Source organism: Ceratotherium simum, chromosome 39 (assembly GCF_057802395.1).
Source record: "Ceratotherium simum simum isolate JZ-2026a chromosome 39, ASM5780239v1, whole genome shotgun sequence".
Classification (NCBI taxonomy): domain Eukaryota; kingdom Metazoa; phylum Chordata; class Mammalia; order Perissodactyla; family Rhinocerotidae; genus Ceratotherium; species Ceratotherium simum.
The window spans coordinates 12031598-12593357 of record NC_141938.1 but is presented as its reverse complement, the minus strand read 5'-3'; the positions used below and the strand labels follow the sequence as shown (position 1 = coordinate 12593357).

The 561760-nt window shown below is 54.1% G+C and overlaps 17 protein-coding genes, 1 long non-coding RNA gene and 1 pseudogene across 48 annotated transcripts; 9 read left to right on the top strand and 10 right to left on the bottom strand.

Annotated features, from left to right (window-relative positions):
* Nucleotides 1–76609: 76609 nt before the first annotated feature.
* Nucleotides 76610–78014, bottom strand: ZNRF4 (zinc and ring finger 4). Its single transcript, XM_014795940.2, has one exon. The coding sequence runs from the start codon at nt 77672–77674 to the stop codon at nt 76610–76612; it is 1065 nt and encodes a 354-aa protein (XP_014651426.2). The 5' UTR covers nt 77675–78014.
* A 69559-nt stretch (nt 78015–147573) lies between these two features.
* Nucleotides 147574–190324, bottom strand: SAFB2 (scaffold attachment factor B2). Of its 6 annotated transcripts, XM_004441276.3 has the most exons (21): nt 190068–190324; nt 189037–189130; nt 185330–185394; nt 185041–185244; nt 183171–183233; nt 182230–182257; nt 180812–181322; nt 180343–180392; nt 179684–179784; nt 174774–174923; nt 174573–174685; nt 170229–170359; nt 168846–168937; nt 165701–165837; nt 164030–164323; nt 163028–163168; nt 161849–161891; nt 160728–160861; nt 158945–159057; nt 158751–158817; nt 158091–158466 (listed from the first exon to the last, which is right to left on the bottom strand). In XM_004441276.3, exons 1-21 carry the CDS (start codon nt 190251–190253, stop codon nt 158322–158324), a joined length of 2862 nt encoding a protein of 953 aa, XP_004441333.1. In that variant the 5' UTR covers nt 190254–190324; the 3' UTR covers nt 158091–158321. The 6 variants fall into 6 exon arrangements, 5 of the variants coding, with proteins under 5 accessions (XP_087281785.1, XP_087281786.1, XP_004441333.1 ...); XM_087425661.1 differs by lacking the exons at nt 189037–189130; nt 190068–190324 and adding an exon at nt 187674–187977; XM_087425659.1 differs by lacking the exons at nt 158091–158466; nt 158751–158817; nt 158945–159057 and adding an exon at nt 147574–147951 and having other exon boundaries at nt 190068–190317.
* Nucleotides 190325–190615: 291 nt separating this feature from the next.
* SAFB (scaffold attachment factor B) lies at nt 190616–230304 on the top strand. Of its 2 annotated transcripts, none has more exons than XM_087425664.1 (21): nt 190616–190924; nt 193881–193965; nt 203087–203151; nt 203233–203443; nt 206225–206283; nt 209316–209343; nt 210282–210792; nt 211214–211263; nt 212104–212198; nt 213996–214145; nt 214220–214302; nt 214644–214783; nt 214950–215038; nt 216745–216851; nt 224515–224805; nt 225942–226079; nt 226291–226333; nt 228869–228990; nt 229249–229349; nt 229671–229737; nt 230002–230304. In XM_087425664.1, exons 1-21 carry the CDS (start codon nt 190736–190738, stop codon nt 230129–230131), a joined length of 2754 nt encoding a protein of 917 aa, XP_087281790.1. In that variant the 5' UTR covers nt 190616–190735; the 3' UTR covers nt 230132–230304. The 2 variants fall into 2 exon arrangements, with proteins under 2 accessions (XP_087281790.1, XP_087281789.1); XM_087425663.1 differs by having other exon boundaries at nt 229243–229349.
* Nucleotides 230305–233753: 3449 nt separating this feature from the next.
* MICOS13 (mitochondrial contact site and cristae organizing system subunit 13) lies at nt 233754–235528 on the bottom strand. The gene is made up of 4 exons (XM_004441270.3): nt 235425–235528; nt 234582–234759; nt 234336–234387; nt 233754–233985 (listed from the first exon to the last, which is right to left on the bottom strand). Exons 1-4 carry the CDS (start codon nt 235451–235453, stop codon nt 233888–233890), a joined length of 357 nt encoding a protein of 118 aa, XP_004441327.1. The 5' UTR covers nt 235454–235528; the 3' UTR covers nt 233754–233887.
* A 96-nt stretch (nt 235529–235624) lies between these two features.
* HSD11B1L (hydroxysteroid 11-beta dehydrogenase 1 like) lies at nt 235625–241466 on the top strand. Of its 11 annotated transcripts, XM_087425666.1 has the most exons (9): nt 236195–236260; nt 237608–237738; nt 237848–237964; nt 238048–238178; nt 238827–238938; nt 239327–239418; nt 240063–240307; nt 240441–240606; nt 240690–241466. In XM_087425666.1, exons 3-9 carry the CDS (start codon nt 237892–237894, stop codon nt 241059–241061), a joined length of 1191 nt encoding a protein of 396 aa, XP_087281792.1. In that variant the 5' UTR covers nt 236195–236260; nt 237608–237738; nt 237848–237891; the 3' UTR covers nt 241062–241466. The 11 variants fall into 11 exon arrangements, with proteins under 11 accessions (XP_087281795.1, XP_087281799.1, XP_004441325.3 ...); XM_087425669.1 differs by lacking the exons at nt 236195–236260; nt 237608–237738 and adding an exon at nt 235625–235743 and having other exon boundaries at nt 237879–237964; XM_087425673.1 differs by lacking the exon at nt 237608–237738 and having other exon boundaries at nt 236055–236260; nt 240063–240213; nt 240690–241039.
* A 1082-nt stretch (nt 241467–242548) lies between these two features.
* Nucleotides 242549–243872, top strand: RPL36 (ribosomal protein L36). Of its 2 annotated transcripts, XM_087425676.1 has the most exons (4): nt 242549–242691; nt 242871–242965; nt 243451–243585; nt 243747–243872. In XM_087425676.1, the coding sequence occupies exons 2-4, from the start codon at nt 242873–242875 to the stop codon at nt 243834–243836; spliced, it is 318 nt and encodes a 105-aa protein (XP_087281802.1). In that variant the 5' UTR covers nt 242549–242691; nt 242871–242872; the 3' UTR covers nt 243837–243872. The 2 variants fall into 2 exon arrangements, with proteins under 2 accessions (XP_087281802.1, XP_014651525.1); XM_014796039.2 differs by lacking the exon at nt 242549–242691 and having other exon boundaries at nt 242783–242965.
* A 105-nt stretch (nt 243873–243977) lies between these two features.
* Nucleotides 243978–263340, bottom strand: LONP1 (lon peptidase 1, mitochondrial). Its single transcript, XM_004441264.3, has 18 exons — nt 262894–263340; nt 259409–259497; nt 258661–258780; nt 256706–256937; nt 254921–254982; nt 254360–254489; nt 253824–253907; nt 253123–253343; nt 251627–251765; nt 250610–250788; nt 249940–250027; nt 249521–249643; nt 249336–249452; nt 247046–247186; nt 246452–246617; nt 245567–245784; nt 245292–245456; nt 243978–244193 (listed from the first exon to the last, which is right to left on the bottom strand). Exons 1-18 carry the CDS (start codon nt 263323–263325, stop codon nt 244011–244013), a joined length of 2889 nt encoding a protein of 962 aa, XP_004441321.2. The 5' UTR covers nt 263326–263340; the 3' UTR covers nt 243978–244010.
* LOC147912190 (U4 spliceosomal RNA) lies at nt 262325–262444 on the top strand (annotated as a pseudogene).
* Nucleotides 263341–263977: 637 nt separating the features above from the next.
* Nucleotides 263978–311321, top strand: CATSPERD (catsper channel auxiliary subunit delta). The gene is made up of 22 exons (XM_014796067.2): nt 263978–264179; nt 266240–266294; nt 267345–267421; nt 273372–273444; nt 274406–274520; nt 278016–278083; nt 279510–279623; nt 285051–285134; nt 288639–288789; nt 289698–289793; nt 294445–294527; nt 295798–295974; nt 297118–297231; nt 298019–298108; nt 298878–298936; nt 301478–301556; nt 303738–303790; nt 305956–306030; nt 307159–307287; nt 308942–309125; nt 310388–310545; nt 311056–311321. The coding sequence occupies exons 1-22, from the start codon at nt 264031–264033 to the stop codon at nt 311291–311293; spliced, it is 2421 nt and encodes an 806-aa protein (XP_014651553.2). The 5' UTR covers nt 263978–264030; the 3' UTR covers nt 311294–311321.
* Nucleotides 311322–314136: 2815 nt separating this feature from the next.
* On the bottom strand, nt 314137–315944 carry PRR22 (proline rich 22). The gene is made up of 3 exons (XM_004441263.3): nt 315673–315944; nt 315515–315577; nt 314137–315227 (listed from the first exon to the last, which is right to left on the bottom strand). Exons 1-3 carry the CDS (start codon nt 315800–315802, stop codon nt 314194–314196), a joined length of 1227 nt encoding a protein of 408 aa, XP_004441320.2. The 5' UTR covers nt 315803–315944; the 3' UTR covers nt 314137–314193.
* A 364-nt stretch (nt 315945–316308) lies between these two features.
* DUS3L (dihydrouridine synthase 3 like) lies at nt 316309–320882 on the bottom strand. Its single transcript, XM_004441261.3, has 13 exons — nt 320696–320882; nt 319751–320054; nt 319066–319575; nt 318683–318724; nt 318389–318541; nt 318078–318194; nt 317894–317959; nt 317709–317819; nt 317418–317514; nt 317245–317320; nt 316764–316952; nt 316556–316684; nt 316309–316440 (listed from the first exon to the last, which is right to left on the bottom strand). The coding sequence occupies exons 1-13, from the start codon at nt 320806–320808 to the stop codon at nt 316368–316370; spliced, it is 1980 nt and encodes a 659-aa protein (XP_004441318.1). The 5' UTR covers nt 320809–320882; the 3' UTR covers nt 316309–316367.
* An 8422-nt stretch (nt 320883–329304) lies between these two features.
* NRTN (neurturin) lies at nt 329305–342139 on the top strand. Of its 2 annotated transcripts, none has more exons than XM_087425656.1 (3): nt 329305–329555; nt 338771–339063; nt 341559–342139. In XM_087425656.1, exons 2-3 carry the CDS (start codon nt 338895–338897, stop codon nt 341981–341983), a joined length of 594 nt encoding a protein of 197 aa, XP_087281782.1. In that variant the 5' UTR covers nt 329305–329555; nt 338771–338894; the 3' UTR covers nt 341984–342139. The 2 variants fall into 2 exon arrangements, with proteins under 2 accessions (XP_087281782.1, XP_087281781.1); XM_087425655.1 differs by having other exon boundaries at nt 338768–339063.
* A 2762-nt stretch (nt 342140–344901) lies between these two features.
* On the bottom strand, nt 344902–362061 carry LOC101396502 (3-galactosyl-N-acetylglucosaminide 4-alpha-L-fucosyltransferase FUT3). Its single transcript, XM_087425949.1, is given in 7 exon segments — nt 344902–346059; nt 346520–346581; nt 351466–351549; nt 353426–353862; nt 354504–354618; nt 355238–355300; nt 361893–362061. Coding segments are annotated over 7 exon segments (2079 nt in total). The 3' UTR covers nt 344902–344910.
* Nucleotides 362062–371760: 9699 nt separating this feature from the next.
* NDUFA11 (NADH:ubiquinone oxidoreductase subunit A11) lies at nt 371761–377595 on the bottom strand. The gene is made up of 4 exons (XM_004441260.3): nt 377434–377595; nt 373216–373308; nt 372991–373113; nt 371761–371937 (listed from the first exon to the last, which is right to left on the bottom strand). The coding sequence occupies exons 1-4, from the start codon at nt 377528–377530 to the stop codon at nt 371825–371827; spliced, it is 426 nt and encodes a 141-aa protein (XP_004441317.1). The 5' UTR covers nt 377531–377595; the 3' UTR covers nt 371761–371824.
* Nucleotides 377596–378555: 960 nt separating this feature from the next.
* VMAC (vimentin type intermediate filament associated coiled-coil protein) lies at nt 378556–380329 on the top strand. Its single transcript, XM_004441259.3, has 2 exons — nt 378556–378822; nt 379995–380329. Exons 1-2 carry the CDS (start codon nt 378632–378634, stop codon nt 380311–380313), a joined length of 510 nt encoding a protein of 169 aa, XP_004441316.1. The 5' UTR covers nt 378556–378631; the 3' UTR covers nt 380314–380329.
* A 2795-nt stretch (nt 380330–383124) lies between these two features.
* CAPS (calcyphosine) lies at nt 383125–384745 on the top strand. Its single transcript, XM_004441257.3, has 5 exons — nt 383125–383228; nt 383307–383410; nt 383524–383701; nt 383887–384093; nt 384168–384745. The coding sequence occupies exons 2-5, from the start codon at nt 383328–383330 to the stop codon at nt 384267–384269; spliced, it is 570 nt and encodes a 189-aa protein (XP_004441314.1). The 5' UTR covers nt 383125–383228; nt 383307–383327; the 3' UTR covers nt 384270–384745.
* An 844-nt stretch (nt 384746–385589) lies between these two features.
* Nucleotides 385590–437485, bottom strand: RANBP3 (RAN binding protein 3). 11 transcript variants are annotated; one of them, XM_087425647.1, is made up of 17 exons: nt 437366–437470; nt 419751–419806; nt 405898–405934; nt 405721–405807; nt 403685–403756; nt 398618–398683; nt 397551–397643; nt 396449–396567; nt 395082–395201; nt 392864–392967; nt 392373–392451; nt 391104–391206; nt 390423–390547; nt 388711–388831; nt 386892–387034; nt 386330–386513; nt 385590–386186 (listed from the first exon to the last, which is right to left on the bottom strand). In XM_087425647.1, exons 1-17 carry the CDS (start codon nt 437385–437387, stop codon nt 386143–386145), a joined length of 1575 nt encoding a protein of 524 aa, XP_087281773.1. In that variant the 5' UTR covers nt 437388–437470; the 3' UTR covers nt 385590–386142. The 11 variants fall into 11 exon arrangements, with proteins under 11 accessions (XP_087281773.1, XP_087281771.1, XP_087281772.1 ...); XM_087425645.1 differs by lacking the exon at nt 419751–419806 and having other exon boundaries at nt 437366–437485; XM_087425646.1 differs by lacking the exon at nt 419751–419806 and having other exon boundaries at nt 390423–390532; nt 437366–437485.
* A 141-nt stretch (nt 437486–437626) lies between these two features.
* On the top strand, nt 437627–454206 carry LOC147912189 (uncharacterized). The gene is made up of 3 exons (XR_015550235.1): nt 437627–437763; nt 451379–451466; nt 451986–454206. It is a non-coding gene; the product is annotated as an uncharacterized LOC147912189 (long non-coding RNA).
* On the bottom strand, nt 443996–544002 carry RFX2 (regulatory factor X2). 3 transcript variants are annotated; one of them, XM_087425639.1, is made up of 18 exons: nt 543862–544002; nt 490061–490173; nt 486813–486902; nt 484670–484749; nt 482878–483139; nt 469629–469703; nt 461872–462053; nt 460297–460416; nt 459706–459821; nt 458696–458814; nt 458251–458363; nt 457692–457846; nt 456433–456530; nt 454996–455145; nt 454086–454294; nt 449954–450107; nt 448806–448848; nt 443996–448234 (listed from the first exon to the last, which is right to left on the bottom strand). In XM_087425639.1, the coding sequence occupies exons 2-18, from the start codon at nt 490163–490165 to the stop codon at nt 448122–448124; spliced, it is 2184 nt and encodes a 727-aa protein (XP_087281765.1). In that variant the 5' UTR covers nt 490166–490173; nt 543862–544002; the 3' UTR covers nt 443996–448121. The 3 variants fall into 3 exon arrangements, with proteins under 3 accessions (XP_087281765.1, XP_087281767.1, XP_087281766.1); XM_087425641.1 differs by lacking the exon at nt 457692–457846; XM_087425640.1 differs by lacking the exon at nt 469629–469703.
* Nucleotides 544003–561760: the final 17758 nt, after the last annotated feature.

The window sequence follows — 561760 nt, the reverse complement described above, 5'->3', positions numbered from 1 at the left end:
CGTCCCTGATCTCCCCCCGGGCGCTCACTCGGACCCACCACAGATTTGGGGGCCGCCCCCCGGGGTCTTGGCAACGCCCAGTGCTGCCCGCGGAAGCCGCCTGCCCTCCCCACCCGGCCTCCCGCGGCTCAGATCCCACCGGGTGCCCGGCCCGGTCCTGCCACAGAAGGGCGGCCTTGATTAAGCAGCCAGCGACGGGGAACGCCCCAGTTTGCAGCGGCTGAGTCATCGTAACATCCCTTCCATGGGGACCCTATGGAGGGGGCCGGGGGCGGGGGCTGCTGGGGAGGCCCCGCTGGGCAGGTCCGGCTATGTATCAACACATCGCTTTACCCGCATTAACCCAATTCATCTTCCCAACAACCGTGAGCGGGGTGGGGGGGGTCCTATTCCTCTCCGTTCTGCAGATGAGAACATGGGCGCACAGAGAAGTTGAGGAACCTGTCCCAGGTCACACAGCCAGCGAGTGGCCGAGTTAGAATTTGAACCCGGGCAGCCTGGGTCCAGCGTCCTCTGAGGAAGGCAGTCTCCATAGTGACTGCAGGTGTCCTCAGCACCAGAATGACTTCTTTGACAACTGGGCAGCCCCCCCGCCTCCTCCCCAGGGGTTAAGACTTCAGGGTCTGGCATCCTCGGCCTTGGGTAAGATTTCCCGTTCTGTCACTTATAGGCTGTGTGACCCCAGGCCAGTGAAGACCCCTCTCTGTGCCTCCGTTTCCCTGTCTGCGAAATGCGACCCCAAGCACGGGAACGGCACCAACAGTGGGTGTGAACCTGAGGGGCGAGAAGATGCTCCTAATGTGCTTACTCAGCACAGGGCCTGGCGGGGGGGCGCCAGTTCCAAATAAGTCAGAGTAGCTATTCTTATCCCCCGACATCCCTTCATTTGCTGATCACGGGGTTAACTATGAGCGGCATTAAATTATACACACACAGGCGCCTCGACCTCGCCTCCCCAGAACCCCCGAATTTCCACCAGCGCTCAATTACCCACGAGACAGCGCCACAATAGAGCATCTTCCCGGCCCCTCTCCGCCCGGCCTGCCTCCAGCCGGGGGTCCCAGGCCTCCGGGGCTGTGGCTGCTCTGCCACACGGTGGTCCGGGCGCCATGGGACAGATGTAGCCAAGATGTGCGTGGAGACCACAACAGGCTGATTACCCGCAGCATCTCAGGTCCCGCTCGTCAGGACTCGGGCTACGAGCGCTCTGATCTTAGAGAGGAAGGGACACAAGAGCTTAGCCACGCAGCCCGACTTTGCACAACCCCAGCCGGGTGGGTGGTGGCCCCAGTCAGGGCTCTGACCCCAAAGCCAGAGGCGTAACCTCATTTTGCAGGCGACGAGGCTCCCGCGCAGAGGGGCAAAGGGACCGAGGCGAGGCCGCATAGACAAGGAGAGAATCAGGAGAAAAATTAGGATTTTCCGTTCTCCCAGTAGGAGGATGGGGGACCCCTGGATCTTCCTCCAAAGGGCAGACATCAAAGATTTCAAAAAACAAACAGACCACAAAACTCAACACCCGCAGGCACCACCCAGGGAGTTCTGGACAAAATCTGCCCCTTCGGAATATTCGCAATTCAGCCCCAGTGAGGGCATTTGCAGGGGCCCCTACCGCAAGCTCCAAGCCCCGCACCGGGGTGGAATCCACGAGAATCAAAAGAGAAGGGGATGCTGAACAAAAAGTCGGCTGGTGTGTTTCAGGTACGGGATCCGCGGGATTCTGAGGGCTCCTGGGTTCTGGAGGACAGAGGAGGGGATTCCGCGGCCGGCCCCGAATAGCGCCAGCCCCCAGGTCCAGCCCGGCCAAGCCCGGGGAGAGGGACGGGGGGCCGGAGTGCCACGGAGGAGGGGAAAAAAGAGAGAGAGACGAAAATAAAGCAGTGCGAAAGTCGAGGCCCTGTCCATGAGTCACTCCACCCGCTCCTTAATTTTCGCCTTTGCAGAAGTGTAAGCCAATTGATTTTTCATATTCCCCACGCACACCCCTCCCCCCCAACACTTCTGAAATATCAGCCAGAGACAAGACACAAATGGTACACTGGGGTTCTTTTTTTTTTTTTTTTTCCTTTTTTTTGAGTGTCTTTTCTTTCCTTAAAGAAAAAAGAGAGAAGGGAAAAAAATAAACCCCACATACTCCACTTGAAACCCTTGAGCTTCTAGAAGGCCGGAGGGGGTGACAGGTGGGACTGCAGGGGTGGGAGACCCAGGTGTCGCACTTGCTGTGCATCTCAGAGCTAAGATCTGCCCGTCTCTGGGCTCATGACACGGTAACGTGCACTGGAATCCCAACCCCCGTCCAGCACTCCATCTTCCCCGCTCTGCAAGCCAGTAGCTTTCTGATTCCAGACCAAGGTAAGGTGGGAATAAGACAAAATTTAAAAACCGTGTGAAAAGACCTCAAACTCGCATTCTCCCCAATCCTTAATCTCGTCCCCTCCTGTCCCCACCGGAGGCTGAGCCGCCCTGCCTGGCAGGCAGCTGAGGTCTCTACAGATACCCCACCCCGGGCATCTTTTGCTGCGGGGAAGGACAGAGTGAGGGCAACTTGCACCAGCTTCACCGGAGAGGGGCATCCTGCTTGCAAATTCTGGGAAATGAGACGCCCATCCACGGGCGGGTGTATGGGGATGCCGCCCTGGATGCAGAGGAAAGAGGGGGCTCTGGCGTCTCAGCACCCCTGCCCAGGCCCCCTGCCTCCCTCCAGAAGCACGAGCCCCCCCAGAAAGGGAGCCACAGCCCGCAATGCGCCCGCCAAGCCCACTGCACTTCCCCAGAACCTTCCGCTGGCTCCGAACTACTCCACAAATGGAGCCTAATGCAGCCGGGGTGGGGGGGGACCGCTCTCCGCCGAAAACATTAAGCTTTGTCAATTATCCCCCAAACCCGCTGGGTTTATATATATCCGCCTTTATTTTTAGGGTTTTCCTCCCCATCCCGAACTCTCTGGATGCGTCCCCCTTCCACTCCCCCCACGCACGGCGGCTGAACTAAAGTCACAGGAAGCAGGTGAACCAGGGGCCGCGGGGCGCCTGGGAGTCACATCGTCCCTGCCCGCTCTCCCTGGCCACCTCCGCTGACCACCACTCGGGCCACGCGGCCGCTGGAATAATCAGCAGAGCCACAGGTTTCCCAGCGCCGGCTCCTAGAAGCGGCAGGTGGAGGCGACAGCCGTGTTCCCACACCTGTGAAATACAGTTCAGTGCGAATCTGGAGGCGGGAGGGGAAACTGAGGCACCCCCTCAGAAAGCCACGGCCAGAGCGGAGGTGGATGTGTCTCTTGGACTGGCCCCAGGTCTGGGGAAGGCCGGGCAGAGCCCCATGCTCTGCGCCACCCGATGAAGAAGAAAATGGGTGGATGGTGATGGCTCCAGAATTGTCCACCCAGACGCCACCACCGAAGGACAGCCGGGAAGCTTCTCCCCCTCCACCCACTCCTGACACCTCGGCCCAGAGCCAGTGCTGGGAGAAAAACGCCTCGTGTCTCCGGGGGGGCCCACGGACACGAGAAGATGCTCGGAATCCCCGGGGAAGCGGGTAAAAAGGAAGATGCTCGAAGGGGATAGAAACACAAGTATGATCTCTGTGCGGGCAGCAGGCAGGGGCCAGCTCTCAGTGCCCCCCTCTCTCTGCACCCACCACACGCCCAGCTCAGGGGCTGCAGGGGACCCTGGGGGAGGAGGGATCCCCGAGAGCCCAGCCCGCCACCCTAGCAGTGCCCTCCAGTGCCACACCCCGCCACACCAGAATGACCCCTCCCCCACCTCCCGGAGGGGGTGGGGAGTGGACCAGGCCGTCGCCTCTCAGGAAGGCCACTCTGACATGCCAGCACCGCCCCTGTCACCCCCTGGGGGGGTCGATGTCATTGGCCGGGGGTGGCAGGAATAGAAAAGCACATGAGCTCACCAGGCAGGCCAGGTCTCCCGCGACGTTTTGTTTCCCTGAGCCCAATTATACCAACTCTCTGGGCGATCCACGACGGCGGGTGGCAGCCCCCAGGGGGCTGGGGGGGCCAGGGCCCCAGGCAGAAGTGCACCGTCATGGTGAAGGTGCCCCCCTGGGCCCCGGGGACAGGGCAGGAAGGAGCTGTCTGGAGAGGAAGATCGGAGACACGGGCAGACAGCAGGCGGCAAGAGATGCCCAGCGGAGGGCATGGTGCGGGGACACGGGGGTCCAGCTGGAGATACCCAGACCCAAGTTGGTGGGCTCTGGGATGTGGGGGCGGGAAGCAGCCACCCCCGGCCCCAGCTGCCTGCCTTCTGCAGCCAAAGTATCAGCTGGCAGAGGAAGAAAAGAGCTGAGGGACAGAAGGCGGGCGGGATTGGCAGGGGGAGGGGGCACAAAGGAAGGGGACCCTGGGAGGGGGAGGGGAGCTATGCAAATGGCAGAATCCACCGAGTCCCTCGGCCATTAATAAAAGCTCCCTCGGCAGCAGCTGGTATCAGGAGTAGAGACGCGGGCTGGCTGTCTCCTCGCAGGGAGAAGACAGCTCCGAGGGGAGGGCAGAGCGCCCCGAACAAAAGCGGTCCTCGCCCCCTGCACCCCAGAGACGGCAGCGATGGGTGACAACGAGAGAAGGCCAGAACCCCAGCAGCCAGAGTCCGGGTGGAGGCTGTTGGGGGCCCAGAGCGGGTGGGTCCCTATCCTGGAGACCCTCGGGGACCCTCCAGCTTTATCTCCGCTTCTCAGAGTCCCAATGCCCAGTCTGGACCTCAGACACCCCACTTCACCAGCTGGGTTGGCCAGGCTGGTTTTGCAGTGGTCTGTCCGGAGGCAGAAGGGCCCCGTGCTCAGAATGGGGACTCCCCCAGATTGAGATGGGGGGGACAGGGGAATCCCAGCTGAGCCCAAGAGGGGGACGAGAGTGCCCCCCACATGGAGGCGCTGGGAGGCTTGTTAATGGGGGGAGGAGATCTCTAGGGGGTGGCTAAATTTGAGGAAGGGTTGCAGGGGAAGGGACGTTCTCAAAATCTGCATATTTACGGGGCTCCTAGAGGAGAATCTGAAATGGGGGGGAAGGGTCACTACGGAGGAGGTTCCAGATTTGGGGGGGTGTGGCTGAACAAAAAGATTCCAGTTTGCAGGGGGTTCCCCGTATTGAGAATTTTGGAGAGAAAGCGGCTGAAGGGCAGCTCTCCGATTTAGGGGGTTTTCGTGGTGGGGAAGTGTCCAGATTTGCGGCGGGGGGCACCAAGGGGGTGATCCTAAATTTGGGCGAGATTTCCACAAGGAGCAGTGAACTTGGCCGCAGCCCGGCCGAAACCCTCGTGCCCCGGGCACGGGCACTCTAACTCGGGGGGCTCCCTTCAGGGCACGCCCCCCCCAGGCGCCCCCTTCAACCCGGTTCCGACGGCTCCGCCCCCGGGATGACGTCACCGACCCTCCCCCCTCCCCCAGCCCCCCGAGGGGGCTCCCGGGGCGCGCGGAACCCGCGGGGCTGGCGGCTCCGGGGGCGGCTTCCCCTCTGCCGGGATCCCCCCGGGGTCCCCAGCGCCGAGGGCAGGTCGGGTGCCCGACGCGCGCGCCCGGCCGCCGGAGTCCCAGGGGCTGGGGGCTGCGCCTCGCCCCGCCTGGGGGGCTAGGAGGGGGCGCCGGGGCCCCAGCAGGGTGGGGCAAGGCCAGGGCGCCGGAGGGGCGCTCCCCCGCCCCCAAAGGATGGATGAGATCGGGAGGGCGCTGGGGGGACACGGCGTCGCGTCGGGGGTCTCCAGGGGAGGGGGACCGGACAGCCGCCCTGGGCGCACCGGCCGATCCCCCTCGCTGCACCGAGCCGCCCGTCCCGGGCTGGTCTCCAGTCCGGGGCGCCCCCGGCACAGCGCCCCCTGGGTCTCGGAGGCAGAGGGGACCCCGGCCGGCACACGCGCCTGCGCCCCGCCCGCAGCCCGGGGTGGTGCAGCCGGCGGCGCTGGGCAGCTTCCAGCGCCGCGCTCCGGGCGCGTGCAGCCCCCCCGGCCGCTGCGGCCCCCCGCGCCGCCCGCCGAGCCCTCCCCGCGGCCCCGCGCGCCCGGGCGCAGCCCCGGGGGCACTGACGGGCGCCGGCCGGCTGCGGCGGAGCATCCTGGGCGCACAATGGCCGTGCAGCCTCCCCGCACAAAGCCGGCGCGCTGCCCACTCGGCCGCTCCGCGCCCCCCGCCCGCATCGCCTTTTCCTTCCCGCGAATCCGGGTGCTCGCTGCCCCGCGTACCTGCAGGCGGGCTGGGCTGGGCTCCCCGGCTCTGCCCCGCGTCACATCCCGGCTGTGGCATGGGATCCGCGCGGAGCCCGAGCGCCCGCGGCGTGCGCGCGCCGGCCGGGCTGCCGGGCGGGCGGCGGGGACACTCACTGCGGCTCGCGCGCCCCCCCAGCCGGTGACGTCACCCCTCCGCCAGCGCCGCCGGCCGGGGGCGGGGCCGGGGCGGGGCCGGCCGGCGCGCGTCACTGCGCAGCCGCGCCGCCGCCACGCCCCCCGGCCAATCGCGCGCCGCGCCGCGGTCACGTGGCCCGGGGGCGTTTAAAGGGCCGCGGGAGCACGTGGGGCGCGCGGCTTCGCGGGACACGTGGGCGGCGGGGGACCCTGGCGGCCGCGGTTGCGCGCGCAAGACCCGGGGCGCGTGGCACCAAGGCCGTGGTGCTTGCCATGCTCCGCTCCAAACTCGGCCGTGGCTCCCTGGTGCCCTTGGAATAAAATCCAGCCCCATCTGTCCGCGTTCGCACCCGTCACTGTGCCCCCGGGTCTCTATGCTCCAGCCTAGCCCGCCCCTTAGAGTTCCTCCAACCTGCTCACTCCCGACTCAGTGCTGTTCCATCGCCTGGAATCGTCTTCGCCCCAGATCTTTCCCTTATCTTTCCGGTTTCTGCTCAAACACAGCTCCTGGGAGAAGCCCTCCTTGATCACGGCCGCCTGAGCCACCCCACGCTCCATTCTCTATCCCATCAGCCTGTTTTTATTCTGGTCACACGAGGGTGTGACTCCATGGGGCCTGGGGATCCCGGTGTGTTGGTTGAACGATTGAAGGGATGGATGAGGGAGCCTTTCCTGCAGAGTAAGCACTTGATAAACACCCCACCTAATTACCATCCTCTACTGCCCTGGAGTCAGGACAAACCACGTGGGAATCCCAGATCAGACACTGACTTGCTGTGGGGGGGCCCTGAGCCTCGGTTTTCCCACCTGCCAAATGGGTTTGCTTATCTGGGTCTCAGTTTCACGTCTGTGAAATGGGGAGAGGTAGGCCCTGCTCACAAGGGGAGTGTAAGGATGAATTGTGATAATGCACCTGCCTGGCCTGTAGTTGGTGCTTGAAAATGGGATAATGAGAAAAAAAAGACAGAAAAATAAAAGGGGAAGATGACCATGAGAGGTGGGTGGGCTCAAAGACGCCAAACAAAAGTGCCCATCGGGTCGTCATGGTCTGAACCTGTTGAAAGCGTTTTATTTCTTCCAGGTACGCATTTGGAGAGGGCCTTGTGCCCCCAAGGGACTCAAGTTTAGAATTTGGGGGTTTTTCCTCCAAAATCGTGAGGAGGAATCGTTGATTCATTCATTCCAGGCCAAAGATGCAGATATAAACAAAAGGCATTAGCCGGGGAACGAAATGAGAAGGCGGAAGTCATAAATAGGAAAAGAGAGAGGAGAGGATGAATAATTAAACAAGGAGCCTAAATTAAGCTCGGAGTTTCCCAGCGGCCAGTGCAGCGGCCAGGTTTGCAGAGTCTATTTTGTCCTCCTTCCTGGCTGAGTGACCCCGGCCTAGCCGTTGACAATCTGGTCTTGGCTTTCTTATCCGAGCAATGAGGACACAACCCCTTCTTGAAAGGTCAGACGAGATGGTCTGTGCATAAATGCTCAGCCTGGTTTCTCGTTACACAGTAGGTGCTCAGGCCTTGCATCCTTGATGGAGGCAGAGTGAAATGAGCCTGCCGGCTCTGGAGGGGCCCCAGCCCTGCCACCTATTAGGGGGACCTGGAACAAGTAACTCTGATCCTCCCTGTTCCCTTCTGCAGAAAGGGGACAACCACATCTACCTCCGAGGGTTTTTGCGAGCTGCAAAGGAAAACACATATGAAACACAGTACAGCCGTGTGCCCGGGGACCCCATCCATTCAGGCCATCCATCTGTGTGCCAGGCTGTTTTAAGGGCTGGGACACGGAAGTAGACAAAATAGCCTAAAAAATTCCCGTCCTCCAGGAGTTACTAGTCCAACGGAGGACATAGACAGTCTCTCACTCTGGGTAAAAACCCAGCTCCTCCTTACTGCCCACAAGGTCCTGCACGACCAGCCTCCATCACCTCCCTGCCCTCACCTCTTCGAGCTGTCCCCCTTGCTCACTCCACTCCACTCACACCGGCCTCTTCTCTGTTCCTTGCAAACATCAGGCACAGTCTGCCTCAGGGCCTTTGCACTGGCTGTTCCTTCTGCCTAGGATGCTGTTCCTCCTACTCTTCCCAAGTCTGTATTCCCCTCATCCTTCAGATCTCTGAGAGATTCTCTCTGATCATCCTGCTGAAGTTCATCTTCATCTCAGTACAAGATTATTTATTACAAGTTGGAATGATTTTATATTTTGGCCAGTTCATTTTCTGTCTGTCTCCCCACTTTATCTGTGCTTCCATTTGCCCATCTGTAAATGGCGGATAGTAATGGTCTCTATCTCCTGAGGTCGTTGGAAGGGTAAAATGAGTTACGTCATGCCAAGCGCTTGGCACTGAGTATAGACTCAAGAAGGGATAGTTTGTGGCCACCGTAAATGGGAAAAGCAGGATGGCTAGCCGGGTGACCATAAAAATCAATACCATGAGGACAGAATATTCTGGTCTGATATTGTTGCAGCCTCTGGCCAGCACTGGAAGATTGGCAAGTGTCAGAAAGGTGTTAAGGATTCAGTAACACCAAACCGAGACTTCCAGCAAGCCAAAACTTGAAGAGAACCAAGGAGAGAATGTCCTCCCTGGGGGCATGGATTAAACGTCCAAGATCCACACTGTGGAAAACACTAGAAGCGGGAGGTGGGGCGTGGTGGGCTCTGTGGGTGTGACTCATTGTTTGTTGGGTGAAAAGTTCAGTCAAAGAACGTTTCCATCTTCTGCTGGGGGGTGGAGGGACTCCCTCACCCTCCCAACTTCCTCCTCCCTCCCTCCCAGCCCAGCCTCCGCCCCAGCGTCTCCCAGAACCTGGTAATTAGCTCCATTGTGTTTTCGTTGAGACAATTCCAGGGGAACCATCAGCTGCCCGTCACAATATATAAACAGGACTCCTCACGCCAAATGCAGGATTGTCTGCACAGAACCCAGCCTTGAATCCTTGGAAGACATCTCCCCTACGACTTTGCTCTGTGCAAGAGATTCCACCATCATTGCACATTCCTTCAAATTAAGCATTGCATGCTCTCTCTCTCTCTCTGTCTGCAAGTTTGCTTCGAATGCCCAAGAGAAAAGGGGCAGACGGGAACACCCATTTGCTGAACACCCGCTCTTTACTGGGTTCCACATGGGGCTCCTTTGGGGGTCCACTGATTTAGTGCATCAGGTAAGTACTGGGGCTCTGGAGTCGGAGAGACATGAGTTCAAACCCCAGCTGGGGCATTTGACAAGATTCAACGGCCCTTCGTGATAAAAACACTCAGCAAATAGGCATAAAAGGGCATATACTTGACCTGATAAAGAATATCTACAGGTAACATCATGTTTAATGGTGAAAGACTGGACTTTGTCCCCCTAAGATCAAGAAAGGGACTGTCATCGTTCCTATTTGACATTGTTTTGGAGGTGATCGCCAGGTAATCAGGCAAGAAAATGAAATAAAAGGCATGCAGATTGGAAAGGAAGAAGTAAAACTCTCTCTGTTTGCACGTGACATCATCTCGTAGATTGAAAATGCCAAGGAATCCTCTACAAAACTATTAAAATTAGTAAAGAAGTTCAGCAAGGCTGCAGCATACAAGATCAATACACAAGTGTATTGTGTTTCCAAAGCAGTGGCAATAAACAAACAAAATGGAATTCAGAAACCAATTCCATTTGCAATTGATCGAAAAGAATAAAATGCTTAGGAATACATTTACCGAAAGAAATGCAAGACTTATACCATAAAAACAACAAAACCTCATTGAGAGAAATTAAAAAAGACCTAAATAAATGGAAAGATATCCCATGTTCATGGATTGGAAGATTTAATATTGTTAAGATGGTAATCTTCTCCAAATTGATCTATGGATTCAACCCAATTCTTATCAAAATCCTAATTGTCTTTTTTGCAGAAATTGACAAGCTGATCCTAAAATCCAGATGGGAATTCAAGGGACCCAGAATAGCCAAAACAATCTTGAAAAAGAACAAAGTTTGGGGGCTCACACTCCTTGATTTCAAAACATATTACAAAGCTGCAGTCGTCAAGACAATGTGGTACTGGCATAAGAATAGACTTCGAGATCAATGGAATAGAAATGAGAGTCAGGAATAAATCCTCACATCTATGGTCAGTTGATTTTCAACAAGATTGTCAATTCAGTGGAGGAAAGAATGGTCTTTTCAATAAGTGGTGCTGGGAAAATTGCATATCCACATGCAAAAGAATGAAGTCGGACCCCTACCTCACACCCTATATAAAGATTAACTCAAAATGGATCATAGACCTAAATGTAAGAGCTAAAACTGTGAAACTCTTGGGCAAAAACATAGGCATAAATTTTCATGATCTTGGGTTAGACAATGGATTCTTTGGGGGTGATGAAAATGTTCTGAAATTAGATTGTGGATAGTTGGTGATGGTGATGGTTTGTGAATATACTAAAAATGATTGAATTTTACACTTCAAATGGGTGAATTGTATGCTGTGTGAATTGTGTCTCAATGAAGCTGTCATAAAAAAAAACCCTTGGCTGTGCCACCTGTGCATTGTATGACTCTAAGCAAACCATGTGTGTCTACTGTTTGTCTTAGTTTCTTTGCCTTGAAATCAGGTATAATAGGATCTACCTCAGTTGGGCTTTTTGCAAGGGTCAACAGAGCCATGTCACAGGGAATTATTTTGGGAAGTGTCAAGAAATAATTGAATCCAGATATCCAAGGGATGGGAATGAGGTTGAATGAACCAGGTGCAACCCCACTGGGGAATAATATACAGCTATGAAAAATGATTGGTAGCATGGACCCATGGGAAGGGATCTCCAGGATACTTTGTTAGTGACAAATGCAAGTGGAGAGCTTTGATTGTCATGTCCCATCTTTTATCTGTGTTCAGCTTATCCTTCCATTATTTTAATATGAGCAAATATTCAAGCATATATTTGCACATGTATAAACTCGGGTCACCACCACCATCCAAATTAAACAAGGGGTGGGATTGATGGGTCATTCAAATAATTCTCTTAAAGTGACAGCTTTGTCTCTTTGTGGGCATGGAACAGTTCGGCATCTCGACATTTTGACAATGATCTATGATTTTGGGAGATGTGACCGTTGGGGGAGGTTGGGGGAAGTGTCCACGGACCTCTCTGTGCATCTCTGCAACTCCCTGTGGATTTTAATCACTTCAAAATAAAACGTTTTTAAAGGAGCATATTGAGAGGCTGAGAAGCATAGCACAGCGTGTGCGTCCTGTCTGCCCAAGTCACACTAGTCCCCGTGAGCTGCTTTCCCTAACTCTCTGTCAAACCCCTCCATTCTCCATTTAAGTTCTTACAGACAGTTAGTGAGAGAAGAAACCGAGGCAGACCCAAATCTTTGGAGCAGGAAGAACAGAGGGTATATGTGGGGGGACCCCAGGGCTGTGTCTGGACCCCTCTGCTCCCCCAGCATCACAAAGCTGCATCCATTTCCCAGGGATGCTCTGACACAGCGCCACACACTGGGCGGCTTAAACAATGGAAATGTCGTCTCTCAGTTCTGGATGCTGGAAGTCCCAAATCCAGGTGTCGGCAGGGCTGGTTCCTTCCGAGGCCGTGAGAGAAGGATCTGTTCCAGGCCTCTCTCCTTGGCCCGTAGACGGCCTTCTCCCTGAGCCTCTTCACCTCGTCTTCCCTCTGTGCATGTCTGTCTCTGTGTCCAGATTTCCCCTTCTGATAAGGACACCAGTCCTATTGGATTAGGGCCCACGTTAATGACTGCATTTTAACTTGATTACTTCTGCAAAGACCCTACTTTGGGCACACAGAAAGATCAAGGGGCTTTATTGCGCCTCCTCCCTGGGGGCACAATGACAATCTTCAGAATTGGCCTCTCTTATCTCCTACCAGCTGCTGGGGCAGGTGGGGCCTCTCGTCTCCTGTTCTCAGAGACAGAGCCCGGATTTTCCACCAGGCTGGATGTTGGATCCAGAGTCTGAGGGACACACTGGCCTCATCATACAGACCCCTGCCACAAGCCTGTCCACAAGCATGACACCTGGACATCTGGGAGGCCACAGGGTGACTTTAAGTTCTACACACAGAATGTGAAACACGAAATCATGGACCACCCAAGCTATTCAGTTCTCGATTTCCTTTCCAGGAGAAAGTCTCAGGTGGGTGCTAGCTTGGTCCTGAACGCCTGCCCGCTAACATTCGCTCAACAATTTTTCCAAGAAGAAGAGAGCTGGCATGGCTGGGCATCAGCACCGGAGAACAGCGGCCACAGCTCGGATCGGATAATTTCCCTCGGATTTGTTAATTTCGTGGCTGGGTCTCCATTGCTTCTCTTTGTAAATTTTGGTCTTACTTATTCATTTCACCGGCTATTTCTACTTGCCTTTGTGTATCCATTCAATCTGGACTTGTATCCCGCACTAGAGAGGTTTCTTTTTTAAAAAGTTTACATAGTTACCTGAATGCAAATGAGTAGATACACAGAAACTATTAAGTAACTAAGGATCAGGCGCTCCCAGGACCCTGTGGTTGGAGGAGGACGGAAGTCGAGGACAGGTTGAGTTGTTTCGATGATGCCGGGGCAATATGGGCCTTTGTGAGACCCGTTTTACAGATGAGGAAACTGAGGCTTGGGGAGGTGAAGTCACTGCCCCAGGGACGAGTTTGGAACAAGGATCAGCCTGATAGCAGATGCTATGCTCTGTCCTTCCCCGGCGGTCCTGCCTCTGGACGTTTTCCCAGGCTGTGCCAACCGCCAGGCTGGCCCTCTCGGCCGCTTTCTACCACTTCTGCCCACCACCCACAGGAAGCCCTCCTGGCTCCCCCAGCCCAGAGCCCTTGGTCTTACTGAAGTCACTCTGAAAGGTGGGCTGGGGGCCTGGGTGGACAGGGGGCTCCTCAACCCATCCCCCAGAGCCAGGCACATGGCGGGGCTTGCTGCGTGTGGAAAGGATTAACCCACTTCATTTGCATACCATGCCCAGATGCATCTTGGGAACAGAGGGCAGCACAGCTGTGGTGGGCGGAGAGTTAGTCCCGGAGCACCCGGAGAGGCGGATGAAGGGGAAAGGGCTTCTTCTGGGCGGAGCTGGAAGATTCTGAGCTGGTGGCGTGGGCGGGAGTGAGGCAGAAATCACCCTAACTGTGTGGGGTCAGTCAGAGTGACATCCTTTCTCCCATGAGCTCAGAGGGGTGCTGGTAAATTTTCCCCCAGAGTATCAGGCTGTCCTCAGTTTACCTATCTGCAGCTTGGGCACCTGGCACATCCTTCCAAAAATTGCATGAGCAGCAGCCACTGGCAGGCAATTCAACCTAGCCTGTGTTAACCACTGTGTGTGTCACTAAGTCGGTCAACAGACATCCATGAGCAGCTTCTAGCAGTACCTGGCACATAGTAGGCACTTAAGAGATGTCACAGTGTTGTCATTTCACACCTCCGAAGGATACCAGGCCCCAGAGAGAGGACGCGGCTTGGCCAGGACACACAGTGGGCACGGATGTCCCAGCTCAGCCCTCCCCCTACCACCTTCCCTGGTTCCCACCCGACCACGTGGCTGTGAGTGGGATGGTCCTGGCAGCGGAGATGTAGCAGGATAAAATGGGAAGCGCTAAATAAGTCTGCTCGCCTCGTGTCCCAGTTCCACATGGGGCTCCTCCCCTGGCGCCTGACACCCTGGGGCCCTCGGGGGGGCGCTTTTCCTGTGCCCGAGAGTCCCCGGGGCAGCTGCAGGGTTTCGGATGCTGTGCGCGGGCCCCCCAGCCTCTGGTCACCATCCTCACCCCCCAGTATTGTCGTGACTTTTCCTGGAAATCTTCGGTTTCTGGGTTTGAAACCGAAATGTTGGGATGTTTGTGGGGTGTGAGCAGGAGGCCAAGGGAAGGGGGAAGGTCATCGACAGAGGACATGAAAAGTTCCATCTGATGAGCACCTGCTGTTTGCCGGGCTGTGGGCTTCCCATGCCGCCAAGCAGCAAGAATCATCCCCACGGAGTAAGACGGATGATTTCTGCCCATTTTGAGGCAGAGCAGACAGAGGTTCGGAGAGGGAAGGGATAGACTAGCGTTCGCACAGCTTAGGAGAGGCAGAGCAGGGCTTCGGGCTCCCGGTCTGACTCAGCTCTCTCCTTAATTCATCCACGCGTCCAACAGACACTTATTGGGCACCGACTGCATACCAGGCACTGGAGATACCACAGGGAACAAAATAGGCAACAATGTTGGGCTGACTTTTTAACAGGAGAGATGGACATGAAACCGGATAAATAAATTAATGTATGGTGGGAAGTGCTGGGGAGGAAAATGAAGCTGGGAAGGGGAAGGGTTGGAGGCGTGATTTTAAGTAAGGTGAACAGGGAAGGCCTTGCTGTGAGGTTTGAACAAAGGCCTAAAGGTGGTAGGTGAAGAACATTCCAGGCAGAGGGCACAGTCCGTGCAAAGGCCCTGGGGCAGGACCAGGCCTGGTGTGTTGGAGGAACAGCAAGGAGCCCATGTGGCTGCAGCAGAGGCAGCGAGGGGTAGAGAGGAAGGAGGGAGGGCAGGGAGGGGACGGGGCAGGTTGTGCGGGGCCTGGGGGGCTGCGCGGAGGACGTGGGCTTTTATCCCGAGAGAGGAGGGAGCCCTGGAGGGCTGTGGGCAGAGGAGGGGGAACCTGACTCAGGGGCTCACAGGCGCCCTCTGGTGGGGGCTGCGGGGAGGACAGACTGTGGGGGGCGGAGGTGGGAGCCAGGGACCAGGGCGGAGGGGACTACATGGTCCAGGGGGGCCCACTCCACCCTGAGCACCCAGAGGGCCGAGCTGGAGACACCAATGACATTGCTCCCAGAGGCCCGTCGGCTGCCGCCAGCCGCTCCTAGTGTGCGCCAGACCCCGCCGAAGCCCCAGTGACAACCACAGCCCCCCATAACTGGGTCTGGACGTCTCCCCAGAAATAGCATTTCCTGAGCGCACTTCTGTTCCAGACATTGTTTCTGGCGCTTTCTGGTGACCCCTCGCGGCCCCGGGAGGTCTGTGCTTTACAGCCCTGTTTTACAGGTGAGGCAGAGAGGCCGAGGCCCAGCCCAGGCCGGCAGAGCAGAGCCGGGATTGGAAATTGGGTCTCTGTGACATCGAGTCAGCCCTGGGGTCTCGGGTTGGGGTCCCCTCTGCCGTTGCATCGCAGGCTCTCACGGAGGTGAGGAACCCAGAGGGAAACCCCTCCCAGACACAGGCTGGCCTTGCACACTTCCGGCGATGGGAGCCTCACTCCCTGTCTGGGGGAGCTGTTCTCTGGAGGCTGCTCGGAAAGTCTCCCTCCTCTCTCCTCCTCCTCCTCCTCCAGGCAGCCCTTCAGCTTCACGCTGAGGACCAGGATTGGGGAACCTGGTTCACCCCCTCACGAGGACCCCCAAGGCCCAGCCAACCTCTCCTCGCTCTATCCTCTCTCCTCTCCACCATGCCGAGCTCCTTCCTGATGCCCGGCCTTTGCACAGGCTGTTCCTTCTGCTAGGAATGCCCTTCCCACATGCTTTGCTTTTCATCCTTTATGCAGCAGCTGAGCAGTCGAATGAGGTCCCCCCTCCCGGCTCCCTCCCTCATCAAGCAGTTTGCATTTAAATCATTAGCTGTGATAGTGAATTATTCACACTGGTAGCCCCGGCACCTCGGACCGCCCCTGACACGCATTAAGAGCTCAATAAAGGCTTGTGAATGAAAAAATGAGTGACACGTGTTATAGCTTCTTCCTTTCCCTTCCATTTTATCAGAGTTTTCTGAATGGAATGCACTCGTCTTTGTGAGGTTCCAAGCGGAGAAAGAAGCACAATCACCTCCCTTTTTCTGCACTCCATGCTCCTGTTAATACGATCAAAATGTTTTCACTTTTGTTTTTCCTTTTTTTGCTTTGCTCATTCAGGGGAGGAAAATGTTAAAACGTGTCGCTGTAGTCAGAAGTGTTTTAAGCCTTCAGACAATTCAGACTTGAGAATCAAGTGATGGCGGAAGAGCTAAAAAAAAAACAAAACATTCTTGTTTATTAGGAGGAGAAAGAAAACGCTGTTGCAATGAGACCGAGGCTCGTTAATGCCGGAATGTAAAGATAGACGCTTCCTGTCCTCGAGGTGCAAACTTCACCCACAGCTGCGGGTGCCGGGCCCTCCAGAGAGGCTGGGGCAAGGCCGCCACAAAGAGATCGTAATTGCTCCGGAGTTGAAGCCCTGCGTGTTCATGGAGCCATGCCAGGATTGAATGAAGGGCACGGAGGATGTGAGATGCTGGGGGACGGGACTGTCCTTGGAGCCCTCCCAGGAGAGAGGAAGGGCAGGCACTCAGCCCCCAGGAGACGACGAGATTCTTTGTATCCTGTTCCCCATCATGTGCGGGGGGGGGGGTCTTGTCAGATCTTGCACAGATGTTTATCCTCCTGGGGAGGGAGATGGCTAATGAGCCCCTGCGTACCCGCTGTGTGACCTTGGGCACATTGCACTACCTGTCTGTGCCTCCGTTTCCCCTTCTGCCAAACCTGGATAATATTTTAACATCCTGCCTAACAGATTGGACCTGGGGCGCAGGCTGAGCCAATCAGCTTCTTCCCTCTGGGATTTCGGAATGAGGACCCCAAAACTCCCATTCCAGGTCCCAGACACTGCAGACCACACCCCTGCCCTATGGGAGGGACAAGCAAACAGAGGAATAAATATGATCATTGCAGCTCGTGGCAATTACTACAAAGAAACAAAAACGTGGTGACGTGATGGAAGGGTAGGCTGTGGGGAGACTCCAGCCAGGATGGTTGGGGGTGGGAAAGCTCTCTGAAGAGCTGAGAGGTGGCACTGACGGCAGAGGGAACAGCAAGGGGAAAGGCGGGGCCAGGAATCTGGGTTTCCTCCTTGGGGCGATAAAAAGAAATGAAGGAGATCTTTAACAGAGAAGCGATTAAATTTGTGGCTTCAAAATGTCATTCTGGAAGATGAAGGAGCGACGTTTCCTGAAAAGAGAAAAGTCAGCCTATGTGTACCCCAAAGCTCCGACTGCACACCTGCTCATCGAGGACAAGTTGCTGCTTGGGGGCTGTGCTGAGAAGGATTCCGAGTCTGTGCCCCAGTTCTGCAGGGAAGGGGGTGCAGCAATCTATTAGTGATGCCTGGGTCCCGGCTCCCCAGGAACGAGATCTGTTATTGATTAGTGATGCCTGGCACAGGCAGGGGATCAGCCTACGATGGTTTGTGTGTTATATGTTTGGGGTCCCAGAGTTAAGGGGCTTCTCCTGCTCAGAAACAAAAATCCTCCACACCCTCCTGGAAAGAACAGTAGGATGGAGCCTGGACTCAGACAGGACTCAGCGTTCAAATTTTGGCCAGGCTGCTTCCTCCTTGTGTGACTTTGGGCAAGTTGCTACCCGTCGCCAAGCTTCATTCCCTCCTCTGCAAAGAAGGAACAGAAATCTCGCCCTTGTGGAGTGATTCTGAGGATTGTATGAGGCAGTATGTGTGACATGTCAGCGTGCAGTAGGGCTCTGCCACGGTCGCCGTCGGCCTCTCCAGGCCCCCCTCCCCGCTGCCCAGGTCCGAAGCTGAATTGGTTTTATCTCCAGCCCCAGCTCCAGGGTGGGTTCCAACTCTGCCCTCCAGACCTGGCGGATACCCTTGACTGCATCTCGCACCTGGGTTCTGTCCCCAGAGCTGCCGGAGCCTTGGCATCCCCCCCGCATCCGCAGCTGTGCCCCCACTTGGTGGCGGTGCACATGAAACAAAGCAGGCACAGGGACAGATGGCCTGGGACTCTCGTGGAGGGCAGGGGCTCCCACACCTGCCTCTACTCGCTTCCCCCACCTGGGCCTGCCAGGGAGGGTGCTCCCTGCCAACCGGAGGGGGGACTGTCCCTCTGCCTGGCTGCCTCCCAGCTCTCGGCCTGGTGTCCCCCATCAACGTTTATGTCTGCAGGTGGCTGGGACCACTTTGCCACCTCTGTTCCTTGGCACCAACTGGAGGGATCTTGGGGGATGGTGACCAGGAGGGGACACTTCAAAAGCATCCTGCTGGTGTCTGGCCCGGGGGCGACTTTGGAAAGAAATAAACATGCAGGATGAGGTGGTTTGAACCTGGGGAACAGGAGGCAGAGACAGCCTCCCCGGGGTAGCCGCGACCCCCACCCTGCCTCCCGCCCCCACACTCCGCAGCCAGAGGGGACATTTAAGACAAATCCTATCCTGTCCCTACTCCTTTTCAATTCTTCTGTGGTTTTCGTGTCCCCAGGCTAAGTCCCAGCCCCTTCCCACGGCCCCTGAGCCATCCTCTTCCTCTCCCTCCACCCCGTCCAGCCCTCTTTCCATGCTAAGCTCCAAGCCCCTTGAACTTGCTTCACATCCACACAGGCCATTGCTGATGTCACCTCTGGGCCTTTGCACGTGCTGTTAATTCTGCCCCAAATGCTCCTCCCTCCCCCCTCCCCCAGCGATGCCTCAATCTCCAGGTCCCACCTCTCATGTCACCTCTCCAAGGAAGCCCCCCCTGTGATGCCCCTCAGATGCCCCTGCCCTGGGCCTCCAGAGCTGCCCGCGTGTCCGCCATCCAAGCTCCAATGGCCTGTTGAGTTCTGTCTATGCAGCAGGCACTGAGCCATGGGCTAACACACGTCATCTCGCTGAAATTCTCACCACTCCAAGGAGTCGCTTCCATGAGGGTCCCCATTGCTCAGCTGTAGAAACTGGGGCTGAGGGAGCCCCAGGTTCTGCCTGCCAGGCCTGGGTTTGAATCCCAGCTGTGCCACCCCTCTGCTGTGTGACTTTGGATCTAGGATTCCAGCTCTTTCAGATTTTATTTCCTCATCTGTAGAAAGTTGTTGCAGGTAGGGCTTGATCAAGGAACGGCTGAAGAATGAATGAATGAATGAGTTGCACCTGTCAGCCTGTTTCGCACAGGGCAGCCAGAGGAGTCTCTTTAAAACTTGAATCAGATCAGGTTATTCATAAACCAAACCCCTCCATTGGTCTCCAGTGTTCTCTCAACAATGTCCACGTTTCTCCCCATGGCACCCCAGGCCCTGCATAACCTGCCCCGTCCCCTCCCTGCCCTCCTCCTCCCTCTCTCCCCCTCCTCCCTCTGCTCCAGCCACACGGGCTCCTCGCTGTTCCTCCAACACACCAGGTGCAATCCTGCCCCAGGGTCTTTGCACGAGCTATCTCAGCTGCCCGACACACTGTTTCCCAAACTCTTGGCCAAACCCCCAACTTCTCCTGGTCACTGAGCCCTTGGCCTAAATGTCACCTCCACTGAGAAGCCTTCCCAGATTGCCCCATTGAGCACACGCCTGTTTATTCTCTGCCCCTACTCATTTCCTTCTTAGCTCCCGTCCCCATTTGGTAAAAATCTCTGCATTTAGCACCTTGAGCCAGTGCCCGTCTTCCTCTGGGCCTCAGTTTGTTCATCTGCTAAATGGGGATATGAGCCCCCCATCAGTGAGCCCATAATTGGCCATCTTGTTCTTGCTGTGTCCCAGCATCTGGCATACAGTAGGCGCCCAATAAATGAATGGATGAGAGAAACAGAACAATGAGCAGGTTCGTTCGCTCTCACGGGCCCAGCTTCATCCTGCTGGCCCCTGTCTGTCCTCCCGGGGCTGCTGAGCTGGGTCCGAGTGAAGAGATGTGGAGCACACGTGTCACTGTGGTGTTCGTGTCCCTGTTCCCACCCGCAAGGGGAGCCAGATGGGCTCATTACGTCCAGTGACTCTCAGCCACTACATCCCCGCCTGGACACACGCCCGGCCAGCTCCTCTGAGGACACACGTGGGAGTGTGTGCGACTGTTCCCTCGTGAGTACCAGGCCCCACGTGGCTGCCCGTGCCGGCGTCACCCCCAAGAAATACCAGCCTGCCATGTTATCTCGGCCCTGTCACCCCACGTTCAACCAGCCGGCGCCTCCGGACTCGTGAGTTTCAAAAGCTGACACTCTGGAGACTGGAGGAAAGGCGAGGTGCTTCCGAACTTCCCAGGAGGACGAACATTAATTGAGCACTTACTGGGTACCGGGCCCCATGCTGAGCCCTTTCTTACAGTTTCCACGTTTAATTCTCCCACAATCTTATAAGATGGGAGGTGTTGTCAGCCCCACATGGGGAAAGTGATGCTCTGAGAGAAGAAGTGACTTGCCCAAGGCACGGAGCCCATGAGGGTGTTTATTGCCGTGTTGTCTGAAAATAGCAGCGGAAAGTGGGAACAACCTAAATGTCCACCCGCGGGGCCTGGTTACAATCGTCTGGTTACATACCCCAGAGGATTGCCCACAGATGATCCAACAACAACTTGTGCACCCGTGTTCAATGCAGTGTGATTCACAGTAACCAAAAGGAGGAAGCCACCCTGAGTGTCCATGGATGGATGAATAAACACAATGTTTCCATCCACACACTGGAATATTACGCAGCCATGAAAAGGAAGGAGATTCTGACACCTGCTCCAACGTGGATGGACCTTGAGGACATGATGCTCAGTGACGTGAACCAGACACAGAAGGACAGACACTGTGTGATCCCCTCACAGGAGGCCCCTAGAGGAGTCACATCCACAGAGACAGAAAGTAGATAGTGGGGCCAGGGGCTGGGGGAGGGGAGGGGTAGTCAGTGTCTCATGGGGACAGCGTCTCAGTTTGGGAAGATGAGAAAGTTCTGGAGATGGATGGTGGGGATGGTTGCACAACCATGTGAATGTGCTTCATGCCGCTGAGCTGTGCACTTAAAGTGGTTAAGATGGTACATTTTATGTTGTATATATTATATCACAATACATTTTTCAAAAAAAAGCACTTAAAAAGGAGTGAAGCCGTGACACAGCCACACCGTGGATGGACCCTGAACACACGACGCTCAGTGAGAGAACCAGACACAGAAGGACACACACTGTGTGATCCCATTGATGTGAAATGTCCAGAACAGGCACATCCACAGACAGGAAGTGGGTTCGTGGTTGTCAGGGGCTAGGGGAGGGGGTCGGAAGTATTGGCTAATGGGGATGGGGCTTCTTTTGGGGGGTGATGGAATGTTCTGGAACTAGATGGTGGTGATGGTTGCACAAAATTGTGAATGGACTTAATGCCCCTGAATTGTACATTTTGAAATGGTTAACATGGTAAATTTTATACTGTGTGTGTTTTACCACAATAAAAGAAAAACAGCCTGGCTTGTTCCCTCAGAGGAGTCGTAGGCAGGTGCAGAAAAAGTGAGAATCTGTGTACCGCGAAACAGTGATCTCAAAAGCCAGGGAACTGCAGGACAGCGTTTGAGAACACACGCACGTGTGTGAAAAAAGCAGGAAGGGAAGGGAAATGCACACGCAGGTTCTTCTGTGTGGACACACCGTCCCTGGAAGGAACACGGGCACTTATAATGGCGGCTGCCTCTGGGGATGGGCGCTGGGTGACCGCGGCCAGCGTGGGGAGGGGGATGTTTTTCTCCCTGTGAATCCTTTTGCACCTCGAAAGGCAGAAAAGCATGATGGTTAAAAGCCGAGCTCTGCCTTTGACCCACTGTGTGACATTGGGCAAGTCACTTAACCTCTCTGTGCTTCAGTGTCCTCATCTGCAAAACAGGAATGGTGATGCCCACCTCGGAGGACTGTGTGGATGAGGATACAATGAATTAACACCAATCAGGTGCTGGAAATAGGGCTTGGCATAAAGCACGTGCCATCTAAGTATTGCTCTTGGCTTGTATACCCTGTTCTGCCTTTACCTATCCAAACAAAGAAATATCTAAGACTAAATTTTGTGAAGGTTGAATGAATGTTGCATGGAGAGGGCTTAGCGCCTGGCTCCCAGCCCATGGTTGGCATCTGCAATCTCCGAGCTGGTGAGCTCACCTTTCTCCTCCCCCAGCCCCCAGCCCCCAGCCCCCAGCCCCCAGGGGCCCAGCATCAGCAAGTGACGCAATCTGGGGAAACCGAATCCCTCCGGCCACCAGGGCTCCCACAAAACCTCGCCTGCACACAGGGTGGGGGCAGGGAGGACCCTCCTGGCATTTCATCTCAGGGGAGGGTCGAGGGTGAGAATCGGCTCCTTTCCGCCTTAATTAGCATCTCGAAGGAGCCAGTTGCCATGACATCAGGAGGAAGTCGCTGGCTGGGATGGAGCCAGCCTGGGGTGCCCCAGGAGGGACCCCATTCTCCCTCCCCCAGGGGCTGTCCTGGTCGAGCCACTCCGCCTCTGGACTCGGGCTGATCTGGGTTCGAACCCAGACCTTCTTCTCAAGGCGTGACCCTTTTCCTCTTCTGTGAATGAGGACTAATATAAAGATCTGCTTCCTGGGCTGTTGGGAGAATTTAATGGGCTTGAAAATACCCAGCTCTGCTTTAGGAGACCCAGCTATTGTTGCTATTATTTCATTTGGAGAAAGTGGGTTTTAAATAGGATCCCACTGAAGGTCCCCAAACTGTCTCTATGCAGAGAAAAATGAAGAGCACACATCGCCACGTCAGTAGTGGTTGTGTCACAAGATAAATAATAATAATAGCTGGTACAGCGACTATGAGGTGGGGTGACTGTAACCCCATTGTACAGATAAGGAAACTGAGGGTCAGAGAGGGGACGTGTCTTGAGTCCGTGCAGCAAGGTGGGGCCGAGCTGCGACAAGACTCCTCTGGGGTGGTCTGCACATCCCCTTCTATCCTCTTCTATCCATTTTGTCCACTTCTCAGGGGATGGGAAGGGAAGCAGAAATAACACAAAGTGGTTTTAAAGAAGAAATGTTTGAGGCTGATGCTAAGAGGTCTTCTGATCAAGGAGGGCATCCGTGAGCAGAGTTTGGGGTGCAAGGGGAGATTGGCTCCTCCAACTTTGCTCCAAGGCCAGAAAAGCCCCCCAAAGGGATTTTTCAGCTGATATGAATGTTGTGAATCTTGAAACTTGAACCCCAGAACCGGTCCTTCAGAGGAGGGCTCTGCTGGAGGGAGCTCTGCCTGACGCTGAGAACTGCCCCAGCCAGGGAGTGGGGAGGAAACCCAGGAGGCAAACCTGGGTGCTATTGAAGGATCTCAGGAGAACGGCTGGGAGAGGGAGAGGGGAGGCAACAGGACAGACCTGGAGACTGAGCAGAGCATAGGGCCCGGCGTGTGTAGACTCTGAAGGGAGGGCTGGAAGAATGGATGGATGGATGGATGGATGGATGGTGGATGGGTGGAAGGATGGATGGTGGATGGGTGGATGGATGGATGATGGATGGATGGATGGATGGATGGATGGATGGATGGTGGATGGATTGATGGGTGATGGATGGATGGATGGATGGATGGGACGGGTGGGTGGATGGATGGACAGAGGGATGGATGGCTGGATGGTGGATGGATGGATAGATGGGTGGATGGATGGATGGATGGATGGGTGGGTGGATGGGTGGGTGGATGAATGGATAGATGGGTGGATGGATGAATGGATAGATGGATGGGTGGATGGATGGATGGATGGATGGGTGGGTGGATGGGTGGGTGGGTGGATGGATGGATATATGGGTGATGGATGGATGGATGGATGGACGGGGAGTGGATGGATGGACAGAGGGATGGATGGATGGATGGACGGTGAATGGATGGATAGATGGGTGGATGGATGGATGGATGGATGGGTGGATGGATGGATGGATGGATGGGTGGGTGGATGGATGAATGGATAGATGGATGGGTGGATGGATGGATGGATGGGTGGGTGGATGGATGGGTGGGTGGATGGATGGACAGATGGATGGATGGATGGATGGATGGATGGATGGATGGATGGATGGATGATGGATGATGGATGGATGGACGGGTGGGTGGATGGATGGGCAGATGGATGAATGGATGGATGGGTGGGTGGATTGACAGACTGCACTCCTAACTGTAATGACAATAGTCCAGTGATAGCGGCTGTACCTTACCAGGCAGAGTATGTGCTGAGTACACGACTTCAACAAATCCTCAGACTGACTTGGTGGGGGCATGGTCCCACCGATCCTTTCATCCAGAGTTGGGGTTTTTGAGGCTCAGAGAGTTAAAGTCCTTCCTAAAATCTCAGTGATGAGCCCTTCCCACCACCGTCCTGAGATTTCCCTTGTAGAGGTGACCTCCCAGTGTCCAAATCCAGTGCTCACTTCTCAGGCCCCATCCTCCTCTCACTCCCAGTAGCTTCTCACCCACCCAGTCCCTCCTCCTTCTGGGAACTCCATCCTCACTCGGCCCCCAGGAGTCTGCACTCCCCTGGCTTCCGCTGTCCTCTGTGTTGGGCCCTCTCAACACAGGATGGCAGCTCCAACCTTCCAGGTGCTCAGGTCATGCACATTGGTGTCATCCTTGGCTTTTCTCTTTTCCCCACATCCCACAGCCAGACCTTAAAAAAACTCCATCGGCTCTGGCTCCATAATCCATCCAGGAAGCGCCCACTTCTCCCCCATCTTCTACATCCTCTGGTCCAGCCCCATCACCACCTGCCTGGACCAGCACGGTCCCCTCGGCCGTGGTCCCCACCTCCCGTCCTGGCCGCCCACAGTCCATCCTCCCCAACAGCCCCCACCAGAGGGCACCTGTGAGCCCCTGAGTCAGGTCCCCCTCCTCTGCCCACAGCCCTCCACGGCTCCCACCTCCCTCAGGGGAGAAGCCCAGTCCTCACCGCGGCCCCCCAGGCCCTGCACGACCTGCCCCATCCCCTCCCTGCCCTCTCTCCTCCCTCTCTCCCCCTCCTCCCTCTGCTCCAGCCACACGGGCTCCTCGCTGTTCCTCCAACACACCAGGCCCAGTCCTGCCCCAGGACCTTTGCAAGGGCTGTTCCCTCTGCCTCTCCCCAACCTCCTTTGACCTACCTTTTAACATACAACACCAGCTTGAAAACGGAGATTTTCATTCTGTTCTGCTCACCATTTCTCCCAGCACCAAGGACAACATCTGACACACATTTAATATTTGTCGAATAATTTAATACTTACGGGAAGTCCGAAACCATTAGAAGAGCACCTACTATTGCCAGACCCTGTAAGATTGTCCAGGACAAGCGAAAATACAATTAGAGACAAGGGGTGACCCATGAGGAGACCCCAGTGCAGACTGGAATTTCCTGACCCTGGCTCCAGAACGTGGCAACAAAAAAGGGAATTCCTGCCCTGCGGGCTCTTCCTGGAACTGAGATGTGCCTCCCAGGCCGTGGACTCGGGCCTCCACCCCCAGCCTTCGCTCTCCTTCTTGCCCCTGGAGTTTCCGACTTTGAGGAAGTTTCTCCTCCCAGAACGTTCCCGGAAGCCGTTGGCGCCCTGGGCCGCAGCACGTGAGCCTGGGAAAAAAAGTAAAGGTCGGTGTCTATAATTGAATTTTCCCCGAGATAAAAATAGCATCTTTGTAATCGTTTAAACGGTTCTGAGGGAAGGAGGGAGGGCGAGAGAGAGCTGCCGGCAGTTGAAAAATTACAGGCTCTGGTTTAGAGCCGGCCTGAGCGCCAACTGCCCCTTGCTGAGTGACCTTGGGCTTGTCACCCTCCCGAGCTCCTCGGGCCACAGTGTCCTCCCATGTGAACAGGCGTGTGCGTGTGATCCTCATCTCAGGAGCTCCAGCTGAATGCCCACTGTGTGCTGAGCCGGAGAGGGGGCTTGGCCAGGCCGTGGTGGGGGCTTGATTGAATGAATGGACGCCACGTGGAGGACCTCAGTGGGCGACATAGGAGGGGTCTGCGCCCTCTCCTCTGAGCCTCAGTTTCCCTCCCTACACCAGGGTACAGGGCTCTATTCTCTCTCTGGCCTTCTGGTGAGAACCTCCCATACGTCATTGAATCTGGGCTCCCCGTTCTGTCCCCCGTTCTCAAGTCCCCCCACCGCCTCCTGCGTGTGGCCTGGAGGAGGGACAGAGGAGGGAGAGGTACGTCCACGTGCCGCTGAAATAAATTTCCTCCCTATTAATTTCTGACGCCGGGAGATTTATCACCATCTCCCCTCGCCTCTCTGCGGGGCTGACAATGAGTTGAAGATCCTCCCTCCAGCCAGGGTGGGTCACCGGCCCCCGTGTGGAGCCCCCCCCGCCCCCCTCTCCAGACCTCAGTTTCCTCGTCTGTCAAGGTTACTTCCTGGGCTGTTTGATGATCGTCAAGACTACGTCAGGAGCGTCTGGCCCTGGGCCTGGTGTGGGGTCCAGTCCTAGTGAATGGGGCTCTGATGGGGTCTGTGCCCCATCTTCTAGGCCCTCCTCTGAGCCGTTGCGTGAGCTGTGTCTCCCGCCTGGTTGCCACCTCCTTCTCCGCACCCTTTGGAGGAATCTCTTCCCCTCTCTGGGCCTCCGTTTTCCTGCTGTGTAAAACTGATGTGGGAATAACAGCGTCGACCTTCCCAGAATGCCGTGACAGTGAAAAGAGAGAACGTCTGTGGAGCACGGTCCCTGGCATACAGTAGGCGCTCCATAAATGCTCCGTAAACAATAAATATTATTATTCTCGATCCTGCGGGGCTGTGAGACCTGGGTTTCCAGCTGCAGAGTGGGCATGAGCTGGGGAGTGTAGTCATTTATCAGAAGGGTGAGTGATGAGCCGCTGAAACCACGTGACTGCAAATTGCAAAGTCCCAGTCAAAGGTCACCCATCCGGGTCACCATCCTTTAAAAACTAAAGGGACCCTCTTGTTATTATTTCGTTGTGTCTCTGCAGGCAAGACATCTCCCCTTTCCAGGTCTCAGTTTCCCCAACTGTAACGGAGAGGAGTACATTGGATGGTTCTAGTGGACTCTGGTGACACCCTGACTTTCTAGTAAGCTGGAATGTGACGGGAGACTATTTTTTTTTGCAGGGGGGAAGCCTTTATGTCTCCATTTGAACGGAGGGACTGCCGTTCTCGGGACCATACTGATCATTTCACGCCCATATTCGCATGCTCGCAAAGAAGGTCCTGTAATGTCAACACGCTCGGTTGAAAAATTAAATTAGCCTTGACATATTGCTCCTAAATTAACCCACCACGGACTTACTGAGGCCCTACTGTGTGCCAGGCTGTTCTAGGCACCAGGGACACCGCAGTGACCAAGACAGACAAAACCCACTGCCCTCACTGTGGCGATTAATTGAATTATTGAATTAAATTTCTAACGAGGGCAAAACTGAAGCAGAGGTAGAGAGAACATGTGCCACGTGCATGGAAAAAAGACTAACAGGAAACACACTGATATAATAACAGTGGTTATTTGGGGGGGCGGGGCCTGGATGCCTGAAAACTGGGCAATCTGCATCCAAAGGGTACATTCAAAACCTTGTGACCTTTATGTGAATTTCACCTCAATGAAAATCAACAGGAAAGAAGGAAGGAAGGTGGGAGGGAGGGAGGAGGGAAGGAAGAAAAAGAGAAAGAGGAAAGAAGATCTTATAATCACGCCTGCCCTCTGATTCACTCCAGGGCATTCTCCCCAGAAAATAATGGTAGATGTGAACATGTAGCTACAAGACTGTTATTTCCTGGTCTGTAACAGCAACACATGAGACACAATGTAAATGCTTCACAATAGAGGATCAATTAAAGAAACCAATATGTTGCGTTAAATAAATTACAATGTGTATCATTGCACAGAAAAAAAAAGACTAAAAGGAAACACGCCATGATGTCGGCCCATCTGGGGTGCGATGATCCCAAGTTTTGCATCTTCTGTTTAGTTTGTGGAGAGGCTCTCAATTTTCTGCGGCAAACCATTCCATTCTTGTTCGTAAAGAAAGGAGAAAGTGGGAAAAAGGAAACTCAGGGAAAGTTAGGGGTGAGGTGGGTGCACGATCCTGACTCGGTCATGAGTATGCGGCTTGAATAAGAAATGACCGTGGTGTTCTCGCCTGTGGGATGGAAATAATAAGATCTGCAAGACCACACGGGTTCGTGGTGAGGATGTGACACGCCCAGCTGTGTAGGGCATTTCAGACCCTCCCAAGAAGCTGTTACGTCTTGTCGAGAGACCACCGCAGCCTCCTCTGGCCTCCCAGCCTCCATCCCTGCCCCTGGCAGCCCAGGAGAGTTTTTGGAAAGATGTCACAGATTAAGTCTTTTCCCTCCCTGCTCACACCCTCTGTTCTCTGAAGCAGATACGGTACCACCAGCTCCGTCTGGAATCGGAGGCACGGGGATGCTGTGCCCCTGTCTGCACCTCTCTGGTCCCAAGGTCCCAGCTACAGAGGAGCAGATCCAGGATTTGAACCCTGGATGGTCCAGCTCCTGAGCCACATGCCTAACCATTGCCCCGAACATTGCGGAGAAGTTGAGTACCACTGAATGGCAACAGAGAATTGACCCGTCTGAGTGTAAGTCCCCCTCTGCCTGTTACTCGCTGGCTACCTTGCTGGCCCGGTGACTTTGCCTCTCTGAGCCTCGGTTTCCATCTCTGAAATGGAAACGAGAGTGGCTTTTCTCTCCCACTCATTTATTCACTCATTCACTCATTTGAATTCTCCCATAGCTCCCACGTCTTAGAGCATAAGCCCAAGTGCTCCCTGCGGCCCCCCAGGCCCCACATGACCTGCCCCGTCCCCTCCCTGCCCTCCCTCCTCCCTGTCTCCCCCTCGCTCCCTCTGCTCCAGCCACACAGGCCTCCTCGCTGTTCCTCCAACACACCAGGCCCCAGGGCCTTTGCACGGGCTGTTCCCTCCACTTATAGTAATTTTACCCCCAGAGACCCACTTGGGTCTTTCCTTCCCCTCTTCAAATCTTTGCTTAAATGTCACCTCCTCAGAGAAGCCCTCCCTGACCACTCCACCTAAAGGAGCCGTGTCCCCATCACTCCCCACTCTCTCACCCTGCTTTATTTTCCTTCATTGCCTTTTCAAACCCAATCATTCTTTCCTATGTTGATTATCGCCTGTGTCCCCATCAGATTATCACCAACTCGACGGTGATTTTATCTGCCTCACTGCTGTAAATTGCAAGACCTAGAACAGGACTTGACATACAGTGGGTGCTCAATAAATGCTTGTTGAATGAATGAATGAATGAATTCTGGGAGACAGAATCCCAGCGGAAAAATTGGGATTCGAGCCCGGCTGGCCAGTCTCTCCATTCGTCCCCCCTAACACTCCAGTCCGAGGGGGTCTGGCGAGGGGGCTGCTGAGACGCTGCTGGCAACCTGACTCCTACGATCGACCCAGCAGAGGCCGCTCCGTGGGGCGCGTCTCCTGATTTAGCGGGAACACGGTGTGATCGCTGCAGTGGGCGGATCAATGTCTCCCCCGGCAGCTCAGAGCCCCCAACACAGACACACACAAGCCCCAGGCCTCCCTCCCGCTGGCCTTGCTGGCGGGCAGAGAGCGGCGCACGGGTTGTGTGCCCGTGGTTGGCAATGGCCACATGTCTTGGGCACGTCTGCTCCACCAAGAGAAGGCGGGAAAATAGTCAGTCAAGGAACGGAAAATCTAACCAGAACCAGACCTCGCCTGCACTGATCAGATGGGGAAAAAAGGGGATGAAATCAAGTATTGATGAGGGCGAGGGGAGCAGGACGCCTGACAGCACTGAGTGAAAATGCAGTGCGGCATCGACACGTGTGTGCAGAGAGGTGCGTGCGAGGATGCGCCCCACGGAGTTGTCGGTGATATGTGTCCATCGGGTGGGGACGTGGTAGATAAACTGCGGAACATGCATCTGGGGGAAACTTATGCAGCCATTAAAAAAGAAAGAGGCAGGCCGGCCCCGTGGCTTAGCGGTTAAGTGTGTGCGCTCCGCTGCTGGTGGCCCGGGGTTCGGATCCCGGGCGCGCACTGACGCACCGCTTCTCCGGCCATGCTGAGGCCGTGACCCACATACAGCAACTAGAAGGAGGTGCAACTGTGACATACAACTATCTACTGGGGCTTTGGGGGAAAACATAAATAAATTTAAAAAAAAATTTAAAGAAAAAAGAAAGAGGCTAGTCCCTGTGTCCCGACCTGGCTCATTTAGTGAGGGCTAACTAGCTGTTGGGCACCATGCAAGTCATGTTATGTGAATTATTTCATTCGATTTTCCCATTTTACAAATGGGGAAGTGGAGGCACAGAGCCGTTAAGCCACTGGCCCAAGGTCACACAGTCAGCACATGGCAGAGCTGGGAATTGAACATGGGCTCAGTGATGTCCACGTCAGTGTTCTTACCATCTCTGCCCCTGTTTGTTTATTTATTCATTCAACAAACATCGATGGCCACTGTGCGCTCAGCCCTGTTGTAGACACTCGAGACGCAGCAGAGAAGGGAAGAGACAATATTTCACACCTCCCTGGAGCTGTTGGAAGCTGGAAAGGGAGAATGTGGAAGTCAACAAACAAACAAAATGATTGTTTCAAACAGTGGTGACTGACAGGCAGAATGGAAACAGGGTCGTGTGGAAAAAAGTGATGGGGTGGGGGTTGCAACTTTAGCTGGGATGGTCAGGGAGGGACTCTCTGAGGAGGTGACATTTGAGCTGAAATCCAAATGATGAGAAGGAGATGGGGACATGTGGAGGAAGGGTGTCCCAAGCGGAGGGAACAGCCCGTGCAAAGGCCCTGGGGCAGGACAGGGCCTGGCGTGTTGGAGGAACAGCAAGAAACCCATGTGGCTGGAGCAGAGGGAGGAGGGGGAGAGAGGGAGCAGCGAGGGAGGGAGGGGACGGCACAGATCATGCAGGGCCTGGGGGGCCGCGGGAAGGATGTGGGTTTCTCCCCCGAGGGAGGGGGAGACCTGGAGGGCTGTGGGCACAGGAGGGGAGGACCAGACTCAGGGGGTCACGGGCGCCCTCTGGTGGGGGCTGCAGGGTGGACAGACTGTGGGGGATGGGGACAGGGGCCGGGGGACCAGGAGGGAGGCGACAGCACTGGTCCAGGGAGGAGGTGATGGGGCTGGACCAGGCGGATGCAGAGGAGGGAAAATAAGTCATAAACCTTCCAGCCTCCCCTCCCGCCACCTCCAGTGGCTCCTCCTCCGGGCGGTGACACATCCTCTCTCCCCACTTCCACCCCCGTAACCAGCTGCTGCTGCCGGGCCCTCCCTGCCAGCAGTGCCCTTTGGGGCCCAGAAATGCCCAGCGCCCTTCCCGGGTCAAACAGCGAGCCGGCTGCAGAGCCCGACCTCAGCCCTCGCTGCCACCTCCCGGCTGGCTCAGCCGTGCGCTGCCTCCTCTTCCGGGGGCAAAGATGAGGAGTTTGTTTACTGATATTATCTTTATTGATTTTTTTTAACAAGCGCTCAGCAAAAACTACTTGGCCCAGCTGCTCCCACGATGTCTAAATGATTCCTCTGAGCGGTCCCTGGCGTGTGGGCCACCGGTGCGAAAAGCGTGCAGTTTGGTCTTTTCAGATTTTTTTTTTTTAAGCTGTCATATAGGGTGACCAACTCGTCCTGGTTTGCCCAGAACTTTCCTAGTTTTAACACTGAAAGCCCTGCATTGCAGGGAGCTCCTTGGCACCGGGCAAACCAGATGATGGATCTTCTTACTGTCACAGGAAAACCATACGAGATACACATACTCTGTGGGTAGGTGGGATGGGGGTCCTCACACGGGGTTGACAACAGTTCCTATCTCATCAGTTTATGTGAGGAGTAATCATGATAATAAGCGTCCTGGTATTGGTTGGGGCTCTGTAATAAGGTGTGGCACAGTACTTGTCATTGGACCTCACATTTGGGTCTGAGCTTCCTAGTGGCAAAAGGGAAAAGAGAAACACAACTTTTTTTTTACCTGGAAAAAAAAAGTCCTGGTATACAGTAAACACTCAATAAATGCTGGCTCTTACAGGGCAGGTGAGGGGCCAAGGGCTTCTCCTAAGGGCACCTATTTGGGGGAGAGGGTGCTTCAAGCTCCTTTTAAACTGTATTAAAGCAAAAGTGACCTCAGACATTCCTGCCCAGGAGGGAGGAAGGAAGCTCACAGCAAGCCCCAGTGGGTCTTCGGGATGTAATACGCAGCTCCTCTGTTGCTCTACAACTTTCTATGGCTCCCACTGCCCTCTGGAGTCAAGCCAACCCCCTCCCTTCCAGACCATGAGGCCCTGTGAGATTTAGTCCCACCACTCCTGAGTCACCCTCAGTATCCACGCATGTTCCCACTTCCAGAACTCTGAACACACGGTTTTCACTGCCTGGAACGCCCTTCTTTGCTCACTGGAGAACTCTCACTTAGGGCCAGGCAGCAGCCCCTTCCTTCTAGGAGTCCCTCCCGCCATTATACAACGATTGCTAGAGACCTATGGCAAGAGTCAGCCAACTACAGCCCGTGGGCCAAATCCGGCCCCCTGCTTGTTTTTGTAAATAAAGTTTTATTAGCACACAGCCATGTTCATTCATTTACATGTTGCTTATGGCTGCTTTCCTGCCACAATGGCAGAGGTGAGGAGTTGCAACAGAGATCTTATAGCACACAAAGGAAAAAATATTTACCATTTGGCCCCTTACAGAAAAAGTTTGCCAACTCCTCACCTGCTGGGCTGCTGGCCCTGTGCTGGATGTTCTGGACACAATAGTGAAGGAGACGGACACGACCCTGTCCTCACTGGGCTCTTGATTCAGTGAAGGAGACAAATAAAAAACACAGGTTATGAAGTTAGTCCACAACTCATGTGGTCACGAAGTATGGCTGCTTTGTTTTCTATCGTTCAACTTAATTTCTGCTTTGGAAACCCTTTTCCTTCTAGTAGAAGCTCCTCTTAGGGGTCCACGCACTGAAGGCACGCTCACTTCTGGGGTCTTCTCTAGGGCTAGGGAGGGGCATGCCTGATTAGATCCTTAGCCCTTCATCAGCCCACACCAGGGGCCTCGCCGCCCTTCCCAGCCTCCCTCAGCTCAGAGTGATAACTGCAAACTTCTATACACCAAAAGACACTGGAAAGCAAATTAAAAGCAATTGAAAAAACAGTGTGGTGGTCCCTCAAAAAATTAAACATAGAATTACCATTTGATTCAGCAATTCCAAGTTGTGGGTATATACACAAAAGATTTGAAAACAGGGACTCAAAAAGATATTTGCACACCCATATCCATAGCAGCATTATTCACAACAGCCAAAAGGTGGAAGCAACCCGAGTGTCCATCGACAGATGATGGGTAAACACAATGTGTCCATCCCGACGGGAGACTATTACTCAGCCATGAAAAGGAAGGAGATCCTGACACCTGCTCCAACGTGGATGGACCTTGAGGACATGACGCTCAGTGACGTGAGCCAGACACGGAAGGACAGACCCTCTGTGATCCCCTCACAGGAGGCCCCTAGAGGAGTCACATCCACAGAGACAGAAAGTGGATGGTGGGGCCAGGGGCTGGGGGAGGGGATGGGAGTCAGTGTTTCATGGGGACAGAGTCTCATTTTGGGAAGATGAGAAAGTTCTGGAGATGGATGGTGGGCATGGTTGCACAACAGTGTGAATGTGCTTACTGCCACTAAACTGTATTCTTTAAAATGGTTAGAATGGTAAATTTTACGTTATGTATATTTTGCCACAATAAAAAAGATCTAGGCCAAAAAAAGTGACAAATTAAGAGAAGATGGTTGCCGCAAACATAACAGACAAAGGATGTGATGCCAAAATATATAAAGAGCTCTTACAAATCAACAAGAAAAAAATAGAATATGGGAAAAGGATATGAACGGGTAGTTCTAAGAAGTGGAAATATAAATTCAAATGGCCAAACAACAGGTAAAAAGGTGCCCCAACTTATAATAAAATAAAAATATAAACAGCAAGACACTTTTTTAGTGCATCACATTGGGAAAAAATTTTGAGTTGGACAATAGGCAGTGTTGGTGAAGTTGTGGGACATCGATTCAATGCAGATGAGCATCCTACTTTTATTGGTTCCCATAGTGAACACCTCCTCAAGGATTCCCCATCTCAATAAGTGTCACCCATTGCCCAAGCCCAAAACCCAGGAGTTGCCTGCGAGTCCTTCCTTTATCTCTCCTGTCAAAATAGATCCCAGCGCAGCCCCTCTCTCCTTGCTGACTGCTACTGCATGGGTCCTAGCCTTCATCATCTCATGACACCGTCCTGTTCTTTCCTCGTCTGGGCTGGGTAATCAGCATCTTGCACCCTCCCACACTTAGCAACGAGCACCTCCTAGAGGGCCGCCCAGCTGCTGTTGTGATGACAATGCTCCTGTGTGCCAGGCAGTGTCCACGTGGCCTTGGTTAACCCGCTGAGGCTGGCACCACAGATATCCCCACTTTAGAGAAGAGAAGATTGAGGCTCAGCGAAGGGAAGTCTCTTGTTCAAGGTCCCGCAGGAAGATTCAGGTCCGGGTAGCCAGACTCCGGTGTCTGAGGCAGTGCCACCTGGCTCTGTGCCTGGCTGCACGGTGGCATTTTGCTTTATCATTTCCCGGGCGCCCCGTTAATCGTCCGAACCAAGCGATTAGCAAATCCTTTATATACGGTCCCGTGTCTAATTGTCCAGACTGCGGAACCAGTGACTCGAAACCTCCCTTTCTAATTGTCTTCTCTGCACAATTAGTACCCCGTTATACATGGCTCTGCGGTCGCCTGTGCTTCCATAGTCTGCCAGCCTCACTTCTAATCGTCCGGGCTCTGTAATTAATGCCTTGTACTAAGGCGTCCTGTGCACTCTGCATAGTTAGAGCCGCGCTCGTTCCTGGGGTGGGGGCTGGAAGAGCCCAGAGGAGAAAAATGCAGCCCTTGCCCACAGGGAGGTCATTGTCGAGTTGGGAAGACAACAAGCGAATGCAGGGTTCGCATTGCGTTGTGCTCGTGGGAGTCACAAATCCCGGTTGTAGTAGAGTGGGGCACAGAACAAGGGTGCCCTCTGCTGGAGGAGGGGCAGCGGAGGCTGGGTTGTGCAGGATGCATAGGAGTTTGTGAGGTGGAAGGGAATTCCAAGCAGAAGGAACAGTATGTGCAAAGATTTAGCAAGAGCTGGGCATTTGGGTGGGGAATTAAGAATTAGTGAGAGAGTCTGGCTGGAGTGTGGAATTATGGCAGGAGAAAATTTGCGGGGGAAGAGAAAGATTTAATGGGGGTTCCTACATAAAGACATTGAAGACCAGGTTGAGGGGCTTAGATTTTATCCTCTGTGGATCCAGAAGAGAGTCTGAGCAGGAGAGATTTTTTTAAAAAGAGTAGTTTAGGGCCGGCCCCGTGGCTTGGTGGTTAAGTGAGTGCGCTCCACTGCTGGCGACCCGAGTTCGGATCCCGGGCTCCCACCGGCGCACTGCTTCTCCGGCCATGCTGAGGCCGCGTCCCACATGCAGCAGCTAGAAGGATGTGCAGCCATGACACACAACTATCTACTGGGGCTTTGGGGGGAAAAAATAAATAAATAAAATCTTTAAAAAAAAAAAAAAAAAAGAGTAGTTTAAATTTTTTTTTAAAGAAACAATCACTCTAGTTGCTGTAGGGAGAGTAAACTGGAAGGGGGAGAGATGGAGGCCATGAGATGAAGAATGGGGTGATTTCTGTTGCAGAGATAAGATTAAGATGGATTGAATGGGTCAGAGGCCGGGGGGCTGGAAAGAGGGGATGGAAGAACAAGGTATTCAGGGGGTAGGATGGGCAGGACACAAAGACCGATTGATGAGTGATGGATAAGGATGCGAGAGGCAGGGTGGCAGATACCCAGGTCTTCAACCAATGAGGATGAGGTGGTCCAGGGGGCCATTCCCAAGCAGAGGACGTGAAGGTTTGTCACGAAGATTCTAAGCTCCATGTGAGTCCTGCCGGAGGGGGGAGATGCCGGCTCTCCTGCTCTGGAGCACAGAAATCAGTTCAGCGTTGGGATCAGATTTGGCAAAGCTGCAGGCGTGGATGAGTTCACCAAGAGGGAGACAGCAGAGACCCGCAAGCAAGAAACCAGTGCTTGTTGTTTCACGCCACTGAAATTCGGGGTCTTTTGTTATGCGGCATCATTGCGGCAATAGCTAACTGCTACACGTCTCCGTAAACAGACTCTGGTCTCTCCGGGGTCAGGCTCCTTTTGACGGACCTGGAAACGGAGGCCCGAGATTCACTGCTTTCCATCCCACCTGGAGCAGGTCTGTTCACACATCTCAGAAATCCCCATCTAGACAGGAATCCGGCCTCCCACAGCTGCTCCCTGAATTAAGCAGCTCAAGGGGTTCCAATAGGTTCTGTGGTAAATTACCCATGAAAATACCAGGGAAAACCTAGCTCGGGGGGGAGAGAAGATCCACGATGCTATATATCTACGGGGAAAAAAAAAAAAAGATTTGGGAGCTCAGCGGCAGAATGTTCTATAAGAACCTTTTAAAAGCAAACACGGAGACACGAGCAGTTTTTAAAATGACAGACAATACAATGGAAGATAATATATTTAAAACCCATATCAGTTGTTAACAGACCATAAAAATACAGCTACATTAATCTGAGCTGTCTGTCACGGGCCCTCAGAGCAGCTGTGCGATTTTATAGTTTCGCTCCTGGAGGTTTTCTTGACGCTTTCGCAAATACATCTCAATTTATTTGGATAAGGACAATAGAAATATTGCACTTTTTTTTTTCCCCTCTTTTTTCTTCTCTCTCTTCTCCCTCTGCCGCCTCCCCGAACAGCTGGGAGATCTTACGGGGCTGGCCGCATAGGTCTTTTTCTTTTTTTCTTTGCTTGGAGAAAAGTTTCTATCGGGTTCCAGGACCCCGAATCTCAGGGCTCTGGGGAAAAGCTATGTTGGTGATTATTGTTGCTGTGTGTCTGCAGGCAAATGCCTGACCCTCTCTGAGGTCGGCTGGAAAAGATCCAGCGCACACCTGCTGCTCTTCTCAGGCCCTGTCTGTGCAGAGAGCGCTCCCCACACGTGGCTAAATCCAGAATCTCTGTGGGATCCTCCGTGTCCCCCCACCAACAACATGGCAACCGCTCACTTCCTTCTCCCTCTCTTTTCCTCGCTCACCTAGTTCCACCCACGAGGACCTCCTTGCTGTTCTGCCAACACGCCAGGCACGGCCCTGCCTGCTCCGTCTAGAATGTCCTCCCCCCCATTCCTCCCATAGCTGGCTCTTCTGCCTCTTTGAGATCTCAGCTCAAACGCTGCCTCCTCCGAGAAGCCCTCCCAGATTACCCCCAGCTCAAGCAGCTTCCCCAGTCCTTCCTTCCGCATCACATCACATTCTGTATCCTTCCCAGCACTTACACTCTGCAAATATTTTATTGGTGAGTTGATCTCCTGTCTCACGCTAGACCCCACGAAGTCACAGAATTTTTTTTTTTTTTGTGGTGTGTTTTGGTCACTGCCATCATGCTGTCTTCCTTGGGACACAGTAGGCACTCAATACATGCTTGTTGAGAGATGGCATCAAAGGAAGAACGAGCACTCCTGGCTTGGGGCAGGACTGGGCGAAGGCTGGGAGGTGGGAATTGGCAATCGGAAACTGTGACCCCCGAGTGTCTGGTGTGGGACCCCCAGCTTCCCCCCACTTCCGGGGAGGGGTTCATATCGAATGATGGGCGCCGGACAGACCCCACCTCCAGCAGCACGCCAGCCACTCTGGTTCTGCCTTGCATGCGTCCCCTCCCCGTGAGAGCTGGTGACAGCCTCCCCCCGGCCCAGGATGAGGGTCCCCCTCGGAGTCCCAGCCGCACGCTCCCGCCTCCCCGTCCCAGACGTCACTGTTGCAGACGAAAGCTGCTCGATGCCGGGGAAGGCCTGGCACAGATGTCCCCAGGATGGAACATCTGGGCCGCATGCTGCCGGCAGCTGGTGGGAGCCGGGATGCTGCAGAGTGCGGTGACATCTCTGGGAGGCTGGGTGGCCCTGAGTCGCCTCCCGGTCCCACCATCTGTCTGCGGACAAAACTTGCCTGAGGATTTCTCTGGGCCCCAAACCTGTCATCCCTAATTCTTCCATCTCCCTCCCTCCCTACATCTTTCTGTCAGCGAGATCTGGGGCTTTAAGTCCAAATTATACCCTGAATCCAAGAAAATCTCCATCCCGCTGCCCCAGCCTGGGCCAGGCCACCATCACCGCTCGCTTGGACTAGTGCAGTAGTACCTCTCGGGTTCGGTCCTGGCTACCTCCCCGCCCTCGCCTCCTCTCGCTCTGTTCTAGCCTCCCTGGTGTTCTTTGAACACACCAGGCACAGAGCAGCCTCGGGGTCTTTGCACGGGCTGTTCCCTCTGCCCAGAACCCTCCTCTCTTCTGCCTGGCAACTTCCTGCTCATCCTCAGAGCCCCAGTTTCAGGGTCCCCTCTCCAATCTCCCAGCTCCCCAGGTCCCCTGTTCAGACCCCCCTGATCCCAAGGTCCTGGGTGTGTCTGTATCTGGCTCTGCCTTCCTGCCATCTGGGGTCCTGGATGCACGGGGGGCGGGGGGGGACCCTCAGCACAGGGCGGGACACACAGTGGCCATCATAAAACAGTCGCTGCCCTGAATTCACTTGTCCTTCTGGACCCCTCTCGACCTGTGTTTCCTTCCAGAATTTCTGCGGATCCGGGTGTCGGCTGCAGCGTCTGTCCGGAAGGGATGGGGTGGCTGGGGGTCTGGCGGACCACCGCTTCTTAAACTTGGGTTGCTGGTTTCTTTGGGGTGGCTCCCTGTCCTCGGTGGAGATTTTAGAAGGTGCCGTAGCCCCCCAAACCACCCCTTGGCGGTGCCCATCTCTCCCTCTGGCTCCCCAGGGTCCCAGCCCCCTGCTGGCATGTCCCTCTCAGGCCCAGAGCCCTGTCCCCATCTCCACAGGTAGGTGTCACCTTGGGACATTCGATCACGTTAGCAGAGGCACCCGAGAGCCTGGTGGTTAGAATTGACACTGAAGCCACATGGCCTGCCTTCAAATCCTACTTGCTGTTCATTCTGTGTGACCTTGGGCAAAGCATGTGCCCTCTCTGGGCCTCAGTTTCCCCCTCTCTAAGATGGGCACAATGGTACCTACCTTGTTATAAGGATTAACTGAGTTACTATGCCTTTACATGGAAAACAGGAGAATTGCCCTAATAAATGTGTTCGCTGCTATTTTATTTTTCAGCACCCCAGGGGCCGTGTCCCAGCTTTGCTCTCCCCTGCTCCTGCCTACAGGGTCCCGGCCCCCAGCCCCTGCTCTGTGGCAGCCAGCACTGCCGGGAGAAGGTTCTAGAAGAAGGGGGAGGGGCTGCCTGGCGATCCCTCTCCGTGCCACATTTGCAGAGCGAGCCCAGAGCGTCGACTTAGAGGATTTGGGGGGGGTCCTTTTGGGAGTTGGGGGTGTGGCTAAAGGTCACAGCTCCGCCCAGGTGACTTTGAGACCCTCAGCAGCCCCAGGAGCGAACGAGTCAAAAAAATGAAGATTCTACGTCGGACATCCCTTGCCACGGGCCGGGGGCTCTTGAAGAAGCCCGGCTTTAGCCCCTAGAAGTGACCCCGGGGGTGACCTTCGCCTGCCAGCCAATGAGCAAGCCCGCTGCGGGTGCCTGGCAACCGTTTCCATGACACCCAGGAGCCGCGGTCCCTGGAAGGCCGGTCCAGGGGTGAGGGGCTGGCGGGTAGTGGGGGGGGAAAACGCTTGCTCGGTAACCATGGCAACGCTGGCAGCTGCGGGAGGCAGGCCCAGCTGGCACCGAGGCGCCGGGCCCCCCATCCCAGCGCTGCCGCCGCCCCCGGGGCCCTCCTCCTGGCGCGGACAGGGACACTGAGGCCCGGAGACAGCTGTCCCCCGCTCCAGGTTGCCCTCCCGAGACAGCAAATGGCCCCCCGCGCGTGCCAACGTGGGGGGCACACGTGAGAAAAGGCACTGCCTTGAGGGGCAAAGCGGAGACCCTGCCGGCTTGCCCGGGGCAATCCCGGAGGGCTTCCTGCAAGAGGCAAGCATTTCCCACGTGTCATATATAATGGTTGTCGCCACGTGGGCACCCCAGCTGTTCCACGGTGTATTTAACATCTTCTCAAGGAAGTGTGTTTCAAAACAGACTCTGCTTCCCTCCTGGAGACGGAGAGCCCGGTTGCACCTGCCACAAATAGAAGGTGGGAGGCCAAAGTGGAAACAAAACGTGGTTATTCGCTGCCCGCCCGAGGCTGGGAGGCTGCAGCCTGTTCTCGCTGTGCCTGAAACAGGCTCAGAGAGAGCTCGAAAAGGGTTACATTACAAACCCGAGTCCCCAGCAGAGACGGTCTCCTTCACATCATCAGAGGGCACGAAGAGGGTTGAGGGAGGGATTCATTGCTCAGCGAGCGAACTCATGCTTTTTACTGAATAATCCAGAATCACGTTGGGCTGGGCCTTGAGGGGAATCCTGACCTGCAGAATGAGGGTTTGGTTAGGTGGGGAGGAAGGGTGTTCTAGGCAGGGGGCACAGCATAGGCAAAGGCTCAGAGGGAGGGCGGACGAGGAGTCGGGGCAGCTGTGAGAGATTTTCACCCCAGGCCGGAAGGAACGGGGTTTTCTGGTCTTTCTGATGTTTTCCAACAGGGGAGGGAAAAAAAGCAAATGAATGATGAGGTGCAAATGATAGTCCCAAGAGTCCTGTGTGGGGCATTCTGGGAGGAGGAAGTGTTACCTGGGAAATAATTCCAGGAAGCAGCAGGAAGGGAGGGGAGAGAGAGACTGGCAAGGGGAGGAGCCAAAATGGGGTGAGCAGTGGCTGTTGTGGGCTCAGGGGCCTCAGTCCTGCTGGGGACCTCTGGGAGATGGGCAGAGCCAGCCCCAGAGCTGTCCCATTCGTATATCAAAGGCTCTGACAAGTCCTGCAGAAGAGACACCTGTTGAACAGTTTCTCAGATGAGCTCAAACATCAATTTTTATTCTCCGCAGTTTCCTGGACACATTTTTGGAGGCATCTCATCACGCCACTGTCCTCTCTTGGTCTCTTCTTAAGTTTAGACTGTGACTTGAGAGAGACAGAGAAGGGTTAACAAAACTGACAGTGAAATAAAAATTAATAATAATATTATTCTTTTCCCAAAAGGACATTCCCTGGTTTGTGTAACTGAAAAGCCCAGAGGTCTCTGCATTCGGGTATGGCTGGATCCAGGAGCTGGAATGACGGCTATTGATGCCATTTTTAAAATATATGCCTTTTTGAGGCCTAATTGCATATATATGCAAAAGTGTGTTCTTGATAGATTTGGACATATGTATATTTCCATGAAACCATCACCCCGATCAAGATAATAAATATATCATCCCCAAAGTTTCCTTGTGCTCCTTTATAATGCTTGCCCAGCACGTGAAGAAAGACTGACACCATGACTAGGCAGACTTCGAGGGTAGGAAACCTGGCGACTCAGTCAGGGCTCTGTTGTGATTGTGAACAATGGAACTTAAACTTATTTGAGCAAAAAAAAAAAATCGCATATAAACAGGTTCTAGCAACTGCAAAGTTCAGGGGCCAGCTTCAGGTATAGCTGCATCCAGGAGTTGAGATGACGTTATTGGAAGTCTCTCTTTCTGTGTCTCAGCTTGGCTTTCCTCTGGGGGCTTCACTCACTGTCAGGGCCCCCATTCATGGAATGGAAAGAGACCCCAAGCTCCAGGTTTATTTTTCTCCTCCCAGTCAGCAACCCAAGCAGAAATGGAAACCCTTCTGCCTATTGGTTCCAGCAAAGTCCATGGCTGATTCTGATTGGCTTGGCTGAGGTCACATGGCCACTTCTGAACCAATCACTGTGGGTAAAGGATGTGACATTCCCACTAACCTGCTCAGGGTCACCCTAGAGCCAGAAGTATGCAGGATGGGGTCAGGCTGGGAGTGGGGAGCAGGGTTGCCCCAAAGGTAGAGCCAATATTTGTCACCCCACAGCATCTGAATCAGCCCAAACAGCTATGGTTTAAATCTGAAGCTCGCCATGACAGGCTGTGTGACATCAGGAAAATGGCTTGCCCTCTCTGGAAGTCTGTTTCCCCATCCACAAAAAGAGAGCTATGGGGATCCCATGACGGGGTCCTTGAGACACGGGGCTGCAACTTCTCTGGAACACCCAGGAGCCTGCCTCCCTCCCACCTCTGTCCCGTAACCCCATGAACCACGGGCCCTGATTACTGAGCGCTCACTATATGCCAGGCCTTGTCACACGGATCCACGCCTAGGGCCACCCCGGGGCTGCAAGTCTCAGCCCATCTGAGTAAAATTCATAGACAACCTAACTGACCTACACATGTAATTTCAAACAACATAACTTGCTACTCGTAATATAAGGGAGAAATAAAAAGAATATTCTTTACAATAAAATTCTGTGTATTTCAATATGTAAATGCTCCAGCACAGCCAGGATGGAAGACACCGCGAGGCCGGCCCCCATCACAGCCCCCCTGGACCAACGTGGTCCCCTCTGCCCTGGTCCCCGACTCCCACTCCCCCACAGTCTGTCCTCCCAGCAGCCCCCACCAGAGGGCGCCCGTGAGCCCCTGAGTCTGGTCGCCCCTCCTCTGCCCACAGCCCTGCAGGGCTCCCACCTCCCTCGGGGGAGAGGCCCACGTCCTCCACACAGCCCACCAGGCCTGGCACGACTTGCCCCATCCCCTTCCTGCCCTCCCTCCTCCCTCTCTCCCCCTCACTCCCTCTGCTCCAGCCACAAGGGCCTCCTCCCTGTTCCTCCAACATGCCAGGCCCATCCTACCCCAGGGCCTTTGCACAGGCTGTGCCCACTGCCTTAACTGCTCTTCTCTCAGACATCCACATGACTGGTCTCTCCTCACCCCTGAAGTCTCAGCTCAAATGTCACCTCCCTTCAGAGCTCCTCCTGAACTCCAGCTAAACGCTCCCCTCTGCTCCCTGTATCACATCCCCCCACTTTCTCATCTCCCCTGCACAACACATCCCGATTTTTGTCTAATTCACTCATTTCTTTGTCGTCTGCCTCTCCCCCACTGGTCTAGGAGACCCGAGGGAGCTAGATATGGCTCCCAGCACACGACAGGCATGCAAGAAGTGTTCATTCATTGAATGAATAAGTGAGGGCATCTTCTCGCGCCCACTTTCTGGATAAAGAAGCCGAGGCCCAGAGAGGTGAGTTCGCCTGGGGTGAGAGCTGGGCGTGAGACACTCCAGGACTCACACTCGTGACTCTGACGCTGAAACCCTGGTTCCTCGAGGACCCCCAAGCGTGGGTGGAGATGGGCGAGGAAGGAGTTAAGCCCCCCCCCACACACACACTGCCTGAGTCACCAGGCCTGGGTCACCGTGTGCGGCATTCACACGTCCACACACAGTTTCCAGTTCCCGAGGCTCCCTCCTCCCAGGGGGAAGCACGTTCGTTTCCGTGGCAACCGTGCTGTCTCCTCTCTGACTAGGGCTGAGTGACAACCATTGGGGCCAGAGGAAGCCGCTCGCCACCCACGCGGGAGAGATCGGAGCCTGCCGAGGAGCGCCAACAGCAGGGACAGACTCGAGTCCACTTTACCCACCAGCAGGCAGGAGCCGTGGCATCATTATAGCTCTGTGCCCGGGGGTCTTAGACACCTTGCTCCCTCTGGGGCTTCCAGGAGAGCTTTGATCTAGGATGGGTGGGACCGAACGCCCCAGAGGAGAGATTGTATCTGATCCATTTTTATAACTCCCACTCCCAGCACTGGGTCTGGCATACAGTAGGTGCTCAATAAATGCTTGAGAAGGAAAGGAGGGGGGCCGGGAGGAATTGTGGGCCAAATTCACAGAGTTCTTACCTAACACTCCAAGTTATCTTGCAGCGTTTTTTTTCTTATCAGCCAGCACTTCCCTTATCAGCTAACATTTTAGTTGTTATCAGCTCTCACCTTAGTTATCAGCTCACGCTTTGTAGTTATCAGCGAACACCTCAGCTATCATCTCTGTCAGAAGCGTTCAGGGAAGGCTGAAGAATAGGGGTCTGGACCTCAGAAAGCAGGATTCTGGGCCTCAAGTCCCTTCCTCCCCTGCCCCACTGGCTCCCAGGGGGCAGAGGGAGTCGACGCATTGGGCAGGGAGCAAGGGAGGGACGGTTCTGAGACCAAAGGGAATTGCAAGGTGGAAAACGTGGATTTTCACGCCCGTGGAACTGTCCAAAACCTGAATGAGCTGCCTTAGGAGGTAATGAGGTCCCCATCACAGGAGGTAATCAACCAAGGCAAGTTGAAGAACTGTGCCTAGGGGGCATGGAGGGAATTGGAGGGGGAGGATTCCAAGACCCCTTACTTTCTGATTCTAAGATTTGGTGACAATTCTAGGATTCTATGCCTGGGATTCAGCAGTGACCCCAAGCTTATAATCTCTCCAGTGGGGAGCTGTACAATGGGGAAAAAGAAAGCAGGGAGGAGGGGCTCTGGGAGTGACTGGGGAGGAAGACTCTTTAGGTAATACAATAACACATGAGCTGAAACCCAAAGAAGATGAAGAAAGGGAGCATGTGAGCGAAGGGCGTTCCAGGCAGAGAAACAGCCAGGGCAAAGGTCCTGAGGCAGGAACGGGCTTGGCACGTTTGAAGAACAGCCAGGAGATAATAGAGGAGGATTGGAGGTGATGTAGATTGGAGAGACTTCACTGAGGAGGCGCCATCTGGGCTGAGAAGGTGCTGGATCTACAAGAGCCAGCGGCTTCCCAGGCAAAGGGAACAGTACATGCAAGGGTCCTGGGGTGGGAATGAGCTTGGAGAGAGAGAGAGAAAGAGACACATACACACATAGAATCAGAGATAGAGAGACTATGAGACAAACACAGAAAGAGACACACAGAAATCAGAGAGAGAGACAATTGGTGGGTGCTCTGAGTTGGCCTGTGTCCCCCCAAATTCGTATGTTGAAATCCTAACCCCCAAGACCTCAGGATGTGACTTAATTTGAAAATGGGGTCTTTGCGGATGTAATTAGTTCGGTTAAGGTGAGGTCATACTGGAGGAGGATGGGTCCCTAATCTGATATGATTGGTGTCCTTATAAAAGGGGGAAATTTGGACAGACGAGGAAACTGAGGCTGAGAGAGGGCACTGTGGTATGCAGCTTACAAAGATGTCCCCATGGATCCCTGCCTCCTGGTCCTCCCAGCCTTGTGTAATCCCCTCCCTTTGCATCTAATGACTAGAACACAGCAAAAATGATGGATGTCAGTTCCACGGTTGGGTTATAAAAAGACTGCAACTTTGTCTTCCTGGAGTCTCTCTCCTGACTCTCTTTCTTGTTCTGATGGAGCAATGTGCCACGGTAGGGAAGCTCATGGGGCGAGGACCTGAGAGTGGCCCCCACACAATAGCCAGGGAGGAACCCTCTAGCTAACAACTTGTGAAGATTGAATACTGTGGACACCCCAGGAGCTTGGAAGCGGGTCCTGCCCCAGTCACACCTTCGGATGAGACTCCATCCCTGGCTCACTTCTTGTTACAACCCGAAGCACAGGACCCTATTCAGCCATGCCCTGATTCCTGATCCACAGAAATTGGGATAATAAGTCCTGTTTTAAGCCACTAAGTTTTGGGGTAATTTGTTACACAGCAATAACTAACCAATACAGAGGATCACTTACCTGGGTCAGACAGTAGAAAGTAGAAAGTAGTGGTCAGAATTTGAACCCAGGACTCCATAGAGACTTGTCCGATCCCTTGCTCTTGGTCAACTGATCCCTTGCCTGAACTTGCTGAGGGAGTATTGCTTTGGACTGCCCCGCCTCCCCAAAAAATACATGGTTGCAGGATCCACTTGTTTGAAAATAACCTTGAACTCATTTGCTTTCTTTCTGTTCCTGGAATTCACCAAGATTTCCCCGACCTCAGGGCCTTTGTACTTGCTGTGTTCTCTGCCTGGAGCACCGTCCCCCTGTCTTGCTCCTTCATTTGCTTCTGGTCCCAGCTCAAATGTCGCCTCCTCAGAAAGAGCCTCTCTCATCCCCCCACCCCAACTAAAGTCACTCTTCCTTCTCTCTCTAGCACAGTACCCCATTTTATTTTCTTTAGAATCTATCAGAGAGGATTGATTTCAGAAAATTTCTTAGTTATTGTTTTTGCTCTTTCGTCCGCTGTCTGCTTCTCAAGGGCAGGAATTTTTGTCTGTTTTAGTCACTGCTGCTCCCCAACACCCAGGCCAGGGTCAGGCACACAGTAAATGCTCAAGTAAGCCCACGTGGGGCTGGCTTGGGACCTCGTGTATGTGCCTTCAGAGCTCCAAGCCTGTTTACCCACCGATGAAAGAGGGCAACCATCCTCCCTTGCAGGGACGACTGCTGGCCCCTGCAAGGGGCGGGTGGGAACGCCCAGCGCTGGGGCCACAGACCCCCAGGGTGGCCTCTCCAGACCCCAGGGCGTGCCGCTCTCCATGGTGCTGAATGGCGCAGGTGTGGACATCTCCTTGGGAGACAGTCTACACTGCACACAGGCCAGGCTGTGGAATCTGGGGTTCAAGAACCCATATGGCTGTTCCACAGAGCCCCCACCCTGGCTCCTGTCTTGGTGGCCTCAGTTGGGTGGAGCCTCCCTCACTGGGGACCCTGGGGTCCCAAGCCCCACCTGACCCCACTCTCCGTGCCATCCACTCAAGAGAGAGATTGGGGCTCATGGGATGACGGTGGTAACAGATCCAATCTGGTCTCTTAGTCTCTCTGTCTCTATCTCTCTGTCTCTTTTTGTATGTCTCTGTGCATCTCTTTGTGTCTCTCTTGACTCTGTCTGTCTATGTCCCTCTCTGTCTCTATGTGTCTCTTTCTTTGTGCCTGTCTCTGTGTCTCTCTTTCTACATCTCTCTCTGTCTCTTTCTGATTTCTTTCTATATGTCTCTTTGTCTCTCTATCTCTGTCTCTGTCTGATAATGCCTGTCTGTCTCTCTGTCTCCATCTCTGTGTCTCTCCATGTCTCTTTTTGTATGTCATTGTGACTCTTTCTCTGTCTGTCTGTGTCTCTCTCCATCTCCGTCTGTCTCTCCATCTCTCTCTGTTTGCCTCTGTATATCTCTCTTTTTCTGTTTCTCTATGTCTCTGTATCTGTCTCTGTCTCTGTGTACCTCTGTGTCTCTGTCTCTGTGTATCTTTATGTCTCTTTTTGCATCTCTGTCTCTCTGTCTCTTTTTGTCTTTCTCTATGTGTCTCTGTCTCTGTCTCTGTGTGTCTCTGTCTGTCTCTGTCTCCACCTCTGTCTCTGTCTCTGTCTCTCCCCACAACCCATAAAGCTCCAAGCCCTTCCCACTGTCTGCGATGAACCCAGCTTTCTCCAGCCATCTGAGTGTTGGGGTGGGCAAAGTGAAGACCCTCGTCTCTCACCTGCCTGCACATCAGCCATTATACATGATCGTGTCCTTCCTCAGTTCTGCTTCCACCTCCCATACTCCCGTGCCTCAGTGTCCCCATCTATACAGTGACATGATGGATAGACCAACTTTCTGTGCCTCCCTGATTCCCAAGGGCCACTCTCTGCTCCCCGCCTTAAAAAAAAACTCATTAGTCCCCAAACATCTGGAAGCAGAACATGAGGTGTGTGAATAATTTATTTTGTGAGTCATTTTAATATTTTATAATAATTGTGATGAGCCGTTTGGTTTTGTGGAGCCGTTTGGGTGTCATTAAGATAGAGCCAGGGATGGGCCCTGCCACTGCAGCATCTCTGAAGCAGCAGAGAGAGGCAACCTGTCGCCATGCGGGCACGTAGCTGGGGGCCAGGCTGGGGGAAGGAGGCAGCCTCGAGGGTGACCAGGTGCCACTGGTGGTCAGTGGGCTCTGAGTGCACCAAGGCTGCAGCAGCTATGGATCACCATCATCTGCTTTTACTCATTCATTCACTCATTCATTCATTCATTCAAAGATGTGCTCACTTACTCATTCACACTCTCTGTTATGGACTAAATACTTATGTCCTCCCCCGCCCCCTAATTCATATGTTGAAGCCCTAACCCCCAATGCAACAGTATTTGGAGGTGGGGTTGGGAAGTAATTAGGGTTAGATGAGGTCCTGAGGGTGGGGCCCCCATGATGGGATTAGTGTCCTTATAAGGTGAGGGACGGACCAGAGCTCACACAGAGAAGAATCTGTGTGAGGACACAGTGAGAAGGCGGCCGTCTGCAAGCCAGGAAGAGGCTCTCATCAGGAACCGAATCTCCTGGCACCTTGATCTTGGGCTTCCCAGTCTCCAAAACTGCGAGAAATAAGTGTCCATTGTTTAAGTCACCCAGTCGATGGTAGTCGGCTATAGCAGCCCAAGCAGACTATGACGCTCTCCAAGCGTTCTTCACTGCACTTAAGTTAAGCTCAAACTTCCCACCATGGTCTGAAAGAGCCCCCCAAAATCCAGCCCCTCTGTGACCTTCCTGCCTTCATCTCCTCCCGTGCCCCCTAATCTGCTCCAGCCACACTGGAGCCATATTCCCACAAGCACATTCCCACCCCAGGGCCTTTGCACCTGCACTGCCCTCCTCCTGACATGATCCGCCCCAGGCTCTTCCTGGGGTGGGCTCCTTCTCGTCCTTCAAGCCTCCGTTCCCATGTTGCCTCCCGGATCTCACGGTGTTAGGATTTGGAGAGGGGGTGTGCCGTGGGCGGGTGCGCTTGGCAGGGAGCTCCTTGTAGGCAAAGACTTGGTGCCAAGTGTGTTGAGACTGAATCAGCGGAATGTAAGAATGTGCAGGTGGAAAGAGGTGGGTGGGGCTGGGATAACCAGATGCTGGAAAGAGAGGCTGGGAGCTGGACTGGAGATGGTCTCAAAGACCAGGATGAATAATTTGGGCTCCATCCCGAAAGAAAAAATCTCATCCCCATCCTAGCCAGAGTCACCTGGCCATTTCCTCCCACCAGAGGACCTCATTATGACCCACTCTGATTTGGCTCGTCCCACATCTCGGCATCACACACTGAGCCCCAGCCCACCCCAAAGCCAGAGATGCAGAAGCCCATGCTGGGCATCAGCAGTGAGCCGGACAGACTCTATGAGGAACTCAGATCACAGGCCCAGGAAGGCTGGAGCCCTGGGTTTGCCTTGGAAATTCTCCATTTGCCCATCCCCCTCCCCAGATCCCCTCTTAATCCTTTCCCATCTATCCCCGTGCCCCTGGAGAGGCTCATTTGCATGGACAGAATCCCTGGTCTCCCATTGGCCAAATTCTATTGGGTTCCACCAATGGGAGGCAGCGATGGGAGCTGGAGAGAGAGGTTGTGGTATCTCTCCTCCCAGCTCCTGTTCTCTGCGCTGCTGTTGACCAGATGGGACCCTTCCAAGTCTCAATTCCCACTGGATTCCAGCAACCACGTGCTCCCCTCTCCTACTCAGACTTAGATGTGACAACAGCTCCCCATGGTTGTCACCCTCAGGCGCCACACTAAGCCCTGAGGGTTTCCCATTACCCTGCCTACACCTCTGTAAATAATTCTTTTATTAAACATTCCTTCAAGACCCTGTTTGAGTGACTCTCCCTTTTCTCCAGGACCATGAATGATTCAGTTATGGAACCATCAGCGTCTGAGCCCTATTCTGTAGGGTTAGAGCCTGACATGACAAGCCACAGAGTTAGCAAACAATGACCCCCTAGTACAATTGGAATCTTGGGACAACAGCCCTACAAAGTCCCAGATAATGGAATTTCCAATGGGGTTAGAAGCCTGGACACTAAACGACAGAAATCCAAGACAATGAGCCCCCAAGAGGTAGGGATTTTGGAAGAATTTTAACCGTGACATTCTCAGGCAATGGGCAACGTGGCACAGAAGACTTGGCATCCACCAAAAATCCATGCCCCTCTTCCTGTAGTGTGGAGCGCCATCTGGGAAGTGGCTGCCCAGCCATGGACTACATTTCCCAGACACCTTTGCAGCGGGTGTGGTTTGTGATTATGTTGGACCCACCCAGACAATCCAGGATCATCTCTTCATCTCAAAATCCTTAATCACATCTGCAAAACCCCTTTGCCACGTAAGGTGACATATTCACATATCCATCCAAAGACATGGATATCCTTGAGGGGCCATTACTCAGCCTACAACAGTGTTTTTCAAGAAATGAGTATCTCTTTACTAAGCTCTCATTCCCATCTACCAGCCAGAAGAGATGTCCTCTGAAGCCCTGGGAGAGGGCAGAGTCACAAGATAGAAGGTCACATTCCCACCAGCAATGCATGAGGATTCGGATTTCTCCACACCCTCACTAACACTTGTTACTACCTGTCTTTTTGATTCCAGTCATGCTACTGGGTGTGGAGTGATTTTTCATCGTGGTTTTGATTTGCAACTCTCTGATGACTAGCGATGTTGAGCACCTTTCCATGTGCTTTTTGGCCATTTGTATGTCTTCTTTGGTGAAAGATCTATTCAGATCCCTTGCCCACTTTTAAATTGGGTTATCTGTCTTATTATTGAGTTCTAAGACTCTTTACGTATTCTAGATACAGGTCCCTTATCAGATATATGATTTGCAAATATTTTCTTCCAAACTGTAGGTTGTCTTTTGAGATTTTTGAGGGTGTCCTTTGAAGCACAAAAGTTTTAAATTTGATGAAGTCCTATTTATCTGATTTTTGTTTGAATGCTTGTGGTTTGGGTGTCATATCTAAGAAACCACTGCCTAATCCAAGATCATAAAGATTTACCCCTTTGCTTTTCTAGTTTTAGCTTTTACATTTAGGTCTATGATCTATTTAGAGTTACTTTTTGTTTATGGTGTGAGGTAGGGGTCCAACTTCATTCTTTGGCATGTGGATATCCAGTTGTCCCAACTCCATTTGCTGAAATGATTGTTTTTCCTCCAATGGATTGTTTTGGTCCTTGTTGAAAATCAATTCACCATAAATGTGAGGGTTTATTTCTAGACTCTCAATTTTCTACCACTGATCAATAGGTCTATTCTTATTCAAAACAGTACCACACTGTTTTGGTTACTCTAGCTTTGCTGTAAGTTTTATAATCTGAAAATGTGAGTTCTCCAACTTTACTCTTCTTTTCAAGATGGTTTTGGCTACTCTGAGTCCCTGGAACTTCCATATGAATTTTAGGATCAGCTTGTCAATTTCCAAAAAATGTCAGCTGAGGTTTTACAGTGATTGTGTTGAATTTATAGATAAATTTGGGAGTATTAACAGTAGCCCATCTTCCAGTCCATGAACATGCGGTGTCTTCATTCAGGTCTTTAATTTCTTTCAACAATAATTTTTAGTTCTCAGAGTATGAAGTTTGCCCTACTTTTGTTAAATTTACTCCTAAGTATTTTATTCTTTTTGAGGCTATTGTAAAGAGAATTGTTTTCTTAATTTCATTTTTGGATTGTTCATTCTTCATGTATATAAATGTAACTGATTTTTGTGTAGTGACCTTGTATCCTGGAACTTTGCTGAACTCATTTATTATCTCGGATATTGTGCGTGTTTGTGTGTGTGTGTATCCACTAGGATTTTCTCTATATAAGATCATGTCATCTGCAAATAGAGATAGTTTTACTTATTCCTTTCATTCTGGATAACTTTTATTTCTTTTTCTTGTCCAATTATGCTGGCTAGAACCTCCAGCCCAAGGTTGACTAGAGTAGTGGGAGTGGACATCTTGTCTTGTTCATGATCTCAATGGGAAAGCATTCACTAAATATGATGTTAGCTGTGGGTTTTTTATAGATACCCTTTATCAGGATTAGGAAGTTCCCTTCTATTCCAAGTTTATTGAGTGTTCACATCACAAAACGGTGTTGGGTTTTGTCAAATGCTTTTTCTGTATCTGTTGAGATGATCATGCGATTTTGTCCTTTATTCAGTTGATATGGTGTTGTAAGTTGCATAAAATTTAACACGTGTATATATTCAGGTAACCAATTAGGATACAGAGCAACCTCTTCTTCCCCAAAACTCCCTCACGCTGCCCCCCTTGTAGACACACCTTCCCTCCAACCCTGATTCTTGTTTTCCATCGCTATGGTTTTATGTTTTTGAAAATGTCATTGCATTAGTTTCCTGTGTCTGCTGTAAAAACTGGCCACAAACTTGGTGGATTAAAGCAACACAGATTTATTCTCTTACAGTTCTGGAAGTCAAAAGTCCAGAATCAGGTTTAACCAGGCCAACATCAAGGGGTTGGCAGGGTCATACTCCTTCCAGAGCATCTAGGGGACAAACTGTTCCGTGATGGGCTGAATTGTTTCCCCACCAAAATTCATATGTTGAAGTCCTAACCCCCAGGACTGCAGACTGTGACTGTATTTAGAGACTGGGACTTTAAAGAGGTAATTAAGGCAAAATGAGGTCCTATGGGTGGGCTCTAGTCCAATATGATTGGTGTCCTTATAAGAAGAGGAGAGTAGGACACAGACACACACAGAGGGACAACCACATGAGGACACAGGGAGAAGGTGCCCATCTACAAGCCAAGGAGAGAGGCCTCAGAAAGAACCAACCCTGATAACTCCTTGATCTCGGACTTCCAGCCTCCAGAACTGTGAGAGAATACATTTCTGTTAAGTCACCCAGTCTGTTGTATTTTGTTATAGCATCACTAGTGAACTAATACACGTTCCTTACCTCTTCCGGCTTCTGGCAGCTACCAGCATTCCTTGGCTTGTGGCCACATCACTCCAATCTCTGCCTCGGTGGTCTCATTGCCTTCTCTTCCGCGTCATCAAGTCTCCCTCTGCTTCTCCCTCATGAAGACATACGTGCTTGCATTTAGTACCCACCCAGATAATCCAGGATAATCCCCTCATCTCAAGATCCTTAATTTAATCACGCCTGCAAGGACCTCCATTTCTTCCCCCATAGGAGGCAACATTCACAAGTCCCAAGGATTAGGACCTGGATATCTTCTGGGACCGCTATTTATCCTACCACCATCATATAAATGGAATAAAACAGTAGGTAATCTTCTGTGTCTGGCTTCTTTCACTCAGCATAAGGGTGCAAGAATTGTTCTCAGCCCTCAAGAATCCTCCAGGTTATTGTATGTATCCGTAATTTGTTCCTTTTCATTGCTGAGTAGTATTCCACCGTATGAATGGACCACAGTTCATTTATCCATTCATCCTCTGAAGGACATTTTGGCTGTATCCAGTTTTTGGTGATTTTGAATAAAGCTGCTATAAACATCTATTTATGGGTCTTGTATGAATGTAAGTTTTCATTTCTCTCGGGTAATTCATTTCACGTTAGAATGCAATTTCTGGTCACGTAGTAAATGGATGTTCAACTTTATAAGAAACTCTCAAATGGTTTTCCAGAGTGGCTGAACGATTTTACCATTTTTTTCCCCAGTATTGCATGAGTGTTCCATTTGCTTCACATCCTTGTCAACACTTGGTATTGTCTGTGTTCTTTATTAGCCATTCTAATAGGTATGCAGTGGTATCTCATTATGGCTTTAATTTGAATTTCCCTAATGGCTAATGATGTCAGACGTCTTTTTCATGTTTTTATTTGCAATCCATGTATCCTCTTTGGTGAAGTTCTGTTCACCAGAACTTCTGTTCTTGAACAGAAGTTCAGTGATTTGCCATTTATTTTTATTTTTTATTTTGAGGAAATTGTACAACATGCAGTTTTAAAAAATACCGGAAAACATAGGAGTAAATATTCATGACTTTGGGTTAGGCAATGATATGATACCAAAAGCACAGTGATGAAAGAAGGAAAATGAATGACGTCAAAATTAAAAACTTTTGTGGGGCAAATGAGGCCATCAAGAAAAAAAGACAACCTATAGAGTGGGAGAAAATAAAATACAAATCCAGAATATATAAAGAACTCTCAAAATTCAAAAATAAAAAGATCAATAACCCAATGTTTTTAATGGGTAAATGATTGGAATAAACATTTCTTCAAAGAAAATATAAAAATGGCCAATGAGCACATGAAAATATGATCAACACCATTAGTCACCAGGGAAATGCAAATCAAAACTACAAAGAGATACCACTCCACACTCCCTAGGATTGCTAACATAAAATATACAGACAATAACAAGTGTTGACGAGGATATGGAGAAATTGGACCCCTCCTACGTTGCTGATGGGATTCTAAAATGCCACAGTCACTTTGGAAAACAGTCTGGCAGTTCCTCAAAAAGTTAAACATAGAGTTACCTTATGATCTGGCAATTCTACTCCTAAGACATATTCAAGAGAAATAAAAACATGTCCATGCAAATTCTTGTACAAAAATGCTCATAGTAGCATTATTCATAATAGCTAAAACGCGGAAACAACGCAAATGTCCATCAATGGATGAATGGATAAACACAATGCGGTCCATCCACACACTGGAGTATTACTCAGCCATGAAAAGGAAGGAAGCCCTGACACAGCCACACCGTGGACAATCTTGAAAACATGATGCCCAGTGAGAGAAGCCAGACACAAAATATCACAAAGTGTGTAATTCCATTGATGTCAAATGTCCAGAACAGGCACATCCACAGAGATAGAAAGTGGATTAGTGGTTGTCAGGGGCTGGGGGAGGGGGAGGGGGAGTGACTGCTCTGAGCTTCTTTTTGGGGTGATAAAAACGTTCTAAAATTATATTATGATGATGGTTGCACAACTTGGTGAATATACCAAAACCCACTGAATTTTACAGTTTAAATGGATGAATTGCATGGTACATGAATTATTTTGATAAAACTGTTTAACAAAAGAAAAAAATAATGCAGAGAGATCCCCTATACCTTTGACTCAGGGGCCCCCAACGGTCACATCTTACAATATTATAAACAGGAAACTAACATTAATACAATCCATCAGCCTTTTTCAGATTTCATTGGATTTATGTACACTCATTTGTGTGTATGTGTGTGTGTATTTGTGCGTGTGTGTATTTCTAGGCAATCTTTTCACACGTGTAGATTCATGTGGCTGCCACTATAGTCAAGACACAGAACGGATTCCATTACAAGGATCTTTCATGCCACACTTTCATAGCGACAGCCACCCCCCTCCCTGGAAACCACTTGTCTTTTCTCCGTCTTATAATTTTGTCATCTCAAGAATGCTTTATAAATGGAACCATATAGTATATAACCCTTTGACACTGGCTTCTTTCATGCACCACGGTTCCTTTAAGATCTGTCTGAATTGCTGCGTTGATCTCTAGTTCCCTCCTTTTCATTACCGAGTAGTATTCCACCATATGGATGGACCACAGTTGGTTTAACGATTTACCTATCGAAGGACATCTGGGTTGTTTCCAAGTTTTGATTATTTCGAATGAAGCTGCTCTGAACATTGACATACAGGTTTTTGCATGAAGACAAATTTTCATTACTCTGGGATAACGATGCCCAAGAGTGCAATCATTGGGTTGTATGGCAAACGCATGTTTAGTTTTATAAAACAAAACAAAACTTGGCCAGACTCTTTTCCAGAGTGGCTCTCCCACTTTACATTCCTACCAGCAACGATTCAGTTTCTCTGCGTCTTCGCCAGGATTTGGCATTATCGCTATTTTTTATTTTACCCATTTTGACACGTGAGTGGCGTTGTGCCAACTGTGGTTTTGGTTTGCATTTCCCTAAAGGCCAATGATGTTGAACATCTTTGCATGTGCTCATTTGCCATCTGCAAATCCTCTTCAGTGACGTGTCTGTCCCCGTCTCTGTCCCTTTTTTAACTGGGTTGTTTTTTTTCTTACTGTTGAGTTGGAGAGTCCTCTCATAGATTTTAGATCACATCCTGTGTCGGATACTTGCAAGTATTTTCTCCCAGTTGGTGGCTTGTCTTTTCAACAGTGTCTTTCCCAGAGCAAAAGGTATTAATTTTGATGGAGCCCAATTTCTCCAATTTTTCTTTTCTGGAGCATCCTTTGGTGTCATGGTTACAAACTCTTTCCTGAACTCCAGGTCTTGAAGATTTTCTCCTGTTTTCGTCGAAACATTTAATGGTTTTCCATTCTACATGTAGATCTACGAACCATTTTGAATTCTATTCTGAGTGTGATGTATAGTGTGAAAGGGCTTTATCCTGGGGGCCATAGGGAGCCAATGAGGGTTCTTGAGCGAGCAGAGGTATAGAAGGGAAGAGGACTTAGGCAAGTTGTCAAGTAGCTCATGACAGCCTCGCTCTGGGCCTCAGTTTCCCCCATCAGTAAACAAACAGACTAGACCAGAGGATCTATACGGTCAGTTGTAATTAAATGAGGCCACGTCCCTGGATTTTTGATTCCATGCTCCCCCCCACTTTGAGAGCAGACTTAGGTCAAACCCCAGGACCCCCAGGATATGTGCCGGGACCCGGGGGCTCAGATTTTAAGAGCAACCTGGAGGGACAGTGACGCAGTGGAACAGACCAGGACACAGAAATACCGCAGCTCCTCTCCCCCCGAATGGCAAAATCAGGTCATTTTTCAATTCCACTCATTCTCGTTCATACATAAAATGTGCCAAGAGCCACTTTCCTGAAAATCTAAATTGAAAGCAAATAGCACGGGGACAATTCTCGGTGATAAAACCACGGATTCCGGAGCTTCTTGGGATAATATTTATTCTCCCCTCTCGCTAATGGCACCAGCCGCCTCACCAGGTTATTAGAGAAATGCGTTTGCTTAACCTGACTGGGGTCGCATCCCACCCGGGGCTGATTGGACCCCGCGTGGAGCCCCCCGCCACCCCATCCGCTGGACAATGGTATTCACCGCTGCTGGTTTGCAATTACTGTAAATCAGAGAGCGCATCCTCCTGGGTTAGTTTTTTCTTTATTGAAAATGTTTAAACCTCACGCATTGCAAATGTCACCACCCCAGACTGAATTTAACTCCTTGGGACTCAAAGGGTTGACTCTCAAGGGATTTTTTCTGGGGATGATGCTAGAATCATCCACATTTTCTGGATGAGAAAATGGAGGATCAGAGAGGGATGCCACTTGCTCGGGGTCACACAGCTTGTGGGGCACTGCGTCAAAACTACACTCAGATTTTTTGTTTTAGTGCCCAGCGGAGTTACATTCTTTGTTGAAAATTAGAAAATAAATAAGTCTACAGAAAACAGTGAGCTGGCCTGTCATCTCAGCAATCACAGTTGCCAATATTGGGGGGCATGTCCTTCCAGGGTTTTTTTCTATGCATATATATTCACTCGAGCCCCGAATGTTTGTTGAACAGCTAGCTGTGTGCTGGGCACTGATTCGGGTGCTGGGAGCACAAGAAGAAATGAAACAGACTTACATGAAGATGGTTCCAGGCAGAGGGAACAGCACATGCAAAGGCCCTGAGGCTGGACTGTGCCTGGCATGTTGGAGGAACAGTGAGGCTGGAGTAGGAGTGAGTGCAGGGATGTGGGGGTGAGAGGTGAGGGTGAGGAGGCCAGCAGGGAGCATGCAGGGTGGAATCAGAGGAAGGAGAGAACTTAAAGTAATTCTTAAAGGTTGGAAGGCCAAGGTTTGCTGAGGATGCAGGATGAGAGGGTGCTCCAAGATCCTGGCTGAGCAGCTGCAAGGATGGGGCTGCCCTCAGCCAAGATGTGGGATGAGGGAGGAGCAGGTTAGAGTAGTCGAGTTGAGTGTGAGCCCCCCACATGGAGACGTTGAGGGGCAGCTGGACCCCAAGTCTGGAATTCAGAGGAAGCCCAGGCTGGAGACAGGACTGTGGACATCATCTGGGTGTAAATGGGATTCGAGCCCCAAGAGTGGACGAGGCCACCTGGGAGGGGGGCAAGGAAGACGCACTAGGACCCAGCCTTGGGCCCACGAGGGAGAGATGGGGAGACTGAGGCGGGTCAGGAGTGGTGGGAGGGAAGCTGGAGGAGTTCCAGGGTCCCTGAGGAGTCCCAGGAATGTCCACAAGGTCAGACTCTGCCCAGAGGGGTGAGGACGATGGAGCAGGCCATCAATGACCTTGATGAGAGAGATTTCAGTGGTGGAGGACCGGGAAGGTGTGAGAAGCTGACTGGAGAGGGTTCAGGAGAGAGAGGGAAGGTGGAGAGAGAGAGAGGTGGAGACAGCCAGTGTAGACAACTATCTCAAGGAGTTTTGCCATAAAAAGAGGCAAGGACACAGGTGGGAGCCGGAGGGGCATGTGGCGAGTTGAATTTTCTCTGTAAGATGAGAACGGCCCTGCGGAGCCAGAAGATGTAACAGAGGCAAGAGGGACCGTTTCCGAGCTGTGTCCTTGAGTGGGGATCCGGTCCCCCCACCCCCAACTCTGTGTTCATCCTGCCTCTGCTGTCTAGTCTGCAAAATGGGCACAAGAACCGAACCTACCTCTTGGGCTGCTGCTCCCAGCTCGGTCCAGGCACTCAGCAGAGCCTGGGGTGGTGACACGTCCCTGTCCTGGGGTGCATCAGTGAGGTGGTCGCCCCTGCCCCGGGTTGTGGCAGAATGCGGCCCCCCCACAGGAAGTAGACAGTCTCAAGGAAAAACTCCGGGTGAGAGCCCCGTGGAGAAAGGACCCCATAAGTCAAAGTGCTTTTGCAAAAATAAATAGCCTGATTAGCATAAGATATGCAAATATATGCTAATGTGACAACTATTAAAAGATTCCAAATGTCATCGAGGGAAAACACACCCGTCTGGGCTGGCAGGGTGGGGGATGGGAGGACGCAGCCCGGACTCTGGAGAAAGGTCGGGGTGCTCTGCCCCGGTGTCACCAGGCTCGACACACCACGGGTTCTTCCAGGGTGGACCCAAGTCCTGTCCTGGGCAGACCCCTGAGCTCTCCAGAAATCCTCTCAGAAGTCTCTCTGTTGATACACTCTGCCACGTGGTTGAAAACTCTGTCCACGGTGACAATGCCTCTCATTCCACGAGCAGTGCCCAGCCTCACTGGTCTCTGGGAAAAGAAAAACAGCATAGGTGACAGCCTCCGAATCTTTCCTGAGAATGGTCTAAAAAAGGAGTCTCCGCCATGACAGAAGACACGCCAGCATCTCCCAAAGACCTAGATAGGTAATGGATTTTTGCTATCCATAATAAACCCATACCTAACCTCCCTCACTTCAGGAGAAAATTACATCCTTATCTCGCCCGCTTGTTTTTTTGAGGCAGGTGACAAAATAAGACCCAGAGAGGGGAGGGACCTATTCCCCGGGTCACACAGCTGTGGTGGTTCACCTAACCACCGAAACTATTTCATGACGCGAGGATTATTGAAAGCGTTTGCAGATGAGAAAACAGAGCATCAGAGAGGGGAAGTGACTTTCTCCAGGTCACACAGCAACTGTGAGGCTGTCCCAGCCTCAGATTCCCAAAGTACAGTCCATTCTTACCCCACCTTCTTACCACCTCTACTATTATTTCCTGAATATTTTCCTTCAAATTGACCCAATTTTTAAAATCTTAGATCTATTTAAAAGGAAATCATTTATCATGACTGTAAATGAAAAGCCAGCATCACTGATCATAAGTAGAAACTAATTCAATGAAAACAAAATCATTTTATTAATTTCTAACTAGAGACGGTTGTCTCTGAGGCTCTGAGCTGTGGCCTTATCTCCCTCTTTGTCCAAAAGGGAGATTCCCAGGTGTCAGGGAGGTGTTCAAGAGTGGTTAGAACCCAATTAAGACTTTCTCCTTGAAAAAGAAGGGAAAGGAAGTGCTCTCTCACTAGGAGATTCAATGGTACTTAAAGTGGTTTTATGTGTCACCTAAAACCATCTCATGGCCACCAGGCCACTCTAAAATTCTAGAATTCTGGCCAGGGATCCATTTGGGGGTTCATACTATCAGCGTCCACAGCCGTATCTGTGTAGCCCAAAGATGGAGAAGGGATGGTTTCATTCATAAATAGACTCATCCATCCATTTTTCTAACCACCCACCCATCCATCCATCCATTCATTCTTCTCACCACCTACCCACCCATCCATCCACCCATCCATCCACCATCCACCCATCCATCCACCACCCACCCATCCATCCACCATCCACCCATCCATCCACCACCCACCCATCCACCCACCATCCACCCATCCACCCACCATCCACCCATCCATCCACCCATTCACCCATCCACCATCCACCCATCCATCCATTCACCCACCCATCCACCATCCACCCACCCATTCATCCATTGATCCATCCATCCATCCTGCCACCCAGCCATCCATTCACCCATTTAGTAAATATATATCCAGCACCTACTGTGTGCCAGGCACTGTTCTAGGGTATGGTGACATAGTCACGATCAAGACAAATCAGGTACCTACCCCACAGGAGCTTCTCAACCAGTGAGGACATTTTCCATCCCTTGAACAACACCATGAAGTGCATTAGAGAATTTCTCTCCATTTCTTTAGTGGTAAGGATCACCCTGGTGGACATGTGTGGCCTTTCCCAACCTGTATTCCTCTTCAGGAGGCAGCTGCACCCTGGTTTTGCTGCTGCCTGGGGCTCTCCCACATGTTAGAGGCTGTTAGAGCGTTTGACAAACCCACGTCCTCTTTCTTCGGGGCACACAGGAAGACTACATTTCCCAGCACCCCTTGCAGTCGGGGGTAGCCACGTGACTGAATTTAGCCAATGGAATGTGGGCGGAAGTGATGTGCGTCACTTCCTGTCCTGGCCATGCTCTTTCCACGTTGGAGATGGAGGAGCCACAAGACAGAAGGGGCTGCCCCCGGAGTCGTCGGATGGAGAAAAGCCACCTGCCAATCAGTAACACCTGTTTGCACTTTACCTGAGCAACAAATAAACTGTTGTGTCAAGTCACTGAGGTTTTCGGTTTGTCACAGCAGGGAGTGTTACCTTAGCCAATCCACATCTTTCCCCCTTTCCAACCCTGTGGTTTAATTGGCTCCTCCCCCAGCTGTGGGTGGGCCTTAAGTGACTTCAGCCAATCACCGAACCCTATTCCTACCGGCCTCCTGATTGGGCCAGTGTGGTCACCATGACCGAAGGTTGCAGATGCAGAGATTTGATGGGTTTCTGGGGACCACCACACTGGGGAGCCTTGAGGCTGGGGGGCCCAGTGCACAGAGCCAGAGAACTGCACTTCTAACATTTGCTCCTGGAAGAGAGAAAAGAACTTCATTTATTATTATTATTATTATTATTTTTTTAATGCTCTGGCCTTTTTCCTGGGTGGTCCAAATTCGGAAACTTGTGTCTCCTCTTCCTGTGCCCCCTCTCACCAGTGGCCTCAGTATTTTTCTGGAAAGCTGGAAACAAGACTCAATGTATCCTTCTCCCATCCCCACCCCCAATTCCACGTTCACCAAGTCTTATTGATTTCACTGTTATTGTCTCCAGCCCACCCTCTCTATCCCCACCTACCTTGTTCAGACAAACACCAGCTCCTACAACAGCCTCTTTGACAGCCTCTTGGCATCCACACAGCAGCCAGAAAGATCACTCATAAGTGTCAGTCTGACCCTTCCCCTCTCCTCCTCCATAGCTCTCCATGGCTCCCCAGTGCCCTCAAGAAAAAGTCTAAATTATTTTTCAAAATTCCTCCTAGTCTGCTACCCCATTCCTCTTTGCCCTACTCCTCCTCCTTATTCATCGTTAAATGTCAGCTCTCCAGAAAGCTTCCCCTGACCCCCTACCCAATGCTGAGACAGGAATCTTCTCTGAGCTACCATAGCCGCCTGAGCTTCCCCCATCACAGGTCTGACCACCTGATGCTGAACTGCCTGGATATGTGTCCTTGAGTTCCAGAAGGACAAGGGCTGGCTCTGTCCTGTCCACCACTGTCCCCAGGCCCCGACACAGCACCTGGCACCCAGGAGGGGCTTAACAAATCTTTTGCAATGAATGAATGGTGACTGGATATAGCGATGTTGTGAAGGCCACTGTGTGTAGCAGATGCTGTGGGTGCCCCACACGCCTACCCTCAGCACCCACGTTTAGGTACCCGCTGATAAGCATCCTTCTGTGGTCACCTGCCTGTCACTAGCTCAGGTTTTCTCAGCTGGGACGAGGGGCAGGGGGGAGCGCCAGGGCACTGATGCTTCAGGAAGCAGCCCTCAGCCAGTGATGGGCAGGGGCTGGTGCATAAATACCCCAGCTCCCCATCCCTCGGGACGGACAACTCAAGTGCATGCTCTACGCTGTCTCCCAAGGGTCCCCAATGGGACTGAGTCCCATTTCCCCTTGGAAGTCACCTGCTGGTGTGCGTTGGCTGGTTCCCATCCCTCTCTCACATCCCCACATCCTCCTGGAGTTTTCCAGGATCCCACATAAACTATTTGCCCCCAAATCCTCATTTTGGGGGCTGCTCCCAGAGAACCCAACCCAAGACACTGCAATGAAAATCAACTCTCTAACTCACTTGCCAACACTTCCAGGGAGAACTTTGGCACACTTGGGGGGCAGGGGGGATTGCCTCGTGCTCACTGTCGGCTGTAGACCTCCCTGTCTCTGCGCACAGACTGCGGCATATGCAGTTGTGTATTAATTGTGGCTTTTTTCAGGAACAAGATGCTCTCCTGCAATATGTGTGTGTGTGTGTGAGTGAGTGTGTGTGCTTAATGACTTTCTCATGTTGAGATCGGGCCAGATAGCTGTTTGAAGAAAGTCTGCCCAGAGCCTGGAACGTATAGAAAATTCTCTGGGCTTAATGGCACTCCCACCCCCCACCCCCCGCCCATCCATCACAGACGCACCGCAGAATGAAAAACAAGCACATTGATTGGACCTCTTTCTAATAGACAGCCTAAGATACCATTTGAAATCTGCCGTTAGATGAGAGAAGTTGGAAGTGGCTGTGTCTCATTCCTCAAGGGCGTGGGGTCTGCGGGAGAAGAGAAAGAATCATGGCAGAGTTCAGCAAGCATTTATTGAGTACCTAGTGTATGCTGCATCCTGGGCTGGGTGCTGGGGACACAGCGGTGATCAAGACAGACCCAGCTCTGCCCTCCTAATGGGGGAGACAGGCAGGCCACCCATGGGCCAGGATCAGGGCCAAGATGGGGGATGCTCAGACAGCTTTGGGGGCCCAGAGGGGGTGCCTGATCAGACTGAGAGATCAGAGAGGGCTTCCCAGAGTTAGAAAAAGCTGAAGGCTGAGAAGCAGTTAGATGTCAAACCAAAATACAAAATGGGGAAAAGCGCTCCATGGAGGGGGGACAGCATGTGCAAAGGCACAGGGGCAAATGAAGGTAATTTGGTGTGGCTGGAGGGTGGGAAAGCAGTGAGAGATGAGAGGCGAGCAGTTGGCAGTGACTTAAAGGCCGTGGGAAGGTGCTTCAACTTTCCTGTGGGCAATAGGGAGGCCATGGAAGAATTTAGAACAGGAGAGTGAGTGGCATTTGTTAAAAATCATTTTGGCATAGAATTATCACACGTCCAGCAATTCTGCTCTTAGATATATCCCCAAAAGAATTGAAATCAGGGACTCAGATATTTGTACACTCACGTTCACAGCAGCATTATTCACAGTAGCTAAAACATGGAAACAACGCGAGTGTCCATTGACGGATGAATGGATAAACACAATGTGGTCCATCATACAATGGACTATTATTCAGCCTTGAAAAAGGAAGGAAGTACTGATACACGCCACAACACGGAAGAACCTTGAAAATATTATGCTCAGTGAAATAAGCCTTTTTTCCACCAAAGGACAAATATTGTATGATTCCACTTGCATGATGTCTCCAGAATAGGCAAATTCATAGAGACAGAAAGAATAGTAGACTGAGAAAGGAGGAATGGAGAATTGTTGCTTGATGGGTACAGAGTTTCCGTTTGGTGTCATGAAATTTTTGGAAACAGATAGTGGTGATGGTTACACCACATTGTGAATGTACTTAATGCCATTGAATTGCACACTTAAAAATGGTGAAAATGGTAAGTTTTGTTATATATATTTTCCCAGTTTTTTTTCAAAAGGAGTTACAATTGAAAAAGAAACAGGAAAAAAAATCATTTTGGCTGCTGTGGGAGATCCAGGATGGAGCAATGAGTCAAGGTGGGTGATGATAGGGGTTCAGGTAGGGGAGAGGGTGAGAAGTGGGTGGTTGGGGGCGGGGCTAACAGGCAGTGGGAGGAGGTGAGACATCAGTTTCCGGTTGGCCCCACCTCCAAAGGTGGCCTTCGCAGGCAATGGGGTTCATTGCACCCGTTCTCCGGAGGCCCGGGCACCCCACCTCACCTGCAAGTCCCCGTGGCTTCTCCCCCTCCAAACCCCCACCCTTTATGCCCCAACCCAGGGAGGCCCCCAGCAAGGAACCCCTAATGGTGATTAACGCCATGCCTTCGGTGCAAAGATCAAGTTGACACCAGCTAAAAACACTCCATCTCGAAGCGATCCCTCCACCCACCTTCACTTACAAGGTGCAGATGTAATACCTGCTTTTAAATTCAATTAAGTCAGATTCAGTTCTGCTCCTGGAATACATTACCCAGTCGGAGACAGCGCGGGATGGGGGGGGAGATAGGAAAAAAAACACACACGCGCAAAACGCAACACAGACCTATTTAGAGATTTTCCTCTAAATGGATTTTAATTCTCTCAATTTATCAGAGGCCAGAGGAGCTGCTGACAGCTGGCGATGGGCATCTGCGAAGCCCGTTCCAGCCACAAGGAGGGAAGAGGAGAGGATGAGCTTATATTCTGACATTTGCTTCTGGCGGAGGGGCGTGTGGGTGACCCAGACCTGGGTTCGAATCCCAGCTTTGCCACTCGCTGGCTGCGTGACCTTGAGCCAAGGATTGCATCCTCTCTGTGCCTCGGTGTATTCATCCATGAAATGGGGACAACAGGTCTGCTCGTCTCGGAAGACTGGTGAACGGTGGATTATCCAAGAGGGTTCAGGTCGAGCCTTGAGCAGGATGCCTGGCACACATGAATGTTCAGTAAACACAGAGATGATGATGATGATAATGAAGATCGTCATTATCGATATTGCTTTCCAGCTAGAGGCACAGCCCGGTGCTAGGTCACCATAGAGGAGAGAAAAAAAAGAAGTGTCAGCCTTGAGCCCTGCTCTCAAAAGCTGGGGGGCTTTGGGTAGGGCAGTGAAGGAAGGGAAAGGATGGTCTGGGAGTGACCTGGCCAAAGCAAAGGGGTGGGGGTGGAATCCAACCTGGCATGCAGTGGGGACAGGCCACTGAGGGGTACTGAGGCCGGCAAATTAGGGAGAATCTTGGATAGAAGAGATCAGAGAGGATTAGATTCATTTTTTGGAAGCCCCGCCGTTTGCTCTATCAAAGCTTACCCATCCCGTGTTGCATTTTATCAAAAGTGCTGACAAATTCATGACACCAGGGCTCCAATGGGACATAGTGGTATAACCTGTCTCTCCTGGGAAGACCAAATCTGGCCTTGAGGTTCACAGGCAGGAAGAAAGCCCCGCCCCCTGTGGCTCCCCATAGTACCGCCCATCTGAGGGGAGCAGGGGCCAGGGCCTCAGGATTCACAGCACGAGACCAGCGCCTCCTAGCTCAACCCTCAGCCTCCCATTTCAGAGATGGGGAAACTGAGGCTCAGGAAAGACAACAGGTCACCTGGAGGCCACAGAACTGAGAGCTGTACCCTGGAGGCCTGGGTCCTAATCCATTGGGTCCAGGCTCACTCTATGAACTTGGGGAGACATCCATGCCCGGCCTCAGTTTTGCCATCTGTACAGGAGGAGGGAGAAGCGAAGACCCCTCTATGTCCTTCAAGGTGCTCTGTGCCAAAAAGGTCGTCTGTCGGTCAGTTAAAGGATGCTGGGACCCCCTGGAGGGCCTTTGCCTTCATCAGAGCCTGGTGAACAATAATGGGGGACTTTCAGACCAGAATCCAAAAGAGTTTTAGGGTGTCCTGGCCACTTAGGGACCTCCCTCACTTGGGGAGGCCTGTAATGTCCCTTGGGGGCCTCAACGGGCCATACTTGGCTTCTCAGAAGGGCCGATTCATCCAGAAGGCCTCCCCGGATCCCAGGTACACAGCGCCTTGCCTGGTCCTACCCTGGAATGGCAACTGAGAAGGGCAAGAGAGGCAGGGGGCTTCTGAGGGCTAGAATATTCTGTGTCTTGATCTGGTGGTGGCTACGTGGGTCTCTACCCGTGTAACGATGCTCAGCCTTCACATTTAAGACGTGCACTTTAGAATGTACGTGGGACATGGATAAAAGGAGGGAGACGGATTCTGAGAGACTGGCAAAGACAGAAAGAGTCAGAGAGAAAGAAAAGGGGAGACAGACACAGAGAGACAGGTGGAGACAGAAAGAGACGGAAACAGAAATGGAGACAGACATAGAAAGACTGAGGAAACTGAGATGTAGAAAGACAGAGAAGCAGACATGAAGAGAGAGAGAGAGAAGAAAGGGAGGAGGGAAACAAATGAGTTTCAGGGTAGAAAGGTGGGGAGGAGGAAGTTGGGAAGAAAACTCAGGGAGGGGAGGCCAAAGCAAAGGGGAGAGGAGGAGACAGGCAAATAGCCTGAGGGGTGGGGGGGAGAGCTGGTGGGGAGTCTGGGAAGCCAGGAGCCGTCAAAGGCAAACATGTCCTTAATTGTAATTACATGGGAACATTTAGTTTGTAGATGCAGCAGAAAGGAAAACGCTGGGCCTTGCCCATTAATCTAATGGCTGTTAGTCAATCACCCTTCAAAGGGGGCTCCACTGTGGCTGCGTGGGGGGTGCCCTGCGTGGAGCAGATGGGATGAGATGGTTTTAAAACTAATGATACCCTCAGGGAGAGCCTGAGGGCCAGTTCTGGAGAGAATGGAACATCCACAAAAATCTTGGCTAGTGAATTTCAGAGCCCTGCAGACAGCTACCAGCCCAGAGATCCTGAGCAGGCGAGTAGAAATTCTATACCCCAAGGCTGGGTTAGGAGAGATACAATGTATCCAAGAGGCACCCAGTAGGTCTTTAACTCACCCTAGGGGGTCAGGGGAAAGCTTCCTAGGAGAGCTGACATCTAAACTCCACTTCAACGTGTAAAATGAGGCAGGCAAGTGAAAAAGGAAGGGAGAGGGGACTTCCAAGTAGAGAGAACAGCTTGTGCAAAGGTTGAGAAGGAAAGACACAGACAATCGGGAGGGGTGAGCTGGACAAGTCGGCAGAGGCCAGACTTTTAAGGCATACTGAGGAGATTTTGTGGTTTTGAGGGCGATGGGGAGCCATCGAGGGTTTCCAGCAGACGCACGCAAGTTCAGATTTATATTTTTAAAAAATCTCTCTGCCAATGGAGGCAGATTTGGGGGTCTATCATAAGATCTTTGACTCACTCAAAAAGAGTGAGTTTCTGGGTCCTGGAGATATGCAAGATAAGGCTGAACTAACCAGCCAGGGGATGTGGAGGGGTTTCAGCATCAGACGGAGACTGGGATGGCAGAGTTGGGGATCTCAGCCAGGAGGGTGGGAGGACCCTGTAGAGAGGGGTGTGATGTGTTACTAATCTCACTTGGGGGGTACACTTGGACCCACAGTGAGGAGTGGGGTTGAATCAAAGATGCCTGGGTGGGAGGTTTGAGTCGGCGCCCAATGCATACCTCTCCCTGCCACTCCCTGCTAGAGGTGACTCACTCATTCATTTGGCCTGGAGTATGGAAGCCTGGGCGTAATGGGGGAGGAAAAGGCCACACAATTTTCCCCTCTAAGACTCACCTCCTGCTCATTGAGTACCTACTGTGGGCCAAGTTGTGCGCAGGAAGCAACACTCCACCTCCCCGCAACCCAATACCTCTGGAAGGAAATCTGTGGGCTCCAAAATATACCTCCATCTCATCCACTTCTCACTCCCTCCGGGACTGGACCAGCACAGCCCCCTCCGCCCTGGTCCCCACAGCCTGCCCTCCCCGCAGCAGCCAGAGGGCGCAACAGCCAGAGGGCGCCTGTGAGCACCTGAGTGAGTTTCCGCCCTCCTCTGCCCACAGCCCTCCAGGGCTCCCACCCTCTGGGTAAAAGCCCAAGTCCCCCCCAAGGCCCACCAGGCCCTGCACGACTTGCCCTGTCCCCTCCCTGCCCTTCCTTCCTCCTTCTCTCCCCCTCGCTCACTGTGCTGCAGCCACACGGGCTCCCTCACTGTTCCTCCAACACGCCAGGCCTGGTCCTGCCCCAGGACCTTTGCACAAACTGGTTCCCTCTGCCTGGAATCTTCTCACAGCTTCTTTTTATTCTGCCTAAACATCACCTCCTCAGGCGAGCCCTCCTTGACTGTTGGGCTAAAGCAGCACCCAACTTACTCTCCTCCACCTTCTCCCTTGCTTGTATTTTCCTCGTGGGTGCTCCAAGGCGGTCTACAGCTGGAGAGTGGGCCCTGGAACTCTGTGGGATGAATGGTGGTGTCTGAGGCACAGACCAGCAAACTGAGGTCCTGTTTGATGGGGAAAGGGGGGAGGGTCTCTAATCATGTTGCCTTGGGGACACTGTGTGTGACTATGGGGGAGGGGTTTCTTGATTTAGCGAGAGGGAGGGGACCCTCTCATTCTCCTTCTGCCTCCCCCCTAAAATCGGCCTTGGATTGACCAGGCGAGAGGACCCGCGTGGGGGGCGACACGCTTATTCTAAAGACCCACTCAGAGCCCCGCAGATACTGCAAATTCCCCATCCACGCGCTCCCTCCCTCTCCTCCCCTCCCCTCTCCTTCCTCGTCCTCCCAGACATCCCTGCATCCCTGTCCCGGGGAGCTGGAGCCCGGTTCCCGCCCACCGGGAGCCCGCAGCCAATGGCCGCCCTGCCTGATGAGGTAATGCGCCCGCTCTGCGCTCCCATTGGCCAGAGCGTAAGCCATTCTCTCCTGGCCCCCGGGAAGACAGAGAGCGTGTGAGGCACGGCTGGGGTCCTGGCAGCCTAGGGCACCGCCCGCGTGGCACGTGGGCACCGGCGCCACCTCCTGACTGTGGGACCCCCACCTGCCCGTGCCCCTCTCTGAGCTCAGGCCCTAGCCAGAAGGGGCGGGGCTGGACTTAGAGACCCTGCCCGCCTCCTCCTGGCCCTGGGGGCGCCCCAATCCTCCTGTAGGAGCAGGAAGGATGGAAGACCCCCCACCCCCCACCCCCAGCAATCAAAAGACCCCAGAGCTTTGATTGGTCTTTCAGGACAATTGCACATTAATTGGGCGCCCACTGTATACCAGCCGGGGGCCCAGGGGGGATACAGCGTTGGTGAAATTGCACCGAGGTCCCTTATCCTGGGGGCTCACAGAATAACGGGGAGGAGGGACGCACCACCAGACTGTCGCCTCTCCTTCCCCCTCCTAGCCAGCGCGGCTGCAGACTGATGGTGGAAAGGGGAGGCAGGGACCGGCGGTTTCCTGGCAGCCGGGCTGAGCTGTCAGCGGCTTGGCAGCCGGGCAGGGATAGCAGAGGTGGTGGAGGAGGAGGCAGAGGGGGGGCTCCCCTCTTAATTATCTTGTTCACTTGTTTATTTACTGGGAGCTCTGGGCGCGTTGGGGGCTGTGCCTTCTTGGTCGCTGCTGTATTCATTCAACAAACATTTATTTGATTTCCCGTCCCCCCCCACCATCACTGGTTTTTCTTCTGTATACTTATTTCTTCCTCCTGTATCTGCCTTCCCTCCCCAAACCATTCTAATGGGCTTTTTTTTTTTTTATTGTGGGTGTTTTTGAAACTAGATAAGGTGATTTTGAATCTGCCTGTGTCTCTTTATTCTTAACTTTCTCATTGAGGCGTAACTTTCATGCAACAAACGCACAAATCTTAAGTGTGCAGCTGGATGCATGCTTACTCAAGCCCAGAGCTTGCTGACCGGCGCCCAGAGGGAGAGATAGAACCAGGGTCGGGGGCTAGGGGGTGGGAAGTGGAGGTGAGTCTTCAAGTGCAAGGTCAAATTTTGTCTTTATTTGCAATTTTGATATTTGGTGCATCTTAGATTTTATTTGCATTAATTTTGGTTTTTCAAAATATTATTTAGCTGGATTGCTGAGTTTTTTGGTGTGCCCTTAAATTTCGTGGCTGAGGACAGTGTGTCCCCCACCCTACCCTAGTCTGGCCCTATATAGAACATTCCACCACCCAAGGCTTCCTGGGGGGACCCTCCCAGTGAATACCCCCTATCCCCCCAGGTAACTCTTTCTCCTCTCCATCATCACTGTGCAGTTTGCCAATTTTTAAAGTTGCTATAAATAGAATCATACAGGACATGGTATTTGGAATCTGGCTTCTTTCACTCGGAATAATGCTTTTGAGGTGCCTTCAAGTTGTTGCTCTTCTGAATATTTCGCTGTGTTTCTTCACTGTCTCATCCCGGTGTATGGATGGAGCACGGTTTGTTTATCTCATCCCCGGCTCCTGGCATTTGGGCTGCTGCTTCCTGTGTTCGGCTGTTCCGAATAAAGCTGCTACGATCGTTGTCACACACGTCTCCGTGGGGACATATGCTCTTGTGTCTCCCAGGCAAACACCCAGGAGGATGGCTGGTCCTATGGTAGGTGTGTATTTCACTTTTTAAGAAACTGCCCAACTGTTTTCCACAGCGGCTGCACCCTTTGGCGTCCCGACCAGCAGCGGAGCGGAGCGCCTGCGAATGCATGTTTGGGACATATTTTGGGGACTTTATTGAGGTGGAAATTAAGCATACAGTTGGGTGAATTTTGACAGATATATCCACCTGTGTAACCACCACACCTCAGTAGATAAACAGCCTTTCCATCGCCCCCGAAAGCTCTCTTGGGACGTGTGTTTTTAATTTACAAAAAGCCAGCGAGAAAAAAAAGAGAGGAAGAGATCTCACTTTTTTTCCTTGTTTTCTGCGCTTCGTGCTTTGTTTTGAAGTTCCACCCACGTGCCTGGAAACGAACATCTTTGCCCGTTCTGACTTTCTCGAAGATGAGAGTGCCCACAGTCTGCACTCTCTGGAGTTTTCTCCAGTCTATAGAGCGTGCACTGTGGCCGGGGACATGCCAAGCTCTTTACATAAATTAAATCTAAACTCAGTGATTTAATCCTCTTCCCCAACAGCACCATCAATGAGGTACTTTGTCGTCCCCATTTCACGGATGGAAAAACCGAGGTACAGAAAGGTGGCGTCTCCTGCCTCCGCCCCAGAGCCCCAAAGTGGGTGGCGCTGGGATGTGAACAAGGTCCTGGGGCACCCCGTGGTCTTGACCGTGGCACAGACTGCCTCTACGTTCCCAGGCAGGTGAAAGCAGTCAACAAACATTAGCCACAGGCCCCACGCACCCTCATGCACGATTCCAGCATCTCAAAAGCTCTAAAAATAGGATTTTTTTTTTCATCAGGATGACTCTAAAACTCATTGAGAACCAAGCCCCAGCTCCCTGGGGTCAGAGGAGTGTTCTGGGAGCCTCGCCATGCAGGCGGGAAGGCCACCATGGCCCTCTGTGTTCTCGTCCCCCCCAGGATACTGTGCATCCCCGCAGGACAGATTTCAGGCCCTCAAAGCACCACAGGACCTTTGCACAAGCTGTACTTTCTGCTGGAATGCCCTGTCCTCCTCCCTCGCTACCACTTTCTCATCTTTCAGGTCTTGGCTTGGGCATCACCTCCTCCAGGAAGCCTCCCTTGATGCTTCAGCCTGAGTCAAGGCTTCCTCTGGGCCCTTCGGCTCAGAAGATTCATAACCTTCTGCTACTAATAAGCTTTATTGATCCCATTTATTGTGAGTATCCCTATTATATGGCTACTGTGTTTGATTGGGAGGGGGGAACGGGCTGCCCCAAGCCCTGCTGGGGTGTTATATGATATACGCTGAGCGCATCTTATCAGCGTCCTAAAATCTAGAACATTCTGAATTCTGAAACACATCTGGTTCCAAGGGGTTCAGATAAGCACCGACCTGGGTGGGGGCCCAGAGGAAGCACCCCCTCACCCCATCCAACCTCACTCCCTGGACCTTGGCTATTGGCCTCTGTGAGGCTGAAGACTTCTTCTTGAAAAAGGCTTCACTCTGTGGCAATCTGGCGTCTTGGTGGATCCGCCGTCCATTTCTTCTGCTTCCCGGAGCCACAGAGCTGGGGGTCTGCAACTCTCTTCTCTCCCTTTCTCTTACCCTCCCCTCCCAATGATATATCAGCCAATCCTGTCACCTCTAAATCTACCCCGAATCTGCCCACTTCTCCCCGCTCCTCTGTCTCCACCTGGTCCAGCCTCATCAGACTGGTCCTGCCTCAGGACGTTTGCACGGGCTGTTCCCTCCCCCCTGAATGCTTCTTCCGCTAGCTCTAATACCTTCATTTGTTTCCTTTGCTTTTACAAATGTTTGTCAGGATGGGAGCTCTGAGAAGGCAGTGACTCTGTCTAAAGTGGTCACCGTTGGGTCCCCGGCTCCCAGCACAGCGCCTGGCACCCAGTAGGTGCTCAATAAAAATTCCTTCCGCCACGGAAGGCATCAATTCACGGAACCTCAGCAAACAGCCTTGTCGGATCCCCACGTCCTGGGTGGGAGCCTTTAGCCGTGGACCCCGATAGAGATATTAGGGGGAAAAAGACTCCCGATTTTGGTTGCCTCCCTCTGCCTTTAATTATTTTGTCGACAAGAATCACAAATCCGCGAGTGAAGGTGGCATTTGAGAGGGACGGTTCCCTTTAGCGTAGCTGACAGCTAATTTGTGGGAAGTTTAATTACAGGCGGCGTTAATTAACTGGCAGAGCGCTGGGCGAGGAAGGCAACCATCTGTTCCTGAAAACGTCCGTCCCTCCCGGCCCGGCTGGGAGGCTGGGAGGGTGGGCCAGGAAGAGGATAGGGCGTGGGGAGGAGGCGGGAACAGAGAAGGAAGGAGGAACCAGTGATGACTCACAGCCTTTGCACCCCGCTTCCAGATGCCATTGGGGCTGAGACCCTGGCAGCCGGCCTCCTTGCGACTTCCATCATTTTGCAGTTGCCTCCAGTGGTGGCTGGGAGTGGCGGCAACAGTTCCTTGGAATCTGCTTGTCACTGGTTGTATCACTAGGAGCAGAGGATGTGGAATAGAGGAGGTGAAGAGCACACTGTGCTCAGCCCACGTTGGTGTGGATGGGCTCCCACCAAAGGAGGTTGGGAGGAGGAGCTGGGGCAGAGCCAGGGTGAGGGATACCCTGGGCAACGAGCCTGGAAGGAATGGATCATTCTGCCACTCATTCCCCCAATCACTCCTTCATCCCAACCGTTCTCCATATAGAAGCGATGCAAACAGCCTCCGAAGTCAGGCTTCTTGGTTTCAAAACCCAGCTCTGTCCCTTCTGAGCTGTTTGCCCCGGGTCAAGTCACTTAACCTCTCTGGGCCTCAGTTTCCTCATCTGGAAAATGGGATTGATTCTCATAGGTCCTCCTTCCATGTGTCTTTCTGGAATAGTCGAACCCAAGCATTTTCAGGCTGCAGAAGACAGCTGTGTTATGAACTCGAAGTGTCGTTACTTGTTATAACTAAAAATGTGTATGTGTATTAAGGTGAGCAGTGGGGGGAGTGTCCAACAAGGTTGAGAATCCTTGTGCCTTCTAGGACTCTGGGCCTTTGCATATGCTGTTCCCTCTCCCGGAACACCCTTCCCACTCCTTCCCAGTTGCTTCTGTTCTATCGTTCAGGTCTTGAGGCAGAGGCCCCCTGCCTGGGAAGCCCTCCCTGACCCTCCAGGCTGGGCAAGTGCCCCTCTGGACCCTCACAGCACCTGTGTGTCCCCCATCGGAGCCCGAGTCACTCTGCCACTGCTCACCACAGTTCATCCGCCCGCTAGACGGGGAGCCCGCTGCGGGCAGGCACCGGGTCTGTCTCGGTCACTGCTGTGTCCGGGGCACTCAGCACAGGCTGGAACATGTAAGTGGTCAGCGCACAGTCAGAGCGGTGGCCCACCCTGCAGAACGCAGGGATGCGGGGGTGAGCGCCCCATCGCCACCGGCTCGGTCCGCTTCCAGGCGTGTGGCTCCAGCAAGCCACGTCCTCTGTCCCGGCCTCAGTTTCTTCCTCTGGAAAACAGGAGGATGCACAGGAACCTGGCTTAGGAGGCGAGAGTTGGTGCAGGGAAGAGCACGACCGGGACCTGACATGCTGCGTGTGCTCAGGGGTCATGCGGGGTCCACCCTATCACCGAGGCCGGGCGCCCCCACTCAGAGCCTCAGTTTCCCCATTTGGCCACACTCTGCCTTAGACAGCACAGAGGGGGCACTGCCCGGATGGATGGGCAGGAGGACGGGCTGGCGCCTACCTAGAGCAGAGCCAAGATCTGACCGATGGGGCTGGCACAGGCTGGCCTCGCCAGGCTGGCGGTCCTTGGCAGCCCACGGCTCCCCTGGAGGCAGCTGGAGAAGGGCCTGGGCCCAGCTAGGATGAAGCTGAGGCCCCTTCTCAGAGGCAGCAGGCTCTGATTGGGGGCACGGAGCTCCATGCATACTTATTAAGCACCTACTGGATGCCAGACCAGGCTGCATGGTGCCTTTGCACATGCTGATCCAGCTGCTGGCATCACTTTCCCTTTTCATGGTGCTGATCTCTGCTCTTTCTGCTGTCAATCTAGAAGACGCCACCTCCAGGAATCCCCCCAGATTCTCTGGGTTGGGTCGGGCCCCTCCACTTGGAAATGCCTGAGTTTCTCCCATCACAGTTCTGATCACCCAGTATCATAGCTGGGCTGTGAGCGGGTGACTTAGTCAATCAACAAACACTGATGAGTGCGGAGAAGGTGTCAGGCACTGTGCTAAGCACTGTCCATTCTTAGGGAACTCTGTTAGCTGGCCACCCCTAACATCTGTTCTCGCCTTTTCCATAATAATAGAGCCCCTGGTTTTCAGTGGAACCACTCGCCACTCAGAATAAAGACTACATTTCCCAGCATCCTTTCAGGCAGGTGTGGCCACATGACTAAGTTCTGGCCAGTAGGATGTGAGCAGAAGTGGTGTGTGGGAATTCTGAGAAGCATCCTTAAAGAGACAGGACAAGCCCTTTCTCACCCCATCCTCCTCACATGTGTAAAAAAGAAGACCTATGAAAAAACACAAATATTCGCTTGTGAAGCCACCAAGACCAGACTGCCAGGTCCACACCCACCCCATCGTTGCCCAGACACTGTGTGCTCCCAAGCAAGTGACTTGGCCTCTCTGGGCCTTAGTTGCCTCATTTGTAAAATAGAGATGTGCAAGTGCAGCTAAGTGGGATTTTTCTCTGAGCTACTTAAGAGTCTCCAATGGTTTTACTCAGCACCTCAGAATAAAACCCAAATTCCTTACTAAGCTTGACAAGGCCCTGCAGGACCTGCCCCATCCCCTCCCTGCCCTCCCTCCTCCCTCTCTCCCCCTCGCCCCCTCTGCTTTAGCCACACGGGCTCCTTGCTGTTGCTCCAACACGCCAGGCCCAGTCCTGCCCCAGGGCCTTTGCACAGGCTGTTCCCTCTGCCTGGAACGCTCTTCCTGCATGCCCACCTCCTTCTCACCATTCCAGTCTCAGATCCAATGTTCCCTCCCTGACCTCTCTGATCATGCGTGCCACACGGCCACGTGACCGCCCCTCACTCATGGCCCCAAAGACCCCTTAATGTGGCCCAACCCTTCTGAAGCCGGGGGCACGCTGGGAGCTGACGAAGCACCTTATCTGCTTGCTATAAAATGAAACCACATTTGGTGTCTGAATCCAGCGACACATTCGCAGGAGATACGGGGGACCGAGGAACGTGATAGATGATACCACGGGGACACGTTCTGCCAAGCCCAGACCAGGGAGATCGCAGGGTGAATGACCCAGTTGCTCCGGCAAATCAATCACAAGGAAAAATGAAGAGAGAGAGACGGCGGGCAGAGCTCTCGCTTACAAGAGAGAGTCTAGACTTCACAGACGATCCTCGACTTTCTGTAGATCCGAATTGGAACCACCTAGAGAAATGACACATGGGGACGGGACCACTGGGTGGTTATTTGATGCTGTGACGGGGTCATTGTTATTTTGAGTGTGATGCTGGAGTTTGTGGGGTTTTAAGAGGTCTTATCTTAGGGCACGGGGAAATTCTCTGTGGGGCCGTCCTGGGCGCTGTGGGGGGTGGAGCAGCACCCCTGGCCCCCACCCACTCGATGCCAGGAGCACCCCCGTGTGACAGCCACAGATGTCCCCAGACATGGCCCAGTGTCCCCTGGGGGCAGACCCACCCCAGTTGAGAACTACTGCTTTAGAGACACAACCACCTGGAATTTGCATCAAAATACCAAGGTGGGGGTAAGTGGGAGGGGGAAGATACAGAAGGGGCCACACATGGATAACTGTTGAATCTGAGTGATGGGGACATGAGGGTGGGTGTCACTAATCTATCCTCTCTGCTCGGGTGTGTTGGAGATTTTCCACCATAAAAAGCTGGAAGGAGGGGGAAATTCAAATAAATCCCGGAGTTTAGTTCGTCGTCACGTGCCCACGTTGCTTTGGGCGTTGTGACGCCCAGGCTGCGCTCACGTAAGGCGAGACTGTCAGGGGAAGCGGTGAGGGGCCCCCACGTGCCGTGGGGACTCTCTGCAGGACGTTTGCAACTTTTCTGTGAATCTAAAATTACGCCAAAGTAAAAAGTTTATTTCCAAAAAAAATGTTTAAATGAAGATGAATCAGCATATCAAGGATGAGCGGCCCATGCGCCCAGGGCTGGAAAATCACCCCCCGGCTCCCCATCTCCTCACTCACCCACAGACACTGGGAGCCAGGCTCGGGGTCAGCCGGGATTGGCCGCCCACGGTGGCGCCCGGGGCCGGAGGCTGGTGCCCCCACGGCAGCCAGGGCGCAAATCCACTTTCAAATGGGCTTTATTCTCTCCAGAGTAGAGACACTCCTCCCTCCACCCTCCCTGCCCCGAGCTTCGCCAGCCAGGGGCCGCTGGCCTCAGGAGGGTCCCGGGGACACCACGGCCTCAGCCGCCCCCACAGACGTGGCACTGCAGCGGCTGTGTGGGCCAGCCCGGGCCAGCAGCTCCAGCCTGCGGGCGCGCAGCTGGGCCTGGATGGCCCAGATGGGGGGCCGGTGGCCGGGCAGCGAGGGGTCCTCGTCCCCGAAGCTCTCGACCGTGGAGTCGGAGCCGTCCTCCGTGCCGGCCACTGACTGCTTGCACACGGGGCAGGAGCGCCAGGCGCCCTGGGAGAACCAGAGGTCGATGCACTTGCAGTGGTAGGTGTGGGCACACGGCAGGATCTTGAGTCGGTCGCCCTCCTCGTACTCGTCCAGGCAGATGGCACACAGGTCGCTGTGCCGCGTGAAGGTGCGCACCTGGGCCTTCTGGCACGCCTGCGTCTGCGCCGTCTTGACCCTGGTCCACCGGGCCCAGAGCCACCGCCACAGGCGCCGCAGGACGAAGACGGTGGACATGAGCAGGGCCAGGGCGCGGCCCAGGACCCAGGAGATGGCCAGCACGGGGTGGCAGTCCAGCTCGGGGCACGGCGGGTAGTCGGGCAGCAGGAGGACGTGGGCCAGCTTGTCGCAGCGCAGGATGACCCGCAGGTCCTGCGAGGCGGCCTCGCCCACGAACACGGAGGGGATGGTGATCTGGCGCCGCAGGTCCTCGTAGACGTGCGCCATGCGCACCAGCTCGTCCGAGCGCACGTTGTGCACGATGGCCGCCTCGAAGCCGGCCTGCTGGGCGTGCAGGACCTTGAGGTCAAAGGTGCAATCGTAGCGGCGGATCAGCACGATGGCGCCCAGGGAGCCGTTGCCCAGCCGCGGGCCCTCGATGGGATAGCACGCGTTGGCTGGCTTGGCCTCCATCAGGTAGCCCCGGACGCCCTGGGGGGCCAGGGGCACCCCGAACAGGGCCGGCAAACCCGGGAAGTCCACCGTGCTCGCGTTCCCGTCCAGCACAGCCCGCACCACCGCCTGCGAGGGCACCAGCAGGGCCCACAGGATCAGGGCGGCCGTGACCGTCCCCGGGGCCCGCGCCAGCCGCACCCACCCCATGGCCACCCCCTCCCCCTCTCCCTCCTCCAGCCACTGCGTGGAGCTAGGTCCCACTGGGGACCACCGATGGGAGGCCTTCGGGCATCTCCAGGGCCTCCCCGGGGTCCCGTGGCTGGGATGGGAAGGGAAGTGAGCTCGGATAGGGGCGCAGAGGCTGTTAGGCAGGGCGGCTGGGCCCCGGGCGGCCCTAGGCGGAGGCTGGTCCCGGGGGCAGCGCGGCACTCATTGTGTCCGTGAAGGCCGGTCCCAGGAGGAGCTGCCTGACCCGGCGGCCGTGCTGGCAGATGATGCTGAGGCCGGGACCCCACAGTGTTCTAGATGCCTCCAGCCTCTGTGACATCGTCCACTTGCATGCTGCCCCCAGGAGCCCCCAGCTGCCTGGGCCTGTGGCCGAGACAGAATTCCAGGGTCTCTGACCTGGGGGCCCGGGCGGGCTTTGAAAAAGCTTCTCGAATGCTCAGAGCATTGCCGGCTCCTGGACCTCGTGAGGCTCAGGGGTGCCACACAGTGGGCTGGTGGCCCCCGCTGACAAGGATCCAGCACATTCATACTCTAGGGGCATCATCTTCCCGTGCCTCCCAGCCACCAAGGAAGATGCCAGTGTTGCCCCCTTTTGAGATTCCCAGAAGGACCCAGGCTTTTTCAGGGTACCCACTCCCCATGAGGTTCATTCCTATTACCCAAATTCCTCCCCTCCTCCCTCTCTCCCCCTCACTCCCTCTGCTCCAGCCACACGGGCTCCTCGCTGTTCCTCCCACACGCCAGCCCCAGTCCTGCCCCAGGGCCTTTTCACGGGCTGTTCCCTCTGCCTGGATGCCCTTTCTCCCTGTGGCTCTTTCTCACGACTCAGGCCTGGGTTCATACATCCTCAGAGTCTAGCTGGACTCCATTTGGGGGGATGGAGAAGTGCCCAGGTCAGAGCCGGGCTGGCAGGGGCGGGGGGGCCCCAAGTCCTCATCGCCTGGTAGCCTCCAGACCCGCACCAGATTTATTCTCTCACCTCAGAGCTTCCTCTCCACCTGAGTCTCCGACTGTCCCCTATTCCCCAGCCAGAGCCCTGGGCACCAGCCTCACATCCTCCCCAGCCCCCACCCCCCAAAACCTCCCACCCTGAGTTTTAGTCACCCGGCGAAGCAGCCTGATCAAGTCTCGATTCCTGGCTCTGCCATTGACACGCAGTATGACGTCAGGTAAATCACCTAACCTCTCTGGGCCCCGGCTTCCAGATCTGTAAAATGGGCATAGTGATGAGGAACCCGTCTTACAGGACTGGCAGTGGGAGAATTAAGTGAGATGATGCAGGACGAGTGCTCAGCGGAGGGTCTGACATCATCGTTCTCTCAGACCAGACCGGCCTCCAGTTTGCGCCCTTCCCAGTTCATTGCCACGTGGTGGTCGGGGGTTTTTCTAAAATCTCAATCCTCTGGGCTCTCCCATGGTTCCCATTGCCCTCCAGATAAAGTCCACACTCCTCTATGGGGCCGGCGAGCCCCCCATAGTCGACCCCTGCCCATCTTTAAAGCCTGAATGCTTTTCAGTGCTCCGAAGGCGTTGTGATTTCTTGCCCTCCGGAACTTTGCAAATGCTGTTCCCTCTGCTGGGAACAGAATTCTCTCTCCTTAACCCCACTTTGCCAGGATGACTGCTTATTCTTTAGGATTTCTCGGTTGGTCTAATACCTCCTAGAGCAGCCCTCAGCCAATGGCAGAGACGAGACACAGAGACACACAGGGACACATGTGACAACAGAGGCAGAGATTGGAGTGACGCGTCTATAAGCCAAGGGACAGACACCAAGGGTTGAGGCAACCCCAAAATCTAGGAAAGGGGCACAGAACAGATTCTCTCTCTGAGACCCTAGAAGGAACCAACCCTGCTGACACCTTGAATTGTGAGAAAATAAATCTGCTGTTTTAAGCCCCCTGATTTGTAGTACTTTCTTACCATGACACAGGAAACAAATACGCACTGGAATCCTTGTCCTGGGGTCCTTCTGTGGATGAGGCCGGACAAAGGCAAGGTGTCACCACACTGAGACTGCAGGATGAGTAAGGATGAAGTTGGCATAAAAGGGCAGAGAACAGCATGCTGGGAGTGTGAATGGCATGTACAAAGGTCCTGAGGTGAGCGAGAGAGAGAGAGTGTGTGTGTTGAATGGTTGGAAAGAGCAGGCCATTCAGAGCGGCTGGAAAGAGGGTCTTACCAAGGACGGAATAGAGTTGGGGGAAGGACGGGCAGGGCCAGACCTGAATCTTGAACGTGGATGGCCTTGGGGTTTACAGAAAACGACAGGGAGCCACAGAAAAGTTTACAGTAGAGGCAGGACACAGTCGAATTGTCTCCTGTTTTGCTCTGTACGTTCTACATGGCTTGGATCTTTTAGAATGGGCATGAATTCACTTATTACCTCTGAAATTAAAAGAGATCTGTGTTGCCGAAGGATCCGCTGGTTGCTGAGTGGAGGGTGGGTTGGAGAGGAAGAAAGAGGCTGGAAAGCCAATGAGGCAGCTGGAGAATCAGGGAAGGGACTGGGGAAGGGGACAGAGAGGAGGGGACGATAGCCCTGAATGAGTGAGTGGGTGTGAAGAAGAAGAGAGAGGGTGACACGGATGGAGCCAGCCACAGGTGCACAGTGACGTCCCCCCTTGCCATTCTCTCCTCCCGGGGGTGACTCCAAGAAAGTCTCGCTTGGTGCTACCATCTTGAACGCCATTCAGGCAATTGCTAATTTCCCTAAGAGACGGGTCCTCGGCCCCTTTGGATTTTAAAACATCATTTTGTTCTCTGTGTCTTTGATTTTTGGGGGCACCCATATCTTTGTGGCGAGAGATACGGGTTTTTTTACTTAGGACTCTCGCCAAGTTTTTTAAAGAAAGACAACAGGTGGGTTGATCTTTGGGGAATGTTGGTAACGAAAAGAAAAGGTGGATGACGAGAGGGGAAAAGATCGAGAAGAGTTCTCCAAGGAGGGACTGTTGATAAATTGGGTGTGTTAGCATCCTAGGGTGGCTGTAACCAAGTCCCGCAAACTGGGTGGCGGCAAACAAGGCGTTTATCATCTCACAGTTCTGGAGCCCAGAAGTCCAAGATGAAGGTGTCGGCAGGGTGCGCTCCCTCCGAAGGCTCTAGGGAAGGATCCTTCCTGCCTTCTCCAGCTTCAGGTGGTGGCCACCAATCTCTGGCATTTCTGAGCTCACAGTTGCGTCTGTCGCACACGGCCACCCTCTCCTTGTGTGTTTCTCTGTCTTCTCCTCTTATAAGGACACCGGTCATTTTGGAGTAGAGCCCACCCTAACAACCTCATCTTAACTTGATTCCATCTGCAAAGACCCTATTTTCAAAGAAGGTCCCATTCCCAAATACGTCCCTTTCTTAAACCTGCAGAAAGAACCCCAAATACGAGAGTCAAGAGTCCGGGTTCGAATCCCAGCTCTGCTCCTTATTTGCTGTGCAACAGTTGAGTATGCCACTGCCTTCTCTGTGCCTTGATTTGCTCCTCTGTAAAATGGGTATAATAATACCAGGCAGCTAGGGTGGACATCTATTTGGGGCCAGTGGCAATGTGTACCCATGGGATGACGTGTCCCCAACTCTGGGTATATGTGTCTATAAAGGATGGATGGAGGGAGAGACCTTCTTCCTGGGTCCAGGGTAGGCACGTGACCCAGGTCTGGCCAATGAGAGCACTGCATCCTCCAGGCCACAGGAATTGGTTCAGAGTGGGACATGAGATCCAGGCCTGGCCAATGAGAGCACTGCACCCTCCAGGCCACAGTGATTGGTTCAGAGTGGGACATGTGGTCCAGGCTGGGCCAATGAGAGCCAGCCCTCGGACTTTTGCAGGAACCAGGGGGAAGAAGGATTTTCCCGGGATGCTGACTGGGCTGGAAGGGAGGGATGCAAGTCTTGGGCTCCTGAAGTTTCTTTGCTGCTGGGAGGGAAGATCCTTACTGGCATGAGATGCTATTGGAGCTCCCCCTTTATAGCCACTCAACACTCACCATTTCTGTACCTGTTCACCTGGTCTCCAACATCCAGTACCTATGACTCTACCTGGGGGCTTCTTCTGGCTGCAGGAACCTGTCTGCTCATGTGCAGGGGAGTCTGGGTGTGCCAGAGAATTAACACCCCCGGGGAGCAGCCCAGAACAATGATTTATAGGAGTGAGTGGGCAAATATCCCATCCACCTCGCCCCTCCAATGAGACAACTCTGGGGTGCATGTCCCACACCATCACCTAGAATCCCCAGCAGATTAAGCTCCAGTTGCCCCAGTGATAACTAGCTTGACAATGCTTCCTTCATCAGTTGCCTTCTCTTTCCTGTCTCCCTTCCCCCACTCCCTCCTCAGTGTTTTCCGAGATCACTTCCAAAATAAATAACTTACATTCAAATTCTTGTCTCAGGGTCTGCTTTGGGGGGAACCCAAACCCAGATGCTCTCTGGGAACCCGAACCCAGAGAGCATCCCAAGATGCTCTCTGAGAACAAAAGAGTGCATAGGAAAGCAGAACAAAGAGCCTGAGAGAGACCTGAGTCCTAAAAACATCATTTGAGCACCTCAATCCAGCTGAGCCTGAAGGCCACACAACGCCTGTACCCTTGTTATAGAACTGATATATTCTTTTTTTTTGCCTAAGAGAGGGTATCCATTCCCATACAACTAACCTCACAGGGGAGTGGTGAGGCTTCCAGAATCTCATAGGAGGAGAGAGACTGGGCATAATTATGAGTTTTTCTTTTTTTGCTTCACTCCTATCTCCCTCTGCAAATGTTTCTAGCAGAGACCTCCTTCAGTGATGCCCAGATGGGATATTCCAAAGATGTGTGACTCTGCTGACTATTAGACATAAAACTTGTATCAGATGGGGTGATGGGATGTGTCTTATATTCGCTCTAATTTCCCAAGAAGTCAAGTCACATCTCCTCCCCTCCTCAGGTGCATCTCCTGCTGAATCGGATGCTAAACTTGCCCATACATGGGCGGGTATGCAATACACATGCACAGCTGACAGGCTTGGGATTCAGGGACCAGTGTGGCCCTGTGGGGCTGGGCTGGGAGGGGGATTTAGAGGTTTTCAAGGGGTCTGTGATAAATTCCCAGTGGATCACCCGCCTGCAGGCTGACCTGGGCCTCTCCATCTCCCTGTCCCTCTTCTCTATGTATCTGTCTGCCTGATCATTTCTATCTATGAACCTCTGTCTGACTGTCTCTCTCTCCCTCCACCTCTAACTTTCTGTTTCTCCATCTGTGTCTCTCTCCCTCTTTTGTTTATGCCTCTGTCTCTGTTCCTCTCTCTCTCTCTCACTTTCTGTCTTAGTCTTTCTATGTCTCTGTCTCAATATCTCTGTTACTATCCGACTCTGTTATGTGTCTCTGTCTTGTTCTTTCTCTGTTGTCTCTGTCTGCCCCTGTCTCTCTACGTATGTCTTTCTCTGTCTCTGTCCCTTTGTCCCTGTCTCCTTTTTTCTTTCTCTTAACTTAATCCTTCATGTTTCTTTCTGTGTGTGTCTCTGTCTTTCTCCCCAGGGCTGTATTTATCTCTGTTGGTCTCTGTCTCTGTCTTTCTCTCTCTGTCTCTCTCTCTCTCCCCATTCCCCAGCCCTACGCCTGGTCCACAGTAGATGTGCAGTGGATTTTGTCAGCTCGAGGGCCAAAGATGCATGTTTGTGGACCCAGACAAGCCTAAGGTGGTGTGAGGGGAGAGCTGTGCTTAAGGCCCAGTATGGCCCTCACTTCTCATCCCAGCATCTCAGCTTCCGCATCAGTAAAACAATGGTGATCAGTGCAGTCAACAAACACTTTCTGAGCACAATTGCCCACGGACCTTCCCATCATCCTTTGAACTTGAGACTGCTTTTCCTCATTCCTCCCAGGAGGAAGCGGCATGCGGAGAGGGGACAATTCCCTGCCCAAGAGCCACAGCTAAGAAGAGTCTGGACCACCTTCTCCACTCCAGGCTCCCCAAGCCTCCTGCCCCTCTGGCTTTGTCCCAGCCTGGCCACCACCCCGGGCCAGGCAGCCAGCTGCAAATGAACAGGCTTGCTGTCCAAGGTCAGGCAGCTTCATTTGTCTTCCTGCCTTTCTTGCTCCAAAGTCCCGGGTTTTATGCTGGAATAATTAGACTTTTGGGGACAGAAAATATCGCTGGGGAGAGGGATCTGTCTGCACAAGACAATGTGCTAGGCACTGGGGATACAGTAGTGACCAGGACAAAACCCTGAACCCTTTAGAGATGATATTCTATCTGAGAGGAGGGGAGACAGCACATAAACTAATTAACTAAATGAAGAAACTAACCATCAAACAAAATAATTTCAGGACGCAAAGCGCTGTGAAGGAAATGAAGCAGGCATTGTGGTTAAGAGAGGGGCAACACTAGTTGGAGTGCTCGAGGAAAGTCTCCTCAAGGTGGGGACATTTGAATGGAAGCCTGAAGTAAGGGAAGACCTTTGCTTCTAGAACATTCTTGGGGTGCCACCAAATCATACTTCCTGAGCACCTGGGATTTGTTGATTGGTCTCATTTCCTTTGTTTATTTGCTCATCAAATACTTGCTAAGCACCTACTGTGTGCCAGGCCCTGGGCTGGGCACTGGGGACACAGACATGACCAGGACTGACCCAGTCCCCACCCTCCCGGGGCTCTGTCCAACGATGGAGGAAAACTTTCAAACAAATGAACAAGAATAGGGCCGGCCCTGTGGCTTAGCAGTTAAGGGCCCGCGCTCCGCTGCTGGCGGCCCGGGTTCGGATCCTGGGCGCGCACCGACGCACCGCTTCTCCCGCCATGCTGAGGCCGCGTCCCACATACAGCAACTAGAAGGATGTGCAGCTGTGACATACAACTATCTACTGGGGCTTTGGGGGAAAAATAAATAAATAAAATTAAAAAAACAAAACAAGGATGAATCTTTGTTATAAACCAATGTTACTGCAATAAACAAAAAATTAAAACAAACAAACAAAAAAAACAAATGAACAAGAATATTTCAAACAGCGACGAGCCCACGAGTGAAATGAGACAAGGAGGAGATAAAATCAAATGGCTGAGAAGATCAATCTAAGGATGCTAGAATTCGTGGGTGAACATTTAAGGAGAAACAAGATATTTGCATAGTGTCAAAGCAACTCTCCCAAGACACTTACTAATTTGAAAAGTAAAAAAGTAACTTTCCAGTGGGGAAAATCTGGCAGACACTGTGGTAACCACGGGATCAAGGTTAACATCACTGGTGATGAGACACACCCACCTTGTGTGCCTCCTGATACCCTGGGCTGGGGAGGATGCAACATCACCCCCGTGGAATTCTGGGCAGAGATGCACAGCCCCAGTCTAATCACAAGCCAACATCAAACAGATCCAAATTGAGGGACAGTCTACAAAATCCCTGGCCATAGTTCTTCTTAAGTGTCAAGGTCGTGGAAGACAAGGAAGGACTGAGGAACAACCCCAGGATGGAGGATGCTAGGGAGTGTGATGATGAAATGCAATGAGTGGTCCTGGATAGGATCCTGGAGCAGAAACAGGACCTTCATGGAAAAACTGGTGGATCTCAAACAAGATCTGTAGATTCATTGCTAATATTGTGTCCATATTATTTTCCCGGTTTTGATCATCATACCAGGTTATGTAAAATGTTACTATTAGGGAAAGCTGGGTGAAGGGTATAGGGAAGCTCTGTACTTTCTGCAACTTATGTTTCTGCCACTTTTCTGTAAGTCTAAAATTATTTCAAAACAAAATGTTTAAAAAAAAAACAATCAAACAGCCTTAAGGCACTAGAAGGAAGATGGAGGAGGAGGAACAGAAAGAGAACAGTATGGCTGGCATGGCTGGCAGGGAATGAAAAGGCAACCGGCTTGATTATGGACTGTCTTGTAGGTCAAATCAACCTAAAAAGCAAATTTGCCTGTTATTTTATCTCAAAATGAGTTTATTTGGGAATAGCCAAAATAATTGCAATGCAGCATGTGCAGGCTGTGGCAAACCATAGGCAAATCCAGCAAACAAAGGAGGGGAGCTGCTTTTATAGAGAAAAGGGGGAGTAGGGCGGGGTTGTTCTAAAGAAAGTTCATTGGGGGAAAGTAACAGTTCAGGGCAGCAATGCCTTCTCATTGGCTGAGCTGCAGTGTTTCTCATTGGCTGAGCAGCACTGTTTCTCATTGGCTGAGCTGCAGTGTTTCTCATTGGCTGAGCTGTGGCATTTCTCATTGGCTGAGCTGCAGCCTTTCTCATTGGTGGCTGAGCTGCAGCGTTTCTCACTGGTGGCTGAGCTGTGGCATTTCTCATTGGCTGAGCTGCAGTGTTTCTCACTGGTGGCTGAGCTGTGGCATTTCTCATTGGCTGAGCTGCAGTGTTTCTCATTGGCTGAGCTGCAGCATTTCTCATTGGTGGCTGAGCTGCAGTGTTTCTCACTGGTGGCTGAGCTGTGGCATTTTTCATTGGCTGAGCTGCAGCGTTTCTCACTGGTGGCTGAGCTGTGACATTTCTCATTGGCTGAGCTGCAGCATTTGTCATTGGCTGAGCTGCGGCATTTGTCATTGGCTGAGCTGCAGTGTTTCTCATTGGCTGAGCTGTGGCATTTCGCATTGGCTGAGCTGCAGTGTTTCTCATTGGCTGAGCTGCGGTGGTTCTCATTGGCTGAGCTGCAGCGTTTCTCATTGGCTGAGCTGAGGCATTTCTCATTGGCTGGGCTGTTGCCAGGTGGGGAAAGAAATCTTCATTCAGGAGTTAAGTCGTTTTACTTCCCGCCCAAAATGCAAGTGTCCGCATCGCCCTGTTTGGTGTAATTGATGATGATGTGATGGGGCTTGAGAGCTCCCCCCCCAGGCCTTCTCAACTCTAATTTAATTACTGCATCTTTTATTAATTTCTGCAGTGATGATGGACAGTTTGCATTTTATTGTAAGCACAATGCAGAGCCTGGCCAATCTGGGTTCCCTGCGAGCAGCCCTTGAGAAAAGGATTTGGGTACAAATTGTTTATGTGGGAGGTGATCCCAGGAAACCCCAGCAGAGCAGGGGAAGTGAGAGAGGGATGGGAAGGAGCTGATGCAATGCAGGGTGCATTCGTGAGCAGGTGACTGGTGGACGGGTGGGTCTCAGGCCCGCGGGGGACCTCTGGGAGACAGCGTACAGCATGCACGTCAGAGATGCCCCACTCGAGGGAGGAGGGAGCTGGGGTATTTACGTGCCAGCCATTGGTTGGGGGTCGCTGGTGGGGGGGTGGCGTGAATTCTGTGACACTTCTCACCTGCTGTGGGCGAGAACGTGCTTATTCAAATTCATTAAGATGAAATAAAATTCAAAATTCAGTTCCTCACTCACACTCACACGTTTTAAGTGCTCCATAGCCGCATGGGTGACCATGTTTGGCGGCACAGTCCTAGAACATTCCGTCATGACTGAACGTTCTATCGGACAGCCCTGCACCGGAGGATTTTAAGCAAGAGAGTGGCACCATCCGACTGAGACTCGAGGAAAATCCCTCCAGCTGCTGAGGAATCACAGCCTGTCAGGGGTGAGGGTGGAAGCTGGGAACCCGGGGAGGAGGCAGGGCGAGCATCCAGGCTGGAGGTGATGGAGGCTAGGACCAGTGCCATAGCAGTAGGGGTAGAGCAAAGCTGTTTGGAAGTGGCATTACCAGGGAAAGCTGGGCATTTGGATGTAAGAGGTGAGGGGAGAGGAGCAAGAGGAGGTAAGATCTGGGCTCTGCAGTGAGACGCAGGTGGAGGTGGGGTGGCTGTCCCCAAGATGGGGGCCCGAGAGGGGAAACTGATTCAGGGGTCAATGCAGAGCTTTGTCTGGGCCCCGCTGGGCCTGAGGGGTCAGGGAGAAGTTCAGGGGGACCCCACTCGGCAGTGGACTCCAACGGTGGAGGCCTGGGTAGACGTGGGAATCTGGGCCCACGGGGCATCCTGGCCACAGGCCCAGCTGGCAACCGCTGGGCCGTGATGTCACTTGTCAGGCGGAAGAGGGCCTCATCCGTCCCCAGGCTGGAAGACACAGCTTGCCTAAATGCTAACAAGTTTTGCCTCCAAATGGTGGCGGGCTGTACGCATGTATATGTGTGTGTTTAATTCTGGAATGAATTTAATTCTAATTCCGCCGACTTTGGGGATGGGAAACAGCTGTCTTAATGTGTTAAACAGTGGGTTTAAAATAGCGAGCATCTGTTCGCCGTCTGAGCCAGCTCCCGCCGAGGCCGCTCCCAGGCGCCGGGGCTCGCGGTTTGGGGGACCCTGGTCGTGGCCCTGGAGAGAGGACAGAAGGTGGGGCTGGCAGGTCCAAGATGCAGGTTCAAAGCTGACCCTGCCACCGGGCACGTGACCTGCCCCCTGGGGCCTCTGCTGCTTCGTCTGTTAAAATGGGGACTGTTGACCAACCACGCTGGGCCGTCCCCTGTGCTGGAACCACGAGCACAGCTGTGATGGATCAGACGGCTCCTGTCGGGGGACGGATCGTAAGCACATACCCCCCACCCCTCAGAGGCTTCCTGGCTGTGTGGCCTGAATCGCTCTGTGTCTCGGTTTCCCACAAATGGAGATAATGATAGTAGCTAACGCCGAAAGTTGTTAAAAAGTTTAGATGAGTTAACACACGGAAACTGTGTACTTACAGCGGCGCCGGGCAGACGGGGAGTGTAATGAATTTTTTTACAAGTTAATAAATACATAATAGAATCTCAAAGAGCGAAAAGGGATAGAGACAGGAAATAATAGGGTGATGGAGGCCACAGAGGGGGCTGGGGAAGTCAGGGAGGGCTTCCCTGAGGAGGTGACCTTTGAGCTGAGACATGAAGGAGGCAGAGGAGCCGCCCATGTCAGGAGGAGAGCCATCCAAGCAGAGGGAGCAGCAGGTGCAAAGGCCCTGGGGCAGGACCGTGTTTGGGAATTCCACAAATAGGAAGGAGGCCAGTGCGGCTGGAACAGGAGCAGGGCCAGAATGTGAACGAGCCCGCAGGTTGCGTTATGCAGTTTAAGCTTTACCCCTAAGTCAGCAGGGAGCCACTGCAGGTTTCAGTGGGGGAGGAGTGGGATCTGATTTGCAGCCAGACTGACGGCTCTTAGCTCGGCTTCTCTGTGCACTTATTGGGCACCTACTGGGTACCAGGCCTCCAGGGGACAGCAGGCAGAGTCAGAGTTGCTCACGGCCAAGCTAGGGAAGAGCGAGACGCTGAATGTGCCCACGGGCTTCCATTCCGGTTCTGGATAATGCAGCCCACAGGCAATGCTCCAGGCTCGGACGGCCCTGGGTTCGAGTCCCAGCTCTGCCACTTCCCAGCCACATGGCCTGTCCTCAGTTTCCCCTTCTCGTCACCGAGCTGTCTCACGGGTGGAACAAGATGGTCCACGCCCAGCGCTTTGCACGCGCTGTCGTCACATTTCACACGCTTAGCCCTCATTTCTTACACAGTGAAACCCACAGCCACCCTGTGACCCCGCAATTCCACCCCTAGGATTTACCCGAGAGAGCCGAGAACACACGTCCACACGAAGACCTGTACCCACGTGTTGGGAGCATCTTTATCCGGAAAAGCCCCAAATCGGAAACCACCCAGACGTCCGTCGGCAGGTGGGTGGACCGGCAGACCGTGGTCCACGCGAACCGTGGAACATTCCTCAGCCACAAAGAGGAAGGGAGCACGGAGACACGCAACCACACGCGTGAGCCCCAACATCGTCATGCCGAGCCACGGAAGCCAGGATGCACACTGTGAGATGCCTCGAACGTGCACACCAATTTCCAGTGACCGAGAGCAGACCGGGGGGCTCCGGAAGAGCTGGGTGTGTGGCTGGGAGGAACTACGGAGGGACCCAATGGGAGCTGGACGAGGTCAGGGTCCTGATGGTTTTACGGGTGTGCGTGCCTGGCTGTGAAAACGCATCCAACCGCACGCTTGAAATATTTGCAGTTCACCATATGACAATTTCACCTCAATTAAGCTGTGAAAACAAAATGAAATAACCAAAAGAAATCACTGAGCCCAGAGCCCAGGGTGCGGGGGGGACCAGCATGGCCGTGACGGGGTGGGGGACAGGCACGGGTGTGGGGGGGATTTAAGAGAAGCTTCCGGAGGCTTCCAGAGCCCAAGGCCACAAGCTGGCCCCCATCCTCTGCGTCCCGGGAAAGGAGCCCGCGCTTCACCCGGGCCACGGAGAGCAATTTCATAACGTTCTGCTCTCCGCCAACGAGACACAAGATTAATTACGGCCATAAACACGCTGGGCGCCGCCTAAATATTTCATAGATCTGTGCGTGCGCTCGCACACGCGCACACACCCGCGTGCGGCCGCGGGCTGGCTCTCGGGTTTTTTGTTTTTTGCTTTTCTGCAAAGGAGGCTGCAGGCGGGCGAATGGGGAGAGTCCTTGTCTCTTCTCTTCTGTCTCTTTTTCATGCCTTCCCCTGCCAGGCGGGTCTCGGGGAGACGGGGGAGCCTTCAGCCAGGGTTCAAGGAAGAACCGGTTTCCGCGGCCACCTCTTCGCAAGGCGGCGGCTGTGCTGGGACGATGGAGGGGGCGGCAGAGGGTCTGGGCCCTGGCCTTGCTCTTGGGGAAAACTGTGTCATTACAGAAAGTGACCAAGAGCCCCTTCTCCCTTCCCACAGGATCGATCAACACTCATTTATTCACTCGACAGACATTTCCCATGGTGGAGAGTTTGGCTGTTTAGAGCGCAGACTTGGGATCAGAGAGACTTGGGTCCCATACAGCTTCCCCAACTTCTTGGCTGTGTGACCTTGAGTGAGCACCTTTACTTCTCTGGGCCTCGGTTTCCTCATCTGCAAGGTGGGGATAATAATAGAATCCTGTATCGTAAGTTAGATCTAAAATTCTTATAAAGTTCTTAAGGTGGGGCCAGGTATACAGTAGGTGCTCAAACAGTTTGGCTATCATGAGGGGGGTACTATTACTGTTTGCTGAGCTCCAGGCCCTTTCCTGGAGCAGCGAAGGAGACGGTGCTTACCTGCCATCCATGCTCAGGTCTTATTTCTTATTTTTTCATCCTTGCACTTTACATATGGAGGCTCAAAGCCACGGAAGGGTTTGGTCAGGGACTCAGTGCAGGATACGGTTGAAGGAACTCAGAGACGCCTCGATGATCTCAAGGCCCCTTATTTTTGCTGATGGGGAAACTGAGGCCCGGAGAGGGGCAGGGAGGGCTTCCCGGCCTCCACTTCTGAGCCCAGCCTTGAGTCTCAAGAGGGACCCCAGAAATTCCCAGTCACGTCCCTGCCTGTCCTCAGTGCTGTGGCTGCGGGAGCCGCCTGCCTGTAATTTACCAAATGTGACAGCATCTTGGCCCCGATGGCACAGCCCCAGCCAGTGGCCTCTGCGGGGCTGTCACCTCCCCCGCCGGGTCTGAGTGATGGAACGAGGGAGCGAGAGTCAGGCTCTCACCATGTGCCAGCACCCGGCTGGCCCAGCGCTTCTGCAGACTTGGGGTGGACAGCTAAAGACTCTATCGCCCCCAAGGCTGGACGGATCACGACCCCATTGACGGATGTGGAAACTGAGGGTCCAGGATGGAAAGCAAGTCACCCACGTCACATGGGTACCCATCTGACTCCCTCATATTGCCGGGCCCCGGGCTGGGGGCTCTGACAAGCAGTAACCGAGACAGACCCAGGCCCTGCCCTCTCGGGGCTCACGTCCAGCGGGGAGGGCAGGTGATGAGCAACACACACGATAAATAATTGTGGGGTGTGTTGGGTAATAAACACTATGGGAAAAAAGAAAGCAGGGAGGGGGGTACAGGATCCAGAGATGGAGGAGGATGAAAGTGACAAACGCGGGGAGGCCTCACTGAGGAGGTGACATCTGAGCAGACACCTGAGGGAGGGGAGGGAGGGAGCCATGTGGGTTTCTGGGGGAAACAGCACGTACAAAGGCCCTGCGGCAGCAACAAGCTCGGCCTGTGTGAACAACAGCACAGAGATGGAGTGAGGGACACGATAGGGTGGACGGCGTGGTAGGCAGAATAATATCTCCCCAAAGATGTCCTCAGCCCAATCCTTGGAACCTGTGGATATGCTACCTTACACAGTGTAGTGGGATAAATAACGTCCCCCTGAAATTCATATCCACCCAGAACCCCCGAATGTGACCTTATTTGGAAATAGGGTCTTTGCTGGTGTCATTAGTTAAGGATCTTGAGATGAAATCGTCCTGCGTCTAGGGTGGGCCCTAAATCCAATGACTGGTGCCCTTATAAGAAGAGGACACAGAGACACAGGGAGAAGACCACCCTGTGAAGATAGAGGCAGAGGCTGCAGGGGTGCGGCCACCAGCCAGGGGACGCCTGGGGCCCCCAGAACCTGGAAGAGGCCGGAAGGACCCTCCCCTGGAGCCTCCGGAGGGAACGCAGCCCTGCGACCCCTTGATTTCAGCCCTCTGGCCTCCAGAATGTGAGAGAATAGATCTGTGCCACCTTAAGCCCCCCAGTTTGTGGCACTTTGTTACAGAAACCCTACGAAAAAAGGGAAATTAGCAAATGTGGTTAGATTAAGGACTTTGCGACAAGGAGATGGTTTTAGATTATTTAGTTGAGCCCAGTGCCATCCCCTGGGTCCTCGTCAGAGGGAGGAGGAGGGTGAGAGGCAGAGAGAGACGGGAGACGCTGCGCTGCGGGCTGTGCAGACGGAGGAAGGGGCCCCGAGCCCAGGACGCGGCCTCTAGAAGCCGGAAAAGGCAGGAGACGCTTCTCCCCGGAGCCTCCGGAGGACCAGCCCTGCCCGCACCTGGACTTGAGCCCGGGGAGGCCCATGTGGGACTCCCGGCCTCCAGAAGCGTCAGATAAGAAATGTGTGTTGTTTTCAACCACTAGATTTGTGGTGCTTTGTTATGGCAGCAGGAGGGGCTCATACAGATGGTTTAAGGGTTTCCATTTAAAAGGAGGCAGAACCCGTGCGACCTCTGGGCACAGAGCGGCTGCTCACAGCTGGGCCTCACCCAGCGCAGCCCCTGGTCTGCTGGTCCACCGATGGCCCCCCGGGCCCACTGCATTTCTACACCCTCGGCAGCCGGGGGTCGTCGGCAGCTGCAGGCAGGGCCTCCCCCAGCCCCTTTCATTTACTGCTTTTTTTCGAATTACAAACATCGAGAATGTTCTAGAATGCCTTCAAACTACACAGGCCAGTGGAAAGCGAGGGTTGCAAACTGCGGCCCCCGGGGGCCACACCCGGCCCCCAGATGTGCCTCCTCTGATCAAGGGATTTTGTTTGGGTTTTTAAATTAGTGACGATGTTTAAAGATCTGGAAGTTTCCTGTAGGTCTAGAATCGGCGCTTGCTCTGAAGCATCAGGGGATCTGGCCACGCTGGGCCCACGTTTTCTCACGGCTGATGCTGAGAGGTGCCACCCCCGTTAGTCGGGGCAGGGGCCTCAACTTACCAGGGACCCCACCCAGCCCACTGAGAGTCGTCACCATCACGCATCAACCCCAGGAGGCTTCCTCGGGTTTAAAAGTGATAATACTAGTTTGGCAGTTCCTCAGTTAGGTAAACAGAGAATTACCGTAGGACCCAGCAATTCCACTCCTGGGGCTCTACCCAAAGGATTTGAAGACAGGTGTTTACACAAAAACTTTTACGTGAATGTTCATAGCAGCATTATTTATAACGGCCAAAAGATGGAAACAACCCAAATGCCCAGCGATGGATGAATGAACACACACACAATGTGGTCCATCCATACGGTGGAATATTACGCAGCCATGAAGAAGAGTGAGGCCCTGACACAGCCACACCGTGGATGGACCTTGAACACACGATGCTCAGTGAGAGAACCAGACACAGAAGGACACACGGTGTGTGAGTCCATTGATGTAAAACGTCCAGAACAGGCACATCCACAGACAGGAAGTGGGTTCGTGTTTATCAGGGGCTGGGGAGGAAGGTGGGGAGCGAGTGCTCATGGGGATGGGGTTTCCTTTTGGGGGGATGGAATGTTCTGGAACTATAGTGTTGATGGTTGCACAACACTGAGAATGTACTAAATGCCACTGAATTGGTTGATTTTGTTATGTGAATTTCATCTCAATAAAAAAAGTAATAATAAAATAAAATAAAATAAATCCCCTTGCCTTGGGTGACCCCCATTGACATTCTGGTGCAAATGCTTCCAGAACTTTCTCCTCCCACATCATTGTCCTTGAGGCTTCCTCTTGCCCCTATCCACGTACCCCAGACATGGGTCCACATCCGCTCACACCGCTGACCTCACCCTTTATCATGGCTGCGTAGTCTTCCCTTACCCAGGTGGCGGGGTCGCCTGCCCCCTGGTGGTGGGCTGCTGGTAGTTTCCAATTATTTGTACTTGAACGCGGAAGTGAAGGTGATTGGACGTGTCTGTATGCTGCTCTAGAGGGCAGAGGGCCAGTTTGGTTCATTTTGAATTTCAGTGGGTGCCAACAGCTCCCACTGTCCCCACGTGTATGAGGGTGCTTGTTCCCGGTCCCCCTCCTCTGTCCACAGCCCTCCAGGGCTCCCCCTCCCTCGGGGGAGAAGCCCACGTCCTCCCCGCGGCTCCCCAGGCCCTGCATGACCTGCCCCATCCCCTCCCCGCCCTCCCTCCTCCCTCTCTCCCCCTCACTCCCTCTGCTCCAGCCACACGGGCTCCTCACTGTTCCTCCAACACGCCAGGCCTGTCCTGCCCCAGGGCCTTTGCACGGGTTGTGCCTTCTGCCTAGATTTCTCCTCCCGCTCACCCCCTTCTCCAGGCAAACTCCTCATTTTTCAGATCACAGCTCCTGTGTCGTTTCCTCATTCCAAACTTACCGAGGGGAGAGAGAGAGAGAGATTGGGTGTCTGAGAGAGAACATGAGAGATTATCCAAGGGGAGAAACCAGGCAGAGACTGGACAGGAGGTGGTGGGGAGCTGGGCTTGGGCAGGGCTGGGGAGAGGCAGTTGGAGGCCGAAAGGGCAGCTGGGACTGGCCCGGGGTGACCGGCCCCTGTCATGCGAAGCCCCCCCAGGCCCCCCCAGTGTGCTGGCTCTCGCGCATCAACACTCGCCAGAGATTCAGGAAATATTTTCTCACCAGCTGACACTTTTGGCAAAATACAATTCCTCCAGCTTTTTTCCGCGCAAAAAACATGTCCATCAAAACCGTCCCTACAGGGCCGGCGGGAGAGGGAGGCCGCGGGATTTGGTCCGGGGACTGTGGAAAGGCTCTGGGGAGAGGAAGACGCGGCGGCTTCGCATCTCTCTGCAGTTGGGGGGCGACGTAAAAACAGTAAGAGTAACAGTGAAATCGCAGCCACTCGCTGAGCACTCGGTGGGGCTGGACGCTCCGCTGTGTCCGTGTGCCTGCACAACTCCCCCGTTATTATTATCCCCATTTTTCAGATGAGGACACAGAGCCCAGAGAGGGGAAGACACTCCCCTAAGGTCACACAGCACAGCCAGGATTTTAACCCACACCCGCTCAACTTCCCCAGGGAGGCCTGGAAGACCCTCTCCCCAGACGGGAGAGGGGAGGAAAGGGAAGGGAGGCTGAGGGATCAGCATATGCAAAGGTTTCAAGCAGGTTCCATTCAATTCCAGCTATGGCCAGCAGCCCTCAGTTAAATGTGACTGTGCAAAGCCTAGAGGAGGTACAGAAACTGAGCAGGCCCACAGTGGTGATGGGGATGGGGCATCCCCTCGACTGCCTTCATCGTCCCTGTCACATCCCAGTCCCCACAAACCCCTAAGCCAGGAGCGAGCATGGCGTGCAACCTTAAGCAAGTGGCTTAACCTCTCTGTGCCACAGTTTCCCTGTTGGTTTCAATAGACATAAAAAATAATCTCTAACTCTCAATTAAAAGTGTTCCTGTTCCAGAAACACTTGGGACGGGCCTGGCACAGAGTAGGTGCTTATAAACGTGGAATATAATTAGGTAAGTGAGTCCTGAGCAAGGAGTGGGCAGGCGGGGGCTGGGGGGAAGGAAGGTGGCTCTGGTCTCAGAGCCTGAGCCCCCGCCGGCTCCCGTGGCCAGGGATGGAGTTTTCTAGAACACTGCCCCTCCTCCCAGTTTCCACCCAGAGCCGGCACCGCCGCATAAATCCCGCTTTACGACTGTTATTGACGGGCGGCGGGAAAAGCAGGCCTACCAAGGCCCAATTAATTTTCCCGTCTGGCATCTGTGCACAGAGCAAATGTCTGAGCTCCTGGAGGGAGGGGCAGAGCGGGCTGGGGACAGGCCAGGCTGAGGACAAGGTCGTGGGCGGGCTGGGGGCGTTCGAGACCCCATCCTAGGAGCACTGTTGGGGGAGTCCCAGATTCTGAGCCCCCGGCTCTTGTCTGAGGGCAGAATAGGTGTGGAGCGGGGTTTGCAATTTTTAATGAGGATGAAGATGAGGAGACGCTTGAGCAAATCCCCGAAGGAGGTGACAAGGAGCCATGTAGCTTTCTGGAGGAACAGTTTGCCAGCAGAAGGCACAGCCCATGCAAAGGCCCTGGGGCAGGACAGGCCTGGTGTGTGGGAGGAACCGTGAGGAGCCCGTGTGGCTGGAGCAGAGGGAGCGAGGGGGAGAGAGGGAGGAGGGTGGGCAGGGAGGGGACGGGGCAGGTTGTGCGGGGCCTGGGGGTCCTCGGGGAGGACGTGGGCTTCTCCCCCAAGGGATGTGGGAACCCTGGAGGGCTGTGGGCAGAGGAGGGGGGCCCTGACTCAGGGGCCCACAGGCGCCCTCTGGCAGCTGCAGAGAGAACAGTTGGAGGATCCATCTTGAAAACAAACCCAGTTATTAAATTCTCCCTTTCCAACCCCAACTGTGAACCCGAGGCCTCCTCGCTCTTGAAAGGGAAAATTCGTGCATGTGAAGAGGCCTTAAAGCATGCTCGAGGAACTTCCTGCAATGGTGGACATGTCTATACCTGCCCTGTCCAATACGGGGCCACCAGGGACATGTGGCTTCTGAGCAGTTAAAATGTGTCCACTGCAACTGTGGAATTGCATTTTAAATTTATTGAATTAATTTATTTTTTTAAATTGTGGTAAAATACGCAACATAAAGTTCACCATCTTAACCACTTTAAGTGCACAGCTCAGTGGCATGAAGCACATTCACATTGTTGTGCAACCATCCCCACCATCCGTCTCCAGAACTTTCTCATCTTCCCAAACTGAGACTCTGTCCCCATGAAACACTGGCCCCATCCCCTCCCCCGGCCCCTGGCCCCACCATCCACTTTCTGTCTCTGTGGATGTGACTCCTCTAGGGGCCTCCTGTCAGGGGATCACACAGTGTCTGTCCTTCTGTGTCTGGCTCATGTCACTGAGTGTCATGTCCTCAAGGTCCATCCACGTTGGAGCAGGTGTCAGAATCTCCTTCCTTTTCACGGCTGCGTAATATTCCAGTGTGTGGATGGATCACTTTGTGAGTATCCATTTATTCATCAACTTTTATCTATTGTAAATCATGCTGCTATGAACGTGGTGTACAGACATTTCTTTGAGACCCTGCTTTCAATCGAATTTTATTTAATTTTAATTAATTTAAATGTAAATAGCCATGTGTAGCTAGTAACTACTGTATTGGACAGTGTGGCTCTAGAAGAATTGGAAGAGAATTGAAGAGAATGAATTTTCCTTCTTCAGTGTAATTCAGTGCCCTATCGGGGACAACAAATGACATTTTATGAGCCACACACACTTATTAGTATCCCACACTGTAACCCACAGTCCAGTGTGAGACACAGCCCAGCAGAGCCATTCCCTGGATGAGGCCTCCTCGGCCTGCTGCTTCCTCCTCCCCAGGGGCAGGCAGCCTGGACCCCACAAGCCTGGGGATGACGGCCACCATCAGGGGCAGCTGCACCCCACCCCGTGGCCTGGGCCTCATTAGAGGGGTACCCGGGGAGGCTGAGTGGGGAACCTGGCACTCATTATTCTCAAGCTGTGGAGAAGCCTCGAAGGAAATGCTTAGATGGAGGTGTATCGGTCAGCTATTGCTGCGTAACAAAGAACCCTCAAACACATTTATCATCTCATAGTTTCTGTGGGTCGAGAATCCGTGCATGCCTTAGCTGGGTCCCCTGCTTCAGGGGCTCCTACAAGGGTACAATTTTGGTGTCATCTGGGACAGTGGTCTCATCAGAGGCTGGACTGGGGAAGGATCCACTTCTGAGCTCCCTCGGGTTGCTGTTGGTGGGATTCATTTCCTTGTGGCTCTAAGCCTGAGGTCCTCGGATCCTTGCTGACTGTCAGATGCACGTTGCTCTCCGCGTCCAGAGCTGCCCACAGTCCTTTGCCCCTTGGCCATCTCCACGGAACATTCTCAACATGACCACTGGCCAGTAAGAAAGAAAAAGAGTGGCAAGTCTGCTGGCAAGACGGAGTCTTATATGTGGTAACATAATCATGTTCTGCCGTATTCTGTTGGTTACAGCAGGTCACAGGTGCCACCCAGACCTAAGGGGAGGGGATCACACAAGATGTGGACACCAGGGGGCAGGAGTCATGAGAGCCACCTTAGGGTCTGTCTGCCAGAGGAAGCAAAGGGAGGGAGAGCTGGCTATGGCTCTGGGCCCTGAGGGGTGTCTGGGAGGGAAGGAAAGAAAAGAGGAGGGAAGAGCTGAAGGTAAGAGAGATTGGAAATTGGGAGAAAGACATGAAATTCCACACCTTTTTTTTTTTTTTTTTTTTTGCTGAGGTAGACTGGCCCTGGGCTAACGTCCATGCCCATCTTCCTCTACTTTATGTGGGACGCTGCCACAGCGTGGCTTGACAAGCGGTGCATAGGGCCACACCCAGGATCTGAACCTGCAAACCCCGGGCCACTGAAGTGGAGCACGCAAACTTAACCACTAAGCCACTGGGCCAGCCCCTCCACACCTATTTTTGGTGCCCCCTTTTTGCCCAGCCCCAAGTCCTCTTGGCCTCACATGGACACTCCCAGCCCAGTGTGACTTCTGCTTTCTTGGGGAGAGGGGTGCACAGGCTCCCCCAGTATCCCTGATCCACCCTGAGAGTTGGGAAAGCTTCCTGGAGGAGGCAGCCTCTGTGAGACCCCCGAGGATGAGACAGAGGCCATCGGTGAGATGGGGGCATGTGTTCTGGGTGGAGGGACCAGCAAGGGCAGAGGTTTGGAAGCGTGAAGGAGAGAGATGTGCACACCTGGCAGGGCAGTGAGGTCACACCAGGGGGTGATTGGATGAATCATCACTTTGCCTCCGAGGAGGTAATGCCATACCCATTGTACAGATGGGGAAACTGAGGCTCAGACAGGTGAAGCCACTTTCTCCAGGTCACGTGGCTCAGAAGAGCAGCCTCATTTGTGAATCGGATGTTTGAGGTCCTTCTTCATGCTCACACACAACTCTGAGATCCCCTTTATGACCTCAAGATTGAAAACAACAACGACAACAACAGTAATAATAATAGTGGTGTTTGTTGAGCGCTTTCTATGTGCTAAATACCATTGTAAATGCTATATATATGTATCAGAGGTCACTCCAGGGCCAAATACCACCCAACATTTGTTGTTTACATTTTTAAATGGTTGAAAAAAAGAATGAAAGAATAATTTTGGGACACATGAAAATGATGTGAAATTCAAATTTCAGTGTCTGTAAATAAAGTTGTCTTGGCACACTGCTGCACCTGTTCATTTATACATGGTGGCTGTCACACAACAATGGCAGAGTGGACCGTGTGGCCCCCAAAGCTGAAAATTTTGACTTTCTGGCCCTTGACAGAAAAAATTTGCCAGCCCAGCTGTCTGTGTATTAATTCCTTGCAAGCACTCTATGAGTTAGATGCTATTGCCTTATTCAGTTTATACAGATGGGGAAACTGAGGCACACAGGGTTAAGTGGCTTAGCTAAGGTCACAGTTGATAAGTGGCTGAGCTGGGATTTGAACCCAAGTCTGTCGGACTCCCCGTACAGTGCTCTCAGCTTGGCAACATACCTGGTCATGCCCTCTGGCCCTTGGCACTTGAGGTCTGGAGTGTCTGGGTCCAGCTCTTTCTCCCCCGAGCCTGGGGAGGGGGTGGGTGGTCTGCAGGTGCCCACGGCAAGCTCCCCATTCCAGCTGACCCCTCCCTTCAGGACCATCCAGGAAGGCAGCCAATTAAGAGCAAGTCAATTAAGCAAACTCCATGCTGGCTGCTGCCCTCTTTTTCTGACCTCAGCCACGAGGCTCACATTCCGGACCCGGCCGACCTGGGTTCGAGCAAATGCATTTGTGGGTAGATTTGAGAAGGGGCTGCAGGATCAGGAATCCGTACAAAGCACTCTGGCCCGGCCCCCCGGGAGCCTGCAATATTGGATTGTATAATCTGATCCCCCCCGGGGAAGGTGTGGTGGGGGGTATTGTGTGAGCAAGTGCTGGAGGAGGGGAACCCGTAGAAGGAGGGACTGTTCTGCAGACGAGGAGCTGCTCGGTGTGTCTGGGAGTGTGGAGGGAGCAGTGGGAAAACAAGGCTATAATTTGCTCATTTTACCTGTCATTCAAGTGATGAAGGTTGCTGTTTCTTTGTCACATGCTATTTGAGAGATGTGACACCTGAAAGGGGAGTGTCATAATGCAGGCTCTTCCTGCTGTGCTCTAACCTGGAATGATATGAGGTTTGAGCTGCCGCAGACATCTTGTAAGGGCCTCTATGTGGAGCTTGAAAGCAGAGCAGAGAGACTGAGAGAAACGAGCTCCTGGATCCAGCCACACCTGAAGCTCACACAGACCTGGACTTTCCACTTACAACCTGGGCATTCACGTATATGGCTTATGCGTGGTAACTAATAATGCTCCCACCAAATCTTTCCTGATCTTCACCTTCTAGGAGGTGGAAGACTAGATTATTATTCAGCAAATTTCCCTCTACCTCTCCCCAAACTCCACGGGAGGAATATACCTCCCTGCCCCAACGATGTAAGGCCCAGCCGTGTGACTTATTGGCCAAGACTATGAGCAAAAGAGACAGTGAATCAATTCAGAACTTGGGCCCTAAGAAGGACGGTATGTTTCTGCATGCCGTCTTCTGCTCCTGCCTTTAGCCACGAGACAGATATATCTTGAGAAGCCACCAATCCAAAGAAAATGAGAAACACATGGACCAGATCTGGACACAATTCACAGATTAGAACTGAGCCCAGCTGACCTGCAGATGTGAAAATGAGAAATAAAAGCCTGTTGCTCTTTGCCGATGAAATTTGGTGGATGTTTGTCACGCAGCACTAGCTGACTGTTACGTGAGCACACAATAAGACTGCCCTTCCCGGCTTCTGATTGGTTGGTTTGGGTGAAGCTGGATGACTAGCTCTGGCCAATGAAGAGTAACAGGAAATGCCCTGTGTCACTTCTGGCCAGAGCATCGATCACTGGTGAGAGACTACCCCAGAGTTCTCCTTCTCTGTGCCCCAAAGACCAACAATATTCCAGACAGTGGCTGCTCCATCAGCCAGGGTCCTGGAATGAGGGGACGTGGGGCAGAAACCACAGTGAATAAACCTGTGATGTTATTAGCCTCTGAGATGTGGGGGCTGTTTGTTACTGTAGCCAGATCAAGCCCGTCCTGTTACAGTAAGAAGGGAAGTGTTTGGGTTGGGCAGAAAGAAGTGGCCCAGATTTAGGGTGAAAGAGAAGACTCTCAACCCTAATAAGTAACATTTACCAAGCCTTTCCTACGTTCCACGTGCTTTTCCTGAGTGATTTCATTTAATCCACACACCCACGCTGAAACCGAGGACAAGGGAGTAAAAATTTCTCCGGATTAGGGTGAAACTTTGTACCCACGAGGTTGTCATGGGAAACAAAGTAACCAAAGTTTCTCAGCTTGGTTTGCAGGACAGCAGGAGGACCGCTGATAAGAGAGTAGCTTGCTGACAGCCCCCCGCCTGGCTAAGCATCACACAGGAGCACTGAGAAGCTAAAACGACCGATGGTAACCTTTAGACATCACACACTAAAAATCCACGGCATGCAACACACAGAAACCCCCCAAATTTGCATGTGTGATCCATGAAGAGACATGAAAGACAGTCATGCCTGCACAGAGGACTCTCAAAACTTCAGCCCTGGAGGCCAAATGCTCCCCCTCCCCAACCCCGTTTGCCTTCTATAAGTCGTTTCCAAATCAGTTCCCCTTTAAGGTGGTTTTTTTTTTTTAGGACAATGGTTTGCCATCTTCCAATCAGCTAGCTCATCACTTAATAAAGCTCTTTCTCTACCACTGCCGTGCCTCTAGACTGACTGGCTTTTGTCTTGCAGCGAGCAGATCGAGCCCTCACGCAGTAACAATGCTACGGGGTAAGAGTTAAGAGTTGATATCGTCTCCATTATACCAACTGGGACACTAGGCTCGGGAGGGGCTGTCACTTGCTCAAGGCCACCTAGCTGGGAAGTGGTGAAGCCAGAATGGCCCCCAGACCTGCCTGACTCAAGAGCCTGCCTCTTCCCTGAATCTGGCTGCCTCCAGGCCATGATGGACGCTCCGAGCGTCTGCAGCCAAGTGAGGGGACTTGAAACCACAATAGAAGCCACGTGTCCACCAGCCCTAAAGGTGTTCAAATCTACCTGTTGGAATGTAAGTCCACAAAACCCAGTATCTTCCCCAGGGCGTCCTCATGGACCCTCCCCCAGGGCGTCCTCGTGGGCCTCCCCCAGGGCGTCCTCGTGGACCCTCCCCCGGGGCGGCCTCGTGGCCCTTCCCTAGGGCAGCCTCATGGAGCCACCACTCAGTGCTCCCAGTTCCTTCCATGACTTCACCATGATCACATGTGGGGAGGCATCACACCCCAGATACCAGGAAGACTGGTTGATTTTCTTCTAAATATATTGTAACCATTGATATGTGATCAACTGTGGAAGACTCAGAGATCCCACTGCCCCTGGCCCTCAGATGTGGTGTGGGCTTCAGTCTCTCTCAGCTTGTGTCGAGGTCTTTTGAAAACACCGTCTTTTATTTCTTCTCGCCACAGCTTTTCTCCCCTTCAAACACACCCCGCCACAGTCCTACTCCTTTCTGTATCCCGTAGATGCTGAGCTGCCATCAAATCATTAAACCCACCTTTATTTTATATCCTGCTCAGGAAGAAAACAGCCCTGCCCATTAAGTCACGGCAAAGGCGAAGAAGACACATCCTGATTTCAGAGACGCTGAGACAAGAAAATTGCCCATCTTAGAATCGGCAAAAGGTGGTGAGTTCGTTGTTTCGTGACTGTCTCTTCTGCTGGTCCCAGCAGGCAGGATGCTGTTTGTCTCGGTTGATGCTGTGTTTCCAGGGCCTCAAACAGGGCCCGACACTTAGCAGATGCTCAACAAGTACTGGTTGAATGAAGGAAGGAAGGAAGCAAGGAATTGTCTGACCCAATGCTGCAAAGTTTTCAAACACTCTCTCGTTTGATCCTTGTCACGCAGCCATCATCAAACTCTGCATTTTACAGAAGGGAAATTGAGGCCCCAAAAGGGATGGTGACTTGCGCAAGGCCACACAGCCAAGCCTGACATCGACCTCCCTCCCCGAAGCTTGGCTCTGGCAGGCTGATTCCAAATCCATCCGGGGCAGCCCGGGTCCGACTTCGCCCCGACACCCTTCTCCACCGGCCACGCTCCCCCAGAACCTGTTTGGTAAAAACCTCATCACGCCCGCCCGAAAGTCGACATCGAAATTACTGCCGAGCCCTTGACTCGGGGTAATTAAGAGCATTTTAGGACGCCTCGCTTGATTAAAAGCAGATCAGCCGTTCAGAATGAAAATTCACAAGGCAAATTGCTTTTGTTGCCACCATGATGCTATTTTAAACCCACGCGGCTCTTGAGCTAATAAAGGCCCGTCACTCAGGCTGTCGGCCCACTCGGGACGCATTTGCATGACTTCCCGACCGCTGTTTACTGTCATCAACGCCCCGGCACCCTGGCCTGGAGGGACCTCTCTCAGGGCATCAGAGCCAGGGGGGCCCGGGCCAGCCTCAGTGTCACCCCCAAACCTGCTCCCATCTCAGGGACCACCCAAAGTTGGCCTGGTCCCCAGCTGTCCCCACTACCCTCTCCTGCCTGGTACCCCAGCCTCTGCCTCCTCCCTGGCCTCCCTGCCTCCAGTTTCAAGCCCTCCCATCCACCCTCCCCACAGGGCTCCTAAAATCTGATCAGGCTCCCCGTCCCCCATCTTCACCCAATGAACCCCCCCTTACTCATCACTTCCCCTGACCTCCAGGTGGCTCAGGGGCCTCCTCTGGGCCCTTTCGGCTGCCTGTGCGCCCCCCATTGCAGCTCTCATCCTCCACGTTGTAACTGCCCAGTCACGTGTCCATCTCCCCGCCTGGGCCGTGGGCTCTGGAAGGACAGGGCCGGGTCTGTCTTGGTCACTGCTGTGTCCCCAGTGCCCAGAGCAGGTCAGGGTGCTGAGGAGGGGAAGGTTGAATGAATGAATGAATGAATGAATGAATTAACGCAGTGGGGTGAGAGGTGCTGGGGACCCCGTGGATCTCAGACATCAGGCCCCCAAAATTCCCCTCTCTGCCCTGAAGCTCCCTGTTCTGCAGACCCAGAGCCCCCCCGCCTGCAGCTTCAGCCCCTCGCTTCCCCAGCCCAGTGACAGGAGCCCCCAGCAGAGCCAGTGGAGGGAGGTCCCACCCCTCGATCCGACCCCCTCCCCGATCCCCAGGGCGAGCGAGGGCTGTGGGCTCCCCCTCCACGGAGGCTGGTGGCTGGGGGTGCGGAGGAGGAAGGTCCGGTTCCAGCGGAGGAACGGCAGTGGGAAGTCCCTCCTGTAGTCTCACCTCGGGTCCGGAGATCACACAGTTTCTCGTCGGTCACAAATGTCCAGTTACGGGGAGGGTCATAGTTACAACTTGACGACATGCCACTCACGGTGTAAGACGCGGAGGACCAGGTGACAACACCTATCAATGTTTTAAAACCAGTAAAGTCTCTTCTAAGAATTAATCACAATGTAAAGCAACAGTTCTTCCCCGGGGGCAAGTCTGTCCCCAGGGGACACTGGGCCACGTCTGGGGACATCTGTGGCTGTCACACTGGGGGTGCTCCTGCACTGAGTGGGTGGGGCCAGGAATGCTGCTCAGCCCCCCACAGCGCCCGGGACGGCCCCCCACAGAGAACGACCTGGTCCCATGTCAGCAGTGCTGAGGCGGGTTTGGGGGGCACCCCGACGCCAGCTAACATCTAGGGGACACTGACTCTGCACCAGACATTTCTGGAGACTTCCGTTCTAACTTTCTTGGAGGCGGGCGTGAACACCATCCCATTTCCCAGATGCAGAAAACCGAGGCCCAGAGCCACAGAGCCGCGTCCCCGAGGTCACACAGTCTGCCAGAAGGTCAGCCAACAGGGGCCAGGACTGTGACCTCTGTCGCGTTCACTCCTGGGTCCCCGGGGCATGGCGCACAGCGGATGCTCGGGAAACAGAAGGTAGAGAAGAGGCGGGATTCAAACCCAAGCCGGGTGATTCTCTGGCCTTGGATCTGGGGCGTTTTGACTGCCAGGCCCCCCATCACAGCCCCGGGCCGGAGACCCCTCTGCCGTCCGGGGGCCCTTGGGATCCAGGAGGCGCGGCTGGAGCTCAATCTTATTGTGGCCGCTGAACAGGGAGCAGGTGCTGGCAGCCCGGCCGAGGGGCCCGCCGGCCGCCTTTGTGCCCGGAGCTGGTGGGACCCTCTGCTCGGAGCCGGGCCTCCACTCAGCCCGCTCCATTCCACACTCCACCTTCGCGGCCTGAAAAATCCCGGTTCTGCCCGGCCGGCCCGGAATGCGGGGCCTTTGTTCGTCTTTCTGGGCCTCCTCTGCCTTTCATCGCTTCCTCCCGGAGCCGGGGGATGGGGGGGTGAGGAGAGCGAGAATAAATAAATAAGGGAGGCCGAAGAAAAGGGCTCCTCGAGTGTCCGCAGAGCTTCCCATGGAAGGGGATTTTCGCCTGACACTCGGAGATATTGACAAAGGCGGGCGGGCGCACTTGGCCGTGGGCCGCATTGAGATATTCACAGAAACAAATTCATCGGGCTGTCTTGGTGCCGATCTGGCTGCCAGACGTTCGTCAGTGTTCCCCAGGCCCGGAGAAGAAAGGGAGGCTGAGCGGGTGGGTGGGAGCTGAGCGTCGGACAGGGGCCTGGGAAGCAGAGACCAGCTCTCTCCCCATGACTTGCTGTGTGACCTTGAGGAATCTGCTTGCTCTCTCTGTGCCTGGTGGATCATCGGCCCTTTATGTTTCTGCTTTGGAGGGATGTAGGGTCTGGGGGTGCTCGGAGGGTGGAAGATGCTAAGTCACCCAGCCGTGGGGAGGCAAGCTCCTAGCTCCTTACCAGCGCCTGGGGGGAGAGGAGGGGCCCCAGGGGCTGATCAGGGCGTCCACAAAAGCCACCATTCTGACACCATCTCGAGACTCATTCCCGGATGGCTTCGGGAGCCTTCTCTCCCCTCTCTGGGCCTTTTCTGTAATAATAATCCAGCCAGTGTATGTTGTTCCATTCAGTTATTCAGGCCAAACTATTGGCTGAGCTCTGCCGGGCTGTGTGTTGGGCTCTGGGAACAGGGCAGTGAGCGGGGCAGACGGGCCCAGCCTTCCCAGGTGGCACGGATGCTCACGTGACCAGCTGCAGGGCGACAAGGGATCCAATGGGGACACGGAGGCACCGTCAGACGCCCCCAGAGCCACCTGAGGAATCAGGAACCCTTTCCTGGAGCGGACGTGTCTCCTCTTCCCGGTCTTCTGTGGCTGAGCAAGAAAAAGCCAGGCTTTTCTGCGCCCAGGCGGAGGGCACAGCGGGGGCAAGGGCCTGGCGGGAGGAATGGGCGTCCGGGGCACAGAAAGGAGCCAGGGATGCAGGAGGTGAAGGCTGGAGGGGGACAGACACGAAGCCCACGTCAGCCACATCCTGGGACGCGTGGCAAGGCGTTGCCAGGGTTGTGTCCGTCTTTGGGGCTCTCCACCGCCTGGTGGGACGGATGATCACGTTGATTCCCATTTCTCAGATGGGAAAACTGAGGCCGCTCAGGGGCAAGCCCGGCCGGGCCAAGGTCACAGGGCAAGTAGGGCAAGGTAGGTGACAGATCAGGCCATCCCGAGGCTGGGGGCTTCCCGGGACCCTCCGTCCTTCCACGTAAACACCTTTTACCCTGAGACGTGTTGAAATAAACGAAGCTGCCTTCAGGGATATTTCGAGGAGAGAGGGTTTCTGTTCATGGGAAGGCAGCTCCAAGACGCCCCCTGTGTGAATTTCCTGCAGCTGCTGTGACAAAGGACCACAGACTTAGCGAAAACTCTGCAAATTGATTGTCTCACACTTCTGGGGTCACAGGTCCAAAATGCGCCTCATAAGGTGTGGGCAGGGCTGGTCCTCCGGAGGCTCCGGGGAGAACCGTCTCCCGCCTTTTCCAGCTTCTAGAGGCCGCGTCCTGGGCTCAGGGCCCCTTCCTCCGTCTACACAGCCCGCAGCGCAGCGTCTCCCGTCTCTCTCTGCCTCTCACCCTCCTCCTCCCTCTGATGAGGACCCTGTGGTGACACTGGGCCCCGGGGATCCAGGGTCGTCCCCCATCTCAGGGGCTTTAACATAGCCCCATCTGCAAAGTCCCCTCTTGCTACATAAAGGAGCATATTTGCAGGTTCTGGGGATTAGGACGTGAACGTGTTTGGGGGGCCATGATTCTGCCCACCACCCCCACCACTTGAGGGGTCAGGGCCCAGAGGGGGTCAGAACAGAGGATCCAGGCAAAGTCTTGGTGTTGCAGGATCCTCAGTTTCTCCATCTGTGAAATGGGTGTCAATCGCAGGCCTTGACCATTAGGATGGTTGGAAAGTTTTGCTCAACCACTTAACAGCGTAAAGGGGGGGGGAGTTGGGGGGGCCTCTCTGAGGAGCAAAGAGCCGTATAGAGGAGCGGGGGGAGGATGTTCCAGGAAGCGGGAACAGCAGTGCAAAGGCCCTGAGACAGGTCATGCCTGTGTCTCTGAGGACCAAAGAGGAGACAGGAGAGATCGCTCTGGGAAGGAATGGCTGAGGGGTTCCTGGAAGATGTGAGGCTGCGGCCTGGGCAAAGATCAGGGGTATGACCAGCCTAGAGCGAACGAGTGAAGCAGGCTAAGGGCACCGAGGCAGAGTGAGAAAGCTGCAGGATGGGAGCCTCGATTTCCCCGGGGCCCGAGGGAAGCCTCGGGGCGGGGTGTGAGTGGGAACAGCCCTGCCGGAAGCAGCCCCCCAGCCTGCCTGCTCTTCGAACCCCAGCTCTGCCCCTCTCACGCTGTGTGACCTTGGGCAAGTCGCCTCCCCTCTCTGGGCCTCATCTCCCCATCTGTCAAAATGGGGATAACGGTGGTACCAACACCACAGACCTGGGGGAGGAGGAAACGAATAACCCAGGACAGGCTCCGGGTTTGGCGCGCAAGGAGAGGGCAGAAGCCCATCTCATTCACTTCGAGGCAAAACTCGCCCCCAAGATTCTGCACCCCCTTCTCTCTTGGTCCAACTTTTTATTTTTTTCGATGACACATGTGTCCGTGTCCCCAGGCGGGGGATCTTGCTGTTGTCAGCGAATGAACCGCCACCGCCTGAGGTTGATTGCACCATCGCCCCCACCCCCAGGATCCGCTCACGATGGGGGCACAGAAGCCCCAACAAGGGGGGCGGAATTAACCCCGGCGCCATTCACAGGAGGCGCCTCGGTGGTTGCAAACTAAAAACGCACACAAAAACGACTGCTCCCTCAAGGAACTGGAGGCGGCTGTCTTGCGTTAGGATTTTGTTGCTTATTTTATTTACGAAAAAGCGCACGACGAGATCCTGCTGTTTCGGGGCCCCGCTTCTGGGTTCAAGCCAGAGAGAGGGGTTCCAAGGAGATGGTGTCTCCTTGGGCTGGGTCTTCATCCCCCGACGGTCTCAGAGGCTTTTTTCTTTGAGGCACCTCGCAGGTCTTCTGTTCTGCCATCACGCGTCGGCGTCCTTCTAAATCTCCCCTCTGGGTCTGCCCTGCACACAGTAGGGACACAGAAACCCTGGTTCAATGGAACCAAGATGCTGCCCCAGGGGCCGTGGAGAGGTGGGAGGCGGGGGTCTGGCTCCATGCTGGCATCGGGTGTTTCTTCCTCCGGTAAATATTTATTGAGCACCTACTGTGTGTCTGAGCCTGTGCTGGGCCCTGGGACACAGAGGAGACCAAACAGACAGGAAGAAAAAAAATCCTCTTCCTTGTGGAAGGAGATGGACAGGCTGGAAAAACAGGGTGACGAGAGATATGTGGGAAGTGCACAGGGCGAGGGGAGACATCACGGAGGGCTTCCTGGAGGAGGTGACTCTGAGCCAAGCTCTGACGGATGCATTGGAAGAAGCCGAGAGAGAGGATGTTGGGGGTGCAGCAAAGCCTGGAGGGGAGCCGGTGGCTCCTCGGGACAATTGCAAGGTGTACGAGGGCTGCTGGGGGACCAGGGAGGAGGCAGAGGTGGGGGCGACCATCGAGGCAGAGCCGCGGGGCAGAAAGGAGGGGCCAGAGGGGAGAGAGGGAAAGGAGGCAGGATCCAGGAACCGACAGGCCGTAGTGGGAGGGAACGTGAGGCAGGGCACGAGGCTGCCATCCGGGGCTCCAACTCGGGGATGGGGCCACCTCGGAGATGGGAACCCCAGAGGGGGAGCAGGTTTGTGGGGAGACGCTGAGGCCAGATTGGGCCCTGAGGACGGGGGCCCTGGGGGACGGCCAGGGAGAAGCCCAGGGTGGCGGCTGGACCTGCCCGGAGGAGACTGAACTCCTGGCACCACTGGAGCGCTGCTGTTCCCTCTGCCTAGAACACCCTTCCCTGCAGCCTCCACCCAGCTTACGTGCTCTGCTCCCTCCAGGTCTCAGCCTGGAAGACACCTCCACCGGGAAGCCCCTCTGGGTTCCCACAGCCCCTGTGCGTTCCCCATTCCAGCCGGGAGCATGCTTAGCCGTCAGTGTCCGAACGGGGCTGGTCCCTCTAAGTCCTCCCGTGTCCCCAGCACCCAGTTGGCACCCTCGACCTCTCTGTCACGGGAACAGGGTGACTCATTTTCGTGACGTGCCCGGCGCCCATCGGTGCCCCTGGCTCTCCAGCGCTAACTCCCGTCCATCAGCGGACCCCGCGAGGTCCCTCGAGGACACACAGCAGAGTGGCCGGAAGCGGGCACCTCAGAGGCCGGCAAGACCCCAGGCCATTTCCAGCGGCCAAGGCCCCAGACGAAAGCAAAAAACCGCAAAAACACCAAAAGCGCTGGTTTGTTTTAACAGAGACTGTGGCACAAACGGATGCTTCTGCTCCACGCTGCTCACAACCCAGTGCAAGTAAGTGTGTTCTGCAGGTCATGACACGATTATTCTGACGGATTAATTCGATTTACACAGAGGCGGGACTTGTCCATCCACTGACAGGTCTGAACTGAGCACTGACTGTGTACCGAGTTCTTTTCTAGGCACTGTGGATGTGGAGGTGACCAAGACAGTCCCCCTGCCAGACAGAAAACGCATTAGCAAATAAACGAACAAGAAAATTTCAGACATTGGTAAGTTCAGGCCAAAATAAATAGAATGATGGGATCGAGAAACCCAGGGGTGATATTTCAGCCAGGGGAATCAGGGAGGGCCTCCTGGAGGAGGTGATATTTGAGTAGAGAAAGTTGAAAGTTGAGATGGAGCCACACATATGGATAAGTGGGTGGAGGGAATGGCATGTGCAAAGGCCCTGCGGCAGGACCAGGCCTGGCAACTTGGAGGAACAGGGAGGAGGCCCGTGTGGCTGGAGGGAGGAGGGCGGGCAGGGAGGTGATGGGGCAGGTCGTGCAGGGCCTGGTGGGCTATGGGGGAGGACTTGGGCTTCTCCCCTGACAGACATGGGAGCCCTGGATGGTCCCTGTAAGCTTCTGTCCCTCCTGAGTCTTTGTGACTGTCACACCCACAGCCTCACCAGGAAAGAACCTCAGAGAAGACCTTCGAGGCTCTCTGAGAAGACGATCCTCACCTCCTGCATGGCCCTGCCAGACCCCAGCACCCCCTTCTCGACCGAGCCCCCGCACTGAACCCCAGGATGGCTGCCCGGCTGAGCCCCACACTCTCCCCCACCGTTGTGGCTCCTGCCTCCACATCCAGAGCCCCAGCCCGAGCTGCTCACATCTTCCCTCCCGCTCCCGCCATTCCCGCGTGTCAGGGCTGAGGTGGGGGCTCTGGAAGCAAACTGCACATCCTCGGAGCCCCCACCTAGTCCCTGGGCCCCGGGGAGGGGGAAGGTCATGACCCCATCCGCCCTTGAAGGGGTTGAATACAGAAGGAGCATGATGGGGACTGTCACAGCGTCTGAGGTCCACCCCTGTGGCCCTTGCAGAGGTCACTGGGGGATTCCTTTATTCATTCAACAAACAGCGGTCTGCTTCCCCCTTTGCCATTAGTCTGAACAAGGCTGAGCCCCAACTCCAGGCTGGGATGCTGGATCTTACCCCACTCTGACCCTCAGTCTCTACATCCATCCCCAGGGGAGACTGGACCCTCCCTGTCCCGTCACCTGAAATCCTACACCCAACCCGAACGTCCCACTGCAGGGCCGGGCTCCGCTGACCCTAAAGAGCAGGGTCCTCCCACCTTCGCCCCTCAGAGCCCCCGGGCCTGGAGGTTTCTGGGGCCCAGGCGGCAAGCAGGCGGGTTGGGGTTAAAGCCCCCCAGGGGACAGGCCTCGATGCTTGAGGCTCAGAGCCCCGCGGAGCGTTCCATCTCCAGCCCAGCAGGGGCTGCATTAGCCGCTCAAAACCCATTCGGGGAAATTAGAGCAGAGGCCTCTGCGACAATCACGGGTCATTCTCCTCCCTGTTCCCAGGGTCTCCCGCAGCGATGACAGCCCAGCTTCGGGTCTGGGGGGGACGCAGGAGGACTGGGGGGTCCCAGCCGGCCGGCTCTGGCCCCAGGCCTTCTCCAAGCCGGCCAGGGAAAGAAAAATGCAATCATCGCGGGGTTTAAGGCAGTCACTTCTCCGCTCCAGCACCTTCCATGGCTCCCAGCTGCCGAAGAGTTCGGTCTGAATGGTTCAACCTGACGAACAACAGCGAGTCTCAGCAGCACCAGGGGAGAAGCCTGCTCTGCCAGCTCTCTGTGTTTCTTCCCACAGAGGTCGTGGGCTTCCTGAATGTCCTCTAGCCTCAGCGGCTCACAAGGCAAAGTGAGGCCAGGTTTGCATTTAATTCAGAAGAAGGGTGGACCTCAGGAATGGTTTGATCCAGCATTTCAACTGGTCATCAAGATTCAAAATTCATTCTCTCTTCTGAGACCTAGAAGACCTGAGACCTTCTTCCCAGCATCTTCTCCAGACTCCCCAGGTTTCTCCACCTCCAGGTTTTGGCTCACACCTGGCTGGCCTGTCCCATTCCTCCTAACCCCCTCCCCCATTCCTTGGCCCAAATGTCATGCCCACAGGTAGCACAGGGAGCACAGCTCCCTGGAAAGAGAGATCAGGAAGTTGGCTGTTACCCAAGCCAAGACTTCTCTGCCCCTCTCCAGGCCTCAGTTTCCCCACCTGGAAAATGACAGGACTTGCATCCATTTTCCTTAGAATCTCTAAGGTTCAGTGAGCCTGGGGGCCCCACAGGGGATGCTCCTTGGGGATTAGTCCTCTCAGTGGCCATTTTAGTCATAATAATAACAGCCAACATTAGTGTATGTTTTCTACGAGCCAGGCCTGTACATAAGGGCCGTGCTAGGGCCTCTGGTCCACGATGAGGTGAGGTTTCAATTCTCACCTCCCATATGAACTAGGGACTAATGTTAGCTCCATTTTACAGATAAGAAAACTGAGGATCAGAGAGGTCCAGCCTCTTGCTGAAGGTCACACAACGGGTAGGTGGGAGAGCTGAGACTCGACCCCTGTGGATCTCATTCCAGACCTTAGCCCCCAGGCTACTGCACCTCTGGGTCTCCTGGCCAAGATTTCTGGGTTCTAATCTTCCATTCAGGCAACCAGCAGGGGGGTAGAAGGAAGACTTTTCTCCCATGAGTGCATCTCCAGGTTTGTAACGGAGATCAGCGGACTCAGTTTAGCTCCTGGGACTCAGTTTACCTCCTGGGAAGTCCCCCTTCCCCTGAAGGTTCTCTCACATTACTGACAAATGCTCCTCCCTCTCTGACAGATGTGGAAACTCAGGTTCAGAAAGGAGAGGTGATGCTCCTGAGGCCTCCCAGCCAGGCAGTGCCCCGGTGTCTGATATCAGTCAGGACAGGCTGGTTGTGCAACCCTAGGGAGCCAGCCTCCAAGGTGGCATCCATGAGCCTCGCCTCCTGGTATCCACGGCCTTGTGGGGTCTCTCTTGCACTGAATCAGGGCTGACCCATGTGATCAATGGAATACGATGGAAGTGACAGCAAGTGGCTTAAAGCCCAGGTCACAAAAGACACTCCAATTCCTCCTGGCTCTCCCTGGGGTCACTCACTATGGGAGAAGCCACCGCCCGCCATGTTGTGAGGAGGCTCAGGCCGTGCTGTGGAGAGGCCCACGTGGAGAGGAACTGAGGCCTCCCACCAACGGCCACTAGAGGGAGCCATCCTGGAAGCGGCTCCTCCAGCCCCGGTTGAGCCTTCAGATGATACAGCCCCAGCCGACAGCCTGACTGCAAACTTGTGAGAGATTCTGAGCCAGAATTGCCTGGCTGAGCTGCCCCCAAATTCTTGACCCCCAAAACCACGAGCGGTAATAAATTATTATTTGAAGCCACCAAATTTTCAGGTCATCTACACACCCATAGGAACTGGAGTAAACCCCCAAATCTTAGTGGCTTTAAAACGACTAAGGTTGATTTATTTACCACACACGCTATACGCCCAGCATAGGTGGTCAGGGAGCCTCTGCGTCTACTGTACACAGGCATTGGGGCAAAAAGATGGAACATCAGTGGTCTCCGGGCAGGGGAATGGATACGGAGAATTGCACGCTGGCTTTTAAAGGCTTCCACCTGGAAGTGATGCACTTCACTTCTGCTCACATTTTATTGGCCAAAGCAACTCATGAAACCACGCCTCACCTCAAAATTCAACCATATTAGTTTGCTAGGGTTGCTGTAACAAAATACCACCAACTGAGTGGCTCAGACAACAGAAATTTATTGTCTCACAGTTCCAGAGGCCAGAAGTCTGAGATCAAGGTGTTGGCAGAGCCAGCTGCCTCTGAAGGCATGAGAAAAGGATCTGTTCCAGATCTCTCTCCTAGCTTCTAGTGGTTTCCGGGCTTGTGGCAGCATAACTCCAATCTTTGCATGGCGTTTTCCCTCTGTGCATGTGTCTCTGTGTCCTCTTTTGATAAGGACATCAGTTGTAGTGGATTAGGGGCCCACCCTACTCCACTATGACCTCATCTTAATTAATTCCACCTGCAATGACCTTATTTCCAAATCAGGTCACCTTCTGTGGTACAGGGTGTTAGGACTTCAATGTATAAATTTGAAGGGACATGATCCAACATGTAACAGCAGGCGAGTAATCTTATCACTTCCCTAGCAGAAGAACTGGAATCCTGTAAGCAGCCCTAGTAACCACAACACATCCATTTATTGAGCACCTACTATATGCTAAATCCTTTACTAGGCACCCACAATGCTTCCTCGTCCATCTCTCAAGACAATCCTACCAAATAAATCTTCTCATCTGATTTTACGGTTGAGGAAACTGGGGTTCAGAGGTAGCAAGACACTTGCCTAATGTCACACAGCAAGTCAGAGGCAGTGCCAGAGAGAAGTCCGTTCCACCAGCTCGCCATCCTACTTCCCACAGAGTTTTTGGGTTTCCCGAATTTCCTCCAGCCTCAGTCGCCTACAAGGCAAAGTGGGGGCATGGCTGGATTTAATTCAGAAGTAGAGTGGACTTCGGGAAGGGTTTGATCCAGCATTTCAATGAGTCAGGATGAATCCAGGTTCGCTCTCTCTCTTCCCTCTGCCACAGTCATCCTAAATCTGGTTCCCTAGGGGTTAAAGGGAGGCTGCTAACAGTTGGGGGGGCAGTGAGGTAGATGCACAAACTGGGCTGCATTTGAATCTACCCTGAACTACTTATTTTCATCACACTCATCATCTATACACATTATGAATTCATCATGCTGATTGTTTTATGTCTATTTCTCTCCCCACTAGACGGTCAGCCCCTGAGGGCAGGGATATTTATTTGATTCCATATCGTATCCTAAGTGCCCAGAACAGTGTCTGTCACATACCAGACAAATATCCAGTGAATAAATAAAAAAGGCAGGATCGCCCTTAGACAAGTCACATTCTCTCCTGAGACTGAGGGTTGGTTCAGCACCCCCCCCCGAGGCACATGACCGAGCAAACTTGGGGGTCTGTTAAGTAGGATGCAGAGAGCTGGGGGTATATTCCCCCAGCTCTCCCCCTTTCCTAAAGACTCAGGTTTTATCAGGTGGTCCTCTCCATGTGGCTTTCTCCAGGCTCCAGTAACCATGTCCTCCTCTTGCTATCTCAGATCTAGGGGTGACAAGGGCCCCCCACTGTTGCTATTCTGCTTGCTGCACCATCCCTTAGGCATTTCTCTCAATCTCTCCCACACCACTGGAAATAGTACTCTTATTCAACTCTCCCCAAATTACCCCAATTACAGCGGTGCAGCTGTGTCCTGCTGGGACCCTCCATCTCCCCTCTTGCTGCCCCAATACCCTCGCCAAACTCCTCTCTCCCTCCTCAAGTCACAAAAGAGCCTAGCGAAGGCAAGCAGAAATGGAGGGGGGTGTCTACACCAGCAGAAGCTCCACTTACTCGGAATTCACTCTGCCAGGCTCCCTGCTATCTGCTTTTCCGGTGTGGTGTCATTTAAGCCTCACGTGTGTTCTTGTCAATCCCGTTTTCCAGATGTGGAGACCGAGGCTCAGAGAGGCCCAAGTACTTTGCCCATAGAGGTAGTAAGTCACAGAGCCAGGTGTTATGGGCAGATTTGTGTCCCTCCCAAAAGATACATTGAAGTCCTAACACGGGGACCCGTAAATGTGACCTTATTTGGAAATAAGGTCTTTGCAAATATAGTCGAGTTAAGATGAGGTCATTAGGGTGGTCAAGTACAATTTGACTGATGTCTTTATAAGAAGAGGGGGATTTGGACATAGATCCACTCAGAGAAGACAGTGCCACGTGCAGACACAGACCTGGGAGAAGATGCCACGTGGAGACGGAAGCAGAGACTGAAGGTCAGCCACTAGAAGCTGGAAGAGGCAGGAAGGATCTTCCTCTAGGGTCCTCTAGGAGGGAGCACGGCCCTGCCAACACCTTTGATGGACTTCCAGCTTCCAGAACAGTGAAAGAATAAATTGCTATTGTTTCAAGCCACCCCATGTGCGATACTTTGTTGCAACAGTCCCAGGAAACTAATGTACCAGGTTCCTGCCAGATTCGTTAAAAACTCCTCTTCTCTGCTGCCTGTTACATAGGATCCCCCAACTCTGCTCCTCCTCAAAGCCCAGAAAATCAAATTAGTTTATTCCTTGTCTAAGGAACCTCCAGACTTCACCTTTTCCCTCCTCTCACCTGTGTTATTTGCCGTGTCTAATAGAGCAAGGTTGCAATGTCACCTCTCGCCAGTAGAGGCCGCTCACACACACACCTTCTATCCTGCAATTAACATGCATCTCTGTCTCGGTGTGCAGCAGGGTGACCTTGAAACTGTGTAAGTGAGGCTCTAGGGGTCAGAGACACCTCAGCATAGAGATTCACAGGGTCCCGGGCTCCATGAAGCTGGCCCCATAACTGTTGTTTATTCTTAACTCGTGAGACAGGTGGTAACGGCCCCATTTTATAAACTGGGAGACTGAGGGCCCAAGATGGGCACTGCCATAAATCTCCTGGCTTCCATACGGGGCCCCGTCCCATATCCTTAAGCCCTCTCTTTTTCGCCCATCTGACATCCAGGTTCAGTCAATCCCATCCCTTCTGCTTTCAAAACCTATCCAGAGTCCGGCCACTCCTGTCTCCTGCTCTGCCTCCATCATGGTCTGAAACCCCATCATCGCCCCCCTGGACCAGCCCAGTCGCCTCCTCCCTGGTCCCCGGGTCCCGCCCTCACCCCCACGGTCTGTCCTCCTGGCAGCCGCCACCAGAGGGTTCTTGCTGCTATGTCACCTCCTTGGAGAAACCCCCTGCGGCTAATTTTACGTGTCGATTTGCCAGGGCTGTAGGGTGCACAGATATTTGGTTAAAGATTATTTCTGGGTGTGTCGGGGGGAGGTTCTGGAAAAGATCAGCATTTGGATCGGTGGACCCAGCAAAGCAGATGGCCCTCCCCAATGTGGGTGGACCTCATCCATCCACTGACAGCCCGAATGGAACAAAAAGGCGGAGGGAGAGAGAATTCGCTCTCTGCCTGACCCCGTGGGCTGGGACATCTTCTCCTGCCCGTGGGCCGGGCCGTTCGCCACCAGCTCTCCTGGGTCTCCAGCTTGTGGACGCAGATTGCAGGATTTCTCAGTGTCATAATCACGGGAGCCAGTTCCTTATAACAGATCCCTTTCTAGATAGACGTATACATCCTATTGGTTCCGCGTCTCTGGGGAACCCTAACAACCCCCTCCCAAGACTTCCCTGTCTTAATCCCCCATCCCCAGCCACTCCCCATTTATTTCCTCCACTGACCTCTGAAGCCCCCTTCTTCCTTTATTTATCCACTAGCCAACTTGGTATACAGTAAGTGCTCAATATAGACTGGCTGACTTGAATCCTCGACAGAGGCCATGTGATGGTGGAAGAAACTAAACAGTTGATCTTGCTCCGAATTATAACACCCTCGGCCGCAGACCCGAGTCTCTCGAACCCGGGTCTCTCTGCTGTCACAGCAGGCCTGGTCCCTCCAGGTGTTGGAATAACCAGGATGCAGGGCTCAGAAGCAAAGATGGGGAAGAGGGAGGGGTCCCCCAAATTGCCTTCCATGCATTGCCCTAAAGCCAGGCTTCTCCCCCCCCCACCCCAGGCACTGCCGACGTGGGGCCGGGTCACTCTCTGTGGGGGGCCGCCCTGGGCACTGTGGGGGGTTGAGCAGCATCCCTGGCCCCCACCCACACGATGCCAGGAGCTCCCCCAGTGTGACAGCCACAGATGTCCCCAGACATCGTCCGGTGTCCCCTGGGGAGGCAGAATCGTCCCCGGTTGGAACCACTGCCCTGCAGAACTGGCTCCTTCCCCCCTCCCTCCTTCTCTCACTGCGTCTACACCCGGGGACGGGAAGCCCCAGCCAGACCCAGGGAAATTGGATTAACTCGCAGAAGCTGGCCAAGACCATCCGTCACGCCATCTGAAGGACAGCGTATTGATCCCCACGTTGCGAAAAAATTAAATGATATCCCTTTTTGTTATTCAAAATGCTGCTTAAGCAATTCCGTAATGGAACTGCCCGGCCCGGGGCCAGGAGCTCCCCGGCCGGCCGGCGGCCTCCCCGCATTGGACGGAGGACGAGCGAATGTGGACGCGGCCCCGTCGTCCCCCCGGGTAATTGATGACCCCAAGAACAGCTCCATTTTGCCGGAGACACGAGCAGCTTTGATTTATTAAAGACATAACAATTATGAAAATAGCTGATTGATAATCAACTCGCCCGGGGCCCTAATTGATTTCTGGGGGGAAATTAAGCACGGGAGGTATTGACACCTTGAGGACAGGGCCACCGGCCTTGGGGATGGGCCGTGATGGGGTGGCTGGTGGGGGCAGAGGATGGGATGGGGGGATGGTGGCCTGGGTTTGGCTGTATCCTTTGTCACCTCGCGGGATGCTGGGCATCTGGCCAGCTCTGCTCAAGACGGTCCAGCCCCGATGGACTCTGCCATTTCCAGATGACCGAGGGGGACCGGACTCCAACAGAGGCACGTGTGCCGTATTGTCCACAAATCTCCCAGCATGCTCTGCGTCGGAGACCTCAGCGTAGCATCCACAGCGGCCGAGAGCCTGGCACCGTGCCTGTAAATGAGTCTGCCCCACCGGATCCAGAACCTTCTATGCCTCCAGACTCCCCTGCGAGGGATGCCACATTTGGCCAGAAAAACGCAGGAGGCTCAGTTACATCTGAGTTTCAGACCACAAACGAATTTTAGCAGAAGTCTGTCCCAGGCAATATTGGGACACGCTTTTAAAGAATTATTTGCGGTTTCTCTGAAATTCAAATTTAACTGGGTATTTTGGAACTTATCCGACGATCCTATCTGGACATTCAGGACCCCAGCTCCCAACAGCCCCACAAGGGCCTGTTGGAGGCAAGAGGATGTCCAGTTCTTGCCCCCGAGGTCACCGGTGGCTGATTTAAGATTCAAACCCAACCCTGAGGTCTGAGCCTTCCACAGCCTTCGAGATCCCCCGCTGCTTTGGGAGGGAAGGGACAGCAACTTTTCTTTCCATGCAGGGACAGAGCAGACGGGTGGCAGGGACCAGGTCTGGTGACAGACGGATGTGGGTTCCAATTGCCCTAGTTCAGCCTGCTGATTGCTGTGTGACCTTGAAAAAACAGCTTGGCCTCTCTGGGCCTCGGTCTCCAGCACCATAAAACCAGCATAATGGTGGGATCTCTATCACGGGGTGCTGGGGAGGGGGAAATGATTTGTGGGTGCCCACACTTGGGGGGGCATTCGATACATGGGAGGGGTCAGTTGGGGCTCCCCGAGAACTAGCAAAGACAGAGACAGACAGACAGCAATAGAGAGAGTCAAGGCAGAGAGATAGAGAGACAGCAACAGTGAGAGAGAGATGCGCCCCATTTGGAGATGGGGCGGCCCCCAGGATGGGAATTCAGCCTGCAAGTCGGAACGTTCCATTTTCTATAGAACGTTCTAGAACGTTCTAGAAACGTTGCCAGTTTCTATAAGGCAGGGAGAGAGCAAACGCGGAGATCTCACGATGCAGACCCAGAGCTGGCAGCCGCCTGCGCCCGGTCCCCGTGACAGCCCTGCTGAGCGGTTTTAAGTACCGGGAAAGATAAAATAATTTTTTCCCCCTCTGAGCTGGGTGATTGACGCGGTAATGAGCCCCGCCGACAGGGAGAAGGTCAGGCTGGAATGTAATCAGTTTTTTCCAGAGCGATGCATAAACATGACGGCGCGGCGGCGGGGAAGGGGGAGGGACCCCAGACTGTCCCCAAACCCTCTGAGCTCTCAGCTGCAGGGCATGCCGGGGCCAGTGGGGGCCGGGGGGGCTTCCCGGAGGAGGTGTGGCTGCCGCTGGGAGTGTAAAGAGCAGGCATCGCGGGCAGAGGAGCCTGGACATGTCTCTTCAGGCATCTTCCCGCCCGCACCTGATCCTCCTGCCAGAACACACATCTCCCTGCATTGCTCCCAGCCTCAAACCCTCCATGGCTACCCACTACCCACCCTGCCTAAGAGTTTGAATCCGGGTTCTCCCTGTTGCAGCTGTGTGATCTCGGGTGTGTCACCTCCCCCTCCCAGCCTCAGTCTCCTAAACTGTAGAACAGGATGGATACAGGGCAAGAACTGAAAGAAACACCAGTGGCAATGCTTTGGGCTGCAAGTAACAGGAAAATGCAGCCTAACTTGCTTCAACATTAAGAAACGTTTTTCATCTTGTACAACAAATCATTAAGGTCTTTACTCAAAAGGCGCTTCTTCCAAGAGCCTTCACTGACCAATCCCTCTGCTCCCTATCTTTACTATCCTTCATTTTTCTCCCTAGCAGTTATCATTTCCTGACGCTATGCATTTGTTCAATATCTGCTTCTTCCTCCTCCAAACTCCTGAAGGCAGGAATTTTTAGGTTTTGTTGACATGTTCCCAGGGGCACACAGAAGGTGCTCATTAAATGCTTGTTAAATAAATGGATGATTTCTTCATTCGGGATGATTGATTTGGCTATTTAAGAACGTGGTCCTGTGTCTTTGTCAGTATGTCTATCATGTTGTTCCTCATGGTCCAAAATGATTGCCAAAGCTCCAGCCATCACATCCTTATTCTAGCAGGAGGAAGGAAGAAAGGCAGAAGGACAAAGGAGGCTTCCTTTGTCTGTAGACTGTCTGCTTGATGGAGCCTTCCCAGAAGCCCCTCCCCAAATCTCATTGGCCAGAACTCAGTCACATGGCCAGACCTAGCTAGCTAGCTACAAGGGAGTCTGGGAAAGGTAGTTTTTATCAGAGTGCCCTCCCTGCTCTCCCTCGTCCAGCAGTGGTTCTGCAGGTGGAGACGGACAGGAGGATGAATGCTAAGAGGCAGCGAGTAACGGACTCCTCCTCACAGCCTCCACGAAGGGGAAAATACCACTGTGCCCATTGCCCGGCTCAGAACACTGAGGCCCCCAGAGATGGAACACCTTGCTTGTGGTCCCCTGAGTGTCATAAATTCCAAGAGCTGGAATTCGGACCCGGGCAGGGGTGGTTGCTGAGCCTGGGCCTCCTCCAGCCCCCGCATGGTCTGTAACCACGGCTGTGATTTGTGTCATTGTTATCATTGTGGCTGTCGCCCGGGGGGCGCCTGCAATGTCGGGGACTGGCCTCCAGGATGCACGCTCCAGCTGACTCTGGAGAAGGGCGGTGCAAAGGGCAGCACGGAGGCACAGGGAGGTTGAAGGGCATCCCAAGGTCACACAGAGGGAGGCAGAGCCGGGACTTGAACCCGAGTCCGCCTGGTACAGCCCACAGCCCTCCCTGCCTCCGGGGAGGCCGCAGAGGACCCTGCGTGGGTTACTCGGCCACACCAGGGGCTCCCGGGCCCTTTCTCTTCCTGGCGGAGGCTGGGGCAGCGGCGGGCGGGCGCGCGGGGGACGCCGGCCAAGTGCTGAGTCTGCACCACGACATCTCCGCAGAAGCCACCGGGCACGTGGCCACGGGGGCCCAGGGCTCTGCAGATCATCAATCTCGCCCCGTCCCTGTCGCTGGCTGCCACCCTCCCACCGCCGCCCGGCGCCCTCCATCCCTCCCTCTCCTGGGCCCTGCTGCAAAGGGCCCAGGCTACAGGGCAGAGCATCCTGGAGGAGGCATCGAGCCAGGACCGCCCAGGCGAGGAAGGCTGGCCTGTCCATCCTGGAAACACCCAGAGGCAGGACTCACCAGCCCAAGAGAGAGTGGAGGGTAGAGGCCCAAATCGTGGGGTCTGTGGGTGCCCATCTCAGAGCCTCCTTTAATGCTGGGCCAGCTGATTAGTCTTGCTGTGCCTCGGTTTCCCCATCTGCAAAATGGGTTTGAGAAAAAGGATTTGCGTCGTGGGGCTGATGTGAGGGTCATGCAAACTCTGACAAGCACTTTGGGTATTGACTGTAGATAAGTTCTGGGTTGGGCCATGGGAGACGTCGAGGTAATCTGGGAAGGTTTCCTGGAAGAGGCAACATTTGCTCTGGGCCTGAAAATACGGGAAGAATTTGGAGGGACTGACAGACGAGAGGGGGAAGTCCTGGTGGGTGGAATGGCTTGAGCAAAGGTGTGGAAGTTAGAGGAGGGTTTTACAGCATTGAGAGGAGAGGTGGGGCTGAACCATCAAAAGGCCTTAAATGTCAGGCGGAAAGAGATGGGACTTGGCTGCAGGTAATGGGAAGCCATGGAAAGTTCCTCAGCAGGAGGGTGAGAGCATCAAGGCAGCTACGATTTTAGGGAGATGAGCCACCTGCAGGTCAGGGTGGATCAAGGCAGACCCATGGGGCATCCACCATCCTGCCCCCCAGGGTGCCTGGGTCTGGGCAGTGACTCATGAGGCACCTGGGGTGGGGGAAGAAGATAAGCATATGGGTGCTCCTAAGGGGAAACTGAGGCACGGAGAAGTTCATTGACTTGCACCAGGACCCCCATCTTTAACCACTCTGGGCAGGGAGGGCCTCTATCTGCGGTACCAGGCTCCAGCCCCAAGGCTGCTTACCAAGCACTCTTGTCCCTAACACCTCCCGGGTGACAGAAGCTGATCCCGTCCCCTGTCACCCCGCAGCCCTTGGCCCTTCCAGCCTCCAGGACCAACCGAGACAGCTCTGCAGTTAGAGGATTCTGCCGACTCCACACACAGAGATCACATCCACCATCCTGCCCCCCAGGGTGCCTGTTATGGGCTAATTCCGTCCCCTGTGAATTTATAGATTGAAGCCCTAACCCCCAGGACCTCAAAATGTGACTGTATTTGGAGATAGAATCTTTAAAGAGGTAATTAAGTTAAAATGAGGTCGTTAGGGTGGGTCCTAATCCAATAGGACTGGTGTCTTTGTAAGAAGAAGAGATTAAGACACAGGCAAGCACATTGGGGAGAGCACGTGAGGACACAGGGAGAAGACAGCTGTCTACAAGCCAAGGAGAGAGGCCTCAGCAGGAACCAACCCTGCCAACACCTTGTCTCAGACTTCTAGCCTCCAGAATTCTGAGAAAATAAATGTCCGTTGTTTAAGCCACCCAGTCTGTGGTGTTATGGCTGCCCTAGCAAATTCATACAGTGCCCGTGAGACCAGTTGCACCAGCTCTGGATCTTCAATAGTCAGAACTCTGTGGTCTGCAAATCACCAAAAAAAAAAAAAAATAGACTCAGATCAGCTTAAGCAAAAAAGGAGCAATTGGAACAAAATCTAGGGCTTCAGGCATGGTTTGATCCAGGTGCTCAAATCACATCAAGATCATCTACTTTCCTCTCTATTAGCTCCATTCTCGGAGAGATGTTTCCCACAGGATGATCAGATAGCTCCTAGGAAGACCAGGTTTCTATCAGCTCAGCAGCCCCTGACAAAAACGGTGTGTCCTCCCCACCCTAGCAGAACTTCCCTGGTAAATCCAGCAAATGTCCAGGAGTTCGATCTGATTGAACCTACCTGGGTCATGGTGGGTGGCCCTGAGCCAATCACTGAAGCCAGAGGTTCAGCATCCTGCGATGGGCCAGCCCTCGGTGTCTTTGACGGGGCTCCCCCAAAAAGAGACCCTGAAGTAAGGATTTCGGGGGAGGTGGCAAGTAGTTTATCAGGAAGATGATCCCAAGAGGCATCAAGAGGGGGGAGAAAGTGAGCCGACACTGGGGCATTGATGAGCAGGTGACTGTCACCAACAGGGTCCCACGGGGGCTCTAGGGGACTGGGCGGAACGTGCCTTGGAGTTTTCCCAACAGAGGGACGAGGGGGCTGCGGTGTTTATCCCCCACCTGCAAAGGCCGAGGCTGCTTTATCCCTCCTCCTTCTGGCCTGGTCTGCCCGGGGCTGAGCGAGCTCCAGGAGCCAGGAAAATGCCTTCGGAGAGTGGACTGCAGGTGTGCTGGGGAAGCAGGCTATTCGAGAGAATACGGGTGGGGCTGCTCCATGGGTGGTCGCCTCCCTCCCTGGTGCCTGGGATGAAGCCTGCCCGACCCTCATGAACCAAAAACAGGACAGGGGAGGTCCCCCCAGGATGATCCCAGGCGCTGATCCAGAAGCAGGAAGGATGTAGGACAGACTAAGGCAATGACGGTCTAAATAGGGTCAGGTCTCCTGCATTCTTCCCGTAAATCTCATGTGTTCCCTCTGGCTGCCTGTTGACACTTCCCTCCAACAGTCCAAGCCCCTCGAGCCCCTTCTCAGTCCAAAGGGACAGTCACGCTTTCGGACATTAGGGTGGGACCACAGGGTGGGACAGATGGGGCCACCAATGCTGTTACTCCCGTGGCCGCCACCAGGTGTCGCTGTGGAATGAGGGTCCTGCACAGCCTTGCCTGCTTTTCCTCGCTTGTCTCCATTAACCCAGATCCTCACATGGACCCCAGTGGGTCCCCGAGATTAGAGCCCCGATCACCAAGCAGACACCATGACGGGGAAAGTGAGTGAGGTGGGACTTCCAGCTCCCACTATACCCTACCTTAGAACCAACCAGCTTCTTTCCCAGCCACCCTCCCTCTTCCCTTAGGACTAAATCCCCCTGGGACACCACAGGGTGTCCCTTCCTGCCTTTAGATCTCCCTCGGGGCTCAACCCATCAGAGAGAAACTCAGAAGGGGAGGAAATGGAATCCCTTTGCTCCAGTGAGTTCTGCCTCATCCCCATTGGCCGGCTCTGCACCCCAAGGATTTGGGGAGAAAGGTATTAGTCAGCTATTGCTGCATAACAAATCGCCATAAACTTGGCAGCTTAAAACAATGCTTATTTATTATCTCACAGTCTCTGTGGACCGAGAGTCCAGTCCAAGCTTAGCCGGTCCTCCGCTCCAGAGTTTCTCGCAAGGCTGCAATCAGGCTGTCAGCCGGGGCCACGTTCATCTCCAAGTTCAACGGGACTACGTTCTCCTTCCAAGTTCAAGAGGCCTGCACGCTTCTGCTCGCTCTCTCGGAGCCCGGCTGCCATGCGAATGACCCCAGGCTGGTCTGCCAGAGAGCACCCTGTTCTTCACGGGAGAAAGCCCTGTTGTCCCAGCCGACAGCCAAACCACACACCCCCAAACAAGAAAGCCCAGCTGAGATCTGAGAGCCACCACGCCCAACCCCGGGCGGAGGGCAGAGGCCGGAAGGGGCCCGGTCGAGACTCGAAGAATCACCCAGCTAATCTGTAGACTCGTGGGCAAAAATAAACGCTGAGTGTGTTCAGCGCTGGATGTGGGGCCGGTTTGACAGATCCGATCTGCGACAGCGTCGTCACCGCCATTCCCCCACGACGACGGGCACTCACTTAAATATGAATGAAAGTAGGAGGACTCGGTCGACCGACTCTCCTTAAATAAAGCAGTTCTGCTTCGCGGAGTTTAGCTGTCTCCGCTCTACAAAGGGAAGGCGGCTGGCAGCTTCTCCTGATTAAAAAACGTTCAGTTCCACCTCGCCAGGCATCTCAATGCCCTCCTTTCCCACCCACCTTCCCAGGAGCAAGGGGAGGCTCTTCTGGGCTTGCTGGAACTGGGACTGCTGAGGGGCTCTCAGGACCCTTCGGCTGCCACAAACAGGACCTCTCTCTGCCATCCCGGCCCCGGCTGCTGGCAGAGCAGCCGCGGAGGCTCCCTGAGGATCTGCTCGCCTTTTCTTTCCAACACTCAAGACCCTCTCAAGAAGAAGGAACAATCCCTGGTGGGCGGAGGATGACAGGATGGGCTTCAGGAAGCCTCAGTGCTGGCAGACAAAGCAAGACGACCTGTGTCCCGGACTTGGCTGTGACCTTGGGCTTGTCACCATCCGGGAATAATTGGCAGAGAGATAATGTCACCTGCCCACTTCCCTGGCCCATCCCCGAGCCCCCGGAACTCTCCAAGTTCTAGCCACTAAAACAGGACCTGCCCCAGAACATCCGTTCTCGCTGGCCGTACCCGCGGCTCAATCATTTCACATCACCCCCAGAAAGCAAGGCTTCTTAGCCGAACAGTTCAGCGATGAAGAGCGAAAAGTCTAGAGTCGGACCTGTGTAGAAAGCTTAGAAAAACCGGATGGGGCACTAAATGATGGAATGATTAGAAAAATTAGGAGGATGATGAGAAAACTTACAATGACGCTCAAGGAGTCCTATGCAACTGTGTAAAAGAATCAGGAATCTCGTGGAAGACGGCCAAGATACTCTGAGGAGATCAAAACACAAGAGTAATGGATACAGAGTTTCTGTCTGGGATGAAGAACAGGTCTGGGGTGGGTGGTGGGGACGGCCGCACAGCGCTGGGAATGTACGTAACGCCACTGAGCTGGGCACTGAAAATCGTTCTGATGGTAAATTTGATGTTCTGTATGTTTGATCACAATTTAAAAGCAGGGGTGGGGGTGGGGGGCAGAAGGAAAGATTCTGCCTCTCAGGGGGGGATCCCACCTCGTGCTGCCCACATCGAAGCCCCTCACAGTAAGAAGGCTTGGAAGCCACGTCAGGAGCCAGTTTGGAGAAACCGAGATCCAGAGAGAGCAAGGAGTTGGCCCAGAGTCACGCAGCAAGGAGGGTGCGGGGCCAGAACTTAAGACTCGGACCTCCGACGGGGACGGGGCCTGAATGAATACGACGGTCCCCCACCTTCCCTCTCCAGGGAGCGGCTGATTTTGCTTAAGCTCCTGGTGGGCGGAGGCTGAATGGGAAGGAAGCATCTTCTCTCCTTGTCGAAGCCTCGGGAATTCCTCCCCGGGGAGACGTGCCTGTTAAGTCTCCGATCACAGATTCGGTGATTTCATTATTGTCTGCAAAGCTCTTACAGATAATCACAGTGAAACAGGGCGCTGGAGTCATCAGGGATTCCTGACGATGCTCCGACGGTGGGGCCAGAGGGTGGGGCTGGGGGGGTGCGCAGAGATGGCCCTGCCCGTCCCCTTTGTGCGGAGAGAGGGGCTCAGGAGCCAGAGGACAGGGGAGCCTGCCCAAGGTCACACAGCCAAAGGGGGACAAGATACGCCCCCACAGCCACTCATGGTAAGCCTGAGTCAGGCCCCCTCCTCTGCCCACAGCCCTCCAGGGCTCCCCCTCCCTCGGGGGAGAAGCCCACGTCCTCCCCGCGGCCCCCCAGGCCCTGCCCGACCTGCCCCGTGCCCTCCCCGCCCTCCCTCCTCCCTCTCTCCCTCTGGCTCCCTCCATCCCTGCTTCTGGCTCTCACCAAGTTCTCAGAACACAGTAAAGGACCCAACGCAGAATAAATGGGCACCTTGAACACATCCGGGATCCGAAAGGAACTTCTAGTCCACAGCCTCTGCTTGGATTCCTCTCTGGATGGGGAGCTCACTACCTCCCAACCTCTCCCATCTCGTCTCTGAGCTATTCTGGTCATTGGCAAGGTCCTCAGAAAAATCTAGGCTGAGTTTTGTGCCCTGAACTCTGTGTGTGTGTGTGTGTCTGTGTGTGTCTGTGTGTGTGTGTGTGTCTGTGTGTGTGTGTCTGTGTGTTGAGGGATGGGGGACAAAATGAGGTCACGAGGGGAAATTATGGAATCTTTGCAGGGTGGTCACTGTTTTGAACACTTTGAAAGCCTCTCTAAGACTGTAGGGGTGAGGTTCACCCAGACTGACTCTCTCTCTGTCTCTCTCCCCTCTTCTCTTTTTGTCTCTGGGTCTCCGTGCTGTTCAAAGTCACACAGACCCGCAGCTTCTCAGCCCCCAAAGAAAATTGCCGGCCACGCTGGCAGCAGAATAATTGAATCGGCAGGCGGCCGGGATGGAATCAAGCGAGGGGGCGAAAGGGAGAGGGCTGGGGGGCGGGCGCTCAGCTAACAGCGGGGCCCTCGTCAGGGGGATGCGCTCAGCGACGGGCAGCGAGAGTGCGGGCAAGGGGGGCGCGGGGCCGTGAAGTCTCACCAGCGACCTGGAGCCCCCGGCTCTGCCTGAGACGATCTGAGCCCTACAGAAAGAGCTGGAAGCCTGCGTCTGTGCCTCCAGCACACAGAGTCTGCGGAATCCCCAGAGGCACTTGGCAGGGCCGGGGTGGGGGTCTTCTCTAGGGTCCACTGCCAAGGGGGGCCCAGCTCATTGAGGCGAGGGTCGTTACCTGTCATTCGTCCATCCACACAGTCCCTCACCCCCTACCCGTCCACCCACCTACCCATCTACCCATCCAACCCTCCAGCCACACCCACCCCACATCCCCACCCACCCATCCACCCATCTTCCCATCTTCCTACCCCACATTACTCACCCACCCATTCATCCATCCACCCATCCATCCATCCATCCATCCATCCATCTATCCACCCATCCACCCATCCATCCACCCATCATCCATCCACCCATCCATCCGTCCATCCATCCATCCATCCATCCACCCATTCATCCATCCATTCATCCATCCACCCATCCACCCCTCCACCCATCCATCCATCCATCATCCATCCACCCATCCATCCATCCATCCATCATCCATCCACCCATCCACCCATCCATCCATCCATTCACCCATCCATCCATCCATTCACCCATCTATCCGTCCATCCATCCATCCATCCATCCATCCATCCATCCATCCACCCATCCATCCACCCATCCATCCATCCATTCACCCATCCATCCGTCCGTCCGTCCATCCATCCATCCATCCACCCACCCACCCACTGGCCCATCACTCGATAAACACCTATTAAACTCCTGCTGAGCACCCATTTCTGTGCTGGGTGCTGGAGACACCGGGACAAAAATGACAGCCGAGGCCCCTGTTCATTTGGAGCTTAGTCTAGTTGGGAAGATCAATGCTAAACAACGGAACAAACTACTCTGTCACTGAAATTACGACAGCCCTTAAGACACACTCATTCTGCTCTGGGATGTATGATGGGGGGAGGGGGCTAATTTGGTTGGGAGACCATGGACAAGCTACAAGGGGAAATAGTGTGACAGGCAGAGGGAACAGCATATACAAAGGAGAGGCAGATGTCCGGCGTCTGGCTCAAGGGCAGGGCACACGAAGCTGACCCTGGATAGGAAGCGGGGGCCCCGGATGAGGAGTGGGTTAGAGGGGAAGTTACTGACCCCAGACTGGGTGCTGTTGGGGGGTGTCCAGGGGAGATGGGGAGGAATCAGCAACAGGGGGGCGAGAAGAAGGCAAAGGAGACGAGAAGTTGCGGCCAGAGAGGAGGAAGGGAGACCCGGGCATGGCCAACCATCACTTCCCTTGCCCGGATGGAGGTCTTAAGGTCCAGGGATCAGCGGGGCCCTGCCTCCCAGCCCAGGCCCTCTCTGTCCCTTCCACATGTCGGACAGCTGCAGAGGCCCTGAGGACCACCGAGGGAGACCCCTTCAGCAGCTCGCTTCTGAGCCCAGCCCTGCCAGCTCTCGCCGGCCAAGCCACATACCTAATCCAGCAGCCTCCGTGTTCCCAGCTGTGACATGGGGACATTTCAGCCACTCCATGAGGCCGTGGGGAAGCTCTGAGGCCAAGATGACCGCAGCAAGAAGTGATTGCATCCTCTACACCGTGACTAGCAGGGCCTGGCCCATGCATCATTCATTCATTCATTCATTCAACAAATATTTATCGGCTGCCCAGATGCTGTTCTGAATGCTTAGGATACAGCTGTGAACCAAACAGACACAGTTCCTCTGTCCTCAAGGAGCTGATACTACAGTGAGACAGAATAACACACAACCGCCTAATCTTATTTCAGGAAGCAGTAAGAATTATAAAGTAGGAGAAGGGGACAGAAAGTGTCTGGGGGAGATGCCTGTGAGCTGGGGTAATCAGGGAAGGCTTCCCTGAGGAGGTGACACATAGGAGGAAGCGTTAGTCCAGCCGAGAGTTTTGGGAAAAGCATTCCGGGCAGTGGGAACAGCAAGTGCAAAGGCCCTGAGGCAGGGCCACCTTGGGCATTTTAAGAATCAGCTCCTTTTTGGGGCCGGAGCAAACCGAGGGAGGGGGATACGGGCTCCTGGTACTCCCCATCCTCCTTCCCTGCTGGCTCCTCCTCTGCTGCAATGCACACACGTGACACGCTATGCATTGTCACATTTATCTTGCCGGTTTTCTCTCTCCGGCTGTCGGCTTCATAAAGAGCCTAGAACAGCGTCTATGTGTGATTTTGAACGAATGAACGAACGGACAAGAATCGGACATCCTTCCCATCAGAAGGGCCAGGTGGGAAGGCACAGAGCCTCCAGCCACTTCAAGAGGCCCCTTTAGGAGGTCAGCCCTGAGAGCTGTGGGGTCAGAGCCTCCCCTGATGACTGAAATTCTAATTAACTCCAGGGCCGCGAGGAGGAATTATAGATAACTTCGCCTCCGAGCGTTCGAGAAGCAGCTCCCCCTATCCCCCCACCAGCCAGCTGGCCGGGGAGGCGGGCGCCGGGAGAGGTCATTTGCATAGGCAGGTAATTGGTTTTGCAAATAAATCTGGTTCTTGAAATTTGTAGATTAGCAATAATACATCTCCAGATGAGAGAGAAAGGTCACGGATGAATACAACAACAATTAAACTTTCGGGAGATTAGGAAGCTCAACGGAAACCCAGGACGGGGCGGCCGGGGGAATGTGGAGGAGGCCGGAGAGGTGGAGGGGGCTGCGGGGGGGTGCTGTCTGCAGCTCCCGGGGAGCCAGCCAAGGTCCCCGCCTTCCCGCCTCGTGGGGACACCCTCTGGATGCCAGCCTCCGGGCACAGTGGGACATTCTGTGCAACACGCCCAGGACGGCTTTTAGGATCCCATTTCTCAGATGGGAAAATCGAGGTCCAAGGAGGGCGAGGAAGACGCTCGAGACCACACAAGGCAGGACTCGAACCCAAGACCCTCAGCTTTGCAGTGTCCTGGGGGACGGCGAGCCCCATCCGACAGCGGCGAGGAAGTTGGGAGGGTGGGAGGCCCCCTCTGTCGCCTCTTGCTGTGTGACCAGAACCGTTCCTGTGCCTCGATCCTTCCACGCCTCTGACATCCGAGCCCAGAGCGCTTTATGTGCGATTTTAAATTTGCAAACGGGTGGCGATTGAATGCGACACAGCGGCTCAGGGACCGGGCACCGTGCCCGGCGAGATGTAGGAGCCCCTGCGGCCATCCTGGGCTCTTGGCTGCAAGCAACAGAAATGCGTGCCAGGGAACGTAAGCGGAGCCGAAATGTATGTGCAACTCCCGGGGTGGAAGAGAAAGGCGGAGAGAGACGGTCAGCGGCAGGGAGGAACTGAAAAATCTCGACAGGTCACACAACCGTATTTTGCCACCCGCTGGCATGTGACCTTGGGGGAGTCACCTTTCCCCTGGGGACCTCAGTTTCAGTCCCTCTGAAAGGGGGCATCCTTGTGCCTGCTTCATTTATTCAATGTAGTCACGCTAAGTATTTCCTGAGCCCCTACGGAGTGCCAGGCGCTGTTCCAGGCCGTGGGGAGGCGGCTGTGAGCAAGACAGGCAGAAATGTCTGCCCTGGTCAAGCTTGCAGCCTAGTGGGGGACAGACGATGAGCAAATAAATCAGCAAAATCTGTAGGGTTTTAGAGAGGGCTAAGTGTTGGGAAAAATTGAGGGGGGGGCGCAAGAATTGGGGAAGAAGGGCAGGTTGCAATTTTAAACGGATGTTCAGGGAAGGCCTCACTGAGAAGGTGACATCTAAGCAGAGTAGAGGGAGGGAGCCATGGAGAGATCTGGGGAAAGAGCAGTTCAGGCAAAGAGAACAGCATGTGCAAAGGTCCTGGGGCAGCACCGTGCCTGGCATGTTGGAGGAACAGCGACGAGGCTGTGTGGCTGGAGCAGGGGGAGCGAGGGGGAGAGGGAGGAGGGGAGGGCAGCGAGGGGACAGGGCAGGTCGTGCAAATCTCCTCGTCCAGGGGGCAAGGAGAAGGGGCATTTTCCTGCTAGGGTCGCCGAAACAGTGACAAATGTCCACTCCTTCTCTGCCCACTGGGTGGCAGAGGCTGAGGGCTGGTCCTCAATATTCACTCTCCATCTTCTCCTTTAGAAATAGAACCTGCCCAGCTCAAGACTACCCTTCCCAGCCCCCCTTGCCCGTCAATATGACCATTTGCCTACCTGGTGGACAATAGGATGTGAGCATAAATGGCGCGCGTAACTTTCAGGTTGCGACCTCAGAAGATCAGCACGGGCCGTCCTCTACCCTTTCTCCCCTCCTCTCTCCACCCTCATCTGGAAGGTGGATGTGATGGCAGGGGCTGGAGCAGCCATTATGGGCAGAGCAGCAAGAGAAAAGGAGCCTGGGTTCCTGGTGCAGCCTGGGACAATGTCCAGACCGTGAGGACAGGGAACCATGAGCTTCTCCATATAAGCCAAGGTCTTATGGTTACACGGTCTTGGTTCCATGGCAACATGAATCTCAAATAATCAAGTTTCGAGCACTGTCGCAGCCCCGGGACTTCCTCTCCCCCCTGCTAACACCCCCTCTGCTGCAAACTGCCCGTCCTCCCCCTGCCCCTCCCAGTTTCCCTCTGACTCTGCTCCCGGCCACCCCGCCTCTTCCCACAACCAAGCTGTGCCGTGCCAAATGCGCCACCTTGTGGCGGGCCCAGAAAGTGTCCTTCTCGGCTCTGTGGGAAATCCCGCCCATCAGAGGCTGCCCACCGGCTCTCCAACGGACTTAACTTTATTCCAAGATATTTTCACGGACGTCCGTCCTCCTCACCTTTCTATCTCCCTCTCTCTCCCTTCTGAATTTTGGCAGCCCCACCACAGCCGAGCTGGGTCCTTTCAACCTCCGTGGCAATCCTGTAAGGGGAAAGGGGACCAGAGAGGGTGAGTGAGCTGGCTGGGTCACACAGCCAGGCCGTCCCCTCCAAAAACAGCAGGAGAGTGAAGCTGGCGGAGAGAGGATGGACCGCTGACCTTCTGGCCCGGAGACAACACAGTGGGAGCCTTAGTCTGAGTGCCCCCCACGAGTCCCCCGGAAAAACCTCCATGGGAGCTTTAATCTCATTCTTTCATTCTTCCCACATTTACTGAGCAACCGCTAGATGCCAGATCCCATCCCAGACGCCAGGACAAGAGCACACCCACCCTCTCCCTCTCAGAGATCACAGGCCAGTGTCAGAGCAGCGACCCACGAGGGGGGCCCAGAAGAGGCCCCTGAGCCCGGCTGGGCCTCAGGCTTCCCGGAGGAGGCGACGGGTCAGCCGAGACGTGAAAAGTGAGGAGAAGGCAGTGTCATCCGCACAGAGGGGACAGCAGGCGCACAGGGGTTAGGGTGAGTTTGAGCCCCGAGAATCGTCCAGAGCAGGGGGAGATGGACTCAGGGGGGAAATGGGGTGAAATGCAGAAGCTTGAGGCCAAGGGCACTGGGGAGCCAAGGACGGATTCAGAGCAGGGGAGGAGAGAGAGCAGACCGCCTTTGAGGAAGGTCCCGGGAGGAGGTCCAGGGCCCAGGACCGGGCTGCCCCCCAGGGCCACCTCCCCCTGCAGCCTGGCGGGAAGGAAGGAGAGCGGGGAGGGGGTACCTGGCGGCCAGAAGCCCGGCAGCTAATGAGCCCGGTGCAGCACGGCCTATTTTTAGCCGCCGCTCCTCGGGACGCCTAATCGCTCCGGCCGGCTCCTGCCAGGCTGCCATGGAAACGCACAGTGCCACCGGGGGAGCTCCGTCCCCAGTCCCCAGGCCCGGCCTGCGCCACCCGCCCCACAGCCTGGGGCCAGGATGCCACCACCACCGGGGAGGGGCCCTGCGTGTGGCTCCCGCCCCGCGCTGTGTGACACCGGGGCGCCTCTGCCCGTCTCTGGGCCTCAGAGGATGAGCGGGGTCGCACAGATGCTGGAGGCTGGGCCCCGGCTTCGAATCCCTGCTCTGCCAGCTGCGCAGGACGCGACCTCAGGCTTGTCCAGACTGTTTTTGGAGCCTGACTTTCCCATCTTTAAAATGGGCCCCAGAAGCCCAGCTCCTGGCCCCAGTGATTTCAGCGTCTCATCGAGCGCCTGCTGGATGCCAGGCATTGCTCGAAGCTTCTCACGCGTTAATTTTATTCATTGACTCCAGGGGGCACTTGGCACATTGCATTTTGCTCCTGGGGCCAGAGAGGGTGAGTGGGCTGCCTAAAGTCACACAGCATCCAAGGGGTCGAGCCAGAGCTTGAAGCCAGGCGGCCGGCTCTGGAATCTGAGCTCTGACCTGTGCAGACATGGAAACTGGAGCGTGGAGGGGGCCGCTGAGCCCCCAAGGAAGGCCTCGTGCATGGTGGCCTCTCCAGCAGGTGGGGCCTGGCTCCTGCCACCCCCCTTGCTGGACCGGAAGGCAGAGGGCGAGGGGCTTCGCTCCCCCAGGGTACAAATGGGGACATCGAGGCACGGACGGGAGCAAGTTGCCCAACGCTGAGCCCCGGAGCTCGGGTCTGCCCCTCCCACGGAGAGAGCCACTGATGCCCGAGGCTATTTCAAGCTCTGTCACTCTGGCAAGTTGACGGGGACAGACTAGGAGTCAAGGGTCCCAGCCGGGGAGGGGAGAACAAAACCCCGACGGCGGCCAGGACAGGGATTTGGAGGGGGACAGAGGGCAGAGAGGACAGAAGCGTGCCACCTCGAGCTCCGTGCCTCGGTGTCCCCATCCATCAAAGACGTGCCGATCGCCCCGGTCCCCACCTCCCGGGGGCTGTTGGGATGATCAGAACCTTCACCCACGTCCCACCGGCCCGCAGGGGGACCTGTCCGTCTGTATGTAACCGGATGTTGCCCAGGACGCAGAGTCGGGCGACTCCAAGGGCTGGTGATTGTCATTTATCGTTGTTGGGCATCGGCCGTCTCTGCCGGGCACCCAGGAGGATGGGGGCACAGCCTGCGCCACCCCGGGTGGTTTCGTCCATCCCGATCCGAGGAGGGGAGGGGGAGGGGAGGGGGAGGGGAGGGGAATCCTGGGCCGGAATCCCCGGCCTCTGGTCCGCCGCCTCGCCCAGCCTGTGTCTCTGCCATCCGTGCTGGCGCCCCTGGGGACACCCAGTCCCTGTCACCCTGGCGGGGGGGGAGGAGGGGAGGCCAAGGTCATGCGCCCCTCCCTGCCCGCTGTAATAGCCCCGAGATGAACTAAATGTGCGGCGACCCAGCTGCCCGCGGCTCTGACACAATTGTCCCCGGGAGCAGGGGGGCGACGCCCGCCACCCTCAGCGCGCCGGGGGACACGGGGCGTGATGGCAGGAGCCGGGGTGTCTGGGCAGGTGTGTGTGTGTGTGTTCATGTGTGTGTGCACGCACGCGTGTGTGCATGTGTATGCGTGTGTACATGTGTGTCTGTGTGTACGTGTGTGCATGTGCGTGCACATGTGTGTGTGTGCGCCAGGCGAGCCCTGGGTCACTAAAGTGCCCTCACATTGCACCCTCCCGGGGGACCCCCCTCCCATTTCCTGCCTGAGTTTCCACCGTCGCGACCGTCGCAGTCACTCCCGCCCCCCTGAGCCCCTGGACGGGGGCGGGCAGCGGCAGGGGTGGGAGGGTCAGGGGGCCGAAGGCCGGGGCGAGAGAGGCAGACCTCAGTTTCCCCGTCTGCCTGATGGACCTGCGGCGGCAGAGACAGCCCTGGGGTGCGGGAGGGTGGCCGGCTCTCCCTCTGGGGTCCCCTCTCCCAGGACCCAGGACCCCGACAGCCAGCCCACGAGCCACAGGCCCTTTAAGCCTCTGTGCAGCGGGGGAGGGAGGTGAGAGATGGGGAGGGGATGGGGGGGACACACGCCCTCCGGCTCCCTGACTTTGACCCATCTCTCCGCCCCCTCTCCCTCAATAATACAGCCTCTACTCATGCCGGCCTCCCCCCTTTGCCCGGCCCTGTCCCCTCCCCCTGTGGGACTCAGGCAGCTGGCTCTCTCCCAGCCTCAGTTTCCCCTCTTGTAAAACAGCAGTATGACGGTGCTCGGGGGGCAGGAGGGCGAGCAGGGGGCCCGTCTGCCCCACGGTGACCTTGTCTTCAGCCAGTGTGGGGGTGGGGACAACCTGACCGTCCCCGAGAAAAACCGCTACAGAATCACCCATCGATCTGCAAATATTTTAGGTTTAAGACTATTTTCTCCTCATTCACGGCCCCCAGCTCCCCGAGCCCCAGAGAACCCAGGAGTGTCCCCCCCATTATGAGATCCCCCCAAGCTGGCCCATGGGCAGTCCGGACCCCCAGCCCTGGAGGCCCCTGCTGACATGCACCCCGAGTTCTGAAGACTGAGGAGGATTCCCACATGGGAAGGAAAGGCATTCCTGGTGGAGGGAACAGCCAACACAAATGCTTGGAGGCCGCCAGCAAAAAAACCCCAAATTCAGGTCTCAGCTGGAACCCCAAGTGGCTCCCCTGCATACGGAACAGCAAGTGGGGGCTTTGCAGTCCGAGATCTCAAGTCGGAACCCACTCCAGCGTATACAGTGGGGCTCAAGAGCTCGGATCCTGGAGTCAGAGAAGCTCTTGCAAAACGGGGGCCATAACAGCTCTCACCCGCACCCCCCAAGCTCTTGTGAGAGAAGATGAGCTACGAAAAGCGTGTAAACCCTCAGCACATACTCAGCACTCACGGGGCGGCTGCTGTTACTGCGGTTCCCAACAGGCCCGCGTAGATCATTTTTAACAGTTATATATTCACTTCAATGTATATGCCCCAAATTTATATACACCATCTACGCTGCTCAGAAAAATATATTTCTGGGTTTTCAGGGTAGGCTATAAAGATGCATTTTTAAAATAAATATATTTTGGTGGAAAAGGATGGGGAGGCGGTTTAGAGAAAAATGACGGAGGGAAGGAGGGAGGCCTGGAGTTGGGTAATAGATTTCTCAGCCTGTTCCTGGGTGCGGTAATTAATCCTGAGGGGCTAATTAAGCTCCGGCTTCTGCTCCAGCCACTCAGCAGCCTCCCTCCCGGCCTCCCCTCTCCCCCCCGGGGAAGCCCAGCCTGGCCCGCCCCCTGCCGGGGCCTCCCTCCCGCGGTGCCTCCCGGGCCCCAGATCCCCGGGCTTAATCATCAGGAATTAAGGTTTAATCAGAGGCCTTTCCTACGGGAGGGGACGCCTCCCAGATGTGCAGCGGCGGCGCAGGGCAGAGTCTTTCAATATTTAACACTTTGATACTTTGTTCATTGGATATGTTTTTGCATTCATTGTGAGTTTTTAAAATGTTTCATTAAAATAGTATTTAGCAGTCACCTGGGCCTCTGTCATCTCCCTCCGCCCTGGTCCCGGGCTCCCATCCTCACCGCCCCCACAGTCTGTCCTCCCCGCAGCCCCCACCAGAGGGCGCCCATGAGCCCCTGAGTCAGGCACCCCTCCTCTGCCCACAGCCCTCCAGGCCTCCCACCTCCCTGGAGGAGAGCCCAAGTCCTCCCTGAAGCCCCCCAGGTCCTGCCCGACCTGCCCTGTCCCCTCCCTGCCCTCCCACCTCCCTCTCTCCCCCTCCTCCCTCTGCTCCAGCCACACGGGCTCCTCGCTGTTCCTCCAACACGCCAGGCCCAGTCCTGCCCCAGGGCCTTTGCACGGGCTGTGCCCTCTGCCTGGAACCCTCTTCCCCATCATCACTCACCCGGACCAGCGCAGTCGCCTCCACCCTGGTCCCCTGACTCCCAAACTCACTCCCCGTAGCAGCCATCAGAGGGCGCCTGTGAGCCCCGGAGTCAGGTCCTGCCCCCTACGGATTGCGTGTTAAAGGATATTTTGGAATTTTGAGTTAAAGAACATACATTTTTAAAATTAACCTCACCTGGTGCTTTTGGCTTTTTTCTTGCGTCTCTCAGAAAGTTTTAAATGACACGCGTGGCTGGCGTGATCTTTCTACCAGACCGCACCGGGCTGAACTGGGGACATTTGAGTTCTAAGATGCTGCCGCCTTTGCGCCACCCGCCAGAGGGCGCTGTGCCCTCCGGGTGGGGTCAGGCGTTCCGGAATCTAGAGGAAAAGGAAGCAGTTCAGACAAACAGTCGGTCCTTTGTGGTTGTCGTCTTAGCTCACTTCTTAGAACTCAGCCCCATATTTGCCATCCGTCGTCTTTCACCATCTACAGGAGATGGATCTGTCTCTGGGTTAGGATTTTGCCTCCAACCTTGACCCCAGTTTATTCTGCCGGGGGTGCAATTAGGCCTCCAGCATCAACGTACTGATTCTGCAGCATTAATTGGACACCTACTGTATGCCACACTCTATTAGCTCGAGGCGATTCCTCCAACAAATTCATCCCAACAGATGAGGGTGCTTTTTCTTCCCTTTTTCCAAATGAGAAAACCAAGGCCCAGAGAGGGAAAGTGAGCTGCCCAGAGCGGCCCAGCAGAGCCAGGCTTTGTCCCCAGCTCCTTCTGACGCCAGTACCCTCTGGGCCTCTCCCCTCAGCCAGCCACCTCCCAACCCCTAATCAACTCCCGAGAAACGTGGGCAGACGTGGCGGCGAGGACGCTCTTTATCTGTTCAGATCGGGCTGGCGCGGTAGAGCAGGCAGTAATTAAGTCTGAGTTTTCCCCATTTATCATTGAATTCCAAGACACTGTGGTGACATAAACCAGGGGGGGCCCTTGCGGAGAGCTGGCTTATTAAATGCTGTGGGACCCAGTGGTGACAGACGAGACCCCATCCCAGCCTTCCTGGTGCCCGAGAGCTGGTGGGGAAAACACACATTGACCGAATGATAATAGAAATAATCAATGCTACAGAGGAAAAGAACAGGATGATGGGAGAATGCAGAACTGGGGGGGGGGGGCGTGACTCGGTTGGGGCGTCCCCCAGGAAGTGACACCGAACTTGCAAATTGGAGGATGAAAGGCGAGGGGTGGGGACGGGGTATCCTATACGCAGAAACAGCACGTGCAAAGGCCCTGAGGCTGGAAAGAGTTTCTCCCATATGGGACCTGGCAAGGGTCTGGAGCTCAGATCACAAGTGCGAGGTCAGAGCCAAGTCAGGAGCCCTCGGGGTCAGGCCTGGAGCCCTCGTGGTAAGGCCAGCAGCCTTCAGTGGACGGCCAGCAGCCATCAGCAGAAGAGGCAGGCCGGTTTCTCCGATGATCTGGGGGGTGGCAATGAGGCTGCTTCTGCCTCCGGTGAATCAGGCCGGGCCGTCCACTCTGCTTTTTTTGTTTTGTTTTTTGTTACAACTGTTTCCCCCTCAGCGGATTCTTTCAAGCCCATTCGGGGACACGTTGGAGTCAGGATTTCTCTGCCGACACACAGCCTATGCCCCACCACCCAAGACACCGCCTCCCTTGGGCAGGTGGGGAAACTGAGGCCCAAAGAGGGATAAGGACACCCGAGATGATTCAGAGGAGGGCGGTGGGCCTAACCCAGAGGAGGGGTTTCTGGGAGGCCCAGGAGCAGCCCCCCGCCCTGCCGCTTCTGTCTCTTCCGTTGGACCTCGCCCTCGCTCAGCCGGGTGCTTCTGTGCAGTGAACAACCTGCCCCACTGTCCGTGGCAGACGGAGCAGGGTCCGTCTTGGCACCTCCAGCAGCCAGCGCAGGGCCGGGCATGCAGAGGGCGTTCAATAAGTGCCCGTTGAATGACTGTGCGGTTAGAAAATGCCAGAACCCAGCCTGGAGTCACGGGGAGAGAGACAGAGCGGGACCGAAGAGGGAAGTCGGGGTGCCTGCAGTTTCTGGCTGAGCCGCAGACGCCTCCTCGGGGAACCACCTGGATTGACTTGTCCCAGGAAAATTCCCCTCGACCTTCTGGGAGCACAAACCTGGGGGGTGCGGCCCGGGCGGTGGTGAGGTGGCCCCTCCCCGGGACGCCGCGGGCCCCGGAGAGGCTGCCAAGTCTCAGCCGAAACTCATCGTGGCCCAGACTTGCTCCTCGGGTGGAGCCCGGAGCCTGGCAGGCTGCCCCCCGCGTCTCAGCCCCGAGAGGGGAGGGCGCCGGCCCGGGGTCACCCAGGACAGGAGGCAGGGCCTTCCCGGCAGGGGGAACGGCCTGTGCAAAGGCCGGGCGGGGCGGGGGAAGATGGGCGAGGGCCACACTAAGACGTCTGAACTTGATTTTGTTTCAAACACTTAATCTTTTATTCAATTCACACTCACATTCGGCCCCTCTGGACCTAGTCCCAGCCAGGTGACCCTGGGGCCCCAGAGGCGACCCCTCAGACTCGGAGGACACAAAGACCTCCCAGTTCCGGGCGTCAGGGACGAGCCACGAGGGACGGAGGCTGCAGGACCCAGGGGCTAACTGTAGGGCCCACATGGGACCTTAAAAAATTAGGAGTGTGCCAGCTGGAAAAGACTGCAAAGGGCATTCTGGGTAAGGAATAGGCACATGCAAAGGTCTGGATGTGTGTGATAACCAGGAAAGTGCTGGAATCGAGCCAGAGTGGACGGTGACACTCCCAGCCCCAAGTGGTCAGGGCTGGACCAGAGAGAATCTGGGGCAACAGAAGCCCAGAGGGAAGTGGCGGCTCTTCTCGGAGGATCAGAAATGGCTGCATGATGAAGGGGGCATTGGGGCTGGGGTTTTGAAGGATGAATAGGAGCTTGCCAGACAGAAATGGTAGAGCAGACAAACTGAGCTGTGGCCAGAATTCAAGGAACAGTCTGATGGGGTAGCAGGAGAAAGAAGGTCTAGAGAGTAGGGCGAGTCGATGCGAGACTTCTCCAGATCCAAGCTCGCCACGCAAGGCCAGGAAACCCCACGACGGTTCTCCCCGCCAAGCCCTGTCGGGCCTGCTCCAGCCGCTGGCAACTCTCCTCCTTGGGTCACCGGCTGCGCCCACTTAGGTCCATGACAACACTCAGTGGACACTTTCCACAGTCTGGGACCTCAGGCCAGGCTTGTGCCCCTCTGTGCCTCAGTTTCCCCATCTAGAAAATGGGGATCTGGAAGCCACTTTTGCTATTTGTGTTTCTCCGAGGACTGGGAGGGCTTCAACAAAGGAGGCGAGGGAAGAAAATGGAAAAAAACGAAGAAGGGAGGGAGGGAGGGAAGGAGAGAGAAAGAAAACAGAAGGGAAGGGAAGGGAAGGAAGGGAGCAGGGAGGAAGGGACCGGCTGCCACCCCTCCTCTGGGCCACCACCTAGGTACAGAGGGGACAGGTCCAGCATGATCGCCTCCGGACACGCCAGACCTGTCGGGGCTTAAGAAACGGGTGCTGATTTGCATGCGATTTGCATGGGATTTGCATGCGATTTGCATACCGTCTTCTAAATGTCAAAACAGTCTGAAAATGCTTTCCCTCCCCCCAGATCCGTCAGGAAGCAGGCATCCTCCCCCCTCCTCCACCAGGGACCCCACACGGGCTGGGGACCCCTCGGTTCCAGGGCTGCTGGGGCAGCAGACCCGGATGGGGGTACCTTGGACGCCCCATCTGTGAAATGGGTCGTGGTCACGGCCGCCACCACCGCGCAGGACAATTGGGTGTCTAGGGTAAGTCGAGGCCAGGCCGGGACGTGGCATGGGGGGGCCGAGGAAGGGAGCAGGGGGGGGGGATTAAAAGCCCCACTTTCCCGCGGGGACACCCCAGGTGTGCACGGGGGTCTCTGGCACTAAGGGGGTTGGGGGACAGGAGAAATCTGGTCACCGGTGCCGGCCCTCCAGCCGCCTGTGGGAGTGAAGTGGGGACCCCTCGGATGCAGTGGGGGTCCCTCCCTCTGTCACCTCTCCCCTTCCCCGGTTCCTGCCTCCCCCTCCATCTCCCTCCCCCCTTGGCCCCAGGAGAGATGGCCCCAGAGTCCCTCAGCCCTGGCGCTGTTCCCGCTCTGGGCCCTGCGGCCACCACGACCCTCCGTTAAAACCTTCTTTCTCCCCCGGCTCCCAGCCACAGGTCAGGGGTCCAACGAGGCATGAGTCCCGCCATGGGGAGGTCTCTGAGGGCTGGGGTCCCCCACTCTGCACCTGGAGTCATTAGGGATCCTGTGAGTCCCGGCTGCACCCCCCAGCCAAGACCGTTCACAGTACAGGGAACTTGTGGTGACCCCAAAGGGGACAAGGAGCTCACTGGCTGGGGAGGAGGGAATCTGGGAAGACTTCCTGGAGGAGGCTGCAATCTCAGTGGGTTGGAGCGCAGAGAGGAGCACAAAAGGGGCCTCGGGGGTGCACGGCTTGAGCCAAGGTCCATGTGACATCCTCTGGCTGTCCTTGGGAGCCTCTGACGGTGGCACGGTGGTGCCCACAGCTGACTGGACACTTGAGGTCCCCAGAGGGGCGCTGTGGCTTCAGGGTGACACAGCACAGCTGGAAGGCCCCGGCTCCTCCCTGGCCGGCTGGGCTGGGGCAGCGACGTCCTAGGTCGGTGTCAGGGACGGGGCTCCGTCAGGAGTGTCCGAGCAGTGGGCGTCAGCCGGTCAGGCCAGTGTCCCCGCGTCTGCCCGGGGAAGCCCAGGACTGGAACAGCAGGAGGGAGGGGACAAAATTTCAGTCCAGGCCCGCAGGAGGGTGCAACACCAGCTCTCTTCCCCTCCCCCAGTGGCCACGACATGGGCAGCGACACCTGTGGCCATCTCCTCCTTCCAAGGGCCCTGGTGCCTTCCAGGAGGGACATGAGTGACCCTCAGCCGCTTGGCTCTTTGGAGCCACCTGGTGGCAGTCGTGGTAATTGCAGGCAAAGAGCTCCATTCAACAAATCTGCCAATCAAAGCCCATTCTTGCAATATAAGCATCGGGGAGACAGAGCCCAGAGAGGGGCAGCAATTTTCCCAAGGTCACACAGCAAGGCAGGCAACACCATTCTGGCCCACATGTTGGTCTAAAGGTAAGCGAGGAGGAGGTAAGGCTGGCCTCCTGGCCCCAGGGGCCAGAGCATAGAGCAGTGGAGGGCGGGGACAGTTAACAAACTGAGTCCTTTCTCCTCTCTGGGCCTCAGTTTCCCCATCTGTGGCCTCTACAATCTGTAAGGTCACTTCTGCGCCTGAAGCACCAGAGTGACTTACCCAGGTGGGTCGAGGCCCCCACCCCAGCCTGCTCCTTCAGCCGGCACCTCGGGTCCCCTGGGGCATGGCTCCAGCCCAGACTACCTGCAGGGGGGGACAGCAGGGCACAGGTTGGAGGCCGCACGCAGCCGTCGCCTCGGCACTCAAGGCCTCCCTGTCTGCTCAGCGCCCGGCGGTGCATCTTCCCGCACCTGCCAGGACCCGCCTCCAGCCTCGAGACCCTCTCCCGGCTTCCGGGAAATGCTCTGAGCAGCCCCTTCCTCACCTCCAGACACAAGACACTTATTGAGCACCTACTGTGTGCCTGGGGACATAGCAGTGACGATGATGGACAACAGCACCTTCCTACAGTGTACAGTCTGGAGGGGGGGTGGCATGGAAAAATGAGTAAAAGACAGAGAAATCAGCTGCCCATATGTGTGAGGAGAAGGATCAAGCGGGGTGGGGATGGGGAGGGTTGGTGACATGCATTTTAAACAGGGTGGTCCTGGAAGACTGCACGGAGGTGGTGTCTGAACAATGGCCCGAGGGAACTGGGGAGGGAGGTGGAAAGTGTTCCAGGCTGAGGGAACGGCCAGTGCAAAGGCCCTGAGGCAGGGCCGTACCTAGAGAGTTGGAGGATCAGCGAGTCGGCTCTGTCCTGGTTCAGCCCCCACTATGGCTCACCTGGACCTCCGCCCTGGTCCCCGGCTCCTGCCCTCACCCCCACAATCTGTCGTCCCTGCAGCCATCAGAGGGCGCCCGTGAGCCCCTGAGTCAGGTCCCCCCTCCTCTGCCCACAGCCCTCCAGGGCTCCCCCTCCCTCAGGAATAAAACCCCATGTCCTCCCCGCAGCCCCCCAGGCCCTGCATAACCTGCCCCGTCCCCTCCCTGCCCTCCTCCTCCCTCTCTCCCCCTCCTCCCTCTGCTCCAGCCACACGGGCTCCTCGCTGTTCCTCCAACATGCCAGGCCCGTCCTGCCCCAGGGCCTTTGCACGGGCTGTTTCCTCTGCCTAGAACACCCTTCCTCCCACTCTTGTTCTTTGTTTAACCAGCTCCTTCACATCGCAGCCTGAAATGTCACTGTCTCGGAGGCCGCCCCTGGCCCCTGTGGCTAGGGCGGCACCGTCTCCGTCACTCCCGACCTTCCAGAGTACTTATTACACCTGACATTCAATCATGTATTTATCTGGTTCCTCGTCTCTCCCCCACTGAACTCACTGGGGGTCCACGAGGGTGGGCCTGGTCTGCCTGGGTCACCATTGGGTTCTAGTGCCCAGCGCATCACCTGGTACACAGTGGGCACTCAATAAATGCTTATTGTATACTGAACACTGATTGTGTGGACGTGTACGGCTCGCTAGGGGCCTGGCGAGCTTGATCCCCCAACACCTCAAGGTTACACCTATGACTCCTGTCCCTCCAAGGTGGCATCGGGCCTCTGGGCCCAGCGTCACCATCTCCACCAGCTCGCTGTCCATCTCGCCAGGCACCAGCTCCTCGTGCCCCCGAGCCGCCCCAGGCCTCTGCGGGCGCTGTTCCCGCGGCCCGTGCCCTTCTCTGCAGGCCCCTCCTCGGGCCGAGACCCCCTCGTGGGTCACCTTGGTGGGGGGACCTCTTTGGAGACCCCAGATGGGCAGGTGAGAGTGCGGCATTGAGGGTCAGGATGGGAACATGGGGAGGGCAGAGGAGGTGGGGGAGACGGAGGGAGAGAACAGAGACTCAGAGAGACACAGAAGAAAATAGCAGAGACAGAATGGACAGAGACACAGAGAGACAGAGACAGAGAGAGAAAGAGAGAGACAGAGACACAGAGAGACAGAGACTCAAGAGGGAGAGACAGAGAGAGAAAACAGCAGAGACAGAAATGGACAGAGACACAGAGAGACAGAGACAGACAGAGAGAAAGAGAGACAAAGAGACAGAGGCATGAGAGAGAAAACAGCAGAGACAGAAATGGACAGAGACACAGAGACAGAGAGAGACAGAGAGACACAGAAAGAAAGAGAGACACAGAGCAAACAGCAGAGACAGAAATGGAAAGAGATACAGAGACAGAGAGAGACAGATGGAATGACAGGAAATGAAAGAAACAGGACAGCGCCACGGAGAGACGCAGGGACGGAGACAGAGAGAGATGAGCAGACGGGGAGGCCGGGGGGAGGACAGAGGAGAGAAGAGAAGGACGCAGGCGGGGGGCCTCCAGCCACCCCACGGCCTCTCTCGGGGCCTCCCTCCCTCCACCTTCTCTCCCAGCGGTTCCCAAAATAGCAGCGGCTTCAGGGAACCCCTGGTCCCCTCTCTGCCCCAGCCCACCCCGCCCCGGACCCCAGCCAGGCTCCTGCGCACCCGCCGGCCTCCATCCACTCCCATCCTCCACCCCCAGCCAGGCCCTCCTACGGCCCCCCAACTCACCCGCCGCCCCAGACCCCAGCCAGGCCTCCTGTGCCCCACCCTCTACTTTGACACTCAACCAGGCCTCCTGCGCCCTACCCTCCACCTCGACCCCCAGCCAGGTCTCCTGTGTGCCCCGCCCACCCTGATCCCCCATCCCCGACCCCAGCCAGGCCTCCTGTGCGCCCTGCCCCGATCCCCCATCCCTGACCCCAGCCAGGCCTCCTGTGCGCCCTACCCCGATCCCCATCCCTGACCCCCAGCCAGGCCTCCAGCACCCCCACCCACCCTGATCCCCCATCCCCGACCCCAGCCAGGCCTCCCGCGCCCCTGCCCACTGTGACCCCCATCCCCGACCCCAGCCAGGCCTCCTGTGCGCCCGCCCACTGTGACCCCCATCCCCGACCCCAGCCAGGCCTCCTGTGCGCCCTACCCCGATCCCCATCCCTGACCCCCAGCCAGGCCTCCAGCACCCCCCACCCACCCTGATCCCCCATCCCCGACCCCAGCCAGGCCTCCCGCGCCCCCTGCCCACTGTGACCCCCCATCCCCGACCCCAGCCAGGCCTCCTGTGCGCCCCGCCCACTGTGACCCCCCATCCCCGACCCCAGCCAGGCCTCCAGCACCTCCCACCCACCCTGACCCCATCCCCGACCCCAGCCAGGCCTCCTGTGCCCCACCCTCCACCTCGACCCCCAGCCAGGTCTCCTGTGTGCCCCGCCCACCCTGATCCCCATCCCCGACCCCAGCCAGGCCTCCTGTGCGCCCTGCCCACTGTGACCCCCCATCCCGACCCCAGCCAGGCCTCCTGTGCGCCCTGCCCCGATCCCCCACCCCTGACCCCCAGCCAGGTCTCCTGTGTGCCCCGCCCACCCTGATCCCCCATCCCCGACCCCAGCCAGGCCTCCAGCACCCCCCACCCACCCTGATCCCCCATCCCCGACCCCAGCCAGGCCTCCTGTGCGCCCTGCCCCGATCCCCATCCCCGACCCCAGCCAGGCCTCCTGTGCGCCCCGCCCACTGTGACCCCCATCTCCGACCCCAGCCAGGCCTCCAGCACCCCCACCCACCCTGATCCCCATCCCCGACCCCAGCCAGGCCTCCTGTGCGCCCTGCCCCGATCCCCATCCCCGACCCCAGCCAGGCCTCCCGCGCCCCCGCCCACTGTGACCCCCATCCCCGACCCCAGCCAGGCCTCCTGTGCGCCCTGCCCCGATCCCCCATCCCCGACCCCAGCCAGGCCTCCTGTGCGCCCGCCCACTGTGACCCCCCATCTCCGACCCCAGCCAGGCCTCCAGCACCCCCACCCACCCTGATCCCCCATCCCCGACCCCAGCCAGGCCTCCTGTGCGCCCTGCCCCGATCCCCCATCCCCCGCCCCCGCCAGGCCTCCCGCGCCCCCTGCCCACTGTGACCCCCCATCCCCGACCCCCGCCAGGCCTCGCGCCCCCCGCCCGCCCCGGGCCCCCGCCCCGCGCACCCGGGCTCGCGCACGAGCAGCAGCACGGCGCCGTCCTGCAGGCGCGCGCTCCGGTGGTCGTCCAGGCGCCGCGCGTCGTGGTAGAAGGCGCGCCGCCACGAGCTCTCGCCAGCTGGGCGCGCAGGTCGCGCAGCGCGTCGCGCGGCCGCACCGTGAGCGGCAGCAGCAGCGCCTCGTCCGCCAGGTGCACCTGGATGTGGTAGCGCCGCCAGCGCCGCAGCCCCCGCCGCAGCCCCTCCACGGCCGCCCGCCCGCGCGCGGCAGGCCCGGGGGCGCAGCGTGAAGCCGGATACGCGAAGACCCCGCGCATGCCAGCGCGGGGAAGGGAGCCAGAGAGGAGGCGGGCGGCTGCCCGAGACCCAGATCAGCCTCAGGGCGGGTCTGAATGGAGTTCTCGAGGAGGAGGACTGAGCCAGCCGCGCAAAGGATCAGGGGCGCTGCAGGCTGAGGCGGGAACAGCCGTGCAAAGGTCCTGGGGCAGGATTGCGCCTACAGTGTCCAAGGAAAGGCGACGAGGCCGTGTGGCCGGAGCAGAGGGAACCAGGAGGGGACAGGGCAGGTCGTGTGGGACCTGGGGGGCCGCGCGGAGGACTTGGGCTTTTACCCAGAGGGAGGTGGGAGCCCTGGAGGGCTGGGGGCAGAGGAAGGATGTGACTGAGGTTTATATTCATCACTCACTTTTTTTTTTTTCCCTTATTTCCTTCAAGACACATTCAGCGAGCACCTACTCTGTGTCTGGGCTGGGCATCAGAGAAATCTCACTAGGGCTCTGCCCTCGAGGGTCTGCCAGTTTGGGGTGGAGGACACAGAGCTGGTCACAGACATTCTCAGCCCTATGTGGTCAGGGCTTGAGTAGTGGGAGAGACCCCAGGCTGGGAAAGGCCAATAGGTGAGGATGGCTTCTCAGAGGGGTGGGCATTGCAGCTAGGGCTTTGGCAGGTGAGTAGGAGTTCAACATTCCCACCCAGGAGGCACCTGCCCATGGTCACCAACTATATAGTTCAGTGTGTGCCCAGTGGGGTTGTTATGAGGATTAAACTAAAGTGTGTAAAGCAATTAGAAATGTTCCTAGAGCATTGTCACTCACTAATTGGCTCGGCCGAGAGAATATTCACAAAGAAGTACAATTTGATTCCTCAAAGTAAAGCAAATAAAAGCAAAAAGAGCAGACAGAAAAAGCACCTGTAAGTGACCGATGGTCTTCTAGGTACTTGGTTTAAAAAACAGAAAGCTTCCCTGAATTCTCACAGGACACTCTGATCTCCCATTTTACAGATGAGTAAACTGAGGCATAGAGAGGGTAAGTGAGTTCCCCGAGGATACACAGTGAAAAATGGCAGAGCCGGGATTCAAACCAGCCACCGGGCGTCAGCAATCACACTATTGTCCACTTAAGGCACAGATTCATTTGCAATCATCAGATTTCAGACAGAGATTTTAAAGGTGGCTCAAAGCAAAATAAATTCCAGATGGATCTCCGCTGCCCCTGCAAAAAAAAAAAAAAAAGAAAGAGAGAGAAGCTATAAAATTACTAGAAGAAAACATAGAAATTAAAAATAATAATAATCCCAGTGTGTTGAAGCATGACATTAAACTCTGAAGCCTTTAATTAAAAGATTAATAACTGACTACATAGAAATATAAAATTCCTGCACGCACACACACACATATACACGCGCACACACACACAAATACTAGAAAGTCAATAGACAAAGTCAGGGAAACTCTTCCAAGACATGATAGACAAAAGGCTGATTTCCTGCATATGTAAAAAGCTTCCAGAAATCAATAAGAACCAACAGGAACAAAGGAGGAAAAGGCATGAACATTTTTGACAAGGAAGCACACACATCTTCTAAGCACATGAATGGGGATGCTCCTTCTCGCTCATGGTAAGCTAATTATACATAAAACTACCACAAAATAGCTTTTTTTCTGAAATCCATCAGATTGCTAAAGATAACAAAGTTTGATAATTCGCCATGTGGCTGGGGTTTGGGGAAAAGGGCAGTCTTCCGAATTGGAGTTCAGAGTGTGACATGGTGTCACCTCTCTGATAATAGCTACTGAAACCAGAAGCCAGCTGTGTCCCTTCGGGGACTCCATCCACGTGCCCAAGGATGGCTTAGAGTACCACACACATGCTGAGCAATTTACACGTAACTCCCAGCAAACGCTGAGACTGAGAGCTCGTGGAACAAAGCAGGGAAACTGAGGCCCAGAGAGGGGAGATGCAGGATGAGGCCCAGGCTCTCTCCAGGGAAGGTGGGAGGGCTGGCTCGGCCTGCAGAACTGGTCGCCACGGCCCCAGCCACCGTCCTTGTCGGGCTAAGTCCCAGGCGTCCCGTGTCACACCTGTTGGTGTGCAGAACAGGTCAGAGCGAAGCCAGGGGATGCTCGGCTGTGGCGTATGGAGGCGAGTTCCAGTTAATTCTGACGTTCTCATGAGGCCGTCAGGAAGAGGCAGGTGGCCGCGGGCGGCAGGCCCTCTGCCTGGGCCGCCGGATTAGAGGGATCAGGGCTTCTGCCTCGAGACACTGTCTTATCTGTCACAGGCAATTACGGAAGACCCGGGCGGACGGCGACAAGCTCGGAGAATCCCTGAGTCCTGGCCCCTGAGAGGCTCCGAATGGTGGGATCACGGAAATTGTGGACTCCCCCCCGTCTTGGAATGCCCGGCGTTCTAGACCCTAAGAATATTCACGCCTCTTCTAGAACATTCTAGAAGCAGAGAGCCAGGGTTCCGAGAGGCAGTCAACACGCATCACTTCTGGCTGTCCTAGGGGGCAAAGGAATCTTGGAGAAGGTTCCGAGGGAGGTCAGAGAAGCAGTGGGCAGCCACAAGAGCGGGTTTTAAAAATGGGCCAGGATGCACAAGGCGTGGTCGTCGGGGGCAGGAGGGACACGTGTGGGTGGGGCCGTGTCCCACCAACCCTGCAGGCAGATCAGAAGGGAGCCAACTTGCCCCTACCGGTGACATAGCCACTGAACTTGGCATCAAAATTCTAGAATCGCAGATGCTCAGCCTCCGGTGACACAGACAAGATTTCTTATCTAGACTTGTCCCCTTCGGACCAGAGGTGTCTCAGACTGGAACCCCGGGGCCGAATCTGCTTTGTTTGGCCCGCACAAGGTTTTTTAAAAAAGAATTGGTGAATGAGTGTTTCCGTATTAAGAAGCTGGGTCCTTCGTTAAGAAAGGCCTTGTCTCAGGTCAGAGTGCTCTCTTCATAGCTACTATTTCCTGAACCCATCTGTCCCCCTCCAGTGAAATTTCATAGGGAATTCAACGCTAGGATGCCTGGCACATGAGGGCTCACGGTGGTCCCTGTTGGTAACTTGTGTTATTCAAGTTTTGCTCTATTAGAAACACAGGCTATTTGCCACCAACAGGTTCAATAGTTGCATCCTTCATATGTAAAGAGTTGTTAGAAATAAATAAGAATAGACACATGCAAAGAACACAGATGCCACTCTGGACACACAAAAGACACTGGCGGGAAATTGTTAAAGAAAGACTCGCATGACTGGTGCCTGGAACAGCATCTTGCTCTGATTTATATACCCAGCCTGATCCAATCAATGCATTTTTCTGTACACTGAAGTTTGAGAACCACTGAGCTAGACCAAAAGGGAAGTTTTTGTGCAGACAGATATCTAAGCATCCACCTATTTGGGTCTTTAAGACAACCCTCAGCTCCCTAGTGGTGAGAGGGGAATTCTCAGGGGCTCCCGCTGACCCACGGGCTAATGGATGTGCTCGCAATTATAAGGATTAAATGAGATGATTTCTGACACTTACTGAGTCCTCAGGCTATGCCAGGCTGTGTTCGAAGAGCTTTACAAAACCTGGCTCACTTTATCACTTAACAGCATTGCTATGGGGTAGGTGCTAATATCAGGCCCATTTTACTGATGAGGAAAATGAGTCCACAGTGTGAAAGCAGCACCTCAGCTAGGGCCTGGCACACAGTAGGTGCTTGGGTTTAGAAGAACCTAAATCTTGTTCAGTCAGCAACATGAACACCCGTACCTGTCTCCCCAGGGAGTATTTCCTCTGGGGTCCCGTGAGAGACTCTGGGCACCTGTAAGTGCTCCATAAATGTTTCGGTTTTCACGTTCCGTGGGTGACTCAATGCAGAGCCGCCGGGGAAGGGGAGTGGAGATGGAAGTGGCAGGTTTCTGGGGGTGTGGAGACACGAGACGCACACAGGGACGCCCATGAACACACACCCTGAGACAAATGCAGACACGCCTGTTTCGAAACAGACACAGAAACACACACACACCCAGACCACACACAGGTATGCACACAGGCACACACAGGCACCCCAGGGTCTCGGGCTGGGGTGGGCGGATTGGGGAGGCCCTGGACGCGATCCCTCCTGGCCCCAGCCTCCACCTCCGTCTCTGCTCCCTGGGGCCCGGGGCCTCCCGCTCAGGCGGTGGCGGACCAAAGGGGGAACTGCAGGCCTAGAGACAGGGACTCGGGCAGCGGGAGGGGCCGGGCGGGCGGCTGCGGCACAGAGCGCAGCTCTCGGGCGCCACCCGGCGGGCACGGGGGGCAGGGGGCACGGCGGCCCCTGGGCTCGGCATCTCTGGGTCTCTGTGTCTGTCTGCGTCTCCATCTGTGTGTCTCTGCTTCTCTGTGTCTCGGTCTCTGTCTCTCCATCTTTGTCTCTTTCTCCCTCTCTCTCCCCTCCACGCCTCCCCCCAACCCAGAGCCCAGGCCCCTCCCATGACCCTCCCCTCTGTGTCCTGTCCCCTGATGGCATCTCGGCATTTCCTGCCACCCGTGGGCTGCCCGCTGTGACTCAGGCCGGGTGGGGCGTGGTGACCGGCCGCCCGCTCCTGCCTCCCATGTCCTGGGCTTTGGGGAGGGGACCCACGTCTGGAGGAGCACACGGTCCCCCACTGTGCCTCTGTCCACATAGAGCCTGGTCCATGGGGCCACCGGGGCCCGCCCCTTCCCCAGGCTGGCCGCTGCTGGCTCCCCGAAGGCGGGACGTGCACGGGGGAGGGGGCACAGGGACAGGGAGGATTCGGACCCCTAAGCAAGGAAGGGCCCAGAGAGACAGTGATGGTCACCCTGGAATCCTGGGAGGAGGGCAGGGCCCCCTCTTCTCATCTGCTGAAAACCCGCCACGTCCTCGCATCGCCTGCAGGCTGGCGGCCTGATCCCTGACCAGCCCGGGGTCTCAGAGGCCACTGACCCCAAGCCTCCCACACTCCCATTTGCTCTCGTTCTCCGGTTCCTCCGAGGTGCGGGGTTCCTCCGAGGTGTGGCACCCTTTCCTTCCCGGGGGCTTCTGTGCATTCTGTTCCCTCTCCCGGAATGCCCTTCCAGTCACCTCCTCCAGGAAGCCAGCCTCACTCCACCCCCTGCTGGAAACCATCCTCTGAGCTCCAGAGAGCAGGTCTGTCCTGGTCACGGTCATAGCCGTGCCCCTGGCACAGCGCCGGGCGCACAGGAAGTGCCCAAGAAGCATTTGCTAAACGAATATGCGAGCGAGAAAGGGCTCAGAGGGCGCTCTTGAGCCCCATTTCCCATCTTGCCTGGCTGGGGCGGGGGGCGGCCACGTGGACGTCTTCCTGCTCTGTGCCCTGTTTTCCCAGGCACGGGGGAGAGGGGACATTTTCTGGGCTGCCTGTGAAATCTACCCTGCTGAGGCTCATTCCAGGCGAGTCTGTCAATATTTGGTCCGCCGTGGCTGGCAGCGTCTACGCGGGGGAAGCTTCAGTGCCCTTTACGAGCCTCCCCCCCGGGGCCCGACGCGAGGTTTCTGTGGCTGGGTATGTGGGGCGCCCAGGCAGTTTCACGGCTGGCTGGCACGACGTGGGGACGACGGCGGGGCCGGGAGAAGCCGCAACACACCATCACGGCTTCTAGCACTTTCCCCCTCAGCGTGCGGCATTCGAGAGGCCGAGCCGGGGCCTCTTGTTGTAAAATTGTGCATGCGACATTACAGATTTCACAGCAGTGGACGTGGGGACCACGCGGACCCTTCCCCAAGTCCGAAGTCCACCCTTAATCCCTGGAGGGAGAGATTTCTGGCGAGGAGGCAGAAGGCCTGGCTTAGACCTTCTAGAAGGATTAACAGCAACCACAGGCATTTATTAAGCGCCAACTGTATGCTGCGTATTGTGCAAAGCATTTTAAATGCATCGGCTAGTTGCGTCCTCAGGAATCACCCTGCCCGTTTCATGATGAGAAAACTCAGCGGGGTTCGGGGTAACTGGCTCAATGTCATCCAGGAGGCAAAGGGCAGAGTCAGGATACAGACCCTCCCGCCTGGCTTGGTCTCAAGCAAGTCACCCAGCCCTCACTGTGAACACCCCCTGGAAACCATCCAGCCCTTCTCAACAGTCAGGATCCCGGGAGGGGCTGGAGGCAGGCCCTGAATCAGATCGGCAGGTCTGAGCGGGGGCCTGGGAGCCTGCGTTTAGGGAACTCTTGCTAGAGGTGTTCCTTGGCCCTTTCTCGGTAACGGCAGCCTTACTACTGCACGCGTCCAAACGTCGCCCTCAATCTCAGCCAGGATTGTCCGCCACCTGGTGTTTCCTGAAGACAACACGAGACGAAAGAGCTGGCGGCCCCATCAGACACTGTGAACTAGGGGAATTTTCTACCAGGCCTCGAAAGACCCCATAGGCCAAACAAGAGGTGAAGTCGTCTGAAAACCTGAAAAGACAGGATTATGATGTACTTGCTCTCTTTCTCCTCTCCCTAGATTCAGTGAGCGTTTACCGTGTGTCTGCTAAGTTCCAGTGTGTTAACTAGGTCTGTATTTTCTGGGGTTTTGATGCTTTGATGTCTGGGGCCTCGCCGACCAGGGAGGGACGGCCCTTCCCAGGACTAGCTAACTCCTAGAGACAGTGAACAACTCACCCTAGGGGGTCTTTCAAATGCAAACCAGCCAGTGCAGAGCCCACACCTCCATCCTCTCCTCTCTGGGGCTCGCCCACTCAGGGCCACTGTCCCCTGTTCCGATCACCCCAGGACCAGGTGGCAGACGACTGGGGCCGGCCCCTCTGCCCCAGAGCCCGCTGGAATTGCTGGGACTAGCCCATCTGGCTGCCCCTGGGTGCAGGCCTTTCGGCGAGGGATCTGGGGGCCTGGACACGGCTTTAAGCTTCACTGGGGCGGTTTCCAGCCCGGTCCATCCCTGAATCATCAGGGACATAGGAAGTTATCCTTGGGGTCAACGCTAAAGGTTAGACGCACACGCAAAACAACGTAGACAGTGTTCAAGTCCCGCCCACTCGTTGGCGCTCAAAGCAATCGTCACTTTACCACCACGCGACCTGGGTGTGTGGCCCCTGCGTCCTGGGTGGCTGAGCAGGGCCGTGTGGGTGCGTCTCAGCCTCTCGGGGGCTCTGGGCCTTCAGCTCTGCTTGACCTTCCCGGGAATGGACTCTGGCTCCCAGAGAAGCTGCGACCGCGCACGTCTGGGTGTCGGGACGCTGGGTGACATCTCTGTGTCCTGGTATCCATCGGTCACTGGCCGCAGGGACTGCGCACGTCTCTCTTGGCTGACCAGTGTTCACGTCTGCCACCCTCAATGCAGATTTTGTCATAACCTGGGGTGACGGGCAACGTAATGCCCCCTCCCTGCAAAGATCCTTAAAATCAGAGAAACTTCCCGACCGTGGTCAGAGGGAGACGGGACCATAGCAAAAGGATCAGAAAGATGCTACGCTACGGGCTCTGCAGACACAGGAAGGGGCCAGGAGACAAGGAAGGTGGGTGCCTCTAGAAGCTTCTAGAAGCTTCTAGAAGCACTGGAAAAGGCAGGGCATCAGATTCCTCCCCCAGAGCCTCCAGAAGGAGCCAGCCCCGCAGACACCTTGAATCTTAGGGCCTCTGGCCTCCGGAACTGGGAGATGGTAAGTGGTATTGTTTTAGGCCGCGGAGTTGGTGTAATTTGTTACGGCAGCCACAGGAGAAACACACGCGTTATCCTGCAGGCATCGTGTGACACACTCGGATCCTAAAACGCATGCAGCACTCCGGGGAGAGGAGGAGATCACAGTTCCTGAGAACCGGCATCCTGCTGAGCAAACGAGGCCTCAGGCACGCCAGGCTGGACCTGACGGGGTCAGCCGGGGTCAGCCGTCACATCCTCCCAGCGACCTGCGACCGAGGCCTCACGCCCATTTGAGAAGCCAGAAAGCTGAGGGCTCCAGAGAGGGCGAGTCACTTCCCCCAGGACACACAGCTGACAGGGGAGGTGACGCTGAGACGGGAACCCACCTGGCAGGTGGGAGCCCGTCCTGTGGCTGTTATTTTGAAAAAAACCTCAAAAGCCCTTTTTATGACGTTGGAAATTATTTGACGAGGAGTTAACGCGTGCCGTTTAAGACTGGCAATCGTGCAGGCTTGGGAATTCCTGCAGAGCGGGAACGTTTCACCTCGGAGCTGTTGTGAAATGGAATGAAATCCTGATGAATACAAAATTTAGCAATTGATGGAGCTGACACATTTTTGTAGATGTGGAGACGTTTGATAAGGTATTCATTCTGATTTTGCACGGTTCTTGTTGTATTTTTGGAGCCGCTAATTTCTTCTCTCCTCCTCTCCAGGTCTCGAAACATTTTGCAGGTCCCCTGTGAAGCGTGAGCACCCTAGGCCCTATTCCAGTAGGCCTCCTAGTACCTGTCAGCATTTATTAAGCACTTACTGTATGCCCAGAGCAAGTTTGAGCTCCTTCTGTATATAGCTAATTTAATCTCTGCAAAGACCCTCTACGGTAAATATGATTACTATCCCCCCCCTCCCAGTTAAGGAGGCCAAAGCAGAGAGGAACCATCAGCTAGCTCCTCAGGGGCAGACGGGTAGGCTGGGTCTCAGCGTCCGGCTCCAAGCCCGCCCGCCAGAGTATTCCCCAGCAGTTTCCAACCCAACTTGAACGTTTTTTTTTTAAATTGTGGTAAAATACACGTAACATAAAAGTTAGCATCTTAACCACTTTAAGTGCACAGCTCAGTGGCATGAAGCATATTCACATGGTTGTGAAACCGTCGCCACCATCCGTCTCCAGAACTTTCCATCTCCCCAGACTGAGACTCTGTCCCCATGACACACTGACTCCCCGTCCCCTCCCCCAGCCCCTGGCCCCACCATCTACTTTCTGTCTCTGTGGATGTGACTCCTCTAGGGGCCTCCTGTGAGGGGATCACACAGTGTCTGTCCTTCTGTGTCTGGCTCATGTCACTGAGCATCATGTCCGCAAGGTCCATCCACACTGGAGCAGTTGTCAGGATTTCCGTCCTTTTCAAGGCTGCGTAATATTCCAGTGTGTGGATGGCCCACCTTGTTAATCCGTACCACGACACACCCATTAGGATGGCTATTATTAATAAAAAACAAGTGTTGGTGAGGATGTGGACACTGGAACCCTCGTGCACGGCTGAAGGGAACGTAGAATGGTGCAGCCGCTGTGGACAACAGTCGGGCGGTTGCTCACAAGTTAAACCTAGAATTACCTTATGACCCAGGAATTCCACTCCTAGGTGTCTACCCGGGAGAATGGAAAACAGGTGTGCCAACAAACACACAGACACCTATCTTCACGGCAGCATTGTTCACACCAGCCAAAAGGTGGCAATGACCCATGTCCATCTACAGCCCCTTCTAGAACAAATATTGTGTTCTACCTCCCTTTGCTCTTCTGAAATAAAAATCAGAGTTGATGTAACTAACTACACACAATTTAAAAAAAAGAAAACCCAACCAATATGATGCCCTATCAGATACAAACGGCAGAAATGGAAAGCAAATGTCGATAAATATGTCTAATCCGGCCCGTAAATGCCCGGACACAGCACGCAGACACGGAGACCTGCTCAGCCGGCTCCAATCCCGGACAGACGCCGCCGTGGGGAGGCATTTAGACCCCGGCCCCCCAGCAGCTCTGTTCTCACAAACGGTGAACAACTCTCGGTAAGGTTCTGGATGAAACGATGAGCAATTTCCCCAGAAGGTGCGTTCCAGGAAAGATCTGCACGTGAGAAAACTGCAGAGCACTCCTGTGTCCCCCCCGACTCCTGGGTTGAAGTCCTGGCCCCGGGAGCTCAGAACGTGACAGACGTAATCACGCCGACATGAGGCCAGTAGGGCGAGCCCTGGGCCAACAGGACCAGAGAGGGGACAGCTGGGCGCAGACACACACGGGGAGAAGGCGGGTGAAGGAGGCAGAGATTGGGGTGACGTGTCTGCAAGCCACAGAATGTCCAAGCAGGCCGGCGACCCCAGGAGCTGGGGAGACGTGGAACACACTCTCCCTCACGGCCTCCGAAGGAACCAGCCCTGCGACACCTCGACTGGACTTCCGGCCTCCAGAGCCGAGAGTCAATGTCTGTGGTGTCAAGCCAGCAGTTTGCAGCGAGTCCTGGGTCACGGCAGCCCCCGCAGACTGGCGTATTGTGTGTGTGTGAAACAGGGCGGGTTTTGGGTCTGGCTGGTCACTAGGGGCTGTCCACGGGGCAGCCTGGCGGCGGGTCCCTTCAGGGTGCCCCCCACCCCCCGGGGCCTGGCTGCTCCGTGGCAGCCACGTGACGAGATCTGGAAGCAGGTCTCTCCACAAGCCCAGGCCGAGTCTGGCTTTTACTGCCCAACACGGAAGAGCCAGACCCAGTGTGGAGACTCGAGCTCGCAGAGGAGACGGGCCGCCGTGCAGGCGGCGACATGGCCCCACCGGCCGCCGTGTGCAACCTGGAGACGGCGTCCTGTCAACCTGTCACTGGAAGATGACTCGAAAGCCCCCTGGGCGGGGCGGCCTGAGCTCTCTCCCTGCGATTCCGAGCCGGCCGCCGAGGGCCGGGCTGCTCTGCCACACGCTGGGCGGGATTGTCAGGTGGCTCTTTTAAAACTCAACAGCCCAGTGGGAAGGCGGGGCACTGCGACACAATTGTTCACAATTGTGGTGGGGTGGCTGTCCTAGTTTCCCAGGGCAGGGAATCGGGTTCCCAGCAGGGTGGATTAACTCGCACCTCGCCGCAGCGGGGCCGGGAGTCGGGGAAGGCAGCCCTCCTCGCCCCGGCCCCCACACAGGCCCCTCGCTGGGCCTGCGGCCACCGGATGGGACAAGCCAGCCCACAGGCCTGCGGTGACGGTGCATCAGCACCCCGGGCCAGTCGGGGGCCTCGTCCCGCTGTCTTGAGTGAAGTAAACTGGGATCACTTACCATCACAGCTGAGACGATATCATGAGTTTGCATTCTGGAAGCGAGGGTGGATGGAGCGCCAGGTCGGGGCGCCCCATCCCCGCCCAGTGGCCCAGGGCCGTGACCGAGCCCCTCAGCCAGAGCCCCCAGCCGCACGCCATCGCCGGATGCTCCCCCGGGTGCCCCGGGCACCCCGAACAGGGGTGGAAGGACTGGTCCAAGGGCCCCCGGGGCACGACCCCCGCCCCCAGTGAAGAAGTCCTCATTCCCACCCGGCTCCGCCACGACGAGCTCCAGGACGCCGGGCGAACGACCTGCCGCCTGCACCCACCTCATCTGGGACGGGGACACGGATGCCCCACACCCTCGGGTGGCCGTGAGGATCCGGGAGACGAGCCCCCGCAGTAGGTGCCCCCGCAGGTCGGCACCCCTCTGCTCCGTAATCACCGGACACACGCGGATGCGAACCGTCAACTTTTATTAATGGAAAATGGAATGCCTCATTAACAGAAACCTTGTCTTAAAAACGGCAGAACAAGAACATTTATTTAAAAAAAAAAAGTGACTTCACATTGTACTGAGTTACAACACGGTGGCAGGACCTGCTTCTGTCTGTTAAAAGATTCCATGAGTTCCCGGGAGCTGGGGCCGGGCCGGCAGTGCGTCCGCCCACCGCACACGCGGCCGGCGGGTCAGTAGCGGCGGGTGAAGTGGGGGTATGGGTGGGGGTGCGGGACTCGGCTGCCCCGGTCCTGGCCGGCCAGTCCTCCACCGTCCAGTCCGCCGCTGGGCACCACGTGCCCCTGGGAATGCCCGCCTTGTGCAAAGCCGCCTCGCCTGGAACAAAGGCACACGTTTGTCCCCTGCAGCGCGCTACGCGTCGTCCTCTCGGGCGCGGCTCTGCGGCCCGGAGAGCAGAGGCGCTGTGTCCAGGCGAGCCACGTCAGGTTCCCGGACCGCCTTCCGGTAAGCGAGGACTGGTACTTGCATAAGCTGCCAAGAGCTGCTTTTGGGTTTGTTTGCAACACACTCAAGCCAGCAAGTTGATCAGACATGCAAAACAGGGAGAGGAAGGGAGGACCAGCAACAAATCAACGTCAGCCGCGGACGGAGCTTCTTACCCCGACATTCCGCCCCGAGCGGCCACGTGCCCCGGCCCCGAGGGCCCAGACAGGCCCCTCTCACCACCTGCAAGAGAAGACGAGTTTGCCAACACTCCCTTCTGGGAAGTGCCCGGAAGCCTCTGGAAATGCTGCGACTGCGGCCGCCCCTCCCCGGAAGGCGCCCCCACTCGGGGGCAGGAGGCAGCCCGTACCTTGCCACCGTGCGTGCTCCCGGCCCACCGTGCCCACGTCCACCGCGCCCGGCCAGGCGCGCTCCTGGCGCTCCTCCAGCCTCTCACTGTGCTCCGTCCACTCACGTCCGCCCCTTTACCAAAACACAAACCAGAGGCACGACTGTCCCCGTGACTGTCCCCGTGCGCCTCCACGGGGAGGCCGAGGCGTGGCTCATCACGCCCCGGGGCCAGGGCTTCCAGGCGAAGCCGGCTAAGGATGGCAACAGACACGTCCTCAGAGATGCACACGTGGCCAGTCAGCACAGCTAACGTCACAGCCACCAGCGCGAGACGTGAGACCCCACCTCATCGCCACCAGGATAGCCAGAATCAAAAAGACAGACGATAACAAGTGTGGACAAGGCTGTGGGGAAACAGGAACCCTCACGCACGGCTGCTGGGAACGGTAAAGGGCGTAGCCACTGTGGAAACAGTCTGGCGGTGCCTCAAAAGGTTAGACAGAATTACCCTATGATCCAGGAATTCCACCCCTAGGTGTCTACCCGAGAGAATGGAAACATATTCACACAGAGACCTGAACACCAATGTTCTCAGCAGCACGACTCTACACTAGCCCCAAAGTGCAAACAACCGAAGCGTGCATCAACTAATGAGTGGATAAAAACATGTCCGTCCACACAGTGGAGTACGACACAGCCATGAAGAGGAGTGCAGCCCTCACACAGCCACACTGTGGATGGACCTTGAACACACGATGCTCAGTCAGAGAACCAGACACAGAAGGACACACGGTGTGTGATTCCATTGATGTGAAATGTCCAGAACAGGCACATCCACAGACAGGAAGTAGGTTCGTGCTTGTCAGGGGCTGGGGGAGGGGATGGGAGTGAGTGCTAGTGGGGACTTCCTTTGGGGTGATGAGAATCTCTAAAATTGACTGTGGTGATGGATGCTCAATGCTATGAACACACTAAAAGCCGTTGAACTGTATACTTTAAATGGGTGAACTGTATAGCATATGAAACACATCTCAAAAAAGCTGTTTAAAACAAAAAGCTTCAGAGACAAACTCTGGGAGATTAAAGTCCAAACGTGGGTCCAACGTGCGGGCACCAGCCGTCCCCGTGGCTGTCCAGGATTGCTGTCTAGGCCCAGGCCGCGTCTGGAACGACGAGTGCGCTGGCCACTCGGCCGACCGGTGCTCAGAGGCCCAAGACTAGGAACCCACCAGAGCCCCACCACCCGTCTGCGAGGGCGAATGCAATACTGCCCCCAAAAGTGAAACCCCAGTGCACGTAACGCCACCATCGGGCGACAGCCGCCCAGGCACAGGGTGACACTGCTCAGTGGTCTTCTGTCTGAGAGCCAGTTCTCCCGTCCACACTCCCCACGGGTATTTAAGCCAATGGAGCAAACAATGTTAAAGAGGCGAGCGCTAAGGAGGCTGCTTGGGAAGGAACACTGCACCCTTGTCTATGAGACGGGCGCCCAGCCTCGCTCAACACCTGAGAACCCACCTAGAAATGCCGTAGACCCTGCTGCTGCCCGTGTCAGCTGCCTAAAGAGGGCCCACAGACAACCTGGGGGGAGAAGCCGCTCTACCGTGGAGGGGGCAGGGCCTCAGGGCTTCCTCCCTCAGCAAGCGGGGGCCCGTGACGGAGACGTCCACACGAGGGGTGACGCCTGCCGTGACCAGTGCGGAGGGGCCGCTCCATCGACTTGGCAGGGCGCCCGCCCGGGGCTGGCTCACTTCAGACGGCCGGCCCCTGACGGGCCAGGGCGGAGGGGCCCGCCTGCTCACCTGGGTGGCGGCGGCGGTGGCCCCCGGCCCTCGCTCATCCTCTTGTCGGAGCTGTAGCCCCCCCAGCCGTCGCGGGAGTCCCGGCCGTGGCGCTCTGGGGGTCCTCCATGGCCATGGCGGTCGTCAGAGTAGTGCTGGAAAGCACAGAAGGAAGGGTGACTCTAGCCGTGTCACCCCTGGACGGGCCTGTGAACCCGCAGCCCCAGCGCAGCGGGCCGGGGGCGACAACGCGGAGAGGACCTGCCAGGCCCCTCCGAACCCCACCTCCCCAGACACTCCACTTCCGACCCGACACCGCCACAGGGGCTCCCGGCTCCCCCACCTCCTCCTCGCTCAGGACGCCGAGTGCCCCTGGGGCTCCATCACTGGCCACACGACGCGCCAGCGAAGCCCTCCCAGCCCTGTGAGCGCGGAGAACCCTGTGCTGTATGACACTCAGTGACTCCTGCAGGGTCCGCTGAGAAGAGTCACTTATCGGCTTCCCCAAAGAACGGGGACACGGCCTCCGTGCTGATGACAGATGCCCCCCTGCCCCCCCCGGCTCGGCGCCTTCAGACCCCTCTGCGCGTCACTTATGGGGGCGGCCCAGGGCTCCTCACTCGGACGGCTGGAGGCCAAGTCCCGCAGGTGGAATGACCCAGTGCCCCCGGCCAACCAATTCCGCGCTCAGGAACCCAGCACGTCTGGGTGGCAGGAGAGAACGCTGCAATGTTCTCCCAGAAAACCCCCGTTTTAAAAAGCCACCACCCGGACGCTGCCCCCACCTTTCTCGTGGAGGCCTCCCCTTTTCCCTGACCTGACACCCTACGCACACCGCACGGGGCGCCTGCAGATCACCAGAGACGTGAGGTGCACCCCCCAACCATGGGCTAAAGGGCTCCCTAACCGGGTGCTAAGCCTCTGTTGGGGGTACTGGGGGGGCACCCCACAGCGCCGAGACTCAAAAGCACGTTAAGCAAGCAGACAACCAAGAGATGTGAGGTGAAGCAAGGACGAGCCCTACACAGCTGAAAATCACACTCACTAATCAGAAGACTGCGATTACGTGCACTCTCCTCACCGGCCAGACGGACGTTTCCACACCCGCCCACCCCGCACAGAAGCAGGCGGCTCTTACTCACCTGCCCGTCTCGCTCTCCCATCACCGACCGTGAAGCTTCCCTCCTGCAAAAGGGAGAGATCTCGTTCCCATGGCCGCTGGTGGCCCTGCATGGCATTTCTGCAGGCCACACAAGAGCCCCACGATCGGACACTCTCTCTCTCACCACGAGGGGCGGTAATTTACCGGCCTAAAAAAAGGCAGCTCGCGTCTAAAGGCTTCTCTCTGGGGGTGGGAGGGAAGTCGGATCCTAAGAAGGTGGGAATGAAGGTTTTACTGGACTAAAATCCCTCAGAGGAGCCTAGAAGTACAGACGGAAACCGTGAAGCCAATGCCTAATTTATCTGTGGCCTGGTGACAAAAGTCAGGGTAACAGGGAAGCTGCCAGGGTCCCTAACCTCTGGTCTGACCCAACACACGTGACTCACACGGACCCTCAAACCACCTCCAGCCACGATGAGGTCTGTGAGCAGCTTCCCAGCCGTCTTCCCCTTCTCCCCACCCTTCTGCAAGAGCCAACCAACGGTGAAATGACTGAAGGAGACGCAGCCCGGGGGAGCCCGAGGAGCAACCCAAAGAGAGGGCTCTCAGACCGGAAAATCGAGGGCTGCCTTTCTCAGAAACCACATCTATTCCTCATTAAAAAAGGCTCTGGTGAAAAAGAAAAAACAAGGCACTGGCGGAAGAAACCCACCAGACCTTGGAAACACGAAGCAGGCCCCATACTCGCTTTCCCGCATTCGCCGGGCAGCTCTCCCTGTGGTCTGGTCATGAAGCCCCGCCTGCAGAGGCTTGGGGGGCCACACCCCTTGTCTGAACTGCCTCCCCGCCTGAGCGTCGGTGAGCCCTGCGGCTTCAGAGGGGCCCATGCAGGGGGGACGCCAGGGGAGGACAGAGGTGGAGGGATCGGGGCTATGGAGCGACCCCAGGGAGCTGTGAAACCCAGAGCCTGGCCCCCTCAGAGCCGAGTGTGGGGGATGCCGAGGCTCGGGGCCCCTCTGTCCCATCTGTCACGACAACGGCAGGTGGAACGAGCTCGGAGGCGCCTCCCCACCAGACCAGTGGAGGATGCCCAAGTGTCCACTGAGTCCGCCATCTTGCTCAAGGCCTGTTCCCCACTCCCACGTACAGGGGGTTAGTCACCCACCAGGAACCTCACGAGCCACTGGGACGCCAAGGGAACAGCCGGTGGGGCGCTGACCTGTCGGCCACGTGGTCCTGGTACTGGCCGTGGTCGCGGTGGTCGAAGTCGTGGAAGTGGTGGTCGGGCCGGGGGAAGTCGGGGCGGTACCTGTCCTCCACGGCCATGCGCTTCCCCTCTGGCCAATAGGCGTCGTCTCGCCTGTTTTTCATGTTAAAAAGGATGCAAATTTCACTCACAAAAGGAAATGAGAGAAGCGATAGGGTGGAGGCGGGGCGCTCACTGCAGCCGGGGTATCACTGGAAATGCCGCAGGGCTCACCTGTAAACAGCCAATCACTACGGCTTTGATCTGACAAATTAAAATCCCCCACACTGCCAAGAGGCATCGCGGTCCCCTCATCTGCCCATCCTGAGGAGGGCCGCTGTGAGCTAAGCGCGTCACAAGGCTGTTAACATCTGGACCCCAGGTGAGCTCACGTGCAAGGGAAATGACACGTCTGAATTTCCGGAACAGCCTTCCAGCTCCACGTCTCCCCCTTCCCGCCTTCCACGGGAACCTGAACCTCCCTCGGGTCTCGTGTCAGAGCAAAAGGAATCAGATGGGGTGACAGCGCACGACCCCAGCTCAGGACGGCGCCCACTGATCTGATCTCCTTCCCGATTTTCACCAGAAAACCAGGCTCACGTCAACGGAGCGGCTCAGAGAGGCTGGAGGCCGATCGACCTCCTTTCTGAAGGGGAAGGCAACTTCCTCTTGCACCGCGCAGACGCGGCGCCCCTCCCTCTCCCAGGACGGCGGGGCCTAGCGCACCCTCGGGGCCTCCCACCGACGCTGGAGGGTGGGCCTGCTCCCCGGAAGCCACGGCGCCAGGAGCGCGCGCCCGAGGCAGGCACAGGCCCTCCAGCGCGCGGCCGTATCAGGCGGGGGAGGCAGCGCCGCGCAGCCGGACCGCGACACCGAACCCTCCGGACCCGAGCCGCCTCCCGCCCCTCCCGCCGGGCGGGCAGCGGCGGACGAGAGCCCAGCTCCCCCTGCCGGTGACCGGGCCGCGGCTCCTACCGGCCGTCCGCGTCGCAGGGCCGCCGCAGCGCCGGCCGCCGCTCCTGCTCGTAGCGCAGCTGCTCCTGCTGGCGCCGCAGCTCCTCGCGCTCGCGGTGGATGCGCTCCTGCTCCTTCCTGCGCTCGCGCTCCACGCGCATGCGCTCGCGCTCCAGCCGCTCCCGCTCCAGCCGCTCGCGCTCCAGCCGCTGCCGCTGGCACTCGAGCTGCAGGCGCTCGCGCTGCAGCCGCGCCTTCTCCTTGCGCTCCTGGAAGGCCTCCAGCCGCTGCTCCCGCTCGCGCTGCTCGCGCTCCCTGCGGGACACCAGGCCGCCCTGACTTCCCCGCCAGAAGCCGCCAGCCTCCGCGCCTCGCCTCTGCCCACCACGCGGCCGGCGCTGCCCCGACCCGCCGGGAACCCCAGCCTCCCCGCCTCCCGCCTCCCCCCCACGTCGCAGAGCCAGGGCTGACCCGGGAGCCGGAGCCCCAGGGCCAGGCCAGCACACTGGGCTCAACGGTGCCCAAATGCAGCGCCGCGGAACTGGGGAGAGAAACAAGACAAGTCAGGGTGGCTGCGCCTCTCAAGACAGGCTGCGGGGCACACAGGGAGACCCCGCAGAAAGGATTACAGCAGCCCTCCGAGGGCGAGGGTGCGGGCTTACAGGCTAATGCTGTACCAGGAGCAGTGTCTTTTCCCACATCTTCCCCCTAAAAAGGCTGATGTTTTTCATGACAGTGTCACTTTGAATGGAGCTGGGAGGGTTTGGGGACAGGAAACAGCTCGGCAGAAGAAAAGGGGCCTGCTCGTGCTGGCCTGGCACCGGCAGCTGGGGCCGAGGTGCCATGTCATCAGCCACCGCACACCAGGCGCTGCGCCAGGACCGGGACCCCTCTCTGCGCCTGAGGAGCCGCCATCACTCCTCGCAGCCTCCCTCGGGGCCTGGAAAGGCTCCAAACCAAGCGCGAGCCGGTGGGGAGCAAAAGGCCTCCGGATGGGATCAAAAAGCCACTCTAGGTGCCTTTATCGTCTAAAGCTCCCTCTACAGAGGCGGAGACCATGCACTGCTTCAGGAGAGCGGGTGGAGCGTAACCAGAGACGTTTCTCTGTGCTCCGCTTTAGCTCTAGAAAGTTTCCCCGACGCCATGACATAAAGCCACGGTTTCACTGGGCAGTATTTGAGGAGAGACGACAAGGGGGCTCTGGCCGTCCCGACGTGACATGGCAGACCAGGAAAGTGGAAGCGACGCGCCTACATCAGTACACGCTCTCCTCAGCAAAGGCGGGGGCACCAAGGACGTCGCCGAGGGCCAGCGCTGCCTGAGAAGGCCCCTACGCAGCCGTCTCAGGACTGCAGGTGCCACTCCCGGGAGCAACATCCCTGACAGAGCCGCCACAGGCCCGACCTCAGGAGTGACACTGGAGAAGGTCCAGGGTGGAAGCCGGAGGCCCCCACACTGGGGACCCTCCCATCAAAGCCACACGTGGTGGGCTCGCCACATGGAAGGTTCCACCTGCAGCCAGAGGAAGCGCTCTAGGCAGAAACCCTGGGCTTTGGTGACCATCCTGCCATCCATGGCGGGCCAGCTGTGACCCAGCCTCGGCCTGGGGGGAAACGCACGAGGAGCCCGCGGGCCCAGGCCCCGGGACACAGCTGGGGAGGGGGAGAGCCCGCCGCAGCTGGCTGCACTCACCGCCGCCGCTCCGTCTCCCGGATCTCGCGCTCCCGCTGCCGCTGGCGCTCCCGCTCCCGCTGCTCCTTGATCTTGTCAAATGACAGGATGTCCCTCTTCTCCTTGCTCTCCGACTTGCGATCCTGACTCTTGGAGCTCTGTTGACCAGAATCGGTTTATGGAGGTCAGAAAAGCGACTGGCGCAGATGCACGAGAAGGACGCACGTATCTGGGCTGGACCCAGAGCCTGCGGCCCCGGCCGCTCTGCCTCGCGTCTCGCTCAGACAGCGCAAACAGGGGGCACCGATGGGAAAGAAGGGGGTATGAAGCCGCAGAAAACGCACAGGCAGTCTCTAGCGTGGCAGAGCCGAGAACGCGACGGAAACTAAAGCAGGACGAGGCCTCACGACGCCACGGCGGCCCGTCCGTGCACTGGGGACAGCCGGCAAGCCAGCTGTGCAGACAGCTGGAGGACGGACTGCCTTCTCATCCTCAACTGCGGGCCCAGGCCTCAGGAGGTGGCCTTAAAACAGAACACGCCAAAGATGCCTCCCCGGAGAACAGCGCCCCTGCTGAGGCAGAGCATTCACGGGCAAGCGCCATGCTCCACTGTCTCGGGGGAGGCACGGGACGTCAACGGCTGGCCCCCATGTCCAGGCTCTCGGAGGCTAGGGCACCCCGACCGGCCACGAATCAGACTCACCCAGGAAGGTTCAGGGCCTCCTGCAGACCCACAGCCTCAGAATCTCTGGGGAAGGGGCCGCGATATACTTTTTAAAAGTTCCTCAGCTTATTTTCTTAATTATCTCATGCAACCGGGGGGCGGGGGGGCAGTTAGGAGGAGAGAGATCAACAAAAAGACAAAGCAACCCAACAGAAAGCCGGGCAAACGTTACCACCAGGTTTCTTACAAAAACAAACAAACAAAAACCGAGGGGGAGAAAGGGGGACACGCAGACAGAGAGGACAACCTCATTACAAGGACAGATCCACAGCCCAAAACACGGCGAGGACACTCCTCGCCTAGGAGATGGGCCAACAGTTCAAAGTCTGACCACAGCCACCGCAGCAGCAGGGAGGAGGGACAGACACCCTAGGTTCCAGGTGAGGGTGCGATCTAGCTCGGAGGCCAGCACAGCAGCAGAGTCCCCGATTCACACTCCTGGGTTCACAGCCCGGCCTCGCCACTCACTAGCGGCCTGGCACGCGCTACGCACCCAAGGAATGTGAGCATCCTCCGTACCCTTTCTGAAGGGCCCTCTGACACCACCAATCAGAGAGAGGGACACACACGCACTTCTGGACCCCCCGCCCCCGCCCCGATGGGCATTTACCACATAAACACAAGTCTGCCAAAGGCACCACACGAACGCTGCACCGCAGCAGTTTCAACAGGGGACGTGGAGACAACCAGGCGTCCAGCCACAGGACACCAGTTACAACGATCACAGAGCATCCCTAAACGGAGCCACACACAGCTTTACACGGACAAAGACCCGCACGACCCCCTGGATGGGGCTCAAGGGCATCGTGCCGCGTGCAAAGAGCCAACCTCGAGAGGTCACGTGCTGCAGGATCCTGTGTATAGTCGTCGTCACGACGACACCCTTTAGAGACAGATGGGGGGCGGGGTGACAGTGACAGGGGGAACATGAGGGAGATCTCTCCACCTTGACTACAGGGGTGGTCACACCCAGCCACACTGGTGAGGAAACGTCCCTGCACCACACACACTGTACACCAGTGTCACCCTCCTGGCTCTCCTAGTGTGCAACAGCCACAGATGATCCCCTGGGGGAAACTGGGTGCCGTGTGCACGGGACCTCCGTACTATCTTCTACAGCTTCCTGTCAATCTATAATTACTCCAAAATTTAAAAGATTTTTTAAAAAGTAAAATAGTAAGGGGCTGGCCCGGTAGTGTAGTGGTTAAGTTCGTGTACTCCGCTTTGGCGGCCTGGGGTTCATAGGTTCAGATCCCAGGCGCAGACCCATGCACCACTCATCAAGCCATGCTGTGGCAGGCGTCCCACATACAAAAGAGCGGAAGACAGGCACGGATGTTAACCCAGGGCCACTCTTCCTCAGCAAAGTAAAAAAGTAGACCCGTACGTCTCATCACATACATCTCACAGAGAGGTGTGCACGAGCAGGTCACAGGATGCTCCCTGAACCGTGGTGCTTTAAAGTGCACATGTTGTGTGTGTCGTGTGTCCTCACGCCCTCCGAGAGGAAGTGTGAGGAGCCCGTGCGGAAGCAGAGACTTCCGTTCTGCTTGTGTTGAATCTTCCTGAACTATCTGGATGTTCTATTCACGCGTGCATTACACTACTTATTTTTTTAACGTCAGAGTTACTTGGGTGGTAAGACTGTGCGTCTTTGTTTTCTTCTCTAGATGTCTCTGTATTATATGATTGTCACATAGCCCATAGAAAAACTGGCATTAGGAACTGCTGCTTTAGAGACTCCAAATGTTCATCTTGAAAGGAAGTCCCGACACCACCGAGCGCTCTCGGATGAAGACTGCTTGGATGAAGTGACTCTGCACGCACTGAGAGCAGTGCTGTCCTCATGAACCTTTTAGCCGGAACCTTCAGCTGGGAAGCAGAGGGTCTGTTTTCCCGAGTGGAAAAAGCAAAACGAGAAGCCACTAGCTTGTCCAGCAGTGTACACAGGTAAGCAGTGTGGCTCGATCGCTGACAACAGGGAGGACAGGCAGTTTCGGGGTGGACTCTACTTTCCTTTTGGTTAATTTAATAGAACATTAGAATATCAACTAAAAAAATAGTAACTGCTATGAGATTCCCCAAAGAGCAGACCCTGCCTTCCAACATGAAAAGCCTGGATCTCGCCCGTCCCATCCAATGGCGAGCTGTCATCTGTGAACTGGTTCTCCTTCTAGAAGATGGTTCACGCTGACAAAGGATCAGTGAAGGGTCAACACATTTACGGAAAGCAAACACGGGTGAGGACAGTTTTGAAATAAGTTCTAGAACCTAACTTCGTGTCTGTACGTATAATCTAAACAGTTAACGACATGCCTCCAGAGTACTTCAAAGAACTTTAAAAATTTTAAAGGTGAAACAATGCTGTTTTCATAACATAAATCAAAGTGGTTGTCAAATCCCCAGAAGCGGCTGGACGGAGGCGGCAGCACCAGTACTTACTCTCTCTTTGGACCTGCTTGTAGTTTTCACGCTAATGACGGGCTCTCCCTTCGATTTATCCATTACGACCGTCCGTTCCATCCCTCTGCTTCCTTCAGGAAGAAACAGCCATCTATGAAAACAACCTGCACCCCACTTCCCGACAGCAAGCAGCACACAGCCGGACGGGGGCTTTCAAGTGACTAATGCTACCCTCGGGGGCCTGTGCGCCCCGTCTCTCTCTCCATCAGGACACAGAGTTAAATGCCACCGAGACGGCCACGCTGGGTTGGCAGCGGCTGGCGGACCTCGGCCGGCCTGTGCTCACGTGGAATGCAGGGGCTGTGACCTGCTCATCTTACAACTGGGATCTGAGTGCGTTCCACGACGTGGGCACCAACGCACCTGACCCGCAGGCTCCCTCTACCCCCACACCAAACCCCCCTGGCTCCAGGAGAACCAATGTCGATTTTCCCTCCTCCCACACGTTCTACAGAGCTCTGCAGACTCTGGGCCCTTGTGCTCTGCATCAGACACTGCCAGCTCTGAGGGAGCCCCCAGCAGATGGGTGGGCTTCCCTCCATTATTCTACGGCAATAAAGCCTTCCAAACCCATTCTTCCCCTCGATGACACAGTGACCGGGCTCCAACCACTGGAACAATCACTGATTTAGGGAGATTGTTAAGGAATACTTAAGGAACATTCTAAAAACATGCTCCTCATGAGACCGCTGGCAAATTACCCCAAACGTTTAAGATCTAACTTGTAATTCGCTGTACCAAACTCCAATGCTCTAGATGGTTGGGCTGCATGTCTGTTTTTTGGTTTTTTGAGGGTTGGGACAGGAGAGGAAGAATTTTATTTTTTGCCACACAACATTCTGCGGCGCCCCACGCAATCTGAAGGTGCAGAGCACAATACATTTTTATAAAATGACAACAGAGGTCGTGTGCTCCAAGTGTAGCTACTTCAGAGGGTACAGACGTTCTGAGGTTTTCCCTTTCTCTATGTATTTTACTACATCCGGCTTTAACATAAACGCAGGAAAAACCTGACTGCACACCTGCAGAGCTGCATCCAATTAGTTACAAGGAACCAGGGCAGCTCCCTCTTGCAAATCCCACATCTGTTCTGCTGAAGACTCAGGAAAAGCCAGAACCCAGGTCCCTTGGCCACCAGTAAACACCAATCACGGACGAGAACCCCTCCAGATTTCTGCTGTCGGACAGAAACTGCAGCAAGCCGTTTCCTCACCTGAGGCTCTGCTGCTCTGACAGCTCCCTCTGAACAGCAAAAGTCAGCAAAGTCATCAGAAGCTGGCTGTGCTCACCTGCCCTCTGATACCCGCCCAGCCGTCGTCACCGCGTTCCGCCCTTTCCACGGACACGTAAAAGACTCATCACCTGATTTGGTGACTCTGGACCGATTCGTGGGTCCTGTTTTCAGCTCATCTTCGTCTTTTTCTTCCTTTTTAATGTCTTCAGGCCTTTTCTCCTCCTTCTTCTCCGTCTTCTCTTCCTTCTTGATTACGGTTCTATTTAAAGACATGGTTATCAAATTGGAGTTGCTGAGACTGTAACAGGAGCAGTGCACACTCACTTTCAGATTTGCACACAAAACCAAGCAGCCAGTGGCAATCGGTTGGGGTAATATCTGAAAACCGTGGTGATGAGCAGACCCTCTTCAGATCCAGCCCCCATTCCCACTTCGGTTATTAACGCCTCATCTGGAAACGTGCAGAAGGAGGCTGCAGGCTCCTGGGCTGTTTCTCTACAATGCCAGATGCAGTGGTACATGAGACGGGCAGGCAAACGTACATGAGAAACACTCCAACTACAGAAGAAAGCTTGTTAAAGGTCCATTTTAAATGTTTCGGTTTGTATGTGCGGAATATGATCTTTAAGTTTTGTAGGGAAAAACATTTTTTCCAAATAAGTCCACCAGTATCAAACAGAATGGAGGCACAGTACGAGGACAGGAAGTTCCTGCCGCAGGAAGCAGTGGGCCACCTCCCTGAACCCTAACACGCCACACCTGGTAATCTGCAGACTGTGGGGCGTTACAATGGCGTGCGATGTTAGTAACGTTTCAACCTTGGTAACATTCCACTCCAAGGCAGTTTTATGCTAAGCAGGGAAATAAATCATCACTGCCATTCAAACGTGTCTCCCATATTCCCTAATGCTGTTTGTCTCGGGCAATTAAATTCCACACTTACTAAACGCCCACAGTGTGCCAGGCCCAGGACGGGAAAGCCAGACGCCCTGGGGGCCTATAACCAGCGCTGCTTCCCCTCTCTTCCCTACGACCCGGGCACAGCTCAGGCCGTCGCAGGAAACCTCTCCCAGCTCACTCTTCCTCCCTCCTAAACTTCCACAGCACGGAGCAGTGGTCTTTAAAATGATATCTGTTTTGAGATCATTTTTCATTTTAAAACTTAAAAAAAAGTCAATACAATAATAATTGATGGTGTGCACCAGAATCATCAACTGTAACCGTTTTTAACATATTGGTTTCCTTTTTAAAAAAATAAAACGCTATGGATACAGCATATGTCACAGATACAGGAGGCCCCTCCTTATCCACGGTTTCAGTTATCCGAAGTCAACCACAGTCTGAAAACATTAAATGGAAAATTCCAGAAATAAACAATTTGTAAGTATTAAACTGTGTGCTGTTCTGGGTAGCACGATGAAATCTCGCTCCATCCGCTCTGTCCCACTCGGGATGTGAATCATCCCTTTCTCCAGAGCCTCTATGCTGTACACGCTCCCCGCCCGTTAGTCGCGTAGTAGCCGTCCCAGTCATCAGACCGACTGTGGCGGTATCGCAGTGCTCGTGTTCAAGTCACTCTTATCTTACTTAACAATGGCCCCAAAGCATAAGACTAGTGATGCTGGCAATTTGCATATGCCAAAGAGAAGCCGTGAAGTGCTTCCTGTCAGTGAAAAGGTGAAAGTTCTCAACTTAATAAGGAAAGAAAAAAAAATCACGTGCTGAGGTTGCTAAGATCTACGATAACTTTTATTACAGTACTTTGTTATAACTGTTCTATTTTATTATTGGCTATTGCTGTTAATCTCTTCTTGTGCCTTATTTTATAAATTAAACTTTATCATGGGTATGTATGTACAGGGAAAACCCGTGTGTGTGTCTACACTACACATACATAACTATATATATTCGGTCCTGTCTGAGCTCTCAGGCATCCACTGGGGGTCCTGGAACGCATCCCCCGAGGATAAAGGGGGACTACTAGACACTCCTCCCCTCCCCGTCACCATGACAACCACCGCCATGCCTTCACTGTCAGTCACCTGGCTCCACCTCCTGTGGGAGGATCCTGGGTGATGTTTGACATCATTTCCTAGGACTGAGCTACAGAGGGTACTCTGGTGGGCGCCCTACAGCGCTTCTCAGCTCACGTACCCAAGGCCAGCCTGTGTGGATCTTTCCACAGATCTGGTCCCTTCACCTGCTGCACAGTAGTCCACGGTTATTACTGTGCCCCTCCTGAGAGGCAGAGACTGTTCCAGTGACTGTGACTGCAAGTAAGGCCACAACGAATCCTCTCTGACGTGCCCCTTCCACTATTCTGGGGTGCCACCCTCACCCTCCCAGGAGACCTAACACCGTCGTGACAGGAGAGCCCTCCTACTGGCTCTGTACTCACAGGCACCTCCCAGACACAGAGGAACTTACTGATAACACTAATTAAGTTAAAAAGTAATATCTAAAAAATAAACATACTAGGGAAAAGGGCTGGAGGGCTGCACACTGGGTAGTGGGATCACGCGACACGTGTGTGCGCTCGCCAAAAGGTGATTACGGACCATCACCACTCATCCCAGACAGCGAGGACAGGCCACCTCTCTGGAAAAGCTTCTCTACACCACTTAGGCTGACTACCAAACCTGGAAACCCTTAAAATAAAAGAAAAGATTAACGGAGGTGTTTAAAGAAAAAAAATACAGTTCCAACACATCTGAAAACGCTTAACCTCCAGGGAAACCACGTGAAGGCAATCTGGTTTTACACATCTCGGGCCGGCCCCGTGGCTTAGCGGTTAAGTGAGCGCGCTCCGCTGCTGGCGGCCCGGGTTCGGATCCCGGGCGCGCACTGACGCACTGCTTCTCCGGCCATGCTGAGGCCGCGTCCCACATACAGCAACTAGAGGGATGTGCAACTATGACATACAACTGTCTACTCGGGCTTTGGGGGGAAAAAAGTAAATAAATAAAAAATTAAAAAAAAAAAATTTTAAATAAATAAACATTTCAAGCTCCTCAGCCAGTTACGTGCCCCAGCACCGGGACAGGGCAGCCAGCCCAGGACTGAATCCCGGCCCCGCCGCTCCCTAGCTGGACTGTGTGACCTTGGGCCGGGTGCATCCCCTTTCTGAGCCTGCTTCCTCTTCTCCCCAGAGCACAGACCCCCAGGACTATTCCAGGACTACGGGAACCACTGACACGTTAGCTTGTTCCTTTCTCCCACACACGGCTCACTTCTGTGATCCAAAAACAAAGGAAGGAAACGCATCCCCAAGACAGGATACCGAGGGCTCTCCACGGTTCCCCAGTTCCACCAATACAGACTGCTGAGTGCTGCTGAGAGGACGTGCCTCTCTGGGGAGGCTGCTGATAAAATGACCGGTCCTATACCTAGACACCCGAAAGCTAGTCTGACATCCATTATTCACGGGCCTGCAAATTCCAATTTAGCCATGATGAAGACCGGCAATCACACCTTTAAAAACCGGGTTCAACTCAAGAGTATTGATGTGCCCACAGCCACGTTTACTCGACTACAAATAGTCTCACAGAACAGCAAAAAGGAATTACCGTGAGCCAGACACAGGCTCAGCAAAGGGCTCAATTTTTAGAGTGCGAGTGGACCTCAACGTGGAAATAAACTGTGTTGACAATATGAACTGGACGCGGACGCTTGGCGTTCTGAGAACAGCCATATCAAGCACATCACCAAAGTCTAGCTTCTCAGAAAGATAAGCCTGCAATCCTGATAAAAGTGTAAGTGAGCAACGCCTGTTTTGAAAGATCTGTCCCTATGTCCATCTTGATTAAAGACATAAATCATCCCTTTTAGAAAAATTGTAGCCCAGACCCTGAATTCCAAAACTACCGTGCCAAGGCACCCTAGGGTACCGTAGTGAGCTCACAGGCACCCTGGGATGGTTTACATGTTTGATCTGACAATGGTCAGACACGGCACAAACTACTAGCTTGAGGCCATTCATCTCAGGATTAGATCAGGCTGTGCTCCTTCGGATGACACCGTATCTTTGCAAAGCTGGGTTTCTGCAGCTGCTGATAAAAAGCAACAACTGTGTGAAAACCAATCTGGATCAGGAGATGATTCCAAGATTTGAGAGGCCGTGCCAGGGCCCAGAATGTTAAGAATGAAATAAAAACGTTATTCTTTCATTTTGTGTGTGATGTTTTTCAACAGGCTACTAAGTTGTTTGAATGTAAATACTTATTAAGGATGCTCTGATCCATTTTTTGGAGTTACTGGTTATTTCACTACAGACTCTAGGTCTTGAGCGAAGGCTGAGTACTGAAGTGTCGGCACAATGCAAAAATCACCTGGGATCTAACTGAGAGGCTGGCGAGGCTGCTGATGGAAAGGACGCATGCTTGTTTCCTGAGTGACCCCACTGACCCCGGGGCTGCCCCCTGCCCTCCTCCCAGCCATCAGCTTGAGAGAAAGGTCTTCAAACATCACTTTACTTTTCAATTTTGATCTCCACAGGATGATGTCTGTCACCGCTCGATAACTTTTCCTTCTTCACTTCACACTCTTTTCTGTCTGACAGCTTTTTCCCGGCAGGTTCGTTTTTGGCCTAAAGTACAATACGACACAATTGGCTTGCGGTCCACGGCTCCTTGCCCGTGAACTTCGTGAGCTACCACAGGCAAGACCCGCCTCACCTTCTCTACGGAGATCATTCTCCCGTGGAGCTCAGTTCTGTGGAGATGGCTGATGCACTTGGTAGCCTCGTCCGAGGTCGACATGGTGACAAATCCGTAGCACCGAGCCCCAGGACTGCGGGCGTTGGTCACCACTTTGGCCCCGACAACCTTCCGAGAAAGGGCACCCTTATTTTCTCATACTAGTGAGAAACCACACAACTTGGCAAAAATGATTAGCAGTTAACTGATCATCAGAATCGTTTCCACTAGTTTTTACTTCTCCGGAAATAATTAGCTATTAAAGTGGTTCTAGGACCAACCCTAGTAACCTAGTGGTTAAGTTCAGCGCATTCCACGTCGGCGGCCTGGGTTCAGTTCCCGGGTGTGGACCTACACCGCTCTGTTAGCAGCCATGCTGTGCTGGCAGCACACATACTAAAAAACAGAGGAAAGGGCCAGCCCAGTGGTGTAGTGGTTAAGTTTGTGTGCTCTGCTTCGGTGGCCCAGGGTTCACAGGTTCGGATCCCGGGCATGGACCTACGCACCGTTTATCAAGCCATACTGTGGCAGCGTCCCACATACAAAAAAATAGAGGAAGATGGGCACAGATGTTAGTTCAGGGCTAATCTTTCTCAGCACACACACATACACACACATACAAAGTAGTTCTAATTATTAATCCTGACCTATCAAAATACAATTGCTTTTGATACCAGATCAGCCCCTGTAATGACAATAAACAAACAGAAAAAACTAAAGACAGTTAAAGGTCACTAACCACAACTTGTTAATTAACCAAAAGTCCTTTCTGCCTGGATCACTTTCTCCAGTCCCACTGTACGCATGAGTAGCTAAGGGGATATCTACCCAGAAACGCACCCCATCCATGCCAGCCACAGCTGAGAACAGCTCTGACACAGATGTAGAGAAGTACCAAGCATTCACCCTCTTGTTGCCTGAAAGATCTAAAAAACTGGAGGAAACACAGGCAACAAGGGTTTTCCGACACCAGACATCAGCCCACACAGGACGGTGACCCCTGCAAGAGGGCAACACACGAGTGAGCCGTGTGGCTGCCCTGGCTCACTGCCTAGACGTTCCAGGGAGGGGGAACTGAGGGGCAGTATCCCTGAGCTGAGCAGAGCACCGAGTCTGAGGAGATCAAGGCAGCGAGAGATCACAGTACGAGAGAGGAAAGTGTCGCACAGAGACGGCTCCAGAGAGCTGCAGAGGAACAATCCCTGGGTTCACTCAGGGCTGCAGATGGTTCCCTTTTCCCAGCGGGAACCCAAGCGCTGCAGTGCAAGAGCCTGTAGCTCATGGGCATCGGGCTGAGTACTCCGAAGGGTGTTGCCCCGGGAGTGGACAAAGCTGGCCCTGAACTAAGGCTGCTCTGGTCTCACAAAGCCTAATCAAGCCTCAGAAGGAGCAAGTGATGGACCATCCCAGCAAAAGCTCCAAGACACCCACAGGGACACGAGAACACCCTGCTCCCAAACAAGGTCAAGTCACAACGTCTGTCCTCCAGTCAGAGGCGACTAGGCTGGCCAGAGAGCAGGGACATCTGACACTAACCAAGAAAAGAAAACACAGTCAGTAGAAGCAGACCCAGACACGACACAACGACAGACTTAGTGGACAAGGATGTTCAAGTTATTTTAGCTATATCCCGAATGTTCCAGATGGTGGAGGAACGACTGAGCGTGTCAGCTAAATACATGGGAGATACGTAAAAATACCCAAACTGGACTTTTGGAGAAGGATACACTAGAAGACACAAAATGACAGGAGACACTGCAGAGGAAAGATTAGGGAACTTGAAGACATAGTAAGAGAAACAATTCAAAATGAAACCGAGAAAAAAAACTGAAAAAAGCAAAACAAACCAGAGCAACAGGGAGTTGTGGGGCAACTTGGGGAGTCCTCAAAGGCGAGGAGCGCAGGAAAAAAGCTAGCAAACGAAACCAGAGCACACCACCAGCAAAGTGCCCCGAAGCAGTGATACAGAGAAAATCTTCAAGGCAGCCGGAGGAAGACATGCCACCTGCGGGCTAAGGAACAAAGAGAGAACCACAGCCAACTAGCTGGAGACGAGGTGATCCGGACGGCAGCGGAGCAGAGCGCCGTCTGGAAGAAAATCAGCCAACCTGGAATTCTACACCCGGTGAAAACAGCTTTCAAAATGAAGGCAAAAGACGACTTTTTCAGACTTATGGAAGTGGCAGGAATTCACCATGGCAACCCTGTGCTACAAGGAAGGTTTAAGGAGGGAGGAGAACAACTCCCAGTGGGAACCAGGATATACAAAAAGCAGTAAAGAGCAGCCCCAGATGGCAAACACATGGGAAATTAAAAACCCAAGATTTTTCTTAGTTATAAATCTCTTTAAAAGATTGTTTCAAGCAAAAAACCAAAACAAAAAAGCCAATAATGCACTGCATGGCTTACTAAATGAAGTAAAATGTATGATCATAACACCTCAAAGGCTGGGAGGGGACACGGCAGAGCACTGTCATAGGGTTCTTATGCTATCCGGGAACTGGACAACATCACTGCAGGAAAGACTATAATAAGTTAAGATGCGGACCACAATTCCTAAAAGCAAACACTGAAAAAAAACTTACAGCTCATCCAATGGGTCAAAGAAGAAATCAAGAGAAAGCAAAAAAATACCACGAGACGGGTGAAAATGGAAATGCAACCTACCACAACTTCTGGGATGCAGCAAAAGCAGTTCTAAGAGGGAAGTTCCTAGCGATAAACGCCTACTGCAAGAAATGAGAAAAATCTCAGATAACCTAACTTTACACCTCAAGGAACCAGAACATAGTTATACGTTATATATACCAGTTACAGCTAATAAGCCACAAATCATAAAAAATACTTGACGCAAAAGCCAGCAGACAACCAGGAACAAGGGGTCCAAGAAGAAACGAGAGAGAGAAAACAGAGCAAGATCCGGGCCCAACGCCCCACGCCAGCGCTCACAGGCAGGACACTCGATAAGGGAGGGTGCAGCCAGCCACTCTGGACGTGCAAAGAGCCCGAGACAGGAGCCCAGGGTTCTGACTCCAACCACCTCCAAGGCAGTGGGTCAACAGGAACAAGCCATCTCCTCTCTCTGGACCTCAGTGTCCCCAGCTGTGAGATGACGAAGGGGTCCATGCTCTCTAGGTCCCCAGCAGACCCTGACGTTCGAGTGTCTGCCCGCAGTGATGGAGGAGCTCTGCTCTGCCTGCGGAGGAAAGCCTCCATCGGTCCAGGGCACCCCGCCCGTGGCCAACGGTGACAGAAAGTGAGAGGGACACGGATGTCAGTTCTCCCATCAGAGATGAAGCTTCCCATTCTTCCCTCTCCTCAAGGTTGGGGGCTGAGCCAATGATGGGTCACATGACCTTTCCATCATACTAAGTATCCTTGCACATGCATCACTTCCTACGACAGATAAACCCAAACGAGAGCAGACACCACGAGAAACTTGAGTGTCCCTGTCCCCCAGCCCGCCCTCTGCCCTCAGCCCCTCACAGCAGCCTTTGGTTAGTTCATCCAAATGACAGCCTTGCCCACCATGGGCCCTCCTAAGTCCTGCTGCTTTAGTCCGGAGCTGAGCTCGGTGGGCAAGGCCAACCCTAACCACTCAGGCCTCGCCCTAAACATGACTTCCTCAGCAAGATTTGCCAAACCCCCCTCCTCAGTCTAAGTCAAGTCTCTACCACACAGACAGCATGCTGTAATTTCCTTAATATACTTATCCTAAGGTGTTGTATGTGTTTATTTCTTTTTTATTTCTTTTTATTTTTTTGGTGAGCAAGACCGTCCCTGAGCTAACATCCATGCCCATCTTCCTCTATTTTATATGAGGGTCACTGCCACGGCATGGCTTGATGAGCGGTAGGTCCGCACCCAGGATCTGAACCCGCGAACCCTGGGCTGCCAAAGCGGAGTGCGTGAATCTGACCATTATGCCACCAGGCTGGCTCCCGTATGCGCTTATTTCTTAAGTGATTTTTCCACCACGCTGTAAGCCAGTGACAACAATGACCTTGCCTCCGTCTGCTCTGACTTTAGAATCAGCCCCTGAGTCGAGAAGGAAGTCAACAAAATAACCGGATGAATAGGATACGGCTTAATAGTTTTCTAAGCCCTTCTGAATGCTTCTTCTGGGTCCTGTCTGCTTAAGTCAATAAAGCATTCACCGACACCTAATCGGGTGACACAGACCCGAGCAAAGGGATGACCTGGGCAGCCAGGACGGGACAGCCACCAAACCTCTGCCCCAAGTCCCTGTGACGTCTTGACGCCGAGCGGTACACGCCTACCTCCCCCTTAGAGGGCCCCTCCCCACGGCACCCAGAGGACCAGGGCACAGCTTATGATAAGACTTTCGTTATTTAACTCCAAGACAGTGGAATCATCTTTAAATGTCCTCAGCTTGCTCAGAAGGCTTCTGAATTACATGACTTTCCCCCTGCCCCCATGAGCAGCCTATTAGTTGATTTTATTTTTAAATCACTATCACCCTCCAGTTCTCAAAATATACACTTAAGATACTAGAAGATATAAAAGTCAACTCTTCACTTACTGTTAAGGAAAAAACTCAGCGTGCCAGCTTTACGTTTTCTATAGGCCAAAAGACAGCAGTCTCTTTAAGTGAGCAAGAACCACAAAACTGCAGACTGTCGCTGTTTGCATACATTCTCTGAGCAGTGTTCTGCTCCCCGTTATCCACTCTCAACCAAGAAACGAGGCAGACCACCCAGAACTCGGTGGGTATTTTCCTTCTTGGGGTTTTTTGTTGTCCTTTTTTTTTAAAACCAGAACTGAGAACCAATAAAATTAAACAAAGCAAGGAATAAGGTCCTAACCTCCTGAGTTTGTTTTTTCATGCCACATCGAGGCTGGGTGGTCAGATGTAAGGGAGAGCCTACCTTTCCATACTTGCTGAAAAGGTTCTTCAGATCTGTCGCCCGAGTCGTGGAAGACAGTCCGCTGACCCACAGATTCTTACCAGAGCTGCTGCCCATCCGACCTGGAGCAGGAGGAGAGGGGTGCGCTTTGCCTCGAGGCGTAACAGGAAGCACGACCATCCCTAAGATTGGAGCCCTCTCTTCAACTCTAACTAGGTCCAGTTTCAAATCTTGTGATTCAAGAATTTAATTACTGCCAACACATAGCACAGGAGACAAAAAATTCTGAATCTTGGAAACCGAGTTTCCCTACTTGAGGAATAATCATGTCCCGAATAATCATGTCTGTGTCAGCCACGAACTGAAATGTCTCTCTAAGATCAGTTCTCATCCAAGACAGCAGTTTCTGTAATTCTTGTTCCATTATTATTCAATGGGCAGAAAGACTCCTGTCCGGTAATAGGATTTTCACTCTCTCATAAATGGTAACCACAATAAAGACACAGAAGACAGAAGCTCACCAACATTTAAAGCTAGTCTCTCAAGGCACCATTAGATGGTGAATTCCAGTAATCCACAATAAAACAAACACTGGATCCACTCTGTGGATACCTGCAGGCCCCTCCCTCCCCAAATAAGGGGTCCATAGGTGTGTCCCCGCCACATAAGTTAAATCATACCTTTTTCATCTTTAATGATTGGCTTTATATCTTTTTCTTCCTTAAAAGAGCTAGAGACAAAAGTTAGTGTTACTCATACAGGAAAAAAACGCCAGAGAACTAAATTAAAAGTATGATGTGCTAAAACTGAATACCTACCAGAAACTTAGTCTGAAATAAAACTTTAACAGACACCTTTGCAAGCTGATATTGGAAATCTGACCCCCAAATACAATGTCAGATTCTTAAAAGTCAATTCGATTTGGCTGAAGATAACACTTAATTTAAGAACACAACCATAGTAGGTTGAGAAAAAGAAAAGGAATCGAATCACCCATTAAAAATACACAAAGAGAAATAAAACATTCTTTAGAGATAAACTACAATTTCATCAGTCTGGCTGGCCAATTGCAGAAAAACAGCTTATGTGTGTCATTAAACGACCAATGAAAGGAGATAGCGTCTGGTCTAAAACTGAGAAAAAACAAACCTCATTTTCTGATCAGCGCCCTCACTGGCTGAGGACTCTTTAGGAGCCGGAGGGACTTCATTACAAGCTTCAAAAGCAAACTTCTTCACGTCTTCTTTGCTATCTCTGGGCTCTGGGCTCGAGGCTTCCGGGGGCGCCTCCGCGGCCTCCGCGCTACGGGCTTCCGTGGGCTCTGGGGCTTTACTACTCTGCTCAACTGGCTCCTCTAGCCCTACAGGCTCACAGTCCGTCCTCTCGCCAGCGCCTGTCTGCTCCACGGGCTCCCTTTTCACTACCGCTAACAGGGTGTCTGCCCTGCGCGCCTGAGCTTGTGCCGGTGCCTCGCTGGCCACATCTAAAGCACCCTCCTCCGGGTGGCCGCTGCCAAAAAGGTCCTCTTCCTCCGCAAGCTTTCTGTCTGGCCCCACGCTACTTGTTTCCTGTGCAAATGGCTGCTCCAGCTCGGAACCTTCTTCTTTTACTGGCTCAGATTTACAAGTTTCCCCCAAAATGTCGAGTATTTTCTCATTTTCTACGGATTTAACAGGAATAGAATGGCACAAGGTTTAATTACCAGGGAAATAAAGCAATCACAAATGCGGAACGGGCACGGCTGCCACACTAACACGCAGAGAACTGCTAGCTACACAGAGATTGGAAAACCCGCGGGTACACACACTCACACTGGTTACACTACCTGCGCTCCGACCGACTGCTAGAGTAAGCGCTACGCTACACGGAAGAGAAGAGAAAAGGCCCCCACAGATTTAAACACCCACAACCACGTGGCCACTTCTCGACGGTCTTCTTCGTGTTTTTGTTCAAGTCTGGGTCTTCCGACTAATTTTTCCAGTGTCCAAGGTGCTGAGTCGAATGCAGTGACAGCTCAATTTCCACATTTCTTTGCATTTCTTTTAACAGAATGGTCCAATCTGAAAACCGGAAACTCTTCCGACGGCGGGAGACACAGGCAGTCCAGAAGGGGGGTAACGTGTTGGAAATTTTCATGATGAAACTCTGTCTCCTCTTCTGGAGTCCAGTCACTTCCCAGGTTATAAGAGCCCTGACAACCACTTTCTCCTGCCTCAACTGCATTAGTTAGAATGACTGTAGCAAAATATCACAAGATCTGTTTCATGTGTGGAAACACATGGAAGCATCACGGGGGGATTACTTAACTACCACGCTATGTGGTTAGAGAGATGAAAATAAACACCACCATCTCACCAAATACACTTCACCTCCAGAACCACAACGGCACTTCCACAGATCTGGTGATACGAGTGGGTTTCCAATCTCTGATCCTTGTACGATCTGGATTGTCCACCATTAAAATAATTTACGAGACCGTAACACAGCTTAAAATATACAGACAGCTTGGAAAAAACAGTAGCAGGAAAACTTTCAAACCATAACTGGCGTGTTTCTCTTATCAGTACCTGGCTCCAAAAGAGGTTCTTCAATATCCTGTTTAGAAAAAGAAAAGAAAGAGAAAAGCCACAAGGCTTTAAAAACTGGGCAGACACACTTCCCTAGGAGAGTGAGCTTTCAATCAAGTATGAATAAATGCCTGTTGCAAACACCTTTCTCCACTCAAAACAATATATTGTTTTAATATAATTAAAATAATCCAACCAAGATAAGCTCATTTTGTCAGTTTCTCTCCGGCAAAAGGGGACAGGCAGTGGGAACACTGAGCCCGCCCAAGCGCCCCCCAAGTCCGGCCACCCCACAAGTCTGAGCTGACCTAACGGCCTCTGCAGCTGGCAGAGACTCCCACAGCCATGGCAGAGGCCACACCGATGGCCACTGCTTTATAAGTCCCGCCAGGTTTAAAAATATATTTCTTCCAACATAAACCGATATTTTGTCACTGGAACCTGTAACAAACTCATCCCTACCTTGTTTAACATCTTTCCGCCACTTACCGCTGTACTGAAGACAACAGGCCAAATCCCCTCCCCGGCCCCAGACTTCGGTAGTCAGGCCCACCTGCCTTTGCCTCTCCCCCACCCTGTGCCCTCCACCACTACAGCGAGCCACCCTCCCTTCTGCCCCTTCACGGACTAACTCCTGACCGACCTGTCAGATCTCAGTTCAGATAGGACTCCTCCAGGAAGCCTTCCAGAAGCTTCCGGGGCCCAACCTCCTGAACTTCTCCTCCCTCCAGTTACATTCTTGTGGTTATTAACCCCTCCCCCACTAGACTACAGATCCCGAGAGTGACCTGTTTAACTTACCCTCTTCCCCCAGCACCCAGCTCAGTATGAATGCTGAAAGAGTCACTTTTACACACACACACACACACATCCTTTTTCACTAGGGAAGAGTAACCACTGCCGTGAAGTTTCCAGCCGGGCAGAACCACACGGTAACTTACCGGAGGTACTTTGAAGTCCAATGATGGAGCATCCAGAGTGTTCTCGAAGCCGTCCCCATCCACCTGGAAGACGAAGTGGAAGATCACTGCGTGGAGACAGAGCCGGGAACGCCAAGGCCCGCACCTTACCACTGTCCAGGCAACCCGCGTGTGTACTTCCTTCCCGGCGCCCACCACCACCTCCGGGTCCGCGCCCAGAGTATCCGGTTCACCAGCCGCCTCCCTGCCCCAACGCCCAGTCCAGGACTCAGCGACACCAGCGTCTCTGACGGCACTGGCCACACGAACGAATGAATTCATTTCCCAGGTGGTTTCCATATACCGGTGGTCCGCAGACACCACCCTCCTCAGAATCCCCAAAGCAGACCTCGAGAGGAACACGATCAACTTCCCACTCCTCTGATCTCGCCTGACAGCAAGACTTTTAAGATAACAGTAACTGGGCACTTCTGGAGTGCTTTCTTTAGAACAAATCCTTGATTGTTCTCTCTTTTTGCTGTTTATTAAACAACTGTTCTCTTAAAGGTTACTAAACTTGACAGTCTTTTACCTCTTTAAATGAAATACATAAAGATCCCCTCCCAAATATTTTTCTCTTTTTTTTCCTTTTCTAGGCTTGAACCTTAGGAACTGGGTGCTTCCACTAATCAAGGAGTTAGAAAGGAAGTCCATGCTCTGGAAATAATTAACACCCGCACCACACTGAGATCAGGACAAACGAGCTGCTCAAGGCTGCCCCAGGCTGAAGTGCAATGACGTTTGGAGCGGGACTTTTGACCTCTGAGGTTTCAAGTTCAGTCCTACGAGGGCACTTCTTTCCAGTTTAAAGCTATGACGCCTTAAATAAATAAATAAAACCACCGAAATAAAACAGCTGGGCACACCAAGTCGGTAAGATGAAACGGCAGTCAGCCCTTGGATGGCTACCACGGAGAGCTCTACGTCACAGCATGAGAAGGGAACTGGGAAAGGGACGTTGGTAACAGAATTAAAGCCAGCACTCCAGGGGCCGGCCCCGTGGCTTAGTGGTTGGGTGCGCGCACTCTGCTACTGGCGGCCAGGGTTTGGATCCTGGGCGTGCACTGACGCACCGCTTCTCCGGCCATGCTGAGGCCGCGTCCCACATACAGCAACTGGAAGGATGTGCAACTGTGACATGCAGCTATCTACTGGGGCTTTGGGGAGGCGGGGGAAGGAGGAGGATTGGCGATGGATGTTAGCTCAGGGCCGGTCCTCCTCGGCAGAAAGGGGAGGATTGGCATGGATGTTGGCTCAGGGCTGATCTTCCTCACAAAAAAAAAAAAAAGAAAAAGAAAAAAGCCAGCACTCATACACGAGGACACTCACAGTGGATCCCTTTAACGGGAGGGGTTCTCCGGGGGTGGGGGGGACGACAAATGTTTCTCTTCGCTGTATTTCACACCTTTTAATATAACTGTCTAACCCTGTGCATAAAGCACATTTAAAAAATAACAGGGCTATCTGGAGGATGGAATTATGAACTTTTTTGTTTTCTTCTTCTCTTTCTATAGTTTTTTAACCTATATTTTAAAAGGAAAACGCTTTTAGCAACTGTCAGCCTTTTATTTTTTGACTTACGGTTAGAAAGCATCTCCCATCCAATTATAAAAACACTCTCCAGTACTGTAGAGAAGTTATCCACTCGTTAATATCTGCCCTGCATGGAATTTAACTGGACATAATTGACCACCGAGGTTTAGACACTGAATCCAGTGGTTATGGTGACTGGTGATTGAGCTGCACACTATTTAACCAGGCACCAGCGCGTCCTCACTCGTGTCAACAGCACGCGAGCACTGGGGAGCCTCTGAGCTGCTGGCACATTCCACCAGGTCTCCAAGTTACCTACAGCGTGCTCTGTGAGCTGAGCCGGGAGCTCCCTCAGCTGTGCAGCCACGTGTTCTCTGCTGTCACACAGGGAATCGAGAATGCTGTCGGCGCCCTCCTCCCCCAAGTCTGGAGCCCTGCTGTTCTCGACTTCGGCCTCTTCTAACACACTAACGTCCATCATGTCAACATGCTGCATGCTCTCCAAGCTGGCTTCCACGTCCTCCTGTGAAGAGGAACGAAAGGCGTTGATGACCAGGCGGGCCAGGATGCGGGGCTCCTGCCACCATCTCCGCTGTGACGCCACGTACCTGCTCGTCTCTGGAATCTTCTTCCAGGCCATTGTCTTCCGTGCCTTCTTCCTCCGTCTTCTGTCCTAATTAGAAAATAGTTGTTCAATCAGACAACACTCAGGTTCTGCCCTCGTAACTAGTTTATACAGGATGATAGATTTCAAACTTGGTGAGAACATGTTACAAGGAAACGAGAAGAAGTGCCCCTTCTTCTACCACGTCTAACTCTGTCTCAACAGGGACACAGAAATCTAGGATTTCTCTAACACTATCAAACTCTTTTGATTTTGCACAAAACATCTAAGAGCTTCAAAAGATTTCAAAACCACGCCAAACTAAGACATACATCCCAAAAGAAAAACGAGCAAAGGATAAACTCGGGCATTTTCCAAGAAACATAAATTTAAAAACGCAATGTTCTGGGGCCGGCCCCGTGGCGCAGCGGTTAAGTGTGTGCACTCCACTGCTGGCGGCCCGGGTTCGGATCCTGGGCCGACGCACCGCTTCTCCGGCCATGCTGAGGCCGCGTCCCACATACAGCAACTAGAAGGATGTGCAACTATGACATACCACTATCTACTGGGGCTTTGGGGAAAAAAAAGGAGGAGGATTGGCAATAGATGTTAGCTCAGAGCCGGTCTTCCTCAGCAAAAAGAGGAGGATTAGCATGGATGTTAGCTCAGGACTGATCCTCCTCACAAAAATAAATAAATAAAATAAACAGAAAGTGCATACAGCCTAACCATCCAGAGGGAAGCACACTCTGGCATATTTTGTTCCTATGTGGGACGCCAGTGGTTCTCGACGGGGGGACTGGGGTGGAATTTGGAAATGCTGGGAGACGTTTTTGGTGCCATAACCGGGGGAGTGCTACTGGCATCTGGTGGATAGTGACCAGGGGTGCTGCTCAACATACCATAACGCACCGGACAGCACCCTGCCACAAAGGATTATCCACTCCGAATTGCCGATGGCGCCAAGGCTATGAAACCCTGCGGTACACCATACAATGTCTTGTGACTTTACAAAAAAGTATGCTTTTAAAGAAGATTTAATGATACGGGAAAACGCCCCCAAAGTAAAAAAAAAAAAAAAAACAAAACCACATAATCTACTTTTATTAAAAAGCTCGTGTGTGTTTCTATACACACGAGTGTGAAGATGCATTTGTACAAACACAGAAGGACATGGCTAAGGCGATCACCAACAGTGTTAAAACACCGAGTGGTCAGATTAGAGAGAATTTCATTTTCGTACGCGTACTTTCCATGTTTTCCAAATTATCGAAAAGTATCATTCTCATGATTTTTAAAAAGGAGGAAATAAAGATGCAACCTGTGGTGTCAACACCTTGAGTATCTCATTCACCATGATGATCAATAATCACTCAAGAAATGCAGCCCTGTGCTCTTTACGTTCTGTGATTTAATTCTCCCCGGGAGGCTAGCAGCTCTGCTATCTGCGTTCGACACAGGAGAATTTGGTTCGGCTCCCAAGCTGGGACTCAAAAAATTCCGCTGTACCATTTCCCGTTCTATCTAAACCCAGCACGTCCTTCTGAAATACGCTGTCTAAAAATGTTTGGTAATTGCACCCAATTTCTAGGCCTCAAATAGCAGCCTGCAGGGCCCCACAGGATGTAAACAGGAGATGCAGACCAAAAGGCTGCACCAAGAGGCACCCTAACTGGGACGGGGGATGAGAGACAGGCTGCACCCCAATCCCAGGTCTCATCTGACTAAAAGCCGGGGAGGGGGGCGGGGGGGGCAGGGACACAGACACTAGAAGATGAAATTTGAATGTCACACAAACCTAATTCAAAATTTTAATCTTTCACAACAGACCCACGAGTTTTTGACAATTTGCCTGTTTAGATGAGTCAGGGCAGAGGTCTCTTGTCCTATTTATCACGAGGAAGCTTATTCTCAGAAAGTTGAGCTCCTTTTGACTTTTCAAAGGCAGTGGTCACTTGTGAATTTCCAGAATTAGTCCACCTTTGTGGCACAGACTCTGGAAAACAATTGGTTGAGTCCTCCTAGTCACTTTTCTGCATCCTCGAGGACCTCACGTCAACCCTGAGGGTCTAGCACGTCACATTGCTAAAGAGGAGCCCAGACACCCCCAAGACCACGGCCGCCCCACAGGGGAGACCTGCGGGGCCCTGGCCACCTCTCCTCCCCTGGGCTTTGGTGACTCCTCTGAAGGAGGCAGCGGAAGGACCAGCGCCCTCCTGATCCCAGCCAGAGCTGTGCTGGTACACACGCCCTTTACACCAGCGCAAGCGACTCGGATCAAGGCTCTCCGGACAAAACGCCAACTCCCAGCGGCTCTGACAGCCCTAAGCTTTAATGCAGACACTCACACAGGCATCTGAGGCGCTCAACTGAGGCTGAGTTTGTCTAACGACGCAAAGATCCCTGTGCGGAGCCAAGAACACTTGGATTAGCAAGGCTTGTATCCCAATTGTTTTCAACGAGCGTCTACGTTAAACGCGTTTAAACTTAAATGTCAATCCCTTATGGAACCTAACTAAAAAATTAACCTTTCAAAACCCATGTACAAGATTTAACCAGTTAGACGAGTTACGGAAAAGGTGTCCTTCTAGGAAAAGCCATCAAAAAAGTAAACTGAAATGACTGAAAACGCTGTAAATTACTTTCCTTTTACTTTCTAAGCAGCTGTCCTCCACGGTCTGAATTTAACCCTTCTTCAGATGAATTGGACACGCACAGCTCTGAGGATTTTCGTGTGGCACCTTTCAAGACAACAAGCCCGTCACACAGCAGTTTCTAATTACATTGTCTTTATCGCCGTAAGATCTAATAATGAGGACGACAGCCAGTGAGGGTAGCAAGGTTTCCAAGTTTTATGGAATCAAGTGCTTGCAAATATAACTGGTATCAGCCATGAAAAGGAGTGAAGCCCTGACACACGCTACAACGTGGACGGACCTTGAAAACACGACGCTCAGGGAGAGAACCAGACACAAAAAGCCACACGGTGTGTGATTCCATTTATAGGAAAGGTCAGGAACAGGCAAATCTAGAGAGACGGGAAGTCAATTAGATATTGCCAGGGTCTGGGACAGGGGGAAATGGGGAGCGACTGCTAATGGGCATCGGGGTTTCTTTTTGGGGTGATGAAAACATCCCAGAATTAGACAGTGGTGACAGTCACACAGCTCTCTGAATATACTAAAAAGCACCGTGTTATCCACTTTAAACAGGTGCATTTTGCAGTATGTGAATTGCACCTCCATTTTTTTTTAAAAATCACACTGGCAAAACACAGGCTGGGTGCAAATACTCCCACAGTCTATTTGGGACCCTAGACAAGGCAAGTTCTATTCGGTCTCGGGTTGGTGTCATTTTCATTGGTTTAAGATCTATTTCTTGAACCACGAAGGAAGCCAAGCAGGTGCATTTGGCTGCTAAGACCAGTGGGGGCAGCTTTCAGAGTGTGCCGTATGCTGGTTCTCTTTTAATCTCAATGACAAGGGCCGTTTTTAATATTTTCATTTCACTGGGCACCTGCACATCTCTCTCCTCCTCCCGTGCACACCCCCGACAGAGCTACTTGTTAAGTGGTGAGGAGCAAACCCAATTGTCAGATGGGGGACAATGCGTGCCCGAGGTTCTCCCCGCCTGCGGTGCAGGAAGAATGCTAAACACAGTCTCCTCCTCTCAACACCCAGATGCCAAGCAGCGAAGAGGACAAGTGGATACCTTTTATGCCTCTCTTGGCTGCCTTCTTGCTGGTGGCTTCCAACGCAACACCGATGTCGATGTCGTCGGGATCCTGCCCTTCTTCCTTAACCGCCTAGGAGGAAAAGGTGAACTTTACATTATTAAGAGCTGCAGGGCACACACTGTTCTTTGCAAGTAACAACTTTCCAGCAAACAAAGGCAAACCTGCCCTGCAAAGAGCCACCCTGCCTCTGCAGCCTGGGCTGCATGCTGGAAAGGCACAGGATGAACCCGGCGCAACTTGGGTCTTTCTGCGCCCCACCCCCAAAAGACAAAGGGGCATGGGAGTTCCAAAAGGACCCCGCAACCTGCAAACCGCCCAAGCGTCTACTTTAAGCTAACAATGTAACAGACAGACAGGCTGCACCTGATCGGGCGTGGGCAAAGGGCTGAGTGGTGGTCCACGGGTCGCCTTTGACCTCTGAGGGGACCTCAACAGAGAACTCACAAGGTCCCCACCCTTACGGAGCGTGTTCTCGGAAGACGACACCCCCATGCCCCCGATTTTGTATTCAAGAGCTGGGAGGTGGGACATGCCCCCAGGACGGTGGGACAGAGAGAGGCTGGGGGACGGAGCAGCACTTCAGGGAGGGCGATCGGTGAGGCCACATCTCAGACAGACCCCGAATGACAACCAGGCGCCAGCCCGGAGAACAGCAGGCGGGCGGCGGGCACGGTCAGTGCAAAGGTCCTGGGGCGGGTGAAGGCACAAGTCCTTTCCCGCAAGATCTCAAAGGTTCTGCAGGCGGGGAAACGGAGGTGCAGGGCGGGGAAGGCACTCGTCCAAGGTCACCGAGCCGAGCCCCCGACCCGAGCCCAGTGCTTTCAAGGCACCTGAAGCGCATGGATGGAAGCAGCGCGGAAGGCGAGATACAGAGAGGGGCGGAGACGGCCAAGGTCACGCAGCCGGGTCCCCCGGCCCCTGACAGCTCGGGCTGGGGTGGCCCTCGGGGGGCGGTGACAGGCCCGCGCGGGGGCGTGGCCGGCCCCGGGGCGCCGCGCCCCCTCACCTTCTTGAGCCGCTCCATCAGGGCGCTCTTGTTGCCGCCGGTGTCCAGGTTCCGCTTCTTCAGCTCCGCCCGCAGGTCGATCACCCGCAGCTCGCTCAGCCGCCGCGTCCCGGCCTCCGAGGCGCCCAGACCGACAGCCGCCGCGCCGGAACCCGAGTCGCCGGACCCGGCCAGAGGCTCCGCCATCCCTGGGCTCCCGTCGCCGCCACCTCCTCCCCAGCCCGCCGGCGGCTGCAGCGGCTCTGAGCACAAAATGGCGCCGCCTAAGAGGAAAACGCACTCGCTTCCTCCCGCCCCGCTTTCCGGCCGCGCATGCGCGCCGCCCCGACCGGCGTTCTGAGCAGCACGCGCGCTCGCGCGTCCACCAACCGCTCGTCCCCCGCCGCAACGCGCAGGCGCCGTCACTGCAGCACGCATGTGTCCCCGGCGTCGGAGGCGGGAGGCCGGCGGGACGCAACGCGCCTGCGCACATCCGCCCAGCGCTCTCAGCGCGCAGGTGCAGACGCGACCCAGAGCGTCGGCTCCGCGCCGGGTGCGCCTGCGCAGAAGCGAGGCGCGCCGGGGCGGCTGGAGCGGTTCCCTCGCAGGCGGCGCCATTTTGTGCTGGGAGCAGAGCGAAAACCGGCCCGGTTCTGTGTGAAGTGGGCAGCGGAGCCAGGGGCCCTGGAATGGCGGAGACTCTGTCAGGCCTAGGCGATTCGGGGGCGGCGGGCGCGGCGGCTCTGAGCTCCGCCTCGTCGGAGACCGGGACGCGGCGGCTCAGCGACCTGCGGGTGATCGATCTGCGGGCGGAGCTGAGGAAGCGGAACCTGGACTCGAGCGGCAACAAGAGCGTTTTGATGGAGCGGCTGAGAAAGGTGGCGCGGGGCCCCGCGGGCGGGCGGGGCGGGGCGGGGGGCCCGCGGCCGCCCCCGGGGTCCCGGGGCCTCGGGGACCGCCCCCGGCCGGGTTGCGGCCTGCGCCGGCCCGGCGCCGCGGCTCCTCCCAGGCGCCGGCGGGCTCCGCGCGGTCGGGCCCGGGTTCGAGTCCCCGCGCCGCGCTGGGGCGCGAACGGGGCCCCCGGGTCGCGGTGGCACCGGGCGGGGGCGCGGGGCGTCCGCTCCCGCCGCCGGCCCGGGGCCTGGCTCGCGCTGTCCCCGCCGGGCCCCCGAAAGCGGCCGGGGAGCCTGGAATCCTCGCTGCCCGGGGCGGGGAGGGGACTCGGCCAAGGTCACCTGGCCGGGGACGCGGGGCGGCGCGGTGGGAGCCCGGGCCGGCCGCGGGGGGCTTCAGTGGGGAGATAGGTGCTCCGCGATGTGTCGGGGCCGGCGAGCCTCGAGTCGGGGGGCTCGTTTGCAGAATAAATAGAGCGAGAAGGTAGCTAAAGGGGAAAATGACGGTTAAGGGGTCTGCCAGCGCTGGTTCGGGACATAACCTGGACCGGGAGGTGCTGTTTGCACCAGGACCGGAGATGCGGACACAGACTTGGGGGGACGGAGAAACACCTGCGGGGGCTCCCCCAAAAGGCGGGCGGAGTGTGGGCTCCCAGTGGCCTGGCCTTGGGCCGGGAGGACGTTTAACCCCCGCGAGCCTGTGTCTTCCTGTGTCACGAGGGGGAAGGGGTGGTGCTCTGGGGTTGGGATGGAGATGATGTTGGGCAGCGGGCCGGGCTCGGCGCCTGGTGAGTAGTGAGCACACGAGCGCTGTCCCAGCGGGTTCTCTGGGCCCCTGATTGTCGTGCGCGGAACAGAGTCGGAGCCCTGGCCCGAGGGGTCTGGGGGACGCCCCGCGAGAAGCGGAGTCGAGTCGGTGTTTGGCGTCCTCGCCCCCCCGGTGTCCTTAGTCCTGTTGGCCGCTCGCCCCCCGTCTCCCGCCTGGCTCAGCTGGTCGTGGACCCTCTGTCCGTCCCCCGTCCCCTGCAGGCGGGGAGGGCTCTGCCTCGCTCCGCCTTCCCTGCTCGCGACAGCTGGGAATCGGGGTCTCCTTGTCCGTTTTTGCTGTTGAGAGGAAGCAGGGTTTACTTCCCGTGTTCTGGGTCGGGACTCGCAGGCCGAGAGTGGGGTGACGTGGGCCTCCCCAGCTCCAGTTTGTGTGTCGTTCACCATGGACACCACCTTCCTTGGTGCAGGCTGGGCGGGAGTTCATTGACCAGACCGTCACCTGGAAGGATGCGGGGCCGGGGAGGGTGGCACCTGGGGAGACGTGGCCCGCGGTCTGTCAACAAAGCCACGTTGGGGGGCTTTGTCCTTGTTGCCCCAGACAGTCCGCAGAGCTGGTAGGATGGTGTGGAAACCTCCCGTCGGGCCGAGACTGGTGTGTGACTTGAGGAATCTTCCGTCACTGTCATCTCTGAGGGGACAAAGCTGTCCTTCCATTCTTCTCCCCCCGCTCAGTTTCTCAGGGAGGTGGTCACAATACGTCAGTGTCCTCAGCCTGCACGCCCGTCCGGTTCCTGGCCCAAGCGAGTCTAGAATCACCCATCTCTCTCCTCGTCCACTTGTGCCATGCAGTTAGCATCTCTCTCTGGGTTTGTTTTTCCAGGAAGGGCAAAAGGGGGAAAAGCGGAGGGAACACACAGTGTGATTTCTCGAGGTCTGTAAGGGTGACTCAGAGTCCACGGTCCCCGTGGGGTGAGCCTGCACCCCCCAGGGGACACTGCACCCAGAGGAGACACGCCGAGGAGTGAAATGGGACCCCTGCTGTCTGAGGGAGTTGTTCTCGTCTCCTGGTGGTGGTCCAGAATCTTCCATCCCCAGGGTGAGGGCTTTCCTGTTTGTACTTTCCTTGGTCTTAGGGCAGACCTCCAGTTCCTTCTCCTGGCTCTGGCTTCACAGAGAAGGGAGAGATTTTCTCTGTCTGGCACACACACAGATGGGGTGTGGAGCCCCCAACCCCCGTTCTAAATTTAGACTGCCAAGTTGGGAGACTCCTGAGAATGGGAGGCTTCTGAAACCGCCTACAAATAAAGCGCAGGATGTCAAGTGGCTTTAAATGGAACGTGCTCAGGGGTGGTGCGGTAAGGAGGGACAGGGTTGTCAGGAAGACCCGAGCACGCAGCCCAGCGTCCAGCATGTCGTTGGCACGGTCTGTCCTGATTGGCTGAGCGCCTCCTTGGTGCCAGGCACTGTGGCTGAGCGTGGGTGGGGGCTGTTCCAGTGAATGACAGGCTCCAGGGGTGGGAGGCGGGGCTGGCGAGAGATGCTTATAATTCCGTGTACTGTGACGGGGGTCCCCTAGTGGTTGAGAGCAGGACCTTTGCACTCAGTTGTTGATGCGTGTCATCAGATGAGGGAAGACGTGTCGCGTCCTGTCCCACGTCTGTCCCAGGCGGTAGGAATTCAGCCAGTGAGCGATAGCATCCTATCCCGACAGTGCCGAGTGTAGGCGGGCGTGGAGAGGGGGTCACGGGGTGGAGCGGCACGCTGCCGGCAGTCACAGGAAATGGGAGAGCGTGCCTTTCCTTTCTGAGGCCACTGAGCCCAGCAACGGGATAAACCAGATTGTGGTGATGATATTGAAAATCAGCCTAACGTGTTGAGGGCTTGCTTTCCGTGGGTGATGGAGTTCTCACAGCAGCCTTCCAGAGTGAGTACTTTCATTAGCCCCACGTTCCAGAGTGAAAACAGACTCGGTGGTTAAGTAAAGCTGCCCAAGAGCACGCAGCTAAGAGCTGGCAGCGTGAGTCTGATCCAGAGCCCTGGCTCCGGCGGGGAGGAGAGAAGGAACGGATGAACGAACAGTGGGGAGGGGCCTTTCCAGACCCGCATCTGAGGCTTCTGGGAAAGTCCAGTGTGTGTGCTGCCTTATTTGCTGAACTTGTGTTTTTTCTTTTAGGCAATTGAAGACGAAGGGGGTAATCCTGACGAGATTGAAATTACCTCCGAAGGAAACAAGAAGACATCGAAGAGGTCCAGCAAAGGTATGGAGGTTTTATAAGCCCCGATGTGAAGAGCTTTCTTCAGAACTGCTTCCTCTGCTAACATGCCTCGTTTACTTGCCTGTGTCTGGGGCCTGTGGACTGCCCCGTGGATCCACAGGGCCTCCGTTGAACCTGTGCATTTTCTTTCAAGCTCTCTCCACCGAATTTTGTTTCTCTGGTACTTGGGAATTCAAACGGGATGGAAAGAGTGTTTGTGCCTTCACTCATTTCCGTCTGTAGGTTTTTCCACAGCCCTTGCTTATCCAGACCCTATACCTTTAAGTAGAGTCTTTAGGACTGCTGGAGTCTCCTAGTGCTCTGACTTACAGAAAATAACTTCCCTTTTAAATACCACCTGTTCAAAACAGAGTTGTCACCTTTACAGGCATTGCTTTAAAAAATACAGCATTAGTGACTCTTACCATCTTACCCAACCTTCCCTTCCTGCTCCCCCCGCCCCGCCCCCTCCTGGGCCCTGACACCTGGGCCCCTCTCTTGGCTCTGTGACCTTAGCTTATGGGCTCCGCCCACTCCCCATCTGTCTGCACTCAAGGCCTCGTTCGTTCCTCAGGAGACAACTTCTGATCCTGCCAGTGGCGATCGTCTCTCCTTGGGTCCTCTGCTCTGCCGTGGCCTGGTTCCTTATATCTTGTTTTAATGCTTTGTCACTTTGCCTCGTGTCAGAACCAGATTGTTGAGGGCAGGGGTTGTGTCTCCCTCGTCTGTCTTCCCTCTCAGTATTACTCAGTAATTTAACTCAGAAACATTAGTTAACTATTGTTTTAAGAAAGGATTGACTACAGCTGGGCATTTGGACTGTTCTGGAAGTTTCTTTGGTAGGTGTAGGCTTTGTTGCTCAGGCCCCAGAACAGAGTGAAATATTCGTGTTACCGGGCCAGTGGTGAAGAGTTGGGATTGAAATGTCTAAGAGGCGGCCACCGGTGTCAGCCCCACCGTGTGGTGTCAGCTATGGGGGGGTGGCAGTCAATGACCTCACTTTGGGGTGAAGTCCTTTCTGTGGTCCGCGGTTCATGGCGCGTTTTTGGCTTTGCCCAGGTAAATATCTTTGCCAGGCTGAAGAATTCTGGAAAATGGACAGAAAGACAATCGTGGTGGGGAAAAGTAGAGCCTGTGGATCTCCTTCTTTGCTTTCTTTTTGCTTTTAATAAAAAAAGAAATGCATGTGCTAAGGTTTTTAAAAATACAAATATGCATTAAGTAAAACACTGAAGTTCGTTCCCAGTGAGGAGGCAACCCATCGTTAGAAGTTTCGGCATACTTGCCCAGAGTTCTCTGTGTGTGCGGTCATTTAAAAATACACACGTGAAGATGCACGCACACCTGTGTATGTAAGTTTCTCTTTCCTTTAAAAAAATTGGTCCTGCTATACAAAACGTTCCGTAATTTGATTTTTTCATTTAAGTTGTTGAGGACGTCTTTCCATAGTGCTGCAAATAAAAACACCTTTTTTTTTTAACAGCTTAGTAGTAATCCTTGTTATGAATATACTACAGTTTAGCTCAGCTGTGTCCTTGTTACCAGACTGTAATCTCTATGGGGAGAGCATATCTCCAGTAATCTCAGCACGATTTTGTATTCATGACAGTGCCATTTTTGAAGAATACAGACCACTTATTTTGAAGCCTGTTTTTCAATTTGGGTTTTTTTGTGGGGTTTTTTGTTTTTCTCATAATGTTGAGATTTTTTTCCAATTTTCGCCTGGCATTTCCATTTTCGGTGCTGCCATGAACCAGAAATGTCTCTGTGTAGTTAAAGGAATGTATTTTTTGATAACGTACTAGATGTAGAATTCTGGGGTTGAAGGATATGTGCGTTTTATTTTAAAAATCAGTCTGTACTGGTTACTGTCTCTATCAGCAATGGGGGGTGTCTATTTCTTTAGCTCTCACTTAACGTGGAATATTATCCTTTTAAATGTTGCCTCTTCTATGGAAGAAAAGTATCTCGTCGTATTTATCGCATTTCTCCACAGGTAAAGTTTTCACGTGTGTTTCTTCACAGATTAGACAGCTTCTGATAATTGGCCATCTCTGTTTTCTGAATTGGCTTTTCATGCCCTTTGCCCATTTTTCTGCTGGGTTGTTTGTCTTACTGACTTGAGGACTCTTACTATATAAAATGTCGCAATTGTTTTTCCCAGTCTGTCATTTGACTTACCTTGTTTGTGGTGATTTGGTCATTTACGTTTTAATTTTTAATACAGGCGGTGCTGTCAACCTAGTCTGTCTGGTTTCTAGATTTTATATTGTGTTTTAAAAGGCTCTGCTTTGCTTTAAGATTATCAAAAGTATTCTCTATTGTAGAGTAATATTTATGGTTTTATTTTTACATTTGGATATAGTTCATTAGGAATTTATTTTTGCGTATGGTAGGTAGGGATGGAAATAGGAAAGGTTTCTATCAGAAAGATTCCTTGTCCCTTTCCCAGTCACACTCCCCCTGCCCCTCGCCAAAAACACAAAACAAAATGTTGTGATTGTTTTTGCCACAGATTAGTTTTGCCTGTTCTAGAACTTCATGTAGAGTAGAACTGTTCAGTACTAACTCTTGTGTGTCCGGTTTCTTACGCTCGGCGTAATTAGTTCTATTCTGGAGGTTTATGGTACATTTGATAGTTGATAGGGCAAGTCTCTAAGTCCTCCTGAATTATTTTCAACCACCTTACTAGATTTTATCAAGATTTTACCTGAAAATAGAGATCTTTCTTCTGACCCATTGAACAAATTCAAAATGGTTTGAAGTCAGCATACTGATTATTTTAATCAGAATCCTGGAAAGCACATCTCCAGTAATCTCAGCGCTGTCTTGTATTTGTGACAGTGCCATTTTTGAAGAGTACAGACAGCTTAATTTGAAGCCTGTTTTTCAATTTGGGTGTTATTGTGGTGTTTTTTTGTTTTGTTTTTTTTTCTCATGATTAGGTTCAAATTATTAGACTTTTGTCAGAAATACCGCTGGAAGTGTTACCTTTCTTAGTGTATCCTCTCTAGAGACACATGTGGTCCGTTTGCGTGGCTGACTTGAAGCGGAGCTGGTCAGGTTTCTCCACTGGAACGCTCCTGTCTTACCATCTGTAATTGTATCTATGGGGAAGATGCTTTGAGATGAGGGTAGATATCTTGTTCATCCTCCACTAGTTACAGCATCCACTGGTTCTCGTCCAGGGGTGACTTTTTAAATGTGTTATTCCTTCTACATTTATTACTTGGTTTTCCACCAGAAGAGAGAGCTTGCCCTTCTCCCCTATCAGTGTGAGTTTAGATTATTTTATTCTGTAGGTTATAAGCCTTTATGATTATTACTTATTTTGATGTTCAGATTATCCCAATGAGAGCCCTTCACGCGGGCTCCCATGTCTTTTTGACATGTCCATATCATTCTGTGAGTACTCCCTTACTTTCTGGCACAAGAGGGTATTCAGTCTCTCATACTTTCCTTGCCCCACCCCAGTAATCAGCCTTTTCGTCTAGGCGCCCTTGTTCCTTTTTGTGGAGAGTGGTACTTAAGGATGTCATCTCCTTCTAGGTGAGTGCCAGGTTTGTAAGGTCTGGTGGGCTGAATGTGCCTCATGAAATTAAATACTGGTAAAGCAATCAGAAATAGGCCAGTGACAAGCTAAGCAATATGAAAAAGTAAAGCCTTGGGTAACGTGAACAGTGCCCCTGCCAAACTCACAGCTACAATTGTTTATCACTTGACGCTCTTGGTTCTTTGTTTGAGGTGGCAGTGATATCCTCTGCAAGTCAGAGACCTAAGCAAGGTATCACCAGGTAGACGTTACATATGTATGTATAGTATTGTTAAATAGTAGATAAAGCTAACAGGATGTACTCAAGACTGACTTGGAGAAAGTGTTCCTAGATGGGATGACTTCATATCAGAAAGTTGTCAGTTCCCCCCAAAGTAATCTAAAAAACTTTGGAATCTGTCTGTGCTAAAAGTAATCTAAAAAGAAAATGCACAAGAATAACTAAAATTTTGAAAAACCAGTGATGTAAACTTGCCCTGATTTTAATGGTAGGCTATTGGAAACAGTGGAAAGTGTGAGGATTTGTTCATTTTAAAGGTAGCGCTAAGGATTTTTCGGTAAACGATGTTGGAGCCGTTGGCTGTCTATCTGGTGTAGGAAAAAGCTCTGTTTTTACCTCCTTCTGTACAAAATAGAAATTCCAGCTGGAGAGTACTTTAATTTAGTGGTAAGGAAGACCTGAAATGAGACGAAAACTGAGAAACTATAAAAATGGAATTTAGATACATAGAAGGTGTAAGCTTCTCAATAAAAGACATTGTAAATAATTAACAGACATAGCAGACTGGGAGAAAATATTACAGCATATAAATATCCAGAAAGCATTAAATATTCGTATAAATCAATAAGGAAAATAGACAATCCAGTTGACAAAGAGCAGGGACTATGAACAGGCAGTTCAGAGATAAAAAACAAACATGGCCTATGTGCAAAAAAAGATTCCCTCGCTAATAATTGAAGGAAAGCAAATAAAACTGAGATACCATTTTTGCCTATCAGGCTGGTAAAAATTTCCGTAGTTCTTGATATCCCACATTGGCGAGAATGTGAGGAAATGGGCCCTTGCTGGAGACTGTAAAGTTATAAAGCCTGTTGGGGGTGAGGTAACTCAGCTGAGGTCCGTAGTGTGGAGTGAATGATGGAGGGGGAGCAGTAGACAGTCACGTCAGTCAACAGTGGGCCGTGTCCACAGCAGTGGTCCCATGAGATCGTAGAGCCTAGATGTGTAGTAGGCTGTGTTATCTAGGTTTATGTAAGCACACTCTGTGATTACACAACAAGGAAATTGCCTGACGACACGTTTCTCAGAACCTATCTCCATCGTTAAGCAACACACGACTGTGTAGTGTGAAAACGTATTCCAAGGCCTGTTATTGAGTAACAAAAGCAAGTTACACCGAGTCTAGATGATATGATCCCATTACATAACAAGTTTATTTCCGTTTGTATAATGTATGTATGTAAATGCCCAGGAAAATGTTTTGAAGGCCCCCCCAAGCCAAGAACAACGGTTACCTCTTACGAGTACAGTGAGAAGAAGGGAGACTGGGTTTTTTCATGATTTATGAGTGTGAAGCTATTAGTGGAATAAAATTTATAATGGGTATGAATCTTTTAACGAGTGTATTTGTATAATTGCATAAGTGCATTTGTGCATTAATCAAATTGAAAGAAGTACTGACCCGACCACGTGCAGGCCCCGGGGTGCTGTGGGACATCCCTGCAGAAGTTCGGGGAGGCAGTCTGGCAGGTGAGCATGGACGGGATCGCTGAAGCCGAGGCGGAACAGGGGAAAGATGGTCGCAGGTTGCAGAGGCGAGCAGAGCAGCGCCTGTTGTTGGGGGCTGCTGACAAGGATGAGGTTACTCCCCAGAGGAAGGGTGCAAGGGGCACCTTGGCCCTTGGTATAAAGACACAGCGCTTTCGTTTTTGCCAGAGAGTGATATTTTTCATTCACCTTAGTTTGGATTTGGCTTAATCACGTTGTTTTTCGTCTTTGGAAAGTACGGTGTCTTTCCCCAAATAGGGATTGTTTGTCAGTGTCGCACTGGGGGTGTGCTTTCTGTGTCGAAGGCCAAACGGTCTTAGGACCACGTGTTCTCTTGACTTTTCTCGTCGCTCCTTACCTGGAAAGCCCTCCCCGAAGGGACTTAGGCCACACAGTGCTCCTGTTTTGCTGCTCAGGAGAAATGCTGGTGCAAGAGTGGAAACCCTGATTCTGCTTGCTGAAGTCTGCTGCCTCTCGGGAAGGGGAGGAATTCCGTGTACAGGGTGGCAAGTTTGTGGTGGCCTGCTGAGATTTTTCCCAGTAACTAGAATAGGATTGGACAAAAACCACCCTACATGTTCTAGAATGATAGCAGCTTTATCAAGTATAATCAATCTGGGGAATGCTGCTGGGTCGAGTTCCAAACAGTTTTTCAAGCCCAAAGCATGTTTTGCTGTAGGAATGTTATCAAATGTAATGGGTTTCCCAGCCCGCCACCATGGCTGTCTGCATGTAATGTATTGAATTCTAGCGTTAGTATGACGATCCCCCGTGTTCCTAAATAAGATATTCCTGAAAACATGAATGAAATGAGAATATGGGAAAATCAGGTAACTCGAGTTATAAGGAAATTCTTACTTGCAGAGAGATTTTTAGCCTCAGTTGTGGTATAAGGTGTGGGATTTTTTTTTTTTTTTTTTTTTGATGAGGAAGATCAGCCCTGAGCTAACATCCGTGCCAGTCCTCCTCTTTTTGCTGAGGAAGACTGGCCCTGAGCTAACATCCGGGCCCATCTTCCTCCACTTTATATGGGACGCCGCCACAGCATGGCCTGACAAGCGGTGCGTCAGTGTGCGCCCGGGATCCGAACTCAGGCTGCCAGCTGTGGAGCGCAAGCACTTAACCGCTGCACCACGGGGCCGGCCCCAGGTGTAGGATTTTTGCCTTTTGCTTTTTTTGTTGTTTCAAATGTTACACATTTAATATACTTACAAGCTTAATCATTCAGTAGAGGGAATTAATGTCTGCTTCCCTTACGTTACTTGAAACAACACTTAGTAGGCCTAAGAAATTGACCTTCACATGGGAAAAAGGCCTTGTGGGAAGTGAGTTATCCTGAGGTGTGTAGCTGAGTACAGGTGGCTGATGAGCGGCCCTTTCTGTGTCCCCCGATTAGGAGCCGTAGGAACAGCTTTACTGCACCACGCTCTGCTTTTGAGACCTGGTCTCCACACCATACTGACATAGTCCATACACGGGATTGTAGTCTTCACACTGGAAGTAGGCAGTCACTGTGATCTTAGCAAGACTGCTCTTGAGACCTGAAATTTCATTTTTGCCATGCCTAATAATTTCCATTTTGGCTTCAGCTCTGTCGTTCTTATCATCATTGACATTTTTCTGTTTTCTACTCGTTTTATCATTAGTGTAAACAATAAGACAAATGACCACAGATAGACTGCTGCTGGGATGAAGGTGCCAACACGCATGCCCGCTGTGAACTGTTGGCCCCAGCACAGACTGTGACTGTTATAAAATAATCTAATAGTAAGGACGATTAAGAGATTGGGTGGGGCAAGTTAAGGGAAATGGTTTCCTCAGTTTTCAAAGCGCAGAGTTGTCTAAAAAGGTGAAATGCGAGCCTAAAGATGTGTCCAGGCTCTTGATGTTCGTTTTTGTCCTAGCCTTAAATTACTGACCTCTTGAAAAACCCCCTGAAGTTAAGCCATTCCTTCCAGTTCACTTTAGTTTCCTTTTCTTCCAGTTAATCTCAATACTTTATATTTTTAAAAATATTACAATGCCACATAATTAAAACTGGAACAAGAATAACAGGTCAGTGGAAGAGAATAGAAACATTAACTAGTCCCAGGCATACAAAAGAATCTAATGATGGGTAGGGCCAACATTTCACATCAGTGGGGGGAGAAAAGATTAGTAAATGGTGTTGGGAAATCAGTGTCCAAATGGGACAACCATTTGGAAAATAGTCTCAGCAGAAAACTGAAAAGAGTTAAATTTTAAAATGAAAACCGAACAAGAACTAAATATAGGAGAATATTTATATAGTTTTAGTGTGGAGAAGGGCTTTTAAGTGAACGTAAAAACCATTTACACCTAGGGGCCGGCCCGGTGGCACTGTTGTCAGGCCATGCTGTGGCAGCATCCCATATGAAGTAGAGGAAGATGGGCAGAGATGTTAGCCCAGGGCCAGTCTTCCTCGGCAAAAAAAGAGGAGGATTGGCATGAATGTTAGCTCAGGGCTGATCTTCCTCACACACACACACACAAAAAAACCATTTACACATAAAAACCCAATAATGGCCTTGGCTACTTGAAAGTGAAATTTACCCGAAACCCATAAATTAAGAGGTTGGTGAAGGACTGGGAGAAAATATGCATTGTATATATGACGTGCAAATATAAAATGAGAAATCAAACAGAAGTCGTTTTGTGTGTGCAAACTTAACTTTTTTGTGAACTTAACCAGTGTGCCACCAGGCTGACCCAGAACAGAAGTTTTTAAATGGAGAAAAGATATAAATGAGAAATTTTTATTACAAAACTACAAATGGTGAACAACAAAAAATTCAGCCTAAGCTGTAATCAGATAAATTTCAGTTAAAACAAGTATTCCTCTTTTGCCTAGCACATTGGCAAGGGTAAAGAAAAATAGCTGATTTTAACAAAGATTCAGAAAGATTGGCACTTCTGTTCACTGTTGATGGAACTGTATGAATTGGAACAACCTTTCTCTGGGGTATCGTGATCATATGTGGGGGCTTGTTTTCTTTTTAATAAAAGCCTTGAAAATATACATACTCTTTGTCTTGGGGATGCTATTTCTAGAAATTTGTCCTAAAACGATAATTGCCTGTGTGCAAAAAAAAAATTACCAAGATATTCATCTTTATGAGCATTTCCTTAAATTTCCAGCCATAATTAAATCAGTGATTTTTTTTTCCATATAATGCTATTAATGTGGAAAATTGTTAACTATAGTAAGTGAAAAGATTCTAGGATGATGGTACAGTGCCATTTTTATAAGCATAGCGTATGTGTATATATAGCAAAATAGGGGAGGATATCTAGATGTAAATAGATCATAACATGAGGCTGACTCTCGGTGGTAGTTACAAATGGCTTTTATTTTCTCTTTGCTCCTTTATGTTTTGCTTTATGTGATTGTTTCTGTGCGAGAACATGCTCCATGTTTGTTAACTAAAAAGCAGGACATTTGTATGAGATAGTCTTCTCCCCACAGCCAAAGCCACTTGACACAAAGGCCAGGCCTTAGAAAACAGGTCTGGTCTGCCTCAATCTTACTGAGAACTCATTTGCAGTTTCTCATGCTTCCACAGCCGCTTGATAAGAGCAGAGCCTCTTCTGCGTGGGCTTGGGGGGGTCGGGCTGCTTTGTCCAGGGGGGCCTCACCATTCCTGGATTAGTGTCCCTAGACTGGGAGGTACCTTGGGTGTTTTAGGTGTCCACTTCTGTAGTGCTGAGGGCCTATATAAGTAAAAGTTATTCCTTCTGGAAAATGCATATCATTGCTCTCATGCTGTAAACGATTCTCGCTTCAGGGCGTAAACCAGAGGAAGAGGGTGTGGAAGATAACGGGCTGGAGGAAAATTCTGGGGACGGACAGGTATGTGCAGCCTAGTCAGTGAGTCTACTTGGTGGATGGACCAGTGGCAGTACATGATGGTTGTCTCTTGTTTTGTCACAGGAGGATGTTGAAACCAGTCTGGAGAACTTGCAGGACATCGACATGATGGATATCAGTGTGTTGGATGAAGCCGAAATCGATAATGGAAGCGTCGCAGATTGTGTGGAAGACGACGATGCTGATAATCTCCCGGAGTCCCTGTCTGATAGCAGAGAGCTGGTCGAGGGAGAGATGAAAGAGCTTCCTGAGCAGCTTCAAGAACATGCTGTAGGTAACTCGGCAGTGTCTCGAGAAGATACCCTGAGTATATCAATTCCTCCAATGTAACAGATGCTGAGTTTGACATTTGGAATTAAGTTCTTCTTTTAAAGCCATTTCAGTAGCATAATGGCTATTCTGTTCACATGTAAAATTCAGACAGTTCTGAAAACACTTTGCTTTGTTGAAAAGTGGCGTCTCGTGAGGGACACGAGTGTATGCTGCCATTTGCATAATGCAGCATTAAACGTTTCCGGGACACTATTCAAGGCCTTCCTGTTACTGGAGGTTGGTCTGTGGGGTTAGGGCTGGAATGCCTTGAAAGTACCGAAATAGAAAGAGGTTGAAAGTTGGTCTTTCCCTGTTCAGAAGCGATTGGGACATTTCCAGTAGTCAGCCTTTAGTAATACTAAGCTTTGACATTGTTTCAGATATTAGAAACAAATCAATATAATACAATTGTAATGGGTGCTCCTCACTGAACTCTGTCTGCCGGGCATCAGGCATTATGTCTTTTAATCCTTTTAACAACGGTATGACATGTAGATGCTGTTATGCCCATTTTCCAGTTGAGGAAATTGGGGAGTAAAGAGGTAAAATATCTCCAGGCAACACACAGCTTGTAAGAGAATGAGTTAAGAGCAGGCTAATTGGGCCCAGCCCCATGGCGTAGCAGTTAAGTGGGCACACACCAACACACCGCTTGTGAAGCCATGCTGTGGCGGCGTCCCATATAAAGTGGAGGAAGATGGACACGGATGTTAGCCCAGGGCCAGTCTTCCTCACCAAAAAAAAAAAAAAAAAAAAAAACCAGGCTAATCCCGAGGCCTTGAACTTAACTGATACACCACACTGTCTCTGTGCCGTTAATTTACTAGATGATTTTATTTCTTCGAGAATGAATGTTTGTCGGGTAGACAGAAAAGGCAGTGAAGATGAGCAGTGTGGGGCGTCTCTATGGGGTCCCCGTGTGCTGGGCTGAGAGACGCCTGTGTTCATGGTGGTTCTCGGCGCTCTTGGAGTGAGCGTCTCGCGAGGAGTCTCCGGGGAGGAGGCCGTGTTCTCTCCCAGCCACCCTGCTTCTGCCGTGCCGCAGAGTGTTTTTGCATTTTCTCTGGGAGCTGACTGAGTATCCTTAGAGGTAGCAGAACGTCATCTTTGAATGGGAGGGTTGCTTTTGAGAAATAACTGAGAGTCATTTTGATACAAATAGGGTAGGTGATTATTTTAGTTTTTGATGAGTCTCATTCATTGGCATCTAAAAAGTTGTATGAAAAACACGGAGCCGTGACTGGAAGTACACACTTTGCTTATTGGCTGCTTTTTCTTAAGGGTTTTTTCCCCCTCTGATTAGAAAATAATAAATACCTAACAAAAACCTGGAAACATCCTAAATATTTATCAATAATGGTTAGATAACTATGGTTTAATAGAAACAGTGTTGTGTAAGAGTTAAGTGTACTGACTAGAGGTCTGCCAGTTAACTTGCTGTGTGACCTTGGGCAAGTTACTTAACCTCTCGGGGCCTCATTTGCAAAAATAGTGGATTTGGGGAGGATTAAATAGATGAATATTCATCACTAGTTTAGAGCAAAAGATGTATTGGAACACAGCCACACCATCTTGTGACAGTTGTCTGTGGCTGACCTCTCGCTACAACAGCAGAGTAGAGTGGTCGTGACAGAGACCATCTGGCCTGCGAGGCCTAAAAGAGTCCCTCTCTGGCCCCTGACTCTGGCTTAGAGCAGGGCCTAGCGTATCGCAGGCACCAGAGGCTTGCTGCTGCTGTTGCTGTGCAGTCTGTTATTCCTGCTGTATGACCGGCTCAGCGAACCGAGCAGATCCCTAGGAAGCACAGCCGTCTCCAGAGGGAGGGGAACACAGAGACTGTGCTACCACTGCTGTGGACGGAGAGGGAGGTGGGCTCTGACACGTGCATGTGCGCCTGCGCTTCCGTGAGCGTGCACGGACTATCTGGCACTGGTTGATCAGGGGAGGAAGGAGGGCTGGATTCCTATCAAGTAACAGTAATAATGCATGCTCAGCGTAACATAGTTGAAAAATGCTCCCCCCCCAATACACTGATATTCAGGGCTTTACAGCAAACAGTCAAAATTCTTTCAGGTCATACAACGATGTTCTGAATCCCTTTTCTGTTGGGCAGGGCCCAGCTCTTAGAATGGAAGCACAACACACCAGTAGTTGTTGCCCTGCAGAGGGACGTAGATGGCTCCCCTGAGCTTCCAGGCCTGTGCTCCTGTCCCCACACTCCCATCTGCAGGTCAGCAATGCTGGGAGCAGGCTTCTCAGAAATGCCCTTCCAGCCAGGGCGGCAGCGGGCAGGGGGCAGGGGTCCCCGCATCAGCAGCATCCAGGCTTTGGGCAGAGATTGTGGCCAAGACAGTGGAAGAATGCGCTCGGTAGCGTGTTCTAGACAGTGTTCTGAGAACAGTGGTCCCCACACCCGGTGCTGATCAGATAGGCTGCGTACTACCCACTTTTAGTCTCCTGACTGTTTAACGTAGACTTTTTTTCTTTGTTTTGACTTGCATTTTAAAACCCACAGTGACCATTTTAGTGGGTTTCCTAGTCTGTCTGCAAGTATACGTCTACGTACAACATTTCTTTCAGTCAAGATGGAATCACACTAGGATGCTGTTTTGATTCCTGTACTGTTTAGAATTTTCTCATAAATGATTTTTTCATGGCTGTTACTTTTCATTGTACAGAAGTACCATTATATTACCTTCTTGTTGGTGTAATAAACTGTGTTCTCCATTTATTTTATAGGTAGAGGACAAAGAAACTATAAACAATTTAGATACTTCATCGTCTGACTTCACTATATTGCAGGTAAATTGTTGTGTGTCTCAATATTTTAGTCAAAGGGTAGCCTGCAGTATCTGGACACCTCTTCAGACCTGTACAGCACTCCCCCGAGAGTCGGTGCAGGTTTGTTGACTTCAGCATCCTCTTCTGGAAGGATTTTTGCTGTCCATCTCTCGCCAGATGTGCCATGCCTGTTGGCTCACCTGCAGCTGAGAGGAGGGCAGATTTGGGGAAGTTCTTGCTAATTCAATTACTGTGGGGGAAGCATCCTGTCTGATCCATTCTGGATGGCATCCTCTGCAGAGAGACTATTAGATGAGACAGCAGGGGGAGGGGGCACCCACAAGAGAGCTTAATGGGGCACAGATGAGGGTGCAGGGAGGCGGGGCGGGCAGAGCACTGACAGCACAGCTGGGAGGGGGTTCTCGGGGGTTCTGGCCCTGCCTTTGGGAAGTTTTTCTCACAGAGAATGCACAGATTTATTTTGATGACGGTCTGATCTTGGCTGTTTCATTACCATCTGTGTGGATGTTAAATCTTAGATGAGAACAAATGAGATGTGGACTAACTTTCAGGTATGAGCTGCATAAATATGGTCTCGAGTTTCCTTTTAATTCTTCTGCCAGCCTACATAGATGTAAGCTGTTGGAATAGACTAACCTGGGTAGCTGTCTCCTTTTCAATGGAAAGTTTTGTGAGGAAATGAAAATACAGTCAGCTCATGCCAGCCCTTGTGTTTTAAGTAATGTCGCCTGTGCTGCTTAATTACAAATGACGTCTCAGAGGAGAGCTCCATTTGCTTCTGCCAGGCAGGGGCCAGGTTGATGATTGGCAAGCCAGAGCTGCAGCCCTGAGGAGCATGGAAACCTTAAGAAAACTCAGTGAAACTCAGCTCACCTTTAGGGCTGAGGTCTCTCTCCACCTGTGAAGAGACACAAACCATTCCTGAGTCAGAAAGAAAAGGAGGGGCCTGGCCCGGTGGCGCAGCGGTTAAGTGCACGTGCCTCGGCCTGGGCTTCGCAGGGTCAGATCGCGGGCACGCACGGACACACACCGCCCGTTAAGCCATGCTGTGGCGGCGTCCCATATAAAGTAGAGGACGATGGGCACGGATGTTAGCCCAGGGCCAGTCTTCCTCGAGGAAAAAGGGAGAATTGGCATCGGATGTTAGCTCAGGGCTAGTCCTCCTCACAAAAAAAAAGAAAGAAAGGAGGAGGCGAGTCTTGTCATTTTCTCTGGTGTCTTTCTAGGTCAAAGACTCAGATGTTAAAATGGAAAATACAGATCCCCTCCCAGAGACAAATAGGAATATATTTGTTTCTAGAGAAAGTTAAGGAGAGACTTGTTCTGCCTAGAATGATCCTTAGCTTCAGTGATAGAGTCTTAATTTCCAGCTTGGGGCACGTTACATGGAAATAAAAAGGTTACGAGCGAATGAAGCTGCGAGGAAAGTGAGTGATTTCCTGGGGTTTCCAGCAAGGCAGGTCAGTTCCCAGTGGAAGGTCACGTCATTCACATCCATTTAATGGGTGTAATTCAAGCACCCGTGGTGTGTCAGGCGTGGATGCAGAGATGTGTGAGAAGAAAGGACGGTCTCCGTCCTCGCACAGCTCATCCTCCCCACGTGAATTACACACGTAAAGACACTGCTGGGGGGGTGCCTGGGCTGGTGCACAGACTCCTTGTCGTACAGCCTTGGCTCAGATCTTGGCTCTGCTGTGTGTCCTTGAGCGAGTTAGTCAGCCACTCTGTGCCAGTCTCCTAATCTGCAAAGGATGATACTAATAGTACTAACCTGCTAGGGCTGTGTGATGATTAATTTATCTATGTAAGGTGCTTAAGTTTGTGCCTAGAACCTAGTCAGTGCTCATCCGTGTGGGCTAGAATTCCAGAATAATGTACCTCGTGCAGAGGTAATGTGGGGGCCAGGGACCACATATTGAGAAAGGCCCTTCCTTAGTGGGGTAGCCGCTGAGGCTTTAGGAGAAGCCTTTCTACAAGGAAATGGGCCGTGACCTAAGTACTGAGAGGTGTGTAGGACTTGGTCAGAGTGGGGGCAGGGTCCAGATGGGCCTGTCGGGGAGGGAGGGGGCATGGGGGCCATCGCTGAAGGCTTCAGGCCACAGAGGGACACGTGCTCGCCATGGTAGCAAAGTGCATCGTGGCGATGGCGGAGCACAGCCAGACGCTACGAGAGGCGAGCAGTAGCAGCGGTCTGAGCTGGCAGGACTTCCCGGGAAGGGTCTGAGGGACGTGTGGGAGTGAGAGCTGGCCCTGTGGGGACGTGGATGGGAAGAGGTCGAGGAGGAGGTGTGTGTAATCCAGGAGAGCACTCAGGTGGGCGAGGATGGGGCGACTGCAAAATAAGAACAGGGGTCAAACCGCCTGTGCCCGTGTCCCCTGGTCTTTTGAATTTTCAGAAACTAATGGCAGGGCCGGCCCCGTGGCTTGGTGGTTAAGTGAGCGCGCTCCACTGCTGGCGACCCGGGTTCGGATCCCGGGCTCACACCGACGCGCTGCTTCTCCGGCCATGCTGAGGCCGCGTCCCACATACAGCAACTAGAAGGATGTGCAGCTATGACACACAGCTATCTACTGGGGCTTTGGGGGGAAAAAGTAAATAAATAAAATCTTTAAAAAAAAAAAAAAAAAAAGAAACTAATGGTACATTAGTTAAGGGATGAAATGATGGTCTGATATGAGTATAAAAGTGAAAACACTGCTCTGCTTGCATGGAAGACTTCAATCTAGAGGGACAGGCAAGCATGTGATCAGTTCATCACCATGAAAAGTGATGGCATTGCTGGCCACTGGGAAACGCAGCGAAACAGGCACCCGAGGGGGCAGGCCCCTGGAGAGTAGCCTGGAGTGTGGGGCTGGGGGCCAGATGAATGGGGTGGGGTGCCAGCTGTGTGGGCTCCTTCTCCAAGCGGGCAGTTCCCCACCTGCTGCATTTGTGAGTTTCCTATTCTGTGTTTTAAAAATTCCCTCTTTAGTGTTAATAAACCGTAGGTTTGATCCATCTGGCACAGTCTTATTTATGCTTTTTGTTGCAGGAAATTGAAGCGCCATCCTTGGAGCCAGGTACTGTTAAATGAACAACTTACCAGCGGGGGTTTGGAACCATGCTAGTTTTCCACCTTTTCTAATTGGAATTCTTTAATTTTAAAAAGTTGCCTTACTGTAGCATACATTGTTCTAAAGGTTTACGATCCAGAACATACCAGGATCATAGAGATTGGAAACCCAGCCATATCACCAGATCTGTGAACGTGGCTAATTCTCATTTTGCAAAATGTATCGGTGAGATGAGACTATCTCATGCCTTTTTAGATGTGAACCGCACTTAAACGTACGTGGAACGAGTTTGCATGCCTCTCGAGAGCTAAGGCCTCGGCACCCCACACAACAGATCTTGTGATATTGGGCAGTACCTTAACTTGGTGGTTTTAATTCAGGCAGTGCAGGGAGTGCTAGGGAGATACGTTTAAAACATTGAGACATAACTGGATTCCAGAAGAGGAAAGAGTTTCTTCATGAGAATTCCAAACAAATCATATTCACTGTCTGGACTGCAAATATCTCAGAGCACCGAAGGAAGAGATTCTGGTTGTCATGTTGGACTGTTCTGTTAAAAGAAATGCAAAGAAATGTGGAAATTGAGCTGTTCAGTGAATGGTGATACGTTCAGTTAAGCAACTTGGACTTTGGAAGCTAAATTTGGAAGAGTCATTTATACACGGCAACAGAATGAAGACTGTCAAGAATCAGCCAGAAGGTTTTGGGGGTTAACTCTCTGGGATGCTTTTCTCTTCCGTGTAGCATAGCGCTTACTCTAGCAGTCGGTCGGAGCGCAGGTAGTGTAACCAGTGTGAGTGTGTGTACCCGCGGGTTTTCCAATCTCTGTGTAGCTAGCAGTTCTCTGCGTGTTAGTGTGGCAGCCGTGCCCGTTCCGCATTTGTGATTGCTTTATTTCCCTGGTAATTAAACCTTGTGCCATTCTATTCCTGTTAAATCCGTAGAAAATGAGAAAATACTCGACATTTTGGGGGAAACTTGTAAATCTGAGCCAGTAAAAGAAGAAGGTTCCGAGCTGGAGCAGCCATTTGCACAGGAAACAAGTAGCGTGGGGCCAGACAGAAAGCTTGCGGAGGAAGAGGACCTTTTTGGCAGCGGCCACCCGGAGGAGGGTGCTTTAGATGTGGCCAGCGAGGCACCGGCACAAGCTCAGGCGCGCAGGGCAGACACCCTGTTAGCGGTAGTGAAAAGGGAGCCCGTGGAGCAGACAGGCGCTGGCGAGAGGACGGACTGTGAGCCTGTAGGGCTAGAGGAGCCAGTTGAGCAGAGTAGTAAAGCCCCAGAGCCCACGGAAGCCCGTAGCGCGGAGGCCGCGGAGGCGCCCCCGGAAGCCTCGAGCCCAGAGCCCAGAGATAGCAAAGAAGACGTGAAGAAGTTTGCTTTTGAAGCTTGTAATGAAGTCCCTCCGGCTCCTAAAGAGTCCTCAGCCAGTGAGGGCGCTGATCAGAAAATGAGGTTTGTTTTTTCTCAGTTTTAGACCAGACGCTATCTCCTTTCATTGGTCGTTTAATGACACACATAAGCTGTTTTTCTGCAATTGGCCAGCCAGACTGATGAAATTGTAGTTTATCTCTAAAGAATGTTTTATTTCTCTTTGTTTATTTTAAGCTGATTACATAATCTTTTTTCTTTTCTCAACCTATCATGGTTGTTTTCTTTAATTCTTCCTAATTATCTTTAGCCCAGCAGAATTAATTAACTCCTGTGGGTCTGAAATCTTATGGTTAGGTCAGATTTCCAATACCAGTTTGTCGGGGTATCATTTTTTCAGAACTAAATTTCGGGTAGGTATGCAACCTCAGCACGTCTTTTATAATTTTGAGTTTGTTTCCTCTCTGCTGCTTCCTTCTGGAGTGACATTCTCTTTTGTCTCTAGTTCTGTTGAAGATGACTCGGATACGAAGAAGCTTTCCAAAGAGGAAAAGGGTAGGTCACTGCGGTGACACCAGTCCCTTGGGGCGTGTTTGGCTTTGGCAGCAGTGGGGTGTTAGATTCTAGTTCATCCCATACCACGTTTCTCACCCACATTTGCCCGTGAGCTTTGATCAACCTTTCTCCAGTCCTCTGCTAGTCACCGTGGGTCCTGGGGTGTAGGGAGCAAGCCAGTCCCTCAGAGTTCACGCCTTGGTATGATGCGGACACTGCTTTGGCTGGAGCCCGTGAGCCCAGCGACCCTGCCTGACCCTCTTATTGCAGATTCTTTAGCCTCAGTGACACTTGCAAATGGAAAAAAGGCTTCTGGCTTCGGATATTTTGGGCTTGGCGTTTCACGTTTATCAGTACCTTAACCCTTTATTCAGATCACTAACTGAGAAGAAATTATGCTGGTCCGGATTCCTTCCTAATCAGGAAGGAATATTCTTTCCTAATCAGGAAAGAATAAAGATCAAGGATTGGTACAAAAGTCTATGCTACAAAAGAAAGAGAAGCAGCCGAAATGGTTTTACAGCGACATCAGCCATTTGATGTTCAGAATCCTTTGTGCTGGCTGTGCAGCCATTTGGTGACCTTCTCAGGGAGCCTCCCGTGGTCCTGACAGCTGCTGCCTCACCATTGTAGTGGCATCGCAGGCGGTCCTGTGGGCCTCACGTCTAGCTCCTGCGGTCGTGTGGGGACAGTGGGCCAGGCCCCCATGCGCAGCTGGCTGTGGGTGCTGCTGACATCTGGGGAGAAGAGGGGAAGCGTCTGGTTTGGAATGGCTTTAATATATAAGACTAGGGATCTTCTGGGTGTCGTGTTTTTGATGAGAACTTTCTTTTGAAATAGGTCGTAGCAGTTGTGGTAGAAATTTCTGGGTGAGTGGACTTTCTTCTACCACCAGAGCTACAGATTTGAAGAATCTCTTCAGCAAATACGGGAAGGTAAGACAAGGGGTTTTCTGGAGAAGGAGACGTTTTTAAGCCAATGTGGTACAGCCTTTACATGCAGATTATTGCCCCCCCTCAGTGAGTACTTTGCCACCGCGCCGTTCTTTGAGCCCACATTTGCTCGTGGCCTGTGGAGTGTCTGCGCCTCCACAGGTGGAGGTGAGAGACCTGTGGAAGCTCCCAGAGCCCACGTCTGCTTTGTATTTCTCCCCCTTCTGCAGCCCCCAAGGCACCTCTTTGATTTTATAGGGTCTCCTGAATCCGTTTCTATGGGTTCAGGACGTAGAGCCAGGGAGGGCTTCGGGGCGTGTAGGAAAGGGCGGGGCCGGGAGGCGCCCTTGTGTGAGACAGTGGTGATTACGGAAGACCGCTGGTGAGGCTGTGCATAGGGGTTCCCAGCAGGCCTCTGGAGTCAGACCATGGGGCAGCTACGGGTCCAGGCTCCGCTGCTCACAATCCTGTGACCAAGGGCGTGTCACCTCCCCTGTCTGAACCTCGTCTCTCCACCTGGGGACCTCAGAGTTGCCGCCTCCTTAGGATGGCATGTGTGGCTCTGTCACTGTTGGCACCCCACCCCGGGGACCTCAGCTCGCCTGCCTTCACCCACAGCTGGGGCCGCTCTGGCCGCCTCTCCTCTGCAGCCCCTGCCTCCCCCCCGACTCCCTCCCTCCCAGTGCCCGCTGCAGTTCCGTTTGTTAGGGCACCTGTGTCGGCTTTCCTCCCTTTTCTGTCTCACTCCCCCTTCCTCCCTTTGCCTCCTGGACTCGCCTCCCAAGTAGATTCCTGCACCCCGGGCTCCTCGTCAGAGCCGGCTTTTGGGGCAAGCCAGAGTGAGACTCAGCACAGGCCCCTGTTCAGAGTGGGGGTTCAGTAAGTCACAGCACAGAAAACCAGCAGTGTTTACCTTGGTTATTGATGTCCAAGGACAAGCAAGAGGAAAACTAGATATGACACGGTTATAGACACAACGGATGACTCCCGGGTCCTCAGTTCAGTCATACAAGGCGGGCCCGTTTCCAGATTCTGCTGCGCCTCAGAGCGCGTGGCTGCTCTCAGCATGGAAATGTCACCCTGGAGCCTGCCGTGTGTTGGGTGCATTGCAGGCTTCCTGTGGGTTGAGGGGGGGACCCGACCACTCCGGAACCTTCCTTTGGGTCTCAGACCCTGTGTGGCACATTGAGGGTCACCACTGGCTCCTGTGGGACCCCTGAGCAGTGGTGCCTTCAGCTCACTTGAGTTGGGAGGATTAAGAAGCACATAAGGGCTGTGCCTGTAGCGCCTGAAACGTCTCGCTGGATGATGATGATGTTAGTAGGGGGAGGAGTTCTGCCTTCCAGAGCGCTCTTGACAGACCTGTTCTTAGGTTGAGCTTTGGCTGTAGACGTGTCTCCCTATTTTACCGGCCCTGCGGCGTGCCTGTGTATGCAGAACCATTTCTCCACAAATCTCATACTAAAGGAAAGCTGGCGGGACTCAGCTTCCCGTGTCACTCTCCTCTCTAGTCCACAGTGCCGTCCTGGGCCCCTAGGGAGAAAACCAGATGTGGAGGAGGGCCTGGGAGCGGAAGCCACAGACAATAGCCTTGTCCTCCACAGTCCTTGTCTCCCACTTGTCGGGCACCTGGTGATGGGGTTTCCCATGGGTCCTCGTCCCAGGGAGGAGGGCACCAGCACCAGGGGTGGGTCAGAGGCAAGCAGCGTGAGCTGTAATGCCCTGTGCATTTTGAGCAGCGGGCGTCAGGGTCCGCGTCGGGGCTTCGTGTCTGAGGCATACTGTGTGCTTTCCTTCGAGGTGGTGGGCGCCAAGGTTGTGACAAATGCCCGGAGTCCTGGAGCTCGCTGCTACGGCTTTGTCACCATGTCCACAGCAGAAGAGGCCACAAAATGCATTAACCACCTGCACAAGACAGAGCTCCATGGGAAGATGATCTCGGTGGAGAAGGTGAGGGCCGTCTTTTGCCCGGGGTGCACCCGGTGTAGGAAATGGGGTAATACTCCTCTCCATGTCTCCTTCAGGCGAAAAACGAGCCTGCTGGGAAGAAAACCTCCGAGAAGAGAGACGGCGAGGGGAAGAAGGAGAAGTCCAGCAACAGTGACAGGTACTGCTCTTCTCTGAGGGCACTGTGGCCCAGGTGACCCTTGGCTTTGTTTCCCATCCTGCAAGTTTTCCACACATCAGGAGGACTGCGAGGCCCTCAGCCCCTTTATGTTTTGACTTTTGTCAGAGGATTTCTCCAGCAGTAGTTCCTCACTCCAGGTCCTCTTCCCGGGGTGCTTGGGAAAAGCAGGGTGGGGCTCCTTGTTCTTGGTCGTCCTGTTGCTACCAGCCAGTGGCCAGCTGCCACCGCCACGTTGTGCTCAGGGCAAGGGTCCGGTCGTGGTGGTGTTTCCCTAAGTGTCTGATGTCACACACTCATGTGTCCTGGGGTGTTATTTGTAGATCTGCAAACTTGAAGAGGGAAGATAAAGCCGACAGAAAAGACGATGCTAAAAAGGGTGAAGATGGAAGCGGAGAAAAGAGTAAAGATCAAGAAGATCAGAAACCCGGCCCCTCGGAGCGTGCTCGGACCACAAAATCAGGTAGCCCCCCAGTGGGTCTGGGGGTGTCACCTTGTCTTCTCTTCCTGACTGCTGTGGGTAGTCGGCAACACAAACTAAAGATCTCTTTTCCATGGCGTTGAGTATTTCTTTCCCGTTGGGGTGTTTCATGTTTCTGACCGTATTACCCTCACTCCTCCTCCTGCAGGAAGTCGGGGAACCGAGCGGACAGTGGTGATGGATAAATCTAAGGGCGTGCCGGTCATCAGTGTCAAAACCTCGGGGTCCAAAGAGAGGGTGAGTGTGCCTTTTCTAGCAGGGTATTCAGTAGCTTTCTCATCTGACGTTTCTTTCATTTCTATTTCTGTGTGTTTTAGAGAATTCTTGGGCTTAATTTGAGAACAGTTGTGTGCCTTTTCAAAATGTAGACATCTTGGACTTTACACTATTGAGAGAATTTAGAAGCTTTCCTTGCTGCCCTGAAAGTGTCAGCAGCTCTCCACCGTGCATTCCTGGACCCCTGTGTGACCCACCAGCCTTTCCAGCCTTTCTAAGCCTGGTCTCCACCTCGGCTCCGTCCCGTACTCTGTCTCCGTGCAGACGCTCCCCAGAACACAGAATCATAAAGTACCTGTCTCAGTCTGCCTGCTGTTAGGGTTGTGCGCATCTGTCAGTGTTCATACATTCAACTTTTGACAGCCTTACGACTTTGATAGATGTGGGTCCAGGTCCCCAAGACCACCCACACTCAGCGATTCACTAGCAGGACCATGGACTCAGCCTGTAGTTGTAGTCACAGCTGAGCCTGGCACCAGTGATGCAGACACGGCCACCTCATGGGGGGAAGACGCAGGCGGGGTCTGGAGGGAACATGTGTGGGCTCCTTTGTGTTCTCTCCCTCCCACGAGGGCTCACACAGCGGTGAAAATGCACAGGCGATGCTTCTGCCCAGGGAAGCCCATGAGAGCCTCGGTGCCCAAGGTTTCTCCTGGGGGCTGGTCACGTTGGCACCCTCTGCCAGGCGAGGACCAAAATTCCCGACTCCCAGAAGGAAAGCAGGTGTTTAGCGTCAACTGTAGTTTGCATGGTCTGGGCACAGTGAACCATCCTTACTAGTTCACTGTCCACTGGGGACCCTGAGGTCCAGGTTCCAGGCACCAGCCTCAGGCCTGCCGTGTTAACCCTGCTGTGTGGATGACAAACCGCTGAAGCTATGGAATGCGGGGATCAGTTGGAAGCCAACATTTCAGTTATGGAAGCTTTCAGTCTGCTTGTGTTTGTGCAAGTATTTTAATATACTGTGACCTTTTACCCTTATTTTATAAAAGAAGATTGGAAAATCACAAAATGAAAGTGTGATTCCAAGGCTAAAACAGATAGATCTCATAAAAATAATAGTCACACAGAGGCCGGCCCGGTGGGGTAGCGGTTGAGCTCGCGTGCTCCACTTTGACCCCCAGGGGTCGCAGGTTTGGATCCCAGGCGCGGACCTGTGCCCCACTTATCAAGCCGTGCTGTGGTGGGCGTCCCACATATAAAGTGGAGGAGGATGGGCGCAGATGTTAGCTTCCTCACAAAAAAAACTAATAATAGTCACATAAATCAGGAATCCTCAGACATACCAGAGGTGGCCTTGGTTGGGCACTCACTGCATGTTTAATTATGAAGGAAAAGAACAAGATTTATTTTGGATGCAAAAGACAAAGTATAAAAATATTTTTTGATTCTATGAAAAGTTTTTGGGGGAAAGTACTTAGTTCTCTTGTGACCCTATGGAAGTACTCAGTAGACTGATCACGTTGTAGCATTAAATGGTGGTGAAGATCTGTGACTTTGCATTGTAAGTAGAACACAGAGTCTCTTAGGGGTCTGCATTACCTGACGGCTTCATTACACGTCACTCTGCGTTTCCAGTCTTCACCTTGGGTGCTGGGACCTGGGCACACATGCTTCTTCCTGTTGTCACTTCTCCCTTAACCTCTTAACGTTCCTTGGTGAACCAGGTGTCCAAGAGCCAGGATCGCAAGTCGGCCAGCAGAGAGAAGCGGTCCGTTGTGTCCTTCGATAAAGTGAAAGAGCCACGGAAGTCAAGAGACTCGGAGTCCCGCAGGTGAGTCGGGGTCCGGGGGTGTTCGCTGGTTTGCGTGCTGCCTGGGCGGGCTGTGACCGGTTCCTGGGAGGATGTTTCACCAGCCCCTGTCCAGGGAGTGTCGCTTTAACCCTATTGCCCTCTTGGCTCTCAGTTCACAGATTTGCTGTGCTCTGACTCGTATCCTGTGGTTTTTTCAAATGATTTTCTCATGCAAATAGGCCCCTCTCTTCCTGAAGATTCTGGAAGATAACAGCAGAGAGATGGCATGCCTTTCTGCTGCAGTAGTGCTAGTTAACAGACATACCAGATTTGCTCCGGAAGCTGTGGAAAGGGAAAAATAGTGGGACACACCCAGTGAGAGAGTGGAGAGAGGGCCTCTTCCTTAAGTCAGCCAAGAGAAATGTCTTTGTAAGTTCTAGAACGAAACACAGATGGAATTGGTCACCTTGAGTGACAGTTCATCTTTCCTATCAAGAAATAATTTTAAACTATAGTTTGAAAAATAAGAACCATTTGTAAAAGCCTGGCAGGGTAAGAGTGAGAAGGGGCAGAGCGCCATTTTTTGCAATGCCCCGTACAGAGCTTTCTGCCTACCAGGGAAGGCAGCAGGGAAAGGAGAGGGCAGTTTTGGTGAAGTAATTGGCAGATAGATCAGCGGAACTGACTCGTGCCTGTGGGAATTTAACGTGATAAAAACGACGTTTCTCACTAGTGACAAAAGGATGGACTCTCCCCAGAATGGCTTCAGGCCATTTGGCTGTTCCTTTGGACAGGCCTTTGGGTCTCCAGCTCACTCACATCACTGACCAAACAGTCAACACAAACTGATGAGGGAACAGGGACATAAAACTCAAATTGTCCACGTAATGTGAAAGTAAATATATTGGGCCGGCCCTGTGGCTTGGTGGTTAAGTGCGCGCGCTGCGATGCTGGCAGCCCGGGTTCGGATCCCGGGTGCGCATTGAGGCACCACTTCTCTGTCCATCCTGGGGCCGAGTCCCACATACAGCAACTAGAATGGTGTGCAGCTATGACATACAACTATCTACTGGGGCTTTGGGGGCAAAAAATAAAATAAATAAAATCTTTAAAAAAAAAAAAAAAAAAGAAAGTAAATATATTTATGAATATGAGCTTAGGAAGGCCTGAAAAGTCATGAAAGAGAATTAGGGGAAATCACAATTTAACTTCTGTACAACAGACGACGATAGAGAAGTCAAAACATGCAACAGATGAGAATAAAGGTGATTGAAATCAATGTAATAAGGAAAGAATAACCCAACAGGGAAACGGGCAGAAGACAGGTCACAGAAGGGGCAATACTCATGGCCGTGAAACGTATGGAAAGTCGTTGAGCCTCACCAGGGTTCAGGGAGATGCAGGTGGACACAGCAGTGAGAGCAGTGTTCCCTCCATCAATTAGTTTATTTGATTCACCGTCTGAACTACAGTGTAGGAGACGGTGTTTGGTGGTGAGCGTGCCCGTGGGCGCGGCAGCTACAGGGAGGTTCCACAGTAGAGGTGCCTGCAGCCTCGTGTCCCAGACCCAGAAATGCCACTTTTCCAGACCTGCCCTGGAGGAGCCTGTGCGCCAGGAAATGGAGGCATGGGGGTCTGTTTTGGGGGTTGGGAACAACCAAAAGGTCCCCTGTGGGTGCTGGTTGTATAAACCGCAGCCTCTCCACTCCATGGGCTCCTTCCTAAGAGTGTGCTGGAGAGCTGTAGACATAGGGATGGGGAGGGTATGGGACATGCTGCATGAACTGAGCAAGCTGCAGCCATTTTTGTCCAAAACACAGACAAAACAAGGCGAGGTTATACATTTCTGCTCGTACAAATGTGTGTCTATAAATGCATAGCGGGGGGTGGAAAGGAGATGACCTGGCAGCTGTCTCCTCTGTTAGGTCCACCAAGACTGGGAGGAGAGCGATCAGTGTCACTCTCAAAAGAAGAGCGGTCAGTGCCCTGAGTCGGGTGGCGGGGCCCTGTGTGGCGTGGCTGACACTGCACCCTCAGCTGCTGCAGGTCCTTGCTCGCTGTTACACTCAACTGAATTTATAAACGTCATCAAAAGGTTGCGATTCTAGTGGACTAGCCCCATTTCACGTGACTAATTGAAGCTCCTGGTTTAGGGAGCAAAGATTCTAATTCAGACTTATTCCCAATGAGAAATAGGTTGTTTCTTTCTTTCTTTCTTTCTTTTTTTTTTTTAATTTCTGGGCTTTCAGTTCTGTTCCGTTGGTCAGTGTGTCTGTTTTTGTGCCAGTACCATGTTGTTTTGATTACTAGAGCTTTGTAGTATATTTTGAAGTCAGGGATTGTGATGCCTCCAGCTTTGTTCTTTCTTCTCAGGATTGCTTTAGCTATTCGAGGTGCTTTGTTGCCCCATATGAATGTTAGTATTCTTTGTTCTATTTCCGTGAAGAATGTCCTTGGGCTTCTGATGGGGATTGCATTGAATCTGTAGATTGCTTTAGACAATATGGACATTTTAACTGTTTGTTCTTCTAATCCATGAGCATGGGATATCTTTCCATTTCTTTTATGTCATCATCGATTTCTTTCAATAATGTCTTACAGTTTTCATTGTATAGGTCTTTCACCTCCTTGGTTAAATTTATTCCTAGGTATTTTATTCCTTTTCTTACGATTGTAAATGGGAGTGTATTCTTGAGTTCTCTTACAGGTAGTTCGTTATTAGAGTATAGAAATGCAACTGAGCATAAGTTGGTTTTGTACCCTGCAACTTTGCTGTAGTTGTTGATTATTTTAATAGTTTTCCAATGGATTCTTTAGAGTTTTCTATATATAAAATCATGTCATCTGCAAACAGCAAGAGTTTCACTCCTTTGTTGCCTATTTTTATTCCTTTTATTCCTTTTTCTTGTCTAATTGCTCTGGCCAGAACCTCCAGTACCGTGTTGAATGAGAGTGGCGAGAGTGGGCACCCTTGTCTTGTTCCTGTTTCAGAGGAATGGCTTTCAGTTTTTCCCTGTAGAGTATGATGTTGGCTGTGGGTTTGTCATATAGGGCCTTTATTATGTTGAGGTACTTTCCTTCTATACCCATTTTATTCAGAGTTTTTATCATAAATGGATGTTGGATCTTATCAACTGCTTTCTCTGCATCTATTGTTTTTATTCCTCGTTTTGTTAATGTGGTGTATCACATTGATTTGTGGATGTTGAACCATCCTTGTGTCCCTGGTATAAATCCCACTTGATCATGGTGTATGGTCCTTTTAATGTATTGCTGTATTTGGTTTGCCAGTATTTTGTTGAGGATTTTTGCATCTGTGTTCATCAGCAATATTGGCCTGTAATTTTCCTTCTTTGTATTCTTGTTGTCTGGCTTTGGTATCAGGGTGATGTTGGCCTCATAGAATGTGTTAGGAAGTGTTCCATCTTCTTCAGTTTTTTTGGAATAGTTTGAGAAGGATAGGTATTAAGTCTTTGAATGTTTGGTAAAATTCTCCAGAGAAGGCTTCTGGTCCTGGACTCTTATTTTTTGGGAGGTTTTTGATTACTGTTTCAATTTCTCTACTTGTGATTGCTCTAGTCAGATTCTGTTTCTTCTTGATTCAGTTTTGAGAGGTTGTAGGAGTCTTAAGAATTTATCCATTTCTTCTAGATTGTCCAATTTGTTGGCATATAGTTTTCCATAGTATTCTCTTTTAAGATTTTATTTATTTTATTTTTTTTTTTCCCCCCAAAGCCCCAGTGGGTAGTTGTATGTCATAGCTGCACATCCTTCTAGTTGCTGTATGTGGGACTCGGCCTCAGGATGAACGGAGAAGTGGTGCCTCGATGCGCACCCGGGATCCGAACCCGGGCCACCAGCATCGCAGCGCGCGCACTTAACCACCAAGCCACAGGGCCGGCCCATAGTATTCTCTTTTAATCCTTTGTATTTCTGTGGTGTCCGTTGTAATTTCTCCTCTTTCATTTCTAATTTTGTTTATCTGAGCCCTCTCTTTTCTTCTTAGTGAGTCTGGCTAAGGGTTTGTCAATGTTGTTTATCTTCTCAAAGAATCAGCTCTTTGTCTCATTGCTCCTTTCTACTGTTTTTTTTTTTGGTTTCAATTTCATTTATTTCTGCTCTCATTTTTATTATTTCCTTCCTTCTGCTGACTTTGGGCTTTATTCTTTTTCTGATTCTGTTAGGTGTAGTTAAAGGTTGCTTATTGGAGATTTTTCTTGTTTGTTGAGGTGGGCCTGCATTGCTATGAGTTTCCCTCTCAGGACCGCTTTTGCTGCATCCCATATGAGTTGGTGTGGTGTATATTCATTTTAATTTGTCTCCAGGTATTTTTTGATTTCTCCTTTAATTTTATCAGTGACCCATTGGTTGTTCAGTAGCATGTTCTTTAGTCTCCACATATTTCTGACTTTCCCAGTTTTTTCTTGTAGTTGATTTCTAGTTTCATAGCATTATGGTCAGAAAAGATGCCTGCTATGATTTCAATCTTCTTCAATTTATTGAGATTTGCCTTGTTTCTCAACATATGGTCTATCCTTGAGAATGTTCCAGGCGTGCTTGAGAAGAATGTGTAATCTGCTGTGTTTGGATGGAGTGCTCTGTATATATCTGTTCAATCCATCTCATCAAGTTTTTTGTTTAAGACCATTATTTCCTTATTGACTTTCTGTCTGGATGATCTATGCATTGATGAGAGTGGGGTGTTAAGGTCCCCTACTATTATTGTGTTGTTGTGGAATCTCCTTTTAGGTTTGTTAATAGTTGCTTTATGTACCTTGGTGCTCCTCTGTTAGGTGCATATATATTTATAAGTGATATGTCTTCTTGGTGGAGTGTCCCTTTTATCATTATATATTGCCCCTGTTGTTCTCTCATTACCTGTTTTATCTTGAAGTCTACTTTGTCTGATATAAACGTGGCAACACCTGCTTTCTTTTGTTTGCCATTAGCTTGTAGTATCGTCTTCCATCCCTTCACTCTGAGCCTGTGTTTGTCTTTAGAGCTGAGATGTGTTTCTTGGAGACAGCGTATTGTTGGGTCTTGTTTTTTTAATCCATCCCTCCACTCTGTCCTTTGATTGGAGAATTCAGTCCATTTACATTTAGAGTGATTATTGATCCATGAGGGCTTGATGTTGCTCTTTTTTCACTCATTTTCTGGTTCTTTTGCACTTCCTTTGTTTCTTGTCCCGTGTGTCTCAGACTACCAGTTCAGTTCAGTAGTTCTGTATGGTGGTTTTCTTAGTTTTCTCTGTATTTATCATGTTTATCTGTTCTGATTATTTGTTTAGTGGTTACCATGAGGTTTGTATAAAAAATCTTGTAGATGAGATAGTCCATTTTTTGATGGCCTCTTATTTCCTTAGACTAAGTCGATTCCATCGCTTTCCTCTTCCCCTTCCAAGTTATTATTGTCACAACTTATTCCATCTTGTGTTGTGAGTTTGTGTTTAAAGTGATGAGGTTATATGTGTTTTTGGTGTTTTCTTTCCCTTAATCTTTGATGTTACAATTGTTTGCTAACCTATTCTGATAGAGAGCTGCAATTTTTCTGATTTTGTCTACCTGTTTTTCTTCTTGCTCAAAGCTTTGTATCCCCTTTTTCTTTTTTTTCAGGCGTGAGCGCCTTCTTGAGCATGTCTTGTAGTGGGATTCTTGTGTCAATGAACTCTTGTAGCTTTTGTTTATCTGGGATAGTTATTATTTCTCCATCACAACTGAAGGATATTTTCGCTGGATAGAGTATTCTTGGCTGTAAGTTTTTGTCTTGCAGAATTTTGAGTATATCGTTCCACTCTCTCCTAGCCTGTAAAGTTTCTGTCGAGAAATCAGCTGAGAGCCTGATGGGAATTCCTTCGTACGTTATTTTTTTTGTCTTGCCTTAAGATTTTTTCTTTATCTTTGATTTTTGCCAGCTTTACTACTGTATGCCTTGGAGAGGGTCTTCTCATGTTGGTATATTTAGGAGATCTATTGACTTCATTTACTGGTATTTCCAGCTCCTTCCCCAGGTTTGGGAAGTTCTTAGCTGTTATTTCTTTGAACAAGTTCTCTGCTCCTTTTTCCCTCCCTTCTTCCTCTGAAATACCTGTAATCCTTATGTTGCATTTCCTAGTTGAATCAGATATTTCAGAGAATTTCTTCATTTCTTTTTAGTCTTAGTTTTCTCTCCTCCTTCATCTGGGGTATTTCTGCATTCCTATCCTGAATATCGCTAATTCTTCTCTCCATATTGTCAGCTCTGTTCTTTAAAGAGTCCAGATTTTTCTTTATCCCTTCCATTGTGTTTTTCATCTCCAACATTTCTGATTGGTTTTTCTTTATAGTTTCAATCTCTTTTGTGAAGAAGCTCCTGATTTCATTGAGTTGTCTATCTGTATTTTCTTGTAATTTGTTGAGCTTTTTCATGATAGCTATTTTGAATTGTCTGTCATTTAGGTTATAAATTTCTGTGCCTTCAAGATTGGTTTCTGGGCGCTGGTCATTTCCTTCTGGTCTAGAGATTTAATATATTTTTGCACACTGCTTGAGGGCGTGGGCTTATTTTTCCTCATTCTGAAAATATCTGGGTGCAACTTGCACCTGCCGCCACTGGGTGGGGGTCAAGAGCTGTGTATTCTGAGCCCACTGTGATCCATGGGCACTCTGGCTGACCAGCTGTGCTGGTGCTCTGGGTGGGTGGGGGCGGTTTCTTTCACCTGCCCGATCCTGGGGTGCTAGCTTAATGAAGGCACCCCCACAACAGTTCAGTCCCCTCCGTGTGGGAATTTCCCACAGGCTGTGAGAGAACTTGGAGAGGGACAGTTTTCCCGCAGAGGGCTGCCCCTCCCCGCTCTCTCTCAGAGAGCCGCATGGTCCTGGCCCCAGAGTCGCTATCGTTGGGGAAGGAGAGAAGTTCTCCTTCCTCCATCCACTTCCTCCCGGGGTACCAGCACCTCCACCTTCAGATGTAGAGGCTGCATGGGTCTCTCAGATGTCTTTTGTGTTGTGTGAATGTCCTCTGTTTGTACATGAATGTCCTTTTTGTTGTATCTTAGGGGGGAGGGTCTAAGGGGAGAGTTCACTGTGCTGTGATGCCAGCGTCAACGACTGTGGCTTTTTCTTTGTTTTGTTTTCTGAGGAAGATTTGCCCTGAGCTAACATCCATGCCAGTCTTCCTTCATTTTTTAGTATGTGGGCCGCCAGCACTGCATGGCCACTACCAGGGCAGTGTAGGTCCATGCCCAGGAACCGAACACGGGCTGCTGAAGTGGAGCCACTGAATTCACCACTAGGCCACCAGGGCTGGCCCTGTTTCTTATTTTTAATGGACTGTTTCATGGAATCAGATGTTGAACTCGAAAGATCTCAGTTCACATCCTAGCTAACCAGACACACACACCCACACACACCCACCCACACACACCCACACACCCACCCTACGCCAGCCTTTGCACTTTGCTTCCTGGCTGGTCAAGGACTGAGCTGGGGGCAGAGCCCGTGCTGGCGTTTCTGGGCCCCTGCTGCAGTTCACACAGTCAGTGGGCTCTGCCCGTGTCGTCCTGCAGATCAAGGCACAGCCCTGGGTCCTGTGTTGCAGCCTGGCTCTGGGGGCTGGTCTGCTCTCCCAGGGTGGGAACCGTTGCTCTGGGTCCGTAAGCTGGGCGATGATGCCGCCAGCACCGCGGCCTGCGGGCCCTGCAGCTGCTGCTCTTGGCCCGCAGGGTGCGCGAGCGCAGTGAGCGGGAGCAGCGCTTGCAGGCGCAGTGGGAGCGGGAGGAGCGCGAGCGGCTGGAGATTGCCCGAGAGAGGCTGGCTTTCCACCGGCACCGCCTGGAGCGGGAGCGCATGGAGCGGGAGCGGCTGGAGCGCGAGCGCATGCACGTGGAGCAGGAGCGCCGGCGCGAGCAGGAGCGCATCCACCGCGAGCGCGAGGAGCTGCGGCGCCAGCAGGAGCTGCGCTACGAGCAGGAGCGGCGGCCGGCTGTGCGGAGGCCCTACGATGTGGACGGCCGGTAAGCTGAGCGGCTCCTAGCCGCTGCCCCTAGGTGGGCCGGGGCATTTAGAATGGTTCTGTGGTTCCCAAAATCATGTCATCCTGAGACTTTTATTGAAAAGGAAGCACAAGTACTTGCTACAGCCTGATTCAGTGTCCTGCACTACATCAGGGGTCCTGAGATGGGTTGAGGTGGGTGGAGAAGTGGTTCAATCAAGTGGTGCTTCTTAAATGATCACGTTCAAGTCCCAGCACACAGCCCTGAGGAGGGAGTTCAGACACCCAGAGCAGCATGTGACGCCTGAGTGACGGGTGGGCAGCCAGAGACCAAGAAGTGCCTCCTGCGGGGCCCCTTCCAGGCTTTGTAGTCATGGCAGTATTTGCTGTTGCTTATTCCGATAATAAGGTTAATTTTGATTCCCCGGACACGCCGACCTGACGTATGAACACTGCAGTGCTGACACCAGTGAAAACCAGGCCTGCACTGAGAGCTCGCTGTCCAGAGTCGGCTGGTAATCCCAGCCCTGATCCTGGCAGAGCCTTCCACATGCATTCCAACTTGAGGGCAAAGTGAGGTTTTTTTTTTTGTTTTTTTTTTTTTAGTGAGGAGATCAGCCCTGTGCTAACATCTGCCAATCCTCCTCTTTTTTTGCTGAGGAAGACTGGCCCTGGGTAACATCCATGCCTCATCTTCCTCCACTTTTTATATGGGGCTGCCACAGCATGGCTTGCCAAGCGGTCATCAGTGCGCGCCCGGGATCCAAACTGGCAAACCCCAGGCCGCCGCAGTGGAGTGCACACACTTAACTGCTTGCGCCACCAGGCCGGCCCCCGCGAGTTTTGTCTTTTATCTTCTCTCTACTGTGTGGGTTAAAGAGGACCCCGTGCATTATACATTGAGACTTCTGTAGAGGGCCTTGCGCTGTTTTAGGACTTTTCACACCTTTGTACAAAATAGCGAAACTACATTTCAGGTGCTTCTGCAAGTCCCCCCACTGGGCGCCTGCTGGGTCCAGTCACTGTCGGGGTGGAGGAGACGGAAGGGCACTGAACAGAGCTTGGGGGAGCAGGGGCAGTGTGAGGGCCCCATTCACCAGCCCCAACACAGGTGGTGCATCTGGGGGGACTCGCACTCAGCCCTTTCTCCCCTTCCAGGCGAGACGACGCCTATTGGCCGGAAGCCAAGCGGGCCGCCCTGGATGAGCGCTACCATTCTGACTTCAACCGCCAGGACCGCTTCCATGACTTTGACCACAGGGACCGGGGCCGCTACCCCGACCACTCAGTCGACAGGTCAGCCAGGCCCCACTTGGCCTGCCCACCTCGTGCGACTTTTCTTTGTCCTGGGTCACTCTTAATGACAAGGAACTAGGGTTGGCCTTCGAGGCTCTGCAAGCCCACCTGAACCATCAGAGTGTGTGGGCTCAGTGTGGGAAATGGTTTCATTTAGGGGTCTGACTGGCCTATCCTTCCTCTCATGGTTTCATTTCGATTGGTTTTTCAGGAGAGAAGGTTCGAGGTCCATGATGGGAGAAAGAGAAGGACAGGTAAGTCAGAAGCTATACATGTAGCCACGGTTTTTCCCGTAGAATCGATTCTCTTCCTTCTTCGTGCCCTCCTCCTGCTCCCGTCTGAGCTAGAGGCGGATGTGTCACAGGAGACGTGCAGCCCCTTCACTGTTGGTGGGATGACGCTTTGAATGGTTTGTCCTTCGTCTTGGCTGGAGACCCAAACAGGTGTCCAGAGCCTTCTTTGGATTTGGCCGTGAGGTCCCGTGTGCCTTAGTGACTAAATACACGGTACTAAAGGGCTAGAGAGCCTTGGGCAGTCTGGTGGCTCTGTTGGATAGGGCCTCGTGACCCACACGTGGACCCGAGGCTTCCGTGTTGGGGGTGCCAGTGCACCTGGAGTAGGCCGTGAGCTGCGGGCGCTGGGTCAGCCGCCCGCTGGGCCTTGGAGAGCAGTTCAGTCTCTGGTCCCCGCTCGTTGTCTATGCAGGACGGACGTGTTAGAAAATCTTCTCCCAAGAGCAGTGGGTTTCCTTGAAAGATGGGGGGATGAGGCAGGTTGCTGGCCAGTGAGTCGTTCCTGTCCCTAACTCCAGCATAGACTTCTCAGTCCCGTGTTCCGCCCTGAGTTCCTAAGAGCGTGGCTGGGGGTGGCAGAGCTCCTGGGCTGTCTCGAGGGGGTCCTTTGCCGCCCCAGGAGTGATTCCGTAATCCTCAAGTGATTCTGTGTCTCCACTCCTGGAGGTCAATCTTACACACACCTAGACCTAGTCTTGCGGGTTTTCTTTGGTGGAGAAGTTGAGCACAGTGCTTAAATGTGCAGGCTCCGGAATCGGCCGGGGTCACATCCTGCAGCCCCCATTGCTGCCCACAGAGCCTGTTTCTCCCGCTGTGCAATGAGGGTGATTATCCTAACTGCATAGGGCGCTTGAGGATTAAATGAGCCGATAGACGTGTCTACAGAAAGCATGGGCCCCGTTCCTCACACGCAGCCATTCCTCATTGCCAGCTGGTCTTCCTGTGACTTAGACAGTGCTCTCCTGAGACTGGGTGGGTGGGTTCTTTCTGACCTCCACAGTCACACAGACGACACCGGGGCTGCCCCGACTGGCAGATGCTGACATCTGAAATAAAGGGGAAACGTGACAGCGCTCGGGGGCCTTGTTGAACGTTATGTGGGGGGTGGGTTGGAGGGAAGAACATTGGTTAAATTTTAAAGTGCTGGGGAGAGATGGAAATGGGCTTTAATTTACTAGGGTTTGCTCAGTTGAACTTCCCTGCTTTGAATTAAATGCTCCTCGGCCGAGTTTTGTGTCCTCAGATAGAGGCTATTGGTAAAAGATCATTCTTCCTTAAATGTCTGTCTTTGTCCACAATCACATGAAGCTTTCTCAGTCGTGAGCTGTAATTGTTTAAGAGCCAGTGTGCCTGGAAGATCGTTTACAGAAACGTTCTTGCAGCAGTCTCTTTAAGCAGCTCTGTTACATCTGGCAGACCTGCCTGTCGTGGACGTGTTGGCTTGTGGTTTCGCCCCTCGCAGGAAGAATGCTCTGTGTTGTCCATCTTGTGACGTGGACCCCCTCTTCTGCTGCTGCTGAGGGGAGGGGCCCACATTTGGGGCCGAGAGGCGGGGAGGCAGACGGCGGGGCGTGTGTGTGGCTGGGGCTCCCCTGGCCGAGCCACGGTGGGAGAGCAGGCCTGCCTGGCCGGGGCAAGCTCGCGTTTCCTGGGCAGACAAGCGTGGACACGGACAGAGACAGGGCGGCTGGAGCAGTCGTCCAAGGGCCGTCACTTCCAGGACTCCCTTCTTGTGCCTTTTCACTGGGAATGGGTCCTGGGGCAGAAGCCCCCAAGGCCACAGGGTGGGTCTGTGGAACGGCGAGAGCAATAGAGCCATGGAGCCAGAGGTGCCTCCCCCGCTCCGGAAAAGCCAGCTGCGGGCGTCGTTCCAGCAAACAGGACAGGCTTGGGGCAGGGACGAGGAGTGGGCATTTCTTTAAAACAGCCTTTCCCACAGCGCGCCGTCCTCTTCATCTGTCCCTCAGATAGCGCGAGGAACAGCTTTCACACGAGGGATGCGCAGGGGAGCGGCGGGGGGCTGTGTGACCGGTGTGCTGCGTCCCGGACAAAGCGGGCTGGCTGCCGGGCCCAGGACTGAGTGCTGTCAGGACCCCTGGTGCCCGTGCTCCGCTGGTGCCGGGGGCTGTTGATGACATCGTGGGCACAGGGACCCACCACAGTGTCGTCCGTCCCTGCCGTGGAGCGGTCGCCATGCCCCAGCACCCCTCTGTCCTTCGGCGCCCGCATTCTCTGCCTCCTGTTAGGGTGGCTCTCAGCCCTGACGTTTCCCTCCGTTCCTCCACTCTGTTGAGCGCCTGTTCCTCACCAGGCTGTGAGTAGACTTCGGGGATGCAGCCGTCACGCAGGCTGACATAGCCTGTGTGGCACAGGACAGTGCGCAGAGTGCCTGCCGGCGCTTCTCAGTTACTGTCATTGTCGTCATTAGCTCGTTGCCCCAGAGCCTGGGGAGTTCAGTATCGACCCCGCCTTTCCTTCTGGCTCTTTATCCTCCAGCATTACCCCGAGCGCCACGGCGGACCCGAGCGCCACGGCCGGGACTCGCGCGACGGCTGGGGCGGATACGGCTCGGACAAGAGGATGAGCGAGGGCCGGGGGCTGCCGCCGCCGCCGCCCAGGTTTGTGTCCCCCACCCCCGTGCCCAAACGGCAGGATTGATGGGTCGAGCTGAGGACCCCGTGCCCTCTCCACAGCTCAGCCGCCTCGGAGCCGTCTGAGCGGCAGCGGGCCGAGAGCTGGTTCCCGCTCCCCACCGCCCCCGCTGCCCAGAGGGGTGGGGGCTGGGGACAGGAGTGCGCCCCGCCCCCGCGCTGTTGCTGTTCTGCAAGGCGGCGGCGGGGCAATCCAAATCAGAGATGCCTTTCTCCAAGGGGCAGACGGGACTGGGGGGACCACGGCCGGAGGATCGAGGACGACCGCGCGTGGCAGGGCGCTGCCGACGGAGGCGTGATGGACAGGGAGCACAAGAGGTGGCAAGGTGAGGCCTGGCTGTCGCCGGGGCGTCTGTGTGGGTGGAACAGCGTCCGGAGGCTCCCGCTGCCCCCGCTCTCGGCCTGCCACAGGCGTCCCCGGCTGCGTGCGGCAGGGGGCTCCTTGCTGCCCGGGTGCAGGGCGAGTGCGTGCGCGAGGTCTGGCCAGGCAGAGGGCCGGGGCTGCGCTGCTGCCCCCTCGGGGGCCTGCGAGTGCTGGGCTGACCGGCTGGCTCACCGGGGACTGGAGGTCCTGACCCTGTGTTGGTGTCCTCCCCACTCGGCGTCCTGAGCTCCAGGCGCTGTAAAGAAGGTCTCTTGTTTTCCAGGTGGCGAGAGAAGCATGTCTGGTCACTCGGGGCCGGGCCACATGATGAACCGGGGCGGGATGTCGGGGTAAGGCTGTCCCGTCTGTGCCCCCAGTCCATCCTCGAGTGTGGGCTCACCGTGGAGGGGGAGAGACGGCCGCCTGCCCACCTGACACAGCCCCCGCCCCGGGGTGCGGTGGGCTGGCTCGGGGCCCCGCCCTGAAAACCGCAGGCCCCTCTCCGGGTGTGGCTGCCCCAAGGAGCAGGTCCCCTGCATGGGGCAGGGGCCCGGGGGGGGGGCGGTGGAGGTGGGGTCGGGCTCCTGGGACACGAGGACCTGCCTCTGTTCCAGGCGCGGCAGCTTCGCCCCCGGCGGGGCCTCGCGGGGCCACGTGATCCCGCGCGGCGGGATGCAGGGCGGCTTCGGAGGACAGAACCGGGGCAGCCGGCCCAACGACGCCCGTTTCACCCGCCGCTACTGAGCGCCCGGAGCCCGCGCGACGCCGTGGCTGCAGGAGTATGTTGTTAGGAGTCCCTGAGCTGTGTACAATACATTTTTTTATCTGCTGCCATATTGTAGCTCAATACAATGTGAATTTGTTTTTGTTTTTTTTGGTTTTTTGTAATAAACGTGTTTCTGTTCACATACCCTTTACTTAAAGCGTCATCTCTTCATTTCCGCCTCTTTACAATGAAGTCACACTCGGCCTTGCTGAGCCCAGCTCTCCTCCAGGGGGGAGGACGGACAGACAGGGGCAGCGGTCAGGGAGTCGGGGTTCCCGAAGCCCTTTGCCGACAGCGCACCTCCCAGCCAGCAAGAGCCAGGCCCGGAGTTCCTAGGATCCTTGGGGTCCTGACTCTCGGCCATCCCGTCCCTCCTCCTCGTCCCCCACCCCGGGGCCCTCTGATGTCCCTCAGATGTTTCCGCCGCCCACACTCTGCCTCTGTGTCCGGGACTCACACTCGTGCAGCCCTTGCGGAAGGGGCCGTGTGTGTGTGTGTGTGTGTGTGTGTGTGTGGTGAAATCTACGTAACGTGAGATTTACCATTTTTAAGTGTACAATTCAGTGGTTATGTACATTCACAATGTCATACAACCATCCCCACCATCCGTCTCCAGAACCTTCTCATCTTCCCAAACTGAGACTCTGTCCCCATGAAACACTGACTCCCCCCGCCCCCCCAGCCCCTGGCCCCACCGTCTACGTCCTGTCTGTGGATGTGCCTCGTCCAGGGCCCTCCTAGGTGGAGCTGCATCCCAGTGGGTCAGACGGCAGTGTGGGGCCGAGTGGTGCCTCCCCAGGTCAGCCGCGCTCTGGCCCCAGGGGTCCCAGATCTACGTGGACGGGGGTCGGAAGAGTGGTCAGAGGGAGGCCAGCCTCGGGCCTGTGGACACTGGAGCTGGTCATCTCCCCCTCTGGGCTCCATCTCTTACACGCTGAAGTGGGGCCCGGCCCTGTCTGGGGGCTGGGGCTGTACCAACAACCGAGGCAGCCTGGGACCTGTCCCCCCAGGACCCGCGGCTCTGGGAACAGAAACGTGACCACCCCTTTAGACTCTGGGCGGCCAAATAAACACCCGCTCCAGAGGGGGCCAGAGATGTTCCTGGTACCTGTACATAGGGCACCTCACATGGTAAAAGGGACTCTGCCAGTGGGATTAAGTTAAGGCCCTCGAGATGGGTGATTATGTGGGGTTACCCAGTGGGCCCAGTGTCATCACAGGGTCCTTATAAAGGAAACAGAGGCAGGGGGGTCAAAGGAGACGGGAGAGAGGACGACCACACCGCTGGCTTGGAAGAGGAAGGGCCACGGGCCCAGGAAGGCAGCAGCTTCAAGAAGCTGGAAAAGGCAGGAAACCGATTCTCCCTAGAGCCTCGAGGACCAGCCCTGCCCACGCCTGACATCAGCCCACCTCTGACCTCCAGAACCGTGAGAGAGGAGGGGGCGTCTAAGCTGGGGACAGGGAGGCAGGAATCAGCTAGGAGGAGCGACGGCCTGGCGAGAGGGCACACGAGTCGCAGGCGCCTCTGGTGGTGAAAGCAGCTGTCCCGGGAACTGAGGGCCACCTGGCGTGACCGGGCGGGACGGAGCGGGGAGGAGGCCGGAGGGCCCGTCTCAGGAGTCTGGGCTGTTTCCTCATCTGTAAGACGGTCCACCGTTCCCCCTGTCCTCGCTGTGCGTGGCCCTGGGTGTGGCCAGGCCCTTCCCGCCCACACAGCTGCCCCTGGACCCGCGCCCACACCACCTCTGCCCTTCGGGAGCCCCCATTGCATGGCCCCTGCACCCCCCCCCAGGCACGTCCTGCAGTCCTCCTGAGGTCAGAGCCGGCTGACAGGTAAGCATGGACCCGAAGGCGGGGACGTCACCAAGTTCACGGAGCCGCAGGCCACGGCCGGCGGGATGGAGGTGAGGGCTGAGCACATCGCCAGGGGGCCCTCACCCGCCTACACAGGCCTCCTTTGCTCTGCGGGAGCTCACGGGGTACTGGGCCCTTAACTGTTGTTCAAGGGCGCGCAGGGTGGCCTCGGCACGCCTCCCCTCTGTAAGACGGTGATGATAACACAGGAAGGTCGTGAGGCCTCACGGAGCCTCGGGGAGCCCTGGCGCAGCCCCAGCTTCACGTGCCCCAAGTACCAACCCCTCCTGTATTTGAAGACTGGGTCCGTGAGGTGAGGCAATGGGAAATCTGCGCCCGGGATGGTTTAGGCTAACCTTCCTGGACTCCAGGCGCACAGAGCAGCCGTGAGCCTGGCCCTCCAAGTCTCCCCATCTGTAAAACGGGCCCCGATCTGCCTCCCTCCCGGGGCTGCTGCAAGGGCTGGGTGGATGGAGAGGCAGGCTGGACGGTCATGGGGCTCACCCCCGTACCCGGGCCGGCTTCCCCCGGGAGCCCCGAGGACCAGGGACACTCCCCGGCCCCCCCCATCCTGCCCTCACCCTAGACCTGCTCCCCCCACAGCAGAGGCCCAGCCCGGACAGGGGGCCACAGGGAGCCCGGCGGCCTCCTGGTGCCACAGTGGACACGAGAGACCCGCCCAGAGACCGTTCCTGGAGAGCAGAGTGGCACAGGTCACCAGGCCCTCCCTCCCAGAGCACCCCAGGCCAGCCCACCCAGCCTCAGCTACACCCCTCCCCACGCCAACCTCAGACCGGAGGGATGGATGGACGGACGGACGCACGCCAGCCTCTCCTCCCAGGAGAGCTGGGAAATGCCCCGGCCTCTGGTCGCTGCTTCCCTCATGTGTAACACCCACCGTCCCCTCCTGGCTCACAGGCCCGGGTGAGCTCTGTCCCCTAAGCAGAGCAACATAAACCTCAGAACTCTTAGGAACGGAGGATCGAGGGCCAGCTCAGGGCCCCGTGACCCGGGCCTGCTCCCTGCTCTGGGGGCAGCATCCCGGGCCAGCCTCTGGCGTCCCCCTCCTACCGCGTCTGTCTGGGGCACAGGTTCCACCGGGGGACGCCCTGTGGCTGGGTGCCCGGGGCCTCAGGGAGCATCTCGGGGGCCCGCCCTCCTGGAGCTCCAGCCCGGTGGGGGAGTCACATTCAGGTCCCCAGGCAGCGACCCAGTGTGGGGTAGGGGGCAGGGAAGGCTTCCCAGGAGAGCAGGGGACATCTCGTGGGCTGGGGAGATCCCCTGCACGGCCATGACCACCGGCCTGTGTTCCCCAGGAATCCCCAGGGGGTGGGGAGAGGGTGCAACAAATGTGGAGACCAGGCGAGGGGGGGCGAGACTAGAGTAGACACGGGCAGATCAGTGAGCTGAGCAGGATGGAGAATCACTGCCCGCAGGGGCTCCTCGCCGTGTAGACGGCGAAGGAACCATGAATCCCCCGCTCCCAGACTGCCCCACTCTGGGCTCAGCCCTCCACGAACCGAGACCCCCAACCCAGGCTGGGTTCCTCACCCCTCCCCAGGGTCCTGAGCACTGTCTACGGAGCACGGGGGCCAACTGTCTGCTCCCACTCCCCACATCAGGGGTGAACCACGCCTGCGGTCAATGTCAGGCCTGAGGAGCCCCCAGGAGCCAGAAGCCCAGCCCCTGTGCTCTGGGCGCCCGCCGGGCCACCCCCCGCCCCGGGGGCGAGCACACAGGTCGAGGAACACTTCCGAAGTCCTTTATTGGGCCGGCACGGCCGGGAGCTGCCCTCGGAGTGAGGTCCCAGTCTGGAGTCTCCAGGTCGGTGGCGCCCGTGACCCTGTGCCTGACAGGGGCGGGCGGCCCCCTCTGACAGGCTACTTGGCGCGCTCCTTCAGGTACTGCCAGCCCTCCTTGGAGTACTCGCAGGCCTTGGAGGGGGCCACCGACAGAGCCGACATCAGTGTCATGATGCCTGTGGGAGGGAAGGGAGCCCACGCCTTCAGTCAGGGGGGGTCAGTCCACTCCGCGAAGCTCTTAGAGGCGCCCCCTGCAGTTCCGTCCATTCCACACGGGGAAACTGAGGCAGAGGAGGGGCAGGGCCTCGCCTTGTCTGAGGTCACGCTGCGAGCTCCAGTCCCATGTGGCTCCATCTTGCTCCCACGGCCCTGAAACCTCCACCCCTTTCCCGCCTTCAGATCCGTGGGAGATGCGCGCAAAACAGGAAGGGGAGAATGGAGAGGCACGGCCAGGAAGCCGGGGTGGGGGTGCTAGACTGGGGTAGCCGGGGCCACCCCCCCAAGCAGAGAAGCTCCCCAGGCCTACCTGAATTCCAGGACTCGCGGAGGTGAAAGTTAAACTTTGGGGGGGCTGGGAGCTGGGAAGAGAGGGGAGAAGGGGCTGGTGACAGAGAACAGGAAACCCCGGCCCCCCCGCAGAGGCAGGCAGAGCAGCACAGGGCCCCATTCAGAAGACGCCAAGCAGGGCTGGAGGGACCAGGGACCGAAGGCCACCCCAGAGATGACAACCACCCCCCCGCCAAGCCTTAGCCTCACTCGGATCGCGGGCTACCTGGGGCATCTTCAGGCCCGTCTGCTCGCACACGTACTGGCTGAACTGGTACATGGCCGGGGGGACCACCTCCTCCGCCTTGTGCAGGGCCGCCTGTGTCTTGTCGCTGGGCCCCAGCAGGTCCTGGTCGTACACCAGGTAGACGGCAACCCCGGCCACGCTGCCCTTGATGAGGAACCTGCGGGCAGGGAGGGGACACTGCTGGCCACCGTCGGGGGTCTAGGGCCACGGGGGGAGGAGTCGGAGCCCCTGGGGGCCCAGAGTGACATACCTGAAGCCAGGCAGCTAAGAGGGGAAGCACAGGGCACCCTCGGGGCCCAGAGGCGAGCCTGATACGCACAGTACTCAACTTACAGTGTGCAAAACAGGGCTACTCACCCCATTTAACGGGTAAACTGAGGCCCGGAGAGGGCCAGGGGGTCACTCATGATCCCGCAGAGGACAGTGAAGACTTAAGACCCCTGACCTTCTGCCTTCCAGCCCCGGGAGGCACGGCCCCCGAGCAACCCGCGGGGGTGGTTTCTAAGCGTCCCTGGTCGCTTCCTATATGTCACAGGCGCTCTGGGCGCGCATGAACCTCCCAATAAATGCGTGCGCACCCCCATTTTGCAGAGCAGGCAACTGAGGCTCAGACGGGTCTGGATACAGAGAGTCGGGGGGCAAGGGCTCGCTGCGAAGCGACCTCGGGAAACCCCTCCCCGCCTGAACCTCAGTTTCCCCATCTGGGCCATGGAGACCTGACATTACGGAAATCGAAGAGCAGGTCGGGAGCAAACTGGAGGGGGGTGCCCGCGGGAGGGGACTTTCTCGGGGGCTCGGAGACCGCCCGGCGACCCCACGCACCTCATCAGCGACCACGCTCGGGACACCATGTTCGCTCCCCTCCGCGCGCAAGGACACCGGACTCGCCCGCCACTTCCGGTCGCGGCGCCGCAGAGGCCTCTGGGAGGCGTAGTCGCCCTTGTCAACCGCAAAGCCCTCTGGGAGTCGGAGTCTCGTCCCGGCTCCGAGACGCCAGAGAGGGTTGCGGCCCCACCGCGAAAGGACTCCGGGAAGCGTAATGTTCAGGGCCCGGCCGCCGCAAAGCTGTCTGGGAAATGTAGTCCGCACCGCCCCGTGAGGCACCCGACGTCTCGCCTAGCCGCCGACGCTCCTGGGAAAGGTAGTCCGGCGCGGCGCTGCCCTGGGGGTGTGAGGGGAAAGAGGAGTCGGATGTCTGAGTGGGGCCTGAGGGTGACCCAAGAAGATGTCGGAGCCGGGGAGGTCCACCCGCGCCCGCGCGGGGGACTGAAGAGCCCGGGCCCAGGAAAAGTGTGCCTCCAAGCCGGTTGTCACGGCAACGCGGGAGCGGAATTGTGCGAGAGGGGCGAGGCCTAAGTCACATGATCGCGGTCGGTGGGTGGGGCTTCCCTCCAGGGGGCGGGGCCAGAGCCGCTGCTTGGTAGGGGAGAGCCCGGCGGGAGGCTGTTGCCTGGCAACGCCCGAGCACTGAGTCCCCGCTGTCTGGTCCCTCCCACCCTCGGAGGTGGGCTGGGAATCACGTGATTCCGGCTCTATGGGAGGGGGCGCGGTCGGGGGCCAGGCCAGATGCCGCCGCGGAGGCCCGAGGGGCTCGCACTTGGCTGCCGCGCCGGGACCCCACCCCCGCTGGACCGCGGGAGAAACTGAGGCTGGAGTGGGTGAGTGCGCGGTTGGGGTTGCATACCCCGTTTGTCCAGAGGGGAAACTGAAGCCCGGCCAAGTTAGGGAGCCGGTGGGTTCTGCGAGGATCTGTTTCCCCCCATTCCTCCCCCATCGCAGCCTGGCTGCTCCGTCCGTCCGTCTGTCCGTCCACCCACCCACCCATCCATCCATCCACCCACCCATCCACCCATCCACCCATCCGACCCCTGCGAGCTGCTGTGTCAGGGCCGGGGGTGGGAGGAGGGTTGACCTGAGGGGCTTCACGGACTTCCCCTGGAAGTGGGAGAGATGGGAGCTCGTTCCCTGGTGAAGGGACGGCTGGCGTGACTGGGGAAGGGCGAGGAGTTCACTTTTCTGAGAGCTCATAGACAAGAGTGGGGGAAGATGAGGATGGACAGGTGGGCGGGGACCAGACCCCTGGGCCCGTGGGCTGGGGTGAAGCGCTTGGTCTCCATTGGAGGCAGTGGCGAGCCCTGGGAGGGTCTGGAGCAGGAAGGGACTTGCCGGATTTTTTTTTTGACAAAGATCCTCTGGCTGCCTGGAGAGGATCGGGTGGGAGGGACGGAGGAGGCAGGTGGAACTTTGCAGTGCCTCCTCTGTCCCACCTACTTCAGAGGATACAAACCTCAAGATGTGATCGGCTTGTGCCCTTTTCAGGGGAGTTCCATGACCCCCCGAACTTTCGGTACCTGGCCTATTTCTCTTTTGCCCTCTCCCTGAGCAAGTAAATCGGCCACCACAGCTGAAGTCTTGTCTTAACCCTGATGACATGGGCTCCTCTGTCCCTAACCTAGCCCCGAGTGTCCAATTCCTTCTGGGTGTCTCCAGTCTTCTTTCTGGGCCCCCCCAGCTGTCACCTCCCACATTCCTCATATCCCTCTGTGTCAATCTAGTATCTATTGAGCACCAACTGTGTGCCTAGCACAGTTTTGGGAGCTGAAGACCCAACAGTAAACAAAACAGGTTTCCATTTCCTTCCTGCCCTCGTGGGGCTGACACTCTGGGGGGAGAGAGAGACAGTGATCAGGTAACAATCATCAAGATGATTTTGTTGCTGAGAAGGAGATGAAAGTTCTAGAGGTCAGGGAGAGAGAGGAACCCAGAAGGGAGGTGCTTTAGAAAAGGAAGGCAAGGAAGCGCCCTCGGAGGAGGTAATTTTTGCTGCGAGACTTGAAAGAAGTGAGAGAGCAAGCCATTGGGTTATATTTGGGAAGAGCATTCCTGGCAGAGGGAACAGCCAGTGCAAAGGCCCTGAGGCAGATGGTGACTGGCTGGTTCCGAGGAACAGCTAAGAGGCTGGTGTGGCAGAAAGCAGAGTGAGCAAGAGGGGCTGGTCTCTGCAGGGCCTCTTTGGCCATCGAGGAGTGTGGCTTCTGTCGGAAGGATTTTCAGTGGAAGAAGGCAAGATGTGATTGGGTTGCTGCGTGGAGGGAGAAAGCCCTCAAGAGGGAAGGGGATTGGTACAGCGGTTCAGGTGAGCTCTATGGTGACTTGGACCAGGTGGTGGCAGTGGAGATGGAGAAGGGGGCAGGGCCAGGAGCATCTTCATCGAAATTGGGGAAACGGGTGTGCCTGTGGGCCAGACCTGTGCGGCCACCCTCTCTCCCGCTGCAGACCAGGCGGGGCCATGAAGGTACTGCTCCTCACCGGGCTGGGAGCCCTCTTCTTCGCCTATTATTGGGATGACAACTTCAACCCAGGTGAGCACCTGGGGTAGCGGACGGAGGACTTGGGCCGGCTGGCCTGTCCACCCTGTAGGCTGAGCACCTGTGCTCACTGCCAGCCAGCCTCCAGGGGGCCCGTGTGCTGCTGACTGGAGCCAGCGCAGGCGTCGGCGAGGAGCTGGCCTACCACTACGCACGCCTGGGCTCCCACCTCGTGCTCACTGCCCACACCGAGGCCCTCCTGCAGAAGGTGAGACTCCCCATTTCGAGTTTAATGGTGGGAGTGGGAGTGGGGTGGAAAACAAGGCCCGAGTTTGAATCCTGACAAGGATCCAGGCTTCCTGTGTGACCTGGGGCAAGTCGCTTAACCTCTCTGAGCCTTAGTTTCCTCGTTTACAAACAGAGACAATAAAAGTGCCTTTTCATGGGTTGCGGTGTTGGGTTGATGCAATAAGACAGTGAGTATGAAGGAGGGAATGTTCCTCAATAAATGGCAGTATTAATAGTGTCCAGGGCCTGTGCCAATAGCCAGGGTTCTCAGCCTCAAAAGAGGGATGGTGGACATTTCTTAGCAATAGCCCGTTGATGCCCCAAGGAAATGTACAGCTCTTGGGGACAAACCTTCCAAAATTTCAAGAGAGGCCAGAAATCTGAGATTTACTTGAAATCTTCTGAGTTTCAAATGTTGGTGATTAAGCAAGTAAAACACCCCCTATTCTGGCCCAGAGGCTGCCAGTTTGCGACCCCGACCCCAGTGGTAAAGCTTTCGGAATGATGGCGAATGAACCCCGAGGCCCAGAGTAGGGGAGGGGGCTTCAGGCTGGGGCCCCAATGGGCCCGGCAGGTGGAGGGGGGCCCGCTGGGGTGGAGGAGCCCACGGACAGCTCTGGCCCTCCAGGTGGTAGGGAACTGCCGGAAGCTGGGCGCTCCCAAGGTTTTCTACATCGCTGCGGACATGGCCTCCCCCGAGGTGCCCGGGCGCGTGGTGCAGTTTGCGCTGGATAAGCTGGGTGAGGGGCGGGGCCTGGAGTGTGGGACCTTGGCCTAGGCCTTAGGGGCAGGACCCGAATTGGGGTGGGGGTGTGGTAGTAACAGACTTCTGAGGGTGGAGATTTATGGGGCCCTGGGCGTGGCTAAGGGTGGAGCCTTATAGCATCCAGGGGTCGGAACTCTGGACCAGGCCTCATTGGATCAGGGACCAAAGTCTGGCAGGATGTGGGGAGTAGGGCGGGGTCTCTTTGATCTTAAGTGGGGCGCTACCTAGGGTGGAGCTCATTGGGTCAATGCTCTGGCCAGAGCTTTGCTAGTCCAAGGGGGCGGGGCTGGGACGGAGTCTCATGCGTCCCAGGGGCGGAGCCTCAAGGAGTAGCTCCGGGCTGACGGACCTCTCCCGGCCAGGCGGGCTGGACTACCTGGTGCTGAACCACCTCGGCTCCGCCCCGGCAGGCACGCGGGCCCGGAGCGCCCAAGCCACACGCTGGCTCTTGCAGGTGCTCCGCCCCTCCGCGGCCATGGCTCCGCCCCCTCTGGGCCTGGCTCCATCCCGCCTGTCCCCAGGCCCCGCCCCTCCGCGCCACGGCTCCGCCCCCTCTCTGCATGGCTCCACCCTTCCAGGCCAGGCTCCCTCTCCAGGCCCTGCCCCACTGCACCCATGGCTCCGCCCCCTCTGGGCCCTGGCCCCGCCCTCACGGGCCAGGCTCCACCCCACCTAGTCCCAGGCCCCGCCCCCTGGTTCTAGGCTCCCCTGCTCTGGGCCTGGGTTCTGCCCTCCTGAGCCTGCACTCCATCCCGTCTATCCCCAGGCCCCACCCCTAACCCGGCTCCGCCCCCTCTGGGCCCAGGCTCCGCCCTCACGAGCCTGCGCTCCATCCCCCATCCCAGGCCCCACCCCTCCGGGTTCTAGGCTCCGCCCCCTCTGGGCCCGGGCTCCGCCCTCACGAGCCTGCGCTCCATCCCCCCTACCCCAGGCTCCACCCCTCCGGGTTCTAGGCTCCGCCCCCTGGGCCGGCACTCCAGCCCTCCTGTCCCAGACTCCACCCTCTTGCCATCCCTACCTTGGGTCCTGCCCCTCCCAGGCCCAGGCCCTGCCCCTTCCGGTTCTAGGCCCCGCCTTCTTGGCCTTGTCTCCGCCCAGCGCCAGCGATCCAGCTCTTCCATCTGTGACTCCGCCCCAGTCCTCGGGACCCGCCCCCACCCAGGCTCCGCCCCCAGGCTCCAGGCCCCGCCCCCGCCCCTTTCCGGCTTGGGTTCCTCCTCCGCCGGTGACTCGCAGTCGCCACCTGCAGGTGAACTTCCTGAGCTACGTGCAGCTGACTTCGCTGGCGCTGCCCAGCCTGACCGACAGCAGGGGCTCCCTGGTGGTGGTGTCCTCGCTGCTCGGTGCGTGCACGCGGGGCGGGGAGTGGGGAGGCCACAGGGCTTGGCGCTGGTGAGCCAGGAGGGGGCAGGAAGGCTTCCTGGAGGAGGGGGAGCGGCGTGTGGCCGCTCAGCCACCGTCCTCCCGCGCCCCCAGGCCGCGTGCCCACGTCCTTCTCCAGCCCCTATTCGGCCGCCAAGTTCGCGCTGGACGGCTTCTTCGGCTCCCTGCGGCGGGAGCTGGACGTGCAGGACGTGAACGTGGCCATCACCATGTGCGTCCTGGGCCTCCGGGACCGCGCCGAGGCCGCGGAGGGAGTCAGGTGAGGCCTGGGGCGGGAGCCGGGGGGCTGTGGGGGGCCGGCCAGCCCCAGCCGCAGTCCCCACCGCGCCCTCCCGTCCCCAGGGGCGTCACGAGGGCCAGGGCGGCCCCGGGGCCCAAGGCGGCCCTGGCGGTGATCCGCGGCGGCGCCACGCGCGCCTCGGGCGTCTTCTACCCCTGGCGTTTCCGCCTGCTCTGCCTGCTCCGGGGGTGGCTGCCGCGCCCCAGGGCCTGGTTCATCCGCCAGGAGCTCAACGTCACCGCCGCCCCCGCTGCTGCCTGAGCTCCTGGGGGCTGCCCCTTCATCCTCCCGGAGAGAGACGCTCCATCCACCCAGCCCGGAGATCGAGACACCTCCGAGAGGGTGGCCACGGCCCAAGACAGTCCTCCAGACAGAGAAGGAAAACCGAGAGAAACTTCCAGCGCCTGGAAACAGTCACAACTCTGGGTGTGTGAGCGCCCACCGTGTGCCAGGCGCTTGTCAGGGCCTTGGAAGGCATTACCTCCATCTTCTCGGCTGTCGATGATCTGGTTGCTGCTTCCACTTTACAGATGAGGAAACTGAGGCTGGGGCGGGTGTGATGTGACTTGCCCCAGGGCCCTGGCCACATCAAACAGGTCACACCACTGCCGAGCCACCCTTGGAACCCTCTCCATCTCCCACCTGGAACCACGGCATCCCTGATTTGTTCGTTGCACTCCCTCAACCTCGGAGCATCCCTCAACCCTGCCCCCTAGAGAGGAAGGAAGGTGTCCACCTGCTGGTGGGGTCTGAGGAGGGGAAGGAGGGAAAGAACGCCTTCTGGGCTGGACCCAGCCTCCCGTGTCATAATAAAAACACTTCTTCCCTTGCGTATCCGCTGTTCAGATTGTGTGCTCCTTCCTTTTGCTGGTGGCAGGTGGGCGAAGAGGGCTGTGGGTACCGGGACCAGAACTCAACCCCATTTCACAGGTGGAGAAAGGGAGGCTGAGAGCGAGCTGGACCTCAGCCAGGAAGTCGGGGGCGGAAGGAAGGGGACTGATTGTGGGCCAAAGGCTTTATTTCCAGCACGAAGTCCATGCTTTGTGCACCAATAATGATAACGAGCAGCAGGCACTGTGCACTCGACATTCGCGATCTGTGGCATCGTCACGACTGGAAGTCGGCGCTCTCATTGTCCCCAGTTTACAGATGAGGGAACGACACTTAGAGAGAGGGGAAGTCAGTGGCAGAAGCCGGGATTCTGACACGGGCCTCTCGCTCTTTAAGGCCAACTGTGGGCTGTATCCGCCCATCACTGATATTTACATCAATGAATTGAAAATTGACACTTTCCCTGAAATGATAAGCCAGCGCTGCTTGCATAAAGAAAAAAATAACTGTAAAGATAAAATCTGTAGAATGAATACAATGTTAGAAAATGCTAGCAGCTCTTGGCTGTCCAAGGCTCTAAGATTAGCAGGTGTTTGAAGGGCTGACCCCAGACAGACCAGCCTCAAATTGAGACGTCTTTTGGAGATAAGTAGCATCGAAAGATAAAAATCAGAACTTTCTGTTGTTCCCACCAGCCTCCCATCCCTGCACCACCTAAATTTACATCAAATGATATCAACTGCCAGCAGGGGGCGCTACACCACATCGCCATCCTCAACTCTAGCCCAGAGCCTGGCCTCCCATAGAAGGGAACCAGTGCCTCCGTGTATGAAGTTTTCTTTTGTGCCAGGTACCGTTATATCTTGTTCAGACAGTTGGGAACAGGTAGTATGATTGCCCCTCATTCTATAAAGGGAGAGATTCAGGTCCTGGGAGGTGAAGTCCCGGGTGCAGGCTCAGCCACCAAGCGGCAGAGGGAGGATCCCAGCCCTCGACCCGCCGGCGGAGGGAGGGACCGCGGCCACAGCCACGCCCCCCAGGTCCGACTCCGGGTTCGGCCGGCTCAGTGCGGTAAGTGCGCATGCTCAGGGAGCCCGCAGGGCCGCCTCCGGCCGCCAGGGGGAGCGCGCGCCGTCCCGGCCTCTCTGGCCCGCGCCGCCCGCGGAGGGTAGATATCCCAGAGTCCCGCGCGGCGACGACCCTTCCGCCGCAGCAGCCATTGAAGAACAACAGGTTAGCGGGGCCCCGCGCGGGTGGGATCCGCCTCCATCTGAGCCCCCGCGGCCCCCGTGCGGCTCGGGGGGCTGGGTGCGTGCGGCGAGCGAGCCCGGGGGAGCCGGGGCGCGGGGTTCCGCGCGGCGGGGGCCGAGCCGGGCCTCACCCCCACCTCTTCTCCCCGCCGCCGTCGGCAGCCATGGCCCTGCGCTACCCCATGGCCGTGGGCCTCAACAAGGGCCACAAGGTGACCAAGAACGTGAGCAAGCCGAGACACAGCCGCCGCCGCGGGGTGAGTGCCGGGCGCGCGGCCGGGGCCTGGACGCAGGCGGCGGGGGGCGCGGTGGAGGTGTCGGGGCCCTGGGGGCAAGAAAGGGGGTGTCGGTCTTGCCGGAGCAGTGATGGAGACCCCGGTACTCCCCTGGACGGCTCGCGCCCACCCGGACCCTCCTCTCCGGCCGGTGGGACGGAAGCCGGGGCAGGGTATGGCAGCGGGTTTTGACGCATGAGTAGGAGTTCGCCCCGCAGCGCAGGAGCTGGGCCGAGGCCGGAACGCGGAGGGAGGGGAAAGCCGATGTCTTGAGTGGCAGGGGGAGGGCTCGCAGGCCCGTCGGGCTCGGGGGCTGCTGCCTTTAGCAGCCCCGACTCCGCGGTGCCCAGACTGCACGGCGGGCAACAGCCTGTGCAGAGGGCCGCGCGGGCCGCGCCGGGTGGACAAGGTGGGGGTGCGGGGCCCGGGGCGGACACCTGCGCCCCGCTGACGCCCGGCCCCCGCAGCGCCTCACCAAGCACAGCAAGTTCGTGCGGGACATGATCCGGGAGGTGTGCGGCTTCGCCCCGTACGAGCGGCGCGCCATGGAGCTGCTCAAGGTCTCCAAGGACAAGCGCGCCCTCAAGTTCATCAAGAAGAGGGTAGGGGCGGGGCGGGGCGGGGCGGGCCGGCGCGGGGCGGGGCGGGGCGGGGCGGGGCCGGCGCGGGGCGGGGCGGGGCCGGCCGGGGCGGGGCGGGGCCGGCCGGGGCGGGGCGGGGCGCCCGGCCTCACGCTCACGCTCACGGCGCCGCTCGCCCGCAGGTGGGCACGCACATCCGCGCCAAGAGAAAGCGCGAGGAGCTGAGCAACGTGCTGGCGGCCATGAGGAAGGCGGCGGCCAAGAAGGACTGAGCCCTGACCTGTGCGCGCAATAAAAGCTTTCCAGAACGTGCGGTGTCGTGCTGGCGGGGGGGACGGGCACGGAGAGACGGAGCCGCGCGTACTGCGAAGGGTTTAATCATGCTTAAACAGCGCGTGTCACCGACCCCCCGATTCCCCCGTCGTCGACGTCCTCGCCCCCGACCGTCACCGCCCCCCGGCCAGGGCCCGCGCCTCGGCCCGCGCCTCGGGGAAGGCGATGCGGAAGATGTCGCGGTAGTGCTCCACGAAGTGCACCTCCAGGCCCTCGGTGATGAAGGCCGCCAGGTCGTAGAAGTCCTTCTTGTTCTCGGCCGGCAGCACGATGCACGTCACCCCCGCGCGCTTGGCCTGGGGGGAGCACAGGTCAGCCCGGGACGGTCCGGGCGAGGGGCACGGGGCGCGCTGCGGCCCTGAGCCGCGCAGACGAGACCCTGGGGCCAGGGGGCCATCGCCGGCCTCTGCTGGGGGGCTGCTCCCCCACTGCGTCCTGGAACGCAGGGAAACCAGGGCCCTGGGTTTCTAGATTAATCCCAGCCCCACTGCTTTACGTTTAGATGTGTGGCGTCTGAACAGTACATGGAGCTGGAGAAACAATGTATCTGAGAACGTAGCTTTGACGTTTTCCCGATCGCCTGGTCATCCTGCCCCATGTGCAGCTCCCACCAGCGGGCGCGAGTCATGTTCCCCTGCCCACAGCCCTCTAGGGCTCCCCCTCCCCTGCGGTCCAGGCGACCTGTCCCTTTCTCAAGCCACACAGGCTCAGCCCCACCCCGGGCCTCTGCTGCCGCCCCTCAGCCCATCTCTGCCCCTGGGTGGACAGCAGCCCCCGCCTGTCACCAGGCCGGGGGTGTCCCCATCACAGGTCTCCCCTCACACTGCCTTGCATGCACTCAGGGTGTTGAGTCTGAGAGGGGCTGAGCAGGGTATAGGCGGGAGCACAGCCTGCTCCAGGGATGGGGGGTCAGACTCAGGGCTGCTGTGGGGAGGGTGGGCGATGCGGGCTCTGCTAGGAACTAGATGAAGGAGCAGGAACCCCAACACTGAGGGGAGGCACAGAAGAAGGCCGGCCCAGGGCAGCCGTGCCCCCCAGATCCACCCCGGTCTCCCGGCCTGCTCTGCACCCATGGTCCTCGGGGCTGGGCCAAGTGGGCAGCGAGCAAACAGGAGACCCCCCTCTTACCCTCAAGGAACCCAGAGTCTCACTGAGGAGCTGAGTGGAGAGACCCAGAACCTTCCCCAATGCTCTGAGAAGGCTGGGCGCCACTGTGCAGGGAGCGCCTGAGACAGAGCCCAGGCAGCCTGCTCCGGGCTCTGTCTCCCCAGCTGTAAACCAGGCCGCGACCCTCCCTCTTCCCAGCTGAGGCCCCAACACAGATGTGCACAGTGGCTGTGGGGCGCTGTGTCCTAAGCTGGGCAGGAAGCCCCTGGAGTGAGGGCCTCACTTACCGCGATGGTCTTCTCCTTGATGCCGCCCACTGGCAGGATCTTGCCCGTGAGGGAGACCTCACCCGTCATGGCCAGGTTCTGCCGGACCGGCTGGTCCATGGCCAGGGAGAGCAGGGCCGTGACAATGGTGCAGCCAGCGCTCGGGCCGTCCTTAGGGGTCGCGCCCTGCGGGAGAGGCGGAGGGTGGGGGGGGCGCCCCGGGGGAGAGGTGGAGGGGGGCAGTGGCCCCGGGGGGAGAGGCAGTGGGTTGGGCAGCCAGGTGGGCATGGGCTCACCTCGGGCACGTGCAGGTGGACGTGCGAGGTCACCAGGAACTCGTTGCTGGGGTCGTGCTGCATCAGGAAGGCCCTGGCGAAAGTGTAGGCAATGCGCGCACTCTCCTTCATCACGTCCCCCAGCTGGCCCGTCACCTCCAGGCTCCCATCCTTGTCCCCCTTGCCGTCCTTGTCCCGCGGCCGCCTCAGGGATGTCTCCACAAACAGCGTGGAGCCTCCTGGGAGAGACAGGAGCAAAGCCCGTGACACCTAGGTCCTCAGGTTCCTGGGACAGCCACCCCCACCCTCCTCACCACTGGGCCTCAGGGACGCCCCCTCACTGTTCCCGCTGCCCTCAACGCTGTTCCTTCCCTGCTCTCCCCGGCCTAGTGCCTCCTCTTCCTCCACGACTCTGCAGCACAGTGTCTCCACAGCACCCCCTTGGGGCACAGACCCCAGCTGCAGGGACAGGGTCACACGCAGGCCTACACTGCGCGCCTGACGCGCCACACCACTGTGAACACGGCCCAGCGAGCAGACTTCCCCCAGCCAGAGCCAGCGTCCCTGTGACCCCAAAAGCCCGCCCCCACCCCCCTGGCCCCGCACAAGACAGTCCATGGGCTGTAAGGAGCCCCTGCTGCCCTTTGGACTCTCTGCCCCGGACTGCCTGGCGGGCTCAGCGAAGTCGGCAGGCACGGAAGCCCCTCCAGCCCCAGCTCTCCGCTGCTGGGCTGTGAGGGCTCTCCGGCACGCGCACCTGTCAGTGCCGCCCAGATACAGCTCGTGCGCTGCTCGTGGCCCCATCTTCGTCCTCGAGCAGCCCCAATCCCTGGCTCCACTGTACCCAGCAGAGCTCGGAAGCGAGCGCAACACACCCCCCAGGGGGCCAGGGAAGGGACAGCTCACCCATGGCGGTCCAGGCCAGCCCCATGACCACGCCGGGCGGCGTCACGTCGTACATGCGCTCCACCGTGAACACGGGCTTGCCCACGAAGTCCTGCAGGTTCTCGGGCGTCACCTCCACGAACTTGGCCTCGCCGCTCACGATCTTGTAGGCCGACTTCCGCAGCACCTGTGGGGCAGCGCGGGCTGGGCTGGGCTGGGGGGCGGCCGTGCCACCACCCCCGCCCACCCCCACCAGCTCTTTCATTTCTACAGCTGTGGTACAGTACGTGTGACGCAGAACTCACCATCTGAGCCATTTTAAGTGCACAGCTCAGTGGCATGAAGCACATTCACGTGGTCATACAACCATCCCCACCATCCATCTCCAGAACTTTCCATCTCCCCAAAGTCAGACTGTCCCCATGAAACTGACTCCCCGTCCCCTCCCCCAGCCCCTGGCCCCACCATCCACTTTGTGTGTGTGTGGATGTGACCCCCCCAGGGCCCTCCCGTGAGTGGACCCCACAGTGTCTGCCCCTCCGTGTCCGGTCACTGCGGTCAGCACCGCGTCCTCGGGCATCGCCCCCCCCCCCACACAGTGTAGCCCCCGCTCACCTTCTCCACCTGCTTCTGCAGGTTGCGCACGCCGCTCTCGCGGCAGTACTGCTTGATGAGGAGGGTCAGCACGGCCGGCGACAGCTTGGCCTTGCTCTCATCCAGGCCGCACAGGGCGCGCGCCTGAGGCACCAGGTACCGCTGGTGGGGAGGAGAGCACCATCAGGACCCCCGGCCATCCACCACCCAGCCTCCCAGGGACCCCGGCGGGTAAACGAGATCCCCGAGGGGCCCAGGGCTGCCCGCACAGAGCTCTGGCCCCCGTGGGGGCGGGTGCTCATCTAACGGAGACAGGGTGTCAAGGCGGGCTGCCGCAAGGGGTGACACCTGAGCCGAGACCTGAATGGTGAGCAGCCTGCGCCCCCAGGAGAGAGAGCGGCAGATGGCCCGGCAGGCGCCCGGCCCCTTAATGGTGAGCCCGGGACCTGCAGACGCCCGGCCCTGCCGCCCACACATGCTGCATCCTCTGCCGGGAGCCCATTCCTGCCCTCCCTCCAGATGTCATCTGAGGTGCTGCTTCCTCCAGGAAGGCCTCCTGGGCTCACCCCACATATAGACTCAGGGCCCGTGCTGTAGCTGATTGTGTAGCCACCACGCTCAGCACACGGGAAGAGGGAGGTCAGAGGCCCCACAATCACCCACAGCCCAGCCCGACTCCTGCACGTGGCAGTACTGGACGGTGTCCTGAGCACCGACCGTGGGACAGCGCCCCAGGCGTCCCTGATCTGCCACCAGTGGGGCCAGCCTGGAGCAATCCCTGTGATCCTCCTCCTGTCCCTTCAGGGCTGAAGGAGGCCCCCGCCCAGACCCTCAAGTCCGCCCCTCCTTCGCCCAGTCAGCTCTCCACACTGGTGGAGGAGGGCGCACGCGGTGGGGGGTCCCAGCACCCCTGCAGCCGCCCCACCTCCCGGCCCCAGGGGGCGCAAGGGGACCAGCAACCAGCACAGGGCCGAGAAGGGCTTGGGGGGGAGAAACACACTCAACCCCTTCCCAGAAAGAAAACACATCATGGGAAATACAAGCCTCCCCTATAATGCCCTTCAAGGCCGAAACCAGGCCTGAATCGACTGTGAGCACCAGGAGAGGGAAGGGAGGGTTCCTCCCTGGCCTGGGGAGACGCCTGTCTAAGGAATGCAGACTGAGCCCGAGTCCTGGGGAGCCCCGGCCTTGACAAGCCCAGCTAGGTGGTCAGCCAACCCGAGGAACTGCGGCTGGCGGGCCAGGGACGGCAGCCTGAGCCAGCAGTACCACCGGCCCAGCAGCCAAGGGAGCCGGGCCATGTTGGGGACAGGCGTGGTGTGTGACCCCGACATAGGGGGCACTATGGGGGTGGACGTGCCGTCAGAGCTCAGCTCACGATCCCAGGACGGCGCGGGACCCTGAAGCCCCTGTGACCACAGGACGCCCCTGCCCGGTTCTCATCCTGCGATATCGGGAGGTGAGATTTACATGTCAGGTCTCCAGCCCCCATTCCTGGCACAAGCGCTTCTAAGACCCCTGGACTTTCCTGAGTGAGGGACAGGGTGACAGGGACGTCTTTTGTTCGTCAAAAGAAGCCCCTGAATTTCAGCCACACCTGAGTTCATGCTAATTTGGTGACGCCCGGAGGACAGGGCTGGTGGCCGGGGACCAACCCCCAGTTAGAGGCTGCGCTCTCAGCCCGCCCCGACCCCAGGGAGGGGAGAGGGGCTGGGGCTGAGCTGTCACCAATGGCCAGTGGTGCGCTCGATCGTGCCCATGGGACGGAGCCCCCACAGAGCCCCTCTAGGGCGGGGGGAGGGACATGGGGAGGGGCAGGGCGTGGAGGCTCCGCCCCTTCCCCCCACCTTGTTCTCTGCGACTCTTGTAACAAACAGTAAGTCAACCGTTCCCTGAGTTCTGTGGACTGGTCCAGCAGATTATCAAAGCCGAGGAGGGGGTGTGGGCGCCCCGATTCACAGCTGCAGGGTCAGAAGTCGGAGGCCCGGGGCTCGGCACGGGCGTCAAGTGGGGCGGTCCTGCAGGACCGAGCCCTGAGCCCGTGGGGCCTAGGGTGATTTCCGGGTAGTTAGGGTCAGGAGTGAACTGAACGGCAGACACTCGGCAGGAGAAATGGCTCGCGTGCGGACAGCCCCCACACATGGTGTCGCAGGTGTGACGCAGACACACTTTACAGCAGGCCTCGCCTGTTTCTGCGGGTAACGCCTCACGCCACCCCACCTGGCAGATCCCACAGCGTCCCGCCTGCCTCCCCTCCTGGACGGACACTCTGGAGCAGGGTCCCTGAGGCCTGGCACCCCTGCCTGCTCACCTCCGCGATAGCCAGCTTCTCCTGTGCCACGTAGCCCGACACGTTGATCATCTCCATGCGGTCCCGCAGGGGCTCGGGGATGGTCTCAGTCACGTTGGCCGTGCAGATGAACAGCACCTGGGAGGGGCAGGTGTGAGCACGGGCCGGCCGCCTCTCTGCAGGGCCCGCGCAGGCAGGACACGCACCTTGGACAGGTCCACGGGCACGTCCAGGTAGTGGTCCAGGAAGTTGGCATTCTGCTCAGGGTCGAGCAGCTCGAGCAGTGCTGACGAGGGGTCTCCCTGGTAACCCCGGCCGATCTTGTCCACCTGGGGGGCAACAGAGGGCAGGCATCGGCACCCTGTCCCACTCCCCAGACACTCGGGCGGGTCAGGGCTGGGGGAGCCGTGGGCACAAGCAGGAGGGCTGGCCTGCTGGTGTGGTGTGCGCAGGCACGGGGTCCTTCCGGGCGGGAGGGGCCCATGTCACAAGGCAGCCTGGCTGCAGCAAGGCCACCCAGATGACTCGGGGACCACTGAAACCATAGGGGCCACGGTTCCATGGCAGACACACCCCGTCAGGGCCGCCCCGTCCGTCAGCCATGGGCCCGGCGGCCCGCACGCACCTCGTCTATGAGGATCAGGGGATTCTCCGTCTTGGTTTTCTTGAGGCACTGGATGATCTTCCCCGGCATGGCGCCCACGTACGTCCGCCTGCGGGAGAGCGCACAGCTGGGTGGGCGGAACCCAGGACCTCAGCCTGCCACGCGCCCTCCAGGGCCGACGGGAGAGGCAACAGGGAGATGCACCCGACATGGCCGCGGTGGAGGTTAGATAAACACCTGGCCTGTCTGCACGGCCTTGCTCACCCGGACCGCCTCACGCTCACAGGTGCAGGGAACATAGACATCCTCCCCCAGCTCAGGGTCGCGGCCAAAGAGACAGACGCACTGGCAGGTCTCCCTCAGACCCCGCCCCTAGCAGGCACGGCCCATCCAACGCCAGCCCTGGAATCTGACCAGAGTGTCGGGCGGGATGAGCTGGTGGGACGTGAGCCAGATCTACCAGGAGCCGCCTGCTGACAGCCTGGCTGAGGGGCTCTCTCCAGGGTTGAGAGGCCAAGATTTTGATCCAATGTTTGAGCACCTGGATTCAGCCAGGCCTGAAGTCAGATCGGCGCCTGGACTTTTCAGCTACTTACTCCAGTGTGACTCTGACACACGTAGGAGCAGACCCAGGAGGAACGATACCCCAAAGGAGGCGGGGACGAGCCACGAGGGGAGAGGCCTGGCCTACCTGTGCCCCTTGATCTCCGCCACGTCGGTCATGCCCCCGACACTGAAGCGGAAGTACTCGCGGTTCAGGGCGCGGGCGATGGAGCGGGCGATGCTGGTCTTGCCCACGCCGGGGGGACCGTAGAAGCAGAGGATCTTGCCCTGGGTGGAGCCCCGGAGCTGGCTGACGGCGATGAACTCCTGCGGGCGGGGTGGGCTCCCGTGAGCACTCGCTGCCCTCTCTGCAGGGCCCGGGCTCCGCCTGGCAGGAGCCGGGCCACCTTCCCGCCGCCTTCAGGCATCTGGGGGCTGCGAGAAGGGACAAGGCCTGTCCCAGGGGGGCTGAGCTGACCACAACTGCCATTTGCCACGGGGAGGGATGGCCTGTGGCGCCAACAGGACGCACAGACACCAGAACACGGGCGGCTGACCATCGAGTGTGGGTGACCACGGCAGCTCTCCCACCAACAGGCTCACCGCTCCCACATCCTGGATCACCATGCCTCCTCCTCCTCTCCAGTCCAGCCCCCCGACTCGCAGCATGATTTTCACCCTCCTCATAAACTCACGAGCCCCCTGGAGCGGGGCAGGCCAGCCGGGCACACGGGCTGCCCCCGACACTTCTGAGCCGCTCCAACCAGTGCCTCTAGCCAGGGCCCCCCCGCCCCACCTTCCTTAGCCTGACCCCACCAGCTGCCTCGGCCAAACCCCTCCCGTACCCTCAGGCCTACAAATTCACCAGGGGCCTCTTCTAGGGCCCCCCACAACACAGGGGACTGCTGGGCCCCAGGCTCTGAGGTGCCCACCACCCACACACAGATCCAAACCACGACCCACTCTGCCTCCCAGCGCCCGCCCACCCAGGGGCGCGGAACACATGCCTGGGACATGGGACTGTGGTGCCCGGGGGGGGGAGAGTGAGGCCCGCCTGTAGGAGGGGGCTTAACTAAGTCTCACTTCACTGTGGGTGACGGCCCACGCCCAGGGGCCCAGGAGGGGTACGGGCCTCAGCGGGGTGGGAGAGGGGCGCGGGCCTCACCAGGATGCGCTTCTTGACGTCCTCCATCCCGTAGTGGTCCTCCTCCAGCACCGCCTGCGCCCGGGCCAGGTCCAGGTTCTCGTTGCTGTACTTGCCCCACGGGATGGACGTCAGCCAGTCCAGGTAGTTGCGGGTGACACTGCCAGAGGACAGGCCAAGGCCGGTGAGCGGACCCGGCGAGTCGCCCGACCCCCGCTGGGTACAGCGGCGAGGGGCCCGCAGGGCCACATCTGGTCCCTACTACACCTGCCGCAGGCACCCGGCCGGCGCGGCGTGTAACTGCTGTGGAAAACCGTCCCGGCCGGCCACGCGGCGGGACTGAGCCTGGTTCCTGGCACAAGCGCTAGGCCTGTTTCCCGGACCAGGGACGCAGCGAGCAGGGGATGCTCAGGGCCGACGCCACGGCGGGGAGAGGCCAGAAGAGGGGAGACTCCTCAGGAAACTGGGGCCTGGACGGCGGCAGGTCAGCACCGCCGGGGGAGTGACGCCCGGGTGGAGCTGTGCACCGGGCACGGCAGCCGCCCCGGGCCTCGAAGAGCCCCGCACGAGCCTCCTGATGACAGGGAGGCGGGAGGGCCAGCGTCAGAGAAGACGACGTGACGCCAGACGCAGAGGCTGCGGTGCGGCGCTCTGAAGGGGGAAAAGGGACGCCACCCCCACCTCCAGCAGGAACCAGCCCCACCCACCCGGATTTCAGGACTTCCTCCTCAGCCTGGAGGACAGTCTGCGCGGTTCTGAGACGCTACGTTCACGGTCATTCGTGACGGCAGCCTGGGAAGCTGGGTCGCTGCCCAGGGAAGAGAGGCCTGCAGTGTGTGGAGGGGCAGCGTCTCCCGGGGTCCCCGGGGAAAGAGACCAGCCCTCCCCAAACCTCTGAGTCAGCAGGAGCTCAGGGCCGCCCAGCTCCTCCCCTCTGCCGGGCTGTCCCAAGCCCTGGCCAGCCCACCAGCTGCCCAGGAGCAGTGCCCGGTCCCTGGGCCGCAGGCGGGGCCAGACAAGTCTCAGAGGATTCTCCCTGAGCCCCTCAGCCCAAACCCCGGGCAGCCATCCCGACTCAGGGCCTGGATGCGGGGGCAACAACCGCTGGGCAAGGCCGTGCCCCAGGAAAGCAAGCTCACCTCCTGGCTGCCTCTCAAAGCAGCAAGGGGGAGGCGAGGGGCGGGGGCTGGCCTTAGGTGATGGCTCAGGGACTCCTGGTCCTGGCTGGAAGCACTACCATACAGCCAGATGTGCCTGGGTTCAAATCCCTGTCCCCATCGACCACACCGCTCAGAGGCCCTGGTCACTGACAACTGCCCTGAGCCTCAATTTCCTCATCTGTGAAATGGGGCAACAAAGCCATGCTCCACACAGGAGCAACGTGAAGACTGACACGCGCCAGGGGCGTAACGCATCCAACACCCACTGTGACGAGAACGTGCCCAAGAGAGCCCCCTCGGGCTTCCAGGGTCAGCACATTTTCCGGGGCTGGGGAAGGAGGGGCCGGCCGCGCTCACTTGAACTCCGAGGAGTGGTTGTCCAGCAGGCCCAGCTTGCTCAGCTCCTCGTCCACCACGCCCATGACGTGCTCGGGCACCACGAGCCCCTTCAGCCGCTCGCGGAACTTCTCCTCGATGGCGTCCTTGTCCTCCTTCTCCAGGCCCAGCTCCTTCTTGATGATCTTCAGCTGCTCCTGCAGGAGGTACTTGCGGTGCGTCTGCTTGATCTTCTCCTCCACCTGCGGGCCGAGCCTGTCAGGCCAGAGGGCGCGGGGGGGCGAGCGCGGCGCCCACAGGCCCACGTGGGCCGCTGCTGCCTCGCGACACAGAACCCCGGGACACAGCCTCCGAGGCCTTCCGTCCTTCCCCGAGCGCGGGCCTCCCCGGGACCGCACGACTCTGGCGCGGGGAGGAAGCGGTGACCCAGCAGCCCACAGGCTGGCCCGCAGTCGGGACGGCGGGCTCAAGCGGCTGAGTCTTGGGGAGCAGCTTCTCAACCTCTCCCAGGCTGCCTCCCCATTTCCAGAATGTCCCCCCGGACCCTGAAGGCAGAGAAACTCTCCCCCTTGACAGAGGCCGCTCCTGAGACCTCTCTCGGGGCTCGGCCACGGGGACGAGTTTTAAGGTTCAGCACAACGCGTTTCCCAGCTGGAGAACAGAGCCCAACTGCACGCGGCCCTGCGCGCAGGGGCGGCGTCCCGGCCCCCCGCCCGGCTCACCTCCCGGCCCAGGCGCTGCTGCAGCTTGCTCAGCTCGAACTCCTTCTTCAGGAGGGAGAGGGCCTTATACAGCCGCCTGGGGATCTGCCAGGAAAGCGCGGACGTGAGAGCGCGGTCAGAGCTGGCGCCCCTCTGTGCGGGGGGACGGGGATCCCGAGAGCTGCTGCTGGAGGGCGTGCGACTGGGGCAGGCTGACCAGGCCAGGCCTGGTCAGAGGCACGGCACGCTCAGACCTGACGAGCCAAGTTCTGGAAACGCCCCTACAGATCAACAGGTCTACAGGCTGGGAGGATGAGGACGTTCGTACAGCCGTTGTTCGTTAACAGCAAGACTGGCCACCACCCAAATACGCCACCCACTAAATGCTGGGCACCCCCGGTGGAATAGCACGCAGCCACTGCAAAGAACGTGGGAGCCGGACGTGGACGGAAGGACACGTGCTGACGTGAAGTCATCTCCATGACGGAGCCCAGGACAAGCAGCCAGGCCGGGAGGCTGCCAGGCGCACGGTGCAGGCGGGGCCAGGCGGCACTCACGTTGGTCTCCTCCAGGACGTCCTGCAGCTCGTGGCTCTCGGCCCCGGTCAGCGCGGCGCCCATGTCGCTCAGGTAGATGGGGTTATCCACCACCCTCTGGCCGGCCTGCATCATCTGCAGCACCGACTCTCTGGAAGGGACAGAGGACGCTGCTTTGGGGCCGGGCTCTCAGGATCCCCGGCCTCAGGCCCCTTGTCCCTGCAGCGCGAGAGCCGGCTCTGCATCCGGGCCTCATGGGGTTCAGGCTGGCGGGGCCTCCGTCCTGGAGTCACGAGACGAACGCCCCGTGCCCAGATGCGAGCCCCCGCCAGCGGCCACAGTGACCCCTCGAGAATCACTCCTCCGCCCCAGCTGACACAACCAAGGCTCCAGCCAAACCCAGGCGCTGGTCAGCAGGAAGGAGGCCACGATCCTGGGCCGGGGAGCCGTCCCCTCCAACCTCCCGCCCCCGGCAAGGTTTTCTATCAGCACGACTCGCTGAGAAAGCGTCCCGCCAACCCAGCTGTGGAAAGAGCCGCACAGACCCCAGCGTGGCCTCGGGGCGGGGCGCGGGAGACCAACCTGTAGAGCGGGTTCAGGGCGATGATGTCCCGGATGGTCTTCACGATCTCAGCCGTCAGGGCCTGGAAGCAGGGAGGCCTCGCTGGGTCACTGGGGCCAGTGGGGTGGTGGCCCCGGGAAGCCCCTGCCATCCGCCCCTGGAGGCCCAAGAGCAGAGCCCGAATCCACCAGTCACGGGATCCCGGGACAAAACGAACACCAGCCCTGTCTCTCTACACCACTCTGACCTCAGACCAAGCCATCTTGGGGGAGCAAAGGCGGGGAGGAAAGGAGGCTTCCTTATTCCTTTCTTTTAGGCACTAATTGCACAACTGACAGGCCCCCTTCTCAACTTCTGCCGCAGGACATCCAGGCTGTGAACGCTCCTGTCTGGGGACGTGCCTGTGAGTCACCGGGGCTGGCAGCCTGGCCCCTCCCGGACTTCGCCCCCAACTCTGTAGAGACAGGGCCCCTCTGCTGCGTGCCACAGGCACGGTGTTCCTTCTTGCCTCTGCTCTCCGCCAGTGAGGCCAGTAATGCTCCTGAGGACCACTGGGCACAGCTCATGGCATAAAAACCCGCATCTCATTTGTTCCCCGAAGGCCACAGCTCCTGGCACATCGTACTCCAGGGAGGGCACTAGTGAGCACTGAGCAAGTGGGCACCACAGCTGGGTTCTTCCCGCGTAACCACTGGTCTCTGGTTATTAGGTTTGTCTCTGAATTGCCTGAGATGACCTTTGCAGAAGGAGCCAGAGCAGGCCAGCTGGAGGTCCACGGCATTCACGTGAACAAGGATGAGCACCCTATCTCCGAGGTCCCCAGTTCTTTTCATCGCAGCATCTGTGCGGTTCCCCGTTCACCTTTCCCCCACTGCACGGTTCTCCTGGAAACTAAAGCCGTGCTGCCCAGAACAGCAGCCACGAGCCGTCAGCAGCTATCCACGTTGAAACGAGTGCACATTAAATTAGACATTCTGCTCCTTGGTCGCACCAGCCACAGGTCACAGGGGGCTGATGGTGCAGAATCAGAACGCCTCTACCACCGCGGAAAGTTCTCCCAGACAGCGCTGCTCTCAGGGCCCCGTGAGGCCCTGTGGATGTGACTGCCGGCCCAGGCCAGCGGCAAACACAGCCGAGCCCCTTCCAGCGCCAGCACAGACATCGCCAGTGGAGTGTGGAACTCCTTCCCACCGAGCTCAGAAGCTGCCCCAGGATCCTCCTCAACACGGTGCCACAGGACCACACCAACGCTGTCAGCCACGCCTGGCTGTGCTCTCCTCGGGGAGGCCAGTGACACCGGGTGTGGGCACGTGAGGAGCCTTCCATTAGCTCTGCCTGCCTTCTGTCCCTACCCCACAGCCTGCGCCAGAAGAACGGGTGCAAGGAACGTCCCACGGCCACCTCGACAGCTGGCTCGCCAGGCCACAGAGAAGGCAAGCGACCCTAGGTTTGGGGGTGATGGTGGCCAGAAGGCTATTTCTTTCCTGACAACCACGGGTCACAGTGAACATACCCTGCGTCCCCTCCTGTACGGCCCGGGCTTGGGGCGCAGGCTGGAGGCCCCTGCCCAGCAGACGCAGCTGGACCTGGGTTCAAATCTGGCCTCCTTCGAGCACACCTAAGGGCCCCAGCATATTTTATTTACCTGTCTGATGGCAGCTTCTCCCAAGACTTTGGGAGGGACAGGACGCTCTGTGCTCCGCAAGAACTGGAGCGCTGGGCGAGGCCAGACCCCCACTGGGCGCGCGGCTTCCCAGGGGAGCCCCACAGGAGCGTAGACACAGGGGGTGGCCCCCTGGACTTACCTTCACTTCCTCCGTGACCTGGAAGTCTTCGTGGACCACGTTCTCGACCTCCACCATGAGCACCTCTCCGGGGGCGCCCGCGGCGGGCTCCATCACCACCTCCACCTGGCGTCTGATGCTCAGGTCCTCCTCCGCCTCCTTCTTGCCCCGCTTCGCCTTCCTACGGGCCTTCTGCTTGCCGTCGCCCTCGGCCTCCTCCGGCTCCACCTCCAGCTGTCTGCTGATGTGAATCCTGAGCGCAAGCAGCGAGGCGCAGGTCAAGCCACGGAGGCTGGGAGGGGCCCCGGGAGGTTCTCTGGGTCCCGCTGGGCCCAGGCCCCTGCGGCCACGGGGCCCTGGAGCTGGAGGCCCAGCCACCTTCTCAGAGCCCCAAGACCAGGGGCCCCCTCCGGCCTTGGACTCCAGCCGACCCACCCATTCTGCTTCCCACACCAATGCCCCGCTGTCCCCTACGAACACTAGAAGCCTAAGAGATAAACCAGCAGGAAGCAGCTCTGGGGCCGTCAGGGCTGTCAGCCCAGCCGAGCACAGCACATCTCCGAGACTCTCTACCTGCCCCTCCCTCGGCCTCGAACTCGCCACAGTGGCTCCTCTGCGTCACTCAGGTCTCGATCCAAGGGCACCTCCACTAAGAAGCCCTCCTGACCACGTCAGTGAGATCTAGCCCCACCTACGCACACACCCAGCACGCCGGCCATCTCCGCTTCCCCACAGAGCACCCACCACCCCCAGAATTCAGCTTGTGACCCGTTTCCATGCTCATCTCCTCCCCACTCAGGGCTGGGCTCCCAAAGCGGGCCCCTCGCCTGTTTCTCTGCTCATACCCGAGTCCCTGGCAGACACAGGCCCCGAGTGTTCAGTGGAAACAGGCCGTGTTTCACGTGTCGGCTCTCCCGTCACACGGTTAACTAACAACAGTGCCTCCCTCAGAGGTGGGCCTGACAGCTACCGGGGAGGCGAGATGCGCGGGGCAAAGGAAGTTACAACTCGGTGAGCCCCGGGAAGGGCGGCCACAGGAGTCAGCACGCCTCACTCTACACGGCACCTGAAGGCTGACAGAGCGGTTAGGAGCCGCCACTGGTTTTATTCATTTCAGTTGCATCTTATCCTGTTCCCTCTGGCCCACGAACCCTCCCAGGAGACACAAGAGCCACCTCTTCCCTAAAACAGACTCCGTCGTCGGCAGATGAAGGCGCGTGTGGGGGCCTAGCACAGTGGGGATGCCACCCAACTTCTCACAGTCGGGGCCCGGCTGACACAAGAAAAAGGCCCAGGAGGAAGAAGGACAGAAGACTCTAGAGCCAACAAGTGCCAACGAGCATCTCCGGTGACAGGCTTTTCAGAACATTTACTATGTTAATGGCTTGTGACTGACATGTTTGCACAAGTATCTGGAACACATTTGAAAAGCTGGCTCGTTTCTCCATCGAGAGCTTCAACTCTCAGCTGAGCTTATAGATTTTTCTTCATTAACTGTAATGGTACAACGGCTTAATGTGGGCTTACAAACGTCGTGTGCAGCCCTCCGGGAGACCGGAGGGAGAGACCACACAGACTGACAAGAACATGGGTCTGGCTGAGTGGAAAGCCGCAAAGTGCTCATAACGTGAACATATGGGCATGATCTACCTGTGGACGCGGACAGGGGCCTTGGGGAAGGCCCACCCGCCCGACTGTGCGCGGCTGACACCTGACACGGGACGTGAGGTAACCTGCTCCTTCATTTCTGGGATGCTTTTTTCATAATGTGCATACAAGAAATGCTTCTCGCTGACCACCCACACTGCCACTTTAACAGGGGACTCTGAGAAGGGAGGGGTCCAGGTAACACGTCTCCCCCCATCTCCAGCTCAGGCCTGGTCACTGTGGGGGCAGTGAAGGGCGGGTCAGTGCTAGGACCTGGGGGCACCGGGGGCCGCTCTTCCCGCCCGTCCCACCGGCTCGGGCCCTCGCACCTTCTGTGTCCCATGACGATCATGCGCAGTTTGTCCCCCAGGTCCTGCATCTCGTGGATCTGCACAAACGTCCCCGTGTGGTAGACCTCGTCCAGGCTCTCGACCACGTCAGACTCGTTGCTGGGGGAGAGGGACATACAGAACATCAGCACAGGCGCCCTGATTCTCAGTGGGGTGTCTCGCACTAAGAGGGAGAAAGGGAGAGGAGAAACACCCCTATGGCCTTGACGGAAAGCCGAGCGCCACTGCCTCGCTCTCTCCGGGGCTCTGGAGCCAAGGGCCGCTGCCAGGTGACTGCACACTGCTGAGCAGCTCCTGGCGAAGTCGGCCGGGAGGGCGGACCCAGATGGAATTCTGACTCCATTCCACACCTCCCGTTACGGAGCCTGATGAGAATGCACCTTGTAACTCATGGACAAATTCTCACTTGGAGTCGAGGTGGATGTACCCAGAGCCACCACATCTGCCCGCCTAGCTCTGCTCTGAAGTGGTCTCGAGGGTGTGTTTGTTTTAACATCACGGGTCCTCGAGATTAACATCCCCCCACATCTTGACAGTGCGTGAAGCCTAGCGCTCCGAGCCTTCAGCCCAGACTGAAAACGGATGGTCGGCTCTCAGCCTTGCCCCCTGTAGGTTTTGCTTGGTTTCTTTCAGGTCAAGGGTCAGAGGCTACTCCACGGGGCAGGGTTTGTGGTGAGCCATGCTCCAGGGCGACTCAACGCAGGCGTGAAGGAAAACTTCCACTTACCTGTCATCCTTCTTCAGAAACACACCGGCATACGGCTGGGCAAGACGAACTTTCCTTCGCAGCAGTTCAACCAACTTCTTATTTTTCACCTAGCGAGACAACGACCCCAAGGTGAAAAGCAGAGTAGGTTTTCTAGCCGAGATTTTGACAGCGGCTCTAGCATTTTCTGTCTTCTCTGGGGATATGCTAATTGGACTCAGGACACTAACCAACAGTCCAGGAACCCCTGAACCAAAAACAAACAGTGTGGAGAATGGAGTGAGTCAGAGTTGACCAGCTGCATTCCTGAGATTTCCCCCTTCCTAAAGAAAACACAAAGGAGACCAACAGCCAGAACCAAGAAATTAATTTCACATCCAATTTCGAGAGGTGTTTCAGTGGCGAAACGTCTTGGCTTGAAAACCTAGACCATTCTTATTTTATCAATGTCAGAAGGATGACACTAAATGTGTGTTAACTCAACTGTGGCCCACCCCACAGGCTGGTGCCTTCCTCTCATTTTCATTCAAAGTATTTCCCTATCCCATCTACACCCTATGCATCGATCATCAAAACCCCCAGGACGGGGCCAGCCCGGTGGCACAAGTGGTTGAGTGTGTGCGCTCCGCTGCAGTGGCCTGGGGTTCGCCGGTTCGGATCCCGGGCGCACACCGATGCACTGCTTCGCAAGCCATGCTGTGGCGGCATCCCATATAAAGTGGAGGAAGACGGGCACGGATGTTAGCCCAGGACCAGTCTTCCTTAGCAAAAAGAGGAGGACTGGCAGATGTTAGCACAGGGCTGATCTCCTCACAAAAAAAACAAGAAAAAAAACCCAGGATCACAGCACATTCTCTTGGTGTCATTTCAATGGCAGGTAGAAGGCTAATAATGTCTCCTAGGAAACATCTGATGGGGAGGAGCACAGATGTCCTTAGGTCTCAATTGATTTCTTTCAAGCCTGTGTTAATGCCCAGGTGAGACTTCCATTAAACTTCGTGGCCCTTAAACTTCAGCATGCATCAGAATTACCAGGAGGATCTGTAAAACAGATGGCCAGGCCCCACCTCTGCAGTTTCTTGATACAGGTCTAGAGAGGGCCTGAGAATCTGCATTTCAAACAAGCTCCCAGGTGATGCCGCTGGCCCAGGCACCACGCGTCCAGAACCTGTGTTTTAACTCACCCCTCGCAGGGGCTCTCGACTTATGGTCCAGGAATTCCTGCCGCTATAGATGCATTTTTCCCAGGAAAAGGTCCGTGACAGCTGTCAGGAGGGTACATCACCCACCCAAAATTAGAGCCACTGGTTTATACTGAGAGACCACTAATCAGGAGAGAAACCACAGGGCCAAGTTAGCCACACACAGTGTCAACTACAAAATTAAGAGTAGATGGAGGGGCCGGCCCAGTGGCACAAGCGGTTAAGTGTGCGCTCCGCTGCAGCGGCCCGGGGTTCGCAGGTTCGGATCCCGGGCGTGCACCGACGCACCACTTGTCAGGCCACGCTGTGGCGGTGTCCCATATAAAGTGGAGGAAGATGGGCACAGATGTTAGCTCAGGGCTGATCTTCCTCACACACACACACACACACACACACACACACACACAGAGTAAATGGAGCTGTGCAAACTGGTTCAGAACCATTTATGGGGTCTCAGAAGTTTTCCCCGTTTCTCCTCTGCTCACAGCTGACTGCTGCATCTCAGTGCCTGTCCCCTTCCTCTGGCAGGATTCCTTTTCGTTATTTACAAAGTAACGGCAGTAGAAATACAGTGAATACCACGTGCCAGTCTCATGCTATCCACGGCAATTCATTCAGCCCTCCTGGCTGGCTATCGGTGGGCAGACAGAATCTCTTGGAAGAACCATCTCTCTGCTTGGGCACTGGGACCAAGGAGCATCTGCCACTTTGCAGGGCTGAGGGGACCACACCTGATGAACAGTCCTGGCCCCAAGATCCTGGAAGGGTAGAGAAGACTGCTGGGGGTGGGTCAAGGATGGGAAAAATGTTTCCAGGGCAGGCTTCTGAAATGTCAGAAGCACACCACATAGGAAACAGCAGCTTAGCAGTGAGGTATTCTAAGGACCAGGCACACACTAAATCCCTTACACACGTGATGTCATTGACCACCCACCACAGCTCTGAGAAATGAGGTACTGTTACTACATCCATTGCACAGATGAGAAAATGAAGGCCCAGGGGAACAGCTTGCGCAAGGTTACAGAGCTAGGGGTGGAGCAGCCAGGAGATGAACTCACAGGAGCTGGCTCTGGGGCCTGCAAGTAACCACTACTCAACATCAGGAAAGGTATCTCAGCACAGTCAGCAGTGTGGGCGAGGAGGTGGAGGGGCCCCTCTGTCTCTTCCTACCCCTTTCCAAGGATCCTTGAGATTTATCTAGCAGACTGGAGTGCGAGGGGAGAGGCTGACTCATTGTGTGACCTTGCTTAGAGACTTAACAGATAACCTTTCTCCTCCATAAATTCCAGTTTCCACAGCATTTAAAAAAAGAAAGGGGGGTGGGGAAGAAGGGAGGCATTTGGGTCATTCCTACTCTTAAAAAAACTCAAGTTCCTTGCACTCAAGCTGTTTTCTCTCTATTACATCACCCTGGTATTACCCCCCCCTTTGTAGCTCTTGGCTAGTTTACTCTCTCTTCTACAAGAGCCTACGTTCCTTGGGCAGAGGGACTGCGTGTCACTTGCTGGCTGCTGTATCCTCAGTGCCTGCTTCGTGCTAAGTCAAGAACACTGCTGGATGAATCAACAATGTCTGCGCCCCTGAGACCATCCTTCTCCCAGTTTCCTCCTAAGCCTACCATTCCTTGCTCTATGACTCCCTGTAGTACTTAATGGCTTTGAACACATTATAATTCACCTACATTAGTAGATTACTTGTTTACTGCCTCTCACATACTGCTACAACGTAACCTCCAAGCTTTGTGCAGTGGCCAGATCGTAGCCAAGGTTTATCCCAGGCGCGATTATTCCTAACTGAAAACGTTTCTCAATAGAATGTAATCTCCAAAGGCAGGAATTTTTGTCAGTTTTGTTTACTGCTGTATCCCTAACTCCTAGAACCGTACCTGGCACATGCTAAGCGGCCAAGAAATATTTGTTTAAGGAAGAAATGAATCCTGATCCCAAAAGAACTGTAACCAGAAGGGAGATCGCCCCGGGGGAGAGTGTTACATTTCCCAAGACCCGCAGAAGATTAACTGGGCGGCAATACTGTTCTGGTCCTCCCCAGCACCGGATTTCTAAGACTAGGACTCTAAGTGGGCGAGCCTAAGCTCACTGGATTCAACTCCTCTTAAGGGATCCAAAAGGGGGAGAATTGGGCTCAAGTTCACCGAGCGAGTGATGAGCAAAGACTCGAACTCCGGCCCTGAAGAAGCTTCATGTCTGAAAACGTTTCGAGGAATGAGGGTGCTAAGCGATCCCTCAGTCCAACCCGCTGCTCGCACAGGTGGGGAAACCGCGGCCAAGGCAGGGCTCTCGTTACCTCGATAATCTTGATAAAGCGCGGGAACACCGGGTTGCGGCTGACAGCGATGAGCGGCAGGTGCGGGAACACGTCCGGGATCGTCATGGGCGTCAGCGCCGTTATCACGGGGCCTTCCCCGCCGCCCGCGCTGCCCCCCGCGCCCGCGGCCCCATCCTCCGCGCCGCCCTCGGAGGCATCCTCGCCGCCCGAGAATGCGCCGCCGCTGCTCCGGTTGTTCGCCTCCCAGAGCCCCCGCCACTGGCCCGCGGCCGCGGGGCATCGGCCCCCCAACGCCCAGGGAGGCGAGGCGTCGCAGGCCCGCCGGCCTCTGGGCAACCATGCTTCGGCCGCAGTCGGGACCCGTCCCCCGGCGGCGGCCAGCAGGGGCCGCCGAAGCGCCCAACACCGCGCAGTGCCCCACAGCCGCACGTAGCCTGTGCACGTCGCCATAGCCCGGCCATCCTGACGGCGCACAGGACTTGCGTCATTTCCGCTCGCCTCGCGGGGGCGCACGTGACGCCGAGCACGTGCCCCGGGGCGGGGGCGTGGCACGGAACGCAGAGCAGTGGGGGGCGGAGCTTGGAAGAACGTGGAGGCGGGGCCTACGCCGAGCCGTGGGGGCGGGGTTCGAGCTTCATCATCGCATCCACCTCTTCCTGCCTCTCAGCTAGCGCGCTCAAGACCCCTTCGGGTCCCGTGGAGGGCTGTGGACACGCGCCACGGCCCCTAAAAAGAGAGCAGCTGTTGCTGCAGGCGGAGCTTTGAAAACGAGTGGGCAGCCCCCGTCATACACTTGGGTAACATGCTCAGGCTCTAGGGCGCGTCCTGGTTGGCAGATTCGGGCTCCCTGGGAGACGCTGTGCGCATGCTCAAACTGTAGACGGCCCACTGGCGGCCTTGTGCGCATGCCCAAACTTTGGAGGCGGGTTCGGGAGACGACGAGCGCTTGCTCAGACTCCAGGAAGAGCGTGAGCGTGTGTGTGCGCATGCCCAGGCTCGGGGCGGGGTGGGGGGGGGCTTGTTGAGGTGGTGGATTCAGGGGACCCAGGAGACGAGGTGCGCATGCTCAGACCGGAGGCAGCTCGCGGGCGGCCGTGTACGCATGCCCAGGCTCCGCGGCAGCCGCCGTGCGCATGCTCAGGCTCTGATGTGCGCATGCCCAGACTGCGAAGCGACTGCCCGCGGCGGTTGAGGGCCAGTAGTAGCGGCGGAAGCTCGAGTGACATGTTGATGGTGTTGCTGATGGTGGAGGCGGCGGCTGCGTTGCGGCTCTACCCGCTGGCCAGAGCTAAGCCACTGTGCCGGTGGGGCTGCCATCCCCGGGCTGGGGCGCTCCCAGGGGTCGGGGAGGGGGCTGGCTCGTCTCAGCGGAAGCCAAGAAACCCTCGGCTCCCCAACCTCCTTGAGGCTTCCCCGTTCACTCTCTGGGAATCGAACTGGAGACCGCCCTCCACCCCCTGCAGCCCATCACAAGGTCCTCCCGTTGCCACCTCGAAAGTTCGGCCCGATTCCGACCCCTTGAAGCCACCTCCACCGCCACCACGCTGGCTGTGCCCTCCTGTCCTTCCTCCGCCCCGCAGCCGGAGGGGTTATTCATAAACGAATCCGAGCCCCTCACTCCCCTTCCCCTTCCCGGAATAAAACCCGAAACCCTTGCGCCGCCTGCGTTTCCTCGCATGATGTGGCCCAGGGCTTCTCAGCAGCGCTGCTGACATTTGGGGCCGGATCATTCTCGGGGGTGGAGCCGTCCTGTGCATTGTAGGAGGTTAGCAGCATCCCTGGCCTCCACCCACTAGATGCCGGTAATACCTCCTTCCCGGGCTTGACCGTCAATGAAAAATGTCTCTAGGCATTGCCGAGCGTCCCCTGGGGACTTGACAACCACTGATCTGCCCCCTGCCCACCCCTGAGTCACTGCTCCAGCCACGCCGTCCCTTGAACCCGCCAACCTCGGGTTTGGGGGAGCGGGGAGACTTGGCGCTGGCTGCTCCCTCTGCCTGGCACGCTTTGCTTCCAGGTTTCTCCGTGGCTGGTTCCTTATCATTCAGATCGCGACTTAAACAGCACATTTCCTTACGTAAAGCCCCCCTCCTCCCTGTAGCTGCTTTCTCCTGCCGATCAGTAACTTTTGTGATGCTTTTCTTTTGACAAATTTTTTTTTTCTATTGCTCCCTGCGGGTGTGGAGTGTTTATCTTATTCTCTCTTTACCCGGAATATTTTTAGTTTTCAGTAGATGTTAGATTAGTAAATACTGTATACAAGGTGCTGTGGGGAGTAGACAGACGCTGAGGCCCATGTCCTGCCCTCAGGGAAGTCCTGCCTGGAGTGGGCTGTCACATTCAGCAGGACCCTGTTGTGCACTTCCGGTGCATGGTCTCATTTCATCTTTACAAGGTTCATGAAGTAGCGATTCCTTAACCTTATTTTATAGATGTGAAAACAGACCCAGAGAAATTAAAAACACACTTGCCTAAAGGCACATAGCTAGTAAGCGGGGAGTAGAGTTTTCCAGTAAGATTTAGCAGTAGGGGGGCCGGTCCAGTGGCATAGTGGTTCAGTTTGCCCACTCCACTTTGGCAGCCCAGAGTTCGCAGGTTCGGATCCCAGGCACAGACCTACACCCTGCTTATCAAGCCATGCTGTGGCGGCGTCCCACGTATAAAGTAGAGGCAGATGGGCACAGATGATAGCCCAGGGGCAATCTTCCTCAGCAAAAAGAGGAGGCTTGGTAACAGATGTTAGCTCAGGACTAATCTTCCTCACAAAAAAAAAAAAAAAGATTTACCAGTAGGATTTATCTCAAAGTCTGAAAAGCTTGGTTATATCCAATTCTCCCACTTCCCCACGCTCGTTCTCCAAGTGTGGCCCTGGACCAGCTGCAGCAGCATCCCCCAGGGAATTTGTTAGAATTTCGATGCCCTGGATTATCAAGCCCTCAAGACGCTTCTGACGCACATCCAAAATTGAGAGCCTCTGCTGCGAACCATACCAACATTCTCCCAGCCACCAACACCCACCCCACACCACCCCCCAAAAAGAGAAAAAACCTTGGAGTAGGGATTCCTAATCTGGGGTGCAAATGAGCCTTTGTGAGCTCTCAGGAATCGCCTCTCCATTTTTGTGTACACAAATGTCTGTTTCTCCATTTTTGTGTACACAAATGTCTGTTTCTCCGTTTTTGTGTACACAAATGTCTGTTTCTGGGAGAGGGGGGCCCACAATTTCATCAGACTTTCCAGGGGCTCCCATAACCCTAAAAGATCAAGAGCTGGTACTTCAAAGTTAACCCAGAAGCAACCTGGTAGGGGTGATGCTGAATATTCAATAAACATTGACCGATGGTCTCTTGTTGCTTGCTTCTAGTATCCACACGGTGAGGACGGGAAAGGTGTTTCACACCAGGCAGCATATTCAAGGGGTACGTGGCTCCGTACTTAACATTCATTCTTCACTTTGTTCACTGGATCAGAACTAACACTTGCTAGTATTTCTTGGGTGCCAGTGTTGTGTCAGGCATAGAACATTAGTTTATCTCATCCTTACCACCGCCCTTTGAAGTAGGAGTTAATCTTTCCCATTTCACCAACTAGTTAAGAGAGATCGATTAACCTGAACAAAGCCAGGAGAGAGAACTGGGTTTATAATTTTATTTATTTATTTTCCCCAAAGCCCCAGTAGATAGTTGTATGTCATAGCTGCACGTCCTTCTAGTTGCTGTATGTGGGACGCGGCCTCAGCATGGCTGGAGAAGCGGTGCGTCGGTGGGCGCCCGGGATCCGAACCCGGGCCGCCAGCAGCGGAGTGCGCGCACTTAACCGCTAAGCCACAGGGCCGGCCCGAGAGCTGGGTTTAGAACTCAGTCCCCGAGTTTGTATCCAGTGTTCTGTTGGGTAGGAGAGTTTCAATGCAGAGGAACAGGAAGCAAACTCTTGTTACTTTCTTTACACGACATAGTGCAACGGGAAACTTCCTTCACAACACGTGTGCCTAAAATGCATGAAGGAAAAATATTTCATCAGTTCAAATGTGTTTCCCATTGACGTCGCATATTTCAGAAGTGGTGTCAGCATTTCTAAGTCATCTTCAAGTGACTGGTTTCTAACATGTTAGCTTTACGATTCTCTTCTGGCCTCTCTTTCAAATAACTAATGATCTGTAAATAAACAATAACGTACACAAAATAAGATGTGCTATGAATTATTATCATGTGAATCTTTTTAACTTTATTTTGAAGTAAGCATAGATTCACAGCAAGTTGCAAAAATCCAGAGATGTCCCAGGTACCCTTCCTTGCCAGGTATCTGGCATAACCAGAATAAAATATCAGAACAGGAAAATAACATTGATACAATCCACCTACCTAATTCAGGCTTCACTTTTACATTTTCAGTGTTGCACATTAGAAAATTATTTTTATCAAGTGTTTGTTGTTATTGATATTATTAAGATTTTGTGACTGTCTCTCTAGGACCATCTGTATTTTTCATCGATGACAACACACTTGATTAAACATCCTTGCAAGAAGAACATAGCCCTCTATCTGGGGTAAGTGACCATTTTATGTAATGTCTAAATAAATACTTAAAATGTGTTTTTATTTCTTAAAATGTTAGAGTTTTATTAAAAAATTAGACTTACCCTCACTCATTTATTCTTTTTTATTAAAAGGTTAGATTTACCCTCACTCATTCATTCAACAAACATTAAGGAAGATGGCTCTGTCCTGTGTTGCTAGTTGCTGGCCTGCAGGGAGTCCACAGTTGGGGTGGGGATCAGAGGAAGGGAGAAGAAGAGACCAGCAAGTAACTAAAATAATTATAGTGTGGTACCACCTGTCAGAATGCTTGATATAAGCACTCATGGGGGGGCCCAGAGAAGAAAATTGCCTAGGAAGTTTCCACTGGGCAATTGATGCCCAGACTGGGTTTTGAAGGATGAATAGGAGTTCGCTGTGGGTGGAGGGGGAACCAAATGTGAATGGGCTTGGAGCAGAGCATTCAAAGGAATGGAAGCACCATGCTCAGCATGCACTTGGGGTTGTCAGGGTGCAAGGTTAGAAAACCATATGTGGACACCACACCAAGATGTTTGGCCCACATCCTAAAGGCAGTGGAGGATCTGAGGCTACACGAGTTGTGTTTAGGAGGATTTCCGAAAGCCTGGGGAAAAAAACAAAACAACACAACACGATGAAGCCTAAATAGAAGGAAAGGCTACATAGAAGAGAAGGGGCCAACTCAGCAGGACTTGACGACTCACGGTGTGCACAGAACGGAGGTGAGCAAGGGGTTTAAGACGGCCCCCAAGTTTCTGGTGAAAAGAACCAGGGAGAGGGGTGGTGGCCCAGGACGGCTTGCTGCTTGCGGGACATGGAGGACACATAAGGCGGGAGATGGGAGCAGAAGGTCATCTACCTGTGAACGGTGGTGCAGCCGTGGGCATGGTTGCGGTCACCCAGGATCACGTGTTCAGCGGCCAGAGGCTCTGGGGAGAATTGGTTTTGCGGAGCAGGTGGGAGAAGAGAAAGGCGTTGGAAAGCAGGAGACCTAGGAGCCGAGGAGGAGGGCTGTCACCGAGAAGCCAGGCCCGTGGGCGGATAAGCAGGCCCTGGTGGCAGAGGGGCAGGCGAGAGAGAAGGCGAAGAAATGGAGGTCCAAAGTTTCTGTGACTCTCCAGAAGCAAGAGGGCAGAAGAGAGAAGAGAGATCACTACAGAGAGAGGCCCAGCAGCCAGGGAGGCGGAGTCTGGAGGAGGTTCCCGCTGAGAGGAAGGGCCTGGGGCATGGGATGACCGTGGAGACCAGCCGGCTCTCCCAGGGAGGAGCTGGGGAGCGGGGGCAGCTAGGCTGGCCCTGGGCAGGGTGAGGACTCAGCTGCTCCTTCTGTAGCAGGAGCATCTCAAAGGATAAGATGCAAATTCTGTGTCTTTCCCTTAGAACTCAGCTGCCCTGTGAAACACCACTAGCCACATGTAGCTATTTAAATTTAACTTTCCTATCAACCGATGGATGGATAAACACACGTGGTCCATCCACAGTGTGGAATATTATGCAGCCTTGAAAAGGAAGGACAGTCTGACACCTGCTCCAATGTGGATGGACCTTGAGGACATGACACTCAGTGACATGAGCCAGACACAGAAGGACAGACACTGTGTGGTCCCCTCACAGGAGGACCCTAGAGGAGTCACATCGACAGAGACAGAAAGTAGATGGTGGGGCCAGGGGCTGGGGCAGGAGACAGGGAGTCAGTGTTTCAGGGGGATAGAGTCTCAGTTTGGGAAGATGGAAAGTTCTGGAGATGGATGGTGGGAATGGTTGCACAACACTGTGAATGTGCTTAATGCCACTGAGCTGTGCACTTAAAATGGTTAAGATGGTGAATTTTATGTTATATATATTTTACCACAATTAAAATAAAATAAATTGTAACACATAAATTTTGTTGTGTGTATTTTACCACAATTTAAAAAAAATCAAACAAAAAATTTTTAATTAAAATTAAACAGGGAAAATCCATACAGTCTAACTAACCACACTTCAGCGCTCAGCGTGGCTAGTGGCTACCATGTTGGACAGCTCAGAAATAGAACATTTCCATCATTGCATCTGCTTTAGATCAGGGGGCTCAAACTGCAGCCCCCCAGGCCAGATCCCAGCCCACCATCTGATTTTGTACGGCCAGCGAGCTAAGAATAGACTGTACATTTTGATATGATTTAAAAACATCCAAAGAAGAATCATATTTTGTGATGTGTGAAAATGATGTGAAATTCAAATTTCAGTGTCCATAAATAAAGCTTTATTGGCACACAGCCGCGTCCATTCAATGACGTATTGTCCATGGCTGCTTTCGCGCTATGAACGGTCAAGACAGAGGCCATGTGGCCCCTAAAAGATTTCCTATATGACATTTACAGAAAAAAACTTGCCAGACCCCTGGCTTAGAGCATAACATGCTTAAGTGGTATCCTGATGCCCAGAATACATTGGAGTCAAAGAGGGTCTGATTCCAACAGCTTCCAGAAATGAGAAACTCTAATGCTTAATAAAATTGTTATATCAGTTTTTGCCTGTTGTGTTAGTAAGGATAAGGCTAAGTGGGTCCCCGTTCTGTGGAGGACAATTTGGCAGAATGTGTCAAAATGTTCAACACGTGTTCTCAGACACAATGATGTCGTTTCGAGGAAGTTAACCTACAATTATAACTTATGTTCCTAGTGCATATCCTTCCTGAGGTCTTTGTCCCAGCTGGTCCCTCTGCCTGGGGTGTCCTTTCCCCTTGCAGGCAAGAGGAAGAACATTATACGCAGCAGGGCAGCATGTGCAAAGGCCCTGAGGCAGGACCTTGCTTGACTGTTGGAGGAACAGCTAAGGTGCATTGATCCAGGGGGGAGAGTGAAGGGAGATATCAACAGTGTCAGATCCCATGGAGCTTTGTAAGCCGTGGTGACAAATTTGGATTCCAGTTTAACTCTAGTGGGAAGCCATCAGCCATGAAGCAGGGGTGTGACAGGATCAGATTTCACAGGATGCAGACTAGGAAGCAGAGAGATGGGACAGCAGACGGACACAAGTGAGGGGCTGAGGCTGTGGTCCAGCGAGAGCCCAGGGAGGCGGCGTTGGAGGGAGATAGGGTTCTGAGAGTGGTACACGGCACTCTGGCAGCCCAGAGGAGGAGGGATTGTGGAGAAATCAAGGAAGGCTGCATGGAGGAAAGAGCATCTGGGACTAATGGAAACCCAGGTAAGATTTCAGCCCATCAGGATGACTGGGGAAGGTCAGAGAGGCAACAAATTGAGTCGAGGGGCCTCGACTGGGGAGCAACAGTGGGGTATCAGCCTGGAGAAGGACACAGAGCTCTACTTGGCTAAGAGTTGGACTTCCTGTCTTCCAGCGTAAGGACTGAGTGCCTCCAAGGCTGAATGGGAGTTGGCCTCAGAGGGAATAGACAGTATCAGGTGGCATGAAGGAAAGACACAATATGGAGTGTGAAATGCAAGTCCAAGATGGTGATAGGGGTGACCAGGGCAGTGATTCTCAACTGGGGATGATTCTGCCCCCCAGGGGAGGTTGGGGAAAAGTGGGAGACATTTGTGGTTGTCACGGCTGGGGCGTGCTACTGGCATCTAGTGAGTGGAGGCTAGGGATGCTAGTCAGCATCCTGCAGTGCACAGGACAGCCCCCCACAAGAGAGAAGTAGCTGACCCCAATGTCAATAGTGCTGAGCGTAAGAAGTCCTGGGTAGAGAGATGGGTGGACTTCAGACTGTGGACCACCCTGTAGATGGTTAAGAATCTTCGCCCTTGATCCTTGAGGATGTAGACGGCCATTCGAGTTTTCTGAGTAGGCAAGTGGCCTGGTGGATGCCGGCAGCAGCCGTCGCATTTTGGATTGGCCGTTATCTTTTGCTATAACATTATGACCTTTTTTTTTTTTTTTTTTTTTTTTTACTGAGGAAGATTGGCCATCAGCTAACCTCCGTGCCAGTCTTCCTTCATTTTGTATGTGGGTCGCCACCATAGCATGGCTACCAACAAGTGGTGTAGGTCTGTGCCTGGGAACCGAACCTGGGCCACCAAAGCGGAGCATGCTGAACTTAACGACTAGGCTACGGGGCTGGCCCCATGACATATCTTTTTGTGTGTGTGTGTGAGGAAGACTAGCCCTGAGCTAACATCCATTGCCAGTCCTCCTCTTCTTGCTGAGGAAGATTGGCCCTGGGCTAACATTTGTGCCCATCTTCCTCTACTTTATATGGGACACTGCCATGGCATGGCTTGACAAGCAGTGCATGGGTGGGCGCCCGGGATCCGAACCTGCGAACCCCGGGCCAACACAGCGGAGCATGCGAACCTAACCACTGTGCCACCGGGCCAGCCTCGACATATCTAACTTTAATTTTTTTCCTCTTTTCTCCCGGTTGCTGCCAGCCATCACCTTTTGTTGTTGTCAGCATGCCAGTCTTTTGCAAGACTGTCATGAGGGTCCCCCACTCTCTATATTACCGGTTTTGCACGTTCTGAAGCTTCTTGTTACTTACTTCTGGATTCTTAGCTCGGTTTCTGGAAAAAGTGAGCCACTATATATTTATTTCAATCCCAAACTCCTTTCTTCATATTTTTTTCTAGTGAATTAAAGAAAGTCTTGTGGGCAGAGACTATGTTTGGTCGTCTTTGTGTCCCCAAAGCATGGTATTCAATAAATGTGTGCTAAATGAGTGAATAAAATAGAGTTTGTTTAAAAAAAAAACCGTCAAATTAGGTAGGAACCTTATTGTGGTTCAGGAAACTTTTGTTTAAGAAACTCACCTCAATGACAGGTTCTTTTTTTTTTTTTTTTTTTTTTTTTTTTAAAGATTTTATTTATTTATTTTTCCCCCAAAGCCCCAGTACATAGTTGTCTGTCATAACTGCACATCCTTCTAGTTGCTGTATGTGGGACGCGGCCTCAGCATGGCTGGAGGAGTGGTGCCTCGGTGCTCACCCGGGATCCGAACCCGGGCCGCCGGCAGCGGAGCGCATGCACTTAACCGCTAAGCCACGGGGCCGGCCCTCAATGACAGGTTCTAAAGTAGAAACAAACAAACAAATAAATAAGAATAATAATATTCCACAATTCATGCTTCAGAGTTCCTCCCTCCCCCAATGTTTTATTGGTTTGGAGGTCAACGGGATATGTGCTGAAAGTATTTAACCCTGTAAAAGAGACACTATGAAGTTAAAAATAACCAGGAGAATTGTAACCACTCCCATTCAACTTTGTATCGGAGGTCCCAGCCATTGCAATATGACAAAGAAGATATGAAACACAAAACACAGTTGGAAAGAAAGAAACATTTGCCAAATCCAAGAGTATCAATTGCCAGGAGTAATAACTAAATGCAGCAAGTTGGCCAAATACGAGACAGATGTTAAACCCATCAATAGCTCTCTTGTAAACCAGCCATGACTGATTCAAAAAGGCAATTATGAAAAATATTATTCACAATGGCAACAAAACTTTAATATAAGTAGGCATTAACTCAGCAACTCCTCTCTGTCTAAAACCATAAAACTCTTCTGGAAGGGGCGACAGGAGACCTGGATATACCATATTCATGGATGGCCTTTCACATCATAAAAGTTTCCTGCATGAAGGAATAAATTGTTTCTTTCTTATATACGCATTCCTGATCTGCAACCGTTTACTTTAGTGGGATTAGAGCCATATAAATGACAAAACTGAAGTTCATCCTGAGGAAGAGAAGCTGTCACTTAATGTACGCTTTGTGCAATTTTATATTTGACGTGGTCACGCTTTTAAAATAATGTTATTTCAAGAAGTCAAATACCCGGACTACAGAGGTTGACTCATGCAGAAATAAATAGAGAAAACCTAAATGGTGCCTTGTTTAAAAAGGAATTTTGTTTGAATGGGACATTTTTAGAGAGCCCGCCATTGTCTTTTTTCTTGTGTAAAATTGTCCTAATTCACCACTTTTGTCATTTATTCCAGAAGGCAAGTTTTTTTCACGAGAGATAACTTTGGCAGTAGTCTCCCTCCATTTTCCATCCCTACGTCACTGCAGGTAATTATTTTGCCAAAGAATCTGAAGGATGCTTGAAATAAGTAATGCTCAGAGGGAAATTTTGCACTAGTTTGTTTTTGTTCGTTTGGGGGTGTATTTTACAGTGTTCCTCTTAAAGATATTGAGAGCAATTTCTTTTTTTTTTTTTTTAAAGATTTTATTTATTTATTTTTTCACCCCCAAAGCCCCAGGAGATAGTTGCATGTCATAGCTGCACATCCTTCTAGTTGCTGTATGTGGGACGCGGCCTCAGCATGGCCGGAGAAGCGGTGCGTGGGTGCGCGCCCAGGATCCGAACCCGGGCTGCCAGCAGCGGAGTGCGCGCACTTAACCGCTAAGCCACGGGGCCGGCCCTGAGAGCAATTTCTAAGCAAAAGAAGGGCTGATTCTATCCTGCCCTTCCTACCATAAGAGCCTCTTTTTTTTTCTTCTGAAAAAGGAGGCAGAATTGTTGCAAATGCTCCTTACAATTGGTTGTGTGTTGTGAATAGATAGATTACACGCACTAATTTCAGGGCCTCCCTAAATCATCCTAAAGCAAAACAGAAAAACCTTCACCCCCTCAGTAACTATCCTGAGAAATTCTACTGTTGTCAGAATTTCTAGAAATTCAAGAAATTCTACTGCTGGTAAAGAAGGCTTTGCCATCTATTAAAACACCAGCATTTCTCTTATAAGCGACACATTTATCAGTTATGCTCATCATTCATCATTTACACGTTAGGCTTTATCCTCAGAGGGTTTGATAGAAGAAGATGAAGTGGGTTTAGTTATCTGAAGTTAGAAAACCTATTTCAACCTCCCCATTTGGGTTCCAGCCGACCCCAGGACACATAGTTCCCAATATCTAGGAACCAAACTCTTGCTGGCGCAGACTTCTTTTAGTTGCGTGTCTAGAAGTATTGCTTTCTGAATCCGTGTCCAAAAAGATGTACTTACTGATACATATCGTTATTTTTAGGTTGGCACACCAGAAGTAACTTCAGCCCATTTTGCCGGTTCAGTATTGCTCTTAGTAGTGAACCAAAAAGTCTATATTTATGATTATGAAGCCAATTCCTGGAATGCCTCTGTAGGTACATGTGTTTTGTGTTTTGTATTTTGTTTGAGTTCAGCCAACATCGGAGAAGAGGTTATTAATTTCAGAAGCACAAACAATACTGCTTCCTGGATGTCAACCCTTGGACATTACCTTCTCCTTTAAAATTCAAATGCCCCCCATCCTGGAGGGTGGGAACGGAGTGTTTCCGGTGGGGGTTGTAGTTACAAGCACAAAAACCTGCTCTGATTGGTTGAGGCCAGAGAGAGAGCTCAACGGGAGCTGCGATGAGGTGGATGTGGGGGCGGGGGGGGGGGGGACGGGGAGGCCGAGAGTGACTCCTAGATGCTTGGTGACAAGGCTGGGGGATGGGCATATTCAATCCCACCTACTTCACATTAGGGACAGGGGAGAGTAGAGAAGGGAAGCTTTATGAAGAGAGAGAAAGAGACCCCTGATGGAGGAGGCAAGGAGATGAGGTCAAGAATGGAGACAGGGAGATGGCATTCTTCAGAAAAGCAGAGGGATGGCCTTCTCTTTGCCAGGAAAAGGGAAGAAGGGCGAGAGAGCGCTTGGGTACTCATTCTCGTGAGAAAGAGATCAGGACAAGTTTTCTCAACGCTGGCAGTGCTGAGATTCAGGGCCAGATCTTTCTCCGTGATGGGGGTCCGTCCTGGGCACGGTGGGGGGTTGAGCAGCGTCCCTGGCCCCCACCCACTCGATGCCAGGAGCAGCCCCAAGTTCTGACAACAAAAACGTCCCTGGACATCGCCCAGTGTTCCCTGAGGGTCAAAATCCCTTCCATCAAGAACCCCTGGGTTGGTAGATCGCCATCTGGCAATTCATTCTTCATTTGCTACACTTGTATCAGTTTGGGCGGAAGATTGTGGGCGCCACAAGATGGGCCCTTCCCCAGTCAATGCGGCGTCCGTGAGGTGCCTGCTGAGCCCGGGCTGGGGAATTGATCACAGCCCCCTGAGGGGACAGAGAAGCAGGACAGAGGGTCACACCTTAGTTCAGCCTCGGTCTTACTTTTCATGACAGCGTTCCAGGGAGACTCAACAAGGTGGTCGGTCTTACTTTTCATGACAGCGTTCCAGGGAGACTCAACAAGGTGGTCGGGTGATCTTCAGCAAATTGATACTCGGAATGTTTCAAGCCCTCGGCGTGGATACTGTATATAAATGCAGTGTCCGATGGGCCCGTAGAGAATGTCTATAACCCAAGTAAAGCTGGGCTGCCCCGGGGGCCAGTCTTGGTCTGGTCTCACAAATTTGTTGCATCCAAACCAAAGAGGAATCTGCCCCCAAAACATCAATCAACCCACTCTTGACAGAACTTGCCTAAAACTCTTCCTTACTCTCTCTGCCTCCCCCTGGCTCCCTCCAAAATGTGCCCATGCTGCCGGCTCTTATTTCACTCCCCCATCCTCTCCAGCTCCCCCTCGACCTTCCAGTTCAGTTCTTTTCTCTCCCACAGCTCATGGCTCTTTTTCCTTTTTGGGAGAAGAGGGCGTAAAATTCACATAAAACTCACCGTTTTAATTAATTAATTAATTTATTTATTTTTTGTGAGGAAGATCAGCCCTGAGCTAACATCCATGCCAATCCTCCTCTTTTTGCTGAGGAAGACCGGCCCTGAACTAACATCTATTGCCAATCCTCCTCTTTTTTTTTTTTTTCTCCTTTTTCTCCCCAAGGCCCCAGTAGTTAGTTGTATGTCATAGTTGCACATCCTTCTAGTTGCTGTATGTGGGACGCGGCCTCAGCATGGCCGGAGAAGCGGTGCATCGGTGCGCGCCCAGGATCCAAACCCGGGCCACCAGTAGTGGAGTGCGCGCACTCAACCGCTAAGCCACGGGGCCGGCCCCAAAACTCACCATTTTAAAGTGTACAATTCAGGGGCATTTAGAACATTCACAATGTGGTGCAACCATCACCACTATCAAGATCCAGAACGTTTTCATCACCCCAAAAGAAACCCCATCCTCATTAAGCAGTCATTCCCCACTCCCCACCCCCAGCCCCTGACAACCGCTAATACGCTTTCTGTCTCTATGGCTTTGCCTAGTCTGGATATTTCATATGAATGGGATCGTACAATATGTGGCCTTCTGCGTCTGGCTTCTTTCACTTAGCATATTGTTTTCGAGGTCCATCACATTGTAGCTGTGTCAGGGCTTTACTCCTTTTCATGGCTGAGTAATATTCCATTGTATGGATGGACCACTTTTGTTTACCCACTCATCAGCTGGTGGATGTTGGGTTGTTTCCTCCTTTTGGACATTGTGAATCGTGCTGCTGTGAACATTCATGTACGAGGTTTTGTGTGGACATATGTTTCAATTCTCTTGGGTAGACACCTAGGGGCGGAATTGCTGAGTCAGATGGCAACTCCATATGCGACTTATTGAGGAACCATCAGGGTTCCTTGTAATGTAAGTCAATCTAGTCTCTGTCCTTTCTCTTTTCTCCATCAGTTTCTTTAACAGCATCCAATGAGCTATCTCCCCATCCCCCTTCCCCCAGCCCCTGGCACCCATCATCCTACTTTCTGTCTCTGTGGATGTGACTCCTCTAGGGACCTCCTATGAGTGGATCACACAGTATTTGTCCTTCTTTGTCTGGCTTATTTCACTGAGCATCATATTCTCTAGATTCATCCATGTTGTAGCAGGTGCCAGAATGTCCTTTCTTTTCAAGGCTGCATAATATTCCATTGTATGGATGGGCCACATCTTGTTTATCCATTCATGCATTGATGGACACTTGGGTTGCTTCTTTATTTTAGCAATTGTGAATAATACTGCTTTGGACATGCGTGTACAGATATTTCCTTGAGTCTCTGCTTTTAATTCTTTGGGGTACATACCAAGAAGTGGAATTACTGGATCTCTATTTTGAATTTTTTGAGGAACCGCCATCCCGCTTTCCACAGCAGCGGCGCCATTTTACATTCCTACCAACAGTGCACGAGGGTCCCGATTTCTCCACATCCTCCAACACCTGTTGTTTTCTGTTTCTTTGACAATAGCCGTCCTAATGGACGTGAGGTCGTGTCTCCCTGTGGTTTTGCTTTGCATTTCCCTAATGATTAGTGATGTCGAGCATCTTCTCATGGGCTTTTTGGCCATGTTGATGTTTTCTTTGGAGCCAAAGCTTCTGCTTTTAAAACGGAATCAAAGACTGCCTCACCAAGAGAAGGGAGCCCTTCCTGCAATTTTGGTGGCGTCCTAAAAGAGTTTCTGCAAAACCAGTGTTTCTCAACCCGGGCCAGTGCTGCCCCCCAGATGACACTGGGCAAGGTCTGGAGATATTTGGGGTTGTCAAGACTGGAGGAGGGTGCTAATGGCATCTAGTCAGTAGAAGCAGAGATGCTGCAAAACATCCTACAGTGCGCCCAGGACGGTCCCCACAATCTGGAACAATCTGGCCCCAAATCTCAGTAGTGTCAAGACTGAGAAACTCTGCTCTAACCTTCCCTCTGAACTTCAAGGAACTCACACAGTTTTTAAATGGCCTTTTTCTTTCAGGCATAGAGCACCCCGTCTCTCATATTTCTGGTGACAATTGTTGTTACAGTGGACATCCCTCTTGTGTGGTAAGTACTGGGTGTGGTCCGTCATTTTTCACTCTGCCCCGAGCACAGATAATTGTGATTGGAAATTAGGGCACTGTAAGCCTTGAGGGCTGGGACCATGATGGCCCTGGGCAGTGTTATTTCCCCAGGGGTCAGAAGAGGACCTCAGATATGGGAGGGGCTCTGAAGCCACTTTCAGATCAACTGGCTGACACACCATGAAGATATCCGTCTGTCTTCTTTTCTCTAACTTGTTATTTTGAACCCAAGAACTTTTTTTTTTTTTTTTGCTGAGGAAGATTTGCCCTGAGCTAACATCTATGCCATTCTTCCTCCACTTTTTATATATGGATCGCTGCCACAGCATGGCTGACGAGTGGTGTAGGTCTGTGCTCTAGATCCGAACCTGCAAACCTGGGCTGCCGAAGCAGAGCGTGCCAAACCTAACCACTATGCCACAGGGCAGGCCCCTAGGTTGTTATTTTGAAATAATTATAGACTCCTCAGGAAGTTAAAAAAAATAGCAGAGAATCCCATGTACCCTTTCCCCAGCTTCCCCCAATGGTTACATCTTACATAACTATGGTATGTTACAAAAACCAGGAAACTGACATGGATACAATGTGTGTGTCTAGTCTGCGCCATTCTATCACATGTGTAAGGTCACGGAACCACTGCTGCCATCAAAACACTAGACTGTCCCATCGCCCCAAAGCTCTCTGTACCTCCTTGCTTCCACCCCATCCCTAACCCATGACAACCACTAATCGGTTCTTCATCTCTATAATTTTATCACTTCAAGAATGTTATATACATGGGATCGTTCAATATGTAACCTTTTGGGATTGGCTTTTCTCAGCAAAATTCTCTGGAGACTCATCCAATTTGTTGAGTATCTCTCTAGTCCATTCCTTTTCATTGCCGAGTAATATTCCACAGTGTGGATGTAACAGAATTTTGGTTTCCACTTTTTGGCTATCACAAATAAAGCTGCTGTGAACATTTGTGTACACGTTTTTGTGTGGACATAAGTTTTCATTTTTCTGGGATAAATGCCCAGGAGTCTGATCAATGGCATCTATCTCACCCCCCTTTGTAATTGAGATATGATTGACATGCAACATTGTGTAAGTTTAAGGTATACAACGTGTTGATTTGATACATTTATATATTGCAACATGATTACCACTGTCGCATTAGCTAACACCTCCATCATGTCACATAATTACCACTTCTTTTTTGTGGTGAGAACAATTAGGATCTAGTCTCTTAGCAACTTTGAAGTTTATACTACAGTATTGTTGTCTATAATCACTATGCTGCGTGTTGGATTTCCAGAACTTAATTTAGGCACTAGTTGCAAGTTTGCACCCTAAACCACATCTCCCCAATCCCACCAGCCTCTATCTCCTTTTAAAGAGACTATTTTATGTGTGTGTTCTTCCAGGACATAAGTGATTCAGTTTTCGCTTATTTGCGTGGAGACCAGATACCTCAGACCAACATCTATTTCTCAAATACCTGGGGATACAGATTTCAGAAGTTTGCCCTTGAAAGACAGGTACATCGAATTTGCTAAGAAAGTGAACATAAAAATATCTCTGTGGCTGGAGGAATTCGCTGGCAGTGGGTGAACAGGGGCTTTTTTCTCTTGAAGACATCAGCTGGCCGGGAGGGCAGGGAAACTTCCAGATCAAAGGAGCTGGCAAGGGAGATTACGAAGTTAGGAGAGGAGACTGTTTATGGAGTGCTGACAAAAAGCTGGGGTCACAGAAAAGGCTGCATTTTAATTGTGACACTTAACCGCAGGCCCTCCGAAAGATCGAACCATCATGTGCCGTCATCACCCCATTTCGCAGATGAGAGAGCTTTACTGGGTTGAATAAGAATCCCCCCCCCAATTGTTGTCCACCCAGAACCTCAGAATGTGACCTGACTTGGAAATAGGGTCTTTGCAGATGTAATTAGTTAAGATAAGATGAGGTCATACTGGATTAGGGTGGGTCCTGAATCCAATGACTGGGGTCCTTCTACAAAGAGGAGAGGACAGGGAGAGATGCACACAGAGAAGACGGCCTTGTGAAGATGGAGGCAGGATTCGACTGATGAAGCTGCAAGCCAAGGACTGTTGGCAAACCAGAAGCTAGCAGAGAAGTATGGCGTGCTTTCTTCCTCCGAGCCTCCAGAAGGAACCAGCCCTGCCCACATCTTGATTTCAGACTTCTGGCTTCCATGACATTACATTTCTGTTGTTTTAAGCCCCCCCCCCCAGTATGTGGCATTTTATTATGGCAGCCCGAGGAAAGTAATACAGGGACAAAGGCTCAGAGAGGTGCAGGGCCTTTGCCAAGGCCACACAGCTTGGCAGAGCTGGGATTGGAACAGCTGAAGTGGACAGGATCCATGGGTAGCTAAGGGGGTAAGCGCGTTTTATTCCGACGCAGAGAACGGCTTCACCCCTAGACACTTGGGCAGTACATCCAAAGGAATGCAGACAGAGTCTACTCCGCTCTCCAGTTCCGATCACATCCCAAATCTGGTTTCTCGGCCCTGCCCAGGAGGCCCAATGAAGCCTAAAACCTAACTGGCCACATACTTTCGTTCAAAACTAGAAGGACCCAGAGTTAACGTTTGTGCTCAGTTGAAAACTCTCTTCATTAAAATCCCCAATTGTATTAGGGTTCTCCAGGGAAACAAAACCAATAAGAAATGTATATAAATCTATAAAAGAGGAGATTTATTATGGGAACTGGCTCACGTGGTTATGGAGCCTGAGAAGCCCCACAATCTGCCATCTGCAAGCTGGAGACCCAGGAAGCCTGGCTGTGTAATTCCTTCTGAGTCCGAAGGCCCGAGAACCAGGAGCTCTCGTGTCCAGGGGCAGCAAAAGATGGACATCCCAGCTCAAGAAGAGAGAGCAAATTCACCCTTCCTCCACCTTTCTGTTCTATTCGGGCCCCCGATGGATTAGATGACATCCACCCACACTGGGGAAAGCAGATCTTCTGTACTCAGTCTACTGAATAAATGCTAATCTCTTCCAGAAACTCCCTCACGGACACCCCAAAATAATGTTCTACCAGCTCTCTGGGCCTCCCTTAGCCCAGTCAAGTTGGCACACAGAATTCACCGTCACAAATCCACCCCGCATCAACTGGATGCCCATATGCATCTCCTTCAACCACAATCTCCAGATAAAGACGCTAGATCTTTATTACAAGGTCATAATTCCACCCAACACAATACCACCAACCTGTGCACAACCAAAAACATACTAACCCCTCCCCAGGAGAGGCAGTAAAGTCCCAGAGTGGGGTTCAGTCTTCTCCTTGATGTCTTTTAAATACCAATTGTTAATACCATAGTCTTTTTGCTCTGTGTGTGTGTGTGGTGGTGGTGGTGGTTCTTACAGTCATTTTGAGAGCAAAGGGAAGGTCCGTTTCTTTTTTATTTATTTTTTAAACTTTTATTTATTTATTTTTTCCCCCAAAGCCCCAGTAGATAGTTGGATGTCATAGCTGCACATCCTTCTAGTTGCTGTATGTGGGACGCGGCCTCAGCATGGCCGGAGAAGCGGTGCGTCGGTGCGCGCCCAGGATCCGAACCCGGGCCGCCAGCAGCGGAGCGCGCACTTAACCGCTAAGCCACGGGGCCGGCCCGAAGGTCCATTTCTGAGTGTGGACTCCGGGAATGGCTGGGCTCAGGACGGCTGAGGCCAGGACCGCAGCCAGCTCCACTTATCCTCCTGGACTCCTGTGTCCTGCTCAGATGTCCCGTTGTCCTCTAGTCTCTGGAAGTCATCGCGGTGCCTCTTCTGCCTCCACACCTGCACGTTGGCCTCGGCAGTTGGAGGGGGAAATCGCCAAGCTGATAAGAAATGTCTGGAATTTTTTTTATTGATGTCATAATAGTTTATAACATTGTGAAATTTTAGTTGTACGTTATGGTTTGTCAGTCACCATATAAATGCCTCCCTTTACCCCTTGTGCCCACTTCCCAACCCTCTTGCCCCTGGTAACCACCAAACTGTTCTCTCTGTCTGTGTGTTACTTTATCTTCCACATATGAGTGAAATCATGCCGTGTTTGTCTTTCTCTGTCTGGCTTATTTCGCTTAACATAATACCTTCCAGGTCCATCCATGTTGTTGCAAATGGGATGATTTTGTCTTTGTTTATGGCTGAGTAGTATTCCATTGTGTATATATACCACATCTTCTTTATCCAGTCATCAGTCGAGGGACACTTGGGTTGCTTCCACTTCTCGGCTATAGTGAATAATGCTGCAGTGAACATAGGGGTGCATAAGCCTCTTTGGATTGTTGATTTCGGGTTCATTGGGTAGATACCCAGTAGCGGGATAGCTGGATCATAAGGCATCTCTATCTTTAATTTTTTGAGGAATCTCCATACTGTTTTCCATAGAGTCTGCACCAGTTTGCATTCCCACCAGCTGTGGATTAGGGTTCCCGTTTCTCCACATCCTCTCCAGCATTTGTTATTGTTTATCTTGGTGATTATAGCCATTCTAATGGGTGTAAGGTGATATCTTAGTGTAGTTTTGCTTTGCAAGAAATGTATGGAATTTTGACTCTCATGGAGGCAAGTTTTCACCTCCTTTCTCGTCCAAGATGTAGGCAGCCCCATTCAGCAGTGCTCCCAGGGGTCCAGAATCGCCATGTGTTTCTGCTCCAGCATCCTTAGCGTCAGGATCCATGACATTCTAAACCCTAATCATGGGGACTGTGTGGCATGGGTACTGTCCAGTCAGAATGGACGCTGGCCCCCGTGATGAAGGAATGCCTGGTGTCCCCTCCTGTGCCAGCCGTTAATCCCGTAGTTGCCTGATTATGGGAAGGTCGAGGGAGGGGTCTCTGTGCTCAGCAGAATAATGGGCCCCCTAAAGATGTCTACCCCTGAGTCCCCAGAACCAGGGGGGATTAAGTTAAGAATCTTGAGATGAGGGATTATCCAAGTGGGCCCAACATAATCACAAGGATCCTTATAAGAGGGAGGTAGGAGGGTCAGAGTCAGAGAGGGAGATGGATGATAGAAGCAGAGTCAGAGAGAGAGAGAGAGATTGGAAGACTCTATGCTCCTGGATTTGAAGATGGAGGAAGGGACCACGAGCCAAGGAGCATAGACGCCTCTAGAAGCTGGAAAAGGTGAGGAACAGATTCTCCTCTAGAGCCTCCAGAAGGAACCAGCCCTGCCAACACCTGGATTTTGGCCCCATGAAACCCATCATGGACTTCTGACCTCCAGAAGTGTAAGAGAATAAGTCTGTGCTGATTTAAGCCACTAAGCTTGTGGTCATTTGTTACAGCAGCCACAGGGAACAGCCTCCTGTGTGTGTCTCCCAGGCGTGCTTTGGAGACGGGTGCTTACAGCCACTCCAGAGCTATTTCAGTGTTTCCACAGCTGGAACAGACCAGCTGAAGATCCGCCCCGCTCAGCCTGTAGGCCATCATCACCACACCGCAAGCTGAGTGCTCATCTCCAGCCATCACATCTCCCTTGTCGGCAGGAAGACGGCCGAGGGGCTTTGTCTTTTCATTCCAGAAGACTCGCCCTCCCCTCCCACCAGCCAGAGCTGAATCACGCACCATCCCATCTCAGTCCACGGCCAAGGGGCTGAGACTGCTGAGTGTGGTCCAGAGCAATCATGCTTCATCCCCTGAGATCAAGGCCCCCTTGGGGTTCTGCCTGCAGGGAAGAAGGAGTCGGGGTGGCTGATCGGGAGGTGACAGATGGGCCACCAGGAAATCTTGCCACCTGTGCTGGTTGAACTGGGATAGACTGACTGTATGTCTTGTCGGCTCAGGCTGCCGTAACAGATCCCAAACTGGGTGACTTAAGCAACAGACATTTATTTCTCGCAGTTCTGGAGGCTAGAAAGTCCAAGATCAAGGTGCTGGCTGACTCGGTTCCTGGTGAGGGCTCTCTGCCTGGCTTACAGACGGCAGCCTTCTTACTGTGTCCTCACGTGGTGGGGGGAGAGAGAGCGCGCACACTCTGGTGTCTCTCCTTATAAGGACACTGGTCCCATCATGAGGGTCCCACCCTCATGACCTCATCTAAACCTCATTACCTCCTGAAGGCCCCACCTCCAAATGCCATCACTTTGGGGGTGCTATGGTTTGAATGCTTGTGTCACCCCCAAAATTCATGTGTTGCAATCCTAATGCCTGATGTGATGGTGTTAGGAGGTGGGGCCTTTGGGAGGTACTTAGATCGTGAAGGGGGAGCCCTCATGCATGGGATCAGAGCCTTTGTAACAGAGTCCAGGGAGCTTGCTCATGCCCTTCCACCACGTGAGGACACAGCAAGAAGTCTGTGACCCGCAAGAGGGCCCTCACCTGACCACGCTGGCACCTTGATCTCGGACTTCCAGCCTCCAGAACTGGGAGCAATAAGTTCCTATTATTTATAAGCCGCCCTGTGTGTGGCATTTTGTTGCAGTGGCCCAAACGGACTAAGACGGGGGTTAGGGCTTCAACATACGAATTTGGGGGTACACAATTCAATCCACAGCACTGCGTGTAATAAAAAACTCCCCCAAATAACAGAGGCTTAGATAAGATAGTGGTCTTCTCTCTTCCCTGAAGGAAGTCTGGAGGTAGCCAGTGGGGCTGCTGTGGCAAGCTGTGCCACTGTCCCTAGGTTAGGGCTCTTGGTCGCATGCTCCAAGTTGGCTGCTAGGCGCTTTGCTGACGAGTCAAAAATCAGGAATGAGGGATGTAGGCAGGAGGGAAGGAGTTAGACAGGCACCTAGCAGTCTGGGCCAGGCCACTTCCTCCAACACCCCGACACAAAGCTGTCTCCGTTCAAGGTTCTCCCCTACAAGCCACATTGCCACGGAGGGGAAATGGATCATAATAAGAAAGGCTTTCCTTCCGTTTAGCTTATTAGATAACGTGGAGTTAAATTGAGACTCCAACACATGTTTGTACTTTATGCACATGCGATATTTTTTTGTTTATTTCACAGGCAGAACTAGTTGGATCCCTGGGTGGGACCTTCTACTTTCACTCCTTGTCACAGGTCGGGCTGCTTCTCATTGATCAAGGGAAGGTGAGTAACCTTGGACCGGGAAGGACTACTTAAGTGACCTTTGCCCCAAGCCAGGTTTTTGTTAAAACTCATGCTTTGATCTTCATATCTGAAATCCATCTAGCTTTTCATTCACCTGTCCATCCATGTACCCATCCATCCATTCATCTATCCATTTACCTACTTATCCATCCATCCATCCATCCACCCACCCATCTTCACATCCAACCATTCACCCCTCCACTCTTCCATTCATCCATCTACTCATCCATCTGTCCATCCACCTGCTGTACCATCCATTCATTCATTTAGCTACTTATCCATCATCCATCCATGCATCCATCCACCTACTTATCCATCCATCCATCCCTCTACCTATTTATCCATACATCCATCTGTCCATCCGTTCATCCATCCACACATCCATCCATTCACTCATCCACTCATCCATTCATCCCCCCATCCACCCACCTACCTATTCATCCATCCATTTCCCTACTTATCCATCCATACATCCATCCATCCACCCACCCACTCATCTACACATCCATCCATTCAGTCATCCACTCCTCCATTCATCCATCTACTCATCCATCCGTGCATCCATCCATCCACCAACCCACCCACCTATCCATCCATCCATCCATCCAGCCACTCATCCACCTACCTATTCATCCATCCATCTATCCATTTACCTATTTATCCATCCATCCATCCACCCACTCATCTTCACATGCATTCATTCACCCATCCACTCTTCCATTCATCCGTCTACTCATCCATCCATCCATCCATCCATCCATCCATCCATCCATCCATCCATCTACCTGTTTATCCATACATCCATTTGTCCATCCATCCATCCATCCACACATCCATCCATTCACTCATCCGCTCATCCATTCCTCCATATACTCAACCATCCATCCATCCATCCATCCATCCATCCACCAACCCACTCACCTAGCCATCCATCCATCAACCCACTTACTTATCCATCCATCCATCCATCCATCCATCCATCCATCCATCCATCCACCCACCCACCCAACCACCCACCCACACATCCATCCATTCACTCATCCACTCATCCACTCATCTACCCATCCACTCATCCACTCATCTACCCATCCACTCATCCACCCACCTACTTATCCATCCATTTACCTACTTATCCATCCATCCACCAACCCACCCACCTATCCATCCATCCATCCATCCATCCATCCATCCATCCATCCATCCATCCATCCATTTACCCATCTGATCATCCATTCGTCCATCCATCCCTCCATCCACCAACCCATCTGTCTGTCTGTCCATCCATCCATTTACCAACTTATCCATCCATCCACCTAGCTATTCATCCATATACCCATCCACCCACCCACACACCCACCACCCCTCCCTCCCCGCATTCCCTTGGTCATTAAGTCACGCACTCAGCAATATTTGGGTAGTGCCCAGGAGGTACTAAGCACCATGATGAGCACTGGGGATGAAACACAGGGTGTGGTGCGTGTATCACTGATGGCGCACCAGATCATTTAAATGCCTCATGTCAAACTCTTTTTAACGATTATTTTCACGTGTATTCAGAAAATCAGTCCATGAAACCTGTGGCCTCCCAGATCTCAGTTAGGATAAGGCTAAGTTAAGAAGAGGAGCAGTCCATGTCAACTGCACTTGACCAAAAAATATTAAATTAGAAAAACACTGAGTACAGTCAGTACCCTGGTATTGCAAAACTTGTGAGTGGGGGTGTGTGCAGCTCTGAAGTTCAGGGGAGACTCACCCTCAGGAAGCTTCCAGAATTTGGGCTGATACCCGTGGCTGAAAGGCCCCACCTTCTAATCAAGTGGCTGGTCCAGCCCCCATCTGGGGTCCCCCACATTTAACCTGCCAGGGCCTGCCTTGAATAACAGAGACACTCCCACCACTCTGGAACTCCCGAGAATTCAGTCCAGCTCCTGGGTACAACCCATGCACGATTTCTAGGCCCGACCACAGAGAATCACAAAGGCTTCACCCAGCAGGCGTCCCCGGGGAAAGCTGCCCTCCCCAGTCCAAATGTGTGGGGCACCCAGGCTCTGAAGGGGTCGCCTTCAAGGACTCGGGCTCTGGCCAGGCATGCTCCCTGCCTGTCTGCGTTCCGAGCCCAGCGCCTTCACTCCTGGCTCTGTTATCTGTGGTCTTCTGCTCAAGTCCTTCAGGCGCCTCTGCCGATCTGGAGACACTTTCCTCCTCTCCGATTCAGTATTTTTCCGCTCCTAGCCCTCTCCCCATCCCCGGCCCGGGGGTGCATAAACCTGCAGGCGCCTTTTGTCCAGGCACCCTCCAGAGCAAGATGAACCCCACACCTGCACTGGTCCAGCGGACCCTCCACTGGTGCGCCCCTCCCGTGGTGGGGAGGAACGGAATGGGGGCACTCGAGGTTTCTCTGGCCCGTCTCTTGCCTGCCCCACCGCAGTCAGCAATTAAAGGCTGCGTTCCTTCATGTTTGGCTTGCTGCCTCAGTCGGCTGCTCTGACACCTGGCGGCTCAGCTGAGCTCCCGGCAGAGGCTGCTCTCAGCATCTGGCCCAAGACCAGCCCATTCACGACACAGTGGGGATGCGCCAGGGGCCGCCAACTCACAGACTCTTAGCACGTTGTCGTCCTCGTCGTCGTGCAGATGGGGCCCGGCCCCTGTGTGCACAGCAGGGCGGGACGAGTCAAGTTCAGCAGCCTGTGCACGATCCATCCTCCTCGTGAGCCCTCAGTTCCCTCTGGGCCCCGGGAGGTGCTTAGAAAGCAAGCCAGTAGGTCTGCAAATACAGAGACGCTGGCCAAGGATGCCACCGGGATCTCTCCCTCGTCTCCCTGGGACGTCTTCTGGGAAAGGGACGCAGGTGTCTTGATGGGACTCACTTATGAACCAGTGATTGTTTTTTTTTTAAATTCCATCCTTGCGTAGTGCTGTCAGGTCTTCCACACAGACCAGATAAGAGAGAGCTCTGACAGCCACACAGAGGAGTTTAGACTTGACTCAAGAGCCAGCCCTTACAGGGTCTCAAGGTGTGAGTGGCTTGATGCTGAAGGTTGTTAGGAAAAGAATCCAGCGTGTGGGCGCAGGCGGGTTAGAGGGAGAGAGAGACCAGCCGGGGGATCCAGGTGCAGGAAGCCACCACGGGTCTGGCAGAGCAGAAGGAGAGAGGGCAGGGCCCCTCAGCCTGCACTGTGGACATTTTGGGTGAATAGTTCTCTGTCGTGGGGGCCGTCCTGGGCGCTGTGGGGGGTTGAGCAGCATCCCTGGCCCCCACCCACTCGACGCCAGGAGCTCCCCGAGTCGTGACAACCACAGACGTCCCAGACATGGCCCAGTGTCCCCTGGGGGCAGAGTCACCCCAAGCTGAGAACCACCGGGCCAGACAATAAGGTTTGAAGAAGGATCGAATAACAGAACACGTGGACCCACGCTGTTCTATCACCACACGATTAGGCAATTTCTTTTATCGCCGAAGATTCCTTAGTCTTTTTCTCTCAGGCCATGTTCGCCTACTCAGACCACCCCCTGAACCGCAGTTTTGGGCTTCCCTTTGACTACAACGGGACCCTCGACATCCTCATCACCCCGGGCCAGAAAGGCATTCTGATCTTCTGGTTCGAGAAGAGCCTGTTGGTTTCCCGAAACGCAGGTGAGCGAGGCCCCGGCTTGGGGCTGCCACTCGGTGTCCCCTCTGGGCAGGGAAAGCACAAGCCGTTGTTTTTTCCTCTTCCCTGACTTAGCGGATGGTGATGAGCCCATTCTCGCTTCGCCATCCTCACTGCGCACCCCCCCCCGCCCCATTCCCCGCCTCGTGGGACCTTCAGGGCCACATAGGCAGGTTCTGAAAGTCACCAGATGCCTAGGGCAGAGGGTCCAAGTCTTCAGTCTAGGAACCGCAGATCTTGCTTTGGGGTAGAGATTAGTGACTGAGAGATGCGTCAGGGCCACCCACTCGAACGGCCCCCGGCCAGAGAAAAATCAGTAAATGGCATAGCCCCTCTAGCTGGCCTTGCTGGGGAATCCTGGCAGTTCCAGGGCTACGTGACCCCCAGCCTGCCAGCCGGCATAAGGAGCAAAAGGCAGCCCTCCCAGGAGGAGGTGCTGTCAGGGACCTCTGGGCACAGATGTGGCTGCAAGAGCACCTGCAATTGCAGCCAGCTACCCAGCATCGGTCCGGCCGCCTGAACATGGCTGTTTCCTCCCAAGGCAAGGAAAGGGCTCAGGGCTGGACCACCCATTTGGGGAACCCATTCCAGAAAGAAAGCTCTGTCTTACTCCTTATACATGTACCCATCTAGTAAAAGGCATTCCATCGTATTCATGCATCCAGACGGCAAAATAACGTTTCCCTTATAAACTCAACAGCCTCGAACCCAGGAGCTGTACGGGGGTTGCATTTTCTTAAACTAAGCGTCTTCTGTACCATGTTTCACAACATTTCATCCCAGTGCTGTATTTTCCTCAAATCTTTATCATTTGAGTCAAGAACCAAGGGGTGGGGTGGGCCCCTTCCCAGCACTTGCAGAGATCTCACGATTCTGCCCTGTTGTCTCCCAGGTCAGCTTGTCGACCCCGTCCAGGTACAAGAAGGACGGCACATCTTGCATTCTTCCATTTCCGAAGCCAACATCAGCATCCACACTGTGGCTGCAAGTGCGTGGGCCACCTGCGGGTAGCTTTCTAGAAGCGCTTTACACCTGGCTTATTAACCACTGACCCGCTGGATCCAGCCCGGCCAAAACAAAACCCAAACGTGGTTGTCACCATTCTAGAATGACTCAGGCATAAAATTTTATGCCCTTTCCCGATGAAATGGGATGTCACTTGGGTGTGAGTTTGCTCGGGCTACGGTAACAAAGTACCCCAAACTGGATGGCTTAGAACAACAGACATTTATCGTCTCACGGTTCTGGAGGCTGAAGTCCAAGATCAGGGTGTCGGCAGGGCCGATTCCTTCTGAGGCCTCTCTCCTCGGCTTGCAGACGGCCGTCTTCCCCCTCTGTCTTCACGTCATCTTCCCTCTGTGCGTGTCTGTGTCCAGATTTCCCATTTTTATAAGGACACCAGTCCTATTGGATTAGGGCCCACCCTAATGACCTCCTTTTAACCCAATCACCTCAGTAAAGACCCAACTTCCAATTAAGGTCGCATTCTGAGGTCCTGGGGGTTGGGACTCCAACACATCTTTTTTGGAGGGGACATAATTCAGCCCATAACAGATGGCACCCTCAGGATTTCTTTGCCAGTAAATTGCCATCCTGTGACTGTCCTGACCAGTTCAGTCAGGAAAGATGAAATACGCCGGTGTAATTTTCCTCCTAACACAGTTCCTGGCTTGACAACTTTAAGGTAACAAACTGTGGGGCCGCTTGACTTTTAAATTATTTCCCTCTTTGCTGATCATTGCATTACACCCTGCCATCTGTGTCCATGCACCTGTTTAAAATTCATTTATAATTACAGAAATGAATGATATAAAAATTAGTTTACAATGATATCAGTGGTGCATGGCCCTTTAAAGATTTTTTTTTTTTTGAACTAACATCTGTTGCCAATCTTCCTCTTTTTTGCTTGAGGAAGATTGGCCCTGAGCTAACATCTGTGCCCATCTTCCTCTAGCTTATATGTGGGTCACTGCCACAGCATGGCTGATGAGTGGTGTAGGTCCGCGCCCGGGATCTGAACCCGCGAAGCCAGGCCACTGAAGCGGAGCACATGAACTTAACCACTATGCCACCGGGCCAACCCCTAAAGACTTTTTTTTTAACATTACAAGTATAAAGTCCCTTTGACCAGCTCCCCAAATCCAAGCCCCTCTGCAACTTCCTAGAGGTACATTGTTAGGAATTTGGGCTGTATCTTTCCAGCCAGTTGAAAGACTCACAACATATATCAAGTATAGAGCTGCTTAAAATATGTAGCATCATCTGTGTAGGTTGGGTTTTTTTCCCCCACATAAATGGTATCATATTATTGTGTGAGTCAATCTAAAGTTTATCTTTTCCATTGCATATCAATTTTTATTTTATTGCGATAAGAACATTTACCACGAGATCTACCCTCCAAACAAATTTTTAAGTGCACAGTACAGTATCAGCTATAGGCACCACATGGTACCCCTGGGTTCTAGAATGTGTTCATCTTGCACAATTGAAACTATATTCGTGATGGGCCGGCCCCATGGCTTAGCGGTTAAGTGCGCGCGCTCCGCTGCTGGTGGCCCGGGTTCGGATCCTGGGCGCACACGGACGCACCATTTCTCCAGCCATGCTGAGGCCACGTCCCACATACAGCAACTAGAAGGATGTGCAACTATGACATACAACTATCTACTGGGGCTTTGGGGGAAAAAATAAATAAATAAACAAATATTAAAAAAAAAAAGAAACTATATTCGTGTTGAAGACCATCTCCCCATTTCCCCCTCCCCCCACCCCTGGAAACCACCGCTCAACTCTCTGCTTCTGTGAGTTTGGCTGTTTTAGCTTCCTCCTGTGAGGGGATCACACAGTATTTGTCCTTCTGTGTCTGGCTCATGTCACTGAGCATCATGTCCTCCAGGTTCATCCACGTTGTTACATATGGCAGGATTTCCTCCTTTTTTGAGGCTGAATAATATTCCACTGTATGGATGGACCACATTTTCCTTATCCATTCATCCATCAGTGGACATGTAGGTTGTTTCCAGATCTTGGCTTTTGTGAATAATGCTGCAATGAACATGGGAGTGGAGAAATGCAAATCCAAAGCCCATTTTGAATTCCCATCAGCAGCGTGGGAGAGCACCCGTTTCTCCTTGGCCAGGCCTGCAGGCCACGAAGCCATCATCCTGTTCCCTCTGGAGCTTCTGTGGGTTCTCACCAGACACGGAATCTTCAACGTTTTGGTCTTGGACTTCCAGCCTCCAGAACCGTGAGAAACAAATGTCTGTTGTTTATAAGCCCCCCAGTCTATGATATTCTGTTATAGCAGCCTGAATGAACTAAGACACAAGTTGAGCAAATTCATCATTTTCTTCCCCTTTTTTTTTTGTTACAACTTTATTGAGATATAATTCACGTACCATACGAGTCACCCGTGTAAAGTGTATGATTCAGTGGTTTTTATTGTATTCACAGAGTTGTGCAACCATGACCACAGTCGATTTTAGAACATTTTTATCACCCCCAAAAGAAGCCTGTATCCTTTAGCCATCATTCTGCGATCTCCCATCCTCCCCCAGCCCCTGCCCACCACTAATCTACTTTCTGTCTCTATAGATTCACCTATTCTGGACATTTCATATAAAAGGAAGCACACTCTGTGTGGCCTTTTGTGTCTGGCTTCTCTCACTGAGCATCTTGTATTCAAGGTCCCTCCACGTTGTAGCATGTGTCAGGGCTTCACTCCTTTTCATGGCTGAATAATATTCCAGTGTGTGGATGGACCACACTGTTTATCCATTCATCCATTGATGGACATTTGGGTTGTGTCTACTTTGGGGCTATTACGAATCATGCTGCTATGAACATCTGTGTACAAGTTTTTGTACGGACATGTTTTCATTTCTCTTGGGTGGACACCTAGAAATCTGTACGGTCATATGGTCCCTATGTTTAACCTTTTGAGGAACTGCCTATTTTCCACAGAACATGCCCCATTTTCCATTCCCACCAGCAGTGTGTGAGGGTTCCTATTTCTCCACATCCTCGCCCACACTTGTTATTGTCTTTTTTTTTTTAATAATTTTATTTATTTATTTATTTTTCCCCCAAAGCCCCAGTAGACAGTTGCATGTCATAGCTGCACATCCCTGTAGTTGCTGTATGTGGGACGCAGCCTCAGCATGGCCGGAGAAGCAGTGCGTCGGTGCGTGCCTGGGATCCGAACCCGGGCCGCCAGCAGCGGAGCGCGCGCACTTAACCGCTAAGCCACGGGGCCGGCCCTGTTATTGTCTTTTTGACGGTGGCCATCCTAGTGGGTACACAGTGGTATCTCACTGTGGTTTTGATGTGTATTTCCCTAATGACTAATGCTGTTGAGCATCTCTTCACGTACATATCAGCCATTTGTCTCTCTTCTTTGGAAAAATGCCTATTCAGATCCCTTGCCCATGTTTTAATTGGGCTGTTTGTCTTTTTATTATTGAGTTGGAAGTGTTCTTTATATATTCTGGATACAAGTCCCTTCTTAGAGATGGGATTTGCAAATATTTTCTCCCATGCTATGCGTTGTCTTCCCTCTCCCTTCTTTTTTTTTTTTTTTTTAATTAAACCATTGAGTACACATCGCTTCCCATGTCTAGAATCTTTAATAGTTCCTTATTTTGTAAAGGATAAAGTCCTAACTCACAAGGATGACATTCAGGTCTGTGTATCTTGTGTCTTATTCAACTGCCCACCACTGCCCTGAGGGCCCCATGGTTCTCAACTTGGGGACGCTTGGCAGTGTCTGGAGACATTTGTGGTTGTCACGATTGTGGGGATAGTAGATACCTACTGGTATCTACTGGGTGAGCCCAGAGATGCTGCTCAACACCCTATAATGCACAGGACCAGTTCCCACTACAGAGAACCATCTGACCCCAAATGTGAGCTGAGTTTGAGAAACCCTCAGCTACGTTAATTCGGTCCTTGCTCTGCAAACACACCTCCACTTTTCTACATCAGAGGCTTTTTTCAAGCCTCACTTTTTCTCAAAACGTCCTTGATTGTCTTTTTTAAAAGAATAAAAATATGCATTGGATCTCGTCGCCCCCTTTCATAAAACCTTTTAATGGTGTCCTGCGTGCCTTGGAACTCTGTATCTGCAAAAGACCGGAAGCAACCTCGGTGTCCATCAGTGGGGGACTGGTTAAATAAGTCATGGTTCATCTGGGTACATTCATGCACACGGCAGGAAAGAAAAAATGGTTGTAAAGTAGCTTAAAGGGTTCCAGAATATGATCCCACGTACATAAAACTATCGGAAAGGATGTTTACTAAAATGTCAACAGTGGTTACCTATGTCAGGGGTCAGCAAACCATGACCTGAGGGCCAAATCCGGCCCACCACTTGTTTTTGTCAATAAAGTTTTATTGGAACACAGTCACGCCCATTCATTCACGACGTGTCCATAGCTGCGTTCACAGTGTTGAGTACTTGAAACAGACATCACATGACCAGCAAGGCAGAAAGTACTTACCATCTGGTCCTTTAGAGAATAAGTTTGCTGACCCCAGGTCTACATGATGGAATTTAGGGTCATTTTTTTTTAACTTTTTATATTTTTGTGCATTGAAACAACTCTCATTTCCATTTTTGTTCTGTCTTGTCTTTTTCCTAGATGAAAATGAACTGGCAGTTTTAACTCGGGAGAATAATTTATACTATGGCAACCTGGGAATCTTGTCAAGTTCTCTAATCAAAGTAGGGTTCTTACCCGGTCGGTAAGGAATAACGGTCTTGTTTTCAAATGTCTGATCCTTTTCCTGAAAGCTAGATATCGCTCTAGTTATCAAAGTAGTAATAGTATTTTAATATAATAGTAACAATATAACACTAATTCTAATTAATATTAAATTATTAACATTAATATTCAGTCATTTTAATGGTAATAGTAATTTTAATAATTATTAAAATACAAAACTGAGCACTTAGAATATGGCCGGTCTGATCTGAGCGCCTTCCCGTCTGTTACCTGACTGTCGTCCTAAGATGTGTATCCGTATATTGTCCCCATTGGACAGAGGGAAAAACCGAGGCTCAGAGAGGTGACCTCATTCGTCCGAGGTCGCAGAGGGAGGACGTGGTCGCGCGGGGATGGTCTCACACTATCTTGTACATTTCGCTTATCTGTTTCATTTCGTCCTCACGACAACCTCGTGAAGGAGAAAATAGCATCCAGTTTTACAAGGGAGAACACTGAAGTTCAAGTTTCTCTCTTTCCTGAGGCCCCTAACTCGTCAGCCACGAGCCAGAAAAGTCCTCCAGATGTGCTGACTGCTACCTCAGCAGCCACCATAGTTCCCGAAAGTTGCCTGACCATGGAATTAGGATGAGAGTATTGGGTGTGGGGCACCAACACGGGAACCATCACTTTGAGGCCTTAACCCTGACATTCTGATGACCAATGTGTTTTCTGGGGAGAGGTTCCATAGCTTTCAGCCAACTCTCCAAAGAGGTCCATGACCTGTGAGCAAGTAAAAAATTATTTCCTTGGGGCCGGGCTGGTGGCGTAGTGGTTAAGTCCGCATGCTCCGCTTCGGCAGCCTGGGGTTCACAGGTTCGGATCCTGGGCACAGACCTATGTGCTGCTAGTCAAGCCATGCTGTGGCAGCGTCTCACATACAAAATAGAGGAAGATGGGCACGGATGTTGGCCCATGGCTAATCTTCCTCAAGCAAAAAGAGGAGGATTGGTGACAGATGTTAGCTCAGGGCCAATCTTCCTCAACAAAAAAGAAAAAAAAAAGAATTATTTCCTGGGTATCCTCTCTGATGAGGAAACCCAGAGTTTCCATTATTAATTTAACCACCAAGGGATGAATGAAGCTAAAGAGAAGGCATCTCAGCAAAGTGTACTTACGGCTGTGCTCCCTTCTTGGTTTGGTCTGCCTTCTTTAAACCCAAATATAAGCTAAAATTTAAATCCTCAGAGACCCAGAATGGCCTGATCTCAGAAACCATTTTTCTCTTAGTTTGCAGACCAAAACATCTGGTCCCAGGAGGCAGCCCTGATGTTCACGAACGTGGGGATGCTGGAAATTCTGACCCCGCTTCCTGATTCGGTTTTTCTAGCGTTCGATTTCCAGAAGTGCCCCGTGAATACCCAGGCGATTCTCATGGATCCCCAGCTCCAAGTGGACGTTTGCAAAGTATGTGATCTTCACTGTTCAGATCAATGTTTCAAGGCACTCTTTTCAAAAAAGACAAATCCCAAAGACCCAGGGTTGGGCATTTGTAGCCAGCAACCACACATTAAATTTGAATTTCACATAAACCACTAAATCTGGCAACCAGAGCCCCAAAGGCTGGCACCCTCATCTTGTACAATTTCATGTCCCTTATTTCAAGTAGAAACATATTTCACTTTTATTAGATGTTCTTTGTGACAAGGAAGTCAACCAACCCTCAAAATTGTTCAGAATAAAATAAACGGTGTGGTTATCAGGATTACTCCCCTTTTAAAGTAGTCAAATGAACCATTATGGTCCCACAGTAACTTACCTGGAGAGTCTCGGAGAGGGAAATTCGATGGGGTTCAAGGTATACACCAAGCCATGGGCCTCAGATTTGACCCTGGCCAAGCGGACTGATTAAAGAGGGAAAAAATTATAGAAATATGGAAATATGTATGTATCGATTTGGATTCATTGTTCTGCAAGTGACGGAAAATCCACATCAAATGGGCTTAAACCAGAAAGGCAACTGTTGACTCATGTAGCCAGAAGGTCTGAAGGGGGAAGACTTCAGGTAAGGCTTGATCTAGTAACTCAAATCAAGCCACCAGGGAGCCAGCTTCTCTCCATCTCTCCACTCTGCCTACTGGGGTGCTCCGTGCTTCCTCCTGATGCCCCTGGGAAGCCCCAGGCTCTCACATCACGGCAGCAAGCCGGCCACCGACACTGCAGACCTGACACCCTGACACATTATCCTGGGCAAGAGACAGGGTCTCTCATCATAGCCCTGCAGAAGCCAAGAGAAATCCCAGTGTGTCTCCCACATCTCATTGGCTCAGAGAGGATGCCACACCCATTCCTGGACCAATCACATGGCTAGGGGGCAGCCAATCAGAACCCACTCCTTGAGACAGCGGTGGGGTCAGCGGGCCAGGCCACATGCCCAAGGACACGTGGAGGGGTGATTTCCCACAGGACATACTCTGCAGCTGCTGCAGTAGCAACTAGAAGCTTCCATCCCTACCGGGGACCACTGACTACTTCCCGCCCAGCTGCCCTTTCTTTTTGGGGACAGAGGCGCTATTTATTTTTATTTTATTTTTTTGCGTTTCTAACTAGGTAGAACTTCTGCAAGGAGAATTTGAAAACAAAATGTATACCATTGACATGAACAGCCAGTTGGAGTTGAGCGCTCTGATGATACCCCGGCCCGGCACGTCGCCGGTCCCACTCGTAAGGACATCTTCTCTGTTCGACAAGCGTTTCTGATATGTGGGTCTCCCAGCATCCTTGGCTTCACGCCCCTGTGCCCATTAGTCCCAGACTCTGGAAATTCTCTGGCATCACCCCGTGGAGAGACACTCATGATGCTCCGTAGAAACTCTGTCTGTCTGTCTCTTCCACTGGCCTCTACGTGTCTGGACGTGATGGGGGCTGTGGCTGCCCGTCTGCCTCCCCGGCCTCCTTTCTCTCTTTCTCTGTGCCTCATTCTCCACCCTTCGTCTGAGCTGCCCCATATCTGTTCCACAAATTCCTTTTCCTCTTAGTTCGGCCAGAGCCGGCTTCTGTTGCTTCCAGCCAGGAGCCGCGATTCATGCGTCCTTCCCTTGTGCACTGGGAGGAGCCTGAGAAACAGGGGGTGTCCCAGCCTGGACTCCTGGGCACAGGAAATCCAGCTGGAAGCAGGCAGATTGGTGTAAGGACGTGGGGTGACGTGCTGGGGGCCGCAGGCTGGCTCTGGCTCTCACCCAGCAGTCTCCCATCTCGCCCTCCCTCTGCAGGGTGGGCCTCGGGGCCCCTCCACGCACCAGGGTCGGGCCTGGGTCTTTCAGCTGCAGGCTGTCTGCAGAACGGGGCTCAGAGACCACACTGGGGGCGTAGCTGAGGTGGGGGGTGCACTGGGGGACTGCATGGGCAGCTGTGTTGGCAGAGCAAGCTCGGTTTCTGGTCTGAAGATGCACTGGGGTGTGAGTTGCGTGCCTGCGCGCTGCACCTCGGATGCCCCTCCTGCTGCCCCCAGGTGATGGTGAGCAACCCCCACTCTCTGGGGCTACAGGCCGTCATTTACGAGGACGGCTACACCTACGACGGGAACACCAAGCACAGACTGGTGAGCCCACTGATCCGCCCCAAACCGCTTGGTGAGATGCAGGGCCCGGCCCCTCGGCCTGACCCTCCCTCCTCCTGCCCTTCCTGCACACACCTGGGGAGGGCGCTGCAGATTTGGAGGGGACATGGCCCTGCCCCTCCCCACTCCGAGTAGGCAGCAATCACCCAGATGAGTGACATCATCAAGGTGTCACACAGGAGAGGCGCGGAGGATAACAGGGAACCTAACCCTGCCCCGAGGAGGGCGTGAGATCCATGTTAGCTGGGTAAACCGAGGCATCGGGACGGGGGCGAGCCAGGGGGGACTAGGAGGGGCTTGGCCAAATATGGGTCTCGGGGAGCCGTAGGTCCGAGCCAGCCTCACGGTCACACCACGAAGTTTGGACTTGACCCCTGAAGCCTGGGATGGGGTCAGGCGGTTTCCACAGGACAGGGGCCTGACAAGGCATGAGTCAGCCACAGCAAACATTTTGGACCAGTCTTTGTCACATCCCAGCTAAATACGAGGGGAAACAAAGTCATATCTCACTATGGGTCCCCAGGACAAAGGCAGCGAGGGAATGAAGGAGTGTGGGGCGATCATTTCCATGAGCTTCCGGAAGCCTTTCACGGGCTTCCCGTGAAATTAGAACCAGGGGAGGGCTGAGTGGTTTCCGGGGCCCTCCTCCCAACGCCCCCGCCCCAGCCTCCATCTCTCCCTGAACCCTGGTTTGGGGACCGCCCCGGCTGTTCCACGGTTGCAATCAGTGTTGTCTCTCTCGGTTCTGCAGAACGTTTCCCTGAGGCAGCAGCACCACTGGGGCAGGGCCGACCCCAACTTCACCTCCAGGTAGGTTGTCACCCAGACGGTGGCGGGTGGGCCTGGGCTGTCTGTGGGCTCCCTTAGCGGGAGCCGGGAAAGCAGGGCCGAGATCCAGACTCCGCCATTCCCGGGACAGTAAGGCAAGAACTACTAAAAACACTTTGCAAATGGCGGTTTCTCAAAAATTAAACACAGAATTACCATATGATCCAGAAATTCCACTTCTGGGTGTATACTATGGAAATTAATAAAAGAAACTGTAACTATATTGGAGTCAGGAAGGCCTGTATGGGGAGCTCTCATGCCCTATCATACGTGGTCAATTACACCAAACAGGAAGAGACTTAACCTTGCATGTTGGACAGGAAGTAGATGACTTTATTACAGAAGGAAGATTTCTCTCCACACCCGGCAACAGTCCAGCCAATGAGAAACGCTGCAGCTCAGCCAATGAGAAACTCTGCAGCTCAGCCAGTGAGAAGCCGCTGCTGCCCTGAATTGTTACTTTCCCCCAATGGACTTTCTTTAGAACAGCCCCGCCCTACTCCCCCTTTTCTCTATAAAAGCAGCTCCCCTCCTTTGTTTGCTGGAGTTGTCTATGGTTTGCCATAGCCTGCACATCCTGAATTGCAATTCTTTTGGCTATTCCAAAATAAACTCATTCTGAGGTAAAATAACAGCAAATTTACTTTTTGTGTGTGTGTTGTTTTTTTGCTGAGGAGGATTGGCCCTGGGCTAACATCCATGCCCATCTTCCTCTACTTTATATGGGACGCTGCCACAGCATGGCTTGACAAGTGGTGCGTCGGTCCACTCCCAGGATCCGAACCCGCGAACCCCAGGCCGCTGAAACAGAGCATGCAAACTTAACTGCTGTGCCACCGGGCTCGCCCCCACAAATTTACTTTTTAAGTTGACAATATTCAAAAGAATTGAAAGCATGGTCTCAAAGAGATATCTGCACCCCCATGTTCACTGCAGCATTATTCACAATAACCAAAACATGAAAGCAATCCTAGTGTTTATCAGCGGATGGATGGTCCATCCACACACTGGAATATTAATCAGCCTTGAAAATGAAGGAAATTCTGACACCTGCTACAACATGGATGGACCTTGAGGACATGATGCTCAGTGACATGAGCCAGACACAGAAGGACAAATACTATATGATTCCTCTTGTATGAGGTCCCTAGAGTATATATTTCAACAAGAAGTATGTTTTAATTCTATATATAGAACTTTGTAACACTGTATTGTGTACTGTAATCGAAATTTGCTAAGAGAATAGAACTCAAATGTTCTCACCAAAAGAAAAATAAATAAATAAAGGTAAATATGTGAGGTGATGGATGTGTTAATTAGGTCAATGGGGGCAATCCTTTCACACTGCAAACATATATCAAACCATCACATTGTACACTTTAAATATCTTATGATTTTATTTGTCAATTATACCTCAATAAAGCTGAAAAATGTCAATGAAAAGTAAAAAAAAGAACTTTGTATGTTATTAATATAGAATATATGTTCCTCTCTCATGCTAATGGTGAGTCTATTTTAAAAATCTCTCCATTAATCATGTTCTCAGCTATAAAAACAAATCAGTTCTCCCAGTAGAGACTTTCAGACCTCGTTCTCAGACCTTAACCCAACAGAACCAGAACACAGCGACCAAAAAACAAAAAGCAACACCAATACCAAAAATCCCCTTTCCTTGGAAATTAAGAAACACCCTTATAAATAACCCCTGAATCAAAGAATTCATGGAATACACCTAAAGTATACTCAGAGGAAAATTTATATCCCAAGCACTTTCATTATTAGAGGAGAAAATGGACTAAAGATAAATGAACTAAATATTTAACTTAAAGAACTAGAGGAAGAATAAAAAGAAATTGTGAGAAGGGAATTAACAATGATACAAACTGAAATTTATTAACTAGAGGGCAAAAAGACAGTCAAAATGAAACATAAAGCTGGTTCTTCAGAAGACCAGTATAATAGGAAAAACCCTACAATCCTGATGAAGGAGAAAAGAGAGAATTAAAAAATGAACAATAGGAAGGGACAATGAAGATAAAACTATGGATACAGAAGCTATTAAAAGGGTAATAAGGAAACATTATATGCAGCTAGATGATAATAAAGTTGGGGGTCAGATGTTCTTTTCAATAAGTTATTATGTATAAATTAACAAAACTGACTCAAGAAGAGGCAGAAACTCGAGGGAGGGTGAAGCCACCATGAGTGAGCAGAGGTTCTTGGTCAATATTCTGGAAGGAATGGATGAATGAATAAATAAATGGATGGATGAATGAATGGATAGATGGATGGATGACTGGATGGTGAATGAGTGGATGGATGGATGGATGAATGGATGGATAGATGCATGGATGAGTGCATAGATGGATGGACAGATGGATGAATAAATGGATGAATGGATAGATGGATGGATGAGTTGATGGCGAATGGACAGATGGATGACGGATGGATGAATGTATGGGTCAACAATGCTTTTTACTGCAACACTGGTGTGCAATAACACACACTCCCATTGCCTTGCAGCATAAAGAGACCCACAATGTCTACCATCACTCTGGATATAGCCAACAAGGAAATTTCATGTGTGGACCTCAAGCCACTGGTATGTCCCAACCTTTTGCTGTCCCATATTCTTTGTCATTAGTGTTAAGAATAATGGCAGCAGGGCCGGCCCCGTGGCTTAGTGGTTAAGTGCGTGCGCTCTGCTGCTGGCGGCCCAGGTTCGATCCCGGGCGTGCACCGACGCACCGCTTCTCCAGCCATGCTGAGGCCGCGTCCCATATGCAGCGACTAGAAGGATGTGCAGCTATGACATACAACTATCTACTGGGGCTTTGGCTGGAAAAAAAATGAATTAAAAAAAAAAAAAGAAGAAGAATGGCAGCGGGCCTTGGCTGGCTTTTCCCTGAGGGGCTGGCTGAACCCACATTCAAGACCTGGAAATGGAAGTGATTCTGTCCCTCCCTCTTCTCCGTCCCCCAGGGCTGCCCCTCATGACTCACCATCCTCAGCGCAGGTGTATCAGTCCTGGTCCTTGTTGGTCATCCACAGACCAGCCTCTGGCCGACTCGGGGAACAGCCCTCCTCGGTGCTCCCGAGAGAAAGCGTGGGCTCTGGACTGGTTGGTTTGCATTTGAGGATTATGCTCTTGGGCGAATATTCTCGATCTCTATGAATTAGCTAACCCCGGAGGGGCAGTCCCAGTCAGCGAGGCCTCAGATGCCAGAGCCAAGAATACAGACAATAAGAAACTATAGTTACTTCAGGGGGCAATATAGGATGGTGGGCCCCGGGGAAGAACACGCCCTCGTTGGGTTGGGTTGTCTCTAAGGTTTCTTCCCCCCAGTCTCGGGGTAGGTTGGGTGCTGGGTGCTGTCCCTGGGATGGCCATCTGGGCTGCAAGGCACAGCCACCTCCGAACCTCCTTAAACCAGAGAGGGCAGTTTTTATGAGGGCACAGCAGCACCCTGCCACAGAGGCCACCAGCATGGCAGACAATGGCCACCCATCGGTCAGATGGCCAAGCATCGCTGATGGGTCTGGCATCCACCCCGTGTGCTGGGCTGACACCCGAGGGCCCATGGGAGCAGGCGAAGCTATCCACGCGCCTTGTGGCAGCATGTCAGTGCCAATGGGCGTCCTGGATCCCACACGCGATGTCATCCCTCCCTTCTCTGGGCGTAGAGGGAAGATGCGTCCTTGGCTTTCCCTCTGAATCCTCTAAGTCAGCAATTCCCAGATGCTCCAGCAAAGCGTCCCCAAGGGCAGAGGAAGTGAGAGGCCATCCCAGAGAGGGCTTGGAGGGCGGAGGGCGGGAGAGGTCGGCAAGAGGACTTTTCTTCAAAGATTCACGGTGGCTGTGAAAAATTGATATGGACACGCACTACAACATGGATGGACCTTGAGGACATGACTCTCAGTGACATGAGCCAGACACAGAAGGACAGATACTGTGTGATCTACTCCCAGGAGGCCCCTAGAGGAGTCACATCCACAGAGACAGAAAGTAGACGGTGGGGCCAGGGGCTGGGGGAGGGGATGGGTGTCAGTGTTTCCTGGGGACAGAGTCTCAGTTTGGGAAGATGAGAAAGTTCTGGAGACGGATGGTGGGGGTGGTTGCATGACAAAGTGAATGTGCTTCATGCCGCTGAGCTGTGCACTTAAAACTGATTAAAATGGTAAATCATATGTTATGTATATTTACCACAATTTAAAAAAAATTGATGCGAATCTTGCATTCTGTTCCATGGTAAATCCACGTTTGTCTTGATATAAAGGGACTTTTTCAAACACCAAAAGCCTCTCTGTTCTGTGGTTTTCAGACTCCCTTGTATATTTCCAAGGGTGCCACCACACCCCAGTTTGAGAAGCATGTCCCTAAGGCCATCACACTAACCCCAAATCGCTGTTTCTCTCTTTCCTCCTTGCTGTTTATTCATCGCAGCCCATTCTTTCTTTCCCTTCCTCCCTGCCTTCCTCTCTCTTGCCCTCTGTGTGCCAAGCATTGTCCTGGGCTGTATAAATTGGGTTCAGGTCTCTTCAAAGCCACTAAGAGGCAAGTGGGCGATGGGGGGACCTTAGCTGCGCCGCAGCCTCTTACAACTTGAGCTGCAGTCGCAGTGACAGCGGCTCCCAGGCGCCCGGGTCACTGTGTCAAGATCTAGGCTCACCATTTCCGTCCCTCCTGGGTGCGAGTGTGTCCCTGTGTAGGTTTTCACGGTGGCCGGGCTGTCTGCGGCCCTCGCGGACCCCCATCAGCATCCCCGTCTCTCTCTCTCTGCAGACGGCGCTCATTTCGGTTGGTTGCGACCTGGAGAAAAAGATCGTCATTCAGAAGTAAGTGTGTTGTTGATATCAGGTGGGGATGGGGTGAGACTGGTCACCATGGCAGAAGCTGGGTGACCTTATTCTGTCTGCTTTTGTAGATGTTTAACATTCCCATGATAAACAGTTCAGGAATTAACACCAGTGGATTCCGTTCCAGTCTCTGACATGTGGCCTCCCCTCCTTCACGGATTTGGTGATATATGCACATCTTTTCCCTCCTCCCTAATCATTTGCTCGTTCTAGTTCTTCCTTTTCGTCTCCTAATTCCTCATTTTGATTAAAATCGCGCAGGGCTTTTGGTTTTAATCTCTCGCTGAAATATTTGCGAACTTTGCCTCCAGTATCCATAGTTAGCCTAGAGAATGCAGCCATGAGCATCTAAGGCAAAAAAAAAACAACTGAAGATTGGCCAAATCGCCATCCTTTTCCCCTCCAGGCAGTGGTGTGCTGGTAAATATGTAACAGCCGGCTCTGGGTGCGGGATGGGAGCCCTGATTCATAGCATGTGCTGATTCCCGGGGTGTAGATGTTCCCATTGTGGCCGATTTAATGCTACCAATGTGAGACGTCTGCTGGCTCACAAAATTCCTGAAGATTTAACAGTCAGCTCTCAGGAGCTGGTGGGAGCCAGCTGTACCATCTAGGTTTGTGTAAGCACACTCTGTGATGTTCACATGACGACGAAATCGCCTAATGCCCCCTTTCTCAGAATGTGTCCCCGTCGTTAAGCGACACACGACTGTAGTAAACTCCGATGGCAATTTTACCAGATTTATTCCCCCCAAAATGGAAATGCTTTCTTGAGTATATATTACATTATATTGTATATATAGATACAGTAAATTATATATTTAGAACAGATATTCAGGAAAGGCTTTTAAAACAACATACAAAAAGCTTTTGCCATAGAGAGCGGGGAAGATATTTGCCACATGTGTAACCAACAAAGGAATTTATAAAGAATTTCTACAAATCAATAAAAAAAGATGGAGGAATAGGGAAAAAAATGGGCAAAAGGCTTGAGCAGGGACTTCCAAAAAAAAAAAAAAGAAAAGAAACCCAAATGGCTGATAAACATGAAGATGTACAAAGACTTTTATTAGAGACCATCACCCACCCACCAGGATGGCAAAATTCACAGTGCCTGGCCAGCCACGAGGACCAGTAAGGATGGGGACCCCCTGGCCGCCTCCGGAACCCACAGACACTGCTGCTGGGTGTGTCCATTTTCCAGCTGCTGTGCAAAGCACACCTTTCCACCCACAATTCCACTCGCCCACATTTGCACTGGTACACGTTCCAGAATGTTCTCAACAGCATGATTCTTTTTATTTTTTATTTTTTTGTGTGAGGAAGATCAGCCCTGAGCTAACATCCGTGCTAATCCTCCTCTTTTTGCCGAGGAAGACCGGCCCTGATCTAACATCTATTGCCAATCCTCCTCCTTTTTTTTCCCCAAAGCCCCAGTAGATAGTTGTATGTCATAGCTGCACATCCTTCTAGTTGCTGTATGTGGGACGCGGCCTCAGCAAGGCTGGAGAAGCGGTGCGTCAGTGCGCGCCCAGGATCCGAACCCGGGCCGCCAGCAGCGGAGCGCACACACTTAACCACTAAGCCACAGGGCCGGCCCCCAGCAGCATGATTCTTAATAGCCTCCAGCTGGAAGCAAGCCAACTCAAACATCCATTGACAAGAAGATGCATCAACCAGATCTGGTTTTCTGATACCACGGGATATCAGCGATGAAAAGGAGCCACACAGAATCCCCCGGATGGATCGTGCAAACGTGGGATGAAAGACACGAAAGAACACAGATAGAGGGATTCAAGTCTTAAAAATCCCAAATTGGGCAAAAATGAACTACCTTGCTTAAGATGCATGCACTGATGATAACCGTAAAAGGAAATGATTTTCTCAAAACCAGGACGCCCAGCCCAGATCTCGGTCTCGATTATCATTCTCCAGTACAAGGAATTAGGGTTCCCTGGAGCAGCGGCTGATTCTGGGCCAGGCAGGGAAGATGCAGGATGAGCCTGGAGCATCTTGCACAACCAGAAAGTAAGAAGGGCTCAAAAATCAAACCAATGGGGATGTATACGTCAAAGGGAAGAATTCCCGATTCTTCGGTGCCGTGTGGGGTCAGGCGGCTTCTCACCATCTTCTGTTGCTCACAGCGAAATCTCAGCCTGTTACAATGGCGTCCTCGACCCGGTGGCCCTGCAGGACAATTACAGCTATGTGATCGAGAGGTGAGCCCGAGATGTCCCTCCGCCCCCTCCCTCCCTTGACCTCCCCGATGACCATTTGGGGGCTCATGCTAAAGAGGAATCAAGAATCCTTTGTAAATTGATATCTGGCCAGTAGGGAATCCGAGGGGGTAGAGGTCAGGTGGGGGAGGTGGCCAGGCCCTCGCAGCCAGTGTGGTGTGGCAGAGTCCCCATCCCCGGTCTTCCCACCCCTCGCCAGCCTGCCACCAGCTCGTGGAGCCCGGCCACCTGCTCATCTGAGCAGCGGGGTTGGCCAGACGCTGTCAGCCAGGGCAGGAGGGGGTGGCAGGCCAAGGTGACCCTCCACGCAGGGTGGCTGGTCCCGAGTGCCACTGAGCGGGCATGGGGTGTGGCTGGCCCTTGGCACGGAGAGGCCCTCTCACATTCACACACCCCCCTGGCGTGGGAAGACTCACGGTGTTTTATACGACACGGCCCCTCGGAGACGGGCCAAGAGCCAGTCACCCGGCCAGACCCACAGGCGAGGCCGAAATGGGGGCTGTTGGGCTTGCTAACAGGGAGGCTCGGTCAGGCCTCGTGGGGGCACGGAGGAGGGTGTGTTCGGGGCCTCCAGGGAAAAAGAAGCAACAGGATGTGTGTGAGAGAGACAGAGACAGACAGAGGGACAGAGAGGAACAGAAACGGAGAGAGAGACAGAGAGTTAGAGAGAGACAGAGTCAGGGAGAGACAGAGAGAGAGACAGAGACACAGAGAGAAACAGAGACGGAGGGACAGAGACAGAGAGAGGTCGGTGAGTCTTGGTTCTGTTCAGGCCTTCAGGAGCTCCCACATTAGGGAAGGCTCTCTGCTTTACTCCAAGTCCATGGATTTAAATGTTAATCGCATCCCCCAAGAACACCCTCACAGAAACATCTAGAATAACGTCTGACCACACATCTGGGCACCGTGGCCCAGGCAAGTGGGCCCATAACACTAACCATCACGGGGGGTCCCAGCTCTTGACCGTCGCTCTGGATCCCCCACCTCAGATGCCCCCACTGTCTGACCCACCCCCTCCGCAGAGGAGCAGCCGAGGCTGCAGACGGGTGGCCGGGTGGCCGTCTGGGCCCCCAGGCGGGCCTCACCTCTCTGCCTCCTGCTCTCGCACAGGGACGCCTACGACCCCAGCTTCCGGGGGCAGCGGGCGGCCGTGGACCTGGTGGTGCCCTACCCGTATGAGAAGCTGGGCTGCCCCCACCTCGTCTACTACGACACCCCGTGGAAGCCCGTGGTGGAGCTGTAAGCCCCCAGCCCGCCGGCATGTCCCCATCACCCTCAGAGGACGCTCGCTCTTCCCCAGCCCGGTCCACACCCCAGACCCCCGAGAACTCACTTCTTGCCTCCTCCTCCTCACCTCTCCACTCAGACAGGCCTTCCCTTCCCCACCGGCCTGGTCAGCTGGGGTGGCCAGAGAATGGACCAGGGACTGGGGACTTAAACAACAGACATTGACTGTCTCACGGTCCTGGAGGCCGGAGGCCCGAGATGGAGGTGTCGCAGGGCTGGGTCCCCTGGGGCTCCCTCCTGGGCCTGCCGTCGGCCGCCTTCTCGCCGTGGCCTCCCCTGGCAGAGAGAGACCCTGGCGTCTGTCTCCTCCTCTTCCTGTGGGACCAGGGCGCCCTCAGGACCTCCTCCAACCTTAATTACGGCTTCAATGCCCCACCTCCAAATACAGTCGCCTTGGGGGTCAGGGCTGCAACACAGGAATTTGGGGGACACAATTCAGTCCACGGCGCTCACTCCACCCCCTTCTGTGGACTCTGCTGGCTCCCTTCATCCGATCCCCTCACCGCCCGCCGTATGTAATTTCCAGATTTTCGTGGGTGGTTGATGGTCCAGTGGGGCCACTTAAGCCAGGGCCCGAGGGGGCCGGAATCATGACACCTTGGGGTGAGGACCCCCGTTGTAGCCCCAGACCGGCACTGCCCAGTAGAACTTTCTGCAATAGTGGAAATGTTGCGTAATTCTTCGCCACCCGATCGGCAGCCATGAGCTTCGTGTAGCCACTGAGCACTCAAAATGTGGCCAGTGCGCCTGAGGAACTGGCTTTTCCATTTTATTTAATGGGAATGAATTTAAATACGCACATGTAGGCTGGTGGCTCAGCTCAGTGCCCCACAGATCATCGGACTAAATAGTTGTTGATTGACTAAACGATGGCAGGAACCAGCTTACATGTGTAAACATTTAGGTTCATTAGACCATCACGCCTTAATCCCACACCCAGGCGGAACTGTGAGCTGCGGACACAGGACTGAGCCCGTGGTCTGACGGCCACCCCCTAACTCAGAGCTGCCATGGGGTGGGGGATGTATGCCAACCAGGGGTGAGGAACGAGGGCAGGGTCCACTCAGAGCAGAGGCATAAGCTCCAGCCTGGCAGGAGACAACGGAATTGTGCATGAAAAAAAGAATGATTTAGAACAACCCTCATTCACAGCCCCAAATGTTCACAGATGTGTGAACATGTGAATCTCAATGTTCACAGATGTCGGAAAAATATCAGAGGACAGAGGTGAAGCGTTATTTGTTTATGGGTTTCCTTGCTTATTCATTAATGAATCTACTTCTTTACAAGCGAGATTATTCGGTTATAGAATATCACATCAGTTTCTTCTTGTCTCTGCTCATTGGCCCCTTCCCGGAGAGGCCTTTCGTGGCCACGGTGTAGAAAATACTGGATGCCCGCTCCCCCACCCTACCTGTTTACCCCGCTCTGACCCACCAGCCGCTGCGTGTCCACATGTTGACCATCTGAGATGTGTCTGCCTGGTGTGGCCAGAGGGGCTCCACCCTGCTCTGCCACCACCCCCAGAACGGCCTCATGACACATCAGGGCTGCTGTGCCTCCGTGGGTCAGCCTCCCCCAGCCTCACCCAGTGCATGTGTCCTAGGTGGCGGGAAGGAAAGTTCCAGGAGGTGGTGGAGGCCGAGTACGTCTTGCTGGAGGTGAACGGGCTCTTCACGTACACGTACTTGCTGACGGCCGGCACCGCGCTCTGCAGCTCCCAGCCTCAGAACTGGAGCACCATCTTGGAGCAGGCTGGCGACAAGGGGCCCTTCGCCTGGGACCGAGAGGTACGGTTACTCTTTGATGACTTCCAAAACGGGTCCGAACGACGCCTCGTCGGTCACCAGTCAGATGGTGACGACTGATCACAGCCAGTGTGTGTGTTTGGGGGGTCCATTCGGACCCACTGTCTCAGTCCTCGTGGGCTGCTGTAACAGAATGCCACAGACTGGGTGGCCTATAAACAACAGACATTTGTTTTCACGGTTTTGGAGGCTGGAACTCCAAAATCAAGGTGCTGGAAGATTCCGTGTCTGGTGGGAACCGGCTCCTTTGTTCATAGGCACCATCTTCTTGCTGTGTCCTCATATAATGGGGGGGCAGGCAGGGAGCTCTCTGGGGTCTCTGTTATAAGGGCACTAATCCCATTCACAGGGGCCCCACCCTCATGACCTAATCACCCCTGAAGGCCCCACCTCCTGACACCATCCCCTTAGGGGTTGGGTTTCAACATCTGGATTTGGGGGGGGCACCAACATTCGATCTAGAACACGGGGGTCAGGGCACGGAGGCCGTGGGGCCGAGTTGAAAGTCCTTTGGGAACCTCTCCCAAGGGAATCGTCCAAATGTCCGGAGATGCAGGCCCCAAGGCGCTCATGGGGCATAGCTGATAACGTGCAAAATTCTGGAACCATCCCAAAGCCCGTCCTTAAGGGGTTGATGAAATTCAGGCCCCTTCTGCTCGGCGAGCGTCTCCATCCCGCGCACGGGTTGGTCCACGATTGCCAAATAAGGGTGTGACGTCCGTAAGAGCAATCGCGCTGGTCCTCTTGGGAACCTTCTGGAACACATTAATAGCTTCCGTGCACTCAGAGCATCCCAAGGCCGCGGGCGCGGACGCGGCGCAAGGCGGCGGCGCCACCAGCAGGGGGCGCGCGCTCCCCGCACCTGAAGCCCATGCCCGCGCGCGCTCCCGGCTCCTTTTTTTTCGCCTTTTCTGTCTTAACCCCGGGCAGCCTCACCCCGTCCTCACAGCCCCTTCGCTGGAGTGAGTTCGCTCATTTGTTTTGTGGGTGACGTCGGTGTGGCTATTTTTCTTTAAACCGAGGTGCAATTCACATCACCCGTAATGAACCGTTTCAAAGCGTGCAACTCACGGTGCATCTCGTGCATGCACGCTGTTGCACGATCGCCCGGAGGGCGGGGGCGGGCTGGAGGCCCAGCGGCCCCGGGCTGGACCCCATGGGGTTTGGGGAGCGGTGGGCGTCTGTGGGCGCGGGCACGGCCCCGCCCAGCGCCAGGGCCAGTGGGCACGCCTCTGTCCCCCCAGAACTACGTGAGCTGCCACGACCCGGACAACCACGCCCCCCTGAGGTGGCCAGACGTCCCCTATCAGATCTTGGGTGGCCCGACACAAAACAAGGTCGTTTTCGACCAAAGGAACGGAATCTACATTTTCTTCCTTTCCATCGTGGACCCCTACTACAGGTGAGCGGCCGGATTGCCCCGACCCCGGGGGGCTCTGCGGGGCCGGCTGGCTCTCCTGGGGCACCGCGCACACCCGTGGGGGACCCACTGTTCTCCCTGCCCTGGCAGGTCCTGGGTAAACCTGAGCTCCCCGACAGCCCAGACCGCCCTGGGCAGAGATCTGTGTGAGGTTCTGGAGGACATTTGCTCACTCAGTCAATTAACAAGCATTCCGAGCCCACGCTGGGCTCCAGGGTGGAGCGGGTGGTTTGTGTCTCTGCCCTCTCTAGACGGAGCCTGGGCATGGAGGGGGGACCCTGTCCCTGGAGGAGGGGACCACGGGGTCCTGGGGAGAAAGGCGACCGCTGCCAAAATACCCGAAGAGGACGGCTGGCCCAGGATGGGTAACAGCTGACGTGGACGTAGATGGAACTTGGGTACCGTGTCCCCGCCGGGCCCGGCTCTCCTCTCCCAGGTGGAGGCGGCCCCCCGAGGTGATGCCCCTCGGCCTCTCCCGCCCGCCCCTCGCAGCTACTGCCACCTGGAGACCACCTTCAGCGTGTACGTCCATGGGGCCTTCCCACAGTCCGTCATCCCGCAGGAGGTCACCGTCGCCCTGGTCACGGCGGCCACCCTGCTATCCGTGTGGCTGGCCTACGCGGTCCCCAAACAGCTGGGCACCGAGAAGGGCCTCAGGTTCAAGGGCTTCTGGGTGGGCCTGTGCAGGCGATGCAGGCAGTCGTGTGCGTGTCTGCGGGGCAGGCGCTGAGCGCCCGCGGAGGGCCAGGGGCCCTGGGAGGCCGCTTCGTTGCCACCAGTGGGGCCAGGTGTCTTAAAATAAAGCGTTACGTGAAAACAAGCAGGTGGCTGCATGCATCGCTCGTGGTTTGTGTCTTCCTGACACCCACCTTCGCTCCTCTGCCTCCCCCACGTCCCGAGTCAGTGGTCCCTTGAAGGGCAGCCCCCCGTCGGTGGGGACGGTGGGCAGGTGGGGGCAGTGGGGGAGACTGGTGCACTAGGCCGGCCCTGGCGCACGGTGGGATGACGGGCGGTGCTTGGGAGAGGTGAGGCCCAGCCGCCTGTTCTGTTGGGGAAGACGACCTGGGGAAAGGGGGCACTGCAGGGGACGGTGACCGGGGGATTCTCTTCTGGGCTTAAAACCCTGATACAGATACGAGTGAACATATGCATGCGTGTTTGGGCGTGTGCATAAGTAAAGTTTAGAAGCATATATTTTATTTTTTTTAATTTTATTTATTTTTTTTCCCCAAAGCCCCAGTAGATAGTTGTATGTCATAGCTGCACATCCTTTTAGTTGCTGTATGTGGGACATGGCCTCAGCATGGCCAGAGAATCGGTGCGTCGGTGCGCGCCCAGGATCCGAACCCGGGCCGCCAGCAGCAGAGCGCGCGCACTTAACCACTAAGCCACGGGGCCGGCCCCAGAAGCATATATTTTATATGTATACATGATATACAAATGTATGTAGACAATATGTATACACGTGCATATACACATGCAGAGATGTGTACACTTATCACGTGTGTATGGATAATACACGTATATGTGTGTAATGTGTACACACATATACACGTGTATATAATATGCACACATGTATACGGGTGCACACATACATATGTGTAGATAATATGGGTGCACATACACGTGCACAGCTGTATATACGTACACACATGTATATGATGTGCATATATATGTGTGCATACATACATACATGTGTGTAGATGTGTGCATATATACATGTGTATAGATAATATGGGTGCATATACACACGTGTACAGCTGTATATATGTACACATGTATATAATATGCACATGTATATATAATACACGTGCATGTATACTTGTGCATATATGTACATGTGTATAGGTGTGTGTGCATATGTATGTGTCTGCATCTGTATATATGTATAGATAATACGTGTGCGTATACACACATATATGGAGGTGTGTGTACGTATGTACATACGATGTGCATACACGTGTATATTCTATCAACCTCTCCCTCGATGCAATCAGCAGGGTTCCCTGTCCCCCCCTTCAGGTGGCACGGGACGGCCATCTCGTCTGGGTGAACACTTGGGTGGTCCCACGACTCTCCTGACTACTCGCAGGTTAAAAAGAAAGACTCCACGGTCATTTCAGAGCCCCCTGTGCGTCTCGGTTCAGTCGCTGAAACCTCCACTCCGCACGCAGCGCGGTGGCAGGTGACCTGCCCTCCAGGCTGAGCTGGCTCGGCCCGGTGACCCCCCAGGCCTCCCAGGAGGGGCCGTGTTAGGTTGTCGCGTAACATTTGCTCCGGGCCCCTGGTCCGGGTTAATCTTAAAGAGAAACGAGTCCATCCTCTTGCATCTGCCCCGTTTGCCAGGCCCTTCATCAGGGGCACTTGATTTCAGTCTCAGAAAGACCCAAAACGCGGCTGCGGGGAGGGGGCTCAGGGGTAAGCCAGGGAAGTGGGCTTCTCCGGGCGGTGTCCGGGTGAGAACAGACACGGGATACAGACGGGCGGGGAGAAGTGTAGACGAAGCCACTGTAGCCCATACAGCCCAGGGCCCGGTCCAGGGATGGAGGGACCAGTGCCAAACAGTGGGGCAGCCGCCTCCACTTCCCTCAGCTTGGGAACAAGGGACGTGTCACCTGGGAAAGCCAGTCGGCCCCTGGGGGTCACCTGGAGCACTTCAGGGGAGCAGGGTGTGGCCGGCAGCTGGCCCAGGCCCTCTGAGAGGCGGAGGGGAGCCTGGACACGGGATTTGGGGAGGAGAGCGCTCGCGGGCCGAGGGGGAGGGGCCGGGGCAGGAGGGAGCGGGTGTGAGTGGTGATGCACACCCAAACTCGGGGTCCCTTGTGGCTGCCAGCTGGGATACAGGACCCAGCTCACAGCCGGACAAGTGGGGGACCCAGCGCTCGGGGCCTGGCTGGACGCCCGTCCTGGGACAGACGTGCCCTCCCTGGGCCCTGGCCCTCACCTGGGCCTCAGGTGCACCCTGCAGGCCCCGTCACTGTGTGCCCCTCTCCCGTGTCCCTGCCCAGCCCCCACCCTCAGCCCATACCCACCCCCTGCCCCCTGCACCCCCACCTGTCTGCCTGAACACAAGCAGGGACCTTCCATTCACCATCACCGCCGCCGCCACCCTGGCAGCTGGGCCGGGGCCCACTGAGCCCGGCCCGCAGGTCCCTCAAAGGCCTCCCCCTCCCTCCACTGGTTGTGGCTTCATGGGGACAGAAGACAGGGAGTTGGGGGCCACTCCCTAGGGCTCCCCTTGCTTGCTGTGCATCTTCAGACAAGTTCCTGCCCCTCTCTGAGCAACCTTGACTTTCTCCACCAAACACAGGAGTGATAAACCCTTACAGTGCAGGAGTCTGGGGGGGCATCTCCCCACCTCCCACAAGCCCCCCATCCCCGCTGGCTGACTCCGATTTCCTGGGGCTGGGAGACGACAGACTGAGGATCCCCCGGGAGTCTGGGGCTCCCCCTGCTCTGCTCTGGAAGCCTGGCACCCGGGAGGCGCTGGGGTCCTGTGGACCTCACCACGTGGCCGGGGCCCAGTGGACATCAGGGTGGGCGAAGGGACCACCCTCCACGTCCAGCCCCCCACCCACCACCCCGGGGCCCGATGCCACTGGCGGATGCTGAGCTGAGCTCAAATCGGCTTTAATGGGGGGCGGCTCCCAGGTCCGGCCTGGGCCCCGGGGTGACAGTGGTGGCCTGCCTGCTCTTGCCTCCCTGCCTGCCCTTCTTGGCGGCCGAGGCGCCCGCCTTCCTCCGGCCGGGGGGCGCGGGGGCAGCGGGGGGCGCCGGCGGGGGCGGCGGCTCGTCCTCTAGGGCCCGGAAATTGAAGAAACAGTCCACGTGGGACACGGCGTCCAGGATCTCGGGCACGCTGTAGTCGAAAGAGAGCAGCTCCTCGGGCAGGCGCAGCGAGCGGATGTCGCCCGAGGAGTCGCCCCCGCCGCCCGCCCCGTCGGGCAGGGGCAGCCCGGGGACCTTGCTCGGGGTGCCCTCGGGCCCGGGGACGCCCGGCAGGCAGTCGAAGAGCTTCATGGCGTCCTCGAGCATCACCTTGTCGGGCAGCGCCGCGGCCCTGGCCGCCTGGGGTGTCCCCGCCTCGCCCGCCCCCAGCGGGGTGCCCTCGGCCGCCTTGGGCTCCCCGGGGGGCATCAGCGGGCCCGGCCCGGGCTCCCTGGGGGCCAAGGCCAGGGGCTCCCCAGGCCCGTGCAGCTGGCTCTGGCGGCCCTTGAAGTGGCCGTAGGTGGCGGGGGACAGTGTGGCCTCGTTGGGGGGCGTGACGAGCAGTGGGGGCGGCTTGTTCTCTTTGGGGGGCGGAGGGGGGGCCGGGCTGCCCTTGAGCAGGGGCGGGGGCGTGGGCAGCTCCACGAAGGCGGGGGGCACCCCGTCCCCCACGAAGCCCAGGGCCTCGGGCCCGTCGGGCGGGAAGCAGGACACGAGATAGGGGGGGCCCCCGGGCACCGGCTGGTAGGGGGGGTACGGCGGGGGCGGCCCCGCGGCCTTGGGGTAGCGCTGGGGCTCCAGCGGGTAGGTGCCCGGCGAGGCGGGGCCCCCGGCCGGCCCCCCGCCGCCCACCACCACCAGCTTGTACAGCAGTGACTGGCCGAAGTCTGCGGAGGCCCACTCAATGCGGTAGATGCGGGGGTCGAAGAAACAGCCGCAGGGCGCCATCTGGAAACCTGCGGGCGGAGGGGCGCCCCAGGGGCGGCTTGGACCACGGAGGGGGCACGTCTGGGGGACAGGGCACCACCCGGCGGTGGGGTCCATCCAGGGGACAGCGACACAGGCCTCGGCCTTGGGGGCCCATCTAAAGGATGGGGGACACAGGCCTTGGTCTGGGGGACCCTCTGGGAGACAGGGAGACGGGCCTTCTTTTTGGGGGCCTTCTAGGGGCAAGGCCCATCTTGCCGCTGCCCCCTCCAGCCCACCCCCGGGGGCCCCATCGAGGGCTGGGGGAGGCCGGTACCTGCCGGGGGCACTGGAAACACCTCTTTTTCTGGGTTTGGGGGGTGATACAGGTTGGAGGAACCTGTGGACGAGAGCCGGCGGGTGGGTGGGGTCCCGAGGCTGGGGGGCAGAGCCCTGGTTCCCCACCCCATCAGGCGCCCCCCGACTCGCTCATACCCATGGTAGGAAGGGGCTCCGTGCAGGCGGGAGCAGGCTGGCCACCCGGCCCCTCAGTGCCGTCCAGGCCCCGGGGGCTGAAGCCTTCCTGGGTTGCTGTGGGTGCGTACAAGGGTTTGGGGTGCTGCATCGAGAGGCGGGGGGCTGGCCCAGGCGGGTCAGGGGGGTGGCAGGTGGGAGCAGAGGCGGCCACCCGGACAACGGGCTCAGGGTCCCGCCGAGTTCTGTTTGCCCAGTTGCTCCTGGCGGCGGGTTCCAGGATGCGGCCCGCCCACCGGTCAGGGTTCCGGGTCTGGGGGGTGGGCGGGGGCAGACGAGGAAAGCAAGGCAGCCAGAGGCAGACCCCACAAAGAGCAGAGCAGACCCCAGGCCCGGTCTGCTGCCTTCCATTTGACAGCCCCAAGACCGCTTCCTCCAGGCAGCACGCCCTGATCCACACCTTCGCAGGCCGAGGCCCCCATCAGAGCCCCGGTGGCTTCCTTGTTATCAAGACCTTACTGGGCCCTGGGGGGTGGCCAGGAGATGCGATCAATGAGTGAGGACGGAGAAAGGGGGCTGCCGGGAACAGGGACGCCTGGGTGAAGGGGAAGCTCCTGGGAGCAGAATGGGCAGCCTCAGGGTCACAGAAAAACCCGATTTTAAAAGAATAAAATTTATTGTCTCCGCGTGCGTGGGGGTCTTCTCCCGCCCCTCGGCTACTTGTACGCGTTCGCCTTGTGCTTCGGCAGGAAGACGAAGTTGCCCGGCACGGGTCCCAGCAGCATCTCGCTGTGAAGAGGGTGGGCGGGCGGGCGGGGGCAGAGTCAGCGGGGACCCCGCCCGGCAGGCCCAGACTGTCCGTCCTCTGCGCGCCCCCCCCCCGCCGCACGTCTGTTCCCCGCACCTGATGCGGATCCAGTCGGCCGCGCTCTGGCTGGCCATGAGCGTCTCCAGGTAGTCGCGGCCCAGGTAGTAGGGCGGCCGCTCGTTGATCCTCTGCGGGAGCCGCTCCAGCAGGCCCACGGGCACATACCTGCGGCGGCGGCAGCGGGGACAGTGTGGGCGGGGCGGCCCCGCGACAGCGCGACCCCCGCGGCCGGCCGGGCGCCCACCTGCACAGGAAGGAGAGCCACTCCAGGAGGAAGCGGCGGGTGCGCTCCACGCCCTGCGTGTCCGAGCCCCAGTGCTCCAGGCCGTAGCGCGTGAAGTCCCGCAGGATGTCCAGGCGCTCGGACGCCGAGATGTCCCAGTGGCGCTGTTCCTTGATCTCCGTGAACAGCCACGGCTTCAGCAGGGCGCCGCTGCGGGGCGGGCGCGGGCTCGATGGCCGGAGTCTCGGTCTCCAGACCCACGGGCCACCCCCAGCGGGGCCACGGCCCGCAGACCCCAAGCCTAAGGCCACAGCTGCAGAAACTTCCAGACCCCCCTTCCCGCCAGTGCAACCGCCAGACAGCTCTCTGTCCCCACCGTGGGCACAGAGCAGGGGCAAGGCAGCCCGTGGTTGTGACAAGGCTCAGATGCGTCCCCACTTTCCGCGCTCGTGGGGGGCTCCAGAGGGTTCTCTGCAGCCCCCCGGGCGCCAGGCACACTCACCGGGCGATCATGACCCCCGCGACCCCCGTCTGCATGGCGCGGTTGGCATCCTCGTAGGACAAGATGTCCCCGTTCCCTGCGGGACACAAGCCGGGGCTCAGGGGGCCGCGTCCATCGGGGCAGGAGGCGGTCCTGGTGGGGCGCGGGGCTGGTGCGGAGTGGCGGGGACCCACCGAACAGAGGCATGGGGCTGGCCGCCGCGACACACTGCTCGATGTAGCGCCAGTCGGCCAGCTTCGTGTAGCGCTGCTCCCGGGAGCGGCCGTGGAGCTGGGGGCGGGAGGGGCCGGGAGCGCAGGGTCAGAGACAGAGACAGGGAGACGGGCTGAGACAGACAGACAGACAGACAGAAAGACGGAGAGACGGAGGGGGAGCCGGGGACCAGGAGGAGGGGCGGGGGGGGAGACCGTGAGGAAGGATGCTGGCGCGCCCCGAGCCCCGCCACCTGCTGCGCCGAGACCCACCGTGACCAGGGCGGCCCCCCAGTCCCGCAGCTCCGGCAGCAGCCGGTGGGCCAGGTTCACGCGCTCCTGGACGCCCGTGCGGATCTTCACGGTCAGCGGGACGTCCAGAACCTGCGGGGACGGAGCGGTCAGCGGGCCCCCAGGGGGACCAGGTGGGGGGACCGGGGGGGTGTGGCAGGGCGTACCTGGCTCATGCCGCGGACGATCTGCTGGAACTTGCCGGAACGGTTCATGAGGGCGCAGCCCCCGCCCTGGAGAGAAGAGGGGACGCTGGAGCGAGCGAGGCCGCAACCTGGCTGGGCCCGACACCCGTGCCGCCCTCGCGGGGCAGATGGGGAAACTGAGGCTCGGGGGCTGCAGGGCCGCAACCTTCTTGTACACGAGGTCGATGGGGCAGCCGACGTTGATGTCCACGAAGTCCACGTCGAGCGTGCGGTTCAGGAGCTCGGCGCACTTGGTCATGGTGTCGGGGAAGGCGCCCTCCAGCTGTGACAGGTGGCAGGGCATGAGGAGCCGGTCTGGACTGTCGCCCCCGGGCCAAGGCCATCAGACCTGGAGGAGCGTCAGGCCGGCCCTCCGGCTGGTGGCTGCCCCGAGAAGGCTCTGGAAGGTGCTGGGCCAGGGTGGGAGCCGGGAGCCCCTCCTCTCCCCTGCTGTCCCTCCCTCGGGGCAGCACCGACCTGGACGCCGAAGATGTCCTCGCACTGGTGGCGCCTGAGCAGCGCCCACTCGGACGTCTGGCCCTGCAGCAGGTTGGTGCACACGGCCATCTCGCCGCACGTCACGTCCGCCCCGAAGCGCTTGCAGATCCGCCGGAAGGGCAGGTTCCCGCACTGCGGGCAGTGGGGACGCACGTGCACGTGAGGGCGCAGCAGGTGGGGACCCCGGACGCCCGCCCGAGCCCCGGGGGCGGACACTGGGTGCTGCTGGGGGACCAGGCTGCCACCACCCGGCCCACCCCGTGTGGGTCCTACCGTGGTGAGGGGGGCCAGGTACAGTTTGCCACGGATGTCCAGCTAGAGGGAAAGAAAACCCACATTAAAGCTGTACTCTGGCTTTTATGGCCTCTTGGGACTCCCTTTTCCCTACAGTCTAGAACGTTCTTTGCTCTGCCTCAATTGGTCTGGCTCTCTTTCATGTCTGGGCCTCTACACGAATCAACCAATCCTTCTATGAGGCATGTTCTTTTTTACACATTCTCCTTCACTGCAGAGCTTCTATTCAACCGTCAAAACCCCAAGTGCAATGCCCTCTCTTCCAGAAAGCCTTTCCCACTGCTCCTGTCTGACCCTCCAGGGCTGGGTGTGCGTGTCCATCTCTTTCTGACCCCACATTGCTACAAGCCCAAGATACATACCCGTTTCTTCTCACAGGGTCGCAGCCTGACTACATCCTCATCCGTCAGGGGCCCACAGGTCCGCACAGGGCCGCCGGGAGGAGCAACAGTGCTCGGCTCCTGGGGGCCCTGCTGGGCATCACAGCTGTCCCGCCCCGGGGCACCCTCGGCCTCGGTGACCTCAGGGGTGGCGGGGGTGGGGCCCGGGGGCCGGCCCTGGCTCAGCTGGCGCAGGGCCTGCTCGGCACGCTCGAAGCGGATCCGGCGCTTGCGCAGCTGCTGCTGCAGGGCCTTGTCCAGGCCGTTGCGGACGGGCGGGGCCTGGACCAGCTTCTCCGGCTGCACCAGATTCTGGGCCCCCGGCCCCAGGTGGGCCCCGGCGAAGCGGCAGGTCACGCCGTAGGGGCACCTGCCGAAGGTCTCGAAGAGCACGCAGTGCGGGCCCAGGTCGGCCGGCTTGCTCGCCAGGTAGCGGCCCACATCATGCAGGAAGCGGCAGCCGTCCCCGAAGAAACACTTCGCGGCCGACTCCTGCGGGGAAACGGAGGCAGCGCGGGAGGACGAGGGAGGCTGGGACGGCCTCAGTTTCTCCATCGGGAAGATGGGACAATAGTGACACTGGTGTCATCGCATCACGAGGATCGGATCCGGGTGGGGGGGCTCAGACTGAAGGCCTCTGGGAGTTTCTGGGGAGGGTCACACTCACCTGGACCAGCGAGGGGCAGAGCCTGTCCTTGTCATAGTGGGTGGGCTTCACGTGGGGCCGGCCCTTGTTCTGGCCCCGGGCCCTCTTCTGAGCCTGCGGCTGCTCCCCAGGCTCGGCCGCCTCCTCCGTCCGCCTGTCCCCTGTCTGCTGGTCCTCCGTCCGCCCGTCCTCCAGTCGGATCCGCTTGGCCTCAGGCTCAGCCAGGTCATCGCCACCAGGGTCTCCTGCCTTGGTTTCCCGGCTGGGCTTCTCCTGCCCTTTGGCTTCCAGGAATTGGTGGAACTGCTCCTTGGTGGTGAGGTATCTGCCCGCGGAGAGGCGGGGAAAAGGAGGGCTTGTGGAGGGAGTCCCTCCTCTGGGCTCAGATTCAATGAACGCTGGGGAAGAGGACTTAGAACACTTGTCCTTGCTTACATGCTTCAGCTGATGGGGAGCTCACTACTTAGAACCGGCCAGCTGCCAGCCTGGGATCATCTCAAGGCCCCTGGGTCCCCACGGCGCAGAGTGTTGAGCCAAACAATAGGTACCAAGCATGACCACCCCTGGCCACGTTAAGATAAAGGAAACTACACGTCCCAGCATGCCTTGCAATGGGGTCCACAGCTACCACTTCTCCCAGCATGCCACGTGGTACTCGCATAGAGGTGCACATGCGCTAGTCGCGCCACACGCCAGGACTACAGTCCCCAACATGCACTGCGGCAATCGCCTCAAACCCCGCCCACCCCAGCATGCACCGTGGCGTGCTGGGCGCATGTGACAGCTCCCAACGTGCGCGATCTCGGGCACTGCCGCTGACCCTACGGGCGGAGGAACAGCCCGGACCGAAGAGCCTGCGCGCTTCCCGCCCTACGCCGCTGCCCCACCTCCCGGCATGCACCGCTCGGGCCGCGCTACGGGTGCTGCGAAGGCCCGTGAGGGTCTTTCGCTGCCCCGGCGACTCACTGCGCTTTAATGGGCGCCACTCCCCGTTCCACCGCGCCGGCTCCTGAGTCGTCGCCGCCGCCGCCGCCGCCGCCACCACTCTCTGCTGGGGCCTCCGCCGCTCCCTCCGCCATCGGCCCCCCCTTAAGCCCGCTTTGGAGTGTGGCGGGAAGGCCTTCCGGGTCGCGCGCGTGTCTTCCCCGGTCGTGCTGGGGAAGTGCGCATGCCCGGGTCGCTTCAAATGACGCCATTGTACGCGCGTCGACGTAGCGGGGGCGGAGCCTGCGTGGGGGCGGGGCCTCGGGTCCCGTACACTTGTGAACCCTTTGGAAGAACCGGAAATGTTCAATGATGGGGGGGGGGGGGGGCGGCAGGTTCGCAACCTGGCCTCCCGCGGGCTGCAATCGGGCCGCAGAAGTGTCTCGTTTTCCTGCTGGGTTTTTTTAAATTTTTAATTCTACTAGTTTTATGCAGGGCATTCATTTAACAAATAATTTGTTGAGCCCCTGTGTGCTAGAGGCTGTCTTACGTGCAAGGATACAGCAATGCACAAAACAGACCAAAAACCCCTGCCCTTAAGCGCTCCCCCAGGAGGGGGGAAGACAGACAATCACGTTAGACGGTACTGAGGCGGGAAGGGAAGGGGGAATGCCACTTTGGTGGCTGCCATTTTTAATAGAATGGGCAGGGAAAGCTTCACTGAGAAGGTGACACTGGATATTTTGAAAGGAGAGAGAGAGAAACAGGGCTATTAGAGGGAAAAGTGTTCCAGGTGGAGGGAACAGCCAGTGCAAAGGCCCTGGGGCAGGACCAGGCCTGGCGTGTTGGAGGAACAGGGAGGAGGATCAAGTGGCTGGAGCAGAGGGAGCGAGGGGGCGAGAGGGAGGACAGAGGGTAGGGAGGAGACTGATAAAAATCCCTTAGCTGCCCTTGCGTTTCACCGCTAGCCTTGGCAACGCTTGCCCTGGGGAGGGACGCGAGGCAGGGACAGATGGGGAAACTGAGGTCCAAGGAGGGAAGGGATTAGCCTGAGGCCACCACAGGCTGGGAACCAGCTTTTGCAAGACCTGGGAGCAAATGGAAGCGGGGAGGTGGAGCGGCTTGTCCTCCATCCCTGGCCTCGGCTACCCCCTGGAGGACCGTCTGGGAATAAACGGTGGCATCGGGACATCTGAAAGAAACCCCATAATCCTTTGGGGCTTCCTACGCAGCCACCTTACCCAATTCCAGGGCGGGGAGCTCGCTCCTCCTTCCCCGACGTGCGCGTCCCGTTGCCCTCTGAGGTTCTACCAGGAGTCTCCCCCTGTCGTCCGCCAGCCTGGACAGGTGGAGAAACTGAGGCACACAGAGGGCGACCTCAGAAATATGGCCTCCCCTCTCTGGGCCTCAGCCTCCAAGGAGAGCTCTCCTGGGCTCCCGGGCTGTGCCCTGCCTTCTCTGTGTAAGGCAATCCAGGAGGGCTTCCTGTAGGAGGGAGGCTGTGGACTGGCCATTGATAACCCTGGTATTAATATTAATGACATAGGATTAATCGCTGCTTCTTCTTTTTTGTTATATAATTATAACGGTATAATATTAATCGTTTAGCAGTAGCTAAACAATGATTGAGCGCTTACTGTATACCAGGCCCCGTTTTTGAAGCCCTGTGCGTGTATTAACTCATTTCTTCCTCTCTCTGAGGAGAGAGGGAACAGGCGTTCGTCCCAATCCACCTGAACCCACGGGCTGCAGAGGTCCCTGGCCCCGGGGCTGCCCCACCGTCCTGAGCCAGAGAGCAGGGCATCAGTGTCCCCTCCCGCTTCTCCCCGCACAGCCTGGCGGTCTCCATGTCCTGTCTACCTTCCCTCCGGAGTCTCTCTCCAGTCCATCCCCTGTCTCCCCTCTCCCATCACCTTGCCCTCCAGGCCTCAGTCTCCCCTCCTGCCCCCACCAGCCCAGCCTCCCACAGCTCTGTCTAAAACAGCCGTCTGACCATGGCCCTCCCCTGCACCCAGTCCTTCCATGGCTCCCTACTGCCCCAGCCCTGTACCATGGCCCCCAAGTTCCCGCATGTCCCAGCCGCTGCTGCCTCCCCCAGCTTTGTCCTTCATCCCCCTCTCACTCCCTGAGGCCACCACCACGTTTACTCCAGAATTCCTGTGAGCCAGCCTTACCTCCCAGCCTTTGCCTATGCTGTTCCCTCTTCCAGGAAGCCTGTTCCCTGCTCCCAGCCACCTTAGTTCTCAGCTTCTCTTCTGGAAGCCTCTCTGACTGCCCCCCTACAGGGTCCCCCATCACGGCCCTGATCATCCTGGAGCTACTGGCCACACGCCCCTCTCCCCACTGGACGGTGAGCCCAGAGAGGCTGGAAGTGGGGTCTGCCTCGGTCACTCTGTGTCCCCAGTGCCCAGCACACAGCCTGGCACACAGTAGGTGCTCAACGGACACTGGCTGAGTGAATGCATCTTATCACGGCTGGGGAAACTGAGGCACGGAGGGGGCAGGACCTGCTCTAGGGGGTCCCACCTTCGCCGAGGCTGTGGCAGGGGGCTGAGAACTTCCAGGTATCGCCCTAGAGAGTGTGGGGACACTGAGGAAGATGTCCCCCCACCCCAAATCCAGCCTGAGTCGTCCTCCCAATGCCCGACCCCGACTGATCTCAGGATGCAGGTGGCTGGGCCCGGGGCCCCTGAGCAGGCGGGGAGACTGAGGCACCGGGTGGGGTGGGCGGGGCCTGGGGGAGAGCTGCTGGTGCCCTGCCCACTGCGGGCTCTCTCTGTGTCTGTCTCTCGCCTTTCTTCTTCCTGTTTCTGCCTCAATTGTTTTCTGTTCTCTGTCTGTATTTCCTCCTCTCTGTCCCTCTGTCTCTCTCATGTCTTCCTCTGCATTTCTCTCTCCCTCCGTGTCTCGTCTGCCTCCATATTTCTCTAGCTCTCTCTGCATTGCTCTCTCTGCATCCGTCTCTGCGTCTCTGTCTCTCTCTGCATCTCTGTCTCTCTCTGCATCTCTGTCTGTCTCTGCATCTCTGTCTCTCTCTGCATCTCTGTTTCTCTGCATCTCCATCTCTCTCTTGCATCTCTGTCTCTGCATCTCTCTGTCTCTGCATCTCTGTCTCTCTGCATCTGTCTCTCTCTCTGTCTCTCTGCATCTCTGTCTCTCTCTGTATCTGTCTCTGCATCTCTGTCTCTCTGCATCTGTCTCTCTCTCCGTGTCTCTCTCTGTATCTGTCTCTGCCTCTGTCTCTCTCTGCATCTCTGTCTGTCTCTGCATCTCTGTCTCTCTCTGCATCTGTTTCTCTGCATCTCCATCTCTCTCTTGCATCTCTGTCTCTGCATCTCTCTGTCTCTGCATCTCTGTCTCTCTGCATCTGTCTCTCTCTCTGTCTCTCTGCATCTCTGTCTCTCTCTGTATCTGTCTCTGCATCTCTGTCTCTCTGCATCTGTCTCTCTCTCCGTGTCTCTCTCTGTATCTGTCTCTGCGTCTCTGTCTCTCTCTGCATCTCTGTCTGTCTCTGCATCTCTGTCTCTCTCTGCATCTCTGTTTCTCTGCATCTCCATCTCTCTCTTGCATCTCTGTCTCTGCATCTCTGTCTCTCTGCATCTGTCTCTCTCTCTGTCTCTCTGCATCTCTGTCTCTCTCTGTATCTGTCTCTGCATCTCTGTCTCTCTGCATCTGTCTCTCTCTCCGTGTCTCTCTCTGTATCTGTCTCTGCGTCTCTGTCTCTCTCTGCATCTCTGTCTCTCTCTGCATCTCTGTCTCTGCATCTCTGTCTCTGCATCTGTCTCTCCCTCCGTCTCTCTCTGCCGCCCCACCCCACTCCCCTGTCTTCCCGCTCCCCTCTCCGTCTCCCTCTCCCCGCGTCTCTGGCCCCCCTCGCCCTGTCTCCATCCCTCTGTCCTCTCCGCCAGGCCGGATGGGGTGGTGGCAGGGCAGGTGCGGCTGGGCTCGGTGCCCGCGGCGCCGGGGCCGCCCCGGATTTGCGGCTGCGCCTCCTTTATCTGGGGCTGCAGCTGCCCCTTATCTCCCACCTTCAGGACGCGAGCCCGGGATTAGGGCAGCCGGGCCAAGGACGCGAGACGGGGCGGCGGGCGGGCGGCCAGGTCGGGTGCCCGGTGTGTGCGCGGGGGCTGCTGTGTGTGCGTGTGCGTGTGTGTGCGTGGTGTACACACATTTGCGGCTGTGACTGCTGAGTGTGTGTGACTTTGGGGGGTGTCTGTGTGAGTGAGTGTCTTTCTGTTGTGTGTCTGTGTGTGACAGTGTGTCCACTTGTGGTTTTTGTGTGCGTGTGTGTCTGTGCCTCTGCGAGCCCCGTGACCCCTCAGCCCCTGCACACACCCCGGCCCAGCCCCCCGGGCCCCCCTCTCACTGCCCTGCCTCCCTCGGACCGGCCTAATGGCTTTCCCACCTTGCCGACCTGGGGCCTCCGGGGACAGGGCCCTCGACCTGTGACCTGCGGCTGCAAATGGCCCCGTGGGGACGGCCACCGGCCCTGCTTTTCCCATCCTCGCCTGGAACCCGCCAGCTCCTTCCTGCCGCCCACAGGCTTCGGGGGCCTCATCCTGGCCGGGTGGGCTGGCTCCTCCTCTGTGGCCCCCAGGGCCCTTGCTGGGACCCCGGCTGGGAGTGCGTGTCCAGCCGCGTCCCCCGTCGGGGCTGAGGCCCCTGTCCGCTCTCAGCATCACCCATCGAATCAGGAGCCCCAAAGCCTAGTTTTGGGGAGCCTCGTGGCTGGTCATCACAGCCCTGACCTGTCCCCATCACCTCGGGGGTCCCCCTCACTTCTCCGTGGGAGAGCGACACCACCCACCGCCGGGGACCTGCGCTCGGCACAGAGCAAATGTGAGAGCCATTTCGCCGATGGGGAAACTGAGGCCCAGCGAGCTCGGTCACCGGCCCGTTGAGGGATAGGACGATGCTCAGTGCGTAGAGATGGCCGATGCTCTGGCCCGGGTGGCTGGGGGGACAGAGGACACACAGGGCCCCAGGACACCCCCACCCCCACCCCCACAGGGCTGGTCCCTGGGGGTCCCGAAGTGCAGCCCTGGGCCCACAGGGCCTGGACCAGCTCCTGGTGCTAAGATGGAAACTTCTCCAGCAGCCAAGTCTGCATCTTGGCCAGCGGCCGCCACCCACGAACAGAACACCCCCCTTGGGAGCAGCAACTGCCCAGGGAGGGCAGGGGGCCAGCCCGGGGGGACAGGGGCGGAGGAGGGGCTGGGACAGTGGCTGAGCCTTCTGGAATCCTCCAGCCCAGGTTTGAGCCTCTTTCTTCCTGTGTGACCTTGGAGCAGCGTCTTGACCTCTCTGATCCCCAGGTTTCACAAATGCCAAGTGGGCACAGAGCAGGCTGGGGTGGGGGAGGCGTTGCCCGGGGCCACCTGGGGGAGACATCCGAGGAGGCAGGAACGAGCGGAACGAATTCCCAGGCAAACACCACGGAGGGCAGGCAGGTGGCCGGGCCTGGATTCTGGCCGCTCCTGCACTGTCACACTCCTGCCTTGGCTGTGACCCTGGAGCCAGCAGGCTGGAACCAGCCACCGGGGTCCCCTGCTCCTTGCCAAGCCTCAGTTTCCCCACATCCATGCCCTGGGGAGACCTCAGTCCCTACTTTTAGCGTGGGAGGTTCGAGGCTCTGTTCCACCCACCCCCGCCCCCAGACAGCCCCAGTCTGGGACCAGGAAGGTTTAAAAATAAAGCATTGTAAATACCCGTGTTTCCTGCAAATAGAACCAGCCCCTGGGTCCCTTCGGCCTCCCAGGCAGCCAGGCCCAGACAGGGGGGTGGGGGCCCGAGGGTGGGCGTGCCCACGTGTGCCCCAGTTCCCAGCTGCTGTGTGAGTCAGCCAGTGTGACCGGGTGTCTGTCTGTCACCGCCTGTCCAGGGGGTGACAAAGCATGTGGGTTGGTGCTGGAGGGTGGCCAGGGGTGCTGGGTTGTGTGAGGTGACACACGGATGGTTCACACTTGCGTCTGGTGTGATCACGTGGGGCTGGCCCTGAGTGTGACGGGGTCTCCTCCGTGTGTGTCTGTGTCAGTGTGTGTGTGTCCCTGAGTGTGACGGGGTCTCCTCCGTGTGTGTCTGTGTCAGTGTGTGTGGGTCCCTGAGTGTGACGGGGTCTCCTCCCAGGTGGGAGTGTGTGTGTGTGTGCTCTGGGTGTGACAAGGTCTCGGCCTGTGGGGGGAGGTGGGCGTGGGTCCTGGCGTCCCCACCTCCTGCCTCTCGCCCCGCCCCCCCGGGGCCCCACCCCCGGGGCCCCGCCCCCATCCCGGAGGAAGAACGGAGTCTTTCAAGTCTCTGTTTCCAGGGCAACTGTTTTACGAGGGTCCACATGGTGGGCACATGTGTGTCCTGTGCCCCATGTGTGTGCGCGCCCCGCCCCCACGGCCCCCACAGGCTGTGCGGGGTGAGCGGCAGGAGGCCGAGGGGCAGCTGGTGACAGCTTAACGGGGGCTGGCTGGGGTGGGGGTGGCCTCTGGCTGGGCTGCGTGTGTGCAGGACCGGGGGCTGTGCCTCCCAGAACGGTCCAGCGTGTGTGTGCACATAGAGGCACGCGCGACCATGTCTCCGCAATTCCTGTGCGTGTGTGGCCGTGGGCTGGGCCCGCTGTGCTCCGGCTGGCATGGGAGTGTCAGGGGTTTTGTGTGAAAAGCGTGCGTGAACGCCGCGTGTGTGTTAACATTTGCACCAGCGCCAGGCAGCGTGGGAGTGTGTCAGGATCCACCGAGTGTGCATGCATGTGCACCCTGGACTTCCTAATGGGTGTCTCTGTCCCTCTGGGGAACTGTGTGCGCGCGTGTGCGTGTGTCAGGGGCAGTGTGAGCTTCGTGTCTGTGAGCATGAGCGTGTCCGAACGGGAGCAAAGTAAAGACACCTGTGTGAGTGTCTGCGCGTGTCCCCAGGGGAGGACGTGGGTGGTTGTGACCCGCTGTGTGTGTGTAGGGATGGCGCTGTTCTCATAAGGGTGTCTGGGCACGGCGGTGCGTGTGACCCCGCCTGGAACAAAGCTTTGGGGGTCTGCGTGTGAATGGCCAACGGTGCCACGCTCTTCCCTCCTCGCCAGGGTGTACGTGTCACTAGGACTGAGCACTCGGCGACACCAATAATGACGGACGCTCGGACATTGCTCACCACGCGCCCGGCACAATTACTCATTCAATCCTTACCGCAACCCTGAGGATCTATCTACTAATAATGCTCTGTGGTACACACGGGGAAACTGAGGCACGGAGAGGCGAAGTATGGGCCCCAGGCCACACAGAGCACATCCTGGACGGGGACCGGGCAGCCGCGGCGCCGCCACTTGCCTGACACCTGCTCACTCTCGTGCGCCCCCTCTCCGCCCCCAAACTCACAATCCGGCGCACACGCCGGCCTCATGCCCGTGCCAAACCCCGGGCTGCTGGGATCAGAGGAACGCAGGCGGCTGGGCCAGAGCGAGGAGGCCCCCAGAAATCAGGCGGCGGGAGTGAAGAGCCAGAGCACCGGGCCCCAGAACGCAGCCGGCGGCAGGGACGCGCGGGGAGGAGCCTGAGCGCGGGGGCCGAGGGCGGGGCTGCAGGGCGGGGGTTTCTCGGGAACTAGGCCGGGTGGGGCGGGCCCGCGACGGTCCCAGCCCCGCCCCCACACCCCTCCACCCCCCCACCCCTCCACCCCCTCCACCCCTCCATCCCCGCGAGTCAGCCGGCGGCCGCCAGGGGGCGCTTTGCGAACGCGCAGCCGTCGGGGAGGGGGTGGGTGGCGGGCAGCGCGGGGTCTCGGTGCCCGGGAGAGCGCCGTGGGGAGCCGGGGCTGGGAGAGGGACCCCCGCAGGGCCCCGAGGTCAGCCTGGGGGGAACCGCCACTTGATGGGGGCGCTGTGGACAGCGGGTCTCGTCGTCAGTCTTAGGGCACCACTTGCTGTCTTGGGGAAAAACTTTGGGTCTCAGCTCTCTGGAACGTCTTTCTTGGGGGGGAGGCTTCTTTAGCTTTCTGGAATGAGGATCTGGGGCGGGCTTGGGGGGCCTCCCAATCCTCAGTGGGGTGGGGAGGGATGGTGGGCCGTCGGGGACAGTGTTGGCTCTTAATTCCTAGAAGGGGAATCTTAGGGGGGCGTGCTGGGGGCTCGGATTTATGGAAGAGGCGCCGTCGGGGTTCCTGGAGTGGGGGTGGGAAACGGCTAGTGGGGGGACGCTGCTCTGGGGGTTCCCTTGAGGGCTTCCTTGGTGAGGGGACTTCTAGGGGCCTTGCGTAAGGGGCCCGGGCAGTAAGGTCAAATCCTCAGGGGAGTGGGGGGCGCTGAAGGCCGCGGGCACTGGCTTCGGGGGCGCTGCGGCGGTTATCCCAGGAGGGGGCCCTCGGGAAGGGGGCGTCTTAGGGGAAGGGGCTCCGAGGCCCGCGGCGATGGCCGTCTAGGGGGGCGCTGCGGCCCCGGCCCCGCCGCCACCTGCGCTCCTGCGGCCCCCCTCGGCGGGGGCAGGGCGCTGCGGGGGCGGCTCCCGTCCCGGGAAACCCGAGCCCCCGCCCCGGCCCCGCCCCGGCCCCGCCCCCGGCCCGCGCCGGCCGAGCCGTCCGCGGCGGGAGAGCGCGCCGTGGAGCCGCTCCGAGCGCCCGGGCCCCTCGCGCCGCCGCCCCGGAGCCGCGCGCCGTCCGTGCGCCCGCGCCCCGCGCCCCCGCGCCGCCGCCGTCCAGGGCACCCCGGAGCCCCACCGGGCCGGGATGGCCGCAGCCCGCGGCTGAGCGAGCCCGGGGCCCCATGGGCCGGCCCGCGCCGCGCCCCCCGCGGCCGCCCCCTCCGGCCCGGGCCCGCCCGGGCGCCGCGGGCCCAGGCGGCCCGGATGGCGGTGGCGGCCGCAGGGGCAGGGGCTGGGGCCGGCGCGGGCGGCAGGCGCGGCCGCCACTGACGGGGAGTCGGGCGCCCCAGCAGGTAAGCAAGGGCAGGCGGGGGCAGGACCGGCCCGGTGGACGGGGGTCGGGGGGCTCCCGGGGACTCGGGGTGGGCCGGCAGCTCCCCTCTTGGAGCCGAGAATGGGCTTGTGCACCATGGTGAGGTCAAGGGGGCGACAGGTCCGCGCGGGGCGGAGGGCGGGGGTGGGGAGGGCGACCCGAAGCGCCTCTCAGAGCCAGGGTCCGGCCGGGGGTCCCTGTTGGACGGGGCGGGCGCGCCTCTGCCTGCTTGGCCCCCCATGTGTGCGTCCGAAGAGGGTTGGAAGCGGAGGGCAGCCGGAATCCCCTCCCCAGCCCCCAGGAGGGCGAGACCCAGACACCCCTTCTGTTTTGTGGTCTCCAAGGGGCCGCGGGGGGCATCCGGACCCCGCAGCCCCCGGGCGGGGGGCTGCCGTCGCGGCCCAGCTGCGCGCAGAAGTAAACATCTGTCAGGGGCGCGTTCCAGCCGCGTTCCCTGCGCGCCGCCGCCGCCGGGGACACGGTGTCCTCCGGTGAGGGCCCGGCTCTCTCGGCGCCCGGAGCCGCCTGTTCAGCCACAAGAGGGCGCGAAACCCTTTTTTGGGGCGGGGGGGGGGGGGGGGGAGGTGTCCCTTAAGGGCAAAGACCCGATTTGAAGGATTCTGTGCCTTCCTTCTTCGCTTCTTAAAAAAAGCATCTCTCCATGAGGATAGTCTCAGAATTCCCCCAGGAGGTGCGGTTTGTGGGTTAGGGGCCATTAGGCCCTGGGGGCTACAGACAGAGGGCAGATTGGGGGTGGAACTGGAGAGACAAACGGCCTGTCCCCAGGGCTGCTGTCACCGCTGCCCCCTGCCCGGAGCACCAGCATATGGTGGGGCCACCAGCCCAGCGCAGCCGGCCTGTGGTTACCTGCAAGGCTGGGCCCCAGCCCAGATCTGGGGAGCAAGGCCAGGGCCTGGGAGGGGGTGCAGGAGGCCGGACCCTGACTTTCCTCCCCCCTGCCTGCCCTGCCCCTGCCCCACGTCCTTCTTTCTGTGCCCCATGACACTCTTTGTCTGCCTTCAAGCGCCCCGGGCTGAGCAAGCCCCAGTGGGGTGTGACCGGTCTAGGCGGATGTCAGCAGAGAGAAGCCTCCCTCCCAGGTTTGCCAGCTTCTCCCCACCCCAGCCCCTCGCCTGGGGGCCCTTGGGACACCCTCCCCAGGACCCCCGAGATTCGGGGTTCCGAAGCCACTCCTGGGCCTTACAGCCCACTCCCAGCGAGCCAAAAAGAGCTGGTTCTGCGTGTGCAGGGAAAAAGTCAACATCCCCCCTGCAGCGGGGCACAGTGTCTGAAATTCCACCATCGGCACTTGTCTCTCAGGCCCCAGGCCTCAGTTTTCAGGCAGCGAGCAGAGGTCATAGCTTTCAAGAGGCTGGGGCTCGAGAAGGAACCGAACAGTTTGCAGCCGGGCACAAGGACACAATCGAGAGATTGTTTCCACAAATGTTTGTGGGACCGCGATGGTTGTGGCTGACTCTGGTGTCGGGGCTCTTAGGTCTTGTCCTTCAAGGAAGACAGATTTAGATCCAGAGTGGAAACCAGAGTGGGGAGCAGAGGCTGTACCGCAGGGTAGGAGGGTCAGGGGAGGCTTTCTGGAGGAGGGGCATTGGAGCTGGGGCTGTGAAGGATGAGTAGGAGTTTTCTAAGTGGGAAAAGAAAAGGCATTCCAGGTGGTGGGAACTGCAAATGCAAAGATTTGGAGGCTGGAAATAGCATGGATGGTTTTGGAAAATCCAGGGTTCCTGGGTGAGTGTGGGAGGGAGAGACTGTTCTGAAAGGTTGGCAGAGGGCATTCAAGGTCGGATTCCTGGAGGTGGCGGCTGGAAAGACAGAGGAGAGAGGAACGGGTCTTTATCACCGCTGGCATCCCTGGGCCCGGCCGTCTTTGCCGACAGGCTGTGGGGTTCCTCTGCAGACGCATCTTCGGCAGAGATTGTCCCCCCAGGTGAGGCAGAGGGGTCTGGGCCTCAAGGCCCCCGATGGGAGATGGAGGGGCAGAGGGAAGACGCAGCCAAGCATCGGGAGGGCCCGGCAGGAGGCTGGTTCTTCCCATTGTGCAGCTGGGGAAACTGAGGCCAGGTGAGCTGGAGGAGTCTCCCTTCTTTACTTTCAGGGCAGGTGAGGGCCACAGAGGGAGCCAGGGGGTGTTCTGGAACAGAAAGACCTTTCCTGTAAATCCGAGTGACATCAGGCTTCGGGCTGGAGAAATAAGACGAGGGGCCTCAGCTCACAGCTGGGTGCGGCTCACTTCCCAGTGGGGAAACTGAGGCCCGGAGAGAGGGCACCATGGGTGCCTAAACAGCTCAGTGTGTCGGGGACCTGAGGCAGAGTTTGAACTTGGGGAGATGGGAGAGGTGAATCAGGCGCCCCGGTTCCCGGTGAGAGGGGTCTGTGCCTCGGTTTCCCTCTCTGGCAGATGGCCGGCTTTGTGTGGTGTCCCCCTGGCCGCTCCCGGGGGACCCACGTGCCATGCGCCACACGCCGGGCCCTGAGCCAGCTGCTCAGCCGTGCCAGGCCTCATTAGGCTGATCCTGTCATCAGGGCCCAGGGAGCCCCTCCTGCCCCTCCTGCCTGCGGGGCGGCCCGGGGCCGGCCTGGGGTGGTCAGGGGGGCAGTTTTATGGACCAGCTGCAGACGGCAGATCTGAAAGCTGGCGGCCCAGACACACACACACACACACACACACACACACACACACACACACCCCTCCACCTAGAACACTCTCCCCAGACCTTCATTTGGTCCAGCTCCCATGCTGCCTCCTCCGAGAAGCCCTCCTTGACCACTCCCCTAAAAGCAGCCCCCAGTCACTACGGCTTCACCTTGTTTAATTTCGTTGTTACTGTCAACAACGAAATCGCCTTATTTCGTTCCTATTTCTCATCCATTCCCCTGATTGGACGGTGAGCGAGGCAAGGGCGGGGCCCGGGTTGGCCTCGGGCATCCTGAGTTCGCTGCCTGGCCCAGCACATAGTAGGCGCTCAATAACTGTTGAGTTAATGTGTTGCGGCTTTCTGCCATGCGGGCCCTTTATTATTTTTTACTATTTTTTTTTGCTGAGGAAGACTGGCCCTGAGCTAACATCTATTGCCAATCCTCCTCCTTTTTTTCCCTTTTTTCCCCCAAAGCCCCAGTAGATAGTTGTATGTCATAGCTGCACGTCCTTCTAGTTGCTGTATGTGGGACGCGGCCTCAGCATGGCCGGACAAGTGGTGCGTTGGTGCGCGCCCGGGATCCGAACCCCGGGCAGCCAGTAGCGGAGCGTGCGCGATTAACCGCTAAGCCACTGGCCGGCCCAATGGGCCCTTTATTTAGCCCTGCTCTGCCGCGTGGCTTTGAGAAAACCTTTTGAGGTCGGTGCTTCCTCCGTATCCGCGGAGGACTGTTTCCAGGCCCCCCGCGGATACCAGACTCGCGGATGCTGAGTCCCTGATAGAAAAGGGCGTGGTGTTTGCGGATAACCGGCGCACGTCCTCCCGTGTGCTTTACATCGTCTCCAGGTGACTTCTGATACCTAATAGAATGGAAATGCTATGTAAACAGTTGTTCTCCCGCCTTGTTTGGGGAATAATGACGGAACCATCACAGGCCTGTCGATCCGCGATTGGTTGACTCCGCGGATGCGGAATCCGCGAATACGGAGCCCGCTGTACTTGTCTGGATCTCAGCCCCGCTTTTCTCCCACAGCGCAGCCAATTACGCCCTCCCTGCGTCTTCCCTCCCCCTCAGCACTACCCTTGTTACCCAGGTCCCCGGGTAGTGGAGGCATTGAGAGGACAAATTTGGAGTCAGACCCAGGTTCAAACCCCAGCTACGCCACATATTTTCTGTGTCACCTTGAGGAAGTCACTTTACCTCTCCAAGCCTCAGTTTCCCCACGTCGAAAACGGGGCTAGTAATACTAATAACATCTTTTCCAGGGATTTCAGAGAGAATCAAACTTGTGGAAAACACTTGGCACTAAATAAATGGAATAGCCAACATTGCCAGGTGTTAATGTTATTGTTGTTGTTAGACAGGCTCTATGGTACAGTGGTTAAGAATGTGGAGGAGAGGGCATTGGGGCTGGGGCATTGAGGGATGAGTAGGAGTTTGCCCAGACACCTGCATTCAAATCCCAGCTTGGCCACTTAGGTTCTGTGTGGCCTTGAGCAAATCACTTCACTTCTTTGGACCTCAGTTTTCTCATCTACAAAATGGGGATAAAATAGCCCATACCTTGCTATGAGTTACTATGTGTAAAGTGCTTCAGACGGCACCAATAGCATTGTTCACTACTGTTAGTATTCTCCGAGTAGCGGGGAGCCAGTGATGGTTCTAGCAGTTGGGCAGCAGCAGCCTCTGGGTTGGAGGACAAAGAGGAGAGGCTGGGCCCCCACGTCTGGCCAGGCCTGGAAGGGTCCGCTGGGGGTGTCTGTGACTGCCCCCCCACATGAGGCCGCCCCATGGGCTGGCCCCAGCCCCTGCAGATGTGGCATCGGAACCAGCTGTGCTAGCCAGCTGTTCCTCGTTTACCCCCAGATGTGCGTCACCGGCTTCGGCTGCCCTGGCCTCCCCGTCCCCACCGTGGGGTGGGGCTGGGCCCTGGGGCCCTCTGAGGGGGGGACACATATTTGTGGGCTGTGGAATTTGGTTCTTGTTTTGCAGAACCACTGAGTCTGGCCTGGAGAGAGGCCCAGGGTCTGGTCCTCCTGGTGCCTCAGTTTCCCCACCTGTGGGACCCCAGGGGACCCCCAGGGGCCACCTGGGGGGGGACGAGGATGAGCAGGGCTGCCCCAGGAACAGGCCCACTGCCAGCCCAGAGTTGTCAGCACCAATGGGGGAAACGGAGGCACAGGTGTGCAGGACTGCGGTGAATTAAATGGCCTTCCAAAGAGGGAGGGTGCCCAGATGGGGAAACTGAGACTCAGAGAGGCTCAGAGAGGCTCAGAGAGGGGGAGGAGGTGCCCCAGGTCGCCCAGCCAGGCAGAGGCAGAGCAGGGACCTGAAGTGAGTGGCCTGGAACCCACATGCTGTGCATTCACAGATACACGCCCTTTCTCACACGCTCGCCCACACGTGCCGGCCGCCCGCACGTCTGCCCACGTGGCTCTGCCCCTGGCTCGCCCGCAGCCCAAAAGCCGCCCAGTCAAGTTCCTCTGGGTCCTCCCTGGCGTTCCCACAGTGCCGGGCGGCCTCCTTCAGGCGCTTTCTGAAGATGGGGAAACCGAGGCAGAGGAGGACCAGCGCCGTGTCCAGGAGTGAGGTGGAGAGGAAGGAGAAGGGTGTGGGTGGAGGGAGGCACCACCCGGGCAGAAGCGTGGAGACGGGAGATGCGGTCAGCTCATGCCTCTGAGAACAGAATTCTGGAATTCCCTTCAGAAACCGCCAGTCCAGCAAAGACAGATGTGGACACAGACACCACGCCGGCAGGGCTGGGCAAGAGAGTGGGACGCACAGCTGGGGGCCCAAGATGGGGAGCAGGAAGGCTTCCCGGAGGAGGGGCTGTAGGAGCTGGGGCTTTGAAGGGTGAATAGGAGTTTGCCTAGTGGGGAAAGGCCCTGATTGCAGGCCTCCCCCAGACTAGAGAGATGAGTGGATGGAGGGAGGGGTCCCCTCTCGTCCTCCTTTTCCTTGGGAACGAGCATGAAGGAGGTGCCTCCCTGAGGCAGGGATCTCAGCAGGTTCCCCTGGGAATAGGGGCCTGGTGGGTGTCCCCTGAGCAGCTTGGTGGAAAGGTGGAGCCCCAGGGTGTTGCCTGGGCACCAGGATAATAAGCATGGTTTCCCGGCAGCACCAAAGAAGCTGCCAGAAATGCCCGCACACCTTCGCCCTGGCTGTCTGTTCCTTGGGTGATTGGGGGGCGGTCCCCCTGGGTCATTCTGCCGCCTCCACTTCCACACGCCTCCCTCACAGCCACCACCGTGTCTGTGCTGCTCGCTCTTCCCCGGAATCTCGCAGCCGAGGGCCCAGCAGCACTGGTGTCGTGTTCCCGTGTGCCCGCGTGTGTGCGCGTGTGGTGGGGTCACGGGGACAGGCCTGCAGCAGGCACAGCTCGGCCCTGGCCGGACGCTAACGATGCTGGACGCCTCTGTGCACACAGGTCCACCCGCTCACAGGAGGGCTCAGAGGCTGCGTGTGTGTGTGTGTGCGTGTGTGTGTCTGTGCCCATCCACTGTCGGTGTGAGAGACAGTGTGTCTGTGAGAGTGTGAAAATGCTGGAGTGTGCGAGTGTGGGGGTATCGAGGGCGTGTGGGAGCTCCCGAGTGTGTGAGAGACCTGAGTGGGTGTGAGTGTGCAAGCACGGAAGTGTGCACATGAGAGGGAGCCCGGCCTATCACGTGTGAGTGGGGAGACATGCCGTGTGAGCGTGTGCAAGGGTGAAAACACACTCGTGTGTGGTCGTGGTAGCATCCAAGTGTGCAAGTGTTGAGTGTAAAAATGCCCTAGTGTGATAGTGTGAAAACACACCAGCGTGTGAATGCTGGACTGAGTGTGCAAGTGTGATAATGCACGAATGTTTACATGCCCTAGTGCGAGAGTGTGCAAGTGTGTGAGTGTGATAGCCTTTGAGTGTGCAAGTGTGAGTGCAATAGTGTTTGAGGATGTGAGTGTGAAACATTTGAGTGTGATGTTTGCGTGTGAAAACACCCTCATGCGTGAGTGTGATAGTGTTAAAATGTCCTAGTGCATGATTGTGTGCGTGAAAACACGAGTGTGCATGTGCAGTCATGTCTGTGTGTGAAAGCAGAGTGTGTAAATGGGTAGTGTTTGAGTGTGCGAATGTGTGAGTGGGTTAGTCTCCGAGTGTGTGCGTGCGAGTGGGCGTGCATGAGAGAGAGCACACGAGCGTGTGTGCGAGAACACAAGAAGCTGGGTGTGGGTGAGTGTGAGCCCCGAGCGTGCCGAGTGAGGGAGCCCACTCCCCAGGTCTAGGGGCCTCCATGACACAAGCGTGTCCCTCGTGCACACCTGGCCCCCTCCCTCATGCCCCCCTGCACACCCTCGTCCCCCTCCCGCTCTGCGCAGGGCCGGGGACAAACCAGTCGGGTGACCCCCGCACAGAAAGGCCCTTTGTTAGCGGCCGCTTATCAGCCGGCCGGGCCCCTCCACCCCTGTCCCCATCAGAGCCCCGGGGGGTCTGCGGCTCCAAGGCCACCGGGGGCCCCCGTGGCCAGCCCATCCCAGGACGGTGTCCCATCCCCCTTCCCAGCCCGTTAAGCCCGTAGCAGAGACAGAGGACCAGAGCCTGGCACCCTGCAGGGGTTTTGTGCCGGCCTGCCAGGGAAACTGAGGCACTCTGCTCCAAGACGGGTGTGAGGGCAGGCAGGGTGCTGGGGGTCCAGAGAGGGCCTTGCCCACCCGAGGTCTTGGGCCCGGCTGGGTTTCCCTGCCCGTCTCCCTCTCCCAGGGGTGTGAGGCCACTGGAGTTCCAATCTCAGCTCTGTGACCTCGGGCAAGTCACTTCGCCCCTCTGGATCTCAGTTTCCCCATCTGTCAAATGGGGGTAAGGACTCTCGTGAAGCTGAAATGACCTACTACACGTTACATTTGTGGAACGGGATCCGGCATAAACTTGTTAACAATAAAGGTGGTGGGTTTTGGCACCTGACAAAATGAAATATTGTCCCTGTGGGCAGAGGCCCCTCCCTGCCCTCCCTCTTCCCTCTCTCCCCCTCACTCCCTCTGCTCCAGCCACACGGTCTCTTCGCTGTTCCTCCAACACGCCAGGCCTGGTCCTGCCCCAGGGCCTTTGCACCTGCTGTGCCCTTAGTTTGCACGCCTGCATGTGGGGAAGCACATTCTCTACCAACACCACCCACAGTAATAAAAATGGTGGCATCAGATACCACCAGCAGTGGCAAGTCCTCGGGGTGACGCCCCAGCATTTGCTCCCAGGCACAGCCCAGCCCTTGGAGTGCCAGTCGTGTCAGAGAAGCCAAGTTCTAACCCCAGGTCCTTTTCTAGCTGAGCGCCCTTGGACACGTCCCTCCCTGGCTGTTTTGTGCCTCAGTTTCCCCAGCTGTAAAATGGACATGACAGCGCCTCTCTCGTGGGCTCGGCACTGGGCGCAGTACACAGCAGGCGCCTAATAACTGTCCGCTGTCACTTGCTGCCCGGCGGCTGTAGGTCCTGTGCGCGCGCATCCACCCGGCAGGAGACAGGCGGGTCCACCCGCGGCTCGGCCCATGCAAACTACATGCAAATGAATGTAAATCGCATGCAAATGACCGCGCGGCCCGGGACGCGCGCGTGGGGGCGCCCGGCACCCCGGCAGTGCCCGCGTGCAGCCGCCCGGGTCCCGTGTCAATGTTTACACCGGGCCCGCCGCCAGGCCCCGCGCCGGCCGACACCAGGCGGCCGGGCGGGGGAATGTAAACGCGGGCTGGGGGCCACTCAGCGGCGGGGAGCTGCTCGGAGCAGATCGAGGGGCGCAGGTGTTCCGGGGGTTTGCGGGGGTTATTGCACACCTACTGTGTGCACGGAGCACGGCGCTCCCAGGCAGGCACAGCTCTGAGTCATCAGTATCCCAGTGGGGGACGCTCAGGGCATTGTGCTGGCCTGGCGAGGGGTGGGGGAGGAGGGCAGTCAGGGAAGGCTTCCCGGTGGAGGCGCCGTCCAAGCTGAGACTGAAAGGGAGTGGGAAGGGAGAGGAGGAGAGAGCCTTCTGGGTTGGAGGTGGGTCGAGCGCGGCTTTGATCTCTGGCTCCCCACTTCTGGGAATCGGTTTATCTGTCTGGAGGGCAAACCCCTCCAGAAAGCAGCAGGAAGTCACTCCCAAGGAGTCACTCCCATCCATATGTAGGGAACAAAGTCTCAACTCCGGGGGTTCCTGCGTCTCCAGCCACCCTTGTCCCACAGTGCCCCCTGCTGGGGATGCCCTCACCTCCTTCCACTGTTCCCCCAAGCTCGCTGGGCTCCAGCCACCCCAGCCTCTTGGCTGCATCAGCCAAGCGTGGTCTGGCCTCAGGACCTTTGCACTGCCTGTTCCCCCTGCCTGAGATGCCCTTCTCTCCTACCTGGCCAACTCCCACCTTTGTTCGGGTCTTGGCTTTCCTCCATCCTCAGGAAAGCACTCTGAGACCCCCAGATGGGGGTGGGGTCTCCCAGCTCCCCCTGGCACAGTCTCCACCCCTTCCTTGGCAGCGTTTTTAACACCCTTGTTCAGTGGTTCCTTGATGGATCATTTCTGTGTTATTATTGACCCTTAAGCAGGAGCGGTTCAAAATCAGGGGCCCCGCAGCGCCCCCCGTGCCGGGCCCGGCGCCCCATGCCCGTTGCTTGCCTGACGCCCAGACGGAGGCCGTGTGGCTGACCATCCGGCGCGCGCAGGCCGAGGATGCAGCGCTGGAAGGCGGCGGCCCTGGCCTCGGTGCTCTGCAGCTCGGTGCTCTCCATCTGGCTGTGTCGGGACGGCCTGCTCCTCAGCCACCGCCTGGGACCCGCGCTGGCCCCGCTGCGCCGGCCGCCTCGCACCCTGGACGCCCGCATCGCCCGCCTGGCCCAGTGTAAGCCCTTCCGTTTGTCTTGGGTCTGATCCCCGCGACTTCGGGGCGACCGTAATGGTGGAATTTCACTCACTAGATCGGGGCGCAGAGACTTATTTTAGATAGGGTAGGGGGAGGGTGCAAATCCCCCACGGCCTCCAGGGGTGGCTGGGGGGGCCGCTGGGAACTGGGGTCTCTCGGCTCAGCTGTCACAAAGAATTAGGCTCTGGCCCTGAGGGGCCAGGGGGCCAGATGGAGATTAGACCTGGGCATCCGGCCCGGGAGGCCCCGCAGCGCAGCGGGGGGTGGGGAGAGAGGGAGGCTGGAGTCGGCCCCAGTGACCTGCTGGGTGGATGGGAACCAAGAGGAAAGGGAGACAGAGAGCCCTAGAAACCTAGGTCCTCGAAATGGAGAAAGAAACAGATAGAGAGGCCCAGAGACACGTGGGAAAAGGCGGGGAGGTGGAGAAGTGGAAACGCCCACCCAGGGGGCGTGGCCGCCTTAGCCCAACTCCCCACTCGCCCCTGGCGCCTGCCCTCTGCTGGTTCCATGGGGCGAGGGCAGTGCGTGGCCCCCGATCTCGTGCGCGCGCACGTCTCCATGGCTGGCGTCGTGGCGCCCGCGGGTGGGGGCTGCGTGCACGCTGGTGTGCACGTCCGCACACGCCCCGTCGACCCACACAATCCTCCTTTCTTGTCTCCACAATGGACAAGGGTGGGCTCCACTTCCGTCGCCGCTGCTTCCCCCCTGCAGGCGGCAAAGCCCTTCCCAGGACACTGGGTCCCGGAGACGGGGTGGAGCCCCCAAAAGCTAGCGCTACAGGACCTGGGGGCAGGCAAAGCCCCAGGGCTGGAATTTCAAACACCCGGGAGGGGCTCGGCCCCTGGGCGGGTGCCTGCCTGCCTCGCATCCTGTCTTCGGGGCCCAGCCCTACTGGGGAAGGGAGTGGCTGCTGATCCCCAAAAGCCCCAATGTTCTAGGCCCTGGGACTACGGCGCCGATGGTGGAATTTCAGGCTGGGGGGCGGGGTGCGGATCCCATCTTTGTGTTCCAGACCCTGTGCACGTGGCCAGGCCTGCTGGAGGAAGGCAGAGACAGACTAAAGGATTACTCCTTGTTTATCTGAAATGCAAATTTAACCAGGCATCTGTATTTTATCTGGCAACCCCTCCGAATGACTGTAGAAACACACCTTTGGGGCGGGCATGCTAAATCGCGGAATTTTGGACACCAGAGGTGAGCCGGGCTCGAACCTAGCCCCAGAGCAGCCCGCGCTGGCGACCCTAGTCCCGCCCCTGAGCGTCTAGGACTCGGAACATGCTGTTCCGTCGCCCCCCACTTTCCACCCTCGCAGCCCGAGCCAAAGCGGAGGGCTCTGCAAGCCTCATTGAGCAAACGGGGAAACTGAGGCACAGGGCAGGACCATCGCTTGCCTGAAGATGTACAGGCAAGAGCAAGGCTCAGACCTGGGTTTGTCTGCTTTCTGAGACCCACCCCCCTCCCCTTGACAGCCAGGTGCGCCAGCCTTGGGGGCAGGCGGGGGCTCAACTCAGGATTTCCTCTCAGCCACAAGGGTGACCAGCTCAGGGGCTGGCAGCCCCCTGCCTGGGCTTCCACTCTCAGCGCTGCCCGCCATGCCAGCCTCTGTCTGCACTTTTCTCCTGGGGCTGCGGGGTCCTGGGGCAGGGCCAGCCGCTTGGGAAATAAATTTAGGCTGCGGGGCCTGGGAACCTGTGACTCGGGCATCTCCCGGCAACAGTGGGAGAAGAGGGCTGGACGCGGGCCAGACTTGACCTTCTGGATCAAGCCCTCTTTCCTCACCTGTAACACAGAGGTGGCCCTGACAGAGCTGCTGCCACCCCCTGTTGGGGGCGGGGGTCCCCACACAGGCCTCAGTGCCCGCTGTTCCTCTGTGCGTTCTCAGAAGCCCAAACACTCCCGTTGGTTTTGTGGCTGGGGAAACTGAGTCCCGCTGTCCGGTGGAGCAGCAGGGACAGGGTGGGGGGTTGTGAACAGCCCAGCGGCTCAGAGAAGATGTGGGGGCTATGGGTGGGGACCCCAGAGAGTGAGCTAGAGACCCATGACAGGTTGGGCTGTGGGAAGCAGCTCCCCAACACTGCTCAGAGAGGGTGTGCCAGTGCCCTGGGGCAGCCCAGCCTAGGGAGGGGGGCCACAGAGTGTTGGGGGGAGCGCCCAGAGGGAGGGTGCTCAGATCAAGGTGGAAAGACCAAGGCTGGAAAGGGGTCCAGGGCACCCAGAAAGGGTGAGCAGGTTCTGAGCAGCCCAACATAGCAGCAGGGTCCAGAGAGGGGTGTTGGTAGCCCTGGGGGGCCCAGCGGGGGCTTCTGGATATGCACCCCCCATTCCGCCCAGAGAGGGTGGTGCATGGGCGGAAATCGGGGAGTGAGATGAGCAGCGGGAGGAGAGGGTGGCGTCTGCTTTTTGCAAGGGGACAGCGAGGGTAGGGGCTCCCCCCCACCCGCTGACCCCACCCCCTTCTCTCCCTCCCCTCGCAGACCGTGCACTGCTGCAGGGCGCCCCGGACGCGGTGGAGCTGCGCGAGCTGACGCCCTGGGCCGGCCGACCCCCGGGTCCGCGCCGTCGGGCGGGGCCCCGGCGGCGGCGCGCGCGTGCGCGGTCGGGGATGCGGCCGTGCGGGCTGCGCGAGCTCGAGGTGCGCGTGAGCGAGCTGGGCCTGGGCTACGCGTCGGACGAGACGGTGCTGTTCCGCTACTGCGCAGGCGCGTGCGAGGCGGCCGCGCGCGTCTACGACCTGGGGCTCCGGCGCCTGCGCCAGCGGCGGCGCGTGCGGCGGGAGCGGGTGCGCGCGCAGCCCTGCTGCCGCCCGACGGCCTACGAGGACGAGGTGTCCTTCCTAGACGTGCACAGCCGCTACCACACGGTGCGCGAGCTGTCGGCGCGCGAGTGCGCCTGCGTGTGACTCTACCTCACCGGGCCCGGCCCCACGGCGGCCACGCCCCCCCGCCCCGACGGCGCGCCCGGCCGACCCCGCGACAGACTGCCCATGCGCAGGAGAGGCCGGCGAGGCCTCGGGACTCTCGCGATAACTGTACCGAGATAAAGTGTGGAAAACCGAGCCCGCGTCGTCATTCCGAGCTCCGGGGGCGCCCGCCTCTTGGAGGTGGGGTGGGCGCCACCTCCAGCGGAAAAAGGGGGACGGGCGCGGGGACCACGTGCAGGATGGTGGGAAGATCCCGTTTGCTTTAGGGGCAAAGGAAAGTAGATGCAGAGGGTCCTGTTTCCGGGGCACGAAAAAAAGTGGGGTGAATGTCGTCAGGGACTGCCCTTCCTACCTGCCTGGAGGTCCCTGTGCCCCTCCCCGGCGTGCCCCATCCCCACCTTCCCTCAAGGTGTGCTGTGCAGGGGGGGGGGGGGGAAGGTGGAGCCATAATGCAGAGGAGGAGACTGCGGTCCAGGTGGACCCAGTCTCCCCAGCGTGTCCCCATCCCCACCTCCCCCAGGTGTGCTTCTGGGGAGGAAGGAAGAATTGAGGTTAGTAAAGGGAGGTGGAGTCGCTCTGCAGATGAGGAGACTGCGGTCCAGGTGGACCCAGGCCTCCCTCACCCAGGCCCCCTCCGGCCCCGTCAGCGAACTCAGAGCCACTGTCTCCCTTCACGAGCTGAAAATATACGCGAGCAGCCCATCTCCCTGTGGGGATGGCTCTGGGGCGGGCGCCAGCCCCGTCCAGCTCGAACCCAGTGCCTGCAGGGGCACAGCCGGGTCCCCCAGGGACCTGGGTCCCGGGCGCATAAAAACCCCGGCCAAGGCTCGAGGGGGGATTTACGACGAGCCCCTGCGGAGGATGGAAAAAGCCCGGCGCGCTGTTTAGATTTGCCGCGGTGTCACCCTGATGCTTGGCAGGCCCGGGACGGCGCCTGGTGTGGGGTTCCCAGAGCGCGGGGAAGGGGGCGGCGCTGCCGGCCCCTGGGAGACCGGAGGGCGTGGACCCCTCCCCTCCTGCCACTCAGACTGGGGCGCCGTCTCTCCTTTGCTGTCCCCTAGCCTGGCCCCCTCCCCTTTCCCACGCGCCCTTCCCAGACCCAGTCCCTGTCCCGAAGCTGGAGAGCTCCCATCAGAAGCTGTCGCCGGGGAGGATCACCCAGCCCGCCAGGAACAGCCCCAGCTCCCTGCTCCCTGAGGCCCTGGTTGCAGCTGGAGACAGTCGAGATAGCTAACAGGCAGGACTTCCAGGGCGCCCTGGGAGCGGGGCTTGGTGGCCAGGCCCCGGCCGTGGGTGGTCTGCTTGGAAGGCAGTTTTAGAGCAGAGGCTGGCCGGAGTCCCCGCCCGCCCCTGGAGTCTTCTGACTCTGAGGTTTGGGGTGGCGGATTCCTCCACCGTTTGGGCTGACTCAGCCTGGCATGGCAGAGGGGTGGGAGTCCCCTGATGCTGCGGAAGCCAGGCCTCAGTTTCCCCATCCTGCCTGGCCCTGAGCCTCAAAGACGGAGGTTGCTCAGCACGGGACACACAGTGGAAACACTGGCCTGGGAGCCCGGGGCTGTGGCCCCTGAAGCTTGGCTGCCTCGGTGTGTGTGTGTGTGTGCGTGCACGCGCGTGCACCCTCTCCGGGCCTCCCAGGACCTCAGCCTCCCCATCTCCCCCCCAGATCCAGAATCCCAACCACAAGGCGCGGGCCCAGCCCTGGGAGAATTGGAACGTAAACAGAGCTGCCCCCGCAGACCCCCGGGGCTGGGATTCCCAGCAGAGCCCGCCACACACATGCACACACGCACACATACTCACACTCACAGGGTGCAGAGACTGCCACCCGCACGGGGCTTTGCAGACAGGATCACCCACAGACCCCCGGCCCACGTTCTCACAGGCTCAGTCTCGTGCACACTCGGAATTGCACACTCAGAGCAGGGCACCCTCCAAGTCACCGCTCATGGCAGAAGCACACTCTCGCCCCTCGCCCTCCTTCGAGGGGCGGTCCCTGCCCTTCCTCCATCCTTGCGTCCCCTCTGCTAGCCCTCCCCCGCGTGGACCCCCAGACAGCCTGGCCCCAGCTCCTCGCTCCCTCTGAGCCGTGGTCTCCCGGCACTGCCTGAGGGGCTTCACGTCGAGGGTTTCCTAGCTCCTGCCATCGGGGCTGGAACATTCTCGGTGGTGGGGGCCCATCCTGGGCACTGCGGGCTGTTGAGCAGCATCCCTGGCCCCCACCCACTCGATGCCATCAGCGCATCCCAGTCGCGACAACCGTAGAGGTCCCCAGACATCCCCGAGTGTCCCCTGGGGGCAGAGTTGCCCTGGGGTGAGAACCATGGTTCTAGAATAAGGAAAGACACATCAGTTTTTCTCGGAGCATTTTCATCTGGAAAATGGAGCCAATATTGTCTACCCACATCCCCACAGGCTGTGATCACCAGCACATCCCCCAAAACCGTCACCAGTGGGCGGGACCCCAAGGCCGCTTCCCCAGGGGCCGAGGGCCTTGGTGGGTGTGGTCCCCAGCAGGTGGGAGCCCTCGCAGGTAAGGAAGGTCCCCTGAGCCGAGATTCCTGGCAACACAGATGTCCGGTAAGTCAGGTCCCAGGTAAGTGACATCTCCAGCAACCAAGGTCCCCAGCAGGTGAGATTCCCAGCAGGTGAGCCCTCAAACCCCCAGCAGGCGAGGTCCCCAGCAGGCGCGCTCCCCAGCAGGCGAGGTCCCCGCAGGCGCGCTCCCCGGCAGGTGCGCTCTCCGGCAGGTAGGCAGGCTCGCTCCCCGGCAGGTGAGGTCCCCGCGCTCCCCGGCAGGCGCGGTCCCCGGCAGGCGCGGTCCCCGGCAGGCGCGCTCCCCGGCAGGCGCGCTCCCCGGCAGGTGGGCAGGCGCGCTCCCCGGCAGGCGAGGTCCCCGTCCCGCCGGCTCAGGTGAACCAAGAGGCTATGCTGGGCACCGTCCGGTAGCCGGCCTCCTGCTGCAGCCGCCAGCAGGCCCTGCAGAACATGAGGGCCCAGCTGAAGGACCTGGGCCGCAGCGTCTCCCTCCAGCGGAAGTAACTCAGGTAGCGCGCGGGGTCCCTGTCCAGCGCCAGCAGGTACTGGGCCAGCTCCCTGGGGCTCTGGAAGTCGTCGACGTGGATGAAGGCGTCGGCGGGCAGGAACTGCTCGTAGTTGCTTCTGCTGGGGCCCAGCACCACGGGCACGGCCCGGGCCAGCAGCGCGTTTTTCCAGAGTTTCTCCGTGATGTAGTCGGGGTGCAGGGAGTTCTCGAACGCCAGGTAGAACTTGTAGCGGGCCAGCCGCTCCATCATTTGCCCCTTGGGCAGCGGCGTGTGGGAGCGCCCAAACACGTCCACCTTGAGATGTTCTCGCAGCATCTCATAGTATCGCACCCTGGCTGATTCCGTCCTCCAGTTGGACACCACCCAGGCCACCAGCTCGGTCTTGGCCGAGAGGTTGACGGGGGGGTCTTCAGGCTGGCCGGGCCACGGCTCGAGCCAGCCGTAGGGCACGAAGATGTCCGAGTCCCTGCGGTAGGAGATGGTGAGATTGAAGTAGCCGTCCAGGGCCTTCAGATTGAGGCAGTGGTCAGGTGGTTCCATGTTGAACCAGACCCAGCGCTGGCCCGGGGGCCGTGGGGAAGGAGGGAGCCGCGCCCGGGGCCTGGAGCTGATCTCTCGGTGATGCACGAGGACCGCGTCTGCCCGAGGGTACGCGCTGCGGTTCACGGTCAGCTGGCAGTCAGGGGTCCCCGGCCAGAGCTCTGAGCAGCGGGACAGAGCCACTGGGATGTTGAACGGCCACGTCCACAGCAGAAGGAGCAGGGGCGGGCGGGCGGGGGGCTCCGGGGTGGCCTGGCAGGGGTTCCCCTGGGAGGACTCACTGGGAGCTGCGCTGAGAGACTCCGCTGCGGTGGCCCTGGACTTCGGGGGCCATATGGGCTTGTCTTAGGACACATGCAGGTAAGAGAAGAAGCACAGAGCCAAAAGGATCTGCACCAACAGCCCAAGGAGGTGGTGGCGCCAGGAACACTGCATCTTGGCCCGGCCGAGTGCATCCAGGGGTGAGAGCAGCTGGGAGGCAGGGAGAGTGGAGACAGCATCATTGATAAGAGAAATAATAACCCACGCATGGGGGGCAAACATGGGTGACCCCGGTTAATATTCACGAGTCCTGAGGTGGGCGCCTGTTTTACAGATGAGAAAACTGAGGCCAAGTGACTCAGAGAAAGAAAACAGCACAGCTAGAAGTCCAACGTAGAGAGTTTGGCCCCAGAGTCCATGTTGTCCTAACCACTAGGCAACACGACCTCTCTACCTGGGGAGGGGTCCCCAGGGAAGGTGGGATAGGTCCCAGTGGCTCTCACGTCCCATCTTGGCCCTGCCCTTTCCCAGCTTGCCCGGACTCTGTCCCAGAAGACAGAGCTGGTTACAAGATGCTCCCAGTGCCCTGGAGCTGAGGCTTGAATCCAGGGCTTCATCTGCGAGGAGGGGTACAGTGGGGTGGGGTTTTGAAGGTTGTATAAGAGCTCACCAGGTAGAGGAGGAGTCGGGGGAAAGGGTGTTCCTGGCGGAGGGAACAGCCACTGCAAAGACCTGGAGGTGAAAGAGAGCCTGGCCGGTGTGTGGGAGAGCGAAGGAAGTGTTTAGGGATGCTGGTGTGAACTTGACTTTATATTTACTCAATTTCATGCAATAAGGGCTCAAAGACAGCCCCCAGGTCCCTCATGGTCTGACCGATTTCCCTCCATTTCCGGGTCCTTCCTGTCCCCGCAGGTCACCAAGTCCTCCCCGACCTCAACCACTGGGGCGGAAATCTAGGACCTCAGCTCTGCCCCCCTCCATGTTCTGCAGCCCTGAGGCTGCCCATTTTACAGATGGGTAAACTGAGGCTCAGAGAGACACATGTCTCTTGCCCAAGTGCACACAGCTGGAGCTATTATGATCCAAAGCCCAAACTCTCCCCTGTTGATGTAACCCCAAATTTCTCTCCCACTTTGCAGGTGGAACTCAGATCTCCAGCCTGGCACTGTCCAATAGAACTTTCCACAATCATGGAAATGTTCTCTGTCTGCACCATTTGATTCAGTCACCACTATGAAAGAGAATGTAAAATAGCACAATAATGTTTCTATTGATTACACACTGAAATAATACGAATTTGGATCTATTGGGTTAAAGAAGGTATATTATTAAAATTAGCTTCACCTGTGTCTTTGACATCTTTAAAAATATGGCTACTAGAAAAATATTAAGTACACACCATAGTGCATTATATTTCTGTTGGACAGCCTGTGCCTCTCTAGAATTTCTAAGAAAGAGAACTAGTGATGGGGCCAGCCCCATGGCATAGTGGTTAAGTTCACACGCTTTGCTTCGGCAGCCCGGGTTCGTGGGTACTGATCCCGGGTGAGGACCTACACCACTTGGCGGCCACACTGTGGCAGTGACCCACATATAAAATAGAGGAAGAATGGCACAGATGTCAGCTCAGGGCGAATCTTCCTCAGCACACACACACACAAAAAAAAAAAAACAAAAAAAAACCTTACCAAAAAAAAAAAAAAAAAAAAGAACTAGTGATAATGAATCATAATTAAAATGCACCGACCCTCTGGCCAGACAGATTGGCCCGAATGCCCACAGAGAGGCCTGCAAGGGCGTTTTGGACAAGCTAAATGTCTATCAATGTGTGACTGGTCAGATTAAGGTCCCTCCCTACAACAGAATACTACGCAACTGTGAAAAATGAATATAGCCACTGTGTTGGCACAGATCCACGGATCCAGGTTTTCTGGAAGCTGACACTTCCATATTTGGGAGCCTCTCCAAGTCCTGACTTAGATGCGGAAGCAAATCTTTTTTTCCTGTTTTTTTAAATTGTTTTATTGAGGTTGTATTGGTTTATAACATTGTGTAATTTCAGGTGTACGTTATTATATATCAGTTTATGTATAGACTGCATTGTGCTCACCAGCAATAGTCTAGTTTTTATTCGTCACCATACACATGTGCTCCTTTACTCCTTTTGCCCTCCCCCGACCCCCTTTCTCTCTGATAACCACCAGTCTGTTCTCTTTATCCACGTGTTTGTTTATAGATATGGAAGCAAATCTTTTCTGAGGGGGCCCTGAAGTTTAGGCTTCATCCCCTTCATGGTAAATTCACCTCTGCCTGAAATAACACAGTTTCTGGAATTAAGTAGTTTGGTCTAAACCTGGGCTGTCTGATATGGGAGCCGTTAGCCCCACGTAACTACTGATACTTGTCGTGTGGCTAATGGGACTGAAGTTGTAAATGTTATTAAATTTCAAATGTAAATGCAAAAACTGAACAGCGTAAAATTTTTTAAAAATGAAATATAACTTTACTGTTTGGGTAGGAACCTTTTTCACTCTAGCCATTGAAAATTTAGTGTCCAAATAGAGATGTGCTTACAGTATAAAATACACCACAGAATTCCAAGAATTCATATTAAAGAAAGAATGTAAAATATCTCATTAATAATTGTCTATATTGATTACATATTGAGATAATATTTTGGATGTATTGGGTGAGATAAACTGTATCGTTAAAATTAATTTTACTGGTATCTTTCTATTCTTTTTAATGTGGCAGCTAGAAAATTAGAAATGTGGCAGAAAACAGGTTGGCGGTTCCTCAAAAGGCTAAACCTAGAATTACCATCGGATCCAGCAATTCTGCTCCCCGGTGTCTACCCAGAGGGACTGAAAACAGGGACTTGAAAAGATACTTGTACATCCATGCTCCTAGCAGCATTATTCACAAAGCCAAAAATTGGAAACAACCCAAATGTCCATCGACAGAAGAATGGATAAACACAATGTGTCCATCCACACACTGGAATATTACTCAGCCATGAAAAGGAAGGAGATTCTGACACTTGCTCCAACGTGGATGGACCTTGAGGACATGACGTTCAGTGACATAAGCCAGACACAGAAGGACAGATACTGTGTGATCCCCTCACAGGAGGCCCCTAGAGGAGTCACATCCACAGAGACAGAAAGTGGACGGTGGGGCCAGGGGCTGGGGGAGGGGATGGGAGTCAGTGTTTCATGGGGACAGAATTTCAGTTTGGGAAGATGGAAAGTTCAGGAGATGGATGGTGGGGATGGTTGCACGACAATGTGAATGTGCTTCATGCCGCTGAGCTGTGCACTTAAAATGGTTAAGATGGTAAATTTTATGTCATATATATTTTGCCACAATTAAAAAAATAATGTGATAGAGAAAAAGCCAGTGAATTGTACACTTTAAGTGGGTGAATTGCACGGGATGTAAATTCTATCTCAAGGAAGCTGTTTATAAAAATGACCTTGGTGGCTGGCAGGCTCCTTCTATGGTGCAGAGCTGGCATGAGCCGCCGAGTGCAGAGTGGAGGACCTGGCAGGTGGCCTCGTGTGATGCACAGGGAGTGGGATGTGGAATTAGGTGTTCACACCAACGTTTCTGGAAAGAGACTCAAAAGACAGGCCTTCGGGACAGCCACATGCAAAAGAATGAGAATAGACCATTATCTTGCACCGTACACCAAAATTAACTCAAAATGGATTCAAGACTTGAATGTAAGGCCTGAAACCATAAATCTCTTAGAAGAAAACACAGGCAGTACACTCTTTGACATGGGTCTTAGCAGCATCTTTTTGAATACCAAGTCTACTCAGGCAAGGGAAACAAAAGAATAAAATAAACAAATGGGACTACATCAGACTAACGAGCTTCTGCATGGCAAAGGAAACCGGGAACAAAACGAAAAGACAACCCACCAACTGGGAGAAAAGATTTGCAAATCATATATCTGACAAGGGGTTAATTTCCAAAATATATAAAGAACTCACACAACTGACCAACAAAAGAATGAACAATCTGATCAAAAAATGGGCAGAGGCTATGAACAGACATTTTTCCAAAGAAGATATACAGACGGCCAACAGGCACATGAAAAGATGCTCGACATCACTAGTTATTAGGGAAATGCAAATCAAAGCTACAATGAGATATCACCTCACGCCCACCAGAATGGCTATAATTAAGCAGACAAGAAATAACGAGTGTTGGAGAGGATGTGGAGAGAAGGGAACTCTCATACACTGCTGGTGGGAGTGCAAACTGGTGCAGCCACTATGGAAAACAGTATGGAGATTCCCCCAAAAATTAAAAATAGAAATACCATGCGATCCAGCTAGTCCACTGCTGGACTTATCCAAAGAACGTGAAAACACTAATTCAAAAAGATATATGCACCCGTATGTTCACTGCAGCATTATTCACGAGAGCCAAGGTGTGGGAGCAACTCAAGTGCCCATCAAGGGACGAACGGATAGAGAAGATGTGGTACATATCCACAATGGAGTACTACTCAGCCAGAAAAAAAAAAGATGAAATTGTGCCATTTGTGACAACATGGATGGACCTTGAGAGTATTATGCTAAGTGAAATAAGCCAGATGCAGAAAGACAAACGGTATGATTTCACTCATATGTGGAAGATAAACAAACACATAGATACAGAGAACAGACTGGTGGTTACTAGAGGGGAAGGGGGTGGGGGGAGGACGAAAGGGGGAGAGGGGCACATGTGTATGGTGACGGATGGAAACTAGACTTTTGGTGGTGAACAGGATGCAATATACACAGAAACTGAAACATCATAACGTATGCTGGAAATTTACACAGTGTTACAAATCAGTGTGACCTCAATAAAATAATTAAAAAAAGAAACAAAAGACAGGCTTTCATGGAGGCAGCCCGAGGCACGAGCGGGAAAGAGACTGAACTTCGACCCCAAGCCACCTCGTGCCTTTGGGCTTCGGGTTCCTGCACAAAAGGTTAATAAATTAGTAGACGTAATTAAAATGAATATACTTTGTCTTGTTCCATACGGGCCCTGGCTTTATGGCAGCCTCTCCTAGGAGACATGAGCCCCTCGGCAGTGATGTTGAGGAGCACAGATTGGGGGGATGGGGAATGGGAGGCCAGGCCTGAGATCCCACCCAAGTTGAACCCAAGATCTTTTTTCCTAGAAAAGGATTGGAAAAACGTCACCGTGCTGGGGCACCACACAGATCAGAAAAATAAAAAACAAAAAAAGCCCCTTGTGCATCTCAGGTCTTTTCCCACCAGACGGGGTGGGGAGAGAAGCCAAAGTTGGGAGAATGAGGGACGGTAGGGTGGGTTTCTAACTCAGGCAGGGAGAGAGACAAACGCTCGGTTCCCCCTGGTTTGGCAAATTAGAATTTCCTGACCCCACTCCTCCTCTGGTCCGCCTGGTACCCAGAAAGACCCCTGCCTGTGACTGGGGGCTGCTGGCAGACTTCTAGTCTGTCCCACAAGCTGGTGGAGCCTCGGCTGTGTGTCCTGCGCCAGCCCCAGGTGCCACGATTCACGCAAACAGGATGGGGCAGGGGGAGAGGGAGGTGCAGCCCGGAGGGCGAACATTTGCCCCAAGAGGCCTTACCTGGGGACAGGGGCAGCGCGAAGCTGCCCGGAAGGTGGAGGACCGAGGCCCAGCTGGACTCCCAAGATGTGCACAAGGCCAGATCTGGGAGGAGAAGGAAGCGAGCCTAGAGGTGGAAACGGCTGGGACCAGTCCCCACCCCTGCCATCAGGTGACTGAGGGTGTCCTGTCCCAGGATCCCGGGCACTATCCCAAAGCAAACTCTGGGGCTCCCTTAATCTCTGCTGTAAGACCAGAGGGGGCGATGTAGGAAGTTGGGGACTGGAGGCACTGTCCTGGCCTCATCTTCAGCCCCGAGGCTGGCTTGGCCCTGGGCATACACTTGCCCATCCATAAAGCGAACAGGCTGACTGAAGTCGCTGTTTCTCAAATTGGGTTCCATGGGGCGGCAAGGGGCCCCAGGGGTTCCTTGGGGGGGTGGGGAGGGGCAGGTGGGCAGAATTTCAAGCTTCCCTCCTTTGCTTCCACCAGATCCCACCCCCATTTCTTGAGTACCTGCTACGTGCCAGGCCCCAGGGATAGTACAGGAAGCAAGTGAGATGGGCAACACATAAGGAAACTCATAAATGATCATAAGAGCATTATTTGCACAAAACTGAGGAAGGTGTGACCTGGTCTGGACTTCCTGGATGTGTGAGCTGTGAGCTAAGGCCCCAGAGGCGTTCTCCAAGGAAAAAGGACGAGGGGAGAGCTTTCCAGGCAGAGGGAACCATCTGTGCAAAGGCCCTGAGGCAGCGAGGAATGGAGGAATTGGAGGAAATGCAGTAAGGCTGGGTGTCCACGAGCAGGAGATAGGTCAGGACTGGTGCTGAGGCCAGGCCACATTGAGCCGCGTCTGGCGTGGTTAGTGATGGAGTCTTGAACACAAGGGCGATAGGGAGCCATGCGAGGCTTGCAGCAAAGCAGATGCCACGTCAACTCCTGTTTTGAGATGCTCTCTCAGGCCGCCACGTGGGGGACAGGCTACCGGGGGGCAGAAGAGGCAGGGAGACGGAGGAGAAGGAGGCTGCTGCAGGCAACCCAGAGCCCGAGGTGCAGACCTCAGCTATCACCGCTGCCCTCTTCCCAGACCAGAAATCATTTCCCCGAGGCCGCTTCCCACAGCCCGGAGTCCCACCATCTGGGCGTCCAGCTAGTTCCAGGCCGGCGAAGGTTCCAGGAGGCTGGGGGTCTCCCAGGGCAGGGCCTTTACAGAGGAGGCCGCCCCGAATCTCCTCATGGCTCACTCCCTGGCAGGTGGAACGATCTGGTGACTTGTTAAAATATAACTCGTGGAGCTGTCAATCTCAGTGTCACTGTGTCCAGGGCCCACGGCCAAGCCCTGATGGTCAAGCCTTCAGCCTTCCCACAGCCGCCCTGCTGACATGGAAATCAAGGTCCAGGGATGGGAAGTTCCTTGTCACACGTCACTTGGAATCTCAAGGTCACTGAGGAGTCTCCAGGCACACAAGCTGCTCTGCCAGGAACACCCTTTGCCTCCTGCCACCTTGTTAATCCCTAGTCATCCTTTAGGGCTCAATGTAGACACCTCCTCCAGGGAGCCTCCCCAGATGCCTCCCCTGCCCTCCCAGCTGGATCAGATCTCTTGTTTGGTTCCCACAGCTGCCTGTGTGTCCCCCATCAGAGCTCTGGTCACACTGTGTCGCTTCCCCCACTGGGCTGATGGCCCCATGAGCACAGAAAAGCTGGGAGAGCAAGAGAGTGGGGAAGAGAGAGTAAGAACTTGGGTTGTATTTCAAGGATTTAAAAACCCCAAAGCAGGTCTCTAGTGGAGGGCCACAGGGCTCTGCCTGTTCTACATTTGTGATCAAAGTTTGGCTGGCTGTGTCTGCAAGCGTGTTGGGCTGGGACCCTGGTCCTGCCTTTTACCCACTGAGGACCTGAGGCTAGTGGCTGCCCCTCTCGGAGCCTCAGTTTCCCCCCTCTATGACATTGGGCTTTATCTGCCCTGCGGCCGGACCAGGAAGGTTCCAGGAGGCCTCCGCCTGACAGCTCCTAAGGGGCAGGGACTGCAGCAAGAGGGCGGCCTCCGGGGCTGCCCCCTCCCCCTGCGTCTGGGCCCTCTGGTTCAGATCCACTCGTCCCCGTGTAGCCAGCTGGGCGCTGTCCACGGGGGATCCCCCCACACAACTGCGCCGCAGGACCCCCAGATGCCTGTGGTCCCCGGGGGCTCGAGCCACCCGTCCCCAGGTCATGGGCGTGGTGCGGGCTGGGGCAGGAGCAGCCGAGCCCCAGAGGGTTTCCATACCTCGGCCCCCCAGGGCAGCGGGAGGCTGGATGACCGGGCTGGCCTCAGGGATGGTGGCCCTGCGGTCAGTAACTGAGCCCTGACCCCGAGTGACCCCCGGCCCTGGCTGAGCCCCAGCCGCAGAGAAGGAGAAGTTGGCTATCGGGGTCCTGGGGGGCATTAGGGGCACAGTAACTCTGCCCCCCACCACATCTCTCCCTCCGAGTCCTGTCACCGCACAGGGACTGGCGATGAAGCTTGAGTGTTTAACAGGGCAAGGAACAGGGATTAAGGGGTCAGGTCACCTGCTCCCCACCCAGACCGCCCCACCTGGCACTGCGGTCAAGCCGGCTCCCATCCTGGCCCCGATGCCACTCCTGGCAGCCGCTGCGCTCCTGACCCCACCTGCACCCTGACCCCCCACGCCCTGTGCACTGGTTCCCTCCGCCCAGAACAGCCTCCCCCGCCCGTGACCTCTTGCTGCTCAGAGTGCCATCTCCCCCGGGAGGCCACCTGCCACACCGTCTCTCCCATCGTTTAGTTTTATGGCCTCAAACCACCTAGTCTGTCTACAATTTTATTTCAGAGCCTATTGACTCTGTCTGCGTCACACGGCTGGGAAGTGGGGATGGGGGTGTGGGTGGGGGTTTGGGATCTGACCCCAGGCTTCCTGGTCTTGGGATGTGCAGCTGGACCAACCGCCAGCCCCTGGGGTCCAGGCTTTGCGGGTCAGAAGACCACCCCCTGCCCAAAGCCAGAGGGAGCTGGTGGTCATCCTGAGTTTGCTGTGTGACCCGAGGGATTTCCTCACCCTCTCTGGGCGAGGCTTGCCCGGTGGATGCCAGGCAGGGCCTCCCTGGAAGGGAGCTGGGCCCAGAGCCCAGAGTGGGGGATCTGGGGGCCCCCTCCCTCAGGCTCAGGACGAGCTGGGACCAGCGTGCAGGGTGAGGGGGGCCACCTGCGCCCCCCAGCTAGAGTGTCTGCCTGCATTGGACCCCCCAGCGCCTCGCTCAGCCTGGGCTGGGTGGGTGATGGAGCTGCCAGCCTGCTGGAAATTTTATTCCTCCTGGGGCCTCAGGGTTGTGAGCCAAGGGACAGCTGGCGGCTCAGGAGGTGGGCAGGGGGCCGCTGGCCTTCAATGGGTGAGAAGGGAGCCACAGGTGCGATTTGGGGCACACGGCGAGGCAATGGGGGTGTGGGGATGGTGCTTGGGTACCGGGGGGGCAACCCAGCATCTCCCAATGTTGGCCCAGGAGGGTTCCCGTTCCCCTCTGAGCCTCAGAGAAACTTCCAGAAAGAGGGAGAAAAAGCGAGCTGTTCAGTTGTCAGGCGTCAGATCATTGGAGGCGGTGACCGCAGGGATGAGGGGTTCCGGCCCCACCCTACGAGATGGCATCGGCCTCCCAAGTCCCCTGGCCTAGAGCCAGCGGTGGGGAGAGGGGCCCCAGGTGTGTGGTGTGGGTGGCAGGTGAGCGATGGGCCTGGTGAGGCTGGCTCAGGCCCAGGGTCACTGGCGGGCCTTGCACAGGCCTCCCACACCCTCACCTGCTGGCGCCTCCTCCGTTCTTGGGCCCCAGTCAAAGGCATCACGGGATCCCCGAGCGTCCACTGTGCAGACAGGGAAACTGAGGCTCAGAGAGTGCCTGGAATTCATCCCCACCCCCAACTCAGTCTCCCTTGGCATTCTCCAGAGAGCAGCAATTTCCTCCACCCCCAGAATGTTCCGGAATGTTCCAGAAGTCCTCATTTAACATCAGAATCCACCTGCAGCCCCTGAGTGCTGGAGCTGGACTGGAACCTGGGGTCGTGTGTCTGACCTCAGAGCTCTTGACCATAAGAGCTTCGGGGAACTGACTCTGATCTCCGGCAGCTGTGTGACCATAAGTGAGTTACATGACTTCTCTGGGCCTTAGTCACCTTGTCTGCGAAACGGAGCCAACGCGGGCACCGAGGTGACCCAGGATGTCACGATCATCCTCTCACAACCCTGCAGGGTCTCTGCAGGACAGAATTGTGGGCAGGGGCTGGAAACACACAGGCCTGGGTCCCTGGGCCTCAGTTTCCCCCCCCCCCATGCTATTTTTAAGAACGCAGCCTCTCCCTGCCCTTCGTTGGGGGCTGCCTCATAGAGAGGGAGTCAAGGAAGCTCAAAGTGACAGAAACCTGGCATCCTCGCCCTGGCCGCCCCCAGGCTTCCTCCACCCCGGCCCCCTGGCACGTTGGGGTCTGCCCGGCCCTAGCACCTCGGGGTTATGTGGCTTAAATTTCAGCCGGTGGTGGGCGAGGAGGCGGGGGTCTGGACACGCTTCATCTTCCAATTTCTGGAAATAAAAGCTGTGGGGCCATCTATTGCCGAGTGGAAAAAAGCCCGTTGCAAAACCGTGTGCAAACATGACAATCGCGCCTACAGGTGCGTCCCGCGGCATTGCAGGGACTCGCGACCCGGGAACAAAAGGCCCTTTTTCTCCCCTGGAAAGGTTTTGTGGAGCCTGTACGTGGTGGTTTCCGCATCAGAAAAGCCAGGGGAGGTGTTTTGCAAGATTCGGAGAAGATGTGTTGGGACAGGGAAATAGAAGAGCGTGGATTTTTCGGGTTTGTTTTCAGAGGATGCTTTTCAGTTTTCTGAGACACCTGTCCCTCCGCTGGCCAAAAACAGAGCCAGGCATGCTGGCGCCCTGGGCCCTGGGCCCTGGGCCCGCGGGGAGCATATGGAGATGCCACGTGCGTGCGGAAGATGCGCCCGGAATTTGCATCCCCCATCCTCCGTTCCCATTGGCATTCTCCAGAGCGCAGCAATTTCCCCCTATCCAGGCTCTCAGAATGTTCCGGAAGTCCTCGTTTACAGTTGGAATCCACCTGCAGCCACTTGGGTCCTCGACCCAGCTGCAGCCTCTGGCCTCTCCCTCAGCCTGAAGGGTATCAGTGCTGGGGACTGACCTCGGAGCAAGGGTAGAGCTGGATGGGAGGATTTCAGGCCGCATCTCACATCTGCTCCAGACCCTGCTATGATCCCGTCCATCTCAGAGGCAAAGCCCAGGGGTCCTGCTGCATTGCCCCATGTGCCTCCTCCCTGTTCATACCCCAGGGCCTTTGCACATGCTCTTTCCTCTGCCTGGGACTCTCTCCCCTGATACCCACACGGCTCCTTCAACTCTCTTTCCCTCTCGAATCACTTTATATCAAGTTGCCCCCCACCCCGGCACTCTCCCTCCCTCTCCGGCGTTCTTTTCCTCCAGAGAGAACACTGCTGATTAACCAGATCACGCATTTGACTTATTTGCATCATTTCTTGCCTCTTGCTGTCCCCCCACCAGAATGTCAGCTCCTCGGGACAGCTTGGTCTGCTCCATTCCCCGCTGAGCCCCTAGCACCTTGAACACGGCCTGACCCGCTGAGGGGCTCAATAAACACACTTCGAACAAATGAATGAATGAACCAAGGAATGAATGAACAGCACTGAGCACGCTCAACAATTCTGTCTGTTTCTGGCTTGTCACTGCCTTCCCCCGAGACTGGGATCCCCGTGGGGACCCCAGTAGGACCTGTCAGGAAACAGACACTGAATAAATTACGGCATCGGCGCGTCCACTCAGACAGAGTCTGGAATCTGACTCAGAATTATCCACAGACTTTGGGGCAGGAGCGGCTCTCGTCCGTGCTCTTCCGGGCCCCCCACCCTGACCGCTCCTGCCCGTGGGCTGTCTCTGAGGGGCCCCAGGTGAGGTGGTCCCCACTCTGGGCGACGCGGGGTGGGGAGTGGGCCGGGTGGCGGGCGCAGGCAGGCGAGGAATGCTCGGCCGCCAGGAATGAATAAACAGGCTCTTGGATGTCAGAGGTTGGGGGGTGGGGGACGCTTTGAACCTCCTGCTTGGCTCAGGATGTCTGCACAAGGCAGGCGGCCAGGGGGTGTCATCAGGGCTAAAATTAGCCTCCGATTCCCGCTCAGCCCCTCCCTCTGGGGCCGGGAGGGAGCCCGGGGCCCCCGGCCATCACTTAAGTGAGTGCTACCTATGTGCCAGGCCAAACTTCTCGCATATGTGAATGCATTTAATCCTCTCAACAACCCCGACGGTCGGGTACTATTATTGTTAGTAGCATTAGCCCATTTTACAGGTGAGGAAACCGAGGCACAGAGACAACTGGCTCACAATCCCACACTCACCAGCTGCAGAGCCGGGATTCGAACCCAGATTCAAGGGCTATGCCCTCACCATCGGGGCCTTGCTGAGGGCCAGGGGAGATGAGAGACTCCACGCGGCGGGTACTTGCGGGAGGCAGGCACGGGCCCCTCCTTTCCTCTCCCCCAGGCCCTCTTGAGTCACAATTTCAGCATCCAAATGAAAACGTGTCCATTGCTTTTGGCAGAGAGATGCAACCTCAACCTCCCCATCAGACCTGGGCCCCCATCCTGGGCCCTCTGGGAGCCCCAAGGTCCAGCACCTAAGGGGGGGCCGCACCTGACAGAGGCCCCCCACATCCATGCAGCCAGGGTCCCTCTGATTGGTCAATACGGATCGGCATCCGGAATCCACCCACTACGCAGGCAGGACCACTGAGGCCGCCGTCCGTCCAGGCGGGCTTGGCTGATAAAATGCAGCTGAACGTGAACTTCAGCTCCACAATGAACCCTGTTTTACTAACACTCACTGGCTCCGATGGCCTTCCAGCAAGGTGGTTCCTGATGAGCTTCCCAGGGGCCGAGAGGAGGGCGGCGGGGCGCGACGGGGAGGGGGACCCCCTCTGTCCCCGCCCCCGCCCTCCGGGTCCTGCCTGCTGTGGCTCATTATTCATTTTTAATGGGGGTCATGGGGTGAAGTGTGGGCAGCGAACACCTGGGCCTGAGGTTCGCGCCACAGGCGGCCTCACTGACGGGGTCAGAGAGCGGGTGGGGGCGGGGAGGGGGTCCCGGTGCCCCAGGGGCTGGCCTGGGGCAGGAAGTGTCCAATTTGGGGCAGGGGCGGGAAGCAGACCCCCACTGCACCCCGCCATTTCCTTTCACATCGAGACAGGAGACCAGGACTGTATCTCTACGCCTGGACCCGTCCCCGCCTCCTCCTGGGCCCGGGACCCCAGCCGCAGGGGCTCTCTGCACGCCCAGCTTCCTCCTGCCCCAGGCTGCCCACATGCCAGGAGTTCACTGAATCCTCACAGCCACCCCAAGGAGGGGAAACTGAGGCCCAGACAAGGGGCTGACTGGCCACCAGTGGCAAGCTGGGGCCGGAACCCAGGACTCTGCCAGCCAGAGCAGTGCTCTCGGCCACGCCCCTTTCTTTCTGACCTCTGAGCCATCGTCTATGCTGTTCCTCTTGATGGGTGACTCTCTTTCCCTGCTATACACCCTCCGGCACCCCCTTCTCCAGGAAGCCTTCCTGGACACCCAGGCCGGGTCAGGTGCCTCCTCTGGGTCCCCCTCTGCCTGTGTAACCCCATTGTAACTGCCTGGTCACATGTCCATCTCCCCCACTGGACTTTGAGCCTTGGGGAGGAGAGTGGGTCTGTCTTGGTCACCACTGTGTCCCCAGCGGCCAGCACAGGGCCTGCGACACAGAAGGCGGAAGTGCTCCGGAGCCAGTCACAGGGCCCTGGCTCTACCCTCATTTGCTGTGTGACCCTGGGCAAGTAGCTATCCCTCTCTGAGCCTTGGTTTCCCCATCTGTAAAAACGGGGAATTCCTCACCTGAATTGCTCGGTGCGGTGGGGTCCCAGGTCCTCGGTCCACAGACACAGAAGGATTTGAGAGTGGACACACAGCAGAAGTTTTAACAGAGGAAGATTATGAGCAAAGCGAAAGGACACCCCCAAGGGGACGGGCGGGCAGGTGTGAGGGAGCTACTGCACCAAAGTTGCGGTGGTCGGTGGTTTTGGAAGGTCAGGTCCGGGGGTGGGTGAGGGGCTCAGAATGTGTGCCAATCGGGGCGTTGTCTCCCCCTCACATCGGGAGGGGGAGATCTTTTCCTTACATAGGCATCTGCGGAACTGTCATGGGGGTGATCCCCCACAGCGGGGTCAAAACCACAATACAAATGAGGATAGAATGAGGCGGGGGGCTGCCCTCCGTCAGGGTCGAGGGGAGCGCTGTACGTCTGAGGAGCTGCTGCCCGGATATTAGGATGCTGCCCCTGGTGGAGTGACCTTGCTCCCAGCTCATATCTAGCCTCCTGCCCATCTCATCCTCCCCTCAAGAGGTCTCAATGCCCTGAAACCCTTCAGCCGAATGGGACACGGAGCCTCTCTTTTAGCTACTTCCTGCTGAAAGGGGGCGACGTGCCAGGGTCTCGAGTATCCTCTTGGTCTGTCTGGGAGCAGGGCGGACCTAGAATTGGGTCTCCACCATAGATGGGGCTCTGTCCCGGGTCTCCCGGCAAAATCTTTGAGCAGCTGCATGCAGGGGTCTCCTGGAGAGGCACGCTATTGGAGAGAGGCGTATTTCACCATAGGGAGAGCAGCTGGCTGGACCAGCATTTGGAACTTCATGGCCTCTATGCGGGAAGAAATACACTTAGGACATTTAAAAGATCGGGTCCAAAGATAAGCAGTAGAATGCAAACTAATGGTCCTATGAGAGGGAGAAACCAGGCGAGGGGTGGAAGGACACCCCAGATCGCTGACCGTATCTGATTGGGGGCTGGTCCCTGATTATGCTATGGAGCCAGGATGCCTCTTCATAGATTGCTCGGATGTTGGTTTCAACCTGTCCTGAGTTATTGACGTCAGTGCAGCAGGTTTTGTTAATTACTGCGTAGCTGCCTCCCTGCTCAGCGAGGAGGTAACCTAACGCCCGTCTACTATCCATGACAACATGTGCTAAGGAGTCTAGGGACGCCTCGATGTTTTGCAGGGTTTGTCCTGTCTTTATAACCAGGTTTTCAAAGGCCCGGGTGAGGTTTCTTATAGTTGATTCTTGGTATATAAATCCGCCCCACGGAGCTGCCATACCCAGGGCAGCTCAGCTCTGGCCAGAAGTAGTCCAATTGCTGGTCCAGGTCTGGGTTTGGTATTGTCGGGGATAGTTATCCCCAGTCCCTGAGGACTCAGCCGGCCCACGGTGCACGGTCCCCTGAATTGGGTGTTATTCTCATCACATAGTAGACTCGCCACCGATCTGGAAGCTGCCCTGCCAGATGGTACATCTGTTCTGGGGCGGCTTATGTTGGTTTCCATCGTTCTATAGACGGGAGGCAGGACATCACTGGGTGGTATTTGGTCCGCAGGGCTTAGAGTTGTCAAAGGTTATCGGGAAGATAGTGGGCGGGGCCCGGAAACCATAGAGATTGAAGGTGAGATTGTAGCAACAGCTTGACCCCTGGCAGGTGCAGGAGATGAGGTGTTTCAGCAGACGAGCTGAAGGACTGCGCTTTGGGATGAGTAATTGTATGGGGGTCAAGTCAGTGCATGGGAAGTTCTGGGATGTTTCCTGGGACCATACCGCTAGCAGGGGTAGAACTTTCTGGGGATTCGACCCAGCAAGGTGTACGGGTTTGGGACAGTTGGGTGGAGAGGGACCACTGCCTCATTACTGCTCTAAGATCCTGTACCATCCGCCACCTTCCATCGGGTTTGGGGACTCCCATGATCGGGGTGTTATAGGGGGAGTGGCATGGGATTAGAATTTTTGCTTTTAGGAACTGGTCTGTGATTGATTGGAGTCCTTCCCGGGCTCTGGCCGTTTCAGGATAAGGCCGCCTATGGGGAAACTGGTAGGGTCTTTGAGGGAGATTTAGACTGGGGCGGCCTTGATGGCCAACCCTGGGGTCCCAGTCTCCCAAACGTCTGGATGTACCCTTTGGTAGATGGGGGAGGGCACATCACCCAGAGAGACTCCCCTCTCGGGCACAAACTAGCCAAAAAGATCCCTGGGGTCCCCGACAGGCGCACAGCTGCTCCGAGGCTCCTCAGGAAGTCCCGGCCCAATAAGGGGCTCGGTGACTCAGGGATAGGTAGGAAGCTGTGGCTAAGAAGTAGGTCACCCCAGGCACACAGCAGGGGCTCAGTAAAGAACCAAGATGTTGGGACACCATCTATCCCGATGATGGCAGAGGTTTTTTTAGTCAGGGAGTCCGGTGAATGTTGCAACACCGAGTATGAGGCTCCCACGTGTAACAGAAAGTCAACCACCCTGTTGGCCGCTCTCGTCTTGACCCGTGGCTCCGCTGTGGTGACAGGAAATGTGGCCGCAGGAGCCTGATGAAGCCCCGGGCACCCTCATTGGCGTGGCGCCACCATGGAGGGTCCATGTCCCCTCCTCCTCCGAGAACGGGGACAGTCCCTTCTCCGGTGGCCCATTTCTCCACAGCTGGGGCATGGGTTCCGCGGGGGTTGATCCCCTCGACGGCCCCGTCGCTCGGGGCACCTGCAGGCCCAAGGGCCATGCTCGCTGCACGGAAAGCAGGGGCCTCTCTGCGGGTGGGCTGGCCCACCAGGGGTTGTGACCGTGGAGCCTGGAGTCTATACTGCAGCGGCTGAAGGTTTGGCCTGTTGGGTTTTTGCCTCTTCCGCCAGGTCCCCCGAGTTAAAAACCTGGAATGCTGCATCCCGTCACTGGTTGACGGGAGTCTGAGGCCCCAACCCCAGCTTTAGGAGTTTCCTCCGTGCGTCTGGGGAGGCCTGGTTGAGGAAATGAGTGGCCGGGACAATGGCGCCTGCCCGGGAGCCGGGTCTACGTTGGTATATTTGCGGAGCATTTCTGAGAGCCACTCCGGGTATAAGGCCGGGTTTTCCTCGGGGCCCTGAGTGACTGTCCCCAGCTTATTGAAATTGGCTGGCCGTTGGATGGCGCGGCCCAGGCCCTCTAGGAGGGAGGCTATCATGAGTCTCATGTGGTTTGGCCCTAGCTGGCCTGCTTGGTAGGTCCAGCCGGGGTCGGTTAGGGGGCATGCGGCTGCTCCGAGTGGCAGAGCAGGACGTAGGGCATTTTGTTGGTCCCCGTAGGTCTGCACTGCCCTGAAAATGATGTTTTTTTCCCTCTGGGGTGGCAAGGTGGACGAAAAGAATTGTGACGTCCCTCCAAGTCAAACCCACTGAGAGGGCTAGGTCCTGGAACCCTTCCCTAAACCGTTCGGGGTCCTCCGAGTAGTTGCCCAACTTTTCTTGCCAGGCACTCAGCTCCGACAGGGAGAAGGACGAATATACCCGTGTGATGTCCCCCTGCGATTGGGGACGTCCTGCAGGGGGCATATGGCACTTGGCACATCAGGGGCTGTAGGAGGGGCAGAGGCAGGCTGGGATGGTTTGTACTCCAGAGGGCCTGTCGGTGGCCGGGGTGGTGTCTCAGTGGTTTGAGCCGGGATGATTTTGATGGGTTTAGGGGTGGGGTCCTCCCTCAAGCCATAAAGGCCTGTATATAAGCGACCTCGGACCACTTACCCTCGTGTCTACAGAACAAGTCTAGCTGCACTCTAGTTGAGGCTGCCATTGAGGGGCCAGAATTCCCCATGTCCCAGCGAGCACTGCGGCCAAGCCGTGTTCCATCCAGAAGAAAATGCACTTTTTTTTCCTAAGGCTGTCCGTGGGGAGAGACTTCCACGTTGTCAGGAGACAACCTAGGGGTGACCCGGCTGGGATAGAGGGTTGGTTCCCCATCGAGTCGTGAGTCTTTACCTGTGGGAGAAGGAGGGGAGTGGTCTGCTCGAGCCTCTCTGGACTGGGGCGTCTGAGTTTCCTGGGCTGCCAGGACTCTAGCATCCTAGTCTCCTTGCCCAAACTTTTGCTCTGCCAGAGCATCCCCCGGTGCCCGCGCAGTAACCCTAGGACTCGAACCCAGGGCACCTTGGTCCGACCAAGGTGTGGCAGTGCGTGCCCATTAAAAATAGCCTCCCTGGGATGCCTGCTATCTGGGGATCCCCCTCATCCGACCCTCCGCTGGGCCCCGGGAGGGTGTGGAGCGCTGTCCCACAGCCCAGAGCGTGTGGCCCCTGATGAGTCCCCTCGTCCCCAGGAGGATCCCTTGGGACGTCATTTCCTCGTGGTTTAAGGCCCGGCCCGTGTGCCAGTCAGCCTCCTCTGTCGCCCTTGTGAGGATCTGGTGGACGCAAAGGGCAGCTCGACGTGGGATCCCTGGTCCTCCTCGTTCAGGACGGATCTACGTGTCCATCAATATCATTTGACAAGCAGAGTTTTGGTAGACAGCCAACTCGGGGAAGTTACAAACGACGGGCCTCTGGTGGTGTATTCAACGTAACACGGGGAAAGATGTCCGACTGGAATCGTCAAGAGGGTGAATTCCCCAACTGTGGGGTCTTTGACCTGCTGGAGCCAGGGGCATCCTCTGGGCCCCGTCAGACACCCTCAACACACAACGCAACCCTTGTCCCCGTCAGGCAGACAGGCTCTGCGACACAGGGCAGGGAGTAGATCAGGGCCCAAGAACCCCCAGAAAGAGACATCCAAGAAAGTATGATTCCAGCCGTAGAGCATGGGATCAGGGGGCTGGTGATGAGACATGGTTTCTAGCAGACAGAGGCAGACAGAGGCCTGAGGACGGGCGATCTGGGATGCAGCACTGCCCTTGTCTCAGGTATAAGACGACCAACAGAGAAAGACAATATGAGTATGTGGACCAAAAGGACATTAGGCTCAGACAAAGGACCTCAGACTGTAGATGAGGCACAATTTCTCTCAAGGCTGAGAGGGCCGAGGGAGGACACTTGATGGATGTGGCAAAGGTCGCCTGTCAATGTCCCAGGCGTCCTGGTGTTTGTCAAGTCCTCTGTCTTCCACAAGCCTCCTGGCTGGCTCGCCAAGAAAGTATGTCACTGGCACCGCCCAGCTCGGTGCGGTGGGGTCCCAGGTCCTCGGTCCACAGACACAGAAGGATTTGAGAGTGGACACACAGCAGTTTTAACAGAGGAAGATTTATGAGCAAAGCGAAAGGACACCCCCAAGGGGAGGGGCGGGCAGGCGTGAGGGAGCTACTGCACCAAAGTTGCGGTGGTCGGTGGTTTTGGAAGGTCGGGTCCGGGGGTGGGTGAGGGTCTCGGAAAAAATGTGTGCCAATCGGGGCGTTGTCTCCCCCCTCACATCGGGAGGGGGAGATCTTTTCCTTACGTAAGCATCTCCGGAACTGTCATGGGGGTGATCCGCCACAGGGGGGTCAAAATCACAATACAAATGAGGGTAGAATGAGGCTGGGGGCTGCCCTCCGTCAGGGTCGAGGGGAGCGCTGTACGTCTGAGGAGATGATGCCCGGTTATTAGGATGCTGCCCCTGGTGGAGTGACCTTGCTCCCAGCTCATATCTAGCCTCCTGCCCATCTCCAAACTAAATACACTCTTACTGCATGATCGAGCAGTTACAATCCTTGGTCCGTACCCAAAGGAGCTGAAAACTTAGGTCCACACAAAAACCCGCACGGGAATGTTTCTAGCAGCTTTATTCATAATTGCCAAAATTTGGAAGCCACCAAGATGTCCCGCGGGAGGAAATAAACTATGGGGCATCCAGACAACGGAATATTATTCAATGCAGAAAAGCAATGAGCTATCAAGCCATAAAAAGACACGGAGGAACCTTCAATGCACATTAATAAGTGAAATAAGCCCATCTGAAAAGGCCACATACGGTGTGATTCCAACTATAGGACATTCTGGAAAAGGAAAGCTCTGCAGACAGTACAAAGATCAGAGGTTGGCAGGGGTGGAGGGGGGAGGGATGAGCAGGCAGAGCACAGAGGACTTTTAGGGCAATGAAACTGCTCTGGCTGATATTGTAACAGTGGATACCGACACGATACATTTGTATAAACCCACAGAATGCACAACACCCAGGGCAACCGCTAATGTCAACCGTGAACTTGAGTCTATAACAAAGTATCAATCTGGGTCCATCAATTGTAACCAAAGTAACACACTAACGCCCGATGTTAATAGCAGGGGAAACTGTCTGTGCGCCTTGGGGGGGGGGGCGGTGAGCTGGTCTATGGAGCTCTGCACTGGCTGCTCAAATTTTCTGTAAACCAAAAACTGCTCTAAAAAAAGTTTATTTATTTTTTTTTTGTTTTTTATTTTTTGTGAGGAAGATCAGCCCTGAGCTAACATCCGTGCTAATCCTCCTCTTTTTGCTGAGGAAGATCAGCTCTGAGCTAACATCTATTGCCAACCCTCCTCCTTTTTTTCCCCAAAGCCTCAGTAGATGGTTGTATGTCATAGCTGCACATCCTTCTAGTTGCTGTATGTGGGACTCGGCCTCAGCATGGCCGGAGAAGCAGTGCGTCGGGGTGTGCCCGGGATCTGAACCTAGGCCGCCAGCAGCGGAGCGTGCACACTTAACCGCTAAGCCACGCGGCCCCCAAAAATAGTTTATTAATTAAAAAATTTTTCAGGAAGGGTGTGAGTATATTCATCCGCATGCAAAATGACATTTGTAACAGGTTCTTCATGGCTGCACTATTTACAGGAGAAAAAAAGCTGGGATGGGGAAACGTACTTTTGTGGGGAAGACAATCCAGCTGCAGGGTGGAATATTATGCAGCCGTTAAAAAGCAAGAGAAAGTTCTTGACTGTACAGGAAGAAATCCAGGATGTATTGTTACGAGGGAACCAGACTAAGGTCTTCGAAACAGCAGGGACATTAGGAGATCGTTTCTGTAGGGAAAAAGAAAATATACAGACATGTTTGTTTTGGCATAGAACATTGCTGGAAAGAGAAACAACCTGCCTGGCGGCCTCTAGAGAGTGTGGGGGAGTTGGGGTGCTGTTTTTATTTTCTGAACACCCTTTGGTATATTTTCAAATCTGTGGCCCGAGTCTGTTTTACCTATTGAAAAAAATAAACTGTAAAATGTATTTTAGAAAGACTACTGTGAAAAAAAAATTGGGCAAATTAAAAGCATTTGGATCGGTTTTAAAAACAGGAGGGGGGACTTTTAGGGCAGGCTGTGGGTCTGCCTGGAGCCCCTCCGTTTGGGCTGAGAGCCCCCCTCCACGCCCCCGGAGCCCGGCCCTCACCCTGGCTCACACCTTTCTCGCTCTGGTTCAGAGAATGTTCGGAGCCCAGCGGGGCCCTGGGAGGTGAGACGTGGGCTGGGCTGGGGCCAGGCCTGACTTGCCCCTCATGGCTGTGCCGACCACCCAGCCTTCAGGAAGCCCTGGGAGGCCTGACTGGCTCTGATGAGGGACCCGTGAGTGCCAATGTGGGGCCAGGGGCTGAGCCAAGCCTTTCTTGGCGCCCAAACCAAGGAGGACCAGAGTCAAGGGAGGAAGGGCAGCTGGAGAAGAGCTACCAGAGGCCGCGGGGCTGCTCTGTGCCTCAGTTTCCTCATGGGCAAAGTGACTCTCTGGCTGGGGATGCCCCAGATGACCTGTGTCCAGGGAACCAGGGGCTCTGCTGGTTCTGAGCCCTGGATGTCGAGCCAGACAGGGTGAGGGGGGGCAAAGCTCTGCCCCGACTTCCAGACCCTGAAGTGATGACTAACCTGGCTTTGGGCTTTGAGGCTGGGGTAGCGACAGTGGGCCGAGGCCCCGCACCAGAATCCAGCCAGGAGACCCGCTGGTCGTCCTTTCCTAAGACCCACTCCCACTCCAGTCTCCTTCCCGCTCTGTCCACCCTCCCTCCATGATGAGGATCCTGTTGTCACAGTGACACAGGAACCCCGAGGCCTTCATGGCCCAGGCCCCCTTCTGGAGCAGCCCTTTAGGGGGTGCCCAGGAGGGCCGGCGCTGCTCTTGGGGGTCTTCCCCAGGACAAGGGAAATGGTTTCCCCCAGAAGCGCCCGCTACAGTGGAAGTAGGATGGGTTTCCTGATACGGTAGCCAATTCTGCCCTGACTTGCCAGGTCCACCGGGGGAACATGCCCGACTCGGCCCCTCCTCACACCCCAGTCACCCTATGGGCCGCCCCACCCCGCCGCATGGCTTCTTACGGGGGGCACCCCCAGCTCAGTCCAGCCTCCGGGCCTTCGCCCTCTCTGTTCCCTCTGCCTGGAACACCCTTCCCCCACAGTGCCCTGAGGCTGGCCTCTTCAGGCCCCCAGCTAAGGAGAACCCACCGCCCCGTCCCTGTCTTTCATGTCACCGCGGTTTTATCTCGAGCACAGTTCCGAGTACAACACTCTTGTCCTGTTACATGGCTGTTCATTTTTGTCTCTGTGCTTTTACTATTTCTCCCTTCAGACCAGACTTTGAGCTCCAGGAAGGCGGGACCTCGCGGGTCTTGCTGGCTTTGTGACCCCAGGCTCGAGACCACGCTGGACCACCCGGATGCTCAGCACGTACTTAGGTATGGGGGGTGGGCGATGAACCAGGCGAATGGGACTACGAGGGACAAATTTCCAGTTACAAGATAAGTGAGTCACGAGATGTAATCTACAGAACACGGGCGATAACACTGCAACAACTCTGCCTGGTGACGTGGTAACTAGATCTACCGCGATCGCCTGTAATGTATATAAATATCCGCTTGCTATGATATACACCTGAGACTAACAGGACATTGAGCGTCAATTCTACTTCAATAAATACAAAAATGCTTAAGTGAATTCTGAGTCTTGACGTGGAGACTTGGGTACCGAGGGTTCCTCTCCCCCTGGACACCCCCTGACTGCAGCCATCATCTCACGGGGGTGGGGTGAGCCGTGCCCCCGGGAAGCAGGGCTGGGCCGCATATTTCCGGGTCCCGGCTGTGCTCCCAGGCTGGGTGCTGACTTGAGGGTGTAACAGCCAGGCTGTGTCCCCGCCTTCAGGGAGATGCACGATCTGCTAAACAATATACGCCACGGTGACATGGGATTTAAGAGGGTAAAGGGCATGTGGGGCACTGCTGGCCAGGTGGGAGGCTGTGTCAATGGGGTGTTGTGGTGGAGGTGACACTGAGCTGAGAACTGAAGGAGGTGAGGGGGGAGCTGTGGAGACAGCTGGACGAAGAGAGTTCCAGGCAGAGGGCACAGCATGTGCAAAGGCCCTGAGGCAGGACTGGGCCTGGCAGTGTTGGAGGAACAGGAAAGAGGCCCTTGTGGCTGCAGCATAAGGAGCGAGCGGGAGAGAGGGAGGAGGGCAGGGAGGGGACGGGTCAGGTTGTGCAGGGCCTGGTGGGCCGTCAGGAGGACGTGGGCTTCTCCCCACAGGGAGGTGGGAGCCCTGCAGGGCTGTGGGCAGAGGAGGGGGGACCTGACTCAGGGGCTCACAGGCGCCCTCTGGTGGGGGCTGCGGGGAGGACAGACCATGGGGGGCGAGGGCAGGAGCCAGGGACCAGGGTCGAGGTGAGTGTGCGGGCCCAGGTGGGCGATCGACACCCAACACAACCGTTAAATGCCTCTGTGGGGTAGAATTTCGCTCTTGAGATCCCCTGGCCGGGGAGCATCCCCTTGTCCCGTTGGTGGCTTCTGTTCCAACCACGTGACCGCCGGGAAGTCTTCCAGAGACAATTACATGTTATTCCCCGATGACAGCTGATGACAAGAGACGACCTGGCGCTGAGGGCCCGCCGTGAGCCAGGGCTGGGAAGTGCCCTCCCGGGCCTGTTTCCCCGTCTGTGAGTAGGACTAAGGTGAACAGCTCGCTCAGAGCCGACACAAGAAGAAACGAGCCACCACCACCTACGCCCGGGCCCTCCTGGCAGGCGGACGAGGCTCGACGGCTCTTCTCTCCTGGGGCTCGCCCACACCTCCTGGGCTCACAAAGAGCTCAGGGACCCCGGCCGAGCCTGGAGGCTGCGGCAGCCCTGCAGCCTGGTCCCCGCTGGGCCGTGTGTCTGCAGGGCTGGTCCCTGGGGAGCGTGCGCCCGCTGCCCCCGGGATGTGAGGCTCTTCATCACGCGCCTGCTGAGCCCTCTCCCACCCCAGGCCCTTGATCTGCTGTGGCCTCTGCCCGGGACGCCCTTCCCCTGGTGCACATCTGAAAGACCTCTTCCTCCTCAGGGTGCCCTTCTCCACCTCGCCTCCTCCAGGAAGCCCTCCCGCCGCCCAGGGAGGCCCCTGCTCCCTCTCTGAGTTCCTCCCTCTGTTCCAGTCCAGACTGCGTGGGGCTGGGAATGGCTTCGTCAAGTTCAGGGAAAGGTCCTTCACTGCCCCATGCGGGGGCTGCTGGGGCAGGAGGTGGGGCGGGTGGGGGTACTGAACGCTCTGGACAGGGGCTGCCCCCAGGGTGCCTGCGTGTGGGGCGGGGATGACGTCAGCCCCTCACAGCCTGGTAAATGTTTATGGGCAAGGGGGCCTGGGTTTTGGAGCTCCCTGGAGCCCAGCGGGGAGCTGCTCCCCCCTCCCCTCATCCTGTTCTGGCGGGCCTGGGCCGCCAGCGGGGGGCCTGGCAGGCCCACTCCAACACTGGCGGCCGGCCGGGAGAGGGCTGGGTGGGCGTTGAGCACAGCCCTGGTCTGAGCCAGCTAGAGGGGAAACCGAGGCTGGGAGGTAGGAAGGGGCTGGCTGGCTGTGAATTTCCCTTCGTCTCTCCCGTGGGCTGGGTGATCTGGCACAGGGCTTGGGCTTCACAGAGAGCCAGGGGGCTGAGGAAGGTGTGCAGGAGGGGCCGGCCTGGGTAGATCGGGGTCTGGGGGCAGCCGCAGTGCGGGGGCTAAGTCACAGCTGTGGGGTCTTGAACAGGCCCAGTGGCCCCGATGATGACCACAGGCCCCACTCACAGCAACAGGTCTGTGTTATCTTCTAGATTTTGTCGCCCCTGCTCCCCGGGCTGCCGCGGGCAGGATGGACGGGAAGGAAGGGAGCGGAGAGAGGACCGTGGTCTGGAGAGGGAGGCAGGGACGGACCTAGGCTCCTCTGGCCGGGGACCTGGGGGCGGGCGGCCGTCGGGCTGAGTGTGGTGGGCTCTGCCCCCTGCCGGCCGCCGCAGGGACGGACAGACCAGGCTGGGGCAGGACTAGAGGGACCCAGGTCCCGGAGAGGACGTGGGAGGGGCGCTTCTCCTGGCAGAGTCATTTTCCCTCTTCCCAGGGCATCTCTGAGGAGGCGCCCTGCTACCCCCACTCGCCAGGCGGGAAAAGTGAGGATGAGGCCAGGAAAAACCAAGTGCTGGGGCTCGAACGCAGGGCTGGGCCGGGCCCCACGGGCGGGGGCCTCTCTGGCCTCCCCCATGACCCCCAGACCCAGACGTGATACCGAGCTGCGCCCACTCTGGGGAGACCAGGGGGCAGGGGCCGGAAGAGACCTGAATGGCTGTGCAGGGGCAGTGAAACCCCAGCGGGGGCCTGGCCGCCCCAACCGACGTTTAATTTTAGCCGCTCAACGCCCAGCTGAGTTATTACCTGGGTGGACGGAGGGGGAAGGCAAGGCTCCAAGTCTGGCTTCCAACCGTGTCCCGGCCCCAGGGGCGGCTTGAAGGGAGACAGGGGAAGGGTTGGACATGGCCGAGGAGGGGGCATGAGGGTCGCGACCTGCTTGGCCCACTCGGGCCACCCCCAGTGCCCATCCCCGCCGGGCATGACCCTGCTCCCCAGGGCGGGGGCGGCAGAGCCCTAATTTATGGCCCATGGCGGCGTGTCGGAGCAGGCCGGGCCTTCCTCTCCGGCTGCCAGGAAGCACCGAGCCAGCCCTGCGGAGCCCCGGGGTCCGCCGTGCCAGCATTCCAGGGCCACCTAAATCACCGGGCCTGACAGGTGGCGGAAGCCAGGATGCGGACAGCCCTCCTCTCCTCTTGTCACCGCCAGGGCCCTGGCCTGGCCGGGCCTCTGAATGCAGGCTCCCGGTGGCCCGTCACCCACCTGTCAGATGGGGACGAGGCTCCGGGGCCAGGCCATCTGGGGCTCTCCGCTCCAACGCCCAGGAATTTGGAGCCGGGCCGTGTGTGGGCCTGAGCGTGTTTTCCATATGCTGGCGGCTTTGGGGGGAGGCCTGGGGAGGGGCCGGGGGCTGCAGGAAGGGCCGTGGGCGGCGGGGCCCGGCTCCCACCCGCAGGCCGGCCACTGTGAGCTCCCGTCCCCAGCACCTCTCCCTCATTCAGGCCCAGCTGGCGCCACTGGCCCGTCGGGAACAAACCCGGACGTCTCATGCCCTGCTCCCTTCCTCGGTCCCTCCCTGGACGCACCCTGAGCCTCCCTCCCTGGCGCGCTGTGTCCCCGTCACCCAGCCCTCGGGACGGGACCTCACCCTGGAGCGCAGGGCAGGAGGGGAGGGAGACACACACATGTGAATGTATGCGGCGTTTATTTTTAGATGCGGTTCGGTCTGCCCGAGGCCCGGGGCGGCGGGGCTCACACCTTGGGCTCCGCGTACAGCTTCCAGCCCTCCAGCTGGCCCATCTTGACCAGGGCGGCTGTCAGGCCCATGTAGGCGCAGGCGGCGACTCCGATCCCGTAGCTGTGAGCTGCGACAGTGGGGGGCAATGTCAGGCACACGGGGGACTCGCCCCGGCCCACCCTGGGAGCCGGGGCTCTGAGCGAAGGCTAGGATGGCCGGGCCTCCCTCCACAGCGCCCTCCTTCTCCGCCCTGCTGGAACCTTCCGCCAGGCACTCCCAGCCCACTGGGCCGGGGCGCTTTATCTGCGGGTGGCCTCCTTCCCTCCTCCCGCCGGCCCTGAGGCTGTGGGAGGCGGGAGGAGCAGCGTCTGCTGCCGGTTCCAGGCGGCTCCCCTGTGCCAGGCTGGCCCGGGGCCCGGCCCCGCCTCCCACCAGGGAGGCATCCTCTGCCGGCTCCCGGGCGACCTCAGGCCACCTCAGCGCTCTCTGCGCCCCAGTCCCTGCATCTGTAAGGCGGGGACAGTCAGAGGAGCTCCCCTGCAGGGCGGGGTGCGTGGACAACCAGGGCTCTGGGCGCGGGGAGAGGGACAGCAATGCGAGGACCAGCGCCGGCTTCTCCCTGCCCACGGGCCAGGGGCGAGCACGGGCAGTGACCCGGGTTCTCTGACCAGCGCAGCAGACAGAGGAGAGGGGGACAGAGTGAGGGCGGCAGGGGTCCTAGATTATACATGATGGAGTCCAGCAGTGAGAGGGAAAGCTGAGCTGACATCTGGGAGAAGGGTGTTCAGGCAGAGAGAACAGCATGTGCTAAGGCCCTGCGGCAGGACCACACCTTGCATGTTGGAGGAACAGCCAGGAGACCCGTATGGATGGAGCAGAGGGAGAGAGGGAGGAGGGGAGGGCAGGGACGGGACAGGGCAGGTCATGCAGGGCCGAGTGGGCCGTGCTGAGTGCCATGGAGAGCCACGGGAGGGCATGCGGGCTTGGCGAGGTGGGCGCGCAGTAGGTGCTCAAGCAGCAGCAGCCATTACTATTATTGAACTGGCTGGCAGCTGAGGTTCAGAAGCGCTGGGAGCGTTCACGGCGACCGCCCCCTCCTCTGCTGGGGTGGGCGTCCGCACACCCGGCCCTGCCTGGCCCTGGTCCCGGGTGGAACAGAGAGCGAGGAGGGCTCACTCACTGCGTGCTCCGAGGGTCAGGCCTCCGGCGCAGCCTCCGATGAAGTAGTTCAGGGGGTCGTCCGGCTTCTGACGGACCTGGGCACTGACGCAGGAGGTGAGGCCAAATATGGCGCCGATGGCGGCTGTGGGGGCAGACGGGAGGGGCGGGCGCTGAGTCAGGGGCCCGGAGGGCAGGACGGCAGGGCCCCCGAAGGAGAAGCCAAGATGCCCCCAGGCTCGCCCACCTGCGGTAAATGTGTACCGGCCTGTCCTTGCCACTCCCTCCAGGAAGGAGGCTGGGGGCTTGAGCACGACGCTGTAGGCGGAGATGATCAGGCCTGCGGGATGGAGGGGACGGGTCAGGCTCGGGCCCCACCCTGTCCGAGAAGCCCTCTCTCCCTTCATCCCCACGGTGTCCCCCAACGTGGCTGCCAGCACCACCCCTGTGCCCAGGAAGGGGGCACACGCCACAGCTGGCCCCCCAGGCCCCGGCACCCGGGCCCCACTCCTGTGTTCATCAAAGGCTCCATTCTCCCGTGGGCCCGGGGGTCCGTGGCCTAGTCTTCCTTGGCAGAGGCTCTGCTCCCGGGGCTGCCAACGCCTCCTACTCGCCACCCTGGGCCCCCCGCCTGTCCCACCCCCCGCTTGGGCCCAGGCCCGTCCAGCACACCTGGCTGGCTTAGTGGCTGCCCGCGCCCACTCGGCCTTGTCTCTCTGGCCAGCCTTTGCATCTCTGCCATCACCCCGGCTGCCCTGCCCCCCCGACATTGGCTTTCACGCACGAGGGGCCCCAGTGGGGGCCAGGCCAGGAGCTGAGTGCAGGTGGGCAGCGAGGCCCGAGCTTCTATTCTGGGGCAGCCTCGCCTACCAGACCCTCTGCAGTGGATGGGCAGACCAAGACACACCTGCCTGCTCCTTGTCACCAGAACAGCCCAAGACGGGGCTCCCCATCCCCCAGCTGACTGCTCAGGACAGACAACACGCTCTTCCTCACCTACAGACCCGCGCGTGGCCCAGTTGCTGGTGGGACGTCCTGGGGCCAGCCCAATCCAGACAAAACAGAAATGCCATCTGCCAAGTGACAGGGGCCGCCACCGCCTCTCTCACCCTCCCCAGCGCCCAGTGGACTTGGTCTTCTTATATCTGTCACTTCACGGGAGAGAGAGGGCCTCAGACAGGCAGGGTGACTTGCCTGATGTCACCCGGCAGAGCAGCCTGGAAGCCAGGTGGGTCGGGCCCAAGGCCACGTGTCACCCCTCTCTGTGGGCGCCACCCCGACCCCAGGCCTCCAGCTTCTGCAGACCCACCCAGCTGGCTGTGGAGGCCCCCATGCGACCTTCCAGGCTGAGCAGTGTCCCCTCAGCCTGGCCTCGGATTCATCTCACGCGAGCCACCATGGGGGACTTTTCATACCGTTCAGTGGGGTTAATCTTCAGAGCAACTCCGAGGAGGGCCAAGATTGCTACCCCACTGCACAGACGGGGAGACTGAGGCCCAGGGATGAGGGGGAAAGAGTCACATATAAAGAAGGCTCCTATGTGTAAGGCTCGATCTGCGGACTCTCCAGATCTTTCTCCCAATCCCAGGACGAATCCTGCGGTGCCCGCTCGACCTCAGGGAGACTGGAGGCTGGGAAGTGGGGAGAGGGGCCGGAGTCTGTTCCGGGGCTCCCCCAACAAGCCCGCGCTGCCTGCCCCGGCCCAGCAAGCCCCCATCCTCAGTCACTCTCTCTCACACGCCCCCCTGCCCTGCCTGGGACCTGGTGAGTCATGACCTCTGGGGCTGGATCAGGAATGAGGGTCTTATGACCCCCTAGAGAGGAGCCACTGATAAGCTTCAGTGACGGTCCCCAAACCCGATCACAGAATGAGCCCTGGGGGTAACGTTATGGACCCCATCTCCATATGCCAGCGGTCCCAGCCGAGGGAGCCCCAGCTCACGGACCACCCTGGACACAGCGAGAGTCCCCACCATCCTACGTCCCCTCAGAAGTCCTTGAACTGACAGTGGGTGACCCGGGGGCCCCCTGATTAACCCAGGGTCAAGGACTGCCCCGTCCCCAAGTCTCCCCCAGCCACCATCCCCTACGGTGAGCCGTCACAGCCCACCCCTCAGGAGCCGCCCGACTCGGAGGCTGAGACCCCCCAGCACACGAGGATCTCTACTGACTCGGACCTGCCCACGGCCCATCGCCCCCTCAAATGGCCCCCTCCCCACCCCCTCTCTTGCTGTGGCTCCCTCAGCCTCCCGGCACTGACCTCCAGACACAGTGCCATGCCTTTATTCATTCATTCATTCATTTACAAACGGCAGTTACTTGGTGCCCTCATTCATTCATTCCGTTACTGCATACCTTAGTTCACTCATTCATTCACAAAGTTACTTTGCCCTTATTCATCAGTTACACGTAGCTTCATTCAGTCATTCATTCGCCGAGTTACTGTGGGACCTGATTCATTCATTCATTCATCACAGTTACATGTGCTTGCCTCCATTCATTCATTCAGCCACTCATTCACTCAAAACCAGTTAGTGTGCACTTTCCTTCCTTCACTCACTCATTCATTCCCTCACAAACAGTTACTGTGTGCCCACAAAGTGCCGGATCTTCTGGGAGAACAGCTGCCTGCCCTCTGGGGGCTCACCATCTCAGGGAAGGCACATGTGAATCAAGTTCTCCCGGGTGGGGGCTGAGGGGACAGGGCATGGAGGAGGGGGAGGGAAGGGAGGCTCCAGGAGCACGTTTCAGCCGAGTCCCGTACGTTGAGTGGAGCTGGCCGGTGAGAAAGGCGGGCAGTCACAGTGAGCGACACACAGTGACACCTTCAAAGACCCTCCAGCAAGCGCCCCCCAGAGGGTCCTCACTCGCTCGGCGGCACCCCACCCCGGGACATGCTCGGTCTCCCCACAGCCTCCCGAGACTTCAGTCCACCCGTCCGATGTGCGCAGTTGTGAGCACACACGCACACACACACTCTCGCTCACAAACACCAACGTTCCTTAGTGTCATTCTCAGTTTCAAAATCTAAACCATCCACCGAATCCTGAAGGCCCCACACACCCCCTCCTACTTTAATTTCCCGAGACACAACCATGACCCTCCACAATGTTCTGTCCGGCATTCCCAATGTCAGCATCTCCCCAGGGCAATCTGCCAGAATCACGCCCCACAACAGAGACCCAACCCCACAGTGCGCAGGCCTCCTGGGCTCTCAGGGGCCTCCATAGAGACCCCACCACACTCATGGACTGTCCCAACAACTCGACATTCAAGCAGACTCCACGTAACCCATCCCCCGGGGCACCCTCTCCAGCCCTTTCTCCTGAAGACCCTCCATAAGGCCCCATGGGCACAGGCCTTGCCCCAGCCACCCCCACGCGCAGATCAGCAGATCCGGATTTGCAGCCCGGCTCCGGAAGACCCCGGGGCAGTTAATACTCCTCTCCCACCTTCAGTTTCCACTTCTGAGAAACAGAAACGATAACGATCAATCTTACTAAATAAATACTCTGCAGAAAATGAGCGATTATTAAGTCTACACTGATGCAAATACCTCCCACTGGAGACTCAGCTTCTGCCAGGCCCTGTTTCAGAAGCTGCAGCCAGAGACGTGGCCAAAACCGTCATGTCTACTTCTCAGGGAGGCTGAGAATGAAAGGAGATCGGAAGGGGCGAGACTCTGGGGTCCCCCCTGCCGGGGAATGCCAGGGCTGTGGATCCCCTCATAAGCTCCTCTCTCACTTCACCCGTGATCTCCTCAGCACCCCAACCCGGCTCTGGTGGCTCCAATAAAAGCTTCAGACGTCCCCGAACACCCAGCTCTCTTGCACCCTATAAAGACCTGATCTCACTCCAGAACTTTCTCGAACTTCGGTACCCCCCCCAGACACCCCAATAATAACCCATGATGCCCCCCAAATAATCTCAAAGTTACCCAGCTGGAAAGTCTCATGACTCCCCAGCACCTTTGACCCCGATAAAGGCTCTGTACCACTCCACGACCTCCCAAGAGCCTGGAGATGGCTTCAGCAATAACCCCCAAATTCCAGCACCCCGCAGCCGCTTCTGATGACCCCAGAGACCAGCCTGTCACGTGTACCATGACCTCAGAGCCCTCCCACCCTGTCAGACCCCCCACAGTGGCTACCTCACACAAGAGTTCCCCATGGCCGCCCTAGACCCCCCGACGGCGACCACGTACCAGCCCGCGAGATCCCCAGCCCCCATGGGACCCCCTGGGACAGCCCGCAGTGACCCTATGACCTCTCTGAATTAGTCCCACACCCCCACAAAGCCTATCTGGTACAAGAGCTCCCCAGCGTCCCCTGGCCGCCCCAGGCACCCCGACGACAGCCATGTGCCACCCCGCGAGACTCCCAGCCCCCCCAGGACCCGGCGGACAGCCCCCCGTGACCCCATGACCTCCTGCGCCCTCAGCCCTCGGGGCCCGGCAGGCGCTCACCAGCGGCACCACCGATACTGGTGCTGGCGTAGGCCTTGTGGTGGCACTCGGTGCCGTCGGGGATGTCCCAGTACCGGTGAAGGAGCGTCCGCGCCATGGTCGCCCACCCACCGCTCCCACACTGCACACCCGGCAGGCTCCCCGCGCCCAAGGGCAGCCGCCGCTCGCTCTCGCGAGACTTCCTGGGCGGCGCGCGCAGCCTGCCTTGCAGATGGGCCGGCAACAAGCGCGCAACTTTATTGAGCGCCGCGGGCATAGACACAGGTCGCGCGCAGGCGCTGAGGTCCGGACAGAAGTAAAGGAAGAGAGCGTGCACCCCGGGCCGGTTTCTGGAAGGGGAAACTGAGGTCGACCGAGATCAGTGAAGCCAGATCTCGCTAGTTCCTGCTCAGGAGGACCTAGGTTAGGAAGGATTTGACTCCTGGAGGTGGGGCCTAATCTAGGGGCGGGACTATAACAGGTACTAGGCCTATCCCCATGCGCAGACGAGGGCGCAGGGCGGGACTCCACTTGATAGGAGAAAGACGGAATTGTGGGGCGGGACATGGCGGGGATGTGGCCATTCCCAGGGCCAGGATCTGTATGGGGGCGTTGTCACGCCCTGTGGCCCCTCCCCAAGACGGAGCCTGAACCGCGTGCGACTATTTGGGGGTGTGGCCAGGATCGGGGGCGGGGCTTAACGAGAAAGTGACCAATCCTAGTGCTAGGATCTTCACGGGACTTGGCCTGTGCCCAACTTGCTGCTTGTCTAAGACTTGCGCCGGAGGAAGTAAGCGCTAGGCTTGGGGGCGAGGCCAGAACCGGAGGCGTAACCTGAAAGGGAGTTGACCAATCGGAGCCCTAAGGGGCAGGGACGTGGCCAATCATGTGGATCTGAGAGAAGCGCAGCCGGTTTCTAGGGGCGTGGTCAGGCTTGTTGAGCCGCGGGATCCGGACCAATCCTGGTGTTGGCTTCTGGGTAGGGCGGGGCCTATCTCGAAGGAGTGGCCAATCCCGTGGCCAGAGCGTGAACGGGGCTCGCCGCGGGAGGGCACGGCCAACATGGGGGCGTGACCTGTCGAGACCTTGGCCAATCTTGGAGTTCGGCCGGGTTCAGGGGCGGAGTTTCGAGGCGCCGGAACCAGTGAGGGTGTTTGGGCTTGAGGAGGGCGTGGCCTAGCCCTGGGGGCGTGGCCGGGCCTGAACCGGGGCCGGGGCCATGTCGGCGCCGCCGCCCCTGCAGATCCGCGAGGCGAACGCACACCTGGCGGCCGTGCACCGGCGCGCGGCCGAGCTGGAGGCGCGGCTGGACGTGGCGGAGCGCACGGTGCGCGCCCAGGCCGAGCGCCTGGCTCGCCACGACCAGCAGCTGCGCGCCGCCCTGGACGAGCTGGGCCGCGCCAAGGACCGGTGAGGCCCGGGGCGGGCCAGGTGGACTTTCTGGAGGAGGTGGGAGGAGGCGGAGTGGACACTGGAAAGGGAGGACCGGCAAGGGGAACGGTGTGCATTCACGTGGAGTCTGGACTACTGGTGGGATTGAAAAATAACCACCAAAACACTTAACTAGTCATCAGTATGTAAAGTTGAGAGAAGTCACACAAGTATGGATTTCTAACTTAAAACCGGGCCCGTTTTCCCACAAGGCAAAATTGGCTGGTACTGAGTGGTGCAGGGACCACCGGTCGCCTGGTGTAGGTATTGGGAGCCATGGCACGTTCTTGAGGAGCAGAGAATGGTGCCCTATCAGCGGTCCGTCTAGCAGCTGAGGATTGCAAGGGATGAGACGAGCGCCCAGGGAGGAGGGAGGTGCTGGGGCCCAGGTGGGGAACAATTGGATCTGGTCGGATTCATTCATTCATCTTTACTGAACACCTACCGTGCCAGGCACCGTGCTGGGTACCAGAGCACATGGTAAGACCTCGCAGCCCTGCCCTTAAGCAGACATCACTGGGCAGTTACAACATGGGGTGATGGGGTTGTGGTGGAGGGGGAACACAGGCTCTGAGGGGGCCAGGGGGAAGGCTTCCTGGAGGAGGAGCCATCTAAGCTGAACAAGAAGTAGGAAAAGATGTGGGGGCAAAGGGAACTGCGGGGAGAGCGAGGGGGAACAGTGAGGGGTGTGTTCGTCTGCTCAGGCTGCCGGTACAGATACTGCAGACTGGGGGCTCAACCCACAGACACTAATTTCTCCCTTCTGGAGGCTGGAAGTCCGAGATCAAGGTGCCCACGGATTCAGTCCCTGGTGAGGGCCCTCTTCCTGGCTGCCTTCCTGCTGTGTCCTTACATGGCAGGGAGAGCGAGCGAGCTCTCTGGTGCCTCTTCTTACGAGGGCACTAATTCCACGAGGGCCCACCCTCACGACCTCATCTAACTTTACTCACCTCCAAAACCATCACACTGGGGGGTAGGGATTTAACATATGAATCTTGGGGACACACGAATATTCAGCCCATAACAAGGGGGCCTGGAGGCAGTGGTGAGGAGCGTGGCCTTTGTCCTGATGGCGATGGGGAGCCTCGGGAGGGGGGAGCAGCGAGGGGAACCCCTGGTTCCCATAACCCACCGTCTTGCCTTCCCGCCAGCGAGATTGCCGCTCTCCAGGAGCAGCTGCTCACCTCCGAGGCCGCCATCCACAGCCTGCAGGCTGCCGTGCGCCAGAGGGATGAGCTCATCGGGCAGCTGCGACCCCGGGCCAAGCTGCTGCAGGACATCTGTCGCCAGCGGCCACCCCTGGCCGGGCTGCTGGCCGCCCTGGCTGAGGCCGAGCGGCTGGGGCCCCTGCCAGCCAGCGACCCCGGCCACCTACCCCCTGGCGGGCCTAGTCCACCCCTTGCCAACAGCACTGGGGAGGAAGGGGACGGGGACCCCCTGCAGCCTGCAGTGTTTGGGACAACAGTGTGAGCCCTGGGGCAGGGATTCCAGGATGGAGACAGAGGGCCCCCCATGGAGACTTTTCCCACTGCTGTGGGTGTCCTCGGGGGTCACCAATATCCTAGAGGGGACCCCGTGGCAGAGCCAGGATCCAAGCATCAAAACCTGCCAAGAAGTCATAGGTTTCAAACGGGTGGCCTGCAAGCCACATGCAGATGTTAGCCCAGATTTTTTTTTTTTTTTTAAACCCTAAGCTTTGAGTCAATCACCCTTGTTGAAAAACTGGCAGCGCTTACACCAAAATCTGGATTTCTGGCTTCAGACTTGGCCATGCCAGCCTGGATCTGAGCCCAGGGTAGCCACTTTAGCCAGAGTGTGCGTTTCAATTGGCCCCCTCATCTCTCTCAGGGCCAGATGTCTGGCCCCCGAAGCATCTGAGTTTGAGATCTCTTTCTCTAGTGGAGGCAGATGGTATCAAGTTCCATGTCATTTGAATTTTTCTCTGTGTTTCCCCCCTGCCCTGATTCTTGTTCCTCCAGGAGCATCCCCCATCCTGGGGCAAAAGCTTTTCTTACTCTTCATCCCACACCAGAATTGGGAGCCTCAAGCTTCGTGCCGTTTTGCACTAGTTATATGAAGACAAATTTTTAATCCTAGATATTTTTTTCCTAACTCTGTCCTTCCCTCAACCTTTAACGCAGAAGGAAGAGTGCATGAGTCAGACATGCTGAGATGCTGGCAGCCAGGCTGTGCTGCCCAGGAAAACGCAGGCATCCCTTAATCTTTTCTGATAGCATCCTGCCTCAGGGCCTTTGCACTGGCTCTTCCCGCTGCCTCGAATGGTCTTTCCCCACACGTCACACGACTGGTTCTTGTCACTCAGGTCTTTGCTCAAATGTCACCTCCTCAGAGAGGCCTTCCCTGACCACCTTATCTGAAGTAATTCCTCTCCCTGCCCTCTCGCCATTATCCCATTTAATTTTCTTGACGGAACGTCTTACCATCAGGCTCTGAGCTCCATGAGGGCATGTATTTGTTCTGTCTGTCACCAGTGCCTGGCACACCCTGGGACCCCAGTAGGAAGAGGATGGGTCTGTGGGCCCTGAAGGGGGCCGGGGGTCCCCAGCGCGACTGATGAGGCCCCCGCACCCCCGACTGGTCCAGCTTTTGTAGCTGGCTCCTTTTGATACGCCCTAGAGAATCTATTTTTTCACTCTTATTTCTACGCTGCCCTTCTTGGCCCGAGACACTCAGGGTGCCTGCTTTTTATCCAACCAGGGGACCCCGTGCCCTTCTCCGCCCAGCCCAAGTGCCCAGCCTGGTACCGTGGCAGCCGTGTCCGGGCCTCCTCACTCAGGGAATTGTCATGCCAGGAACCGCCGAGGGGCAGGGCCCGTCGGCCCGGAAAGGTCGGGGTCCACCCCAGCCCTCAGGATGGCGCCGCCTGCCCGCCTGGTGTCTGACAGTCACCCCTCAGTGTGGTAACAATGGCCCCGTTTTCTCCTCTGGATGAATAAGGGGGGCTGTTTGGACAAGGGGAAGGCAGGCTGCGGCCTGTCTGAGCTCAAGAATAAACCGGATGATTTCTCGGCCTTGGTCCTCCCTCCTTTCTTCCTGGGGTGGGGGCTGGAGAGGCGGCCCCTGCGCTCTTCCTGGTCCCAGGGGTGGGGGTCCTGCCGGGCGAGGAGACACGAGGAGGTCAGGAAGCCCTGGCTGCGACCAATTTTTGGAGGCGTTATTGTTGAAATTCTCATTCTCTTAAAGGCAAGGAGATGCCAACACAGAGCCACAACAATCGTGCTGTATTTTACATTTTTCTATACAAAAAAACTTTGACGCTTGTAACACTCATAAAAAAACACAATGGGGTATTTCTCTGCCTACGCGGAGAATTTTGGACTGCAGCAAGCTGTCAGAAATTTTTGCAGCAGAATAATGTCACTGCGGTTTCTCACAAAACTGTCACGTCAGCTGTGGCTTGAATCACGGCGCCGGGTCGCCTGTAATCCATGGATCGGTTTTCTGGCTGCAGCAGCAGCTCGGGCAACACCATCGTGCTGTGTGTGAATCCAAGGTGGGAAGAGCCTCTGATGGTCTCCGGGCCTGTGCACGTGTGGGTCCCCAAGCGTCCTGGGAGATCCGAGGTTATTTTCCATCCCGCCTGGGGATGGAGTGCTCTTGTTGGCAGAGCCGTCCAAAGTCTCAATCGAAGGCCTTCTGTGACGGTGGCCTGGTTCCTCTCGGATGATGTCAGGGGTCAGGGCCGCTTCTATGGTGGGTCTCGCAGCCCCCTGGCTCACCAGCTTGTCATGAGCGAGCCCCTCAACTGATGTTTGAGAACCGAAAACTAGCCACCAAAGGAGCCGTATCGACAAAAGACTGCGACTGGCCCCTAAGGAACTACCAGGAACCGTTTTGTCCAACTGAACGTGGGAATGTCTGTAGGACTCGGCTGTCTTGGCTCAGCCAGGACTGGTCTGAGGACCTCCTGCAGCTCTGGCTGCTGCCCTGTGGAAAGCCCAGAGAGGGGAGGGGACCTGCCCCAGGTCACACAGGAACTGGGCCTTGAGCCTCCCCGGCCACGGCCTTGCCTCCCTCCACCCGGGACACTGCGGTCCCTGGAGGGCAGTGGCCCGCCCTTCCTCCTTGCGCTCAGGAAGGGACCTCCTCGCCCTCCCCCCACCCCTGGGCTGGGCCTGGGCGACAGTGAGCAGGACAGCAGGTGGGCGGCGGTGCCAGTGACGGATCTGTCCTGTCCCTCTGCCCTGCCGCTGGCCCCACAGGGCTGTGCCTAGGGGCGCAAGGCCCCGGCACGGTGAGGGTTACAGCCGGGGCCCCTCCCAGTCTCCAGAGCCACTGTCCCCTAGCAACAGTGCTGCCAGGCAGGACGCGCCAACGCTGGGCACAGCGGCCGTGTGAAGGGCTCCAGGACTGACGAAGGCCAGGTGAGTGAGCGGAGGGCACGCGGCCTGTACCCTGGCCGGCTGAGCGGAAGCCCCCTTGACCTCTGTCCCATCCTGCAGCCCCGAGAGCCCCGACCCGGCATGGACGCTGTGGACGCCACCGTGGAGAAGCTCCGGGCGCAGTGTCTGTCCCGAGGGGCCTCGGGCATCCAGGGCCTGGCCAGGTGAGCTGTCCGACCGCGCCCCCCGCCCCCCAGCCCCAAGGATCACTCTCCGACCGCGCCCCCCGCCCCCCAGCCCCAAGGATCACTCTCCAACCGCGCCCCCCGCCCCCCAGGTTTTTCCGCCGCCTGGACCGGGACGGGAGCCGAGCCCTGGATGCGGGGGAGCTCCAGCGGGGCCTGGCCGAGCTGGGGCTGGCGCTGGACGAGGCCGAGGCGGAGGCCGTGTGCCGGCGCTGGGACCGCGACGGCAGCGGGTCGCTGGACCTGGAGGAGTTCCTGCGGGCGCTGCGGGTGAGGCCGCTGTCAGGGGGTCGAGCTCTCCGTGGGCTTATCCGTCTCAGCGCTGACACCGGACGCCCGGGGACTCGTCACTAAGAGGAGCGCTAAGAGGCACCTGCTGGGGACCCCCTAGCTCTGCACTTGACGCCCGGAGGGGTTGGAGCACCCCCAGTCACCACTTCCCCTCCCCTCCCCAGCCCCCCATGTCCCAGGCCCGGGAGGCGGTCATCGCGGCCGCGTTCGCCAAGCTGGACCGCAGCGGGGACGGCGTGGTGACGGTGGACGACCTCCGGGGGGCGTACAGCGGCCGCGCCCACCCCAAGGTGCGGAGCGGGGAGTGGACCGAGGAGGACGTGCTCCGCCACTTCCTGGACAACTTCGACGCCTCCGAGAAGGACGGGCAGGTGGGCGCCCCCGGCCCCCGTCCCCCGTCCCCCTGCCCCGGCCTCGGTCCTCACTTACAGCCCGTCCGCCCCAGGTCACGCTGGCCGAGTTCCGCGACTACTACAGCGGCGTGAGCACCTCCGTGGACACCGACGAGGAGTTCGTGGCCATGATGACCAGCGCCTGGCGGCTGTGAGCAGCCCACTCGCTCAGCTGGCACCAGCGTAGTGTAGGACCCCCACCCGACACCCCTGAGCCAGGGGCCCCTCACCTGGGATTCGAGCTGGGCAGCCCCCGGGGTGGGGCTGGAGGGGAGTGTGGGAGGACGGAGGCCGCAGAACCGGCTGGACCAGGTGTCAGGACCCTGCTGGCCACCAGGTGTTAGTGAGACAAAGGTTCCAAGGATGGGTCCCTGGCTCAGGACCCCAGGGAGAAAGGCCCTGCCCGCCCCCCACGCTGAGCTGACCCCAGGCCTCCCAAAGCCGCTGCAGATGCCCCACCCCCTGCCCCTCCCTCGTGTGTCCCCCGGGAAGCCAGGCGGCCCGAGTTGGGCAACAAAGAGCTGTGTGTGAAGCGAGGCATAGTCTGGTCACCTGCCCAGCGTGGAGTGTGGGGTGGGGGCCAGGCTGCTGGAGGAACCTCGCCCTGGGAGGTGGAGGCTGCTCCTGGCAGGCCGGCAGGCTTCCTGAGGCCCCTGGGGCACGCAGGAGGCCAGGGGTTTAGTTAAAAGTTTTAATGTAGTTCCCAAATACATTTCATATGACAATCTTACATAAATGTTCCAAAACACATGGGCGTTGTCTGGTTTCACTTGTCACTAGTTGGCTAAGGCTTAAAGCAGAGGAGTGTGACCGGGTCTGCCGGGAGGGCCTCTGGTGTCTTCCCGAGGCTCAGGCTTGGGCTGCACCTGGCCGGCCAGGCCCGGGGTGGGCGGCACAGCTGCGGAGGCCAGGCCTTCTCCTCACCCCGAGGGCGGGGCTGGCACTTCCCTCTGAAAGCCCTCGCAGCCCTGGGCACAGGGACCTTCTGTGTGGCCTCCCCAGGCGGGCGGCGCCCAGCTGGCGTGTGGCCAAGCTCCATGGTGGGGGTGGGCAGGGCGCCTGCTCCTGTGGGTGCTGCGAGCATGAAGGATGGCCTCCTCGAAGGCCCTGCTAGGGTCCCCTCTGCCTCTCAGAAGCCCCTGATGGTCTTGGGGGCAGTGACATCCAGGGCTGGGAAGGAACGACCGACAGCAGGAAGCAGGTTTGCGCCTGGGCACCATGCAGTGGGTGACCCACGTGATGGGGCCCTCAGCTCCTGAGACCCTTTCCTAGATCAGCTCTCTCCAGGCCTGGGGCCCAACCCCCTGACACCCCGACACAGCCTGGAGGAACCCCAGGTGAGGGACGAATGGGGTCTGCCCCGCTGAGTAGCCCGCTGAGTAGCCCACTGAGCACCCCCAGCTCCCCTGTGAGGCCCCAGCCCAGAGGCCAGGACCACAGGGAGGAGGAGGATGCGCTCGTGACGGAGCTGCGCCTGCTAGACGCACAGGAGCATCTTAATCTAAGAAACCAAAAACAAAGCCTTGGGGGGAATAAAAAGATCTGAAAACATACACCCCAAATCAGAATGGGGGAAACGAAGATAAGGTGGGTAGTTAACAGGACGTCCAGCAGGCCCAGTGTTGACGCTCGTGTGGACAGACCCGGCAGCCCGGGCAGGAGGCGGGGACCCCCGGGGTGGGTGGCAGTGGGGAGAGGCCGGCGACACGAGGAGGGTGGGGTGAAGAAACAAGGCGTCCCAGTCCCAGTGAAGCCGTGACAAGTCTTAATGTGCCATCTCAATTCAAAGGAGGGGAGGGAAGAAATGTTCTCTTTTGTTTGCTCATCAATATGATGAGGTCTCGTGTCCCAAACCACGTTCAGGCAGTTCCCGAGGCTGCTTCTGAACGGGACGCGCGGATCCAGACTGTGGCCAACCCAGCGGGGAGTGTGGTTCCCGGGCCCCGCGCCGCGACGCTGCTGGCGGGAAGGGCGGGCGGGCGGACAGACGGACAAAGCAGCAGGCTCGCGGGCGGCCGGCTCCCGGCGCTATGTGCTCCCGGCCGTCTGCCCGTCCCCTTCGTCACCAGCGCCTGTGGGGAGCAGCGGCCTTGCGGTCAGGTCCCCACCCTGCACGGAGCCCCCTCCCCCGGGGCCAGGCCCCCCGACAGCAGGTGGGAAGGGATCTGGGAAACCACTCCCTCGTGCCCTCCAGGGCAGGGACCACCTGGCTCACCGCTTCCGGTGGCTCCCGACGGAGCCAGGACGTCATCGTCGTCACTGTCGTCCTCGTTGGACGGGGCGGCCCCGGGCTCCGGGGCAGGCGTTTTGGCCTCCTGCTCCTGCTCCGCGCGGCTGCGCAAAGCCAGGATGCGGTGGTGCAGGGCCGCGTACAGCTGCCCGGTGTCCTTGGAGCTGGCCTAGGGGCAGAGGGAAGCGCCAGGTTACGAGGCCTCGTGCAGAGATCGCCGCCTGGGCAGCGCGGCCGCTGCCCTCCCCGTGACGGGACGCCATGACCCCCAGGCCGGGACTGGGGAGGAGCCCGACCCACTCTGGAAGCTTCCATGGCCCCGAGGCCTGTCCTCCCCGGGGGCTCACCCAGCCTGCAGCGGCCAGCACTTGGGGCTGGGGTGCACTCCTGCCTCTCCTGTCCGTCCGTCCCGGGCTGCTCGTCTTGGGGACCAGCCCAGGGGAGGCCTCCCCCTCCCCCTGGCCCAGCCCTCCGTGCAGCCTGGCGGGGCCCCGACCGGGTGCGCTGAGGGGCTCCCTGCCCCGACCCGTCCCCAGAGGCCGCTGACCGAGATCAGGAAGACCTTGACGCCCTGGTCCTCGGCGTCCGTGGCCGTGATGCGGACGCCCTTCTCACTGGCCTTGTCCATCTGCATCTGGGCCCACAGCTTGGTGTTGAGGATGAGCCGCAGGCTGCCCTGGGTCCGCATCACTGCAACCAACACGGCCACTCAGCCCCGCGCCCGCCCGCCCCGGCCGGCCGTGGGAACAGACGCACCCTGGGAGGAACGCGAACCCACGGGGCAAACTCCTACTCACCTCCCCAGGTCCCTGCGAGCCGCCCACCCAGCTGCCGAGCCACAGCCCCTCACACGCTGGGGGCCGCCCCGGCACCACCCGGCTCCTCCAGCCCACAAAGACCGAGGCCGCTGGTGGGGTCAGAGGCCATGTCGAGCCCGTGGAGGGTTTTGCACTATGCCTGCCCCGTGTGTCAGAGCCCACCCAGCCCGCCCTTGCCCCTACCCCGTGGACCTGGCGACCCCTGGCCTTCCTGCCAGCCCAGCTGTCCCCGCTGGAACAGGCCTGGAGATGGTTAGACGTTGTCACCCCAACCCGGGGCCCCAGACGGCACACGGGACAGGGAGCAGCTCAGGCCAGCTCGGGGAGGCCTGTGGGGTCTGGGCCCCAACCGACCGGATCTCCCCACGTCCACTCCCGGAGCCCTCTGAGCCCGGCCTGTGACAGGATCAAAGGCCGTGTGGGGCGAGCGGAAAGCGCGCCTGGGGTGGGTCTCAACGAGGGGTGAGGACACAGCTGCGACCAGGCCGGCATGGGCAGGGGGCTGAGAAAGGGGCCGTGAGCTGTGGGGGCTCCAAGCACTGCGCTCTCTCCGTCCAGAGACGCAGACATTCCCACAGGGAAAAATAAAAAAGAGATGGAGGGGACGTCCATGGGGAGAGACAACAGGGCCCGGACGGGAGGGCCATTTGCATCTCTGTGCCAATCTCGGGACCATTCTGAGCCCAGGTGTGTGAAAACACTGCCGAAATGATGAGACATGAGCTACGACCGGGCCAGGAATCAAGGCTTCTGTAAGGCCCAGAGGACGACTTTAATTTGGGAAGATTCAAAGAAAAAAAAAAAGATGAGCACACACTTCACATGTGCCCACACGTACATGCTGACTGTCTTTAAATACGTATATATGCATGTGTACACACACAGACACACACAAACACACACACACACACCCATTTTTGTAACAAGCATACTTCTCATGTAGAGACTCACGTATAGACGGTCCTGGAGCATCACTTACATTAGTCAAAACAATCAGGAACAACCTCATTGCCCATCAGCAGGGAAACGGTTATGTGCATTCATTGTCAAAAAATATTAACGTACAAGTTTTGCCCAAAACAGCCGTATTTTTAAGGAAAATTTAATGACGAACATGCTCACAAAAGCTCAAGCGAAAAGAGCAGAAATCAAAATCGCCCCATTTCCTTAAAAAAGAACCACAACAGAGGAACGGGCCATCAAAATGTTATCAGCAAGAGATTTCTCTTTATAGAGATTACAGTTGATGTCTGATTTTTTCTTTTTCCTTTCTACCGTAAAACAACTGGCACTTTTACTCTCAGAAAGTAAGTTTAAGAACTCCAAGTACTTTTACCCACTCTCACACTCAGGAAGAGGAGAGTCAGGGAAGGGCTGGCAGACGGAGCCTCGGGGGCGGGCGGGGCCCCAGGCCATGGGGGTGGGTGCCGGGTTCCCCTGTGGACCCACTTCCGGCTCCCTGGGTACAGGGGCTGAGTCGGACCTCGCCCCTCACTGCCCTGGAATCCCGCACCCCCAGGCCCTCTCCACAGGCCCGCCGCGGCTCACCTAGTCGCGACTGTAACGTCCCGTCGTCGGTGGAGGCCATGTCGTTGAGTCTGAGCAGCCCCCGGCCCCTCTCCACCCACGACTGCGAGGTCTTGTCAAAGACGAACAGCTTACACTGGATCTGGAACACAGGCGGCCTCTGGGTGAGCGGGGACCCCGGTCACTGTTGACAGACCCCCAGGAGCCTCCACCTATCCTGAGGGAACTAGGCGGGTCAGCAAACTACGGCCTGGGGGCCACGTCGGGCCCTCGGCCAGTTTTCTGTCCTGCCTCGAGCTAGAATGGGTTTTACATTTTTACAGGAGTATTAAAAAATCATTAAGGAAATGCAATCAAAACCACAATGAGATACCACTTCACACCCACTAGGATGGCTAGATCCAAAAAGACAGATCGTCACAGGCATCGGGGGGGCTGTGGAGAAACTAGAAGCTTCTCCCATTGCTGGTGGGAATGTAAAATGGTGCAGCCGCTGTGGAAAACTGCTCCTCGAAACGTAAATATGGAGTTATATGGCCCAAAAATTCCACTCCTACCTAGATGTCTACCCAAGAGAAACGAAACATACGTTCACACAAAAACTTGTACACGAATGCTCACAGCGGCGCGATTCATAATAGCTCAAAAGCGGAAAGAACACAACTGTCCATCCACACGCTGGAATATGAGGCAGCCATGAAAAGGAGAGAAGCCCTGACACATGCTACACTGTGGATGGACCTTGAACACACGACGCTCCAGTGAGAGAACCAGACACAGAAGGACACACGGTGTGTGACGCTACTTATATGAAATGTCCAGAACAGGCAGATCCAGAGAGACAGAAAATGAGTTAGCGGTCGCCAGGGGCTGGGGAGGAGAAAGGGCGAGTCACTGCTGACGGGCACAAAGTTTCTTTTTGAGGGACAAAAATGTTCTAAATTAGACAGTGGTGATGGTTGCACAACTCTGTGAATATACTAAAAGCTACTGAACTGTATGCTATAAAAGTGTGAATTTTGTAGTATGTGCATTATATCTCAATAAAGCTGTTAAGTACATGAAAAAAAGAATATGCAACAGAGACCATACGTGGCCCTGTACAGACACAGTCTGCAGATCTCCGTGAGTCAGTATCTCTTAACATGGACAGCTTAAACACCAAGCGTGACTGGAGAAAAGAAGTACCACCAAAAACCCCACATTAAAAACTCCCCAGGACTCCATCCACGTGGTTTACACACACACACACACATGCACACGCATGTGCGCGCACGTGTGAAAGCCTGAAGAGCAGATGTCCGAGGCCCACGACACTTGACATGCTGCCCCAGGAGGAGAGGAAGACGGGGACAGCAGAAGAGTGGGACAAGGTGTGTGCTGCATCTGTGATTTATCCCCTAATAAAACAACACAAGGTGCGAGCGTGACAAATCATCACAGCTGTTAATTCTGGGTGGGAAGGGAGGGCTTTGTTACAACAGTCTGTAACTCCCTGAACTATCGGGAACGTCTCAGAACAGACCGTTTTGCTCTAAAACAGAGCAATACAAGAAGTCCCTCAGCACTCGCTAAGCTCTCAAAATCCCACCCACAAGGCCCCAGAGGGTGGGCCCTGGCCGCGGTCTGAGCGCCTGGAGGGTGCGGGTCAAGCCTGTGGGGCTGCCCCCGCTGTACAGAGGAGCTGGGGGCTCCTGGTGGCCCTCACCTCCCCTGCCGGCTGGGAGCCTCACCTGTAACACGTTGCTCTCCGCCTCCTCCCCGGTGATGACTTCCACCTTCTCCAACAAACACTTGCGCGCCGTCGCCTTGGTGTAGGCGGCCGCCGACTCAGCCAGGGACTCTGAAATGTGATTAACTGAACAACATTGACTATTTATCTGGTGAGGGGAGAGCGTGTGCCTTCCCAGGAGACAAAAGGGTTGGCTCTGGCCTCCAGGGTGCCAGCTCCCCCTGGCAGGCCATGCCTGGGACCTGGTGCAGACCATGGACATACAGCAGGGGATGCGGCTTCGGAACCTGCAGGGAGACCCCCTGGGAGCCGGGAGTGGCTCCGGACCCCCGTTTTCCCATTGGGTAGAGGACAGAAGGACAGAGACTTCCGAGAGGGCACTCAGAGAAACGTCCCTCTGCAGCCTCAGGGCGTGAAGGAGGCGGCTGACACCACCTCCACAGCCCCAGCCCCGAGTCACCACGCAGCGTCACAGGGCTCGCTGTTTTAAGATGAACACATCCCCTTGCTGCCCACTGGAAACCAGCGCCCTCGGCATTTAGACTCTCGAGGGGGCTGGTTCATGCGTGGTGATCGCTGCTGTGCGGGGTTGGCCCCCACATCCCTCCTGGGCAGGGGAGTGGATGGACAGTGTCTCCGTCCCTTGGGACCCCTCCCGTGATGCAGCAGGACTGCGGCGTACCTTTCTCAGGGGTGGCCTCCTGGGACGAGGACTCGGACCCGGACTCGGCAGCTGAGTTTTCCCTGGTGGCATCTGAAGTGACCTCATTTAGTTTGGGTGGGCTCTGCAGGGAATGAAGGCACACGGGGACGGGGGCGTGTTGGGTGGTCCTGGCGGGCCCATTGCTGCCAGACAGAAAGCCCCTCCACCCGGATGCAAGGCAGCTCTCGGCACACCCCGTAGACAGAGGGCTTCTTTCTGCCGCTGGCTTCTCCTCCATAGCCTTGGGGACCCACCCAGTCCTGGCAGACGCGACCGCATGGCCCTTCCCCATGGGTGGGTCCCCGTCTCCACACAACGACCCTCAAGCACTGTTCGGCGGTAAAACCTCACACAGAAGTGCCCTCGCGACACAGGCAGCTCTGTTACAGGGGGACTGCCCTTGGAGCCCCGAAATGGGGCCTCGTGGCCTCGCCGGGAGGTGCGTGCCACCAGCTGGCAGTCACCCCAGGCCACACTGCTCATCGTGGTTGTGAGGAAGCTCTGTGACTGTTTCATGTGACAGAGAAGGACAGTACTGACACTCGAGAGGAGCAGCAGGAGGCTCCCGGATATAACAGAAACTGGGACAAAGATGCAAATAATTCACTGGCCCCAACCGCTCCGGAGCCACAGCCACAACGGGCACAGCGGGCTCTCTGCGTTCCACTGGGAAAGGAAAGAAACAAAAGGAAGGAAGCAGCTAAACAATTCTAGAACCCTCTCCCAGGCTGGCCAGGCTCTCTGGGACTGGAGACGGCCCGAGGGCACCCACGTGCCTTGGCCACGGTGTGTGTCAGGAGTGCAGGGGCCATGGGGCCACTGTGGGGGTTCCTCCCAGGCCACACCTGTCCCCCCCGTCCTGCAGCCTCATGGTTGGCTCCAGAGGTGGCTCAGGGGGGTCCTAGCACACGTGGCTAAGGACTCTGGCCTGATGGCTGTCACTGCAGCTGGCCCTGGCCAGGAGGAAGCGTGGCCTGGGATCGAGGGGAGCCAGTCTTAGGGTGAGGAAGGGCAGGATGCATGAACTCCAGCTCCTGCAGAGCCTCCCAGGGCCGCCGGCGTCGAGAGCCCTGCCCCTGGCTTCACACTGAGTCCCAACTGCTCTTCTCTGTCTTACTTGCCACGGAAAGCATCCCAATTTTACAGGAGATAACATGGCAGCCCCACCACACGTGTCCCTTTGACTTGCAGGAAACTCTAAAAGCCTTCTGGCCGCCGGGAGGAACAGTTCCCAGCGGGTCCACTCACCAGCACGCGCTCGCTCATGTTCTGGCCAAACACGAATTTGTTGCTGGCGGCGTCGGCACTATTGGTCGAATTCTCTAAACTGAAGAGAGAATGCGCTGTGAGTGTGGGGGCAGCACCTGGCGGGTCACAGGAGTCAGCCGAGCGCCACTGGCCCACTGGGTTTTGCTCTGGGCACAAGGTCCGGGTGACAGAGGCCATTCTGAGGGCCGGGCTGGACAACCCTCCAGAACTCGGGTCCTGCCTCAGGGGTCTGTTGAAGCCCACCATCCCGCCCCGGCCCGTCCACAGCTGTGCCCAGAATGGGAAAGAAGGAAGAGGCTGAGGGGCAGCCGGGGTTCCAGTGGCACCTGCCCCCTGCCCTCCCTCCTCTCCCCCGAGGAAGGACGTGGCTGGCTCCTGGTCCAAGCGCTGCCTCCTCTCTGGGGCCGAGTCGGGGGCGATGGAGGACCGTGGGCCCCTGGGAGGCTGGGCAGCAGGCCCAACACACACACCTGGAGCTGATATACTGAAGGAAATAGTTGGTCGCGGTTGGTGTTTCTGAACTGGGGTGTCCGGCATTCTCCACGTCGGCTGCTTCAGTGCTCTCGTTTATTAACTGGGAAACAGAGAGGGACACTTCCCGCTCAGAGAACAGCACGTTCTGGACTCTGCTGCCCAGCCTGTCTGCACACCCCTACACCGCACACACAGCTCCGATGTGCAAATTCGATCATTTGTGCGTGTGCACGCGTGTATATTGGCGGGTGGTGCTGTAACCAGTCACGGCTTTTTGCTTTTAGCATTACGATACAAAAACAGTTCAAAGGCATTAGGAAGCTTCTTCTACTTTGTTTAAAAAAAAAAAACACACTCAAGTCGACGTCTTGTTGGCGTTTTCAGCAATGCTTCTGTCCTGAGATCACAGAAGGTGTACAAACCCGGTATTTTAAGGGGCTCATTACAAACATGGTAAACGCATCGTTTCCTGAGGGCTTCTTCTACACCCACTGCCGTGCCAGCCCCGTCACACGTATTACCTACAGCAACACTCCCGGGCCCCTGAGCAGGGGTACTGTGCACCTCGTTCTATGCTCGAGGAACCATGCACAGCCTGAAGTTGCCTGCCCTCCACGGAGAAGCGGGACGAGACCGAGCCCTCAGAGACCGCGGGCATCCGGAAGACACCGTCCCCCCAGTTTCAAGGCGGCCGTTCCCCTCAGCTGCAGGAACAGACTCAACCTGACGGCCCAGGCCGGGCCCCGCCCCCGGCACAGGGGGGTCTCAAGGCCCTCCCTTCTCTTGCTTCCTCCTCCCTGGAGGGAGCAGCCCCCAAGGGGCTCATTATTCTGGCTTCAAGTTGTGCAACATCAACACCTACTTTTCGTCTCTTGGGGCATCAGTGCCTCTACCGGACAGTGAGCACCAAAGGAGAACACGGACGGCGCGACCCGATGGTGTCCCCCCGCCCGAGACCTCTGCTTCTCTCTTTCAGGGTCTCTCGCCCTCAGCACCTCTGACGTTCGGGGTGGGGTCATTCTCGGGGGGACCGTCCTGGGCACTGTAGGGCCCTGAGCAACATCCCTGGCCCCACCCACTCAACGTCAGCAGCACCTACCCCCCCGGTTGTGACAGCCACAAACGTCCCCAGAGACAGCCACGGAGCCCACCTCTCAGGCTTCTCGAGGAGCCCCTGGTCAGATGAGCTGCTGGCGATGGCACAGAAGGACATCTGTCCCCGTGGCTGGGAAAGGTGGTGCTGCCCAACTCTGGTCTTCCCGGAGAGCCAGCGCACGGGGTCCAGAGCAGAGATCCCCTGCCACTGCCCAGATGCTCCCTGCCTCTGATGCAAAGTCCCCAGACTAGACCACCACACTGTCGGGGGGGGTGGGGCTAGCCAGGAGGTGACAGATACTGCTGCCTCCAGTGGGAGAGAAAACAGTATCTTTCCACCTGCCCTACTTTTTTTTTTTTTAATTTTATTTATTTATTTTTTTCCCCAAAGCCCCAGTAGATAGTTGTATGTCATAGCTGCAAATCCTTCTAGTTGCTGTATGTGGGACGTGGCCTCAGCACGGCTGGAGAAGTGGTGCGTCGGTGCACGCCCGGGATCCGAACCCGGGCCGCCAGCAGCGGAGCGCGCGCACTTAACCGCTAAGCCACGGGGCCGGCCCCACCTGCCCTACTTTTAAAAAATAAGGTGATGGTTCTCAATTTCTGGTGATTTGGTTCCCGGGGAACGCTCAGCACTATTTGGGGACATTGTTGGTTGTCACAACTAGGGGCAGTGCTCCTGGCATCTAGAGGGTAGGGGCCAAGGAAGCTGCTTAACACCCCACAGTGCCCAGGACGGGCCTCCAACTAGGAATGACCGGTCTAAATGCTGCTAGTGTGGAGACAGAGAAACTCTGAAGGAAGGAACAAAAATCTCTCCAGCGACATCAAAAGCACTGGATCGAGCCATTGTCTGCTTTCTCCTTGGCTACAAAAACATCAGTTCTCAGGGATAAGCACGCGGGGTCCCCTGCTCCCGGGAGAACGAGGGAGCCCACCATCAGGAGCCGGGCAGCGGGGTGTGGCAGGCATGCAGAACAAGGCCCTGCCAGACGCGCGCCCGTCACCGGCCACCCCACACCACAGTGTTTTGTCTCTGCCCGGCCCCCCTTAACCTGGGGGGGCATAAAAGGATCAGTGTGCGAGCTCACCAGCTCGCCCGGCCCTCCGCTCACGCACCTTAACTCTGTCCCTCAAGTTCTGCCCGAACACAAACGCCTGCTGTGCAACTTGCTCCTTCTTTTCACAGTTGTCCTCCTCAGAAGGATTGCTAGGCTCATCTCTCTGGGGCTCTTTTTCCTAAAAAACAAACAAGACGACGACAACTGAAAAGAAGTGACGTCTTAGCCCAGATACGATCTTGCTGATGTGCGAGATGAGCCGTCTCACGCTATTTCACTTGCTCAACGTGTCCCCTCTGGTGCGGGTCCCTGGGCCGAGGGACACCTGAGAGAGGACCAGGCAGACCCCCGGCACGGGACGGGGGGAGCTCTCAGCAGCAGGAGCCGCCCAGGTGCGGCCTGTACACGCATCACCAGGGACACCAGAGGAGGCCGGGCGGGCTGGGTCACTGCTGCTCTCCCTCTGGCTCAAAGCTGTACCGCTGACCGAGGGCCCCGGGGACCCCAGCTATCAAGGTTTCTAAGAGGCAGTACGCTGTGGAAATAATTCCTATTCCCAAGTCTGCTAACTGTGGTTTGAAGGGGGGGGCCTCGGGGATATTTGAAAATTCAACTCTAGACGACCATTTTCCCCACTGCAGCCTGAACATCTCCTGGGGGTGTGTGGGGCAGGGGGAAGGTACAGAACCTCAGGTAGCGACTTTTTGGCTGAAATGGATGGGGTGGAAATAAACACACAGATGCAGTCTGGCTTTCTACAGCGAAGCCTTGGCACGTTACTGCAACTCGGATTTCAAACGTGTCTCTGCCAACCGCAGAAGCACGCTCTTCATTAAATGCCCGTTATTGTCTAGCTGCCATGCAACACCACTGGGAAACATATGCTTCTGGCCTATATAATCCCACAACCCTAAAGGACTTTTTTTTTTTTCTTTGAAAATAAACGATTTCTGAGCTGACTCCGCAGGCCAACTTCAACTAGAACGGGCACTCACTAGAATGAGTCCCCGAGGAGCTGTTCAGGTGTGGAAACAGGGAAAATGTAAAACATTTACTCCATGGAAAGTGGTGCAAGACCCTCATTATGAAAGCCATTCCTCTGGGCTGAGCGGCCCCCCAGAGCTCAGTGGTGAGTGAGCCCACTGGTAGGCACACGAGCCCGGGACATGTGGAATTAAGATCCAGTGCCCCATGGCAGGGCTCTGCCCGTGGCACCTTCCCCTCGGAACCATGGAGACGGACCACCCTTGGCATTTAACAACGTGGCACGTTGGCTGTGGTTACACCCGGGTACGCTGAGCAAACCCAGAAAGCCTGGTAACAGGCCAACACTGACACCGTGCGGGGCGGGTGACAGTCCCCGCGGCCAGCGAGGCCCTGAGGAGTCTCACACATGGGCCCCCTGCCCCAGCGTAGACGACGAACCTCGAGTGCTCGCGCCTCGTCAGAGGGACTCCTCCGGGCGGGGTTGTCGGGCAGCGTCGATGTCACGGCCCCCGGGCAGTCTGCTGGGATGCTGACGCCGTTGGTGCCGCTGCTGGGGACTGCAGGCGGAAAAGGACGGCGGGAGATCGAGGGAGCTCAGTGCTGGACCCCCCGGCACCCCCTCTACCATTCGGACCAACAGGAGAATTTCTCCTTTCTAAAGAAAAGGAGCATCACGACTGAAAGTCACAAATCCTGAGATTAAAAAAACCAAAAACCAAAACTAAAACCTCACAGAAGAATGTCTTATTGCTTATTCCACAAAAAAAACTGCAGAATTTTCTGTATATTTAGAAGCAATACCACCGAGGGGGAAAACATAGCAAATACATTGTGGGAACAATTATGAGTTTTATAGAACTAGCTTCACTAATAAAGTTGTTATGCATTTTTCCTTTAAATAGTTGAGATTACATGACACGCACAACTTTAAATCTGGCTTTGTTTAGCATTAGATCCAAACAATTTCCCACGTAATTAAAAACTCTTCAGAAATATTAACTATTTCTTCCATGTGGGATGTTGTGTTGCTTCCGATGCGGAGTTCTTGAATTGTAGGGAAAGACCAAGAGGAAGACAAGAAAAGCTCATCGGTATCAAGAAAAGGAAGGATTAACGGGCAACCCTTCCCTGTGTGGTCAGAATGCAAATACGGTGTAGGACTTAGGTCACAAGGAGGGCAAATGAGATGAAAATGCAGACTGACTAGAATCACCCTCCGAGTCTCTTAGGCACGCAGGGACAAGTCTGAGATGCTCAGGCAGCAGGCCAGCGTGCACAAAGCCAGTGCGAGCAGAGAGCACGTTTTCACCAACAGTCACGCACGGCCTCGGCGCCACAGGGAGGCAGTGGACTCCCCGCTCTGTCCTCCCGGGCTCACCAGGGGTAAAAAGGACTGTTTGCCCAGCGCTCTCTCTATTTCTGAGTGCATTCAGCAGATATAGCCAAAGTCACCTGTGTCAAGACACGGCTGTCGCAGGCGAGACTTGAGACACGCTCTACTCTGCCGTGTGAGCCTGGGCGCCAGGGCGGCGTCTCTTACCGGTCTGTGACAGTGCCTTTGGCTGTGGGGCTTGTAACACCGCCGGGCGAAGCACGCTTCGCTGCTGTTCCTTGGGCTTCTGGCTTGGCAGACCTGGGAACAGACGTCGGCTTGCCCGGGCCCTGAGACCACGCGGGCGGAAACGAAACCCCCCACTCCTCACCCCCAGCTCTCAGGTGCTTCACAGAAAACTCAACCCCAGCAACCTATCTGACCTCCCTCATAGGCTAGACTTCGCGGGGAAGCATGTTTTTTTGTAAAAACCCAAGATACTTTCTTTACAGCTAGACATGCAGATTCTGGCTATCGTTATTTTTACACGTGATGAAGTGAAATTCCCAGTAACTGATCGCGTCTGTGAATTCATCCCCTGAGCACAGTCCTGCTGCGAGGGAAGCAAGGCAGAGCTCTTCTCAAGTGCTGGGCTCGAGGGTCCAGTGCAGACGGTGAGGGGAAAGCAGTGACGCCACAGGCGACCCCTCCAGAGTTTAGGACTCTGATCGGGGTCACATTAAGGCCACCTTTGCACCTGCTTTTCAAAATGCCACAGTGAGACAATCCCTCTGGCAAACACGAATTGGGAGCACGACAGGATGCTTCCGGCCCTGCACAGGCTTCCCTGTTGGACCTGACGGGTCGGGCCGGCGCCATCGCTGGGCCCTGTCACTAGCTGCGTGCCCCTGGATCGCGGCCACTCCGCTAATCAGGGTTAACGCTGTGGCACGCTGGGGCCGGAATGCTCTGGAGGGACAGCCTGAACCCACTGAGCTATGGCTGGGCACAGAGCCCAGACGTCCCCCATCAAGCCAAGTCTGCTCCCTGGCTGCCGCCCCCTCTCCTCCTCTAGGTGGAGGGCTCACAGGGGGAGAACCTCCCTGGTCTGACGAGCTCCTTAACGTGGCTTTCCAGTGCTCCTGTGTCAGGTGACTGAGGCTCCCCGAAAGCAGGCGGAGGCCGGAGCACACTGGTGGGGCTGCCTTAGGTGGCTGTGCAAGACGGCGCTGCCCAGAGGCCTGGAAGGGTGTGAGGAAGCCACTCCACCCTCTCCCTCAAAGGTGGGCACCTACCTGCGCTGGGGGCCTGGCCATGGATCAGCGTTGGCGGCTTCAACCGGAACCCACTGCTCTTTTCCTCTACAAGCACAAAACAAGAAGACAAAAAGCAGGCCTGTGTGGGGTGGGGCAGTGAAGCTGCGTGGGAGGGAGCGGGGGGCAGGAGAGGACTGTGGTCTGAGCCTTGGTGGTGTGGGCCTGGAGAACCAGGAATACGTTTCCAAGTTAAAACACGAACGCAGAAGCCCCGTCCAACCGCTAAGGCTGTGAGGCAGCCTGGGCGCAGATGAGGCAGGGGCCTGCGGGAAGTGCTGGTTCTGGTGCCAAGTGCTAACGATAGAAGACCAGAGGGCGTCGAAGGTGCGAGACAGAAGTGAGGGGACCACTTCACCCAGGAGCCCTTCCAGCTGGAAGGTCAGTACCGGGCTGGTCAACCATGGACCACGTCCCCGCGGCCTGCCGGGAGCCAAGAGGCCTGGACGCCGTGCTGCGCTCGCAGGCCCTGGAGGATGGCAGGGAGCCACAGGATGAAGGTCCCTGGGCCCCAACTCCCTTTCCTAGAGGACCTGTCTTGTCAGAGGATGCGTCTGTATCAGGAAAAGCCTCTGCACTACCAGCAGACGTCTGGGAACGAGACCTGTTTTCTGTGGTGGAAGATCAAGGGGGGCAGACAGCGGGCCTGCTCTCTCCAGACGCGCCCGGAGAGCCTCCCTCCTGGCCTCCTGGGAGCACTGAAAGCTGAGGAGGAGGAGGCAGGGCCGTCTATCCTGGCCACTGCCAGGAGGCTGGGTCTCCCCCAGGACACGAGTCTGTCACAGAGCCGACAGAGACAGGGGCTCCCGGGATGGCTCAGAAGTTGGTTTTGGCTGGTCCACACAGATCCCTTAATCCGTGCACCTTGGTGACTGTGCCCATCTCAGAGGCGGCAGGGGACAGTCTCATGCAGTCTGGGAAGGGATCAGCATAAAAAGCCCTGTGACTCCGACAGGCCAGGTCTGTCCCCAGGGAGGCACAGGGACAGCTGCAGCTTGGGCCACCAGAGGCCGCCTCCCTTGTGCAGAAAGGTCCGGCCCTATCGGAAACAACCCTTGTCAGGTCGCGGGGAACAAGATCAATACACCAAAATCAGTTGTGTTTCCATACACTAGCAACAAACAATACGAAAACGAAGCTCAGGGAACAATTCCATTTACAACTGTACCAAAGAGAATAAAATACTTAGCAATAAATTTAACAACTGAAAACTACAAAACATGGCTGGAAGAAAGTAAAGCCTTAAATAAATGGAAAGACAGCTCAAAAGGTCACATGGGGTGTGATTCCAGTTATATAAAGCGTCCAGAATGCGCAAATCCACGGAGACAGGAAGTGGGTTCATGGTTGCCAGGGGCTGGGAGAGACCGAATGGGGAGTGACTGCTCAAGGGCACAGGGTTTCTTTTCGGGGTGATGAAAATGTCCTAAAATTAATTTTGGTGATGGCTGCACAACTCTGCGGGTATACTAAAAACCAACCGATTGTACCCAAACACCACAAATCCCTTGTCAGACCAAACTGGCAAGTATGAACAAAATCAAGTCTGAATTCCGGATGAAACAGGAGGGCCCTCTTCCTGCTGTCTACACGCTGCTGAGACAACTGCTCTCCGCGAGCAGAAACGGGCCGACACAAACTCTCCCTGCTGGTCGCAGAGGAGGGGCTGGCGCCTCTCCCCTGGGAGAGGGCTCATGAACCACCCTCAGGAGACGCAGCCACCACAGGAGGCGGGGCATGACGTGCTGCCAGATGTTCCCTCTTAGAAGAGAAATACTGAATTACATTTCTAAAGCTCTGGATTAGTCAGAAGATGATTGGCAACTTAGAAACATTATAAAAAACTGGGATGAAACCCACGATTTAGATAACTGAAAAGCCTTCAGAGCTGGCTTTGCGATGCTGGCGCTGTGGCTGCAGACTGACTCCCCCGCTCTGCCCTGTGCAGAGCCGGTGCTAACAGTCACTCGGCCCCGGCGCCGGTCTAGGCTGTCCAGTCGGGGGGCAGGTCGGAGAATTGCTCCCACTGACCTCCCACCAGCACTGTGGGCCCACCTCGCAGATGCACAGGAAATCCATGCTGAACGCTGCCGTGAATGGACGGACAGACAGACAGAGGCGGGCCACACTTCCAAAGGGGACTCGGGACAGAGGGGCCCAGGGCAGCCGGGAGTGTGCTTACAGGGCAGTCAGACCCTGCAGGCCCTGTCGCAGGCCCATCTGCACTAAATAATCGAGGTCTCTTCTCACGGCCTCCAGAAACTCAGTGCTCCTGCAACACTGCCAGGGCACAACAAAGAGGCGCTCCCTGGCAGCCAGGCCCCCCGCCACACGCCGGGGGCACGGGGCGTACAGGCATGCCCCCGTGAGCTCGCGGGGGTAAGAGGCGGCTCCCTGTGCCTCAGAGAGACCCCGAATGATGTGTGAGGGAAGTGATGCTTGCCCCCGGGGGAACTCCGGATGTAACCAGGAAAATACATTGGATTCTAACCCGATGGGTACCAGAGCTTAAAAGAACCCAAGAGAAGGCAGCCTGGCGGGGCTGAGGCCTGTGCAAGGATGGGGCTGCTGCTGGGTGGGAGGGCGCTCGGCCACGTACAGGGGTACGGAGCATTGAGCACGCACATGGAGGACGAAGGGAGGCAGGTTTCTTACCGTCAAAAAAGAGGCAGGAACATGAAGGGGGGGCTCAAATGAACCCTGACGGAGCTGGACTGGACGTCTCTATGTGGACCACGGGCCACCCGCACGTGCAGATGGAGATATAGATACAGACAGAGATACACGTGTAGATGTGAAGGCGTGCATGCCGACCACCCCGATCTTGGTTTCTCGAGACCACGCTCCACTAAAAAGAACCAGGATCCCTTTGAGAAATGGCTGACTCCAGGGCTGGGATGGGGAGCCTGGAACCTCTCGTGATGACAGAAAGGGAAGTGCTCAAAAGAATGATGGGGACATGGCAAAAGGACACAGAAACCTGCCTGACGGGACTCCCACTGGCCAATCTGGGACGATTAAAATAAAATCTGAATGTTAAAATAAATACCACTAAGAAAAGACTATTTCCCATCGACTATAACGGGAATCCATGAACCCACAATGACATAAACAAAGTACTAAACAAGTGGGGGGAAGAGAAGGCTCTTCCTTAGGCTAGAATGTCAATTAACAAAGGCAGGGGCAATGACAGAGGCTGGAAATTCCCATCTGGCGATCATCCGAGGAATCATTCAAGCAGGAAAACATCGATGGATGCTAACACCAGAGGGCAAAAGTCAGAGAAGGAAGGCGATTCCCTAGGGTCTCAAAGTATCTCTCTAGAAAATATTAATCATGAAGGGGAAGAAATAACTGGACAGTGGAGAGAAACGACGCCCGTCAACCCCACGGCTCCACACAAGTGAACATCGTGTGCCACCCGCTCCAGCACATGGGGAAGAACACGGCTTCCCTTCGGTGGGGTTCCGGCCCCAAACTCGTCACCCAGGTGACATCACCAAGAAACACAGGACAAACCCAGGCTGGAGGACTTCTCCAAAATAACTGGCTGGTAATCTTTAAGGTCTTAAACGTAGAGGGAAGACTCGGGGATGGCTCCAGATGGAAAGCGATAACGCGACGTGTGATCCGGGACCCAGTCCCTTGCTATGAAGGACACACTAGGACGACTGGGGAAAATCGAATGGGGTCTCTGGGTAAGAAGTGCTTTATAAAATTCTTCCGTAAGTTTTAACTTTTTTTTTTTTTTCAAAATTAAAGCTGAAAAATAAAAAGCAGGCAGTCAAGGATGTAAGAAGTTCACCTTGCAGAACGGACGTGCAAGGCTGCCACCACGCATGCTGCATCGGGTACCCGGGACCAGGGCTGCGCCAGGGCCTCTGAAGCAGGTTGGGGCCGCCCCGTCGCAGGGTGCCCTGCTCTCAGGGCTGCAGGAGAAAGGTTTGGGGGGGAGAGAGGGGAGCGAGGCTGTCACTCACAGACCACAGAGGTGCTCATGAGATTCGTAGAAGTGCACAGCACAAAGGGATCAAGACATGGCTTCAGCTACTGCTGGCCCAGGCCAGAACAGGCGGCCCGTGGCCCACGCCACCCCCACGGCTCACAACACGACCAGCTAAGGGAGCACCCTAGGTACCACCAGAGACTTTAGGGAACCACGCTCCTCCTCAGGCCTGGGCCAGGGCTCAGCTCCAAACGGTTTGCTTTTAGCGTCAAAATGAACTCAATTGTTTGAAACGAGGCCATGAAATCAATCCTCCAAGTTATAAAAACTTGTCCCTTCCGAGGCTATCGCCCGTGTGCCAGAGTATGACTTATCTCGCCAGGCTTTTGAAGTCAGCCATGAATTTATATAAGACAGGCTGGGTTACAGAATTCGGGTGGTTAAACTTGCTCATTAAATCTTTTATGAGGAATTTCAGCCACGTGGGAGAAACTTTCAGGAAATCTTGGAGTCAGTTCCCCAACAAAAGACCAAAAAAGGCAGGCTCCGTATTCTTTGGAGGGGATCAAGATGTTTTCCTTGAAATTTTAAAGCTGTGATTAAATATATTTATCTGAACACATCTAAGCAATATTAATTAATGTGAGAATTTAATACACAGGAAGGGGGCCTGGAAAATGACATAAACTTCAGTCACCCTTGGGATGGCAGAGGGCGGGGGAAGGGGCAGGCAGATTCTTTGATTTTATATATTTCCCATTTGTCTTTTTTTTTTTAATGGTACGAATGTATTACTTGTATAAACTTTTGAAAAATGAGTAATACACTTTGTAGTTTTTTTTTTTTTTTTTTTTTTTAAAGGACTTAAAACTCCTTGTAACCAGGTCCTGATTGCAGAAGCAGAACTAAGGGCTTATGAAGCCAGTCTCACGGACTCCAAATCTCCGAGGTGAAGAGTTGGACAACTATTTAGGAACTGAAAAAGAATCCTGATTCGAAACTGCCCATTCCTGGGAAGAGCCCATTTCACAGTATCAGCTGCTTTTCAGCCCAGGAAGACCCCAGTGACTGGCTGGGAGAGGCAGAGGGACGTGGGGGCTCACCTGGTTCTGAGTCAGAATTGCCTGCAGATGGCTCGCAGAGGGTTGATGGCATAAAAACATTGTTTTTTGATACTGTCGACAAGGAGGTGCAGGCAGGGGAGGGAACAAGAGGAAAACAGTGTGAGTAGGCAGGGCGGATGCACACGAGATCGCCTCTCCCACCTGAGGGGCCGGTCTCTGAGCCCCATGGGGGTGGGGGCAGTCAGCACTGTGAACAAGGCCTTTAGACGCCCCCATAAAAGCAAACCCCCAGAGCTCTCTCTACAGCAAAAACAGGGGTCTCCAGCCGAACGGCCTTTATCTGACGTCTAGCAGTCGACTCTGGTCTACGGTGGCCGCCTGTCTTGTCCTCGTGCCCCTAGCTTTTCCTTGGCACCCTGGGCCCCTGCAGGGGTAGCCAGGAGGGCAGCAGAATGCACTGATGATCTGAGTCTCACTTGGGGCCGAGCCCCAGCCCCTGCTCCTTGTCACCAGTCAGGGCTCATTGGCTGGCTGCACCCCTCTCCCCCCCCGTCTAGGATCTTACTTTACAGTATCAATTGCTGCCCGGCACACAGGCCAGGCAACGATGCGGGGGACTCGGAGCTGAAGAACTAACTGTGCGGACAGAGCTCAGCTAAGCGGATTCGGGGGGCAGAGCAAAGGCGATGCTTTCCAGATGCCCGGCACCGGCCGTCTCTCCATGTCACCTGAAGCTGGAGAGCTGAGGACCTCCCAGACGCCACTGCACTAGAGGAGAGGGAAAATGTTTGGTGGTCCTTTGCTCCTTCAGCCTATAGCCACAGCACAAATCTCCTCTCTCCTCTGCTGCACGTTCTCCATGCTGAAGGTGTGGTTCAGCAGTGCACAGTGAAAGGGAAGGAACACAGTCAACAGCCAGGAAATGGAAGCTCCCCCTTTCCATAGAAATGCCTACCCAACCAGCGTGCACAGATCCTTAAAACAAGGATGTCACCTTAAAACAAGGATGTCAGCCTGGCCTGCAAACCGCCGTGACAGTTCTTCAGTGCCTGCTGGCAAAGGACAGCCAATCCACTCAGGGGGACTTATGCAGTTGTGAGAAAGGATGTGGCAACGTTCAAAGACAGCGTAAGGGAAACAGGTAGGAGATCAAGTGTTACAGAGATGGTCTGGAAAGGACGCCCACTTTCTACACTCTATGTTCCTGTCATGTTTGCATTAAAGCAGAAACAACCTCCTAAGAGCGTCTTTTTGCCCTTAAAGTGATATCCTTAAGGTTCACGGTTGTAAAGCGTTTTACGTGAACTTCCCCAGAATGAACTTCGAGTTGGGTAACTGCAGATGCTCTCTCCACACACGAGCGTCTGAGTCGGCATGATAGAGAACACGGGACAGTGCCAGGGGGGACCCGTCAAGATGGGGAGGAGGGGACAAGCCCCGTGGCAGTGTTCACCCTTGGATCTGCAGGGGCGTCCCAGGCTCGCAGAGTCTCCCCTTAAGTAGCCCCAGCATCTCTCTCCACGCCGGGAACCTGCCTCTTTCCTGCGCCAGCCTTTGTACAAGCGCCCGGGCTGGTCTGCTGGCCTCCGAGACTCCGAGCCCAGCCGCCTCCACAGCGTCCTAGCCTGGCCTACCCTGCAAGGCTCCACCAAGCCCCCCTCCTCTGGAGCTCACGGCATGTCATCAGCACAGCGTCTCCTGGGGCTCACTATGGTGTGTGTGTGTGTGTGTGTGTCCACGTCCTACACCTTCAGCCTGTGGACACAGCCAGCAGCGTGTCGAGGGTGGACATGTAATTAGCGGTCAGAGCCCCCAACAGGGCTGAGTCCTCTCCTCTATTTCAGAGAGACAATGTCTTCAAGGATCGTCCTTACGAGTCCACTAGGTCACACCCTCTGTGTCACAATTCTGGAGGGGGGCACCTGGTGGCTCACCCGGACATGCTCTAACCTCATTCCTGAGGGAGACCGATTCTAACTGGACCTGGGCGGGAGACGGACACCGGGCGTGAGGCACTGGAGGGGCTTAGACACGGGATGCTGTGGCTGTCGTTCAGTGAGGTGTGCGATGGTTACCTGACTGTGAAGGTGGGAACTGGGTTAAAGAGGACGTTCTTTCTCTCTTGACGGGAGGGCAGTAATTTCCATCTTCGCGGTCAGAATCTACAGAAAACAACGAGAAGGAGGAGGAGAAAATCAGGCTGCTTCCACTCGGACACCCAGAGACGGGGAAACGTTTGCACATCTCCTCACCTTCTCCGCCTTCGGGGCTGGAGCCTCCAGCGGACCTCTGAAACGAGAGCACACGTAAGGTGGTGAGGGGGGCCGGGCTGCCTGGGACCCAGGGGCTCGAGCTCCGGGGTGAACGGATCCCGACACGCACCGCTAAGGGCCTCCTCCCCGGGCTCTGCCCCCCGCGTCACACACAGACTTTCAACCTAACGCTCAAGATCCCCCACGAACCTTCTCGTCTGGCTCACCAGGCCCTGTGCCAAGGAATCCTAACGGCTGAGAACACATTTACAGCACGAGGATCGGTTTCGTTGTTTCTCCGTAGGGTACAGCTAACTGGCGTGCCGCCCCCAAATTCAAACAGTGAAACCTTATCTGGCCAAAACTCATTTTGCCAAGAGCTGGAAAGCGACCCTCTCTCCCCTATGAAGGGCAGCAGGACTGTTTAAAACAGTCGCACGACACCGGGTCGTGGTGGTTCCCATTCCTGGCCCTGGCCCAGTCCACGGCACGGAACCCTCTTTCAAGGTGGGCTAGTATGTCCAGAGCCCCTGAGAGCCTGGATGCCTTGGACCAAAGTGTGCTGCAAAGCATTCAGAACAGAACTGTCAGACACAACAATCAGCAGACCACAGAACTCACCGGAACAGTCACAAGCTAAGAGACAAGGGGCTGAAGAATTTCCTCAACAACCTTTATTTTCAGGACGTGAACAACTAGCGACGAAGGAGCCTTACCAAGTCCCCTCGTCCCAACCCAGGAGAACACACAATCCCTCACGCACATGCCTCCTCAGGCACACGACCCTCCAGAACCAGGCAGCCAAAAGCCAACGGTGAGGGGCGAACATCACGCCTCCTGGGGCCCTCCGTGAAGAGCACGCAGAGGGGCCCATGTTCATATTCTCAGCAAGGCCCCCCAGGGGTCGGGTTTAGCCAGATGAGGACCACCCGCCTGGACTTGCCGTTAGGGAGGAAATGAGAGGAAGCCTGTGAAAGCACTCAGCAACTGGAGAGTGGTGTGGCAGGGCAGGAACTGCTGTCAATAACACGACTGCCCGTAATGGGCGCCTCTGCGCAAGAGGCTCCTGGGATGGGGCGGCTTTTCCCGTAAAGGGCCAGAACGCATATTCTTCTGTTTGTTTTCACAACCCTTTACTAATGTAAACACCGTCTTAGCTCAAAGGTGGCAGGAAAACAGGCTGCGGGTGGGAGTTTGCCGACCCCTGTCCTACAGGACAGTGAGAGCCCAGAGAGGGCAGGTTTGCCTGCTCAAGTCACACAGCTCATTCAGACAGTCAGAAGAGGATCCCAACCTGGACTCTCCCCTCCCCCGTGGGGGCCGACAGCTTGGGCCACATGCTCCTGGAGCGCATGGGAAGTGTTCTTGGGGATTGTGTCTGTAAGGAGAGCGGAGGACCCCCATCCCTACATGTGCTTCTGGGCGATTATGAGGCCCCGAGGAGACCATCTGTCAAAGCGCTTGGAAATACAAAGCCCTCATAACACAGCAGGGGCTCATTGTCCCTGGGGCGACCGTGAACACACCCCTGAGCCCAACGCCATAAAATACCCTGCCCCCGCAAGTGTGAAACCTGGGGCGAATCACTGCACTCGCCCGCCCGGGCTTCCTGGTCCTTGCTTGGAAATGGGGATGGGGGTGTGAGCGTCCCCCCTCCCTGCAGGAAGATGCAAGAGGTCAATGGGATACGCAGGTGGCCGTGCTCAGCCTTATTACAACGTTCATGGCTCACACCTGCACCGAGCTCGCCCAGCAGGCTCACTTCCGCTGGATGGTACACCCTAGGGCAGGGCTGGCGGTGCGGGAGCAGGGCTTCAGAGCTCAGGGGACAGCCAGGAGGCGAGGGAGCAGGGTCGGGGACCCTTGCACGGGGTTAGGAGGGCCCAGGACCAGCACGGGGGTGCTGAGACACACTCCTGCAGTGCTTTGATTCTAGAGGCTAGGGCCTGGGTGGCATCTGTGTCACCCGCACATCAGGCCTCCTCTCTGGACCACCCTTTTCCTTGGGTGACATCAGCGAGGTGAGGGCTCCAGGTCTGCTCCCCTGCATACTGGGCGAGAGGAACACACAGGCAACTCAGTACCCGGCGGCGGTGGGGGCCCCTCCGGCAGAGGCCCGCGGCCTGGGCCCACTTGAAGAGCCGGGTCATCCCATTGAGGGCCAGCCGCTGCCCTTGACCGGCCCTTACGTCAGCGCGGGGTGGGCGAGAAGCAGGCCTCAGCCCCGGCAGCTCTGAGCTTCCACACGACCTCCCTGTGATCAGCCGGGACTCACTCCCACGACACCCGGAGCCTTCTCCCAGGCCCTCGTCTCCACACCCGAACAACCCGGGGGCCCAAACAAGCGGCCCCTCCAGGCGGCCCCGCTGCCTCCCGTCTCGGTAACTCACGCCCTCCCGGGCCCCGCAGGCTCGCCTTGGCCTCCGGAAGCTCCAAGCAGGTCCCTGCCTGAGGCCGGCCCCCTGCACACACTGCCGGCCTCACCGCGGGCTTCGAGAGCCCCGTCCTCCCTCCTGCTCCTTCCCGGAGGGCCCAGCTCACTCCCACCCTCACCCCCGAGTCCGGCCCGTGGCTCTCCCGCCTTCCCCCGTCTCTTTTCAACAGGCATTTCAGCTGTCCCAAGCCCGCCCGCGGCAGACGATCTGCCGCCTCCTGAGTGACTTCTGGGACCTGGTGATGGGCACCCTCTGGCTCTGTGGAACCTCTCCCTCACCCACTGAGCGTCCTCCTTCCCCTCTGCTCTCTTCCCCGCTTCCCAGGGGAGAACAAGCCCTCGGTGCCGCAGCCTCGCGTGTCCTCTGCGCCTCTTACTCTGACTGTGTGACCTGTGTGAGGGCCCCCACCAGCCTCTATGTTCCAGGTGGGGACTGGCCCCGGGCACGAGGGCCCGGGCACTCTGCGGGCCACGGAGAAGCAGCGCACGCACGAGCCCCTGCGTTACACGCAGAGCACCGGCCCACGTCCCGGCCAGCGGGCCTGAAAGCTTAGCCCCCAGCTTGCCGTCTCCCCAGCTGCTGGGGCGGTACCCCCCCAACCGCCTCCGTCTCCCGGGCCTCCACACCTAACTCGCTTTGCCCCGCTGGTTACCCAGGTTAACTTCCACGGGTGTGAACTGCCCAGGGTTCCCTCCGCTACTGATTTCTAATTTCATCCCACTGTGGTTGGAGAAGACTCTCTGATTTCAGTCCTTGAAAATCTATTGAGACCTGTTTTGTGGCCTAACAAATGGTCCACCCTGGAGAACGGTGCGCGTGCCCTGGAGGGGAACGTGTACTCCGCTGGGGGTGGAATGCCCTGTGGATGTGCCAGGCCTGCCTGGTTTAGAGCGCCGTTCGAGTCCTCTGTGTCCTCACGGATCTCGTCTGGATGTTCTACTGATTACTGAAAGGGGGGCCCCGAGGTCTCAAACATCACGACTCAATTGTCTATTTCTCTCTCCAGTTCTGCCAGTTGTTGCTTTGTGTATTTTGGGGCTTTTTAAATGACACTTTCTTATCTCTGCCAACAACACCCTAAACCTCTCAGGGACCTGGGTCTCCTTAAGAATTTGACAGGTGCTATGGAGCCTCTCCCCAGAAACGTACCCAGACCAGGGGCGGAGGCCTCGGGGGACTTCGGGGAGCCCTCGGCGGCCTCCTGCAGCACCGGGGCCCCCGGGTCTGTCCCGCACTGCCCCTCCCTGCCGTCATGCTCCAGCCTCGCTGTCTCCTTCCGGTTTTCTGAACACGCCAACGCTGTTCCCGCCCCAGTGTTCCTTCTGCACGTGCTCGTGCACGTGTCCCTCGGCCTGGGAGGCTCTTCCTGCGGGTCCCTTCACCGTGGCCCCCGCGAGGCCTGCCCGACCACCTCCACGGTGAGCCCGAGCTCACACGCTCTCCACCGCCTGCAAACGGAGCAGCTCATCTCCACTCCCCGCTCCAGCCTCCCTCGGGCCTCTGCCCAGTGGTGTGCATCATCCGAAACGATCTGACGTGTCTGTCTGTTGTCTGTCTCCCGTTACGATGAGGCCCTACCCTGTCTGTTCTGCTCATGGCTCAGACAGCCAACACCCAGGACGCTGTGCACACAAGACACTCAGCAAGTTATTTACTGCACGAATGGAGGCCGTGTCTTCCGCTATAGCCCCTTTGGTGACCTGGAGAAGCAAGGGTGCCTGGCCAGACTCCTAGACCCCTGACTCCAGAAGACCCTCAAATCCACGCCCCAAGTCTCTTCTAAGAACCATCCCACAGGCATACGGTGGGCCTCCTGGTCCTGGAAAGGCTGGGAGGCTAAGGCCTGGGAAGGACAACACAGGAAGATTCCCCTGCTGGGAGAATCTTCCAGAAGCTGCTGGAACCTCCTGTGAGGTCAGAAACAGCTGACTCAGCAGCAGTTAGGAAACTGGCGCCAGCAACTCTCAATAGGAACTAGTGCAAGGAAGCAGGAAGACAGAATGTAAAATGCAGTCATTTCTGCTTGCCTTTGGCTGTGCTGACTCTTCTAGAAATCCCCAACAGCTGCCCATGTGTGGAGCAGCCTGCCCTCCCGGCCCTGCTGGAGACGGTCAGAGCTTGCTGTCTGGCTGCCTCGTGCCATCTTCCCCCAAAGCAGGAAGAGGTCCGGGGTGCAGCACCTCCCCTTCGGGCCGGCCCCAGGCCCGGCCCCACACAAGGCCACTGCCAGCCCTGCACACACCTTCCCTGGACACGGCAGCCCGGTGGCGGGACCTCTTGTGTCAAAGCAGTCCGGGGGCCACCCCTCACCCCACCAAGGGAGCAGCTCCTCAGGGGTCAGTTGAGAACAGTGCCTGGGACACACACGGAAATCAGGCTGGCAGCTCCGACCCCTTGGACCCCAGAAGTCTGCAGCCCAGAGCTCAGCAGCCAGCGCTGCAGGGCCTCGCGTGGGGGGGATCCTAGGAGCAGGCTTTCGGATCTGTGCTGTCTGGAGGGGAGCGAGGACAGAGCGGGTGTGGAAGCCCCGTTTCCTCTGCCACCTCTTCCCACACTAGAATCCACCTCTGCGAGGACCAGGGCAGCAGGGTGACAGCCAGGGCACGCTGGGGTCAGCACCCATTCGGGACGCCAGCACTAGAACACCCCAAATTAACACGTACATAAGGAAGCAGAAGGGAAAGAAGACTAAACATAACCCTGCAGCTTATTCCTCTGGCGTCAGGACAGTGTGAACGAATGAAGCAGGAGCCTGGCATGGCCTTGAGGGGGACAAAGGCGCCAGGCCAGTCCAGGGGGAGGGGACGGAGCTGGAGGCTGCGTCTCAGAAGCTGCCACACAGACACAGACAACCGGGTAGTAAGCAGGAATGAACAGCACTGCCTTCCTGACTTCCTGGAAAGGACCAGAAAGCAAGACCATGTCAGGTGAATTTCTTCCAGAAAATGCTGGATACCACTTGGCCTGGCTGGGCCTGAGGGATCCCGGTCTGGACTGACCAGCTAGAAAGCCCGGCTGGCCGTGGCTGCAGGAAAATGGACGCCCGGGATGAAAAATCAATTAAGGGAGGGGCCTGTTGATGTGCCCTTGTCTTCACATGGACTACGGGCCAATTCAATGCTGTTTGTTCTGCGGCTGAGGCAACCAGCTCAGACACGCTTACCCAAAAGGCAGACACGGAACAAAGAAACGGGCTCCAGAGATCTGGATGTTGGGCGGGAATGGAACGAGGGTCACACCCCGTGCAGGAGCTGGAAGACGAGGGAAGCTGTCCAGCCACGGGGCTCATTCCAGAACCTTTCCAAGCTTCCTGGTGGGTCTAATAAACATGCTTTAGCCCAGCGGTGCCTTGGCTGGAGCTTCAGGCCAGCAGACCGCAGCCGGGCCCGGGGTAAGCACTAAGCCGCCTGCTTTCTGCGGATCAGAGAGAACGTAATCTGGCTGTGGTTTGGCCTTCTTCAAGCTGTCTTCCGAGAGCCAGCAAGTCTGAGAGAGACTTTTTCCTGGTACTGAGTCTTCAACGGCCAGAGCTCTGATGAGACGGAAAGACGATAAGGGCCCTTCATGAGCAACATTTCAGAGAGCCACTATTTATCATCAAGAACGCGCAGCTTTCCATTCCCCGAGGGAAGGAGGAATAAAGAGCAGACCACACGTGACGGATGAGACCTGCTGGGCAACGTTTGCGCGGTTTCAGGACCTCCAGCGTGGTACACAGCAAGATCCAAATTTGTTCCGAGGCAAAAGCAACCAGTCCCGGTTAACCAAGGAAAAATCTCAGCCCGAGAAGCTGGGATGACTTCCAACTGCCTTGACTTATGTCCTAACTGACCTAAAAAACAAAGTCCACTTTGCCTTGAACATGCCCCATCAGTAGACAGCCAATTAACGGGAGCCATTAGCAGCCAGCCAGGGTTTCCTCCACTGAGGGCCCAACGGAGTGAGCCCTGGTTGGCTCAGAGCTGTCACCAAATGAGGTGACGCTGGCGCTGCTGGGACTTCGGATGGAACTGAGGACTCCTACGGTTACGAACGCTCAAAGAAAGAGTGCCCGTGTGTCTGTCACATGCACGGCCTCACCACTATGCCCACCCAGGCTGGCTCTCTCTCATGGTGACCTAACATCTCGAGGTCCCCCCGCCACAACGGCTAGCCTTGCGTTTGCCACTCTGGAGACTGCTTGAATTTCTCGGGATTAGAGCCTGCGCCCCAACGTCTACAAGAATTCAGAAGCCGAGTTCCACCGGCCAGGCCTCGGAAATCAAGGCCCAGACTGGCCACAGGCAGGAGGGGAGGCTCCTAGGGCACTTCCTGCCCAGGCCTCTTGGGGGTGGGGACCCACCCGTCTCACCGAGTGGGCACTGGCAGAGGGCCCGGGGCAGCCTGGGTGCCTCTGGAGGAGCAGCTGCCAGGACACGACCTCTGGGATCTACCCGTGTGCTGCCCTCAGTTAGAGACTCCTCCGTAAGCTGCGCTCTCCACTCGAGGCAGCAGCGCGAGAGCCTCGTGTGCAGATCCTCGTGAAGATCGTCTGTTCTCAGGGAACTGAGAACACGATTTCCTGGGCTCACCAGGAAATCGTGGGCTCACCTGGGCTCACCTGGTGGCCGAAGGCGCAGTAACTCATAACGCCCGACTCAGAAGGTTCCAGGAGCTTCTCTGCCCTCCACCAAAAATGTCATCCCCTCCTAATTCTTGCTCTGCCAGCCCTCCTGTGCTCTCGTGTGAGGGTTGCGCTTCCAGAACACTATGGTGTCAGCGCCTCCTGGCTGGAATCTTTATTGGGCTTCTGAGACGCTTTGCTCCCCCAACCCACTTCTACACCATGAAAGACTGCCCACCCTGCCCCCCGCACATGGTGAGGACTTCCTTCTTTATCCACCACACACAGATTTCTCCAGAATGCTCAAATGTGCCTCCAACCTCCCCTTGCTGAACGTCACTTCTTCTTGCGCATCCTGGGGTTTGGTGGCTGTAACTGGATTTTTACGGTTTCCTTAAGAACACAGGGGACTGTGATGTGACACGAGGAATCGCTGAAGGTGTGGGACTGTGACACCAGGAAGGCTGCCCGGCGCTCGCTATGGCAGAGCGGGGCCTTTTGTTTTCTTGTTAAGAGTCACTGTCCCTGTCACGAGAATGGGGGACGCTGTCACTGGGTACCTAGAGGACGGAGTTTGCAGTCCTAACGTAGGAGGATGTTTACCTTTTGCAATTTATCAAACTCCAGAAACTCAAGACACTTCTTGTTCTCGACAGTTCACAACCTTCCCCACCTATCATCTTCAAAGCCTTCTGAATACAAAGATAAAGGGCTCAAGGGTTCCCTGTGGCTTCAAAGGAAGAGTCTTTTCTCCTTCCTGCTTCCACTGAAGACAAGCAGTTCACAGCCTAACCACAGTCCAAACACAATCGCACCTGCAGAGCCATCTGCCTGAGAGGTGGCCTCTTCCTACAGGTCAGGCGAGCCGGAGCTTCCCGCGTTTCCAAGACGCTGACCTCGAAGGCCCCAATTCAGGGAGAGGAGTGGAAGGAGCGAGAAGGGGTCGAGTTTGATTTGGAAGGTTCTACCACACTACTCAAGTCCTCTTTTGACCACTCGTGTCTCTTTCAGGAAACAGGATTAGCTTCTTATACGGGTATACATTCCCCCATTTAGAAAAGTCTTGATGTGAAAAGGGACTTAATCTTCCCAGACCTTTCGGCAGCAGGAATCAGAGGAGCTGAAGAGGACCTTGCTGTCTTTTCAGTTACCTTCAGCTGCTTATGATCTCGGGCCTGGCTCTGAGGGACTCGAAGGGAAAAGGGCCATCCGGGTTGGGACCCCCGGGCTGTGGATCCTGGTGGAAATGGATGTACCCCTGCCAGTTCTCGCGGACAAGGAAGAAGCTGGGCTTCAGGAGCGCGGGCTGAAGCGCTAGCGGGGGCAGGAGGTGCTAGGCCATGCTCCCCAGCTGACTCGGGGTGACCTGTGCCATGGTGGGGGGCCTCAGCCTCCCCCCTCGAGACTCCTCTCCCGAATCTGACGAGTCTTTTTGCTCTGCAGAGGACTGGGAGCAAAAAAGACAATCTTCCTTCCATGTGGATAAAGGCTGCAGCACGGGGCAGGGGAGGGGCGGGGAGGGAAGGGCGAGACAGCCCAACCTCAGCGGCTCCTGCCCGGAGGACTTGGCCCGCATGGGCACCCGTGCTTTGCTCAACAAAACGGCCCCCCACACGACAGAGGGAAATGCACGTGGACTTGCTGCCGCTGGGCTCTGCAGGGACCCTGGGGCTCGCTTTCAAAACCGCAAGGTGGCCCCTGTGGCAGGAGCTATCTGCTGATGGGCCCTGGGGGAGGAAAACCACTCCTGGTGACAAACGGGGGAGGAGGATGTCATATGCTCCCTAGGGGTTAATATCCACGTCCTCAGAGACAGGAGGAGGGGAGGTGGCCCTCAGCACTGTCCTGTCCACTAGGAAAGGCGGGAAGGTGGCCGGAACACCAGGCAGCCACAAAATGGGGCGTCCAGGCCAAAGGCTTCAGCTCGCCCTAGTTCCTCGAGCACCTTTCAACCTGTTCTGCTGAACCCTGAGATGAAGGAAAGGCTTTCTGCCTCGGTGGGGCAGGTGTGGGGTGACCGGTTCTCCTAGGCTCACCCCAAACGCTCTGGGCAAGGGCTGATTTGGAAAACAGCCAGGGTCAGGAAGCCAGTTCCGGAAGTCTTCATCCTCGAAATTACAACTCCCCCGGCATCCTCTGAGGTGGTTCCTGGGATTCTGGAGGGGCTTCCGCGGGCTGAGAGCTCTGAGGCCAAGACTCTTTTCTTGAGAAACAGGTTATAAGGCTGGCGTCCTGGGACAGATGGGCTCCGGTCCCCAAACCCCCCGCTCGGCATCGTCCACAACAGAGAGCCGTTTCACTCTGTGAACTCAATGACTACGGGGCACCCTGCCTCCCTGCAGATGTGGCTGCGTTTCTTCTGAGTGTAAGGAACTCAAACCTCTTTAGATGGGGCCTGGGGGCTGATTTTTAACGTGTGGGCCTGTCAGATGAAACGACCTGTATATAGAGGATTTAAGAGGACTTCCAAACATTCTTAGGAAAGCAAAAGCACACAATGTTGACTCATCCACACATCTCAAAAGTCACCCAAATCGACTCCTCCTATCCGGGCAGGGCCCTCCTTCCCAAGCTGTCCCTCAAACCTGCCCGGGACCCCGAGGTCGGTCGGCACACCAGGCTGTGGCTTCTTTACGGCTAGAGATTTAACACTCCACGAGAGGAAATTAAACCCAGAACCCTGTGGGAAAGCGCCTGCCCCTAATTAGACCACTTGGGGTTTTTTGTTTTTTAATCCCTGTTTTCAGAACATAAATGTTCCAATGCCCCTGTGGCATGGGGGACTCGAAATGAAGCCTAAAGCGGAGGACCAAAAAGAAACACAAGTGCCATTCCAGCATTTTCTACTTGGGTCCAAGTGTTTTTGATGGACGAGAAAAGTAATCTCTAAAGAACCGAGAGAGCCTGGAGTTTTTCAACAGGTTTGTTAAAGTCCAACACCAAAATTTTGGCAGCCTTTGACATCGAGCTAAGATATATGTGGCTGAGAAAATAGCTGTGCACACAGGATACGCTTGTTCCGCCCACAGCAAGCTTCTCAACCAGGTCTAAACACACTACGACAGAGCTTTCAGTGACACCCGGCTCTCTGCTCGACAGCGTTTCTGTAACTGCTGTCTGTCTTGTTACAAATGGGCGTTATCCTGCCAGGGCAGCCTCAAAGCCTTCCCCTTCAGATTTAACAAATGTTTGGAAGATAAAGTAACCGAAAGAAACATTTAGTCATCACAAACAACGAAACAACCTACAGAAGGAGATTCAAGCTCTCTTCACATTAAAAAGAAAAAACTGTCTGTCTCCACGCGAGGCAGTTAAGAAAAAAAGGTTTGATTTTTGCCCCTAAAACACAGATGCAGGTCAACGCAAGCGCTTCACGAAGAGCGCCACCTAGAGGAAGAGTGGGGACATGGAAAGAAGCAACGACAGTGGCCAGGCGACCGGTCTGCCTCCGGGGCTGGATTTCAGGCCTTAGGGCTGGAGTTCCCACGGCGAGCGCTCTCAATCACAGGGAACGATGGGAGGATGTGACCCTTCATCCTGAGATGAAGCGATGCCACGGGCGGGCCACTGCCAACAATCTGTGGTTTGATGTGAAAGCAACTCGGACCACCAATGGGATGGCAGAAAACGCTGGGGGGCTTCGCCACCAAATAAAAACAAAACCCTGGCTGGCAGCTTAATTGTTTTCTTTTTAATTTCAAACCTTTTATCTCCATCATGATTTGGTAACGAGAGCTGGGCCTGCAGAGCGCGCTGCTCTGAAGGGGGGACATGGCTCTCTGAAGCGCATCCCACCAGGTGGTTCAGAGACGGGTTACTCAAAGGGAAGTTAATGGTCCCACAGCTGACACCGGGACTTCCTGATCTTTGTGGATCAATTAAGAAATCATTCAAGATGAAAGGTTATAGGGGAAAGATCTTTGTGGATCAAGAAATGGCTCAAAAATAGCTGTAAGGGATGTTCTGGTGACAATCGGGACAATTTAAATATGGACTATATACTGAAGGATATTTCCAAATTAATGATCATGTTTTCAGGAGGAACAATGGCACTGGGGCCACGGAGAGGAAAGGCCTCCTCCTAGGGGATGTCTGCGGAGTATTTAGGGGAGACACGTCAGATGGGCACAACTTACAGCCGAGTGGTTCTAGCACTTTCGATAAAAACGTTCACAGTGAAGCCGGGGGAAGGAGACCCGAGTGTCGCTGCACCATTCTTGTAATTTTTCCGAGGATTTGACAATTTGCAAAATAAAAAGTCGAAGAGAAAAGGGGAGAAAAGTCTGCTCAGAAAAAAAGGAGCACAGCCTGAACAGCCCTTTCCCAACTCGGCGTCTGCGGCGTGGAAGGGGCCGGGCTGAAATCTCGGCCCGAGAGAAGGCGAGTGGAAGCCCCAGATTCTCACTGCTGTCGAAGTACTGTGGCTGCTCCCTGCAGAGCCGTGAAACGGGCAGCAGAGGAGAAAGGAAGCTGGATGTCTGAGCTCCTACTTCCCGCCCTACTTGTGCGCTGTCACAAGCAGCAGAGAAAGAAAGGAAGACTCCACGTCCATCTGGCCACTGTCCACCCAAGAGCTCGGAAAGCAGCCCTAATGGATGGTGATGAAGGCGCCTCCGGCTCTGGAGGGGTTTGCCGCGCCCTTTCGGTGACCTTGTGACAGCAGGGGAGAGCCGTTATTTTTAGAAGCCCATTTAGAGTTGGCTCTGGGTCAATATTTTGATAAGAACTGCACTTGCACATTTTTAAGATGATGGGGAGCGTCTCCCTAGCTACACTTCACCCCACTTGCCATTTACATAACAGGACTCGACCTTCTAAAGTTAATACACAGAAGGCAGCCTTTGAATGACGAAGCCACAGAAGCATCTCAACTGTGAGAACAGTACTGAAACAGGAATGAGCATTTTCAACTCCACCGAACAAATATTACATTTTAGTGTTTCATCCTGCTGGTTGTCCAAAAGTCTTCAGGTTTAAAGAATTATTAATTCCTATTACTCGTTTTAAGTCTGAGGTCAGCAACTTTTCTCTGTAAAGGGCCAGATTCTAAATATTTTCAACTTCGTGGGCCATATGGTCTCGGTCCAAACCACTTCACTCTCTGTTACAGCGTGAGAGCAGCCTTGGCTACTGTGAAGGGGATGGGCGTGGCTGTGTGCCAAGAAAACTTGACTTAAAAAAACAGGTGGTAACAGCAGGCTTTAGTTTGCTGACCCGTTTTAAACTAAAAGTGGTTCAAAAGATGATCATGATAAAATTCCAAATTCTAGAAAATTCTATTTTACAGAAAACCCGAGAGAAGTGACTTTAACATCTGAAACAGAAATCGAATACATCCATTTCTAGAAGCTAGAGGAACGCACTGCCCCTTCACAGTGACCGAACCTCCAAAGGACACACCATAAAAACACATGTGATTACTCGGCAGGTACTGGTCAGCGCCCAGGGAGAGGAGAAGGCAGGGGTCGATGGATCTTGAAAATACCACCTGGAAAACCGAAATGAAACAGAAGAACGTTCCCTTGGGTTCAGCAAAAGAATTATCAATGGGAGTGTTGACCATGACGACGAGCCTCGTAGATGAGCCCCGGCTAACACAGAAGGTTCCCTGTGAGGGGGTGTGGGGGGGGCAGCTGCCCCCTCTGGCCCCCTCCACATAGGCTCTCTTCCTGGCACAGCGCTTAAACGCTGCCAGGGGCGCTGGGCCGCACAGAAAGAGCAGTCTGGCCTGTCTTCTCAGAGCAAGGGACGGGGTCCACGAGCAGCAGCTGGGCTGCCAAGAGCCCCAAATCGCCAGACCAGCAGCCCCCAACCTCGGGGCCGGCCACCCTGCAGGGGTCTGGGGATCCCCTGGAGCACCTCGCTTGTGGATTATGAGCCCTTGAGCCCATGAGATTCTCAAATGCTGTTCTTATCAACAAGATGCAGCAGGATTTCAGGACATGCTGTATCCAGCACAGCACCCTGGTCCCTCCGGAATCCTGCAACGGGTATTAACTACACCTGCTGTCCCGGGGCAGGGTGGGAGGGACTGTCCATCTTTTGGACACATAGAGGGAGTCCTCATACAAGCTCGGGAGGCATCGCCACAGAACAACAACTCACTCTGGACACAACCTCGACCCTCCACACTGACTTGTCAGGGAGGGACATCAAACCACGGACGTCAAGATGAACCACAACACGTGACGATGCGAAGCGACTGCCGCGCCCCTCAGGCCTCTGGCGGACCGCCAGCCCCTCACCAGGAATCGGGCAAGGCACTTCCAACTACAGTGCTGTCCAGACACTGAAAAGCCACGGGGGGGGGGAAGCAACCTAACAAAGGTGGATGGTAAATGCACCACGAAGGTCACCTCGTAATTACTCTAAATGCACTTATGCCAAGTTGGGTGGGGCCAAAAAAATCCCCCTAAAATCTTTCAAGGTCCTGTTCTCCCTGTTACCCACCACTGCTCTCTCTCCTCCCTCCCTCCCCTTCCCTCTTTCTCTCCCTCCCCTCCTTCCTTCCACCTTTCTCCCCCTACTCGTTCCTCTCCACCAGCTTTCCTAACGTACAGCAGCATTTCTAAAATGAATCACTAGGAATTAGAACGAAGCTTCCTACCACTGAATTTTAAAGCAGGATCTCTGAGCCCCTTCCGCACACGCCCATCTTAACCTCTCCCACGGTCCCCTACACCCACCGGACCTCTTTCCTCCAAGCTCAGCGTGAAGGCTGGAAAGGCAGAAGGCCCCACAGCCGTGTGGCCTGGGAGAGCCCTCCGGGAGGGGACAAGGCGAGAGAGCCCGTGGAGAGAGCATGCCGGCCTTACCTTTTGTCCTTTTTCCTTCTGAAACACAAAGACGGGCGGAGCAATGGCAGGTTTTTCTGCAAAAAGAAAAATTGGTTTTTTTCCCCCCAACACTATATTCATACAGTAAACAACGCTACATTTGTTTGTCATAAGTTAGAAACAAAAAACAAACCCAACATAAAACTAGTAACTTCAAAGAACATCAAACCGCTTAGAAAACAGTTTCTCCACGTGGATGCGTGGGCGTGTCCTGTTTGTGAAAACTCGACACTTAATAGTGGGATCCGGGCGCTTTTCTGTGTGCGTATTCTACACCAATGCAAAGGCGTCCAGACTCACTCAGAACAGGCCACGTCACTGACCGAGAGAGAGCGGTGGGGACTGCGGTCAAGCTGCAGGGTGTCCGAGGTGACCACTATTCAGTGTCACCAACATGGCACAGAGACGTCAGATCTTTATGTGGCATCTTCCGAATTTCAAATGTGGGAGACTAGTTCAGGTTTTTTATTTTGTTTCAAATTCGCAGGCCAGTTGGGGCCAGAGGGCAGCCAGGTTGCAGCCCCTGCCCACACGGCTCATGCTCTTTGGAGAGCCAACCCGGTCGTCAGCCCAATGTGCCACCTAGCTCTCTAAAGGAGCGCCCGGTAAAAGAAAAGGATTTATGGAGTTGCCAGAGTCCATCCTGCATAGCCGCTGTTGAAGGAAGAAACCCTTTGGGATGTTCTGTCACCCGACGTGACCAGGGCAATGCCGCCTGTCGTTCCCGGGCGACACCGTTTATCTCCTATCCAGGGGCCAAATGCACAGCCCTCTGCCACCTGCCCCTGCGAGGGCAGCAGCTGGGGCATTCTGCACGAGGATGGCCTCAACCCAGGGGGAGGCCCGGTGCCCTCCCGACCCCTGCAGGCGCCCGGGGCCTCCTTTAGCATCAGAGGGCCTGAGGGCAGAGTGGACGAGACACAAGGGGAGGTGGGAACTCGGGGAGCGCTGGCAGGGCCCTGCTGGCGGGGGGATTAACCAGAACCTGCGCCCACAGCTTCGCTTCAGCAGGACGGCTACGCGGGAGGGGACACGGCTCACCGGGCGGGCAGCCGGTCAGCGTCTGCTCTAGGGTGTCAGGGAGACGTCCCCGGGAAGAGGCGGCTGTGCTGAGGTCTGGGGGACGGGAGCCGGAAGGGAGAGGGGCAGGTGTGAGGACTCGGCAGGGGCGGAGGACGGCCACGCTGGGGATGTGGGGAAGTGCAGAGGCAGCGGGGAAGCACGGCGGCTGGTTCAGGACCAAGGAGAGAACAGCTAGGGGAAGGGGTGACATGGGGACCTGTTAGGAGGCGGCGGTGATCACCCACAATAACGAAGACGGGCGGGGCCAGGGTTTCAGGAGGAACAGGGACACCGTCCCGCTCTCCGCCCCCCACACGCCCACTCCTGGGAGAAGTAGGACAGACCCGGTCTGGACCTCGGGGCAACAGCCGGCCGATGGTGACCATTCCGTCTGCGTGCTCACTGGAGCCTCACGGCACCCGAGTCTGACTCGCCGCGACAGTCCTCCCCTGCACGGCCCACGGCCAACCCGGCGGGAACGACGTGCACGAGACCACAGTGCTGCCAGGGAGGAGGGGTGTGGGGGGCTCCCCGGCAGGGTGCGTAGCTGCCGCTCGACAAACCGCGATGAAAGAACGAACGAATGAACACGCCCGTGCCAGGTGACAAATGGCAGCAAAGGAACGCCGGGGGGCTCTGGATGGCAGCAGCTGATGCTCACACGTCATCCACGGGAATCCCAGACCCTTCTGGAGCTGCCCTTCATCCCCCAAGCCCAGCCTCGGGGCTGAGCTCTGGGCCCAGCCTCACTTCTGCATTCGGCTCCCGGCCGGCTGCAGGGCGCTGATGCGCACAGGAAGGAGCCGGGGTTCTGGCTAGCTCAGCAGCCCCCCAGCCCCCCGTTTTCTTTAGGGAACCACCCCTCCCCTACCCCTGTGGCTCAGAGGAGCCCAGCCCCAGCTCCAGGCCCGAGGAGGAGAGGACTGTGTGCCCCGGCCCCAGGGGACATGGCGGCATGTGAATAAGGCCAGGCCGCTGACAGCAAATGAGACTCGGGTCCAGGGACTTTTGGTGGAGCTCTTGGGGAGGCGGCGCTCTCTCTGCTGGGGCTGCAGCAGCCTCGTGCCACCACCAGGGGCCTTGGACTGGAGCCAGCCCAGCAGGACGCAGAGCCGGAGGCAGAGGAGGAAACTGAACCCTGAAGACACCCAGCCGGGGCGGAGCTGGCCCAAAGCGCCCTGCCCCCCCCCGCCCCCCCTTGTAGTTAAGCCAATAAATGCTGATTTCTGCTTCAGCCAGGCTGAGGTCCATCCCAGCCTCCAGCCAGGGAGGTGAGGCCCAGCCTCTGCAGTGAACTACACACATTACTCTGTGGAAGACACGGGGACCGGCCTCCCGTGAGGGAAGATGCTGCGTTCTCGCAGCAGCTCTCCCCACCTGACGCACTGTGTGTTCCCAGGTTTCCAGTCGGTCTCCCCAACTAAGATGTCAACTCCGGGAAGGTGGAGACTCTGCCTTGTCGTCCCCCCAACCCCCCACCCCCGCCCCGCCCCGTAGTCTGAGAACAGTACCTTGCAGGATTCGTCTAGTAAGGGAGGGGACAGTGGAGGAAATGACTCCAGGCTAGTAAGGAAGGAGGAGAACAAGGCAGAGGAAGAGCTTTCTGGTACTGGGAAGGGTCGCGGGTCACCTGCAGGCACACGGGAGGGGCTGCAGCGATTCGGGCCACCCTGGGAGGCCTGGGCCGCCTGTGTGTCCCTGGGCCGGGCCAGGAAGGGAACTGGTTCCAGCAGGAGGCTGCCTGCGGTGCGAAGGTCCTGCCCAGCACCTTCTGGACCACGTGGCAGGGTCCAGGCATGAGCTAGGAGAGGTCCCATCTGGGGAGGAACAATTCTGCACGGCACCTGGGCACGCTGCTCGGCGGGGGGGCAGAGGGAGGCTACACATGGAGGGGACACGGGCTGCGAGCTCTGAAAGCAGCCACCCGAAGAACAGGAACGCCGGGTGAGACCCACGCAGATCCACCCTCCTTAATCCCCCACTCCTGTTCCTCGACCCTCCACCGCCACCACCGCCCTAGTTCAGACCCCCCTTCTCTCCCTGTCCCTACTCTCACTCCCTCAGTCCAGCCTCCGCAGAGCAGCCAGAACCACTGGTGTGCAACGCACGCCTACGACTCAGCAGTGCCCTCCCCGACTGGGGTCAGGGCTCCCTCACCCAGGCCACCCCACCTGCCCGTTATGGGTCACCGAAGAACCTGCTGTCCCCTGCACGCCCATGATTCTGTCACGCTTCTGGACTTCCGCCCGGCGCAGCCCCTCCGCCTAGAACACATTCACCTCCTCTTCCGTGGCTGATACTCGTTCACGTACAGACACCATTTCCCACAGGAGCCCAGTGTGACGGGGCTCCCTGAGCACGCTCTGGCTTACATCCTGCACGGGTCACACCGAGGCCACCTGTCAGGGAGGCGGAGAGACCCGGACACAGCGTGCGAAACAGCTCTGCGCCCCAGCCTGTCACGTAGGAATCGTCCAATAAATGTCTGAACTAACCCCCCATCCTTCCTCACATGTGTAACACCGGCTGCCATGTAATCACAGAAATATTTATTAAGCCCTTATTCCCTGCAAGGCACCATGGGAAAAATGGGGAACAGGAAGCCGGGGGCCGAAAACCTCAGGGTAAAACATCTGATTAAAGGGGGGGGTGTTTGTACATTCGCCTGGCACTGTGGAGCCCTGGAGCTTCTGGAGGGTTCTGGGTTTATCTGCCCCTGGAACGGAAGCCCCACAAGAGCGGGCCTCTGCTGTGTTCACTAAGCAGTTACAGAGCAAATGAAGCGTCTACACCACAAAGGCTAGGACCCGGAGGCATGGGCCCTGGGGTCCCCCACTGAAGCAGGTTTGGGGGTCAAGACAAACCCATCCACTGCACTAAAATGTGGCAATGAACTTCAGTCAGTTCTCCAGCAAAATCACCAAGCCCCAGAGTCACACACGTTTCTCTTCCGCTCAGCTCCAGCAGGGCCAAAGTCTACACGCCGCAGAGTAGGGTTGATGCTGCAAACGGACAACGCACACCTCCCCGGTCCCTGCCGGCCTGCCCGCACTATCAGGGCGGCCACAGACTGCTCCCCTAACCGTCCCGATCACCTGACTGCTCTGCTAGTCGCTGACTAGGCGGCGTGCGTTCAGCTAACTGAAACGCAAGTCTGGGGACAGAACAGCGGACAGGGGCCAGGAGGCTTCTGGGACCCGCCTGAGTCCCAACCCAGCTCTTCTTCTGCAGTGAAGGGAAATCACCAGAGAGGTGTCCAGAGAGACCCAGGCCACCATGAAGATCTAAAACATTAAATGTTACTCAAATGCAGACTATTTGATTCAGAGTCTGTCAACCAGGTGTTTGTTTGGGGTCCTGTGAAACGCTCCCTGATCAAGTTAGTCTGTACAAAAGCGGCCCGCCAGGGCACTGGCTCGACACACCAGCACAGAAAGGGTTAAGAAAACAACCGTAAAGAAATGGGTGTAACCAAATGTCCCCCAAGTTCCTTGATCAGAGAATCCCTTGGCCTGTTCTGTGGGCAGCTGTGGCCATACTGCTGTGTGAAGTGGGGTGGCATTCAGAGCCCCAAGGCACCTCCAACAACAGCCCCGCCTCTGGGGGCGCAGGCCTTACGGTCTGGGACACGCCCAGTGCTTCGGCATCCTCTCGGCTGTCTGAGGTGCCAAACGCCAAGTCCCAGATGGCCACTGCTGGATCAGAATTCCCCCAGCCGCCTCCACACACCCCTCCTCAGCTCCAGTGCCTCAGATGACACCCGGCCGGAGCCCCACTGTGATCTCAGAGGATGACCACAGACCCCAGCCAGGGGAAGTCCCCCATGTCCCCAATCCCCACGGCAAATACCACAGCGGGGGGTTGGGGGGGCGGGCAACAGGCCAGAAGCAGAAAGGAGTGAGGCCCTGGCGACACCCCGGCCCGCCGTCCTGTCCCCTGCTGCCCTCCACCCAGCTCTGAGGTTCAGATGCAAAACGGGACAGCCCAGCTGTAGTCCCTGGGGACAGGGCCCGTGTCCTGGACTCGGTCTCTGCAGGCCTGGGGATGTGCACCGACCGGCGGGCCCAGGCGTGGAAAGCTGCAGATCTGTGCTCTTGTTCCAAACCTCTGCCAGATGTCAGGGACCCTCTGCACACAGCCCGTAACCCACCCTCGCGCAGGCACTGCCGACACAGTCATGACTGTCAGTGTGCTCCGGCCACCCCACCGAGGCTGGGACCCACTCCCGCAGCTGCACCTCTTGCTAAGTTCACAGATTCAATCATAACACTCATCTGGCAACTACAGCTTTCAGCAATTCCACACATCCAAGTGCCCACTGTGTGCCAGGCACCATGCTTGCTTCTACGGTGTGGTAGTGACACGGAGAGACACGTCCCCTGCCTGCCAGGAGCTGCCATCAGACTCTAGTTGAACATTACAACACGAGAAGCACAGAAGGGACTCAGAGTGCAGAGCTGGGGCACCCGACCCAGCGAAGCTGCAGAAAAGGAGTGGATCAGGGAGGGCTTCTTGGAGGAAGCACCACTTAGGTGGAAGGATGAGCAGCATTTGGCCAGGTGCTGGGAGCCGGAGTGAGGAGCCAGCAGAGAGCAAGGAGCACTGGAGGAACTCGAAGGTCAGGGTGGCGCCAGCAGACTCCAGACCCTCGAGGACAGCAGGAGAAACAGACCACCCCAGCCCAGGAACAGGCGCAGAGCATGCCCCCTCCCTTCCCTGGCCCGAGGTCTGCACATTCACACCTGTGTGGTCAGTGTAGAAGCTCCTGGAAGGTAAGGACCAATCACATACAGGCAGTTCCTTTATTGAGAAAGTGAGTCAAAGATGGCTCCAAAGAAGTCGGGGCTCCCTGAGATGCTCGCTCCCTCCTGAGCCAAGAGGCCACAGACCCTTCTCCCTGCAAGGAGCATCCGTCTGGGTGGGAAAGGGGACTCCAGGGGGCAGGCCCTTCTCCTCAAGCAGAAACTCCTGACCTGGGCCCCGGGACCGAGAGAGTCCTCAGCTGGCTTTGGTGCATGTGGGAAGTCCTAAAAGGCCCCCGTGAAGTCACCTCCACAACGTGGTCTGTCAGGAAGGGGGTCCCTAAACCGCCTTCTCAAAGAGTGGGTAAGGGGGGTCAACAGGGGAGGAGCGCCTAAGCAGCCTCACACTCGAGAGAATAACAAGACGTACCACCCCTACCAGCAGGCCAGGGACCAGGACTCGAGGGTTTCATCTGTGTCTTTTCTGCGTCTCTTTGAAGGCAGCGAGGCGGGGGAGGGAGAGGGCGCTGCCCCTGAGGCCAGTGGAAGAAGACAGAGCCCCCAGCGACGGGGAGGGGAGGCAGCCACTGAGGAAGGCAGGCGGAGCCCCTGCTGCCCGCTGGGGAAGGACAGCGAGGAGCTGGCCTGGACCCGAGGTGGCCCCGGGCGGAAGAGCGTGGTTCCCGACCCTCCGGGGCAACAGAGCTCTCGGGATCCCGTTTACAGACCGGCCTCTGCCGCGTTATCCACAGCACGGACATTCCCAGGTGGGGTCTCCCCACACCCCGGGATGGTCCCCTACGCGGGCCAGCAGGCACCGAGCGCTTGCTTACGGGCTAGGCGGGTGCCCAGCGATTCTTCCTCATCATCTCCTCGAATCTCTGCAGCCACCTCATGAGGGAGGGCAGAGCAGCGTCCGCATTCCAGAGACTCAGAGACGGTGAGTGACGTGTCCACGGTGGGGCCAGGTCCCCAAGCGCACCTGAGCACCGCTGCCACCCACGCACAAGCGCAGACCGGAGAAGCTACGGCCCAGTCTGCTTCCCCCGTCTCTTCTGCTCGGGTGGGCCTGGCAGCTGAGAAACAGGCTCTCTCTTCTTCTGAGAAGTGACACCAGGAAGAAAGCAGCCGTCAGTTAACATCCTAGATAAGCACCTACGGAGGAGCACAGACGGAACCAGAGGGCGAGAGACGGGGCCGAGGCTTTTCACAAGTCACGTGACCACCTGCCCTGCACAAGCGTGCCCTTAAATCCACGGCAGAGCCTTCGGATCCTCAAGGAAGGAATCGAGACACGTTCCAAGGCGCACACTCAAAGGGAAGCAAGTTGCATTGTTTTCATCTGTCAAATGTTTGACCATGTGATGTTTTGCACGACACGTCCAGAATCTAAGGTGAAAACACACCTTCTCCTGGCTCGCCTTCACACAGACTTCCTTCTTCCCGCTGGGGAGGGAGTAGTGTCCACAAACCCCATGGGCAGGCCTGCTCGGCACCAAGCTGTGGCACCTCCCCGTGGCCGCCTGCAACCTCTGTCTCAGAGGACCTCTGTTCAACTAAACGGAAGAGAACATGGAGACTCCGGACAACACACAGAGAAGGGGAGCTGGACTCTCTTGGCCTGTTCTGTTTATTTCCCTGCTGAATCGTGACTCAAACACCTGCCTGGAAACGGCGCCCATCTGGAAAGGCACTTGGAATTCTTGACCAGAATGCCAGCAAGGCACTTGTGTGAAATGAGCCTAATCCTGGGCTGATGTGTCTTAATCTTCTTATCTGTGCGAAAAAGATGGAAAACATCTTGCCAACACAAATAAGTCTATTAATACGTGGCAACTGCTTTAATCCTGCGACGCTATCTCAGCCCTTCGAGTCACTTCTTTTCTCAGGAATTATTATAAACACTTCTGTGCAGCAACATAACGGTGAATTCGTCACCGACGTGTCAACTCTGCTCGCAAACTAATTCTTTGGTGAAGAATGGCCCTGATCTCGATCATGCTGTTGCTAGGCGATGCCTCTCTCCATCTTAGAGTCCCGCATGCTCAGTGGCACCCGGCCCAGCAAGGCGGGGCAGTGGGCCCCTTCCTTCTTTTTTTTGGTCCTCGAAAGTATTTCTCCTCTCATGGAGATCACAGGGGCACAGTTTTTGGAGACGGTGATATCTTTTATTTTAAGCACTTTTTTCTGGAATGCTCTTCACCTACTGAAATCCAAGCCACTTTTCAACACTCTGATCTTACCGCCGGACCCCTACACTTGTAACAACAGTGGAAGCAACCAGCAGCTCACATGTTGACTGGCCTTTACTAGATCCGGTGTAGGCGATTCCCATACCCGGTCTCATTTCATGTCATCACATCTCCAGGGTGTAGATGTTATTTATCGTCTCTGATTTGCAAATCACGAAACAAGACTGAGAGGCCTTGGACAGACAGGTGCCATGCCCAGTCACAAAGCTGGTAAGCGGCAGACGTGGGACCAGAACCCAAGGCCTGACTTCTGAGCTGGGCGCCTCACGTCCCCCGTGACCCCATGAAGGCCAAGTCGCCTTGCACCTTCTTTAATTCTACACGTACCAGCCCTGCAGCCAAACCCTCCCACCTCTCCACCCTGCCCCACCCACCCAGACTACAAGCTGCTGGGGGCAGACCTGGTACTTTGGGCACCTCTGTGCCCTGAATCTAAGAGAAACCCCCTAACCTCATTAAATACATCATACAAAGTCGGCAACTTCCCTTAAACCACGGAGAAATTCAGGGAGCCAGCGTTGACAGCACTTTTCTCTTCTGCCACTAGATGGCACGACACCAGCACAGCTGAGGCGAAGTAAAAGCGGCTGAAGATTCGGGGGAAAGTTCCAGCAAAGACGACGGAAATCCCCTGACAGGAAGGAAACCTAAGGACGGCAGAACTTCTGATGAGGCTGCAGACCGATGCTTATGAAATTCAGGAACGTGGCCTCTGTTCGCGTGTGCGGCCTTGACCACTTGTGGCCACGATCCAGGGCAAGTTAACTCCCTTTCTCTCTCCGCACTGTCCTCTCGTCCAACACAGACCTACCTACACCCCAGGCGCTGTCGGGAAGGACGGAACAACACGAGGCATATGAAGTGCTTGGGGAGTGGCTGGCACGCGGCACGGAGCCCACGTCGGCATTATTATAGCTGATATAACGATACGGAGAAGACTGCAGGTACACCCATGCCACCCTGAACCATGGGTCTCAGATTCAAGGACTGTCGCCAGCCCCCAGGCCCCCAACAGGGACAAAGGCCTCACAGTCTGGCCCCTTCAGAGTGGCCTGGACGCAGGGACACCTCAACACAGATGCTCAGTCGCTCAGAACCCCTCGAGCCCGGAGGCCCAAGGACTCACGGAGGCGAGATCTGATGGCAGGCCCACCAGGCAAGCCTTGCTCGCAACAGTCTGACTAACTGAGGACCTACTATGTGCCAGGAACCATGCTGGGCACTGGAGACAGGAAGAAAGGGGGCGAGACCACAGCTCTCTGGGGGGGGGGGAGCAGAGAAGGGGGCTGCAGGGCCTCTCTGTGTGTCATGGGAGCCTCTGACAAAAAGGAACGAGCCAGCGGAAGGCAGGGGGAACCCTGAGTTCGCAAGTCCTAAGAACGGAAAGCACCTGGCGGCCAGCGTGGCTGGAGGGCTTCCCCAGGGGAGGGCGGGAGGTGAGGCTGGGGAGGGCGCCATGGTGGGCCATCTGCAGGTATCCAGCGCACAGGGAGGCCGTGCAGGAGGCCACGCAGGCCAGCCACAGCACCTGGCTTACGTCTTTAGACCACCCTGGCAGTGGTCCGCATGCGATTCTTCCCATTTTCGTGTGTTAGGAAAGCTCTGTGATGAACTCCTGGGGAAGGTCGCCCTGGGGTGGCGAGGAGAACAGATCTCAGGGAAGCAGGAGGAGACGCAAGGGGACCAGCGAGGAGCCTACAGGACACATCCAGGCGAGAAGTGGCAGCGACAGTGGTGGCTTACCTAGTCTCGGGGCCTTGGAGACGGGCAACGTGGATGGAGACGGAGCCTGCGGCGCCCGAGCTGCGGGAAGACTGGGATGACCTCGAGGCTGTGGAAGCACGGCCGGCTCAGTCAGGGGCCAAGGCTGTCAGCTAAAGAACTCTGGCTCCTCCGATGAGAAGACTCCACACACAGGCTCCCCCGCCCCACTGCGGGGCTGATGAATAACCAGGCCCTGGACTCTGACCCCATCTCAGCACCATCACCGCTGCAGAACGTCCTTTCTCCTCGGGCACTCCCCACCTGAGAGCCACCCTCTCCAGAACCGTCTTCCCCACGCCCGCTCTGCTCTTACAGACCCAACGCAGGCATCGACTCTGGGCCAACAAATCCCCGAAATTCTGTGTGGCCAACCTGGGGGAGTCTGACTCATCAAGGGCGTCTAAGACTTACTGCAAAAGCGGGGCCTGCCTTCTAACACTTGTGTGGAGCAGCTCCTGCCGTCTCTGCCGTCTCCTCTTTTCCTCTGAGGCAGCGATAGCGAATGTAGTGCCCCACACAGGTCAGCCTTCAGGAGAACAGGCGCACAAGCAGGCAATGCTACAGATCCACTGGAAAGGACGGGCACGGGCTCCTCCACTCCATGGCTGGAGCGAGGCACGCTGTACCGGCCGACTCCCCAGGCTTACACGGCCTTGGGCTTCAGCCCCCGTGAAGTGGAAGGTCCTCTCCAGCTCTGACACTCCGTCAGGTCCTCACCTTGGACTTGACAGAGCTGAAGGTCACTGCTCTTCAATAATAGGGGTATGAAGTCCACGATGCCTCCTTAGCTGCCAAAAGGCCATTACGGAAAAAGAAGGCTGGGAGCGTGGGCCCTACACTCTAGTTGGCAAATAATTTATTCCCGGATAGTTTTATTTAATCGTATAACCCCGGAGTTCTCACCCGGGGGTGATTCTACCCCCAACCCTGGACGCTGGGCAACGTCTGGAGATGTTTCTGGTCTTCACGATGGGACGAGCTGCTAACCGCATCTAGTGGACAGAGACCAGGGATGCTGATCAACATCCCACAGTGCACAGGACGGTCCCCCAGTCACCAAGAATGATCCAACCCCACATGTCATGTGTGCTCAGGTTGAGAAACCTTGCATCAACTATCTGGAAAAAGATTGCATTAGGTCCCTAACTCACATTACACACCAAAATAAATTCCCAGTGGGTCAGACATACAAACTGGGGTGGCCCCCAGCTTCTGTGTGTCCCCTCCTCACCCTCTCCCCCCTCAGTGGGTGTATTTAAACATGGGCAGCATCCCAGGACTTTGGAAGATCAGATGATAACGGAATGCAGAGTTTCTTGGGGGTCAATGGAATCCCCAAACCCAGAGGGTCTCAAAGGAGGGTGATTCTACCTGAGGGGACATCAGGCAAGGTCTGGAGACATTTTCCCTTGTCATGACTGGGGGTAGGTGGGTACCACTGGCAGCTTGTGGGTAGAGGGCAGGGACGCTGCTAAACATCTCACAGTGCACAGGACAGTACCCCCCCACCAGTCCCAATGTCACTAACGCTGAGGTGCAGAAACACGGCTATAACCCAGGAGCCTCTTCTCTCCCCAGGTGTCCAATCGGACGAGGAACAGCCAGCAGGAACTGACACGTATCCGCACGTGCCAGTGGGTCTACCACCCGACACCCGTTCTGTCTCACACAACAATCCTCAGACCCGATGAGCATCGTTCCCATTCTACAGACGCAGGAACTGAGGTCAAACAACTTGCCCAAGAGTGGCAGCGGCAAGACACGAGCTGAGGAAGGGCAATCCAGGCGGTTCCAACTGTGCAACAAGTTAAGCAGCCCCCGTTTAAAACTCCCCGGAGGCTGCAGGGACGGGAGAAACCCACGCGGGTCTCCCTTGGGCCCCACTCGGGCCTGGACACTGGAGCTCTGCTATCACACGCAGCGGTTCTCAAACTTCTTGGTCTCGGGACCCCTTTCTGCTCTTGTAAATTCCCGAGGACTCCAAGAGCTTTTGCAAATGGGGGCTACTGCTACTGACCATATTGGAAATTAAAACTGTCACAGTGTTGGTTAATTTACTGAAGATAATAATAGTCAGTAAAAGTTTACTTAAATATGATATTTTTATGAAAAATAACTTTTTGAAAACCCAGAACAAACCTAGTGAGAAGAAGGGCATTATTTTACATTTTGACAAATCTCTTTAATGTCTGGCTTCACAGAAGACAGCCAGATTCTCTGGTGTGCTTCTGCAGTCCATCTGTTGCTCTAGCACGCTATTATAACCTCTGGAAAAAACCCCACTGTCCATTCTCAAGAGAAAGAGAGGGAAAAGGGCAAACGACGTCTTAGTATTGTTATGAAAATGGTTTTGAACTCGCAGTGCCCTTGAAAAGGTCTTGGGGACCCCCAGGGGCCCCTGGACCATCTTGCAGAGCTGCTGCCACATGCTGCTCTCCGAGCACTCGCCTTCCGAGGACACTGGACCCTGAATTGATTACAGACCGCCAGGAGCTTTCTGCTGAGATCCTTTGCTAAGAGTTCCGAGCGTGGAGAACACCGAGTGTAAGAGGCCGTACAATGGGGTTGAAACCCAGATGCCAACAAAGGTCGGGCAGGCACCAGAAAAGGAGGAAGTGGGCCAGGTCCACGCAACTCGGGGACTGCGGTGTCCACAGGGCACAGTGTCCCTCAAGGGCGGCAGCCGCTCCTCAGTGCCAGCAAGTCGTCACTGTGGAGGAACGCGGGCTGAGGCTGGGTCCCACTTACCAAGAGAAATCAGAAACCTGGATCACTTTTCTTCCCTGAAATCTCAGAATTCTTAAATGTTGGCTCCTAATTGAAAACAAACAAACAAAACCCTAAACGGGCCAAATTAAAGATGTCTGCTTGCCCCTGGGGCCTGTCTGCAATTCCTGCCTGCGGGTTTCCACTCTGGCTTCACATCATTAAACACTTGTGGGCCTCTTTAAAACTGCAGCCACCCCGGACCTCCTGCAGTGACCTCCGACGCTGTGGCCCCGGCGTCACTCTATGTTCCTCCACAACCCCCGTGAACGAGCGTGAAGCTCCATGAGGGTTAAGATTCACAGCGAGCGCTACGCACGGGCACGGAGCGGCAAGATGACCGGGGACGGAGCGAGCTGTGGACAGGAGGGCTGTACTCTGAGGCCCTGTGCCATAGAGCTTTCTACGGAGTGGTGCAGTCACCCGGAACGTGACTCCACGGGACCACAGGAAGGTTACTGCACCGAGCTGGCAAAACAGATCCCCTTCATCCAAAACCAGGATCCCCCGCCGCTCACGGCCAGCACCACCACCGGCTCCTGAACAGACAACGATGCAAACCCATCTGCCTCCCGACTGCTTCAAAGTACCATGGAGAGCTACCGGGCCCGGCCAGGGAACAGCAGCCACCTCTGCCTGCCCGCTGCTTGCTTGTGTAGTCCTCATTACGTGAGAAAAGCCCTTCTCAGATCCCCCAAATGCACCCCATTGCTCCCCAAACGGCCAGCCCTCAGCCTCCCACTCCACCCCGGCCTATTCTCTCTGCCTGAACTCACCCACTAGGCCGGAATTCAGCTAGTACTTAATATGCCCCCTTTGTCAACCCCAAATGCTGGCCCCCCTCCAAACGCCTTTCTAGGCTCCCCAGCTCTAACCTCATGGAATTCCTGTCACCTCCACTCCGTCACTTCCCTCCAAGCATAAGCCCAGCCCAGATCCCCACACCCGATGAATGCGCGAGGGGAGCGCGGCTGCTGGGCTAACTCCATTTTCCAGTTAACTGCGAGGCAGGCTGAAGACGTGGCTGCAAAGTTTTAAACTTGCAGAACTACAAGCTTTTCTGTCTGTTCACAGGATCCTGGGCAAAACTGACACTTTCTTCAAAGGGGATAAAGGTTTTGCAGCCTCTGAGGTCGCACGACCCCCCTCAGCGACCACCAGGCCCCACCTGCTAGAGACACGAGAGGCACTGGAGAGCCGCATGTACACGCTCTGACCTCGAGACAAATCCCAGGGTTCGTGTTTATCAGAACTTCATGAACAAATTGGAAAAATCGGGTTTAGGGCAGGGGAAGGGGGTGGTGAGAATCGAGTGAATTGAGGATTCCAGCTGTCTGAGTTCCAGCTCATGAATAAAAATCCAGTTTTTGGGCTCCCCTCAGGGCCATCTCACTCCGAGGGGGTGGAGTCACTGCCCTCTCCACGCATTTCTTGCTCTCTCTTTGCTGAGCACTTAAACTAAATGTGTCTATAACACGAGTTCACTGTAGTAAAAATAGCTACCACTTACCGACTGTTTATTACCGTGGGCTGAGATAGGTGCTAAATAATTTACAGCATTAAGGCAGCCAATGCTCACAGCAACCATGATAGTTATGATCATCACTATTCTCATTTTACTGGTGAGGAAACTGAGGCTCAAAGGGGTTAAGAATTTGCCCGAAGTCACTCAGAGAGTACAAGGCAGATCCAAAACACAAAGGCGGTTGTCTACAAGGCAAAGCCTGGGTCCCACCTCACTATATACCAGTCCCCGGCCCCGGGACATTCTGCAATGTCTGAAGACACTTTTGGTCATATGTCCCCCGGAGTAAGGGGGCAGGGGAGGGTGTGTGCTACCGGCATTTTGTGAACAGAGTCACAGATGCCGCTATGCTGCTGAACATCCTACAAGGCATAGGAAGGCCCCCACGACAGAGAATCATCTGGCCCCAGATGTCAGGGGGGCCAAAGTTGAGAACTCTGCTTTACACCGTCTCTCAGGTTTCCACCGTCTCTCAGGTTTCCACCACGCACATCCAGGTGGCCAGCAAGAATGCACACGTATATGGTCTCTGCTAATGCTGACATCTAGAATCACAGACTTCCTATAGCTCAAAGACACGCCGCTCACCCTCTTCCCATTCTTTACCATCACCAGGGACTAAACGGTGCCTTCAAATCCTGACGTCAGCCTACGACGCAGAGTTACTCCAGAGAAAGGATGATTAATGCGTCTGGGATGTGTCAACATTGAAACGCCAAGCAGAAAAGAATATCCTAGGACACAAGTATAAAACACACACACACTCTCTCTCTCTCTCCTGGGAGAGAAGCATTCCAACTGGACTTTCAAGTCGTGGACTAGAGGACTATGGAGAAAGGGCTGTGGGAGCCGCTGTCTCCATCCCTGAAGCGATCACCATGGCAACAAGGATCCATAAGAGGCCGAACTGGATACACAACGGGAAACATTTCTTTGTACACAACACAGCACTCCTATCGTGTACTACTCAGGCTGGTGGTTCTCAACCCGGGCTGCGCATCAGCATCACCTGCTCTCTAACTGGATGGATGCCCAGGGCCCACCCAACATCTCACAGAATCGGAATGGGTCGGGTGAGCGTGGGGACCGAGCATTTTAAGAGAGCTCCCTAGGCGACTCTGACGCCCAGCCCCGGGGAGGGGGGGGCAGCCACTGCCTTAGACTCACACAGAGGGGTTGGGTGTGATGATGGACCAGCTTAGAATCCCAATCTGGAAAGACATAAGCCAAGAGGCGTCTGACTTCAGCTTAAACAGCAGGAAGCAAAGCACACGTATGGGGCACTCCCTAAAGCTTCCAAACGCACGGGTGAGGAAGGCCTAGTTTACACAGCGGATAAGAAACTAAACATCCTGGCAGGCTCCTCGAGCCAGAGCCGGCAACGGGGCCGAGGAACACATAAAACTAATCAAAGGAGGGCAGGGATACGTGAGGCACAAAAAGCCACTAAGATTCGATGTCCTGAGGACAACGATGCCAGAACTGGTGTCAGAGCCAAAGTCTTAGGGGAGCGTGGCATTTATTAGACAAAAATTTTATGTACAAGGCATTCTGTTTCTCTGACACCTACCCGTTCAATGATGCAATTTACAAGCGACAGCTCACGTGTCAGCACGTGTGAGTCTGAAGGAGGTGAAGGGGGGTGCCATGGGGTATCTGGGGGAAGACTGACTCACAGAGAGGAACCAGCAGGTCCAAAGGCATCAAGGAGGGACCGTATGGGCCATTCAAGGGACACCGAGAACAACAGAGCGGTTATTGCAGAGCGAGTCAGGGAGAGAGTGGTGGGAGCGGAGCACAGGGTGGTATCAGGGGGCCACCCGGGCTTCTGGGCTGAGAAGCTGTTAGAAGGGTAGGGGTGGAAGGCAGGCCCAAAAAGAGCGTTGGTGGTGAGAAGGGGTCCCCCTCTGGAAATGTTTTTAAGGTAGAACAGACAGGATGTGCTGTGGCAGAGGAGACAGAGAAGAGACAAGGGTGACTTCAAGGTTTTTGGCCTGAGCAATTCAAAGACTGGATTTGCCACTTACTACAATGGGAGACAGACGTGGGATGGGCAGGCTGAGGGGGGAGACAGAAATTTTGTTCAATGTGCTTATGAGACATCCAAATGGAGATGTGGAATATGACATTGGATCTACGAGCCTTGAGTCAAGAAACCGAAGGGGCCCAAGATGTAAACCTATCCAGTATATCGTACTGATTCCCATTTATCCAGTCATTCTGCCTTTAAATGGATCTGATGAACGGAACGCCTCAACCCTCTGCTGGCTCCTTTATCTTATTATAAAGGAAATGTGGCATAAAAGGACCAAAGGGGAGAACGGGGGCCTTGAAGCCAGATCATCTTGATTCACATCCCTGCTCCTTACCAGCTGGGTGACCTGACCTGGACAAGTAAGTTAATTACGCTAACTCAGTTTCCTCATCAAGAGAATGGGGCTAACAGGACCCACCTCATGGAGTTTTTGCGAAGCGTGCGTGTTACCGGGGACAACGCACGTCGAGACTCTGAACAGGACCTGGGACCATCCCCAGCGCTCCACCAGAGTGGACGCTGATTATCATCAGTCGTGCATTCGCGCATTTCAGCCTGGGAACCCCAGGACACCCCCAATCGCAGGGGGCGCGCTGCGGGGGAATCGGGGCCAGGCAGGTAGACGGCCGGCCTGCAGCTGTGCACCCAGACACGGAGGGAGCTAAAAACAGGCCTCGGAAGTCCCGAAGCTACAGCGACATCGACGCCGCTGCAGACTGAATCAGGTATCAGGTCGTGGAGCGCTTCCTCCGGGGGATCCGGAACCGTAACCTTGGCAAAAACGGCCGGGGGGACGTCAGCGCCCCACGGAGGAGGGAAAGCACACGCGCTCTGCAAGCGCAACGAGAAAGGGCCCCAGAAGGCCGGGCGTCCGGCGGCCCACATCCTGCGGAGGGGAGCCGAGGCGCCACTCTGGGTCGCCGCGGAGGATCCGGGGCAACTGGCGGGAAGTGGGGGCCGAGCTCGGGGCGGGGGTGACGACGGACGCGGCGGGCCGCGGAGGACTAGGGCCCCGCGGGATCGGGTGGGCAGCCGGGCCGGGGAGGGGAGGCGGGGTCCCCGAGAGCGAGGGGGCGGGGAGCGAGCGCGGCGCGCTGGGCCCAGCACCAGGCCCCGGGGTCTATTTACATCCGAGGCCCAGGCGCCCGGGCCGCGCCTCCCGCCCCCGCGGCCCCCGGCCTGGCCCGCGGGGCGGAAGGGCCTCGGGGCCGCCCGGGCCCCCCGGCCGGACGGCGGCAGGGCCGGCGGGGCCGGGAGTGAGGGGCCGGGCCGGTGAGCCCGGCCTGGGGGGACGCGATGGGGGGCGGCTGCAGGGCGCGCGGGGCCGCTCTCCCGGAGCGGACGGGCCCCCCGCACTCCGGGGTGCTCACCCCTCGGGCCTGTGGCCCCCGGGCCTCCCGCCGCCCGTTCCCCAGCCGCCGGCTGGCCCCCGACGGCGCCTCCCCTACCTTCGTTCGCCAGGTCCGCCATTTTACTTCCTTGAGCCCTCCCACAAGGCCCCGCGCCGGCCCGGGCTCGTCTGCTTTCTGCCAGAAACTCCCGCGCCTGCGCATTTCCCGAGCCGACTCCGAGCGAGGCGGGCAGCTCGCGCCTGCGCGCTGAGCCCGGCGCGGAGTCGCGCTCCCGGTGCTGTCCCGAGCCCGGGGCGCGCTCCGAGCACGCGCCTGCGCACTAACCGCCCCCGCCTCCTTTTCCCGCCGACAGAGGGGGCGTGGGCAGGGCAGCGCGCTTGCGCAGTGCGCCTCGCGCGTTGCAAGAGCTGGGGCTTGACGCCCGTGCTTTCCGCTGGTTCCCCGGGGGTCCCCCGCGCTGGGAGAATGAGCCGTCGATCGAAGCCTTCCTCTAGGTAAATCCCTGGGTCTGCGGGGTGCTTTCCACATGCGCAGGCCCGAGGCTGATGAGGAGGCCCCGTGCGCAGGCCCGAGGCTGATGAGGAGGCCCGCGGGGGTTGCGGGGCACCCTGCCGTCTCAGGCCTCAGTTTCCCCTTTTGAGCGGCCAGCACGTCGGGCAAACGCTTTCCTGAGGCCACATGGGGGAGGTGGGGGGTTGGGGGAGAAGCAGAGGTCAGAAATTGAAGATCACTGGCCAAAGGGGGGGTTTAGTGGGGGAGGGGATCCCCAGCACCAGGGACTTGACCTCCCTGAGCCACCGGAACAGGAGCTCCAGGAGGCCAGACCCCGACGCCTGGAAACGAACAGCACCTGGAACCGAGTAGGCCTCAAGTTTCATCTGTAAAATGGGCCGATCACCCCCACAAGGCTGATGTGAGACTGTTGGGCACCCTGGACTCCTCAACTTACCTGCTCCGAATCTCTGGAAACACCCTGTGGGCTCTGCCTCGTCTCCAAAACATAGCCCAGGTCCACCCCTTCTCACCAGCTCGGCTGTCACCATCCTAGGCCAGAGCATCCTCATCTCCCTCTTGGAAGACTGGACGCGCTCCTCTCTCTCTGCTCTCCTCCTTCTCATGGAGCTCTAGGCTCTATTCCACACACAACAGCACACAGAGGAATCTTTTAAAAATACAAATTAGATCAAGGGCCCTTCTTTCCTCAATGCTTGCAAAGGACTTTCTGCTGAACTTGGAATAAATTCTGAACCTCCTATTCAGGCTTGCAAAGCCTCTGATGCTTTGCTCCCATGCTCCCCCTTGCTCATTGCAGTTCAGCCACATGGGTCTTTCTGGGTCTTTCCAGCCCCAGGATCTTTGCACTTGCTGATCCTTCTGCTTGGGACTCTCTGTCCCTGTCTTATCTAGATTTGAGCCCCAGCTCCACTCCTGCAGTATGGTCTAGACACGAGGACCTATAGCCTGTGGACCACATCTGGCTTGTGAGCTAAGAATTCCCATTTTTAGTTGGTTGGAAAAAAAAGACGACGCATAGCTCAGGACGTGAAAACTGTATGAAGTTTACATTTCAGTGTCCATCAATAAAGTTTTATTTGAAAACAGCGACACTTACTCATTTGCATATTGTTTGTGGCTGCTTTCAATCTGTGAGAACAGAGCTGAGTCCTCTTAGCAGAGACGATCTGGCCAGCAACACTTGAAATATTTTCTATTTGGGTCTTTATAGAAGTTTGCCAACCCCTAATCTAGGACATGTGTATTTACGTGATTGTCTTACATGTATCTGTATAACTGAGAGGCGTGGTAAATGTTTAACAACGTTGGTGTGGATACTTCCACCATGGCATGGGGTATAGTTAATACTCTAAAAAATTTCCTGAACCTTATTTAATAGACACCTTGATTCTGCTATCCTAGATTTTGCCACCAGGCTACAGGCACGGGCCACAGATCTCGAGTTAGAAATTCTCCAGAAATTGCCAGAATATCTGTATGGAAAAGACCCCGGGGGGTCATCAAGTCCATCTGGTCACCCACAGTGTGTCCTCTTAGGTTGTCTTATTTCTAGCTTGTTGGTTGCATTGTATTTCATTGTATATAATCGCTCCTGGGTAGGTCTTCCTGGCCTTTGCCACCTCTCTGAACACTTTGACCTTTAATGAATGTAATACTTTTCTTTACATGCCTTTTTGTTAAAGTTTACATTAAATAGATACTATGTATCACGATTTAACATAGAAAACTACTAAGGCAGGAATAGGAGATAATTGTAAAAATAAACATGAAGACAATGTTTTTAAATTCTGGGTCCGTACTGTTGGCTGCCAAGGTGCTGAGTCCCAAGCCAGCTTTTTCTTTGATGTAAAGAGAGATTAGCAAAGTATTAGAACATACGAGAGGCCTCTTATCACTCAGCTGAAACGTTTTCCTTGACATGATGAGAAAGAGTATTGAAGACGGGTTCACTATAATCCACGCGATTCGGTGTCATTCAATGCCATGTCTCCGAAAGTCGTTTCATCCGCCACATTCTTCCCACGCTTTGGGAAGCTCCCAGGAACATGTCATCACTTGCTAAATTTAATTCAGCTGTGGTTTTTCAAGGGCCACTGAGAGATGCTGAACCTATCAGCGTGACGAGCCAACTGAATTTCCACTGGTTTCACAATTCCCGTGACAGCGCCAGTGGCTGCCAACGTCGGGCCCCTTCGGCCCTCCTTTGCTCTCGTTATCTGGTCTCCTCTAACCAAGTAGCTTAGTCACTGTTTAGTTATTAAACAAATACTTGTCGATCGCTAGCTGTGGTGATTTTAAAAGATGGCCCCAAATGCTTTGACCCTCTTGCCATCAGGAGGTGAGGTCTCTGTTCCCTTCCTTTGAATGGGGGTGGACTTGTTTCTGGTCCACGCACAAAATACAGTGGAAATGACGCTCTGTGACTTAGAAGGCTAGGTCAGAAGAGGGGCGGATATGCAGCGTCTGTCGGCTGCTGGAACAGTTGCTCTGAAAGCCTTCAGCCATCATGGAACTGTTCAACCGTCCCGAGGCGGCCATGCTGTGAGGAGGCGGGAGCAGAGGGCGAAGCCTTGAGAGAGACTGGCCCAGCGTCACCCTTCCTGGTTCGCACCCATTTCACAGAAGGGATGACAGATGAATTGAATGACGCGTGCTATTCTAAGCCCCTAACTTTGGGAGATGTTTGTTACCCAACCATACACATCCACCTCACGTACGGTGCACTGGGCTCTGTTCATGTCAGTTACACAGACACACACATCTACCCACCTACTGTGCACCTGGCAGTGTTCTACATGTTGGAGCCCGAGATGAACAAGACATTCTACCCTCATGGAGTTCGTCTTCTTTCGTGGGTAACTGACAATAGATTGGTTAGCAAAATAATTCAAGATAATGAGTAGTACTACAAAGAAAATCAAACACATATTGTCACTGAGTGACAGAAAGGGGATACTTTTGAGTGGCTCCTCAGGGAAATCCCCTCTAAGGGGGCAACATTTTATTAGAAGTTCTGTGGGAGAAGCATTGTAGACAGAACGTGAGTGCAAAGGCCCTGAGGCAGGAACAGCGTCGTGAGCTGGAGGAGCCGTGGGTAGCTCAGTGGGGCCAGGGCAGAGTGAGGAGATGAGGTCAGGGAGAGGCGTGCAGAGTATTGTCGGTCACGGCGAGGAGTTTGGGGTTTTCCTAACACAAGGGTTAGAAGTGGGAGATCAGTGGTTTAGCCTACCCAGCTGATCGGCCTCTGCTCCATCCTCCTCCTCGGCTCATCAGGAGTCGCCTTTGCCAGGGCTGAGCTCTGAGAACTTGACTTCCCTTGTCCACAGCCACGTTAGAAGTGGCTTCTGTGGTTGGGCTCCAGGAAAAGGGCCTTCACAGCTGTAATTCGGTCTCGTCTTCCCATGGAGGGCCGGGAGCCGGCCTGTGAAGTGTCTGCTCTGTGCCCAGCCCCATGCTCAGGTCGAGGCCCCCGAGATTCGTCAGCTCCAGGTCCTGCCCTCGCAGAGCTCAGAGTCAGGTGGGGGCGGAGGGAAGTCCTCCTGGGTCGCCTCCTCTGCTCCGCACCGTTCCCCGCCCTCCCTCGGTCCCCGGGTTCAAGTTCCCGACAGCAGGGTGTCCAGAGTGGCCGATGCTGCTGAGATGGGACCCCTGACCCGAGCTGGGACATCGGCTGCCCTGACTCCCATATTCTGCAGCCGCTACGTGTGGTGTGGAACTGGGAGGAAATCCTTATTCTATTTTCTTAGTGATTTTTAAAAATTTTAACTTTTCAATTTAAAATCAATTCCGACTTACAAAGAAGTTGCAAAAATCGTACAAAGAATTCCATAAAGCCTTCACCCAGCTTCCTCAGATATTAACATGTTATGTAACCACAGTACCATGATCGAAACCAGGAAATTCCCCCTGATGCCAGCCCACTCGCTAATATACAAACCTTATTCAAATGTCATCTGTTCATTGCTAATGTTCTTTTCCTCTTCTAGGATACAGTCCAGGATCCCACGTTGCTCTTAGCTGTCCCTTCTCCTCAGTCTCCTCAGTCTGGATCAGTTTCCAGGCTGACTTTTTCTGAACCCTGACACTGGAAGCGAGTACTGCCCTGCTATTTTGCAGAACGCCCCTGAATTTGGGGTCTGTTTGACGCTTCCTCGTCATTAAATTGAGGTTGTGTATTTGGGGCAGGAATGAGGTGGGAGCGACCTTGTGTCCGCTCCAGGCGCCCGGTCAGGAGGCCCGTGATGTCCATTTCACCCGGACGGTGACTGGGGTCACTTGGTTGACGTGGTGTGGGCCAGATTACTACTTTTCCTTGTGTAATTATTGAATATCTCGTGGGGAGATAAATAAGTAGGGGATCTTTGAGGACGAGAAGGAGAGGCAGAGGGGGAGAAGAGGGAGGCAGCTCATTCGCTCTGTCCCTTGTGTCTGTCCAGGCATTGTTGCAATTCAGTCAACGCGACAGCCTCGGGTCTGGGCATGATCGAGCTCGCAGTGTCCCCAGGGGAGCAGGAAGAGGCTGTGTCCCACGGTGACCACTGGGGGGCGGCAGAGGACTGAGGAATTCAAAACTGGGCTCCAGCAAGGAAAGCGGGTCGGTTCCTTCCAAGGAGCTGCAGGTGCGCGTCTCGAAGGCTCGGCGTGGGCTGAGGTCCGGCGGCTCCGGGGACCGGGGCGGGTGGGCGCCGGCCCCCCAGCCCAGGGGGAGCAGGTCGTGGACGCGCCGCATGCTCTGAGGATGGTGTTGCAGCGCCTCTAACCCGGGGGCTCTGCATCCGGGGTGGGCCTCAGTGGGGGGGTCTGAGAACCCCCGACCCTGCCTGCAAGCTTCCCGGGGACCGAGGGCGTCTCGATGTGGAGGCTGGTTGCAAACCCCAAAACCCAGCTCCGGCCGATGGGAGCGGAGGGGGAATGTGCTGGAGAGTCACGAGGATGCTCGTAAGGTGAAGAGAAAGGGAAGGGCCTGGGCGGCTGCAGGGGGACCCGGGAGGGGACCGTCCGGCGGGGTCGGCGCGGGGGCTCCCCGAGGACCCCGCGCTTCTCTTGCCGGCGGTCCCACGTGCAGCTCGCCCCCCGGATTCCGGGAGCCGGGGTCCAGCGTGGCGGGCGGCGATCATGTCCCCGCTCCGGCCAGCTCGCGCCTCCATCCGTGGTGCGTGAGGGCTGATGGGGGGTCTCTGTCCATCTTGAGGTCATGCGCCTCCCACTCATGGGCCGTCACCCCTGGAGTGAAGCCCCGAGTCCTCGCCAGGATGTGGGGAGCCCCCCGTGTCTCCCCCACTTCTCCCTCCAGCCCCACCTCCCGCCCGGGGGCCTCCTCGCTGCTGCCCACACACGCCAGGCCCTTCCCTCCATCCCCCCTGGAGCAGCCCCCTCAGGATGTGAGGGCGCCCACGTAGAGATGGTCTTTACAACCACGGGGGAAAGGTGGTTCCTAGAAGGGGAATCAGGGCGTTATTCGGAAAGAAAGTGGAATGAATGCTGGATAGCGAAACCCCACAGACATCCACCCCAGAACATTCTAGAAGGGACCCCTGACCTCAGAATGGCTTGAGAACTGCTCTCTAGTATTGTGGCTTTCGAGCCACACATTTTACCTTGCAGCCTGATGCCATGTGTGTGTGTATGCACACATACCAGATGTACTAAAGTAAGGATTTTACAAAGCCACGTTTATCTTTATTACGTGAACACTCCTGATGTTTTCTCCTTCTATCCTGGTCCATTGAAAAGAAAACCAGGGGCCGTCCCTGTGGTATAGTGGTTAAGTTGGGTGTGCTCCGCTTCGGTGGCCCAGGTTCGCTGGTTCAGATCCCAGGCGCGGACCTACACCACTTGTCGACAGCCATGCTGTGGCGGCGTCCCACATACAAAATAGAGGAAGATGGCCACAGATGTTAGCTCAGGGCCAATCTTCCTCAGCAAAAAAACAAAACAAAACAAAACAAAAACAAAGACAACGAAACTGGTCATAACCCACCAACTTGGTCTCATCACCCACTCGGCCTGCTCGACCACTCTCCCCCCCACTTGTGTGATCTTAACGAAGACCTAACTGACCCCCTTGCTTCCGGGTTCTTCAGGTGATCCCACCCACCCAAGATAAGTCTGACGCTCAGCTTTGATTGTATCAAAAATTCTGCCGGTGACCTCCTGAATGAACTTTTTTTTTTTTTTTTTTTTTAATTTTTTGATTTATTTATTTCCCCCCCAAAGCCCCAGTAGATAGTTGTATGTCACAGCTGCACATCCTTCTAGTTGCTGTATGTGGGACGCAGCCTCAGCGTGGCCGGACAAGCGGTGCGTCGGTGCGCGCCCGGGATCTGAACCCAGGCCGCCGGTAGTGGAGTGCGCGCACTTAACCGCTAAGCCACGGGGCCGGCCCTCCTGAATGAACTTGATCTTCTTTACTTTGGCTGTTCCTGGTCATTCCTCCACGTCTCCTCTCCTCCTTTCCCCTACCTTCGCCCAGGAGCCTCCTCACTTGCTCACCCACTGCTGAGCCCCCACGGTGCTGGATCTGGGAAATACAATGTCGAGCGAGGCAGACGAGAGGTGCTCGCCCACAAAGCCGATGGCAAGCGATTACCATGAAGTATGGTACAGGGAGGATGCGGTAGAAGGGATCCTAATTCAGGTGGGGAACTTCCAGGAAGGCTTCCTGGAGGAGGTGTCGATTAAGATGTGTGCTAAAGAGGAAGGGATATGTGTGTATGAAGCCCTGGGGGTTAGTTGGGAAGAACAGTGAAGCGGAAAGAGCCTAAAATGAGACAGTGGGGTGAGTTCCAGGAGCAAGAAATGGGAGCATCAAGTGGGTACGGGTTTGTGCATTTTGAGGAGGTAGGAGGAGTGGCTGGCCCTGGGTTCCTGGCTTGGGCAGTTGGATGGACGGTGGGACTGACGCTGTAATGGAGACACGGGGAGGAGGTCTGAACGGCCAGATGCTGAGCTCCAGACTTGCTCTGCAGAGGGCGAGGCCTCTGCGAACCTCTGAGCAGCAGTGGGTGGGCAGCCGTGGGGCAGGTGGAGGGGCATTTCCGTCGTGGGAATGGACGAGGTCACGGAGGGTGTGGAAGGGGCAGGACCCTGGCGCAGAGGGGCAGCAGCCTCAGAGGTGGCAGAAAAACCGGGGGAGTGACACTCCCAGCCGGGGAGAATCTCTCCCTTCTCGGCACTCCTGCAGGGGTGTATGTGTGTGTGTGTGTACCTCACATCTTGGAGGCAGGAACATCTAGGGGTCCCTCTGTATCCCCTGCAACTGTGGCTTACTGAACTCTGACTGGGGGCCATTAGAGCTGTCATGATCACCCAGGATCCTTCTGTGTCATTGCTTTGCCATCCCTATTATATGACATCTACCTCGAGGCCCAAGATGGCTGCTGGCACTCCAGCCTTCATGCCTGCATTCCAGCCAGCAGCTTCAATTTTTCCATGTGTACAATGGGGGTAACACTTGGAAGATTGTCAAGAAGAGGAGGAGATTGGACAGAAAGGTCTAGGGTGGAGCCACTATAATTAGTGAGAACCTCCCAGAGGCTCTTGGTAGGATTGGGTTACCCTTGTTGTACAGCGCCTGTGCCCCAGGGCACTACCCAGTGGGCCCTTCGAGGGACTTGACGGCCTCTGGGCCTTCAGCGGGCTCCCCTCCTCATCTCCTCTCTGGCTCCTGGGGCAGTAATCATGTGGGCATCACCCGTGCTCACGGGCCCCACCAGCCACTCAGGCCCCAAGGGCAGGGCGCGGAGACTCTGTCGCCCTGGCACCCGGCCTGGCTCTCCGAGGGGGAGGGCTTCGGGGTCTCAGGCTGGAGGGGCCTGAAATCATGACCCACGAGACGCGGGGGCCAGTCTGGGTCCCGCTGGGATGTCAGAGCCTGGCTGGGAGTCGGCACAGAGTCAGGGCCCGGCCACCCGGCTGAAGGGGAGGCTGTGTGGTCAGGTCCCGGGAGCTCCCCGGGATCAGCCCCAAAATGTGTGGGGCCCAGTGAAAAATGAAAGCTCGGGCCCTCGGTTGAAAAATTAAGAATTTCAAGATTTCAAGAGCAAAGCACCAGGCCAGACGCAGGCCCCAGAGTTCCAGCCCAGGGAAGTGACGGACGGTTCCTGTGTCGCCTGGGGCCCAGGGCCTCCTCCTGGGACAGAGGGGCTGGGGCTGAGGCCGAGGCCAAGGCCGAGCACCTCTGGGGGCACGGGGGGCACTGGGTGGGCATTGAGAGGCAGCTTTTAGGGATGGCTGACCGGGAGCTGCGTCCACGTTTCCAGAACATTCTCCCGCCTGTGGGCCCTTCCCAGTTGCTGAGCCTGTCGCTCTCCTGCAGGGTTTCTTCAGTGCCCCACAATCGCCTGTGTGGGTCCCCAGAGAGGGGATGGTCACAACGGTACGGATTCTCAGCCCCCACCCCAAACCCACGAGCCAGGCTCTCTGCGGGTGGGCCCAGGAATTGGCGATTTTGGACCAAGTTCATGCGCTGATTCTTAGCGGATTCTGTACTTTGGCCCCCACCGCTCTACTGAATAAACCCTGAGAACCACCGGTGGGCTCCATCAGCGGCTGGAGCGTGGATTTATTCTCCCGTATGTGAAGGGGTTTCTCACCATCTTGAGCCCCGGGCTGGCCTTGCTAATGCTCCTTCTGGAACATTCCACAGAGAGTGGAGGGGGGAAGAGCTGGAGGCCATGCCTGGGCTTCCCCTCTGGGCCAGGCTGGCTGCCCCGGGGCAGGGGGAGGCTGGGAGGGAGGGCGCATCCCCCAGGCCACTGTGGGGGGCAGGGGCTGGAGTGTGGATGGGGACCCCAAAATGGGTACATTCAACGTGTTTATTGCAACGACAAACGAGAAGGGGCTTGGAAGGCTGGTGTCTTGACTGTCATTGGTGTTCCTCCTTGTGGAATCCTCCAAGGACGGGGCGTAAGGCAGAAACCCACACGTGGAAGCAAAGGCAGACCGTTACAATCCAAGAATTGTCCCCCAGGAGGAGACAAGTCTTTTAAAGACATTCTTTCTGTGCGGTTCCATCTGAGTCTTCAACTAGGGTGCCCCTCGTGGACTTTTGGTTTCTGAATCAGGCACACGTCTTTCTGGTCCTTCCCCCCGGCCCCTGCCCGCAGACCTGGTGTGGGAAGGGAGCTTTATCAAGGCCACGTGAGTTTGCATTAGTACCTTCGGCGTGAACGAGAAAAAAATATTGGGGACCGAATATACTGCAATATACACATTCATAACAAACCTTCTAAGAACAGCACAAAACTATGGCGATGAACATATTTCCAAAAAGAGAAACTATTGCATTTCAGAAGGCGGTGCTTCCTAGACCAGAGGTCTGTCCTTCCTCTTGTGGTTGGTCCGAGGACAGAACCCCCGCACGGAGCTGGTGCATCGTGTCAGGACGGACACGGGTCTGGAGTGTTTCAAATGCAGGCTGCGCGAGGCCTCGCAATTCATTTGTCCCCGGAGGAGAGCTTTAACCTCGAGCAGTCCCAGATGGGACTTGCACAGGGCCCCAGGATTGCGAACGCAAAGGCAGATATTCTGGAAGATTCTGTGAGCAGGATGCAGGCATGGCTGTTTGTGCACAGACTGGGCAGAGGAAGGCGCTGCTGGAACACTGACCGCCTGGCCCCCTCGGAACAAACTTATTCCAGACCCAGCGGGGTTTGGCTGGACGTTGGCTGTGAACTTGGACAGAATCCCGATGCTTCCCGTTGCTGATAAATCTGGTTTTGATTTTTAAAGACACCCCCGTGTCTTGGCATGAGCGGGCTCGTTTCTGTGACTTGTTCTCTGAGCCGATCGGCAGCTGCTCCTGGAAACCTTTGGCGTCTAGAGACGGGCCTCCCGAGGGGCTGGGCAGGGCAGGAGGCCATGCGTGGTCTGTCCACGAGGGACCTCGGGCACAGCGCTGACACAGTCCCTTCCCAGCACAGGGCACCAGGCTGGGGCCCCGTGGCCGCCAGCCGGCCTGGCACTGCCCCACAGCCGCAGGATGTCCCTCCTTCCTGGGATCTGCTGAGTTTTTTTCAACATCACAGTGGAGACTGGAACCAGCCGAATGGACGAGAAGCCCAGGCGGAGGCAGCGACTGGCCCAGCCCTCACGGCGGGATGCGTGGACTCGACCCGGCCTCCAGTGGAGGGGAGAACCAGAACGTTCAGAGGAAGGAAAGACAGCTGGGTGGCGCCCGGGGTGGGGCCCTCGGCCTGGTTAACAACCGTGTTCCTTCTCGAGGAAGAGCGTGTCCTTGGAGGAGTGCGCGCGTCCGAGGGAAGGTCACTTGGTTGGAGAGGCACTACAGCGGCGGAGCTCGAGGCGGTGTCCAGAGCCCGGGAGGCGCCAGGCGCTAGACACCCGGCAGGGAGTGGTTGGGGTCGCTGCGCTCCCGCTTGACCAGTGGCTCCCCGAGGCTGCGGGTGTCTGCGTCGGCCTCGCTGCCCCGGTCTTCGCTGATGTCATCTGTGGGGTCAGCGGTGGGGATGAGGGGGTGGGGAGGCACAGGAGGGCGAGAGAGAAGCACGTCTTCAGGGAGGCGCGCAGGCAGGGACAGGCCTCTGGTCTGGGCTCCCTGGTCCTCCCCGCCTGCCCTGCGGCGCCCAGGGGCCTTCCTACCCGTGACCTCCCGGACCAGCGCCCATCTGCCGGGCTCAGGTTCCCGGCAGGGTCCCCCTCGGTGGTTGGTCCTCCCGCCTGCACCGCCTGCTCCGCTCCCCCTCGGACGTGGGTGCAGGAGGCCCTGGCTGTGGCCCTGCTCCTTGGGGCCTGGTGTGGAGGTGCCTGAGGGGCAGGAGGAACCGTCATCCTGAGGCGCCACACTCGAGGAGGAGGTAGCAGGCCCGCCGCCCTGAGCCCCGCTGGGGCCCGTTCTGCAGAGGCATCGCTGGGAGGCCCGCTCCCCCCAGCGTCACCGCCCGTCTGGATGCCACCTCCTGGAGCCCCAACCTGCCCCAGGGCCGCCCCGATTTCCGCCAGGCCAAGGGGGGCGAAGAGCCCCTGGGAGGGCCCCCTGGAAAAGCACGGCCGCACCCACCTTTGTCGAGCAGCGTCAGCGACAGGGAGGCGAGGTCGTTGAACTGAAAGAGAGAAGCCCAGAGTCAGGCTCCGCGGAGCGCGTCTGGGGATGGGGGCAACGTCCTCCATCCACACGAGGACAGGCTTCCGCTTGTAAGTGACAGGGGTTCCGGTACTTTCTGGGCCGCGCCTGGGAGCCGCTGGAGGGTGCAGGGCGCTGACTGCTCAGGCCAGCGAGGGGACAGGGCTGTGGCCTCTGAATTGTGACAGTGGAGGCACGGCTGCCATTTTTTTTTTTTAAATCACAGGCTTATTATGTACTAAACGCTCTACAGGCGTCACCTCATTTCTTCCTTAAAACAACCCCACATGACCCACAATTCTGCTCCTGGGATCCACCCAAAAGAACAGAGAACAGGCGTGCAAACGGAAACCTGTGCACAAACGTTCACAGCAGCACTATTCACAGTGGCCAACAAGTGGAAATAGCCCAAATGCCCATCAACAGGTGAACAGATCCACACAATGTGGCCCATCCACACACTGGAATATTATGCAGCTGTGAAGAGGAGGGAAGCCCTGACACAGCCACACCGTGGATGGACCTTGAACACATGACGCTCAGTGAGAGAACCAGACACAGAGGGCCACACGGGGTGTGATTCCATTGATGTGAAATGTCCAGAGCAGGCAAATCCACAGACAGAAAGTGGGTTCGTGGTTGTCAGGGGCTGGGGAGGGGGTGAGGAGTGACTGCTCATGGGGCTGGGGCTTCTTTTTGGGGTGATGGAATGTTCTGGAACCAGATAGAGGTGGTGGTTGCACAACTCTGTGAATGCACTAAATGCCACTGAATTGTTCACTTAAAGATGGTGAAAATGGCAAATTTTATGTTATGTGTGTTTTACCGCAATAAAAACCCCCACAGAGTAGGGTGTTTGAGGCCTTGTATTGAGGCGGGAAATCCTGCCCAGGATCACAGTGAGCAGGTGACCGGGGAGTCAGGATCTGACCCAGGTCTGTCTGGTCCAGCCTCAAGCTCCTTCCCTCCCCCTGGCCTCCTGCGATGCCCCCCCTTTGGGCCCCCGTGTCACACAGCATGCCGCGCTCCCGTCCAGAGGCCGGCCCCGCCCACGCCCTCCCGGGGCCCTGGCGCGGGGCCCTCACCTCTCCCATCACGGCGATGGGCGTCTCCCCGGTGGCCTCGGCGACGCGGTGCTCCACCAGGTAGAACATGTACTCGTCGTAGAGCAGCCGGATGAGGTGGAAGGAGCCAAAGCTCGCGGCGCTGCGCAGGGTGAGGTCGCGGATCACCATGGAGCTGGGGATGGCACAGAGAGGCTGGGAAGCTTCCCGGAGCACACAGCCCGGGGCAGGCAGGCTTGTCTCAGCTCCGAGCTTGTCTGGGGCCCCCTGAGACCTACCCACGAGGGGCCCGCCGCCCAGACCACCCCGTGTCCACGGACTGGGATGGGACAGGTGACAGGCGGCAGGTGGGAGCAGGGGGCTCTGAGTGTGAGGGTCTCTGACACAAGCCTCAGAGCCCAGCCTCTGGTAAGGGGTCTTCTCAGCATCTTTATAGACCCCCCCACGGCAGGCGGCCTTTCCTGGCCCCCGGTGGCCTTCCCTCCTCCTGCCGCCCCTCAGTCCGTGCCTCAGGCTCCTAAACACCAGACAGAATTTCAGGGCGAATCCTCCTCCATTTCCCCATGCAGACCAGACCCCGCCCCCCGCCTGCTGTGGTTTAGTGCCGGCGTGGTGTCCCCCGCCGGCTCTCTCTCCCCCCACCTTCCCCCCCCAGAAAGCTGTGCTTGGTTTCCCCATTGCGCCAGCTTCTTCCTCCCGAATGCTAACGCCAGCCACAGGAGAACTGGAAAGAACAGTCGCAGGCAGGACGCTGCTTATGTCTGGAACTGTGAAAACCCTGTCTGTGCGGCTGCTGCGCTGGTGGGGGACCGGGGCCCACCTGTTTCCCACCACGCTCCCCCTCGGCCCACCCAGCTCGGTCCCGGCGCCCCTTTCCCTGAAGGGCGCCCCCCATGGGGCGCTGGTACCCTGCACCCCCCACCCGCACAGCCTGGGTATCTGGTGGGATGCTTTGGCTCAAAGTGGCTTTTCCAGAACATCTCCATGGTCGCCTCGGGATTTTTGGGTTCTCCAAAGGGGCTCATAGCTTCCTGCGGGCAGGGACTCAGCGGACACCCCCTGCCCACCTGTTTGCCGTTTTCTGGTGATGCTACAGAAACAAGTCCCTTAAACCTCATTTGTATTCTTTATCAAAGCAACGCACGGACATAAAAGTGCAGTCACGTAGTGCTTCAGTCTTATTTCCTGGTGCCTCAGATCATGACATTCCCTGACAACTTCCCACTATGGGGACGGGGATCGGAGCCCCACAAACTGTCTGTGCACCCACAGACTCAGAGGTACATCCTCTCTTTCTCCCCCACCACCCCAACGTTGCTTTATCGTAATTTTTGGCGAAATCGGCATTTCCCTTATGTGGCGACGGGGTGTCAAGTGCACAGCTGAGCCACACAGTACATTAGGCTCACATATCTTTCCTTGTTCATTTATTCAACCAACATTTAGGCGCTGGGGACACAGCAGGGGACAAAAGCAACATCCTGGCTCTCAGGGAGCACACTTGATTGAGGAGGACACAGAGAGAAACAGACAGGTAAACAGGGGACGAGGTGACGGGACAGAGGATGAGAAGGGAGGGCTATTATTTAGGGAGGTCTGGGAAGTCTTCTCTGATGATGATGGAGCCACGTGGCTATCTCAGGGCATGATCTTGGCAATCTTGGCAGAGGAGGGCAGTGCAAAGGCCCTGAGGCAACGAGACCAGAGTGTTCCTCGAGGAGGGAGCTGGGAATGGAATTCCTGGGCAGCTGGCTGAGGGATCAGCAAGCTCTTTTTGATAAGAACCAGGTAGTAAATATGTTCAGCTTTGCGGCCAGACGGTCACACCTCCCGGTTGGTGACTGCTCATCTCTGCTAAGGATCGTAGACGAATGGGCGTGGCTTCAATAAAACTTAATTTGTACCATTGGGTGGAAGGTGATCTGGCCCACCAGCCATAGATCACTGATGGGCTGGATCACGCACAGCCTGTAAGCCTTAGAACGGCTTATCATTTTCCTGGTTAACTGCCTCCTTATTAAAAAATCCTCAATTTTCCACGTGTTTGTCACAGATTGAGACCAGAACTCTCCCACACAACCGCAGGCTCCTCAGCAAGCACAGGTGTGTTTTGAGAACTGCAGCTTGGAAAGTTTTCCTTCAGAATTCTGAAGACACTGCCTCCCTGCCTTCTAGATTCTGCGTTGTCGTTCGGAAGTCTGACACCGTTCTGGTCCCTAGCCTTCCAGTGTCACCTGCCATTTTCTCTCTGGAAGCCCTTACGATGGTCTCTCGACCTTGGCTCTCTGAAATCTCACGGGAGACCTCTTGCAGCCGGGGTGGGGGGGGAGTCTCATTCACTGTGCTGGGAACCTGGCAGCTTTCCCATTTGGACACCTACGCCCTGAGTTCCGACATCGTTTCTTGATTACGTTTTATTATTTTCTTTCCCTCCATTTTCTCTCTCTTAAAATTCGTATCAGCTGGATATCGAAACTTCTGGATTGAATCCTTTAATTTATTTTTCTGTCTCTCATGTTTTTCTTTCATGATTTCTCTCTCTCACATTTTTCTTTCTTTCTCCATGTTCTTCTCTTTCGTATTTACTTTCTGTGATGGTTAGTTTTTTTTTTTTGTTTTTTTTGTTTTTTGTTTTTTTTTTAAAGATTTTATTTATTCATTTTTTTCCCCCCAAAGCCCCAGTAGATAGTTGTATGTCATAGGTTCACATCCTTCTAGTTGCTGTACGTGGGACTCGGCCTCGGGTTGGACAGAGAAGTGGTGCTTTGGGGCTTGCCCGGGATCCGAACCCGGTCCGCCAGCATCAGAGCGCGCGCACTTAACCGCTAAGCCACGGAGCCGGCCCTGTGATGGTTAGTTTTATGTGTCAACTTGGCGAGGCTATCGGACCAGTCGTTCAAGCAAAGACTGGGCTAGGGGTTGCTGTGAAGGTGTTTTGTGCGTGTGGTTTGCATCTACCAGCCCCTGACTTTAAGTAAAGATGACCCTCGATACCGTGGGTGGGCCTCGTCTAATCAGTTGAAAGGCCTTCAGAGCAAAACGGAGGTTTCCCCGAGGAAGAAGAAATTCCACCTGCGGATCGCAGATCAGCTCCTGCCTGCGAGTCTCTGGCTGCCAGGCTGCCCTACAGATTTCAGACTTGCCAGCCCCTACGATCGCATGAGCCAGTTCCTTGAAAGAAATCTCTTTCTATATGTTAATATATAATTATGATTGTTGTTGTTAGGGCCGTCAAGTGGATTCTGACTCCCAGGACCCTGTGGACAGCAGAGTGGAGCCCTGCCCGGTCTTTTTGCACCATCTGTCCCCTTCCGGTGCTCTATCAGACGATGCTCTGCTGCTATTCAGAGGGTTTTCGTGGCCAGTTTTTTCAGAAGTGGTGCCCAGATCCTTCTTCCTAGTCTGGAAGCTCTGCTGAACCCTGTCCACGGGGGGTGACCCTGCTGGCATTTGAAGTCCCAGTGGCACAACTTTCAGCATCCCAGCAACACGGCAGCCGCCACAGTGTGACAACCACAGATGGGTGCCCGCATCTGGGCGGTGGTGAGAGCCCCGAATCTCAACCACTAGACCCCCAGGGCTGGCTCTAATTATGAGTGATTATAGTATATTTACATACAGAACTTTTGGATATATAAACCTGCATACACCTGACCCTTGCCTGGTCCCACTCTGTGGGGACAGACAGACCCCCGGGAGCCTGTCTGGCCCCTGCTCGCACATGGCCGTGTGTGAATTGAGGCCCGACCATTGCTTCCAGTCTGGCTCATTGTCCTAACTGACCAGCTCACTCCATTTCCCAAACTCGTGTTCTCATCTCCCATCTGCCATCATCTGCGCTCCTGTTCTTTATCCTTGGGGCTTTATGCCTTCTAGAAACTTCCTTTACCGTCACTTTGTGGGTTTTGCGAGGGAGCAGAAATGCATTTCCCCAGAAGGCCCCGCCACGACCATTTCTGCCTCTGGAAACCCCCACTTCGTTTTAGGCCACAGGGGGCCCCCTGGGAGCCCGCCTGCCAGGATGAGGCCCACAGGTTGCGCCCCCGTTTGTGGGTCCAGCCACTGCCGCAGGCCCGCTGAGCAGGCTGGACGACCTCTGGAGCCCCCAGCCCCGGCCCCCCAGGAGTCCTCTGGAAGCCCAGCGGGGCCTTACCTGTAAAAGGACCACTTCAGCAGGAACTGCCGGGCGGCCTTGGGGAAGCGGGGACTGCCCGCGTGCTCCTTGAGGACCTGGGTGACCACGTTGTCGAGCCAGCTGGCCCACTGGTCCAGCGAGCTCTGCTGCTGCAGGGTCAGCTTGAAGTCCTGCTCCAGCCGCTGCACCACGCTCTCCTCGCACTGGCACACCCACGACGCTTGCTCCTGCGGGCGTGGGTGGCCGGTCAGCACCGAGGACAGCGACAGCCCCGCCCGGCGCCTGCGTGGGAGCCCTGGCGACCTTGCCCACCGCCATCGCCAGCGCCAGACACGTTGGGCACACACACCTTCCTGCCCGGCCTTTCCAGCTGCAGCTGAGCATGGTTACAACCCACTGGCTGCTAAGGACCGAACTCCAGGCCTCCTGCGTCCAGAAGCCCGATTACCCCAGGTCTTTGTGTCGCTTAAGTTGTAAATGGTCACTCTTGTTTATTGAGTGGATAAACTCAGGGCCTGAACTAGAGGTAAATACAGAAGCAGGATCCGTTTGCCTTTGGCCTGCATTTTCCTAAGCCCATGAAGATGGCAACAGGAAGGTAAATTGTTAAAGAAAATGAACCAAGGTATCGCCCCAGAATCCGGATGCCAGGGGGACCTGAGGGATCATGGAGAGGAGGCCTGGGGTCCCTGGGTGGGCCGCAGGGGCCTTCGCCCCTGAACCTGTTTCAAGTCATGCAACAGAAACATGCGCCCCGGCTGGGTGAGGTGTGGGTTTTGCTGTGGGCTGAATTTTGTGGGTTTGTGCCTTTTTCTAGAGGGTGGAAGGCGAGGCTAGTGGGGTGGGGGTCACGCGCACGCCGTCCCTGCTCTGCAGCCCGGGGCCCTGAGCCCGTCCCAGGCCATGGGACCGCGTCGGGGAAAGCCACCTGCACGTTGGCGAAATCCACGCGGTTGAGGTCGCTGAGCATCTGGTTGATCTGGGACGTGTTCTGGAGCACGGCCCGGGCCGCCTGCGCCAGGTGGTTGAGGGATGTGTACCTCCGCAGAGTCTGGGCGAAGGCGCTGACCACGCCGACCTGGACGGAGGACGCACGCCAGGTGAGCTGCCTGCACGCACGCACACGGGAGGCCTGTTCCCCCTTCTCCTTGGAGGGTGCATGCACTCAGGGACGGGGTGGGGAAGGGAGCAGGGAAGAGTGACTCTGGCCAGGAAGAGGGACCCCCTCCCCTCTCTGACAGTCTCAAGGACCCGGAGACTGAGCATCGGTGAAGGACACAGAGTCACCAACGCATCATGCACCATCTACAGCAGACGCCGCAGCGTCGGTGGGTTAGAATTCGGGACAGCGTGTTTATGCCCCACTTCTAGAACTGCTTTAGCTCTCTGCAGCACCAGTGAAAATACAGATTCCTGGGCACTACTGGATCAGACATTGTGGGGGCATGGCCTGGGAATCTGCACTTTTTAACAAGTACCAGGGCAATTCTTATACGCCCTGAAGTTTGAGAACCGCTGGCCTGACAGATCAGGTCCAGACTGTGGGTGGTAGACCAGATGCCCGGAATCTGGCCCGTCTGTACATAACAGCTCTTTTATTATTATTATTATTTTTTTTTGTGAGGAAGATCAGCCCTGAGCTAACATCTATGCTAATCCTCCTCTTTTTGTTGAGGAAGACCGGCTCTGAGCTAACATCTATTGCCAATCCTCCTCCTTTTTTTCCCCAAAGCCCCAGTAGATAGTTGTATGTCATAGCTGCACATCCTTCTAGTTGCTGTATGTGGGACGTGGCCTCAGCATGGCCGGAGAAGTGGTGCGTCGGTGCACGCCCGGGATCCGAAGCCGGGCCGCCAGCAGCAGAGCGCGTGCACTTAACCGCTAAGCCACGGGGCCGGCCCACATAGCAGCTCTTTGAGAAGCTCTCCAGAGTGGTAGACCATCATTCTCTTTTTCACATGTGGGTCAAATCTCCACGTTTTAAATTCTGATTTGTGACCAATACATTGTAATAAAGGTGAGGGGTAGGAGATTAAATTCCCCTCCAATGATGAGCATAGGAACGTTCCATCTGTTCTGAATCGACCCAAATGTATCACAGCAAGTGGCCTCTTCCGTAGTGCCCCACCCTGCCAGCCCCTGTCCTACATCAACAGCATCTCGGGGCTTCCTGAGAGGACCACTCATCCTCAGGATGTACGGGAGCCTGCTTTCTCTGGGGGCCTGCGGTCCTCAAATTCCCTAGAGCAGAGGGACAGGTGCCCCCCTTTACAGCACAGCAGGGCGGGAGGGGTCCCCGGGCCACGACCCCTGCTCCGGGTGACCAGCATGGCCTGGGGGCCCAGACCCTGACTCCCACAGTTACCTTGGTCTGGATGACCTGCTGCGGGAAGTCGCTCATGGCGTTCGTCAGCCAGCCTTCCAAGCTCTTGGCAAAATTCCGGATGGCCTGTGTCAGGGTACCTGGGGGATACAAACCATGATATGAACGGGAGACATTTTTGTCTGGGGACATCTGTGGCTGTCACACTGGGGGAGCTCCTGCGTCGAGTGGGTGGGGCCAGGGATGCTGCTCACCCCCCACAGCGCCCAGGACGGCCCCCCCGGAGCATGATCGAGCTCCGATGTCAGCCGTGCGGAGGGGCTGAGCAGTTTTCCAGCAGGTGAGGCCAAGGAGAAGTGCAATCTTTTTGCTGCTTCCCTTTTTCTGGCATGAAAGCAGCAGATTGGTTCATTAAGAAAGAGCGAGCTTTCCCGAAGGCTGGCAGGCACACGTGTTGACAGTCACCTGCCAGGCGGAACCGTCATTTATTACAGGAGGCCTCAGTGCACAGCTTCGTCGTCCTCCACGTGGGGCAACACTTCCACCCCCAGGATTCTGTCAGGACACGGGGAGCCCAGGGAGCCTGTGTGTCAGGGGCTGGCAGGGCGGACGCCCCCTGGTGGAGGGCGTGGTCATCACCACTGGAGGCTGAGCAGGCGGTCCCAGAGGCGTGGGGGCAGACCCCGTGGGAAGGTCCCCATGGCACATGTCAGCCCCAGACGGGTGTAGCCATCAAGGCACACGACTCCGTTTTTCTCCTTTCCTCAATTAAGGATGCTGGAGTTTAGGGAAAAGTCTGGAAAATCCACCCTTTGATGCCGAAGCCTCTCAGTGTCGGGAGGAAGCAGGGAGTAGTGTCCAATCAACCCGGGGAAGTTGGTTAAAACCCGATTCAGCCCATCCCAAGGTTTCCAGCAGATGCCACAGGCAGGGGGAGGGCTGTCCTGTGACCTGGGCCCCGCCCACCCCCTGCGAGTCTCCTCTGGGGACATTGGGGCCCAAGAGGAGCTTGGAGAGGGGGATGTCACCCGGGACCGCCCAGCGCTGGGCAGCAGCACATCCCCTGAAGCCCGGAGCCCGGCCCAGGCCCGGGGGGCAGCGACCTCCCCAGAGCCACGAGCTGCCCTGCCCTCGCCCTCTTTCTGGGTCAGTAACGGGGAAAACATGCAGGCGAGAGCCAACATCCTCTGGGGCAACTGAGCTGCTGCCCCCCCTTTGGACCCTGTGCCCGAGTCTGAGAGGGGCCCGGCGGGTGCACGGGGAGAGGAAGGAAGGAAGAAGGCGGGCCGCCCACTGCTTACTGGGCACGGGCCGCAGCACGTCGGGGATGAGGATCTCCACCAGGGCCTGGTACAGGATGTGGTCGCAGTTCCTCATCCACTTGAGGATGGGGTCGCATTTACACAGGGACACCAGCTTGTCCTTCGGGAGGACGGCGCTTTCGGGTTCTTCGTCACTGTCGGGGAGTGGGGGACACAAGGTGAGCCTTGGCCTGGCGTCTGGCTGCCCCGGCCGAGGCCTTGGAGCGGCAGGAGGGCCCGTGGTCGTGGGATAACCAGACACGCAGCTGCAGGGCTGCACCCGAGGGAAGGGGGCAAACCCACGTGGTCACCTCTCAAATCCCCCATTGCAGAATCCCCCATTCTGAAACAAGTGGACGGTCGATAGAATTACAATCAGCGCTCAGGAGCATAAAAACGACATACACGTATAAGAGGCGTCTGGGCGCCAATTCTTGGAGAGTTGACCCATTTGTCTGTGGGTCACAGTGTGGGTATCAGTGGGCGACAGTCTGCAGGTTAAACTCGGGTCCTGTGAGCCACAGGGTGTGGCCTGGCTGGGGGGGCGGTGGGCAGTTACCTGGCAGGTAGGGAGGTGGGGCCGTCGCCGGATGAGGCTTTCGAATTCCAGAAGGAAAGCCAGAGCTTCTCGATGTAGTGAAACTGGAGGTTCATCACGACATCTAGGGTTGCCTAGGGATAAAAACAGCCATTAAACACACACAGTGGGGTCTTCTGAAATCCAGAGAGACCACAGAGGGGATGGAAGTGGACGGAGGGGCCATGGTTCAGAGAGCCGACATTCCTCTGCTCTTGGGCTAGAGGAGGAGGGGCCGCGCCTGTCCCCTCCATGTCGCCCAGGACACCTGGTGATGTCTGAGGTTTGGCGTTATGGAAGCTGACCGCCCTGCCTGGGGAGGCATGCTCGCCTCTGCACCCGGGCATGGGGGGCACCGAGGCACCCACTGAAGCGCCCAGGCTGAGGCTCAGGGTGGTCCCGGGGCTGCCTTAGAGGGGGCAGTCACCTCACAGTGCCGCCGGTAGACCAGCTGCAGGGCCGTGACGTCATGCAGTGTGATGCCATCCTGCAGTAAGACACTGCCCAGGTCAGGTGCTGGAAACTCTGGGAAGACGTGGGAGACATCTGGGGGAGACAACGGGCAGTTAGAGCCGCAGGGGGTGGGGGGGCCCACGCAGTAGGCGGCCTAGGGGACGCTGGCTGGACGCACTGGTGTTGTCACTTAGCAGCCTAGGGGCCGAGTCCTGGCTTCCCCACACAGTCGCACAATTTCTGTAAGCTTCCGATTTCTCAGATACAGAATGGGGACATCGTCACCTCCCGGCGATATTAAACATGTGGATACAGATGGAGCCCTGAGTGCGGGGCCCCGCCTACAGCAAGCGCTCCCGTCACCCGGCGTGGGGCTGCCCAGGGGAAGGCCTGACGACCTTTCCAGAAGACCCAACCCAGGAGGGCTGTATTCTCAAAGAACACACTAAAAATACACGAAGGCCGCCAAGTGTCTCCAGTGTGTGTGAGCCTAATGACACGGGTCCCAGCGACCCTCCGTGGGTGGGTCCGGGTGGCAGGCTCTGAATTAGGATGCTCTCTGGAGCGGCTCCCACAGCAGAGGGCCAGGCTGCCCTGTGTCTGGGCACCGGGAGGGGAGAGACGCAGTTTAGGGAGAGCTGAGCATCCAGAATGTTCCAGGCAAGCAAGGAAGAGAACCAGGAGGGTTCTCAAGGTTTTAAAATACGACATCTGGACTTTCTGATGGGCATTTCATTTTACTTACTGATTTTTCTGATGGTCACATTAATTTTGGGGGCATATGCTGATTATTCTAAAATCTCAGAGATGCCACAAAGAAGGTTGATCTAGAACTTTCTATGTAATTGAAAAGGTGCCCTGCGAGAAAACTGTTTAAGGCATCCCTTTAGATGCTGCTATGGTGTTGACACCTCTGAGCACCCAGAAGAGCCGAGTGGGCCCTGAACACTGACAGCAGGCCCTGAACCAGGGTCAGGGGCTCACCTATGTACTGCTGGTGGTGCTGGCTCTGGGCGGCCATGGCCTGCTCGGGCGTGCTGTGCAGGCTGCTGTGTGAGCCGCTGTCTCCGAGGCTGTCCGTCTTCTGGGCTGGCCGGTACCTGGGCAGGGGACACAGGTGCCACCATGAGGCCCCAGCAGCACTGCCCAGAAGGGGCCCAAGGGGTAGGGAGAGGGCTGAGCGGGATTTGGTTTGGGGGGTATGTGTGCGTATAAATTTTAAAAAATTGTGGTCAAATACACATAACACAAAATTGACCATCTTAACCATTTTTAAGTGCACAGCTCAGTGGCATTAAGCACATTCACATCGATGTGCAACCATCCCCACAATTCATCTCCAGAACTTTCTCCTCTTCCCAAACTGACTCCCCATGCCCTCCCCCAGCCCCTGGCCCCACCATCTCCTTTCTGTCTCTGTGGCTGTGACTCCTCTAGGGACCTCCTGTGAGTGGATCACACAGTATCCGTCCTTCTGTGTCTGGCTCATTCCCCCAAGCATCACGTCTTCCCTGGTGAAACCCAGACCCAGCCCCCGTCGGGTGGGGAAGTCGCTGTCCTCGGCCAGGTCCCCACCTGGGCTTCTGGTGCATGGGCTGCTGCCGCATAGCCATGTACTGCGTGTCCTCCTGCAGCCGGTTCAGGGGCGAGTCTGGCTTCAGACGGATCCCATAGTAATGATACTTGGAGTTGCCCCTAGAAACCAAACACCAGGGGTCAGCTCTCTGCGGAACTCCTGAACCACAAGACAAGTGCTCTGCCCTGGCCTTTTGAGCACTTGGCTTCAGTGTCCCCCGAACCGTGTGAAAAATGTTCATGGGCTGTTCTGTGGTTTAGGAAATTCTGCACACAGCCTCCCCCTCTGGGAGATCCGCCTTTTGCATTTAGTACGATAAAGCCTCTGAGAAGTCCTGCAGCAAGAAAACCAGTTCAGCTTTGTTTATCTTAGCATGGCCTGATGATGATGATGATGATGATGATGATGATGATGATGATGATGATAATCTTTCCCCCTCCCCCCTTCAACCCTCTAATAACGTGATTTGCAAACGGCACAGTTCGAGAAACACTACCTTAGTTTATTAAGGGAGAAATGATGATTAATGGGCTTTAAATACTGTAGCTAATAGGTCAGAGGCGGCTCCTTGGGAGAAAAGCCGGAAGGACAGACACGCCACTGTCCACACGTCCCAGCTCGGGGGCTGCCATTTCTGAGCTGGCAGCAGGGACGAGCGGAGGAGCCTGGGCCCTTTCTAGATGAGGGGTGAGCTTGGCTGGTGCTCGAAGGAGGGGATGCTGGGGAGGGAAGCCCGAATCCTGACGCCAGCATCCGGACACCCTGAAGGTGGAGGCCTTGGGTGAGCCTCCTGGCGAGGTCCCAACGGCAGGGGGGCCGTGTCCCCAGAGACCAGGGTTCCCTCTCCTTTCTCCTCCCTTCTCTTCCTCCTCTCTCCATCTGTTAAGGACGTTCTCTGTAAGGATCCAAAGGTGGCAGAGAACGAGAGACTCGCGCATGCTTGTGGCCTTGCTGTCATTTAAAGTTGGCCAGGGTGTGTGCTTCTGAGACTCACGTGTGAACCCTGACCCCCACTGTGTGTGTGACATCACTGATCCCAGCCTGGCTCACATCACAACACAGCAAGAAACAGCCTGACATGCGCTCAAGGCCACCCACTGTGCCTAGAGCGTGGCCGTTTTTTTCTGGTGAGAGGGCGTTTGCCTTATTGCCTATGGTCAGTTACACACATGATATTCCCTGGCTGCTGTAGGGCAAGAGCAGGCCACAGTGGATTGGTCCAGGCATGGCAGAAAGCATCCAGAATTGGTAAATCCAGCTCAATTAGATAATCCAGAGGCAGCTCTTTATAAAACCTGTTATTAGGGAAAATTTCCAGCAAAGAGAGAGAGCCGAAGGGAATCCCTGTGTCCCATCACTGGGAGAAGACAAGACCACAGCCAACACCTCGGCCCCGGCCAGGCCAAGGCTGCCACCAATTCAGAGCAGCTCCAAGTTCCCCCAGACGCGTGTGAGTCGGGATTTGTGGGCACGAGGAGGAAGCCCCCCGTTCTCCACTAGCTCGATTTCTGTCTAAAGGAAGACAGAGGACGGAGGGGAGCGTGGGGGGCCTTCAGACACTCCCCGGTACCCACCTGGTGCCCAGCCGTCGCGTCCGCAGGCCCATAAACACGGAGCGGATGAGTTTCCCGAAGGAGGCGGCGTTCACGGGGTCCAACTTGTGCTCCTGGCAGTGCCGGAGGTAATGGTTGTACAGAGAGCTTCGGGGCAGGCTCACGCCCTCAGCCGTCTCGTAGTTATCTAGGAGCCATTGGAGCTGGAGGAAGGACACGTGTGCGTCTGTCAAAATCCCGAAACACCGCCAAAATGCTCCCACGGACTCATTAACGCTTCCCCCCCACCATATGATGAGGAAATTCATCTCTACCGTCACGGATTTGGGTTCAAGAGATTCTGGGCATGTTAATAGCTTCTTTTCACTCGTTTATTTATTCAGCCTGGTTTTCAGGTCCCTTTAATTGAGAAAAACCTGTGTGTGATGGAGACCTCTTAGATTCCGTCTCCATAATCATTTGGACACCCACACGTCCCACGTGCCGTTTAAACACCAAACGTTTCCTAAGTCTACGGGGATGGAGATCAATTCTGAGGCAGAGAGACAGAGGAAGACTCAAGAGGACTCGATGGGACCCGCCAGCACTGCGCCCTGCATGACGCAGGGGTAACTGACAAGACGGACCAGGATCTGCTCAGATCTGAATAAGATGCTTAAAAGGCTTATGTGCCGGGTTTTGTGCTCAGGCCACAAGGCAGGCTGAAAGAATCTGGAGCCAAGGTTGCTGACCCCCAGAGGTCAGCATCGAGTCAGAGGGTAGGGGCCGTCCACACGGAAAGCTAAGTCCCGACACCGGTCAGGATGGATGATGAGGGAGGTGGGTGTCTATCTAAGCCGCCACCCCGTCCAGAGCTCTGAGGGGCCCTTGAGGGTGCCCACTCCCTCTGCCATCCTGGGTGTTCGTTCCCATGCCCTCCATGTCCTTCCAGACAAGAGTGAGCATCTCCCCTGGGAAATCTGCCCCTACACCCACCCCGGTGCATGCACCACACTCCACACACCCCCACGGCCCCACCCAGACATAGCATGCAAGTTGGGATGTCGGCCTGCGTCTCCTTTTTAAAAAATAGTTTTATTCTGGAAAGGTTCCAATGTGCACAGAGGTAGAGAGAACAGTCTAACGACCCCAGCTTCAACAGTCATCAGCTGGGGCCAATTTTATTCCATCTGAGCCCCACCCACTGCCTCCTGCCCGTCCTGGACCGTTTTAAGGTGAACCCCTGACCCTCCTTCCTTTCCTCCCTGGGGCCTGAGTGAGGGGCGGCTGGTGGGGCCAACTGGGGCACAGCTGCTGGGGCAAGGAGAGTTTCAGAGGCAGGGGGTGGGCTCGGGCTGGATGAAGGTGGGGGACCATGTCAAAGATCCAGGTAAGTGGCACCTGGGGGACTGACAAAGCAGAGGGTCCTTTAAGAGAAAGGCAGACACAGGGCATCAAAGAGTGGGGTGATGGCTCCTGCTGTTGAGAGGAGGTGGTTAGGTGCTGGGCTGGCATTCAGGGCAGAGGTGAGGACCAGATGTGTCAACCTGGCACCTAGGAGCCGAGGATTGGGTCTCCAGGGGGAAGCGCGGAGAGGGGTTACCACACGTGGGCACTGCTCGCAGACAGGAGCTGAGGGGGAGGAAGGGTGGTGTAAGGGCTGGAATCGAGGCCCAGGGCTCGGACCCCTCACCCCTGACCTCTCTCTCTGATGCTATGAACCGAATCCTTCAACACGATGTTAGTAAGTAGCTTAATCATTTCAACAGTGACCTCTGAGCCCTGGGGGCGTATCCACCTCCCCACCCCCCACCGCCTTAGCTCTGGGAGGCTGGGGAGGTCTGGAGGGAGAACGTGGGTAGCACAGCCCCCCGCTACCCCTTTCTCTTAGGAAGAGGGCATGAGGCTCTGCTCCGCGCTGAAGTCCCATCAGGAAGCCCGCTGCCTGTGGCTACGAGGCACGTCCAGCATCGGCTGTCCCAGCCATGACGGGATAACGGGGTTCTCTGTCTGCCACCCCTTTCATCCTATTTTCATTGGCTCAGGATCCAGGTGAGGAAGGGCTGTATTTGGGGGGGCCCGTGAGCCCCGAGGCTTTTTCCCAGCCCTTTTGCATCTGGGGTTGTCATGCACATTTATTTATTCACTGCGTGTCTCCCCGCTGGAACCAGAGCTCCAGGGGGCGGAGACAGAGCTGGGTCTGTCCGCGTTTGCACCCCCAGGATCCTGAAGATGCCTCAGTAAACACTGACGAGGGAAGGGGTCCCGAAGAGCAGAGGGGACCCCAGTGTGTGGGGAGCCGAGAGCTCCGGGTGCAGAAATGGAGCTTCTCCTCCTTCTGTCTTCCCAAGGCTGGGGGCGCAGGGCGCTTCTTCTTAGGGAATCCCCCGTGGGCAGGAGAAGCTGGGACCAGGAGCCAAACGCCTCAAGGGCAGGAGCCACGTGATGCCAAGGACCCTCAGGCTGCGAAGGTGAGGCCAGATGCTGTGGGTGGCGGGCTGGAGGGGGCACTGGACCCGGTCCTGAGGATGGAGGCTAACACCCGCCCACCACCAGGACAAACTGGCTCACAGGTAAAAAAAAAAGGTTTGGGAAGGATGATCGATTAACTGACCCCAGCCCCCGTGTTGTTTAAATTAACAGTGACTTCTTTGGGTAATTATGTTGATATTGGCATCCACATCATCCTGATATTAAGTAACTACGGAGGGAACTGACACGACCAGCGGCCTCCAAAAGAATCACTGGCGACACTTCCTCTGTCGGGGGCATTGAGGGGTCACCCGGAAGGGAAACTGATCAGAGGTGGATGAGGACCGAGGCCGACACCTCACCAGTGGGCTTGAGTGGCTCGGGCAGGGCGTCCGACACGAGGCAGCACCGCACGTTAGAGAAACTGAGCTGGACGCGAGGTTCCAGTCTCTCCCTGCCACACAGCGCCCACGTGGCCCCCTGCAAACTGCTCGGCCCCAGGGACCTTCATGCCCTTCGTGAGGGCAGACAAGATCACCTTTGGTTCTGGGCGATTCTGCAGTGAGCGGTGCCTGCTGATTTGTTAGTGCCGTCGAGTGGACTCCGACTCCTAGGACCCTGTGCACAGCAGAGCGGAAGCTGCCCGGTCTTTTCGCACCGTCCTCTCCCCTTCGCTCTATCAGACGACGCTCTGCTGCTATTCTTAGGGTTTTCATGGCCAATTTTTTTGGAAGTGGGTGTCCAGGTCCTTCTTCCTAGTCTGTCTAGTCTGGAAGCTCCACTGAAACCTGCCCACCATGGGGGACCCTGCTGGTATCTGAAATTGTGGTGGCAGAACTTTCAGCATCACAGCAACACGCAGCCGCCAGTGTGACAACCACAGAGGGGTGAGGTGGTTCCCTGACGGGGACACGAACCTTGACCACGTCAGTAAACCCCAGATCTCAACCAGTAGACCCCCAGGGCTGCTTGTCTGCTGACATTTGCACTATTTCTATGTCAACAACAAAAACAAATAAAGAGAACTCTTTCCAGGAAAAGCTACGCACTTATCCACATTTGTGATCTGTCAGGACTGCACTCTTAACGAAACGGATCAAATTCTTCCTTTTAAGGGGGAAAAAACCCAAACACCAACACCCCCGGTGGTTCTGGGCTCTCTGGTGGCACAGGCCCCTTGGACACATGTCCTAACTACAAATGGGGGGCGGGGTCTCGAAGGCCAGAGTCGCGCCCACTCCGCCCAGCCCCCTCTGTCCTCTAGGATTTTTGATTCCACTGTTTGGGGCAAATGTGTGTGACTTTGGCTCCTGATTGGCGGTGGCGAGTTCGAGTCTGGCGGGGCTAGATTATTCTAGCTGCCTGGCAGCTCCTCTGAGCTCCGGTGTTTGCTGTGTCGATGTAACTGAACTCTGAACACCCCCTTTTCATCCATCCATCTGATACTGATTGAGAGCCCCTGTTCTGGGTTCTGGGGCTACAAAAGTGAATGAAACAGACAAAGGCCCCCTCTGGAAGTGTCCAGTCTCATGAGGAGAGAGCCACGATAAATAAGTAACATGCACAGAAGGAGAGATGGTGTTAGGGGCTATGAGGGAAAGCCAGGAAAGGGACTGGGCACTCCAGCGTGGAGGGGGCTGGAGGGGAAACTGCAATTTTAAATTGGGGCGGGGGTGAGGTGTCAGGGAAGGCTCACTGAGAAAGTGACAAATGAGTAAGACGTGAAGGAGCCAAGGGGGGTGATGGGGAGGTGTTCCAGGCAGAGGGCACAGCCTGTGCAAAGGCCCTGGGGCAGGACCAGGATGGCATGTTGGAGGAACAGCGAGGAGCCCGTGTGGCTGGAGCAGAGGGAGTGAGCGGGAGAGAGGGAGGAGGGAGGGCGGGGAGGGGACGGGGCAGGTCGTACAGGGCCTGGTGGGCTGTTTCGATGACGTTGGCTTCTACTTGGAGTGTGATGGGGGCACTGGAGGGCTGTGACCGGAGGGAGAGACGATGCTGTGGGGGCTGTGGCTGTGGTGGTGGTGGTGGTGGGAGAAGTGGTGTGATTCTGGATTGTTCTGAAGGTGACATCAAGGAGAGTCAGGAGGTGGGGCGTGGGAGGAGGAGGGGAGCAAGGATGAGCACCGGGAAGGATGGCGCTGCCCTTGATGAGCCGGGAAGGTGGCGGGGGGCACGGGGGTTGTTGGGGGGGTCAGGGCTCAGCAGGCAGGCAGACAGTCGAGTGTGGGCCTTCCCGCCAGGAGCTGGGGTGGGGTCAGCAAGGCGGCGATGGGGGTCGGGAACACTGAAAGAAACAGCGGTCCAAGCAGGACCCCTGCTAGAAGCATCTGCCACAATAAGTTAGAGAAACTTCTGGAGAAGGGACCCATCCCGTGAAGTGGTGGTTCGAGCCGAGCCCTGCCCTGTCCTGCAGGTCCCAGCTTTGGTGTTACGCCAGCCCTCGGCCGGCCACCACCTTAGGCTAAATCAGCCTGGATCATTTGTGTTTCTTGATTTAAAACTCATATAATCCAAATATAATTCATCTAAAAGGAGGTCCTCGTCCCAGGGTTTGGCAATAATAACTTTAACAGTCAGTGGCTGCCTCCCCGTGACAGTGACGGTGTGAACTCGCTGTGGGTCCCTGAGTCAGCGAGGGTCCGGGAGGGGGGCTTCTGAGATCTGAGGGACAGCTGAGTGGCAGCCCTGGGGGGGCCCAGGCGTCTCCTGTTCATGGCTGGGGACCTTGACCAAGGCCCCCCCAGACCCGGGATGACAGTGGCTGCCCCCAGCCGGAGGCCGCAGCGACACCCTGGATGGTGGGGGTGTTGTCATCCCCAGCCAAGCTTCTTCCCTCCTTCCTCTGAAACACTATCCTGCATTTTCATGCCACCAAATCACACCCGCCCTTATATCAGAGACCCCTCAAGGCCCGCCTCCTCCTGCGGGGTTTCCACGCCAGGCTGGAAGGTTCCTTCAACCTGCAGACCCCCAGCCCCCTCGAGGGCAGCCTGGGAAGCCCCAGGCTGACCCTGACATCGGCTGGGTCTGGAAGGCTCTGTCCAGCCTTCCTGGGCTCTGGGCATCGCGCCCCCCCGCCCCCCTAGGATAGCGCATTGAGAAGGAAACTCTGCAGAACGCACAACCAGTTCCAACCGCGAGCCTGGACGGCTGGCTGCCTGTGCACACTTTGGTGGGACCTGGGCGTGTTCTCACACCTGCCGAGCTTCTACCCCCAGGCTCCAAGCTCGCTGGAGGGAGTGCTCCTTGTTCCTTTGCTCCCTGTGCTCAGCACTGACTCGCTGCTGGTGGGACACCGCGATGAGGGCTTTCTGAGAAGAGAGGTCCTGGAGGCCACCAGGAGAATGGCCCGCAGAGTGCAGTCCCCCAGCCAGGCTCGTCTGCCCTGGGGATGGGCTGGCAAAGGAGCCAGGTCTGTGGACGGCATCGCCCAACACTAGACCCATCTCAGCCGTGGGCCTCCCCGGTGACAACTGTCGCCACTCAGTGTGGCACCCTCGGGCAGCCGAGCCCGTGACAAGTGTCTGCAGGACGCACTACCCCTTACCGGCCAGGTCACACACTCTAACTGCCCCCTTCATCTGCCAAGACGAGCTCCAGGGGGGTTTCCTCCAGTGTGTGGGGTCCACTCTTGAGAAAGATCTCATTCCTTTCTCTCTCATTCGCAACCTTTCAGCCCTGAATCCTACTTCTGACGGAAAGAAGCGACTCCACAGCAAATCACGGGGAAGAAAACGGACGCAGGGAGATTCTTCCTGCTTGGAAAGTCACCTCGGGAATGTAAACTGGTTGAGAAGCAGCCAAGGAAGTGCCTTCCAGAGGAAAAGCGTTAGGAAGGCGGCAGCGTCCCTCAGCCAGACAGAGGCTCATGCGTCTCCCACAGACGTTTTCAATTTCCCGCGGCCACGCTGCCTGCCTGGGGTTGGCGCCCCATCCTGCCTTCCTCACGTGGCTCCCCCAGGGCTGACCTAGCGCCTGACCCACAGACTGTGACAGGGCCACGCGTGTCTGCTTGACAGCTAAGAACACCTCGTCCCTGCTGAACAGAGGACGCCATTCTGCGGACTTTTCTAGACCGTGCACTCCAAGTTTAAGACTGGGACGGGGTCTTCCCCCACAGCGCACACTGAAGAGTTTTCCCTCGCCAGACGTGTCCACGGGGTGGCATAGTCCATTGGTGATGGATGACAGGGTGGCCACGGCCCACCTAGACTGGAGGGGCGGGCACTCAGCAGGGGCCTGATGTATTTGTTTTGTCCTTCGAGACAACCGGTGGGAGGCTGCTATTCCTTCTCGTGACCACCCCTCTGAGGCTGATGAGCACAGGGCCCTCATCACGTGCCATGCCTATGCCCAACCCATAAATCCAGAAGTTTCTAGGCCTTTCCCTAGCTGGGCTTCTGCCCCACAATTGCTGCTTTTTCAGTAACAGCTCACTTGGAACATCCGTCGGCCAGTACGAAAGTCTGGATGGGGTCACAGTTAGGATCGTGTTTGACTAAAGGGGACTTCTTTTTCTGTGATGTTTTAATTCTCAAGAGAATGTCAAGTCCAGAGCAACGGCCAGAAGCATCTTCTGGCTTCAGTGACCCATCCTCCTTCTAAAACACCAAACAAATTTCTAGTTATGCGTTAGGCCAAATTGAGAGCATTTGGAGGAGAAGTAAAGGGATAAGAGAGAGCGTGAGCAGACCAGAGCTTTCCTTCTCGACTGTCCCCAGAAATAGAGCCTCTTAGCTGGTCCCCTCCTCTGTCCCATTCTGCCCCATGAAGCTTCCCAGAGACACGACGTTTGCCATCTCCTGGTACAGGACCTACAATCAGAGTTTTCCTCAAGAGGTAAGTGAAGCAGAAAGATCTTACTCAGCTAAAATTAGCAGGAATCAGTTGCTTCGCACTTTTTTCAAATTATCATTTTTTTTCAAAGAGCCGATCACTGGAAAATTACCTAAGAATCTTTATGGCCTCCCCAATCCTGTCTCGCTTTTTTGTTAGCATTGCTTATTTTAGTATGAATTTTATTTATACTGCTTATTATCTGCCAGGCATTGTTGGAATTATGCGTTGTATCTTAAATAATTTGATCCTCATAACACCCCGGAAGAGACAGCCTCTATGATTATCTACCTTTACGAATGAAGAACCTGTTTTCCTCTCCCCTTTGTGTGGAAGGATAGTTTTGCTGGAGGGAGAACTCTAGGTTGGCTTTTTTCCCCTCCCACTTTCAGCCCTCTCAAGGTGTCACTTCCCTGTCCCTGTTTGGTTTTAAGATGCCTGTGAAGGTTGCGAGCACAGCAGGGCAGACCACCCGGGCGACACACACTTACATGGCTGTTGAGTAAACCGCTTTTGTGTGAAGTAATCCCTTCGGTTTTTTGGAGATTTTCAATCGCCATTTCAAGCTAAAGAAAATGTGTGCAGAAACAGAACAAAACAAAATGGAAAAAAAAAAAAAAAAGGAAATCAGATGGTTAGCATCAGCCAAGATCTGGTTTTATTAATATCCAAATAATGATTTGAGCGCCTACAAAATCAAAATGAGGTTCAAGGCAGGCAGGGGAGATGGGTTAAGGCGTGAGTCAGAGCTGCGGGCAGGAGTGTTACTTTGTGACACACAGAGAGCCCAGGAGCCTGTCACACACGAGCAGCAGAGTGAAGTTACGCTGGCGACACTGGCCATTGAATTTTAACACAACATCTGCATGTGCACATGCATAACGTGGGCACTTAGTCGCTGCGTAAGTTCAAGTGTAAGCAAAGCCAGCATCCTAATGGCCCGCTGCTCCCCTACACCCGTCATCTGTTGCTAGGGAGAATCAGACGCCCGACAGATCCCAAGGACTGTTGGTGGCACTGACTTCCAGGCCAGCTTGCCCCATCACAAAGCCCAGGGTCTCCCAGCTGGAGGCTTCCGGAAAATACCACTGAGGCCAGAGACCCCGGCCTTGCCATCAGGAGGTTTGGGACCCTGGGGCCACTGGACACGTCACAGAGATAAACTCCTGAATGTTTATGAAGCGTGAGCTGTGCAAAGAGGGTTATATGGAAATGAGAATGGAGTCACAGGGGACAGTCACGTGGAGCAAACACGGAGGCCTTCCTCGGGGAAGGGGCTTCTGAGTTGGGTTCTAAGGACCTCATGGAGGCAAGGAGCTGAGGGGATGTGGCAGATCTACGCAAAGGAGGAAACACCCAGCTATGCGTGGCTACCACCACATTTATACATGTTGAATTTGACCTCAACTTGTAAGTGGAAAATGGACATTTAGGCTCTGCGGCAGCCCACCATGACAGGCAGAGGGCTACAGTGGAAGGAAATGAACCTAAAACATATGCTGTCTTTCCTCAAACACCCAGGAAGGCAAAGACTTCAGTGACGCTTCTGGAAAAAGCAGGTTGAATGTGTATTCTAGAAAGTGCAGCTGGACCGGGTTCCCAGGGCTGAGTTCAGGAATGAGAGGGTTACAGCTTCACCCATCACCTCTCTGCCACTCGTGTGTATGTCCACTCTTGCCCCTTCTATTCAACACGGTACTGGAAATTCTAGCCAGGACAATTAGGCAACAGTAAGAAATAAAAGGCACCCAAATTGGAAAGGAGGAAGTAAAACCACCTGTATTTGCAGACAACATGATCCTGAAGGATCCACAAAAAATCTGTTAGTGTTCATGGACAACTTCAATAAAGTTGCAGAATACAAGACCAACATATAAAAATCAGTTATATTTCTAAACATCAAACAATGTGAAAACGACATTAAGTAAACAATCCCATGTACAATAGCATCAAAGAGAATAAAATCCCTAGGAGGTGGGATACTTGTACACTGAAAACTATAAAACACCGTGGAAAGAAATTAAAGTCCTAAACAAACAGAAAGACATCCCATGTTTATGGATTGGAAGACTTTATATTGTGAAGATGGCAATACTCTCCAAATTGATCGACAGACTCCACACAGTCCTATCAGAATTCTCTATTAAACTTCCAACAGCTTTTTCAGAAATGGACAAGTTGATCATAAAATTCACATGGCATTGCAAGGGACCCCAAATAGCCCAAACAATCTTAAGAAAGAAGAACAAAGTTGGAAGACTCACACTCCCTGATTTCAAAACTTACTACAAAGTTACAGTAACCAAAACAGTGCAGTACCAGGATAAGGATACACAACTAGATGTATGTAAATCAGTGGAATAGAACTGAGTCCAGAAATAATCCCATACATCTATGGCCAACTGATTTCTGACAAGGGTGTCAAGGCCATTCAATGGAGAAAGAATAAACTTTTCAGCCAACGATGCTGGGGTAGCTGGATAGTCACATGTAAAAGAATGAAGCTGGATCCCTACCTCACACCATATACAAAAATCAACTCAAGACAGATCAAAGAACTAAATGTAAGAGCTAAAACTATAAAACTCTTAAAGGAAAACATGAGGTAATCATGTAAAATGAGATTATCTTCATGCCCTTGGATTTGGCAACGGATTCTTAGATATGACACCAAAAGCACAAACAACAAAATAAAAGATAAAACATTTTTTAAAAGATAAATTGGACTTCATCTAAATTAAAAACTTTGTGCATCAAAGGACACTATCAAGAGAGTGAAAAGACAATGCACAGAATGTGCGAACACATTTGCAAATCATATATCTGATAAAGGTCTTATTTCCAGAATATATAAAGAACTCTCGCAATTCAACAACAAAATGACAAATGACCCAATTAAAAAATGGGCAAAGGATTTGAAGAACCTTGTCTCCAACAAGCACATGAAAAGATGCTCAACATCATTAGTCATTAGGGAAATACAGACCAAAACCACAATGAGACACCACTTCACACCCAGTAGGACAGCCATAAAAAAAGAAAGAAAGAAAAAATAATGACAAGTGTTGGCGAGGATGTGGAGAAACTGGAACCCTCATACACTGCTGGTGGGAATGTCAAATGGTGCAGCCACTGATGAAAACAGTTTGGCAGTTCCTCAAAAAGTTAAACATAAACCTAGTTAAACCATACGACATAGTACTCACAATCCTAAGTAGATATCCAAGATAAGTGAAAACTGGTGTTCACACAAAAACTAGCACAGAAATGTCCACAGCAGCATGAATCATAAAGGCAAAAAAGCAGAAAAATTCCAATGTCAATCACAGAAAAACGAATCAACAAAATGTGGTCTACCCACACAATGGAGTATTATTCATCCATGAAAAGGAGTGAAGCCCTGACACACACTCCAATGTGGATGGACCTTGAAAACATGATGCTCAGTGAGAGAAGCAGACACAAAAGACCACAGAGTGTGTGATTCCATTGATGTGAAATGTCCAGAACAGGCAAATCCACAGACAGAAAGTGGGTTAGTTGCAGAAGCTGGAGGAGGAGGGAATGGGGGGTGACTCCTAACTGGTACAGGGTTTCCTTTTGGGTGATGGAATGTTCTGGGACTAGAAAGGGTAATGGTTGCACAACATTGTGAATGTACTAAATGCCATTGAATTGTACACTTTTAAATGGTTACAATGGTGACTTTTATGTCATGTGAATTTTACCTCAATAAAAAATATACAATTAATTGAAAAATCCATTAGCCTCTCTCACAGTTTGAATGGATCTTTCCCCCACATGCATGGTCTGTAACATGGTGCACTGGTCACTTGGAAAATATTGGTTCATTGAGTTTTCAGAGCTTCCAAATGTTGACACACTTCATAATACAGCCTTGAAACATCACATTTGTTAATATCACTATCAATCTCATAGGAAAGATACCAGTTTTTCAAAATTCTTTCTTTTCTGATTGAAAACGTGTTGGAAACAAAATCGCTCATTGTTTTCCTGGATACGTCAGGCTCACACCATCCATTTTTGAGAAAATATCTGCCAAATCTCCGGGTCTGAATGATCATAATTTGCCTGTTATTCTTTCAAGAAAGAATAGCGTTTCATGACAAAAGTGGCTAGTTCTGCTCAGAACTCGTTTGCACAGGGGCTTTTCCTCGAGACAGCCATCGTACTTTGGCACGCAGCAGAAGAGCCTTTTCTCACACAGAATATTAAAAAGATGTATACTCAAGGACTGAGATTTAGTAAAATTAATAATTGTTACTGCTTCATCAAGGACATTTTTAAGTGAAACTGGTATTTGCTATTTCTCTTTTCTCCCGTGAGCGCACGATGGTGAAGGATACAGTGACTTCTAGGAGAGTCTGATGGCGCTGCCTTGGTTAGCGCCCAGCTGACTTTACACCATCAGTATAAACATCACCACGGGGAAAATAGCAACTAACGGCTTAGTATTCTTGTGAAAACAGCTTTGACCCCGCAGAGCCCCTGACAGAGTCCTGAGGACACCCAGAGATTTGCCGGGCATATTTAAGACTGATTTATGGCAAAAATCATGGAGTTATGAGTATTGCGGGAAAGAATACAAATTAAGATTTGCTGCCCAAGACCATCCTCAAAAACCCACAGCTATTAAATAGCGTCTGAACCGGCCCACTGACACAGAAAATTAATTTAGTGCAGAGTGGAGCCTCCCAAGGTGTTCACTGTGTTTTAAAACTGAAATGTGAGGTAAACATCTGAAGGTGACGAAGGTAAGGAAACCACCACCCGCCCCCAAGGCCACTTGGGGAGGTTGATGCCCAGGAGTCAGGACTGAAGGCGCAGCGCGCACGCGTGTCCAGCAGAGGGCGCCGCGGCGCCACCTCTGATTTCTTGGAAAAGGAGCATCCCGCACTTGAATTTGAGATCCGGGGGCTTCAGTCCTGGGCTTCCTCACAGACCTGACCACTCAATTCTTACTGTACAAGTACAAACGCCTTTGATCAGTCCTCTCAGTGGCTGGAGAAGTTAGTGTTTAATCTTTAAATCCACTTAAAATGAAAACTAATTTTATATTTGACTGGAGTTTAATTTTTTGTTATTTTAAAAATTTTATCAAAGTGCTACATGCGCAGGCCCACATGTCAAACAGTAAGGAAGGGCCAAGAATGGACACAGCGGTGCCCCATCCCCACCCCAGGCCCAGGCAGCTTGCCCTAAAATCATTTGTTTTTCTACCTTCTGGAAGTTTCCGTCACGTCCTGGTATTATGTATACACTTCTGCATCCATTTCTTGACTTATCAAGAGCTTAATCTTTATTTTTGATTCAGTGCAATGCAGCACGTATTTCTTTTTATTGGCCATTTAATATGATTTGTTTCTGCTACAGGAATTATTAACAGATGCCCCAGGAAAAAGACACATATCGTTATGTGTTAAGGATTCTACTGAAGCGATCAAGAACCTAAAGTAATAGCAGATAGCAGACAAGTTTTAATAGCTCCCAAGTATATTAAAATTAGCCAATTATTAAAAAAACTTTACAGGAATTAAAAAAATTCTTTTTCTTTCCTGTATCACCCTAGCTAGATTTGACCTGTCTTAAGAACTATAGTCATGTCTCCTAAGGGAGGGTGGAGGTTACTTCTCTGAGTCCATTAGCATCTGCACAAATGGCCATTCCATTTATAACATCATAACCTCATTCAAAGGGCCTGCCAGACAGGGGTCCCCCCTGCAAAAGGCCAGCAATGACCAGTGTCTTAAGCGACACCCGCATCTCCAGGCTGGGTCTGCCATAATTCGGTATCCGAGGTGCGCCTGGGGGTAGAAGTGGGGAGGGGAGTATCCCCCGGGGGGAGGTGGGGAGAAGGACAGAAATGTGCTGTAGTTACCCCTCCGCTCTGAAATATAACTTAGTCCTGTGACTAAAGAAGGAGGAAATTAAGGTGTAAATGTTTTACGAGCAACCCTTTTGGATCTTTAAGAAAATGGAGAGTATTTTAAAAGAAGGAAAGCAGCATGACTGGAATTTTGAGGGCAGGGATATAAATCATAGAATTATGAGGCCAGGAGAGAGGGACCGCCCCGCAGTTAAGGGGCCAGGTGGGAAGAGGGGAGGCCAGTGGGGCCCACGGCCCCGGGGGGAGGGGGAGGCTGGCTTGGGGAAATGGGGCATTTTTAATCTGTTCATCCATTTTATTTTGCTAATTAAACATTTTCAAATTATGTAACATTATACTTGCTTGTGTACAAAAATCTGATTATGCGAGAGACATATAAGTCTCTGTTCAGAGCCAGGACTGAGACGGAGACAAGGAGGCGCCCAGCGTACCAAATTTAAGGAGGCTCTCATTCTCAAGGTTGTGCCAGGGCAGGGTTGGCACCTGGACGTGAGCACCTCCTTAAATTTGGAGCCCTGGGCACCTTGATTGTCCCTCTCCATCCCAACCCTGCCTCCACTTCTCCCGGGGCCCCCTGCCCAACTCCCACTGGGCGAGGAAGCCTTTACTGACGGCCTGGTGTACATTCCAGGTGCATTTCATCACATGCACATGGCTTTGATTATTTATCCTCACTTGGGGTTGTATCATACATTCAGTTCTGTTACTTGCGTTTATCGCTTCATCTTTTGTGGCTACCTTTCCGAGCCAGTGCTTATAGATCAGGAGTTGCCAAACTTTTTCTGCAAAGGGCCAGATGGTCAATATTTTGGGCTTTGCGGGTCAGAAGGTCTCTGTGGCCACTGCCCTTGGAGTCAGAAGGCAGCCACAGATGACACAAGAATGAATGGGCATGGCTGTGTGCCAGTAAAACTTCATTTACAAAAACGGGCAGCTGTGCGGATTCGGCTGGAGGCCTGCAGTTTGCCGCCCCGCTCCATAATTCTACTAAGTAATTGTAAACCACGCACAGAATTACACTGTACAGATCTGTTATACTTTACAGATAAGCTGATTTTTATCATGTATGTATAGAGGCGACTGTTGCACTGTGAATGTATTAAATGCACTGAGTTATACACTTTAAAATGGTTAATTGTTATGTGAATTTTACCTCAATAAACAATTATAAGGTAATGCATGCATGTGGTTAAAAAATTCAAATAGAAGAAAAAAGTATTAAAAAATAGTGCAAATCTTCCTCTTTTCTTGTCCTCTCTACTTCACAGAGGCAATCTTTTTTTTTGGTAATCCTTTTTAACAGCTAACATGCTTAGTTATTCTTGCGGATTCTAGAACTTTAAACAGTATGGTTCTATAGACTTCTTAATTCATCCATTTAAAAACATTTTTAACATTTCATTTGGAAAGAATTCCAGACTTACAAAAAAGGGGCAAGAATGGCAAAAGATTCCCACATTGCCTTCAGCCAGCCTCCCCAAATGTCACCATCTTCCAGGACCTCAGGACAGGGATCAAGACCTGGAAATTAACCACCACTCAACAGTATTAACCAATCACAAGACCTTATTAGAATGTGATCAATGGCTCCATTAATGTCGTTTTTTCTGGACCAGGATCCAGTCCGGGGTCCCACACTGTGTGCATTGTGCATACACAGCCATAAAAGAAAATACCAGGAGGGGCTGGCCCCGTGGCCTAGTGGTTAAGTTCAGTGTGCTCTGCTCCGGTGGCCGGGGTTCAATTCCTGGGTGCGGACCTACACCACTCATTGGTAGCTATGCTGTGGCAGCATCCCAGACACAAAGTAGAGTAAGACTGGCACAGATGTTAGCTCAGCGCGAATCTTCCTCAGAAAAAAAAAAAATCAGGAAAAGAAGGCACAGGTGACAGCAGAAGATTTTATTAGGTCAGTGACCCATCTGTCCACAGTCACCCTTGATGTTTTAAGTGGGTTGATGTCACTCTACATAGGAACAATGACTTCTCTGGTAAGTTGAGACTTTTCAGAATGAGCCAAGAGAATGCTTTCCAATACATTCTTTAATTTGTCACTAAGGGCACAACAGGGACGAAAACTTGAGACATAGCTTTCAAAGTGGCGCTCCTGAGTAAACACAGGGACTGCTCCCTCTTTCGCAAGGAAACTTGCAAAACCAGCTTCAAAAGTGATGATGTCATTAAAAGTTTGTCAAAACCCACAGGATGTACCACACAAAGAGCAAGTCCTCATGTCAGTTGTGGGCTTCAGTTAATAATAATAATGTATCAATATTGGCTCACTGACTATAACAAATGTATCAAACTTATGTGCCAGGCGAACAATAAGGAAAACTGTGAGTGTAGGGGGTCAGGGGGTTATGGGAACTCTCTGTACTTTCCGCTCAATTCTTCTGCAAACCTAAAACTTTGCTAAAAAAGGAAGTCTATTAAGTTAAAGAAAAAACTGATGATAAACATTTTAGAGAAAAAGTGGATGCGCTATGGGCAAAATTCCTTTATCAAACAATGTGTGTTTGCTGGCAAAATTTTTGCTCTTATTGTTGGACACAAACTCTGATGTGCAGGGGGTGAGGAAGCTTCTAGCAAATGCATGGTAGACGTGTGAGGTCGTAGTATAGTCAAGATATCCTGCGTCTTCACTGAAAACGCAGGCTACAGAGAAGAAATGTTTTGTGGGTGACATCCATCGTGAGCTGTGATGTCTCGTGGGTGGCGCACCAGCCCCGTGGGCCACCAGGAAGGGTCTCCATGAGAATGGAGGGGCACGTGTGGGATGCCAGGCCACACACAAGGAGCCGTGGATGGTCCACAGTCCCCCGGCCTTGACTTATCACTGATGGAAACAGGACACTTACAGACACATCCCCTTGGAGCTGCCACGTGTCCATCTTCTCGGCCAGCTGGATAGAGAATTCGAGATTCGGCTTCTCTGTACCCCCGTGCACTGGTAGTCAAGGGCAAGATGCTCACTGGGGTCTTGATAGCTGAGTTTCTGATAACACCAGTAAAGAAATTCCTGTGATCTGAAGTGGCATCTCTCAGGGGTGTATATTGCAGAACCTGATCCAACAGTCCAGGGCCCCCGATATCGTGACTTTTAACATCACGAATGAGATCTTAGGATTTCTGAAGAACACCTGAAGTGTTCCAAGGAGCTGGTCTGCTGAGACACTCCTCAAACCCAACACACGAGGATTTTCTTCACTTGGAAGAGGAAGAAATTGATGGTGTATTCTTAGGCATGTTTGAAAATCGCATCAGGCACCACGAAGCTTACAGAAGTTCTTTTCGTAGCTGAACACAACCAGAGAACGATCCGAATCCACTTGCTGAATTCTCCAGGATGAAGTGCTCGCCCTTCCGGCTTCTGTGTAGCACACGCTCGCAGACCAGGTGTCCGGCAAGCCTGGGCAGAGTCGCCAGGGTGGACTCCATCCCCAGCTCTGCGAGACCTGAATACCCAGAGCCACCAGCACCTGTGAGCTCCGACTCTGACTTCCGGGAAATGAAGGGTTCAAAAAGATGCTGCTCAGATGTGGGAACCTGACCAATGGGTCAACTTCTCCATCATCAGGCCAGACCTGGAGGCCCTGAAGGAGACATCGCAATGACAGGACCCCTCATGGAGTGGATTGTTGTATTTTTATTATTTCAAAGTTGGATAGACCATTTGTCCTCATCAGCCCCACTGTGTGGTCCATGGGGGCTGCCTGTTTGCGTGGCATGGCCTCTCACAGGCCCTGAGTCTTGGGGGAGGAGAGCCCTCTGAGGGCAGCTGTTGCGGGGGGCGGGCTCTCTTCCTGGTACAGCCCCCGGAGCCCCCAGCCTCCCCTTGACACAACCCAAAGGGCAAATCCTGGCTGAAATGACAAGAGCAGACCTCTCAATTTAGTATCTCTGCTCCACATAGTTAAAAAAAAAGCACAACAGAAAAGTTTTACCAAAAGCTCTCCATTTGAACAATTCACTTTGAGGATTTATAGTACTGATGGAATTTTAACCGGAAATAAAGACTTAAGAAAATTTGTCACCAGAAGTCTGAAATCGCTCATTGAGGCTGCGGGTGGTGATTCACTCTGGTCTTTATGCTCCGTTTTCAGGATTAACTTAAACTCCCACGAAATGAAACTCTGACATAAGAAAACTAACAGGTGACAAACGTCGGTTACAGGAGCCATGTTCTCTTTCTGTTGCCATCTCAGGGCTGTTCCTGTTCTTGGCTCCTGGAAAGTCCCTCGGATCTCTGCTGCATCCTCGTGAGATGTTCCCACGCCAAAAACAAGCCGATAAGCCACAGAGCAGGCGGGGTCAGGAACCAGATTCTCACCTGAGAGGAGCACTCTCAGAGGCTTTCATGGCGGGTGTGTCGAAACACAGCCGCTTCATGGATTTCCAATAGATTTAAAAACTCGATTCTTCTAGAGCAACCCAGACGAGAAACCACAGCAGCCGGTGGCCTGGGTTCTGAGCTGCGTTTGCTGGCAACAAGGCAGTGTGGACCACAGAGAACACTGCCGTTTCTCAGTAAATCTGTGACCTGCGATCCTAGAATATTCTACGACAGTCATGTGTCACTTAACGACAGGGACACGTTCTGAGAAATGGGTTGTTAGGTGATTTCATTGTTGTGTGAACATCATAGAGTTTATATACACAGACCTAGATGGTATAGCCCACTACACACCTAGGCTCTATGATACTTATCTTATGGGAACACCATTGTCTACACAGTCTGTTGTTGACTGAGACGTCATTATGCAGCACATGACTGTATTATAAATTGATACAGTTTGCTAAAATTGAGCCTCCCATATTCGAGAAAGTTAATACAGTCTGTGAGGAATGCTTCCTGATCAATAACAGCTCTAGACTTAGGTCCGCCCAGCCAATCTTGGAGGGAGAAGCATGTCTGGTCTCCCGCAGCCACCAGGCCCCGGTGTGCTGATGGCAGGGAAGGGACAGAGCAGCAGGCTCTGCCCCACACGTCACAGCCTCTCCTCCTGTCTTCAGAGCCAGGTCCTGGAGAGCACTCTGGACACAGAGGCAGGACAGCAAGACGGGGGCTTCTCTGATGTCAGGGTGACCCCAAAACACATCAGGACCAAAAGAACAGGGGTGAGGCCAAAACATCACCTTCTATTTCAGATTAGCCCCACACAAAAATAGCAAGTTATTATCTAATTGACAATCAATCAATGTAATCCATCATATTAACTATCTAAAGAAAGAAAAACACATAATCATATCAATGAAGAAAAAGCATTTGACAAAACTCAACATCCGTTTATGATAAAGACTCTCAGAAAACTAGGAATAGACGGGAACTTCCCCAACCTGAAAAAGGGCATTTATGAAACACCTACAACTAACATCACACGTAGTGGTGAGAGACTGAAGGCTTTTCCCCTAGGACTGGGAACAAGGCAAGGACGTCCCTCCTCACCACTGCCATTCAGTATTGTCCTGGAGGCCCTAGCCAGTGCAAACAGGCAAGAAAAAGAAATAAAGGTCACCCAGATTGGAAAGAAAGAAATAAAATTGTTCCTATTTGCAGACAATAAAAAACTCTTAGAACTAAAAAGTGAGTTCTGCAAGCTTGCAGAAGGCCAGGTCAGCAGTCAAAAACCAACCATAGTTTCACATACAAGCACTGAACAGTTGGAAACTGAAAAAATCAACATCATTTACAATAGCTTGTAATACTTAGGAATAAATCTAATAAAATATGTACAGGATCTGCATGCTAAAAATTACCAAATGCTGATGAAAGAAATCAAAGATCTAAATAAATGGAGAAAACATACCATGTTCATGGATTGGAAAACCCAGACAGTAAAGATGTCAATTCTCCCCAAATTGATCTACAGGTTTAATGCTGTTTCATCAAAATCTTAGTAGGAATTTTTGTAGATATAGATAAACTGACCTAAAATTTATATAGAGAATTCTAAATTTATATGAATGGCCAACACACTACTGGAGAAGCATAAGGCGAGAGGAACCACTCGACCCGATTTTAAGACTCACTATAAAGCTGTTGTAATTAAGACAGTGTGGTGTTGATCAATGGAACAGAATGGAATGTCCTGGAATAGACCCCACACATACAGCCAACTGATTTTGACAAAGGTGCAAAAGCAATCCAATGGAGAAAGGAGAGTCTTTTTAACAAATGATGCTGAACAACTGGGTGTTTCATGTACATAAAAATAAACCTCGACCTAAACCTTACATCTTAGACAAAAGTTAACACAAAATGAAGCAGATCTAAATGTAAAATGTAAAACTAGAAAACTTTTCAAAGAAAGCATAGGATAAAATCTTCATGACCTGGGACTAGGCGACGGGTTCTCAGAAATGACATCAAAAGTATGATGTTTTCAAAAAAGAAAAATTGATAAATTGGATTTGATCAAAATCATCAGAAAAAAAATTTTCTCGCAAAAGACACTCTTAAAAGAATGAAAAGACGCTCTAAAGAATGGAAGAAAAATATTTGCAAATCACATATCTGACAGCGGACTTGTATCCGGAATCTGTAAAGAAGTCTCAAAACTCAACAATAAGAAAACAAACCATCCAGTTAAGAAATAAACAAATGACTTGAACTGACACACCACCAAAGAGCATATATGAAGGCACATAAGCACATGAAAAGCTGCTTACCATCATGAGCGATTAGCAAAATGCAAATTACCACCACAATGAGCTGCCACTCCACACCTGTTGGAATGGCTACCATGAAAAATGCTGACAAGACCAAGCGCGGGCGACGAGGTGCAGCAAGGGGAACTCTCACACGTCGCTGGGGGAAGGCGAAATGGTACAACCACTCGGGGAAACTGTTGGTTTCTGAGAAACTTACCACGTGAGCCAGCAATCCACTGGGAGGTATTTACCCAAGAGAAAGGAAGACATATGTCCGTACAAAAACCTGTGAGTGAGTCCTTGTACTGCTTTATTCGTAATCACCCCAAACTGGGAATCACCCAAATGGCCCTCAACTGGTGAATGGATCCACAAGCTGTAGTCTAACGGGAAGCTGCTCATAACAAAGAAGAAGGAAGTACGATTCATCCAACAGCTTGACTGGATCTCAGAGGCGCCATATTGAGTGAAAGAAGCTGGTCTCAAAAGGTAACCACTGTGTGATACCGTTGATAGGAAAATCCCCCAAAGACCCAACTATAGTGACAGAGAATGGATCAGCCGTTGCCAGGGGTTGTGGTTGAGGGGAGGTGGTTACCATAAAGTGATACCACGAGGGAGTTTTGGGGTGACACAACCATTCTTTGATAGTTACACGAATCTGTACGTGTGTTAAGACTCGTGGGTCTGTACATCAAAAAAAAATCAAATTTACTCTGTGTTAATTTAAAAAATAAAAGTCACCATGGAAAATAGAGTTTTGAAAGCCGTAAGTCATTGTTTCGGACGGGAACATGGCGGGAACAATGTGGTATCGCTCTTAAGAGAAATTCCCTCTTGTTAGTGCAGTCCAGTCTCTGTGTGGATGGACAGATCTAAGGCTCTAAGGGGCTGATGATCCTGATGATGGTAACCATGACAACACCAGCAGCAGCTGCAGCATCTCCCAGCATGGAGATGCTTTACCTGTATGCAGTGTTCACAATAGCCCCTGATGGCCAGTGTACTCTCTCTTTTTACCAATGGAGGAATTGAGGTCAATGGCCTTGGGTCACACAGCCTGTCTGAGGCCGGGAGGGCTCCAATTCCAGTGCTCCAGGCTGCCTTTTACTCACCATCCCTGCTGCTGCTGAGAGCCTACTCAGGGTCTAACCTGCTGCCCCCAGGACCCTCGTACATACCGTAGCTGGCGATGACCGGGAAGTGTGGGCCAGAGAGTGTCTCGTGCTGTCCATCCCCCCGTGGATGAGATAGGCTCCCGCGCTGGAGACGATGGGGCTCCCCCCAACATCCATGGCGATGCCCACCATGCTGTGGGAGGGGACCGCTGGCGGGGAGGAGCCTGCCACGGTCACCTGGGCACCACCTGGGGCCTCAAAGTAAGAAGCCGCGCTGCTGGGGGCGTACATCTGAGGCTCGGGGTTGTAGGCATAGGCCGTCCGCCTGTCAGAAAGAGAGAAGGGGCCTACTCTGAGTCTCAAAGAGGTCCAGCAAAACATCACGTAAAGGCTGGAGCCCCAGGAGATGGAGCATGTGGGGTAATTCACACAGGAAATGCCAACGCAGTGCAAAGTTCAGAGCGACTGTCTCTGAAAATATTCAGGGTCACAGGACAACTCATCAAAACCTGATCATTTAAAAATTCTGAGCCTAAAAAGGGGTTGCATGAGGGAGCCCCTCTCTGGAGTTGGAACAATTCTGTATCTTCTTGTGCTTACACGAAATCGATACATGGGGTAAAACCAGATAGAACCATACACACATGCATGCCCACACATACACGCACGCGCATACGAATGCGTGCAACGACTGGAGAAAGCGAGTAAGGCCCATAGGCTAGTCAACAGGACTGTCCCCGTGTCCATTTCCTGGTGTGGATATTGTCCTAGAGTCATGGAAGATGTCACCGCTGGGGGAGGCTGGGTGAAGGGTACATAGGACTCTGTGGACTAATTTCACAACTTCCTGTGAGTCTGATTATTTCAAGACAAAAAGTTTCAGAAAATGAAATTGCATCATAAAAAGAATTTCTAAGTGAAGCCAGAATTTGTCTGATGTTCCTTTAACATCTGGATCAAATGATTAACCATGTATGTTGGGACTTAAATTTTTAAGTTCCTCTTGCATAACGCCGGCCACACCTAAAGGCGGTTAGTAACAGTTTCTCCTCGGTGGTGACTGAAGGTCAGTGATGTGTCATGAGGGAAGGCAGGGATGGCAGGGTGGCGTGCACTCTCGTCCTGTCCCCCAGAGTGACATCCTATATAATCAAATCCAGAAGTTGACACTGGTGCAACCTACAGAACTTGCTCAGATGTCACCAGTTTTATACACACATTTGTGTCTGGGTGTGTATTGTACCCTTCAATGCTGTGTTGTAGAAACTCGTACAACACCAGCAACCACATCTCGAACCACAACCAAACCCTCACTTGAGACCCCTGAACTCTGGAAGGGGAGTCGCCAAAAAAGAATGAGAAAAAACGAGCAAAAGGACTCGTGTCTCGAGCACATGAGCTTCATGAGAAATGTACCCTTTTCTGCCCCAAGCAGCACAGAGTTCGAAAGCAGAAAACTCTAGAAGTCCCTGACAAATGGAAAATCAAGTTTTCTCAACATCATAAAAAGCCAAAGGTTAACAAAGGCCAGGAGGAGAAAGCAGAGATGGAAATGGTTTCTGGATTGCGAAGACTGACTCTTTAGACTTAGAAGTTGGATTAGAGTCATTTGTTTTTTTTAAGACTATCTTTTCTAGAAGTATAACTATAAAGATCTTCGACTTCTAGAATCTCCACAGGGCCGCAATGTCCTAATACTGTTGTCATAATTCAAACATATGACCCAGAGGACATGGGAGGGGATTTTGGGCAAACAATCCCTGTGGACAAAGGTGGGAGAGTCGTGAAAGAAGGTTCCAGAAGTGGCCTATGGTTTCCTGCGGGGACCCTTTCTAGAGAGAGGAAACCCACGTACAAGGCTCCATTCGTGTAGACGGCGTCTCCCCCTTCCACGTACTGCACTTGGGGGGGGTACACGTGCTGTACAGCCTGGACCTGAAACAACATCAGATAGTCCATGTTACACACAGGAGTTTTCTTGTCCATGATTTCCAGATTATTCAAGCCGAAAATCTCTTCTACTGCCTTTTATGAACATTTAGCTCCACATTATAGTGTTCCCACCCACTGTTGGCACTTCTAGAAGGAAACTAGGGGAAATAGCCACATAAAGGCCACACAGGATGGAACTGTTACTGAGTTCCGCTCGGGGGTTCGCTGTGTTTTCTGTGAGTGGTGGCTCATTGCTGCTGTGAGGCGCAAGGAGGCGAGGTCGGTGGCCCCTATTCTTCTGGGGAGGAGCCCAGCCAACAGCTCAGAGCAAAGCTGTCAGCAGAGCTGGGAAGGTGCCAGCCATGCAGAAGGGTTAGTCCTACTGGACAGTGGCAGCCAGAGTGTGGACGGAACGCCAACCTCAGAGTGTTGGATCCCTCCCCCCTTGGGCAGGGCAGAGGGCTCCAGCTCACTATACTCTACACGGCCCCCTGACGCCCCCTTGGTGAGGCCTTGGTGCCCCTCCCCTGCAGAGGGGCAGGAGTCCCGGGAGCCACACTGGGGAGAGACCGAGGGTCTGAGCAGGATTGGAAGGAGTGATGTGCCTGGAGTGGGAGATGGAGAGAGGGGGCCGATGGGAAGACCCCAGCACATGCTCATCCCGTCCTAGCCCTCATCCATCTGAACATCAGTTCAACGCTTCAGCGATGACCCCCGGGGATGCTGGCCTCAGAGCTCTGGGTGCAGAACTTGAAAATCTCACCGCAGAGGGAACCTTAACAGACACCTAATTCAACCTCATTTTGGGGTGAGAAAGTTGAGAGCTGGGTCTCATCGTGACCTCTCTCTAAATCTCTGCAAGGTGCGGTGGGACGGCACCACCTCCTGCGTCTGAGGATGGTGTACACTTGCACACATACACCCCCTGGAATAGCCAGCATCCTGTGAGAAAGTTCCAGGGGTTAACATGCTGGGAGAGCTTTGCCATAGGGGACCAGGTGAAATGCAGAAGTCACCCCAAAAGTCCAAGTTGCCCAGAGAGAAAGAACTGGGGCAGGCCCAGCCCCACAGAGGAGGGGAAGCTTCTGGAATCACGACTTTGGTCTTGCTCTCCCCTCCCTCGAGGAGCTAAGACAGAGCCACTGGTTCCTTGCTGGGCCTGCCCGGAGCCTTTGCTTCTCTCCCGTAACCCCGCAAGCCTTCCCCAGTTCTCATCGACACAGCCAGCAGACACACATCTCTAACCCACTACTAATCTGAGCAGGAGCCCCTTGAAGAGAGAGGCGTGTTCTCTGGGGTCTCGGCCATCTCCATATCTCACTCAGGGTTCCTTTTAGGCAGGAGCCTGAATTCGTTTTAATTCAGCATCTTACAGGGACAAGTCAGCAAACTCCGGCCCGTGGGCCAGCTCTAGCCACCATGTTTTTGCAAATAAAGTTTTATTGGCACATGGCCATGCCCGTTCATTTACATCAACAGCTGCTGTGGGAGACAATGGCAGTGTTGAGTGGCTGGGCCGGAGACCATCTAGTTTGCAAAGCCAACAAAGTGTACTATGTGGCCTTTTCCAGAAAAGGTTTGCTGACTGATGTTCTAGATCATTCTGACTCCATCTGAGCTGATGAACTGTGCTACTATTTGGCTGGTGAGCCCACACTGTCCAGCTTTGTTCTTAGATCATTTAATTTCACAAAGGTGCTTCCTGGGTCGTGGGGCTTGTCCGAGGGGACAACACTGCTTGCCCAGATGGCTCCATGTTCCTTCAGTCCAGAAACCTTCGCTATCTGCCCGCGTGTTGACCTCAGCACCCCAGCGCTCTATCGAGGTGCTGGCTTGTGCCCCAAATGCTGAATTTCTGAATGAACGAAAGATTATCAGCTTTTTTGGTTTACTGCAAAACTATCTGCAATAAATTTGTTTTAAACGTGGCTTCCAAGAGAACCTTCTGGAAAGAAACAGAAGATATCAAAGAAAAGGAACAGCAACAACAGGAAAGGAGGCATCGTTCAGAGAGGGCTCCGGATCGCTAAGTGCTAATGCGTGCATGTCACCTGTGCTGCGGTTACCTGCTGTGGCACCTGCTGGACTCTGGGGAGGGCGACTGGCTGCATATGGGCCCCCTTGGGAGCTGAGCCGGCTGCCTGGACCAGCACCCTCTAGAAGGGAAGGAGAGAAGGACGTTTAGACTTGTCAGAGGTGAGGCCTGAAAACCAACACAGGTGACAACAGAGCTACTGCCGCCTAGGCCACTGTCACTTTATGAAAAGCTGAGCGGATTGATGGGAAAGAAGACGAGGGTGCACACTCACACACTCAGGCCGACTTAGACACAGCAGGTACGTGCACATGCACGCACACACACACACACACACACAGGAGCACGCGCCCCCAACGGCTTTGCCTCCTTGGGGTCTGTAGTCCTGGAGGTGACGTGGCTGTCCCTGGCACTGAGCCAAGAGCTGGGTGACGAGGAGAACCCTCTGGACAGCCGTCCACACCACCTCCCCCTGGCAGAGTGCCGTGTAGCACACCACGGTCCCCAGTACACTGGACTTGTCCCCATCTTATACACAAGGGAAAGGGAAGCCTAGAGAGGTCGAGAATGTCTCAGACCCTCAGAGTACAAAGTTCCAGAATCAAGACTCAGGTCCAGGTTCCCTCTGTCCAGGCCCTGCTCCTGGACTCCACGGCCCTCTGGGCTCCTGTGTCGTGTTGTCACAGTGTGGCTTTGTCATTTTGCTTAGAGTACCGACTGGACACACAAAGCTATGAAAATGTGAAGGATCAAAATGTGCTCCAGAGTCAAGAGAGGAAGAGGAGCGTTTTGTTCATTTATGTAAAGCTGGGGCTTTAGAAGTCATCCACTGTGATTCTGTGATTTTCCGATGTGGACCCTAAATGTCACTGGTCACGGTGATTCTGTGGTGCTGTGCTTTATAAACATCACTGCACTAAGAAAATTCAACAGAGACCTGGCCCTCCAGGAGCTCACAGCCAAAGACAAAAAGAACACAGATGGAGGAAAAAATCAATGGGTGAATGGATACACACAGTGTGGTTCATCCATGTAGGGGAATAGTATGCAGCCATGAAAAGGAGTGAAGCCCTGACAGAGCTACACCTTGGATGGACCTTGAACATACAATGCTCAGTGAGAGAAGCCAGACACGGAAGGACACACGGTGTGTGATTCCATTGATGTGAAGTGTCCAGAACAGGCACATCCACAGACAGAAAGTGGGTTGGTGGTTGTCAGGGGCTGGGGAGGAGGATGGGGAGTGACTGCTGATGGGGACGGGGTTTCTTTTGGGGGGATGGAATGTTCTGGAATTAGATAGAGGTGGAGGGTGCACAACATTGTGAATGTACAAAATACCACTGAATTGCTCTCTTTAAAATGGTAAATTTTATGTTTTGTGAATTTCGCCTCAAATAAATAAATAAATAAAGAAGAATCTTAAGGATTTACATTCATACACTCTAAAGCTGAGCTGTCCAATACCATAGCTACTAGCTGTGTAGCCTGTGGCCATTTAAATTCAAATTTAATTTGATTTAAATAAATTGTATAATTTAGTTCCTCGGGTTCCTCAGCAGCCACGTGGGGCTGGGGGCAGACCACGGCCACCGTGGTGGGAATTTCTGTTGGACAGCACGGGGCCGAGAGGTGACGCATGAAGAGCACGCCACGGGGACCGAACCACAAGAACTCCTCTTTCTGGCAAGGAGCTGGTGGGGAAGACTCGGATGCTCACTGTTCAGGGAAGGCAGTGGGGCCTGCGGGCGAGGGTGCTTGGAGCCTTCGAGAACGGGAGGTCCCTGGATAGGCAGCACGAAGGCTCAGCCGTGGGGAGCAGACAGTGTGCCTGGGGGTGGGAGGGGCGACAGGTGGGTGGGGGGCCACTGCCATGGAGGCTGGGGGCTGGATGCATCTTGAACAGGGAGGGGGTCCTGGAACCTGGGAGGGACACAGCAGCCGTGGCAGGACCCTAGGACCAGTCCATCTGCGGCTGCTGCAGAAAAAGCAGAGACCACCCAGCCCCCGGGGGTCTGAGATTGGGGCTTGGCGAGAAGGACCCGGAAGAGCAAGGGGTGGAAGGCTGATGTGTCAAGTTCAAGTGGGCAGAGAGACAAATCAATGAGGCCACAACTGCCTCTGACCACGCCCTCTCTGCCTATTTGTTGGTGGTGAATTATTTTTTTTCCCACCTTAATTCTTTTTGTCGTGCTCATAACTTTTAGATTCATAATTGTGGGTGGTCACATGGTCACAGTGGACCTCTGCACACATCTACGAGTTTCCGGTCTGTTCCATTGCCTTCAGCGTCACGTGGTCTTATGTCACTAACTTTATTACGTTTATGTTGACTTTATGGTGTATTTCAATCCACGGTAGAAATCCAGAAGTTGAGAGATCATTAATGTGAAAAGTCTCTCTCTGCAAATTTTAAAGAATATATCCTTTCTAATGCTCGATTCAACTGTGATCCAAATTCTGAAATTCTGACTTTTGCCTTATCCATAAAGTCTTTCCGTGTAAAAGGTCATTTAATGGGAAAAGACTTCCATTAAAAGACAAGAATAGACTCAGTTGGAGTTGAGGAATGCTTTCTTTTTAACTTTGTGTCATCAATTCCTCGGGGTCTTTTTAACAAATAGTGAAAAGTCAAGTAAGGTGACGTGGGGGAGGCAGACGAAGGTGCGGCTATTTCAACAGCAGCAGCCTTGGGGCTGAGAAGTCAGTTCAGGAAAATACAGATTCCTCTCTCTGCTGATTCAAATGTTTTTCAAAACCACAGAGGATGCATCCAGATTGGCGGCACTGGTGTTCCTGTAACGGCCCAGGCAGCGGCGGGCTGGTCTGTTACCTGCGGGGGGGCTGGTCTGCCACCTGCGGGGGGGCTGGTCTGTTACCTGCGGGGGAGCTGGTCTGTTACCTGTGGGGAGCTGGTCTGCTACCTGCAGGGAGGCTGGTCTGTTACCTGCGGGGAGGCTGGTCTGTTACCTGTGGGCGGCTGGTCTGTTACCTGTGGGGAGCTGGTCTGTTACCCGTGGGGAGCTGGTCTGTTACCTGTGGGGAGCTGGTCTGTTACCCGTGGGGAGCTGGTCTGTTACCTGCGGGGAGGCTGGTCTGTTACCTGTGAGGGCTGGTCTGTTACCTGCGGGCGGCTGGTCTGTTACCTGTGGGCGGCTGGTCTGTTACCTGTGGGGAGCTGGTCTGTTACCCGTGGGGAGCTGGTCTGTTACCTGTGGGGAGCTGGTCTGTTACCCGTGGGGAGCTGGTCTGTTACCTGCGGGGAGGCTGGTCTGTTACCTGCGGGGAGGCTGGCACAGGCTGGGCCACGGGTGCCTGGGCTGCTGCCGACGGACACAGAGCCACGGAAGCCGGCGAATCCGATCCACCCTCTGAATTCTGCATGCTAAGTTCTAAAGAAAGGTGGAGAGAGATTGAGTGGGCAGGGCTGCAATCAGGAAGACAGAGAGGCAACTTCAGACACGTACGAGACAGACGAGTGGAAATGACCTTGTCTTCAGAGTTCAAATGTAGGGACCCTGGCCATGCTGGGTAATTAACAGGTTGCATGATTGTTAAATAGAAAGAGAGAGTCGGGCAAGGCAGGGAATGTTTTTCCAAATATAAAACTAAAAAATAGCTCTGCAAGCATTCCTCAATGGCAAGCTGGGACCAACTTCTCTCCTTTTTCCAGTCTGATCAGGCTGCACTATTTCCAAGGGCTCAGACAACTATTTACTCACTTGTCCAGAAAAGTCAAAAGATGTTGGTGATGCTTGTCATCTGGGGAACTACTGTACCCCCAAACTACAAGTGCATTCTCCAGGGACAGGGCATCTCTGCTGACATTGGGTCCGGGTCATTCTCTGTGGGGGGCCGTCCTGGGCGCCGTGGGGGGTTGAGCAGCATCCCAGGCCCCACGCACTCGATGCCAGGAGCACCCCCGGTGTGACAACCAAAAAGGTCCCCAGACATTTGCTGGTGTTCCCTGGAAGCAAAATTGCCCCCTAGTTGAGGACCACTGGCCTAGGAAGAAGAAAGATGATATACAGCAGGAATAAAAAAATGACACTTTTTTTTCCTAGGCAAGATACAAGTCCTCAGGAATTTTAGCAGTAAGTAAAAACTGCCTTCTGTTCCTAGAGATCTTCACCCATGAGAAAGCATAATAGTATATTTCTTTGCAGCCAGATGTGTATATCTTTCAAATAGGCAGTTTAAAAATTCTCTACAAAAAGACTCATTTAGGGCCAGCCCCGGTGGCCTAGTGGTTAAGTTTGGCACACTCCGCTTTAGCGGCCCGGGTTTGGTTCCCAGGCACGGACATACACCACTTGTCTGTCAGTGGCCATGCTGTGGCAGTGGCTCTTACACACACACACACACACACACACACAAAACAGAGGAAAATTGGCAACAGATGTTAGCTCAGGGCGAATCATCCTCAGCAAAAAAAAAAAAAATTACCATCAAAACAAAGTGGCAGATGATACAAATTCATTCTATGAAAACGCTGGAAGTCAAACTATTTACTTTTAAGTAAGCAACTGGCTACTTAAGCATTTGAGAAACAGGGAAATTCACAAACTGCAGAGAGAGGTGGTGGCTTTGTGGTTAGGCACACCCGTCCTGGCCCGTCCTGACCCGTCCTGGCCCCAGTTCTGAGCACAGACCCCCCTCCCCACAGTGGCCAGGACGTATTGCAAGACCTTTTATATATGTTTATCACCCCAAGAATTCCCACCTTCAAGAATGAGTGAAGAATTAAAAAAAAAAGAAAACCTAATTTGCCTAAAGAAAGCAGGGGTGTGTGTGTTTGAATCTGAGAGTGTTGGTTTAATCTCATCTTTACTGACGGGGAATATTCCATGACTTCTCCCGTTCCCCCCCAAACGTCTTTGGTACCACAAGAGCCACCGGAGGGGATCTGTGGTCTGCGTCTGTGGCATTTGTTTCCTGTGAGCTGGATTCAGTTCTCGCCACTAGATGGCCCCAGAGCCACGCGGTGACTGGCGCCTCCCACTTTCCTTGCCTCTTTCAGAGGGGGAGCAGGTTGTGAATTTCTGATCATTTATTTCCTGGGTCTTCAACTCTCTCTGCCTTCCTGACAGAAGTGACCTTTGGATTCTTCTGTTGGAAGTTGCTTAATCGAGGTCTCTTACTTACAGTTTTCTCTAACGTTTAAATAAGTCACCTGCACACCATATACCACTTTGTTCCCATCTGAAGCCAAGAAGTGGGTAACTTCAGTGATCCTAGGAGGAAATAATTGGACTAGAACTCTTCGTGAAAAGAGTTCACTAGTGAAAAAAAGCTGACATCACTGAGCCCAGGTCCTTGTTCCACAGGTGGAAATAATTTTTCTCCAAAGTCGAAGTCTTATTGGAATAAGGAGAGATTGCGCGAGTATTGGGGACACACGATGAGCCCAAGCTCTGCTTACTGTGGCCAGAACGCACCTTCCAGAACGCAAGTTATTCAATGTCACACAGGGTTTTCACGTTAACCCGTTCCCTAGTTCAACACACAATTTACCACACTCTGTGCGTGTTTATCACACTGTTCAGAGGATATTGCTTAGACCAGGGGTCAGCCAACTTTTTCTGTAAAGGACCAGAGACTTTTGGGCCCGTCCTGTCTCTGTTGCAACTACTAGACTTTGCCATTGTAGCACAAGAGCCGCCATTGCTAACACATAAACGAATGAGCCTGGCTGTGTTCTAATAAAACTTTATTTACAAAAAACAGGCGATGGGCCAGGTTTGGACCATGGGCCATAGTTCCTGGTCCTCGGTCTGTATAATTTGGGTTTGATAAAGTGGTATGGTTTGGAAGGTGGGTAGAAAAATTATACTGCGTGGATTTAAAACCTCGAGGTCCACAGGCCCTTGATCCAGTGCCTAGTTCTTGTGAGCACCTCTCACCAAGGTGACAGGACTGGAGGGGGCCACAGAGGGAGACTCAAATTATTAGGAGGATGGAGCTGCTAACATTTAAAGCCAAGTGGAAATGCTAAAACACTGGTCTGAAATGACAACAATGGTGCTCCTCCAGCTTGTGAAGTCATGAATACAATCAATTCACCAAATCCCGGAACCCCCGAAGCCGGGGGTAGCCCATAAACTTAAGACAAGAGTTTGGGCACAATGGACAGGTCACTTTGGGGAGTTGTACTGAGTTGAATAGGGTCCCCCCAAATTCGTGTCCACCGGGAATCTCAGAATTCGACCTTATTTGGAAATAGTGTCTCTGCAGATGTAATCAAGGTAAGGATCGAGATGAGATCACACTGGATTAGGGTCGGCCCTAAATCCAGTGACAGTGTTCTCATAAGAGACAGAAAAGGACGCCCAGGGAAGACGGCCATGGGATGACGGAGGCAGAGACTGGAGTGATGCAGCTTCAAGCCCAGGAATGCCAGGGATTGCCAACAGCCACCGGAAGCTGGAGGAGGCAGGAAGGACCCTCCCCTCGAGGGATCACAGCCCTGCCGACACTTTCCAGTCTCCAGAACTGTGAGAGGATACATTTCTGTGGTTTCAAGCCACCCAGTCTGTGGTACTTTGCATGGCAGCCCCAGGAAACTCATACGGGTCCATATGCTGAGGAGCACGGTAGAGACAAGGGCGTCCCGTGAGACAGTTTTGTTGTGGTGCTTCCGTGCCATGCACGGCTCATGCAGCTGATCCATATTTATCAAATGAATGGATACCTGAGTAGCTCCCTAGTATTACATCTGATACTGAATTCTATAAAATTATATATAGCACTTCAGATAGAGTCTGCAACAGTACTCTATAAACAGATAGTAATATGTAGAATTATTATTTCAAGAGGCAGTACAGTTAGAAAATATAAATAGGTTCATAAAGATTTCAGAAAATTTAAAATCTACTTGGTTATTTTAGGGATATTCAGGACTATTCTGGGAAATGTAATGATCTTTTGAGACTGCCTGCTCTACTCCCCCTGGACACATTCTTTGATGTTAGTATCAGACAGACAGACTGACTGGGACCATGTGGGCCAGCCTGGCTGCTCCAATGTATTATCACACAACACGCCTATTGCAGAAAGCATGGAATTCTTCCTTATTCATCTAAGATAATCAAGGTCATAGGTTGCAGATAAGCTGGTCCAGTTTCCTGAAAATATATTTTTTTTCCGCTGAGGAAGATTCGCCCTGAGCTAACATCTGTTGCCAATCTTCTCTCTCTTTTTTTTTTGCTTGAGGAAGATTAGCCATGAGCTAACACTGTGTCAATCTTTCTCCTTTTTTATGTGTGGGTCACCACCACAGCATGGCTGATGAGCAGTGTAGGTCTGCACCTGGGATCTGAACTCACAAACCTGGGCCACAGAACTGAAGCGCACTGATCTTTAACCACTACACCACGGGGCTGGCCCCCTGAAAATATTTTTTATTTAGGTTCATTCATCAAGGGCTCTTAGCACATCAAGGTGTAGGTTTTTTAAAAAATAGTTTTTAAAAGGCATGCAACAGAGTGCTGGCTTTTAGTAATGGTAGAGCAGATTGGTTGGACTAACCCTCATGCAGATAACAATTACAAAACCTGGGCAAAATATTAAAAAAAATAAACACAGCTATTTAAAGATCCTGGAGGGTGGCCAAAGCAGGCAGACACTGCCAGGAGTCCACCCATGAAAGACCACTGTCACAGGTCAGACTGGTGACTCTGTGGCTTCTTGCCTGGGGGCACACCCCCATCCACAAATGCCACAGCGAGCAGCAGCCTGGTTGTGTTGAAGCGTCAAAGGAGAGAGTCCAGAATGTTACAGGGGAAATCTTGGAAGGCAGAGAGCCACAGAGGGTAGCCAAATCTGCCTACAGAGTCCACCTAAATCTTTGGCCAACTGACTAAACCACACATGTGTGGGGAAGACTGCAGGGGTCTTGGAGAAAAACCAGCAGCTTGAAGATTAAAAAATCTAAGAAGAGATTTTGACTGCTGCCCACTGCAGGAATGGCAGAGTTTGTGTTCAGCCAAGTTAAATGCCACCATGGGGAACATAGCAGAATCCAGAGATTCTACAATGCATCATTCCTGATGTCCAGGACCCAATAAAGATCATGAGCTATGAGAAGAAATGAGCTTATCATACTCAAGATAAAAAAAAGGAGTCGATTCCAGCCAAACCAAGATAATCCAGGTGATGCAGAGAAAGCAGCTACTAAGAATATTCTCAAGAACTTAAAGGAAGTTACATGCATAATGAATAAACATGTGAGAATCTCAACTGAGGAAGAGAAACTACAAAAAAGAACCAAATAGGGCCGGCCCCGTGGCTTAGCAGTTAAGTGCGCGTGCTCCGCTGCTGGCGGCCCGGGTTCGGATCCCGGGCGCACACCGACACACTGCTTCTCCGGCCGTGCTGAGGCCGCGTCCCACATACAGCAACTAGAAGGATGTGAAGCTATGACATACAACTATCTACTGGGGCTTTGGGGGAAAATAAATAAATAAAATCTTTAAAAAAAAAAAAAAGGAACCAAATAGAAATTCCAGAGCTGAAAAGTACAATAACTGAAACGAAAGTTTCACTGGATGGGCTTAACAGCTGATTAGAGATGGCAGAAGGAAGAGTCAGTGAACCTGAAGACAGATTAATAGAATTTACCCAATCAGAAGAATCAAGAGAAAAAATGAAGAAAAATGAACAGAACAAATAGTCTAACATATACGTAACTAGAATTCCAAAAGAAAAGGAGAACGAGGAGAGAAAAAAGATACATTTGAAGAATAGCCAAACACCTCTTAAATTTGGTGAAAGACATAAACTTACAGGTCTCAGAGGCTCAATGAACCCCAAGAAGGATAAATACAAAGAAGACCAATTTAGGTGTTTCATGGTAAACTGCTAAAAAGAGAGAGAGAGAGGTGGGGGGGAATCTTGAAAGCAGTCAGAGAAAAACTGCATTTATTCAGGGGAACAACAGCACAGACGATAACCAATTTCTCATCAGTAGCAATGGTGACCAGAAGACAATGAAATGACACCTTTAACATGCTGGGAAAGAAACCTGTCAAAACAGAATTCTATATCCAGCAAAACTATTCTTAAAAGGAAGGTGAAATAAAGACATTTTATAATACACAAAACCTGAGAAATTTTGCTGTGTACACTGTGAGAAGCACAAAAGGAAGTTCTTCAGGATGAAAGGAAATAAGACCAGATGGTAAATTTGGATCTATGAGAAGGAATAAAGATCACTTGAAATGATAAAATGTGGATAATTATAAAAGACTGTATTTTTTGCTTTTCTCCTCTTAATTTCTATAAAATACATATAACTTACAAAAAATTTATAACACTCTATTGTAGGGTTTATAACATATGTAGATGTGGTCTACATGATTACATCTACAATAATGTACTATTATAATAATAGCACAAAAGATGGGGGGTAAATGGAATTACACAAGCAAAGTAGTAAATTTTTTTACTAAGTAGTAATATTTTACTAAGTAGTAAAATATTAAGTCTATCTAGTTTGTGATAAATTAAAGATGCATATCGTAATCCCTAAAGCAACTTCTTAAAAATACAAAAAGATATAGCTGAAAAAGTAATAGAGGAGTCAAATGAAGTACTAAATATATTTGATTATTCTGAATGGAGGCAGGAAATAAAGAACAGAGGAATAAAAACAGATGAAAGAAACAGCACACATGGCTTTCCTAAATCCAGACATGTTAATAATTACGTTAAATGTAAATAGACTAAACACTTGAGCAAAAGGGCAGATGGTCAGCCTGGATAAAAGAATAAGATTCCATCATATGCTGTCTAAAAGAAACCCCCTTGAAACACAAAGGCACACATGGGTGAAAGTAATAGGATGGAAAAAGATGTACCACGCAAACTCTAATCTTAAGAAAGCTGGAGTGGCTATAATAAGACAAAACAGGGGCCAGCCCAGTGGTGCAAGCGGTTAAGTGCGCATGCTCCGCTGCAGCAGCCTGGGGTTTGCCGGTTCGCATCCCGGGTACGCACTGACGCACTGCTTGGGAAGCCACACTGTGGTGGCGTCCCATATAAAGTGGAGGAAGATGGGCACTGATGTTAGCCCAGGGCCAGTCTTCCTCAGCAAAAAGAGGAGGATTGGCAGATGTTAGCACAGGGCTGATCTTCCTCACACACACAAAAAAAAGACAAAACAGACTTCAAGACAAGGAATATTTCTAGAGATAATGAGGGACATTTCATCATGATAAAATTATCAATTTATCAAGATCACATATCATTATAGGTGTGCCTGCACCTATTACTGTATTATTATACAGCTTCAAAATACACAAAGAAAAAAATTAACAGAACTAAAAGACGACATAGATGAACATAGTTGCTTCTTTCAGAAATTTTGATAGAAATTAAACAAAAATATCAGTAAGGGTACAGAATATCTGAGTGACACTATCAACCACATTGATCTAATTGACATTCATAGAACACAACAACCAAAACCTGCACATTCTCTTCAAATGTACATGGACTATTCACTAAGATGGGTCATATTCTGGGCCATAAAGCAAGTCTCAAAACATTTCAAAGGACTGAAATGATACAAAGCATGTATGTACTTTGACCACAATGGAAAACAGATCAATAAGATATCTAGAAAAAAGCCAAATATTTACAAAATTTTAAATACACTTCTAAAACAACCCATAGGCCAAAGAATAAACCATATGGGAAACTAGAAAATATTTTGAACTGAATGATAATGAAAACAACACATATCCAAATTTGAGGAATGCTCTACAGCAGAGCTTGGAAGAAAATGTTTAGTTTTATAAGCTTATATTAGAAAGAAAGACTTAAAAATCAATCATTTAAGTGTACAACCTTTAGGAAGCTATAAAAAGGCAAGCAAATTAAACTTAAATTAAGTAGAAAGAAGCAAAAAATAAAGAAAAAATTAATGAAATAAAAAACTCCATACACAAGAGAAAAAATGAACAAAACCAAAATTTCTTCAAAATTGAAATTTCTTCAAAAAATAAACAAGCTTTCTAGCCATGAAAAGACACAGAGGAAACACAAATGCATATTACTAAGTGAAAGTTAATGCATACATACTATATGATTCTAACTATATGACAATTCTGAAAAAGAAAAACTACAGAGATAGTAAAAAAATCAGTGGTTTCCAGGAGTTTAGGGGGAAGGAGGGATGAACAGGTGGAGCACAGAGGATTTTTAGGGCAGTGGAAATACTCTGTATAACACTATACATTTGTCCAAACCTATAGAAAGTACAACACCAAGAGTGAACCCTAATGTAAAGTATGAACTTTAGGTGATAATGATGTGTCAATATAGGTTTCATCAATTGCAACAAATGTACCACTCTGGTGGGGTATGTTGATAATGGGGGAGGCTATGCATGTGTGAGAGCAGAGGGTATATGGGAAATTTCTGTACTTTCCTCTTAATTTTGCTGTGAACCTAAAACTGCTCTTTAAAAAATCTTAGAAAAAAGATTGTCAACCCCCTATAAAAAACTGATAAGAAAGGAAGACAAAAACACAAATTGTCCAATATCAGGAATGAATTGAGAAATACCACTACGAATCTAACAGAAATCAAAATGATAATAAAAAACTATTATGAACAACTTTAGCCAATAAATTCAACAAGCTAGATCAACTAAACTTTTTTTTTTTAAAAACACCACATACCAAAACTGATAGAAGATGAAATAGAAAATGTGAATGTCATATATCTAACCAAGAAATTGAATACATTACCAAAAACCTCCCTACAAAGAAAACTCCAAGCACAGAGTTTCACTGGCGAATATCACCAAAGACTGAAAAAGGAATTAATACACAAATTCCATCAAAAACAGAGAAAGGAACACTTCAAACTCATTTTATGAGGTCAGAAAAACGTTGATACCAAAACTTGATAAAGATATTACAAGAAAAGTATTTAGACCAATAGCCTTCTTGAACACATATGTTAAAATCATAACAAAATATTAACAAATCAAATCCAGCAATATATAACCAATATAATCCATACTTACAATGTCAATTGATTTTTTTTCTAATGAAGCCCCAGCTCTTTTCCTCGTCAATTAATTTTTGACAAAGGTGTCAAGGCAATTCAACAGAGGAAGGAAAGTTGTTTAAACAAATAGTATATCCACATGGGAAGAAAAAACAAAAAAACCCCCTCAATCCCTACCTCACACCATACACAAAAATGTTTCAAGTTAGATCACAGACTTACATATAAAAGCTAAAACTATAAAACTTCTAAGAGACAACACAGGGGTGTAGGCAAAGGTTTCTTAGGATGCAGTAAGTAATAAGCTTAAAAGAAAAACTTGATAAATTAGATTGCATCAAAATTTAAAACTTCTGCTCTTTAAAAGACTTCATTAAGAACACAAATTGATAAGCCACAGTCTGAGAGAAAATATTTGCAAAACACATATCTGACCAAGGGCTTTTATCCACAATATATAAAAAGCTCCTACAACTCAATAATAGGAAGACAACCTAATGGGCAAAAGACTTGAACCGGCACTTCACAGAGATATACGGATGCCCAAAAAGTACATCAAACAGTGTTCAACATCATTAATCACTAGGAAATGCAAATTAAAACCACAATGAAATTAAAATTAAAACCACTAAACATTCACTAAAATGGCTAAAATAAAGAAGTCTGACAACAAGCAATGCTGTGAGCACACGGAGAAATCATAACTCTCACACACTTGTGGGCTGTAAAATGATACAACCAGGTTGGAAAAAAAGGTTTGGCAGGTTTCTAGAAAGTTAAACCTACCCTTTAACTCAGAATTCCTCTCCTAGGTGTTCATCCCAGAGAAATGCAAATATATATCTTCAAAAAAACTTGCATACACACGTTCATAGCAATTTCATTCACAACTGCTGAAAAGCAGAAATAACCCCAATGTCCATCATCAAGAGAACGGAGGAGAAATTGCAGATTGCGGTACAGACGCATATTGTAATCCCTAAAGCAACCACTAGAAAAAAAATGCAAAAAGTTATAGTTAAAAAGCTAATAGGAGAATATTGCTGGAATACTTTTCACTAATACAAAGGTATGAACTCTGAAATAGGCAACACACGGGTGAATTTCAGAATCACAGGATCCAAGAGTACCTACTGTGAAACAGACAAAACTAATCTAAGATTTTTTAAAAAGTCAGAACAGTGGTGGAGGGTGGCGATTGACTGGGAAGGGACAGGCGGGAACTTTCCAGGCAGGTGGATGGACACATTCTCTGTGATGACGGGGTGTGCGTTCCATGGACTATCCATTTGTCAATATTACACAGTCAGCATTTGTGCCTTTACTGTATGTAAATTTTAACCTAAGAAAATCCTGTAAAAATACAATAACCGAGTGGAGGATGGGGAGTGGGTGTGGTACAAGAGGGTACAATAACTGTAGAGGCTGGTGATGGCCCCACGACATGAGGTGCATTATCCTGTGTGTTGATTCTGGAGATGTTCGAAATTTCCATAACAAAAAGTTAAACAAACAAAAAACCCACCCGGCAGTTAGCTTTCAGCCAAAAAGACTAAGCGGAGGCACATTTCCCCACTGCCTTTCTCCACTCGTGCCGGTACGCCAGGCTAGTAGCCCCTGGAGACGAGAGCAGAGGCTCCGGTAGTCCTTCCAGGAGGCGTGAGGCTGGATCCGAGCGTCGCCTCCACCTGGCGGAATAGAGGCAGCAGGGGAAGGGAGGTGGCCGGTCTGTGGACAAGAGCACCCATCGGCCACATTCCACGTGCAGCATGGGAGTCCCTCAATCCAGCACGAGTCTCCTCTCCCCCTCGCTCAGCCGGGTCAGGCTCCTTGCTGACCGCAGTCACCCCAGACGCAGGCTCGAGTGCGGGTCTGTACGTCTGCTCTCAACTTGAACTTGAACTTGCCATAGGAACTGGGACTCACTCGGTTACCGTCTTTCCCGCTCGCTCGATCACATTCACTGGTCCCCTCTCTCGTTTGTCTTCCCAAGGCGGGGACCTGAGCAGCCTTTCTCTGACTCCCTTCACCTGTGGCCGCGCCAGACTGGGTTCCAGGGGCCTCCCACACGCCCCGCTGTACAGCCTGGCCCGGCCCGGCCAGGTTGGCCCACAGCTCCCCAGGGGCTCAGAAACACGCCTGGTGTGCTGTTTATAGGCCCAGCATGCTTCATTTGTCATCTGGTCCAAGACATGGGGAGGCCTGAGAAATAAAGTGGGGAAACGCAGAATTGGTGCAATTTCCCCTCCTCACCGGCTCCAGCGCACATCTGATCTTCTGGAGACGCCGCCCGGGAACGCTCACCACTGGGAACATCTGCTGAGGTTCCTGGGTGCATGTGAGGGGGCAAAGGAGAGACCAAAACGGCCAGCAGCCCTGGATTGCAGCCTCGATGAATGAATCTGCCCGGGCACAGAGGGAAGAGGCTGCTGTTTACAGGAAAATACTCTGGTTCCCTAGTAACCAGTAATGACAGGAAGGGAAATGCAGAAAAAGCTGAGGGCAATTTCTGGACCGCGTCCCCGGCCCGGCGCTGACTCACCGTGACCCGAAGCCATTGCCTTTCTATTCCTGTGCCTCCGTGTGCCAGCTGGAGGCATCACCTGCCTTACATAGGGCTGGTTGGTATTTAGAAAAGATCTTGTCATCTTTGGGTAACTAGAGAGGAGCAAAGCAAAGCGTGTTTTGTTACCTTTGTTCTGATTGGCTAATTCACTTCCACTTTGGGGAGACACGTGGCCTTCTCAGGCCATCAGTTCGTGCTCTCCTGGTACTTGGTGGCATCTGGAAGGCACCAGGTTCCTTTTTGCCCCCCAGAAAGCAATTAATTTTTGCCCTGGGAACAAACAAGAAGCAACAAGTCCAGAACACTCTAGAGAGTACTGGCTGTCTCAAATCCTGGCTTCTGCCCTGAAGCTTGTGTTATTGTGGTGACCAGAAAAATCACATCCACTGGCTTCTCTGGGATCCCCTTCAGTCTGAGGGCCAGGTCTAAGGAGCAAGTGATGCACAGTTTAGATTCTGTCTCAACTGTCCCCACTTGCCAGTGGCCCTGGCTCAGCCCTCGAGATAGCCCTGCCTCAGCTCCAGGCACCGAGAGGAGGCTCGTATGTTTGGAGCACTAAACATCCATCTCCTCCTTGGTGAAAAGTGGATTCTTGAACACTCCATCCTGGTAGAAACCACATCATTTCTCGATCTTGGATCATTCCCAATGCAACCACCCAGCAGGCACTCATGCAGGGTTCCTGGCCTCGGCACTGCTAACATTAGGGCTGCGTCATTCTCTGTGCGGGGGCCATCCTGGGTACTGTGGGGTGCTGATTAGCATCCCTGGCCCCCACTCACTCAACGCCAGGAGCACCCCCTCTCCCTGCCCTGAGTCCCCAGACACTGCCATGTCCCCTGGGGGGCAGGATTGCCCCGACGGAGAACCACTGTTCTAAATGCACGAGCAGGGCCGGCCCCGTGGCTTAGCGGCCAAGTGCGCACGCTCCGCTGCTGGCAGCCCGGGTTCGGATCCCGGGCGCGCACCGTCGCACCGCTTGTCAAGCCATGCTGTGGCGGAGTCCCATATAAAGTGGAGGAAGATGGTCACAGATGTTATCCCAGGGCCAGTCTTCCTCAGCAAAAAGAGGAGGATTGGCATGGATGTTAGCTCAGGGCTGATCCTCTTCACAAAAAAATAAAATAAAATAAATAAATAAATGCACAAGCAGTGTCTGAGAAACACACTGGACAAATGAATGAAATGAACCTGTAGATGGGTTGAGAACAGGACAAATAACAAAGAGGGTCCCGCAGTGACCTGGGCATGAAATTGTTGCAATTCTGCCAGACAAGGAGTGTGGAATTAGAGGGGAAAAAAGACCGGACCCTTTAAAGGCTACCCACTATTTCCAAGAGCATCCAACGTCCACTTAGACCCGGGGCGACCCATTATGCCTTCTTCGCCTAAATCTTCTGGGCGCCCTGTCATACCTCAGTCAATGTTTAATTTTTTTTTCTTTTGCAGCAATGGACTTTGAAGGATGGAGCTGGCTCTGAGTTTCTCTGGAATAAGGTATCTTCAGAATTCAAATTCCTTTTTCTTTTGGTAAGAACTGGGCTTCTGTTCCTGTTTTCTTCTCAGTGGCCAAACTTTCCCTCTTTCTCCAGCAGAGGAGCAGGCCCACACCATGGAAACTGGCCATCTGAAGGGCCCTAGGCAGGACGCAGGGGGTGGGAGGCAGCCAGGCCCCAGTCAGCCCCTGAAGTCACAGGCTGTTGTCCTCAGTTGCATGGGACAGGCTCCTATGAACTCGAAAGACAGCAGCCTCTCCACTGTCCTAATGGGGGCAACACCCACTTACTTCCGTCTTAAAGAGCCAGGATTTGACTACTAATTTAAAACTTGTCCACGCTAAGGGCTGGTTGCCTCGTCTTGGATGTGGTCTGATTTCAGTCGCCACTGACAATGTCATGGATTCAGGGGAAAATGTGAATTAAGAAACCACCCGGCCTTCTGACATTTTCACTCAGCAAATACACTTTTGGCAGGCAACCCGATTCCATCACTTATTAGTAATAATTTAAACACCATAAGCCTTGGTTTCCAGGAAACGGAAATTCCCCCCAGGTTGGGGGGTGGGGCGCCCAGTTCATCGCATCAGAGGGAGTTGGAAACTGCATGCTGAGCTGGACACGGCCCTTCAGCTGCTTACGGGAGAGAGGGCACGAGAAGTGTCGTACATTCACACATGCACACACACATGCACACAAGCATACTCGTACAAATACACACATACACACACATGCATGTATACACATCACATATGCGTACACATATATGCATGCACACATGGAAACACATATACACAAACACACGTGCACAAAACACACATACACGTACACACAAACACACACATATGTACACAAACACACACCTACACAGAAACACACATGTATATACATGCATACACAGAAACACGCATATGACACACATATACAGAAACACGTGCACAAAGCACACATCCACGTACACACACATGACACGGGCTAACGCGAGAAAAATGGCCAAAACCACTCGCAAGACACTGCTGTCATTTTCTTACTCCATACATTTTTCTATTAAACTGAATGTTGACTAGTCCCAATGGGGAAAAATCAATGATTCTTATAGTAAAAGGGTGGGGGAGGGGAGGGACCTATTTTACATATCCACGCGCACGTGCGCGCACGCACACACACACACGGGAGAAAATCTCAAAATATAGGTTTTTGATAATTTCCTCCATCTAGGATTGGCTCTGGAATTGTAACTCCCCCCGTCACCCCACTTCCTGGCACAGCCTCTTCACCTAGCTCTCAGCCCCACACCCCACTGTGTAATGTCCCCCTTATGTCTTCACCCACCCCTCCTTGCCTGCATCCTCCTCCTTCCAGCCCAGACCCCGGGTCCCCACATTTCTTTTGTGTGTGTGTGTGAGGAAGATTAGCCCTGAGCTAACATCTCATGCCAATCCTCCCCTTTTTGCTGAGGAAGACTGGCCCTGAGCTAACATCCCTGCCCATCTTCCTCTATTTTGTATATGGGACGCTGCCACAGCATGGCTTGATAAGCGGGGCGTAGGTCTGCGCCCAGGATCCAAACCTGCGAACCCTGGGCTGCCGAAGCAGAGCACGCAAACTTAACCACTACACCACTGGGCCGGCCCTGGGTCCCCACATTTCTACTCCTCTCTGCCTGGCATCCCCAACACCCCTGACGCCTGGTCTATGGTGGCTTTCCTGCTGAGCTGAGCGGCTGTGACAGAGACCAGCAAAACCTAGACTTACTCTCCGGCCCTTCACAGAGAAAGGCTGCTGGCCTGATCTAGAGCCTCTGCCCCCTGCAGGGCACCCACCATCAGGCCGTCACCTGCCCTCTGCTCGGGCCCCGTTCTCGCGTCTCCCGCATGTTCACATCACGCCCATCCTGGAGTCACGTCCATCGCCACCGCGACCCCTTCCTTGGTTTCTTTGCTGGTCCAGGTCTTGGGAGGGAGCTTGTGCTGGCGGCTTTTCCGCCTCCCTCTCACGCACTCCTCCACATTCTCATGTTCTCCCCGAGGTCTGCATGGCCAGTTTGCAGGGTCGTCTGAACTTGACCTCTCCGCGGTGGTTGGTGCTGCTCCTTGAGATTCTGTCCCCTTGTTTCTGGTCTCTTCCTCCCTCTGACGGTGCCTTCTGGCCCCCCGCTCCAGCCCCTCTGCACCCCTCAGCGTGGGTGACCCCACAGCATCACGACTTCCAATCACCCAGCTCCAGGTTCCCATTTCCAGTTGCCCACAGACCTGGGTGCCCCTCAGGGGTCTCAACAAATCTCAAAGGGAACTTCTTTCCCCCAAACTTGCCGCTTCCTCTGCGTTTCCTAAGCCACTGGGCTCTTCAAGCGATCAGGCATCTCACTTGGCCTCGGGGCCACATCTAATGGGTGACCCAGCCCTGATGTCTCTGCCAGGTACCCCCTCTCAGAGACCTAGCACAGCCCCTACCTCCTCATCACATACCTGGAAGTTCTGCATCTGCTTCCAGAGGAGCAGGCACATTCCAACCAAAGGCTCCCAGAAGTCTAACTATGGAGGTGGGGTCTGGAACAGTCTGATGTCAAAGGTCTGTGGTCCTTGAGAAGGTTGAGTAACGTGTGCTAGATGGTTCCAGGCACACCCTTCCCACTCACTGAGGCAGAGCAGCCTCCTCGGGGCGATCCAGACCTTCTGACCTGAAGATGGTCTACGCGTAACCATAGCCGGCGTAGCTGGGAGCCCCGCTCTGGGGAGCGCTTCGAAGAAACGGACACCTTCCAACTTCCCAACCCGCCACTGGCTCTCAGCTCCATCAGGGAAGACTTAGCCTTCATCATACAAATAAGAAATGCACAACTTCTGAACAAATGCTGAGGTGGGCACCTTGCTGGGCTTGGGAGGCATGGACTTTGGAGACGAAGGAGTTCCAATCTCAGGTCTGTCACTTCCTGTGACCGTGGTCATGGCCTCAGTTTCTTTATCCGCGAAAGGGGTCAGGAGATGAAGTGGACTGATGCATTGCATGTGCCCACCTCAAGCCTGGATCCCAGCCGGTGCTCGATCAATAAAATAGACCCAGTGGAAAGGAGAAGGGCGAGAACCCCAACGACAATGCAGCAGCGCCTGCGATCCAACTCAGTATTAATTATGCGCCAGACTCTGGGCAAAGCCTGTTACGCAGGTGATCTTACTTAACCCTGAGGAAGCTGCTCCATTATTCTTCCTATTTTAGAAACATCAAGCAGACTGAGGCTCAGAGAGGTCAAGCGATGAGCCGAAGGCCACACAGCCGGAAGATGCAGAGGTGGATTTGAACTGAGTCTTCTTCCTTTAACAGGAGGAGGCACAAGTTTGTAAAGACCCAAGTGTCCTGCTGTCTGTACCACGCAGAGGCCCCGTTTCCTTCCCGTATAAATTGCTCCCCCACCTCACACCAAAGAGAACTCGAAACAATAACACAATCTCCGTGTTCTGCTTTGAAGGTCTCTACAACTTAGCTGATGTTATTGGAGCTCTGAATCGACTGATGTGATTCACGTGAATGAATTACATACATCCAAGTGGGACTTGCACATTCCGCCTTCCCCATCTGGTTCGGGTTAAGAAGTGGCCCTTCATTCATTCTCAGTAACTGGGAGGCACTGGTAAATGGGGGTCCTTACAGTCACCACTTGCTCTGTCTTTCCCCACAGCAGAGTCCTGCAGTTATAAAGCAGCAGGTGTTCCAGAACGTGACACATCCCCGCTTGCTCCCCTGACCAGATGTGCACACTCAGGGCTGACTTTTACTCCCAGCCCTGGAGACTGACACCATCTGTTTTCCGTGTCCCTCTCTGTCCTCTTTGAACCTCGTGAGCTTGCGTGTCCACGTCCCCTCTCCACGTGGGCACACTGTGTCTTCCGCCACCCTCCCCGTCCTGCCCTCTACTTTGTATCCGCTTTTACTGTCGCTCTATGGAGAAGGCCAGGCTTCCTCTGATGTTAGATGGAGTGTTTAAAGGGGATGGCTACCCGACCCCTCGGGTCCCCCCAGTTCAATCCAAATGGAATTCAAAGTGCCAGGCTTTGAGCCCAGGCCCGCGGGGCTCTAGTGGTCCAGACCCGCAGTGACAAGGCGGGCAGTGGCCATTCTGGCGTGGAGGCCACAGGAGGCTGGGACTGGTTTCCCCGACCTCGGCACTGTGGACACTGGGGCAGCATCATGTCAGCTGTGGGGGGCCGTCCTGAACACTGGGGGGCATTGAGCAGCATCCCTGGTCCCCACCCACTCGATGCCAGGAGCATCTGCCCCTGAGCTGTGAACCACAAATGTCCCCTGGGGGGGGGTCAGGATCACCCCCTCTGAGAACCACTGGGCTGAGCCATGGCCTCGCTAAACACGGCATTTCTAGATTAACCAAACCCTTCTCCACGCTCCTCACCCTCTGTTCTTCTTTCTCCCATGTGGCTGTTCACATGTTTGGCTTCTGGACCAGCCAGTCCTCCTCAAGAAAACCAAGTCTGGGTCTTAGTCATCCCTGCGGCCCCCTCCTGGCCCCTAGCATGTCACCCATAACGATCCTCCAGACATATTTTGAAGCAAACAGGTGCACGATGGCCCTAGTGCTTGGGGCTGCTCGCCTGCGCTGTCCACTTGGACCATGCCAGCCTCTGTCTTCAGCCACCCATGGGCCCCCGTCCCCAGGTTCTTGGGCGCATTTTCATCGGTGTCCTGCTTCTGTATTAGGCCTCATTCTCCTATCAGCTTTTCTTCCTCTCTCATTTACACCCTGGTTTCTACCTTTTTCCTCCCTCCTGCACACACTCCGTAGCGGGGCCCTGAAGGTGGAGAATATGTGAGACCAGGGCAAAGTGGATGGCCCTGGGGCTGCCTGATGCCTTAACTCGTCCCCTCCTATCCCGACTTCCAAGTCCCCAGACTTGGCAGATGATCGCTGGGCCTGGAGATTCTCCCTCGACAGCATCTTCCGCGTCTGAGCATGGGGACTCGACCTGGCACAGGACAGGGCGGCACACAGGGGGCTCGTCCCGGCCATGGGGCACTTCCTGTTTCCCACACCATCCCCAGGGATGGCCAACAACCCCGGGTGATGGCAACACCTCTACAACTGATGCAGGCAAAGAGGAGGCTGGCTTTCTTCATCCTTCCAACATCACACACGGACCTTTCCAATTTACCCCCCCTCTCGTCACCACTTTCCTCCGGAATTTAAAAAGCGGAGAAACGGCCTAGCGAAAAATCGAGAACTTCCACTTGAAATCGCAGCCCTGGAGCGGCCCTTAAAAATCGCCCGGCCTAGCTCTTCAAGCCGAGGGAGGAAGGACCATACCCAAAGATGCCAAGCTGCAAAGCCTGGCGTCAGGGGAAAGTATTTCCATGGGAAACGTTAAAAAATGGTCAATATAAAAGACAATTTTCAAATGAGGCTACGATTCCTGAAAAATGGGCTTTCTCAACTGGGACCGGGTATGAACCAATTTTCCGGAATTCTAAGTAGCATTTCTTTTGGAAGCGTTTCTCTTTTTCAGTACATAACGATCTACAACTCTCCCGCTGCAACAGGCTGTAAGAAGAATCATGCCTTCTAATTAATCTTTTGGGGAATCCTCATGTAAGGCAGAACTTACTCATTTTGATTCCAGCAACACTCACTATAATTGGATCCTAACTATTGCATTTAATAGGGCTGGTGGCTAACAAGCTTGCTTTTTTTTTTTCTTTTAACAGCTTGCTTTTATTTGTTCTAGAACACAAATGACCTCCCGTTATAAGTTTTGGATGCAAAAGAAAGTTGGGAAACTTGTTCAGATGCTTTAAATCTTCCCAAGACAGGAGCTGGAATGCTGGTACAGCAGTGCAACGCACATTTTCTTGGGGCATTCAGCTACAGAGCAAATTGCCCTTTAAAAACCAAAAAAAAAAAAAAAAAAAGAAAAAAAAAATCCATACAACTAAAGCAACTCTCACCACGGGCTCTGTGCTCTGACACAGGCAGCACTTTTGCGGTCGCTGCTGCATGAGTCAGACAGATCTTGTTCGAGATGAATAAGGCAGGATCAAGTCCCCACCAGAAACCTGCCCTGAGTCCCATTTCTAAATTTATAGCCCTGGTTGGTGGGCGGGGGCGGGGGCAGGGGCAGTGCAGAGAGGAGGCGAAGAAATGTGTCACCGGCTTTGAATGAGGTGCAAGGGGCAGTGTTTACCTAAGCAACCGGCCCTGGTAAACAATCGCTTATCTCTGGCTCACAGAACCAGGCGGTGGGGGCAGCGACACTGTTCTGCCAAAACTCACCCTGTGGCTGCAAAGTGCCCATCAACAGGGTGAGGGCTTAATGGGAACATACCCGCTTCCCCTAACAAGCGTAATATACACGTTCCTCTAAGGGTCACCTGAGGATCCATCTTCTTGAGAGGAATATTGAAGATCCAGAAGGTTCTGGGTTCAGTTTCCATCACCAGCCAACCTTCCATGTGAATGCCGTTATGTGTGAGCCATGGGGATTCAACTCCTGGCTTTTCTAATATTGTTGAGCAGCAGGAATGAAAACATCATGCTAAAAAGCGCCCGAGAAATTGCAGACGATCAGTGACATACAGTAGTCGTTGGCCAGGTAATGATTTTATAAACACGAGGAATTAAATCAAAAAGGAAGTTCCACGTAAGACCGAAATAAGTCTCCAGCTGAGAGCAGTCTAGGATGTATTCAAATGGGTAAAAGTTTTTTTTTTCAACAGCTCCTCTCGGTTTATACAGGATGAAATGTCCGTACCACAATACTCTTTCTTCTAAGGGGACCCCAGGTGGACCCACGTCTACCTGTCGTGGCAAATCAAACTCGAACATAATTTCATCAGAGAAAAATATATGCAGATGTTCAGTTAAACCCTGGAGTCCGCAGTCCTGGCGCTGCTCGCAGGCCCTCATTGTTTGCTGAGTAACAACGGTTGCCAGGGGCAACGCAGTCCACTCCCGTCTCCAAGAGCCTGTTGCTGGGCAACGGCGAGAATACTTCCCAAACCAAACAATGTCATCCCCGGAGCAATCCCCTCTATCTCACATTAACCAGATCTAAAAAAAACCCTCCCAAATATGTAATCTATTATTTTCAGAAGCTCTAAGAGAAAGGCAAATAATCTCTTCTCTATAGTAACAGAGGGAAAACAGTTTACCATATTTGTTCTGAAATAACAAAACCCGAGATGGACCAACTCTCTCCGTAAGCATCACGGAGGGACTTCTTCAATCCCTCCTAGTGCCAGGAGGAGAAAGTGCCTTTTTCTCCAAGAGGAAAGAATTTATTTATCATCGAGCAAACGACGTAGGATGGTTCATAGCTGCACACGGGTTTTCTGGGCAGTGATCAGACAAACTCAAATGAACTGGGAATTAAGCTATTTGGAAAAAATGTGAGAACAGAGGAGTAGGTACCTAATTAAAAAGACTTTTGAAAGTGTCATGTATGTATGAAATAGGTGCAAACTGAATCGTTGACTCAGCATTAGAAATGCCTCCTGGGACTTTGCTAGAAGGAACTTACAGCATCTGATGTCCCGGTGCCAGCTCTTCCTGCCCCACTCAAGCAAGAGGAAGACTCTTGAAAGAGGAAGCCAGGCCATAGCAGAGGCCCCCAAGGGGGTGGGAAGCACAAGGACACACAGCCCTGGAAAGAGGCGGCAGGGAGGTCCCTAGCGTTGGCCAATCTTGACCCACAGAGGAAAAAAAAACCAAAAAACAAAAAACTTAAAACCAACACGGGCTTGGCTCTGGAGCAGTTGGCTGAGCTGGATTCCCCATGGCTTTGGACCCGGGAAAGGCAGCGGGTAGCACCCCATCTTAGAAGGGGAGCATAGAGTTCTAAGCAGATGGTCTTATTTTGGGGGAAGCACAGCCAAGGATCATAAAACATTTTGAAGGAATGGGAAGCACATGGCTCCAGCCGCCAGGGGTCCACGTCTTAGATTCTAAAAGCACACAAAGCTTATAGATTTGTGCACAGTTAAAGCAAACCCTTTAACTCTCGGCTGAGCTTTGACCCCTGACAAAACACAGCCTCTGAGATCGTGCACAGAAGGTTTGTTTTCTTAAAATATCATCCAGGAGTCACTCCTAGAATAAACAGGACAGAAACAGCGTATCGCCCTGAGAAGAAGGGGGTGGATTCCACGCTGTTAGGATCTGAACCTGGGCTCCAGGGAGACGAGGAATTTGCAGCCAGACTCTTGGGCTGTTAACCCACGGCTAAGCAGTCATGGTGAGTGCTCACCACATTGATCTCTAGTCCTGGGGGCTAGACCACTAGCAGCCGAAACCACGGGAGTTGCTGCCCGGGCACTGCCCAGGGGACACAACCGGTTCTGTTTGGACTCCCCATTCGAAGGGGGGCTCCCACACGCAGCTGTGAGGACCCCACACTCCGTCTCAAGAAGAAGGATCGACAGGGGGTCCTAGTTGCATTATTGATTTCAATGAAAAAAATATTTATTGAATGCCTAGCATGGCCAGGCATTGGCCAGTAATCAAAACAGACAAATTGCTTTCCCTCTGGGAGCTTATATACTGGTAGATTGTGTGTGTGTGTGTGTGTGTGTGTGTGTAGGGGGGGTTATAGACAGTAAACAAAATAAATAAGACAAATATATAGTATGTCTGATGGTGACAGATGCCAAGGAGAAAAATGGAGCAGAGACAGGGAGTGCTGAGGCGGGGTGGGGTTGCAATTTTTTAAAGGGTTGTCATATGCCTCTCTGAGAAGATTCATTAGAGTAAAGAGATGAGGAAAGTGAGAGACAGAGCCATTCAGATATCTGGGGGAAAAGATTTCCTGCAGAGGGAACAGCCAGTGCAAAGGCCCTGAGGTGGGACATGGCTGGTGACTAGAGGCGAGTGAACTGGGAGGTGAGAAGGAGGAGAAAAGGCCCACGCAGGCCATCATAGGGGCTTTGGCTTTTGCTTGGGGTGAGATGGAAGGGATCAGAAGGTTTGAGCCCAGGAATGGCCTGATTTGATTTGCATTTTAACCAGGTCCCTCTGGCTGCTGGGTTGAGAACAGGCAAAGAAGGAAAAGGGTGGAAGCAGAGAGAGCAGTTAAGAGGCTAATGTGATAATCCAGGCGAGAGATGGTGACGTGGCCTGGCCTGGGTGACAGCAGCAAAGGGGAGTAAAGCAGTCAGATTCTAAATAAATACTGGAGGTGGAGTCAACAGGAGTTGCTGATGGGTTGGATGTGGCGTGTGAGAGAAAGAAGTCAAGAGTGTCTCAAAGGTTTTTGGCAACTAAAAGGATGAGATCAGGAAAGCTGCAGGAGAAGCAGGCCTGGGAGCACGCAGGAGTTGAGTTTTAAAGGTGTGAGGTGTGAGAGGCTCTTAGGCACACAAGTTGGGATGCTGAGGAAGCAGGCAGATATGTAAGTGAGGGCCTGAGGGGAAAGGGGTAGGCTGGAGCCAGCAGTGTACAGATGACATGGGCTGGAGCCAGCAGTGTACAGATGACACTGGCTGGAGCCATCAGTGTATAGAGGATGTGGTTTGGAGCCATCAGTGTATAGATGACATGGGCTGGAGCCATCAGTGTATAGAGGATGTAGGCTGGAGCCAGCAGTATACAGATGATGTGGGCTGGAGCCATCAGTGTATAGAGGATGTAGGCTGGAGCCAGCAGTATACAGATGATGTGGGCTGGAGCCATCAGTGTATAGAGGATGTAGGCTGGAGCCAGCAGTATACAGATGACGTGGGCTGGAGCCAGCAGTGTATAGATGACATGGGCTGAAGCCATCAGTACATAGATGATGTAGGCTGGAGCCAGCAGTGTATAGATGATGTGGGCTGGAGCCATCAGTATATAGATGACCCCTATTTAAAGCCAAGAGACTAGCTGAGCTCATCAAGTGAGGGCAGAGAAGAGGCTGAGCTCTTCAGCTCTCCACCACTTAGAGATCTTAAAGAGGCAGGAATCCAGCAAAGGAGCCTGAAAAGAAGAGGCCAAAGGAGTAAGAGCAGGTAGTGTCCTGAGCACTGAGTGAACTGGGGGCCGAGAAGTGGCCACTGGAGTCAGCAGAGTGGAGGTCACTGTAACAACGGCAGAGCAGTTCCAGGGGAATGGTGGAGGCAAAAGCCACAGAGATTGAAGTGGGTTCCAGAGAAACCAAGAGTTATGGAACTGGAGACCCCAGGAACAGACAGCTCCTTTGAAGAATCTCTGCTGGAAAGAGAAGGAAAGGAACGAAGTGGCACTTGGAGGGGAAGTCCAGCCCAGAGAGGGTTTCTGAAAATGAAAGAAGCAACAGCAGGTGTGTATTGTGATGGGCAGGACCCAACGGGAGGGAACTGGTGCAGGAGAGAGAGGGGAAATTTGCTAGTGGGGTGTCCTTGCATAGATGGGATGGGACGAGAAGTATGGCAGAAGACAGGATAGGTTGGCCAGAGCTAGGTGCATGGACATCTGTCCACCAGCCCAGGAAGAAGGTAGAGCCTCCACCAAAGGCAGGGAGGCAGGGTGTCCAAAATCATAGATGGGTTATCCAAAACCCACAAGTCCCCTTGGGGACCTCCTGGTCCCCAATCCCGTTCCACAGCCATGGAATCCCTGCTATGATTCCAGGGCCCTCCTGAGTCTACTCCAGCCCTTGACAGCCAAAGTGCTGGCCCTTGCAGGGCTGCTGGGAGCCCCAACCTCAGCAAGGCAGAAGAGCTGGGCATCACCAGTGACGACTTAGGTCTACAGACCTCACCTGGGAGTTCCCAGCAGACCCTCAGAAGGCTCAGAAGGGCAAGTTTAGCTGGGAAGGAGCGCACAGATGGCCTCCCTGGGCCCCAGGCTTCAGGGCTCCACACGACCATCTCAGGAGGTGGGGTCTTGGGGAGGTGCTCAGGTCATGAGGGTGGAGCCCTCATGAATGGGATTAGTGTCCTTATAAAAGAGGCTCCGGGGGCTCCCTTGTCCCTTCTGTCATGTAAGAACACTGAGAAGTCTGTAATGTGGAAGACAGCCTTCACCGACCACACTGGCACCCTGATCTCAGACTTCCAGCCTCCAGAACTGTAAGCAATAAATTTCTGTTGTTTATAAGCTGCCATGTCTGTGGGATTCTGATACAGCAGCTCAAACGGACTAAGCCGGACCAGTACCCACCCCCCACCGTGGTTCCCCTCAAAAGTCTGACACAGCCCCATCCTTGATGATTTGCTCTTTTTACTGCTTTCTGTATGATTTCTTTTTTTGTGTGTGAGGAAGATCAGCCCTGGGCTAACATCCATGCCAGTCCTCCTCTTTTTTGCTGAGGAAGACTGGCCCTGGGCTAACATCCATGCCCATCTTCCTCCACTTTATATGGGACGCCGCCACAGCATGGCCTGACAAGTGGTGCATCGGTGCGCGCCCGGGATCCGAACCCAGGCCACCAGCAGCGGAGGGCACACACTTAACCGCTATGCCACGGGGCCGGCCCCACTTTATGATATCTTTATGACTACTCTCCACCTCTTTTCAAATCCACCCAAATGTCTGATCTTTCCATGTCCAAGCATTATTAGAAATTAGTTCTAATACACCTATTTTTCTTGCCAAGTCAACATACAAACATGCAATCTTAAATAGGAAAAATTTCTAGAGTCACAAAGAAAAATAAAAGTGTATTTCTTGCTAAGTCATGCTTGAACTATGCAAGATTACCAAAAAATTTAACGTAAGACAAACTAGTGAGGCCAGGAATCTTGCTGTGAGAGTTTCAAAAGCAGAGGTCTCCTGCTCTGGGCAATGAATGGACTCAGGCCAACTCATATTTGCCTGTCTTAGGAAGGGAAAGAACCTTCCACTGCTTTTAAGTGGTCATCAGTCTCTGGGGCACAGAAATATCTCGATTGGCCCAGGACTGAAATTCTAGTCCAAGATCACTTCAGCAAGACCCAGGGATCTCTGAAGAAATGAAAAAGAAGCAATGAAAGGCAAAATTAGAAATACTTATCCCATCTGTCATCTCCCCTTCTCATCTCAAACCTCCCATCCAATCCTATGAGAACAAAAGAACATTCTATTTCTGTCCGCATGAAAGTTTCAACCCCAAAGCAAAACCTCCGTTTTGCTTTATTTCTTTTATTTTTTATTTGTTGTTAAACTCATTATTCTAATTAAACCCAAAGAGAAAGACCTTGGAGGTATTTTAGGTTGTTAAATGAATTAATCCTGATTAGTTCTAAGAAGATACAGTCAAACTGATTCCATTTTAGACAAGCATTCCAATCCAAAGCTTGGGAAAAATCTTATTTTTTTAAACTTAAACAGGCACCATAAAACCTTGAAAATATTTAAGTGACTTTCCCATGACATTAAGATTTGAGAGGAGTCTTCATTTTGCTCAGCAAACGCTGTCTACCAGCGTGGAGTTGGGGGGGACCCTGGAGAGTCACATCATCTTGCAGCTTGCGGTGTCCCAGACAAATGCCCAGCTTGGTCTGGTTCTGTTTTTGGCATCCCCATTCCTGGCTCCGTCTTAAGTCAGCTCCCAAAGTGGAGCAAAAGATAGTTTTGGAAAAAATGGAATAAAACGTTCTAGCTCTGTGTGCAAGGTGGAAAGAGAAGGAGAGATGAGAACTCTAAAATATAACTCAGCAGCGGGGAGCGGGCCTTTCCATCCTCCCTCTGCTCTCTTGTTCAAAATGTAAACGCAGACAAGTAGCCACCTTTCAAACCCTCCCATGTTCCCACGCTGGTTCCAGTTCTCCTTGCTTCTAGAAGTTTTGGGGCTGACATAACCTAACTGCTGGGTGATCTTCACCATCATTACATTTGAAAAGCATTAACTACAACTCCAGCGACTCTAGCGTGATGTTGAAAAGATAAATATTTGAGAGATTTCCATCCAAATGGAATTTGAAACTATTCAACTGAGGGAAAAAATACAGTTGAACCAACCAAAAGCCCTCTACCGACTGGAATAATGAAGACACAACTGCATTTCTGTTTAAGTCAAACCCTCTTTATTACGACGCAGATTTCATGCTTATGATTAGATTAAATGTGGACGGTTGATCTCAATACTTTGGGCTAAATGCTCCTCTTTGGGGATCTAAGGCATCTACCCAGGCTATTCTTACTCGGCCATGTTGATTAGAACATCTGTGAGGATGGAGGATGCCAATAGGAAGCTGCCAGATTCTTCTCTCTCTCTAGCAAATAGAAAGGTGTGTGTTTCGTCCTTACACGCGAGTGACCATGGAAAATCACACGAGGACTTCTTGGCAACCTGTAGACAGGCCTGCTCCGGTCATGGTCTACACTCAAGAAGCTGGAAGATGGATGAGAGCAGTCCACCCAAAGTCGTGGCCAGTAGATACGGACTTCTGGGACCACGCGGGGACAGATGTGGAGCTGGTGGGCTGTCCAGGATGTACCTAGGGCAGCGGACGGATGCTGAGGGAACCAGGGAGGTGCCAGTGCCCTTTCTGAAGCATTTCTTCTCGCTCCTTCTCTCATCCCAAACTAGCACCTTCCTACCCTCAAGTGGATGAGAAGGGATATCCACGGCCTGTGTATCTTCCTCTTGACACACAGCACAAGCAAAGCAATGATCCCATATAAATATGAAACAATGGCTGAGAGGAGGAACCTGGATCCGAATCATGGACCCTCTATTTTAAGCTGGCTGCCCATCAGCCAGTGACTTAAATCTTTCAGAGCTGCCAGTCTTTAGCCATAAATGGAGAAAAGAAATCGTTTGCCTCTGTGGGTTGTTGTGTTAAATAAAGTGAAGCCTCCAAAGCATGGAGTTCAACAGCCAGCCCAGCACATAGGAAGCGCTCAAGCAATGTTAATTAGTGTCACGGTTGTAATTCACTCCATTATAACCCAACCAAGATCATCTGCTGAGTTTTGCCTATTTAAACATCTGAAACTCTAAAAGCAGTTATGCACTGTGCTGTATGTGATTTCAAAAACAAATAAGGGTGATAAACTCTTCAGGGAGCACCTCGTGCTATGTGCTATATTCATTCCAGGGCATATTTGTGGGGTTCGTCATTTTGGCCAAATACTTAACACTCGTTTCTCTCCCAGCATCGTGCCAAATTACCATTGCTGCACTACTGTTATAAATATTACATTTTATCACCAGCCCCCTTTTCCCTTCTCAGAAATCCCGTCCTTCCATGAGACCTCAAAGCGTGCATAGTACATTTTCCATGGCCAAGCGTCTCTCAAATTGCTTGACAAATGATGATTAATGTAGGCTGCATTTAGGGCCGTCCTTCTAGGCGAGAGAGAAAGCTGGTGAGTTTCTTCAGTTCCCCATAAGGAGATCCTTTTTGCTTTCTCTTCTTTGCTACCCGTTTCTGGGGTCTGCATCATTAAACCAGTAGTTTGCCCATCCCTTCTCCAGTGCTAATTCAAAGACAGTTGACGGTGCCTGTAATGTTCTCCATGAGTGTGTACGAGGGAGGTGAATGCAAAGCCACGCAGCACTGGCTGCTGGGGAAGGCATGGGGGATTCTCGCCCGAGAGCAGGGTCTGCCTCTGCAGAAAATGACCTCTGAGCATCCCTCAAGACCTAGGATATGTCTGAACCTAGAGTCAGAGGATGAAGAGCTAGCAGAAAGCGGTGTTTCTTTTCCCTCTCTCAGAATTTATACACACAAACACTGTATACCACTGTTCATAACAGCATGGTTCACAATAGCCCCAAAGTGGAAACAACTCAAGTGTCCATCAGCTGATTAAACACAATGTGTCCATCCCCACACTGGAATATGATGCAGCCATGAAAAGGAGTGAAGCACTGACACATACTATACCATGGATGGACCTTGAAAACATGATGCTCAATGAGAGAAGCCAGACACAAAAGGACACATGGTGTGTGATTCCATTTATATGAAATGTCCAGAACAGACAGAAAGTGGATTCGTGGTTGCCAAGGGCAGGAGGGAGGAGGGAATGGGGAGTGACTGCTAATGGGGATAGGGTTTCTTTTTAGGGTGATGGAAATGTTCTGGAGTTAGATATGTTGATGGTTGCACAACTCTGTGGCTATATAGTCACGCGCTGCATTATGATGTTTCGGCCAAGGATGGACAGCATATACGACGGGGGTCCCATAAGATGAGTACCATAGAGCCTAGGTGTGTAGTAGGCTGTATCATCTAGGTTTGTGTAAGTACATTCTATGATGTTCACGTAATGACAAAATTGCCTAATGATGCATTTCTCAGAACATATCCCATCATTAACCGACACATGACTGTACTAAAAACCACCGAACTGTACACTTTAAATGAGTCAACTTTATGGTATGCAAACTACATCTCAATATAACTGTAAAGAAAAGATATATGGGCAACATATCCCTGGTGGCATTATCTGAAGTCACAAAAAATTGGAAACAAATGTTCGTCAATAGGGAAATTCTTAAATAAATTATGGTACATCCTTGCTGTAAAACTAGGATGCTACTAAGAAGAATGAGGTACATTCTCCAAGAAAGATCTCCAAGATGTTCAATGCCTGGCACATAAAGGCTCTCAAATATTTGAAGAATGAAATTATGTAAAAAAAAATGCAGCTATATATGCCAAAAAATAGGTAAATTCATTAAAAATGTCTAGAAGGACACAAGTTGTGTTATTAACAGTGCTGACCTCACGGGAGGCAAGAGAGACAGGAAAATGAAAGAGAAACTTTCATTTCTTTTTTTTTTTCTTTTTTTGGCAGGGGAAGATCCACCCTAAGCTAACATCTGTTGCCAGTCTTCTCCTTTTGTTCTTTTTTTTCCCCCTCGCCCCCAAAGCCCCAGTACATAGTTGTGTATAGTTGTAAGTTCTTCTATGTGAGCCACTGCCACAGCATGGCTACTGACAGACAGGTAGTGTGGTTCTGTGACCAGGAACCGAACCCGGGCCACCGAAGCGGAGCGTGTGGAACTTTAACCACTAGGCCATCAGGGCTGGCTCAAAACTTTCATTTCTTAACGAACTTCTGTAGATGGTGGTCTTTTACAGGAACAAGTCTCTTGTAAATGATACACTTATGTATCATTTTAAAAATTGTGATACATTTGTAAGCACTGGAAGTTCTTGTAAATTTGTAAACTGTACCTAGAGAAGGCTGTTAGTGCAGGAAATACCACTACTGTTCAACTCACTTGGTCCACGGCACACTGTCACTCTTAGGACCAGAGGCTTTAATATTAATCCAGCATTGAACATTAACATTTACTGGACAAACCAACTGGTATACTTGCACAATGGGACTCGACACAGCAACAAAAAGAAAAAACCAATGATGCCCAGAACAGTGCGGGGAACCTCAAATGCATCACACCGAGTGAAAGAAGCCAGTGTCAAAAGCTACACGCTCTATGCCTCCACTTACATGACGTTCTGCAGAAGGCGAGACTATAGGGATGGGGAGCAGAGCGTGGTGGCCAGGGCTCAAGAATGGGGTGAGGGTCTGGCTGCAAAGGGGCAGCTCAAGAGAATGAGCTGGGGTGCTGGAACTGCCTGCTGCCCTCTGGGTGGTGGTGGTTACAAGAATCTATGCGTGTGTGAAATCTCACAGGACAGTCCAGCCCAAAAGGTGAACGCGACTGTATGTAAATTTAAACTATAAATAAATAAAAAGGAAGAAAGTGAGTTTACCAAGTGCCAGGCACTATTCTAGGCTCTGAGGATTCAAAGGTGAACAAGTCAGATGAAAGCCTTGCTCTTGGGGCGCTGACACCCTTGTGCCAGGGAGTCAGACAAGACACCAGTCACTAGATACGCAAGGTTATTTCAGAAAGATCCAGGCCGGCACAAAAGGGGTTAGCAGAGGGACAGAGCTGGGGGTGGTGGTGGAGGGGCTCCCAACCTCTTGACAGACCAATTAAGGGTGTCACGGAGGATGGCACTAACCGGAAACCTGACCGGAGCAGGGGCCAGATGTGGGGAGATGTGGGAGAGGGCACTCCCAGCACAGGAAATAGCAGGTGCGAAGGCCCTGTGGCAGAGGAGGGCAAGGGGGCTGGAGACGTCAGCAGAGGCCCCGAGGGCATGGCCAGAAGTCTGGACTTTGTTCCATTTGCTGAGGAAAGCCCCAGGTGAGGACAGAATATGATCTGACTTATGTTCTTAAAAGAGCACTGTTTTTTAGACTATTGGGAGAAAAATCAAAAGCAGAAAAACCAGGGAGGAAGACGGCATTTACTATTTTAGATTTTAATAATAATTAATGCTTCTTAAGTTCTTAAATGAGCTTCTTAAGACATATATATGGAAGCTGGGAAGGAAATATATTATTTTATAAAGAAGCCAAGTAATATTCAGCCCAGTGAATGAAGGGTTAACTAATTAAGGATTTAGCTAACATGAAAATAAACAATGGCTTCTACAATTTTCATGCAGGTAATTAAACACTTAGTAAGTCAACACAGCCCACAAGCATCAGCTTGCTTATTAATTCAGTGTTAATTGTCCCTATTGACTTATAAATGCTGTTATCCAAAAACTAAATAATTTACGAGTGTACGCTCATTGTTTAAAAAGGCCTATTAAAAAGAGGACAGAGGAAATGGACAAGACGTTGGATCTGTAGTTTGGTTACAGTTACTTACTGTTAGGGATTAATAGAGTAAATTGATTTTGATCAGGGATTGGCAAACTTTTTCTATAAAGGGCCAGAGAATAAACGATTTGGCTTCACGGGCCATAAGGTCTCTGTTGTGACTACTCAACCCTGTTGCTGCTTCTAGAAAGCCGCCCCCATAGGTAAGGAGTGAGCATGGCTGCTTTCAGAGCCCTACTGGAGCCTGGGCAAAGGAAAAAATATCAGCAATGTTGATGCTGTCTTTAAAATTTTGATACTTTGCTCATCATGGATTTTTGAGGGCATTTATTTTGATTTTAAAAATACTGCATTAAAGTATTATTTACCTCGATGGCTGAGTTTTTCTTCGCACTCTCCCTCCTTAAATTTTGTGCCCAAGGTGAGTGCCTCACTTGCCTTACCCTAGTCTCTGCCCTGGAGCTGTTTCAATAAAACTTTATTTATGGAGCCAGCCCTGATGGCCTAGTGGTTAAAATTTGGTGCTCTCCCACTTCGGCAGCCCGGGTTCGCTTGCTGGTCATGGAACCAAACCACCCATCTGTCAGTTGCCATGCTGTGGCGGTGGCTCACATAGAAGAACTAGAAAGACTTGCAGCTAGGATATACAATCTGCACTGGGGCTTTGGAGAGGAAAAAAAAAACTTTATTTATGGACGTTGAAATTTTATTTTCATGTGTCACGAAATATCCTTCTTTTGATTTTTTTCAACCATTTGAAAATGCAAAAAGTATTCTCACCTACAGGAACTTCAAAAAACAGGCAGTGGCCAGATTTGGCCACTGGGCTGGAGTCTGCTGACCTCTGTTTTAGATGGCCATTTAGGAACCATGTCATCCTCATCTTTAGGTTTGCCGAAAGACACCTGCCATCAAGTAAGCACTCAAATGACTCGGAACAAATTAGTCCTATTGTCTCCTTTCTGAAATTCCTGCTAAGGTTGCTTATCATCTCTGTCCATCCCCAGGTCCCCAAATGCACCAGCATGCATGCACAGAACACCCCAGAGATCTCCAGCAAAAAGTCCAGACCTGTGAGGACCTTAAGTCTGGTGCGGGAAACCCCTGAGGGCACAGAACTGGTCCTCAATCTGCCTTGTGCTTTCCTTTCTAGTAAGGACCATTGATTCAAAAGTATAATCCTCCCAAGTGAGAGTATGGAAGTTAAACGAGTTAACTATGCATCATTCAACTGGTATATGACCACATACGAGAGAGATTTAGTGCCTTTACTCAGCTGTGAGGCTGGGATTCAGCAGAAGAAGTGGGTCTTACAAGATCTAAACTATGAAAGAATATGCCTCCTTTAACGTAAGACTGGGAAATCCAAGTGGAATGAAATATTTATCATCATTTTCATTGTGGTAAAATATATGTAATGTAAAATTTACTGTTTAAGTCATAAGAGTATAGTTCAGTGGTATTAAATACATTCACATTGGTGTACAACCATCCCCACCATCCATCTCCAAAACCTTTTTCATCTTGCAAAACTGAAACTCTGTCCCCATTAAACACTAACTTCCCCTCCCCTCCCTCAGCCCCCAGCCCCCACCATCTACTTTCTGTCTCTGTGGATGTCACTCCTCTAGGGACCTCATATGAGTGGATCACACAGTATTTGTCCTTCTGTGTCTGGCTTATTTCACTGAGCATCATGTCCTCGAGGTTCATCCATGTTGGAGCAGGTGTCAGAATTTCTTTCCTTTTTTTTTTTTTTGAGGAAGATTGGCCCTGAGCTAACATCTGTTGCCAATCTTCCTCCTTCTTCCCTTTTTTCTCCCCCAAGCCCCAGTAAATAGTTCTATGTCACAGTTGTATATCCTTCTAGTTGCTCTATGTGGTACGCCGCCTCAGCATAGCTTGATGAGCAGTGCGTAGGTCCATGCCCAGGATCCAAACTGGTGAACCCTGTGCCACCGAAGCAGAGTGTGTGAACTTAACCGCTTCACCAGTCGGCTGGACCCCAAGAGTTTCCTTCCTTTTTAAGGTTGAATAACATTCCATTGTATGGATGGACCACATTGTGTTTATCCATTCATCTGTCGATGGACACTTGGGTTGCTTCCATCTTTTGGCTGTTGTGAATAACGCTGCTATGAATGTGGGTGTACAAGTATCTGTTCAAGTCTCTAGGTATATTCCCAGAAGTGGACCTGCAGGACCATATGTTAATTCTAAGTGTAAGTTTTTGAGGAATCGCCATATTGTTTTCCACAGCAGCTGCACCATTTTACATTCCCACTAGCAGTGCACAAGGGTTCCAGTTTCTCATTATTATCACCAACATCTGCTATGTTCTGTCTTTTTTGTTATAATATTCATCCTAATGGTGTGAAGTGGTATCTCATTGTGGTTCTGATTTGTATTTCTTAATTATTTGTGATGTTGAGCATCTTTTCACGTGCTTATTGGCCATTTGTATGTCTTCTTTGGAGAAATGTCTATTCAAATACTTGCCTGTTTGTTAATCAGGTTGTTTGTTTTTTTGTTGTTGAATTGCAGGAGTTCTTTACATATTATGGATATTAACCCCTTATTGGATATATGATTTGCAAACATTTTTTCCCATTCCATGGGTTGCTTTTTCACTCTGTTGATGGTGTCCTTTGATGCAAAAAAGTTTTTTTGTGTGTGTGTTTTTTTTGGTGAGGATGATTAGCCTTGAGCTAACATCTGCTGCCAATCCTCCTCTTTTTTTTTTGCTGAGGAAGATTGGCCCTGGGCTAACATCCGTGCCCATCTTCCTCTACTTTACATGTGGGACGCTGCCACAGCATGGCTTGATAAGTGGTGTGTGGGTCTGTGACTGGGATGCAAACCTGCGAAGCTGGGCCACTGAAGCAGAGTGCGCAAACTTAACCACTACGCCACAGGGCTGGCCCCTGCACAGAAGTTTTTAATTTTCATTAAGTCTAATTTATCAATTTTTTTCTGTTGTTGCCTCTGCCTTTGGTGTCATATCCAAGGAATCATTGCTGAATCCAAGGTCATGAAGATTTTCCCCTGTGTTTTCTTCTAAGAGTTTTATAGTGTCAGCTCTTACTTTTAAGTCTTTGATCCATTTTGAGTTAATCTTTGCATATGGTGGAAGATAAGGGTCCAACTTCATTCTTTGGCAGGTGGATATCCAATTTCCCAACACCCTTTGCTGAAAAGACTATCCTTTTCCCACTGAATGGTCTTGGCACCCTTGCTGGCGTAAAATATTATAAACAAGTAATTAAAGTTAAGTAACAACACTTGAAAATCTAATCTTGCCAGAAAGGCATCCTAAAACTGAATTTTTGAAAGAAGCTGACATAAATTAGATGAATTCTATTTTCCCCTGTAATGGAAATGGACATGACTGTGCCTACCTCTCATTCCTGTTTTCAATGATGACTTCCTTACTCTTATTTTCAAACAGAATTTGTGTGGAGCTGACACACTCCACTTTATAGAGACACAAATGTTACATGAAGACCAGCCTTGTCTGTTTACAACAAAGTGTTAGATTTTCATCTAATTTTTACCCTTCTATGTTTTTTTTGTTGTTGTTGTTGTTTTGGTGAGAAAGATTAGCCCTGAGCTAACAGCCGTTGTCAATCCTCCTCTTTTTGCTGAGGAAGATTGGCTCTGGGCTAACATCCGTGCCCATCTTTCTCTACTTTATATGTGGGACGCTGCCACAGCATGGCCTGACAAGTGGTGCGTCGGTGTGTGCCCGGAATCCAAACCAGCGAACCCCGGACCGCTGAAGTGGAGAGCACAAACTTGACCACTATGCCACCAGGCCGGTCCCCTACCCTTCTATCTTTAAAACCTAGAGAAAACTTGGAAAGTGGTTTAAACTCTGCAACATGCTCATTCCCATGGCTCTAGTGGGATCCTAGATGGTGGGGGCTGAGGGAGGGAATGGGAAGTTAGTGTCTGTTCTTCTGGGCAGACATTAAAGAAGACAGGGGGGTTAAGGACCACTAGGACCACTAGGCTACAGTGGTATGTCTTTTTGTTTTTTTAACTTGAGTTCAAAAATCGAGAACTCCATTTAGACAAGCCTCATTGTATAATCCAGGCAGGTCAGTAGTCTTCAGAAGAAAGTGACACAATTAATCCACTTCCTGGAGGAAGGGCACATTGGTGGCAGTGGGCCCCAATCACACATGGCAGAGACATGGGGCCAGGCGGGGCGGTCACAGGAGTGGAGTGGGAGGCACGTCCCGTCTCTAGTGGGCAGTCACAGTTTGGAGGTGGCTAGTCTTCTCTCCCCCAACCCCGCATTTAGGAATTCAAACAGTCCAGGAAGGGACTGCAGGAATAATTAGCTATTCCTTCAATGACCACCTTGGCGATAATTAACCCATAGGCCACTAAACCCAGGAATGCTGCAGATTTGAGGAAACCTAAGAGAGAAACATCTGCCAGCGGGGAATAAAGAGGAGAACGGAGAAGTTGCAGATTTTTCTAACATCCATCCAACTGAACCAAGGAAACGTACCTAATTTGCCATCTTTGGTAGCCGACACTGATCAGTCCCGTGGCACCAAGATGATGGCACCTACATTCTCGTTCAGAGAAGCCTGACACTGGTTCTAGTCCTCCCTGGGGACTAGCAGTGATTCCTAGCAATGTCTTAAGTTGAAAAAATTCAGCTACAACAAACAATTTCTAAGTCATACAGAATTCATTTAAAGTGGGATTTTAGCTCTATATGGAAGGGCTGAGATGATGGAAAGAGTTAGCTTTGTTGGTCTCAGCACTGATTTTTTCCCCTTATTGATTAGCCACTACACATTTTTACTTCTTCTATGTCACTGTCATAGTGAGTTCCAATACCAAGACAACTGTTAAAGAAGTCGGTGTTCCCACACAGGAGCCTGTCTCCTTGTACCATCATCGATAGCAGTAATTAACTTCAGAAATGATCCCCAGGTGCCATGATTAGCACACCAAATTCCAGAGCTGGTCCAACCAGCCGAGAGGGAGGGGCAGTCCTCGAGTGACAGCCACCCAGGGCCGAGCGTTGGTGAGCCAGAGACCACAGTGAAGAGGAATGGATGCTTCTGGACTGCAGAGCAAGGCCCCACCCCAGGGTGTGGGTCTGAACCTAACCCAGGCTCTCCAGGGCCTGAAAGACAGAGGAATGCGACACAGAGAAAGGCCAAGGTGCTGTGGAATTAAAATTTTTTAAAAAGGTGCAGTGTCATAGACATAAAAAGGCAGAGGGAATTCATCCTGCAAGGTGGATGTGGCCAGAGGATTTCTTCTTTAATTGTATTCACATATGCATGATGTTATATTAAGTGCTAGTCAAATATAACCAGTACTATGTGTTAGACCAGTACTTGGCAGAATTTTCTGGAAAGGGCCCAATAGCAATTGTCTTAGACTTTGCACGTCAGACGTTCTCAGTCGAGACTACTCAACTCCTCCATTGTAGGGCGAAAGCCGCCACAGACAATATGTACACAAAAGAGTGTGGCCCTGTGCCAATAAAACTTCATTTAGGGACACTGAAATGGGAAGTTCATATAATTTCACGCGGTCCAAAACATTATTCTTCCATTCATTTTTTTTTCAATCATTTAAAAATGTAAAATACCATTCTTAGCCCTTGGGTAGACAAAATCAGGTGGTGGGTTGGATTTAGGCCATGGGCTAGTTTGTTGACCCCCTACTAGACTCAAATGTTTGGCCTCATGTCTCTAAAAGGAGCCTAAAGTGATTCTAGATAAATAATGTACAGGTATCAAACAGTCCATGTAAGACAAATAACATTCTAGAAATTTCTGTGTCCTGAGGGTCAAGGACACTCTGAGGGTGAGGGCAGACATCCCTGTCGTGTCTCCCTCGTAGAGGACGACAATGCGGGATTTGCGGAAGTTTCTGAAAAGGGCATGCTCACAGGCCAGAGCCGGAGCCATGTCACAAGGAAGAGAGGGGACAGCCCTCAGGTCCTGTGGATTTTGACCCTCCCTCGCCTCCATCCCTCTACACAGTTCTGACCTGTGCCCTGCACCTCACGATTCAGGGTCTTTGGGAATTTCACAAAGAGAAACTTGTGGGTGCAAGAAAATCACAAAAGGTGACTCCTTTGAATAGTAGTGTTCCTTCTGCAAAGAAGGTACACAAATGGCGAATAAGCAACACAGATGCTCAACATCATTAGTCACTTGGAAAATGAAATTAAAAACCACAGCGAGATTCCACTTCACACCTACTAGGTTGGCTATAATAAAAACAAGGGAAAATGACAAGTGTTGGTGAGGATGTGGAGAAATTGGAGCCCTCCTACACTGCTGGTGGGAATGGAAATTGGGGCAGCTGCTGTGGAAAACATGTGGCAGTTCCTTAAGCAGTTAAACATGGCATTACCACATGACACAGCAATTCCACGCCGAGGCGTCTACTCAAGAGAAACGAAAATATATGTTTGCACAAAAACTTGTCCACAAATGTTCACAGCAGCATTACCTATAATAGCCAAAACTTAGAAACAACCCAAAAGTCCATCAACAGACGAATGGATAAACAAATTGTGGTATATACATACAATGAAATACTATTTAGCCATAAAAAAGAATGAAGTACTGATACACACTACAATGTAGATGGATTTTGAAAACATGACGCTCAGTGGAAGAAGCCAGTAGCAAAAATCCTTGAATTGTATGAGTCCATTTATAGGAAATGTCCAGAATAGGCAAATCCATAGAGATAGAAAGTAGATTAGTGGTTGCCAGGGGCTTGGGGGGGTGGTGGGAATGGGGAGTGACTGCCAATGGGGACAGGGTATCTTTTTGGGGTGATGGAATGTTCTGGAACTAGATAGTGGTGATGGTTGCATAACTTTGTGAGTATACCGCAAACCACTGAACTGTACTCTAAAATGATGAATTTTATGTTATGTGAATTTTATCTCAATTAAAAAAAAATAACACAGCAAGTGTTAACAAATGCTGGACAAGAATAAAAACAGATGCTATAGAAACTGAAATTGCCCCCACATTCTTTATCTTGGAAGAAGTGAAATGTGATATTGCCCATAATAATGAGAAAGTTAGGTCTGAGAACTTACAAGGTCAAAATTCTTTTTAATGTTTTCAGAAATAAACTTGGCTTACAAACAACAACTCTCCTTACACACTATTCCTAAGAGATTTTCTGTCGGAAAACCTCCGATGACAAGGAGAAAAAGGTGTAAGGAAGTCTGTTACAGAAATGCCAAAACATTTGGTTCGACGCGTCCCATAAATAGAACCAACCGAGGGGACGAATGAGGAATGAGCAGCTAGAGGGAGGCATTTTACCCCCAGGAATTTGAAACGAGAATATGTCCCAGTTGGGGAGTCGAGAGAACTGCAGACTTTCTGGCAGAAGCCCTAAGGAACATCACCACTGGAGAATAAGGGAGCAGGTAGTTTCCAGAACATTCTACATTCATGAAACACTAAAAAAGGAAAACCAGATTAGGTTAGTGTCTCAGAAGTCTTAAAGGATGTTAAAAAGAAAAGTATAATTGAGTTGAATTAAAAGTGGGAGAAGAGGGGCCAGCCCGGTGGCACAGCAGTTAAGTTCGCGCTCTCCGCTTTGGCGGCCTGGGTTCGCAGGTTCAGATCCTAGGCGTGGACCTATGCACCGCTTATCAAGCCACGCTGTTGCAGCGTCCCACATATAAAGTAGAGGGAGATGGGCACAGATGTTAGCCCAGGGCCAATCTTCCTCAGTAAAAAGAGGAGCATTGGCATCGGATGTTAGCTCAGGGCCAATCTTCCTCACCAAAAAAAAAAAAAGAAAAAAAAAGTGGGAGAAGAACTCAGATTAAGGCTGGACAACTTTATCAAGGATTAGGTCATTGGAATTCTGGTTTTAAACTTTTGCGTAACGTCTACACGATAATGAGAAGTCAACTACACGACAAAGACAGAGGTTTGAGAGCAGGATCCAGAGACTGCACGAGGGGGCCGCCTACTTGGGCTGGAGAGAGCAGACAGGAGCTCAGTCCCTTGGATGGCACATGGAGGACCATGACCCCATTCGGCGGGTGACAGACAGAGGGTGGCCCAGAGGTTGCTCAGGGCCCTGCTGGGAAAGCCGCGGAATGAACGCTTTGGTGGAGTATCAGGGCAGCAAAGCTGAAACCACATATCAGCAGGGAATTGGAAGGCGGGGGGGGGGGGGGGGGGGGGGAACGCCCTTGCTGGGTGAGAGTCAGCTCAGAATCAAGACAGCAAGCGTGAACTTGCGTCGGCACTAACCAGCACGAACCGGCCGAGCGGCTGGGCCTCCCGCAGAGGCACGCGTGGGCATGGGCGCAGCTCTCGGTGACAGACTGGGGCTGAGTCAGCCACACGCGGACTGCAAAATGGGCAGAGTGGAACTGACGGGGAATTGACAAGTTTCGGAAGTTGGGCTCGTCCAGGGGGAGGTTGCAAGGGGCCTGAGAGGCTCCAAAATCGCATGCAGAATATGATGGATGCGTTCACAGTGCATTTTCCTGGGGGAGGAGGACACACGTTTTCACAGATTGTCAAAAGGTTGGTGACCCACTATTGGATGAATGGGACCTGGAGTGAAGGGTGAAGGACAGGCAGGTTATAAAGGGGCCCCATGGCGTTGGAGGGGGTGGGAGGAGGTGGTGCCAGCCAGTCACACTGGAGGTGGTACAGTTGCAGGCAAGGACACAGTGGAAAGCCCGTCACTGCAGGGATCGAGCATGAAAGTGAGAGATCTAACGCAAAGGGAAGGAAGCCCCTTCCCGGAATTTGCGAACATCTGACACACGAGCATAAATGCATTTGGACAAGGCTGCTCCCTGCAGTATTGTTGCTCAAGTGAGGAAGGATAAATGAAAGCCCCCTCCATAAGGAGCTAATGAAATACCTTAGTCAGGTGGGTACTGTGGAATCCCATGCAGTTATGTAGAAAGAATGAAGCAGACACTCAAATGGTGATGCGGAAAGACAGAGAATAAAATTCAGATGGAAAGAGCAGGTTGCAGAAAACTGGGCATAATATGATGCCTTTTTGCTAAAAAAAAGTATTAGTTCAGCCATAAAAGGAGTGAAGCCCTGACACAGCCACACCGTGGACGGACCCTGAACACACGATGCTCAGTGAGAGAACCAGACACAGAAGGACACACGGTGTGTGAGTCCATTGATGTGAAATGTCCAGAGCAGGCAAATCCATAGACAGCAAGTGCGTTCCTGGTTGTCAGGAGCTGGGGAGGGGGCTGGGGTGTGACTGCTAATGGGGACAGGGTATCTTTTTGGGTTGGCAGAATGTTCTAGAACTAGATAGTGGTGACGGTTGCATAACTTTGTGAATATACTAAAAATCCCCAAGTTGTACACTTTATAAAGGGGTGAATTTCATCATATGTGAATTATATCTCAATTTAAGAATAATAAAAATAATAAATAGTATCAGTATGTTCTATATGCATACAAAATATCTGAAGTATCCACACCACACTTTATTAGGGGTGGGAGGGGCGGGAAGAGGGAGGAGGAAGAAGCCAGAGGCTCTTTTTCCTTTTTATACTTTTTTGTACTATTTGGACTTTTTACAATGAAAAGATAAGACTTTCGTAATGTAAAAAGGGAAGGAAACAGACATGTGGGGACTGACCACGAGTCCTGAAGTGGTCACGAGGGAATTCTGGGATCGAACTGCTCAGTGGCCCGGAGTGGACCACTTGTTTGCAAAGCCCAGTGATGACCACTTTAGAAAGCGGAAAACATTCAAGTCAGGAGGACCCGTGCTACCTGCACCTCGTAAGTGACTTTAAATTGTGCCTCTGAAACCTCTGGACGCTAGTAAGTAGCTCAAATGGTGGTCGCCTTTTAAAAAGGATAGGGACGACCTGTCTTCATTTTAACGCCTTTACCTGCGCTGCCAGCCAACTGTGGCTACTGAGTGCTTGAAATATTGCTGGTCCAAACTGAGATGTACTGTGGGCATAAAACACATACTAGACTTCAAAGTCAGCACACCTAGAAGGATGTGGAACAATTCAATAAAAATTTTTCATAGAGATTCCATGTTAGAAGAACAATATTTTGGATATATTGGATTCAGTAAAATATATTATTCAAATGAATTTCCCCAGTCAGTTTTTACTTTTCAAAATGTGGCTTCTAGAAAATTTCAATTACACGTGTGGCTCACATGCGCTGTGTTTCCATTGGACAATCGTGATCTAGAAGATTCCGAGAATAAATCACCAAAGTGTGAATTCACAAATATCCTTAAAAGGCCCTATTTTACTAGAAAGTAAGCTAAATGGTTTTTAGAGCTAGGTAAGATTTCAGTCTAGTAAGAACTTGAGTCAGTTCAACAAATAACTGCTCTAGTTGGTGTTCCACAAAGTCAGACATGCTCTCTAAGCTCAAGGGTTTTACATTGCGTGAGACAGACAAGGAGACACACAATTAACTCCTTATGTCACAGAGGTGACAGGTGCAGACGGAGGGTGGAACATGGTACCATAAACCATGGGGCGGGAATCCAGGACGGTCCCGTCCTGGACCCTGCGGGACAGGCAGGACCTCACCACGGTGGTGGGGCGGGGTGGGACAAACCGGGAGGATGGACTAGTCCAGGAGCAGGAGCTGGGCACAGGCAGGGTATGTGTGTCATGGTGGGGCGGGGTGGGAGAAAGGCAAAGAGACTGAGCTGGTTGGAGCTGAGGGCCTGGGCTGAGGGATCTCGGGGAAAACAGGCTGGGCACCTCCAAGACAGGCTGTGAATGCCGAGCAGAGCCCCCGAGTCCATCCTACAGGGCAGAGGTTAGCAAACCATGGTCCACACTGGTCCTCTCTGCCGCCTGCTTTTGTATGGACACAAGCTAAGAATAGTTTTTACATTTTTAAACAGTTAAAAAGAAAATCAAAGTCAAAATATTTTGTGACACATGAAAATTACATGAAATTCACATTTCAGTGCCCATAAATAAAGTTTTATCAGCACACGGCCACACCCCTTGGTTCACGTGTTGTCAACAGCAGAATGTGTATTTGCAAAAGAGACTGTCTGGCCTGCAAAGCCTAAACTATTTACTATCTGGTCCTTTCTAGAGAATGTTTGCCGACCCCCCACTTCCTTGGAATACTAAAACATTCTCTGGGCTTTCTTTTCTCAAATAAAATAAGGGTGCTTTGCTGAAATAACGGCACTTCTGTTGATTTGCAGAAAAATATGTAATGGACACATTTCTCAAATTAAAAGCAATTTCCCCCACAAATATTTCTTAAACCCTTGGTACAGATCTCCTCTATCTGCTAGTGAACAGCAATAAACAAAACAGCAAGTTTCACGCAAATATTGCATTACTGGGAACACTGGGTCAGCCCGTCTTGCCTGATTTGACAGCAGAAGTTTTAAAGGAGATGCTCGTCGTTGCTATCATTTTTCATAATTTAATCATGTTTTATTAATAAAGATTTTGCCAGTTCACGTGATTTAATTAAATGCACTGGTATTTCACGGTGCAATGTGGAGGGCAATGGAAACATCCAAGACTTGGAAGGAGAGAGCAGAATGGGATCTGTGTGGTACCCTTCACACAAGGAGGAATCAGGAGGTTATGTCAACAGTCCTGAACTACAGGAAGTGAACTAGAAACGCATAAACGGACACAGAAAGGACAGGATGGATACGGGACACATTGGGGAGGGGGTTAGTGAGGTGAAGGAGAGCAGGGAGAAGACGAGGTGACCCCAGGCTTCAAGCCTGGCCACTAAGACAATGACACCGGGATAATCAAGAGACTGAGAAGCACGTGAGGCATTTCTGCCTTTTTCAGGGCCTTATAATCACATCGCCCCTGCTGCGGTTTTGCAAGGATTAGAAGGAATATGTTTTACACGCCATGTGCTCAGCGGGTGAGGTCGTGGCAACCCTTTCTTTTTAAACCATAACCTTGGGGATCTGACAGTCACGACTTTTAAAGTCTGGCTACTCCCTGCTGAGAGATGCTTTTTTCTGCCCCAACCTGCTTTATTCTATGTCCCATATACCGCTCTCTGCCCTTCTCGAAAAACCCTCTTCCTTGGTCTGAAGCACAAGAGGAAGAGTTTTCTCACTCCACAAGCATTTGTCAGAACTTCTAGACTGCCGGCTCATCCCCCCGGGTGTAGAAGACAATCTCTCCCCCTGAAACTCTTGGGATCCACTTAAGAAGTTTTCACCACCCAGATGTCTCCAGTTCCCTTACACCAGACTCCCTGCAGCACTGGAAGGTCTTATATGGCTCAGAAAAGGTGAACGGCTCATAAATAACGGTGCATGTCATTTTAGCTAGGAGCTTTGTAACTCGGCGAATGAAGGTACAAATATTTCAGAGTTTCTACTAGGAAACAATACAGGAATTTTGCTATCCATGAAATTCACCTCAGCTTGTCTCATTGGTTTATACTCCGACTGGCATTAACAATTACCTCTATTCCCAATAAGAATCATGATGGCCTAACTAGAAATTAGGGGTTCCTTGGTGGAAACTTCAGGAATGGGGGTACTCCCCAGCCTCGGCAGTGCAGCTGGTGCTTGGCTAATATTTACGTCTCTAAAGAGAAAGGAGACAGAGGGTCGGGGGGTGCCTCCAGTGACACGCGTTTCCCTCCGCGCCCACCCCGTGCATGTCCACCAGGGCCACCTGGGCTGTGACCGTGAACCAGCGTCCCCTTATGGGAAATGCTCCTGAGCTGGGGGACAGCGCTGGGGAAATGGATCTTTCAGGAAGGAAACCAGGATGAGAAATGTTTACCTACAAAGTGAGTAAATTTTATACAACTCTGTCGATCCCCTGTAATGACTTCCTCCAGCAAACCTTTTCACAAATTGCCAGAGCCGCAGCAAAAGGTAAGGTTTTAAATAGTGGCCCTATAACTTTGCAAAAAAGGAGAATTCGTTCATGCAACAAAGTTTGAGTGCCACGTTTTGTTGATGAAAAAATTCGCATAGACCTAACTACATTTGTTTCAAGTCAACCTTTTAACAGAGCAAAATCTTGGAAGAGCTCCAAAGCAAAACAAATACAAATCAAGCCATTGCTTAGACATAGACTTAGGCATTTAATATTCTCCACTGTATACACCGCTCCTGGTAATAGGACACACCGGGGGTTGAGTTGAAGGCTCCATTTTCCCTGTAAGATCCCTGCGCTTTCTGGAAAAGAACTCGACTTGCAATTTTGGCTGGGCAAAATCGGAAGTCAATTAATAGTACAGGTCTTTGATTAAAATTTCTTTTGGGAATTGGTAAAGGAAATCTATGTATCGAAAGGGCTGGAATGCTAATCTAGACTGAATCAAAAACTTGAAGTTTTTAAGGCTCTAGATCTCAGGCCAGGGGTTCACGATTTTGCTTTTTGTTAAAAACAAAGGCTGCCATGACTTGATGTAGGTGTCGCCCACTGAAGAGCACTCTGGGCTCAAATATTGTATTCACTCCCATATTAAATGTGAAGCCCTGTGGGAGGTACGGCAGGGACAGCTGTCCCCGTCCCCGGAGCTTACAACGGAGAATAGGAAATAAGACACCTAAGTCACCACGACCTGTCAGAGTAGCCTTGTGATGCTAAATCTCTGTGCTGTGGCAGTTCAGGAGTCATTGCCACTTCTGGCTGATTAATCCTGGGGTCCCTAACTAGGAGGTGATTCTGCCCCCTCAGGGGACATCTGGCCATGTCTGGAGACAGAGCTGTCATACGACTTGGGGGCAGGGGGTGGGGAGTACTGGCAGGTGGAGGCCGGGGATGCTGCTCAACATCCTACAACGCCCAGGACGGCCTCCCCGCCCTCCCACCAAGAATGATCACCCCAAAGTCAATGGCGATGAGGTGGTGAAACTCGGCTCTACTGTCATCTTTTCCCACTTAGTTCGCCAATTAAAATCTCAAGGTTCCCCAGCAAGAGAGCACTGGAGAAGGGTCTTGAGAGAAGAGTAAGGTTGTCATCAGCAGCAATGACTCTCCAGAGAGAGGAGAGACAAAAGTGTAAGGTCTGCTTAAGGTATGCAAGCCCATTCGGAGAAGTCGTGGAAGATGTGGCAATGAAAAGGGAGATGGGGCTGGACGAGACAAGCCTTGAGTGCCGAGCTAAGTACGATGTGGTTATGACAAAGAGGAGGGGCCAGTCCATCAGTTTGGCTACCAAAAGTAGAGAGAAAGTGCCCATCCGTTCCTCCCGACACAGTCCAGAAGAGCTGTGCAAGGTGGTTGGGAGGAGACGAAGAGATAAGCAAGAATTGTGAGACGAAGGAACCGAGGTCTATGCAAGGAGATGGAAGTCATTATGGAGTGCACTTATTGGTGCTGAGCTAAAGGCTGGAGAAATGTTGCTTCTAGAACAGGAGAGGAGGGCTGGACTACTTGCAGCACGTAGAAAGACGAAGGACTCTGGTCACCACTGGAGCTAGAAGAAGGAGAAAAGCTAGGCTTCCCGCAAAAGTGGGAGGAAGATAGAAGCTTGCAACCCAAAATCTAGGCGGGGGGCACCCCGTTGCTGCCATGCCGCCACTTCTAACCACCTTCCTGCAGTTTGTTAAATGAGGACTCTTCTTTTGGCACATCGAGTCCTCCCGGTGGGCACAGGCCAGTAGACAAATGCATGCCCAGTTGTGAACTAAGGCCAGCAATGAACTGAATGGTGCAGTGTTTCTAGAAATACTTTTTTTTTTTCTAAGTAAGACTCACCCCGAACTAACATCTGTTGTCAATCTTCCTCTGTTTTGTATGTGGGTCGCTGCCACAGCATGGCCACGAGTGGTGTGGCTGCACACCCGGGAACCAAACCTGGGCCCCCAAAGCAGAGTGCACCGAACTTAACCACTAGGCCACTGGGGCCGGCCCCCAGAAATACTTTCCATTCACTCTGTTTGTCACTTTAAGAGTTGGCTGTATAACCATACTGTAATTTACTTCTCGTAAATCAATTACATACTGTAATTGATAAGCTCCTGAAATATACCCAGTTCATGGTTTAACCACGGGTCTGAATGTTGCCAATGGTTGCTAACAATTTTAAATTTCTCTAGCATCTTCTCTCCATCTTCTTTCCGTATGATGATATATTAATATACTTAAGTATTCAACTAATTATAAGCTCCTCAGATGTTTGATATTTTGGGCCCACAAATATTTGCTGAATGATGGAGACCCCAGAGAGCCCCTTACATAAATAAGTCCCTACCAAAGTGGATTCTTCTAGAAAACGAAGAAGTCTTTTAAAAATCAGAAGCACATCCTTTAAGCCGTTTTCTGTGGATCTGGAATTGCACATATATTTTTTCTCAAAGCAGGCTACATCTGTCTGTACGTATTCTGAGAAGAACGGGAGAGGTGGGGAAAGCGCTGTCTGGTGTTTTCTTTGGGTTCCCTCTGGCCGGGGTGGGGCAGGGACACATTTTTGTGGGCTGGTAATTTTTTTGGAAACTGCTTCCCAGGCCTTACCCCACAGATCACCTTTTGGACAGAAACGTATCCTGGAAACATGGCACTGTTTCTAAAAGATAAACAGTTTGCATTTTAAAAATATAAGCATAATTAAGTGTTGTTGTGACTTTAGGAATGGACTTCTATATTATTAGCATGATTGCAACAGTTTTCCGGGGAGACGGGCGCTCATGAGCCAAGCCTTCCGCCTTTCTGCGGGGACTCGTAGTTTTTCCTTTTTTCCGTGGGACTGGTTCCAGTCTAATCATTCTGGTCTCTATCAGCCTCAGGCTTCCTGGTGCTCAGTCCCTGAGTTACTCCCCCCGTTGCCTTCTGAGCCTTTTCCTTGGATCCCCCTCCACCTAAGAACCCCTTCAAAACCTCCTCTGTCCAGCATCATTCACAACAGCCAAAAGGTCGAAGCAACCCAAGCGTCCATTGACAGATGATGGATAAACACAATGTGTCCATCCAGACGATGGAATATTATTCAGCCCTGAAAAGGAAGGAGATTCTGATACCTGCTACCACAAGGATGGACCTTGAGGACATGATGCTCAGTGACATGAGCCAGACACAGAAGGGCAGACACTGTGTGATCCACTCACAGGAGGTCCCTAGAGAAGTCACATCCACAGAGACAGAAAGTAGATGGTGGGGCCAGGGGCTGGGGGAGGGGGATGGGGATTCAGTGTTTAATGAGGACAGAGTTTCAGTTTGGGGAGATGAGAACATTCTGGAGATGGACAGTGGGATGGTTGCACAACAATGTGAATGTACTTCATGCCACCAAGTTGTACACCGAAAAATGATTAAAATGGTAAATTTTATGTTATGTATATTTTGCCAAATTTAAAGACACCACTTTGTTGACTCCTCATTGGTTTCCTGCTCCTTGAATTCTGAAGGCTCTGCCTCTGTCCTTCTCTTCTCACTCTCCACCCTCCCCTTGGATGATCTCATCCATTTTCATGACTGAAATGACCGACCATATGCGGACACCTCCTGAATCCTGACCTCCTGCCTGGACAGCCCCCCTCAGCTCCAGACTCCGAAATCCAGCTGCCTACTAGGAAACTGTCCGCCCTCGGATGTCCCACAGACGTGTCAAGCTGGCCAAAGCCACAACTGAACTCATGACTCCTCCTGCCCAACACCAGCTTCTCCTGTGGTCCCTGACTCATTGAAGCAACATCTTCCACCTGATCCCCAATGTCAGACACCTGGGAATCGCCCTCGGCTCCTCCCTCCAGACGCCAAGCCTTCCGCTGCATCTCCCAAAATCAAGCCTGGTCCCAAGGCTGCTGCCCCACAAACCTCTCAGCCCAGCGCCAGAGAGACAGGTCCCACTGTCCTTTTCCTGTAAAGGCCCAGACAGTAAATATTTGGGGCTTTGCTGGCCACATTCTACTTCTATTGAGAATACTCAACTCTGCCGTTGCCTCGTAAAAGCAGCCAGAGACGGTATGTAAATGAACGTGCGAGGCCGTGTTCCAATAGAACTTTACTGGACTTGGCCCGCGGGCACCTGCTCTCCCTTCTAACCTAGTCTCCCTTGTGCCCTGTACCCCTCTGGCTGGAGCTGCTCGCAGGTTCTTGAAGACACAGCCATGCATTACTCTCCCCTCCCATCTGCCTGCAGACACCACCCCTGAGATTCAGCTCAAGTCCATCTCCTGGACACCTTCCCTGGCCCCCCCAGGGGGAGCGGCCTCCCTCCTCTGTGCACCCACTGTGCCCTACAGAACCATCTGGCACAGCCCCTCTTTGAAACTGTCTCCCTCTCCTAGTCGGCCTTTGGAACCTCATAGGATAGTGCTGGACTCAGAGGACAATGAATGAATGAATGAATGATGAACAAAGGTCAGAGGTCTGGAAAGCAGGTCGTCCAGCAAATGGCTGGACACCACCCATCTGACAGCTACAGGCAGAGAGAAAACCTACTGATGATGAAATGTATACTTAGAATAGCATCCAGGCTCTTCCCTGGCCTCCAGGGCCCTCTGCCTCCCCTCCCCTCGCTCAGCAGGCATCAGCCACATGGTCATCCTTCTCTGCCTCGCCCAGGCCCAGCTGATTCCTCCCACCAGCTGCCCCCACCTGGAAGGTTCTTCCCTCTGAACCCCACAGGGCTGGCTCCCTCTCATCATTTCAGTGCCAGCTCAACTGTCACCTCCTGATGAGCTTCCCTGGACACCAGTAGCCCAGTTCTTAAACACACACACACACACACACACACACACACACACACACACACACATGCTCAAAATAACTACCAAAGATCTTGGTAGAAAATAAACTTACTGTATGTAGCACATCTGGGCTTCATTACACAGAAAATGACAAATAATCACTATATCAGGCCATTACATGTGAGTTCTACATATTTTTCATGGCTTTATAATTTTTTTTTTTCACTTTTAAACATGGGCTATAGCAGGTATAGTCTGATTCACGGCACCCCAAATCCACTTGCTATATGTATCATCCACAGGTTTGGGAAGTTGACTATATTTCTGGAAAGTCATAGAAGTCACAAAAATTAAAAATAAGACTAAGGAGTCACGAGGGCATAAAACAGGATTTTAAAACAGGCAAAACCGGGGCCGGCTTGGTGGTATAGTGGGTAAGTTCGCGCGCTCCGCTTTCGCAGCCCGGGGTTCGCAGGTTTGGACCCCAGGCACGGATCCCAGGCACGGACCTACACACCGCTTATCAGGCCATGCTGTGGCAGGTGCCCCATATATAAAGTAGAGGAAGATGGGCACAGATGTTAGCTCAGGGACAATCTTCCTCAGCAAAAAGAGGAGGCTTGGTAACAGATGTTAGCTCAGGTCTAATCTTCCTTACCAAGAAAAAAAACAACACAGGAAAAACGTATGTATCATAAAACAGGAATGCATTTCAGGAAAACGGGAGTGAGGGGCAGCCAGGAGCAAGGCCAGGCTGTCTGCCCCTGAGGGCCGAACTCAAGTCCTGGCCTGAAGACCTGGCCAGGGCTCACTTCCAAGTGGTTGATTTCCAGACTTTGACAGGGTTGGCACCTACGAGCCAGTGATAACAGAGAAGGGAAACCAGTTTTCAAATGTTCTCATCTGTAAGTTCTGTCCACAGAGCTGGCCACCCAAAAAACCCAGCCGAAAGTGTGGTGTCTGGGCACTCATTTCTGATGGACCTATCCCACAACCAAGACGTGGGACTTCACGTTACTTTTTTTGGTTGTTTTTGCTTTGGCGGAGCCCCAACTCTTGCAGAGTGACAGGTTTGTGCCAGCGAACTTCTCCGATAACTGAAGGGCATTTCCCACCTGAAAACAGACAGCTTAAGGCTCATCCACTCAATCAAGCAAGACATGTTTACTGAAAGTCTCTCCAGCACTTGGTACTGGTCAGGAAACCAAAACAAAAAAAATAAATAATACCAGGCCACTTCTGCTTGTTTGCTTCATTCTAATAATAATAATAATAATAATAATAATAATAATAATTCAGTTACTCTTTGTTGGGCACCTATTTGGGCCAGGCCCTGGCTAAATAGTTATAGATATTCTTTCTAAGATGCAACCACACAAGCTATCATCTATTTCACAGATGCCCAACCTTCCCCGGAGTCACTGAGCTAATAAACAGAGATGCCACACTTTAACCTCTTCTTTGCCAGGCCCCAAAGCCCACCTCTGCAGGGTCCAGTACCAGGACCCGGAATTGTTCCTTTACTCTTCCCTCTCCTCGTGTTCATCCCATCTGAGCTGTACCAAGTCACAGAAACAGTGATATGTGGCAGATAGTTCCAATTTTTTTCCATATGCTTTCCCCACAGGTGTGCAGGAAGCCATTTATTTATTCAATTAACAAAGACTTATCAAGTGTCTACTTAGTGCCAGAAATATCCTCAGCCCCGGGGGATACAGAAGTTAAGACAACACACGGAGCCTCCTCCCCTCACTGAGCTGACATTCTGAGAGGGGACAGCGATAAGTAAAAATAAATACTCATTATATGCAGATATGGCGCATTAGAAAGCGATAAACGCTAAGGAGACAAGGAAAGCAGAGAAGATGGCTAAGAGTGCAGTCACTCTTGAGTGGGTGGCCTGGCAAGGTGACATTTGAGAAAAGGCCTGAAGGAAGTGAGGAAGCAGCCCCCCAATTACCTGAGCCAAGGGCTTTCTAGGCAGAGGGTTTGAGGAACATCCCAGGGGCCTACAGGATTGAAGTGGAATGAGCGCATGGGATCGTGGTCAGAAATGAGGCCAAAGAGGTATTGTGTTGGGGGGTCCTGGGTTGGGGGAGACTTTGGCTTTTGCTCCCAGTGAGATGGGAGCCATAGGAGGGTTCTGAGCTGAGAATACACAACAGGACGCAGTACGACCCCCAGGGTAACAGGCTGGAATCCTCTGGGCAAGAGGCGCTGGTGGCTTGGACCAGGGGCAGGCAGTGGAGGCAGAGAGGCGTGGTCAGACTCTAGGTATCCACTGAAGGTGGACTTGGCAGGATTTGCTGGTGGTTTGAGACGAAGAAGAATCCAGAAAGATTCCAAAGTCTTGGCCTGAGCAATGGGGAGAAGCCGGTTGATACTTACTAGGGGAGGGTGGAGCATAGGAGGAGCAGATTTGGGGGGACTATCTTGGGCTCAGCTTGGCCACCTTGCGTTTAAGTTGCCATCAGAGTCCACCTGGACATGTCCAGCAGGCAGCTGGACAGACTTTTCTGCTAGGAAGATTCTAGAATCCTGTCTCCTCCCTTGTCATCTTAGCCGGTCCAAGCTTCCCAGGCACAAATTCCCCCCAGACCCGTGGCAGGCTGTTCCTCCCATGCTCCTTCACCCACTCCTTATCTTACACACCCTGCCCCTTAATTCTGGGTCTTCCTCCTCAAGTTCTCCCCTTTTTTTTTTTCCTGTAAGAATTTCTTTGCTGATCTTGGGGTTTCCAAGAGGTATGGTGGTGGTTTTCAGTTTTCTCTCTAATTCCCAATGCATATCCCATTCATTCATTCATTCCACTCCACGCCAGGCACATGTCTAAGAGAACATGGCCTGCGGCAGAGCTAATTACCATCTAAATTCTAGAAAGGAAGTCAAAACGCCCTTTTTCATACATAAGTCCACAATCCCTTACAACAGTGTTGAGATCCAAAAGGCTCTGAAAACTGAAAGTTTGTTTTGTAAACTTGGCACGGACTCATTTGGCAACAAAACCTGACCTGAACTGGCTTGAAATTGTTTATGGTCCTTATCTATCCCATTTAGGGGGAATATTCATACAGTTTAGTGCAGAAGAATGGGTGTGTCTGCTGGGCGTGCTCCAGACCAGGAGTTTTAGACACCGGACCAGGACTTGTACTCCGGTGTCCCCGAGTTCAGTGAGGGTCCCGACAAGCGAGACAGTTTCTCTTGCCTTTTAAATAGTTTCACATTTCACAAATAAGTAGGTGTGTATGGGGGGGCATATTACATAAATAAGTGGTCAACCTACGGTTAATTAAAAAGAGCCAAATATATTATGACAAGATACGATTCCTTTTGGCCCTGGAATTTTACGAGCAAAGCAACCACATGTGACTATAAAAATCCCACAAGTACATTCAAAATTTTGACTCAATTATAATATTAAAGTTAAATTAATTAAATACTGATGAATATTAATTAATTTCAATGCTAATCTGAAACTACAAATTAGATCTAAGGAATAAGAGCCAGATAAACAATTCTCCAGCATCTGCTTTTCTGGTGAACTGCTCCATCCTGGCAGGGCTTCAGTGATAAACATGGTTAAAAGATGATTATTAGTGCTAAGAAAACATATTAAGGTAATAAGTGCCCTTCACCCAGGAAGCAAATATCAACTGAATTGCAAAGGCCTTGCTCTGTTACTCGGGGTAATTAATAACTTTGTTCCTCCTCCTCCAGGACATCCCCTTCAAGCATCTCAGCCATTTACGTGGGACAGACAGGAAACCTAAAGAGTTAATTCAGTACTGCTTTTACTGCAAGGGTAAACTGTTTCTGAACTCATTCCGGACCCACATCAGTTGCAATCTCACAGGATAACAGAACCAGTTATCTTTTCCATCATATATTACGGGACGTCTTTTTTTCTAAAAAACTACCCAATTCCCTTCCCATCTTTATGAAGCCTCTTCTCCAAGGCGCACTGGTGATTAAGGAAATTAAATTCCTTTCCTGGGGAGGGCTTACCGTTCACTCTTACTTATCTGGTCAGAGCCCGCGAGTAGCCATTTCTAACGTTATTTCAGAGTCAGCTCAAATCTTTATAAACTTGAGTGCGAGAAAGAACAAACAGGTTGCGAACCCCGGGGATGCCCCAGGACACAGAGCAAGGGTCTTGATCGAAGCAAACACAACGTTTCACAGCGTGAGGCAAAAAGATAAAAACGTGTCCACAAGATGTGCCGGCAAAGAAAAAGTTTTTGTTGTTGACATTTTGTGTCGTTATTATTGTTATTTTGTTGGAGAAGTCTTAGTGGAAACCGGGAGCCCTGGATAAGATTTGATATTTTGGATTCGCAGAGATAAACTGATTGGGTGGGGGAAAAAAAAAAAAACCCACTCATGCAAGTCTGCACTGACAGTTAATTGCACAAAGCGAGAAAATAATTGCGTGTGTATTGGGAGGGGGGCCGCATAATCAACACACCCCAAAGCGGGAACGAGGTCCACGGGGAAAGGCAGCCTGGCCTCCCTCGCCGCTCCCTGCACTTCTCCCTCATTCCTGCGGGGCGACCAGGAGGTTAAAATTAGGACGATGCACCACCCCCGCCGCCGCCGCGGGAATGGCAGGGGCAGTCGGGCCCCGGGGGCCCTGCAAATAGCCACTCGGATCGCGAAACCCAACTTTCCTAGCGCAGCCGCGAGCAAAACCAACGGGGACGGAGCCGAGGGAGCCAGGGCTTCTCCCAGAGGGAACAGGGCAGGAATAAAGCGCATTTGGGGTGTGGGTGTGTTTTTGGGGGTGGGGGGGGAGGTCAGGGGTGGGGTTTGGATTCACAAACACGCGCACACGCACTCGCACCACCTCGGGAGAAAAATGCCACCGCGCAGTTTCGGCCACAACTCGGGCTCTTTAAACAAAATAATAATTTAATAAATTATATTAAAAAAAAAAAAAAAAAAAAGACCTTTTGGTGCAACTTTTCTCGCTTCGCGATCAGTCGAAATAGGGGAGGTGCCGGTGCGCGAAGGGGCTTCCTGGGGGGGGCGTGGAAGGACTGGCGGACCCAGGATCCCCCCAGACCCAGGAATGTGGGGTCAACAGGGAGAGAGCGGAGGAGTCTCCGAGGAGCCCTAGACGCGAGGATTTGGGGTGAAAAGGTGAGAAACGGGTCCCCGGGAAGCCCGATTCTTGAGTTTGCGGCCAACAAGTGAGAACGGGGGACGGTTTCTCCCCAAGACAGGCGCACTGACTTTTGGTGAAAAGAGTCAGAAAAGGGCTTCCAGGGCCGCCCTCAAATTCAGTATTTTGGGGGGAGGGGAGGGGGCGTCAAGACCACAAGAGGCTCCCCGGGACACCCCAAATCCAGGAGTTTGGGGTGAAGGTGAGAAGGGAATCTTAGGGGCTCTCCCAGTTCCAGAGTTTGAGGTGAGGACGGAGAGAAGCGTCCCGGGGGCGCCCCGATTTCTCAGATTTGGGGAGCCAGAGGGAGAAGAGGGGTCCCCGGGGGGCCCCCAATTCAGGCAGTTTAAAAAGAAGAGTTTGAGAGGGGGTCCCGGGCGCCCCCCATTCAGGAAGTTTTATAAAAAGTGAGACGAGGGATCCCCGTCTCCCCCCGAGTTTGGTTATAAGGAGGGAGGGGTCCCCGGAGCCCCCCAAACTCAAAGTTTTGTAAAAAGTGAGGCGAGGGGTCCCCACGTCCCCCCGAGTTTGGCTAAAGGGAGGGAGCGGTCCCCGGGCGCCCCAAACTCGGGACGGGGGGCGCGGGGGCAGGTCCGCGGGCGCCACCCCGGACGTCGGGGTCCCCGCCGCCCCCGCCCGCCCCGCCGGGCGGCCCGCAGCGGGCGCATCGGTCACCTGGAGTTCGGGCCGGAGTTCGGGCAGCGGCTCCCGCGGCGGCGGCGGCGGCTGCTGCGTGTTGGTCCCCGTTGGTAAGTAACAGTCTCCACGGCTACAGTCTCTATGGCGGCGGCGGTGGCGGCGGCGGCCGCTCCTCCTCCCGCTCCCGCCGCCCGCCCGCCCGCCTCGCGCCGCGCGCCCGCCCGACCGGGCGGGGCGTTGTTACCGGCAACGGTTACCAGGCTCTACGCCCCGCCCCCTCAACGGCCCGCCCCAACGGCGCGAGGGGGCGGGGCGCGAGGCCTTGCGGCGCCCCATTGGCCTCCCGCGGTGCCCGTCAGAGGGGGCGTTCCCCGGCGAGGAAGAGGGCGAGGCCTGACCAATCGCCGCGAAGCGGGGCGGGGCTTGGCAAGAAGCGCGCGCGGCTCGGAGGGTGGGCGAGCGGGAGGCGCGCGCGGGACGCGGGCTGGTGGCGCGGCCCCGGGGAGGCCGACTTTGGGGGACCCAGAGATCGTTTATTCCGCGGATATTTACCGGGTGTCCAGACACAGCCTGGGTCCGGGGTCAGGACACTGACCCGCGGGCCGAGTGGGGTGCGCTGCCTGTTTTTCATGCAAGCTGAGAATTTAAAAAATTTTTTTAAATGATTGTAAAAAATCAAAAGAATCTTTTGTGACATGTGAAAAAGATGTGACACTATTTTATTTTATTAAATCTAGTATTTTTAGCTCCTTTACTGGTTGGCAAACAGGCAGGCAAATTCTGCCTGCCTGTTTGTCAATAAAGTTTTATTGAAACACAGCCATGCTCATTCCTTTAAGCGACACGTGGAAGGCTGCTTTCACACTGTAGGGACGGAGTTGAGAAGCGGGGAGTTGAGTAGTTGCACAAAGATGGAATGACATAAGCAAAGCCTAAAATGTTTACTAATTGGCCCTTCACAAAAATGTTTGCCAACCCTCTTCCCTCCTCCCCACCCCCGGAGATGGGAGGTTCAACTATGAATAGGACAGATAAACAAGAGACCCTTACAGAGCTTTTATTCTAGTGGGGGGACATTGACCATAAACAGAATAAACAAGTAAACATATATAATTATTTGGGAGAAGATGCTGAAGTGCTAGGAGAAAAAGCTTATTCTGAGAAGAGACAGTCAGGGCAATTCAAGGGAAGATTAGGCCTCTGGCTCATTCCTTCATTCAACAAGTAATCGTATTAGTAAGCACTGAGTCAATTGTTCTCATGTGCCAGAAAGTGATGGAAGCATTTTTTAGATGCTAACTCAGTTAAATTTCACAGTCACATCCTGAGCAATGTGTTATGTGTTATCCCCATTTTACAGATCAGGGAAAGAATGAATGAATGAATTTGCCCGGTGTCAAACAGCTTGTAAAGCCTTCAAACCCCAGCAGTCTGGTGACAAATGCCACACCCTTGACCGCTAGATGGATGGTTTTCAAACACTTTTGACCACAACACACGGCAGGAAATACATTTTACCCAGAGGCCCAGTCCACACAGACACACTGTAACTAAAACAAAATTTTCATGACAGGATACTTTAGGTGATGATCTCTGATTTTTTGTTTCTCTTTTGTTTCATTTTAATGAAAACGCTGATGGTGACTCACTAAATCACTTTCGCCGTCTTTTAATGGGTTGGTTCTTGAAGATGTTCGTCTGATGGTGTCTTAAGCTTAGATCTGCAGGAATCAGTTACTTTCCTTCAATTATTAATTTAGTTAAAAATATTTTTGTGCCTACTCTTCACTAGGCACTGTTCTAGGTACTAGGGACACAATTCTCATGTTTACAGGAAAAGTGATACAGTAGTAACTTGGGGAGGTGAATGGGTGGGACTTATTTGGGATAGAGCAGCCAGGGATGGCATCTCAAGGGTGACCAACCATCGTGGTTGGCCTGAGGCTACGGGGTTTCCCGGGACGTTTGACTTTCAGTGCAAAAGCTGGGAACTTCCCCAACAAAGTGAGAAGAGTTGGTCAACCTAGGCCTCTCTGAGGAGGTGACATTTGAGCCAAGGTCAGAATCATGAAGAAGAAGGGAAGACAATTCCAGGAATTCACAATCCCTGGAGTGGAAACTCATGTGAAAGGAACAGAAAGCAGGTCTGGAATGAGACTGAGGCAGAGTGAATGGGGAGAACGTGAGTGGGTGGGGGGGTGGTGAGTCAGAGGGTGGAGGAGGTCATTTCGTTTGAGGTCTCGTCGGCCGTGGGAAAGGGTCCTCATCAGATTGGGAAGCCATTGGAGGGTTTTAAGCAGGGGGGAGATGTAATCCAATTTGTGATTCGTGATTTTAAAAGATCACTGTGTGGGGAACAGATTGTAGGGGACGAGAAAGACACAGAGAGAACTGGGAGTCTGTTACAGTTCTCCTGGACTGAAAAGTATGGGGGCTTGGGTTAGCGGAGGTGGAGGTGGCTACATTTTGGAGAACATTCTGAAGGACTGGATGTGGGGAGGTGAGGCATAAAGTTTTAGGGTGCGATGGGAAGTGCCTTGGAGCCACATTGTACAGTTCATTCTGCTATAACTCTTTTTTTGAAAACACAAATTTGTCCCAACGTGGTGTCATATTTACAGGAGTATCTATGTATTTCTTAACCAGTCAACGTGCGTAAAACTCTGCTATCTTAAAGAAGAAATCATGAGGGAAATTAGAAAATACTTTGAGATGAATGAAAATGAAACACAAGATACCAAAATTTATGGGATGCAGCTGCAGTGGAGGAAAATTTATAGCCGTAATCATCTATGTCTAAAAAAAGAGAGAAAGATCTCAAATTAATAATCTAACCATCCACCTTAAGAAACTGGAAAATAAGAGTACACTAAATCTGAAGCTAGCAGAAGGAATGACATAACAAAGATTAGGGTAGGAATAAATGAAATAGGTATAGAAAATCAACAGAGAGAATTAATAAAACCACAAAGTACTTCTTTGAAAAGATCAAAAAAAGTTGATAAACCTTTAACTAGATTGACCAAGATAAAAACAGAGAAGACTCAAATTACTAGAATCAGGAATGAAAGAGGGGATATTATAACCAACCTTACAGAAATAGAAAAGATGATAAAACAATAGCATGGACAATTGTATGCCAACAAATTAGATATCCCAGATGAAATGGGAAAATTCCTAGAAAGACATAAACTACCAAAACTGACTTAAGAAGAAATAGAAAATCTGAACGGACCTATAACAAGTAAAGAAATTGAATTAATAATAATAAAAAAAAACTTTCCACAAAGAAAAGCCTAGGACCAGATGGCTTCACTGGTGAATTCTACCAAATGTTTAAAGAAGATTTAACACCAAGTCTTCACAAACTCTTCTTAAAAATAGCAGAGCAGGAAATGCTCTATGAGCCCAATCTAACATTCTATGAGGCCAGTATTATCCTGATACCAAAACAAGACAAAGCCATCACAAGAAAAGAAAACTACAGACCAATATCCCTTATGAACATGGATGCAAAAATCCTGGACAAAATACTAGCAAACTAAATGCAGCAGCATATAAAAAATTTATACACTTTGACCAAGTGGAATTTATCCCAAGAATGCAAGGTTGGTTGGTTCAACATAAAAAAATAATTGTTTTAATAGAATAAAGAACAAAAGCCATATGATCATCTCAACAGATGCAGAAAAAGCATTTGACAAAATCCAACACTCTTTTATGATAAATACACTCAACAAACTAGGAACAGGGGAGAACTTCTTCAACCTGATAAAGAGCATCTACAAAAACACCACAGATAACATCGTACTTAATGGTGAAAAGCTGAGTGCTCTCCCCATAAGATCAGGCACAAGACAAGGATGTCTGCTCTCACCATTTTTATTTGACATTGGACTGGATGTTCTAGCCAAGGTAATTAGGCAATAAAAATAAATAAAAGGCACCCAGATTGGAAAGGAAACAGAAAAACTATCACTCTTTGCAGATGACATGATCTTGTATGTAGAAAATCCTAAGGAACCCATTAGAAAGCTTTTAAAACTAATACCTGAGTTCAACAAGCTTGCAGAGTGCAAGATCAATATATAAAACTCCATTGTTTTTCTATACACTAGCAACGAACAATCTGAAAATGAAATTAAGAAAAGAATTCCATTTACAATAACACCAAAAAAGAATACAAGACTTAGGAATGAATTTAATAAAAGAAACCAAGACTTGTACAATGAAAACTAAAAAAACATCATTGAAAGAAATTAAAGACTCAAGTAAGTTGAAGAACATCCCATGTTCATGGATCAGAAGATATAATGTTATTAAGATGATAATACTCCCCAAACTGACCTACAGACTCAATGTAATCACTAGCAAAATCCAGCTGTGTTTTTTTTTTTTTTTGCAGAAATTGACAAGCTGATCCTAAACTTCATAGGGAAATGCAAGGAACCCAGAATAGCCCAAACAATCTCGAAAAAGAGGAACAAGATTGCAATACTCACGTTTTCAGATTTTGAAACTTACTACAAAGCTACAGTGTGGTATTGGCATAAGGCTAGATATATAGATAAATGGAACAGTATGGAGAGCCAGAAATAAACCCACACACTTACAATAAATTGACTTTTGACAAGGATCTCAAGACCATGCAATGGGGAAAGAATAGTCTCTTCAACAAACAATGATGGAACAACTGGATATCCACATGCAAAAGAATGCAGTTGGACCCCTGCCTCACACCATATACAAAATTAACTTAAAATAGATCATAGACCTAAAACTATAAAACTCTCAGAAGAAAATATAGGAGAAAATCTCCACGACCTTGGTTTGGCAATGGTTTTGTAAATATGGTAACAAAAGCACAAGTGAAAAAGAAAAAAATAGATAAATTGGACTTGATCAAAATTAAAAAACATTTCTGCTTCAAAGGACACCACCATAAAGAAAGTGAAAACACAGCCCACAAAATGGGAGAAAATATTTGCAGATCATATGTCTGATAAGGAACTTGTGTCTAGAATATGTGAAGAACTCTTACAGCTCAATAATAAAAAGACAAATAATTAAAAAATGGGCAAATATTTGAATTGACATTTCTCCAAAGAAGATACACAAATGGGCAATAAGCACATGAAAAGACGCTCAACATCATTAGTCATCAGGAAAATACAAATCAAAACCATGATGAGATACCACTTCACACCCACTAAGAGGGCTACAATCAAAAAGACAGATAATAAGCGTTGACAAGGATGTGGGGAAATCAGAAACCTCATACACTACTGTGGGAATCTAAAATGGTCCAGCCACTGTGGGAAACAGTCCTCCAAATGTTCAACGTAGAGTTGCCATATAACACAGCAATTTCACACCTAAGTCTCTACCTAAGAGAAATGAAAACATATGTGAACACAAACACTTGTGAAAACAAATGTTCATAATAACATTATTCATAATAGCCAAAAGTAGAAACAATCCAAATATCCATCAACAGATGGATGAATAAATAAAATATGGTAAATCCATATAATGGAATATTATTGGGCCATAAAAAGCAGTGACGCACTGACACACACTACAAAATGAATGAACTTGCAGAACGTGATGCTCAGTGAAAGATGCCAGTCACAAAAGGTCACATAGTGCGTGATTCCATTGATAGGAAATGTCCAGAGGAAGCACATCCATAGAGACAGAAAATAAATTATTGGTTGTCAGGGGCTGGGAGAGGGGAATGAAGGTGACTTTTAGTATGAGGTTTCTTTCTGGGGTGATGAAAATGTCCTAAAATTGTTTGTGGTGACAGTTGCACAACTCTGTGTATTTTCTGAAAACCACTGAATTACATGCTCTAAAAGGATGAATTTCATGGTATGTGAATTACATCTCAAGAAAGTTGTGATTCAAATATTCTGCTGCCATACTAATTAGGTTCTTTCTTTAAGCACGTAACTCGCTGACGAGGTTTTGAGGATTGTCACCCTAACCCCACTTTACCACAGCCCTGTGGTTTTTGTTGCATAATTTTGCCCAGAGCAGTGATTTTTAGGAATGCATGTAACGTGTTAGAGCAGAACTGACTGTGCGCAGTAAGTTATTTCAGTTTGATGTTAGTAAGTAGTAGGTTTAGGCCGGTCACACAAGAGCACAAGGTGGGGACCCTGCCATGTAACTTTTCAAGAAAATTCAGTTACACTTAGCCATTAGTTAAGGGGAACTTCCTTGGAAGTTTAGCACCAGTAACATCACAGCTTTCCCATCCAGAGGCCTGATTTTATTGCTGTCTGACTTGATTGCATATATCTCCTCTTGCTTAGCCCCTGGAAGAAGAAGACGATGAAAGTCCTTGGAGATAGAATACTGAGCTGCATCCTGCCTCTGTTAGTCTGTGGCGAAGGCTCCTTGTTTGAAAATTATTAAGAATTTCCAGATGATGACAGCAGAGCCTTCAATGAAGTGAAGGGGACCACGTGAAGCTGGCTCTGGATTCACGCCACCACCATCCCCACCTTGGTAGGCTGTCACCTGCGATTCCTTTTACCTGGCCAAACTCGCTCTGCTGACCGTCACTTCCTTTCTCCCTAAACCGTAGGGACTCAGGAACCACTTGCTTATATTCTGCGGAGGGAAGCCAGCATGGGTTCATGGATAAGGTCTGAGATGCCCCCACTCTAGCTCTCTCTTGTTCCTGAGCACATCTAGTTCCTGAGAAAGACACACCTCTTCCCAAACAAACCCAGCGTTCGCAAGCCCATCCCGATTTAGCAGCGAGTTGCCCAGGCTCAGCTGCCAAAACAGACAAACCGCCCATCTCTTGTCCTACAGTTTCTGGCAGGAAGCACACACCAGTCCAGCCAGCCTCCTGCAGTCACGGCATCACGCACTCCCTGCTCCTCAGGGGTCTCATCTGAGCCGAGGCACGTGCTTCAAATCCCCCTCATTGGGATTAGGGTAAGAGGTAATCAGACCCCTTCCCTGCACCCAGCCCTCAGCACCCCGGAAGTTCTCTGCTAAGACACCCTTTTAACAAGCTCCCTTCCATTGTCCACGCTCACCCTTCTGTGCCCTCAGCGTTGGGGAGCAGACTTTAGAGCTGGGAACCTCCTCTCTGTCATTTCCTCTGAAAACCTGCACATCGGGACAGCACGTCACTGGGGAATTCCGTAACCTTTGTATCTCCATGCTCTGGCTGAGACTTCAGTTTCGAATCCTGTTTCATTTGCTTTTCTGCTTGTTGCCTTCCCCCTGACCTCCAGCCTAAGTAAATTCCATTAGGGCAGGGACCTTTTCTGTCTGTTCTCCAGGATCCCCACCATCTACAGCACAGGTTCTTAACCAACAGAGACTCTGCCCTACAGGGGACGTTGGGCGATGTCTGGGGACATTTGTGGTTGTCACTCTGGAGAGTGCTCCTGGCATCAAGTAGGTGGAGAGCAGGGATGCTGATCAACACCCTATAGTGCACAGGATGGCCCCCACCACAGAGAATTATCTGGCCCCAAATGCCCACAGTGCCTAGACTAAGAAATCCTGCGTTAAGTATTTGAGAAAAAAAAATTGAGTCCGATCCCTACCTCACACTATGCACCAGAAGAAATTTCCCGTGGGTTAAACTGTATAAACCAGTGTGACCCCCCCCAGCGTCTGTGACTTGCCTCCCAATGCACAGGACAGCCCCCCACAGAGAATGATCTGGCCCTAAATATCAAGAGTGCTGAGGCTGAGAAACCCTGGTCTAGAATCAGGCTTGGAACACAATTTTCCCCCAGGAAACCATTGTTGAATAAATGGATGGTAGAACGCCAAGCCTGCAGGTTCACAATTCTTGCCCCAATTTACCTTAAATTTTTTTTAAATTGTGGTAAACATATATAACAAAATTTACCATTTTAACCATTTTTACGTGCACAGCTCAGTGGCATTAAGCACATTCATATGGTTGTGCAACCATCCCCCATCCATCTCCAGAACATTCTTGTCTTCCCAAACTGAAACTCTGTCCCCATTAAACACCGCCCCGCCCAGCCCCTGGTCCCCACCATCTACTTTCTGTCTCTATGGATGTGACCCCTCTAGGGACCTCCTATGAATGGGATCACACAGTATCTGTCCTGTGTCTGGCTTATTGCACTGAGCATAATGTTTTCGAGTTTTGTGCCCCAAATGACATTGTAGGGTGTGTCAGTGTTTCCTTCCTTTTTAAGGCTGAATAATACTCCAGCATATGAATGGAGCATGTTTTGTTTCTCCATTCATTCGTTGATGGATACTTGGGTTGTTCCCACCTCTTGGCTGTTGTGAATAACGCTACTAAGAACATGGGTGTGCAAATGTCTCTTCAAGACGGTGCTTTCAATTCTTTTGTTGCCCAAATCTCTTAAAGCTAGATGGGCAGAAACCTCAAAGAAACTCTTCCAGTGGGGAAAAGCAGAGGAGAAGCATGCAATTCTGTGCTTCTATGAAGGATTTTAAGCCTCTGATGATAATCCAGGAAGGATACGGAAGAGTGCTCTGAGATTCGTCCTTAGCTTTCATTGCAATTCCATGATTTCCCACTCAAACTGTGATTATATATTACGTGAGGGCAGCAGGAGACAGGTGTGGATTTCCTGCAGAGAAGTTCAGCTCAGGACTTACTCTCTGTACCACCATTCTTCAATCCCCACTATCTCTATTCCGTCCCGAGTAATCTCTTACCAAAGAAGCGCTTGGTCCCTGCTGACACAGGACACCCAGAACAGACAGGGAGGAGAGAGATGAACCTCCGCTCCTGAATGGACAGAGGAAAGGCTGACATTTCCCCCTAGTGGACTCTGCTCCCAGTTCATTCCAGAGAGAAAGATTTGCCTGCTTCAAGAGACACTCAAACCACACAGCTGTTTTCGGACGACCACGTAGGGCACAGTTTGGAGGGAAGATGGCGGAGCCAGAGTGTGCAGAACAAGAAGCCACAGACCCAGAAGTTGGGTAGCAGCGGAGGGAAGGGGGTGTAAGAAAGGCAGCGTCTTGCTGTTTTGTCTTCTTATCTAAAGCTCCAGGGCAAGTGACGTCAAGAGGAATTATTCCCAGGGTGTGGCCCTCTCCTCCCGGTTTCCCTGAGACTTTCCCATTTTTAAAACCGAAAGTCCCAGCTATTCAAAAAGTGAAATAGAGTTACTGTTTAAGACCCAGCAATTCTACTAGGTATATAGAAAAGAATTGGAAACATATGTCCACACAAAAACGTGTCTGTGAATATTTGTAGCAGCATTATTCCTAATAGCCAAAAAGTGGAAAAGACCCAAATGTCTATCAAAGGAAGAGTGGATAAACACAATGTGGTATATTTATACAATGGAATATTATTCAGCCATGAAGAGGAGGGAAGCCCCGACACGTGTTATAATGTAGATGGATCTTGAAAACATGATGCTGAGTGAGAGAAACCAGACACAAAAAGACACACAGTGTATGATTTTATTTACGTGAAATGTCCAGAACAGGCAAATCCACAGACAGAAAGTGGATTCGTGGTTTCCAGGGGCTGGGGGAGGGGGAATTGAGGGACAGTTTAATACGTACGGGGTTTCCTTTTGGGGTGGTGAAAATGTTCTGGAATTAAATAGTGAGGATGGTTGCGCAACACTTTAAATATGCTAAAACCACTGAATTGTACACTTGAATATGATGATGTTTGTGTTATGTGAATTGTATCTGAATAATTAAAAAAAATTTTTTAATGATTTTTAGAAACCCTGGAAGTTCCATGTCCCAGGAACCACTTCAGTCTTGGGCAAACCAGACTGTTGGTCATTCCAGCTGTTGCAACTTGTAGGGTTAGTTGCAGACAGGTTGATAGTGAGTTCCTGCTACCCTTTTCTGACCAAGGATCTTACTGACTGTAGCCAGATGCTGCATGAAGAAAGGGCTCTGGGATCAAATGATGACAGTACCCAACAGCTTATTAAAGGCGCTGAGAAGTCCTGCAGTCATGTCAAAGTTATGATCACAGCCTTTGGAACCATTCAAACTCGATTGGAATTCTGGTCTGCTGCATGCTAGTTGCGTGCTCTTGGGCAAGTCATGTAACCCTATAAACCATTTTTTCCTATTCTGTTAAAAAGGTCTCCAGTTAAGACATATTTCATGGGGTTGTCATGAGGATTAATTGGGATGAACTCTGTAATGTGCCTGGAACATCACAAGTGCCCAAGAGGTGTTACTGTTATTAGCAAATGAACCTGGTTAATTCTCACTGCATTTCCCAAACCTATTCAATCACATGACCTATTTTCTCCTCATAACACCTATTAACACTCTTTACTTTGGGAAATGCAGTTTACTGTTAGGAATCGTCCTGGTTTATTCCCAAAGAGTTGGCTGTGAAATGAATTTCTTTGCTTCAAATCATCCTGTGATAAAGCTGCAGATCCGTTCCCACAGAAAGCTTGTCAGGTGTGGAGCAAACACTGGATTAGGTGTCTGGAGACCTATGTTTGGGGTCAGACAGGTGAGAGGGAAACTATTTTGATTGAAGGTAAGGGGCACCACAGAGTGCTCAGCCTCCCAGAATCACAGTTTGAAACTTCAGCACCAAATGGTTCCAAGGATGGGTCTCTTCCATCTGGAATAGTTCATGACTAAAAACATCACAATTTAAGACAGGGCATTAAAACAAAATGAATGACAAAAACTTGGGAACATCCTAAACAGCCACCAATAAAGGACTGATTAAATATAGTAGCATCCAGTTAAATACTGGAATATTATGTAACAGTGAAAAAGAAAAGGATGAATCTATACAGGTGGATGTAGGAGAAAGGCTATGATTTATGTACTAAACAAAAAAAAAATAGTGCAGAGCAACATTAATAGTGTTTTCAAAGAAGGATATTTGTTGCAAAAGTGGGTAAACTTAACACATATACTACTTTTTAGAGTAAATATGTAAGTATTTATCGAGTGCTTACTATGTGCCAGGTAATTTTCCCATCATTTTGCCAATGTTAACTCATTTCATCTTCACAATAACTCTTGCATTATTAGTATCATTTTACATATGAGAGAGCTTGGTGTATTAGTTATATATTGCTGTGTAACCAATTGCCCCCAAATTTAGCTGCTTAAAACAACGTTCATTATCTCAGTTTCTGTGCATCAGGAATCTGAGTGCAGCTTAGCTGGGTGGTTCTAGGTCAAGAAGTCTCATGAAGTTGTGGGTGAGCTGCCAGCTAAGGCTGCAGTCTCATCTGAGGGCTCGACTGGAGAAAAATTCACTTTTTAAAATTTTACTTTATTTCATTTTTTTAAATTGTAGTAAAGACACTTAGTGTGAGATGTGTCCTCTTAGTGAATTTTTAGGTGCACAATACAAGCTGTTAGCTGGGGCTGCAGTCTCATCTGAAGGCTAGATTGGGAAAGATTCGCTTCTTTCCTTCCTCCCTTCCTTCCTCCCTCCCTTCCTTCCTTCCCTCCTTCCTTCCTTTCTCTCCTCTCTCTTTTGTAAACTGTGATAAGAGATGTACCCTCTGAACATATGTTAAGTGTATACCACAGTATTAACTATAGACACAATGTTGCTCAAGAGATCTCTAGAACGTATTCATCTTGAATAACTGAAACTTTATACCCATTGAACAGTAACTCCCATGGGGGACAATCCACTTCTAAGCTCACTCACATGGTTGTTGGCAAAACCTCAGTTCCTCACGGGCTATTGGCTAGAGACTTCTGTTCCTCGCCACAAGGGCTTTCCAACAAGCTGCTTGAGAGTCCTTATGACATGGCAGTAGGGACCTGGCAGCTGGCTTCCCCCAAGCACTCAAGACAGAAGCCACAGTCTTTTTATGACCTAATCTAAGTAGTGATGACACCTCTTCAATTCTGACATACTTGTTAGAAGTGAGTCAGTAAGTCCAGCCCACACTCAGGGGGAGAGGATTACATAAGGATGTGACTACGAGGAAGAGGGGATCATTGAAGGCCATCTTATTTGGGGGGGGGTCATCTTAGAGGCTGCCTACCGCTTTGCAGGGCACAGAAGAGTTCTGTCACTTGTCCAAGCTCACAGAGCTAACTAATAAATTGCAGAGCTGGGATTTGAACCCAGGTGGTCTGGCTCCGACACTCATGTGTTTGACCTCTATACTCCTCCATGCTCTTTTGCAGTGTGCTTATATATGCAGAGAATATTCTTGGAAAAATAATAAATATAAACTAAGAATATACATAACAGTAGGAGAAAGGCTTAGCTTTGCATTGCAGATCCTTCTGCATTGTTGAGTTTGTCTGTGTGTCTGAATGTCTTTGTGTGTATTTCCCAAGCCCAAGCATTATTTTTCCAATTAATTTTGGGAGGTCAAAAAAATCCCAAAGCATAATAAAATGGAAAGATAGCTTCTGCTAAAACATAAAATAAAAATTGAACAAAAAAACTTAACCCACGTGTTTATGAGAAAAGAATTAGCCAGTAAAACCACAGGACCACTAAAAATGAGTCTGAGTACAAGAATTGTGCAAAAATACATCCTCCTGGGAGCTTTCCAAATCTCCTTGAGAGGATTTACCCTCAGTGGTTGTTAAAACTTTTTTTTTCTCTCCCAGATGGGCTGCTTCCTAATTGACTGTTTTTATTTAACTAATGACTGTTAATTAACCAGCACTATTAGAACTTTAAAGACCATTTATGCACTGATGGGTGGTTTTAAGAGCCACTTATTTGGCGCAGACCTGAGTGTGAGCATCTGATCCTTTCAAGGGTAGCATAAAAGAACAATTTCCATAACGACAGGGCTTCTGAATAGTGGATTTTGTGTAGAAAGCACCTGTGTGCCACGAAGATCTTTATTTTTCTCATGGCTTTCTTGCCATCTGCAGCCACATTTCTCTGCGACACTGAATCATTTCCATAGCAAACTGCTGTGACCTTGAACAGTCTTCGAAGGGGGCAGGCTGAATACACGTCAAAAGTATTTTTTTTTTAAATCCCATTTTTTCAGCCAAATGTGTTAACCACTTCTAGGCAACCAGGCAGGGGGGAAATAGAATGGCTGTGCTTACGTTCCATATTCACTGCCAATGAAAGGAAGAAGGAAGGAAAGGAGGAAAAAGCAAAAAAGACAGAGCATTGGAGAGAAATGAAAGAGGAAAGGAATGAAAAGCAAAGAGGTTTAAAAAAAAAAAACAGGAAGGGAAAGGATTCAGTGACAAATGCTGTCAAGAATTCTTACTGCCCACATTACAAAAATGAAGCTAAGAATTTTGATTCGTGGCTTAATTGCAACAACACTGGTTGTAATGGTAACAGTGCGTTGACTGGTCTAGATTCCATGCGTGAAAACTAGTGACTTTTAAGAAATTACAGAAGGATCTGCCTAACATTTTGGCAAGACAGTCTAACAGGTGGGGGTAGGGGGAGCGGCACTTTACAGCTAAGTCACATTTTCCTAAAGGACACTGGTGATCCACGTGGGGGATGTCACCGTGTGAACTCTGCCTTGTTCATCATTAATTGGAGGAAATTGCAGATAGCAAAAAGAAGACAGAATCATAAACTTTGCAAATGGGTTTACGGAAGGAGTTAAATTAAACGCGTAGATTTGCTATTCCTCTGCATTTTCTTGTGGACCTCCTCGTGTTTTTTTCCAGACCACTACTGTTTCGGAATATTCGCTTTTCATTCCAAGGAAGTCCACTCTGCATAGGTAAAGTTTAGAAACACGAGGTCTTTCCTCCAGCCACCGTGCATGTAACAGATCCATTTTAGGGACTTTGAACATATGCACTGGGCTTTAAACACAGAAGGAATAAAATTCCTGATGTTGTTCAAGTTATGGTGGATTCTTGTTGGATCCTATACTTTTGGTTTACGATGTGGTCAAGCAGGGGGAAAGAAGCTGTTCTTCTTGTTCACATCAGGATGTGTTTATTTTATCCTATTATAAGAACAGGCAATAAAGACATTAATAAATATCAAGCTATGGACAAAAATTTACAACTCTCTGAGTCTTGAAAAATTCCAAATTGTAAAAGGATTCCCTTTTGCTGCAAGGTGCATTTAGAAAATGATAATATTTGTATATTTGTATAAAACTTCCTCATGGGGCCGGCCCGGTGGCTTAGCGGTTAAGTGCGCGCGCTCCGCTGCCGGCGGCCCGGGTTCGGATCCCGGGCGTGCACCGACGCACTGCTTCTCCGGCCATGCTGAGGCCGCGTCCCACATGCAGCAACTAGAAGGATGTGCAACTATGACATACAACTATCTGCTGGGGCTTTGGGGGAAAAAATAAATAAAAAAAAAAACAAAAAAAAAAACTTCCTCATGAAGTCTTTTTCAAACTCTTAATAAAAACCTGAGCCAGCCAGCCCTGATGGTCTAGTGGTTAAAGTTCGATGCTATCACCCCTCTGGCGGGCTGGGATCGGTTTCCAGTCTCGGAACCGCACCACTCATCTGTCAGTAGCCATGCTGTGGCAGCAGCTCACAGAGAAGAACTAGAAGGACTTACAACTAGGATATACAACCATGCACTGGGGCTTTGGGGAGAAGAAAAAAACCAAAAAACAAAAAACAAAAACCGTGAGCTTTCTTGCATGAATATAACTGTTTAAGTTAACTTCTACACTTATAATCACCCTATACAATTTCTGATCGAGAAATTTTGCTAGTGGTCTCTTCAAGTTCTTTTTTTGAGTTATGAAATGTTTTTAAACATTTTCATGACATTTTCCTTTTTTATTGAGCTATAACTTACATACATCAAAATGAACAATTTTTAAATTTTTTACCTATGTATGACTTTTTATATATGTGTGGACCTTTGTCACCAGCACCTGGATTAAGGTATAGAACTTTCTAGCCCCCCACCCAGGGCTCCCTCATGTCCTTTTCCAGTTAATACCTCAGCCCCATCATTCTGACTTCTCTCACCATATTTATTTTGCTCATTCTTGAACTTCACATTGATGAAATTATACAGAACATACTCTTTTGTGTCTGGCTTCTTTCATATAACAGTATGTCTGTGAGATTCATCCCTATTGTTGAGGGCATCATTTGTTCATTCTTTTTAAAAAATTGTTGAGTAGTATTCTATTATATGAATATACTCCTATTTATCTATCCATTATCCTGTTGATGGACATTTGGCTTGTTTCCAGTTTCCCCAAATTCTTGATAGACACAACTGGCAAGAAACTTTGTGTGCACAAACAGGTGATAAGAATTAAAACCAGACAATTTTTGCAAATCATTCAAAAATTGCAACAGGTGAAATTATGCTTGACAGCTGAAAGGAAATTAAACACCAGTTTTTACAGGCCATTCACAAATTACACCAAGTGAAATTATATTTGACAAAGAATCTGATACACGTGAAGATGGGGCCTTGGGGTCTTTGCCTGGAAATGTCTCCACCAGGAACCCCCTTCTGGCACCTTGTGTGTTTGTCTTTTTCTTATGAGGACACCAGTCACTGAATTTAGGGCCACCGTAATCCAGTATGACTTCATCTTAATTTATTTAATTACATCTGCAAAGACCCTATTTCCAAACAAGGTCACATTCTGAGGTTCCAGGTGGGCATGAATTGTGGGCGGAACACAATTCAACCCAGTACAGCATCTTTGCCAACTGCAGAGTGCTATATAATGTTAGGAGGCTGAAACCGGACACAGGAGAGAACGCTGATTCTCTGTACACAGCTCTGGCCACAGCATGAGGAACAATCAGATTGGAAAGTTGGAGCAGGAGGACAGAGGACTTAGAGACCAAGATTTCCTGGGGGATTGGGGTTGGGGGGGAGAGAACACACAGTTTATCCTAAATCAAGGGTTGGCAAACTTTCTGTAAAGGGCCAGATAGCAAACGTTCTTGGCTTTGTGGGTCATATGATCTTTGTCACATGCTGTTATAACACAAAAGAAGCCAGAGACAATACTGTACACACATGAATGGGCGTGGCTATGTGCCAATAAAACTTTATTGATAAAAACAGGCAGCAGGCCAGATTTTGCCTTCAGGCTGTAGTTTGCCAATCCTGGTCCTACGCGTTTGAGCACATGGGGAGAAAAACCCTATTGGTAAGCCTATGGCAAATGTCATGGAAAAAAATATTAAAGCACATAAGAAATGGTCAGAGAGGGAGGCCATAACAGGAAGTCAAAAGACAATGTCCAGGGACTGGTCCCCTGGCGTAGTGGTTAAGTTTGGGTGCTCTGGTTCAGCGGCCTGGGTTTGCGGGTTCAGATCCCAGGCACGGACCCACACCACTCATCAGCCATGCTGTGGCAGTGACCCACATATAAAATAGAGGAAGACGGGCATAGATGTTAGCTCAGGGTCAATCTTCCTTAGCCAAAAAAAAAAAAAAAAAAAAGACAATGTCTAAAATTGAAGTTAATACCAGAGGAAATAGTTAAAGTGCTGATAATGGTTGGCGACTGGGAGAAGGATATTTGTGGGAGGAGGATACTTGAGGAGACAGAGGTGGAACAGGAGATTGTTACTGTTAAAAACATTTCTGATCTTTTTGATACTCTCATGACAACAATGAAACAATGTATATATATCACCTTAATGAAAAATTAAAAACTTAATAGTACACTAGTGTCAGGGAACTCCATCTCTGCTGCCTGTATTGTGGAGACCCCAGATGCTGCAGTCTACGCTCTCCTGGCCTGTGTGAGAGCAGTGAGAGCTCCCACCAGGGGGAGCTGTGGGAAAAGTTACAGATTTTCTCTGGAAAAATAAAAATAAAAATAAAAATCACCTTGGCTAGTCTACAGTAGGAATCACCAAACTACCGCCATGTAAGCCAAATCTAGTCCTCTGCCTGTATTTTTTTTTTTTTGGCTTATTTTGTTATATTATTATTATTATTTATTGAGATGCAATTAATATATAACATTAGTTTTAGGTGTACAACAGAATGATTTGATATTTGTATATATCGGAAAGTGATCACCATAGTAAGTCTAGTTAACATCTGTAATTACACATATGTTGCAATATGTAACAAATGTAACACACATAGTTACAATTTTTTTTCTTGTGATGAGAACGTTTAAGATCTACTCTCTCAGCAACTTTCAAATATATAACACAAGACTGATGAGGCCAGCCAGGTTGCCCAAGCGGTTAAGTTTGCCCGCTCCACTGCAGCAGCCCAGGGTTCGCCGGTTTGGATCCCGGGTGCGCACTGACGCACTGCTTGGCAAGCCATGCTGTGGTGGCGTCCCACGTAAAGTGGAGGAAGATGGGCACGGATGTTAGCCCAGGGCCAGTCTTCCTCAGCAAAAAAAGAGGAGGATTGGCAGATGTAAAAAACAAACAAACAAAAAGATTGTTAAGTATAGTCACCATGCTGTATATTACATCCCCAGGACTTATTTATTTTATAACTAGAAGTTGGTACCTTTTGACTCCCTTCACCCATTTCACCTCCCCCCCACCCCCAGTGAGCCACTGCTGCAGACCCTTTCTGGCCCCAAACTCCAAGCAGAGGTCCTAAACTTTCTTTTTTTTTTTTTTTAATTATTTTTTTTAGGCAGATTGGCCCTGTGCTAACATCTGTTGCCAATCTTCCTCTTTTTTCTCCCCAAAGCCCCAGTACATAGCTGTGTATCACAGTCGTAGAGTTGTAGCTCTTCTACACGGGCCGCCGCCTCAGCATGGCTTGATGAGCGGTGAGTAGGTCCACGCCCAGGATCCAAACTGGCAAACCCCGGGCCGCCAAAGCAGAACCACAAACTTAACCGCTACACCACCAGGCCAGCCCCCAAAACATTCTTGTTTGATTGATCTGGAAAGTCATGGTGATTGTAGAATACTGGCGATCAGGCCTCAAGGATGTGCCAAGAAAAGGATTCAGCAATAGCTTGGAAACCGTCATGGAGAAGCCACTTTTGAGCACTCTGCAACTCAGGTTTCTGAGGATATAGATTACCACCAAGAA

Excerpts from the sequence above, each read along its gene's own strand:
- RANBP3 (XM_087425645.1), bottom strand. The coding sequence starts at position 437,470 with ATGCGCAGGCGCGGGAGTTTCTGGCAGAAAGCAGACGAGCCCGGGCCG. Across the intron at positions 405,935-437,365 it reads GGCGGACCTGGCGAACGAAG|AGGTCCGCTGGAGGCTCCAG; the intron begins GTAGGGGAGGCG and ends CTCTCGTTTCAG. Across the intron at positions 405,808-405,897 it reads CAGCCCCGAAGGCGGAGAAG|ATTCTGACCGCGAAGATGGA; the intron begins GTGAGGAGATGT and ends TGTTTTCTGTAG.
- MICOS13 (XM_004441270.3), bottom strand. The coding sequence starts at position 235,453 with ATGGTGTCCCGAGCGTGGTCGCTGATGAG. Across the intron at positions 234,760-235,424 it reads CGAGCGTGGTCGCTGATGAG|GTTCCTCATCAAGGGCAGCG; the intron begins GTGCGTGGGGTC and ends CCCTGCCCGCAG. Across the intron at positions 234,388-234,581 it reads CGGGCCTGAAGATGCCCCAG|CTCCCAGCCCCCCCAAAGTT; the intron begins GTAGCCCGCGAT and ends CTCTCTTCCCAG.
- NDUFA11 (XM_004441260.3), bottom strand. The coding sequence starts at position 377,530 with ATGGCGCGGACGCTCCTTCACCGGTACTGGGACATCCCCGACGGCACC. Across the intron at positions 373,309-377,433 it reads CAGTATCGGTGGTGCCGCTG|GCCTGATCATCTCCGCCTAC; the intron begins GTGAGCGCCTGC and ends TCCATCCCGCAG. Across the intron at positions 371,938-372,990 it reads CCTGACCCTCGGAGCACGCA|CTCACAGCTACGGGATCGGA; the intron begins GTGAGTGAGCCC and ends CCACTGTCGCAG.
- PRR22 (XM_004441263.3), bottom strand. The coding sequence starts at position 315,802 with ATGCAGCACCCCAAACCCTTGTACGCACCCACAGCAACCCAGGAAGGC. Across the intron at positions 315,578-315,672 it reads GGAGCCCCTTCCTACCATGG|GTTCCTCCAACCTGTATCAC; the intron begins GTATGAGCGAGT and ends TCTCGTCCACAG. Across the intron at positions 315,228-315,514 it reads GTTTCCAGTGCCCCCGGCAG|GTTTCCAGATGGCGCCCTGC; the intron begins GTACCGGCCTCC and ends CTCCGCCCGCAG.
- LONP1 (XM_004441264.3), bottom strand. The coding sequence starts at position 263,325 with ATGGCGACGTGCACAGGCTACGTGCGGCTGTGGGGCACTGCGCGGTGT. Across the intron at positions 253,344-253,823 it reads AGCAGCGCCTGGGCCGGGAG|GTGGAGGAGAAGATCAAGCA; the intron begins GTGAGCCGGGCG and ends CTCGGCCCGCAG. Across the intron at positions 251,766-253,122 it reads AACCACTCCTCGGAGTTCAA|TGTCACCCGCAACTACCTGG; the intron begins GTGAGCGCGGCC and ends GTCCTCTGGCAG.
- RPL36 (XM_087425676.1), top strand. The coding sequence starts at position 242,873 with ATGGCCCTGCGCTACCCCATGGCCGTGGGCCTCAACAAGGGCCACAAG. Across the intron at positions 242,966-243,450 it reads GACACAGCCGCCGCCGCGGG|CGCCTCACCAAGCACAGCAA; the intron begins GTGAGTGCCGGG and ends CGGCCCCCGCAG. Across the intron at positions 243,586-243,746 it reads TCAAGTTCATCAAGAAGAGG|GTGGGCACGCACATCCGCGC; the intron begins GTAGGGGCGGGG and ends GCTCGCCCGCAG.
- ZNRF4 (XM_014795940.2), bottom strand. The coding sequence starts at position 77,674 with ATGGGGTGGGTGCGGCTGGCGCGGGCCCCGGGGACGGTCACGGCCGCC.
- CAPS (XM_004441257.3), top strand. The coding sequence starts at position 383,328 with ATGGACGCTGTGGACGCCACCGTGGAGAAGCTCCGGGCGCAGTGTCTG. Across the intron at positions 383,411-383,523 it reads GGCATCCAGGGCCTGGCCAG|GTTTTTCCGCCGCCTGGACC; the intron begins GTGAGCTGTCCG and ends CCCGCCCCCCAG. Across the intron at positions 384,094-384,167 it reads CCTCCGAGAAGGACGGGCAG|GTCACGCTGGCCGAGTTCCG; the intron begins GTGGGCGCCCCC and ends CGTCCGCCCCAG.
- SAFB2 (XM_004441276.3), bottom strand. The coding sequence starts at position 190,253 with ATGGCGGAGCCTCTGGCCGGGTCCGGCGACTCGGGTTCCGGCGCGGCG. Across the intron at positions 181,323-182,229 it reads AGAACCTCTTTTGGAGCCAG|AAAATGAGAAAATACTCGAC; the intron begins GTACTGATAAGA and ends TTAAATCCGTAG. Across the intron at positions 174,924-179,683 it reads TTTTCAGCAAGTATGGAAAG|GTTGTCGGGGCCAAAGTGGT; the intron begins GTAGGCTCTCCC and ends CTTTCTCGGAAG.
- CATSPERD (XM_014796067.2), top strand. The coding sequence starts at position 264,031 with ATGCCCAGACTGCGAAGCGACTGCCCGCGGCGGTTGAGGGCCAGTAGT. Across the intron at positions 294,528-295,797 it reads TGTCAAGTTCTCTAATCAAA|TTTGCAGACCAAAACATCTG; the intron begins GTAGGGTTCTTA and ends TTTTTCTCTTAG. Across the intron at positions 297,232-298,018 it reads GCACGTCGCCGGTCCCACTC|GTGATGGTGAGCAACCCCCA; the intron begins GTAAGGACATCT and ends TGCTGCCCCCAG.
- HSD11B1L (XM_087425665.1), top strand. The coding sequence starts at position 236,137 with ATGGGAGGGGGCGCGGTCGGGGGCCAGGCCAGATGCCGCCGCGGAGGC. Across the intron at positions 238,939-239,326 it reads GTTTGCGCTGGATAAGCTGG|GCGGGCTGGACTACCTGGTG; the intron begins GTGAGGGGCGGG and ends TCTCCCGGCCAG. Across the intron at positions 239,419-240,062 it reads CCACACGCTGGCTCTTGCAG|CGCCAGCGATCCAGCTCTTC; the intron begins GTGCTCCGCCCC and ends GTCTCCGCCCAG.
- DUS3L (XM_004441261.3), bottom strand. The coding sequence starts at position 320,808 with ATGGCGGAGGGAGCGGCGGAGGCCCCAGCAGAGAGTGGTGGCGGCGGC. Across the intron at positions 318,542-318,682 it reads ACCTGGCCCCCCTCACCACG|TGCGGGAACCTGCCCTTCCG; the intron begins GTAGGACCCACA and ends CACTGCCCGCAG. Across the intron at positions 317,960-318,077 it reads TCGACCTCGTGTACAAGAAG|GGCGGGGGCTGCGCCCTCAT; the intron begins GTTGCGGCCCTG and ends TCTTCTCTCCAG.
- SAFB (XM_087425663.1), top strand. The coding sequence starts at position 190,736 with ATGGCGGAGACTCTGTCAGGCCTAGGCGATTCGGGGGCGGCGGGCGCG. Across the intron at positions 216,852-224,514 it reads AGAGACTCGGAGTCCCGCAG|GGTGCGCGAGCGCAGTGAGC; the intron begins GTGAGTCGGGGT and ends CTTGGCCCGCAG. Across the intron at positions 226,080-226,290 it reads CCCGACCACTCAGTCGACAG|GAGAGAAGGTTCGAGGTCCA; the intron begins GTCAGCCAGGCC and ends TTGGTTTTTCAG.
- NRTN (XM_087425656.1), top strand. The coding sequence starts at position 338,895 with ATGCAGCGCTGGAAGGCGGCGGCCCTGGCCTCGGTGCTCTGCAGCTCG. Across the intron at positions 339,064-341,558 it reads CATCGCCCGCCTGGCCCAGT|ACCGTGCACTGCTGCAGGGC; the intron begins GTAAGCCCTTCC and ends CTCCCCTCGCAG.
- RFX2 (XM_087425639.1), bottom strand. The coding sequence starts at position 490,165 with ATGCAGAATTCAGAGGGTGGATCGGATTCGCCGGCTTCCGTGGCTCTG. Across the intron at positions 483,140-484,669 it reads GTCTACACGAATGGAGCCTT|GCGGACGGCCTATGCCTACA; the intron begins GTACGTGGGTTT and ends TCTTTCTGACAG. Across the intron at positions 458,815-459,705 it reads GCACCACCAGCAGTACATAG|ATGTCTCCCACGTCTTCCCA; the intron begins GTGAGCCCCTGA and ends TGTCTCCCCCAG.
- VMAC (XM_004441259.3), top strand. The coding sequence starts at position 378,632 with ATGTCGGCGCCGCCGCCCCTGCAGATCCGCGAGGCGAACGCACACCTG. Across the intron at positions 378,823-379,994 it reads CTGGGCCGCGCCAAGGACCG|CGAGATTGCCGCTCTCCAGG; the intron begins GTGAGGCCCGGG and ends CCTTCCCGCCAG.